Raw genomic sequence first — 554,485 nt, 5'->3', positions numbered from 1 at the left:
CATTTTTATATCGTATTCGGTTTGGTTTGGTTTGGTTTATTAGATTACGTCAAAGCACTCGAGGGCTATCTGGCCTTAAGGGAGGGATGCCTTCGTGGAGGACTTTCTAAGGGAAACTGGCTCGTATACACGTTACACATGGAGAAAACCACGAAAACACCCATGCAGCCAGCCGTTTGCGGGATTCGAACCTCGGACCGAACTACCAGTGTTCTGTGACGTTACCGCTCGCCCGCTATATCGTATTCGTACTGTAGGACTATTTGGACTGTAGGCTCCTGCAATCCTGAGAATTTTTCTGATAGGTTTGTAGGGTCATTATAATTTTATCTAACCAGTTATTTATAATTTCAGCCTGTGCTTCACTTCTCACTTTTTCCCCCCCTCACAAGAATTCAAAAGAGTATTTAAGATGAGATTCTGGTATTGTAAGACAGAACGTGTTCCTATCTCTCGAGGCCACGTTACTAGGTTTCAATAGCTCTGATATAAATGTAATTCTTCGGCTTTGCATTATAGCTGGAGACATTTAAATTATTACGCTGGTGAACAGTTTTGAGCCAACTTCGCATTAAATCAGTTTGAGTGGTCTTTAGCTATTTACTTTAAATTCTAAAATTTACTGCTAATTCAAGTTACCTCTCCACAAGTGGTGATTGAACTTGTCATGCACGAGTCGTGTGTTTATAGTATTAAGTTCTGATTTAATAAAATGTTGTTTTAAACTTTTTCAAAACTCCGTAGTTCTTTTCAGACGAAGCGATAATTCGCAATATGCCTGTTAAGTATTTGATGCTAGTTTATGCTACAAAAGAAAACCAAACTCTATACGTTTTCTGTGTTTTCATACGGTTATCCTCTACAAACTTTAATATCTACGTCTAATTTGCTAAAGCGAACAATACCTGTTGCACCAAGTTTGGTGCTGTGTGTTTTTCAATCGGTATAAATCTAGAAATCGTTCTTTTACATCACTGAGTGTCAATACGTACATTATAATTAATGTGAGTTGATCATTGTTGCAAAATATCAGGTGCTGAGTCGACTAAAAGGCTGTAATAAATTGTTGATTTAAGTTATTCTGTTATAAATGTTATTAAATCTTTGTTAATTATGATGAAGAAATCTTCACAAATTTCATATGACAAATAATTTACATTTTCTTGTCCTCGATTACATTTACTCATTCGAACTGCGTAGTTTAAATCAAAGGTGCATCGTTTATTTATTTATTTTTTTCAAATAGTTTTCTCTATACTATATTTTTAGTTACGATTTTGGGTAATTTTTAAATTTTTAGACTTTTATTTTAATTGTCAGTGTTGCATTGTCTCTTCAGATAATTATTTTAAAATTTTCTATTTATTCATTCGAACTGAGCATTTTAAATATATTCATTAATATAAATTTTTCAGAATTTGATTTTATTTATTTGAATTGCGTTTCTTTCGGAAGAATACTTTGTAACCCAGACTACGATGCATTTGAAAACTGCATGTATTAAAAGAGAAAATACAGCAAAGCACACTTAACACGCCTTTCAATGTTCCGTTCAGGAAAGATATATAAATAAGAAACATCTATAATCGACATTTTAACTTAGAAAGACTTGCATACACTGCTTTAAACAGTTTTTCTTCAGGCATTCAGCAAGTATATTAAAAAAGATCTTGGTATTTCTGACAATCATTTTAAATAAAGTTATCGCCTTCCATTTCATAAAGGCCCACAAGCGGCCGAACGGTAAAGTCGCTGAACACTGGTAGTTCACTCCGTTGTTCGAATCCCGGTAAACGGACTGGTTGCATGGGCGTTTTCGTGGATTTTCTCATACGTAACGTGTATGCCGGCTCGTTTCCCTTAGAAAAATCTTCACGGAGGCATCCTTCCTTTTAGGCAGATAGCCCTGCTTTGCTGTAACTTAATAATTCAATTCAATCCATTTCATCAGTATTTAAATCAGAGCCTTTATGAATCTTTAGAGGTTAGCATTTTGAAGGTATGAGAGGAAAGCAAAGGCTGGTTTCATCAAGAGGTTTTGGTTTATTTAACTATGGCAAAGCACACTAGGGCTATCTGCCTAAGGGAAGGGATGCCTTCGTAGAGGACTTTCTAAGGGAAACTGGTTTGTATACACGTTAAACATGGGGAAAACCACCAAAACGCCCATGCAGCCAGTCCGTTCGTGGGATTCGAACCTCAGACCGAACTACCAGTCTAAAACTGAACCATATAGTCTAAAACCAGTCGCTCTTCACTTTAATCTGCAATGATATCGTTTTTGTCTTTTCTGTTAACACATTGATGGTATTTTCTGGTGTACACGTCCAAGTATTTTCTCTTTGAACACCTAAATTCTTTAAGGTATCCTGAAAGTATATTCAAAAGTATCCAACTTTTTGAAACAACTTGGTATGTCCGACAGCCAAATTTTCCTTCAAATTTTTGCTTACTTTTCTCCCTAATTTTCTTCGTTCCTTCTACAGTTATTTTCAGTGCTCACACAAGAAATTCTATTGCTAGACTTCCAATTTCTAATTCTAAATTTTGCATTCTTTTGAATTTTTTTAAAATATCAATTGAATCAACTGCGTTTCAGTTGAAGACAGCTCTACATTTTCTTGACATTTCAACTATAACCAAAGTATAGAGCAAAGTCCAAAGGATAAATATTTTAATTAAAAGATTTTTTTCTAAATGACAAAGAAATAAAACAGTCCAGCACTGTTTATTCTGTACCACCGAGTGACCCGAATCTTATATCGGCTGAAATAATCTAAATCATATTAAAGATCATGTTTTTTTTATACAGTCTATAACGCGAGAGAAAAATTAGCTTCTTAAAACATTCTTTCTAAGAGAATTAATATAAAAATTTATATTTATATGTATATATTTTTAAAACTGGGACTTTAACCAAACTATCAAACTTTTAAAGTTTAATTTACATGGTGGTTATAATTAAAGTTCCACTTTGAAATGGTCATAAAAGGAAAACTACCTGACCAAATATTATTAAACTTGGGAATCGTGTAAAAGGGGTTGTGAGAATTTATTTTCAGCGACAAATTAAAATGTGTTTAATCGTTTCCGAAACGTGTTACAAAGCATGTTCAATGTAGCGTCCAGCATTTCCCGAAAGCAAGTTAAAGCCTGTTATTGCATTCTCAGCAGCAACTCTTAGCATATCAGGACGAATGTTACGGACATGTCGGTGTACCGCATTTTTCATTTCTGCCAAATTGTTTAGATTATCTCCATAAACAGTGCTTTTGAGATAACCCCATAGCCAAAAGTCACAGAGGTTGAGGTATAGTGGGAAGTGTAGGCCTATAAGGCGTTCATTCATGAAAGGGTGCCTAAGTAACAGTGCGACACGTGTGAGGTGGGGCCCAGCTCTGTATAAAAATTTTAGTATCTAAAATGCCACGTTACTGCAGTTCATGTATCACGAAAATTTTAACATTGACTCTAAGCGAGCTGCAGTCACAGTGGTCCAGCTGTCGACTGCTCTTCAGAGAAAAATGGTTCAGTTATGAAACTAGCTGTTATTCCACACTGCAATCAAATGCAGTAGGAGAATGCAATGGAACTAGGTAGATAACATGAGGGATTTCTTTGGCCCAGATCGATTAAAATTGTTTTGAATCAGTATTTTCATGTTTTAGGGCTGAATTCAGGCTTCAAAAATTACGAATTAGCGATCTGTAAGAAAACGATTTCCAGATTGTACGCACTTGTGCTAGTGATTTGCGATCTCACATTTTCTAATTGCTAATTCGTGGTTTTCACGGACGAATTTCTTCCTTACACGAATGGCGCACTCAACTTTTATCGAATTTAACGCATTTAAATGGTAATATGCTTACTTCAAAGTTTCTTAAGGGTATACAACATATTAAACCCATGTAACAAAAGGTTAAGTTAGATTCCTACCCAGGTTTCGTTTAACAATATTGCATACAGTGCCATTTCCTCCTGGTAGTGAGGTTTCGAACTTTCTTTTTTTGCGGAAAATAAGTTCACATGACCTCCTTTACACGGTTACTAAGTTTGATAACATTTGATCCAGTAGTTTTCCTGTCCGTTTCAAAGTGGAACTTTAATTATAACCACCCTGTATTTAATTAAATTTTAATTTGAAGCTGTGCCTTACATGTACACCATGCATAAGATTTTCGCTTTTATGGAAAAAATAAAGAATCAAAGCAAATATACTTAGGATAATGGACCAAAACTGAAAAAAATTCCCCTCCCTCTGAAAATAAAATATTGAAACTTCGACCTTGAATATATTTGATTATCAAAATATTCAATTTGACTTATCTTCTAAGTCGTAGTTCCGTCAAAAATTCTGAATTACTGAAGCTGAATTAAAATGTTTAGTATATATTCACTGTATGTTAATAAAGCAATCAGAATGTAATAAAAATAGATTATAGAATTTACGCTGATGCAACTTTTTGTCTGAATGCACAACATGTAATGTAATGGAAGAGAAGGCTTGTAGAGATCTGTTTTCGACATGCCTCTAAAAGTAGATGTCATACTCCTTTTGTCTCTTCAATGTTAAAAAAACTTTCCTTTGAGAGGCAACTTTAGTTTTTGGGAAAGAAAAAGAATCACAAGAAGACAAATTTGAAGAACACGCAGGACGATTGAGTACACATACTTATTTTCGGAACACAAGGGGTTCTCCGATTGGTTATTGAATAATGAAAAGATGCATTGTCATGCAATACAAAACATTTGGAATACGTTTTCTGACTGAATAACGTAAGATTAAAAGTCATCTGCTTAATTCACAGCCATTTACAAGTCAACTACTCGGGCAATTGCAGAATCGTTTTGATACCTGAGCTTGTAAGACAAACCTAACATCACTTTTATTTAACACTTTAAAACTTCTTTTATTTAAACACTTCTTTAATCTTCCGAGAACATTCCTTCTTTAGCTCATATTCCAAGAATATTAAGTGAATACAATTATTGCAAAAGAAATTGAATATTCATTTGCACTTAGTATACTAACTTACTTGGTAGTTTACTAACGCGTTAACAAAACTTAAATTCTGCTTTTTGTGTCTAAGAATACCACAATATTTTAAATACTTACAAATAAAATATTAAATTGGAGATTTAATTGGAGCCTCACCAATTAAATCTCTAATTTAGCCTAGCATTTGAAGATTGTTAAATACTAATTGTTTGTTGCGAAGACTAACCCAGGCTGCATAGTTGGTTTTCATAGTTTTCTAGGTCGTCTTTACAAAGGTCCTCTATGAAAGCATCTTAACCAAATAGCTCCCATGTTCTTTCTATGTTCAAATAACCAACTAACCTAGTTTAAGCGCGATTCACAAGTGACCTTACTAGCAAAACCCGAATACTCATTAAAAATCATGTAGCTTGACAATCGGGAGTAACATGAAAGATACGGCGTCAAGAATTGAATTGCTGTTGCGGTACACTGTTTCTAAACTTAGATGGTCATTTCTTAATTAAATATAATTGATTTGTAACTTCTACTAGAGCTGACGGTAAGAACTGAAGTGCGAATAGAGTACGTGGAGTTCGGAGAACGACCAAGCAGAGTCGGAAGATGTACTCTGGTGCGTTGCAGGAAAGCTGTCTCCATCGTTATAGCCTGATAACCTGAAGGCTGTGTCGCTGATTGTTCCCGCGAGTGAATAGTAGATCTTCGACGACTGTAAAACGTGACTTTGGAGCTGTTCTGATTAATATTGGTTAAATAAAGTGTGTTTCGATACTTCATCAAGTGTCCTCGTTATTCACTCCAAATCCACACAAACCCCGTACGAACGTGAAGGAAGAAAATAACGTAACAACTGGTGTCAGAAAAAAAAAACGCAACAGTATTTATGGTGTTAAAATATAATTTATCAATATGGAAATTAGTATCATAAATATTTATGTGTAGTAATACTACACATAAATAATAATAACATTAGTATCATTAAACATTTAATTATAAGTAGTGATTATGTAAAAATTTATTTTGTGATATTCTATGATAACAAGAAAATTTATTTAAAAAAATTGATATTCAGAAATTATACTTTACAGGATCAAAATTTTATGATTTATGGGTTTTTTCATTTCCTAGTGCTTTAACGCGTTTTCTTTAAAAAGACTTCTCTGTCACTACTCTTTTTCGTCTTGAAGGAGGAGGAAATATGTAAGAAAAGTAAAGAAGATTAAATTAGCAACGTAAATTTCCCTTCTCTATTATAAAAATAGTAACCCCTCTCTACACTGCGTCATTTTGAGAAAAATCTATGCCATATGACTCTTACGCAATTCTGGTGATGTAAACGGAACTAAAACTCTTAACAGCCAATAATAATTTTACAGTAATATTAACCATCCAATCAGAATGCTTTGAGTAAACTAACTCAGTCTGACTTGTGATTTCATCCTGAACTTTACGCACTTTCTTTCCACGCTTTGGCCTAACTGCTGTCTGTCTGCTCTGCTTTCTGTCCAAAAATTATCAAAAATGTAAGAATTTTGGAACAGGCACGTTTAATGTGCCGACTTGTGTGTAGCCGCAACACGTTGCCGAAAATAATAATGAAGATTTAAATCCCGCCTTCGCCCCCAATTTCCTATTCATTATGGATCAACACGTCTACGCCATTCAGTTACTGTTTTTATGGCGTAGACGTGTAGATTACTATTACATTCAACATATATATACATGTTGAATGTAATAGTAATAGTTTATGTTACCGATGAGGCTTATGGGCAATAGACTATTAATTATCAAATGTTTGCGCAGTCTGAAACTGTACGGGATTTGGAGCTACTTAAGAGGAAGGCGTACTTTTCCTAAATCCCGCGTACTTTTAAGTGTGACTTGCGTTTATGTAACCATCTCCTGAGTAACAGAAAGAGATCGCTGCGAAATATTTCAGTAGCACAACTACTCTTAAGTTGATGAATAGTTGAAGTTAAGTGATGAATAGATGAACTCTTAAGTTGATGAATAGAATGACTCTTAATTTTATGAATTATCTTTTCGTTTGTTTACCTTTTAGTCAATATCTGGGATGCCATATGAAGAGAATAGGTGTTCGTTTGCAAACCAAACACTTGTTTTGTTGTGGAATTTGAACTTTTTATAATAGTTATTTTATGGTAATAAATGATAAAATAGGCTAGTACCTATATCCATTTGGATGTTCTCAAAGCATATCTAACTATTCTGAGCTTCTCTGACATGTGTAGACCACGCAAATGATCTGTCTTTCATTCCCTCCAAGTTTCTCTAAATCTTTAAGGTCCATATCACACACGCATTTATATCACACGAACAACTGTTTCGAACAATTTTTTCTTCCTAGTTTAGTATTGAAAGAAAGACGCATGACTTTTTCCTTCCTTTTGAAAAAAATTGCAAGTTGTTCGTTTTCAACCAATCAGCTATGATCTTCGAATGCTAATATCAACTTGTTTGTAATGGAGAATCAGTTTTCTCTGTGTTAACCCAAAAACGATCTGTGGTGATTGGCTGTTGTGACAAAGCAGAAAAATTGTTCCGAACAGTTGCTCTTCCGAAACAAACAGATGTGTGATAGCAGCCTAAAATAAGCATTGAAAACATTCCGTGTATTCGATTTCAGAGGCCAATTGCATTTCGAAGAAATGTTTCATTTCCCTGTCTTAATGAGTACCAATAACTACTTCCAAGATACTTCCCAAATAACTTTTCTGAAAGGATAGTAATCATTAGTTGAGCAAAATACGCATAACAATATTCAAAAAGTGGAAAAGTCAGATTCTAATTACGTCATATAATGGCAAGTCAATGGATTCAATTAATGAAACTTCTTCCTACTTTTACTATTATGGTATAAATGCCAGTTGGTTTTGACATTATCCTAGTCACTTAGAATTCTAAATGAAGAATATCAGGAGCCGAAGATTCATTTTACTGAAAATTTCTGTTCATTTATACAACAAAATAATGTTTCGGTAATAATTTAAAAAAATAATTGTATTTCGAGAGTTACTTTGTGAAACTTAATCGCCCAGTTAGTAAGATATATGATTGTTAACCTTAAATCTTAATATTTTTCACAGTGACAACCCTACTGCAGTTATGTTTTTATTTAATTTTCAACTGCATTCAAAAATCTAAAATGAATGTGGTATTTAAGGATTTGTAATACAGCTAAAGACAGAGAAAGACTGTAAAATAACATTATTTTCTTCGTGATTATTCTGTAAGAGTCTTGAAAATTTCTGAAGTTTCACTAATTTTATCGATCACGTTCAACATCTCCCAAATTCTGTCTTCTATCACAGGGTGCGTTGGTTGAACGAGGTGCCTCTTTTTCCTGCGACCTGATGCTGCGGCAAGCTGAGCGGCTGTCGTAGTAGCTCCATTATTCTGCATTATTAGAAAAAGTGTAGACAGTAGATTAGCGTTTAAAGGAATTATAATGGCAAATAGCAGTAGTGGTAGCAACAGCAGTAACAGCAGTGGAATTAAGTTATCATCTTTTTCATGGTGCGAAGGCACATGTATAGGAAAGATGAAACCTTCATGTTCATGAATGTATTTGCGATCACTCATGAAATCATGGAGTTTGGAGTCAAGCCCTAAATAGTCATCGATACTATCCGAGTATTTTCGATACTTCCGATTTTTATTATTGTTATTATATATTTCTTTTTTGGATGACCATACAGGCCATGAAACTCCTTGATCAAGCTTGCGCACATTTTCATTACGTTTTGTGTAATTTACAGAAGGTTTTATAATCCAGTAGCCTTCTGATTTCGCTGAAGATTTAGAAGGTATAAAATCATGAAAAGTATCGTGATCAAACCTTCTTATGACAGACTTTTGTGCACGTCGATCTACGGAGTCATTTGTTTCATTCAAAATCTTTTCTGATACATGAAATGGTAACTGTCGAACATCATAGGTAGAAATTCTAGGCGTAAAATCTTCTCTTCGCATGACCTTTCTTTCAGACTTAGATTTTACTGTTCCATTTACGGGAAAAGAATTTCCTTCGCTGTGGCACACAGCTAATCTGCAAATAATCAATACTAAATAGAAAATCGATGCCAGCTCACAATTTTCCATGCCGCCCCTGGAAAAAAAATAATAAGAGAATATTAAACAAATTAGCAGCAAATAAATGTAATATTGTACAGAAAAGAGTTTCAAAATGAGATAAATTTTAGAAGTAGAATAAAAACTCTCACTGTGTTTTCACTATTGTAAGCGAAACACGACTGTGTTTTGACTGTTGTGTTTCACTTACAACAGTGTTTGCACAAAATATCGAGTTTGTTTTAACTCATAATGCGCATTTACATATTGGATATATAAGAAATAATAGAAGATCATACAGAAACTGAACGCTTAGTGCTTCCTTCTTCATATAAATACACAATCTTGTGTATTTCCAGCAGATGATAATCTTTATTGTGTACAGCAGATGATAATCTTTATTGTGTACAGCAGATGATAATCTTTATTCAAGCATAATTCACATAATGAAGTAATATAAACGTTGAGAAGGGTTTTCGATAATTTCAGATTAACGTTTCGCATTTTTGCAGTATTCAACAAATGGAGCGAAGAGCAGGGCGTAGGGTAGCAGTCACGTTTCTTAGGATACTGTGATAATATCGTCCGGAATGACTGTATAAGAGTTTGAAGTGAACGCCACAGCGGATTACACAACTAGGAACTGGTAAATAATTGACTTTTTTTTCACAGTTGAAAGTTCATCATGCACATTTAAGTTTCACTTTTCTGATAATATAAGTGGAAAGCGGCGCTAGGGTCCATCGTAAATGTTATTCGTCATGATGAGTATTGTCATCTTTCTTATTTTGTTGACCCTGTATAAGTATTAAATCAAGATAATAAAATATGCAAAAATATACTCGCTATCTCTTGAATATGTGCAATTGTTTTACAATAACAGCTTTGTTAATTACGTTCTAAGGGTGTTTTAATGGATATTTTGTTTTATTTCTAATTTCATTGTCTTCGGGTTAGACAATTATACATTGCCCTCCGAAAGCTAAGAAACATCATGTTTTTCAAAGCTACCATTACAAAAATGTCAGTAACGTTTAAATTCACAGTTCATATGCATGACAGTAACGAAATTTAAGAAAATATATGCAAAAATAATAGCTACTACTTTTATTTTATAGAACTGAATACTTATATAGGAGTTGGGGGGAATGCAAAAATTGTAATTTTTTTCACGAGTGCTGATCTTCAGCTGTTATTACAGCTTCGTGGACAATATCCAGGGGAGTCTATCAATGTTCAGGAGAAGTCGCTTTGCCCGATTCGTTGAGGTGGTGGGTGATCGGATGGATGGAAATGGAGATGTCACAAGCTCATGCTGCTAGACGTCTCAATGTCTCTCGTAGTGTGGTCCACCGACTGTGGAATCATTTTGAATTCGAGTATTCTGCGTCTAGAAGACATATTCCAGGCAGACCTGGAGTTACAACACCTGCGAAAGACCGTTATTTAGCCCTTTTGGCCCGAAGGAGGAGTGACATTACTCTGCCTCAACTCATGGCAGATCCTTTAGTGGAAACAAGAACAAAAATCTCAGCTACTACAGTGTGCAGGCGCCTGCGCAATATAAATCTGTGTGCAAGACGACCAGTTGGTAATGTCTCCTTGACCCGAGAACAAAGAGGTTCATGTTTATGTTGGGCAAGAGAACACGTCTCCTCGACCAGCTGACAACGGGCGTCTTTTCTCTTCACAGACGAGTCTAGGTTGGAGAGTGGTTCAGGTCGTCAGCTTATCTGGGAGGAACAACGCACCAGATACAACCAATCCTAACTTGTGCAAAGACACAGTTACAGAGGTGGTGGAATAATAGTTTGGGCTGGGATCTTTTTCGGTGGTCACACTGACCTGCATGTGTTCCATGGAGGAAGTTTGACCGGTGTGAGATATTGAGATGAGATCCTCGATCAATATGTCCGCCCATATGCAACTGCTATTGGTCGTGGGTTTCTTCTGATGGACGACAATGCGCGACCACACCGAGATCGGGTTACTGAAGAATATCTTGAGGGTCACGGTATGGAGCGGATGGAATAGCCAGATCAATCCTCAGACCTGAATCCGACAGAGCATCTTTGGGACTACCTTGGGAGACACGTTGCTGCTTTAGGTCCTCCTCCAAGGTCATTAGATGAGCCTGAACAAGGATTACTCCATGGCTGATCGTTGCTTCCCATTGCACTGACCGACAGCTTAATTGAGAGCATGGAACGTCGCTGCCACCAATATATTGCAGCTAGGGGTGTATACATTCCTTATTAGAACCCATTTTTGTAATGTTACCATCACATTTTAAATCTAAAAACTGGGATGTAGACTAGATTTCTCTGCTAATTGTGAAATTTTTTTGCTGTAATTCATGTTTGTGTTGAACTTTAGAAATATTCTAGGTCACATTCATTAAAGAACTGTTTAGTGAGAATGTCCTGTAAATTTCCTGTTTTTATGTTGCTTCACTCTTAAATTAGACACAAAAAAACTTGCTGTTCCTTAACTTTTGGAGGGCAGTGTATATCAACATTTTGAATTATTCAGTATTTATCATTGCTTAACTGTTAACTCTATTTTACTGCTGAGATAAAACTCCTGAACAGGATGCTTGCAAATGGAATGTATTGCATTGTTTTCTGGAAGCTAGTTAGTGTTTTGCAGAACGTCGTGTACTTTGTGAGTCACTTATGTCTTTATAAAAATTTTAAATAAAAAGAAGTCCGGTTGTTTAAATTGTTATGTTTTCTTATTTACTACCAACCACCAGCTACGTGTTCCCACGTGATTCTCCAAGTATCCACAAAGTGATCACGTGGCTTTGGCCCAGATGTGGCAGAGTAGTTTTGCTGAACTCTGGTCTTTTGTTCCAGGTTCGAAGCTCGGCGTACGGGATGATTGCAGAGGTGTTTTCGTGGTTTTCCCATGTGAATGAGAACACGAATCAGTTTCTCTTAGAATGTACTCCACGAAGGCATCCCTGTCCTTAGGCAGATAGTCATCATGCGCTTTGCCGCATTCAAATAACCAAACTAGCCAGCCTTAAGTGGGATGTTTTTTCTGAACCGTTGGTCATTAACGTGTACGTCCAGCTACAAAAGAGTTTTAAGTGACCCTAATATTTATGTTTCAAAATTTTTAAGTGAAAAAAATTACAAAGAAAAAAAAAAATTTCGTAAGTATTACAATATAAATCTTTTATACGTTTCCTCGGCTCCTATACTTATATTTAAGAAACTTTTATACTCATAAAAAATAAAATGCAGAAAGGGGGACTCCTGTATGACAAAAATTAACTTAGATTTAATTTTGTACACAAAATGAAGGGAGAAATGTTTGCATTTGAGCGCCATTAAAAATAACATTTCAGTTTAGAAAAAGATAGCTGTTGTTAATGCATTCAGTGACGAACATTTCTCTGAGAATTAACGTGATAAGTATTCACTAACATACCTTTCCCCCTTCCCCCACAAAGGAGCTCTCATTCACAGAATCTTTCAGAATCCGTGTTATAGAAAATATTGACAGGCTATGCCTATAGTATTGGTACATAGACAGCTCGTAGCATTACTTACAGAAATTTAAAATTTAAAATATTTCTAGTTTAATGAATTTTTTGGTATGATTATTAGGTTAAAATTCTAAAAAAGAAATAAAATTAAATTGTAAGTAACGTAATTTTGACTTTTGAAAACTGATAAATTACTTACGTAAAATTTTTTTCTGTTTACCAATCGTAACAAAACTGCAAATTAAAGGCTAATACACACTAGTAGATCACAAAAGAATATCTTTGAAGGACATTTAAGGTAAAAAAAAATCACCCCGGAATTTTTCTGGTTTGGTTTATTTGATTTGTGATGTGTTTGTTTGTGGCTTATCCCACCCGATCGACAGTAACATCGGATTCAAGTATGTGACATCAGAGCAAACCCACGAAGTTCATCGCGTCAAGGGGTGAAGACAGTGCCTGTCGTTGCCAAGAACTTTAAGCACCATATATGTGACAGTAAGATTTGCTCAGTTCCGGCCTCAGTTTTGATAGAGAGCATCCCGTGGGGACGGGTCGGAAGGTCTCCCACTCCTCTCTACCTACCATAACCTCTCGAGAGAACTTCCGGCTGCCCACATATTGAGAGTGCCCCCATGCCGCACACAGACACTATACATTTACATGCTCCATGTGCGGCCGAGCGGTAAAGTCGATGAACACTTGTAGTTCGGTCCGAGGTTCAAATCCTGCGAACGGGCTGGCTGCAAGGGCGTTTTCGTGGTTTTCCCCATGTGTAACATGTATACAGGCCAGTTTCCCTTAGAAAGTCCTCCACGAAGGCATCCCTCCCCTTAAGTAGATAGCCCTCGAAGCTTTGCCATAATCTCACACACATGACATGTTCCATGCCTTCTCCGGGATTTCAACCCGAGTCCTTCGGTACGGGAGTCAGCGTAGCTAACCACTATCCCGCTTGTTCGGTCTTTATTTGATTTGATTATGGCAAAGCACGCTAAGGTTGCCTGCCTAAGAGAAGGAATGTTTTCGTGGAGGGCTCCAGTGGAACTGGCTCTTAGTCAAAGCAACGAAACAATGAAAACGTCCATGCAGGTAGCCGTTCGCCTGGAATTGAACCCAGGTCGAAGTACCAGTGTTCAACGACTTTACCATTCAGTCCCTGAATGGTATGCTGTAAGCATAGATGTTGCTAGCTTCTAAAATCAGTATTGCAAGAAAGAAGTTTAAGAAATGGAGAGATACTTAAATCTATTTCATTAGGAGATCTATTGTAATAGTATAAATAACAAAATATGAACTTCATATGAAACAGCTGATATCAAATGCTTATGATCAAAACATCTATTAATAAATAATTGATTTGACTTCCCAATACCTTATTTTATTTGTTTATTTTTTAAGCTCAATTATTTTATGAGCACCATTATAATGTTAGGTAACTTTTTAACTGATTTCAATAACAGATAATTAACTGCATTAATTAACTTTTTTATTAAAAACTACCCTGCACGGTGTATAAAATTCTTAAAATTTCACTTTTCATTTCATTAGTTTTGACGTTTTAAGATCAAAATCGGAAAAGCATTTTTCCCCCAAATCGTAGTATAAAATATATGCAATTTTATGATTCAACAATTTTGAAATTACAGTCAAATTTATTCTGAAGTGCCATTTAACATAAATTATAAAGTAATCGCTCTCAACGTCATTCTCGCACCTTCTCCCTTAAAAATGTTCGCGAATAATATCTCATTCTGTAACATCATTTTAAGTTGTGCTTTTCTCAAATGAATTTTATGAACCTAAAGGTTGGAATAACTGCTTTACCTTAACTCCAGCGTAGAATGTAAAATCTGCAACGGTAATGTACTACTGCTTATAACAGTCTTTACGCATGCATATTTAATGAAATTAAAAATAAATAAAGGTAACATAATTAATATTAAAATATAGTTAATTGTGCGTTAAATTATTATATTCAATAAAATTTCTCTTGTGCTTCATTCCTTTCTTTTTTTCAATACCGAAAACAATAACATTTTCAGACCTTTTGCTGTACATTTAAAATTTGCTTCAGCATAATCAGATAAAAGATAATTAAGAAATAAAATCTGAATTTTTCGTATCAATTTGATAAATGTGAAGATCGAGAATAGCTCTTCACTGTGAATGCAAATACACTATCCGAGTAAAATGAACCTGTTTACTATATATAGATACTGGAAATAATCTGAGAGGGAGAACAAAAATATTTTTCCTAGTTTAAAAATGACAATTACAATTGGCAGCGTCTTGAATAAGGTTATCTGAATATGTGAAAGCACAGAAGAGCAACCTATAAGAGCAAGTATTCTGCCTTCGTTGAGGACTTCCTAAGTGAAACTGGCTCGTATTCAAATCACACTTGGAGTAAACCACCCAAGCAGACAGTCTTTTTACTTGGGTTCAAATCCGAGTCAGTTTACCAGCAGATTTAACCTCTTGGTTACTGGTGGTCATGAGTTGGATAATCCTTTAAAACAAAAACAAAAAACAAAAAAGAAGAAAAGAAATAAAAGAGGGAAGGAACCGTACATTTTTTTTTTTCTATTTATATACATTATATATCTATACATTTAGCTGCTTTCTTGTATTAAATCTTCAAAAAGTATGTGAAAAATTTTAACACATTTGTTCTACGTTTAGTTTGTTGCAGAAATGATTTAACAGTGTATTTTTTTCTCTGGCTAGGAAAGGCGCCATGTTTAGAGTACAAGTGCTTGTGTGCTAACATCTTGGCACATTTTAACATTTTGCAGTGGATATGTGTTTAGTTCATGACAGTAAATGATAAAATAGACAAGTATATGTCTATTTTATTATTATATGTCTATTTTATCATAATTTTTATGCTACTTTATGTATCAACAACATACTTAGTTTTTTTCCCCCAGTTTCACGATATTCGTAGTATAAACAGTAGCATTTTTTATATTGCTGCAAGTGTAAAATATTTTCAATCGGTTTATTTAGAAAAAGTACCTGCATATAAGTGGAGCCTCACAATTCACAATACGCTTTTTCCAAGGGTCAACTATGCAGTGCCATATGATAATTAACAGTAAGTCCATAGGCTCCGACAAAGAGTCACCGTATTGAATAATATGGGATTTTAAATAGCTTAAATTATCACAAAATAAATACACGAACTTTTGGTGAGATTGTCAACTGCATATGATTTTGTCTTATAGTGACTGAACTACCATCCTATCTGTGAAAAGGTGTATAATTGAGTAGTATTTTTAGCCTTATTTATTTACACTGATAGATTTTATCTCTGGTATTTAACACAGATTTCCACTCCATTATCAGCTTCAAAATTCATTAATCAAGTTAAATATTGATGTTCATTATTCATCGGCATGCAACACTTTCGCAAAATTATATCTGAGAAAATAACTGCCAATATTTTCACAGTTGCTGAAAGCTTTAGTATTATTTTTTACACTGTATTCCTTTAGGTAAATAAACAATTTCTCTTAAATAGAATATATTTCTCTCGGGGCAAACGGTGAAGTGATTAAGTCACATACAGTTCCCGGTATTACTAAATCAACACCTACTAAGACGATCTAATCTTCCGTTGTTTGTTCCTGAAATTAAGACTTAAGAACATTTCATTATCCACAAGTCCACAGAGAAATTCTGCGAAAATCTTCCTTCATTAATACCGTCATATTTTATATCCATTTTTAATATTCACCGTTGATAATCTTTAAAACTGCACAATTATTTAACCTGTAGATCATCAAAATACATAATTCGCTGATACTTAATGAGATGAATCCCGACAGTAACAGGTGCAAGATTGCCGTGCATAAAGATACCACAATTTTAGTGTCTATTCAATTAGTAAAACGTGTCCTAAACTTCTATCTTTTTCTACAGCTAAGCGAAATAAAGACTAAGGGAGTAGTTTCCCTTTAGAAATCACTGCTGTATCTTAAAAAGCTGGACAGATGACCATTTCTGATACTATCAGAGGGCCCTGAATAGAGTAAGCGACGCATCTTTTATGAAATCCGTGCAGGAAATCAGAAAATAAATCTTCATCGTTAACGCGCAAATTGCCTCTTAAAGCTCCTTTTCGGAAAAAAAAAAAAAAAAAAGTGTATCAGAATAATGTATTTTATTGAAAGCAATTATATTTTATAATATTTTATTTATAGTTACTAAGGGATATATTTACAATATTTTAATTACTTCCAATAAAGTAGTTGACTGTGAAAGAATATTCAATAAAATACTGCTACGAAATTTTTGAGGACATATTATTTAAATTACTGCCACAGTGACTTCTAATTGTTCCCTTATTTTTCCTGGTGACTGCTGTCACAGCTAGCTGAGTGGTCAGCACACTTAATTGCAATAGAAAGGGACGCAAGCTCGGATTTCGCTAGTAACCTCTTTATTTAAACGTTTTTTTTTTTTTTTTTTTTCACCACCTCTGCGAATTTCAGTTCATCACTTGAAACGTGTTTCCTGTATTTGATCATGAATCATTTTATTCTTATTTTGTGTATTATTACTATTGTTTTCAATTCTAGTTTAAAAACATGCAGTGCACATAGAAATCAGTAATGCAATGTGTAATGATTTATCTGCGCCTCTTATATAAACTATCTTTTTATTTTTACCTCGTTGCGTATTTTCTTCTGTATACAGTTTTACATAAACTGCACAAAGTTTGAACCTCATCCTAAATACAAAAATAAAAAATATACACCAATAATAAATTTACTTATATATTAATTTGTCCGCATCAAAGCCCTCATCTGTTAACTGCTAATAAACATTCTGTTTTAAGCCTGCGAAGATATTTAGTGTCAATAAGTAACAATAAATTTGGTATGATAAATAATGAATTTAAGAAGAATAAAGAACATTATTGTTTAAGATTACCTAAATTTTCGGGTAACCCACTGAATATCTTGTATATTTAAAGAAAAGAAAATATCTAAAAAATATTGCCACCTTTCCTTTTTTAAGCTTACTGTAATCGCTGGGAGTATGCTAAGAAAGTATGTTAATAGAATGAATGCTTTATTTTTTAAACACAGAATTTGGTGGCATTTCAGCTTATAGAGATGAATGATAACTTAGAAGCACTGTAAGGATCTTAAGTTTTACTAACGTTTATTTTATTTTAAATCTTTACTATCACTTCTTATTTTCTACTTCCGGCCAGAATTATAAGCGTGAAGGTTGATAAATTTAAACGTATTGTAGTGTTCACAGTTCTCTGTACTACATACGCTTCCTGTTAATATAAGGCCGATCTTCCACGTTTATTAGTTTAAAGTTAAATTAGAGTTTAGTTTTATTTTTATACTTTTACGTTAGACCCCAAGTAGCGGGTCAGTGTATTCCGAAGTACGGAAGTTATTGTATATAGAGAAAAATAAAGGGTTTTGTATACCCTTCGTGTGTATCATGTCTACTTACCACAATTAGTGAACATAGCTTTAGTAAGCTCTCTGTTCCGAGTCAGGTCCTTGTATGTTCCCGAAGAAAGTAAGAAGGAACATTGAACCTGATAGCACTATAAATCAAAATGTAATATTTTAACATATTTTACACTTTTTGCATAAAAAGACGTATATTTACCATTTTTTATTTCTGTCTTTTGTTGTGAATGTAGCTTTCTCTAGAGTCTATTAAATTAAAATTTGCAATAAACACATTTTATTGAAGAAGCTTTTTTTCTTCTAATTTATATGTGAATTAGAAAATAATTAAATTATAAGACACTTATTGCACAGATTCCTTTACACATACTCCCACACCACACATAAACAAGCAAGCCAAGAGGAGGGGGGGACAAAAAAAAGAGCTATTACAAAAATATGAAGTTGATTTTATTATATGGTGGATGGCGTTTCAAATCATTCGGTTCTCTTACTATACATTTGAAAATAATTTTATAAATCTTACTTAGCATTAAAACTTATTTATGCGTATAATAACTGTTTAATCCTATTATGCTGCCTGGTTAAATTGAAACAAAATTTCATAATAAGACGAACCAAGGGTGACATTCTTTTTAGCAGACTATCAAATAGCACTTTGCACTTGCAGACTTCTACAAGGTGTGGCTATTAATTTCCAGGACTGCTCTAATAACACCAGTCAGATGATGTCAAAAATGTAACCTTTTAATATGTTTCGAAGTAATCCCCATCTGCCATAGTACACTTCTATGCTCGGCTGTATAAATTGTGGAAACAACTTTTAAAGTTCTCTTTCGGAAGGCTCTTCAATGTCAACGTCACGATCTTCTTGATGTCTTCAACATCCACAAAGCGTGTTCCTTTGATCGCAGTTTTGAGTTTAGGAATGTTCGGTCATACTCTCTTGACTTGGTCCCCGCAGACTTCTTTTGTTTCCCAAACTCAAAACTGTGATCAAAAGAACACGCTTTGTGGATGTTGAAGACATCAAGAAGAACATGACGTCGACATTGAAGAGCCTTCCGAAAGAGGACTTTATAAGTTGTTTCCGCAACTTATACAGCCGAGCACAAAATTGTGTTACGACCGATGGGGATTACTTCCAAACATATTAAAAGGTTAAGTTTTTCTCATCATCTGTTCTGGTGTTACTAGAGCAGTCCTGAAAATTAATAGCCACACCTTGTATGAGTGTTACACGATTTTTTCTCTTCATTAATTCTATTGGTTAAAATTTACTTCGCTCGCGTCTTCGTTTGGACGACTTTCTCTCGACGACGCGCGGTTCGTTTTCCGATTTACTTGGCCAGCATAGTGTCCACGCACTTTTGAGTTGTGGCCCGTCAGCGGCTGAACGGTAAAATATCTGAACAGTAACTATTTTACCTTGGTTTCATTGCAGGCGAATATGCTGGCTGCATCGGCGTTTTTCGTGGTTTTGCCCTGTGTGTAACGTGGATAGGAGCCAGTTCCCCTTAAAACGTTTTCTACGAAGGCATCCCTTTCCCTCAGGCAGGTAGCCCTGGTATTCTTTACCATAATCAAATAACCCAAACCAAACCAACCTGATAAAAAGAGTACCTTATTCACCAAAATGGGAAAATAAGTTCCCGGAATCGGGAAATTTAATCAGCCGATGTTTAACATGCAACGAGTTTAATTTTTAGCTTGTTTTGTTTATGAAATTTCCCATGTCAAACGATTCAATACCTTTCTTTCTCTAAAATATTTAGCATTTTCAAATCGGAATTAACTGGAAAAGAAAAATTAGTATTTGAGTTAATTATACATTTGATTTTCAAGCCGAGTTCAGACCCCGTGATATCGTTCCTTCGTTACATTTTTTTCTCATAAAACATTGGACATTTTTAACTTTCCTTCAAGATGAAAAAACGTTGTAGTTTCTTTTCGACACATTTCACTCTCCTATGCTCTTTATTAGGTTTTCCTCTAAAATGTTAGCCATATTTAACTTACCATTAACAAAAAATAAAGCAATAAGTTTCCTTCTTTTTTCTCTCCCCCTCCCAACTCAATAACGAATTTTGCATACTGAGAAAAAAATGTAAAAATAGACACCAAATAAATCATATTACTTATCGGTCAGCAAGGTATTTGGAGATGCAATATAAAATGCTGCAGGGTATAAAAAGGTCTTCATGCCGATAATTGGCTTCATTTATTGTAGGATTTTCTTTCCTCGCTTTGCATTTCATATACTGTTAGGCTGAAGAACTAATTTTTATCATATGGTACAATAGATAATTAACTACAGTCAGGGCCAGTGCTAGGGTTTATGGTGCCCGGCTGGGAGTTCAGAAGTGGAGTCTTTCACAAATTTTTAACTTTCTTTGCATATTATAAAATATTTTAGGATGGTAAAGCAATAAAAATTTTATTTTCAAAGCAATCTATTTCTTAAATTATGGAGGGATTTCTTTTAAATGACTAATTCAACATATATAAAATTGTCAATTCTTAGTCTTGCTTTTCACTACAGACTTTTGGTACAGACTTTTCTTATTGTCATCTATATGACTTAATTTTTAACATTAAAGTTAATTTTTTGATTAGCAGCACCCGCCATCGGCAGAGTAGATAAAACAGCTAAATACTGGTAGCTTTTTGTCCTGAGCTCTGATCACAGCGAAAAGGTCATCTCCATCGGATTCTCGAGGCTTTCGTATGTGAAATGTAAATAAGGATCGGTTTCCCATAGAAAACTTTTTTTTTAAATCGAACGGCGGGCACTTACCTTTTTTCAGCACTGGCCCCTCCTAAGGCCAGAAGTGGTGGCCATTTTATTGTGAAGGCACTTAATAGGCGGCCACCGTTACCTCCTATGACAGGACAGACAAATTACATTGATGCCTTCTCCGGGATTCGAATCCGGGCCCTTCGGTACAGCAGTCGGCTCCCTTAGCCATTATACCGCCTAGGCGACTTTCATAGAAAACTCTACACTAAGGCTCGTTTCTTCTTCAGACACGTAAGACCCACCGAGCGGTGAAGTCGCTGGACACTGGTAGTTCGGTCCGGGGGTCGAATCCCGGCGAACGGGCTGGCTGCATGGGCGTTTTCGTGGTTTTCCCCATGTGTAACGTGTATACGAACCACTTTCCCTTAGAAATCCCTCCCCTTAAGCTCATAGCCCTTGAGGCTTTGCCACAATCATATAACACCAAACCTTCAGGCAGGTAGTACTCACGTGCTTTTCTTAAATCAGTGCTCCAATTTAGTTCATAACGGATTTTTCCTTTTCTTTCCGGTTTTAAGCTTAAATTTTTGAAAAACATTTTTGTTTCATTTATTAATTTTACATTATTATTTAACACTTGTGCAATAAAACAATAAATCTGTGTTTTTAAGAAATTAGATATATAAAAATACGAATTCAAGTGTAATACAGATCGCGAGTTTTTAAAAGCGATAACCCCTTCTAGGATAACCACCGACGATTAAAAGTGATTTTGATCGTTGTTTCGGAGACGTGATGCCCGTAGCGGTGTTTATTTATGTATTCAGAAATACTGGTTACTTCCAAAGATGGTCAGCTTAGAGAGTTAATCGCTTGTCTATTTTTTGTACAATTTTGATATTAAAAAAAAAAGCTGATTTCGATCTAACAAGGTAAAAAAATACTAAAAGCTATTTTATAAATCTGAAACAAGTAAACAAAATGAACGAATGTTTATACATAGCGCTATTACAACGTATTATTCAGAATATTTATACAATATCTTCCCCAAGACATCAATTTTTTATTAGCTGTCACGGACATTTTGAGCTCATCTACATATTCTGATTAATATTTCTTCAAAATTTTCATATAGATGAGCAGAACAGAAATATACACCTATATACTGTACAAATTCAGCTGCGTAGATCAAAAACATGATTAGTAGTGCATTACGTTATATGGATTATCTTGAATGCTTTATACGACGCATTATGCTGCTCACTGTGCTCAGAAAGTAAAAACTCTAGCAATTTCACAAAATTCAGTAAGCAGCAGCGCACGCATGAAACTTAGAAAGAAGGTTGCACGTGAAGTAGCTTATTTAAAAACACACATTGATAAACAACAGATGTTAAAACACTATAGAAAGGCTGTTAATTATGTTTTTAAATGATATTTGATGAAGCAGAGCTATTTTACGATTTTCCGGAATTATAATGTCTCTTTCAAAGACTGCAGATACTCGAGCCTTAGAGCAAAATGTTTAAATAATAAACGAATGTTAATTTGCATTATCCACCCATTCTTGAATTTCAGTATGCACTTACTATATATATTACTTTTGATTACGAACATATTTGTATTCAGTCACATGCACAATAATGTACGGAAGAGGATATATGTACTTTTTATCAGTACGAACTAAGTAACACAGAAAAATTCCAAAACATTCCATTGATTTGAAAATAAATTACATTAAAATAAGTTTCTAAATACATATGTGTTAGGCATTTAAACTATATCTATAAACAACTACATTTGGCGAAAGAGTGTTCTTCTGACAAACAATGCCGTCTTAAACAACATTATTCTGAAATCATTTAATAGTTCAACAAAGCGGGTAGTAACTTAAACCTGATTAGTATTGTTTTTCAGCTCAATGAATTCGTCAAATAACATTGTATAATCATATCCAGCGCAGCTAGTTTTGTAATAACTCTTACTTCTACATGTCAGAGATTTTCTACAAAAAATTGTTATTCTTAATTCTTGATGATTCAATGTAAAAAAATGCTCTGAAATTCTTAGATAAGTCAATTAAATAATTTTAAATTATTGCATAGTTTTCTAGAGAAATTTTAATACTATATAGTTTAGCTTTTGTTGTGGCTGGAAATAATTTTGCTTTCACTAAGTAAACTACGCCTGAGATCGTTCCGATGCTAAACTGAGATCTGAATACGAAGCGCAGTTGTAAACCCTATCTCCTAAATTACAGACCAATATTTTATATTTATTTTTAATTAGTTGAGGAAGCACATAAGTGGGCTACTTTTCCGTTAAGAAGCAAACAGCACCTTAATGCCAATATACTAGTTTTGACAGTACCGTTACACAAAAACTACAAATAAGCATAAAGGTGCTGTCACTGCTGAGCCAATGCAGGTACTGTAGAATTGTGTTTCCACATTGTGCGAGACATGTGAATTTCCATAAAGGAGCCGTGATTTTATTTCATCTCTTGTTTAAGAAAGTGATTAGAAATGCAAATTAAAATCCTACTTGATAACAATGCCCCGACATAAAAGTTCCACACATCATAGTACATATAATCCCTTAAGTTCAAGGGAAATCCAGTTGAAGGGATTCCCAATTAAACATGATAATAATGAGAAAAATGTGAACGACGTCTACGATTAATATAAAATCATGGTTAATCTCAGTTGAGCTAAACACACACAGGAAGGAGGAATAACGTATATTATAATTAACAGAAAGATATATTATGCGTTCCCCCGTGTTATGGAAATTGTAACCCAAGCCTTATATTCTAAATTCTGTTTAACCCTTTGCGGCACAGTGTGTCCGGTCTGGACACACCTAAAATTTCCTTCTGTACGCACAGAAAAATTGAATGAAAAAGGATTAATAGGTTACTACAGGTTACTCTGAACCTTCTTTATTTATAGTAGATGGCAGCTCAACACAAACCAGTCCATATATTTTAGCCATGTTTAGTTTTTTAAGACCCTCATTTTTCAAAGAAATCTTCCAGATTTTTTTAGGGTATAAAAGGAATTGTTTGAAAATAAATTTCTATGTTATTTTTTTGGCTGTATACTAATCTCCTTATTCTATATCAGTTTTAAATTTTTACCTTGAAATCTTGCCTACAATCAAACGGCGAACCCTAGGTGCCGATAATCTAGGACAACTGAGAGTTTGTATTCTTTGTTTCTCCGCATCTCATCGTTCAGTTTATTGACAATGCTCGTTTCAGCACACTTTTCGAAGCTCTATTCAATCAGTGTGCCACTTTTGGCACACCCACAGAATTAAAACGATAGGTGCTATCTTCACAAAATTTTGCTTGTGTAGTCCTTTAGGCCTAATTAGACTGCCTACTTTTTTTTTTTTATTTTTAATCAAAACTCCAACTTTAAAAGGTAGCGTGGTGGAAAGGGTTAAAGAAAAAGGTTAGTTAACCTTCTCAACGCTCAATCTTTGTTCTTAGATAAATCGATAATTCGCTTCACGTCCATTAGGGTTATTAGACTAAAATAACATAACTAAATCAAGTTAAAAAAACAAATTTATAAATTTAATATATATTTCAGACTGATAGAACACCGATAGATTTCACTCCCCCAAAATGTTAACAACTAGTTTGTGTAAAAAGTGTACTTTTGTTAAATGTATTAAATAATATTAATATATTACTTATATTAATGTATGAATAATTAATTTAAATAAAAAAACTGATGTCTTATTGAATAAATAAATCGCAATAAGTGGAACAACAAATCAACTAAAATTCTGCTTTCAAACCAGACACAAATGCTTTCGTCTCCTGCTCATTTCATGATGTTCGTCATTTATTGCAATAAGTACTGAAAATGAAGTGAACACTCCAAATGAAATTAAGCTTCGCTTATAAGGAAGGTTTGCCAACCCTAAATTCGGATCGTTTAAAAAAATTGTATGTAAATAACCTCAGCTATAAATGCTTAGCGATAAAAATTAGCTGCTAAAATCCTGCTGTAATTATATAAAACATAGGTAAAATGTAATAATATTTGGCAATGCAGAGTTATTCGGTGATTTTGCACTATTTTAAAATGCTATTTTGAGTCCCCAGATGATCGATTCTTGGAAAGAAAATATAAAATAATGAATGAACGAATAATACGCATCACCTTAATTTGTATGTATTTACTCATATATATGAGTTTCATTTGTTTATATTTTATTTATTTGCCATGGTTAGCAGCGTTATTTGTTAAGTCAATGTTTCCTCTATCTTTTACGATAGTTCAGCAAGAAGATATAGTATACGTGCTTTTTATGAACGCTAACCATCTAGATCAAATATACGAATGGAATTTACGATTCCAAAAATACAGCCAGAATTCAGCGAAAACTTTTTATAGAAAGAATCTTTACTGTAAACTCGTACTATGTAAAGGATATGCGTTTCATGTAATTAATTAGTACGGTTACTGGTTAAATGTATGGTATACATGAGATACAATAAAGAAATGATCAAAATGATAAGGTTAACTTATTCGATTAAAGAAATGTGAAATTAAAACCTAAAAGTTATAAATACCTAAAAAAATATACAAATACAGAAAAATAAATAAAGAAGAGAAATTCAATTAAATTTAATAAATAATGTTTTCATGTATTTCCAATTTTGGGGTTGTTTCATTTTTAATACTGTATATATCAGTTGCTATAATTGTTTTTAATTTAGGATCATAAATACTGTTATATCATATTAGGTACTTATTTCAAATATTGTGACCGAGTAACTAAAGCTGCGAAAAAGTGACATTTCGTCTCGAGCCTCGTTTTCTGAGGCCGAAAATGCTTGTAGACTTGTGTTTACCTGCATTTCCTAGCATGTAACTGGACAATGAGACGATGTATTTTAGAAAGTCTCCCACGCAAGCATCCCATTTCTTAGATATATAAAGCCCTTGCATGCTTTTCCGTAACAGATTAATCAACTAGTCATCTAATAAAGATTAAAAAAATTAAATGACCATATTAATCTTTATTTTCGTTACTTTGTTAGTAGTACCTAATTCACCAACAGCTTGCCTATGGCTGAATAAACCATGAATGACTTGCAGTTTCATATAGAGCAGTTTTTCTTGGTCAATTCCACATGCAATGCACACCATGTTGCCATTAATGACTAGACATCCGTTAATATTGTCTGTGTATCATCCATGTATATTATGATCCAATAAAAGACCTCCTTACATGTATATCAGCTATTGATATGGAAATAAACACATAACGCCAGCTGAGTGAGGTTAAATGTGTAGCACAGTTATCGCTTTCCACTGATTCCGTAATTATATCCGTGAGATTTCTGTAAAGTTTCAGATATCATGTGAAAAATGTTTGTTACCCATCGATTACTGTGGTCTAAAGCACCGTCGCTAGTTTACACTAGATTCAATGATAAAACATCTTGGAAAATAACGCGTCAGGTCAACCCGTTTCACCAAGAAAATCTTTTTTCTTATCGACCTCCTGTATCTTTAAACCCTTAACGGTTCTCGTTCCATGCTTTAGCCATGCTCAGCTCTTAATTATTCAGCCTTTCTTAATGAAATTGTGTGGATGTAATTGCTGTCTTCAGCAAAGGTACTCCAAAGGCCTATGCCTTGGCCTTGGTCCTTCTACGAAGGCAGCGTCCTAAGGCTGTTCATTATGTTTTAACTTAAACAATTATTTAGAATTAGGGGTAATAATATACGCTTATAAAATATGATTTAGGTATATTATTCTTAGCAAGTCATTTGTTGCATATGCTGACGTCATGGCATAATCGACAAATGATTTCCTGAGGATAATTTAGCCGAAAAGAGCAATTAATTTTGCATTAAAGAACAAATTTTTCGTACTCTGAATTCTGATACTACATACAACAACTACCACTTTTTGCTTTAAAGAATTAGACTACCGATTTCAAGAATCGAACTGAAGGTTAATCTAAGCAGTTAGAAAATGTTAACTGACAAGTAATAGACTTCTAAAACTCTTTCTCGCTATGATTTTCGACAAAGAACTTTTGATGCAATAAAGAGGCGGAGGAAAATCATCAGTATAATCAAGCAAAAATAAGTAAGAAATATAAGGAAGTATCAGGAAAATTTTTAAAAAATTGTTTTTTAATGTCATATGATTGCAAATACTTGGAATGGAATTTCATATGCCAGTATTTTTAATTGTTTATGAAAAAGCAGGAATTTTAAGAAGATTCTGCTGATGACTGATTAAATAATTAATGAATTGAAAGAGAAGAAAAGGCCTTCTCTCCTAATTTTTTCCCCCTCCAATGGCAGATTGTGAACAATTACAAATGTAACCTAGTCCATTAATCTATACAAGTCCGGATGAGGTGGTCTCTTTATTATGGAGGTACCTAGGGACGGACAGTTACAACCATGCCTTCTCTGGGATTCGAACCCAGGCCCTTCGGCATCACAGTCAGCTTCCCTGACCACCATACCGACTGGGCGGCTTCCCTCTTAAGTTTGATTCCTCCAAACTTCCAAAAGAGAAGCATAACTTGAAACTGTATAAGAAATAAAACATGTTGCCAAAGAAAGCGAAAATGAAATAGGTGATGCATCACTGGAGTTCCATGAGTGACCGAGGGAATATGATATTAAACACTGATCGTTCTCTGGAGGCTTGAATGCCGGCGAACGTGTTGATTGCACGAGTGTTTTCATGTTTTTTTTTTTTTTTTTTTTTTTTTAGTTTTTTGTTTTCCCTCATGGGGAAAAGTTAGGAAGACGAAGGCATCTCTTCCATCAGCAGAAATCCTGCGACTGATTTGCAATAAGTTTTATAAGGTTATTATTATTTTGTATTAACCAGTTATTTATAATTTCAGCGTTTACTATAACTTCTTTCCGTTTCCTCACCAGAAATGTAACAGTTAAAGAGTATTTAAGCTGACGTTTTGGGATTGTAAAGCAGTGTGTGTTTCAGGCTCTCGAGGCCACTTTACTTAGCTGTGATAAGTTTCTAATTATTCAATTTTGCGTTATTTGCCGCCGTCATTTAAATTGATACACCGGTTGGGGTTTTCTGAGCCAGCTTAAATATAATTGTGTAGTCCTCGACTACTAGTCCGCATTTTAAATTTGAATTGACTGTTACTTTATTTTCATCACCACAAGTGATGGTGAATGTTTTTAAGCGCAAGACGTGCTCTTTTGTTGAAATTCTGTTTAATGAAAAAGTTGTCTTAAATCTTAAATCTTCTTCACAGTTGTTACTTTAGACAAAGCGATAGTTTCGCTCTACATCTGTTAAGAGTTTGGATCTAATTTATGCTCCCAAAGCAAGTCACACTCTACAAGTTAACCAAAAGGCATGAAAAAGGCAAGAAATCACTGTTAGCGAAAGAATCGAGAGAGGCATTAAGCATTCTGAGAAGATTTCTTGGAAACCTGGAAGAGCGACTGAAAAGTGTAGCGCTTTTTAAGGACGGAGATGTTAAATAGTCTTCTGAAAGCTATACTGCATCAGATGAACTGAGAAAAGATTTTTCTCGTTCTCTGCAACTAACTGATATTTCCAGTATGTAAAACCTAACATGTAAATTATTTGAGTAACTCATTTCTTTTAATTAGTTTAATTTGATTCTGACATGTCTATGAACTTCCTTATTAAAATAAATGGAAATTATTAGATAAGTCCAATCCAATACAGTTTCACAGTTTTCCACCCGTAGTTTATCGAAGATACACTACTTCTACGAGTTATTCTAAAATACGCTACTAATACAAGTGTTTAAAACCACTTGTATTAGTAGTGCATTTTAGAATATTTGCAGTAGAGTATTATAAACACGCAATATAGAACAGTAACATTAATAATTGCATAAAACCAACAGTAATATAAGTTGCAAATTAGTATAAAAATACTATAACAGTAATAAATTACCTCGATTATAAGAATCAAAATGACAGTTACAAATGGGATTCTTACAAGAGGTATCTATTGTACTTTTAATTTTCGGATCAGTTACAGCATCTGTATCTATGTTATGGAAACTAACTAATTTATATTTTCCTTTTATTCTAACTGTGTTAGAATGGCAGGGATGTTTACAATATAAGAAGGCAAACAAGGTAATGTAGTAACCAAATAGATTAAAACAGATATATTCTGCAGAATTGCTGAATATATGATGCTGAATACACATAACTTGTATTTAGCATCTTTTAAATCAGAAACAAGACCCTGAATGAAGTTGATAAAATTTGTACTATAATTAACTACCTCAGAATAATAGAAGTAGAATAAATTCGATCTGACAAACCGAATATTGGAAAAAATTCAGTGAACGTGGAAAAAGGCTGATATATATCAAAATATTTAAATATAACCAAACAAAACAAAAAAGATAGGTTATTCCGAAATGAAATTGATAGCTTATAAAATATGGGATGATTAAGAAAATTTCTTCCACTTCTAATAGCTAAATCTAAGGCATGAACCTTTCAAAGCTGATATTTCCACTCTAACATACAAACTTATCTCACGTGAATAAAGACGAGTTCTCTTACATAAAACTGTCCAAAGAGAAAAAAAAAATAATAATAAAAGGTAATCAGGAGAATGGGGGTGGTGAGATGGAACTTCAGCATCCTTTTCTGTAAATTCATGCTTGCAGCATGTGATCTGACATTCTTATCAATTTCAATAAAGCTTTTTCTGTTGAAGAATGTTTAGTTTTCAGTTTTAAACGGTCACCTTCTAAATCATTAGCATTTGACTCTAAAATGCTATTGCACTAAGTCTTAGAAAGCGAATAAAGAATTAATTTGGTCGAGTGCTACCAAACTCTAAGAATAACTTGGTTCTTATGAGAAGTAGGTTTTTTAGAGGAAAAAACTGAGCAGTTTCAGTCCCGTCTAATCACTATGCTGAACTTTTTTCATTTCTATAAAAGATTAATTTTTGATCACATGCCATTATCCATTCAAAAAAATCTGAGGTGGACACCATGTGACCTCCTTATATGGCCTATTAAATTACACATTTTTTTCTGCATTTCACTTAAAAGTATTTCCCCGAATTTCATTACAGATAAACTTCTCATTCAATTAATTCAGTTCTCACTTCGAGAGAAATCAAAAATACATAAAACTTCAAAACTTCTTCATTAAAAAAATTGAAAAAAAATCAGAAAAACATAAAATACCAATTACAGTTAAAAAAACAATTTTTACAATTAAAATTAGAGTTTCTATGCAAAAACAAGCAATTCGGCCGGCGGTCAAGAAGGCAGATTTTTTGGTGCACAAAACTGAAAGTTTACTTTTGGTCCCACTCGGCAGAAAGACATTGAAGGTGCGGAAACTAACTTAGATCACTATTCTACTGAGTTTCAAATGCAAACAAATAGCGGTGCATTAAGCTTAACTCGCCACTTAAAGTTTTAAATTGTTAATAATTCTACAACAATTGCATGAAGATTAACAAAAGGTATAAAACCTTAACAGGAACATAAAAACTACAAAATTCAAACACTTCTGAAGCAAAAAAAAAAAAAAAAAAAAAAAAATGCACAATTTACCAACATATAGGAATAAAAAAACTAAGCTCACCGAGCCAGGTAACAGAGTGGGAATATATATATATATATATATATATATATATATATATAAGCGAATCATTTATAATGAGAAAACTTTTCATATACCATCTCCAAGGAACAGAAATTCAATTAAAACCACGAAAAATTTTTAAAAAATTTTAGTCAGAGTTTTAAGTAGATTTTTAAATTAGTATTTTCTAAACCTCTATTGCTTTAAAAACATAAAACTCTGTAAAGAAAAATCCTTAATTGTAAAAAAAAAAAAAAAAAAAAAAAAGCGCAAAATCAAAAGTAATATATATATATATATATATATTTACGATTGGTGCATTCGATTGCAACGGAAACGGGAGGTGCACAACTACGTGTTACAGCAGCCCCATACACAAAATTCCTACTCGTTCTACGGCTACTCGTTCTTCAGTTATGCGACATACATACATACGTACGTACGTATAGATGTAAAAAAATAAAAATCTCTACTAAATGCATTTTAAATCTTTTGCAATCCCTTTTGGCAAAAACAATCCATTACTCTGTCCGTACTTATAGATGTCAACAAAAACATCGTTCAAATGGCTTCGAAAGCGATTGAAACTGATAATTTCGTTGAAATAAGATACCCGAAATCTTTCACAATTACAATACTTCCTTTACTTAGTACAAGGAAGTAAAAAAATGGTCTTTTCTTAGTTGTTGTTTTTGTTGTTCCTCCGCAGAAGCAGCGGAGACCCCCCCACTTCAAATTTGCAGGCATAAAGCATTTTTTCCCATTCTTTTCGTTCCTTAATGCAAAGAAATACACCCTTCAGTCAACGGCCATACCATGCTGAAAGTACTGGTTCTCGTCCGATCTATACCCTTCATCCTCATTTCTGACGGCCGGGAGTTGCTCTTAAGCGTTCAGCGGGAGATTGCTTGAATCAGTGCATTAGTTTATTGTCCCAACTCCGAGATGCTGCCTAGGATACAGCACAGTGATACTACACGCCCAGCGAACGTTAAAAATAGTCAAGGTTTATGCGGGAATTAAACTCTCCTTCCCTGTATTAAAACTGATAGTCTCTATAGGCTTTATATCTTCCAGGTGACGTTTTTCCATACACCGGTTAAAGAAATTTCACGTCATTTGACTCCTCGAAGTACTCCTCGAATTAGCATCTACCAGTTTGTTCAGGTGATCATACCAATATTCGAAGGCTATGTAGTGCATCTTCGAAATTCCGATCTGCGAACCTAAACTTCACAAAAATGTTTGCACTTTTCTTTCTTTAGTTGCATCCTTATCAAATACTGTGCTGTATTTGAAGTTTGCTTTCTAATAGCCAAAAATGGTACAACCAGAAACTGCAAAGTTTTTCATGATTTTCTTCAAGTGTAACTAAGTACAAGTCAGTTTCCTTTCAAAAATATTTCTGTTTAGGCAAATAGCTAGCTTTGGTGGGCTTGACCTTAATTAAGTAACCATCCAATCTATATATCGATCTACATATGCAGCTCAATACCTCCTTGTAAATTTATAGAACATAAGAAGAATATTTATAGAACTTAATATCTATATAACTTAATTTATAGAACTTCAGAAATCAAACCGCATTTCTTCATTGTGAATAATTTGCCGTTGCGAAGCTAAGAAATCAATCCTTTAGTGAAAAGTTAGCATATCTCGAAATAGACGACAATATATCCAAAATGAAGTTGCATAGTTATACAAAATTATAACAGGCATATTGAATAAACGCAAGAATGCTGAAAATTGTTTTGATACCCCAATATGTGATCATAAGAACCGTAGGATAATTTAAGGAAGGAGAAAATGAATGATTTCCTTTAACGTAAAAAATAAGATGACTGAAATTTTTAAACTACTTTGGCTCTTTGGATATAGTTTGCATATCAGATCGGTTAAAAAGAAATTTTCAAATTAGTTAAATATAATGAACACTTTCAGGAAATACTGACTCATTGCAAATTCATTTCAAGTTAAATTTATGAAACTCGAGGTGTATTATTATTTCACATACTGTACTTTCCAAATTTGCTCAAGTTACAGAACAGAAAGAAATTATAGATTTAAAGTTTGCAGTGCAGCAAAGAATAACTAATCTTTATTACCTTAAAATAGAAAACTGTAATTACTATGCAACTCTTACAAAAATTTTAATAGAAAGTTATCTGACAAAACTTATCACTCATTGTAAAAATTTAAAAATCCCAGCAAACGTAAAACAGCTTCTGTGGATTACTTATTAGTTTCTAATTCCACACCGACGATTAAAGAGGTAAGAATGTTGCTAGTTCGAAACCGCTTATTTGAATTTTTCCAGTTTTCAACAGCCATAACATCCGTATGATGAGTATGAATTTTTCCAGTTTTCAGCAGGCATAATATCCACGTGATGAATACGAATTTTTCCAGTTTTCAACAGGCATAATATCCGCATGAAGAATATGAGTTTTTCCAGTTTATAACAGGCATAATATACTCATGATGACTATCTGCACGACATATTGTATAGATTACTCGATTTCACATTCAGTGCAGCTAAATTTAATAAAATGAACCTATAAGATCTAACCTTCTTTACTATCATACAAAGCGTCTAAATCTCAAGTCTAGCCAGGCGACTTTTCACACAGGCGTGAAAAGTAACACAACACATGAAGGGTGGAAAAAGCCATTTTTTATTTATCATAACTCTTTAACAGACATCGTGCTCACAAAAATGCTGACTACTTGCGGTGAAAACTTAAGGCAAGTTTAACAATAAATTCGAGTACTAGACTTCATAATTTAATTTAACCGCTGGCTGACTAAGGCTGACTCAGCTATCTACACTGGCAATAGACTAACTAAACGGCCAGAATACATAGCGCCGCTGCCAAGTTAACAGCTGGAAATTTGGTTTATTTTATGTGAGTACGGGAAAACCTCGAGAGCTATTTGCCTAATGGGATGGAGGCCTTCGTGGACTTTTTAAAGTAACAGGCTCATATACACATGAAGAAAACCACGAAAACGCTCAGTTCGTTCGCGGGATTCGAACCTCGAATCGAAAAACCAGGGTCCAGCGATTTTACCGCTCGGCCGCCGGTGCGCCTGATAGCGGGAGGGCAAAATAACAACGTGCGCTATTAGCGAAATCACGCTGTGTCTAAACCATTCATGTCAACCGTTTAAATACTCTCCTTCACCCGTTTAATTTGCATTCTGGCGAGGAAGTGCAAAGGAAAATAGAAAATTCGGGAAACGTACCAAAATTAAAATAACTGGTTAGTAAACTAAGGGAAACCCTAAAAGCCATAAAGAATGATAATTACAGATTAATTCAGTAACTAAATCAACAATAAAATAATGCATGAAATTAATTATAAAGCGATGCAATGTTTCAACAATTTTACGGATAGCAGAACCTATGTTACACACAGCCAAAAAATTAATAGCGAAAGCTTTAAAGGAGTAATTTCAAAATTTTAAACCGTAAGAGAGCCAAGTTAAAGGAAACAAATCTACTGCAACGGAAAACTACTGTTTTGTTTTGCTTTTTGTTTTTTAAACAAAGCAAAATGAAATCGATAGATCAGTCAATGATTTATCGCCTTCTAAAGTATTTTCTATAGTAGGCTTCTTATCGCATTCTAAAGTATTTTCTAAGGGGCAAAAATACTAGCTCTTTTTTTAAATTAACAGATTTATAATATAACTAGAAATCAGTACATTAACATTAGGATAGACTACATGTAGCAAGTTACTGGATTTCAATGCTGAACAAAATTTCTAGTCATTACATGCTTGCCAGAACACTGAATACTGAGGTGACTTAAAAATATTATTCCATCTTATCAAAACAGAACAGATAAAACATACCTTAGTTATCAATCAGATTTAGTAATTAATAATCCTTCTTTCTTCAGAATGGGTAGAGCATTCAGTGTAACTGTATTCAAATATTGAATCATACATGAGATTGGCGAATTGATGAAACGTATGTTTTGAATGAACATTAAATAAATGGACTTTCATAGTTTAAACATCCTTAAATGCTGGAAGCGCATCTGCGTATGCAGTTTTGTCAAATTTCTACTAAGTTCTATCTTTTTGTATCAGGCTGACGCAAATAATGATTTTCTTTACTAACAGATGCGGTTGGTCGCAAAACCAACCCCACCCTATAATAATAAGTATGTTTTAAGAATTCAGGTGAAATGCGTAGAATGGAGAAGAAAATATTTTTTTTTTCCCTGAAGCTTTTTATGTCAACCTTCTATACCATCTCGAGGTCTAAGTACTTGATGAACAATTAACTAAGAACAATTAAGGTTTGTGGAAGCTACAGCTTCAAAAACTCGTCCACTGTATCCGATAAGGATGCGTGCGTCTTATCAATGAGCTTGTTGAAGCGACACTCAGTGTAATGAATGAGTAACAGGAAGTATCTTATCCTCACGTTTCCTGATTTAAAAAAGCACTAAGAAAAGAACTAACACATCATGAAAACCCGCTACAAATATTTCAACTCCAATTCACATTTGCGAGCAACGAGTAACTTACCATTACTTCAAACATGCGGGATAATACGACAGGCTAAATACTACCCTCAGAAAAAAACTGACACATTTTTTTAATTAATATTCCTGGATATTATCCCCTCTTTGTTTTTCTGCAGAAACTAGAAAATAATTTATTCCGAATAAACTTGCGGGTGCACGTATTATCATAGTATAACAATAATCACCAGTTTTTAATGGGTTCAACAAACAGTACATAACTACCCAAACTAGTTTCGAAATAGTACAAGCAGTGTAAATCTTTTAGTGTACCTTAATCAGAGCCAGAAATGGATCGAAAATTAAGCATTGTTATGAGAAACGATCCAGTGTTTCTTACTAATTTACCCCAGAATTTAATAAGCATCAGTACACTAATTTGAAGAGCGGTAAATATTTTTAGTATATATTTGTTTAGGCTGGACTTAGTTCTAAATTTAAATTGCCCTTGAATTTTAAAGGTGTATTATAAACAGGGAAGCAAAATTTAGTCGAATCAACCGAAGTTTAAGATATACCCAGAATTGTAAAGAACAGACTTATAACTACAAATTAGAAACAATGAAAAGTAAAGTTTTCACATATCATAGGTAACATAAATTTCTTTCGAATCTGATATCAAATAAAATTTGATAATTAATTTTTTTAAATAATTAATAATTAATAACAATAAATTCAGCAATAAGTAATTTTTTTAAATTAACAAAAATTGAAATAAAATTTCAACCGAATAAAGTTCTGTAACGATTTATTAGTAGGAAAGATCTATCCTCCTTTCGTCATTTAAAAAGAATTATATAAACTAAACTAACTAAAATAGTTGGAATTAAATGCTATAAAACTTTGCAAAATCGAAGACTAAATTAGATCATTTTTACGTATAATTAATTAAAAACATTAAAAAAATCATATAAATCAGCTATTTTGGAACTTAATTATAATCTTGAAAAAAATTTGCTAATTAATTACATAAAAAATTCGAGGGGTGTATCTCTAGGAAGTGTTGCTTCATGGGCGATTTCTAAGGGAAATTTTCTTATTTTATGCTGAAATTGACCTGTTTTATTAAAACACATAAGTAAATTATAAAACAATCCATGCAGCTAGCCGGTAGTCCGGAATTATGATCCTACTAGAGCTCATCTAGGAAAGTAATAAAGTATGGTGAAGCATTTCATTCCAAATTTAGCACTTTTTTTTTTTTTTTTTTTTTTTTTTAATCCTATTCAAATGTTTAGGTACAAATGTTTAGTTCATGAAATTCATACAGATGTACAGCAATATTCCAATTATTCAGACCTCATGACATTCAGAACTCTAACGATCGGTATCGCTTATCTTCCCAATGCAAGTAAATTAATTTGTTGTTAGTTTATTTAGGAGTTTTAATTTATTTTTAAATTACATAAAATGGTAAGACGTATTTTAAAAACTTCATTTTTAATGAGCCATTAAATTAATTTAGATGAATGTATACCACACTTAAAAGTGTCGTATTTGTAATTTTGTATTTTCCATGTTCACCCTTTTTTTTTTTTTTTTCCATAAATAAAAGATGATTCCTTTTTTCAATTTTAATCCAGTAAAAACATGAACAAGATAATATACTCAGTTTTGGAGAATAGTTAATTTTATCTAGTTAAATTTAAATCTAGTTAATTTTATTTTAGTTGCAGTAGGAATGCTTTGTGTGTTTAAAAAAGTAAAAATTATAATAGTATTAGTAATTAAATTGTTTAATTTCGTCGAAAACGTGTATTTTGAGGAAAAAAAAAAAAAAACATAGTTTGCTTTACTGAAATCAAAATTTTGTAATTTTTTCTTATATTCTTTTTTCTTATATTTTTTCTTTGACAATATAGTCATTATTATATTGAATTTTTTCTCATTATATAATCTTCATTATAGTGAAATAAAATATGATAAATCGAAAACATTTTCATTCTCTCACTTTCATTATAGTAAATACGCACTTAGTGTATAGAGAAGGAGATGGAAGATAATTGTTGAAATTTTCCTTGTATCCAAATATTATGAAGTATAACATAAACTACATTAAGTTCATCTTAATTACTTCATCACACACCAAAGTTCCATTTAATGCTTAATTTGATTTATTTAAATTGTGATAAAGCACACGAGGACTATCTGCCTAAGGGAAGGGGTATTTTCCCAAGGGACTTTCTAAGAGAAAGTGGTTCAGATTCACGTTACTTATGAGGAAAACCATGAAAACGCCCATGCAACCAGCGCTTTCCCCGGTATTCGAATCCAGGTCAAACTAACAGTGTTTAGCGCCTTTACCATCGGCCGATAGAAGGCTTCATTTTATATATCTCGCGTGTTAAGTTTTCACAGCATCCGAAAGATGAAAGTATAGATTTTTTAGTTTCAACCAGCTGTCCCACATACAAGAAAACTCTTTCAAGCTTGATCTCTCAGTTCTTCTGAAATATAAATGTAAGATATAAAATCTGGAAAAAAAAAACAAAAAAACTAATAACTTCAATTTTTCAATAGTCCCTTCTATTTCTAATTTGGCTACGTCCCCTTCCTGTCCCAAAGCTACTAACTGTTTATAATACCTCAAAATTAATCCGCATCATACCGTCTTAAAAAAGCGTAGCAATAAGCATATTTTTTCCCCTCCAGTCAGATTAAAGAAACTTTTAACTATATATCTCGTTGCTGCTAAACGCTCACTTACTTTCCCGCTTTCCTCTTACTCTGCCAGCACATGTCACTCATTTCTGTGGCGTCCACTGTCCAAAGATGTGATAAGCTGGTGAGGTTTATCTATTTATTTTTAACTACCCACATAGCACAAAAACATCCTTGGGATATCCCAAGGATGTTGCTCGCGGGATATGTGCACATCCTCAGGACATCCCGGAATATCCCGCGAACCTCCTAAACACCTCCCCCCGAGTGCTTAATGTCACATCCCGGGATATCCTCAGGACATCCTAACCAAGTCCCATCGACAGCGTGCGGGATGTTATTAGGATATGAACTCCTACTTACTACATCCTCAGGACATCCCACGAACCTCCTAAGCACATCCCATTATATCCTAAAAACATCCTATCTATGTCCCATCGACAGCATATGGGATGTTATTAGGATTTAAAGTCCTACTTACTACATCCTCAGTACATCCCGTAATATCCCAATTTCCTCCTAAACTCATCCTCCTGAGCGCTTAATGTCACATCCCAGTATATTCTTAGGACATCCTATCTACGTCCCACCGACAGCGTATGGGATGTTATCAGGATTTGAAACACTAGTTACAATATCCCTTTAACCTCTTAAATACATACTCTCAACTGCTTAGTGTCACATCCCAGTATATATACAGAGGAAAATTCCAGTGAATAAAACTGAAAATTTTGCTTTTATTTTTAAGATATTAAAAATCTTTTGATCATTTTTAAACATCTAATAGCCCCCAAATTGAATTATTCATAATTAAATTATTTTACAAAATCAGTCTCTAATTTCAGTTAATTTGTATTAAAAATTGAATAATAAAATTACCCATTTAATAATCTTTACATAAATGAATCATCTTTCTTTAAAACATGTAAGGAATTTATAGTGTTTTGATGACACTGTTGGGAAATTGTTAAAAGGAATAAATTGTATTTTTAAAACTAAATAAATTCCTAGCCTCAGAATAAATAAATATGTTTTCGTAACATGAGAATGCTGCAGGCTTTGTTATATATTTAATATTTAGTTGTAAAAATTTGACATTATGTTAACAATTCTTTATATCATTCAAAAGGTAACTCAAGAAGCTCTTCTAAAATTCTATCTTTCTGCTCACACAATTAAAAAAAAAAAAAAAAAAAAATCTGAAAGGCCTCAGATTTTAGCAGTCACTCAAAGAGGCTAAAAGTTTATGAATGCATAGATTATCAATACAGATGGGGCAGTGGAAATAGCAAAACATTTTATAAGATACTGACACCAGAAAGTTATGTCTTCTATATATTTGAAAAATGAAGAAATATATCATGTAATTATGTAGAAACATTAAAATGTTTTCAATTAGATATATCATGAATTAAATGCATTTTAAATCAATCAGATTAAAAATTAAAAAAAAGCATTGTTAAGAACTGTGTGTAATGTTTTTAAATAGCTTGGCTTGTTAGTCAATAATATATTAGATTTTAAAGGTAAATATGTTAAATTTTGCCAAATGACAAGACTTGAATGAAAAGCGAAACAAGTTTACGACTGATGATATGAAGTCACATTTCAAAACTAATAGCCCTTTTAGATTAAATAAAAAAAAAGTTCTGAAAATAATTTGCAATGGTTCATTGGTATTATTTTATGCAAAATTCAGTAAAATGAAATTTACCTGTTGAAATCAGCACCAAATTAAACTTTGTAAATTCTAGCGCATGTTAAAGGTTGTCTCATCCAGAATTTTATTACTAACCATTCATTTCAGAGCAAAATAAAACAGTAATTGCCATTTATATGACAATCAATATCAAAAATTTAAATCTGCATTTTACGCAACATAGAAAAACTTCAAAAGATCTACTGTTTACCATGCAATTAAGGCATTTTATTCTGCTATCAACTCTACCAATTATTAATTCCATTAAGTATATTCAGTTTACTCCTTCTGCTCAATATATGCAATGTAAAATTTTCCATAAATTTATTAATTCATTTTATTTTGAGGTGAGCTTTTATTCAACTCTCAATGTCAACGAGAATTTTTTATTCGGTCTCAAAAGAGAAATCAAAATACGTGGATTTATGTATGTGTATTTATGAATCAAAATACATGAGAAATCACAGTGAGAAAAGCACTGCTACCTTAAACTGTGATTATATATAACAAATGCAGTGAATTAATTATAGTTAAAAAATAGTGAAAATATTTATATTTCTGAACTATTTCATATATAACATTTTCAGTTTCGCATATGTGGCAATTTAAGAACTTTTTTACGTATACCAATTTTTTTGAAATATCTGCAAATTTTTGTATCTTCAAGGAAAGCTTATTCTTTCACCTTTAGTATATAAGTAATGGTAATATACCAGATAAAATTACTTAATGGGGAATACAGCAAAATATCTAACCACTTACCTTTGTGACTTCATCTGCAAAGAGACTAAAAAAGTAGTTCAGCTAAATCTGCTATAATAAATATTTATAATAATGTTAAATTATGCAATATCTATTAATATGACAAATTTTTGTAAAGCTATTTATTTGGATGAAAAATAAACACATTCATAAATTTATGGCACTATATTATGATTAACAGAGGAAAAACACTTTTCAAAATTCAAAATAGTTTTTATTAATCCAATTTATCACATTTTATTTGAATTCATGAAAAACAATGTTATATCCATGTATTCTTATGTATATAAGAACTCTTGATAAATTGGATCTCTGTCATTGCCTTTCACAGCACCTAAAATAAAAAAAACACTCACAATTACTACATGTGAATATAATTCATAATTAAATTTAAACAAATGACTATTAGAATGCAAATTAAAGGAAGCATTTAAAATATTTTAACATTTAGTACCTATAAACAGAGCAGCAATTATTTGATTTTTCGATTATAGGCCTTTAAAATTAATTTAAACATGGGGGATGCCTTTTAAAATTTTTTATGTCAGAAAATAAACTCAAACCACCAGCTGAACATATGAGCAGTTTTATCAATCAGCCACTGGTAGGTAACCTGGATACTGAATCAACATATAAAGTTGCCAAGATAAAGAGAGAAACAAAGTTATGATAATCACATCTTACCTATTCATAAAACTATTTTAAATTTAATGTGTAGGCAAGTCCAAAAAGAGTGAGAATGAATTTATTTTGCAACACAAAGTAAAGTCTTGCAGGAGCAAAAAAAAACTTGTCTCATGAGATTGGCAAGTAAAAAATAATTAACTGCATCTGGTAACATTTATTTGACAACACATAAGTAATTGTTAGCTACGTGCAGAAAATAAAATCTGATCAGGGGCGTAGCTAGAGGGGGGCAAGGGGGGGGCATCTGTCCTCGGGTGCAGAATCCAAGGGGCGCCAAACTGATGTTAGAACATTTTAGAATTAAATGTTTTCCATCCTTGGCAAGCAGTAGGGGGCACAAAATCTTCAGTTGTCCCTGAGCACTGAAAACCCTAGCTATGACTCTGAATCTGATCATGTTAATGCAATTTTAAACTTTTGAATTTAACCGCAGAAATTTACCAAAGAAGTACTTGTAACAGTAGTAAATGAAGATGTGGCTAATCTTTACTGTATGGTACACCTTGGTTTCTGTCTGAAAAAAAATCGCAAAGTGGTATTGGTTGTTTGTGAAATGTGGAAGCCCATTGCGTCAAATAAGTTTTTCGGTAACCCTAATGTTGATAATGTTGGCGAAAGTAGCCTTTGGGAAAAAAAAAAACTTTTTTTTTTTGTCAATAAAAAGGAGTTATTTCTGCAAATATTGCCAATGTGCTGTGATAAATTTAGTTTTGGGCTACTTTTTTTAATAGCAAACCTTTTGTACAGTCCCAGGTTTTTGGTTCTTACCATTCTCTTCAATTGCTGTGTTTGGTTGCACGGAAGTGGTATGGTCTTGTATTTTGAACATGCTATTTATTATTTTGGTGTGGGTACCATCGTTTGAGTATGTCTGAGATGACTAAGAGACGAAAAATTTAATTGAATTGCTTACCTGGAGGATGGTGGTGGGAAGCCTAAACATATGCATGTGAAAAAAAAGGTATGTTAAAAAAATGACGTTTCATTTATTTTTTTGTCTCTGTGTGTTAATTTTTGTTAGAAGATTTGTTGTTTAATGTTTTTATGTTAGGAAATATGTATTTTTGGTAACTTATTCTTCTCTGTTTGTGTATTTTTGGTTGTCTGTGTGTTAAGACAGTGGCGAATTTTTTCTGGTAACTATGATATTTTTAACTTTCTGATTTTCTTAAAGTGAAAATAGATCAGTGTGTACATGGACAAAGTTAAGGCAGTGCACAATGCCCAGTTTGTGCAGTTCTCTGTTTTAATAGGTCGATGTGTACATGGACACAGAGTTTGTGTATGTCTTTGACTTCTTATTTTGGTTTTGTGTAGCGGCCACGTTGAAATTGGTGCCGATCCTCTCAGGTGACAATCTTGATATAAAAAAAGGAAACGATTCACCAAGGGTTACAGTAGAGTAAATTTTTACCAAAGATGTTCTACCATAATCACCATTTCAGTGGGTTTAAACACTAGTGGAGCAGTATGCAGAGATGAAGATTTGAGTTTTGTTTACACAGTATGATGGTTTAGGCACTCCATCCATTACAGTGAACAAAATTATAATAAACATAGCCACAATAATTGTCTATAAATATTGATGTATAACACTGCATTAACTAATATATTTCTTATGCTAGTATATACAGAATCCTTAATCGAAGGGAAAATCAGAAGACTGTGCATGCATTTTCCTTTAACTGAAACATGGATTTGACCATACAAATCTCAGTCTTACGGGACATGCCACACTATGCAGATAGACAGTAAAAAGTGCTTGTGTTGTTTTTATTTGTTAGAGGTATGAAATAAATATACTTCTAGATTTTAATTTTTTCTTTTCTTGTTTTACATTTGGATTATTTATCAAAAAGTGAGGAATTTTGATATTATTACAATATCAGAGTTAAAATTACAATTATTGGACATGTTAAAGTAATGAAAATTTTAAATTAGGTTAAAAATTAACACTTAATGTGGCATATTTTTGAATTAAACTCTATCGACATTTAAAACAACAAAACGTCCCTCTTTATTAAGGACTTTAATTAACTAATTTTAAATGCAGAGCTATGAATGGATTTTTTCCCTTGCATGTTATAATAACTGAAACAAAATTACTCTGATACAGTCAAAATTCCTAAATGCAAGTACATAAAATTTACTTTAGCAATTTAAAGAGATGAGACACACTGAACACATGAATAAATTTCTATCAAAGAATAATTTATTAAATTTGGCCCGTTCCATAGTAAACTTTAACCATTAGATTACATTATTACACCATGTTATCAGTTTGAAAAGCAAGTCATATGCCAGATCTTGGATGTAAAAGAAATGCACAAAATAATATACAGATTATTGAAAAATGATGTATACCAATGTTTATAGATATGATTAAATGTAACAGAACATTTACTGTCACAACCACATTTTTAAGTGAAATGTATTATTTTAACATTATATACAATATTTAAGGTATGGCATTAAATGCAACATTATGTGCCTGAATATAAGTTAGTAAATTAAAAATAATAATAATAATCAAAGAACAAATGTCATGAAATATTTCAAAAACAAGCAGAATTTAATTTAGAAGACCTTTAGACACTTATGATAAATAAATTTGAGAATTCTTCACCCAAAATTAAATTATAATTAACTAAAACCAGTTTGACTGACCTTCTACAAAATCCTTCAGCTGCAATTTTTTTTCTAGCTTGAAAACCAAATTCTTCTCCACATGGTAATAACATCTTAACCAGTTGAAATTCCTGCAGAAAGTTTGATAACACAGTAATAGAATTAATAGAATAGAAAAATTAACACAAAAGTATAGAACATCATTTAAACTTAACATTATTACAAATTTTGGTGCTTTCTGACTATCTGCAAAGCTGTGAAAATTGGCAAAATGGTTAGTTTATGGTTCATATCTACTGCTCTGTTCACAAGCAGTAATTCAAATAAGCACTTTATAAGAAACAAGAAATTTTAGGATGCACACACACAAAAATATACACATTGGGTCAATATTCACATATTTTTCATCCAATGGAATACTATTCAGAAATAAAGATTAAATATAAAGCATGTAAATACATGTGTGTGGTATGCATATTCATAGTTTGCTATTATCGTGTGCATACTCTTGCTGTTTTAGCATAAGTTGAAGCTGTGAGGGCAGATGATAAGAAAGTATCAGAATTTTTCATGTATAAGAAAAGATTGCCCTGACAATAGTATCTCAATTGTTTAGTACTGACATTTACATAGCGCATTAGAAATATATAGTAATATATGTATAATAAAAAGATAATTGCATATTATTAATTCATTTTTTTAAATGCCAAACTTTAACAATTCTTTCACATATAATTACACAGAAATTCTTTCACATGAACATCTAAAATCCATTCTTAACTAAAGAATAAATAATAAAACCATGTAAATTTCTTATCAAGCCCATCATTTCCGAAATGTCTACTTCTGAAAGTTCCCAGCATTTCTCAATATATTATTAAATTACTAAACTAAGCATCAAAGATCGTCATGTTCGCTAATGTGGCAATATCTTTCACACTTCTTTGTTACCACAAGTAACAAGTAGGCTTCAATAAATCTTTAACTGTTACATGCTACTTTTGTCTAAAATTTGTACAAATAATAAAATTAAATGAGCTCTTTATAATATGCTCAAAGAAATAATTTTGTATGAAAATTTGTATGTTATATATTGGCCTGATTAATGATTCAGGAAATAATTCGGGTTTTCAAAGTGCTTCCAATAATTCAAATTTCAGCTTGTGTCAAAATAAAATCTATAACACAAAGATAAGCAAATTTCCTTATGAACAATGCATTTTAACATTATTCAATCACTGGCAATCACACAGTACTGATTGCTTCAATAAACATTACTGTAACACCCAGATAAGAAATATAAAAATATCAGTAAAAATAAATTATATTATTGAATGACACTTTACATTAATTACACTTATGCATATATTATTTTATTATAAATTATTTCAAAATCAAAGAAGAGAAGGGGGAGAAACTTTAATATTGACATTTCTAAAATGATATAAACATTAATCATTTAGTACAGTTTGTTATTTCCTGCAAAAAGAATTCACTTTTCTGGATAGCATTTATATTTCCATCTCACTTTCAATGAAACATTAAGAGAAATGCATATAATTTAAACACCAGTTTATTTTATTTATCAGAGATTATGTCAACTTGAAAAAACCTATCAGTAAAATTCGGTAGTAATAATTCTGAATGTTAGGTAACTTGCAAGATTCAACAAAAATTATAAATACTTTTATTATAATGACAATACCATAGTAACATGAACATAAAATTAAACTGCATATAACTATAAAATAAGCCAGCATATAATAATGGTGCATTGGTTTCTAAAACAATGGGCTCTATGAAAAAATACATGTATTATGGTAGCTATTCATATTCTTCAGCTTTCCTAATATTCTCACGTTCACTTTACATAACTAAAGTATCTAAAATACAATAAAAATGCAAACAATATTTATGAGAAAATGTTAAAAGCCATTATTACATAAGCATTTGATTGAATGACCATATTTTGTCTTCCTGCAAGTCGAATCTTAAAATGATATGCAGTTTGAAAAATGCTTAATCCTTTAATAAAATATTCAAAAAAGATTAAAAAAAAGGCACTGTTCTGTTATCATGACCGGGTTCAGAATTGTATTTATGTATGCTTGTATATTTGTATGTTTGTGTGTCTACATATACACATCTATGCACATACTTACGAACACAGGTTCATACATTTCCGATTCTGGTCCCAATAACAGAACAGTACCCCCCAAAAAACTTGAATTACAAACTAGATTAAGATAATGTTTCAACCATACATATTTTGGACAAACAATGCAAACTCTTATTTTTATACAATTGTTCAAACTATTTAACATAAATTTATTGTTGCAATAAAATAATAAACAATCTGATTACACATATTATTTTGAAACTGAATGCATAAACTAGATTAAAAAAATTCAGTCATAAACATTTGGATAGCAGGTCAAACTACATATTTGAAAAGACAGCCAGCCATTGAGATACACGTAATTCACGACAGAATGGTAACAATTCATAAAGCTGTGAAACATTTAACTGTCAAAATGACATAAATTCGAAATGCAAAAAAAGTAAACATACAAGTATTGCAACTGAACTTACCTTTCACGCAACAAAAAATATCCATACAAGTTAACCTCATGGCGCAGCCATTTTGGATTTCGTTTCAAATAAGACAGATGTTTACGGATTTGCGGAAGAATACGAGAAACTTGTAGTTTGCCGGATACAATGTGCAATGACGCGAAAGAATATAGTTCTGTAGAACTTCCTACATTATTCCGTAATAAACAGTACTATTTCCTAATTTTTGTCTTTATCTAATTAATTAATTAATAGGGAAATAGTTAAATAATGCCGAATTCATTTTTAATGAAATGTAAAATTTTGCATGTATGGGACGAACACCTTCCGTCCAATATTTCTGAGAATATAAACAAATTTTGGAATCTGAGAGTATCAGTAAATAAATATATAGAATATCGCCTCTCAAACGACCACTTCTGAAAGTGACCAATAGTTCTGAGATTATAAATAAATATTGATATTAAGCATAATTTCTATAAGACGACCATCTCTATATAAGACCAAAGTTTCTAGAATCTTGGATAGTCATCAGAGATGTATCTTTACTGCGAAATTATCGCACGACTGTAATTCAATATCAATAACGGATCGCGCGATTGAAAAACATTTTCTGTCCTGTAATTAGACGAAAAAAATTTTCCTTATGAGGTATTTCTCCCGCTTTCATAGCGTGCCTTCGTGGTGTAATAGTTCTGCACGCTGGGCCGGTATTTCAGAGGTCCGTGGTTCGATCCACGGCGAAGGCGGTTGCTAATTTTTCATCTCTACGGCTTCCCAAAAAAATCCTAATGTCTCTACAGTGGCGCCCGAATTAAAAAGGTGTTGGATGAGGTATATCCACACCCAGGATTTAGTGATTGGATCCCCTTAAAAAAAAGTCGGCCTTTAAAAAGAGAAGTAATATAAGGTATTTCTCCCGCTTTCCTAGCGTGTCTTCGGCCCACCAGCGGCCGAGCGGTAAAGTCGCTGAACCCTGGTAGTGCGATCCGAGGTTCGAATCCCGCGAACGGTCTGGCTGCATGGGTGTTTTCGTGGTTTTCCCCACGTGTAACGTGTATACGAGCCAGTTTCCCTTAGAAAGTCCTCCACGAAGACATCCCTCCCCTTAGGCAGATAGCCCTAGTGTGCTTTGCCATAATTAAATACACCACCACCACACCTAGCGTGTCTTCGTGGTGTAGTGGTTCTGCACACTGGGCCGGTATTCCAGAGGTCCGTCCTTCGATTCCCGGCGAAGGCAGTTGCTAATTTTTCATGTTTCCTGCTTCCAAAAAAATACCTAATGTCTCTATACCCAAATTTAAAAAAAAATTCGTTTCCGTAATTAAATATTTTTTATAAAAAAAATATATGTTATTTAGAATTTTGCAAATATTCTAGAAAATGCTAATCCATTGAAAAAAATCTTTTCCATGACTAAATAAATTTTTAAAAACGTCAGAAAAAATAGCAGTTAAAATTAATAACAAAATAACAAGAATAAATCATCAATCATATCAATATTTTTAATGTACAGCATTTAGAAACAACTTAGTGAAATACATATGAAACATAAAATAATGTGCAAGTTTCAGATGTGCAATGTCCAAAAACTAAAACTGGTAAATTTAAGAACAAATATCCTCAAAATGTTTGACAACGAAAGTCCTCCGGACAATGCAGAATGAATGTCCTCAGGATGTGAAATTGGTGAACTCCTCAGGACATCTGAGAATCAACATCTTCAGGACATCCTGTCATATCCCGGGACATAGCGACTTAAATAAGACATCCTCAGGATGTTAAATTACGATCTCCTCAGGACATCTGAGAATCAACATCCTTAGGACATCCTAAGTATGTCCCGGGATTTTGCGACTTAAATAGGACATCCTGAGGATGTTTTGTGCTATGGGGGTAATAGTGAATTTTTAGTAATTTCCTATCACTCTTTTTTCACCCACGCTTTTCATGCCAGAACATAAATAAGATAGCGAGCGTTTATTCAGATTATAGTAGAAAAGGAGTCTATTTAAGCAAGAGTTTCGGAAGTTAGTGTTAGAGCGTGTCTTCCTATTCCAGACCATTTTGTGCCGTGATTATTAGCGATTTGATGCTGTGGCTTTGAGTGCTTCTAGCCATTTAGCTTGTCTCGTCGGTTTTTCTACAAACCAGAGGCTTTCCTGCGCGTTATATTAATCTGTGAGCATATAAGCATTCTGTACCGTACCACGCACATAGGGAAAATCCGTACTTGTGATTGAACATATTTTCCGATGACATCATTTTCTCTGGGTGTAATGACGTTTAGGCGGAATTCTTATAGTTTTAGTTTCGTTGAATGACGCGCATGAGTGATACAGAATCATGAATGTTATCATTTGTACTCTTTGAATAATAATGCCAGACGTAAAAATTGGCATGCGGATGACATCTTGTTTATGGAATAAAATTATAAATTCCTTTAAAGATGCTGTTAAATATTAGAAGCAATCTCAAATGCTTAGATTATATAAATAATTGAGTTCATAAATTTAGTGCAAAGCACATTAGATTACACGAAGATCTCGACTCAGATATAAAGGCATATATGCTAGTAAGTATATTAGGATTGAAATTTTGTCGCATTCTGTTCCTTTCACATTGCAGAAAATATTTCCTTTGCAACTGTATATTGTTATTTCCATGTTAATGTCCACGTCTTTTACACTCCTAATATTTCGTTGCCTTAAATGAAAGAAAAAAACGCATTCAGTATATTCACTGAATACGTTCGTGAATTAAATATCATCAAGTAAAAAAAACTTTCTTCTCTGATAAACACTATTTTATGCAAAGCTACAAATATATCATACATTAAAAAATGGGCAATATTCATAAAGCACAGATTTATGGGAAATATTCAATTTATGCATAGTTATCTCTATTTCTGTGTTCCAAATCTATAGTAGTCTAACTTCAAAAATAAATTTTATTTTTTCAGACTGACTATAAATATCGTGAATTTACTGTGTATTATGTAAGCTCCCAATGTTTTTGCTGTTTGTGAAAACTGACTTGTCTCTTGTTTTTGGAGATTGTATCTGCAAACAACATGAACATATTGAATGAACATGAATCAATAAATTAATAATCACAAAACCCTTTAATATGAATGCTTTTAAATTGAGAATACATTTATTAAAAACCTCTGCACATAATATTAATATACATTGATGGAGTTAGCGATACTGATTTTCTTCTCTGTGCAAAAGAAAAAACACTGTATTTTTTATATTAAATTCATCATACCACAGTGCCGTAGTAAGAGTAATCCGCAATAAAAATTCAAGGCATGTCATTAACGATAATAATCTTTTTTGGTACTGCTATCAAAATATAAATAAACGGTATGGAGGTGTATTTTTGAGCCCAAGCAAAGTCAAGGCGTTTCTAAGCGTAGAGAAAAAGATGTCATCGGAAGCCGTATCCAATCACGGGGATGGGTTTTTCTCTATGCGCGTTTACCTTTAGTGAAGTGTGTTACGCGAGAAATTTATTTACTTCGAATTTTCAACGTTTTCGTCAAGTTTAAAGCATTACGTTCGTGAATTAAATATCATCAAGTAAATAAAATCAGGTTTGTTTCCGGCGTCAAGAATAAAAGCTGTCCTGTGAGCTCATTACATTTGTTTGGCCTTCAAAATCACTTCTGAAAGTGACTGAAAAAAAGTGTGATAAGTGTAATACCTCAGTATTTGTTTTAAATAATTTTGAATTAATAAGTTTTATTCGTAATACTTTTAATGTTGCTTTTTATATACTTATATTAAGAAATTTGTTGATTCTTTAACAAAATAATAAATGAATACAGGGTCAAACGCCTTAAAAATATCTGAAGAAAAATCCGAAATTGTTTCCTTAGATAAGGGTACATTTTCCTGTCTTATATTTGATCCAGCGAAAGATCTTCCTGTATACAAATGTCTTATGTTTAAAAAAAATGTATTTCTGATAAAGACATGTATGTATTCAAAAGGTATTTCTGACAAAGATAAAGTAACTACATTCGCAGATTTTTTAAAAGGTGAGGCCTTGTCATTTTATATCCGCGAATATGTCGAAATTGAGAATTGAAATTTATCACAGGAAAACTTTCTGAACGATGTAGGGTAATTAATTCTACTGTTTATTAATATCATTGAATTTAGTTTAGTTCTTGTTATTTATTATTTTGTTACTCGAGCGAGGCGTAGTTTGTTAGCGTCAAGTCGACGCATTGTGAGTTTTAATAAAGGGTTCTTTCAACCCTTCTCCTGTGTGGTTCCTACACGCACTTCAGCTGTCATATCAGAAGATAAACAAGTAGATATTACAACCCTTTATTTCTTTGTTTAAATTGCAAATGAATTGTACTAATTATGAGGTAGATCAATTTAAAAGAATTATAAGCAAAGGGATGAAACTAAGTAATACCTTTAAGAATAATTTCTTATATTTTCTTATATTGACAACAGGAAGTGACGTAGATGGGTTGGATGACGTAGACGGAATGACGTTATCAAAGTTTCGTTTTTATTCTGTGGCAACGATTTTATGTTTTCAATTTTTTTTTATTTGTTGCAGCAACGATCTATTTTTTATGTTTGTGGCAACGGTATCTTGAACTACGTGTTTGGAACGACATCATCCATTTCTTGTTTGGGTATGTTGTCTTAAAAATGGCGTCTGCCGTATCACACGTTTGAATGCCTCCGCTTAGGTGTATAGATACATTTCTGTGGACTTCTATGAGTCAGATTCTTTGAAACATGACCTCACCGTCTCTTAACCATTCACCGTTCAGATGAAATAAAGAGTTTCTACCCAATATAAGGCTAGCCAGAGAAACGTTCCGACTACGGAATGTAACAATAGATTTGCTGCCCTCTCCGTGGATACTGATCCCTCCACGGAAAATGCTGAGGAAAACCCCATTAAATCAAATAAAGAAGGAACCGCAGCTAAAGCCTCAAAAAGAAGAAATTCACTACAATTCCTGAGGATATATTCTCGCTTGGGCTTAGAAATCTAAGGCCCCATCTAAAGTAGCGGCCAGTTGCCACGCTAATGTGGCGCCATCTAGTAAGATCCCCGGCTGCAAGTACGTCTCAGATGGAAAGCATGGTGCGGCCTATCGATACTGCAGATGAGGTCACGTGCCCGGCTGGACTAATAGGTGAAGCTCATGATTATGAAGATGGCACCAATGAGAATAGTTCACTAACACTAGGCCACGCCTCGGCACAAAGCATACCCAATGTAGACATAGACTCAGAACCAGTTGAGGAGGACTTTGGTAAATTTACATTTCCTAAGAAAGTAAGTACTAAAGCTCAGCCTATCATTATTCAAGATGGCAAGTATTCATGGTCCAAATACAGGGAAATGATAAGGGAAGCAGGTATTACGCTCAAATCTGGTAATATGAAAGCGCAGCATCACTACGAATTAAAAGTAGATGACATACAAACGCAAAAAAAAAAAAAAAAAAAAAAAAAAATGACGGCGTTACTAAACTCCAAGGGATTAAAATATCATTCATTTATTCTGCCTGAGAATAAGAAAGTTAAGGTTGTAGTACGCAGCCTACCAATCGATACTCCACTCACGGGGATCGCGGAAGAGTTAGTTGACAGAGGCTTTCCGGTAGAAAAAGTTACACAACTTGTCAGACGCAGAAATGGTGAAAAATACAATCTGCCTTTATTCTAAGTTATCCTCAGCAGAAATGAAAAGGCAAGAGAAATTCACAACATAGCGAAGTTATGTGGTCTGAATGTTAAGGTTGAAGCCTACAAAGATAAGAAAGGGCCAGTGCAGTGCTTTCGGTGTCAGGCATTTCATCATGCTCAGGCAGGATGTATGTATGCATGACCCGAAATGCATGAAATGTGCTGGCGATCATTTATCGAGAGATTGCTCCAAACAACATGAGGATAAACCCGAGTGCATTAATTGCCAATTAGAGCATACGAGCAACTACAGGGGTTGCCCGAACTTTCCTAAAACAGATTCGAAAAAACCCACCCACTAAAACGTTTAACGACAGGGTTATCACAAACAAAACTTATGCGGCTGCTGCTAGCGGTCAGATTTTCAACAGTGACACACTGAATGAAGCAAGGACCATTTTTGAAGGGCTTAAAAATCTTGTCGAAGCCATTAAAGCATCGAGAATACTACAATTAAATTTAACTTCTAGTACTGCCACTAGCTGTTCCAATGCACAAACTAAGTCCCTACGAAATCATGGATAGTAACATCAACAGTAGCAGGACAATTAAAATGCCAGTTTTGAATGCTAACAATCTCAAGGATAAGAAGGATGAACTCGAGGAATTCATTTACGATAATGACATAAAGATATGCCTTATTTCTGAGACACATGCCAAACGGGCAGATAGGCTCAATATTCGTAATTTCAGGTCATACCGATGTGACAGATTGCATCACAGAGGTGGAGGCGTGGCCATATATGTGCATTGTAAATATTCTTCATGTCTCATCTCCACGGATAGAAGCAAAGTTTACGAAATTGTGGTCACTTCCATACAACTACCCAAATTTGGGGATACTTTGTTCGCCGCCATTTACAACCCACCGACTAACAAGCTTTCAGAAAAGCTTTTCAAGTGCATTATCCCAGACTCCACGAACATTATAGTAGGAGGAGACTTAAATAGCAAACACATGGACTGGGAATGCCGCGGCACCAACCATAAGGGCACAGTTCTTAGGGAGTTCATAAGTAATCATCTTGGGGAAATTTATGCACCCAATGCGCCTACGTTCAGGCCACATATTACATGGCACATTCCAGATATCTTAGACATTATACTGTCGAACACTAATATTAATATGATCCTGGAAGTACATGATGATCTTAGCTCAGACCACTACCCGGGAGTAGCGACAATGGAGGCTGCAAGTATAAGCTACCCCACTACTCAGACCTACACAGATTGGACGATGTTTCATAACATTGTTAAGAAGCAGCTCCCTAAGCCAGGAGTACTTAAAACCCCAAATGACATCCACAGGGAAATTGTCTCTCTCACTGCATGTTTAAACAACTCTTACTAAGAGGCTACCAAAATCAGTCAGAAGACAGATAAGCTTACAATGTTCCCTAACTTTATTAAGGCACTCAATACTGAAAGAAACCAGTTACGTAGAAGCTACAACACTACCTGGGACCCGAACACGAAAGCCGAGCTCAATAGAATAAGTAAAAGGCTCAGGAAGGAAATACAGGATTTCAAGCAGGAAAACTGGAATGACAAAATCGCTGAGCTTGAGATGGATTGTGATGCTTTATGGCGCCTCACTAAAATGATTAAGCGCACGCACCAATGTGACAGACCTGTATAGCAAATGCTATCACAGCCTACTTTGATAATGATAAATGTAAGATTTTCGCAAATCACTTAAAGGAGCAATTTAGTCACAACATAACACCATTCAATAATTCATTTGCACAGCAAGTTCAAAATGAATGGCTGAAGATGCCTACTGCACTTAATGCTAGCGGGCTCACTACTCCTAAGGAGGTTACGAAGATAGTCTTTAAACTTAATCTAAAGAAGAGCCCAGGCATTGACGGGATAACGAATCTCATGATCAGGAACTTGCCTAAAAGTGGCATTACAAGACTCACAGGCATCTTTAACGCTTGTATCACGAGTTGCTACTTTTCAGAAAGCTGGAAATGTGCGAAAATATTTTTGCTTCCCAAACCCGATAAAGACATCACTAAAGCAGAAAATCACAGGCCGATTAGTCTTTTATCCAATCTTGCCAAGATATTTGAAAGGATTATCTTACAAAAATTTCAGCCCTACTTCAATTCCCGCCTGATGAACAGTACAGCTTTAGGAGCGACCTGTCTACTGCGAAACAACTAATTAGACTTGTTGAGTTCATACGATCCACACTCCATCATAAAAGCTGCACAGCCCTGCTCATGCTAGACGTGGCCAAAGTATTTGACCGCATCTGGCATGAGGGCTTAATCTACAAATTAATCAAGTTTAATCTTTCCAGAGAGCTTATCCTACTGACACATTCTTATATTACAAGTAGATTCTTCACTGTGAGCTGCAGACAGAGTCATTCTGGCTACAAGATGATCTCAGCAGGGGTCCAACAGAGGTCCTGTTTGGGGCCAATTCTTTACTTATTCTTTGCGGCGGATTTTCCAAGGAACAAATTAAATAGGAAAACGCTACTCGCCTGCTATGCGGATGATACGGCGGTAGCAGTTAAATCAATAAATACTACCACAGCCATTAGCGTACTGCAAGATATTGTACTTGATATTGAAGAATGGTGCTCCAACTGGAGGATTTCTATTAATGCTGATAAGTCTCAACTGCTTATCGTACGCAGAAAGAAATCAAAAGTTGTTATCCAGCTACTGTACCTATTCGGCCAGCGGGTACCCACAGCTGACAAGGCCAAATATCTAGGCGTTTATCTCAATCAAAGGCTCATGTGGAACACCCATATCAACTATGTAGCTAACAAAACTAAAGGTGCTGCGCAGCAACTGATTCTTCTGCTTGGTAGGTGTTCTAGTGTGGACCTACGCAGGAAGCGACAAATTTACCTTTCCATTTTGCGACCTATCATGTGTTACGTTAGTTTGGGCTACGGCGAAGAGCAATGACCTGCATAAATTGCAAGTTGTACAAAATAAAATTTGCGCACCATTACAGACGCACATTTCTATATTAGGAACAAACTACTGCATGATGACTTGAAGGTAGAATACATTGATGAGTACCTCCATAGATTAAACAGTAAATTTTATGATAAGGGTTTAAAATGCACGGCGGGCAATTTCAATGGTTTTTAAACTACATATGCGTCTCAGAAGATGTCACACTAAGGCCATTTACTGCTCACAGAATGCAGAACCACAATTTCGTCACTTAAGCGCACACTTTGCTGCATTTCTCATTGTAAATATCATTAATTTACACTTTATTTGTTCATTTTTCTGCAACTTGATATCGCTACATTTTCACATGTATGTTTTGATTACGAATATTTCTCCTCACCTCTTTGATAAGTGGTAGTTATGTAACGATTATCTTACCTTGACTTTGCACTTCGCGGCCAACGAGCCCTCTTTCCTACCCTGATCCGTTTCCCGGCTGGGATTTAGTTGATAGTTTACATTGTGATGTTCCCTAGGGATTAAAAGAACAGAGTTTATAAAAGCCGCAAGGCTATATAAGCATAAGCAATTCGCATTTAAGCGTTCCGCATTTCTTTCCTTGCTGTCACCCTGAGTGTACGTACCTGCTTTTGCTTCGACCACCGTCTGTCATTAAGATTTTCTATTCTTCACTGTTTCGAATGGATCAGTCACGAAACCGCAGCACTGCAGCGGTAAGTAAAGTTTTGAAAAATACTGTTTTTTAGAATTTTAATGTTTTAAAAATAGTTGGAATTTTCAATGCGTCCTTAATTTGCCACTTTTTTCTCGAAATGGGTTGTTTCTTCTGCTTTTCTTTTGGCACAAGAGCTAGTTGATTTTCTTGGAACATCTTCTGTGCGAACAAGGTCTTCATGGCTCAACACTTTATTGTTCAAAGGCATAGGTTCTTTCTCAAATAGGATTTCCATATGAAAAAAGTGAAGGCAGATTAAGCACACATTGCAAATTCCAACTATTTACAAAACATTAAAATTCTAAAAAACAGTATTTTTCAAAACGCTACTTACCGCTGCAGCATCTGGCATATTCAAAGCCAGACATTAAAACAGAGAAAATTTTGCTAAACTGTACACATGTCTATGATATTTTTGCATGCGTGGAGAAAAATTTTATATGAATCTAAAACAAGTATGGCAATATTATTTTCTGATATCCTACCGCAACCAGTTGGTTGTTGGAAATAATAATAACCAGATAACTGATCTAAATTCATTAAAAATTAAATTTTATTTCTCGCTGAGAATTGACAAGTGATATATGAAACTAAAGTCAATGTAGCAATAAACATGCATAAGAATTATAGAAAAGACAAATGAATAAGATAAAATTTGATGTATCTACTGCTGTAAATTTTAAATTATCTATAACTATTATAAATAATTTTCTGTTATTTTCTTTCAATCATAATCATAGTTTACAACAGAAGCTCCTTCTTATTTAAATAATAAATAATATTAAAGTAAATACAGATTCAGTATTACAAAGTCCGAGATCCGGACTCGTCGGGGCTTCGCCGATTCCGGATGTGGGATTTTTTTCGGATATTAGATCATCATTTTAAATCTAGTAAGATGGCATTCAGAAATTATAAAATTAAAAATATGAAATCGTGATTAATGAAATAATGAAGTATTTATGATCTAAAGGGTATCACAATTTACAAAAAAAGTTTCATATTTATTTGTTTATCTTATTAAACATTTCTTTCAATATAAGTTGCTTAAATTTTTGTGCTAATACTTTCTCTTTAATTCTATAAACTGACATAATTTCTTGCTCAGTTGCAAAGTTCCACTGTTCAAGTCCTGTAATTGCTGTGTCATGAATTCCAACTAACTTGTCAATCCAAATATTTTCGTTTTCAATAACCTCTCAGTCACTTTCTTCACTATCGGTAGCGGTATTTTCTGGATCTAGAACCAGGCTACAGATTTCGGGGTCCGTTAATTCATTGATGATTGGTGCATTGTCATCGCAACAAAAACTTCTGTTATATCATCTTCATTTATTACCACTTCTCCACATTTCTTTAAAAATCCATTAATTGGAAAATTTCACCTTTAGCTTGCGATATCCGAAAATATTCAGATTCGTGGCCTTTTTCTTCATCATCCTCACTATGAAATACGGTAGCTGGTCATAAACTATGCGAAACAGCTTTCAAAGTATCTGGAGACATATCTTCCCATGACCGTGCGATGCTCCACACAGCAGATTTTATGCTAAAATATTTCAAAAATTCTTGAATAGTCTTGCCATTATTCAAGAAATTTAACATGGATTTTTAAAATGCTACTTTAAATTTTCATTTCAGCGGGCGCACTATTCCGATATCCATAGGCTGAATGATGGACGTACAAATTGGAGGAAGGAATAATATGGATACATTATATTTTGCTAAAACTCTAAGTGAAGCATCAGCTCAACAGTTGTCTACAATCAGGGCAATTTTTGCGTTATCAGTTAAACCAACCGAATTCAAATGTTGCCGAGCCTGGGGTATAAAATGATTTTCAAACTGATCATTCATTAACGCTTGTGTCATCCATGCTCTTTTATTTGCACGATATGTGATGGGGAAAATCGTTACTACTTTAAATGCTAGAGATCGTGTATTTCTAGAAATGGCAACAAATCTAGAATTCTTTCACATAGTCTTGCAACAGACAGATAACAACTGCTAACATATCTCAAAATTTTAATATAGTCATTATCAAATTCTCTACAATCTTCATCAGATATTGATGCAAATAGAAATTTAGCAAAACCAACAACAGATATTTCCTAAAATATCAATTGTTCTAACTTCACGTTAATTCCAAGCACTATCTGAAATCAATAAATAACTTTTCCTTACGTTAGAGATAATATATGAATTGCAAGTGCCATTATTAAACAATTAAAATTTCCTAATCACTTTCACTTCTGATGTTTAGCAACTAAACTTTTCCATCGTCTTTTTTTAATTCTTTCTAATGAAGTGTGTAAGAATTAAGTGTGAAAGAAAACAAATGGCTTCATTCTTCAAATTACTACTTTATTTTTCACTTAAAGGAAAAAGCATTGCACATTATAGAAAAAAAATAATTTTGTTTTGATTTTGATTATTCCTAATAAAATCAGTTGGAAACTATACATACAGAAAAAATAAGAAAAAGAGATGCTTCATAAAAATGTTCAGTACACTAAACAAAAAAATTTTAATTTGCATAAAAAAAGCGCAATATATCTGACTGTAACAAAAGTTTCCACCAAAAAATGTTCTTAATAAAATTAGGAAAAAAACATGAAAGTAGTACCTTTAGTTCGGGTAGCAATAACCACCCAAATCTATGATTTTCTGCCAATGTTTTGTTAGTTTTTCAAAGCCTCCGGCACAGAAACTTGGTGTCCGCAAGTCCAAAAATAGATCAACCTCATTTCGAACGTCCTGTGCAGAAAAGCGATGTCGGGGCTAAAAGAACTCATTTGAGTCCGTACAGAGTCCAGCCGGTGAGTGCAGACACATGTGGTCTTATCACACATGTGGTAGATACATGTGGCATTATCTTGATGGAACACTATCCTTTTGCGGCGGAACTCAATTCAACAGTACACCTTACTTTCGAGGGCTTTAACTTTTTCAGACACTTTGTGGATAATACCACGGCAATCTCACCAGATACAAAGCACAATCTTTTTTTGTTAGTCAAATTGCGCTTTGCGACGTTGCCGACAGGCTCACCGGGCGCAGAACAACCCGCTTTTCGGCCTGTGTTGCTGAAGTAAATCGACTTTTCATTATAAGTGATGATCCTAATTGTTAGATATAGTATATTTTTTAAATGACTTATATGAATTATATTGGGTTTATTCCATGCTTTTATTATCAACTCACACACTATTTCTAAATTGGCATGATGTATTTGGCTTCTGTTTGGAAATGTTTTTTCACCTTCTAACATACACGTGTTTCACTGTCATTTTAAAATTTCTTTGAATGGTTTACTGATGCACACATCTAAAGGCTGAGCTAATGGTGTTAATCCATTTAGAATAACTGCCAATTTAGAACCCTCTTTCAACCCAATTACCCTCTTTCAACAATTCCTTCGTTTTATCAGTTAGATGATATCTGAACATGCCCCAAACTAAATGACTTTCGGTATTCTTTAAAGAAACAGCACACTTATGCAGAAATTTCTTGTCTACAACTTCAACACGTTTCCGTCCATGTATCCTTTCTTGCAAACATGAATGAAAACAGCATTTGGGAAATTACATTTCGGCATCGTCTTTCTCTTAAAAATAACCATGGGTTTTGATTTTGCACCATTGGCTAAGCAGGGAAAGCATTATGGCGAGGTGAGATTTTTCATGACATATTATTTATACGTGAATCTTTATTGTTCCTTTCCCATCAATTGTTCTATTTCCTATCACATCAAACATTACTGAAGTTTCATCCACATTTCCACCATGTGATAGTAAATAATTTTTTTGCCTTTGTATGTCAATAACACACCTCTGGAAATTTATCAATTTGTAATTCAAATCTTTTGGAAAGCCTTTGCAAAACTGTGCCATGTATTGATTACCGCAGTGGCTAATCGCACCGACGGTGCAAATAGCTAACAGGCTATTCACACCACCTACATTCGCGCATGCGCACAATCAGCCGAGGTACCAGCATTTGACGCCGATTTCCGTAAGGCAGGCGGTAGTGAGAGCGAAGCTTGTTAACCCTAACTCAGCAATTGAAAGGGCTGTTTATAGTTCACCAGCAAGAGAATAATTTGCAAGTAATAACTATCAGTTACAAAGACGAGGTCAATCTATATACATGATAATGTTCAGGAAATGATTAAATAAAATAGGGATTTAATGAGGGTTCTAATTGCAAGCGAGGACGAGTAATTAGTTAAAAAATCTTTAGCGTATTGACAAAAAGGCTACAGAAATTACTTAAATTCTTTTATTTAACAGAGGAAATTTTATGAAAACTTAGATCCTATTCTTATAGCATAGGACTGTCAGAATTTATTGTCCAATAAGAGAACTTACTGAAAATGATAATATTCTTATATATTCAGTATTCACACAGGTTTATAGGTTCAAATGCCATATTTCAAAATCAAAGTTATTTATGAAATAAAACCTTACAAAGCTGATAAATCATTTGTGTGTGCAAATTTTTAAATCTAAATCTCTTACATTAACTTATTTCTGTCTTTTAAATTACATCCCATTATTTATTTCAATTTAATTGATTAATGTGTTTGTACTAATATTTCAAAGTTCTTTGAAGCACTTTTTGTGTCCTGAAAATGCCAAGTATTTCCATAAAAAGAATAAGCAGGCATACAGAATAATTCATTTAATAGTTGATATAATCGCTTTTAACTTATTTCATGTTTAAATTTTCTACACAGAAGTCCTCTGTCTAATTTTTAGTATTTTTATCAGACGAAATTTTTCAAAGAGGAATGAATTAAAGTATTGATTGCGCAAAACCCATCTTTAAAGCTAAATGTATTCTAAGAAGTACAAAAAAATGTAAACAAGATTTTGTCCCTCTCCCTAAATCAGTCATTTAAACTATTCAAACCGTTCAGGAAAACGATAAACATTGCGAACATAAAAATCTGCCCTTTTTTATATATACTTTAATAAAAGAAAATGTGTTCCTTCTTTTTATAAGAAACCCATTTTCCTTTCTAAACTTTTGAAAGTCGCCACCGCTTAAAAAATAATAAACTACTACTTAAAAAAAAATGATTCACTACAACAGTTCGCGTACGTAGAATTTGTTCCTTTCGATTGGGTTCAATTGACGGATCTGAAAACTCAATGCGCATGCATGGTTGGTGCGAATAGCTTAGGGGCTAATCGCACAGCATCGGCCATTAATTACACCAATTCAAAGTTGCTTTAAAGTTTTCACTCTCATTTACATTCATTTTTGCTCACTTTTTAAGCCAAATAAACGCTGTTCCTTGTTGCAGTTAATCCATTCTGGCAATTTTCTAGGATTCAATTCACAACAGTTTCTTCTAGGATAGAACATTTCATTACTCTTTTATGCAAAGCACATTTATTCTTTGGCATATTAATTATTGTGATTTCATTTTTCTTCCACTCACTTATGGAGCTTTCACAAACACCAAACATACTTGTTACAAAAAGATTTTCATTTTCTTTCGCAGATTGAATGACTTTGCATCTGAAACCAGCACTGTGCTTGTTTCATTCGGCAAGAGTCGCATTTACTACGTAAACGGAACACTAGATCTACTCGATTTCAACTCAAGCAAATGCGATTTACTAAAACATTTTATGCTCACTTCAAAATCACAGCTTCGAGACAACCATAATCTCTCAAAGTGCTTTGTTTTGAAGAACTTCGATGTGTAGTAGGTGAGTTTTGCAAGCATGGCCTCAGACAAGACTAGCATAGAGTAATGCTGGTCGAAGTATAGATTTATATAAGACTATTTTACTTGAAGCGGGCATATGACTTCTTCGTCGCCCAGACGGTATAGTGGTTAGGGGAGGTAAACCGCTGAGTTGGCTTCTGACCCAGGTATAGATATATCCATGCAGAATTGGTTACCAACTCAGCAGGAGTCGACCACTAGCTACCAAGCTGCAGCCCCGCCTGAACAGACGACATTTATAAAATGGAAAAAAGGGATATACATGTGCACACAAGGCACTTGAAGGTACAAAGAAGTGGTTAGGGAAGCCTACTACGGTACCGAAGGGCCCGGGCTCGAGGAGAACACATGGATGTTTATAAATGTATAGCGTCGGTGCGGCGCTCTAAATATGCGCCTGTCGTGGGGATTGGTGGGAGTGGGAGACCTCCGGAGTGTTCTCCCTCAAAATTGGGGGTGGAAAATAGAAGTCCAACCTCACTTCGGAGTAGGCTCTGGCAACCACTGTTCCATTTAATATGGACATGACAACAACATATGACTTCTTCTGCTAAGAAGTGGGCGCATAGTTGCAAGCGTGATATTAATTTTTTTTAGTTTCTTTGAGATTTTTCTGTTAAGTCAATTTTTATCTAGAATGACTCCTAGATATTTATTTAACTTCATCAACCCAGTCAATTTCTTCATCAAACAGAAGAGGTCTAGTTGGTGTGAAATTTGTTTGTCCTTTACGAATAATTATTGCTTTTGATTTTTCAGTATTAACTGCAATCTTCCAAAGAGTGAGCCAATTTTCTAGATGATTGAGGTAATGTTGAAGAAGCGGCTGGACAACTGTAACTGTATAAGCATGAGTCATAATTGCAGTATCATCAGCGAAAAGAGCAACGGTAACTTGTAGGTCTTTAGGAATAGCGTAGTGTAAATGTTACATGAATATGGTGAAAGTACTGATCCTTGAGGCACTTCAGCGAAAATATTTCTCGTGGTAGAAACAGAACTGCCAATTTTCACTGCAAAGATTCTGTCTTGGAGATAGGAAGCAATGATCAGGGAAGTTCAGTTTGTATATAAGTCCCCAGTGCAATACCCTATCAAAAGCTTTCGCAACATAAAGGAAAATGGCTCCTGTAGGGAACTTACAGTTGAAACCGTCAGTAATATAGCTGATGACACGAAGCAGTTGGTGATTAGTACTGTGAAGATGACGGATGCCAAACTGTTCTTCTGGAATGTAGGAGCTCTGTGGAATAATTTGATTAAGATGATATAGAATAATTTTTTTCAGCTATTTGAGAAAGTTGACTGAGAAGGCTGATTAGGCGGTAGTTATGTGAAAACGTTGAATTTTGATGCGGTTTTGGGAAAACAACGATGATGGCATGTTTCCATATATTAAGAAAGTAAGAGAATTTGATGATAGAGTTCATTATCTTAGTAAGACAAATGATAGCATTGATAGAAAGATGTTTCGGGGCTTTGGTAGAAATACCATCAACATCTAGAACATTTTTTGGGTTTTAAGGAGCTAATATAATCGGCAACCAGCCTATGCGGGGCGAGGAATGTAAAGTTCAAAGGACCTGGGATTTTTAAGAAGGTAATAACAGTGTCATTAAGTTCGGAGATATGATTGTTGTCAAAAGGTGTAGTATTGGGAGTAAACGTTTCTTCTAGTATAACTGCGAAGGTGTTGGCTATGTGTACCATGTTATGTGAGAGCAACTGCATGGAAGTGAACAATTTTTGCAATGACAAACATTTTTTAAAACCTAAATTTTAAAAGGAGTGCAAAATAGTGAATTGTATGACAGTCGAGAGCCACCTGTACACAAAAACAGTCTTCTCTGTTTTTAAGAGTGTTCTGGCTGATGTTGATTTAATTTACATAACCAAATGATTCTATTCTCCAAATTTAATTGCTTTAAAATGCAGGCCAATTGCTAACAAAACTTTTATGTTAATTATAATGCAGGTTATTTATCTTTCCCAAGGTTTTTCCAACTGCCATCCTATGGACACCAAACCCATTATCCGCGATTCCAGCGCTCTGATACGCCATCTAGTGGCTAAAAGGTGGAAACATTAAAGCTCGGTATTTACGTTTGACAATGCTACCTAGTTTGTGAAGCGTGTTGTGATCGAAAAGTAATTAAACGTTTTATTTTTTATTGTTGTGGGCATATGTATAACTTAAAAAGAAGTACAGACCGCATGTTTTGTTGCGTACATCAGTGTAAATCACGAGCTTGCAAGGAACCTGAGTTATGCTTCAATCGCATTCTTGGTTCGAAAAATATCGAACGAGATAGCAAAACGAAGAGGGTGGATTCGCGTATTTCGAATTGGAAAGAAAGTGGGACATTATATGAACGTGCGTTCTAAGCATTTAAAAAAAAAAAAAAAAAAAAAAACTGATTACATTTTTTCTTGTAAGAAAAGTTTTCTTTATATATGCAAAATTTCTTTCTCGTGTATCATACATATAAACGTGTATGTGTATTCTTCGAAAGTAAACATGCATATTAGTGTATTGAAGTATAAATCATTATAGCTCATTAATCTCTTAAATATTATTAATATACATATACAATTATGCTTTCATGCATATTTTACCTGCAGAAATTTAAATTGTGTTTCAGTTTATGTTAGCAATGATTTAAATGAAAATTTATAGAATGACACATATAAAAGTAAAAGTTAATTATTTTAACGTTAATGATGAACTTTGAATTTCATATTCTAGTAATGTTGAAATTTCTGTGTGTGAGTCATTTCCTGTTAAACTATTTAGAACTGTTTACAGTGGTTCAGGATAGTTAGCATAAAAAATTTCCAGTTCAGAAAATAGGTATGATGATCTAGTATGAGTAATAGTATAAAAAGTATTACAGATATCAAATCTTTTCCACTATAGAATAGCATGCACCAAACAATTTCTTATAAAATGATATACATACCATTGTTACTCGCTGAGCACAGTTAAATGTTTTTTCTTATCTTTTATAGCAGTGTTCGTTTTGAAGTAAGTATTAGTAATAAAAAGTTTTTAAAGTAGCTTAAAAAAATTTATCCATGGTGAAAATTAGCTAATGATGAAAGTATTTTTTCTCACTTGAAGTATCAAACGGCCACATGTATCTTTTTCGAGAAAAATCTGTTGTTCTGTAATGTAAAACACCGAAGTATTTGTTCAGTGATAAATATTGATAGGGGGAGAGTAATTTCATTTCTCAGCCATTATTCAAAATATGATTGCATATAACTAAATAACTTTGGAGTAAATTAAACAGCGTACACAGACATGTGTATACAGATATACAGGTTAGCAAATAAAAGCAAGGACAGTGGATTTGGATCAGTTCAGTAATTTATTAGATTGTTTTATTTATAACAAGCTTTTATTTAGTAGAATAAGAATGTGTAGAACATTTAGTAGAATAAGAATAATACATGAATACACAGCCTTTTAGTTGCAAGAAATAAGATTTTGCATAGTTATTTAAAGATGCAACCATATTTATTATCTCAAACATATTCTATCTTAATTGTATTTCTGGGGCAAATATGCATTAATTCTCTTACCTCTGGTCATTATAAAAATTTGATTTCATCGTGTTGCTTATATGTTCGTAACTAGAATTGGTGTCGATTCTATGCAGTGTTGATATCTGTAACTATAAGCCTCATCGAAAATATATGCATATTGGATGCCTCATCAATGCTAAGAAGATTTAGTGATTTTTTTTTTTTTTTTTTTTTTTTTAATGGCACAATCTCAAAATTTTCATTGCCAGTATGTAATTGTTTGCATACAGCACTTTTACTAAGAAAATTATAGTATATATAAAAAATGCTAAAGATAATAAAACCTTTGGTGACACCAGATATACATATTGATTTGATATTATCTGATAAACATTGTAAATGAATGAATAAATTTGTCATTAAAATATTTCGGAGGAGTAAAAATACATTAAATAAAGAGGCTAGATGAAATATTCAAATTGTCCAGCTTCTACATTTAGTGCGACAGTAAAAAGTCTGAAAATAATATTAATTCTTTGGTAAAAATATCTTTATTTATACAAAATGTTGCAAATCAATCTTAAGTTATTTTTTAGAATGATATATAATCGTGAATCGTGTATGCAGTGTCTTCTGGATGCATATTCGTGCAAAACTGATGAACACTGGTAGTTCGGTCCAACTTTCGATCCCGGCGAACAGGCTGACTCCATGGGTGTTTTCTTGATTTTACACATGGGTATCGTTTAAGCACTATCTTCTGTATGCATACGTGAATAAAGCGCTAACTCTGGTAGTTCGGTCCATTTTCGAATCCCAGCAAGCGGGCTGACTGCATAGGTGTTTTCATGATTTTCCGCATGTGTAACATGTTGGCAGTATCTTGTGAATGCATAATGTCAATAAAGCGGGTGCAGCCCGGGTAAAATCGCTGAATACTGGTAGTTCGGTCCAACTTTCGAATCCCGGTGTACTGTCCAGAAATTGTGGATGCATATGTGAATACAGCGGGCGCAGCCCAGGAAAAAAATCGCTGAACACTGGTAGTTTGCTTCAAATTTTAAATCCCGTCGAATGAAAGCGGGCTTCACTGGTAGTTCGGTCCAACTTTCGAATAAAGGCCAATAAAAGCAGGCTTCAGGCCGCTCAAATGGTGGGCTTACCCGCTAGCAATCATGCGAACTAGCGTATATCTTGTGATTGCATACGTAAATCAAGTGACCTAACGTGAATAAAGCGGGCGCTCCACGAAAGCATCCCTTCCCTCATGTAGCGGGCTTGCCCGCTAGTGATATATAAAACTGTCCCTCTCTAGCTACATCCCTGAAAGTAAGCATTTATTCAAATATTTAACAAATAGATTTGATCATATTTTATGCATCATGCAGACTATATTTCCAGCTTTTTCATTTAAGTGCAATTTATTTCCAATGTATGAACATGAATACTGTACAAGCTTAGTCACTTATTTGTAATTTAATTCAGTTTTTATATAAAAGTTAAAATTTACCAGGCACTTGCTTAAAAAAAAATAGTTTAATAGATGTTGCTGTAATTTAACACTTTTGATTTTAATGTTTTCAGAAATTTGCTAAATCAAGTTTATCTTTGTGTGACCTTGCATCAAAGGCACCGATAATAAATTTGTTTTGGCATTTAGTGCTAAAATTTTTAAAGAAAAACTTATTATTGATGTAAAAGAAGGAACAAATTATAATTTGTTATCATTAATTAATTATATTATCTTGGTAATATGTCTTATGATATGCTTATTTACGGTGTCATGATATTGCAGTAACTTAACAGGCATTTCATATAACTCGTTTCTTAAGTTGTATAACCTGTTTTCATAACATTTTGTTATCAAATATATATAAAAGGTAAATTTCTAATGAAATATTCTTCATTTCACAGCAGTGTTATTTACCGTGATATAACGTGTGTTCACATTTATTATACGGTTATGATCATTATTCATTATAGAGCTTTATATGTTTGTTATATACATTTAATTTATATCATTATGTTTTACATGATTTTGCTTTTAGAATATATCACAATATATATTTCGAGTTGCTAATAGAACTACAGTGCTTCCCAAAGTGTTCGTACACTTACGATTTTCATTGAAATAGGGCTCTATCCATTAATTAAAAGTAAACTTTCTGAATGAGACTTTAATAAAAAGATCTATAATCTATTTGTAACAAAATTATATAAAATATTTTTTAAATGTAGTGAAACTTTATTTTTAAGAAATTAATAATAAAAAAATGACAAACATTTTATCTCAAAAAAATGAAGATCTTCATTCTAAGAACTTAATTGGAGACTATATGCCTTAAGGGAGGGATGCCTTTGTGGAGGACTTTATAAGGGAAACTGGCTCGTATACAAGTTACACATGGGGAAAACCACGAAAACACCCATGCAGCCAGCCTGTTTGCAGGATTCGAACCTCGGACCAAACTACCAGTGTTCAGCGGCGTTACCGCTCGGCCGCTGGTGGTCTTCGCTGGCGGTAAGTGAATTAGGATGCTATCATACCGCTCACCCGATGGCAAAAATATAGAAAAGGCAAAGTCAAAGGTTAAATTCATTAATTCTAATCAGTATGCACTAGCAAAGTAAAGCACTGTGGTTTTACATACTTTCTGATTAAGCTATTGAAATCGTACAAACTGAAATAATTCTTGCATTTAAACTTGTATTCCAAATTAAGATTTAACTTGAAATTAATGTAGATAATTACTGAGAGAATTGAATTTTTGTAGCGTACTTTACGTGAAATGAGATCACTTTGGGTCACGTGATGTGAACCAGCGAATCAGGATGTTTTACCATGAAAGCATAGTAAATTCTTAATGTCTTTTTGAAAATTTATTGGCTTTTTTACAAAATTTTAAATGACATTTAAATGTTTATACCTTTAAAATAAAAAATTCCTAGAACTAATATTTGTCTATATTTTTATGTGTATACTGTGTGTTGTCACTAATAAAGTCTGCTTGGCGAGATTTGCGCTGGTGAAACGGAAAAGTACCAAAATTTGCATTCTATGAAATTGTACTTTTTAAATGATAAAATTTTAAAATTTACAATCTGAATATTAGAATATGGTTGAAAAATTACCATAAAATTTCTTGTTTCTACCAAAACGCTTTTAATATTCTGCGATGGAATGGGATAGTTCTTATGAAAATTATATTATGGTACTGGAAATGGCTTCTTGTTTGCTTAAGAATTATAACCAGATAGTGAAGCTCTTACAAAAAATTTTATCTGATTAATATAATTTATGCCTTTTTTATAATGAAATGGCTGTTGTATATAATGATTGTAGTTGTTTAATAGGTATGTTATATTTTCCCATGAAACCATTATGGCATACTAAAATTCATTTGATAAGTTTAATTTATTTTTGGCTGTTGGGTATTATATTTCTATGCAAATACATTATGGTATATTGATGATTATCGTCAAACTCCTAATATTTTTACTCTACTTTCGGCCATTTTTGGCTAACAAAAACTGATAGCTATGTACATTAGCCCCAATAATGGATAAGCATGATATCAAAACGTACTCATAAATTCTCGGTGGTTTCATATAACACTGAGAAATCCTTAATAAACCACTTTTATCTGTTGATTATCTAACCAAATAAATAGCATCTGTTCCTCCCAAATTTCCACAAATAATTTTTCAAGGTTTTTTTATATGCTATATCTCTATAGTTTCTGTTGATCATGTAACTAAAATATCTGTTACAATAATTTTTGAAAGGACTATATTTCCATCAATCTTCTTGACTGACAAGAAAATATGTAGATAATGTGTGGAGTTATTATAGCATAGGGAAAAACATGACACCAATTTTACAACAAATGTGGGCTAATCTTTGGAATATGGTAACAGGTAGTTTTGCGACATTTTGGTAAGGCGATAAAGGTTACTAGCTAGGACTTTAGCAGTGTACATGGATAGTCAAGAGTGTGCACAATGCCATTTTTGTGCAATTCTAGGATGTTTTTTAAGTGAAAATAGGTCGACGTGTACATGGATGATACCGTGTATGTGCAATTCGTAAAAACACGGCAAGCAGTGGGCGATTCTGCCCTTTGTCCCAATTTCGCACCTAATCTTCGTCATGATTAAGCACTTTTATTCCATAAAAGTTCTAGCATAAGCATAATTCGGCTACAAGATTGTTGGAAATGTTGAGTAAAAAAAAAAACATGCCTTTACTTCTTAAAAACAAAATGGCGTCCGAACAAAAACTAGCAGGTTGCTGTAGCAGGGTTGGTCGCCAAATTTTAGCCAAAAAATCACCAAGTTACCATAATCAAAAGATTAACCCAAATCTGAAATTTTGTTTTGTGAGTCTTTGGTTAAACTAAATGTTATAATTTATTTAGGATGAAATAATTCTTTGGCATAATGTAATTCATATCATCTATGTTGCTACAATTCTGTTTCAATACAAGACCATCATATCAGTGTAAGATTTCCCATGTGGAGACTTGGTTTCTAATCTTTGTGTAATATAATACAGAGAAGCTCATACTGTGAATTCGTAAGTATAATTTATTCTTCTATTAGATTGGAATGGACTCGGCGTTTTCATATAGAATGCTTGACATTCAAAGTGTTAGTTCGGTGTTTCATATTCAAAGATGTTGAAGTTCATACAATGTAATTAATTAATAGACTTATTCTTGAATTTTTGGCTCAGATATAAAGTTATTAATTAAAAACAGCATTAGAAAAGCAAAATTGATTAAAAGAACACTTCCATTATTTTTAAAATTGATATATTTAAATGCTTTTGTTCATATAAAAACAACAATAAACACATTTCTAAATAATATGATTATTAAGAAAATTTGGAACATTTATAAAGGTTTGCAAGGATAACATGATCGATTTTGTTATAAATCACATGGTTTTGACATGTTAGATTTTGAGTATGCTCCTGCCAGATTGGTAGAAGCCTGGTGATCCTGTTATGAACAAATCTTAACAGATAAAGATATAACATGTGAATATAGAATCTAAAGAAAAGGTAAGATTAGATTAGGCTATTTGAATATGGCTAAGCACATTGGTTATCAGCCTGAAGAAGAATGCTTTTATGAAGAACTTTATAGGGAAAACTGGTTCGTATTCACAAAACACATGCAAAAAAATAAAAACTGCACAGCCAGCTTGTTCACCAGGATTTGAGCTGAGATTAAACTACCAGTATTGAGTTGTTTAAACCACTTGTAGGACAAAACTAAAGAAAATGCTTGTAATATCATGTAATCAAAAGTTAACTGCATGTTATATGCCACAATTGCTTTCTCAAGTACTGAGGTAGGTAATACTTAATCTGCTTTTTTTTTTCTTTTGAAATGTTTGGTCATGGTATTATTCATTGCATGTATTTTCTATAATACATACAGAATATTAATAGTTCTATAACAAGTGTCTTTTTTTCATTTTTAAGTGCTTTGCTTGTTGATATTCTCAAAATTGCATTTGATGATTAGTGCTATCATGTGTATAATAAATACAATAGATGCATATAATAGACCAATATATTTTTAGTATACATATAATGATTCAATATCATTTTTATGGGGAAAAAAGACGGTTGATCTTTACAATATGGTAACTGGTAGTTTGGCGACATTTTGGAGGCGATAAAGGTTACTACCTGGCACTTTGATAATAATGTGAGCAGTAATCAGTTCCGATTACGCATTATTTTGTGTGAGGGAAATGAGAGATCATGGGATATGTCATGTGATATTAATGGACGAATTACGGTTCTTTAATCGGAAAAGGGGAGAAATCGGGAAAAAATCTGGAAATTTTGTATTTGGCTCTATTCTGTGTTGTGTGAAACAGTGTTCGTGAATTTTGGAGCGATAAATGAAAAATTATGATAACCTTGGTAACCCTAAATACTGAGCTTCAAACATGTCGCCATTTCTGTCCACGTAACTTTAACGAATTTGATAGGTATCAGAGCTTTGATGGCAGGAGAGATAAATTGTGTGTTTTTCTTAAAGTTACTTTTGTGTTAGGAAAGCACAACATTTAAAATATTTTTTAAAAAGCCAACTTTTTGATAGTTAAAACTGGTGCTTTTAATATTACATCACATGAGTCTTGACATTTTCTCATATGTCAACTCTGCATATTATTATAAACTCCACCACATCCCAAGGAAAAAAAAACACATTTTCAGTAGCATGAGGTAAACTCTTGGTGTTTCCTTTGCTAAGGAGATCAAAATTACCATGGTCTAAAAATACTTATTTACCTCATATTAGGGATGTGTAATTGCATGAATTCAGGGATGTGTAATTGCATGAATTCATAGGTTCAAATCAAGACCAAAATCAGGTTTCATTATTGCTTTTATAACATTTTCATAATTTCTCTGACTATAAAAAATATAATGTTGCTTAGATTATGGAATATATTGCTTATAATTTAGAGTTCTCAAATTTTATATATCTTACAACCTAACAGCTGTATATGAATAACCTTCACTGAGTATTATTACTTTTATTAATAGTATGTTGACATAACAGTCGACTTTTTATTTTAAATTTTATGCAAATTTTCTACATTACTTAAACATTTTATCTAACAGAAATCTGAATTTTTTGTAATAAAAACTCTATAATAAAAGTAAGAGTACAATTTATATATAAAAATTTGACTACATGGCAAGCACTTAGATACTGATTTCAATATCTTTAAATTATCGTAAAGTTTAGATATATTCTTATTAAGTTAAGATATACTTTTATTCTATTATAAAGTTTAGATGTACAGAACAGAAGGCACACTTTGTGCTTACGACTCAGTCAACCACTTGTGGCAAGATAACTTATGATAACAATTAAGTTCAAATGTAAAATTTAAATTCAAATAAATTTGTAGCCCAAAGGCTGCACAAATCAATTTAATGCAAAGTTGGTTAAAAACTTAACTGGCATGGAATTCAACTATCAGCAATTATAATGCAAGGCTGAAGACTACAAATCTTTTCTTATCTAGCAACCTATTAATATGGCCTCAAAAGGCAAAACACGGTTTGTTTTACAAAATAAAAACTTCATTTGGATTCTGGTGAGAAAACGGATGGAGGAAATTGACAGTAAAGATCCCAAGCATAAAATAACTCTGGTTACAAAATAAAGGAACGTTACAATATACTTTGTTCCCTGATTAATTATTCAGTACATGAAATAGTGTAATGCATTTTTGTATTTAGTTTATTTAAATGCTTTCCAAAACTGACAAGATTTTGCAAACATATTGACCATATTTTTCAACCTATAGATGCAACACTTCTTCTCTTCAGAAGTAAGATTTAGAATTAAGAAATAAGAAAATAAGAGAGAATTATGAATAGAAAATAAATACATATGCTGGCTAGCAGAAGAAGGATGCCTTCATAAAGTACTTTTTAAGAGAAACTGGCTCAGATTCACATTACATCTACGGAAAACTACTAAAACTCCCATATAGCCAGCCTGAACTACCACTGTTTAGTGGCTATCACTCCACCACTAGTGGATTCCAATGACTGTTCGAATTTTTCACAGAAATCATCATTTACGATGATTGTTGTATTATTACCATTGGTACAAAATTTACTCATTATGATAATTTAATTTTAGCTTTTAAATTATAATCATAAATTACTTGTAATAAATTGAGGGATTAAAAAATGCACACTTCTTAATATTTTTACCATATACAATATTTAATCATGAAAAATATTTCTAACACTGGTACAAAACTTGCCCATTATAATTGAATTTGATTTCCTTCACTTTGAAATATTTTTTTATTTTCTTTTAATAACAGAATCTAAGAAACTAAAGTTTTAATTTAAGTTAAGAAACTAAAGTACTAGTTTGAAATGCATTTATTAACCTTTTGTAAATTTCATTATTCATAAACATAAAAATTAACCTTTTGTAAATTTAAAATATTAGCTAAGTACTAATATAATAAAATATAAATATGAACTAACTACTTAAAATATTAATGTTTAATACATTATATTTTGTAATTAAAAATATTAACATTTTGTAAATTTCATTACTCATAACATAATTGTCATAAATTCATTTACAGTAGTGTTTCAAGAATTTTTCATAGCAGTACTAGAAATACTGAAAATTAGAGAAAGACTGTTTATTCTGATTAAGAGCTTATTTTTTAGTCTATTATCAGTTATTTAGTCTAGATCGGGTTTTGTTGACAATTCGCCATTTTTTTCCGATCTTCAAAACCGGGTCTACCTTGGCGACCGAAGTTTGTTGTCAAATAATAAAAAAATCGCCAAAAGAAGAATACTAAAGCTGTTCCTGTAAATTTTTTCAAATGCTACTTTTAATTGAATTCAAGAGAATTTTGCATATTTCTGAACATTTAATTTAAGAACTAATGATATTTTAATAAAATGCTATCTATTTAAAAACAGTATTGGAAAAACATTACATGTAACTTATTTATTTAGCGACGAACGTTCGCGTCAGTTTGTTGTTAATAAGCCACTGCCGCCACTGCATGTCAAAGCACTTTTTTGGTAATCAAAGACAGCTTTCTAAACGAGGAATAGCGACCCTCTTAGACTCCTAGTGAGGGTTGTCATTTAGAGATCTCCAGGGTTCCATGAATAAGGGGGGGGGGTACTGAGACATCTGCACATCCGCTTTAGGGCGGTCATTGGCACTGACCGTCTTAAAATTATCAATAATGCTTTTTAACATATTCCCCTTGACTGCCTAGAAGCGTCCGTACAGCTTTTGATTTAAGCCATCTTGACTGCCTAAGATTAGTCATAATGCTCTCAGAGGGTTTATAGAAATGCCAAAATTTCATGGGCTCTGCCTAAGGATAGGGGTGCCTTCACCTAAAATAATATAAAGAAAACTGGCTCATATACATTACAGAAGTGGACAATTACAGAAAAAAATTCTACAGGCTCATATTCATCTTACACAAGAGGAATATAATAACAAACACATACAACCGATCTAACTATTTGAATTACCAGAGTTTAGCAATTTTTACACTAGGCCGTTAACAGGCTCAAAATCTGAAATTTTAGATGCCATTTAAAAAACATAAAACTAATCTCAACACATACATATAAATCCACTTCCCTATTAAATTTATTCCAACCCAAAAAACACTAAAATTTAAATAAATTAATCAATATGTCTGCTTTGTTAAATAAATGTAAAGAACGAGAATTTCAGCAACATGCAGTTTTAATTTAAAAACAGATTTATTGAATAAAAATGGGTGTCTACTTACCAGTGTAAAATAGCAGAAAAATACCCATCTCCAACTTTCATGCATGAGTGAATTTTGATATCCAATCAGATAAATATGCACATCCATTGTGAAAATTGCCGAGCTTTCAATTATGAAATGAAAATCTGATCATCTAAACAGCCATTTTCTCAAAATTAAAGCTGCAACAACTTTAAAGCACAGCATATTCAAACTGTTGAAAACAATAAGGAAATTTTAAAAGCTACAGGCAGCGGTTGTTATCATTCAGCCCAAGAGGCAAAACAAAATAGTGATAATATAACACAGTTAGTCCAGAGGAAGAAACCATTTCAGTTAACACTCCATCCGGCACATTTGATCTGCTAGGCACACCACCAGCACTTTCATTAGCTCGGACTCCTCCATCCAGTTAGCTTCCCATCTTCTAGTGTTGCTGGCAATTGTAAGGTCAATCAGTAAATATAATTCATTTTCAGTTAACACACGAAATGATGCAATAGGCTCACTGTGACTGATTACACTGCAATTTTACAAGTTTTCCGTGATTTTTTTAATACTGAGTCATATTTAGTTAACTGTTTCATATAATGAAATATCTTAAGATTACCTATAAAATTGAGCATGTCTTTGGGATCTGGCTTTTCAAGCAAACATTGCACCTGATCATGTCATGAATAGGCAAATTCTTTAATAATTTAAAATATTGCTAATTACAAAATTTGACAAAGATATTTTCATAACATGGTAAATATTTATTTGATTTAGGTCAAAATAAAATTCAGGCTTCAAAATGTCAAAATTAGAAAAAAAAATTGATTTGAGAAACTCTCAAGACCTTTTAAGAAATTTTTTATTTATTGGAGGGATCAGATGAGGAGGATGAGAAACTACTTAATGAAAGTCATTCTTCAAATCTTTTATCACTCATCTTTAACAAAAAATACAAAATAAAGATTTCGTTTAAAATCATATGAAATAATTAAATGCACTGCACATTTCATAAAAAGGAAAATACTTTTAGTTTGTGAATTTTATTCAAAAATATTCAACATTAAGTAAAATAAGAGATAAAATAAACAATTCTTTTACGATAACATGGAAGGGCTCAATAAGGAAAACAATTTTTAATTAGCTGCTACATATCAGAACAAAACTTTATATCAAATAAGCCCTTAATAAGCAGCAAATTTCCTAGTTTAACATTCACTTCAAAGGACAATTAAGCTAATTATCATTTCATAATTTTACCACTGACATTGGAAAAATTACATTGGTTATTAAATTCTTGCACTTTGAAATTTTCAAGATACATAATATTTGCATATTACAAAAAGATGAAATAATGAAAATGACACTCAGATTTAGATAATAAAAGAAGTCAGAAAATACTTGAGTTGTGCAAAATTCCGCACAAAAAAAATAATAATAATAATGGGAGTTTTTACACAGTCATTATAAAAAACCGCCTACTTTTTCCTATATTTTGATAACCTCGCATTTTTTTCAAGTTCAAAGCGACGTAAATCACTTCTTTGTAAAAATTTCTGCTTTTCCAAATACCCACCTCTGCCTCTATTAAATTGCTCTAAATCTTCTTCAAGACCTTCCTCTTGTTTAAAAGTTTTCCAGTCCAGCAAACTTTTTTCAAGTGTAGTCATTTTTCCTTTCTTATTAACAATGCTTCCAATAATCGATTGGATGCCTCCGCGTCTTTTGTTAACATTAACTGAAGCTTGATTATCAATACAATCTTTTTTCCCGGAATCAACACAGGTAGAACTTTCCTCTGATTTCACAACCCTTTTACCATTATCATTTACTTCTTTAGTTATAGTGACAGTTTCGCCAGCAAAATCATAAACTTCAGCAACTGTCGTCGTTTTACCAATCTTACTTCCCGAAGAATCAGATGATTTAACAACGGATACTGTCCCTTCAAATTCATTTGTTTTTTCATTTGGTTTATTTTCTTTCTTATTTTCACCAACTTCTTTAAGAAAGCTGTTCCAGACTTCCTCAGCTCGCTTTTTTTCTACAATAGGTGAATTGGGAGATTCATGGGCGCTATCAACTTTTGAATCATCAACTTCTGAATCATGAAACTTTGGATCCTCAATTTTTTTGCGAGGCTTACGTACTTTTTTCTTTCGTTTTATTGGTGACTCTTCTCCAGAAAATCGTCCTTCATCTTCAGACACATCACTCAAATCATCTACATTTTCAGGTACATAATCACAATCATCCTCACTATCCGAAGAATCAGCGTTGAGTTCAAATAACGACGCCATAGCGAACCGAAAGTAAAGACACTTTTGTAACAAACACCGTAACTCTGATAATCACTTCAATTTTTGAAAAATAATGAAACGTTTGCAATTAGAGTTTCGATATTTAATAGTCCAGGATATTTGGATGCATTTATTTTAACGTATAAATTACCTTAAAGCACTACAAAATTAACCACTTAAAGCACGATACAAATGCTTCCAACTGCTATAAGAAACGTTGCCACTAATATTTCAGTAATAAATACGCGCCAAAAATACATCCGTCTCCGTTTCAACTCAAATCTTTTAATTCTGCAACGCCAATGGTTGCATGTTTTAATTTTAGCAGGTTACCGTATTTGGCCTATTATCACTTAACAATTTAAAAAACTCAAAGCGAATAAATCATACATTGCCAAAAGCCATAGTAATTGAGTGGAAGATAATTTTAAAATAAACTGAAATAAATGTATCTTAAAGAGCATAATAGGTATAATGAATAAAGTGATTTAAAAAAAAGTAAGTTTTAAGCAATCAAAAGGGAAAAATTTGCATTCAAGAGACATTAATTTCCAAAAACTGTTGATGCGGAAAAGTAGCCAAAATTACCTAACCACATTGTAAGAACAGGCAAGACATACTTTAAAAGAAAATTAACTAATATTTCTGGCATCAGATACTATTCTTTATACGTGAACTGTTTAAACAATTGAGATAATGCCTGAGCTACAAGCATATTCACAAAGCCTACTGTAGGCCTACTACTGTACGATTACATAACGGCTGGGCGAAGTCGACAGAAGGAGCGCCGCATTTAGTTGGACTATTTTTTATTATTTTTATTTTTATTTATTTATTTTTTTTTTCTTTAACTGCGAATTAAGCTGCGAAATTCCATTTTCACTCAATTATATGTATGCACTTGTTAGAGTAATGTAACGTTTTCCGCTTGTGTGAGATATCCATATTAAAATCTTTATATTATTAATCTCTGCTGTGAGTATTTAATTTGTAACCTGCACGTTGTAGCCCTGAGAGTTGCAACATAGTAAATCTGGCTAAATTCGGATACACTGTGATTGGTAAAGTAAACAGCTTATCTAAAGAACCTACTTCAGCTACTATTCCAGCATTACTAGAAAATAATTTGTGCAATAATGTAGTTTCGTTGCATTGTGCTAAACTTAGCGTAACCGAACTCTGGAATTTGGATGCCATTGGCATAACAGATCCAACTGAAGATGTTAATCGTAAACTTGCTCAATCTGGCACCGTTAAGCAATTTAAAGAGAATTTAAATGTTCTTCCTGATGGCCGATATGAATTGTCTACCCTTTAAATCTGAAATTCTGTTACCTAACAATAAGTGTATGACTTTTAAAAGGCATCAAAGAATGTGTACACAAATTAATGAAGAAAATCAGTTAGATGACAATAAGGTAGTTTTTAAGCAATGGGAAGACCTAAAAGTAATATAAAAGGTTCCTGAAACTGAAATTGATAATTTGAGTTATTAATTTTCTCCATAGACCTGTTATAAAGCATACTAGCCAGACAATGAAGGTAAGGCCGGTGGCGTATTTCCAAACCCTACCCCACTTTTCGAATTTTTGACGTCATGGACAAATCGACTAGTTTCGCCTGGATGGTAATTCTTGAGCATGCGCTGAAGGGCGAGAAGTAACATAAACAGAACTTATGGCTTGCACTGACTCAAAACAGGGATGGCTGTGAACGGCTTCCTATGAGAAAATCTTTTGAACGAACTGCGCATGCGCCGTTTCTTTTTATCGCCAACAAATGATGGTAAACATATTGTAATTTCTCGCCAGCGTTTCGCGTTTCATTTGAATTAGCGTAGGTGTTATCAGTGAGATTAATAACAACGATAATATAAAAAGTCTTTTCAAATGTTTACCCAAGGGGAAGCACTTCCGCAGAGAACCCGGTTTTGGCGATAATATTTCAAACCTGGTAACCCATCGGATTTATTCTATTTGCTTGTTCGAAGTTTGCAACCATTCCTCTAGCGTTTATTTTGTTGAATTATCAATGTCGTCGTTTGCATTTGCAGACTTATATTATTCTTCTCTTATTTATTATTATTGTTTCTGAATTTTTTAACAACGAATAGATAGAAATATTTTCGTAGATAGATGCTGGTTCTCCTTTCGGGATGAAAGAAGGGGTGAATGCTAATTTGTAACATGGCTGTTCACGTTGTGTTCTTAATTATTAACAGCTCTAAGAACCACGAGGTTTCCAACGTCTAAAATAATTTGTTTTCGTAGACCGCAAAAATGCGCATGTACATTTTAAATAATTAAGTAATGCTTTTATTTTTATTATTGGTTATTGTCATCTAAAATTATGAGAATAAATCAATTTTTATGGCATAAAATTTTAACAAGATAATATATTGTTAATGCTTCTCTAACAATAACCTTTCAGATGATGGCAGGTGTGACATAAATAGATGATTAAATTGAAATAAAAAAATATTATTGATTATCTAAGATGACAGAATAGTTTGATGCATCACCATGGTCATCAAAATTAGCAAACAACTGCTGGTGTAAGGAATATATTGTTTTCTGTGTTAACTGGAATTTATGACAAATTTTTTTCGTATATCACCTTTAACCGGTTAATTTCAGTATATTAATACTAATTTATATTTTTCAAATGAATTTTTATTTCCGTTCTAAATGTTTATGTATTGTCTTAATAATATATTTTTTTCTGTGCTAACTTGAATTTAATAAAAATTAATTTTTGTAATCACGTTTAACCGGTTAGTTTTACATCTACATGCTTATTATGTGTGAATTTTTACTACTATATGCTTAATATATTGTTTTGTTTGCTAACTTCAATTTACATGCACTAAAAATCACGTTTACGGCTCGGCTCATCGTCGCTGAACCGCGAGCTTGGCGAATAAAAATGCAACGGCGCCAACGGGTTCTCTGCGGATGAAAACCCACCCAAGGAAATATTTTTTGCTCTTTTTCACACTATATATGCTATCATCGATAGAATTAAGAACTTTTAGTAATTAGGTCAAAATTAATTTTTACGTATAAATTTCAAACTCACAAATTTGAGTACAGATTTTCATCAGATGTCTGCAGGCAGTTTTACTATATTTCAGTACAGCAAATCCTGGAATATAAAAGAAAAAAAATTTAATTGAAGTCTATTCTTCAGCTTCATTCCAATTCCTATCGATACATCTCTCTAAAACAGTTTATTACAGAAGTTTCAGATGTAAAAGAAGTTCATAAAAGTATTAATCAATGAAATTATTTCCAATGGTCGGTGAAATTGGTTGCAGTTTCAGACACTGTTGCAGAAGTTTTCACATACAATTGCTGTTTATTGTGCAAGTAATATTGAAACTAACTAAAGTGCTTGCATAGATTTCTGCATCTTGGCGGAAAAAATGGAACATTAGTGGAAACAAATTATGTATATATTGATACTGTAAAATTTGGGAGGTTTCAAAGACCCAGCAGAAAATATGGTGTCATTGATATCAGTTGCATATTTACTTTTCCAGACTATTATATCTGAAAAGTAGGAAAAGCATTTCATCTACACCATCAGCTTCTTACAAAAATAACTGAGGCTCATCTCAGTTATTTTTGTAATATAGTATGTACGTGTTAATAAAAGATGCTGTGAATGTAATTTGCTGTACAAGATAATAAACATGAGTGTCGTTAGGATTTCTAAATATATGTTTGAACAATTATGTACAAAACATTCCTTCAAATTCACTTGAAAGAAATGAGGAAACGAAACTGAAAAAATTCAAGAATCAGTAAAAAGCAACTTTTTTTATATTTGGATGATATTTTCTTAATGCTATGTTTAAAATCACAATTTCTTAAACTGTTTGTTTTAAGTATACATTTATACTTCTTGCAGGGTTAAAGTGGCCCTAAATCAACATAATTTATTATATTATAAATAATGAAAATTATACATTACTTATATAAAGAGAAACATAAAGTGACATAGTATGTTAAGTTAGGTTTGCAAAGGTAATTTAAATATTTTCATTGTGCAAGACTTGTATGCTTAAGAATTTTTCAATCTTGGTGTTATTTATCGTATAAAACATCACGATTCAAATAAAAGTACTATTTTGTGGTATTATTCCATTATAGGGGCCGTAGCAAATTGCAGCAAAAATATATGCGCAAAATCTAACGAAAGCGTCGATTTCACACCACGTAAATTTAAATAGTTCTATATTTGTAAGTCATCGCCCACACGATATATTGATTAAGGAAGCTGACTGCGATACGACAAGGCCTAGGCTCGAATTCTGTTGAAGGCATGGTTATAACTGCTGGTTCCTTCATAGATTTTTCCGCACACCCCTATTGGTTTATTAGGTGCCTCCATAATAAAGTGACCACCACCTGGCCTTAGTTGTGGCCAAGCCGAAGGCCCGCCATTGGGGGGGGATATTTGTAAGTCGCCATTGGAATACTGGTTTATTTTTTTTTATTCTTTTTTGATAATGATATGGATCTAACAATTTGGGAATTGCCCAATGACAAAATGTCTGCAATATAATTTTTCCAAAGAAAAGACATCATTCATTATAGAATATTATGACCGAAAAACCACGAGATGAAATTATGCTTTAGCGGTAACTCAATAGCGAAATGGAGGTGCAGGAATGAACCTGTATTCTGAAGAAAGGATTAAGAAGTCAGATATTGGATCGAAGGAACGAAAATCCCCTTCCTTATAACTGATAGGCAGGCTCACCTATTTTTGGTATCAGGAGATGACATCTATTGAATTTTGTGAACTCCAACTGAAGATGAACCACAATACAACTGTAGACTGGAAGATATGCGTGAGGTGTGTGCCATAGCTTTAATTTCTCAGCCTAAGTTGAAATTCGGCAGATGTGGAAAAAATTATGAAGCAGACAAAAGCCTTTTCAGTAGAAGCAAGAATAACATTGGACGTCTTCTTCTGCCACAATGGGTTTTCGGTGGATTGTGCAGAGAATCAAAAGAATGTTTTAGTCGCTATTCCAGATCGATCGGTGAAAACCTTATGGAACATCATAAAGGTTTGGTTTGGTTTATGTGATTAGAGCAAAGCCTCAAGGGCTATCTCCCTAAGGGAAGAGAGGCCTACGTGGAGGACTTTCTAAGGGAAACTGGCTTGTATACACGTTACACATAGAGAAAACCATTAAATTGTCCATACAGCCAGCCCGTTTGCGGGATTCAAACCTCAGACCGAACTACCAGTGTTCAGCGACTTTATCGCTCGGCCACTGATGTTCGAACATCATAAAGGAAAATGTCACAGAAGGAAGCATTATGTGTACTGACTGCTAGAAATCATATAAGTTGGATGAACTGCGATATGTCGGCATTGAACATTTTACTGTCAACCACAACTAGAATTTTGTGGACCCCGAAACGGGGACCATACGCAAACAATACAGCGACTGTCGGGCAGTGCTAAATGGCATAATAAACAGCATCGGGGCACATTTCAATTCTTATTTGTCTGAGTTTATGTATAGTCATTTGCACAAAAAACAAAAAAAAAACTGCAATTTTTTCTGCGATGTTGCAGGAGCTTAAAAATTTTATGCCTCCCGTTTAATTTCACTTATTTTTAACGCTTTTTTTTAATAAATTAAATTAACCAAAAGTGTAATATATGAAGTTAACCTTCCATCAACTTAAATTAATAATCTTAGATAGTTACAATAATGCTTTCTTACAGTTACAATTAGCCGTTTGTTTATATTAAATTATAATAATAAAGTTATATGAAAGTAAACTTTCATCTAAATTAAAATAATAATCTTAGATAGTTATTTTTTATTATTATGCTTTTCTTGAGTTAAGGTTACCATAATTATTTTGGCATCAACAATAGTTTTGGTGATTTTTTGCGGTCCCTATAACGGAATTGTACCGTATTTTTAAATGAAAATCTAGTTATTTAAGTCCTTTGTATCTATAAAAATACATACTGCAATTATTTACTTAAGTCATAAGGCCCTTTTCAAAAGTTTATGTCTAATTTAAAATAATTAGTTAATGTCAACTTAATCATATATATAATTATTGTAAAATCGTGGTGTTTAAAATGCTTTTCGCTACTGAAAAAGAGTGTTTTTGTTATAACTTTATAGAATTAAAAATCCCTCAAAGTAGTATATTTATAGTTTAAAATGTTTGTTAATAAAAATTTATTTATTTACATGATGTTTCTTAGAGTGAAGTAAAAAAAAAAAAAAAAGATTGCTTGCTTATTTATATTCATGAAGGTATATTTCTAATACAAGTAATAATAACTTCTGAAAAATGTTTCATGATTCGAGTAAAATCTGGATATAAGGGCCTTTATAGCAGTCGAAACAATGTTGTTTCTTTTCAAATTGTATGTGCCATGTTCAAATGCATGATTTATGTGAATTCAATCACAAATTTGATTCTGCTTTGATCTGAGTGTTTCATGATTTTTTGCTGTATTGAAGAAATTTTTTTGGAAATTAGTTAATGGCATTAAGGTTCTTTAAATTAGTGTGTTCAAGATTCGGCGTATATGAGTCTATTCATGCACATTATGTTTCTGAGAATAAAATCAGAAAACTGTTATCCTCCTTATTTATAAATATGTTGGTAATTTCAAATGTAGGTAATAATGGAACTCTGATGTAAATAGAATTATTATAAAAAATGTTGTATGATTCTGACAAAATTTGAATGTAAAGGGTTTTTTATATCATTTGACACAAGGCTGCGGTTATTCACTTTTCAGATTGTATCTACCATGTCCAAATGCATAATTGATGTGAATTTAATCACAAGTTTGATTCTAATATATGGAGTTTTTCTAATTTTGAAAAAAGTGTTTTGGATATTGACTAATAGCATTAATACTCTTTCAAATAATGTAGCTATTATTTAATGTAGAGTTTATGTGAATCTATTCATGCATGTTGTTTCTGAAAATGACATCAGAACATTAAATACCTGTTTATTTATATTCATGAAAAAATATTTCAAACCTAGGTAATTATTTATTACTCTTGTATGTAGAGCTAATATAAAGTGTTTCGCATTTGTGTTAGAAGTTGGATGTTTGAAGTTTTTGCTTTGAAAATTATTTCAAACCTTAAAAACTATGTCTTTAGTATTACAAAGTTTGCTTTATCTAAGTGTAATCGTATAACAAGTTAGGATATATAATTTAGATCTTTTATGCTTGTTCTCAGCATTAAAAATCAAGTTATGGTTATATGCCAAAAAAAAAAAAAAAAAAAAAGAGAGAATCTTTTCAAATTATGTGTCTAACATTCAGATGTTTGATTTAAGTCAGTTTATTTGAAAATGAAACTGAAGAAATTTATTACTTGCTACTATTATTAGTATGCGGTGTAGCTGAAAATCAAGTAAAAACATTTTATGATAAAATTTTTGTATCTGAAACTGCAAGATAATTTTCTTTTTTCCCTTTTCGTAATTTATTATGTACTTTAAAACTTGTTATTGAGTTCTTACATTTCCTTATTTTTCAAGTGTTAAAATACTATATGAAATTTTTATAGATGATTACTATATGATATACTATATGATTTTTTAGTAAAATAAAAATTTATTTTTGATTTGTGCAATTTTCTTACTTTATGAAATCACAAAACTTGTTTAAGAACTACAAAACTCGTTTAAGAACATCTTATTACAAATAATGTTTAAACATTTAATATTTCTAAAATCTAAATTTATAGGTGATGAAAGCATAAATGAAGAAGTACGTCATACTCAATTAATCACACTACATAAGAGAAACATTTACGAAAGTCAGTAAACATGTATTGCCACTATTTCATTATTATTTTTTTTTTAATTTGCATTTTTAAAATTCTCTAAAATGGGGCATAAATAATATAACGATAGAAATAAAATGACTGCATAATAGGTATATAAAGCGGTTGAAATCTGATGTAAGAAAGTTAATTTTACTATATTATGCAACGAAGAATTTCAATCATGAAGTTGGAAGGTTTGTTTAGAAGGAGATTCTGATATAACCCTAGAGCTTCTGTGGAAGTTTCTATTGTTGGTCATGAGGCATTCCTCCTTAAGGCAGATATCTGTAAAATACTTTTACATAATCCAAATAATCCTAATCCGTTAGTTCTCAGTGAAGATATTCCTTCTGTTAGGTAGCTAGCACACATTTCATCATTCTCAATTAAACTAGCAAACCTCTTTAAATGTAATAGCTTTGATTCCCATAGAACATTTTAAAATTTAGGAAAATATTTTTTTGTAATCTACATGAGCATTAAAGTTATATATGAATGGAAAATACTCAAATAATTATTCCAAAACTAAATAAATATGATTATGGTTATTAGAGAAAAAAATTCTGAAATTTGTAGGTTTTTTTTTTTTTTTTTTTTTTTTTTTTTTTTTAAGTTTGTTAAAGATGTCTTCAAATCAATCCATAATAAAATTATTACTTTCAGGTTAGGTTAACTTCATATGGACTATCTGCCTAAGGGAAGGGATGCTTCCATGGAGGACCTTTCTTAGGGAAACTAGCACCCAAAATATTTATTTTTATGACAGGAATTTCTCTTATTTTGTTCTCAGAAGCACTATCATAATATTCGAAAAATGTCTCTTCTGCCTAGTGATGGCTCGGAAGCTGAACGTGAATGTTTTCACGGAAAGAATTTTAATATTTAACTGTTCAGTTTTCATTGTTCGCAAAGAACTCTGTCTAAATAGCAGATCTTTCATTTTCAGCATTTAAAACAGTTATCATATGTGTGAAAAATATTATTTATATATAAAGTGAAAAAGGAACCACTCTCACATTCGAATTTTCCGATAATTGATAGAAACAACGCCAAGTGGCACATAATAGCCAAATGTAGTAGCCCAATGATCATTTGAAAATAAATACATTTCACTATGTCCGTAAGCATGCGCATAACAGGCCTTCCGTAAGGAGCCGCTCACAGCCATCCCTGTTTTGAGCTGCTAATTTGCACTTGTGAAGTACATGAAGTATATTGTCTGAAAGTGCATTCGTTTATGTAATGGCATAATTTTACTGTTTCTGTAATAAGAAAACTTCATTCAGATAAAATTTATTTTAATATTATTATTATCTGGTTATAGGATTATACGATATGCTGAATACTCTAGGTACTATCGTAATCTTCGCATAATCTTTCACATTGGAGTTTGCCTTATCATTGTAAAATATATTGTATTATAAAGATTAAATCAATCCAAAATTACTGTTAAAGATGTGAATGTTCTAACTGAAGTTTCTTTTTACAACTCATTATTTATTTCCGCTTGAAAACACATTCATATTTGACAAGTAATTATCAACGCAGAAAATTTTTTGATTGTTAAAAAACTATATTTGTCAATAATGCAATAAAAACTCACTAATCTAGTGCTTCATAGATCAATATGACAACGAATTCAAAATGTTTTAAAAACAGTTCTTTAATCTTTAGTTTGTAGTAGATGCAACTAATGTCACAGAGAAAAAAAATATTTCAATAAAAAAGTTCTCCATGTTGATTCAGTAGAAAAATTATTTCTATTTCAGTGAGAAAACCATTTTTAATGCTTATATAACAGAAAGATGTAACATAAGCATTTTAGAAGTTTTGTGTAAAAAACGTAATAATTTACTTTCATTCCTTTTAAAACGGCATATTCGTTTCCAGTAGATAGCTAAAATTTTTGGCAAGTTAGAGACTTAACTTGAACACACAGTATTCTGTCACTTAAAATATCAATTAATTGTTCTTTTTCATTTAGAGATACGTTGGAATTGAAAATACCAAAGGCAAAATGGCTCACAGATCCAACCTAATTCCTTATTTGGAAATTTTTCAAAAAATTTTCTGTCGGTTTTATCATATGTTGTTTTAAACAAGAAATCTGTATTATTTTCTTTAGTAAATTCTGAAGAACATGTTTCTGTCGTTTTTGTTCAATTCTCCTTGCCAAAGTATTAGCTTAACCCTTGATTTTGCCTTTTCTATATTTTCGCCTTTAAGTGAGTGGTGTGATTGCATTCTAATTGACTTAATTACCATGAATGGTCTTAGGGCATAAAATTTAACTATCTTGTAAAAATTCTATGTAATTGTATGCCAGTATTGAAAGAAACAATCAATCTGATAAGAAATGGCTGCGACGTGTTTTGAAAATGAGGCGGAAAAGGTTGCCAGCGAAGATATTCCATTTGGCATCAGTTGTACCATTGTTGGCGACTTTATCGTTTGCGCTTGCAAAACGGAAAAGTACCATTTCTAAATGTGTTTCTAATTTTGCAGGTTTCATGCTTTCCATATGCCAAGTTTTTACTGCATTTAACACACAATGGCTATTCATTTTCCATTAATAATGCAACATGTAAAACAGTATAAAATAAACTCTTCTTGATATTTACTCAATTTTTTTTTAGAAGCAGAAAGAGAACCAGTGGATTCATTTTTGTTTGCATTTTCATTAATAGTTTTTCTCTAAGTTTATTTGATGTTGGTACATCCATCCCGTTTCTCTTGTGAACATTGGGTATCTATTTTGGGCCATTTAACCATCAGGAACAAAATTGTTTTTATTATCCTTAGACAAAACTGAATTTTCCAATACTTAGGAAATGTTAAGTGCTTACTTGACAACAAATTTGATTAGAAATAAGAAAGATAGTTTATAAATGATGTGTATTACAATTACAAATTGCATGCAAGACACTAAGATAGTCGAAAAAAAACTACATCTTAGCTGCGCGTATGCAATTGCTTTGAAATTTGATTCGAGTTGTTTGGAAATCATCAAGCATAACACACAAATCAAGTGGAAAGCAATAAAATCAAAATTAAAATATGGAAATGTTAAAAAACATCAAAAATTCTCTTCAAATTCTGTATATCTTTTATTGTCAAATAAATTTCTTTGAATTTGGTGACCCCCCACAAATTTGTTCATGACTCCCAGGTTTAAATTTTGTAAAAAAAAAAAAAAAATACAAGTTATCAATTGCATTTTGAAAAGAAAAAAAAAAAAAAAAAAAAAAACACTGGCTGTCCAATGTGAAAAGTGAATTATGGTTTAATATGTTATGTTCATAGCTAGTGTATTTTGATTATCTAATTAAATACAGAATGATCAGTTCCTTCAAACTTCTGCTGGAATAACTGCTAGAAAATCTATCCAATTTCAGATGAACAGAAAGCAAGTGTTGTATTCTTATTCAACCATTAAAGTACTCTCGCATAATACTTACAAGGAACAAGTTAGGTTATTTAACTAAAGTGCAATCAATTTTATTCCTTATTTGCATGAATGACATATCACACACTGCTGTGTAGGCTGGTGACCTAGCGATGATGACTCAAAATGCATCTCTGCGTTCAGGCATACACTCCTTACAAGAATATTACCATGCACTGGAGTCCTAGCTTCAGCAGGTACATTTTGTTGTGCTATGCAATCTCTGTGGGTCCTAAATTCTAAAAACTTTTTCACTTTTTTTTTAATTTAAAAAATTTTGCTGCTTGATATTTCTGTGAATTCCAAAATTTTGCATACCTGCCATAACCACACTGGCTGTGGCCTCAGTTATCCAATGTTCTAGCAAGATCAAATATTGTAACGTTATTTTAGACCAGACTTTCTTAAACTGTAGATCGCAACCCCCCATCTACAGCAGGGGGTCGCAAAAATTTTTAGTAGTTTTGTTATTTCTTAAACTCAATATAATAATTTTCAATTACCCAATATGTTTACACAATGTATCTGAAAATAGATAAAGATAAGACAATACAGACAAAGAGAAAGACAAAAATGTTTCAATGCATTCTTTTTATAATATAAATGTTCATTTTACTTGCTTTGCACATGACGCTGTCATTTCATCTGTTACTTAATTAAAATTTTAACATTGTCTTAAAATGAGAAATTAAAGATAATGACCTAAATCTGCAATACTATCTTACAGTACAAATGAAAAAAATTGACAGTTTCACTCGCGCGTTTCGGATTTTTACAATGCTTATGGGGTTCCACAAAATTTTCGTAAATATTTTGGGGTCATGAAAAAAATCTGTGATAAAAAAGGATCACGACTAAAAAAAAGTTTTAAGAAGCCTTGTTTTAGACCAGTTTCCTGACGGCAACCCATTTTTGGCCTGTTTTGTTTCTCAGCCGAATTATGTTTCTGTGGGAATTTTTCTATATTTTTACTGTTTCAGCTGAATCGAAAAACACGCTAAAATGTTTGAAATGACTATAAGGGGAAGAGGATCAAATACCTTACATTATTATCATCTCTATTTATCTCCTGTTTCGGTTAAGTTGAATTATGTTTTTTGATAGAATTTTTCCATATTACATATTTCAGTTAACAAAAAATCAACTTTTAAAATATTGAGGAAAAGCATGTACTAAAATGTTTCAAAATGAAAATGTGGGATAAATAAATATATGAATTAGTTTTTTTTAGGAGTTCTTAGATATATATATATGTATAAAGAAATTTAGAACCAACTTTTCACAAAGACTAAAAAACTGAAGTTCAAATGATCTTCATAAAATCCTATCTAAATGTAGAATAAGAATACTTTAAAATGTAAAAATTAATACGTTGACTGCCGCGCGCATTTTACGTGATTTGCCCATGATGCCAACTTGAAATTTTTATTATGCTATATATATTATGTTGAAATGTTAGCTACAGAACATAATGTTATATATAATCGTGCTCAATGCATTTTTCATGCTGGAGGTCACCGGCGACCCTCAAACATATGTAGACCATTTTTGTGATTTATAATTTAAATTTTTACGATTTATTATTCTTCAAACCATTATAGTAACAATGGTACTATTTAAAAATTTATCAGTATCCATATTTATTCTAAGTTTGTATTTTACTATTGGTCTCATTGCTGGTGGCACCTGGGGCGCTGTAGCCAAATCGAGTGCCGGTCACCGGTGATCCCCACAGCAATCAACATGTTAAAATAAACCATCAAACAAGAAAAACAAAAAAAAAGTATAAAAGAACAAGAAAGGTGAGGAATCCAACCAACTTTAACATAATATCGTCAAGAGGAGGTATGTCGAATTTAATTACATTTCCTCTTTTAAAACAAAATCCTTGCTTCTCTGTATCCAGAATCAGCTGATGAACCATTTCAATATATTTTTTATCTTAATAGTTCACCAAAAAGTTCTAGTCCTCCTCAAAGCGAAGGAAAATCATTGAAAATATCTTCCGATTTAAAAATATTTTTCTAATCTAAAAAAAAAAAAAGAAAGAAAGAAAGAAAACATGCCCTTAAAAATGTAGAAAAAATTAAAATCCTGCAGTGGAAAATCTTTGAAAGTTCAAAATAATCTTAACACAAAACTTTACTAGAACCTCTTATCAAACAGCAGTAGCAAAGGAAAATAAGGGGGGGAGAAAGTAAAATCATTAAAATATCTTTTAAAAAGATTTTACTAGTCTAAAAAGAATATTTGATATTCTACATTTACAGAATTTTATCAAGTTAATTTGAATTTCAATTTTTATTCTTTCTGAAAAATTGGTTCTAAATTTCTTTATTTGTATATTTACTGATCAATTTTTAGCAGCATAATGCAAGAAAATTTTTGGAGGGATTATAAATTTTCCTTTAAAAAAAATATTTGTATATACATAGTCCAAACACATCTGTATACAGTGGAATACGTTTAACGTGAAAACGCTTAAGGCGAAATATTGGTTAACACGAAATAATGCAACGGTCCCGACAAACTACTATGTATTTTCATGCATTTTGTTTCTCTTACAACAAAAATTGTTTAACATGAAAAGGTATCCTTTCTGGAAATGAACAAAATACAGAAAACACTGGCATCACAGGGGAGATTTAAGCGGGGTGTGAAATGAAAGAGAGGTGGTTTCACGTTTCCTTAGAAAAGAGGCTAATTTGGCTTTGAAATACCCTCGAAATAGCCTGTGATACAAGCCAGTTTTGTTTATCTATGCTACTTTTGCCTTCCACCTCTACAAACATCTCATCTCTCATCTTAGCTTTTGGAATTTGGTGACGATTACATGGTAGTGTGAGTAAAAATTAGTGAGTTTTGTGCATATGATGCATTGCATGGAATTCAGCGATTCTAAGGATGAATGAAAATTATTTTCATTACACACGATTCTCAAAAGTATCGTTCTTTGGCGCCAAAAGAAATGGAGAAGTAGGATATTGAAACTGAGCCGACACTTAATGAAATGTTTGAGAAAGTTTCTGTATTAATGAACTGTCCTACTGTCTATCGGAAGAATTTGTTGCAGTAGTTTACGATAATGTGTGTACAGCCCCAATTATGGCAGACAAAGTTATTTTAGAGTTTGTTCAAAGGTAAAAAAATATCATTGATGCAGATTCTGATGACGAAAATAAATGAATAATGCAGTTCCTGTTCCACATCATCTTAAATGAGGAACATCATAAAAAGTATGGACAATTATATAGACGCACATTCCAATGGTGAAATGAATAGCAAAATGTTCGACGTTGAACAATTTGATGCTAAAAAAGACAATGCAAAGAAAAATATCAGATTATTTTCCCAAAACTCAATAAATGTTTTGTTTTTCAAAAAACTTGAAAATTTTGTATTAAATTCCATTAAGTTCTTGTGGATGTTTTTGTTTCATTGATTTTTATTAAAAATATGCATATATACATATCTATGTAAATAATATGTACTCTAATAAGCTTAATTTTGTTGAATATATGTTTTTTTTTTTTTTTTTTTCAATATTCTTTAACACGAAAAAATATTTCAGTCCCTTCTGTTTTGTGTTAAATGATTTTTACTGTATATCTATTGCACATAAATCCCTTTCTTACATAAAATATAAATGTGCATTTAAAATAACTAAATAAATTGTAAAGGAAGTTTAACTAGAAATCTTATGATCTTAAATCAATGAAATCTTAAAATTGTAGTATGAAATTTATAATGGCAAACATTAAAATAGATGAAAGTAAATAAAATTTATATTATAGAATTTACTTTATAAAATTAATAACAAGTGGTTTAAAATATGTATTTTAATTGCTTAAAACATGGAAGTTATTTGGCAGAGATTGTTGGATATAAAATTACAACTTCAAATTTTCAGATTACTATTGTTCATATTTAAAGTCTCAATTTGCAGTCTTAACAACCATTGTAAAAATAACCCGTTATCATATTCCAAAGATCAGCAGCATACATTTTTTTCAAAATCGTGCATAATATTAAATATTGGCTTTTGATAGTCAAGTTGAAAGATGAACTGTTTTTATGATTTTAGACTAGTAGTTTATTCTTCCATTCACTTATTACAGTATTTCATTTTTTATATGCTCGACTATCGAAAATTTCAAGAGCTTTCCAGATATTTTTTAGTTGAATTTTTACTGTACACACATTTCAGTATTTATATCGTCAAAATTGCACAGACACACACTTGAACTTTCTTTTTCGTTCATGAAAATCCAAGTTCATTACACAAACATGCAATCACACTGCACAAGCATGTATGGAAATTCTTAACACATTTAGTAATCCTGATAATTGATTACACATTTAGTAAATAAAACAAAACATTTTAATGTATAACAAATGAATAAAGTTATAAAACAGAGCATAATACTACAGTTACGAAGATACTTAATGTTATAAAAGTTAGGTAATTTTAGTTTTTCACCAAAGTAATGAAATATTTTGATAATTATGAATTTCCTTGTATATCTTTATAAATGAACTTTATTGCTGTTTTAAGCAATTAAACAACTGTCCAAGTTATTTTAATACTTTTGAAATATATACACTAAAAGAAACATTAAAATTTATTAATCTATTTGTCAACCTTGATTTTGGTATAAAAGTCTGCAGAATGCTTCGTAGTTTTTAAGCACACAGAGGCACTGCAATTCTTTCTTATTCCTTGATCTAAAGTTTTCTGCAAGTTTTTTTTTTTTTTTTTTTTTAAATTTATTTATTTATTAAAATATCTGGGTTGGCACACATACAATTTTTGTATAGTGACTTCAGATGTGGATAAGTTTTGGGAACACTCGTTTGTTTTACTGGCTTCGCTGAATTTTGCGATTAATGGATCACATTTATTGCCGAGTCTTCCAAGTTTTTCATACTGTTAATGCATCAGCAGTGAATTATTCTCCTCTTTCCTCATATACACTACGGCGATAAACAACTATTCACTAAAGATTTTGCTTAAATTTCCACTCATAATAATTTAAATTGCGAAAATCTCACAATTAGCACCCAAACACACTAATCAAAACCACAATTCTTTCGAAAACGCACCGTAGTTTCGCCGTAGTAGTCAAAAGTGGAGTACGCGTCTTGCCAGGTGAAACTAGTCGATATTTCCGTGACGTCAAAAATTCGAAAAGTGGGGTAGGGTTTGGAAATACGCAGGCCGGTGTTCGACGCTTCAGCCCGAGAGCGAAATCAACCGTCCCTAAATAATTGTTTAAATAGAGGGCCGAATTTAATTGAACTCATACCTGATATAATTGACAGGTTTAGATTGTATTGCGTTGGTTTATCATCAGACATAGAGAAAGCGTTTCTTCAGCTGAGTATTATCCCAGAACACAGAGATTATTTGAGGTTTTTTTCTTCCAACTATTTAAGAACCTATAATTTACAGGCACTGCAGAGTGGTGTTCGGCGTTTGTTCGTCTCCGTCCCAACTCTCTGCATCGATAGAGCATCTCTTGGATAATTCCCCTGCCGAGTTTGATGTGACCCAAAAATTAAAGCATTCATTTTATGTTGGCAATTGTGTCACTGGGGTTCACGATATCAAACAGCAAGAAACTTTCATAGTTAAGGCAACAGAAGTAATGGCTCGGGGATGTTTTAACCTACGGGGTTGGGAAAGTAATGTTCCAGGTCATTGTATTTCCCGTAGTTTAGGTATAACGTCTCTTCTTGGAATCTTATGGGATTTGGATAACGATACATTAAAATGTAATCTTAATTATTCAATGGATAATGAGATAAGTAAACGTAATATTTTGGTTATAGAACATAAAAGTTTTGATCCGCAGGGTTTTTTTCAGTCTAACTACCTTGTTACCTAAGTTACTATTAAGGCCCGTTTACACTAGCGGAACTTTGGTCCCAAGAAGCGTAAGCTAACGTCCTAAGAAACGTAACCTAAGTCGAGCGGTTAATCTTCAAAGGGAATTGACGTAAACCCAAGAGATGGAAAATTTTAACTCCGAACCTATGAGATGAAAGCTTTGGCCAATCACAGACTTACAAACTATCACGAGGGTTTTGTTGATGCTTTAAGCGAAAAACATGGCGGAAGATTTGACTACGTCTGACTGCAAATTAATTGCAGAAGTACAACAACATCCGATTTTATGGGATAATAGAAAAAAAGAATATCGAATGAAAAGAGGACAAGACGTTGCTTGGCTACTGGTTGCCGAAAGACTGAACCGAGATGGTATGTATCCATTTATTTATTTTTTTGCTCCTTTCGGATTGCAATGTGCTCTCTTTTATTCTAGTTCTCTTTCGACTAACGCAATTGTTCAAGTACAACATAGGTTTAATAACGATTACACGATAAAAATTTGTTGACATATGTTAAATTATAGCATTTTAGAACATTTCTGAAAATCTGAGTTTCATAAAATTTAAATAAGCTCAGTAGATGGATTTTTTAAAATTAAAGTTTATTAACTGCTTTAAAATGTATCTAAATGTACACTGTTCTATGAAAATTATATGCAGCAACCTTCAATTATATATATTTAAAATTTTTCCCAAATTATAGCAATTCAGATGATTACATAATTTTAGCTATTGTCTTTACATTAGTTTGCTCTTCTTTTTTGCAACATGTTACTGAAGGCTTATGAGAAGAAGTACCAAGTAAAAGTAGTAAGTGTGAAGATCAACAGTAGTAAAAATTTGATTAAAGTTTTCCTCCTCAATTTTCAAAAATACATTTTCTTCATTTCTCATGCAAATGTTTATTCCGAAATACATAAAAAATCCCTAAATATATAAATATCCATATATATAAATATATAAGATCCATATTTCATTTTCGTATGGATACATTTTGAATCTCATATAATTAGTATAATTGTTTGCATAAAATATTAATAATTAAACAGTAATTAATTACAGTGGTTGAATTAAAATTTCAGCTATATTTTTTTTTAATTTCACAGTTGAAGAGGTTACTTACCGGTGGCAGAATCTGCGTAAGCAATATAGCCGAAGAAAAACAAAATGCAAAAGTGGAGCTAGTGCCGAGTCTGCAGAGCAGCAATGGCATCTGATGCCCCAAATATCATTTTTGGATCCATGTATCCGCCATCAAAGGTAAATATTCAGAACCAAATTATTTAGTTATGTTAAATATAAAATGATAAATTTTCATATTAACAAAATACAATCTTACTTGTTAGTAGTCTGTAATATTATAAAGCATAAATGGATTATTTGGAGTTATCCTAGGTTGACTAGCAATCAAAAATTGTAACTTTATTGATATAAATTTATTAAATATGTTAGATAGTCACATATGTGGATATAAACCAATTTACTTAAGAAATTCCTCCCCTTAGGCAGATATGCTTTGCCATAACTCAAATTCTATCCAAATATTTACGCTCTGGAAAACAAAAACTTCTCCTACACAATTTTTTTTTTAACATTTATTGCCTCATCACTCGTTATGAATGGTTCAACACCTTGTAAATGTGTTGTAATAAAACTGTATTACACATTATAGTTTTTTTCTAACGTGTTTGGGCCAACTGAAGTTCTTACCCTTAAAAAATGTTGTAGAAACTTTGCTGTTCTGTACTTTTTTAATCTTCCCAATTAAAAATAGGCCAATATTTTTGCAATGTAAACTTATTAACAAAGTACAGCATATGCATAATATAAACAAAGCACTTGCTCTTTCCTTTGAAAGCTGAGTTTCTAAATATTTTGATGAAGACTCGTCTGTATATGTTTTTTTTTTTTTTTCTTTTTGTGGCCAATTTCTTTTTATAGTTTATCCCTCTATAGTTGATGCCCTTATTTCTGTACTCACACAGTTCAAAACTGATGTGTTACTGACCATTTTGATGTTCAGAAGTTAGTGTTTGAGATTATGCATACCTGCTTTAATTTTATGAAGTTACTTTGCACTTAATACATAAAGCCTGGGATTAATTATCATAATATATACCATCAGATCAAGGAGTTGTGCTTAAATTATTACATTAATTCATAATGAAAATAAATACAAAAGTATATTTGAAACTGAATTAAAAAATGAAGTTGCAATACTTTATTACTGAATTAACTGTTAAAATCTTTCATGCCATGAAATTTTTCAAAACAGTCCCCAAAGTATAGTGATCTTTTTTTATTTATAGAATGTGAAATGTGTAAGCCAAGATTATATAAAATTGTCTTAAACTGTAAGATACAAAAAATTTGATAAAATTCTCTTGTGATTGTGTTTCTATAAAAAGAAATAAGAGTTATTAGTGGCTCAATATTTTCATTTATTACGTAAGGGCTTTGTATGCATATTCAAAATTTCTTCACTGAAGGCAAGAGATTCTTCTTTTTCATCTAAAATATTGATTTCTTTATAATTACTATATGAAGTCATTTAAAGTCATCTCTATTTAGGGCATACTACATTATTGTTACTGTCAAAAACACTACTGTCATCACAACTGTTAAATTGCAGCCTCCAATAGTAATATTTACAGCCATGTTATTTAACTCATAATCCCGCTCATCTTCACTACTATAAATTTGATTTTCTATGGCATTAATATAAATAAATGTTACATTATAAATAACATTTATTTGGATTAATGAGAAGGATGAAACTGTTTGTGCTGAGATGACAGATTGTCATAATTTTGTTCCCTGGTTGTTAATTTTAATCTGAGATGCGATTCCACGTCCAATAATCTGTTCCATTTTTTCATCTTAATGTCTACAAATACGGGCAAATACCGAAAATCCGCCAACTCCTGAAATCCGCGTTGCCTCTCAGAATATAAGCATTCAGTTTATATTCTGAGTTTCTTGGTTTCGGAAACCACAACATTGAGTACGAAATATCGAAGAAAAAATACTTACCGAATAATGACGTCATAATAACTGAATAATAATGAGTCATAATGGAAATACCAAATTATTGACATAAAAAGTTTAAGAAAAAAGATAAGTTTTTTTCCTTCTAATCTGCATCGAGGTAAAAAAGCAGACGATTCACTCTTTGTTCAAGTTCATGATTCACGTTGTTGTATTTTCTGAGCTTTGTTATTTTCACAAGATTGTTTAGTGCTGCCTTTTTTTTTTATCCTGATGTTTTGTGGATAAATTAAGAATATTTTAAATTTCAGTCCTTGTTAATACAATGACAGATAAGAAACACACTCATGATTTTACTGCTTGCAACTTTGAAAAACGTAAACACGTTGCATTGACAGTAACGCAAAAAGTGCAAATTCTGTAAAAGATGGAGGCAGGTGCTACTCCTCTATATAGCAGAATGGCATGGAATTGCAACATGATTGTGTATGATATACGGAAAAATAAAGAAAAGCTGTTGACATTTTACAGCAACAGTGATTCTAACGCTGCAATCCGAAATCTTTGCATGAGGCGAAATCGGCAAACCTCGATGCTGTGTACATATAATTCAATGAATAATATAATCATATATGTAATAATAATTTAATGCATATAATAAATTATTGCAGTAATGTATGTAATTTAATTAAATGTATCTAATACACCTTATTTATTTTGCACCATACGTCGAAAAATAAATTATTCATGTCATTTTGCCTTCTCCATATTTGTATGATAAAATTATTAGTGAGTAAATATGACAATTTGGTTGTATATTGCAGTACAAAAGATTCAAAGAGTGATGATGATTTTACCCCTCCCCATATTTGATAAAATATTATTTTAATTAAAAACAAAATGTGATCCAGTATTGCTCCAAGAACGTAATGACTAGGAATTACCCCATACAACTGGATGTAACAAACTGTATTTTTTTAGAAATTATTCTTGCAAATATTAATTAACACAAAATATTATGTAAGAAAAGAATCCAATGGGATGTTATAATTCAAATTAACAAAAAAAGGCTTTTTAGTTTCAGGTAATCACACTGAAGCAAGAAGACTCTTGGTTTACATTATTTTTCATGCTAAATTTTAAGATCTATTTAAATTGTCTGCAGTTCATAAGTAATAAAAATTAAAAAATAAGCTATTTAATGCAGTAACAAATAAGATTCTAAATTTGCTTATTTCACTACCTAATTACTTTGTATCACAAAATAATCATTAATGTATTAAAAATATTTTTCATATGCATTTGATTTTTTTCCTTGTTTTCTTTCTAAACAGGACACAGACAAACTTTCAAGGAAACAAAGAATTCGAGGAGCTTAATTTCACGGTAGAATCTGTTGTCTCCGAGTCTTCAGATAATATTGAATATTCGACAGAACCTGAATATGTGGAGCCATCTGTTATTCACATTATGCCCTCATGTGAATCACCTTTATCACCTGCATCAAGCTCCAGACAAATCTTAGATAACACTAATTCAAATAATAATGATGAAAATATTCCTAGAGGGAAGAAAAGAAAAAAGAAAGAAACAGTTGAAAGTTCATTGCTTTCTGTTATTGATGAAACAAATAAATATTTAAAAAATCACCATCGATGTGAAAATGATGATGACGATGATGATAAACTATTTTTATTGAGTCTCCATAGTGATTTGAAAAAAATGACCGATGAAAAAAAATTGGAAACGAAAATACAATTTTTACAAATTATGGCAAGAAATAAATGAAATTATTTGTACATAACACTAATCAGTTGTTTTATTGTTTTATTTACATATTTCATAAATATTTTCAAAAAATAAATTTACACAAGAAATGCTTTCCTTTCTTGCCATGGTACTGCTCCTTCTGCAGAAAAATATTCACAAAAATTATCTCGAACTGCAGATGCAGCACGGGATGAATTATTGGCCCCTAGACGGCCAAGAGGTTGCCATGTAAATTCTTTTGTTCTCCACATACCTTCTTTAATGGTGGCATTTGAAAGAAGAGAATCAGCAAAGTTCACTGGACAGTATTTCTTAGCTGCCTTTCCCAACTCATTTTTCATTAAGTAATTATGAAGGCAACAGCATGCCAAAACTACTTTATTAGCATGCTCTGGGTTCAGGGCAATTTCAGTACGAAGTACTCTCCACCTAGACGCCAATATGCCGAAAGCATTTTCAACGCACCTCCTTGCTCGAGAAAGTCTGTAATTAAAAATGTTTCTTTCATTCGACAGAAATTTGCCAGGATAAGGGCGTAAAATATTTTTCCTGAGTGGAAAAGCCTCATCTCCAACAAATACAAAAGGCAAAACTCGATCACTATTTAATAATGGTGTTAGATTTGGCAATGAAAACAAAGTTTCACTAACCAAAGCTTTACCTAGTGAACAGTTACTGAAAATTCCACCATCACTGATGCGTCCATAGTTGCCTGAATCAACATAAAGGAAAGTGTAACTAGCATCTGCCACTGCCATTAGGACTATGCTGTTATAGCCCTTATAATTATATTATGTTGATCCAGCTGACGGTGGAGCTTGTATTCTGATATGCTTACCTACAAGGAAAAAAAAAGCAATAATTATTAATTGCCTAAAGAAAAATAATATACACTTTAATGATAAAAATTAATATAAATACTTTTTCCAATAATAAATTCAGTTCTTAAAAAAGTTCTTAAATTAGAAACTTGCAAAAAAATTCCTTTTTATATTAAAATTTGTTTTTCATTTCACATTTTCATTTATTTATTATGAAACAATTCCAGTCTTTTGATATTTTAAGACAGCTCATATATCAAGTTAGATGATTCTGTAATATTTTATATTTATCTTTGAAAAGAATCTTCATTTGCCTAATTTTAATATAATGCAGTTTTTGTATTTCAAAAGTACTCACTGACAAATAAATATGGAATGCAAGACATAATACATACCATCGATTGCACCAACACAGTTGGAAAAATTCCATTCATATGCAAAACCTTCTGCTATTACAGCCCATTCATCTGGTGATGCTGGTATAGCCATAACCAGTGGCTGTAAGACTTGCCATATGACATCACAGGTCTCTCGAATAATATGTGAAACTGAAGATTTAGAAACACGGAAAGTGTATGCCAGGTCTGTATAATTAGTTCCAGATGCTAGAAATCTACAAAAACATTCTGAATCAATAATTAAATTTTTGCAGTTTTAAAAACATGTTTAAAAATGAACAAAGGGCAATCTGTAGCAGTATGCAAGTTTTAAAAAAGGTTCTTTTTTTGGGGGGGGGGGTCAGTTTCAAAGAGATTGCAATTTTCTTTCTTATTATTAAACCACAGAAAATAAATGCTTTATTTATGTAACTTATTTTGATAAAATTATGTTCTTATTCATAATTTTTTAAATGCATTACAAATTTAAAAAAAAATATGAATTTTAAAAAGTTCAGTTAGACAGAAGTATAAAATGTTCTGACAAGAACATTAATTTTCAATTATATATACTACACAAAACTGGAATTAGATGTAATAAAGACTTTCAAATAGAGCTGGTGCCAGAGCATAGGCAACCAGTGTGACCACACCAGATGACAAAATTATTAGAATTTAGGAAGGAATCAGGTGGCAGAATTTCAGATTTGTGGAGTTTGCACCAGGCGGTAAATTGTATAGCGTCGACACTGCTTTCAAAACAAATGTATATATTTATATTTACCTTAAACAGATGGCAAGTCTCTCAGACGCTGAAATTGATTTCCTAAAACGTGTTTCTTGCTTCTGTAGTTTATCTTGCAGTAAATGAAGAAGATGATCATATTGTTCTCCCTACATGTAAATTCAATAATATTATACTTATGAGTAAATTGAACATCAGAACTGTATTTAATTATCTAATTAATATAAAAACAAACGCAAAATAGTTTATATTGTGCTAAAATGATTAGCCAAAGTAAGAGAAAATAATTTTGTTGTCTTGAAAAATTGCTTGAAGTATAATCTTACTATTTCTAACAATTAACACTTTTAGCGATTACTCTCATGTTATTAACAAAAATAACAAACTCCATAATTAGAAATGATTTTAGCCTTCTGGGAAGGTGATAACTTTCAACATGATTATTTGATTATGCACCACACACTAGGGTTACCTGCTTAATGGTAACCCTAATGTCATCAGGAAGATTTTTTAAGGTAAATTAATTTACATTTATATCTTGGACAGATATGCACAAAATGCCTATGTTCTAAACCCTTTCATCAGGTATTGAACAATTAATGTTCAGTGTTTTTATTTATTTAGCCACCGACGGGATATTATAGCAACCTTCAGAGAATATAGTTATCTGTGATTGTCATTACCAATGTTTGTTTATATTCTCAGGAATACTTTTGATTATTGAAGGTGCTCAACATGAGGGGCATCACTATATACTTATATTGCCAAAATATATACTGTGTTGCTGCAATTATGATCAGTGAAAAATATTCAGTTATTTATCTTATAAATTTGAAAAAATAAAATATGATAATTCTGATTAAAAGGAAAATTACTCTCCATTTCAATTTCACTCTTATACTCTAACAATTGCTTAATTTTTCAGGTAGTAGAATTTCATTAAATAATCTATTTTGATACAATTATTCTTACATTCTTTTAGAGGTTAAGTGTTTTTCATCATATTACTACAATATTCTCCAAAAATGATTTTTTAAAATATTTACATGATTTAATTTTATTGCTCATTTGTCAAATATAAAACACAGGTGGAACAGGAATGCAGAAAATCTTTTAAAAGCAAGTCTTTTTATGGATCTCCCAAATTCTCTAGAATATATTATTTAAAAGCCTAATTATTTTATATTTCTGGTTCTACAAAAGTATTTTCATGACAAAGTGAAGCAATACTAATAAAATTCATGACAGTAATAATTAAAAAATCTACGGATACAGAATGCTGGGTATTTTCTAACAAAGGAACATATCCTAATACACGATAGTGCATTAAAATGTTGACTGTCCAACATCTGGCACATCTAGTAATTTTACATTATACTCAATCTGATATTACGTTTCATTAAGGTAATCGAATTATAAACAACCTTCATTAATAATGCGCTTAATAAACCAATTAAACTAATTAGTTATAACTAATGCTAGTCCATAATTATATAAAAAATCATTTTGTCGGTAATTAAATCGCAATGTAATCATTAATCCTATTTCCTTAGTATAAATTACTAAGGAAAAAAATTACTAATTTACTGATATATAAAAAGAAATATTTGACAGTCTTTCCTTCAATTTTTACTTTCAGGTTTTGCTAAAAAATAAAAATAACTTACCGTCATTCGAGTATAATTGAAAAATAATTCTGGGTACTTCTGCCTCAGTGACGGAAACAATACTGCATGAGCGGAATACGTATCTCGCTCTTGAAATATTGACCGAACCCATTCCCGCCTTGGAACGCAAACGCTTTTGTACAGCAAATACATACATATTAAATTACTTCTCAAATGCATAACGTGCTTTCTTTCTTCAGCTTTTTTAACTTTAGACATTCTACTGCAAACTTTCGACATTGTACCCCAAAATAGGAAATATTGCCCATGCGCAAATCAAAGCGACTTGATTGGTTGGGGGTAGTAATTCTTAGGCTTTGAGACTTACAAGTGTAAACGGGTGGGATCCTTGGGAGTAACAACTTAACGTTAGCGTACGTTTCTTGGGATCAAGTTCCGCTAGTGTAAACGGGCCTTTACGAGTGGCTTGGACTATGAAATGTGATGACCCCTTGCCAGATAACATTCAGGAAACTTTTCAGAAGTGGCAGGATGAAATTAAATATCGTGACAAAATTAGTATTCCATGATATGTAGAGATAAATGAGAATTCAGAGTTGCATCTATCCGTTGATGCATGTAAGAGCTCCTGTGGTGCATGTGTCTACATTAGAACTGTAACGCCCATGGGATTCAAAATGCGATTCATCAGAGCGAAATCCAGGATAGGGCAGTTAAAATCTCTGACAATACCCCGGTTAGAATTGATGGCCTGTTCCATTGGCGCGAGACTTGTTCACTCCGTATACGTCGCCTTAGATTTGCCTGATTTGAAAATTATTGCATGGAGTGAGTCTATGGTAGCACTCTGGCGGATTAAGAACCATGGAACTATGGTGATTGGTTAGTGTTTGTTGCGAACAGAGTAAAAGAAATAAACAGTCTGATTCCATCTCAGTGTTGGCGTCATGTACCCGGTGATTTAAACCCAGGTGATGCTTTCAAGAGGCTGGTGTGAGAGGTTAGTTCGTGTAGTAAAGGAATTGTTGAGAATAATACTCGGTAACGCGGTTCTTACAACCGCGAAGTTGTACACAGTATTGTGCGACTGCGAGTCAATAATTAACTCTAGCCCTTTAACTGCTTAAGACGTGTATAAACGTTTTCAGAGTTTCCTTTAAAAATGCTTTAGACGTGTTTACACAAGTTTCAAATCTCTCGAATAACGTTTAAGACTTGTATACACGAAACCCAAATTTCGCCAAAATTGCTTAAGACGTGTTTAGACGATGCCATCTGCTCTTCTTTCCCCTACCTTTCTGCAAGCGGCTGTCAGTTGACACAAAGCTCTTAATAGGGTGTGAAGTTTGTTTGAAAAGAACACTTTACGGAAGAGTTCTGAGAGTTAAGTATCACTGTCAGACAGCAGGTGTGTGTTATCTTTCTCATGACTGCAAGCTTGTAAATGAAGATAAATTATTTTACAACAGTTTGCCTTGTAGTTATCTACGCAAATGAAAGTCAAACAGAATCGCTCGTTGTTACAATACTTTACCAAAATTTAGAAGAAACAGGAAAAAATAATAATTGTAACGTAAGACGTACTTTTTAATAAATCATATATTATACAATTAAATATTTTATTTTAGCATCAAAAGTTGATTACAATTTCTGATTCGTTAAGAATAGGAAAAAATATATAATGCTGCAAACATCTATCTTGTTTGCCCTTGTATTTCAAGTGCCAGTGTTTTTAATGGTATATTCTTCCTTTTTACACTTTGAAATAGGAAAACTGTGCTTTCAGCATGCCTGATTTTTCTACTCGTATATGTGGCTGTGTGTTCCTTATAAAAGCGAACTGACATATAAAAATTTCTTGGATGTCGAAAAGAAGATATTCTACTCGAAAACTTCAATTAAATCGAATAAATTCATATGCCGCAGGAATTTCTAGAAATATTTGTTTCTAAAAATTTTCTTATTAAGATTTGAAATACAAATTAGTTTTAAAATCTAGGCAAAAAATATGCATTTCTTGGAACTTTTTTGGAAAGAAATCTACCGGAATAAAATCGCTTAAAATTAATGGAGTGTAAGTTACTACTAATTCCACTCGCACTGAAACCAAAACGAACAAATTGGCTGCATGGTTGGGTTTCATAGTTTTTCCCCTGGATATGAGTCATATGGCTATGAGTGAGTTTTACTTAGAAAGCCTACCACGGCGACTTGTCTATCCTTAGACAGACAGATCCCGTTTGCTTTTCCATATTCAAATAATCGGACAAAATTTGACAACAAAGGCTAATAAATGCATATACCCAAATAACATAAATTTAAACGCATATTACAAAAATAAAATAAATGCATATAACGTAAAAAGTGATATAACAACAAATTTTTAATTATTTTTAATGCACTAATTCCTAAATTGCATTATTTTCAAATTTTATTTCATTTTTATGTATGTATTAATGTATATTTTATATGTTCGAAAGTGCGATTGTTTAGTAAATTAGGCATTAAATAAATCTGATTTGAAAATACATGCACTTAGGTGAGATTTTCGTAACTTGAGAAACATTACTCGCAAAATAATTTCTAAGAAAATATAATAATATTTTATCTTTCTACTTGATTCTGTGAAAAACAATTTAAATTAGCTTATTACTTTTTTTTTCTATATTGAAAACAACTTGATTTTTTTTTTTTTTTTTTTAAATCTTGCTGTCAGACCGAAAGTATTTAGAAGTATAAAAGTGGTCTTTTTGAACACATGTTTCTGCGGTATTTCTTTACAGACATAGATCAACAGATACGAGGCATTGACAGATTTCACCACCAAAAGGCCTTTCCTCTAACATAGCGGATGCCAATTTTATCTTCTTTGTAATGTAGTATAACTAAACCCGTTGGCCCTATTTGTTCAAATAGCTTCTGAGAACCGTTCGCATTTGAATGCGTCGGAGCTTGAGTGACTGAAAGACTACTTGTTCCCAAAGCTATCAGTCAAACACCAATAAAAATCTGTTGTCCGTATTTCTACTCTCTCTCTGTGAGTTCTTGAAATCCAGGAAAGGGTAATGCGTGCATTTGGGTGAATGTGAGAAAAAAAAATTTCTATGCTTCATTTTGTATTACTTGTATAGTGAAACATTTCAAAAAATAGCTTTATATGCAAAGTTTTTCTCTGATGAATGAACTCAGCTGAGAACACGTTACTATCTTCCTTAAATCCCCCCCCCAAAAAGGATGCTCTTTTAAGTGAATTAAATTCTTATTGTGCTCTTATTACATTTTCTAAATTTTTCTGTTCCCCTTTTCTTATAACACATAAGCAATTTTTTAAATATGCATGACCCCTGAGCTCTAAGATTGGTAAGCTCGTTAAAGACTGGTAATTTGTATTAATATAAATTTTGTGCACTCTGAGTTATAATATGAACGAAATATAATACTATTAAGTGAACCTAGCGCCAGAGTGTCTTTATGGTAAACAAATAGAGTGAATTTTAGAGAATGCATTTATTCTACTGTGGTTTATGCGCTGTCGGCGAAGTAGATTTAATTCAATCCAATAAGTTTAAACGAAATGCAAGAAAAAATGCGTATAATTTAATATTCCGTACAAGGAAGTCATGTTGTGTACACATCAGATTTTTATAATAAGATAACATGCGCTAAACAGTTTTGAATAGAAAGAAACCGCTCGCGCGCTGTTGGGCTTTCTCAGCTTACGAAAAATGTATTTTAAGTTGGTTATTTACATAATAGAAAAACAAAATAAAACGACAGATTATAAATAGTGCATTTTACTGACAAAACTTTCTTTGTAAAAAAATATAAAAGTACTGCAAAGAATAAGAAGGATATAGTTAACTTAACGGCGGCCGATAAACAGTGCTGGAGCATATGTTTTTGCAGAGAAAATCATTTTGCTCGTGCTGTCGTATAACAAAAAATATCCATAGATTATTTTTTACAGCTGTTAAAATAGTCCTCGACTATCTGTTTTAAGAGAATACATTCTTGGAAAATTTTCAAAATGAAATTGGCTTGAACTCGCATAACGCATGGGGAAAATTATAAAGACACCAAGCCGCTAACTTGTTTGGTTGCTAGCGACAAATCCAGAACAAACATCAACATTCAGTACTCTTATTCACGCTAGTGAACGTAATTATTTGTTTGTATATTAGTAATAGTATTAAAATAAAAATATTTATTCTAATAAAAGCTGTTGTTCAAAAATACACCCTTGTAAGGCATTTTCTTTGGTTAAGGGACTTCATCTGAATGATAAATTCTGCGTTGAAGCAAGACAATTTCTTAGAACTTAATGCTTCAAACAATTGAATGCTGGGATTCCTAGGGAAGAAAATATCCTCAAAAAGTATATTCCACAAAAAATATTTAATTATATTCTTATAATGACTTATTAAATAACTAATAATTGTTATAATTATTAAATATAATGCTTACTTATTTTTTACAAAATGTACAATAATACCCTTTATTTACAAAAATACCATACTGAACAACTATATTATAAGCTAATAAAATAACAACATTGTATTGTTTCTTATTAACTATGTGTCATCTTTCTTTTTCAGCTTTCTGTAATACGATGATGTTTTTAATCCTATTTCAGACAAAGTGTACTGGTGTTTCAAGGACGCGAAGGCAAGAATTTTTAAATTTAGTCAATAAATTTATGATCAACTGAAAATTCATAAAGAAAAACTATTTGAGGTTAAAATTCAATTTCAGAATATCTTGAATGTATATAAAAAGTGAAATGCAAATTTGACACTGATATTATCACTGTTTCAGCCCTTAAATAACTCCTAAATGTTTTGTTTATTGCTCTTAAAAACATATCAGGTGTTTAAAAGTTAATACCATAATTTTTGTATTAAAAAAATCTCGAAATTATTATTATTTATTTATACCTAAGGCAAATTTAATTTGTTTGAGATCGAGAAGATATTTAGAGCAAATGTTTATACTATATCCTTAAATTGTAGAGACATTAGGTATTTTTTAGAAAGAGGCAAGATGAAAAATTAACAACGACTTCACCGGGAATCGAACCGCGGACGTCTGAAATACCGGCCCAGCGTGCTACCGTTACACCACGAAAGACGCTTAGAAAGTGGGAGAAATACCTTATATGCTCCCCTTTTTAAAGGGCGACTAGGGTTTTAGGGGACCTAGTCGCCAAATCCTGGGTGTGGAGAATCATCATCTACATCCCTTTTAGTTCGGGCGCCACTTGTAGAGACAGTAGGTTAATCGGAAGCAGACAAGATGAAAAATAAGCAATTGCCTTCGCCGTGAATTGAACCACGGACCTCTGGAATACCGGCGCAGCGTGCTACCGTTACACCACGAAGGCACGCTAGGGAGGTGGGAGAAATACCTTATAAAATCACCTAATTTTTTGTTTTCATAAATCAGTTGAAAAAGTCACATTTGAAACCCATCCCTTTTTCAAATCAGCTAGCTATCCAGGTATAATCATGAAAATCTTGTTCCGCTCTTGAAATTAAGATATTCAGTTACCAAATCTTAGCTCGCTGAATAATTAACTTTACTTAAAAGAACATATTTGGTATACATTAAGTATATATTGTTCATTCAAAAAACGAAATCTTTTCAGAAAGTAACATCAGTTTTAAAAACTTTCAAATATTATGCTAAATATCTTAAATTATAGGTAATATTTAAGTAAAAAGAAATTATTTAAAATAATTATTATCTGCATGTAAATGCATTACTAATTTATGACAAAAACATGGAAAATCAGAAATAATATCAAATGCAATCGAACTATAAACATCGCTTTTCAAATGCTTCATCAATCTCACAGAAGGAATGAATATTGCACCAGATATTTTTTTAATATGGATTTTATTAATAGCAGTTTAACCAATCTGCATTGAAATTCAGATGATAATCAATGACCCACAGATTTAGGTAACTTAGATTAAACATGAATAATAATAATAAAAGAAGAGCGGGTAAATTTTAAAATCAAGCTATTTCAAAATAAGAGTTTTTTAGGAAAGAAAACTTTTAAGATAGTATTCGCACCTGTACCCTGCGGCATTCGGACGGTCATCACGGAGAAGCTATTATAGCCATTTGCAACTCACATCTACAAGTACTAATATTTATAGTAGTAATCCATCTTACTTACAGTCGGAAATCTTGATCTAGTATTCAGGGAGGGGAAAGAAATAACAATAGCAGTAGCTGGCATTTTTCAGAGGTTTAGGGTTATTTTCCTGACATTTTAGGGGAAGCCCGGTCCAAAATTAGTGTGTGGTGATGGCGATAAGGAGCGCGCCTTGCGCCCTCCGATAAGTGTGGCAACCCTAGAGGAGAAGTTTCTTACGAGTAGCGAGCAGAGCGAAACAGGCAGGCTGTCGGGCAGTGTGCGCGAAGTTCCTAAATAAAGCTTAATTTTTATTGTGCACTATGTCTTGTTAATATTATATTAATGCAGTAAGAACATAATCTGTGATATGGAATTCGAGGATTGGTGGTAAAAACATAACCGGAAATCACCATAATGGTAACCCGGACTGTGTTAAATCGTATGAACAGTTCTCAAGCACTTTCGGTTTTGACTACAAGCCATCACTCAAGATCTCCAAACCAGAAGTAATGGATTACATCGGTTTTCATCCTCCGGATCACAGATGAGTAGTAATTATAGATCATTTTATAATTCTGTTTTCTACTTATCATTTAATTTAATTTTCTTTAGTTAAATTTTTGCTTTTATTTTGGCTTAAAAACCTTGCACAATGTCTGATGTTCATGCCGTCCAAATTCCGGTTTATAACCGATCAGACCCATCTTTATGGTTTATTATGTGTGAAAGTACTTTTGCTCTTGCCACCCCCAAACCTATCACAGAATCCATTACTAAATATAATTATGTAGTTTCTCATCTTCCTCCAGATATCGCATCACTAGTACGGGATTTACTTATGAAACCAGACCCTATTGATCCATATGCAAAGCTTAAAACTGAGTTAATAAATCGTTCAGGAGAATCTTCTCAGCAAGAAATTCGCCAATTATTATCTGGAGAAGAATTAGGTTCTCGAAAACCTTCCGATTTGCTTAGAAATATGAAACGTCGAGCAGAATCTTTAAATGTTCCTGATAACTTAATGTTAGAATTATTCCTTCAACGTTTGCCTTCGACTGTTCAGTCTATTTTGGCAGCGGTTTCCAATTTAACTGTAGATAAAGCTGCAGAAATTGCCGACAGAATTTTAGAAGTAAATCCAACCCCAGGGACTTGTGCCGTTTCTCGCACAGTCGATCAGTCTCTTGAGGATAAATTATTTAAACAAATAGAAAAATTAAACAAACGTATTGATCGCATTTCTCTTTCTCGTGGTCGCTCGCCAAATCGCGGAGATCGCAATAAGGAAAGAAGCAATTCCAAAAGGAGAGATTATTCTGTTTGCTGGTATCATAGACGTTTTGGGAAAAAGTGTAGAGATGACAAATGTACAAAACCTTGTTCATGGCAGGGAAACGAAACCAGCAAAGAATAGAGGCGACTTATTCTTTGCCTCAAGTTTCACGTCGCCTGTTCGTTCGTGACCGTAGAACAAACCTTTCATTCTTGGTCGATACCGGCTCTGACGTGTCCTTACTTCCAGCAAATAATTCTCAAAAACGGAATTCGTCCCAACAAACACTTTTCGCTGCTAATTCTTCTACTATTCATGTTTATGGTCAAAAAACACTTTCTTTGGATTTCAAATTAAGACGACAGTTTTCATGGACTTTTCTTATAGCAAATGTTAGTACACCCATTCTTGGAGCAGATTTTCTCCATTTCTTTGAATTGGTGCCTGATCTCAGAAACAAATGTCTCAAAGATTTAAAAACGCATTTTAAAACCGTCGGTTGCGTGAAAAATGCAAGCATTTATTCAGTAAAAACTGTATTTAGTGATACACCATATCACAAAATTTTAAAAGAATTTCCTTCAGTTACTAGATTACCAGATCCTAACCAACCTGTTAAACATAACACCGTTCATTATATCATAACTAAAGGTCCACCTGTGGTTGCAAAACCTCGTCGGTTAGCTCCAGATCGCTTAAAAATAGCAAAACAAGAATTTCAAACTATGATGAAATTGGGGCATTTGAGACCTTCGAGCAGCAATTATGCATCCCCACTTCACATGGTTCCAAAAAAGGGAAGTCTGGAATGGAGACCTGTAGGAGATTATCGAGCATTGAACGCTCAAACAATAAAAGACAAATACCCTATTCCATGTTTAGCCGATTTTACTGCTGCATTGCACGGTACTAAAATTTTTAGTCATGTCGACCTGATTAAGGCATACCATCAAATACCAATTAACCCAGCCGACATCCACAAAACCGCCATATGCACACCATTCGGTTTATTCGAAAGTATCCGTATGCAATTCGGCTTATGCAATGCATCTGCGACTTTTCAACGTTTTATAGATGAAGTCACGCGGGATTTAGAAGGCGTTTACGCTTTTGTCGATGACTTGCTCATAGCCTCTAAAGATTCTGAGGAACATTGCAGGCATTTGAAAGCTTTATTTTCCAAACTTCAGGAATATGGACTTTGCATAAATGTTTCAAAATGCACCTTTGGTCAAACATCTATTGATTTCTTAGGTTTTCACTTTAGTGAAAACGGAATTGAACCTCTTCCTGACAAAGTCAAATGTATTTTAGATTTTCCTCAACCTACCACTCTCACTCAGCTTCGCCGATTTTTAGGCATGTTTAACTTTTATAGATGTTTCATACCTAAAGCAGCACATATTCTTTCTCCTTTAATAAAATTGTTAAAAGGCTATATTAATAAAAAGAAATCTCGTTCTCTTGTTCAGGATTCATCCCCACAATTAAATTGGAACGAGAATGCTGAACAAGCCTTTATTGCTGCCAAAAATGCCATTGCTCAGGCTACCCTTTTGAGACACCCTATTCCCGGAGCCCAGCTAAGCATCTGGGTAGATGCCTCAGACGTCGCAATCGGCGGCACACTTATGCAGTTGTCTCAACAAACATGGGAACCTATAGCATTTTTCTCTATGAAACTCAGTAAAAGTCAACAGAAATGGTCCGCGTACGATAGGAAATTATTTTCTATTTATTCTGCAATTAAGAAATTCCGACACATGTTAGAGGGCAGAAATTTTATAATTTATACGGATCAAAAACCGTTAATATACGCTTTTAAACAGAACCCTCCTAAATGTTCACCTCGACAATTGCGTCATTTAGATTTTATTTCTCAGTACTCTACTGATATTAGGCATGTGCAAGGTTCAAAAAACGTCGTTGCTGACGCTCTTTCAAGAATCGAAATTGATTCCATAACAAAATCTCCATTTTTGGATTTTAAAAAATTTTCGGAAGCTCAACGGCATGATCCGGAGGTACAAGACCTTCTCAAAAACAACACATCATCTTTGAAACTGGAATTTAAACCGTGCCAATATTCTGATGGTAATATTCTGTGTGACATATCAACAGACATTCCTCGTCCATTTGTTCCAAATTCCTTTCGCAGACTCATCTTTAATCATCTGCATAATCTGTCACATCCAGGAATTGCAGCTACTACGAAGCTTATTTGTTCTCGATATGTATGGCCCGATATGAAACGTCATATCAAAAATTGGGTGAAATCCTGTGAATCTTGCCAAAAATCGAAAATTACTAGGCATACTAAAGCACCACTGGGCACATTCTCTGTTCCTGATGCACGTTTTTCAGAAATCCATATGGATATCGTTGGACCGTTACCCCCATCAGAAGGCAACGTGTACCTTTTGACTCTAATAGATAGATTCTCCAGATGGCCTGAAGCCATTCCCATCCCGGATATGAAAACGGAAACCATTTGCAGAGCCATCTTCAACTGTTGGATATCTCGTTTTGGCTGCCCATCGATCATAACAACAGACCAAGGTTCTCAAATGAGATCCGCACTTTTTGCAGAATTTACGCGCATTTTAGGTACGAACAGAATCACAACAACAGCCTATCATCCAATGTCCAACGGCATTGTTGAACGATTTCATCGACATTTAAAATCTTCTCTCAAGGCTCACGAGACCAATAACTGGACTGAAACACTACCAGTTGTTATGCTTGGTATTCGGACAGCCGTAAAGGAAGATCTACAGTCATCTTGTGCTGAACTGGTGTACGGCACAACTCTCAAGCTGCCTAGTGATATGATAACGTCATCTAAGATATCTCCGTATGACACACAATTTATCACGAATCTTAGGCATAGAATGCAACAGTTGAATCCAATAGCAACATCTGCACATTGCCAAGAAAAATGTTACGTAAGTGCTACCTTAAAGTCGTGTACGCATGTATACTTACGTGTCGATCGAGTAAAGCCACCTCTGTGCCAACCATACACAGGTCCGCATAAAGTCTTTTCTAGAACGGACAAAACTTTCACAATAGATGTTAACGGTCTGAAATCTACTGTGTCTATAGACCGTGTGAAACCAGCCTATTTGCTTTCGGACTCTAATTTGCCTGAACTGAAAACAAATAAAGACTTAAAGACAGTTCAGCAGAATAAATCTGCAAACGAACTCTCTAAGACACAAACTGTCACCAGATCGGGAAGACATGTTCACTTCCCTAAGAAACTTGCTTCTTACATAACAATTTAAAACATTTTTTTTAAATTCATATCTTAACATATTTCTTGTTATTTCATGTTTATTATATGTGTCAATACCTTGTTATATATTGAATTTCATTTTGATCTTTTCTAATTTTATATTCTAATTTTGTAATCATGTAAAAATACCCGACAGTACGGATACTCTGAGATAATTTCATAACCTATGTCGTTCCTTTGAATAGCCATTAAAGGAACTGGGGGGAAACTCTGTGGTGATGGCGATAAGGAGCGCGCCTTGCGCCCTCCGATAAGTGTGGCAACCCTAGAGGAGAAGTTTCTTACGAGTAGCGAGCAGAGCGAAACAGGCAGGCTGTCGGGCAGTGTGCGCGAAGTTCCTAAATAAAGCTTAATTTTTATTGTGCACTATGTCTTGTTAATATTATATTAATGCAGTAAGAACATAATCTGTGATATGGAATTCGAGGATTGGTGGTAAAAACATAACCGGAAATCACCATAAGTGACAGTTTTAAAGGTATTTGTAGAAAATCGCTCGGCAGGCTAAGGGCTAGACCTCTTATCTATCTTTCGAAGATCTGGATGATTTAATCCCACTTTCCCCAGCCATGTTTCTCATCGAGAATCTTAGAGTAGGTCTTCCCGATGTTGATTTCTTCGATTCGAAAGGTCTTCGGAAAAGGGCTAGACATCGCCAAAAACTACTTAATGATTTAAGGCATTGATTTATGAAAGAATATTTAGGCCTTCTGGTTTAAAATAAGAAGGGTACATCGTCAGAGCTACGGCTGGGTGAAATTGTCCTAATAGGAGATGACATCAAAAAATGGACGCATTGGCCTTTAGCTAAAATCATTCGACTAATTCCTGGGAAAGATGGCAAGGTGAGAACTGTAGAACTAAAGAATCAAGCTAGTACGCTGCTTCGTCCCATACAGCGAGTCTTTCCATTGGAAGTTAACGGACACCCCCACTGATCCCATACACGATAACGCTTTTACTAATCCTATTTCTTCTATTTCTAGTGATGAGCATTCAGATTCTGATGACTCTAGTAACATCCTGCAAGATGCTAAAGATTTGGACGTGTGATCAAGGTGCCTCAGAGATTAGATCTCTTCGACCAGGTACTGTATGTCTTTGAGCCAATCTGAAGTCGATTCAAAGAGTGGAAGAATGTAGGAGACGGCTGCTGCAGACAGACGATTACGTAACGGCTGGGCGAAGTCGACAGAAGGAGCCGGAATGTGAAAATTTTGTGACAATTTTATAGAAGGTTTCTCACTCTAGTCTACTCCAGACTCTTCGGATGAAGTTATCATTACATAATATATCATTTTTTTCTTCATATCGAAACTGATTGGGAACTGCGTTTTTTTTTTTTTTTCTTTTTTTCTTTTTTTTCTTTCATTTGGAATAATTGTTCCTAGTAGCAGAATAACTGCACACAAAGGACTCTGTTTATAATTGTTATTCTCCAAGCAGATTTAATAAATTAACATCATTCAGTTTATTGTACCATTGTTGTATAAGAATCAACAATCATTGGCTTTAAGACAGATGGGTGGTATCTGAGTATAAGTGTGCATTTAATAACTATAATTAAGATTCATTTATTGTTTTACAATGGTTTACAGTAATGTTATGTTTTCCTAATATCTAACATGTTAAACAACAATTCTATTTTGCTTGGTTTAAGGTTGGTTCCTAGGGACCAATGCTATATTTAATATGTTAAGAAATGACTGATGAAATGTTAAATTGATAAAAACAACTTATTTGTACATAGAAAACAAACACCTGAAATTTTCAATTTTAAGTTATATTTTGTGATTATGCATATGATCCATGTGCAAAAAATATTTTTAAATATAGTATTAAAAACAAAATTTACAGTTTAAGAATTTATAAATAAATATTCATATTATGCAACATAATCTGATGTTTTGGGCAATATTATATTAAATTGTAATTTATCAAAATAGATAAAATTTTGATTAAAATATCTAGTGGTGAGCTATTAAAATATTAACAAAAAGCACACACTTTATTTTATAAAATCAAAATATAAAATTATGTTTAATGTTTAAATGTTTTAATTTTTTTGTTTTAAATGTTTTAATTTTTACAAAAACGGAAAACAAATAACTGTGCATGAAAAAAAAATGAAATAACAAATATCACAGAAATTACATAATATAGCAAATAAATTTCATAAATGTGCACAATTTGTACCAGAAGTTGCCACTTACTGTTTTCTTCTCATCTCAGTTGATCATTTGGAAGGTTTTAAGAACCAGCAGAGATTTTTCAAAAAGTTTTTACATTCTGCTAAAGGTTTTCCCATTTAGCATTGTCTTTAAATCTAAAATTTTGTGTGAGTCAAAGAAGGTATTGTGGAAACACTTTCATCGAGCTTAAAGCCTGCTTAGCTTCACCTCTATTAATACTAATAGTCTTCATAATAACTATTCCTTCCTTTACACTATTAGGAATTCCATTATGCAGTTTTCATGTTAAAGTCATCTCAATGGAAATCCAAAAATAATTTATTTATATTTCATGTTTTAATGTAAAATTTAATTTTTGTTAAAGTATGGTTACCACATGCAAGATGTTTTTCCGTGGAATAAGTAATAAGCAAACAAAAAGAACATGGGGTTTGCAACTGCGCGACAAACTGAGCAAAGGATGCGTGCAAACTTCGTACATTTCATCACTGAAGATATCGTATTGGATTTTTTCTACCCCATTTAATGTTGCAAAACCCTAACATTACTGATACTAAGATTAGGCTAAATAGATTTCACTTGTATATATATATCAAAGCTATATTTGCAGACATCTTTAGAAATTTCAAGACACTTTCAACTCAAGAGTAATTGCCAAGCAGGCTCATTTCCATTGTAGAACTGATGGCAATAAAAAAGCTGATTTCCTCAAACAGAAAAGAACAAACTTACTGAGTGCATTAGATTTCACTTTCTAAAGCTTTTGCCGAATTTAATTTGTAGATTTTTTATGCAGAGTCATTGCGGGCATGTAATCGAAGAACTTGGAAATGCTGTTCGAACAAATCCACCTGTGATCCCAGGTTCTGAAAAATATATAGTTGTCACAAAATTCAAAATTTGGCAGATCATGAATTTAAAGATTAAAACAAATCAAAAAGGCTTAGACTGATGCAGAATTTGTATAATTCTCATTAATTTTGAGTGTTATCTAATATATGTTCATCAAAAAGCCAGGAATAAAAACCTTTCTTCATTTTTACTGAAGAAGAGGGACCTATGTCAGTTATTTCTTAAAACTGACACAAGATTTTCTGTTAAACTGCTATTTTTGCCTTACTTTAATTTTACATGTTTTTGTCAGTTAAGTATGACATACATTTATCTGCTCTTGAATGTCAGAAAAATTAATTTTTCTAAACCATGGGTTGTATTAAAATAAAGTACTTTGGAAGTAGATTTAAGCAAAATAAGTATGTTTCACAGAAGCCCCATAAGTACTACAGAAATATAAATTCTAATTATATTGTAAGCATATAACTTTAAAATACATAATTACAAGTGTTTGATATGTACATATTTGGTTATATGGTACCTGTCCCCATACTGCTTGATAGAGTACTCTAGCTGACGTGTTTGTGTAATATCTATATGACGCATAAAAATTTCACTGGCATGTCGGTTTCCCCAGCCACAGTGATCTTGTTTGCAGATCAGACATAATATTGGGTACAAATACTTTGTTTTTCATTTACGATTTTATAGAGATCATCCGACGAGATAAGCTACACAAAATGTGTCCAAAAATATAGTTAGGATATAAACCTAACTATCAATGTTCAGCAATCTTACCACTCTGGGCTCTTTTTTCAGATGATTATAAACTGCATTATACAGACAAAAGTCGTTAATTCGGACACCCATAATCCGGAATGATCTATAATCCGGACCTCAAAGCTACAAACTTTCTGCTCATGCGTCGCATTGACGCATGCGCACAGGCGTTTACACATGCGCGTAAGACCTTTATGGCTGCGCATATGCGTGTGCGCGTGCGCATAATACGTTTACGCATGCGCGTTTAATGTATAACGGACGGCATAAGCTAAAATTATCTAATTATCTATTTCAGTTAATGTTTCAGATTGCGTTGTTCCTTAATCTTCGAATTGGATTCGGCTTATTATTTTTTGCAGACTGTTAGAGCAATTTTATAAAAGTAAGCTTGAACTTTCGATTATGTCAAATAGAATTTCCGATGCTGGAGCTCCCAAAGGATCTACAAAGGGAAAGTATGTTTCGATGTCCATCAAACAAAAAGTGGAATTCCTGCAAAAAATTGATAAAGGCCTTTGTTTCTCTAACCATTCCGAAATCTGTTTGTAAATTTCACGCTGCTCTGCGGGGGGGGGACGTAGCGGCGCGCATTGAATTGGAAGTTGATCTGTCAGCACTATCCTTATCTTCAGGGCAGATGATTTTATTTTATTTGGCTTATAATTCCTTACTAAATGTAGTATTTCATCTCGATGTACTCCGTCTTTGATATGATTTAAATCAAATTCTTCGTCATTATAATTTGCTTCCGATAGTGAAGAAATTGACACAGAGGTCGATTGACAAATTAGTCGGTATTCTCGACACAGCAATTATAGGAATTGAACAGCGGAACTTTGTAACTGAACAAGAAATTATGTTTATAGAATTAAAGAAAAAGTATTATCACATAAAACGAAGCAACTTAAACAACTTACATTGAAAGTAATGTTTAATAAAGTAAACAAATAAATATTAAGCTATTTTTTTGTAAATTTTGATACCTTTTAGATCATAATTGTTCTTTATTTCATAAATTACGGTTTCATATTTTTAATTTTATAATTTCTGCATGCCATCTTACCAGATTTAAATTGATGATCTATAATCCGGAAAAATCGATAATGCGGAATCGCCGAAGTCCCGACGAGTACGGATTAACGACTTTTGACTATATTACATTATAAAGATCTTCACATTTGACATACCTCATGTTATGCTATTGACAATTTTTCTAAAAATCTATTTGTTACGTGCATTAATCCTTCACACATCCTTCTTTCCTAACATATTTATGTACATTTCTTATGTGTTGAAATTGGGAAAGAATTCCAGATTTTATTAGATAAACAAAACAATTTAATAGAATTTCATAGTAACCTTTTCAAAGATACAGTATATTTGAGATTTTTACTATCAATTTATTCAACGTGTTACATTTCTAAAAAAAGAATTATCACACAAAAATGCAATGCATTTTAGAAAAAGTTCAATCAAATTATAATTTGTTAGTATCAATCAATCAAATTATAATTTGTTAATATTTAAGAATCTTATATCAGCCCATTGGCCTATACAGATTAGATTGTTTCACCCACCTACGTCACACGACGAGAAGGAAGGTTGGTGGGACACAGAAGAGATTTGCACCCTTTTCAAATCTGTTACGCGATACAGAGGACGGCACCACCCAGGTCAGTTTTTTAGTTTCTTTTGTTTTATGTGTTTCTTATGATTTTTTGGTCCTAATAAGACCCATCGGCGTTAGTTTTCTTGCAAGTTTAATTGCATATTAATTTGATTACAGTACCATTATCTTTATAAAAGTTTTTTCTTCTTTAAGCTATGCAGAACCAGCCCGTACGTTATTGTAATTTTGACTAATAGCAGACCGCTATTTATTTTATTTTGATTTTAATTTTGCATTGCTCGGAGCTTTTTTAACACCTTAATGTGTTTTTCTGCGGACACGTCGGGAAAAAGGAAGAGAGTATTGAAGCTCCAAAAAAGATTTTTTCGGGACAATTCATGTTTTTATAAAAATTTTACTCATCAAACAAGAGCTTCAATTGTCTGTTTCGGCGAAACGCGTAATGGTATTTGGCCTAGTTCGACACTCAATCATTTTTCCCTTGAAAAGCCTGGTTGAGTGTTCGAGTGGGTTAATTTACCATTTTCCGCTTTGTAATTATTATAATTATTGTATTTTTGTAATTTTGCAATTTATGTTTTCATTATAATTTTTGCATTTTATGTTTTAATATTTTTTTCCGTCAATCTATTTTTATGTGTATTAACTTTTCACATATCACAACGGTCAGATTAGTTTTTTCGTGCATTCGCATGTCTTCCAACATTGATTTTTAACAGTTTTATTTTGCGTTTAAGCAGTTTTTTCCAATTTTTTCCAGATTAATATTTTTTTTTTAAATTTCTTCTTTGTTAATATTTTAGTATTACAGCGTTGAATTATTTCGTGGAGCTACAGCTCCTGGTAACTTTTTAGCAAGATCGCTGCAATGTTTCTACCTATTATATATATAAGCATGGGGCTTTGTTGGTTAAATTTGGGTACCTAATAAATACGTGTATACAAAAAAAGAAAAGAAAATGAAAGAAAAAAGCAGCATATCTTCTGCACAGGACAACTTGAGAAAGCCTTTCTAATGTGCATTTTTTACTTGGTGATCAAAAAATAAATTCTCTCTATCATTTTCAGTGCTACAAAATAAAGTGAAATGTCCAATTTAGCATATAATTTTTGCGATACAACACCGTACACTTTTTTTTTTTTTTTTTTCGGGGACAGGCTATAAATTTTATTACACATTTCATGTGAGAATCCACCAAATTTTCCGTATTCACTCAGTTGTCTTTTATAAAAATAAAAGTTAGAAAATTATTATAAATTGATGCGAAAAAGATGTCATCAAAAGATACGAAAAGACGAATATTTGCGGAAAATAAATCCAAAACAAAACCTTCAATTGTTAACATAAAAATTGGTCGCCAAAAACAGTCTCCGGCGGTGGCTTATTCTGATTGGTTGAATTTCTTCAGTTCCCGGCGGTCCCAGTTTAGCCGCCCGTCCTAAATTCCTTTTACTATAGCACATCTTAAGATCTTCACTTAGCCTCTTTTCTATGTATTAATTGTGTATTAATCAATTTCTTAGCTTGTCAGGTTTATTCACCAGCTCGACAGCCCTTCTCAGCTATTCCAGATAGCATTTTCACGACCTCTTGAGTTTTTTACATGATCAATTTATTCTTACCTTAAATTTAAAAAAAAAATAATTAATTTGCGTTGTAAATATGTATTTACTGTTTTGTATAATTAATCTTACTACTGATATCTTCAGTTATTTTACTTTTTATCCTTCGAAAACTACTTATGATATTCAATGAGGGATAGGGTCTCGACCCAGGTACCGTTGTGCTGCATCAAAAATTTCTCCCGTGCAAAGAATTAAGAAAATAGGCATTATTTTTTTTTCATACTGTTAAAAGAGTATGTATTACAGATGGCACATGCAACTTAAATTTTATTTCTAATGTTGAAAACGAGTTTCTCCAAACTTATTTCTTAGGATAATTAGAACATGAACTGACAAATTAATAGTACTAAGAACATATAGAAAACTTGAGTTTCAGAAAGCAGCGCCTCCTTTTACTCTGTATCACGTGAAGAACATCAGTAAAACCAAAAGACGAAAGTAAATGTCCTGAAGCAGCAGGTGATTAGTACTGTGTAGATGACGGAAGCCAAACTGTTCGTCTGGAATGTAGGAGCTCTGTGGAGTAATTTGATTAAGATGATAAAGAATAACTCTTTTACTATTTTAGAAAGTTGACTGAGAAGGCTGATTGGGCGGTAGTTCTGGAAAAACGTTGAATTTTGATGCGGTTTTGGGAAGATGACGATGATGGCATATTTCCATGTATTAGGAAAGTAAGAGAATTTGATGATAGAATTGATTATCTTAGTAAGACAAGTGATGGCATTTATAGGAAGATGTTTCAACGCTTTGGTAGAAATACCATCAAAACCAGGAACTTTTCTGGGTTTTAAGGAGCTAATATAATCGGCAACCAGCTTAGGCGTGGTAAGGAATGTAAAGTTCAAAGGACCTGGGATTTTTAGGAAGGTATTAACAGTATCATTAACTTTGGAGATATGATTGTTGTCGTAGGGGATAGTATTGGGAGTAAACGTTTCTTCTAGTATATCTGCAAAGGTGTTAACTTTATCTTCGTCAGAACAAATTAATAGTGGTCACGTACATTATTATTGCATTCAAAAGTTCACAGTTATTAACGGTCACCGACCGCGTAGGAAGGCCACGTGATCGTTGCTTAATGTGTAAGCCGACGTGACAACGAAGCTCCGCCCAGCATCAACAACAACTTCTTTCGATGTAAACATGGTTCGCAACTTTGATTCGGAAATCTGAAATAAGCCTTTGTGGATATCTGTGAATATGTATGTTTGAACGATTTCGAACATTATACAACTGAATGGCTTGGTTATGTTTCTCCGTATGAGAAAGCGAAAAAATAAATAGTGATAATTTTTTAGATTGGTCTTATATAGAAAATGTAGTGCACTTAAAAAAATCTTCAGTGAGATATTTTTAATATTTTTATGTGATACGATTGCTTTGTCAAATTCACTGTAAGCCAAATTTAGTCTATAAATTTCTCTTTCAAAGAATATTCAGAATGAAACTGGGATTATGGTAACCTCACAGTAAGATTAATAATTTAATTCACAATGGAACTGTGTTTGAATAAAAAAAAATATAAATAATCAGTTATCTAAAAAAAATATAAATAATCAGTTATCTGTTTTTTTTTTTTTTTTTTTTTTTTTTTTTTAATCAGACCTTAAAAATAGATTCTAAGTTTTTGAAAATGCCAATCAACTTCATTTTCATATATTTGCTATTTTTTCCTCATGTCACATCATTCATCATCATGGGCAAACTTGTGAATAAAATTTATATAGTTGCTACTAAAACATCTGTGTGTTTTATTGGATTTATGATGCTTGCGTAATAACAGATATTTGTCATACCACCATTCATACTTGTGGATAAATATCTGACTCTCATATAACAGTTTATAAGCATATCAATACAATTAGAAACTGAATTTCTTTGCTCCAGGCAAACTGGGATTTGTGTTTCCTCGCTTTCAAAATAAATTTAGTTTTATCCAAAATCTTGGCTCCTATTTTTTTTACCTAATTTTAAATAGTTTCCTTGCCAATTCAATAAAGTTAGAAAAAAAAAAAAATAGACAGTTTCTATTCTCTGACTTCGCAAATCCAACAGATACATAAATCAGAAATTACAGAAAAAATGACAGTTTTGCATTGCAAGCTGAAATTAGGTGCATTTGAGTAAAAATTTTATATGATGCAATTAAAATATAAAATGAGCAAAATTTCAGGCGCACATCTTGTAATCTCCATCATTATCATATTTTTCAAACAAGAAGCTCACATGTGTTAAAAAAAATCATGCACAATGCTCCTATTAAACATTTTATGCTCATTTTCCCTCTAATAAGTATGTTTTTTAAATGTTTGTGTATTTTTATCATGCATCTTAATAATATAAGCGAAATTGAAAAACAAAATTATAAATATCAGATTTTATATTTGGCGCTCAACAAACTTTTGTTCTGCAGTGTTGCCTCTGCTATAATTTTATGGAACACTGCATTTCTGAATATTAAAGAAAACGGATATCAATTTTATACGCTGCATCTTTATGAAAGACAAATTAAATGCAGATTCTGTTAAACTGGGAAATAATAGGTAGCAGTGCCAGAAATGCGTTTTTTTTTTCTACATATATCAACCATTCAACTTACTTTCTGTGTTTTCAGCATTCATCTTTACAATCTGTATCTCTGTCACTGAACTTGATTTAGTATTAAACTATTATTTTAATTCAATTCTCATATATGCATACATGGAATTAGTTTCATTAGTTAAAAAGATTATTAGTAAGTAAGATGCTTGCAATGGTATATTGCTAAAAATATATAAGCATGAAAGAAAAGAATTGTTAAAGGACATAAATTATATCTTATAGACAAATCAACATAATCAACAAACCAATTAATAATATAATGTGCTATTTCAGAATTTTCAGCAACAATACATTTTCTTTTCTTTCTTTTTAATCTTTCAAAGCTACAAACAGAAGATAAATCCATGACTGTTTCAAAATTTAAATACTCAAAGAAAGTGTAGAGAACAAAATATGATTTTAATAATGAATATTTATAAGGAATAATGTTTAACATTTATAAGAACTGTTCAAATAAATGATATCACTAACAGCAACACATGCATCGCAACCACAATGAGGTAACTGGCATATACTTTGAAAGATGGCCGGCATGTACTTCTACAGCAATGGTGCTAATTTGGTGCCAAAGTCGGACTAGGGTTTCAAAAATTTATAGTTAACTATCACAAATTCCGCAAAAACGTGCCTTGTGGTATATAAAAAATTTCTCCAAATTTTTAACATGCCAAACAAGTATTATGTTTCCTTTTATGATCTAGTTTTGGCTAGCCTATATCAAATAATATAACAAAACAGTTTGCATCATACAGGCAATCATTCTCTTCAAAATTTGTTGCACTATGCATGAACTATCTTCTCTGTAAATACTTCTCTTTGATAGTTCATAACGTAAACTTAGAAAGATTTGTTATGTACTGCTAAGCAGCTTTTGCTCTATTTAATATTACTATTACATTAGCGTTTATAGAGTATAAACTCTGAAGGGAAATATGATACCTCGGGTTTTAAATCAATTATTCTGTACTTTGCTATTAACGCAATTGATACAGTCCATAAACAAGCTATTCTTTTTTCTAAAATTACAATTTTAAGTTTTTAAATTACTGAATATAGTTAGTTCTGTTTGGACCATAATTATACTTACAAATTAACACTGCATTATTTAGATTATAACAAAGGACTGAACAGCTGTTTGCCTAAGAGGAAGAATGCCTTTGTGAAATACTTTTTATAAGAAAATTTCCTCGCTTCCATGTTACACATGGAAAAAAACCACAAAAACTCTCATACAGTCACTCCATTTGCTGGGATTTGAAACTGGGTTGAACTAACAACACTCCTCGGTTTTACCAATTGCCTATTGTGAGCCATTTCAGTCGCAAGAAAATATTGTTAATACACATTAAATATGGGTCCCACCAGTCGTTTGGAAGTTATGACCACTGAACACTGGTAGTTCAACCCAGGTTTGAACACACTCAAATGAGCTAGCTGCATGGTTGTTTTTCTCCATGTGTAACATGAATATGAGCTAGTTTTCCTAAGGAAGTTCTCCATAAAGGTATCCCTGTTCTTAGGCATGTAGCCCTTGTGTACTCGTGCCATCTTAAAATAATCTAACTTTACATTTTAATGCAGTGTTCACAGTTATGGTAAATCACACATTTTAAGGTATTTTTTAAAAATTTCTTGAACTATAGAGAAAATTACTCATTATCTGTAATATGTGTTATTGATCGTTTCACATTCCTAGACATCCATACCCTGTAAGGCCATTAGGCCTTTAACTGTAATAACTCATTTGCATCATTGGAAAGAAACATTATATCTATTGCAATGATTCATCCACTGCCACTTCTTTTTCTATATAACACACATATACGCCTAAGTTCTTGTGCTTTTGTTCTCACCATATACACAGTCATCTGTTTTCAGGTAAGGAAGCAATATTATAAACTTGATATTAAAATTCCAAAATCAGAAAGAAGAAAGAGGCGCATCATGTCTTTAAAGCAAGCCACATTACAGTCTATGCATGCAAAAGGCTAAATATAAGATTTTACAGAAAACAATCAAAACTGCAGTATGCTGTCCACCACTAGGCTAAAACATTAAAATTCCCACTGGAGGGATCATAATCTGCAGTCATGCTACTTGAAATACCATCTGGGAGAATGCTATACATATGCCTGGGTTTATAAAAAAAAAAAAAAAAAAAAAAAAAAAAATCAACGGGGAAAATATTAGGTACTGTTCTATTATCGGGGACCGGATTAACAAATGTATGCATGTACTCATATATGAGTATGTGTATACACATACATTCGTACTTACATATATAAACATATACACACATTGCATACATATCTACATTTCTAAATTAGGTCCTGATAAAAGAACAGTGCCAAATATTATACAGAAATAGATAAATTATGTGTTTAATAGACAATACAGTGGCTATTAAAATAACGCCCTTACCAACCAGTTAAAAATCCTTTATCTACTTCAACACAGCCTCTTTCTGCTCAGACATTTATAGATTTAGAAATTTCCTGTGAGGAGTCATCAGTAAATTTTCAAGTTCTTGCTACATAATGTAGAGTTTTATGAAATTAACTAAAACATACGTAATACAGAGTAATGACACATTTCTATATTTTAAAAAGAAATTAAAAGACATTCATAATTGGAGGACATCAAAATTGGCGGATCATATTCAGAGAATTCATCTCTCTCGTAAAAATGTTTCAGTGAATAGTTACATTTTTGTAGTGTTTCTTGCATTTTAAGCTGTTACAAACAGTATTCTGAAACGACTAAACCAGCTGTTAAAACATATACTTTTCTTTCATCCGCAAATTTTCAAGCTGCACCTCTAAATGCTTTCACTGATGTGAAATTTTATTTAATGTCCATTTTTGCATATTCGAATGTGATGTAAAATATATGCATTTCTTTAAATAAAGATATAGCAAGCATCTTCCTTACTTCTCAGTAAATTAGGAATTTTAAGATTAAAATATAAATAAAATTCATTAACATGTAGAATACTGAGAGCTCTTCTAAGAAATATGATCACGTGGTCTCCTCGAAGCTCTTCTCATTATAAGCAAACTGTAAATCATCATTGTTGAGGCTGCCAGATGTTTCAGAATAGTTTACATTGGCGATTTATCAAAAATCTTGATAAATCGCCATCAAGATCCATAATAATAAGGAAGAAACAATATCACATCCTTGCCAAAGCTTGGTTTAACTTATTTGATTATAGTTTGTAAGGGCTATCAACCTACAACGATGGATGGCTTTGTGAAGGACTTTCTGGAAGACATTGCCTCGTATCTACACTAGAAAAGCCTGAAATCCATCTTTGAAGTCATTTTTAAGCCTTAAATTGATATTAGCTTTCTATGAAAATACCTTGGCAGCTTCACAAGGGCTCATTCATATTAAAATTTGAGTGTATTTCACAGGATAAAAATTTATTATTTAAATTTAGTGTTTGTGGAATATATTTTTCAAAACTGTTCTGAACAAACTTATGTACTACACATTAAAAATTCTGAACATGCAAAAACTTTAAAAAAAAATCTTCCAGTAGATCTTTTGTTTAAATATATTACGTGATACTTCTTCCATCAGAAGATTATGTAAACAATTTATATTTAAACCAGATTCCTTTCAGATATACAATAAAATAATACAAGTTGTCACATTTATTACAAAATGTTCGTAATTTGAAATTCATTAATTATTTATTTGAATAATATATATAGAAACAAATGTTATTTTTTTTTTCCTAATACAATGATAAAATTAAAGCACAAAACACTAATTTGTGTTTTGCAAACATTAACAGAATTAATTTAAAACTGAAATCTCATATATTTTTCAGTGATTTAAAATAAACACAAGAGTATATTGGAAAGCTATACATGCTAAAATGTTAATATTTGGTATGTATTTAGTTAGCATCTGTAGTATTTTCAGAAAAAATTTTCTGAACTTTATCTACTGAAATTCATATTGCACAAACATGTTTCAATTTATGCGCAGAAATTTACTGAGCGTAAGGGGCGTATCTTTGATGTGACATCATCTTACACGTAGTTCGTATGTCACGTGACCTCCTGCGCGTTTGGGGATTTAGCCAAGGCCATCTTGAGGAGAAGGCTTAATCCAAAGGGGTTCTTCCCTGCTGTGACGTCACGAGCGAGGGCAATCGTAGTGAGGCCATCTCCAAAACGGTATGAGTGTAAGCAGAGCGTACGTACGATTAATCTAGAAGATATGTAGCATTAAATATTCCTTAACTGTAGTAAATTTAACTTTTAGCAAGATGTATCGAAAGTTAATTATATTTACTAGCTCACTTTAATATTTTCTTTTAATTAATTATGTTTGACCTGTACTTTTTAAAGTTAGGTAATGATTCAAAATAAACACTTTTTTGATAAATGAAAGCTAAAGAGATCCCCCCCCATTTTTATTCATGGTCTAATACATATTTATTACATACGCCCTAACACTCATGTTAAATATTATAACAATCTAGTACATTTCTCTTGTATCTTTCATTTTCAAACTATGCATCAAACACGAATCTCGTAATGCTTTATTGGAATGATTCCTTCTTCTAAATCAGACAAGAATAATAGTATTAAAAAAAAATTCTTGAAAGTTAAAAAATATTGAGTTCGAGTTTGTACATATATTTTGTACAGTCACTAAGCTTTAATATGAGTGTATTAATAATTATAGTCTACAGTATATTTATTATATAGCATTAAACAATTCACTGTAATCCCTTTCCTTTAGTTATTATTTAATTAAAGTGCATCATACAGTGTTAACTGAATTTTTACAGATGCCGCCAAAATGTAGCGTTCCGGGATGCAAGTCAAATTACTATGCAAACGAAGATTGTATTACAACTTTTAAGTTCCTCCAAAGATGATATGCTGTGTAAAACATGGATTAGTTAAATTAATAGGAAAGACTTTGTACCGGGATCATGTGCTTGTGTATGCATTTTGCATTTTGATGAATGTTTCATCATAAGAGACGATAGAGCAACACGACCTGATGGGACAGTATTAACAGTTCAAAGAAAAGTGCCAGTTTTATCGAAAGATGCATATCCTACTATTTTTTACGGTCAACCTAAATATTTATCTTGTCCTTTACCACAAAAGCGAAAGACACCAGAAGACAGACAAGAGAAATAAACGAACGGCGTGAAAATAATTTAAAAAATCTGGGTGCTGCTGACAACATTGCCTTCTTTTCAGAATTTTTGAAACTTTACAGCAATAAATTACCAAATATATGGGCAATAATGAAAGCATGTGATTATATACTTTTTTGCGTATTGAGATGGAAGATTGTCCATCAGTCACTGTGTCATTTAAAGTCGAGCATGATTTAACTGTTTCAGTTTTCCGTGAAGGTTTAAATATAAGAAGTATGTTTGAATGGCTTTTGGGAAAAGATCTATTATGTAATAAATGGTTAAAATTTGAAAAACCTTTCAAATCATCTGTACAGTTATGAGAAAACCTCAAAAACAGTCGAAGAAATGCTGGATTTGGTAACTGAAACTCTTCAGAAGTGTTCTGAAAATACATCAGAACAGATTATGATCTACCGATTAAATTTTTTTAGGGAACAGATATCATTACTGAAAGCTAAACGCCCAACCTACACAGCTGAAATGATGATATGGGCTTGCACATTATTTTATAGCAGCCCTACGTGTTATTCTCGAATACGAGAAAGCTCGTCCTTGATTTTACCACATCCTTCCTACTCAAAAAAGTTAGCATTAAATGTTGGGTCGACAACGGGGTTAAATGCAAAGTATTTATCTCATAAATCTTCACAACTACAAAATCATGAAAAGGTTGTGAATCTTTTACTTGATGAGATTTATATTAAACCTAATATTGCATATAAGAATGGTAAAATTGAAGGCTTGTCATGTACAGATATGTCTCAAGAAGCTTTTACAATTCAAACCCTTATGATTTCTTCAATCTTATCTTCAAATAAAGAAGTTGTTGCAATATTTCCTGTCTATAATCTCAAGCCAAACGATTTAAAAATTCAAACTTTACAGGTGTTAAAATTTGTTCATGATTGTGGCTTCGAGGTTGTTTCCATGATTTCCGACAACAATTATGCTAACCGAAAACTGTTTGAAATGCTATGCAATGGTCATATGGTGTCTGCTATTGAAAATGAATTTCGTTTGGGAAAAAAGATTTTTTTTTATTATTTGATTCAGTTCATTTAATGAAATGTATAAGGAATAATTGGTTAAACCAAGCTGAAACCAAGCAAACCTTTAATATTCCATCTTTTGATGATACAGATAATAAGTTGTACAGTGCAAGTCTATTGCATCTGAAAAAATTATATAACATAGAGCAACAGCATTCTATAAAAATAGCTCCAGCTCTTTCGAAAAAAGTTCTATATTCAACTTCTTTAGAACGGCAGAATGTTTCTACTGCCGTTAAACTTTTTGATGAAAAGACTGTTGCAGCATCACATGTCGAATTAAAAGAAAACAAAACAGGATATGGAGAAACTGTTAGAGGAACAAAATATTTCATAGAAATAATTTTGAAATGGTGGAGTATTGTCAATGTTAAACATCCACGCAATGGACTACATTTAGCAGATCCGAATCGTGAACCAGTATTTTCAATTAATGATGATAAAATTAAATTTCTCGAAAATTTTTGTACGTGGTTGATAAAATGGAATGGTGATGACAGGAAAAAGTCCGGAAAAACTGTTGGTCGACTCACCAGAGAAACATATGCACTGAAACATACAATCCCAACTTTTATCCAGCTTTCGGATTGTTTATTAAAGAATTTTAAATTCCAGTATGTGCTGTATGGAAAATTTCAAACAGACAATTTGGAGGCACGATTTGGACAATATCGCCAAATGAGTGGTGAAAATTACCATATTTCACTGACTCAGGCTTTAGAATCTGAAAAGAAACTCCAGTTAATTAGCTGGATGAAATTTAATTCTTCAAAAAACGGGGAGTTCACAATAAAGACATTACAAACGGATAATGATTATTTAAACAACAGTACTGAATGTAGCACTGAAATGTTTAATGAAATTATTTCGTTTTCACAAACATTTAAAATAACGGAAAAAGATATGAGAGTATTAATTTATATAGGTGGATATGTGGCTCGAAAAGTCTCTAATAAAACAAATTGTTCAAAATGCAAAAATATTCTACAATCTGATAAGGTTTTAAAATGTGAAAAAAATCTTTCAGATCATTTGGAGTGCATCGGTAGAGGGGGGTTATTGTGGCCTACTGAATTTGTTGTATATATTATTGCAGTTAAATTTCAGATATTTCAGGGACTATTTCAGAACATTATGAAACTGACTTTTTATGTGCCAACAACCAAAAACTTTTATTGATACATCTTTCTAAAGAAAAACTAGATCTCATAAATATTGGATCTATACAGTTAATATGTTCGTGTAAAATGGAAATTGGTAAATTACGACGGTTATGTTTATCCTCAATTTCAAACATTTTATTGAATAATATGAAACTAAAGTTCGTAATGATCGTTTTAAAAAGCAAACAAAACCCCAGAAAAGGAAAAACCAATCCTTATTAATACAGTAATTTAATATCAGTAATCTGGAGTCACTTGTTTAACATGCTTCGGTGAGTATACATTAATAAGGTTAATACTATAGTTAAAACGTTTTTTCATAACCTATTACAATAAAAATATTAATTATGTTAGGCAAATTATTATTCCTTTATATTAACTTCAGTTAAATGTAATATCTGAAATTTATGAAACAAATGTTTTGTTATGAAAATGAGTATTTCTTAATTGCTGCAAATTTTTACATTGAATATCTTTCTATATGTGTTTATAAATAACAAATGCAAAAAGAATCAATATATTTTTAATAGTTATTGAGCACGTGTAAATAAGCTTTAAATTTTTGTATTTAGTGAAAATTATTCAAGGATAAATAACTGGTGTGTGTTTTTATTTTGATATTCAGTATGAAGTAATAAGTATAATAGATTTTAATTTGTTTAATAATATACGTATATTTACTATTCTGGAAAACATTATATATATATATGTGTGTGTGTGCATATTTCTGATATTATGCATTTGTGAATGTCAAAATTTGAAGAAATGAGAATAATGTGTATTCTATATTATGAAGTTACATCTAAAAGAGTGGCCTCAGATTTTGTATTCATTTTATATGAATGAAAATCTATGTGTAAATTAAATAATGAAGAAACGGAATGCATTTATTTTGCTATGTTTCCAGATTAATTAAAAAGTAACATGTTTTCATCTTAAAATTATATGATATAAACAATTATATATAAATAATGAGAAAACTTATCTGAGAAGCATAACTTTCTGTTGAATGTCAATCCTTTGAGTAAATCTGAAACATAAATTTTTGAAGCTTTCGAATTTCTGGGTAATTTTTTTATATGAGAGAGCAAAAGCATAGCTTTTTGTATTGCTTGGTTAGGTTAGGTAATTTAATTACGGCAAAGCCTCGAGGGCTATCTGCCTAAGGGAAAGGATGCCTTCGTAGAGGACTTTCTAAGGGAAACTGGGTCGTACACACGTTACACATCGGGAAAACCACGAAAGCACCCATGCAGCCGGCCCGTTCGCGGGATTCGAACCTCGGACTGAACTAACAGTGTTCAGCGACTTTACCGCTCGGCCGCTGATGGGCCTCTTGTATTGCTTGGAAATAAGTGAAAATATTTAGTTATGATTTAATTTTGAATGCAATCCACACTGCGGTTAAAAATTTGGTATAATTTTCCATTTTAACCGGTGTAAAAGTATTTGATTTTGCAGTATTTAATGCTATTAAACTGCACATAATGTTATGTAACAAAAGTATAGTATTGTAAAAAATGTTACTATTAGCAAGCAAAAATTAATATTAGTTGAGAAACTACCCTTAGATGCATCCCTAATTTAATAATAACCCTATGTTTACGTTATTTCATTTGCTTTCTGTACTATCGTCTAAGTGTAAAAGAGTAGTACTTAGTTCTTCAGTACTTTTTTGTTACTAATGCTTGTAGAAAGAGAAAAATATATTTTTTCTTATATACTATCGGGAAAAAGAAAGCACGCTGATCGAAGATCATCTTGGCTGACCGCCCCTGGCTGTGACGTCATCAAACGTTAGCTCCGGCCTTCTATCAAGATGGCCTTGATTTAGCGCTGACCGTTATTAACAATATTGGATGGTCTTCACCAGATGCGCTAGAGGGGAGGCGAAACTCTTAATTCACTGAATGTTCTTAGTAGTAGTAACCAATCAGTTACCGACCAATCAGTTTGCTAAGCTCAATTAGCAAAATCGTGGAAGCAGTTATTCTACATAGACTAAACATCTTCCTGGATGAGCAGAAGATCCTCATACCCTATCAGTTTGGGTTCAGGCGTAAGCACTCGACAACGCATCAACTCTACAGAGTTGTTGAGTTAATAAGCGGTGGGATGCAACAACATCGTGTCACTGGTGGACTTTTCTTAGATGTCGCCAAAGCCTTCGATAGAGTATGGCTGGATGCCCTCATATACAAATTACACAACCTGGGACTCCCAGGCTACATCACAAACATAATTAAATCCTACCTAACCGGTAGACACTTTGTCGTTCATGTTTCTGGTTCATTATCCACAAACCGGCCTATACGGGCTGGTGTTCCACAGGGATCCCTTCTGGGCCTTACCCTATTCAATATTTACGTGAACGACATCCCCACTACACACAACACAACACTAGCCATGTATGCAGACGACACAGCGATCCTAACGCAAAGTGCATTTGTTAGTTCAGCAATACAACAGCTACAACACCACATCCATTCGCTAGAGACTTGGCTGACCAAATGGAAAGTCAAAGTGAATGTCGACAAGACACATGCCATACTGTTTACTACTAAGAAGAATTTCCCGACTCACCTGCAAATGTATGGTGTGGACATTCCCTGGGTCAAGCAGGTCCCTTATCTTGGGGTGATCCTCAGTAAATCTCTTACATGGAACCCACACGTTACACATATTCTCAGGAAGTTTCGAGCTAGTAAAGCTTCACTCTTCCCCTTAATTGCTCGAAACAGTGTTCTATCTATTGATAATAAGTTGCTCATTTACAAAACCATGTTGCGTCCAATTCTTAGTTATGCTTGCCCCGTCTGGCCATACTCGTGCAAAAGTTTGAGAAGGCAGTTACAAGCTGTCCAAAACGGGGTATTGCGTATGATATGTAATGCCCCCTGGTACATTCAGAATAGCCAAATTCGTAAAGAGTTAAGAATAGAGGATCTTTTTTATTTTTATTGCCGCCTATCTAGGGCATTTTATGATAAACAGGAACTTCTGGACAATCCTGTGGTTGTTAACTATTGTTATGATACTAGGGATCCCAATTTCAGTAAACGCCCAAGGGCGATCCTAAATGTTAGTAATGTGTAATTTTGTATATGTGTTATGCAAATTGTTGCTCAGATTCTTTATTGTATATTGTTCTTTTTTCTTGCTTTTTGTTTTTACTAGTGGCACTATGGCGTCGCACTTCGTATTTTGTTTCTCTTGTGTGTACATGTATTCTTCTGTGAAATAGTTGTTAAAAATAGTTAATTATGTATGGATTAGTAATTAGGTACTTAAGGAAAAAAATTTGTATTTAACTATTAGCAATTATGAATTTAAACTCTTGCTCATTTAATTATTTAGCACATTCAGTTATATTTCTCATAATTCGAAACTTTTATCATGTTATTCGATGAGGGGTAGGGCTATGGCGCCCAGGCACCCTGGTGGTTAAGCACCGCAGTTCAACATAGTAGTAGTAACAAATTATCAGTATATGAGCAAAAATAATTGATTACTTATCATTACTACGAGTTGCTTTGAAACCTCATTTCAAAGCAACTGTCGGAGGATATTGTTCTTGCCGAAGATAGCTCGAACTTATTTAATGATACTTAACTTCAGTAAGTGGACTGTAATATTAACAATAAAAATTTTATTTTAACAAAAACAACATTATTGAATACTAGCACACGCATGTGCTTATAGTTACCTATGTAACTTAGCTAAAGAGCGAGCAACCATATGCTCTTACATCAAGTCAGAAATCATTCATACTAATACAGCAAAAACGAAATAACTTTAGGGTTACACTAAAGCCAAACTCTGCTTGGCGTAAAACAATGCTGCCAAGCAATACTCTTTCAGACACCGAACATCCCGCCCGGCGTTGAAATATTAATTTCAATACAATAAGTAAAATTCAAAAAAGTAATAAATGTTCATACAATACAAAATGATACAATGTAAATTAATGCACAAATTATAATACAAGTAATTACAATGTGAAAAGAACAAATATGATGGATTACAATTCAAACCTTCAAATAAACATAAAAATTCGTACATTATTTCTCAATTGGCAGTACAGCAATTTTAGTAACTGCTCGTTTATAAATACCATTTTTGGTTTTGACAGAGACAACTCGCACAAGGTTGTCCTTCCCATAAAACACATCTACAATTCTCCCTAACAACCATTTGCAGGTAGGAAGATTTTCTTCCTTGATCACTACCATATCCCCTATTTTAATATTTTGTTTAGCAATCATCCATTTATTTCTTTGAATCAAAGTGCTCAAGTAATTATTAGTCCAGTTCTTCCATATATTTTGTACCATTTTTGTAGTTTTTTGCCATAAACTAAGTCTGTTATTATCTACTTCTGTTAAATTGGGTTCAATTATTGAATTGATCGGTCGACCTATAAGGAAATGACCAGGGGTCAAAACATTTAAATCATCAGTATTAGAAGTTAACGGTGTAAGAGGGCGAGAATTTAAGATTCCCTCTACTTGAACTGTTACTGTCAAAAATTCTTCGTAGGTTAATACTGAATTTCCTACTGTTCGTTTAAAATGAAATTTAAAGGATTTTACTCCTGCTTCAGATAGACCATTAAAATTTGGTGCTCTTGGGGGTATAAACTTCCATTGTATACCTTCCTCGGCTAGAAAATTAGCTAAAGTTCCATTCTGCTTTAGAAAAATACTCATTAATTTTTTTATTTCTGTATTTGCACTAACAAAGTTTTTTGCATTGTCACTAAATATTTGTTTTGGTTTACCTCGTCGGGCAAAGAACCTCTTCAGACAAGCAATGAATGCTTCTGTGGTTAAGTCATTGACAATCTCTAGATGAATTGCTTTTGTCACCATACAAACAAAAATACAAACATATATCTTATGATAGTTACCCTTGCGTTGCCCTTTGTACTTTATCAAAAATGGGCCGCAGTAATCAATAGCACAACAATTAAATGTAAAGTTAATATTAATTCTCTCTTTAGGTAATTCTCCCATTAGTTGTTGAGAAATTATTGGTTTTGCCTTAAAGCTAATTATGCAGCTTTGGACTATCTTTCTAGCTATATTCCTGCCATTAATGGGCCAATAAATTTGTCTAATAGAATTTAATAGTGATTGTGGACCATTATGAAAATCCTTTTCATGAAAATAAATAAATATAAGTTCAGTTAACTTATTCTTGGCAGGCAAAATAATGGGATGTCTTTGACTATAACTTAAATTAGAATTCTTTATCCTACCACCTACCCTTAACAGACCTTTTTCATCTAAGAAGGGATCAAAATATTTTAACTTACTCCTTGATGTTATCTGTAGACCTTTCTGCAACAAAGAAATTTCTTCTGCAAAATACCTACCTTGGATATATTTAAGGAGTGTATTCCTTGACAGCTCCATTTCATCTATACTAATACTACCTGTTCGTTTCTCACTTGTGTTCCTACAGTTGTAGATAAATCTGAAAAGTAAACTAAGAATTCGTATTAGTTTCAAGAAATCATTAGTTATTTTTAGGAAGTCATCAAAGAATGAATCAGTTTTTAAAGTCAACAAGGAAGTCGTAACTGGTTTCAGTTCTGAAGAATAAAGCTCATCACTAAGTCCATTTTTATCTTGAAAATTGTCCTTGTTTAAAAAATCAGGACCTTTCCACCACAGCTTGTTAGATCCAAGAGTTGTAGCATCTGATCCTCTGGAAATGATGTCGGCTGGGTTCATTTCTGAAGACACATGTCCCCACTGATAGTTAGAAGTAAGTTGTTGAATTTGTGAGACTCTATTACTCACAAAGGTTTTCAAAAGATGCGGTGATGTATTGATCCAGGCTAAAGCAATGCTTGAATCTGACCAGAGCTTAACGTCATCAATTTTGAGTTTCAAAGCTTCTAAAACCTTTTGCATAAGTTTGGACAGGAGTAGACATGCTGATAGTTCTAATCTAGGAATAGTCATAGTCTTGATTGGTGCTACACGAGATTTGCTACAAAGAAGTTTACTACAATATTCACCAGGGCTTGTAATGCTTTGAAGATATATCACTGCCCCAAATGCCTTCTCGGAGGCATCCGCAAATCCCTGTAAAATGAGCATTGAAAAGGTCTCTTTTAAAATGCAACGAGGTACTTGTATATTTTCTATACTCTGAAGAGTGTTAATAAGCACATTCCATTCATTGGCAAGATGTGGTGGTAACTGTTCCGCCCAGTCTAGCTTAAGCAACCAAAGTGCTTGCATGAATATCTTTGCCTTGCTAATAATAGGACCGAGTAGGCCTAAAGGATCATATAATCTCGCTATTTGAGATAAAACATCTCTCTTCGTAACATCAGGATTTTCATTAACAGTAACTTTATATTGCAATGTATCCTTCTTATTATTCCACAACATACCTAACGTCTTCACAGTTGTATTACTATTATGATAAAATGAAAAATTCTGTAAATCAGAGTTCTGAGAATCAAAACTAGTACACCACTTGTGTAGCTTCATTCCTCCTCTTTGGAGCAATTCTGTCAAATCTTTCTGGAGCTGAATGCATTCCTTCAAATTCGAAGATCCAGTAAGACAGTCGTCTACATAGAAATCTTCCAAGACCACTTTCGATGCTACAGGAAAATCCTTTTCTTCATCCTTCGCTAACTGTTGAAGAGTCCTTTGTGCCAAATATGGAGCGCATGCTGTGCCATACGTTACCGTTTTGAGTCTGTAAAGTTCTATAGGCTTATCTTCATCTTCCTTCCAAAGTATTTTCTGATATTTGGTCTGCGATGGCAATATTTCAATTTGTCGAAACATCTTCTCAATATCGGCAGTAAATGCATAAATATGCTTTCTAAACCGTATCATGATGGAAAAAAGTTCCTCATGAATCATTCCACCTTTACATAATATGTCGTTCAATGAACAACCGTTAGTAGTTTTGGCGCTCGCGTCGAACACAACGCGTAACTTTGTTGTTTTACTATCAGGTTTCAGCACGCCATGATGAGGAAGAAAATATCCTCCTTCAGTTTCAGAATAGTCTTCCATCCTCTCCATATGATTTAATGATTCATATTCCCTTAAAAATGAAACATAAAGTTCTTTCACTACAGAATCACTTGACAAACAATTCCACAATTCATTCAGTCTTTTTTCAGCGATTTCCTTTGAATCCCCTAATTGTATGTTTTCACCAATATCTGGCTTGAACGGCATTTTAACCACATATCTTCCATCCGCATGCCGGTAAAATGAGTTTTTAAAAAGTTCGTTGCAATAATTTAATTCAGAATTAACTGTAGATTTAGTTTCATTTACTTCTTCAACTTCCCAGAATGACTTTACTAAGTTATTTAACGAATTAATCTCTGTTGACAAAAAACAAAAATTTAAGTCATAATTTTTTACATGTGGAATTCTAACGCTTCCAGAAACTAAAAAGCCGAAGCAGCTGTTTTGAAGAAGTAACTCATTATCTTCTAAACGTATTTTATCTGTTTTTAAAAATTCAAAAAATAATTCCGCACCTAATAATAAATCTACCTTTTTGCCTTGAAAAATTCATCATCAGCTAACTTTATTCCTTTCGGAATATTTAATTTCGAAATATCAAAAGATTTCGATGGTGTCATGTCAGTTATTTTGGGAAAAATTAATAACTCTATTTCCCATTCATTTTCCTTTTCTAAGTTCGATAAACGCGTCTTTATTTGCGATTTAACATTCAAAGTAGTGTTGCCTATTCCACTAACTGGAATAAATGCTCGTTCTTTTTTTATTCCTAATGAGTTCATAACACCTACAGTACAGTCGGTCACAAAAGTATTCGAACACCGGTACCCATTCAGAAAATTTACTTTTCCGTTGAGAAACAAAATTGTCTCCAGAGTCCATCTTGGTTCGATAGAAAAAAAAACAAAAGGATGGCTCATGTCCAAAATTGGCTAGGTGCATGAAACAAAATACAACATGACTTATCTGGGGCAGATGGGAAACAAAATGGCTGCTCACGTGATCCATTATTGCGCTCAGAGAAAACGCAAAGTGTGGCTGCGGCTCGTCTCGGTTCGCGAGGAGTGAAAACCCAAAACGGTCTGTAGTGTCTATCTTTGTTGGATGAGAAAACAAAAGGATGGCTCATGTCCAATTTATTTAGGTGTGGGAAAAAATATAACGTGACCTATCTGGATGAGATGTCTCCAGCGATCCAGTATAGACTTTTTCCCCATCTGCAATAGGTGACATCTATAAACAATTTTATTGAAATCTCCTCGAAATATAAGAAACAGCTAGCTCGTGAAATTGTAAGGTATTCCCAAAAAATTCCACTTCTTGAAGAAGGAAAAACATCCTAGCTGCAGATGAGGTAGAGAGAGAAAAAGCATGTTGCACTATGGAGAGCCCGCACGCTTCTGAACAGAAAAAGTGGAATGCTTTTATAGAAAAGAGTTGAAAGTGAAAGTAAAAGCCGATTGCAAATTTTTCACTTGGTTGCCGACTGGGAAAAAATTTTCAGAGCTCAGAAAAAAAATTCTGAGAGGTAAAAAAAAAAAAAAAAAAAAGAAAAAAAAAAAAAAGAAAAGAAAAAAGAAAAAGAAAAGAGAAAAGGAAAGAGCCTTTTTTTCCCTGAGCTCTAAGAAAATGTTTCCCAGCAGACTCAATCGCTGAAATGGATTAAAAATAAATTCTTTCATACATTTTTAAAGCTTAAGCGTGTTAGCTGTCATGGAAAGAGCCTTTTTCCCCCTGAGCTCTAAGAAAATGTTTCCCAGCAGACTCAATCGCTGAAATGGATTTAAAATAAATTCTTTCATACATTTTTAAACCTCAAGAGTGTTAGTTCTCATGGAAAGAGCCTTTTTTTCCCCTGAGCTCTGAGAAAATGTTTCCCAGTCCACTCAATCGCTGAAATGGATTAAAAATAAATTCTTTCATACATTTTTAAACCTCAAGAGTGTTAGTTCTCATGGAAAGAGCCTTTTTTTCCCCTGAGCTCTAAGAAAATGTTTCCCAGTCCACTCAATCGCTGAAATGGATTAAAAACAAATTCTTTCATATATTTTTGAAGCTCAAGCGTGTTAGCTGTCATGGAAAAGGCCTTTTTTTTCCCCAGCCCACTCAATCGCTGAAATGGATTAAAAATAACTTCTTTCATACATTTTTAAAGCTCAAGCGCGTTAGCTGTCAGAGAGCTGCAGATGAGGTAGAGAGAGAAAAAGCATGTTGCACCATGGAGAGCCCGCACGGTTCTGAACAGAAAACGTGGAATGCTTTTATAGAAAAGAGTTGAAAGTGAAAGTAAAAGCCGATTGGAAATTTTTCACTTGGTTGCCGACTGGGAAAAAATTTCAGAGCTCAGAAAAAAAATTCTGAGATGTAAAAAAAAAAAAAAAAAAAAAAAAAAAAAAAAAAAAACTTTTTGTTAATTTTTATCATGTCTTCTAGACATGATAAAAATTAACCCTACCCCCCTTTTGTGTGGGAATGTTGTCTCACTGTTTCTAAAAATAGACCATGACTCATTCTACGAATTATATGTTTTAGAAAGGATGAGTCATGGTCTTTGGGTTTCTCCATTCCAAAGTAAACAAAGTGAAGACATCAAATTAATAGAAAAAAAGGAAGAGTTTTTTTTTTTTTTAAGCTCTGGAAATATTTTTCCCATTCAACAGCCAAGAAATATTTCCAGCCAATACAATTTCATTTTTACTTTCACTTTCAATTCATTTCTTATATCTATAAGAACATTTCATGTTTCTGTTCAGATCAGTGTGGGTTGTTCAAGATGCAGCAACTCTACTCCATCCCACAACTAGGAAAAAAAAGATGTTCTTTCATGAGGAATTCTTTTGGCTTTCGAAAACAATAATGACATGATGATTGTAATACATTTCTGTTCTCATGTCCCATGCTTGAACTCAGAATTATTTCCAGAACTCTGAAAATTTTTCCTAGTCAGCTCGATAACCCAACTTTCGTATATTTATTTTTTAAGCCACTCGAGTTTCAACTTCCCATCCGTGTGTCCTGTGCATTCAAAATGGAGACACATTCCCTGAGCTCTAAGAAAATATTTCCCAGCCCACTCAATCCCTGAAATGGATTAAAAATAAATTCTTTCATACATTTTTAAACCTCAAGCGTGTTAGGTGTCATGGAAAGAGCCTTTTTTCCCCTGAGCTCTAAGAAAATGTTTCCCAGCCCACTCAATCGCTGAAATGGATTAAAAATGAATTCGTTCCTATATTTTTAAAGCTCAAGAGTGTTAGCTCTCATGAAAAGGGCCTTTTTTCCCAGCCCACTCAATAGCTGAAATGAATTAAAAACAAATTCTTTCATACATTTTTAAACCTCAAGTGTGTTAGCTGTCATGGAAAGAGCCTTTTTTTCCCTGAGCTCTAAGAAAATGTTTCCCAGTCCACTCAATCGCTGAAATGGATTAAAAACAAATTCTTTTATACATTTTTAAAGCTCAAGCGTGTTAGCTGTCATGGAAAGGGCCTTTTTTTGCAGCCCACTCAATCGCTGAAATGGATTAAATATAACTTCTTTCATACATTTTTAAAGCTCAAGCGTGTTAGCTGTCATGGAAACAGAAATTTATGTCATGGTTTGTGTCTCACACGTCGTCAACGGTGTGGTTTGAGGTGAAAATTGAAAATCCGGTATGAAAAATCTCTTTAAGTTCACTTTACAAGAAACTGTGGGATAGAGAGATTTCGTCATGGAAAAATGTCTTTCAATGTCTTTCAATGTCCGTCATGGGAAAAGGTCTTTCAATGTCCGTCATGGAAAAATGTCTTTCAATATCATGACATCTCCTTTCAAATAGGATTGAAGGATTTTTCTTAAACTATGTTGAAATCTTGATCCATCCAAATTACAGATGGGAAATTCTGATCCATGGATGGATCATCCAATTTCGCTAGAACCTGATAAACGGTTGCTGATGAAATCCAAACGAGAGGCCCTAGCTTTTCAAACAGGAAACATTTCCCCCTAAACGTATTAATGATTTCTATTCTGTGAGACATTAAAAAGTGGAAAGAAACTTGTGTTCACAGAAGCTCTTTCTAGAAGAATGTTCCTGGGTCCAGATGACATAGAGAAAGAGAAAAAGCATGTTGCACCTTGGATAGCCCGCGCAGTTCTGAATAGAAAACGTGGAATACTTTTATAGAAAAGCGATGAAAGTGAAAGTAAAAGCCAAATCGTCTTGGCTGGAAAATTTTCACTTGGTTGCCGATTGGGAAAAAATTTTCAGAGCTCAGAAAAAAAATCTGAGATGTAAAAAAAAAAAAAAAAAAAAACTTTTTGTTAATTTTTATCATGTCTTCTAGACATGATAAAAATTAACCCTACCCCCCTTTTGTGTGGGAATGTTGTCTCCCTGTTTCTAAAAATAGACCATGACTCATTCTAGGAATTATATGTTTTAGAAAGGATGAGTCATAGTCTTTGGGTTTCTCCATTCCAAAGTAAACAAAGTGAAGGCTCAAATTAATAGAAAAAAAGGAAGAGTTTTTTTTTTTTTTCAGCTCCGGAAATATTTTTCCCATTCAACAGCCAAGAAATATTTCCAGCCAATACAATTTCATTTTTACTTTCACTTTCAGTTCATTTCTTATATCTATAAAAACATTTCATATTTCTCTTTAGATCAGTGTGGGTTGTTCAAGATGCAGCAACTCTACTCCATCCCACAACCAGGAAAAAAAGATGTTCTTTCATGAGGAATTCTTTTGGCTTTCGAAAACAACGTGGACATGATGATTGTAATATATTTCTGTTCTCATGTCCCATGCTTGAACTCAGAATTATTTCCAGAGCTCTGAGAATTTTTCCTAGTCACTCGATGACACAAATTTCGTATATTTATTTTTTAAGCCAGTCGAGTTTCGACTTCCCATCCGTGTGTGCTGTGCATTCAACCTAGACACACATTCCCTGAGCTCTAAGAAAATGTTTCCCAGCCAACTCAATCGCTGAAATGGATTAAAAATAAATTGTTTCATACATTTTTAAAGCTCAAGCGTGTTAGCTGTCATGGAAAGAGCCTTTTTTCCCCCTGAGCTCTAAGAAAATGTTTCCCAGCCCCCTCAATCGCTGAAGTGGATTAAAAATAAATTGTTTCATACATTTTTAAAGCTCAAGCGTGTTAGGTATCATGGAAAGAGCCTTTTTTTCCCCTGAGTTCTAAGAAAATGTTTCCCAGCCCCCTCAATTGCTGAAATGGATTAAAAATAAATTCTTTCATACATTTTTAAAGCTCAAGCGTGTTAGGTGTCATGGAAAAGGCCATTTTTTTCCCCTCAGCTCTAAGAAAATGTTTCCCAGCCCCCTCAATCGCTGAAATGGATTAAAAATAAATTCTTTCATACATTTTTAAAGCTCAAGAGTGTTAGGTATCACGGAAAGAGCTTTTTCTTTCCACAGTCCACTCAGTCGCTGAAATCGATTAAAAACAATTTCTTTCATACATTTAAAATCTAGAACCTGATAAATGGTTGCTGATGAAATCCAAACGAGGGGCCGTAGCTTTTCAAAAGGGAAACATTTTCCCCTAAACAGAAGAATGATTTCTATTCTGTGAGACATTAAAATGTGGAAAGAAACTTGTGTTCACAGAAGCTCTTTATAGAAGAGTGGTCCTGGGTCCAGATGAGATAGAGAAAGAGAAAAAGCATGTTGCACCTTGGACAGCCCGCACGGTTCTGAATAGAAAACGTGGAATACTTTTATAGAAAATCGTTGAAAGTGAAAGTAAAACACAAATCGTCTTGGCTAAAAAATTTTGACTTGGTTGCCGACTGGGAAAAAATTTTTAGAGCTCAGAAAAAAATTCTAAAATGTAAAAAAAAAAAAAAAAAAAAAAAAAAAAAAAAAAAAAAACCCTTTTTGTTAATTTTTATCATGTTTTCTAGACATGATAAAAATTAACCCTACCCCGCTTTTGTGTGGGAATGTTGTCTCACTGTTTCTAAAAATAGACCATGACTCGTTCTAGGAATTATATGTTTTAGAAAGGATGAGTCATGGTCTTTGGATTTCTCCATTCCAAAGTAAACAAAGTGAAGACATCAATTTAATAGAAAAAAAGGAAGAGGTTTTTTTTTTTTTTTTTAAGCTCTGCAAATATTTTCCCATTCAACAGCCAAGAAATATTTCCAGCCAATACAATTTCATTTTTACTTTCACTTTCAATTCATTTCTTATATCTATAAAAAATTTCATGTTTCTGTTCAGATCAGTGTGGGTTGTTCAAGATGCAACATCTCTACTCCATCCCACATCCACGAAGAAAAGATGTTCTTTCACGAGGAATTCTTTTGGCTTTCGAAAACAATGATGACATGATGATTGTAATACATTTCTGTTGTCATGTCCCATGCTTGAACTCAGAATTATTTCCAGAGCTCTGAGAATTTTTCCTAGTCCACTCGATGGCCCAAATTTCGTATATTTATTTAAGCCACTCGAGTTTCGACCTTCCATCCGTGTGTGCTGTGCATTCAACCTGGAGACACATTCCCTGAGCTCTAAGAAAATTTTCCGAGCCCACTCAATCGCTGAAATGGATTAAAAATAAATTGTTTCATACATTTTTAAAGCTCAAGAGTGTTAGGTGTCATGGAAAGAGCCTTGTTTTTCCCTGAGCTCTAAGAAAATGTTTCCCAGCCCCCTCAATCGCTGAAATGGATTAAAAATAAATTCTTTCATACATTTTTAAAGCTCAAGAGTGTTAGGTATCATGGAAAGAGCTTTTTCTTTTCACAGCCCACTCAATCGCTGAAATGGATTAAAAATAAATTCTTTCCTACATATTTAAAGCTCAAGCGTGTTAGCTGTCATGGAAAGAGCCTTTTTTTCCCAGCCCACTCAATCGCTGAAACGGATCAAAAATAAATTCTTTCATACATTTGTTTAAACCTCAAGACTGTTAGCTGTCATGGAAACTGAAATTTATGTCACGGTTTGTGTGTCACACGTCGTCAACGGTATGATTTGAGGTGAAAATTGAAAACCCGGTATGAAAAATCTCTTTAACTTCACTTTAGAAGAAGATGTGGGATAGAGAGATTTCGTCATGGGAAAATGTCTTTCAATGCCCGTCATGGGAAAATGTCTTTCAATATCATGTCATCTCTTTTCAAATAGGATTGAAGGATTTTTCTTAAACTATGTTGAAATCTTGATGCATAAAAACCACGGATGGGAAATTCTAATCCATGGATGGATCATCCAATTTCGCTAGACCCTGATAAACGGTTGCTGATGAAATCCAAACGAGGGGTCCTAGCTTTTCAAATGGGAAACATTTTCCCCTAAACGGAGGAATGATTTCTATTCTGTGAGACGTCAAAAATTGGAAAAAAGCTTGTGTTCACAGAAGCTCTTTCTAGAAGAGTGGTCCTGGGTCCAGATGAGGTAGAGAGAGAAAAAGCATGCTGCACCTTGGACAGCCCGCACAGTTCTGAACAGAAAACGTAGAATACTTTTATAGAAAAGTGTTGAAAGTGAAAGTAAAAGGCCAATCGTCTTGGCTGGAGAATTTTCACTTGGTTGCCGGCTGGGAAAAAATTTTCAGAGCTCAGAAAAAAATTTTGGGATGTAAAAAAAAAAAAAAAAAAAAAAATGTTTTTGTTAATTTTTATCATGTCTTCTAGACATGATAAAAATTAACTCTACCCCCTTTGTCTGGGAATGTTGTCTCACCCTTTCTAAAAATAGACCATGTATACCAATATACTACAAACGGACTTGAACGCCTGTTCTCAGTATGTAGCTATACAAATTTGAAGGTAAAATTAAAAAAAAAAGACATCTTTTTGGGGAGAAGGGAGTAAATTTGTATAGGAATATACTACAAACGGAATTTAAGGCCTGTTTTCAGTATATAGCTATACAAATTGGAAGGTAAAAAAAAATAAAAAAAAAGACATCTTCTTTTTTCGGGGGGAAGGCAGTGAATTTGTATAGGAATATACTACAAACGGACTTTAAAGCCTGTTTTCAGCATATAGCTATACAAATTGGAAGGTAAAAAAAAATAAAAAAAGACATCTTTTTTTTTCGGGGGGGGAAGGCAGTGAATTTGTATAGGAATATACTACAAACGGACTTTAAAGCCTGTTTTCAGCATATAGCTATACAAATTGGAAGGTAAAAAAAATAAAAAAAAAGATATCTTTTTTGGGGAAAAGGAGTGAATTTGTATAGGAATATACTACAAGAACATCAAGAAAAGAACATCATGGGTCCAAGAATTGAAACTGAAAGTCCAAAAACGAAATGTTAACGACTGGGAAGAAAATTTTCAAACCTGAAAAAAGATTTAAAAAAAAAATACTTCCTTTTTCTTTCTTAATTTGATGTCTTCATTCTTTTGACCTTGTAGAAATAAAAAAAGTGAAGACATCAAATTAAGAAAGAAAAAAGGAAAGTTTTTTTTTTTTTTTAATGTGTTAAAATTTTTCCAGAGCTCTGAGAATTTTTCCCAGTCGGTTTCTAGAAGCAACTCGTTAATGTATTTAAACCACTCGCGTTTCAGTTTCAGATCAGTCTGTGCTGTGCACTCAACGTGGATACACGCTTCTCACTCTCCTGGGAAGAGCTTCTGTGCAGGTATGTGAACATTTTTATCTTACTCTTTTGTATTTCATAGACTACAAATATTTATTGAGTCACCCATTTTATTGAAATGTATTCTTATTTCCTTTCAATACTTTGAGGTAGGGTAATATTTTTCCCCCTGCTACTGTTTTTGTTTTTCAAGGCTATAAATGTTTTACTCAATAGCTGTTTTTATAGAAAACATGCTATTATTTCATATACTGATATATTTTGTGAAACGTTAACAAATTCCTTTCAAGAACCCAAGATCTCGTGATCCACAGCTGGCTAGATACGTCAGTGTAATCGGATCACGATTGTTCCATCCTATACTGATATATTTTGTGAAACTTTAACAAATTCCTTTCAAGAAGCCAAGATCTCGTGATCCACAGCTGGCTAGATCCGTCAGTGTAATCGGATCACGATTGTTCCATCTTATACTGATATATTTTGTGAAACTTTAACAAATTCCTTTCAAGAAGCCAAGATCTCGTGATCCACAGCTGGCTAGACCCGTCAGTGTAATCGGATCACGATTGTTCCATCCTATACTGATATATTTTGTGAAACTTTAACAAATTCCTTTCAAGAAGCCAAGATCTCGTGATCCACAGCTGACTAGATACGTCAGTGTAATTGGATCACGATTGTTCCATCATATACTGATATATTTTGGGAAACTTTAACAAATTTCTTTCAAGAAGCCAAGATCTCAAGATCCACAGCTGACTCCATTAGTCAGGAAAAACGGATCACGATTTTATCAATCGTATACTGATATATTTTGTGAAACTTCTTTAACAAATCCTTTTCAATAAGGCAAGATCTCGTGATCCACAGCTGGCTAGAGCAGTCAGTATAATCGGATCACGACTGTTCTCTCGTATACTGATATATTTCGTGAAATTTTAAAAAATGACTTTCAAGAAGGCAAGGTCTCATGATCCAGAACTGACTCAATCAGTCAGGATTAACGGATCACGATTGTTCCATTGTATACTGATATATTTTGTGAAACTTTTTTAACAAATGACTTTCAAGAAGGCAAGATCTCGTGATCCACAGCTGACTAGACTTGTCAGAATTAACGGATCACGATAGTTCCATTGTGTACTGATATATTTTGTGGAACTTTAACAAATTGTTTTCAACAAGGCAAGATCCTGTGATCCACAGCTGACTCCATCAGTCAGGATAACGGATCATGATTTTTTTCAATCGTATACTGATATATATTTTGTATATTTTGTGAAACTTTAACAAATCCTTTTCAAAAAAGGCAAGGTCTTGTGATCCACAGCTGACTCCATCAGTCAGGATAACGGATCACGATGGTTCCATCTTATACTGATATATATTTTGTGAAACGTTAACAAATGACTTTCAAGAAGGCAAGATCATGTGATTCAATAGAATTGTTCAATCGTATACTGGCATATTCTGATAAAACAACAGAATGATCCAATTTTGAATACGATCCCAATATGTTTTTATAAAATCCATTTCATATTTTGTAAAACGTGAACGACTGACTTTCAAGCTGGCTGCATGGGTGTTTTTTTTCGTGGTTTTTCCCCATGTGTAACGTGAATACGAGCCAGTTTCCCTTCCAAAGTCCTCCACGAAGCCATTTCTTAAGGCAAATAGCCCTCAAATGCTTTACCGTCCTCCAAATCGACTTGACCTCTCTCCAACTTCCACGGTGTCATTTGAACGATCGAGTCGGCTGTTGGAAAAAAATGTCTGACAGCTGAAAACAATATCTCCACACACCTTCACAAAACCTCTTTCCAGGAGGAAGAAGCGTGTATTCAGCTCCAGTCCACAGCACAGACTGATTTAAAGCTGAAACGCGACTGGTTTAAATAGATGAGAACCCTCTATAGAAATAATTTGAATATATCTGGTTTTGTGAATCAAGCCGACTGGGAAAAAATTCTCAAAGCTCAGAAAAAAATTCTGAGATGTAAAAAAAAAAAAAAAAAAAAAATTCTTTTTGTTAATTTTTATCATGTCTTCTAGACATGATAAAAATTAACTCCCTTCTCTTTTTGTCTGGAAATGTTGTCTCACTCTTTCTAAAAATAGACTATGACTCATTCTTGTGGAATTCTGTTGGGATTTTACTTTCGATTGGCTTTTGACTTTGTTTCAATTCCCCAGTTATCTATAAAAGCATTCCGCGTTTCACTTCAGATCCGTGTGGGCTGTGGAAGAGGCAACACGTCTCTCTCTTTACCCAATCTCATGATATTCTTTAAGAATTTCTTAGCCATTTGTCAAAGAAGGGGACTATAATTGAAGAATTTATGAATTTGGGAACATGTCACCCATGGCAAATCTAAAATATTGGCACTGGATACTGGAAAGCCCCGCTCTGATTATAATTCTGAGTTCTAGCATGGGACATTTTTTAAATCAATAAGCTAAACTATTCCGCGTTTCACTTCAGATCCGTGTGGGCTGTGGAAGAGGCAACACGTCTCTCTCTTTACCCAATCTCATGATATTCTTTAAGAATTTCTTAGCCATTTGTCAAAGAAGGGGACTATAATTGAAGAATTTATGAATTTGGGAACATGTCACCCATGGCAAATCTAAAATCTTGGCACTGGATACTGGAAAGCCCCGCTCTGATTATAATTCTGAGTTCTAGCATGGGACATTTTTTAAATCAATAAGCTAAACTATTTTTCTAGTCTCATATTCTCTCGTCACTAGGGTTCCAGATTTGGGTAGAGAGAGACATGTTGCCTCATCAACAGCCCGTACTGTTCTGAACAGAAACGCGGAATGCTTTTATAGAAAAGTGAAGAGTTGAAAGTGAAAGTCGAAAAACGAAATGGGATCGGGTAGGAAAAATTTCTCAGAGCTCAGAAAAAAAAATTTTGAGATGTAAAAAAAAAAAAATCTTTTTGTTAATTTTTATCATGTCTTCTAGACATGATAAAAATTAACTCCCTTCTCCTTTTATCTGGGAATGTTGTCTCCCACTTTCTAAAAATAGACCATGACTCATCCTTTCTAAAGAATAGAATTCCAAGAAAAGATTGGGTTCTGGTCTATTTTTAGAAACGGTAAGACAACATTCCCAGATAAAAGGGGGATGAGTTAACTTTTATCATGTCTAGAAGATATGATAAAAATTAAAATTTTTTTTTTTTTTTTTTTTTTTTTTTTTTACATCTCAGAATTTTTTTCTGAGCTCTGAAAATATTTTCCCAGCCGATCTCATTTCGTTTTTCGACTTTCACTTTCAACTCTTCTCTTTTCTATAAAAGTATTTCGAGTTTCTGTTCAGAACACTGTGGGCTTTTGAAAAGGCAACACGTCTCCCTCTCTACATTAATTGGGAATCCAAGATGTTCTAAAGAAGAATTCTTTGAGAATCTCTTAACCTTTCTAAACTTTAGACGAGCTAGCTGGATATTTCTTCATTTCTTTTTCAAGTATGGGTTCAAAGGATTCTTTTAAATAGTTGCAAGTAAGACGTTGTATCATTTTCTGTTGATCATGAATCTATTAAAAAATTTCAATGCCTAGTTTTAGGGCTACCTATACCCGGCATGATTCATATGTTTTACTCTACGTTTTAGATGAGACCCTCTCTTAAAAACACGATTTTCCTATTCAAAGTTGAAATGAGTTTCTAAAAGCATGATTCTTTTAAAAAAAACATGTGTGATTGTGTAGGTGTGGTGGGACGGTTAGATTTCTTCTCTTACGAGATAGTCATCTCCACCCTCTCGTGGTCGCTGAAATCTCGTGATGGCTCAAGTGAAAAGGGTTCGTTTATTTTGACTCACAACCACGTTATATTTTTTTGGATATCTCCTCCAACGACTCGTGGAACTCTTTTCCCTGAAATCAGGTATGTTTAGCAAGCCCTCTGAAGTGAAGCTCGGAATACTTTGACAAATCCTGTCGAGTGGATTATGAAACCATTTTTAAAGGACCTCAGAGAAACACCCATGAAGACGATACCAACGTGTGTTTTTTCAGAAAGCATGAAGGTGGTTCATGGTGAGGGATGAGATGGTAAAATAGTTTTTTTCTTAGAAAGTTGAAAAAATGGAGAGTAGTAAGACACAGTCTCTTTTTTCGAAACTGAGTAAAAAATTTATTTTTCTGGCCGATGGGTTTGGGTATCGATTCGGAAAAGGAATCTCCAAAGGGGTGGGAAAAAAAACTTTCCCTTTTCCGAAGAAACATTTTAGGGAGGGAAACAGGCATGGTGTGCCTTTTCGTGACACCCATGTGGCTGAACAACCTATCGGTCACCGGGGATATCTCTGGAAGGACCGAAAAAATCTATCCACTGTCGTTGGAACTGTGTTCACTGGAGGGTATTTCTTTTTCGCGATCTCCCTTTCAATTTTCTCTGAGATCCTTTAGGAATGGGTGAGGATGGGTAGCGTGAAGCGCGGGAAATCTGAATCAGCAGAACGAAAATCCCTTTGAACCACTATTTAAAAAGGAAATGTAAAAGAGGACCTAACTTTCTTTGAAAGCATTTGTGTGTAGACGAAAGTAGGAAGAGATTTCGAAAAATATTCTATCCTAGAACGATGAAGTCAGTCCATTGAAATCTTCTTCTTTGATCCATCAATAGCTTCGAAATACGAAAAAGAAACATTCAGCTTCTCTAAGGTTCAGGAATCGTAAGAGATTCTTAAAGAATTCTTCTTAAGGTCATTATGGGTTCCAGATTTGGGTAAAGAGAGAGGGAGACATGTTACCTTTTCAACAGCCCACACTGTTCTGAACAAAAACGTGGAATACTTTTATAGAAAAGAGAAGAATTGAAAGTGAAAGTCAAAAAACGAAATGGGATCGGCTGGGAAAAAAATTTTTCACAGCTCAGGAAAAATTTTGAGATTGAAAAAAAAAAAAACTCTTCCTTTTTCTTTATTAATCTGATGTGTTCACTCTTTTGACCTTGTAGAATGTCAAAAAGTGAAGACATCAAATTAAAAAAGAAAAAAGGAAGGGTTATTATTATTATTATTATTATTATTATTATTATTTTTCCTGACTCAGAATTTTTTCTCGGTTCAGAAATTTTCCCATCCGATCTGATTTCGTTTTTTTACTTTCACTTTCAATTCTTCTCTTATCTATAAAAGCATTCTACGTTTCTGTTCAGAACAGTGTGGGCTGTTGGAAAGGCAACACGTCATAGAAATATTTTTCCCCTCGACTCGATGAGTCAAATGAGACCTATCTAAAGGGTTATTAGAACGAATTCATACTTGTGTATTGAAATCACTCCAGTTTCGACTTAACATCAGTCTGTGCTGTGTATTCTGCTTGGATACATACTTTTCCCTCCTAGAAAGAGCTTTTGTGAAGGTAGGCCATCCATTCTTCACAGCTCTTAGACATTTATTTCCAGCTGATTTGATCGACGAGACATCACCTTATTTTTAAGCATCCACTCTCTGGGATCTATGAAAGTTTTTATGGTTTTGTTTCTGTTGAGTCTGTGCTGTAGAGCCCCCAAATGTCTACAAGGGTTCTTATTCTAGAACGTGTGCACTGTTTTGACATTTCATTTCATAGCTGGGGTGATGGGTGGGTCACCTTCCTTTCAAACTGCACCGTGGAGGTAGAGATGTTAGAAAGTTTCGAGCCTACGTGTTTAATTCATGGGTGAACCACGCTTCGTGAACAAAAGAGGACCCTTTCGTGGATCGTCCCTAGGAAAAAAAGCATAGAACTGAAATGGCTACTCGTGTTTTGTCTATTCGACATTATTCAAAAGGATCTCTACTCTCTTTTTGGTTCGAAGGATGTCTCTACCTGTTGTCTTACGTGTCTAAAGAAATTAACTTTTCAGGAAAGGAGTTGTCTTAGGTTTCTAAAGAAATTAGCTTTTCAGGAAAGGAATGTTACTTGAAAAACAGGACGAGATAGGTTGAGAGAGGTTTCAGAGAAAAAAAGAGAGATGTCGTTCATTTTTATCATGTCTGAAGACATGATAAAAATGAACAAAAAGTATTTATAATATATATATTATATAATATATATATTTTTTATTTTTAAAATTTTTTTTCAAATCTCTCAGAAAATATTTTCCAGCTCATCTCAAAATGACCCTCCTACTCAGTTTCGAAAAAAGAGACTGTGTCTTACTACTCTCCATTTTTTCAACTTTCTAAGAAAAAAACTACTTTACCATCTCATCTCTCACCATGAACCACCTTCATGCTTTCTGAAAAACGACACGTTGGTATCGTCTTCATGGGTGTTTCTCTGAGGTCCTTTAAAAATGGTTTCATAATCCACTCGACAGGATTTGTCAAAGTATTCCGAGCTTCACTTCAGAGGGCTTGCTAAACATACCTGATTTCAGGGAAAAGAGTTCCACGAGTCGTTGGAGGAGATATCCAAAAAAATATAACGTGGTTGTGAGTCAAAATAAACGAACCCTTTTCACTTGAGCCATCACGAGATTTCAGCGACCACAAGAGGGTGGAGATGACTATCTCGTAAGAGAACAAATCTAACCGTCCCACCACACCTACACAATCACACATGTTTTTTTAAAAGAATCATGCTTTTAGAAACTCATTTCAACTTTGAATAGGAAAATCGTGTTTTTAAGAGAGGGTCTCATCTAAAACGTAGAGTAAAACATATGAATCATGCCGGGTATAGGTAGCCCTAAAACTAGGCATTGAAATTTTTTAATAGATTCATGATCAACAGAAAATGATACAACGTCTTACTTGCAACTATTTAAAAGAATCCTTTGAATCCATACTTGAAAAAGAAATGAAGAAATATCCAGCTAGCTCGTCTAAAGTTTAGAAAGGTTAAGAGATTCTCAAAGAATTCTTCTTTAGAACATCTTGGATTCCCAATTAATGTAGAGAGGGAGACGTGTTGCCTTTTCAAAAGCCCACAGTGTTCTGAACAGAAACTCGAAATACTTTTATAGAAAAGAGAAGAGTTGAAAGTGAAAGTCGAAAAACGAAATGAGATCGGCTGGGAAAATATTTTCAGAGCTCAGAAAAAAATTCTGAGATGTAAAAAAAAAAAAAAAAAAAAAAAAAAAAAAAAAAAAACTTTTTGTTAATTTTTATCATGTCTTCTAGACATGATAAAAATTAACTCATCCCCCTTTTATCTGGGAATGTTGTCTTACCGTTTCTAAAAATAGACCAGAACCCAATCTTTTCTTGGAATTCTATTCTTTAGAAAGGATGAGTCATGGTCTATTTTTGGAAAGTGGGAGACAACATTCCCAGATAAAAAGAGAAGGGAGTTAATTTTTATCATGTCTAGAAGACATGATAAAAATTAACAAAAAGATTTTTTTTTTTTTTACATCTCAAAATTTTTTTTTCTGAGCTCTGAGAAATTTTTCCTAGCCGATCCCATTTCGTTTTGCGACTTTCACTTTCAACTCTTCACTTTTCTATAAAAGCATTCCGCGTTTCTGTTCAGAACAGTGCGGGCTGTTGATGAGGCAACATGTCTCTCTCTACCCAAATCTGGAACCCTAGTCACGAGAGAATATGAGACTAGAAAAATAGTTTAGCTTATTGATTTAAAAAATGTCCCATGCTAGAACTCAGAATTATAATCAGAGCGAGGCTTTCCAGTATCCACTTCCAAGATTTTAGATCTGCCATGGGTGACATGTTCCCAAATTCATAAATTCTTCAATTATAGTCCCCTTCTTTGACAAATGGCTAAGAAATTCTTAAAGAATATCATGAGATTGGGTAAAGAGAGAGACGTGTTGCCTCTTCTACAGCCCACACGGATCTGAAGTGAAACGCGGAATGCTTTTATAGATAACTGGGGAATAGAAACAAAGTCAAAAGCCAATCGAAAGTAAAATCCCAACAGAATTCCACAAGAATGAGTCATAGTCTATTTTTAGAAAGAGTGAGACAACATTTCCAGACAAAAAGAGAAGGGAGTTAATTTTTAGCATATCTAGAAGACATGATAAAAATTAACAAAAAGAATTTTTTTTTTTTTTTTTTTTTTTTTTTTTTTTTTTTTTTTTTTACATCTCAGAATTTTTTTCTGAGCTCTGAGAATTTTTTCCCAGTCGGCTTCATTCACAAAACCAGATATATTCAAATTATTTCTATAGAGGGTTCTCATCTATTTAAACTACTCGCGTTTCAGCTTTAAATCAGTCTGTGCTGTGCACTGGAGCTGAATACACGCTTCTTCCTCCTGGAAAGAGGTTTTGTGAAGGTGTGTGGAGATATTGTTTTCAGCTGTCAGACATTTTTTTCCAACAGCCGACTCGATCGTTCAAATGACACCGTGGAAGTTGGAGAGAGGTCAAGTCGATTTGGAGGACGGTAAAGCATTTGAGGGCTATTTGCCTTAAGAAATGCCTTCGTGGAGGACTTTGGAAGGGAAACTGGCTCGTATTCACGTTACACATGGGGAAAAACCACGAAAAAAAACACCCATGCAGCCAGCTTGAAAGTCAGTCGTTCACGTTTTACAAAATATGAAATGGATTTTATAAAAACATATTGGGATCTTATTCAAAATTGGATCATTCTGTTGTTTTATCAGAATATGCCAGTATACGATTGAACAATTCTATTGAATCACATGATTTTGCCTTCTTGAAAGTCATTTGTTAACGTTTCACAAAATATATATCAGTATAAGATGGAACCATCGTGATCCGTTATCCTGACTGATGGAGTCAGCTGTGGATCACAAGACCTTGCCTTTTTTGAAAAGGATTTGTTAAAGTTTCACAAAATATACAAAATATATATCAGTATACGATTGAAAAAAATCATGATCCGTTATCCTGACTGATGGAGTCAGCTGTAGATCACAGGATCTTGCCTTGTTGAAAACAATTTGTTAAAGTTCCACAAAATATATCAGTATACAATGGAACTATCGTGATCCGTTAATTCTGACAAGTCTAGTCAGCTGTGGATCACGAGATCTTGCCTTCTTGAAAGTCATTTGTTAAAGAAGTTTCACAAAATATATCAGTATACAATGGAATAATCCTGATCCGTTAATCCTGACTGATTGAGTCAGCTCTGGATCACGAGATCTTGCCTTGTTGAAAACAATTTGTTAAAGTTCCACAAAATATATTAGTATACAATGGAACTATCGTGATCCGTTAATTCTGACGGGTCTAGTCAGCTGTGGATCACGAGATCTTGCCTTCTTGAAAGTCATTTGTTAAAGAAGTTTCACAAAATATATCAGTATACAATGGAACAATTGTGATCCGTTAATCCTGACTGATAGAGTCAGTTCTGGATCACGAGATCTTGCCTTCTTGAAAGTCATTTGTTAAAAATTTCACAAAATATATCAGTATACGAGGGAACAGTCGTGATCCGATTATACTGACTGCTCTAGCCAGCTGTGGATCACGAGATCTTGGCTTCTTGAAAGAAATTTGTTAAAGTTTCACAAAATATATCAGTATATGATGGAACAATCGTGATACGATTACACTGACGGGTCTAGCCAGCTGTGGATCACGAGATCTTGGCTTCTTGAAAGGAATTTGTTAAAGTTTCACAAAATATATCAGTATATGATGGAACAATCGTGATCCGATTACACTGACGGGTCTAGCCAGCTGTGGATCACGAGATCTTGCCTTCTTGAAAGGAATTTGTTAAAGTTTCACAAAATATATCAGTATATGATGGAACAATCGTGATCCGATTACACTGACGTATCTAGCCAGCTGTGGATCACGAGATCTTGGCTTCTTGAAAGGAATTTGTTAAAGTTTCACAAAATATATCAGTATATGATGGAACAATCGTGATCCGATTACACTGACGTATCTAGCCAGCTGTGGATCACGAGATCTTGGCTTCTTGAAAGGAATTTGTTAAAGTTTCACAAAATATATCAGTATATGAAATAATAGCATGTTTTCTATAAAAACAGCTATTGAGTAAAACATTTCTTGCCTTGAAAAACAAAAACAGTAGCAGGGGGAAAAATATTACCCTACCTCAAAGTATTGAAAGGAAATAAGAATACATTTCAAAAACATGGGTGACTCAATAAATATTTGTAGTCTATGAAATACAAAAGAGTAAGAAAAAAATGTTCACATACCTTCACAGAAGCTCTTCCCAGGAGAGTGAGAAGCGTGTATCCACGTTGAGTGCACAGCACAGACTGATCTGAAACTGAAACGCGAGTGGTTTAAATACATTAACGAGTTGCTTCTAGAAACCGACTGGGAAAAATTCTCAGAGCTCTGGAAAAATTTTAACACATTAAAAAAAAAAAAAAAAAAAAAACCCTTCCTTTTTTTTATTCTTAATTTGATGTCTTCCCTTTTTTTATTTCTACAAGGTCAAAAGAATGAAGACATCAAATTAAGAAAGAAAAAGGAAGTATTTTTTTTTTTTAATCTTTTTTCAGGTTTGAAAATTTTCTTCCCAGTCGTTGACATTTCGTTTTTTGACTTTCAGTTTCAATTCTTGGAGCCATGATGTTCTTTTCTTGATGTTCTTGTAGTATATTCCTATACAAATTCACTCCTTTTCCCCAAAAAAGATATCTTTTTTTTATTTTTTTTACCTTCCAATTTGTATAGCTATATACTGAAAACAGGCATTAAAGTCAGTTTTTAGTATATTCCTATACAAATTCACTTAATTTCCCAGCAAAAAGATGTCTTTTTTATTTTTTTACCTTCCAATTTGTATAGCTATATGCTGAAAACAGGCTTTAAAGTCCGTTTGTAGTGTATTCCTATACAAATTCACTGCCTTCCCCCCCGAAAAAAAAAGATGTCTTTTTTTTATTTTTTTTTACCATCCAATTTGTATAGCTATATACTGAAAACAGGCCTTAAATTCCGTTTGTAGTATATTCCTATACAAATTTACTCCCTTTTCCCCAAAAAGGTGTCTTTTTTTTAATGTTACCTTCAAATTTGTATAACTACATACTGAGAACAGGCGTTCAAGTCCGTTTGTAGTATATTGGTATACATGGTCAATTTTGAGAAACAGTGAGACAACATTCCCACACAAAAGGGGGGTAGGGTTAATTTTTATCATGTCTAGAAGACATGATAAAAATTAACAAAAAGTTTTTTTTTTTTTTTTTTTTTAACATCTCAAATTTTTTTTTCTGAGCTTTGAAAAATTTTTCCCAGTCGGCAACCAAATGAAAATTCTACAGCCAAGACGATTGGCCTTTTACTTTCACTTTCAACACTTTTCTATAAAAGTATTCTACGTTTTCTGTTCAGAACTGTGCGGGCTGTCCAAGGTGCAGCATGCTTTTTCTCTCTCTACCTCAACTGGACCCAGGACCACTCTTCTAGAAAGAGCTTGTGTGAACACAAGCTTTTTTCCAATTTTTGACTTCTCACAGAATAGAAATCATTCCTCCTTTTAGGGGAAAATGTTTCCCATTTGAAAAGCTAGGACCCCTCGTTTGGATTTCATCAGCAACCGTTTATCAGGGTCTAGCGAAATTGGATGATCCATCCATGGATCAGAATTTCCCATCCGTGGTTTTTATGCATCAAGATTTCAACATAGTTTAAGAAAAATCCTTCAATCCTATTTGAAAGGAGATGACATTTTCCCATGACGGACATTGAAAGACATTTTCCCATGACGAAATATCTCTATCCCACACCTTCTTCTAAAGTGAAGTTAAAGAGATTTTTCATACCGGGTTTTCAATTTTCACCTCAAATCACACCGTTGACGACGTGTGACACACAAACCGTGACATAAATTTCAGTTTTCATGACAGCTAACAGTCTTGAGGTTTAAACAAATGTATGAAAGAATTTATTTTTGATCCGTTTCAGCGATTGAGTGGGCTGGAAAAAAAAGGCTCTTTCCATGACAGCTAACACGCTTGAGCTTTAAACATGTATGAAAGAATTTATTTTTAATCCATTTCAGCGATTGAGTGGGCTGGGGAAAAAAAGGTTCTTTCCATGACAGCTAACACGCTTGAGCTTTAAAAATGTATGAAACAATTTATTTTAAATCCATTTCATCCATGACAGCTAACACGCTTGAGCTTTAAAAATGTATGAAACAATTTATTTTAAATCTATTTCAGCGATTGAGTGGGCTGTGGAAAGAAAAAGCTTTTTCCATGATAACTAACACTCTTGAGCTTTAAAAATGTATGAAAGAATTTATTTTTAATCCATTTCAGCGATTGAGGGGGCTGGGAAACATTTTCTTAGAGCTCAGGGAAAAACAAGGCTCTTTCCATGACACCTAACACTCTTGAGCTTTAAAAATGTATGAAACAATTTATTTTAAATCCATTTCAGCGATTGAGTGGGCTCGGAAAATTTTCTTAGAGCTCAGGGAATGTGTGTCCAGGTTGAATGCACAGCACACACGGATGGGTAGTCCAAACTCGAGTAGCTTAAATAAATATACGAAATTTGGGTCATCGAGTGGACTAGGAAAAATTCTCAGAGCTCTGGAAATAGTTCTGAGTTCAAGCATGGGACATGAGAACAGAAATGTATTACAATCATCATGTCATCATTGTTTTCGAAAGCGAAAAGAATTCCTCATGAAAGAACATCTTTTTTTCCTGGTTGTGGGATGGAGTAGAGTTGCTGCATCTTGAACAACCCACACTGATCTGAACAGAAATATGAAATGTTTTTATAGATATAAGAAATGAACTGAAAGTGAAAGTAAAAATGAAATTGTATTGGCTGGAAATATTTCTTGGCTGTTGAATGGAAAAATATTTCCAGAGCTAAAAAAAAAAAAAAAAAAAAAACTCTTCCTTTTTTTCTATTAATTTGATGTCTTCACTTTGTTTACTTTGGAATGGAGAAACCCAAAGACTATGACTCATCCTTTCTAAAACATATAATTCCTAGAATGAGTCATGGTCTATTTTTAGAAACAGGGAGACAACATTCCCACACAAAAGGGGGGTAGGGTTAATTTTTATCATGTCTAGAAGACATGATAAAAATTAACAAAAAGTTTTTTTTTTTTTTTTTTACATCTCAGATTTTTTTTCTGAGCTCTGAAAATTTTTTCCCAGTCGGCAACCAAGTGAAAATTTTCCAGCCAAGACGATTTGGCTTTTACTTTCACTTTCATCGCTTTTCTATAAAAGTATTCCACGTTTTCTATTCAGAACTGCGCGGGCTATCCAAGGTGCAACATGCTTTTTCTCTTTCTCTATCTCATCTGGACCCAGGAACATTCTTCTAGAAAGAGCTTCTGTGAACACAAGTTTCTTTCCACTTTTTAATGTCTCACAGAATAGAAATCATTAATACGTTTAGGGGAAAATGTTTCCTGTTTGAAAAGCTAGGGCCCCTCGTTTGGATTTCATCAGCAACCGTTTATCAGGTTCTAGCGAAATTGGATGATCCATCCATGGATCAGAATTTCCCATCTGTAATTTCGATGGATCAAGATTTCAACATAGTTTAAGAAAAATCCTTCAATCCTATTTGAAAGGAGATGTCATGATATTGAAAGACATTTTTCCATAACGGACATTGAAAGACATTGAAAGACATTTCTCCATGACGAAATCTCTCTATCGCACAGCTTCTTCTAAAGTGAACTTAAAGAGATTTTTCGGGTATTCAATTTTCACCTCAAACCATACCGTTGACGACGTGTGAGACACAAACCATGACATAAATTTCAGTTTCCATGACAGCTAACACTCTTGAGCTTTAAAAATGTATGAAAGAAGTTATTTTTAATCCATTTCAGCGATTGAGTGGGCTGGAAAAAAAGGCCCTTTCCATGACAGCTAACACGCTTGAGCTTTAAAAATGTATGAAAGAATTTGTTTTTAATCCATTTCAGCGATTGAGTGGACTGGGAACCATTTTCTTAGAGCTCAGGGGAAAAAAGGCTCTTTCCATGACAGCTAACACTCTTGAGGTTTAAAAATGTATCAAAGAATTTGTTTTTAATTCATTTCAGCTATTGAGTGGGCTGGGGAAAAAAAGGCCCTTTTCATGAGAGCTAACATGCTTGAGCTTTAAAAATATAGGAACGAATTTATTTTTAATCCATTTCAGCGAATGAGTGGGCTGGGAAACATTTTCTTAGAGCTCAGAGAAAAAAAACGTTCTTTCCATGACAGCTAACACGCTTGAGCTTTAAAAATGTATGAAAGATTTTTTTTTAATCCATTTCAGCGATTGAGTGGGCTGGGAAACATTTTCTTAGAGCTCAGGGAATGTGTCTCCATTTTGAATGCACAGCACACACGGATGGGAAGTCGAAACTCGAGTGGCTTAAAAAATAAATATACGAAATTTGGTTCATCGAGCTGACTAGGAAAAATTCTCAGACTTCTGGAAATAATTCTGAGTTCAATCATGGGACATGAGAACAGAAATGTATTACAATCATCATGACATCATTGTTTTCGAAAGCCAAAAGAATTCCTCATGAAAGAACATCTTTTTTTCCTGGTTGTGGGATGGAGTAGAGTTGCTGCATCTTGAACAACCCACACTGATCTGAACAGAAACATGAAATGTTCTTATAGATATAAGAAATGCATTGAAAGTGAAAGTACAAATGAAATTGTATTGGCTGGAAATATTTCTTGGCTGTTGAATGGAAAAAATATTTCCAGAGCTGAAAAGAAAAAAAAAAAAAACTCTTCCTTTTTTTTCTATTAATTTGATGTCTTCACTTTGTTTACTTTGGAATGGAGAAACCCAAAGACCATGACTCATCCTTTCTAAAACATATAATTCCTAGAATAAGTCATGGTCTATTTTTAGAAACTGTGAGACAACATTCCCACACAAAAGGAGGGTAGGGTTAATTTTTATCATGTCTAGAAGACATGATAAAAATTAACAAAAGTTTTTTTTTTTTTTTTTTTTTTTTTATATCTCAGAATTTTTTTTCTGAGCTCTGAAAATTTTTTCCCAGTCGGCAACCAAGTGAAAAATTTCCAATCGGCTTTTACTTTGACTTTCAACTCTTTTCTATAAAAGCATTCCACGTTTTCTGTTCAGAACCGTGCGGGCTCTCCATGGTGCAACATGCTTTTTCTCTCTCTACCTCATCTGCAGCTAGGATGTTTTTCCTTCTTCAAGAAGTGGAATTCTTTGGGAATACCTTACAATTTCACGAGCTAGCTGTTTCTTATATTTCGAGGAGATTTCAATGAAATTGTTTATAGATGTCACCTATTGCAGATGGGGGAAAAGTCTATACTGGATCGCTGGAGACATCTCATCCAGATAGGTCATGTTATATTTTTTCCCACACCTAAATAAATTGGACATGAGCCATCCTTTTGTTTTCTCATCCAACAAAGATAGACACTACAGACCTTTTTGGGTTTTCACTCTTCGCGAACCGAGACGAGCCGCAGCCACACTTTGCGTTTTCTCTGAGCGCAATAATGGATCACGTGAGCAGCCATTTTGTTTCCCATCTGCCCCAGATAAGTCATGTTGTATTTTGTTTCATGCACCTAGCCAATTTTGGACATGAGCCATCCTTTTGTTTTTTTCTATCGAACCAAGATGGACTCTGGAGACAGTTTTGTTTCTCAACGGAAAAGTAAATTTTCTGAATGGGTACCGGTGTTCGAATACTTTTGTGACCGACTGTCTGATTATACTGTTACAACCACGAAATCTCGAAATGGATGGGTTTTACAGTTGACTACGGTAAGACGCAGGGAGACCTGTCATCCCTAGCTCCTCCTAGGAATTCTGAAGATACTATTACAACCCCAAAATCTCAAAAATGATAGGATTTACAATTGACATCGAGTCCCGAAACAAATCGAGCTGACCCTAGAGAGATTGGAAAGGAAGATGGATTCGATGGGAGGGAGATTATTCTTCTTTCGGGATGGAAACAATATTCGTACTACTTTTCTTTCAAGAGGGAAAGGGTCATCCAATCCCACAACCTGTCGAGTGGACCCTAGCGAGGTTGAAAAGGCAGACAGATTCGACTGGGGTCGGTTTCGGGTTAAAAAGAAGAGCTGTTCCGCTTTTCTTCTAACATGGAAAAGGGTATCTAGTCTCACAACCTACAAACGCATCTTCTTTCAAAAAGTTTGAAAGGATTTTAAAATAGGTTGGAATCTATTTTCTTCTTCAAAATTCGGAAAAAACAACAACATACGCTTGGGTTCCAAAAAACAGTTAAAGAAGGCTAAATGAACAGCCCGTCTAAAGTGAAATTCCGAAGAGAATAAATGGGTAAGGTATCATCCATCGAGTCGGCTGGGCAATGGTTTTCTTAGAAATTGAAACGGTCCACAAATAAACAACGTGGTAAACAATATCAACAAAATGGTAAAGCAAATCTATTGAGCTGGTCTCTCAAATCTCACCCCGCAAAATATTTTTAAACGTAAACAAGTCAACAACATAGTAAATACCATCAATAGAATAGGATAATAACATCGGCTAGAAGGGGAAAAACCTGTCAGAGAAGCAAAAACACAAAAGAGTGGAAGAAAAAATGTTAACATACCTTCACAGAAGCTTTTTCCAGGAGAGAGAGAAGCGTGTATCCACGTTGAGTGCCCCGCACAGACTGATTGGAAGCTGAAACACGAGTGGTTTAAATAGCTAAGTGAGAGTTCTTTCTAGAAACAATTTGGAAGTCTTATTTTGATCATCGAGTCGACTGGGAAAAAATTCTCAGAGCTGAGAAAAAAAAATTCTGAGATGAAAAAAAAAAAAAAATTGTTAATTTTTATCATGTCTTCTAGACATGATAAAAATTAACTACCCCCCTTTTTTGTCTGGGAATGTTGTCTCCCACTTTCTAAAAATAGACCATGACTCATCCTTTCTTAAGAATACAATTCCAAGAAAAGAATGGGTTGGGATCTATTTTTAGAAACGGTGAGACAACATTCCCAGACAAAAAAGGGGGGTAGTTAATTTTTATCATGTCTAGAAGACATGATAAAAATTAACAAAAAGTTTTTTTTTTTTTTTTTACATCTCAGAATTTTTTTTTCAGCTCTGAGAATTTTTTCCCAGTCCACTCGATGATCAAAACAAGACTTCCAAATTGTTTCTAGAAAGAACTCTCACTTAGCTATTTAAACCACTCCAGTTTCAGCTTCAGATCAGTCTGTGCTGGGCAGTTCACCTGGATATAGGCTGTTTCCAGCCGACTCGTTTTCACTTTCCCATTCAACTCGTCTCTGATCTATAAAAACATTCCGAGTTTCAGTTCAGTTCGGAACGGGCTGTTGGACACGCAATACAACAAGATGCTTCTCCTCCAGACCTGGAAAATACTTCCCTATTAGGAAGATAGAGATACGTAAAAGATCTCAAAAGATTTTCTTTAAAGTGATATTGGAAAAAGGAGAACGTTATCATCAACAATTTTGCTGAAATGGATTAAAAATAAATTCTTTCATACATTTTTAAACCTCAAGAGTGTTAGCTGTCATGGAAAGAGCCTTTTTTTCCCCTGAGCTCTAAGAAAATGTTTCCCAGCAGACTCAATCGCTGAAATGGATTAAAAACAAATTCTTTCATACATTTTTAAAGCTCAAGCGTGTTAGCTGTCATGGAAAGGGCCTTTTTTTCCAGCCCACTCAATCGCTGAAATGGATTAAAAATAACTTCTTTCATACATTTTTAAAACTCAAGCGTGTTAGCTGTCATAGAGCTGCAGATGAGGTAGAGAGAGAAAGAGCATGTTGCACCATGGAGAGCCCGCACGGTTCTGAACAGAAAACGTGGAATGCTTTTATAGAAAAGAGTTGAAAGTCAAAGTAAAAGCCGAATGCAAATTTTTCACTTGGCTGCCGACTGGGAAAAAATTTTCAGAGCTCAGAAAAAAAATTCTGAGATATAAAAAAAAAAAAAAAAAAAAACTTTTTGTTAATTTTTATCATGTCTTCTAGACATGATAAAAATTAACCCTACCCCTTTTGTGTGGGAATGTTGTCTCACTGTTTCTAAAAATAGACCATGACTCATTCTAGGAATTATATGTTTTAGAAAGGATGAGTCATAGTCTTTGGGTTTCTCCATTCCAAAGTAAACAAAGTGAAGACATCAAATTAATAAAAAAAAAGGAAGAGGTTTTTTTTTTTTTTTTTTTTTTTTTTTCCCAGCTCTGGAAATATTTTTCCCATTCAACAGCCAAGAAATATTTCCAGCCAATACAATTTCATTTTTACTTTCACTTTCAATTCATTTCTTATATCTATAAGAACATTTCATGTTTCTGTTCAGATCAGTGTGGGTTGTTCAAGATGCAGCAACTCTACTCCATCCCACAACCAGGAAAAAAAGATGTTCTTTCATGAGGAATTCTTTTGGCTTTCGAAAACAATGATGTCATGATGATTGTAATACATTTCTGTTCTCATGTCCCATGATTGAACTCAGAATTATTTCCAGAAATCTGAGAATTTTTCCTAGTCAGTTCGATGAACCAAATTTCGTATATTTATTTTTTAAGCCACTCGAGTTTCGACTTCCCATCCGTGTGTGCTGTGCATTCAACCTAGACACACATTCCCTGAGCTCTAAGAAAATGTTTCCCAGCCCACTCAATCGCTGAAATGGATTAAAAAAAATTCTTTCATACGTTTTTAAAGCTCAAGCGTGTTAGCTGTTATGGAAAGAACGTTTTTTCCCCTGAGCTCTAGGAAAATGTTTCCCAGCCCACTCAATCGCTGAAATGGATTAAAAATAAATTCGTTCCTATATTTTTAAAGCTCAAGCATGTTAGCTCTCATGAAAAGGGCCTTTTTTTTCCCCCAGCCCACTCAATAGCTGAAATGAATTAAAAACAAATTCTTTCATACATTTTTAAAGCTCAAGAGTGTTAGCTGTCATGGAAACTGAAATTTATGTCATGGTTTGTGTCTCACACGTCGTCAACGGTATGGTTTGAGGTGAAAATTGAATACCCGAAAAATCTCTTTAAGTTCACTTTAGAAGAAGCTGTGGGATAGAGAGATTTCGTCATGGAGAAATGTCTTTCAATGTCTTTCAATGTCCGTTATGGAAAAATGTCTTTCAATATCATGACATCTCCTTTTAAATAGGATTGAAGGATTTTTCTTAAACTATGTTGAAATCTTGATCCATCCAAATTACAGATGGGAAATTCTGATCCATGGATGGATCATCCAATTTCGCTAGAACCTGATAAACGGTTGCTGATGAAATCCAAACGAGAGGCCCTAGCTTTTCAAACAGGAAACATTTCCCCCTAAACGTATTAATGATTTCTATTCTGTGAGACATTAAAAAGTGGAAAGAAACTTGTGTTCACAGAAGCTCTTTCTAGAAGAATGTTCCTGGGTCCAGATGACATAGAGAAAGAGAAAAAGCATGTTGCACCTTGGATAGCCCGCGCAGTTCTGAATAGAAAACGTGGAATACTTTTATAGAAAAGCGATGAAAGTGAAAGTAAAAGCCAAATCGTCTTGGCTGGAAAATTTTCACTTGGTTGCCGACTGGGAAAAAATTTTCAGAGCTCAGAAAAAAAATCTGAGATGTAAAAAAAAAAAAAAAAAAAAAAAAAAACTTTTTGTTAATTTTTATCATGTTTTCTAGACATGATAAAAATTAACCTTACCCCCCTTTTGTGTGGGAATGTTGTCTCCCTGTTTCTAAAAATACACCATGACTCATTCTAGGAATTATATGTTTTAGAAAGGATGAGTCATAATCTTTGGGTTTCTCCATTCCAAAGTAAACAAAGTGAAGACATCAAATTAATAGAAAAAAGGAAGAGTTTTTTTTCCAGAGCTCTGAGAATTTTTCCCAGTCCACTCGATGACCCAAATTTCGTATATTTATTTAAGCTACTCGACTTTCGACTACCCATCCGTGTTTGCTGTGCATTCAACCTGGACACACATTCCCTGAGCTCTAAGAAAATTTTCCGAGCCCACTCAATCGCTGAAATGGATTTAAAATAAATTGTTTCATAAATTTTTAAAGCTCAAGAGTGTTAGGTGTCATGGAAAGAGCCTTGTTTTTCTCTGAGCTCTAAGAAAATGTTTCCCAGCCCCCTCAATCGTTGAAATGGATTAAAAATAAATTCTTTCATTAATTTTTAAAGCTCAAGAGTGTTAGGTATCATGGAAAGAGCTTTTTCTTTCCACAGCCCACTCAATCGCTGAAATAGATTTAAAATAAATTGTTTCATACATTTTTAAAGCTCAAGCGTGTTAGCTGTCATGGATGAAATGGATTTAAAATAAATTGTTTCATACATTTTTAAAGCTCAAGCGTGTTAGCTGTCATGGAAAGGGCCTTTTTTTTCCCAGCCCACTCAATCGCTGAAATGGATTAAAAATAAATTCTTTCATACATGTTTAAAGCTCAAGCGTGTTAGCTGTCATGGAAATAGCCTTTTTTTCCCAGCCCACTCAATCGCTGAAACGGATCAAAAATAAATTCTTTCATACATTTGTTTAAACCTCAAGACTGTTAGCTGTCATGAAAACTGAAATTTATGTCACGGTTTGTGTGTCACACGTCGTCAACGGTATGATTTGAGGTGAAAATTGAAAACCCGGTATGAAAAATCTCTTTAACTTCACTTTAGAAGAAGGTGTGGGATAGAGAGATTTCGTCATGGGAAAATGTCTTTCAATGTCTTTCAATGTCCGTCATGGGAAAATGTCATCTCCTTTCAAATAGGATTGAAGGATTTTTCTTAAAATATGTTGAAATCTTGATGCATAAAAACCACGGATGGGAAATTGGATGATCCATGGAGGGATCATCCAATTTCGCTAGACCCTGATAAACGGTTGCTGATGAAATCCAAACGAGGGGTCCTAGCTTTTCAAATGGGAAACATTTTCCCCTAAAAGGAGGAATGATTTCTATTCTGTGAGAAGTCAAAAATTGGAAAAAAGCTTGTGTTCACAGAAGCTCTTTCTAGAAGAGTGGTCCTGGGTCCAGATGAGGTAGAGAGAGAAAAAGCATGCTGCACCTTGGACAGCCCGCACAGTTCTGAACAGAAAACGTAGAATACTTTTATAGAAAAGTGTTGAAAGTGAAAGTAATAGGCCAATCGTCTTGGCTGGAGAATTTTCACTTGGTTGCCGACTGGGAAAAATTTTTCAAAGCTCAGAAAAAAAAATTTGAGATGTTAAAAAAAAAAAAAAAAAAACTTTTTGTTAATTTTTATCATGTCTTCTAGACATGATACAAATTTGAAGGTAAAATTAAAAAAAAGACATCTTTTTGGAAAAAGGGAGTAAATTTGTATAGGAATATACTACAAACGGAATTTAAGGCCTGTTTTCAGTATATAGCTATACAAATTGGAAGGTAAAAAAAATAAAAAAAAGACATCTTTTTTTTTTCGGGGGGGAAGGCAGTGAATTTGTATAGGAATATACTACAAACGGACTTTAAAGCCTGTTTTGAGCATATAGCTATACAAATTGGAAGGTAAAAAAAAATAAAAAAAAAGACATCTTTTTTTTTCCGGGGGAAGGCAGTGAATTTGTATAGGAATATACTACAAACGGACTTTAAAGCCTGTTTTCAGCATATAGCTATACAAATTGGAAGGTAAAAAAAAATAAAAAAAAAAGACATCTTTTTTTTGCGGGGGGGAAGGCAGTGAATTTGTATAGGAATATACTACAAACGGACTTTAAAGCCTGTTTTCAGCATATAGCTATACAAATTGGAAGGTAAAAAAAAATAAAAAAAAAGACATCTTTTTTTTTCGGGGGGGGAAGGCAGTGAATTTGTATAGGAATATACTACAAACGGACTTTAAAGCCTGTTTTCAGCATATAGCTATACAAATTGGAAGGTAAAAAAAATAAAAAAAAAGATATCTTTTTTGGGGAAAAGGAGTGAATTTGTATAGGAATATACTACAAGAACATCAAGAAAAGAACATCATGGGTCCAAGAATTGAAACTGAAAGTCCAAAAACGAAATGTTAACGACTGGGAAGAAAATTTTCAAAGCTGAAAAAAGATTTAAAAAAAAAAAATACTTCCTTTTTCTTTCTTCATTTGATGTCTTCATTCTTTTGACCTTGTAGAAATAAAAAAAGTGAAGACATCAAATGAAGAAAAAAAAAAGGAAAGTTTTTTTTTTTTTTTTTAATGTGTTAAAATTTTTCCAGAGCTCTGAGAATTTTTCCCAGTCGGTTTCTAGAAGCAACTCGTTAATGTATTTAAACCACTCGCGTTTCAGTTTCAGATCAGTCTGTGCTGTGCACTCAACGTGGATACACGCTTCTCACTCTCCTGGGAAGAGCTTCTGTGAAGGTATGTGAACATTTTTTTCTTACTCTTTTGTATTTCATAGACTACAAATATTTATTGAGTCACCCATTTTTTTGAAATGTATTCTTATTTCCTTTCAATACTTTGAGGTAGGGTAATATTTTTCCCCCTGCTACTGTTTTTGTTTTTCAAGGCAAGAAATGTTTTACTCAATAGCTGTTTTTATAGAAAACATGCTATTATTTCATATACTGATATATTTTGTGAAACTTTAACAAATTCCTTTCAAGAAGCCAAGATCTCGTGATCCACAGCTGGCTAGACACGTCAGTGTAATCGGATCACGATTGTTCCATCATATACTGATATATTTTGTGAAACTTTAACAAATTCCTTTCAAGAAGCCAAGATCTCGTGATCCACAGCTGGCTAGACCCGTCAGTGTAATCGGATCACGATTGTTCCATCATATACTGATATATTTTGTGAAACTTTAACAAATTTCTTTCAAGAAGCCAAGATCTCGTGATCCACAGCTGGCTAGATACGTCAGTGTAATCGGATCACGATTGTTCCATCATATACTGATATATTTTGTGAAACTTTAACAAATTCCTTTCAAGAAGCCAAGATCTCGTGATCCACAGCTGGCTAGACCCGTCAGTGTAATCGGATCACGATTGTTCCATCATATACTGATATATTTTTTGAAACTTTAACAAATTTCTTTCAAGAAGCCAAGATCTCGTGATCCACAGCTGGCTAGATACGTCAGTGTAATCGGATCACGATTGTTCCATCATATACTGATATATTTTGTGAAACTTTAACAAATTCCTTTCAAGAAGCCAAGATCTCGTGATCCACAGCTGGCTAGACCCGTCAGTGTAATCGGATCACGATTGTTCCATCATATACTGATATATTTTGTGAAACTTTAACAAATTCCTTTCAAGAAGCCAAGATCTCGTGATCCACAGCTGGCTAGACCCGTCAGTGTAATCGGATCACGATTGTTCCATCATATACTGATATATTTTGTGAAACTTTAACAAATTTCTTTCAAGAAGCCAAGATCTCGTGATCCACAGCTGGCTAGATACGTCAGTGTAATCGGATCACGATTGTTCCATCATATACTGATATATTTTGTGAAACTTTAACAAATTCCTTTCAAGAAGCCAAGATCTCGTGATCCACAGCTGACTAGACCCGTCAGAATTAACGGATCACGATAGTTCAATTGTATACTAATATATTTTGTGGAACTTTAACAAATTGTTTTCAACAAGGCAAGATCTCGTGATCCAGAGCTGACTCACTCAGTCAGGATTAACGGATCACGATTATTCCATTGTATACTGATATATTTTGTGAAACTTCTTTAACAAATGACTTTCAAGAAGGCAAGATCTCGTGATCCACAGCTGACTAGACTTGTCAGAATTAACGGATCACGATAGTTCCATTGTATACTGATATATTTTGTGGAACTTTAACAAATTGTTTTCAACAAGGCAAGATCCTGTGATCCACAGCTGACTCCATCAGTCAGGATAATGGATCATGATTTTTTTCAATCGTATACTGATATATATTTTGTATATTTTGTGAAACTTTAACAAATCCTTTTCAAAAAAGGCAAGGTCTTGTGATCCACAGCTGACTCCATCAGTCAGGATAACGGATCACGATGGTTCCATCTTATACTGATATATATTTTGTGAAACGTTAACAAATGACTTTCAAGAAGGCAAAATCATGTGATTCAATAGAATTGTTCAATCGTATACTGGCATATTCTGATAAAACCACAGAATGATCCAATTTTGAATACGATCCCAATATGTTTTTATAAAATCCATTTCATATTTTGTAAAACGTGAACGACTGACTTTCAAGCTGGCTGCATGGGTGTTTTTTTTCGTGGTTTTTCCCCATGTGTAACGTGAATACGAGCCAGTTTCCCTTCCAAAGTCCTCCACGAAGGCATTTCTTAAGGCAAATAGCCCTCAAATGCTTTACCGTCCTCCAAATCGACTTGACCTCTCTCCAACTTCCACGGTATCATTTGAACGATCGAGTCGGCTGTTGGAAAAAAATGTCTGACAGCTGAAAACAATATCTCCACACACCTTCACAAAACCTCTTTCCAGGAGGAAGAAGCGTGTATTCAGCTCCAGTGCACAGCACAGACTGATTTAAAGCTGAAACGCGACTGGTTTAAATAGATGAGAACCCTCTATAGAAATAATTTGAATATATCTGGTTTTGTGAATCAAGCCGACTGGGAAAAAATTCTCAGAGCTCAGAAAAAAATTCTGAGATGTAAAAAAAAAAAAAAAAAAAAAAAAAAAAATTCTTTTTGTTAATTTTTATCATGTCTTCTAGATATGCTAAAAATTAACTCCCTTCTCTTTTTGTCTGGGAATGTTGTCTCACTCTTTCTAAAAATAGACTATGACTCATTCTTGTGGAATTCTGTTGGGATTTTACTTTCGATTGGGTTTTGACTTTGTTTCAATTCCCCAGTTATCTATAAAAGCATTCCGCGTTTCACTTCAGATCCGTGTGGGCTGTGGAAGAGGCAACACGTCTCTCTCTTTACCCAATCTCATGATATTCTTTAAGAATTTCTTAGCCATTTGTCAAAGAAAAGGACTATAATTGAAGAATTTATGAATTTGGGAACATGTCACCCATGGCAAATCTAAAATCTTGGAAGTGGATACTGGAAAGCCCCGCTCTGATTATAATTCTGAGTTCTAGCATGGGACATTTTTTAAATCAATAAGCTAAACTATTTTTCTAGTCTCATATTCTCTCGTGACTAGGGTTCCAGATTTGGGTAGAGAGAGACATGTTGCCTCATCAACAGCCCGCACTGTTCTGAACAGAAACGTGGAATGCTTTTATAGAAAAGTGAAGAGTTGAAAGTGAAAGTCGAAAAACGAAATGGGATCGGCTAGGAAAAATTTCTCAGAGCTCAGAAAAAAATTCTGAGATGTAAAAAAAAAAAAAAAAAATCTTTTTCTTAATTTTTATCATGTCTTCTAGACATGATAAAAATTAACTCCCTTCTCGTTTTGTCTGGGAATCTTGTCTCCCAGTTTCTAAAAATAGACAATGACTCATTCTTTCTAAAGAATAGAATTCCAAGAAAAGATTCGATGAGTCATGGTCTATTTTTAGAAAGTGGGAGACAACATTCCCATAGAAAAGGGGGGGGTGAGTTAATTTTTATCATGTCTAGAAGACATGATAAAAATTAACAAAAAGTTTTTTTTTTTTACATCCCAGAATTTTTTTCTGAGCTCTGAAAATATTTTCCCAGCCGATCTCATTTCGTTTTTCGACTTTCACTTTCAATTCTTCTCTTTTCTATAAAAGTATTTCGAGTTTCTGTTCAGAACACTGTGGGCTGTTGAAAAGGCAACACGTCTCCCTCTCTACATTAATTGGGAATCCAAGATGTTCTTAAGAAGAATTCTTTGAGAATCTCTTAACCTTTCTGAACTTTAGAAGAGCTAGCTGGATATTTCTTCATTTCTTTTTCAAGTATGGGTTCAAAGGATTCTTTTAAATAGTTGCAAGTAAGACGTTGTATTATTTTCTGTTGATCATGAATCTATTAAAAAATTTCAATGCCTAATTTTAGGGCTACCTATACCCGGCATGATTCATATGTTTTACTCTACGTTTTAGATAAGACCCTCTCTTAAAAACATGATTTTCCTATTCAAAGTTGAAATGATTTTCCAAAAGCATGATCCTTTTAAAAAAAACATGTGTGTTTGTGTAGGTGTGGTGGGACGGTTAGCTTTCTTTCTTACGAGATAGTCATCTCCACGAGATGTGTTTTGGATATCTTCTCCACCCTCTCGTGGTCGCTGAAATCTCGTGATGGCTCAAGTGAAAAGGGTTCGTTTATTTTGACTCACAGCCAAGTTATATTTTTTTGGATATCTCCTCCAACGACTGGTGGAACTCTTTTCCCTGAAATCAGGTATGCTTAGCAGCGCACGCCCTCTGAAGTGAAGCTCGGAATACTTTGACAAATCCTGTCGAGTGGATTCTGAAACCATTTTTAAAGGACCTCAGAGAAACACCCATGAAGATGATACCAACGTGTCATTTTTCAGAAAGCATGAAGGTGGCTCATGGTGAGAGATGAGATGGTAAAATAGTTTTTTTCTTAGAAAGTTGAAAAAATGGAGAGTAGTAAGACACAGTCTCTTTTTTCGAAACTGAGTAGGAGGGTCATTTTGAGATGAGCTGGAAAATATTTTCTGAGAGATTTGAAAAAAAATTTAAAAATAAAAAATATATATATTATATAATATATATATTATATAATATATATTATAAATACTTTTTGTTCATTTTTATCATGTCTTCAGACATGATAAAAAGAGCTTTTGTGAAGGTAGGCCATCCATTCTTCACAGCTCTTAGACATTTATCTCCAGCTGATTTGATCGACGAGACATCACCTTATTTTTAAGCATCCACTCTCTGGGATCTATGAAAGTTTTTATGGTTTTGTTTCTGTTGAGTCTGTGCTGTAGAGCCCCCAAATGTCTACAAGGGTTCTTATTTTAGAACGTGTGCACTGTTTTGACATTTCATTTCATAGCTGGGGTGATGGGTGGGTCACCTTCCTTTCAAACTGGAGGTGAAACCTCTCTCAACCTATCTCGTCCTGTTTTTCAAGTAACATTCCTTTCCTGAAAAGCTAATTTCTTTAGAAACCTAAGACAACTCCTTTCCTGAAAAGTTAATTTCTTTAGACACGTAAGACAACAGGTAGAGACATCCTTCGAACCAAAAAGAGAGTAGAGATCCTTTTGAATAATGTCGAATAGACAAAACACGAGTAGCCATTTCAGTTCTATGCTTTTTTTCCTAGGGACGATCCACGAAAGGGTCCTCTTTTGTTCACGAAGCGTGGTTCACCCATGAATTAAACACGTAGGCTCGAAACTTTCTAACATCTCTACCTCCACGGTGCAGTTTGAAAGGAAGGTGACCCACCCATCACCCCAGCTATGAAATGAAATGTCAAAACAGTGCACACGTTCTAGAATAAGAACCCTTGTAGACATTTGGGGGCTCTACAGCACAGACTCAACAGAAACAAAACCATAAAAACTTTCATAGATCCCAGAGAGTGGATGCTTAAAAATAAGGTGATGTCTCGTCGATCAAATCAGCTGGAAATAAATGTCTAAGAGCTGTGAAGAATGGATGGCCTACCTTCACAAAAGCTCTTTCTAGGAGGGAAAAGTATGTATCCAAGCAGAATACACAGCACAGACTGATGTTAAGTCGAAACTGGAGTGATTTCAATACACAAGTATGAATTCGTTCTAATAACCCTTTAGATAGGTCTCATTTGACTCATCGAGTCGAGGGGAAAAATATTTCTATGACGTGTTGCCTTTCCAACAGCCCACACTGTTCTGAACTGAAACGTAGAATGCTTTTATAGATAAGAGAAGAATTGAAAGTGAAAGTAAAAAAACGAAATCGGATCAGCTCGGAAAATTTCTGAGCCGGAAAAAAATTCTGAGATTGAAAAAAAAAAAAAAAAAAAAAAAAAAAAAAAAAAAAAAAAAAGAACCTTCCTTTTTTCTTTTTTAATTTGATGTCTTCACTTTTTGACTTTCTACAAGGTCAAAAGAGTGAAGACATCAAATTAATAAAGAAAAAGGAAGAGTTTTTTTTTTTTTTTTTTTTTTCCAATCTCATAATTTTTCCTGAGGTCTGAAAAATTTTTCCCAGCCGATCCCATTTTGCTTTTTGACTTTCACTATCAATTCTTCTCTTTTCTATAAAAGTATTCCACGTTTTTGTTCAGAACAGTGTGGGCTGTTGAAAAGTAACATGTCTCCCTCTCTCTTTACCCAAATCTGGAACCCATGATGACCTTAAGAAGAATTCTTTAAGAATCTCTTACGATTCCTGAACCTTAGAGAAGCTGAATGTTTCTTTTTCGTATTTCGAAGCTATTGATGGATCAAAGAAGAAGATTTCAATGGAATGACTTCATCGTTCTAGGATAGAATATTTTTCGAAATCTCTTCCTACTTTCGTCTACACAGAAATGCTTTCAACGAAAGTTAGGTCCTCTTTTACATTTCCTTTTTAAATAGTTGTTCAAAGGGATTTTCGTTCTGCTGATTCAGGTTTCCCGCGCTTCACGCTACCCATCCTCACCCATTCCTAAAGGATCTCAGAGAAAATTGAAAGGGAGATCGCGAAAAAGAAATACCCTCCAGTGAACAACAGTTCCAACGACAGTGGATAGATTTTTTCGGTCCTTCCAGAGATATCCCCGGTGACCGATAGGTTGTTCAGCCACATGGGTGTCACGAAAAGGCACACCATGCCTGTTTCCCTCCCTAAAATGTTTCTTCGGAAAAAGGAAAGTTTTTTTTCCCACCCCTTTGGAGATTCCTTTTCCGAATCGATACGCAAACACATCGGCCAGAAAAATAAATTTTTTAAGAACCTTTCTACTCTTGAAACCCAATATAAGATACGTATTCATTGTAATATTTTTAATAAATTATGCATACATGTATTTTAAGAGGTTATTTATTGTTTCTTACAATGCTTCGTGAATCTTACGTAAAGTAGCTTGGAAGAACCGTATTATTATTTCTTTCTTCTAACCTCTTACAACTATATTGTTTAAAGTTTCTAAGGAATTTCTAATACATTGTGTATTTAGCTAAAGCCTGTGACAAGATGAGTTTAACTCCCCAAAACAATTTATATATAGGCAGTTTGAGTTAGCTGGATCCGTGGAAATAATTAGATAATATTTATGTCACGTAAATATTTGCTAACACGTGTTTCGTTTCCTTCTTATCATGCTATTTCAACCATTTTGTTTAGCAATGATCCATCTCAAATAAAAAGGATTTGACGAGACACAAATAGTATTTAAAAGATTGATGAAATAACACTAAAGTCTCATGTTGTTGGAATCACTTAAGAAATTTAGAGTTTACAGACTAGTTCATCCAATTTGTTAACAATATTAGAATGAATACGTATATTTGTAATATATTTCAGAAACGGCAAGTTCTTAAAAAAATTTATTTTTCTGGCCGATGGGTTTGGGTATCGATTCGGAAAAGGAATCTCCAAAGGGGTGGGAAAAAAAACTTTCCCTTTTCCGAAGAAACATTTTAGGGAGGGAAACAGGCATGGTGTGCCTTTTCGTGACACCCATGTGGCTGAACAACCTATCGGTCACCGGGGATATCTCTGGAAGGACCGAAAAAATCTATCCAGTGTCGTTGGAACTGTTGTTCACTGGAGGGTAATTCTTTTTCGCGATCTCCCTTTCAATTTTCTCTGAGATCCTTTAGGAATGGGTGAGGATGGGTAGCGTGAAGCGCGGGAAACCTGAATCAGCAGAACGAAAATCCCTTTGAACAACTATTTAAAAAGGAAATGTAAAAGAGGACCTAACTTTCGTTGAAAGCATTTCTGTGTAGACGAAAGTAGGAAGAGATTTCGAAAAATATTCTATCCTAGAACGATGAAGTCATTCCATTGAAATCTTCTTCTTTGATCCATCAATAGCTTCGAAATACGAAAAAGAAACATTCAGCTTCTCTAAGGTTCAGGAACCGTAAGATTATTAATTTGATGTCTTCACTCTTTTGACCTTGTAGAAAGTCAAAAAGTGAAGACATCAAATTAAAAAAGAAAAAAGGAAGGTTCTTTTTTTTTTTTTTTTTTTTTTTTTTTTTTTTTCAATCTCAGAATTTTTTTCCGGCTCAGAAATTTTCCGAGCTGATCCGATTTCGTTTTTTTACTTTCACTTTCAATTCTTCTCTTATCTATAAAAGCATTCTACGTTTCAGTTCAGAACAGTGTGGGCTGTTGGAAAGGCAACACGTCATAGAAATATTTTTCCCCTCGACTCGATGAGTCAAATGAGACCTATCTAAAGGGTTATTAGAACGAATTCATACTTGTGTATTGAAATCACTCCAGTTTCGACTTAACATCAGTCTGTGCTGTGTATTCTGCTTGGATACATACTTTTCCCTCCTAGAAAGAGCTTTTGTGAAGGTAGGCCATCCATTCTTCACAGCTCCTAGACATTTATTTCCAGCTGATTTGATCGACGAGACATCACCTTACTTTTAAGCATCCACTCTCTGGGATCTATGAAAGTTTTTATGGTTTTGTTTCTGTTGAGTCTGTGCTGTAGAGCCCCCAAATGTCTACAAGGGTTCTTATTCTAGAACGTGTGCACTGTTTTGACATTTCATTTCATAGCTGGGGTGATGGGTGGGTCACCTTCCTTTCAAACTGCACCGTGGAGGTAGAGATGTTAGAAAGTTTCGAGCCTACGTGTTTAATTCATGGGTGAACCACGCTTCGTGAACAAAAGAGGACCCTTTCGTGGATCGTCCCTAGGAAAAAGCATAGAACTGAAATGGCTACTCGTGTTTTGTCTATTCGACATTATTCAAAAGGATCTCTACTCTCTTTTTGGTTCGAAGTATGTCTCTACCTGTTGTCTTAGGTGTCTAAAGAAATTAGCTTTTCAGGAAAGGAGTTGTCTTAGGTTTCTAAAGAAATTAGCTTTTCAGGAAAGGAATGTTACTTGAGAAACAGGACGAGATAGGTTGAGAGAGGTTTCAAAGAAAAAAGAGAGATGTCGTTCATTTTTATCATGTCTGAAGACATGATAAAATGAACAAAAAGTATTTATAATATATATTATATAATATATATATTATATAATATATATATTTTTTATTTTTAAAATTTTTTTTCAAATCTCTCAGAAAATATTTTCCAGCTCATCTCAAAATGACCCTCCTACTCAGTTTCGAAAAAAGAGACTGTGTCTTACTACTCTCCATTTTTTCAACTTTCTAAGAAAAAAACTATTTTACCATCTCATCTCTCACCATGAGCCACCTTCATGCTTTCTGAAAAATGACACGTTGGTATCGTCTTCATGGGTGTTTCTCTGAGGTCCTTTAAAAATGGTTTCAGAATCCACTCGACAGGATTTCTCAAAGTATTCCGAGCTTCACTTCAGAGGGCGTGCGCTGCTAAACATACCTGATTTCAGGGAAAAGAGTTCCACGAGTCGTTGGAGGAGATATCCAAAAAAATATAACGTGGCTGTGAGTCAAAATAAACGAACCCTTTTCACTTGAGCCATCACGAGATTTCAGCGACCACGAGAGGGTGGAGAAGATATCCAAAACACATCTCGTGGAGATGACTATCTCGTAAGAAAGAAAGCTAACCGTCCCACCACACCTACACAAACACACATGTTTTTTTAAAAGGATCATGCTTTTGGAAAATCATTTCAACTTTAAATAGGAAAATCATGTTTTTAAGAGAGGGTCTTATCTAAAACGTAGAGTAAAACATATGAATCATGCCGGGTATAGGTAGCCCTAAAATTAGGCATTGAAATTTTTTAATAGATTCATGATCAACAGAAAATAATACAACGTCTTACTTGCAACTATTTAAAAGAATCCTTTGAACCCATACTTGAAAAAGAAATGAAAAAATATCCAGCTAGCTCTTCTAAAGTTCAGAAAGGTTAAGAGATTCTCAAAGAATTCTTCTTAAGAACATCTTGGATTCCCAATTAATGTAGAGAGGGAGACGTGTTGCCTTTTCAACAGCCCACAGTGTTCTGAACAGAAACTCGAAATACTTTTATAGAAAAGAGAAGAGTTGAAAGTGAAAGTCGAAAAACGAAATGAGATCGGCTGGGAAAATATTTTGAGAGCTCAGAAAAAAATTCTGGGATGTAAAAAAAAAAATACTTTTTGTTAATTTTTATCATGTCTTCTAGACATGATAATAATTAACTCACCCCCCCCCCTTTTCTATGGGAATGTTGTCTCCCACTTTCTAAAAATAGACCATGACTCATCCAATCTTTTCTTGGAATTCTATTCTTTAGAAAGAATGAGTCATGGTCTATTTTTAGAAAGTGGGAGACAACATTACCAGACAAAAAGAGAAGGGAGTTAATTTTTATCATGTCTAGAAGACATGATAAAAATAAACAAAAAGATTTTTTTTTTTTTTTTTTTTACATCTCAGAATTTTTTTCTGAGCTCTGAGAATTTTTTCCCAGTCGGCTTGATTCACAAAACCAGATATATTCAAATTATTTCTATAGAGGGTTCTCATCTATTTAAACCAGTCGCGTTTCAGCTTTAAATCAGTCTGTGCTGTGCACTGGAGCTGAATACACGCTTCTTCCTCCTGGAAAGAGGTTTTGTGAAGGTGTGTGGACATATTGTTTTCAGCTGTCAGACATTTTTTTCCAACAGCCGACTCGATCGTTCAAATGACACCGTGGAAGTTGGAGAGAGGTCAAGTCGATTTGGAGGACGGTAAAGCATTTGAGGGCTATTTGCCTTAAGAAATGCCTTCGTGGAGGACTTTGGAAGGGAAACTGGCTCGTATTCACGTTACACATGGGTAAAAACTACGAAAAAAAACACCCATGCAGCCAGCTTGAAAGTCAGTCGTTCACGTTTTACAAAATATGAAATGGATTTTATAAAAACATATTGGGATCGTATTCAAAATTGGATCATTCTGTAGTTTTTATCAGAATATGCCAGTATACGATTGAACAATTCTATTGAATCACATGATTTTGCCTTCTTGAAAGTCATTGGTTAACGTTTCACAAAATATATATCAGTATAAAATGGAACCATCGTGATCCGTTATCCTGACTGATGGAGTCAGCTGTGGATCACAAGACCTTGCCTTTTTTGAAAAGGATTTGTTAAAGTTTCACAAAATATACAAAATATATATCAGTATACGATTGAAAAATATCATGATCCATTATCCTGACTGATGGAGTCAGCTGTGGATCACAGGATCTTGCCTTGTTGAAAACAATTTGTTAAAGTTCCACAAAATATATCAGTATACAATGGAACTATCGTGATCCGTTAATTCTGACAAGTCTAGTCAGCTGTGGATCACGAGATCTTGCCTTCTTGAAAGTCATTTGTTAAAGAAGTTTCACAAAATATATCAGTATACAATGGAATAATCGTGATCCGTTAATCCTGACTGATTGAGTCAGCTCTGGATCACGAGATCTTGCCTTGTTGAAAACAATTTGTTAAAGTTCCACAAAATATATTAGTATACAATGGAACTATCGTGATCCGTTAATTCTGACGGGTCTAGTCAGCTGTGGATCACGAGATCTTGCCTTCTTGAAAGTCATTTGTTAAAGAAGTTTCACAAAATATATCAGTATACAATGGAACAATCGTGATCCGTTAATCCTGACTGATTGAGTCAGTTCTGGATCACGAGATCTTGCCTTCTTGAAAGTCATTTGTTAAAAATTTCACAAAATATATCAGTATACGAGGGAACAGTCGTGATCCGATTATACTGACTGCTCTAGCCAGCTGTGGATCACGAGATCTTGCTTCTTGAAAGAAATTTGTTAAAGTTTCACAAAATATATCAGTATATGATGGAACAATCGTGATCCGATTACACGGACGGGTCTAGCCAGCTGTGGATCACGAGATCTTGGCTTCTTGAAAGGAATTTGTTAACGTTTCACAAAATATATCAGTATATGATGGAACAATCGTGATCCGATTACACTGACGTATCTAACCAGCTGTGGATCACGAGATCTTGGCTTCTTGAAAGGAATTTGTTAAAGTTTCACAAAATATATCAGTATATGATGGAACAATCGTGATCCGATTACACTGACGTATCTAACCAGCTGTGGATCACGAGATCTTGGCTTCTTGAAAGGAATTTGTTAAGTTTCACAAAATATATCAGTATATGAAATAATAGCATGTTTTCTATAAAAACAGCTATTGAGTAAAACATTTATAGCCTTGAAAAACAAAAACAGTAGCAGGGGAAAATATTACCCTACCTCAAAGTATTGAAAGGAAATAAGAATACATTTCAATAAAATGGGTGACTCAATAAATATTTGTAGTCTATGAAATACAAAAGAGTAAGAAAAAAATGTTCACATACCTTCACAGAAGCTCTTCCCAGGAGAGTGAGATGCGTGTATCCACGTTGAGTGCACAGCACAGACTGATCTGAAACTGAAACGCGAGTGGTTTAAATACATTAACGAGTTGCTTCTAGAAACCGACTGGGAAAAATTCTCAGAGCTCTGGAAAAATTTTAACACATTAAAAAAAAAAAAAAAAAAAAAAAAAAAAACCCCTTCCTTTTTTTTATTCTTAATTTGATGTCTTCACTTTTTTTTATTTCTACAAGGTCAAAAGAATGAAGACATCAAATTAAGAAAGAGAAAGGAAGTATTTTTTTTAAATCTTTTTTCAGCTTTGAAAATTTTCTTCCCAGTCGTTAACATTTCGTTTTTGGACTTTCAGTTTCAATTCTTGGACCCATGATGTTCTTTTCTTGATGTTCTTGTAGTATATTCCTATACAAATTCACTCCTTTTCCCCAAAAAAGATATCTTTTTTTTTTTTATTTTTTTTACCTTCCAATTTGTATAGCTATATACTGAGAACAGGCATTAAAGTCAGTTTGTAGTATATTCCTATACAAATTCACTTAATTTCCCAGCAAATAGATGTCTTTTTTATTTTTTTACCTTCCAATTTGTATAGCTATATGCTGAAAACAGGCTTTAAAGTCCGTTTGTAGTATATTCCTATACAAATTCACTGCTTTCCCCCCCGAAAAAAAAAGATGTCTTTTTTTTTATTTTTTTTTACCTTCCAATTTGTATAGCTATATGCTGAAAACAGGCTTTAAAGTCCGTTTGTAGTATATTCCTATACAAATTCACTGCCTTCCCCCCCCCGAAAAAAAAGATGTCTTTTTTTTATTTTTTTTTACCTTCCAATTTGTATAGCTATATACTGAAAACAGGCCTTAAATTCCGTTTGTAGTATATTCCTATACAAATTTACTCCCTTTTGCCCAAAAAGATGTCTTTTTTTTAATTTTACCTTCAAATTTGTATAGCTACATACTGAGAACAGGCGTTCAAGTCCGTTTGTAGTATATTGGTATACATGGTCTATTTTTAGAAACAGTGAGACAACATTCCCACACAAAAGGGGGGTAGGGTTAATTTTTATCATGTCTAGAAGACATGATAAAAATTAACAAAAAGTTTTTTTTTTTTTTTTTTTTAACATCTCAAATTTTTTTTTCTGAGCTTTGAAAAATTTTTCCCAGTCGGCAACCAAGTGAAAATTCTCCAGCCAAGACGATTGGTCTTTTACTTTCACTTTCAACACTTTTCTATAAAAGTATTCTACGTTTTCTGTTCAGAACTGGGCGGGCTGTCCAAGGTGCAGCATGCTTTTTCTCTCTCTACCTCATCTGGACCCAGGACCACTCTTCTAGAAAGAGCTTCTGTGAACACAAGCTTTTTTCCAATTTTTGACGTCTCACAGAATAGAAATCATTCCTCCGTTTAGGGGAAAATGTTTCCCATTTGAAAAGCTAGGACCCCTCGTTTGGATTTCATCAGCAACCGTTTATCAGGGTCTAGCGAAATTGGATGATCCATCCATGGATCAGAATTTCCCATCCGTGGTTTTTATGCATCAAGATTTCAACATAGTTTAAGAAAAATCCTTCAATCCTATTTGAAAAGAGATGACATGATATTGAAAGACATTTTCCCATGACGAAATCTCTCTATCCCACATCTTCTAAAGTGAAGTTAAAGAGATTTTTCATACCGGGTTTTCAATTTTCACCTCAAATCATACTGTTGACGACGTGTGACACACAAACCGTGACATAAATTTCAGTTTCCATGACAGCTAACAGTCTTGAGGTTTAAACAAATGTATGAAAGAATTTATTTTTGATCCGTTTCAGCGATTGAGTGGGCTGGGATAAAAAAGGCTCTTTCCATGACAGCTAACACGCTTGAGCTTTAAACATGTATGAAAGAATTTATTTTTAATCCATTTCAGCGATTAAGTGGGCTGTGAAAAGAAAAAGCTCTTTCCATGATACCTAACACTCTTGAGCTTTAAAAATGTATGAAAGAATTTATTTTTAATCCATTTCAGCGATTGAGGGGGCTGGGAAACATTTTCTTAGAGCTCAAGGGAAATAAAAGGCTCTTTCCATGATACCTAACACGCTTGAGCTTTAAAAATGTATGAAAAAATTTATTTTTAATCCATTTCAGCGATTGAGGGGGCTGGGAAACATTTTCTTAGAGCTCAGGGGAAAAAAGGCTCTTTCCATGACACCTAACACGCTTGAGCTTTAAAAATGTATGAAACAATTTATTTTTAATCCATTTCAGCGATTAAGGGGGCTCGGAAAATTTTCTTAGAGCTCAGGGAATGTGTCTCCAGGTTGAATGCATGAAAGCCAAAATAATTCCTCATGAAGGAACATCTTTTTTTTCCTGGTTGTGGGATGGAGTAGAGTTGCTGCTTGGAAAACTGAAATGAACGCTCTACACCTTCTCTCTCTCTCTCTCTCTCTTTCTCTCTTTCTCTGAAATGGGTAGCCATTTGAAAACTCCCTAACTTTGGAAAAAAACAGAAATGAACGCTCTACACCATCTCTCTTTGAAAATGGGGGGTGTCATTTTGAGACCTCCCTCCCCTAAACTTGAAAAAAAAAACTGAAATGAACGCTCTACACTTTCTCTCTTTGGACATGGGTAGCCCTTTGGGGACCCTCTCCTCTTGGTAGGAAAAAAAGAACTGAAGTGAAGGCTCTACACAATCTCTCTTGGAATGGGATCCATATTTCGGGAAACGTGGATCACCTCATGCTGGAAAACTGAAGTGAACCACCAAGATTGGACTCTATATAATATTTTTTTTTAATTGACATCATGACCCTCCTCCAATTTGTTATTAAAAAAATTGTTTTTTTTTTGTTTTGGTTTTTATCCCATTTCCGATGTGATTTCAGAAATGCAATTCCATAACAGTTCAATTTCATTCGAGGTTAAATGATCTAAACAGTCTTTGACCCACCCATCCGTATGATTATTTTCTTCTCCTTCCTGTTGCACCAAATTTTGTAAATCCATATAATCATTCCATACGGGAAGGGCTGGATCCTCACAAGGCTGTCTTGAAACACTTGGAGTCTCTTTGGGATGAGTGGAGGGATCTAGGATGTCTGGACCCGGCTGCGATTCTACCTCCATGATTTCTGGAACCGTTGGAACTTGTTTACCCGGCTGAAATTCTGCCTCTACGATTTCTGGACCCGTTGGAACTTGTGAACCCGGCTGTGATTCTGCCTCCATGATTTCTGGACCCGTTGGAACTTGTGGACCCGTCTGACATTCTACCTCTACGATGTCGGGACAGGTTGGAGGAGAAGAAGAAGAAGAAGAAGAGGATACTGGAAGAGGTTCTGTCTGTGAGGAGTCCAAAAGAGGCTGCCTGTTTGAACAAGTCGGGGAAGAAGAAGAAGAAGCTTCTGGGTTCTGAAGCGGATCTTGCACGCCAGGTAGGTTCCGGTAAGTCGACCGTTTTTTAAGAGGTATTTTTTTTTCTTCCTCCTCATCTTCAATCGTGATGACTTCAATTTCATTCCGTTGCCGGGTCGATTTTGTTTCGGGAAATAACGGTTTGGTCCAGCTCCTCTTATCATCTAAGGAAGGGATGGGTAAAGGTGGCGGAGGGTTCTCTTCTTTTTCTTGAAACATCATCGGCGATTGGAAAGAAATCTCCTCTTTCAATTGTTTCCAAAGCGAGTACGAGCACCGATCGACGAGAAAGAGACTCTTCTGGGTCGTGACGATGAGATATTGCGTTTTCGGGGGAACGACATAGTTTTGAAAAAGTCTTAGAATATATTTCTTATATTTCATCCTGTCGCTGACTTTAAAACTTCTTTCCTTCAGATTGGGGGACGATGATTCGTAATAGGCGAGAGGAGCGGCTGTGGTCTGAACAATATGAACTTCGTCCTCAGCCGTCGTTCTCACTCCAAACGTAAAACATCGTTTCGTGAGAAAAATATTCTTCCACCGAAAACTCGTGCGCGGATCCGTATATCGCCGGTCTGTTTGAATGGGCCGTCTCAAAGCTCGATCCATCCGATTCCAAGAGAAGGGAGATTCCTCTTTCGTTTGTTGCGATTCGAATAAATTTCTGTATATATTCTGAACGAGCAGGTTGGAGGATTCGACATCTTGGTTGAAAGAAACGATCGCTTGATGAGGTGGTAAATGCGGAATAAATGTCGCACAATGACACGCCAAAAAGGTTTTCAAGTTGGAGATTTGCTTTAGCGTCTTCAAATCCTCCCCGTTTGAAATCCGTTGAGTTGGAAAAACGTCTAACAGCGACATGGCTCCCAATGGAAAAGAAATGATCTCGCCCAGTACTCTCGTCTTTTTATATATATAGACACACACAGACACACATAGAGGCTCTATGACGGCCGTTTTATTTGTTTTTTTTTTTTGTTTCTCTTTCGCTCTCTCTCTCTTCTTTCCAAGAAATCTTATCTCCATGACCTCTTTTTCTTTTCTTAAAAGATGAATGTGTGTGGGAATGAGGAAGTGAAAGTAATAATTTAATAAACAAAAAATTATCCAACCATGACCTTCTTTTTTTTTTCAAAGTCAACCTTTCCAATCCAAGGACGTCCAGAGATAGAGGAAGCAGGGAGAGAGGAGGAGAGAAGGGAAGGTCACACTCTCTTTCTCTCTATAAATAAAAGGGGAGAGCCCCAAAGTCGTATTTTTGTCCAAGTGGATCATGAGGAGGCATCCCCAGCTCACTACGTGTATTCCTTTCAAATATAAATATGTTGATCTTTCCTTTTATATCATCCAAGGAGTCGTTTACCTGAAAGCCTCCGATTTTTCAAAATGTGCGGGTTATCATACCGTGGGGAGTTATCAAAAGATGCGGGACGAATTTTTATCCGACGAAAACGTGTTGATAGCTCGTGACATTCCACGTTTGGATGCACAAATTTTGTTAATGAAATGAGCCAAATATTTTTACACGTCCCACTTTCTAACCGTCTCGCAAATGAATAGGATTATGGATCGTCTTGAGAAGACAAAAGGGATTCTCGTTCATTTTAGTGAATGGTTGCACAAATGTTTGCACGAACCTCTCTCGATCGAGAAGACTGGGAAGAATACCTATTATATTCTTCTCGAGGACTCTCCTCCTTCGTCTCATCTTAAGGAGGCCACGACTTTTGAAAAAATCCTCGAGCAAGAAAAAATAGAATGGTGGAACAACTACCCCATCCCTCTCCCCGAGCATCAAGAGGAGCCTGTTCAGAAGAAAAAGAAAAAACCTTTCCAAAAGCCTATCCTCATCCTCCTCGATAATGATGGGGATGAGGAGAAGCCTGTTCAGATTCCTCTCCGTTTGTCAAAACCCGTCGAGGATGAAAAACCTCTCCCTTTCTCAAGACCCCTTGAGGAAGAGAAACCCCTCGAGAAGGAGAGATCTCTCCCATTGTCAAACCTCCTCGAAGATGAAAAACCTCTCCCTTTCTCAAGACCCCTCGAGAAGGAGGGACCTCTTCCTTTATCAAACCCCCTCGAAGATGAAAAACCTCTCCATTTATCAAGACCCCTCGAAAATGAGGGACCTCTCGATTTGTCAAAACCCCTCGAGGATAAGGGAACCAAAACTTCTCTCTCTTTCGAAGAGGAGGGACCTCTCAATTTGTCAAGACCCCTCGAGAATAAGGGAACCGAAAATCCTCTCCCTTTCTCAAGACTTCTCGAGGAGGAGGAGGAGGAGGAGAAACCGCTCCATGTCTCAAGACAGGACCCCCCTCTATCTCTTGAGGATCCGAGGGAAACGATTCCTATTGAAAAACCATCTATCGACGATCCCCAGAAAAGGTCTTCGGAGGAGATTAGACTTCCATGTAGAAAACGAATCTGCCACAATCATCATCATCATAATAATAATATACCCCCTTCTCAACAACAGAATCCTACATCATTTGCAGATAAATGCATTCAAACCAATCCCTTTTTAGTAACCCTTTTGATTGGAGAACCCGTGCATTAGCCTCGAAAAAAAAATGAGATTCTAGACTGTTTCTATGACCAGAATGTTAAGCCAATAGATAGGTCTAGCTCAGAATTTTTCTTTTTAAAAGAAAATAAATAAATTAATAACCCAAAGACTATTCGTAAATATAAATGGTAAAGTCTTGAGTCGGCTGGAAAAAAATTTTCAGAGCTGAGAAAAATTCTACAACTCAAAAAAAAAAAAAAAAAAAAAAAAAAACTTTTTGTTAATTTTTATCATGTCTTAGACATGATAAAAATTAACGACCCCCTTCCCTTTTCGTCTGGGAATGTTGTCTCACTCTTTTGAAAAACAAATCGTGATTCATTCATGGAATGATTGCCATTAGCGAAAGGATGAGTCATAGTCTATTTTTAGAAAGGGTGAGACATCCTTCCCAGACAAAAAGGGAGGGTCATTAATTTTTATCATGTCTAAGACATGATAAAAATTAAGCAAAAGTTTTTTTTTTTTTTTTTTTTTTTTCATTAGAGAATTTTATCTCAGCTCTGAGAAATTTTTTTTCTCCCAGCCGATTCGAGACTTTACCATTTATTTTTAAGAATGATTTCTCCCTGATCTATTATTTCAAAATTCCAAGTTTCGCTTCAGAACCATCTGTGCTGTTGAAGAAGTAACGTGATATATGTATTTTTTTTAATGAATTCTGTCAAGATTGAATTGTGCAGGTTCGACCTTGCGAATTTCTTCTCTGTGTCTTTAAATAATAATGATACCGAACCGCTTTTTGTAGAGCACAATGGAAAAAACCTTTTGTATGGTTAGGACAATTCATGTGTTCGATCCCATTGTATTTGAGAATCTCTTGCGTCGATCCCGAAATGCAATAAATGGATCTTTGCAACTATTTCTCTAAAAACCGCCGTTTCATTTCTCCTCGCACCCAAATCATGGAAAAAGGTTCCGTCAACATCGTTAACACCCATGGAAAATAACTGTACGGAATTTCTCCTTCGTACCACGACAAGCCGTGATAATAATCACTCGCCCACACAGCGGTTCGTTTTTCTTTCTCGGTGAGCATTTGCCATGGAAACGGGGGTTTAAAAACAAATACCCCTCGAGAAGTACCGTCCAATGTGACGTAAGCCAATTCTTTCACAATAAAGGCTCCTTGAGAATCGTAGAAACCTTCAAAGTCGAGCACGAGTTCCGTGTTTTTTATTTCTTTTTCTTTCCAAGGTGACCTTTATTATTATTATGATGGATGTGTATTGAGATACACACGATATTATTCAAAAAACAAATATATATACGAATGTGACCTTTCCCAGAATTCATACGACCTGTCACGTGCAACCTTCTCTCTTTTTTATTTCTTTTTCTTTCCAAGGTGACCTTTATTATTATTATGATGGATGTGTATTGAGATACACACGATATTATTCAAAAAACAAATATATATACGAATGTGACCTTTCCCAGAATTCATACGACCTGTCACGTGCAACCTTCTCTCTCTCTATAAAAGAGGAGACGGCGAGAGAACGCTATCCATTTTTTCCTTCAGGACACACAGCGAGAGAGAGAGAGAATTTTGTTTTCTTTTTTTCCTCAATTGAAGATGATGGACATTTTGAGTGCCAAACCTCTCAAAGATTCCTACATTGTTCTGGACATGGAATACTTTCATTGTTATGATCCAAAGACGGGAGATATATGTTTCATCTTGAAAGAACTGGGCTACATCACTTGCGATTTAACCTTATGCGGATCCATGATTTTTCTCCCTCCTGTCCATTACGATGACTTATCGTACCGCAATCAAGCTGTAATCAACCAGACTACAAATAACCGACACGGCCTGCAATGGACCGAGGGTCGTCTTTCCTACGAGCATCTTTCTACGATCCTGAAAATACTGACCGAAAATGTGGAGGCGATCTACGTCAATGGATACGATAAAGCCGAATTTTTCAGCAAGCTCTGCCAGCGATCCGTTTACGAGTTTTACATCCCAGGGAAAACCGAGTGGCGGAACAAGTCGAAATGCACGCGACACCAATATTTCCAAAAGATGATTCATTGTGCCGAGAACAAGGTGAGAAATTTTCGATACCATTTGATGGAGGGTAATTACGTTTTCCGGAAATTACATTGTTACCCCTCCGAGAGCAAAGCTGTCGAAGACGAAGAGGAGGCGGAAGAATCTCCCCAGGAGAACTCGTGCGACGATGAGGAGGAGGAGGAGGAGGAACTTTCTAATAATAATAATAAATGTCTACGTTGGGATGCTTTAGAGACCCAAGAATATTGGTCTCAACCCTTATCTCACCTAGACCTGAAAGAGGATCCTCAAGTGTACTCTTTGTGGTCCTCTTCTAAAATTTGGTCTTGGAGAGAACCCTTGAATGTTCATGAATGAAATGGTATGTAAATCCCTAGAGAAAAAAATAGAAAAAAAAGTTCCTTTTTTTTGTAATATGTTGATTTCTTTCCAATCCCATTTCTTTTCCATAAGTCCACCCCAATTGACGAGAAGAAGAAGAATTTTCCAAGTTACACAAGACGAATCTTCCAAGTTACACAAGACGTAGAAAGATTTCACAAGGATTTATAAATCACACTCTCCCACATGATATATGTATAGAGAGAAAAAGACCCTCTGTTCTCTAGCCAATACGTCAAGACTTCCCTAAACTAAGAGAGACCATGAGTACCGAGGAAACCTTAGCAGAGCAAGTGGAAAGACTTTCAAAGAGATTAGAAGAGTTAAGACGGGATAGATTTACAGTTCCGCCGACTAAAGAGGAAACTATCATCGATTTCAACAAACCGCTGTACTTTCATCCCCTACCCCAAAGAATGAGACGAGTGGACTCGCCGTTGAACAGTTCCAATGAGAAACAAAGTGTCACTTATTTGAATAGCCAATTTCAACACATGAATATTTCATAAGTATTTTTTTGTTTTTTTTCCCTTAAGCGTAGGGAGATCGGATCAGTAGTTTTTCCCTTTTCATCGTCGAAAAAGATTGGGAGGAAAAATCTTTCTCAGCTCTCTCAGAAAAATTTTTCAGCCTTAAAAAAAAAAAAAAAAAAAAAAAAAAAAAAAAAAAAAAAAAACTTTTTGTTAATTTTTATCAGGTCTTAGACATGATTTTTGTTAATTTTTGTTAATTTGTTAATTTTTATCATGTCTTAGACATGATAAAAATTAACTCTACCCCCCTTTTGTCTGGGAATGTTGTCTCACACTTTCTAAAAATAGACCATTACTCCTCCTTTCTTAAAGAATAGAATTCCAATAATGGGATCTGGTCTATTTTTAGAAACGGTGAGACCCTATTCCCAGACAAAAGGCGGGTAGAGTTAATTTTTATCATATCTAAAGTTCAGGGTCCATCCATCTTCTTATGTGAAACGGTGACCCTGACGAGATCGAGATAAACAAGTCCTGTGAGTTGTTTTGTAATCTTGACGCGATCCAAGAAAGACTTTTTATTTTTTTTGAAATAGGCGGGGGGGGGAGAGAGAGAGAAAATGTTCTCACGACCCTCAGATATCTTTTCATAAATATATTTTTTATCAAAGTGTTTCTTTCATCCCGATCCTTTTAAAAGGTTGGAATGATCCTGACATTTAGATGGGGTCGCGATCCCGACAGATGTCGCGCGAGTATAAAAGTGCGTGTCCTCCGCGAGATTTCTTTAGAGAACAGAAGAAGACGTGAACTGAGCTGGTAAGTCCCTTTGGTCCTATGAATATGGTTATCTATAAAATCGATTTGATTCTTTGTTTCTTTTTTTAATAATCATAATAATCATAACTTCATTTAAAAAGAACTCTCTTCTTAACCCTTTGAAAAGAAAAATGTCTCTTTCAAGACGACGACTCTAAAACGTTTTATTGTTTTTTTTTCCTTTCTAGATCTTCCCTGTTATACATATATACCTTTTCGATTCTTTTTTTGCTCCTGTTTGTGGGAGACATCACCGTATTCATCGCCATGGCGTGTTCAGAAAACTTTATCGTGCTCGATCTAGAGGGTTTCCAGTCCTACAACCACAAGAAGGGTGAATTTACCTACGTTTTAAAAGAATTGGGCTATGCGACAAAAGATTTTTTGACCGTGGGATCGTTGACGTTTGCTCCTCCTCACCCCTTCCACCAACTGAGTGAAAAAAAACCAAAAGACGAATGCCTGGCTGACGAGAAACCGGCACGGACTTCGTTGGAACGAGGGTCATATTCCCTACAACCATTTAGGACGCATTCTCCAATCGCTCACTCACAGCTTCTCCACGATTTATGTGGTGGGATGCCAGAAAGCTAAATTCTTTGCTAAAGCCTTGGATTATCAAAAACCCGTGACGGAAATTTATGTGCCAGATGGAATCATTTGGAAGTATCGGGAAAAATATGCCCGACATCATCAAAGGAGGAAATATTTCCATTGTGCCGAAAACAAAGTGCGCAACTATCGATGGCATATTACGGAAGGAGATTTTCATATCAATCACGTCTATCCAGACGGAACGGAGAAAGAGGAGAGAATTCAGGAGGAAGCAGACAATCCTCTGCAAGCTTTTGATAAGGCCTACGATCAGTTAGAGAAGGATCCGTCCCCAAAAGCGTACGATAACCTCATCCAGAAATGGGATAATCTGTCCTGTTTCCAAGTGATGGAACATCCGGATGAGCATACGCCTTTCCACTTGATGGACTCTTCTACTTCTTCTTTGTCGTCAACTTCCTCCAATAACTCGAGGAAGACGGAGGGTTGGGGAGACATACCTGAAAATATTCCCCATTACGATCCAGCAGCCTGTTGGGACGAACTTTCCAAAGAATCTCATGAGACCCCCAAAATATCTTCAGAGGATCCAAAGACAAAATCCACTGAGTATTGGGACAATGAACGGACGACTCATGCTCCAAAATCCACTAAGACTATGTCCACTGAGTGTTGGGACAATGAACGGACGACTCATGCTCCAAAATCTACAGAGACTATGTCCACTGAGTGTTGGGACAATGAACGGACGACTCATGCTCCAAAATCTACAGAGACTATGTCCACTGAATGTTGGGACAATGAACTGACGACCCATGCTCCAAAATCTACTGAGACTATGTCCACTGAGTGTTGGGACGATGAAACCGAAAAGACGACAGAGAATTGGGATGACCGTTCTCAAAAGTATTTGAATTGATATATACATAAACTCAGGAGAAAAATAAAGAAAAGATTTTTAGAAATAAGTAGGGAAAGATTCTCCGCTTTCCCTATATTTATGGAAATGGACTGAGAAGAGAGAGAGAGAGAGAGACGAATCAGGAGACCAAAAAAATGGGTCTTGGAAGGAATGAGTGCAAATGCATTCGATTCCTTCCGAGACCCATTTTTTTGGGTCCCTCTCTCATCCAATCTTGGAAAAGAACTTTGTCCTATTTTTCTAGGTCCATTCAAAAAGAAATGAATCTATCCATAAATTTTCTTAAAAGAAAAAAAACAAAAAGATCCTTTACCTCTTGACGGTCCAAAGTCGAGAATCTTGGAAAAAGTTATCCACTCTCTCCATCCAGTCAAGCTTCTCTGTAGAAAATCTAGTAGGTGCATCTGCATTCTTCAACACCCGGCAGTTATTATTGGACGCGAAACGTCGAATGCTGAAATAGTTAACAGTGAGCCCATTCTTAAAGAAACGGGGATGTTTTATTCATCCAGTCGAGTGCGGAAAAATTTCTGAGAGCCGGAGAAAAATTTCTCTGACTGAAAAAAAAAAAAAAAATACCCCCCTTTTAGTCTGAAAATTGATGTCTTCAATTTTTCAAAAATTGAAGACATCAATTTTCAAATTTTCAGACTAAAAAGGGGGGTAATTTATTTTTCAGAAACTTTTCCCAACCGACTCGATGTGAATAAAACTTTACTGTTTGTTAAGAATGTTATTTAATGGATCGATTTCAACCTATCGAGTTTCGCTTGAGTTCCGGCCGTGCTGTGGGCCCACCTGGATACAAGTTTTCCTCTTTTGGAATAGAATAAAACTTTACTGTTTTTTAAGAATGTTATTTAATGGATCGATTTCAACCTATCGAGTTTCGCTTGAGTTTTAGATGTGAATAAAACTTTACTGTTTTTTAAGAATGTTATTTAATGGATCGATTTCAACCTATCGAGTTTTGCTTGAGTTCCGGCCGTGCTGTGGGCCCACCTGGATACAAGTTTTCCCCTTTTGGAATAGAATTTCCGTCAAGGTAGGCTACTTTTCCTCTTTTTTGCATTTTTCATGTCATTTCATTTGTATTACAATATACTGAAAACGGGCGTTCGAACTGATTTCTAGGCTATTTCTATACAAATGGAGCTCGATCCAAGAAAGAAATGATGTCTTTTTTTAATTTTGCGGACTGCCAATTTGTATTGGAATATACTGAAAACGGGTGTTTGAGTCGGTTTTCAGTATATTTCAATACAAATGGTGCTCGATCCAATAAAGAAATTATGTCTTTTTTTTTATTTTGTGGACTGCCAATTTGTATTGGAATATACTGAAAACGGGCGTTCACGTCGGTTTTCAGTATATTCCAGTGGAGCTCGATCCAATAAAGAAATGATGTCTCTTTTTATTTTGTGGACTGCCAATTTGTATTGGAATATACTGAAAACGGGCGTTCACGTCGGTTTTCAGTATATTCCAATACAAATGGAGCTCGATCCAAGAATGAAATGATGTCTTTTTTTTATTTTGTGGACAACCAATTTTGTATTGGAATATACTGAAAACGGGCATTCACGTCGGTTTTCAGTATATTCCAATACAAGTGGAGCTCGATCCAAGAAAAAAATGATGTCTTTTTTTATGTTGTGGACAGCCAATTTTGTATTGGAATATACTGAAAACGGGCGTTCATGTCGGTTTTCAGTATATTCCAATACAAGTGGAGCTCGATCCAAGAAAAAAATGATGTCTTTTTTTTATGTTGTGGACAGCCAATTTTGTATTGGAATATACTGAAAACGGGCGTTCATGTCGGTTTTCAGTATATTCTAATACAAATGGAACTCCATCCAAGAAAAAAATGATGTCTTTTTTTTTATTTTGTGGACAACCAATTTTGTATTGGAATATACTGAAAACGGGCGTTCACGTTGGTTTTCAGTATATTCTAATACAAATGGAACTCCATCCAAGAAAAAAATGATGTCTTTTTTTTTTATTTTGTGGACAACCAATTTTGTACTTTTTGTTAATTTTTATCATGTCTTCTAGACATGATAAAAATTAACTAATCCCTTTTGTCTAGGAATGTTGTCTCACCGTTTCTAAAAATAGACCATGACTCATTCTTTCTAAAGAATAGAATTCCAAGAAAAGAATGGGTTCTGGTCTATTTTTAGAAACGGTGAGACAACATTCCCAGACAAAAGGGGGTACTTTGAGTCTGTGCTGTAGACCCTGAACAACCTATCGGTCACCGGTAATATATCTGGAAGGACCCCAAAAAGCTATCCACTGTCGTTGGAATTGTGTTCACTGGAGGCTATTTCTTTTTTTGCAATCTCGCTTTTAGTTTTCTCTGAGATTCTTTAGAAATGGGTGAAGATGGGTAGTGTGAAGCGGGGGACACCTGGATCAAGATTCCCGATTAGGGTAGAGAGGGAGGCGTGTTGCCTTTTCAACAGCCCACAGTGTTCTGAACAGAAACGTGGAATGCTTTTATAGAAAAGAGAAGAGTTGAAAGTGAAAGTCGAAAAACGAAATGAGATCGGCTGGCAAAATATTTTCAGAGCTCAGAAAAAAATTCTGAGATGTAAAAAAAAAAAAAAAAAAAAAAAAAAAAAAAAAAAAAAACTTTTTGTTAATTTTTATCATGTCTTCTAGACATGATAAAAATTAACTCACCCCCCTTTTGTCTGGGTATGTTGTCTCACCGTTTCTAAAAATAGACCAGAACCCAGTCTTTTCTTGGATTCTATTCTTTAAAAGGATGAGTCATGGTCTATTTTTAGAAAGTGGGAGACAACATTCCCAGACAAAAGGGGGGTGAGTTAATTTTTATCATGTCTAAGACATGATAAAAATTAACAAAAAGTTTTTTTTTTTTGAGCTCTGAGAAATTTATTCCTAGCCGATCCCATTTCGTCTTTCGACTTTCACTTTCAACTCTTCACTTTTCTATAAAAGCATTCCACGTTTCTGTTCAGAACAGTGTCTCTCTCTACCCAAATCTGAAACCCTAGTCACGAGAGAATATGAGACTAGAAAAATAGTTTAGCTTATTGATCTAAAAAATGTCCTATGTTAGAACTCAGAATTATAATCAGAGCGGGGCTTTCCAGTATCCACTTCCAAGATTTTAGATTTGCCATGGGTGACATGTTCCCAAATTCATAAATTCTTCAATTATAGTCCCCTTCTTTGACAAATGGCTAAGAAATTCTTAAAGAATATCATGATAAAGATTTAGCTATCTATATATAACATTATGTTTTCTTTTCAAAAAAAATCCAGTCTTGACCGAAATGGACTTTATGTACAATTTGTGTCCCCCCTTTCCAAGATTGGTTTGAAGAAGTGATCAAAAAAATGGGTCTGGAAGGAAACGGGTGCATTTCGACAAAAAAAAGAGGACCCTCTTTTTCTCGCAATGCACCCGTTTCCTTCCAGACCCATTTCTTTTGCCTCCTCAGAACTCTCTTTCTTTTCTCCTCCCTCTCTCTCTTAAGAGGGATTGAAAGAAAGAGGCTAGATGGAAAAGTTTCTTTTTTTTTCTTTCGAGAAGATAAAAAAAAATTTGGAGGAGGAGGAAATTTTTTTTTTGGGTGGTGGTGGTTGTTTTTTTTAGAAGGTGATGACTTTAGTGACATTTAAAGAGACCACCAGAGGATCCGTTTGAATCTCGGCGACCTTTTCTTGACGGGGGTCTGTCTGGCAATAAGCGCTGGCATATTGTTTAGGGTAAGTAGAAGAGTCCGTCATGCCTGGATGAGGCGGTATGTAGCGCACTCCCAGATTAAAGAGGGTGATGAAGGGAAATCTCTCCCCCGGATAGAGCAGTCGGTAAACGGGTTGATTGGGTACAACTCGAACCAGCGGCTGAGTTAAAATGCTATACACCCAGGCCAGAAGCTGATTATTTTTAGGATTCTTTTCGGCCAGATGTAACATTTCTTCGCTGGAGAGGACATATCCCTCTTGAGAACTCCCGAGACTTTCGAGATCTTTTATTTTCCTGAAGACGTGGTGTTCGTCGAAAAACACGGAGAGAATGTCCCAGGTTCTTTTACTGGAAGTATGAATCAGAGGCAAAATGTCCGTAGCGTTCCAAAATAATCTTCCGTCATCCACATAACAGCGAATGCTCACAAACTCATTATATAAGACGCGGATCATCATCTTGAGTAGAAATACGGCTACGCACAGCAGTCTCTCTCTCTGGGAAATAGAGTCTGTCTTCCACTCGCCTCTCTATATATACGAGAAGACCACGTGATGGGCGACGTGACGGTTGACTTCTAGAAAAAAAATCAACTTTGTCTACCTCTCTCTCTCTATGACCTTCTATTTTTTTTCCTAAAGGACACCCCGTCACCTTTTCAAAAGTCATGGGATTGAGAAAAACGAAAGAAAAAAAACAACCATCCTTTGTATACTACCTATGACCTTCTCCTAGAGACCCCTGTCATTTTCTTCTCGAGAGCTACGTGATGAAAGCTTTTTTTTTATTCTAAAGTTTATCAACATTGTAGACACATGACCCCGTCACCTTCTCAAAGGTTATGTTGTATGGAATGGGACCCTTTTGGTTTTTTCTTTTGAGGAAATAAAAAATAAAACAACTTTATAATCATCTCTCTATGACCTTCACAAACACTCATGTTTTATCATTTTTTTTTTATTTTAGTATTCATCAACCTTGTTCCTCCCCCCCTCCCGCTCTCTCTGAGGAGTCTATATAAACGGATCGCCAGCGAGCTCTTGTTCATATCAGACGAGTATTTCGCCTTGAGAACGGAAAAAAAATACAAAAGTCATGCTGCTCAAACTGGAATATAACGATGACTATTACGTGCACGCGTATGTGGATCTAGGATTCCTGTACTGGAATGCCAAAGATATCTTGACTCTCTTGCCTACGAACGTCTCGCATACGACGAGTGTTCTCCAAGTCTTTTTTCCTAATCGACACCATTTTCTTCGACCAGGCGATTTGGACAACTACTCCAAAGAATGGGGTCATCCGAACCAGATTATCCTCACTTCGAATGAAGCGGCTTTCGTCGCTTCGAAATCCCTGCATAACAAGTCGCTCTTCCCTTGGATGTGTAAAATATTCATGAGACCTCTGACGAAAATTGAGGAGGACGGGGAAACGTATATCACCCTCCGAGAGACTGTGCAAGACGAACAAGAAAGGAAAAAGAGTCCTCTCTTTTTCATCACTCAATTCGGGATCCATCATCTCCCCAAAATCATCCAGAGACATCAAGCCTTAGTTGAAAAGTATCAGAAAGAGGATGATGGTGATGATGATGATGATGATGCGCTATGGTCTCCAGTCGCTCAAAGAAGGGGAAACGTTCTCCGCTTTCCCTATACCATAGACTGGAGAGTTGAATCAGGAGACCAAAAAAATGGGTCTTGGAAGGAATGAGTGCATTTCAAAATGCATTCGATTCCTTCCCAGACCCATTTTTTTGGGCCACTCTCTCCTCCAATCTTGGGAGAGGCAAATCTAAAATCTTGGAAGTGGATACTGGAAAGCCCCGCTCTGATTATAATTCTAAGTTCTAGCATGGGACATTTTTTAGATCAATAAGCTAAACTATTTTTCTAGTCTCATATTCTCTCGTGACTAGGGTTCCAGATTTGGGTAGAGAGAGACACTGTTCTGAACAGAAACGTGGAATGCTTTTATAGAAAAGTGAAGAGTTGAAAGTGAAAGTCGAAAAACGAAATGGGATCGGCTAGGAAAAATTTCTCAGAGCTCAGAAAAAAAATTCTGAGATGTAAAAAAAAAAAAAAAAACTTTTTGTTAATTTTTATCATGTCTTAGACATCATAAAAATTAACTCACCCCCCCTTTTGTCTGGGAATGTTGTCTCCCACTCTCTAAAAATAGACCATGACTCATCCTTTTAAAGAATAGAATCCAAGAAAAGACTGGGTTCTGGTCTATTTTTAGAAACGGTGAGACAACATACCCAGACAAAAGGGGGGTGAGTTAATTTTTATCATGTCTAGAAGACATGATAAAAATTAACAAAAAGTTTTTTTTTTTTTTTTTTTTTTTTTTTTACATCTCAGAATTTTTTTCTGAGCTCTGAAAATATTTTGCCAGCCGATCTCATTTCGTTTTTCGACTTTCACTTTCAACTCTTCTCTTTTCTATAAAAGCATTCCACGTTTCTGTTCAGAACACTGTGGCCTGTTGAAAAGGCAACACGCCTCCCTCTCTACCCTAATCGGGAATCTTGATTCAGGTGTCCCCCGCTTCACACTACCCATCTTCACCCATTTCTAAAGAATCTCAGAGAAAACTAAAAGCGAGATTGCAAAAAAAGAAATAGCCTCCAGTGAACACAATTCAAACGACAGTGGATAGTTTTTGGGGTCCTTCCAGGTATATTACCGGTGACCGATAGGTTGTTCAGGGTCTACAGCACAGACTCAATGTACCCCCTTTCGTCTGGGAATGTTGTCTCACCGTTTCTAAAAATAGACCAGAACCCATTCTTTTCTTGGAATTCTATTCTTTAGAAAGAATGAGTCATGGTCTATTTTTAGAAACGGTGAGACAACATTCCTAGACAAAAGGGATTAGTTAATTTTTATCATGTCTAGAAGACATGATAAAAATTAACAAAAAGTACAAAATTGGTTGTCCACAAAATAAATAAAAAGACATCATTTTTTTCTTGGATGGAGTTCCATTTGTATTAGAATATACTGAAAACCAACGTGAACGCCCGTTTTCAGTATATTCCAATACAAAATTGGTTGTCCACAAAATAAAAAAAAGACATCATTTTTTTCCTTGGATGGAGCTCCATTTGTATTGGAATATACTGAAAACCGACATGAACGCCCGTTTTCAGTATATTCCAATACAAAATTGGCTGTCCGCAACATAAAAAAAAGACATCATTTTTTTCTTGGATCGAGCTCCACTTGTATTGGAATATACTGAAAACCGACATGAACGCCCGTTTTCAGTATATTCCAATACAAAATTGGTTGTCCACAAAATAAAAAAAAGACATCATTTCATTCTTGGATCGAGCTCCATTTGTATTGAAATATACTGAAAACCGACGTGAATGCCCGTTTTCAGTATATTCCAATACAAAATTGGTTGTCCACAAAATAAAAAAAAGACATCATTTCATTCTTGGATCGAGCTCCATTTGTATTGAAATATACTGAAAACCGACATGAATACCCGTTTTGAGTATATTCCAATACAAAATTGGTTGTCCACAAAATAAAAAAAAGACATCATTTCATTCTTGGATCGAGCTCCATTTGTATTGAAATACACTGAAAACCGACGTGAATACCCGTTTTGAGTATATTCCAATACAAAATTGGTTGTCCACAAAATAAAAAAAAGACATCATTTCATTCTTGGATCGAGCTCCATTTGTATTGGAATATACTGAAAACCGACGTGAACGCCCGTTTTCAGTATATTCCAATACAAAATTGGCAGTCCACAAAATAAAAAAAAGACATCATTTCTTTATTGGATCGAGCTCCACTTGTATTGGAATATACTGAAAACCGACGTGGACGCCCGTTTTCAGTATATTCCAATACAAATTGGCAGTCCACAAAATAAAAAAAGACATCATTTCTTTATTGGATCGAGCTATACTTGTATTGGAATATACTGAAAACCGACGTGAACGCCCGTTTTCAGTATATTCCAATACAAATTGGCAGTCCACAAAATAAAAAAAAAGACATAATTTCTTTATTGGATCGAGCTCCATTTGTATTGAAATATACTGAAAACCGCCTCAAACAACCGTTTTCAGTATATTCCAATACAAATTGGCAGTCCACAAAATAAAAGAAAGACATCATTTCTTTCTTGGATCGAGCACCATTTGTATTAAAATATACTGAAAACCGACTCAAACACCCGTTTTCAGTATATTCCAATACAAATTGGCAGTCCACAAAATATAAAAAAGACATCATTTCTTTCTTGGATCGAGCTCCATTTGTATTGAAATATACTGAAAACCGACTCAAACACCCGTTTTCAGTATATTCCAATACAAATTGGCAGTCCGCAAAATTAAAAAAAGACATCATTTCTTTCTTGGATCGAGCTCCATTTGTATAGAAATAGCCTAGAAATCAGTTCGAACGCCCGTTTTCAGTATATTGTAATACAAATGAAATGACATGAAAAATGCAAAAAAGAGGAAAAGTAGCCTACCTTGACGGAAATTCTATTCCAAAAGGGAAAAACTTGTATCCAGGTGGGCCCACAGCACGGCCGGAACTCAAGCGAAACTCGATAGGTTGAAATCGATCCATTAAATAACATTCTTAAAAAACAGTAAAATTTTATTCGCATCTAAAACTCAAGCGAAACTCGATAGGTTGAAATCGATCCATTAAATAACATTCTTAAAAAACAGTAAAGTTTTATTCTATTCCAAAAGGGAAAACTTGTATCCAGGTGGGCCCACAGCACGGCCGGAACTCAAGCGAAACTCGATAGGTTGAAATCGATCCATTAAATAACATTCTTAACAAACAGTAAAGTTTTATTCACATCGAGTCGGTTGGGAAAAGTTTCTGAAAAATAAATTACCCCCCTTTTTAGTCTGAAAATTTGAAAATTGATGTCTTCAATTTTTGAAAAACTGAAGACATCAATTTTCAGACTAAAAGGGGGGTATTTTTTTTTTTTTTTTTTCAGTCAGAGAAATTTTTCTCCGGCTCTCAGAAATTTTTCCGCACTCGACTGGATGAATAAAACATCCCCGTTTCTTTAAGAATGGGCTCACTGTTAACTATTTCAGCATTCGACGTTTCGCGTCCAATAATAACTGCCGGGTGTTGAAGAATGCAGATGCACCTACTAGATTTTCTACAGAGAAGCTTGACTGGATGGAGAGAGTGGATAACGTTTTCCAAGATTCTCGACTTTGGACCGTCAAGAGGTAAAGGATCTTTTTGTTTTTTTTCTTTTAAGAAAATTTATGGATAGATTCATTTCTTTTTGAATGGACCTAGAAAAATAGGACAAAGTTCTTTTCCATGATTGGATGAGAGAGGGACCCAAAAAAATGGGTCTCGGAAGGAATCGAATGCATTTGCACTCATTCCTTCCAAGACCCATTTTTTTGGTCTCCTGATTCGTCTCTCTCTCTCTCTCTCTTCTCAGTCCATTTCCATAAATATAGGAAAAGCGGAGAATCTTTCCCTACTTATTTCTAAAAATCTTTTCTTTATTTTTTCTCCTGAGTTTATGTATATATCAATTCAAATACTTTTTAGAACGGTCATCCCAATTCTCTGTCGTCTTTTCGGTTTCATCATCCCCACACTCAGTGGACATAGTCTCAGTAGATTTTGGAGCATGGGTCGTCAGTTCATTGTCCCAACATTCAGTGGACATAGTCTCTGTAGATTTTGGAGCATGAGTCGTCCGTTCATTGTCCCAACACTCAGTGGACATAGTCTCTGTAGATTTTGGAGCATGAGTCGTCCGTTCATTGTCCCAACACTCAGTGGACATAGTCTTAGTGGATTTTGGAGCATGAGTCGTCCGTTCATTGTCCCAATACTCAGTGGATTTTGTCTTTGGATCCTCTGAAGATATTTTGGGGGTCTCATGAGATTCTTTGGAAAGTTCGTCCCAACAGGCTGCTGGATCGTAATGGGGAATATTTTCAGGTATGTCTCCCCAACCCTCCGTCTTCCTCGAGTTATTGGAGGAAGTTGACGACAAAGAAGAAGTAGAAGAGTCCATCAAGTGGAAAGGCGTATGCTCATCCGGATGTTCCATCACTTGGAAACAGGACAGATTATCCCATTTCTGGATGAGGTTATCGTACGCTTTTGGGGACGGATCCTTCTCTAACTGATCGTAGGCCTTATCAAAAGCTTGCAGAGGATTGTCTGCTTCCTCCTGAATCCTGTCCTCTTTCTCCGTTCCGTCTGGATAGACGTGATTGATATGAAAATCTCCTTCCGTAATATGCCATCGATAGTTGCGCACTTTGTTTTCGGCACAATAGAAATATTTACTCCTTTGATGATGTCGGGCACATTTTTCCCGATACTTCCAAATGATTCCATCTGGCACATAAATTTCCGTCACGGGTTTTTAATAATCCAAGGCTTTAGCAAAGAATTTAGCTTTCTGGCATCCCACCACATAAATCGTGGAGAAGCTGTGAGTGAGCGATTGGAGAATGCGTCCTAAATGGTTGTAGGGAATATGACCCTCGTTCCAACGAAGTCCGTGCCGGTTTCTCGTCAGCCAGGCATTCGTCTTTTGGTTTTTTTCACTCAGTTGGTGGAAGGGGTGAGGAGGAGCAAACGTCAACGATCCCACGGTCAAAAAATCTTTTGTCGCATAGCCCAATTCTTTTAAAACGTAGGTAAATTCACCCTTCTTTTGGTTGTAGGACTGGAAACCCTCTAGATCGAGCACGATAAAAGTTTCTGAACACGCCATGGCGATGAATACGGTGATGTCTCCCACAAACAGGAGCAAAAAAAGAATCGAAAAGGTATATATGTATAACAGGGAAGATCTAGAAAGGAAAAAAAAACAATAAAACGTTTTAGAGTCGTCGTCTTGAAAGAGACATTTTTCTTTTCAAAGGGTTAAGAAGAGAGTTCTTTTTAAATGAAGTTATGATTATTATGATTATTAAAAAAAGAAACAAAGAATCAAATCGATTTTATAGATAACCATATTCATAGGACCAAAGGGACTTACCAGCTCAGTTCACGTCTTCTTCTGTTCTCTAAAGAAATCTCGCGGAGGACACGCACTTTTATACTCGCGCGACATCTGTCGGGATCGCGACCCCATCTAAATGTCAGGATCATTCCAACCTTTTAAAAGGATCGGGATGAAAGAAACACTTTGATAAAAAATATATTTATGAAAAGATATCTGAGGGTCGTGAGAACATTTTCTCTCTCTCTTCCCCCCCCCCGCCTATTTCAAAAAAAATAAAAAGTCTTTCTTGGATCGCGTCAAGATTACAAAACAACTCACAGGACTTGTTTATCTCGATCTCGTCAGGGTCACCGTTTCACATAAGAAGATGGATGGACCCTGAACTTTAGATATGATAAAAATTAACTCTACCCGCCTTTTGTCTGGGAATAGGGTCTCACCGTTTCTAAAAATAGACCAGATCCCATTATTGGAATTCTATTCTTTAAGAAAGGAGGAGTAATGGTCTATTTTTAGAAAGTGTGAGACAACATTCCCAGACAAAAGGGGGGTAGAGTTAATTTTTATCATGTCTAAGACATGATAAAAATTAACAAATTAACAAAAATTAACAAAAATCATGTCTAAGACCTGATAAAAATTAACAAAAAGTTTTTTTTTTTTTTTTTTTTTTTTTTTTTTTTTTTTTAAGGCTGAAAAAATTTTCTGAGAGAGCTGAGAAAGATTTTTCCTCCCAATCTTTTTCGACGATGAAAAGGGAAAAACTACTGATCCGATCTCCCTACGCTTAAGGGAAAAAAAACAAAAAAATACTTATGAAATATTCATGTGTTGAAATTGGCTATTCAAATAAGTGACACTTTGTTTCTCATTGGAACTGTTCAACGGCGAGTCCACTCGTCTCATTCTTTGGGGTAGGGGATGAAAGTACAGCGGTTTGTTGAAATCGATGATAGTTTCCTCTTTAGTCGGCGGAACTGTAAATCTATCCCGTCTTAACTCTTCTAATCTCTTTGAAAGTCTTTCCACTTGCTCTGCTAAGGTTTCCTCGGTACTCATGGTCTCTCTTAGTTTAGGGAAGTCTTGACGTATTGGCTAGAGAACAGAGGGTCTTTTTCTCTCTATACATATATCATGTGGGAGAGTGTGATTTATAAATCCTTGTGAAATCTTTCTACGTCTTGTGTAACTTGGAAGATTCGTCTTGTGTAACTTGGAAAATTCTTCTTCTTCTCGTCAATTGGGGTGGACTTATGGAAAAGAAATGGGATTGGAAAGAAATCAACATATTACAAAAAAAAGGAACTTTTTTTTCTATTTTTTTCTCTAGGGATTTACATACCATTTCATTCATGAACATTCAAGGGTTCTCTCCAAGACCAAATTTTAGAAGAGGACCACAAAGAGTACACTTGAGGATCCTCTTTCAGGTCTAGGTGAGATAAGGGTTGAGACCAATATTCTTGGGTCTCTAAAGCATCCCAACGTAGACATTTATTATTATTATTAGAAAGTTCCTCCTCCTCCTCCTCCTCATCGTCGCACGAGTTCTCCTGGGGAGATTCTTCCGCCTCCTCTTCGTCTTCGACAGCTTTGCTCTCGGAGGGGTAACAATGTAATTTCCGGAAAACGTAATTACCCTCCATCAAATGGTATCGAAAATTTCTCACCTTGTTCTCGGCACAATGAATCATCTTTTGGAAATATTGGTGTCGCGTGCATTTCGACTTGTTCCGCCACTCGGTTTTCCCTGGGATGTAAAACTCGTAAACGGATCGCTTGCAGAGCTTGCTGAAAAATTCGGCTTTATCGTATCCATTGACGTAGATCGCCTCCACATTTTCGGTCAGTATTTTCAGGATCGTAGGAAGATGCTCGTAGGAAAGACGACCCTCGGTCCATTGCAGGCCGTGTCGGTTATTTGTAGTCTGGTTGATTACAGCTTGATTGCGGTACGATAAGTCATCGTAATGGACAGGAGGGAGAAAAATCATGGATCCGCATAAGGTTAAATCGCAAGTGATGTAGCCCAGTTCTTTCAAGATGAAACATATATCTCCCGTCTTTGGATCATAACAATGAAAGTATTCCATGTCCAGAACAATGTAGGAATCTTTGAGAGGTTTGGCACTCAAAATGTCCATCATCTTCAATTGAGGAAAAAAAGAAAACAAAATTCTCTCTCTCTCTCGCTGTGTGTCCTGAAGGAAAAAATGGATAGCGTTCTCTCGCCGTCTCCTTTTTTATAGAGAGAGAGAAGGTTGCACGTGACAGGTCGTATGAATTCTGGGAAAGGTCACATTCGTATATATATTTGTTTTTTGAATAATATCGTGTGTATCTCAATACACATCCATCATAATAATAATAAAGGTCACCTTGGAAAGAAAAAGAAATAAAAAAGAGAGAAGGTTGCACGTGACAGGTCGTATGAATTCTGGGAAAGGTCACATTCGTATATATATTTGTTTTTTGAATAATATCGTGTGTATCTCAATACACATCCATCATAATAATAATAAAGGTCACCTTGGAAAGAAAAAGAAATAAAAAACACGGAACTCGTGCTCGACTTTGAAGGTTTCTACGATTCTCAAGGAGCCTTTATTGTGAAAGAATTTTCTTACGTCACATTGGACGGTACTTCTCGAGGGGTATTTGTTTTTAAACCCCGTTTCCATGGCAAATGCTCACCGAGAAAGAAAAACGAACCGCTGTGTGGGCGAGTGATTATTATCACGGCTTGTCGTGGTACGAAGGAGAAATTCCGTACAGTTATTTTCCATGGGTGTTAACGATGTTGACGGAACCTTTTTCCATGATTTGGGTGCGAGGAGAAATGAAACGGCGGTTTTTAGAGAAATGGTTGCAAAGATCCATTTATTGCATTTCGGGATCGACGCAAGAGATTCTCAAATACAATGGGATCGAACACATGAATTGTCCTAACCATACAAAAGGTTTTTTCCATTGCGCTCTACAAAAAGCGGTTCGGTATCATTATTATTTAAAGACACAGAGAAGAAATTCGCAAGGTCGATCCTGCACAATTCAATCTTGACAGAATTCATTAAAAAAAAATACATATATCACGTTACTTCTTCAACAGCACAGATGGTTCTGAAGCGAAACTTGGAATTTTGAAATAATAGATCAGGGAGAAATCATTCTTAAAAACAAATGGTAAAGTCTCGAATCGGCTGGGAGAAAAAAAATTTCTCAGAGCTGAGATAAAATTCTCTAATGAAAAAAAAAAAAAAAAAAAAAAAAAACTTTTGGTTAATTTTTATCATGTCTTAGACATGATAAAAATTAATGACCCTCCCTTTTTGTCTGGGAAGGATGTCTCACCCTTTCTAAAAATAGACTATGACTCATCCTTTCGCTAATGGCAATCATTCCATGAATGTATCACGATTTGTATTTCAAAAGAGTGAGACAACATTCCCAGACGAAAAGGGAAGGGGGTCGTTAATTTTTATCATGTCTAAGACATGATAAAAATTAACAAAAAGTTTTTTTTTTTTTTTTTTTTTTTTTGAGTTGTAGAATTTTTCTCAGCTCTGAAAATTTTTTTCCAGCCGACTCAAGACTTTACCATTTATATTTACGAATAGTCTTTGGGTTATTTATTTATTTATTTTCTTTTAAAAAGAAAAATTCTGAGCTAGACCTATCTATTGGCTTAACATTCTGGTCATAGAAACAGTCTAGAATCTCATTTTTTTTTCGAGGCTAATGCACGGGTTCTCCAATCAAAAGGGTTACTATAAAGGGATTGGTTTGAATGCATTTATCTGCAAATGTTGTAGGATTCTGTTGTTGAGAAGGGGGTATATTATTATTATGATGATGATGATTGTGGCAGATTCGTTTTGTACATGGAACTCTAATCTCCTCCGAAGACCTTTTCTGGGGATCGTCGATAGATGGTTTTTCAATAGGAATCGTTTCCCTCGGATCCTCAAGAGATAGAGGGGGGTCCTGTCTTGAGACATGGAGCGGTCTCTCCTCCTCCTCCTCCTCCTCGAGAAGTCTTGAGAAAGGGAGAGGATTTTCGGTTCCCTTATTCTCGAGGGGTCTTGACAAATTGAGAGGTCCCTCCTCTTCGAAAGAGAGAGAAGTTTTGGTTCCCTTATCCTCGAGGGGTTTTGACAAATCGAGAGGTCCCTCATTTTCGAGGGGTCTTGATAAATGGAGAGGTTTTTCATCTTCGAGGGGGTTTGATAAAGGAAGAGGTCCCTCCTTCTCGAGGGGTCTTGAGAAAGGGAGAGGTTTTTCATCCTCGACGGGTTTTGACAAACGGAGAGGAATCTGAACAGGCTTCTCCTCATCCCCATCATTATCGAGGAGGATGAGGATAGGTTTTTGGAAAGGTTTTTTCTTTTTCTTCTGAACAGGCTCCTCTTGATGCTCGGGGAGAGGGATGGGGTAGTTGTTCCACCATTCTATTTTTTCTTGCTCGAGGATTTTTTCAAAAGTCGTGGCCTCCTTAAGATGAGACGAAGGAGGAGAGTCCTCGAGAAGAATATAATAGGTATTCTTCCCAGTCTTCTCGATCGAGAGAGGTTCGTGCAAACATTTGTGCAACCATTCACTAAAATGAACGAGAATCCCTTTTGTCTTCTCAAGACGATCCATAATCCTATTCATTTGCGAGACGGTTAGAAAGTGGGACGTGTAAAAATATTTGGCTCATTTCATTAACAAAATTTGTGCATCCAAACGTGGAATGTCACGAGCTATCAACACGTTTTCGTCGGATAAAAATTCGTCCCGCATCTTTTGATAACTCCCCACGGTATGATAACCCGCACATTTTGAAAAATCGGAGGCTTTCAGGTAAACGACTCCTTGGATGATATAAAAGGAAAGATCAACATATTTATATTTGAAAGGAATACACGTAGTGAGCTGGGGATGCCTCCTCATGATCCACTTGGACAAAAATACGACTTTGGGGCTCTCCCCTTTTATTTATAGAGAGAAAGAGAGTGTGACCTTCCCTTCTCTCCTCCTCTCTCCCTGCTTCCTCTATCTCTGGACGTCCTTGGATTGGAAAGGTTGACTTTGAAAAAAAAAAGAAGGTCATGGTTGGATAATTTTTTGTTTATTAAATTATTACTTTCACTTCCTCATTCCCACACACATTCATCTTTTAAGAAAAGAAAAAGAGGTCATGGAGATAAGATTTCTTGGAAAGAAGAGAGAGAGAGCGAAAGAGAAACAAAAAAAAACAAATAAAACGGCCGTCATAGAGCCTCTATGTGTGTCTGTGTGTGTCTATATATATAAAAAGACGAGAGTACTGGGCGAGATCATTTCTTTTCCATTGGGAGCCATGTCGCCGTTAGACGTTTTTCCAACTCAACGGATTTCGAACGGGGAGGATTTGAAGACGCTAAAGCAAATCTCCAACTTGAAAACCTTTTTGGCGTGTCATTGTGCGACATTTATTCCGCATTTACCACCTCATCAAGCGATCGTTTCTTTCAACCAAGATGTCGAATCCTCCAACCTGCTCGTTCAGAATATATACAGAAATTTATTCGAATCGCAACAAACGAAAGAGGAATCTCCCTTCTCTTGGAATCGGATGGATCGAGCTTTGAGACGGCCCATTCAAACAGACCGGCGATATACGGATCCGCGCACGAGTTTTCGGTGGAAGAATATTTTTCTCACGAAACGATGTTTTACGTTTGGAGTGAGAACGACGGCTGAGGACGAAGTTCATATTGTTCAGACCACAGCCGCTCCTCTCGCCTATTACGAATCATCGTCCCCCAATCTGAAGGAAAGAAGTTTTAAAGTCAGCGACAGGATGAAATATAAGAAATATATTCTAAGACCTTTTCAAAACTATGTCGTTCCCCCGAAAACGCAATATCTCATCGTCACGACCCAGAAGAGTCTCTTTCTCGTCGATCGGTGCTCGTACTCGCTTTGGAAACAATTGAAAGAGGAGATTTCTTTCCAATCGCCGATGATGTTTCAAGAAAAAGAAGAGAACCCTCCGCCACCTTTACCCATCCCTTCCTTAGATGATAAGAGGAGCTGGACCAAACCGTTATTTCCCGAAACAAAATCGACCCGGCAACGGAATGAAATTGAAGTCATCACGATTGAAGATGAGGAGGAAGAAAAAAAATACCTCTTAAAAAACGGTCGACTTACCGGAACCTACCTGGCGTGCAAGATCCGCTTCAGAACCCAGAAGCTTCTTCTTCTTCTTCCCCGACTTGTTCAAACAGGCAGCCTCTTTTGGACTCCTCACAGACAGAACCTCTTCCAGTATCCTCTTCTTCTTCTTCTTCTTCTCCTCCAACCTGTCCCGACATCGTAGAGGTAGAATGTCAGACGGGTCCACAAGTTCCAACGGGTCCAGAAATCATGGAGGCAGAATCACAGCCGGGTTCACAAGTTCCAACGGGTCCAGAAATCGTAGAGGCAGAATTTCAGCCGGGTAAACAAGTTCCAACGGGTCCAGAAATCATGGAGGTAGAATCGCAGCCGGGTCCAGACATCCTAGATCCCTCCACTCATCCCAAAGAGACTCCAAGTGTTTCAAGACAGCCTTGTGAGGATCCAGCCCTTCCCGTATGGAATGATTATATGGATTTACAAAATTTGGTGCAACAGGAAGGAGAAGAAAATAATCATACGGATGGGTGGGTCAAAGACTGTTTAGATCATTTAACCTCGAATGAAATTGAACTGTTATGGAATTGCATTTCTGAAATCACATCGGAAATGGGATAAAAACCAAAACAAAAAAAAACAATTTTTTTAATAACAAATTGGAGGAGGGTCATGATGTCAATTAAAAAAAAATATTATATAGAGTCCAATCTTGGTGGTTCACTTCAGTTTTCCAGCATGAGGTGATCCACGTTTCCCGAAATATGGATCCCATTCCAAGAGAGATTGTGTAGAGCCTTCACTTCAGTTCTTTTTTTTCCTACCAAGAGGAGAGGGTCCCCAAAGGGCTACCCATGTCCAAAGAGAGAAAGTGTAGAGCGTTCATTTCAGTTTTTTTTCAAGTTTAGGGGAGGGAGGTCTCAAAATGACACCCCCCATTTTCAAAGAGAGATGGTGTAGAGCGTTCATTTCTGTTTTTTCGAAAGTTAGGGAGTTTTCAAATGGCTACCCATTTCAGAGAAAGAGAGAGAGAGTGAGAGAAGGTGTAGAGCGTTCATTTCAGTTTTCCAATGTTAGGATGGTGGTGGAGAATCCTCCAAAATGGCTACTCATGTCAAAGAGAGAGAGAGAGAGAAAATGCGTAGAGCGTTCATTTCAGTTTTCCAACATTAGAAGGTCCCAAAATACCTTCTGAATTCAAAGAGAGATCGTATAGAGCGTTCATTTCCAGTTCTCCAAGATCAGAAGAAGAGGGTCCGCTTTTCCCAAAAGGGCTTTCCGCATTCAGAGACAGCGAAGTGCAGACTTCAGTTTTCTCCCTCCCCAAGAATAGAGGGTCCCAAAATGGCTTCCCATTTCAAAGAGAGAGGGACAGGCGTTCATTTCCATTCTCCAAGATAGGGTCGTCTGCTTTTTCCCAAAATGGCTTCCCAATTCAAAGAGAGAGAGAGAGAGTGAAAGGGTGTGTAGAGCGGTCATGTTCATTCTCCAAGATAGGCTCGTCAGCTTTTTCTCAAAATGGCATCTCCCCATTCAAAAAGAGATCGTGACCAATTTTTTCCAGTTTTTTCCAAGATGGGGGGAGAAGAAAACCTAGGATGGAATAACACGACACACAGAGAGAAAGAGAAAAAAAAACGCCATCTTGTCATTTTCTGATAGGGTACCGGTGTTCGAATACTTTTGTGACCGACTGTACAAAAATTACAAGTCGAAGCTGAATCAAGCACGGCTCTAAAAGGAATTCGTTCATCGTAAACATCGCGAAGATAAACAATTGCTGTATTTATTAACACACATTTAGATATATTTGCAGCTGCCGTCAAAGTTGTGTGGGGGGGAGAGGAGCAGTCCTCTTTCCTATTCACTGACGAAAGGTTCAAGGTCAATTCATTTTCTTTCGATGATTCATTTTGTTTTTCGTCAATTTTATGTAACAGCGAATGATATGTGTCTTTCTTACAGACATAACAATTGAGTTTAGCCTTACACTGCGATAATACGTGTGATGGAGAAAGGCATTTAATGCATAATTTATATTCTTTAACAAAATCATACCGCTCAGAAACAGAAATACTCTTAAATTTCGAACAATGATAAATTGGGTGTGGTTCTTTACACATAATACACTTTCGAAAAGGGTTTGTTTTAGTTACCAAGGATTTTGAATTTCTAGAGCGACTTAATTGATTTGATACTTTAGTAGCATAGCTCTGCTTAGGAAAACTAACTTTGTTTATTTCTTCAAGAATGCGAATTCTTTCTTCGAGAAATTCTAAAAATTCATCAAATTTGGGAATTTCATTTGATTTTACGTTTAGTTCAAATGCTTTTCTAGATTCTCTATCTAATTTATGCAATAAAATATTTAATATCAAAACATCAGATAAATTATTTCTATCAAATTCTAATACACTTAAAGATCTCAAACATCTTTTAACATTATCTACCAGTGATCTCAACTGAGAAGGTGAGTCATTTATTTTTTCAAATTTCAACAAATTATTGATAAAGGCATCAACTACTGCTCTTTTGTTTTCATATCTGCTTTCAAGTGCAGAAAATAGCGACTCAAATGTATCCTGACATGATTCTAACATTTTTGCTTCACCTTTAAGTGATGCTTTCAAATAAAACAGTTTCTCAGCATCATTTAAATTATTATTATTACCAATCATAGACATAAATTGCACTTTAAAATTTTTAAAATCTTCATATTTACCATAAAATTGAGGAACAGGTAAATCAGGCAGTTTAAAATTTGATTTAGAAACAGTTTTGGTTTCAAATTTATCTTTATTATTTGTTTCACAATTAGAAAGAAAAATTCTAAATCTTACTTCGAACTCTTCGATGCTTTCTTCCAATTCTTGTGTAATGCTTAGATTATCTTTCAAGTCAATTTCCTCTGGCAAATTGGTATATTCCACTATGAGTTGTTTAACCCGAGATTTTAATTCCAACAAAGAATCCAATTTAGTCTTCATAATAACATCATGGTTGAGTTTATTCTCCTCCATTTTATACTCATCAAGGAATTTTATCAAAGCTCCGAGTTTCGTTTTCACTACGCCGCGTTGGCGATTCAATGAAACAATATTAGTAGCCATTTTCTTCTCCGGCTAACGTGAGACCAAACTGTTCTTGCCGAAGATAGCTCGAACTTATTTAATGATACTTAACTTCAGTAAGTGGACTGTAATATTAACAATAACATTTTTATTTTAACAAAAACAACATTATTGAATACTAGCACACGCATGTGCTTATAGTTACCTATGTAACTTAGCTAAAGAGCGAGCAACCATATGCTCTTACATCAAGTCAGAAATCATTCATACTAATACAGCAAAAACGAAATAACTTTAGGGTTACACTAAAGCCAAACTCTGCTTGGCGTAAAACAATGCTGCCAAGCAATACTCTTTCAGACACCGAACAGATATAAACACCCAGAACTTTTATTCCGGTGTGTAGTAGGCTCCCCCCCCCCCGTAGAAATGAAGATCATCTACTACCATAATTATATCGGTAGTTATGATATTCATTTATCATTAAAGCTTATCGACAATAATTTATGATTTAATGATAAACAAGCATATTTATATCTTTATTAGAATAAATTAGAACTTTATTAGAATAGTGCAACATTGTCACTTTCACTGAAATGACAGTACGGCCGAAAAATATGACTCCTCTCTCCTAAAAAAGTACTGTTTCGTTCGACTGTACAAATGTTGACGTTATTTCATTTGCTATCTGTACTGCGAACAGCCCAGATTTCGTTTGGTATTTACCTGAGGTCGGGCTGGGTGGTCTACAAACAGCCCCTGTTTGACCCTGCTATTTTGATTTTTTTTTCCAAAAAGAAACTGAAAGAGAAAGTACTTTTACTAGTACTGACGTGTGTTTGGATTGCTAAGGTAGTTCCTAATTCGGCAATCTTGTGCCTTAATTTGATGACTGTTTGTAAGAAGTCACGATTGCGTGTGTTAATGAAGTCAGAACTCTCTGAGAGTAACGTTAGGTGTAATTAATTGTTCCATTTAACGTTCTTTAATCATGACTTGGAATCCTCAATATGATCCTATTGGAAAAACATTTGTACAACAATATTACACTTATTTCGATGATCCAGCTCAGCGTGCAAGTTTGGCTGCTTTCTATGATGTAAGGTTTATTTTTTAATCGATGAGATAATGTACGTTATATTATACATTCGCACAGTGGACCATGCATTTGTTATTGTGCACTAAGGTTTAAGTAAAGTCACTGTATCTTATTAAGATACTAGTGCATTATACATTAATGTTTGCTTTTTCTCGCAAGTAACGGCCATTTAATTGCATAGTTAAATGAAATGAGTATAGATATTTAGGATTTTTGATTGTGTATGTGCAGTGGAAGAATATCTGTCTTTAGAATAGCATTTTCATTCCAAGCAATCATGCAAATTTAGTAGTTATTTATTTCTTTCAGTTAGTTACACAACTGCCTTTATTTTATATAAGTTTAATATTTAGATCTTTTTTTCTTTCCTACTAATAGTACTCGTAATTTAGTCTAAACTTTTTGTTCCAGATAAAAATTTCTCTCATGGTTGTAGTATTCGTTTTCAACATATCTTAATATGCATTGGTTAAAGAGCAAGGTTTCATGTGAATTTCACATGAAACAGTTTAAAATTTATGTTTGGTAAATGAAACTCATAATAATCTGTTGTGCTCCATTTTGGTCGAAAATCAACGCTTTTGACTCTGTGTCCCAGAAAGTCCTAAAAAACACGTCAGCTGTTGAATTAGGTAGGTTTGGTTAGGATAATTGGTTAAGGCAAAGTTAATTCAGAAGTCAAACAACAAAAATCAGCGTAATATTTTCAAAATTTTTACAGGCAAAGTTATTTGAGTGTTATCTGCCTATGGGGAGGACTTTTTAAGGGCGACTGCCTTGTTTCTTTTTTACGTATGGGAAAAACCATGGAGATGTTCATGCAGCATGCCTGCTAGCTGAAATTTTTAACAGAGTTTGAATTAGAAGTGTTGAGTGATTTTGCTGCTTTCATAGTGGGCATATTGAATTAGATTTCTTAGAAATTTAGCATTCATGAAATTTTCTGTTTTAGTGAGTCAATGAAATTCCAGTTGCTATTTAGTTTAAAGAATTTGATTCATAGTTACTTCTCATTCACTTTTCTTGGATGGTCGTAACTTTCACGTTTTTTATAGGAACTTGTACATTTGGTGCTATTTTTGGGTGTTGAAGATTGTCGTTCTTTTACATAGGAACATAATTATGTAAGAATTTTTTTTTTTTTTAATTATTTTTTTTATTTTGTTTAGCAGGGTTGCTTGAATTCTCAGGAGAAGGTAAACAAACAGAAAATTGTTTAAGGTACTACTATTTGTCACAAGTCTTTATTCTAATGGGGGTTATCACATCTAACAACACATGAGGCTAGAACAGCGGTTCTCAACTTTTTGACTAACGTGTGCCATCTAAACAAAAATTGAAAACCTTTAGTATCACCAGTAAAATCCTGTTTGATTCTTAAAGATCCCATCTCTGATTTTAGTTAATGGGGAATTGACCATTTCATGTCAGTGGGATTTAATGTATATCAATCAGACCATCTCAAAGAATGTAAATGCTATGCTGAAAATTGAGAAGCAAACAAACCTTGGATAGCTAATTGTAATTGGTTACTTAGTTACAATTTTGACTTTTGTGAAAATTATCCACTCAGCTTCTGCATTTGTTGACTTAAGTTTCCTTAAAGCTTTTCACATTTATAAAAATGTATACCTTCTTTAGTTAATGACAGCAATTCTAATCCACTTCTTCCCAGTATTTTCAGAATTCTAGTAACTTCAGTTTTTCATGTTTCATTACTGTTTTCCTTGAACAGATTGCACTTCATTTGTTCTTTCTTTATTTCACTCTAGGTGATTTCTGTATAGATTTTATTGTTCTTCTCACCAGTGCAAACTTTTTGTGTTCCTGAAGAAAGGGTTCTGCAAAAGATCATCCTCAGACTCAGTAAAATTTTATTCAAAATCTCTATAATTTTAATTTATTTAATCACGATTTCATAATTTATAATTTTTTTTGTTATGTTTCTCTTTCAAATACATTTTTCAGTAACCTCATGGTTCACTACTTTTAAACACAAATTACCATTTAACATATCTTTTAAACAGGTGCAAAGAGTATGAAGTGAATTGCAAAGTGTCAAATATTTTTATTTATTTAATTAAAACCAACACTTTTAAATTGCTAGACAAAATAAATACAGGAATAAACTTTAAAAAAATGCTTGATAAAAATTAATATGACTGTAGTTTAATTACATGGAACTTAAAAAGTTCTTCACGAAGGCATCATTCCTTTTAGGCAGATAGCCCTGCTTTGCCGTAACTTAATAATCCAATTCAATCCATTTCATCAGTATTTGGTCAGAGCCTTTATCAGTCTTTAGAGGCTAAGCATTTTGAAGGTATGAGATGAAAGGAAAGCCTGGTTTCATCAAGAGGTTTTAGTTTATTTAATTATGACAAAGCACACTAGGGCTATCTGCCTAAGGGAAGGGATGGCTTCGTAGAGGACTTTCTAAGGGAAACTGGGTCGTACACACGTTACACATCGGGAAAACCACGAAAGCACCCATGCAGCCGGCCCGTTCGCGGGATTCGAACCTCGGACTGAACTAACAGTGTTCAGCGACTTTACCGCTCGGCCGCTGATGGGCCTCTTGTATTGCTTGGAAATAAGTGAAAATATTTAGTTATGATTTAATTTTGAATGCAATCCACACTGCGGTTAAAAATTTGATATAATTTTCCATTTTAACCGGTGTAAAAGTATTTGATTTTGCAGTATTTAATGCTATTAAACTGCACATAATGTTATGTAACAAAAGTATAGTATTGTAAAAAATGTTACTATTAGCAAGCAAAAATTAATATTAGTTGAGAAACTACCCTTAGATGCATCCCTAATTTAATAATAACCCTATGTTTACGTTATTTCATTTGCTATCTGTACTATCGTCTAAGTACTAAAGATTAGTACTTAGTTCTTCAGTACTTTTTTGTTACTAATGCTTGTAGAAAGAGAAAAATATATTTTTTCTTATATACTATCGGGAAAAAGAAAGCACGCTGATCGAAGATCATCTTGGCTGACCGCCCCTGGCTGTGACGTCATCAAACGTTAGCTCCGGCCTTCGCGGGATTCGAACCTCGGACTGAACTACCAGTGTTCAGCAACTTTACCGCTTGGCCGCTGTTTCATCAGGAGGGGAAAAAAATGTCTTTAGGTGACATCCACACTGGATAAACTCCTGAATCTTCAAATAATTCGACTGAGAAATCATGGGATTCTCCATTTATGATACGATATGATGTTCCATAATGTAATTTAAATTTATACAACCATATAGTCTAAAACCAGTCGCTCTTCACTTTAATCTGCAATGATATCGTTTTTGTCTTTTCTGTTAACACATTGATGGTATTTTCTGGTGTACACGTCCAAGTGTTTTCTCTTTGAACACCTAAATTCTTTAAAGTATCCTGAAAGTACATTAAAAAGCGTCCAACTTTTTTAAACATCTTGGTATGTCTGACAGCCAAATTTCCCTGCAAATTTTTGCTTACTTTTCTCCCTAATTTTCTTCTTTCCTTCTACTGTTATTTTCAGTGCTCACACAAGAAAATTAAGATTTTTCGGTTGCTAGACTTCCATAAATTTTGCATTCTTGTCAATTTTTTTAAAATATCAATTACATGAATTGCGTTTTAAAGTTTAAAGCCCTTAGAAAGTCCAAAGGATAAATATTTTAATTAAAAGATTTTTTGCTAAATGGCAGTCCAGCAGTGTTTATTCTGTACCACCGAGTGACCCGATTCTTATATTGGCTGAAACAATCTAAATCATATTAAAGATCATGTTTTTTTATACAATCTGTGACGCGAGAAAAAAATTAGCTTCTTAAAACATTCTTTCCAAGAGAATTAATATAAAAATTTATATTTTTATGTATATATTTTTAAATATGAGGTGGGGCCCAGCCCTGCATAAAAATCGTAGTATCTAAAATGCCACGTTACTGCAGTTCATGTATCACGAAACATTTTAACATTGACTCTAAGCGAGCTGCAATCACAGTGGTCCAGCTGTCGACTGCTCTTCAAAGAAAAACGGTTCAGTTATAAAACTAGCTGCCATTCCACACTGCAATCAAATGCAATGGAACTAGGTAGATAACATGAGGGATTTCTTTGGCCCAGATCGATTAAAAGTGTTTTGAATCAGTATTTTCATGTTTTAGGGCTGAATTCAGGCTTCAAAAATTACAAATTAGCGATCTGTAAGAAAACGATTTCCAGATTGTACGCACTTGTGCTAGTGATTTGCGATCTCACATTTTCTAATTGCTAATTCGTGGTTTTCACAGACGAATTTCTTCCTTACACGAATGGCGCACTTGACTTTTATCGAATTTAACGCATTTAAATGGTAATATGCTTACTTCAAAGTTTCTTAAGGGTATACAACATATTAAACCCATGTAACAAAAGGTTAAGTTAGATTCCTACCCAGGTTTCGTTTAACAATATTGCATACAGTGCCATTTCCTCCTGGTAGTGAGGTTTCGAACTTTCTTTTTTTTTGCGGAAAATAAGTTCACATGACCTCCTTTACACGGTTACTAAGTTTGATAACATTTGATCCAGTAGTTTTCCTGTCCGTTTCAAAGTGGAACTTTAATTATAACCACCCTGTATTTAATTAAATTTTAATTTGAAGCTGTGCCTTACATGTACACCATGCATAAGATTTTCGCTTTTATGGAAAAATAAAGAATCAAAGCAAATATACTTAGGATAATGGACCAAAACTGAAAAAAAATTCCCCTCCCTCTGAAAATAAAATATTGAAACTTTGACCTTGAATATATTTGATTATCAAAATATTCAATTTGACTTATCTTCTAAGTCGTAGTTCCGTCAAAAATTCTGAATTACTGAAGCTGAATTAAAATGTTTAGTATATATTCACTGTATGTTAATAAAGCAATCAGAATGTAATAAAAATAGATTATAGAATTTACGCTGATGCAACTTTTTGTCTGAATGCACAACATGTAATGGAAAAGAAGGCTTGTAGAGATCTGTTTTCGACATGCCTCTAAAAGTAGATGTCATACTCCTTTTGTTTCTTCAATGTCAAAAAAACTTTCCTTTGAGAGGCAACTTTAGTTTTTGGGAAAGAAAAAGAATCACAAGAAGACAAATTTGAAGAACATGCAGGGCGATTGAGTACACATACTTATTTTCAGAACACAAGGGGTTCTCCGATTGGTTGTTGAATAATGAAAAGATGCATTGTCATGCAATACAAAACATTTGGAATACGTTTTCTGACTGAATAACGTAAGATTAAAAGTCATCTGCTTAATTCACAGCCATTTACAAGTCAACTACTCGGGCAGTTGCAGAATCATTTTGATCCTGAGCTTGTAAGACAAACCTAATATCACTGGATTTAAACACTTCTTTAATCTTCCGAGAACATTTCTTCTTTAGCTCATATTCCAAGAATATTAAGTGAATACAATTATTGCAAAAAAAAAAAAAAAAAAAAAAAAAAATGAATATTCATTTGCACTATGGCCTTGTAGTTTACTAATGAGTTAACAAAACTTAAATTCTGCTTTTTGTGTCTAAGAATACAACAATATTTTAAATATTTACCAATAAAATATTAAATTGGAGATTTAATTGGAGCCTCACCAGTTACCTAGCATTTGAAGATTATTAAATACTAATTGTTGCGAAGTCTAACCCAGGCTGCATGGTTGTTTTTCGTAGTTTTCTAGGTTCTCTTTATGAAGGTTTTCTGTGAAAGCATCTTAACCAATTAACTCCCATGTTCAAATAACCAACTAACCTAGTTTAAGTGCGATTTCCAAGTGAAGTTACTAGCAAAACCCGAATACTCATTAAAAATCATGTAGCTTGCCAATAGAGAGTAACATGAAAGATACGGCACTAATAATTGAATTGCTGTAACGGTGCAATGTTTCTAAACTTAGATGGTCATTCCTTAATTAAATATAATTGATTTGTAACTTCTACTCGAGCTGACGGTAAGAATTGAAGTATGAATAAATAATATCTTGTGCAATCTTGATTAATATAAAATTAGAAGTATTTGCATTCAGACAGAAAGTTTTTTGAAATATTTGCAATTACTTTATAAGAAGGATTTATTAATAACCGTAATAATTAGATATTATATTACTGATGATTAGAATTCAGTTCTTGACAATTACATTCTAAATGAGAATTTTAAGGATATAATGAAAATACGCTACGCATAAAAGTACATTTTAGGATAAAAAATGAGTTGATTTTTCTATGTTTAAATGACATATCTTTCTGTGGTTCAAAATTTCGAAAGTAACGATAAAAACTTCCTCCAAAGTTAACTTACTACACAAAAACCACAATCCAAATCTTAAACTCCACTGACAGCCACATACTTTAGCAGCAACCATTTGGCTGCAAACCCAACAATTCTATCAGAAACACCATTACTTCGTCCGACTTCTCATATCAGCTCTGCATTTCGGACACGCCAAACTCCATTTTAAGAGTCCTGCCTCCCACAGAAATTCCAAAAATGCACTTCTAGCTGCATAAACACATCCGTGAACAAAAGACTTGTTAACAACTCCAACATTGTACCTTATACTACTAAATTTACTTTCCACACAATCTAAAATACATGACTGAAATCTTGCCACCATGTCTCTAAGTTTCAACGTTAAAAGGGTTGCCATACAAACAGCATCATCCACCAAACCATCCCACAGCACAGAATTGTACCAAAAACCAGCGCAGAACACATATCGTCACATTTGGTGATCTTAGGAGGCACATAAGAGTAGAGCCGTAATATAATTTCTGAAAGACATGATAAAAGTAAGAACATGACAAATGAAAAGTAGTCATGGATGAACTGCTAGTAGCTATCACATTATTTCTTTAAGAGAAATTACATTCTGAAGAGAATACTTAGTAATATTAATGTTACAATATGTAATAAGAAAGCTTCATTTCTACTCTTCTGCAACTTGAATCTTGGCATTCCTGTTGTTGTCCACTACTACTCCCTAGTGCTGCAATTGTTCAATGCTGTTGGAATTCTGCATTGCCTGCTATAACTTGCACGTTGTCATCATCTTCTTTACTGTTAAGTCTGTCTTCCCATCTGTAATGATCTTCAGAACCATTGAAAGTATATGTCGAAGCTCTTCACTATTATTCCTTTATCAATCGGAGCTTCATCCCTTGCTTTCTTTTCTATAATTTCACAAGACACAGCTATGTCATCATTTCTTTGCTGTGTATCTCATTCAGCAGTTCACTTTCAATTTCTGTAAATTTTCCAGTTTTTAGTCTTTGAAATGCTCTTTACTGTCATTTTGTCTCCCTCAATGCATCTTCTTATTTTCACTAGTATTGAATTAAAATAGATTAAACTGTCTATTGGCAGGTTTGATGCCATTAACTTCAACAAATTATAAAATTTTTATTTAAATTTTCCTATGTAGCTATGATGAATATCTGGTTGTAATGAATGTTTTCTGTCAATAAACATTCTTAATAAATTTAGGAAGGGAAAAAAAAAAAAAAGAAAAGAAAAGAAAAGAAAACATGAAAGCAGTACCTTTAATGCATGTAGTAATCGTCGCCCAAATCTATGATTTCCTGCCAATGTTTTGGTATTTTTTCAAAGCCTTCGGCCCAGAAACTTACCCATACAGCACACTTAGTTGCTATGATGCAGTGACCTCTCAATGTTGCATTTTCTTCACATTACATTTGTGACCACAGTACAGCGTCACGTTGTGATGTGGATGTGAATGTCGTACGGATGTCACATATACGTAGCAGCAAACGTTTAATGTGATGACAAGAAATTTGCAGTCTTCCCCACCCTGACCTTTCTTGACCTTGCTCACATAATTCTTCTTTAATGGATAGTATTCTTTTGCGCTGACCTCCCCCCCCCCCCCCCGATTCATTGATATGTGTTTTAGTAAACCATTCTAAATAAATGATTCTTTTGTGCTAATAGCTTGCAATTTTAATTATTTCTTTTTTTTCTTTTTTTAAATATATTAACAGTTTTTAGCGCATTTTTATTGATGTGGTACTTCGAAATCATTGAACTATATTCTGTGGTGAATGGATTCACATTCTACTGTATGTAGTGTGTCTAGAGATTGACGAAAGAGTTTGTTGTCTGCATAGCGTTTGTTTGTCTTAAGAATTTTCGCAACTATTTTTTTAGTTCTGTTCACCGAACACATCGTCTGTGCTACATTTTCAGGTAAGCACTGTTTATTGTACATTGAAATGAATGATATCAGTAATAATTAATATGTAATAATAAAAGCGTAATTTAAATGCTGTGAACAAAAAGAAATACTGGCAGTAGATTAACTTTATTACAAAGAGTGCAGAAGCAAGGGCCATTATCAAAAGTCATCTTATTTTTGTCTCGCTGCTTAGAAATTTTAATTTAGGGAGTCAGGTTTATTTGGTAGATATAATTCACTTTTTGTTGTTTTTAATGTTAAAAGATAATGTGAAAACAGAATTGATTTTATGCATTTTGCTGCAGTACTTTCATCGTGTTCAGCTATTTTTCGAAATTATTCATAAAATAAAATAATTACTTACTTCCATGTGTGGTACTTAGCACCACATTATAAATGATGCAATACTTCCATAACCACGTTTTATTTATATAGAACATGTTTTTTAATTATTATGACTTTTCAAATGGTGTATTATTTTAAAACACTGAACTTTTCTACATGTTTCCTATGTAAATTTCTGAGATTAGTTTTAAAATTTATTATAACAGACCTTTTCTTTGCAAATTAGGTCACACTTTTATGTGTAATATATTTGTATTGTTAAAGTAACCCAATTTCCTTATTAAGAGATTTGGTTAGAGAAAAATATTTCATAGTTTAGTTCAAATTATTTGAATACGGCAAAACATACGAGGACTGCCTACTTAAGAGAAGGGATGCTTATGTGGAGGACTTTCTAAAGAAACTAACTCGTATTTACTTTATATATTAAGAAAAACATGAAAACCTGTGAAAAAGTATTTGTTACTTGAGAGATTAAAAGAATACATTTATGGTATTAATTTTTTAAATAGATATATAAATTATTTAAATGATAATAATATAAAAATAAGGAAATTACATTTCATCGTTACTTATATATAAAGGAAGTTAAAATTTCACTTGTGACAAAAGAGTATAAATTAATAGTAATTTGTTTCTAAAAGTAAAAGTTACTTCATGTTATAAAAAAAAAAAAAAAGAATTTCAAATAGTATATTAAAAAAATTTAATCTATTGCAGACAGTTTTATAAATGTAATGAAAATTACTATAAATCAAAATGTATATTTAAGTTTCACCGATAAACTTTAATTCAAAATAATAATTTTATTTTAAATTAATATATTTCACTTCTGCAAAACAAGATATTTTATTTTGTTATTTTAAACTTAAAAATTACATCTAACCCTCTAATTACGTCTAATTTAATTATCTAAGCTTATCGCATCTAGTTTTGCTTTAATGTATCATTTGCAGAAATAGACATTGAAAAGATACTAATTTCTGCAATTGTATTTAAAAAAGCTTAGAAAAATTAAGAAAGGAATCTTTCACAAAGGAATTTAAAAATTTCATTGTGATAACTTTGAAATTTGCATATTATAAAAAACTGATGAATTAAAGCCTTTGCCAAACAGGGGAAGAAAAACTGATTTTAAGGTAAAATATAACTTCATGGAATTCTTTTTATTGGGACAGACTTCAGTTTTTTGCTGCATTTAAATAAGCAAATAAATTTGTTTGGAAATTTTATAACAGAAAGTCGTCAATTCCTGGAGAGTCAATCTAAGGTTCTGAAAACTCCATATAATTGTGCTGCATTATACTGTGGTACAAATAAATATTTCTTTTAATGTAAGAGTAGGAGTTTTATATTTTCGTTATTTTTTAATTTTAACAAAAGTTGTAAAGTTAGTCCTACAAAATTAAGTAGTGGAATTACTTTTATTTTCGTAAATACAACCAATTTCAATTTGAACTGGAGTAAATAACTGAAATTCAGTTTTAATTGCGTAGTTTCTAAAATGAAAGGAATAAATGTGTTTTCATATTTCATTTCACATTGTGTTTTCATTTTTTTATATTAAAAAAATCAAATAATCTATTTCTCTTCAGTTAAAAGTATACTAAGGAAACTGTTTCTTTAATTATTGTCTAGTAAAAAAACTATAACATCATTGCTAAAACATGTATTGATGCCATTTTGTTTAACAGTTTGAAATCATTTCTGATTTCAATAAAGAAATCAAATGAAAATTTTAAAGAAAGTCCAGTTTAAAGAAAAATTAAGTAATTTAATCAAAGTAAAGCATCAGGTCCTTATCATCAGATTTTAATATCTGAAATTAATCTCATAACTTCTTCTCCTAAACCTTTTTATTTCGTTCCAAATTCTTATACATACAGTTTATGTGCTCCATTATTTTCAAATGCCTGATTCATCCCAAAACGGTACGGCTCTATGTTGTACAGATTCATTTAGATTAAATAACTTTTTGAAAGTATGCATTATAAAACATGATAAGTTCATATTATTTAAATTAAATAAAAAAACTGAATTGTGTTTATATTAAAGGAGAAGGATAGCAAGAATGCCTGTATCTCATGTTACCTCATATTTACATCAAAACACATTTTCCGAATCCTCATCTTTGCTCTGAAAAATCGTATTAAAATAATTTCATTGTCTGTTTGTAGAAATTTGTGGATAGCAAAAAATCATTATTGATTTTTCTCACGCTTCTATAAAGTTCATGCATTTCTAGTATTTTTTTCGTCGATAATTGCTTCATTCTTAATAATAATTTTTAAATTTATTTTCAATTATCATGTATTACTGCTATCATTCAAGTCAGTAATACGTGTTTACTCCCCATATGTGTTGATTAAATAAAGGAGCTTGTGTACTTTAACGCATAAACAGCCGAGTTTTATTCAGTTTACCGTATGAGCTACGAATATTAAGCCGTATGAGCTACGAATATTAAGCCGTATGAGCTACGAATTTATTACCCTATGAGCTACGAATATATATATATATTATAATTATTATGTTTTAAGCATTGCTGTGAAGGTCATAATATAGTGCATATTCTCAGAATACATATTTTCCGTATGTCAGCTTTGGTAACGCTAATTGTTTTATGAACTGGAATAATTTGTTATGCTTTTGCATAATACTCTGTTTGTTAAGAGAACAGAAAAATGCGTTTTGGAAGTGCTGAAATATTTAAAACAAATGATTCACATTAATCATCAAATGAAACAAATTATATCATAATTTTACTGTAATACAATTATTTAAATATATTGAAGCTGTGCAGTGTAAGACAGTTATTTTAAATTTACATCTTAAAAATCTCATAAAATTGTAATTTGTCAATGCAGTAATAATGGTGAAAAAGAATGCTCGTTTTGTATGTCCTATAAAACGGTTTTTCTTTCATCCAGTTATCAAAATAATTTAGCTCGTTTTCTGAAAGGAAAGCAATTAAGGAAAAAAGAAATGGAGAACAGAAAACAGTATTAAAAGCTAAAGTGTTAAAAAAATATTCCAAGCCAAATAGAATTTTTTTTACAGTATTTCTGTTTAGAGTGAGGGGAAAAAAGGCATTAAGAAATATACAGTCAAAAGTCGTTAATTCGAACACCTATAATCCGGAATGATCTATAATCCGGACCTCAAAGCTACAAACTTTCTGCGCATGCGTCGCGTTCACGCATGCGCACAGGCGTTTACGAGAGCGCGTAAGATCCTTACGGCTGCGAATATGTTTGTGCGCATGCGCGTTTAATGTGTAACGGAGTTATACGCTAAGCTAAAGTTATCTAATAATTCAGTTAATGTTGCAGATTGCGTTGTTCCTTAATCTTCGAATTGGATCCGGCTTATTATTTTTTGCAGACTGTTAGAGCACTTTTATAAAAGTAAGCTTGAACTTTCGATTATGTCAAATAGAATTTCCGATATATATTTACTACAAAGCGAAAGTATGTTTTGAAATCCGAAATCTGTTTATCAATTTCACGCTGCTCTGCGGCAGAGGGGGGGGGGCGCAGAAACGTCATTATTAGATTATGATAGATTAGAAAGATTATGTCAAATAAAATTTCCGATATATATTTACTAATTTGTAATTTGTATCTACAAAGCGAAAGTAGGTTTTGAAATCTGAAATCTGTTTATCAATTTCACGCGGCGGATTGGAAGTTAATCTGTCAGCACTATCCTTATCTTCAGGGCAGATGTTTTTATTTTATTTGGTTTATAATTCCGTACCAAGTGTAGTATTTTATCTCGATGTACTCCGTCTTTGATATGATTTAAATCAAGTTCCTCGTCATTATAATTCGCTTCCGATAGCGAAGAAAGTGACCCAGAGGTTATTGAAAACGAAAACATTTCGATTGACAAATTAGTCGGTATTCTCAACACAGCAATTATAGGACTTGAACAGCGGAACTTTGTAACTAAACAAGAAATTATGTCTGTTTAATAGAATTAAAGAGAAAGTATTATCACATGAAACGAAGCAACTTACATTGAAGGAAATGTTTAATAAAGTAAACAAATAAATATTAAGCTTTTTCTTTTTGTAAATTTTGATACCCTTTAGATCATAATTGTTCTTTATTTCATAAATTACGGTTTCATATTTTTAATTTTGTAATTTCTGCATGCCATCTTACCAGATTTAAACTGATGATCTATAATCCGGAAAAATCGATAATCCGGAATCGCCGAAGTCCCGAGGAGTCCGGATTAACGACTTTTGACTGTAGTTATTATAAACATTGTAAGCCAAAGAATATTTTTTGAAATATTTCTGTTTTTAAAGAGGGGGGAAAGGTGTTAAATTAAGATTTAAAATTAAATTTTTAATAAGTTATAATAAGGACTCAGATTTTTAATACAATTTAGAAATTTTGGAAAAATATGAACTGTCTTTAAATATTAAATTCTGGAGAATGAAAACAAAATTATGTAGCTTCTGGACAGCTTATACTCGAAAGTATTAGCACTTTAATACGGTTAGAAAATGACCATAGATCACTTTTGCATCATATGTATTGTAATACGTTCTGCATTTTCTGTACACTCTAGTTTATACAGATATGTAATAAACATAAATGGATTACAGTTATATAACCTTAATAGGGTGAGATATAACCTCAGTAAGATGAGGAAATTCCAAATGATTATATTGGATATTTCGAATATTACAGAAGTATTTTAATACCTTGAAACGTATAATACCTTACTGGATCATTAAAACATTGTTGTAGTTACCTGTTCTCTAAAATAGGAGTTCATCACTCTAATCATTTAGAACATAATCCAGTGTTGTGTGACATCCATTTACATCTTTAGTGACATTATATTCATGGCACTTTATTATGCTGCATTCATGTCACTCTATGGCTTTATATTAAGTCGAAATGAGTTATTATATGAATGTCGCAGTGTGACTTCACAACAATATTACAGTGTAACTTCACAACAAAGTCACAGCATGACTTCACAGCAATGTCACAATGCGACTTCACATCAAAGTTCCAATCGGACTTCACATCAACGTCGCAATGTGGCGCCGCAAAAAGCGAACATTAACCTACAACCATTCCTACAACGTTACCATTCCTACAACGTTACTGCAACATTGATTGTTACTAGACAATGCGACGCTTTTGCAATGCTGTAGCGACGTGCCATGCTGTTGGGGTAGTGTCCACAATTCCAAAAACAGATCAACCTCATCTCAAACGTTCTGTGCAGAGTGTAAGATAGCATCTGCAAGATGTAGCTGCAGGTGTGAAAAAAGTAGAAGTCCGAAGGAGCAGTGTCAGGGCTATATGGTGGGTATGGCAAAAGATCCCATTCGAGTCCATACAGAGTCCAGCCGGTGAATGCAGACACATATGGTCTTGCATTATCTTAGTGGTACATTACCCTTTTGCAACGGGACTCAATTCAACGTTTTTCCTTGATAGCAGCGTTAGCATAGACTAACATTTGCTATAGGGTACCCTTACTGTCAAGGGTTTTACCTTTTTTCCAGATACTTTGTGGATAATACCACGACAATCCCGCCAGATACAACACGTGATCTTTTTGTTAGTCACACTGCACTTTGCTACGTGGGTGAAGGGCTCACCGTGCACAGATCAACCTCCTTTTCAGGCTGTGTTGTTGAAGTAAATCCTTTGTTCATCACGAATGATGATCCAGTCCAAAATTTCATCTTTACATTGATATTTTAGCAGATTAGTGCAGGCCTAAACACGTCTATCCGTATTTGCTTGACTCAGCTCATGTGGCACCCAGTGATTGAACTTGTATGTCAATTTTATGCAATGCATAGCACGACTAATGGACATGGCACTAATGTCTAACTTCTTACCAAGCTCTCGAGTGGTTACATAGTGATATTCTTCCACAAGTTCTTGCAGGTGGGCCTCGTCAATATCAGTAGGCCGCCCAGAGCTTTCTGCTTCTTGAATGTCATACTCCTTGTTTTTGAACTTTCGATACCAAACCTTCACAGTGTCATATGATTTAACATTAGTGCCTAAAGCTGTACACATGATTTGGTAACTTCATTAAAACCTGATATTTTCTTTCCCCATAGTTCTGAAAACATGTGGTACACTGTGTTTGCAGTACACACGTGTCAAAAGATATGTCTTCTAACTAAGAATTCTCAATCCTAATAAAGAATCAAATCAATAGTATTAAAGCCATGAATATTGGTGTCCAACTCAGTTACCTTGTAAAGCCCAGCCAGAGGGACGGACTTACATGAATGAGTCTTGACTGCAGTTTCCAAGAGGGTCATCAGAGGAAGGAAGGGGGTAAACAAAAGACCCAGATTTCGAAAGATAAACACATTAGCAGTAGGTAAAGCTATGTGAGCTGGAACATAAATAATAGAAGTAAGGTGAAATCGCATGTTTTGAAAGTTTCTTATGGTGAGAAAACCTGCCACATCCGAGTAGCTTAACAAGGAATCTGCTTAAAATACATTTCAAATAATAAATGCAAGAGAAAATAAAATGTGTGAAATGCTATTATATAAATATTCAAATACAAATTGAGTACACTGAATAAATATAAAAATAATCAAGGGAATACAATTTACCAATAAACTAGCCCTCAGAGAGAAAAACTATGTACAATAAAGGAAGGAAAAAATCTGAATATTTAAAAATTTTTGTGAGCCTAAAATGCACTAAAAAGCTGGGGGAGATTATGGTACAGTATCTTTAACTTTTCATTTTAAAAATTCATTTAAAATTTATGTATATAATCTGTGTTAAAATATGCATTTCATTCTAGTGGCTGATCATGCAAGTAGCTAGTTTAAAATCAAATTCTAGAAAGTCGTCTAATTAATACTTTTTTCATTTTTGTATTAGTTTTTAACCATTGCGGGATTAAGAAAGTGCAAATTTCCTAAGCCTGCCAAGAGAAACTGATCTTTTTGATTTTAATGTCAAAAAGCCACTGGTCTTTTATACTTGGATTTATGTATTTTTAATATTGCCATGATTTCTTGGATCACATATATGTATTTTCTTAAAGCTGTTCCCAGAACTAGTCTAGGCTGTATAAAGCCTTGCTGGTTAGAGTGTTATTTTATAATTTGTGAAAATTTCAAATTTTATAACAGATACATATTTGGAAGTCCTGTGAAAAGATGTAAATGGTATTCTTAATTATCTCAGCTAATATTTTTAGGAAGCAGGTCACAGATAATTGAAAAACATGGATAGCCGAGACTATCAGATTTCACGCATATTGTGTGTGTTTATTTCTTTAAAAAAAAAACAGTAATTTTACTTTATTTTTGAGAACATTTAAATGTTTATCGAACGTCTCTGCTTATTTTTCAAAGTGCTATTTTATTATTGTATTCAGGTCACCTTCGGTCGATGAAGTCCAGTCAACTAAAGTCACTGCTGTGTCAGGACTAATGTAATTATCAGTATCTTCTTCACTTGTATTTTCATTATCACTCTGTAAATCTTCTCCTTTTTGTGAAATTTAAAAGATATCCACATCACTCAAGCATTCAAAGCCTGACTCAGTCGTATTCCCATCGAACCATTTCTCAATGTTTTCCCAATCGACATTTTCGAAGAATTTTTATATTTCAAATTTTACATATTTGGCATACAAGTTCGGTTATTGCCTTGACTTTTTTACAGTTAGATAAATCTCTGATTTCTGTGAGGGTAATTTTGAAACTAACCTTCATTTCACTGTAAATAAAAAAAAACCTGCATAGACTCAACAAATTTTTTATTTATATCTGAAAGGAATCTTTACCCTAAACACATGATTTTTAAATCTTTTTCTGTGGGTCATCTGTGCTTGAATTCATGTTAGTGTATTCATATTTAAGCCGCCTCCTCCTTTTTCTTATATTTTTACTTCTAAAAATGGGATGTGCATCTAATACTGTAGCTAATTCTTTTATAGACACTAGTTCTTTTTCATATCCATGTGCAAGATGATCAATTAAGTGATCTGTGACACTATTCATTAGTAAAACTGTAGTAAATAGTTTCACAGAGGCATTCTGAATAGTTTTTCTGGCAATATTTACCCTGCCTAAGACATCAAACTAGAAATTTATCATCACTAGAAAATAGTAGTCTTCTATTTGTGTTACAAGAATCCTGCTTCATGTGGCACAGGACCAGACACAGCTGTCTCTGAAAGTTCTTAAAGATCTTACAGAATTCCCAGATTTCATTTTGAATAATTTTGATGTATTCTGTTCAGCACTGCCATCTGGTCTTGCATACAGGTTTTGCATTAACACAGTTAAATGTTTTCTCAGTGTATGTCATCACCCTGGAGAGGCAGAAAAGAAAATACAGATGTGCTATACAGTCCCAAAAAAAGAAGTGGATTCCAGATAACTAGTTTCATTGTGACCAATCGTGTAGGTTATGACATCCATATGGCATGTAAAATGTCCATGGATTTTCTTTTATTATCCATTCCTGAACCCCTTTATTTTTCCTTTTCATACCTGAACCATGATTGTAGCCCTAGCCTCTGCAATCCTCTTAAGTGAGCTCAGCATTAAATTTTGAAAATATAATGCTGATTTTTGTTGTTTGACTTCTGAATTAGTATTTATTCGGCGTGTTATTGTGTCTTAATGAGCTTGCCGTCTCTGAGAAAAGTCAAGTATGTTTTCAAATTATATTTGATCTGTAATTTCTGTAATAGGTTTACAGTTTACAAAATGTTTATACATGAAAATAAAAAATCGTAATGTAAATGAAAGCTACTGCACATACATGACATATCTGGCTTAGAGTCTAAAATAAGACTAATACATTTTGCTGATCTGGCTCAGTTATAAATATATTTTCCTGAACAGAATTTCCCAACAAACTGATTTTGTTATTTCGAACATTTTTACCACAATAGTAAATTTAAATTTCTCTAGACACAACTCGATGTAAAAGTCCTCTCATTCTTAAATCAAATTTCCCAAGTAACTCGAGAACTTAAAAAATTCACATCATGCGGTATAAATAATATATCTAAAATTCTTTTGAAAGGCAAATTGTGTTCAGCTTAGAGTGATCCTTGTTAAACATTCTAAAACTTTATACCAATGCTCTTGTTATTTTTCCACTTGTGATTGGAGTTTTTTATTAGTAATTTTATTAGTCTTCAGTCACAGTGATGTCTGAAAGCATTGCTTTTGACATCCCATATGATGTACTGAATTTTCATGTAAGTATTCATGAGAAGGCTTCCAGTCATTAATTCTAGATTTCTCTAACATTGACTTACTGGGGAATCCAAAAATTCTGCAACTTACCTATATAATCATTGTCCCAGAAAAACAACCTTTATTTGCATCATTTGAAAAAAAAAAAAAAAAAAAAAAAAAAAAAAAATGTGCTATTTAATAGGATGTGGCCCATTCGTAATGATGTGATTGCTTTTGTTTATTTATTTAATTTTTTTGTTTTTTCAACATTTGGCCAGTATGATGGGTCATTGTAGTTGACATTTATTTTGGTTAAATTTTTAAACTTACTTTCAGTATTCCTTATATTCCTGGCTGTAAGATGTTACCTGACCAGTGGTCGCTAAACGTATGAAGCTTCTGAGCTACTGTACTGTTTTCAAATCCTACTGTGAGCTACCAACCAAAAGAACTGCCAACTTTTTTTTAAAAAAATCTTGCATTTGTTTATTGCCTATAAACTTAACATTTCTAGTAAATATGAAATCGGTTTTAATTAAACTGTATACAACAAAAAGAAACTGAAATTGAATTGTACATAAAAAAGACACTGAACTGTAGTTAGTAATAGATAATAAATATAATAACAGATTTTTTTATCAGCCTTATTAACTTAAATGAGAAGAATGGAACTTTTTTTTTTTTTTTTTTTTCATCAAGTTTTTTAATGTTAGAAGAGTAGGTAGTGGCTGCCATATGAGTACATTTGCCCAAGTGTTCATCAGTGAGTCTGTTTCTGTACTTATTTTTAATAAATTTCATATTGGAAAAAATATCTCCCGCAGGTATGTAGGGCTGAACATTGCCTTCACTTTGAGACAAATCTGGACCAAAATTGGGTATTTTTCTTTAGGAACAAGAGGCCAAATATTTTTCCCTTTCTCCAGTCAAACAAAATTCCTTAACAGCATCCAAAAGCTTCCTAAAATTATCTGAAACTAGAATCTGTATACTGGCGATCTGTAATCTGCAATCTGTATACTTTCCTTCCTACAAACAGGACACTTATAATGGCTTCTAAATAAACCTTCATTTACACACCACTCAATGCTCTTTTCCCCTTTCATTCCAAATCATACAAAAACTTCAAATTTATCTTACCACATTCAGCCATTCTACGGTCTAAACCACAAAGCAAGCAATATACTTTCTAACCTACACAGACCAGAAGCCCTTACAAAGCTTTTCCCCATAATTCAGAATTTACCGCAATCATGCAACCGATTATGTCATAATGGGGTTTACATAACATTCAACTATTCAGGTTACCATCTACGAAACAACAACTTCGTGATAATAGAAGGGGCACCCTTCAATCTACTCTAACCGAAAACTCTACAGCATTAGTCTCTGTAAAAGGTGATTTGACAAACTGTGCAACAATTGAAATCCTTTTGAAATCTTGGAAGTGTTTGTTGAATTCACTTCTCAAATCTAAAATGATTTCAACATATTGTTTGCTGTTGTAAGGAAGCATTGAAGACTCTTGCATGTCAAGGGTTTGTTTCAAATGGGCAAAGTGTTTGTAGTCACCTTGGATGATATTTTCCCACCACGGTTCCAGCTTTTTTAAGAACGAAGCAACCTCTGAAATTTGTTTGCCAGTATCTTTATCCTTACCTTGAAGCTGCAAGTTACGGATATTTAACTTTTCGGCAATGTCTGTAAGAAAAGCAGAATCCTGTAGGCAACCTGGATCTTCAAGGTTTAGGAAGGATTTGCCTTGGTCTTTCAAAAATTCTACTAAGCAACTCTTAAAAATATAAAACTTTGCCTCTACTCAACCAATAAACTTCCATATGAAAGCACTAGATCACCATACGGGCAGTTTAGTTCATCCAAAGAATATGTGTTGTTAAGAAGGAAAACTTCGCCGCAGCAGGAGTGGCTCCCTTCGAACGAAAAGGGAAACAGCTGCGCATGTGTGAAATATCTGTCGCCAAAATGTGCCAAAGCTCAAAATTGATGTCTAAGTTCGAACAGGTTCGACGGTCACGTTTATTAAGAGTTTAAAGGTATGGGACTCCATTTCCCCCCTCCATATTGACTGATATAAAATCAGACATCAAACTGCGGTATGGATAATGCAAGTTCAACAGCCAGTGAAAATGAAACTTCACCTAATTTTCTTATTCATCTTAACCCGTGTTCCTTAGTTTCCTGTATGCGTCACGGAGGAAGAAAATCTCGGCTAGGTCCAGTACATCACAGAGGGGGAAATTCTCGCCACGAATTTTCCCTGCTCTTTCTAGTGGCGTAGAAGACAAACTGGTTTACATTACATCTATGGAGCCTTTCCTTCTTTACATAGACGTTCTTTGGTTCAGCAGTCAGTGCTATGAACAAATGTTTTTGAATTGTTTGTGCTCTTAATTTTGTTCACTATTTTTATGACTGTTTTCATTACATTGTTCATACTTAAAAACTTTCCACACAGTGACTCCACGTGTATTACGCAATGGTAAGACAGAAATTTCAGAATGCTGCTGTCTTTATGATACAAAGTTATAAATCCCTTCTCTCTGCCTTCTCAGCGCACTAAGTTATTTATAGGAATATGTTTATAGATTGTAAGATTCTATGCTGTGTACTTTTAAATTACAATTGAAGAATCTTAAGAACTGATCAGCGAATAATTGCTTGAGTTTGTAAGATAGAGAATAACACGTAAGAAGGGTGAAATTACCCTTTATTATTCCAGTAAAGTTTAACAGAACTCCGTCTTGCAGTTTTACAATAAAGCCGCCACTCGGGCTTGAACTTAGGAAATTAAGAACTAAAAACTTAACTAATCTTAACTAAAAAAGATATAGCCGAAGCTATCAGAATTCTAACAGAGTTGGGCCCTTAATAATGTGAAGCTATCAATGGCCTAAGTATGGCCTAGCGTAATACAGTACGAAGTCCGAAATCCGGACGTCCATTAACCGGAATGATCTAAAATCTGGACCTCAAAACCACCAACCGTTTTCTCGTGGGCTTTACGCATGCGCATTTGATTCCTCTCCTCAGTGCGTAATAAAACATCTGGAGAGTTCCAATTCTTAATTTCACTTCGACACTAAATAAAATACCTTGTTATTGAAGAACCAATCATTTTACATAAATTTGTACGATCAGTAATTTGTCTCTGTTGCTGCGTATCTGCTTGGCAGATATCAAACCGAAACATTCCACATAGAGACATCGGTGATCTGACGCCAACCTGGCGAATCATTACTTATTTTATTTTCCTTTCATCACCGCATGTTTATCAAAACATGACAAATTGAGTAATGACTCGTGTAGCGATGCCTGAATAATTTTTTTATGTTAGTAATTGAATAATAAAGGATTGTCGTAACCTTTTATGTTGATATTACGCTTGGAGATGATTACAGATTTAAGTTAAATGCACTAAAAATCTTGACGAGGAAAAATTTATCGAAAATTTCTTTCCATATGCTAAAACTAGATTTTGTTGATGATACTTATAGACCCAAAGATTACATTTAGGGCTATTTGAATTAAGAATAACTGATTTGTTATTCACATAAACCCAGAACCAGGACCAGGGCTCGTATGGCCGCATCGAATTGCAGAATTTAGGACCCAGACTGCATCAAGCGGTTAGATATCTAGCGCTGGTCCTCAATAAGGCTTAAGTATACAGTGGGAATGTATTTATTCAGAACTCTGATAAGCCTTAAGCATGTCCAAGAAATAAACATAAATTTAATAAATAACTAAACTAATACAATTCAGGCTTAATTGTCTCAGTGAGCGATAGAAGCAAGATAAAATTTAACGGAACAACTTGTTAGTCGCCAAGCTCATGATGCATAGCCAAATATGTATAGTGAAGGATAGCTAAATTTGATGATGATAGCCGCTAATTTTAATGGTTTTCAGATATCGCAAAACAAAGGTGAAGAGAAGCGGTAATAAAAATGATGATGATGTCAAAGAAATTTTTATATCGTGAATGGCGAAATCTGTGGTATGGTTCTAGATCCAGAAAATACCGCTACAGGTAGTGAAGAAAGTGACAGAGAAGTTGCTGAAAACAAGAAAATTTCGATTGACAAATTAGTCGGAATTTTTTAAGCAACAGTTACAGGACTTCAACAATGTAACTAAACAAGAGATTGTGTCTGTCTACGAAATTAAAGTATTAGCAAAAAAAAAAAAAAAAAAAAAAACGAAACAACATATATTGAAAGAAATGTTTAATAAGGTAAACAAATAAATATTAAGCTTTTTTTTTTATAAATTGTGATACCCTTTAGATCGTAAATACTTCATTATTTCATAAATCATGATTTCGTATTTTTAATTTTATGATTTCTACATGCCATCTTACTAGATTAAACTGATGATCTATTATCTGGAAAAATCCGGAATCCCAACAAGTCTGGATTTCGGACTTTGTACGGTAATAGCTTAAGAGAGAGTAGCCTAAAAAGGCGGGCGCGTGCTAGCCAGAATCACTGGTTCTCTCTCACAAAGTCAGTTAAATACTTCTCCTCATTTGCATTCAAACACGATTCTAAAACTATGTTCTTGCCGGAAGTTGTAAGTTGAAATTCAGGAAGACAGGAAAGGAACTTTAACTCAAAATTTAAGTGTTAGATAAATTAACATAATTCTTACAGTACGATAAGATGTTTAACTGCTAAAAATATGTCGTGTCCTGTAGTGCACCTTGTTAATGGTATAGTCTTTACCAGCTCCTCTAATATTTTGAAATTATAAAAAATCATTTCTTGAAAAAATGGCAAATTGAGCTGTATCAATTATATTAATCGATTCGTCAAGTTGTAGGTAGAAGCAGGTGCAGCAATCAAAGTCAGTTTTAAGTTGTGAGGTGATGTCTGAGCACATAACCTCAATCTTTCTCGTTACTGTATTTGCAGAAAGCTGTACAGATATAATAGCGGACATTATCTCAGTTTTATTTCTGAAACTATCAAACAATGCATCTGCAGCTTCTAAAAATGTAGAAAAATGTAGTTTTGATTATTTTACCATCTTTGTATTATTTCGTATTTTTTTTCTTATATTTGAAACTCTAAATGATGCCTCAGTTGCTGCTTTGTTCTTGTTTAGTGGTTTTAAAAAGTTCATTGTTGAGCATTAAATTTAGATTTTAGCTGCCTTACCTTTTCTCTCCTCAGAGTAGAATTCAATGGGAATCCTTTTCAATCTCTGCCAGGGGCATAGCTAGAGTTTCCAGCGCCCGAGGACAACTGAAGAATTTGCGCCCCTTTCTGTATGCCAAGAATGGAAAACATTTCATTAAAAAATTTCGTGGCATCAATTTGGCGCCCCTTGGATGCTGCGCCCGGGGAGCGTAATGGCAGACCGCATATTGAGTTGAACAGTGTTAAACGAATGTCGCATACTGCGCATGCCCAGAAACAAATTTGGCGTAATTATTATGTTGGCGCGATTTGAAAAGAGGATAAATATGGTATGTGGTAGATGTACCGCCATCTGATTGTAAACAAATCCGGCGTTTAAGTCTTCGTAGAGTATATGTGCAATGTAAAGTAATTACTGTGTAAAATTAGATTTTTTTCCTGTACTGCTCCAACAACTGGAAAGTTGAACGATATGATCAAGTTTAAATTCGATTGAAGAGTGCACAAAATGGGTAAAGGAAGTCAGTGTAAATGCAGATGCTCCAGTGGATAGCGCGAGCTTCAAACCAAATGCTATTGCGAGATTGCTTTCAGGTATGTATATATTTTCCCATTTCAGTAAATTTGATATGTTATATGTGCAATATGTGATATATTGTATTTTAACACATATACAGTTCATTAACATTTTTTAACATTTCCTAAATTTCTATATAATGTAGCATTAAGAAAGATGTTTTAAGAAATTTGTTTCCTTACTGTTTTAATTTTTTCGAAAAGAAACATCATTTTCGAGAAACTTCAAGAAGAAAGTTATTAGCGTAATTTTATTACAGCTAAAACTGATGCAAGGTACTTGAGTCTTTTATCTCAAAATGTGCTGAAATGTTTTGGTTGAAGTTAATATAAAATAATGTAATGAACTCGTAATGTAATGAATTGTGGTATAACTGTAAAGAATTGGTAAAAATAAAATATAATTAGCTCAAATTTACTTAACTCCTTATATTATCAAATATCTATTGAATAGAAAAACCTGTTGAAATATTAAATGTAACAAGTTCTATTTTTAAAAGGCAGATGATTGTACAGCATGTAGGAATTGATGATGATTTTTAATAATCCTAAAGTAATAGTAAAGTCAACAATAAAGTATATTTTGATGTATGTAATTTTCATCAATGATTACATAACATTGCACTTTAATATAAAGTATGCTTGGATTGTTTTCATGTATGCTATATATTATTGCAAATTAGTTCTTCATAAAATTGTATATTTCTGCTGTGTAAAAGTATGTATGCAATCATGCAAGTTGTAGGAAAACATGTACGTGTACTGCACATGTACCAGGAAGACAAGATAACAATTATGACTGTCAATCATCATTTGCTGACTGTATCTGTCAAGCTGACTACGCAGACTATAGTAGCCAAAGATAAGTTGTAGAAAGTGTGTTTCAGAGTTGAATATATGAATTAAAGTTAGTAGGATAATTATTCTTAACTAAATAATAAAATTTAAATAAAACCCCTTATTTCATTTTTTATAAATTCTCTTATTATTATGATGTGATTTCACAACCATTGACCCTCTCCTATTGTTAAATAATTCATTCAGCACTGAACAACATATTATTTTATTGGTATAAAAAATGATATATTTTGTGTGTATGACGAAGTTATGATCTAAGATTTTTCAATACTTGAATCATCCTTTTAAAGATTTTTATAAAATGATATTTTTAATTTCAGGCATTGGCACAGTGAATGGCAGCTGAAAAATTTTGACTCTTGTTTCTGGAAGTGAAATGTTAGATGTAAGTAATGATGTCTGAGACCCTTATCACACGGCATTTGTTTCACATGAACAACTTGTTTCGGACAATTTTTCTGCTTGGTTTACTATTGAAAGAAAGATATGCAACGTTTTCTTTCCTTTCTAAAAAAATTGCAAATTGTTCATTTTCAATCAATCAGCTATCAGCTTGTTTGTAATGGGGAACCAGTTTCCCATGTTAACCCCAAAGTGATCTATGATAATTGGCTGTTGTGACAAAGCAGAAAAATTGTGCCAAACAGTTATTCTTCCGAAACAAACTGACGTGTGATAGCATCCTTACTGTTAATAATACTGTGAAGCACTTAATTGTATGCTTTGCTAATGAATATGTACTAGGCAATTGTGGTTATTATGAAAGAGGTGAAATTTCAAATACAATTGTTTCAGTTACAATTATTACAGATATTATTTAATTTTGTAATAATGCTAATTAAAAATATGAATTAAGAAAATGCAAAAATTAGTGTATAAGCATACTAAATAGTTCAGAGTAAGACTTGTACTTAATTTATAGTACGCACTCATTCACACATATGATGACTCGTACACTGATATAAATTTGATATGCTTTTATACTGTTTACATGTCTTCTATATTCAGATTTGAATCATCATCTGCCAACAAATTCGGTTAATCAGGCATTGTTGACCTTATTAGTTTCTTGCAGATGTGTGAACTTTGGAAACATTTTTAGATTTAGTGTAGTTTTTGTTTGCTTTTCAGGTTTTCACATAATATCAACTAGAAACATTACCTCTTCATTTTAAAGGTCAAAGAGATAAAATAAAAAAAAAAATTTAATTAGTTAATATCAAACCTAAAATGTTCTTTTATTACACAACTATTATTTAAGCCATCCAAATGGGCACAATATTTTTATAATACTTTTATTTAATTTTCCAGTATATGTTATTGAAGCCATTCAAATCCCACTTGGGCATTTTCAAGCATATTAGTTGTTGAATATTATGTCTGACTGTAAACACACAGGCAAAGTATGTATAATTATTATGTAATTTAACCTATCTTTCCTTCAAATATTTCTTTAAAATTACACGAGACAGGCATACATTTGAGCTTTGACTTAGTGTAGTCGCCATGATGGATAAGAAAACAGATGAATAATAGACCACCCATAATCACCAACATATAATGCAAGGATTTGAGAATAAAGATTGCTTATTAGCATAATAGTGCACTGAATATTAGATATAAAAATTATAGAACTGAAAGATTTGTCACGTATCATCTTTGCTTATTATTATATATATTGAAAATAAACAGTTTGCTTCTGCAACAGAATAAATATCGAGTGTCTTGAAATGTTTTGTATACCTGGAGCTTTACAGTTCAGTACATTAAAATGCAAATGACGCAAAATGACAAAAATGAAAAATACTGCAAAATGACGACAAAGAAGGATTTAGCTTTTTAGATCCCACGTCTTTATTCAATTCTCTCAGCAGATCATTTTGCCTTTAAGATGAAATTCTCAAAATTATATATTCAATATTGATTTAAACTAAGTAAGGTTAAATTTAGACTTTATGTCATATCTGCTTTAACAAAGGAAAGAACAAGATGGGAGGAGCAGCTGCAAGGTCTTGTAGCAGCGGTAGAAGAAAGCAGTCTGACGAAAAATGGCACGTATTCAGTATGTGTACTAGCGGTTATATAACATGCCAGAATGTTCTCGAAAGTACTGGTCTAGGATAAGATCCTGAAACTGCAGTAAGTTAATTATAGGTTGCATGCTCGCGCAGAGCAAAGCCACTGTATTTTCTATATTTTACATGTATATAATACATATTCTTTGTGTCTTGGTGAATACATTCTACCTCACTGGCAGGTAACAGAAACTGACGATCAAAAGATTGATGAATATTTAATAATTTTGATGAGATTATCTAGGAAAGTAAAATAGTTTAAAACATATTAAATATGGTTTTCCAGAATGTTTCCTAGCATAGTTTTTAATTTCAGACTAAATGATACACATTATTTGGAAGTTCATATTCTTGTGTCATAAAGTATGCTTTATTGTAATTAGTCTTAGATTGTAAAGTTAAATTTATGAAAATATGATGAGTTAAAAATGTATTGCAGATATTAAACTAGATTTTTATATGCAATTTTGAAATTTTAGAGATCTTGCTTCATGTAATTATTTTTAATGTTTTTATTAAATTCTTAATTAATGCTATTATGCATGCATTAGAAAGTGAAATGAAATAATACTTAGGGATATCATTTGGCTGCATTCTGTTGTTTCTCAGTTAAACTATTCTGCATTCAAAAAATTACTCAAGGATTCTCACGAATACCAGCTCAAACAGTTCCAAAGTATTTCTGCAAAATATACGTAATTACTTAAGAATTGTATCTTTTTGATAATATTATTTAGCCTTTACAAGTTACTGCCAAAATTATTTTGTAAATCAGAAATCTTCGAGGGGATTAGTGTGTCTCGCATAGTTACCCTGGTGCCACACTATAACACTGAAACTGATAGATGTATAATTGAATGTTTAATCAAAAATGTCTAATTCCTCTTTTATGATATTTCAATAATTGATACTACTGAAACAAGAAATATTGGTACATTAACATTTTCTTAATATTCATTGTGTATTTGTTATGATGCATGTATTAATGTCATTACAAGTTAGCATTTGATAATGTTTGTTTCAACAATTTAGGGTTTGATGAAGTGCCACAGAGATTATCGCTTAAAGAATGCGTGCAGGCCAACCACCAACAAAAGATATTAAAAGAGCAATGAAAATGAAGATTTAACTATAAAGAAAAATCTGACTAATATTATTACTCATAATACTTAATTGTTTCATATTATTGTAAATGTATGCGAGTTTTCCTGTATCCTGTTTATTTTGCAACTTATGTTATTGTAAATTCATGTATGTTTTCATTCTTGCTCTGTCATGCATTTCATACTAATCGTTTGTTGTGCATATTAATTATATGTGTATATTACATCATTGAATTACTGTATTTGAATTTTAATAAACCTTTTTACCATTCAGTAGTACTTTTCCATAAAACCCTGAACATTCGAAACATCCCATATCACTAATCCTCAATTCTTAATTCATGTATTAATAACTTAGTACATAATGATCATGTATTAATAACTTGAGTTTACTTAATTCACGTATTAATAACGAATTTGAAAAATAATACAATAGTGACATATTTTGAGGTAAAATAAATACTGCTCAATTGGACATTTTAAAATGTTTTTCCTTTTAATAGAGGAACATTTTTTAAGGATTTAATTATTAGTATTTGAATATTGTATTAATATATGATTAATTAGTATATGAATATATTGTGTGTAATGAATAAGTAAGGCAGTGAATAAATTTTGAACAATAATTTCATATGAAGAAATATAATCTGCCTGGGTTAAAAAATTAATCTTTATATCCTATTTATGAGATTATATGGCTGAAATCTGTAGCCCAAAAGCAGTTAAAGCAACCCACCCCCAAAAAACAAGAAATTTTAAATAGTTTCTTCCAAAACTTGAAATATTTAAACATTACACGACCCTAAATTTCTAGTGAATTTAAAATACTCATTTCATTCAGTTCAGCTACTAGCCATTATATGAAATTTTCCTATATTATTAAAATGTTCCTCATGATTTTGCAATGTGAAGACCACAAATGTTCTGCCCTCATAACTAATGATGATATAATAAGCATGAAGTAGACTTCAGCATAAGGAATATGGAACTATATATTTTGCTCTTTGTTTATTAATTAGCTCACTTTTAAAAAATTCATATCATATAGTAAGTAGTGTTCATAATTTTTCTCATTTTCTTAATATTTCATTGAAGTATTTAAATGTTAATTTAATTAGCAATACCTAATAATGTCAAATGCATATATTATTATACAGAATGGGATTCTGACCATAACACTCGGGCAAAGTGATATACATGTTAATTTTTCAACAAGTTTATGTGTTATGCTTTTTACTTTCTACACAATGTTTAATTTTTAATTATTATTTTTTATTATTTGTAGGACCTAAGGTCCTACAAATAATAAAAAATAATAGTAATACCAGAAAGTGTGACTTTCTTATATTATCCAACAGGAGACCTATGTTCACATCTTATATTTTAAATTTACAGTTTTCTTTTGTAGATGACAGACACCATATATTCAAAAGAAATTAACATGCTGCTGGATATATGCATGTGTTTTTCATATTTACAGCTGTTGCATGTGATGTTATGTAATTGGGTAAAAAATGAAAGAATTAAGTTTATTGACACCAAAACAAATGCATACTTCGATATAAAGGCTGCATAAAAATGAAAATGGCTAAATTAAAATAGTGAATTGAGGTTGTAGAGTTCTCATTTATTTTCATTAACCAGCTATTTTATGATAATTAGCTTTTCTTTCTTCCTTTCCATTTTCCTGCCAGAATGCTAATTTTGAGTGTATTCAAATGAGGTGAATTCATTTCGTTACTTTTGATTTATGCCATAAATGCTGGCTGATTCTGTATGAACAAGCTGTGCACTCTGTTAATTTGTCCGAGTCTATAAAAGGGTTTCTTTACACCTATTCCAAACCTCTGTTGTAATTTCCAAAACATAACGAGAAGTCGCTTAAGTTTTCCAGAGTTCTCACACAGTATATATTACCAAAGTGGGTGAAACTCGTATAAGGTGTAAGAAAGACCAAAAGGAGATTTATTAAATCAAGAAAAGTAATCGGTGGAAAAGGCATTTAATCTTAATAATGAAAAATCGAATTTTACACCAAATATTCAGACTTTTGTAACTGTTTTATATTTAATTAGCGAGAGTTAAAAATAAAAATTACCTTTATATTCATAACATAGGTTACATTCTGTTAATTTCCCATAAATAAACATAAAGAATACATTGACAAATTTTCATTACATACTAAGCTATTTTGGTAAAATAAAATCTACTATTTTCATAGTACTTCAAATTTAGGTTGTTTTCATGAAATTCTTTTATTCATTACATACTAAGCTATTTTGGTAAAATAAAATCTACTATTTTCATTGTACTTCAAATTTAGGTTGTTTTCATGAAATTCTTTTATTAAACATTAACTTATACTTGATAATCAATCTTCAAGTTGGAAAATAAGTTAACTGTAATTGCATTTGTTTTATGATCAAATATTTTAATTTGGCATTTGAGCATTTCTTTTTCTGTTTGACATCTCTGCTCTGTTAAGGTTATAACCAGTTAAATTGTTACTGTGTCTCTGAAAAATCAACAGCATTCTTAAATACCATTTTAAAAATATTTCTGTGTGTAGTATTTTATCAGTAGAATTTTTCCTAAATAAATACAGAAGTTGTTATGAAAACATTTGAGAGTACATGTCTTGAAAGAGAAACAGTATTCGTAGTGTTTAGTCAATTATGATATATTAACAGCTATCATAACTTTGCATGTATGTTGTATGCATTATACATATATATATGCATAAAGACCCATTTTTGGCAATAAGTAGAGCTGTTACAAAATAATCATGAAGTCTAATGGAACGTACTTGTCACACATACTGGGGGGGGGGGAATCAAATTTATGTACGTATTTGCCACTCTTAAAGAATTTTTGGGGGGAATTACAAATGTACCAATTTCTTATTAATATATAATCATTTGTTAATATTAAAGAAAAATTTATTTCTTAACTTAACTAAGCCAGCTAAGTCATAGACCGAAATATGTGTTTCTGCAGATATTCAGAACTTCCGGAACTACAAATACATTCACAGTTACAAAATATGTAAAATATATTTCTTTTAAATGCTTGGAATATTCGGAAAAATATCTAAATTCAAAGAAATGGTAAAATACGTTTCATTTGCAGATTCTTTGTTATTTATTTGATTATATCACCATTAATAACAATGTTCACCCCCCCCCAGAATAAAAAATATATTGTTTATGTACTGAAGTCTTGGTTTGTTTCCCTTGACAAGTCAATTAATCTATCATCAATGACAATAGCTACCTTTTAAATACTTTTAATTTATGCACTTAAAATGTTTGCATTTCAAAATAATATATCTATGCAGCTTTTAAATAATCTTTAATGCAACAGAAATCTAAATAACTTCAAATGCTGGCTAAAATTCATCCCAATAATTCATTGCTTTAAATTTCTGTTCCTTGCAGATGATACAGGAAAATCTTTTTCTAATAATATATTTCTAATTCTACCAGGAATTATTGATAAATAACCCGATGAAAAAATTGATACAGGCATAGATGGAGGAGATGTAAATAATTATTACGAAATAATGTGAAGCAGTGTTTGCATTCAAAATGTAAGATGTTATACTTATGAAATTCTGCACTTCACTTTGGAACTGTACGAATTTTCGCTCAGAAAAAGACTGAAATTCAGGATATATTAGTTACACTTTTAAGGAATAAAAACAATTCAGAATTTGCCATACGTTACATTCGTACATACGCAAAGAAACACGGACATACGTGAAAAATATAGCAAGTGTTTGCAAATAACATTGAAGAAATTTTACAATTCCTTAATGCTGTTTATTTAATTCTTTTAAATAAGAAATAAAAGCACGAATATACATTTACAAACTAAGCGGGAAAATCCAGTTTACATTACTGAGAATTACAACATGTAAACAAATTACATCTAAATAACGAATTATTAAGCACAATATATGGTAACAGTTATTAAATGCACTGTTAGACAAATTAAAATGAAACATATATTAGAAAAATAAGCAAGTGCAATGGGTATGAACGTTAAGATAACTAATAAACAAAGTTCCACAACATTACAGTTGTACACATCACTCGACAGCCATGGAGATCACGAATGAGCTAGCGTAGGGTTGATTTTAGTCGCCAATATTTCTTCCCGTGCCAAAGGTACACCATCAAGCATGCGCAGTAAGCGAAATTCGCTTAAAGGCTCGTTTCCACTACTGCGTACGAACGCGTTGCGTCAATTGAAGACACGCCTACGGCATCCGTACAAGCGTTTCCACTGCTGCGTATGCGTAAAATATTTTCATTTTCCGCCGCTAGGTGTCACTGTAATATTTTGGCGCAAGCAATTCGCAAGTTACGACGCTGAACATCTGAATTTTTCCCGCTTAAGCGAGTATTGTTTGTTTTGGATTTGATATGGAATTTTAGATAAGTAAGGTTATAATGCATATTATGAACATCACGAATTCCATAGAAGCTGAACTAAATTTAAAAAAAAAAAAAATTTGTGTTTCTAGAAGCCTTAAATATTATGAAATAATATATATATTATTAAAACTAAAATGTACTGTTAGTGAAAAAGTAAACAAATAAATAACATAAAATAAAAAAGTTAAAGGGATTAAAAAATAGTTGGTACTTTAAAAGTACAGAGCAACTGTAAGGAAAGGTTCACAATATTTAAGCAAAATTTGCTATGCTTGTATACCGCTGACTTCAGGGTCATAGCTGGATAATTTATTAGAAATCTCGTTTGTTTTAAAATGCACTATGGGCAGTTATATTTTATACATAATCCATAAAATATTATTTTTAATTTAAACATTTTTAATTCATATCTCTTTTTATACAAGAAGTTATAAAAATAAGATTTTTCTCTTTATATATACACACATTAGGTAAAGAAAATGGAAATATTTAATTAATTAATTCCTGCGCTTCTGCAGGAGAGGACTGAATTTAAAAACAATTATTATAGTAATTTTTTGTTAAAAAAATGTTTAGGGCATTAATACTGTCTCATGTTAATTGGAATGAAAGTTTAGAGTCGTAAACATCCCAAAGTCTGAGCACATGTATATACATTCACATAAAAGTGAAACGAAAATATATATATATATATCTGCAGGGTTTCAAAATAAATTAAATTTAAATAATTCTCTTGCGCCATTGCTGCAAGGAATGAAATTTGAATTTAACGAACATTTTCTATTCGTAAAAATTAAAAGTTAATTAAATTTAAATAAAATTTAATGCAAACAAATAAAGGATTAATTATTGCTGCGAACTAATATACAATATCATTTAAATTCTGAGAGCATATGTAAATCAAGTGCAAGTATCAAAATCCATGAATAAATATATAATTCCAAAAATTTATTTATCCTATTATTCAGTTATGCATTTTTATAAGTTTTTTAGGATTAAATCTATCCTATTATTCATTTATGCATTTTTATAATTTTTTTAGGATTAATAATCTATCCTATTATTCACTTATGCATTTTTATAATTTTTTTAGGATTAATAATCTATCCCATTATTCACTTATGCATTTTTATAAATTTTTTAAGGATTAATAAATTTTTGGAATTATATATTTATTCATGGATTTTGATACTTGCACAGCAATAATTAATCATTTCTTTGTTTGCATTAAATTTCATTTAAATTTAATTAACCTTAAATTTGCTTTTTACGAATAGAGAATGTTTGTTAAATTCAAATATATATGTACAGGATATGCTTTAAATTAGTATTATATAATTTTCAAACTTTTTTGCGGGAAAAATTTAAATAAATAAGAGCATAAATAAAACAATATATTTAATGCATATAATAATAGAAATAAATTATAAAACACGAATATAGATCAAATTGGAATAAAAAGGTAAGAAAGTTGCAGACATGGTGCAAAAAGCGTATGGGATTCGAACTCACGACTCCAAAAAGTGGACATCGTTACCATCAGCTTTACCACTAAGCTAGGGTTACACGTAAGTCGCATGCATATTTTGGGTTATATACATCATCAAGTAAATCAATTCTTAAAACTTAAGTTTTTTGGTCCTATTTCACTTTGCTATTGTCTGAAAAATTCACCAGAGTTTGTTCTTCAGCTTCTAGTACATTTTTTGGAAAAATCATTATCTTTTAAAGTGGCGTTCCGATTGAAGTTAAACGGGCTGCTAAAAATATATTTCATGTGCTTACAAATATATGTTATCCAAAAAGATATATTTATAAAGGGAAATACAAATTTAACATACTCTTCAATGAACTGGAGTATTTAAAAGGCTATCAAATTTAATTTATAATTAACGTTTTTAGTTTTTACCTGTTTCAAAAGAAAAAAATAGCAAATCTTTTAATCATATCTAATTTGCTATAGCAGTTTGATATAGTCAGACATTCATTTTCATTAAAGCTAAATGAGTATGCAGAACTAAAAAATGATTATCAGAACAAATTTTGCTATTTCATGGACTTGGAATGATAATTTTTGCCGCTGATTTTCTTGAATGAACAAGTACTGTAGTTGCAGTTATCTTGTTTTTCTTATCATTTTAAACTAAATTCAGCTGATTGCTGTCATTTTCAGCACGCAGATTTCTCGCTATAATGTTAATTCAGAAATAAGTATTTTTTAGCAAAACATTCTTTCCCTATTAGCGAGCGTTCATCGCTACTTCTGCGCCATTAATTTTTAGTCACTGCACCTGATTGCTCCTTTTTCGCCACGTGACCCCAACGCAACCGCAGACATACGGATAGAAGTTGAACATTGTTGAACTCCATCCGTATGTCATCCGTCACCGCACACCGACCGGATTGCAGATGTCAATCAAAGTGAATTCGCTCGCTGATTGGAGAAACGCATACGCACCGCAACGCATACGCAGTAGTGGAAACGGGCCTTAACACTGTTCAACTCAATGTGCGGTCTGCCATTACGCGCCCGGGGACAAACGTCCCCCCTTGCCCCACCCTAGCTACGCCACTGCGTAAACTTTTTTGAAGTGACGTTCAACGTTCCCTTTCTTCCTAACTGATACACTTGCATAGCATAGTAATTACACACATTTAGCCTTTATCTGGGTAAAGAAGTAATCGGTGTCCTGTTGCTTCTGTCATAGATCTTGGACTGAGAATAGCCAATGTTGCTGCTAATATCTATAAATCTTGAAGTGTTTTTGAAAATGTGTGGCAAAGCATGCGACATCGGTGTCAGATATGCATCACTGTGAATGGTCAGAATTTTGAACACCGTACAATATTCTATATCTACCAGTTGTTGCACTGTTAACATTTTTGCCTAATAAAACACTTTACACTGCTTTTTGTGTTGTCTTCGTACTATTATATGTATCTTTAATTTTTTTTTAGTGGCATGCCTGGTCATGGCTTTCTTGTGTGAATGTGTTTTACATCTGAGTTATATTAAAATTCACATTATTGTTAATTCTCAGTTCTTCCCCTCCCCCGAGTAAAATGAGGTGATCATCTTCTTTAAAGTAACTGGAAGTAAAATATCGATCTCGTAATAAGTTTCATCTTTCAAGAGTTCAACTTCACTCCGAGATGAATATGTATATGTATACTTCTCTTGCTGTTTACTTCATACGTTTGGTGAATTTATGATACAGCTGCTGAATTCGAGACATTCCAAGCTTTTCAATAATGTTTATAGATTTAAGTTTGCCAATGTTGCTGAATTTTCTCTCATTTTCTGACAATGAATTTATTAAGAGACTACTTAAAATCAACTTTTCCATATTTTAAATTACTTTACTTCACTTACTTATTTTTACTTTAAATTACTTTTTCCATTAATGTTGAGTTGATACTTGATTTTCATCATTATTTTAAAATGCACCTGAATTGTTTAATTCAGTATATTAAGGTACTCTTGTGCTTTTTGTTTGAAATTCTTTGAGAAAGTAGCAACAAAGTGCATCATGCAATATGCTGTAGATCAGAATCAACATTAGCAACATGAGCATTTTAATGAGCTGTCATATTGGTCCCAGAAGAAAATGTTTTGTAAGGTTATTTGCATTTATAAACATACAATTTTAAGAACTTTCCCTGTTTTTCACTCCCAACTTTGTTCGAGTTTATTGGGTGTGTTTTGCATCTGAAATAGTATCTTAATCAATTATTTCGGGTAGTTTAAATAGTCTTAGTCTTTTCAGGTAGTTTAAATAGTCATTGGTTGTCTATTCAGAATAAAATACTCTATCACAAAAAAGTACTTCCACCCAGAAGAAAATGAACTAATATCACGAAACGTAACATGTATGTAATGTACGAGGAGATAAATGATTACAAATTCAGAACAAAAGATTGCTTTATTAAGAAGTTATGGCATGAAATAGTTTACAAAGCTGAAAGTGGTATAGCCAACTCTGGCAGCCATACTGTAAGGATCCTAAGTTTTACTAACGTTTATTTTATTTTAAATCTTTACTATCACTTCTTATTTTCTACTTCCGGCCAGAATTAAAAGCTTTAACTTATTTTTGCAAAATTTGTCTGGCGAACGCCAAGTACTTAAGTTGTGGCTTTTTGCCAAGCAAGAGAGAGGAAGGAGTTAGTAGAAGCAGGCCGCTTGCATTAGCAGTTTTACTCGGTTGCTGGTTGCCTTCCAGGCCAGAGGTTTAATCCTCTTCATAATTTTAAACGTATCGTAGTGTTAGCAGTTCTCGGTACTACATACGGCTTTTTGTTAATATACGGCCAATCTTGGAGTTAGGCACTTGTTTGATTAATCCAAAGTTAGTTTAGTTAGAGTTTAGTTAATATTTTTATATTCTTACGTTCAGACCACAAGTGGTTGGTCTCTGTATTCCGAAGTCCGGAAATCGTTGTAAAGAGAGAAAAAATAAAGGGTTTCGTATACCCTTCCTGTGTGTATTGTCTACTTCCCAAATTTATTGAACATGGCTTTAGTAAGCTCCCTGTTCCGAGTCAGGACAGTAATGTTCCCTAAGCAAGTAAGGAGGAACACAGAACCTGATAATACAAGCCAAAACATGGCATGGCATCGAATCAAGTAGTTAACCTATGACCTCCTGCAGAAGATCACGCCATAATCTTTGCAACTGGGCAGTTAATTCACCAATATTCCAAGGACGGCTGCAGTTGCCTTTCAAGCGGGTCCCAAATGTGTTCTATTGGTCTGGTGACCTGGCAGGCCTGTGTCATATCCTTGAAGACACTGTTGGGAGAGTCGGCCAGTATGTCGATGAGCATTATTTTGTTGATAAATGACACATGGGCGATTTGATAGCATAGTCAGTACAACTATTGTTAAAATATCCTCCACGTAACTGCAAGCCATCATAGCCTTGAAGGACAACTAGAGGTGATCATGTGTCCTACTAAATCCCTTTCCTCTCTGTCACACCTTGTGTAATCGCCATATGCTGCTCAACAACAAATGTCGGATTGGACCACTGACCTGGCCCCCTCCATGCACGTGTGCACTGGTCATCAGCACTGAGACAATCAGGATTCATTGTTGAAGATCACATGCCTCCAGTTGGTCATATTCCAGCTTGCCTGAGTTTGGCAAAAGTCTAGTCAACACTGCCTGTGATATGGAGTCAGTGATAGGCGTTTTAAAGGACATCAGCAGCGTATACCAGCTTCGGCCAATCATCTCCGAATAGTTTCCCTTGATACCACCAGATGCCTGGAAGGTGGTAAAGGGCGTCAAATCCATGCTAGCGATGTTGTTGGTGCAGACGTGGCCGCTCTTATGATTGTGCGATCCTCGTGCTCATTTGCATTTCTGAGACGCCCTGACCCTCCGCAACGGTAGATTATGTCTTCCATGATCCTTTGTCGCTAAAACTGAGCAACTATCATATTGCTCCAATCAAGGTGGCAGCCTATATACCTGTTCAATCAATCTGCTTCTCTGAGGCATACTATACTTTCCTTATCAAAGTCTGACAACTGTTTTTACTGCTGCTGGTTATGTCTCAAAGGCATCTCTAGTCACAGTACGTCCATCCAATTCGACAGATTCATTTAAATAGCACTATGGTGTGAGCAATCATGCTTTTAAACTCTCCCAGCTGTGCATCTCATATGCGCATAGCACGCTTACCCTTATCTCAATTGAAATCATTTTCATATCTCTTCCCAGACTACATCTCTGCTGAGTTTCATAATTGTGGCTTGATTTCTTCTGGGTGCATATATTTTTTTGTGACAGAGTATATATACGGTTTGATTATAACCATCATGTAAGGCTGCTATCACACATCGTTTTGTTTCGGAATAACAACTGTTTGGAACAAATTTTCTGCTTTGTCACAACAGCCAATCACTAAAGATCTCTCTGGGATTAACACAGGGAAAACTGGTTCTCCATTACAAACAAGCTGATAGCTGATTGGTTGAAAATGAAAACTTGCAATTTTTTTCCGAAAGGAAGGAAAAAATCGCGAGTCTTCCTTTCAATAGTAAACCAGACAGAAAAATTGTCCAAAACAGTTGTTTATGTGAAAAAATGCATGTGTGATATGGGCCTTAGAATCAAACCTCTTGACTTAGGATCAAAAGCCAAGAAGCAAAATATTCATTGTAAATAATAATGCAAGCAAATCATTAATCACTGTTAAAAACTATGCAGATTCCGAACGAAGACCCCTAACGAGTGAACTGCCCCACAAAATTGAAATTAGTTAGTTTTAAGGTATTGAATCTAAGAGTTCTAGGCCAAGTTCTAAAAATTGATTAAAAGTTTCAGGGACATAAGAAACTTCGGATCTCCTAAGTGTGATAATACATTAATATCTGAGCTATTCACATGCTGTAGACATCAATAATCATGAAATTTTAAAAACATGAAACTGTAACTTTAGTTTATGCTTTAAGTTATTTCCATAATTTCATAATGCTAATGAAACCTAAATATTGCTCACAATATATTTTCACGTGAGAAATATATTAAATTAAAAATCTAGAATTTAAGTACAACGTATAATGATATGATATGGGAAAATAGATTTTTCACCAGAAAGCTTATGGAATTTATTTGTGGGCAGAAAATTCTGTTGGACATTTAAGAATTCAAAATAATGTATATATTCAAAACAATGTATACTTATTCAAATTCTTAGTGTAAGCCAGTGGTCTCAAATTCAGACTGCATGCAGGCCTAATGCATTATCTGAAAGTAGCTGATGGACCAAATCCCCCTTCCCAAAGATGCATATGAAAGTTTTTTACAGTACAAAGTCCAAAATCCGGACGCATCGGAACTTCGGCGATTCCGGATATTAGATCATCAGCTTAAATCTAGTAAGATGGCATGTAAAAATTGTAACATTAAAAATATTTAACTGTGATCTACGAAATAATGAAGTATTTATGATCTAAAGGGTATCAAATTTTACAAAAAAAGGAAAAAAAAGAACAACTTAATATTTATTTGTTTACCTTATTAAACATTTCTTTCAATGTAAGTTGTTTAAGTTGCTTTGTTTTTTGTGCTAATACTTTCTCTTTAATTCTGTAGACAGACATAATCTATTGTTTAGTTACGTTGTTGAAGTCTTGTAACTGCTGTGTCGAGAATTCCGACAAGGCAATCGAAATTTTCCCGTTTTCAGTAACGTCTCTGTCACTTTCTTCACTTTCGGTAGCGGTATTTTCTGGATTTAGAACTATACTACAGATTTTACCATTCATTAATTGATTGATGATTGAGAAGCATTGTTATCACTATGAAACACTTCTTTTATATCACCTTCATTTATTACCGCTTCTCCACATTTCTTTACAAAATTTGTTAATTGGAAAATTTCACCTTTGTTTAGCGATATCTGAAAACCATTAAAATTAGCGGCTATCATCATCAGATTTAGCTATCCTTCACTATACATATTTGGCTGTGCATCATGAGCTTGGTGACTAACAACAAGTTGTTCCGTTAAATTTTATCTTGCTTCTATCGCTCACTGAGACAATTAAGCCTGAATTATATTAGTTTAGTTATTTATTAAATTTATGTTTATTTCTTGGACATGCTTAAGGCTTATCAGAGTTCTGAATAAATACATTCCCACTGTATACTTAAGCCTTAGTGAGGGCCAGCGCTAGATATCTAACCGCTTGATGCAGTCTGGGTCCTAAATTCTGCGATTCGATGCGACCATACGAGCCCTGGTCCTGGTTCTGGGTTTATGTGAATAACAAATCAGTTATTCTTAATTCAAATAGCCCTAAATGTAATCTTTGGGTCTATAAGTATCATCAACAAAATCTAGTTTTAGCATATGGAAAGAAATTTTTGGTAAATTTTTCCTCGTCAACATTTTTTAGTGCATTTAACTTAAATCTGTAATCATCACCAAGCCTAATATCAACATAAAAGGTATCGTACTCCTTTATTATTCAATTACTAACATAAAAAAATTGTTTAGGCATCGCTACATGAGTTATTACTCAAGTTGTCATGTTTTGATAAACATGCGGTGATGAAAGGAAAGTACAATAAATAATGATTTGCCAGGTTGGCGTCAGATTAACGATGTATCTGTGTGGAATGTTTCGGTTTGAGATGTGTGCCAAAGCTGATATGCAGCAACGGAGTCAATTTACTGATTGTACAAAATTGCACTAAAATGATTGTTTCTTGAATAACAAGGTATTTTATTTAGTGTCGGAAGTGAAATTAAGAATCGGGACTCTCCAGATGTTTTATTATGCGTTGAGGGGGGGGGGAATCAACTGGGCATGCTTGTAAAGGCCTACAACCAAAACGTTGTTGGGGTTTTGAGGCCCGGATAATGGACGTCCAGATTTCGGACTTTGTAATGTATTTATTTACGTTTATCAAAATACAGTTTTTTAGTTAAATAAGAGGTTGATGTCTGCATGAAATTGTTGATAGATACACTCTATAATTCAAATATATCACTAAATCTAAAATTTTCAGACTGATATTTATTTGAAATAATTCAAAAGTGTTGATTAATTCACTAAATAAGTAAATAACTTTTGTCTTAAGCTAAAAATAAACAAATTATGGAAGCTTTCCAACTGGGGCAAAACTTGAGGATAAATAACGACATGTTCCTTTCTTTATTAAATTTTTCTTTGACTCGGACAGAAAAAAAAAATGTGTAAATAATTATAAACTTCTTTATTTCTTACAACTGTCCGTTAGAACACTTCATGATATTTAAGTTTTGCTGAAGTTTGTAACCGTAGCAAAAAGAAATTATTAGAAACTATCTTCATCATGAGTTGTGGGCCCACCAGCGGCCGAGCTGTAAAGTCGTTGAACACTGGTAGTTCGGTTCGAGGTTTGAGTCCCGCGAACGGGCTGTCTGCATGGGCATTTTCGTGGTTTTCCCATTGTGTAACGCGTATACGATCCAGTTTCCCTAAGAAAGTCCTCCACGAAGGCATCCCTCCCCTTAGGCAGATAGCCCTCGAGGCTTTACCATAATCACACACACACACACTCATCATGATTTGTAGATGCCCATTGGTCAATCTTGTTCTTTTTTAGACTTATTAATATCCAACTGCAGAAAAACAAGACTGTTAACATATAAATATACTCTCAAACAAAGCAATTATTATTTCTGCAGAACTTTATAAATGAGAATTTATAACTGGGAATCTTTTCACGAATATGAAAAAAGTTAATTAGGTCTGTATCTTCAAGTATCTGAATAAGATCTATATCTCAGTGTAAATAAAATAGTTCCATTTTTAGATTTTCTGGTTGTTTACTCACATTCATTTTTAATCATATGGAAATTAGCCGCATGAAATTTCTTCAGAGGACGCCTGTGGACCACTGGCCACCAGTTTGAGATCATTGGTGTAAGCAACATAATTAGTGTTCTCGTGAGTAATTTCTAGTTTTTATGTCATGGCTTTATTGGTGGCTGAAACGTTTCCTGCGCTTTTCAAAATGATACGATGAAATCAATTTTATGGACTTTATACGCAATGAACAAATGATATAAAAGAATTCTGAAAGCAGTAAAGAAAAAGTAAAATTATGAACTTTTTCAAGTGATTAGTTAGTTATGTGAGTTAAATGTTTATTATATTATTAGAAAAGTTGTTGAAGCATCTCTAAAGCTTGGAAATGCCATCATCCAATCTGAATGAAATTAGAGCTACCATTTTGTCAGCATAGGTTAGTATTTCTCAGGAATGATATCAGTACCTTGTTGAATCTATGGCCAAAGAATGTTAACTGCAATCAAAGTGAAAAGTGAAGTAATATATTTTTAGGGAATGTCTTGAAAATTTTGACCACTCATTGTATAAATCTGTAATAAACATATTGTACTACCTTTTACTTTCTGTCCTTCATTGTTTCTGTACCTGTAGTATTGTCTCTGCAGCTCTGTAAAACAAAGGGGGGCTTATTTTTGTAGGTGTGATCTACCCTTAAAAATTATTTGGGAACTTTTTGACCGCTCTGTAAATACATGAGAAATATTTGTTCATACTTATATATATATATATATATATATATATATATATATATATATACAGTTTAAAAGTATTGTTAGATCTAACTCTTCAGCAATAAGACCCGTATTTTACCAGGTAAATTAACACAGGAGCTACATAAAAGCAAAAAATCTAAGATATTAAGACATTGATTGGAACTAAGAAAGTAAAGAAGGCAAGTAATTGTGCAAAAAATTAAACAATTACGCAAAAAAATTTTAATCTCCCATGTCTGGAGCTTCATAACAAAACTTGTCAAGGGAAAGGGTTTTGATGGTGTAGGTGTATTTAATTATGGCAAAGCACACGAGGGCTATCTGCCTAAGGGGAGGGATGCCTTCGTGGAGGACTTTCTAAGGGAAACTGGCTCGTATACACGTTACACATGGGGAAAACCACGAAAACACCCATGCAGCCTGCCCGTTCGCGGGATTCGAACCTCGGACCGAACTACCAGTGTTCAGCGACTTTACCGCTCGGCCGCTGGTGGGCCCGGAAAGGGTTTTGAAGCTCCATACTTGGTCGATTAATAAGAGAGCCAAAACAAATTTCGTTCTGACATTCACTGAGACTTGTAAACGAAATACTTAATTTATTTGTCAAATAATTAGAAAAATAAGAAGTCTCATTGAATTGTCTCTTTTCCCTATTTGTCTTAGCTTTTTAACACAAAAAAGAAAATAGAAATATTTTACGTGTATACAATGACACAGATTAAAAAAAAAAAAAAATTTCCTTCAAAATACACAAATAGAAAATGCCTCTGGATTCATGCAAAAATTTTTTACTATGCAAAAAACTAAAACGGAAAATTCAAAATAGGTGTACTCCAACTGCGCTAATGAAAAACTATAGCCCCCCCCGGGTTGTGCTATAGTCCATCTGCGGCAATCAAAATTTCTTCCCCCTGCTGCCTACAGGGTTAAAATTTAACTTTTCGAAGCCAATTGTAGCCAAGAGGAAAATAAAAATAAATAAATAGAATTACATATCACAAGAACAAGTAAAAAATATCTAACAAGCAGGCTAATTACTTGAATAACAGTAATAAATGCGAGAGCTAACAAAGAAAATAAAAGGTATTGGTAAACATACATATTAGCATTACAAACATCTTTCATTAATTACAATATTAGAGGTTGGTTTGGTTTATTAGATTACGGCGAAGCACGCGAGGGCTATCTGCCTTAAGGGAGGGATGCCTTCGTGGAGGACTTTTTAAGAGAACTGGCTCATATGCCCCTTACACATGGGGAAAACCACGAAAACACACATGCAGCCAGCCCGTTCACGGGATTCGGACCGAACTACCAGTGTTCTGCGACGTTACCGCTCGGCCGCTGGTGAGCTCCAATATTAGAGGAAAGAGTATTAGAATAATATCATAAATCAAATAATTGTAAAGCATATAAATTATACTTTTTATAAATTACATCAATAATAGTCAAGATGTCTGAACTAGACTGGAAAATTTAATATAAATCACTGGCGTGCAAAAGATTATTCTGTATCAAAGTGTGTTAAAGTATGCTAGAAATATTTTTGTTAATTAAAGTAGTCATGTAAATATTTGCAGAAATTAATAGTTAAATTAAAAAAAAAGCTTAGCATGAAATCTATTATAACAACTATTATAATTATAAATCTATTATAACAAATTATATTATTATTATAAATCTATTATAACAACATTACTATGCATTTGAACACTGACGTATAAATTGTAAATAAATTTAAATTATTATGCTAAGAAGTTTTTTCTAAAATTTATCTAGAAGAAAAGAATTAGATAAACAGTACTGCAAATTAATATAATCAATCAGGTCTCTCAATTGGCTTATTTTTTTAACCAAAAATTAAAAATTGGGATGCAAATGTTTGTGTAATATACTTGGAAATATCTGAACATATAATTAATTAGAAACGTATAATTAAATTAATAACAAGCTAATTAACAGCAAAATTAAGCTTAATTTCATTCAACAAGTTTTATTGCTATATTAAGTAGATTTGCGTATTAAATGAATATTTGCATTTGTGAAACAAGTGAATAATGTACTGATAGTTAACAGGAATTAGAATAACAGTGGTTAAAAATATGACTACTTGTCAGAAAGGTTCCCATAGCTAGAGAAATGAATGATTATAGAAAACTCATAAAGTTAAGCGCTACAGTGTGAAAAGAAAATTCTGGAATAAACATGTTAAGAAAATTAGATGGAGAAATAATATTTTAATTCATTGATATCCATATAAACTCTTTGCTTTTGGAAAAATGTTACATATAATTTGCACCGAGGTATCGATCACCGAAACCGAGTTAATTTCTTTCCTTATTTTTCTTATTAGAGGGATTTGTAAAAAGATACATTAAGGTAAAGGTGAAAATTTTTGCAATATTTTTAAAGAATAAATTAAAAAAGTATTTTTACTTCATGAACTGAAATTTTTACGCTACATTTTACGAACAGTAAATAAGTACAAAAAAAGAAAGAGCTAGGGGATCACTGGGAATAGAAACTCGGGTCGAACTACCAATGTTTAGTGACTTTTCCGCTTGATAAAAGACCTTTTCTAATTAGGGCTAAACAATATATTAAAGAAAATAGAAGATACAGCACATATAAGTACAAAAGTGGGCTGAATTACAGATTTACATGTTTGGTGAATGAGTTAAACTTACCTGTATGCCATTATGAAATATTAGGAATGTAACATAAAAGCATGAGTGAAGAAGGCAATGGCAATCTAAATGTATAACATTATCAGTATCTGTTATTAATTTCAATACTGCTGAAAAAATTATAAATGAATTATATTATAAATCACATGAACTCGTTGCATTATAAATTACAACAGTTAGAAATATTATTAGCATGATTTAGCGACCATCTTTGTTAACAAATAATTTCAAGTAATTAATTTTACAAATAATTCAGCTTGAAACTGGATTAGAAAATAAGCTACTTGCTCAAGATAAAGCTTTGCCGAGGTGTTAGAAATATCTTCTCTTAACTAGAGTTGTGATGCAAGAATTTGTAAAAATTATCATTTAAAATAAATTGGCATAAATGCAATACAAAGTATATAAATTCTACATACATGAAAACTTGAGTACAGTGCAAAAATATGTGAAAAAGGAATGGATTAAAAGGGAACTGAAAATCCCAGGATATGAATATAAGGGAGTTTGAATTTTTTTTTAATTATGAAAATTCTGCTGACGCTCATAATTATTAATCTATTAATTAAATGTGTATAAGAAATTAAATGTATGCCAAAGTACATCAGGTGGAAAACAGAATAAATATTTAAATGTTTCTAATATTAAAGTATGGAATTTGTAACAAAGTTAAATAATCTAAAAATAACTTCAATGACTGAAAATGGAAAGCTTATAAGGTATTTCTCCCACTTCCCTAGCGTCCCTTCGTGGTGTAACGGTAGCACGCTGGGCCGGTATTCCAGAGGTCCGTGGTTCGATTCCCGGCGAAGGCGGTTGCATATTTTTCATCTTTTCTGCTTCCAATTAACCTAATGGCTCTACAAGCTTAATACGGGAATATATTGCAATAAGATTTAGTGTGAATTTAGAACGACTTAAAAAGTCCAATTTTTAGATTTAATAAAGAGAATTTTTTTAATTAAATTAGAACTGTTTACCTAAAATGGTAAATTTGGAAGTTAAAACCATTCTGCTATCTAAGAAGATTTGTTAATATTTATCTAGACAAGAAATTTATTTAAGGTGAGCTACAAATCCGATATTTGATAGGTTGATTATGTATCAGTTTTGTGTATGTCTTTAATCTATCAATTTTACTATTCAAAACCGATATGTATATATATATATATATATATGTGTGTGTGATGTACCAGCTTTTGTCAGGAATAAATAGATTGTTGAAGAATCATAAATGTAGTCGTAGCTTAAATTATCAGACGATAAGTTTAAAAAACAGGATCCATTTATTATTGGTCAGGAGAAATAGCAGTTACAAAATCAGATATCCAGAGTAAATAAAAAAGAACTAACTAATAATATTTTGTATGAAGTTTACTGCATCGTGACATTTAAGAAAAAAGCCCCGTTATACTTTTGCGAGTCCTTTTATAGCCTCTGGAAAGGCGGAGCTTCCAAGAAATGACGTCAGCCTTGTCAGCCAATCCAGCACGCTTTAAATATTTCCAGAGCATTCTATAACTGTACGTGTAGAAAAGGCGGCAAAAACAACTTGACTACGGGGCTGTGGATTTAATTCCACGAACTTTCAAATAAGAGAACATCGCCATTAAAAATGAAAAGAACATACAGTTAGAATTTTAAGTGTATTCTTGACTATGGAATTTTATTACATATATATATATCAGCGACTAAAATCTACAACTTGGAAAGTTTTTAATTCTTACAGAGAATAAAAAAGATCTGGCTCATCATTCCTTTAAGCATCATAAAACTTTAAAATGAGTGTAAAAGAAATTTATTTTTACTTTAGCACACTTCAGACTTTAAATTAATATTTGTTTTGCATGCACAATATTTACAATATTGATAAACGAAAATAAAGGCTTGCAGTCTCAATAAAATATCCCATAAATGGCGATAAATGACTTTTTGTAGCACCCAATCTTCTTGGGAAAGAAATAGGGGACAGGAAACGTCGCGCAGTTCGTGGATTAGATAAGAGGGGGACGGGGATCTTCGATCAAATTTGGCGCAGTTCGTACCCTACCTTCAAAATTTGTCTCTGTTAAAAAATTAAAAGAGACAGTCCTGTAAATCAACTGAAAAAAAAAGAGTATCTCAAAAAAACTGTAAAGAAAAGTGTAAATTTAATAGTCAGACCCTATGTAAGAGAATGTTAATCTAGTATCTATTTTAATTTACGATCTGTAAGAAGAGAAAAAGTGGCAGCAGATTAAAGAAAAGTTGACCTGGAACGATGTAGCTGGCTAAAGTAAAAACATATTAGAGTAAATACCGATTAAGTAAACATTTTTTTATCATTTCAAATAAAGAGGTTTTTACCTAAAAGAAAATGCAAGCGTTGAATGAAAAAGAAGTACAAAAGAGAGAGCCTAAGCTGAAATTAAATAAAACAATCAGAAAACGGAAAGATAGTCAACTTACTTATTTTGAACACTACAAGGAATGAAACTTGAAAATTGAATCCTATGAAGGCTTGCATGAACCGTTGTGAAAAAAGGTTACCATAATTAAAACACAATAACACGCCGAATAAATACTAATTCACAAGTTAAACAACAAAAATCAGCGTTATATTTACAAAATTTTCACAGGACTAGTTTCGATGGTTTTTACCGAACCACCATCCTCAGCTGCAAAACCGCAACCCACCCGCTTACAAGGACACGTCAACTTATAGCTTGAACTGCTATTCGCTTAAAATCAACGTTTTTGCTTCGGTAAACTTTTTTCACAACGGTTCAATCAAACCTTCATAGCATTCAATTTTCAAGTTTCATTCCTTGCAGCGTTCAGAATAAGTAAGTTGACTTATTTTTCCCGTTTTCTGACTGTTTTTATTTATTTTAATGTAATTTTGTTTCAACTTAGGCTGTCTCTTTTGTACTTTACCTTTTTCATTCAACGCTTGCATTTTCTATTAGGTAAAAACCCCTTCATTTGAAATGGTAAAAAATTGTTTACTTAATCGGTATTTACTCTAATATGTTTTTACTACCTCGTTCCAGGTCAACTTTTCTTTAATCTGTCGCCACTTTTTCTCTTCTTACAGATCGTAAATTAAAATAGTTACTACAGTCAAAAAAAGTCTTTAATCTGGACGTCCATAATCCGGACCTAAAAGCTACAAACATTGTGCGCATGCGTCAACACATATGCGTTGACGTATGCGCATAATAGCTTTACGCATGCGCATTTAGTGTATAACGGACGTATAAGCTAAAATTATCTAATTATCTATTTCAGTTAATGTTGCAGATTGCATTGTTCCTTAATCTTCTAATTGGATCCGGCTTATTATTTTGTGCAGACTGTTAGAGCAATTTTATAAAAGTAAGCTTGAACTTTGGATTATGTTAAAAAGAATTTCCGATTCTGGAGCTGCCGGAGGATCTACAAAGCGAAAGCATGTTTCGATGTCCATCAAACAAAAAGTGGAATTGCTGCAAAAAATGGATAAAGGCATATCCTTTATTTCTCTAACCATTCCGAAATCTCTTTATCAATTTCACGCTGCTCCATGGAGGTAGGAAGTAAGATGGAGTCGCCCTAAACAAGTTTCTTCGTACCCTGCTCTGAAGCACCGGCGATCCCTACGTGGTGACCAAAACATTGGGTCATTTACCATTGAGTTCTATGGGATTTGACGCGTTCGGGTGTAAATATTTTGTAATTACGTCGTAAATACACATATAAATGTATATATTTTCTTTTTCTACAACACTTCAGAGTCCTAAGTATGTGAAAACAACATATTTTTAAACAACATTTCATTCTGAACGGAATTAAATGCTATACTTTTCACAGGACAGTTTTCTCAGAATGGTTTAATTTGAATGAAATATTTTCACAAGTTTCGTTAATTACATTAGAAAAAAAAAATTAAGGTAATTCAGTTTTATTCGGTTAATGTACAAAAATTAAGATCAAAGTTTATTGTATTATTAATATTAAAATTATGCATTATTTCTTTTCTATTTATAGAGCTTCTTCCTAAAATACTTTCTTAAATATGACATGATTTTTTGGCTTCTGAGGCATCTTTTAAATCGAAAAATATAAGTCAATTTATAATTAATGCTCTATTCGGTTCATTTTAAATTAGAGAATTATTAGGAATTAGCGAAATACTTTAAATAAGTATTTCGCTAATTCCTAATAATTAAATAGGTATTAAATAGTACTTGACTTTCTCTGAACATTTCTGAAAGGGAATAAGTTTTTTTTTTTTTTTTTTTTTTTTTTTTAAGTATTATTTAAAACTTGTAACTGAGTTATTATAAAATGTAAGGGGAATAATTCTTTTAATTATACTTATCAGATATTTTTTAACCCTTCATTTTAACAATACATATTCCAAAACTCTTTATTAAGTTCTTAAGTGCGCATCTCATAGCATTTGCTTTACGATACCTTTTAACAGATTGCTTTCCAATACGAACAATTCTTGCTTAAATAGTTTTATAACGTATTTGTCAACAGGATTTCAATTTATGTTTACAATTCAATATTAAGGTTATTATATATTTAGATAACACTTATAATCATTATAAATTAGATACATTTAATAATTAGATTTCTTCACAGTACTTTCACAGTTGTTTATAAGTGAATAAATTTTTCATTTCAAATACATTTATAAATAATTTAATGAATATTTAAGTATTTTGTCAAAGGCAGATACATGCTTTTTGCAAGCACATGCATAAATACCCATACATATTTCCTATTTTTCATTTCCGGCATGTGCAAATCTTTAATTTCTGTGCATTCACTATATTTTTCGTGTAAAGTAATTTACACTAATTTAGCATACACCCGAAAGTTTTACATAAAAAATATATATGAATATAATTTGAATGAAAATTATAAGTATTAATTTTAATACCCACTCAAAGGTCAGTTTTTCTTCAAAATTCCTCCACGATGGCATCTCTCTCTTTAGGCAGATAGCCCTTGCATGCGTTACTCTATTTAATAAAAACTTAATCTGACCTATGTGCCTAATTACAAATATTTTAACATACATAATTTTATATTTATAAAACGTGTAAGCCCAAAGTAATTATTTTTCAGATATATAAAATTAAAACGATGGGTTTAAAATGAGCAGCAGTAAAGCCTCTCCTCTAAAAAATTTTAAAAGGTACATGTTACAATAATATATGGATGTGAAAAAAATTTGTTTTATTTAAAACATTTTGACGTTTGGAAAATAAAATAAAAGTAGCGAATACTCTATCAAGGGTATCGAAAGACGTATACAATTTTAAATGTACCGTAAGGTATTTTTCATTCTTTAAGCATAACATTTTTCTTAAAATCTATATTTTTGTAGTGCAACAGCTTATAATTTTATAAAACAAATTCATAATCAAAATCGCTGTTGTTAGTTATCGAAAAATAACCAAGATGTGATTTTTGCGTAAATGTCACTAAACTATACAAATTGCTATTATCAATCACACTATGAATGTTTCTTTCATGCGAAAGTGTCCCTTTTTCGATTTCTATGGAACTGTCGTGTGTCGAAATACTATCAGAATCTTGTCAAGCGAGCTTCTGAATGTAAACAAAGAACACCCCATCTGATGACCCAAGCTTCAAAGCAGTGCTTCACTTTTAGCGCAGGTTGGCCCCTCCTCCCTTTCCTACCTCCATGCGCTGCTCTACGGCGAGGGGGGGGGAGCGTCGCGGCTCGCAGTGAATTGGAAGTTGATCTGCCAGCAGTATCGTTATCCTCAGGGCAGATGTTTTTATTTTATTCGGCTTATAATTCCTTACTAAATGTAGTATTTCATCTCGATGTACTGATAGGATTTAATACAAATTCCTCGTCATTATAAATATCACGAATACACATCAAATAGTTTTCTAGTTGCAATTTTCTAATTTCGACTATGCGTAATGTATGCTTTACGCATACGCGCGTTGAAAGAAATGTTTAATAAAATAAACAAATAAATATTAAGCTTTTTTTTTTTGTAAATTTTGATACCCTTTAGATCATAATTGCTCTTTATTTCATAAATTACATTTTCATATTTTTAATTTTATAATTTCTGCATGCCATCTTACCAGATTTAAACTGATGATCTATAATCCGGAAAAACCGATAATCCGGAATCACCGAAGTACCGACGAGTCCGGATTAAAGGCTCTTGACCGGTCAAAAGTCGTTAATCCGGACACCCATAATCCGGATCTCAAAGCTACAAACTTTCTGCGCATGCGTCAACGCATAATGCGTTCAAGCATGCGCATAATACGTTTACGCATGCGCATTTAATGTATAACGGACGGTATAAGCTAAGCTAAAATTATCTAATTATCTATTTCAGTTAATGTTGCAGATTGCGTTGTTCCTTAATCTTCGAATTGGATCCGGCTTATTATTTTTTGCAGACTGTTAGAGCAATTTTTTAAAAGTAATCGTTAACTTTCGATTATGCCAAATAGAATTTCCGATGCTGGAGCTGCCAAAGGATCTGCAAAGCGAAAGTATTTTTCGATGTCCATCAAACAAAAAGTGGAATTGCCGCAAAAAATCCATAAAGGCATATGCTTTGTTTCTCTAACCATTCCGAAATCTGTTTATCAATTTCACGCTGCTCTGCGGGGGGGGGGGGAAAGTCGCGGCGCGCATTGAATTGGAAGTTGATCTGTCAGCACTATCCTTATCTTTAGGGCAGATGTTTTTATTTTATTTGGCTTATAACTCCTTACTAAATGTAGTATTTCATCTCCATGTACTCCGTCTTTGATATGATTTAAATGAAATTCCTCGTCATTATAATTCGCTTCCGATAGTGAAGAAAGTGACACATAGGTTATTTATTGAAAACGAAAAAATTTCGATTGACAAATTCGTCGGTATTCTCGACAGAGCAATTATAGGACTTGAACAGCGGAACTTTGTAGCTGAACAAGAACTTATGTCTGTTTATAGAATTAAAGAGAAAGTGTTATCACATAAAACGAAGCAAGTTAAACAACTTACAATGAAAGAAATGTTTAATAAAGTAAACAAATAAATATTAAGCTTTTTTTTTTTTTTTTTTGTAAATTTTGATATCTTTTAGATCATAATTGTTCTTTATTTCATAAATTACGGTTTCATATTTTTAATTTTATAATTTCTGCATGCCATCTTACCAGATTTAAACTGATGATCTATAATCCGGAATCGGCGAAGTCCCGACGAGTCCGGGTTAAAGACTTTTGACTGTAATAATATGGTTTAGTTGATCTTAGTCAGGAATCATAGTTCATTCATAGTTTGAGTAGCTGCTGCTTTTTTATTGTGAATTAACTGTTAATTAATGGTTTTAAATTGCATTAAAATGTGCTTTCTTGATCATTTTAATGTATCTTAGGGTGATAAATTCATTTGAAATGGCCAGTGATTTATTGCTCTAAAACTCTGTAGGGTGTGTTTAAAAAGATGTTCTTGGGTATTACTTTGTTATTCTTACTGTTTGCTTAAAACTGTTGTAAAGTACCTGACTTTGGAATTCTAAGTTAATGTTGGAAGTGAGGCATCTAAGAACTGATAAGCGAATAATCGCTAGAGTTCGATGACAAGAAACAACAAGAGAGAAGGGTCCCAGTTATATGATTCAGATCCTGGGTCCCCCAACAAGAACTTTTCTATACTCTTCTGCCAGCTAAGGTCCTGACCTTTTAAGGCTGTAGTAGCGATGATCACTTTTTGTAGCTGATTCACAGGGTGTAAGGTGAAATGTAGGTCCAGTTGCTCCAAAAATGTCAGGACTGAGCCCTTGCCATCAAAAGTTGCTGTTGGTTTCATAGATGCATGCAACGGCTCCAAAATTTTGGAAAGCATGCGTATATTGTAACAAATTTTAATGTTTGCAAACACACCGTATTAACTGACGCAGCTTATTAAGAGGGTTTTTTTTTTAAATTTATTTATTTAATTACGGCAAAGCATTCGAGGCCTATATGCCTAAGGCAGCGGTTCTCAACCTTTTAGCTAACACGTACCATCTAATCAAAAACTGAACAAACCCTTCTACTGGATTCGTGGATGTTGTAGGGACCTGAAAGGTCGGAGGGGTCAACGTAAACTTCCCGGATTCTAACGACATGGTCCGTTTAGAATTCTTTTCGGGCGCCAAATGTAGAGTACCTGACTTTGGAATTCTAAGTTAATGTTGGAAGTGAGGCATCTAAGAACTGATAAGCGAATAATCGCTAGAGTTCGATGACAAGAAACAACAAGAGAGAAGGGTAACTAACCCTTTTCCGATAAGATTTAACAAAACTCCGCCTGGGAGTGTACAAGTAAAGCCCGCACTTTGGACTTGAACTTAAAAGACTAAGAATTAAACTAAAACTAAGACTAACTAAATAATTATAGCCAAAGCTATCAAGGTTCAATTAGAGTTGGCCCCTTAACTTATTTTACTACGAAGCTTAGCAAGGGCCTGAGTACGGCCCAGCGTAAAAACAGAGAGAGCGGCTAAAAAGGCAGACGCGCGTAATTCAGAAACTCTGATTCTCTCCCACACAGTAAGTAACTTCGTGGTTTAAATACCGCTTCTCCTCATTAAATATTCAGCAAATTCCAAAACTACATTCTGGCCGGAAGTAGTAAGTTGAAGTTAAGAATTTGACAGGAAAGGAACTTTAACTTAAAATTTAACTGTTAATAAAATTAACAAATCCTTACATATCTTCCGACCAGACTTTAAATACTCGAAAAATAAGGTTTCAAAACGACCTTGTCTAAGACTTTAAAGTCTGAAAAACTTACGTTAACTACACTCTTCCAACTTTTAAATTAACTAAATGACTTTAAAGTTTCGTTTTTAGGGCCAACTTTATAACAATTCTAAAAGCTAGACTAAAGCTAGGAAAAATAAAATTTACAATGTGTCCTTTCTGGACATTATATCTTGACATACATGGACTCTTTATTCTGCTAGAATTATGTCAGGCCTTGATCCTTCCATATCTGGAAGGAAATGTCATTAGTAATGCATTTTACAAAACTTCTCTTTAAATCCTAACTTTACGCTTTTATTTCATCATTTGGCTCTCATGCAATTTCATTCATACTATAGTTTTATTTAACTCATGCTCTCCAGCAAAATGTGCTGAAATGTACTTAGGGTCTTCTATGTTGTGTTACCGCAAACAAAACTACCGCTACACAACACCTAACTTTGTTAAATTTGACACACTAGACCTGCCAAGACTCCCTACACGAAAATTCTTTCCTAATGTAGTAAGCGAAAGCTTATATTTTATTGGGTTGTTCGGAAAGTAATTTCGTTTTTCCCCGTCAGAGGACTTAATTACATTTTTTCGAAACCAACTTCACACTTAAGCCGCATAACCATTATATGTCTTGAGAGCTGATATTACAAGTCTTGTGTGTGAAAAAGTTCTATTAATTCTACGCAGTAGTTTTTGGTTGGTGCCCTTTTAAATATGGAGAGCAATAAGCAGCATTTTCGTCATATTTTACTTTTTTACTTCAGAAAAGGTAAAAATGCTGTCCAAGCGAGAAAAAAATTGACGGATGTGTATGGAGAAGGCTTGTTAACAGTACGCCAGTGCCAGAACTGGTTTGCAAAGTTTCGATCCGGCAATTTTGATGTCGAAGATGCACCACGGTCTGGAAGGCCAGTCGAAACTGACAAAGATGCGATAAAGGCATTAGTTGATGCAAATCGGCGAATAACCACACGAGAGATCAGTGAGAGGTTAAATTTGTCGAATTCGACTGTTTATGGCCACTTGAAAGGTCTGGGCTTAACCTCGAAGCTCGATGTGTGGGTGCCCCATGTTCTTACGGAGCGAAATTTGTGTCGTCGCGTTGACGTGTGTGATTCGCTCCTCAAACGTCAGGAAAATGATCCATTTTTGAAGCGGATTATTACTGGGGACAGGGTTCGTACGGTCCTTAAAAGTCCTTAATTTTTTCAAAAATGATTTTTGGTCCTTAAAAGTCCTTAATTTTGGTCAAAATGAATAAACGGTCCTTAATTTTGCTCATTTGACATTTCTTATCATTTCTAATGATTGCCATTCTAAGTGTGAATTACGATTTCTCATGAACATGAAATTAAAATTACACGGCCCTTAACCAATCTGTTGGCGGATTTGCGTGATTGGCTATTCACCCATTCTTTCGAAACAGGTGTTATCTATAAATTTAGGCAGATTGTGACGGAAGCGTGACGTCTTAAAGTGAAATTACAAGCATGAAGTCGGTTGTATGGATAATTGCTTTATTCTATTCATTTTTTTGTTTGCTGATAGGTAATTTTTTCTTTGATGGTCCTTAAAAGTCCTTAATTTTCATGTAAGGAAATGTGTACGAACCCTGTGGGGACGAAAAATGGGTCGTATACAACAATGTGAAACGCAAGAGGTCATGGAGCAGAAAAGATGAACCGGCTCAAAGCGTTTCAAAAGCCAACATTCACCCAAAAAAAGGTGATGCTGTCCGTTTGGTGGGATTTCAAAGGAATCTTTTTTTTTTTTTTTTTTTTTTTTTTTTTTAGCTTTTACCGGACAATACAACTATTAATTCGGAAGTCTATTGGACAAATTGAATGATGCACTTAAACAGAAGAGGCCAGAATTAACCAACAGGAAGAGTGTAGTGTTCCACCAGGATAATGCGAGACCTCATACAAGTTTGGTCACTCGCCAAAAGCTTTTACAGCTTGAATGGGACATACTGCAACACCCACCATATTATCCAGATCTGGCGCCTTCCGATTATTATTTGTTCCGGTCCCTGCAAAATTTTTTGGTTGGTAAAACCTTTACCTCAAATGAAGATGTCAAAAACCACCTGAATCAATTTTTTGCCAGCAAGGACCAAAACTTTTATGAGCGGGGAATTATGTTACTGCCAGGAAGATGGCAAAAGGTGTTGGACCAGAATGTCCAATATATAATTTAATAAAATATTTATTCATTATACGAAAATTGTCTTTCATGTTCCCCCCAAAAAACGAAATTACTTTCCGAACAACCCAATACTTTTAAACGTGTTAACTGGAGAGCCTAACATTAAACACATATATATAAACATTCCATTCTTCCACAATTCCCATACACAGAGATAAAAATTTATTTTCTATGTCATTTTAACGTTACGATATTTCAACACAAAGATTAAACATTTCTACATGAACATGAACATTTAAATATTTACACATCACTTTTGAATTCATTTTACATCAACAGTCATAGTTGCTTAATTACACTTTACCAATATTTACACGAAATCTTAACTTTACGTTAACAGATTTTAGTATTCCAATAGTCTTCCGACTAAACTTATTCACAATTTACTTCTCTCAACTTGCGAGTTCTTAAAAAATATTTAACTCTAGTAGCTTCTCGCCAAATTACTAACATAAAAATCTATGCTTACGAACATTTACAATCAAACTTTCGCTATCTGCGATTTGACTTTTCTAAACATATTTAGCAACTTATAACAAGATAATATAATTTGAACTTCAAAGAAAAATAAGTAAAGAAATTTTCACTTATCTTTTTCTGTATTCCTGCATCCTGGCATTACAGAACTGTTCAAATGTAGAAAATCTGATGACCTCCAATCTTCTTCTCGATGTTTGATGTTCCGCTCCGTTTAGTTCCACTCTTTTCCTTTTTTTTTCCCTTGTCTAGGAATCTGGGACTCTTGCGGGCGGGTTGTGGATTCTGGAATGCCAATTTCCTTATTTTGCTCCGGTGGGGATATCCGTCTTTCAGGGTCTTTGAATCTTCTCTTGGCCCTTCTAACTTGTTGGTTCGGTACGGTTGTGTCTACAGGTCTTTTCTGGCTTTTCGGTCTCCATGCTGGTCCTCCTTGGGCCTCCCTTGTAGTTGTTGATGCTGGAAACTGTGCTTTACGTCTAGTTTTAATACGTCGTTGAATTTTCTCCTTTCCTGGAACCTTGTCACCAGGCCTCCCTCTTGTGGTCGATGGCACTTGAGTTTTTGCAGCATCGTCGGTTCTGACTCGTTGATCTGTCGGTGCTAACTTCCTCCTTTTTTGTGCGCTTGTAGCATTACTGGAATGGGTTTCCCTGGTCGAAGTTTGCTTGCTCTGCTTTCTTTTTTGTGTTGGGGAACTTCAGCTGTGCTCTTGAGCTGGCGGGCTTCTCTCCTTACTTCCAGGATCCTGTAATAAATCCTGCAATATTTTAAAGTCAGTGCGGCTGTAATAAGTTTTAACTGATCGATATTTGCTACCAGTTGTTGGCCATTTTCAGCCTTTAAATAAAACGTGGTTTCTCTTATTCTTTCCACCATGTACGGCCCTTCAAACCTGGGCTCAAACTTCGCAACTCTGTTTTCTGGTGCCGACGATAACGAATATTTCAACTTAAGAACTTTTTGTCCCACTTTATATTCCAATTCCCTTCTATTTCTATCGTAATAAACTTTTTGTTTTTGTCTTGCTATATCAGAGCTTTTAATTGCTTCGTCAATAATTTTTTGAACGTCTTTTAACTTGAATTCTTCTTGTCTCTGTTGTACAAAGAACAGCTTATCCAACGGCGTTATGATTTTACTTCCTAAAAATAACTCCGGGGGTTTTCTGCGTAGTATCGTGCTTTGCGGTTCTCAAGGCAAAACCTAACTTATTGACACAGCTGTCCCAGCGGTCATGAAAATTTTTCACATATCCCCTGATAATTTTTACAATATTTTTATTTACGCGTTTCGCTATATTCGACTGCGGTCTATATGGTACCATTTTTAGATGGTGTATGCCAATCCCTGTGCACAAATTTTTAAATATACTACTAACAAACTGTTTTTCGTTATCTTATATTACTTTTAGTGGGGCCCCGTATTTTAATATATATTTATTTAAGAACGAATCTGCGACTATTTTAGCTGAAGCTCGTTTAAGAGGGACTATTTCTGCCCATTTTGAAAAATGGTCAACGATTGTTAAAAGATATCTGTTTTTATTTATTTTTGTCCTAGGGTAGGATCCTAGCAAATCTATTCCAACTATTTCGTTTGGAAAAGTGGTCTTTATATTTTTTAAATACTCGGCCGGGCTGTAATTAACATCGTTTATTAATTGGCACATATGACACGACTTAACATACGCTGTAACAACTTTCTGTAACTGCGGAAAATAAACCGCTTCGCGTACCCTCTTTAGTGTTTTTCGTATTCCGAAATGTGCGGCAGAAGGTAGATCGTGCAACTCCTCTAAGATACTTAAACGTAGACTCGCTGGGATTACTGGTCGGTATTCCTGATTTTCATTCGTTACCTTTGTATAAAATAACAATTTGTCGATTATTTCGTAATGCTGTGCCCTATTGCGAATAGCCGTTAAATCTATATGTTCAAATTTTTCAGGGTCTTCCAGGTATGCGTAAATATCTTTAAACTCCGGGTCCTTTTTTAATTCTTCGATTATTGTTTCACGGGACTCAATAACTCTTGAGGTGAGCATAGCCGTCACCACCGGAAAAACAAGGCCTCGTCACTGCGATCGTGACGTCACTAGTAGCGGGTAAAGGAATAAACGGGCTCGCAGCTTCTAGGCAGCGCGAATTTTCTTCAAAAATTAGAAATTTCATTTGTTATTCCCCAAAATAAAAAATAATGTAAGTAAATAAAATTCTTCAAAAAATTTAAGTTCAGGTGAATTTTCGCTGTATGCATGAATATTTCAAAGGGCATTTAAAAGACTGACACATAATGGTTTCCATACATTTTCCCACCATGTTAGCCAACAAATTCATTTTGTTTTTACTGTAAGAACGACAATATGTACATTATTTTTCCCTTGAATGACAAGAACATCTGCTTTCAACTTTGTTTATATTAGCGCCGTAACGAAGTTTGCTTGCTGTATGTTTAAAATCTATGGTTAAATCTAAATCAAAATATGCATATAGATGAAACAAATTCATGTCCTTAGACATAATCATAACAAGAAAAATCTGCAAGCAATAGATCATCTAATGTAAGTTTTACATTATGGTGGTGATGATATGGAAAACTCAGATATTTAATTAGCTATATTTTTTCTGACTAAAATTTAATCATTTTCTTACATGAAATATTATACAGAATAGCAAAAATATATTTTATTGATTTAATTACAACATTTTTCTTAAATATTAAAACATATTCAAAATGATGTAGTAATGAAAATTAGAAGCTGTATATATTTTAATAAATATAAGTTTTGATGTATATTAATTAGACTTAATATTTTATTGACACTGCTATATAGAATAACTAAAGTAACAAGGTTTTAGGCAGTAACGTGAAAAATAATGTTTGTGTACGGCATTTATTACTTTTGAAACCAATTAAACAAAAAACTTAATTCAGCAAAAGCTAATAAATGAAGTAGTGGTATATTATAATGCATGAGGATGCTTAAATTATTCTCTACCATATAAGTTTAAGCTACATGAGATAAACAATATTTGAAATAATAATAGAAGGTGATGTATCTTGTGTTGTTTATTTACATAACATACCATATAAAATTAATTATATTGAATTCAGAAAGAACTAATAATTAGAATCTAATAGTGTCAAAGCATTTATAAGTTATTTTCTAGCATATGAAATGTAAGTTAAATTAGGTTAGCAGTATATGAAATGTAATGGCAAGTGACATTTATGCACTTTCATTTGTCTACAGAATTTGACACAGCATATAAAATTAATTCTGTTGAAACCAATTGAGCAAAAACAAGAGAACCTAGAAAAAGCTAGTGATTGTGTAATGATATACTACAATATAAAAGCATTTATAAGTCAGTTTTCAAGTTATGCAACTAGGAGAAATTATGTTCAATTTCCTTGCGTTTATGATCTTTGAAAATTTTGGGTATTTAAAATGTCCCTTGCATTTTAATTATTATCAAACTGTTTCCACATTAAATTTATAAGTTTTAACACTGGTCATAAAAGATTTGTTAACAAATCTATTAAGAATTTTGTTGTTTTTAGCATTGATAAACATTTACAGGAATTATTAGGCTTTTCATAAAATAATTTAAAAGGGCGAGTAAAATTTTGTGCATTATTCATGTGTACAGAACATAGCATATAAAACTGATTCTACTGAAAGCAGTAAAAAAAATTGATTATTTTGAAACCAGCTGAACAGAAATTGAATGGAGAAAAAGCTAATAAATGTATTAATTATTAAAATAAGTTAAAAAAAACAATACACAAAATTTTAATAATACTTTATTTAATGCACTGCAGCTTCTCAGAGCAATGAATAATAAATGCACTTTATGTACATGTAATATAGAATGAATTCATAACTGATATTTGCAATAATATATACTCATTTAAAAAAAGCCATTAACAAAGAAAATGGTTTTTTATGGAAAATTTAATTAGCATTAAGACTCACAGTTTGCAGTTTTTGCTTTTTTGTTACAGGCATGTGATCATTTTTTTTAGTACAATAATTTTTTAAAAAAACAATTTCTAGATGTTCTTAAAATTATATTTAATAAAGTGTCATTGGAATGGCCATTATCACAAGTTTCATCGACTAAGAAAAAATCACATTCATCAATAATAGTAGACGATAATTCAATAACAATATTTCTTTGATTATTTTGCTTCAAAAACTTTTTTCATTTTCTTCGCTTAATAATTTTTGTATTACGACATAATTATAAGTTACTGCAGTAACAACATCTGTTGAGGGGAAGAGTAATTCATTTCTGTCTAAATTTCGTATAAAATTATAATTTGCACTTAATTTTAGATTTTTGTCAAGGGCAATTAATTTAAAGCAGGAATTACATCTGAGTGTTTTTGCAACCATATATGAGCAATAACCGGATATATAAGTTAAGACTGGTAACACATTTTGAATATTTTGAAAATCATTTTCAGAAATATTAATATTGAACTCTGAGCATAAGTCTAAAACATTTGAGTTATCATCTGTAACACAGTCTTCTCCAATACAGTCGATTAAAATGTTCCCACGTGCTACTGATCTCAGAGATAAAGGTTGAAATTTTTGCATTCTTAATTTTGATTCACTTTCAAAAATTTGTCTTACTGATATTAGGTACTGAGATCCAGCAAGCATGCGATATTTACTAAATCGCTCTTCTAAGGCATCTGTCTGTATCTTTCCTGCAAGAAAATATTTAAATCCTAACTCATGAAAACAATACTTAGATAATTCTAATAACCCATGTGTGGTGTGAGAAACAGCTAAATGCGTTTCTTTTGTAAAGGTCCCAGTTGTGGGAGCATTAGCTTTCCAAACATCTAACCATAACAGAAATCTTTTTAAAAACTTTTCATTCAAAGAATTATTAGGCAATATTGGCATTTGCAATGGATCATTTAGCCTCTGACCTTTCAAAGGTGTTTTAACATTGACAATATTCCACCAGTTATAAATTAGTTTTATGAAACTTGCAGTACTAGCATAATTTAAAATATTCTCCTTGCCAATGGTAGAAAGAGCAACAATAACATAATTGTTAAAAATACTGTTAACAAGTTTGACATTTTGTCTCTCCAAGTTTGATGGGTTGAGGGATTTTAAGGATAATCCATATGCAATGGGCAGTATATGTACAACTTCCTTAAATGATGATAATAAACTTTGTATCATGAATACATATGCTGTATTTGCAACACTATTACTGTTATATGCCATACCAACAACATTTCCTCCCTTATAGTCTATGTATGGTTTTATGTGTATTTCATCCAACATTAATGTAATTATAAAGTCTTCTGAATTCAAGCCATCTGCTTTTTGTTTTATGAAAGATAAGAAGTTTTCATCAGACTGCTCTTTAATGGGATTAGTATTAAATCCAGAAAATATTCTGTAAATTGTTCTTGGATGTGGCATAATGATATTGCATGAACTTCTAAAAAATTTATATGCATGGGGAGAAATGGAATATAAAATAACGAAGAAAACATACATATGTGATGAATAACGTATGCGTTTCTTTTTACAAATAAGATTGGACAGTTGTTCTGTAATGAATTCAACAGTTTGTTGTTTATCACTATCATCAGTCTTAACAGTTTTCAATAGAGTAATAGCTGTTTTTATAACATTGGAAAATAAATTTTCATTTTGTGGTTTAGAAATATTCAATACAAAGTCTAAAACTTCAAACAAGCTATTTATATTATTTATTACTTTAGGAAACACTTCGTTATCTATTATTTTTAATTCTGATTTACCGATAAAAACATGACACATCAAATTTTCTGCCACTACTACTGAAGCTTCAATAATCGGTACAGACTCAGTATCAATAATAAGAAAAACAACTTTACCGTCTTTGAAAATAACTGTCCAAGCATCAGGAACATTCTCAGACTTTATGCACGATAAAAATTCAGAAAACGAGTAAAAACATTTTTTTCTGTCGTAAATTTCTTTACTGGTTATGCTTGCAGCAAGAGCACTCTGTATATTGTTTCTATCAATTCGAACTCTTCTATCATCGGCACTTTCTCTTGATGTTGAAGATTTACCTGATAAATATTTTGGACAGCCAGGCAGCTGTGAAGGTACAGCATCCTTTCGAAGCCTTGGACGAATTAAATTAATTTTTATTGAAGTTCCTTTTTTCTCATCAAAATGTTCGACTGTTCTTTCAATATCTGATTCGACAAAATGTTTCTCACAAACCTAAAAAGAATGAAAAATTCAGTATTGAGTATCATTGTAGATTCATAAGAAAAATCTTACAAATAATTTAAATGTAAAATGAAAATACAGATTTCCATTCAGAAATAAATTTTGGAACCTGAAAAATACTAGCTAAAATTCTTCTACCTAGTACTTCAAGACATACTCTACACATTATGTACTGGAATGATGTGTATGTATACTGAAATTCAGCTGATATTCTAGAAAGTTTTTGCTTACCTAATATTAACTTAAATATTGTACTTTAAATAATATCTCACTAAATTTCATTACAGATTTAAATGCTTTAGAATTAATGACGAACTGTATTATTTGTTGATTTATGTATCAGGATAATTAATTTCAGATTTTATAGAATTCAAATTAAGTTTATAATAACAATATCATATATAGAAGTTTAATTAGTATAAAAAAAAGCAACAATAAGGCCTAATTTTTGATCAAGAAATAAATCATAAGTTTAAAAAATTGATTGTACGTACCTTAGAATGATTTGATGGGATGAAATTCTGCCGGTGAATTGCACGGAGCCATTTGCTGCGCAACGAATCCGATTTGGATATAGAAAACATCTGTACTTTTTCAGTGTTTGGATAGTTTCCTCTGCAGTTAGGAACACAAGTATAAACCATCCTTCAACAGATTATTAACAAATGAAATATTATTAAATGTTTTATGAAATATAGAAATTTCCCGCTAAAACTAAAAGCATGCTTGCACGTTGACGTTACTACCGAAAGGAGCGGTGACGGTTTGTTATGCCTACTAGTCCCCGGCTGACTGACGTCACTCGCAGCAGAAGGGAGGCCTTGTTTTTCCGGTGGTGACGGCATAGCACACTTGAATGTGTTTCCCTCTTCATCAATTTTTATTCGCGAAAGGGCATCGGCGACCAAGTTTTCCTTTCCCGGAGTGTGTTTTATAATTAAGTTGAACTCTTGTAATTTTAAAGTCCAACGTATCAAGCGAGGCGATAAATTTTTTCCTGAATACAAGCGACCCACTGCCGCATGATCTGAGTAGACCGTTATTGGTGAACTTCCGAAGTAGACATGAAACTTCTGAACTGCTAATAACACAGCGAGCGTTTCTCGCTCAGTAGCGGAATAGTTCCTTTGAGCAGCATTCAAGGTTTTCGAAAAAAAAGCTATAGTTTGCCTATTTTGGGAGAGCACCGCTCCCACTGCATAATCGGATGCATCCGCTGAAATTTCTAGACCTTGCTCGCCTTCTGGGAATTTAAGGACTGGGGCATTGATTAGGGCATTCTTTAGTTGTTCAAACGCGGTGTTCGCCTCGGCTGTCCAAGAAAATCTACTTTTCTTTTTTTTTAGCACTAGAAGAGGCTCAACTATTTTCGCAAAGTCTTTTATGAACATTCTATAATAGGAACATAAGCCCAAAAATGAAGACAATTTCTTAGCCGTATTTGGGGAAGGATAATTTTTATAATTTTTAATTGACTTAATTTTTGAATCATCAGTCTCTATTCCCTTATTAGAGATTTTGTACCCGAGGTATCGTAATTCCTTCGCCGCGAACTTGCATTTTCTTGCATTTATTTTGAAACCGACCTCGTTAAGTAAGGCAAAAACTTCTTTCAAATGTTCCTCTAATGTTTCGCTGGTAACTATGATATCGTCAAGATAAATAATTGTACTTTTACCTAAAACTGGCTTCAAGACTATGTCCATAGCTTTTTGGAACGTAGCTGGCGCTCCGCTCAAACCAAAGGGCATTCTTAAAAAGGCATAGACGCCTGACTTTGTTATGAACGCGGTCTTCTGGACATCCTCCGACTTAACGGCGATTTGAAAGTAACCCGACGTGAGGTCTAGGGTTGTCATGAATTTAGTCGAGCGAATGTTTCTAATTATTTCGTCAATTATTGGTAGGGGATATGTGGGATATTTTGTTATACTGTTCAACTTACGATAATCAACTGCAAACCTATACGCGTCCGGGTGTTCAGGCGGTAGTCCGTTCTTTTTTCTACAAAGGACCACCGGACTTGCGTACGAACTCGTGCTAGGCACGATTATTTTGTTTTGTAGTATTTTTTCAATATGCTTCTCTATAATTTTCTCTTTAGTTTTATCATATCTGTATGTCTTCGACCGGACTGGAAGGGCATTCCTAGTGTCTATGGAATGATTAACTACCTGACAAAAACCAGGTTTGTCGTTAAACAAAGAATTAAATTTCCTTACCAATCCTTCAATCTTCTTTTTCTCTTCCAGGTTCAAATGTCGTAGATGCAATTCCGGCATGGAAACTTCATCTTCTTCTACCGGGTCCATGTGCACCTGAAACGTAGAATTCTGAAAATTAAGATTTGCGCTGGATGCGCGTAAAAAATCGACCCCCAATATCACTGACGTGAGTAAATTTTTCACGACTAAAAAATTAATTTTTAGGATCTCGTTTATAATCTGAACATGCAGGTGGTTTTTCCCAAAATATACGCACTGTTTGCCTTGGGCGGCAATTACTTTCTGTCCCGTGGCTTTAAACAGTCTGTAACGACGAAAATGTTTTTTGAAAAAATTCTCCGATAGGAATGAACATTGTGCCCGTGTGTCCAGGAGTGCAGTGGTTGGTACATTATTTACCCAAATCTGTACCTCCGGCATAGCAAGATTTTGTACTACTACTGTATTTAAACAAATTTCTGAGGGGTCTTCTTTCCCACTCGGTGACCGTTTCCCCTTCTCGATCACCGGTTTGCGTTTAAATTCTGGTTACTTGCCGCCTCTTTTCGCTGATTTTTATATCCACCGCCCTTAGAATTTTCTGTGCTCATATTCTTGAACTTTTCACCTTTTCCCGTCTGCCGATACGCCTTGTACTGAACTTGTGGTTTCTGTTGGGGAGTAAATCTTGAATACTGGCCAAACTGACTTGCAAGCGCTTTCTCCGAGTTTCTTTTACTTTGGAATTTTACTGCCAGCTGAAATAGAACTTCTAATGTTTGCGGATTACGCACTTCGAGGAAATCCTGCGCTGACGGTAGAAGACGCGGTAGAATTATTTCAATAATTTCTTTATCGGGCTTTTTCCTGTACAATAGATAAAAAATATGAACTTTTCTTAAAATGAACTCCGTCAAATCCTCGAAACCGCCGTGGTATTTACTATACAATTCTGATTCAAGCTTCGCACGATCTTTAACGACTGGAAATGCTTTTATTAATGCCGACTTGAAATTTTCCCAGTTATATGATTCAGATCCTGGGTCCCCCAACAAGAACTTTTCTATACTCTTCTGCCAGCTAAGGTCCTGACCTTTTAAGGCTGTAGTAGCGATGATCACTTTTTGTAGCTGATTCACAGGGTGTAAGGTGAAATGTAGGTCCAGTTGCTCCAAAAATGTCAGGACTGAGCCCTTGCCATCAAAAGTTGCTGTTGGTTTCATAGATGCATGCAACGGCTCCAAAATTTTGGAAAGCATGCGTATATTGTAACAAATTTTAATGTTTGCAAACACACCGTATTAACTGACGCAGCTTATTAAGAGGGTTTTTTTTTTTTTAATTTATTTATTTAATTACGGCAAAGCATTCGAGGCCTATATGCCTAAGGCAGCGGTTCTCAACCTTTTAGCTAACACGTACCATCTAATCAAAAACTGAACAAACCCTTCTACTGGATTCGTGGATGTTGTAGGGACCTGAAAGGTCGGAGGGGTCAACGTAAACTTCCCGGATTCTAACGACATGGTCCGTTTAGAATTCTTTTCGGGCGCCAAATGTAGAGTACCTGACTTTGGAATTCTAAGTTAATGTTGGAAGTGAGGCATCTAAGAACTGATAAGCGAATAATCGCTAGAGTTCGATGACAAGAAACAACAAGAGAGAAGGGTAACTAACCCTTTATTATTCCGATAAGATTTAACAAAACTCCGCCTGGGAGTGTACAAGTAAAGCCCGCACTTTGGACTTGAACTTAAAAGACTAAGAATTAAACTAAAACTAAGACTAACTAAATAATTATAGCCAAAGCTATCAAGGTTCAATTAGAGTTGGCCCCTTAACTTATTTTACTACGAAGCTAAGCAAGGGCCTGAGTACGGCCGAGCGTAAAAACAACTTTGAGAGAGAGAGCGGCCAAAAAGGCAGACGCGCATAATTCAGAAACTCTGATTCTCTCCCACACAGTAAGTAACTTCGTGGTTTAAATACCGCTTCTCCTCATTAAATATACAGCAAATTCCAAAACTACGTTCTGGCCGGAAGTAGTAAGTTGAAGTTAAGAATTTGACAGGAAAGGAACTTTAACTTAAAATTTAACTGTTAATAAAATTAACATAATCCTTACACTGTAAATCATAAAATTATTATTTTTCACATGTGAAGCTTTATTTTCAAGTTCAGATATGCAACTCACGTAATACAATTAAGCATATATGCAACTAACGGTTTGATAGATTTAAGTAATAACTTTAAATTGCACTGATGAATTATTTGCTAAACAAACCCTTAATATATTAGTTTATTTGAAACTTGCGAGATACATAGCATATTATAAATAAAATTTAGTACATTTTTATACTATTTACTTTTAGAGAATAATTACTGATTTGAAGAAAAATGAAATGATAGTAGTAGTTTGTATGCAAATAATCTGAAATATCCTTTTTTGCATGGATTTTAGAAAAATATAAGGCAACATTAAGAATGGCAACTTTAAATATTAAATTTTGAGAGAAAAAGTAAGAAATTCCTTTTTGAGTTAGTATTGCTGATTTTAATGTATTAACTGCTGCTGTTAAACCTTCCAGGGTGTGTAATTCATTAGTTAAGGTCTAGAAACTAAAAGACAGAAAATTATTGAATTTACATGAAATTTTATAATGTTAAACTTTTAAAATAAGATTTTTCTTCTGTCTATATAAAAACAATTATGTATTTTATAATGTAATATGTTACAAGAAGACATCTTTTTCTTACAAAAATGTATTTATTATAAAAATTATACTGAAACTATATAAAATTATGAAAAGAGGTAACCTTTTTTCCCATAAATTTTGGAAGTGTTACTTGATACCATATAAATCGTGAAATAAAACGAACAATCTTAAGTAAATACTTAACCTTTACAGAGCTCTTACAATATCCTTTTTTTTTTATTTAATTACTGTTTAATAAGCAGGAAAGTAGATATTTTGATAGAAATTCAGCTATATTCCAATAATAACTGTCTTCATGCACAATATGTTTGTTAGTAGATATATAGGAACAAGTTGTTTTGCAGTTCGCATTGCTTCCCTGTAAAGAAATATTTATAATTTAAAATAGTGTTTAGAGTAAACATTTCTAGTTAACAATGCCCATTAGTATTTATTTTATTTTTGAATATTACCTACAAAGTAGGAATGTTTAACCTTTATTTTTGGCCAATGAATTTAGAAAAATCTTATTTGCTTATTTTTTTAATATATTAAAATCTGAGAAATATTAATCCTACTCTTTATTAACAACAAAAATATTGATTCTTTCGATAAAATCCAACCCAAGTATCTATATCAAATAGTGAAAGCAGTATTACGTATGGCAGTAGCTTGAAGCGTATTTTGTTTCGTTGCCTTCTTGCAGTTTCAACTCAGACGACTACTCGTGACATCATAATCCAGTGTCCTTGCTTTCTTCTGTTAGGGGGTGTTGCCCAAATCCAGGCTGGAGGAATGCTGCTTGATTTTGAGTCAAAGTCAAATATCAGAGTTCACAAAGTTCTAGTAAATAATATTTACAGTTCATTGAAAAGTCTAAATAGGGAAATTCTGGTTGTTGCATAGAAAATAAGCAGTTACAGGGTACAGATGTCTGTCTTCGCCAAGAATTCCATGATGAAACAGATATCATAAAATGTAATACGATGTTTAGCTTAAGCAAGGCCAACTTAACTCATGGCTTGCCAGACTTAACAGAATTATGGTTCTCAGTTTTCAGTGGGTTTTGGGAAATCACTAGATGGCGCTAGCAATGCTATAGTTTGCAAGGAGGTTAGAATATATTCTAAGTATTCTCTCTGATAGTTTGCCTGTACAATTAAATGTTTGTAATGTCGCTCAATAATAACAAAAGTACCATTGTTTGCTACTAATAATACAAGATGGTATATTGTGGCATGCCATACTGCAAATTTTTCTTCTTTTTAACAAAATTTTTACGGTTTTTAAATAATTATTCACAACATATAATTGATGGAAATGCTATACATAATACAAAATTTCTTAATCGAAAAACAGCATCACGTAAAATTTTAAAGCAAAATTCTTCTGAAATGTTTTTCCCTCAACTTTTCTATATGAACAAGCTTAATAGTATGTGTAGGTATGTGTGTTCAGCTCAATACTTCTCATCTTACAGTTGTAATGTGCTATCAAAAATCTGTCAGCTCCAGATTTGTTCGATCCTTATACTAGCCAATTTATATTTAGACCTCTTTCTTTCTTTTTCTTTCTTTCTTTCTTTCTTTTTTTTTTTTTTAATTCATTGTGTTTCATGCAAATTACCATTCCCTATTTTTAGTGATTTGACCCTCACAGTCCTCATGGAGTAAATGAATCTGTCAGTAATACCTTCTAAATCACTGTATACTCAGCTCATGGGAATTGAAACTAAATATAGTCAAAGAACAAAAACATTTGTGTAAATTTTTATTCTGATTTGCACTGTGAACTTCTCTGATGTGTATTTAGTTTGTGTTCAGATGCTGCACGTTAAGTGTGCATTCAGTGCGTTGAAACCTCAGATAGTGTGTATGCCTGTAGTTTATAAGCATTGATTATATTACATATTTATTATATTTCTTAAATTAGGTACATTTTCCATCTTCATATCATTAAAGTGTGCATTTCTATCATATTGGAGATAAACTCTATTTTTGATATAAATGATATTTTAACCTACTGATGATTATAACCTACTACTTGATTTCTCTCCAATTGTTAACACTTTGAGAAGGAATTTAATGCAATTAAAGTTTAAGAATGCATCCATGCATATATTTTATAAGGAATGTTAATTGCATTACTTTTTTTAATGAAATTTATTACTTTTTAGCTCTTCTGTATGTTATTTTTGATCCAGGAACATTTGAATACTGTCTGTACCAGCTTCAAAGTTTCATAGCGTATAGCTCATTTTAATTAGTGTCATGTATTGGTATGTTGTATATGAATTTGTGTTTAGCTTTGTTGATATACCTGTAGTTTAGCTAGTTGAATGTTTTGTGGTTGTACTTAATGTAATACATATTCAGGAAATATCCATATCTGTATGTAATTAATAGAGGTAATACATCTTTGTTTTATGGAATATGGTTTTATGTTTTATTATATGCTGTAGATTATCTTCAAATATTTGATATTAAGCCTTAACAGTCTCAAAATTTCATGTATGATTGTAATTAATGTCATGTATGTGGAATGTACATATAAATTTGAACTCACTGCTCCATGTTTTGGAGGTTGCCTTTAACCTGTAAAAATTTTAAAACACATGTCTGTATACATAATGAACAATACTTAATTACTGTCACCAAATCGAATTAATTGCATAAGCTTTATTATATCCTGTCGGTAGTATTGAAATACTTGGTATTCAGCACTAACAGTCTCAAAATTTGATGCATGATTTATTGTGCTCTATGCCATGTACGTGTGATGTGCATAAAGGTTTGAACTAATTGCTCTGTGTTTTGGGGTTGTACTTAACCTGTCAAAGATTTAAAACACATGTCTGCACATAATGAGCAATACTTACATTACTTTCTTTAAATGAAATTAATTAATTGTATTAATGTACTTATTTAAATGAAAATCAGTGTATTAATGTACTTATTTTAGTTAAATGAAATTATTGTAGTAACATTGATGCTAAACTGCTTGTGTATCTAACACTGTTATTTTCAAAACTTTAAATAGATTAGAATGTCTGCAACTCATTCTAATTTATTTGAAATGTTAATGGTATATATGGCTTTATGTCAAGTAGCTGCATGTAATTAATGAATCAAGGTTTTTGATGGCACTCATGTGTATGTATCTTTAATACTGAGAATATTACTTGATGAAATTCTGTAATTCTTGATACTGAACTATGTCAGTATGTCACACTACCAGCTATAGAATTAACACATTCATTCTGATTAATCTTGTATGTGGGTAAAAATGTCTACCTGCTGTATATTTAAGGGGTACACTTAAATAAGCTTGCTTTTTTGTCTAACTGTATATGCATATCCATCTCAAATTGTGTATATACCTCATTCTACTTATATTGTGGGCATGTGTGATGGTTATATTATTTATATTTAGCCAAGATTTTAAATTTTACACTTAATATACAGAACTAAATTTCTTCTGAAGTGTATATTGTGAAATCTATTATGTTGCTTTGTTGTGTTTTTGAAATATATTTTATGATATCTGTTTCTGTTACTTTTCTCTGTAACAAACTGAGAAAAGCATAATGTTTGATTTAATGAATAGCTTTATCAACAGTTTCATTACTTTCATTGGAATAATTCAAGATTCTGTAACATTGAAAATGTAAATTGCTGCAATATAATTAATTTAGTTTCTAATTTTTCTAAATTTTAACACCAATCAAATGTAAAATACAATTGTGATTAAAAGAGAAACTCACATGTGTAGTATTAAAATTAGGCAAAAAAGCAACTTTAGTTTTGATTTTTATTCAAATTCTGTGAAAAAATAAAGTTGCTTTTTTGACTAAAAATTTAGCCTTATTTTGAATATCTGTAGTTTTGCATTTACTGCTCAGAGCTCTAACTCTGCATTATTTAAACTTTTATTGTTTAAGATTTCATAAAGCAGTTATTAGATAATAATTAAAAAAGGGGAAAAAGTCTTCGGTACCTAAAATTAAATCCCTTTTAGTAATAGTTTTTCTCTTGTGTATTAAAAGCAGATATACAAATTTTAGATCATAATTTATTAATATGTTTATTACAAATTTAATAGGAGCTAATTTTTTTTTTCACAGGGTAGCTGATTTTGCGCTGAAATAGTGCAGTACAAAGTCCGAGATACGGACATCTAATATGCGGAATGATCTAAAATCTGGACCTTCAAGCCAGCAACAAATTTTTTTAATGCTTCACGTATGCGCATTTGATTTCCCCCCCCCCCGTAAGAAAGCATGTGGAGCCCCGTTTCTTAATTTCACTTCGGTACTGAATAAAATACATCCTTATTGAAAAAACAATCATTTTAGCATAAATTTGTGTGATCAATAATTTGGCTCCGTAGCTGCGTATCTGCTTTTCCAATTAATGGATTTTGTAAAGAAATGGGGAGAAGCGGTAATAAGTGAAGATGATGTAATAGAAGTTTTTCATTGCGATGGCAATGTTCCAATCATCAATCAATTAACGGACGGCGAAATCCTTAGTATGCTTCTAGATCCAGAAAATACCGTTACCGATAGTGAAGAAAGTGACGAGAGGTTATTGAAAACGAAAAAATTTCGATTGGCAAATTAGTCGGAATTCTCCACGCAGCAACTACAAGACTTGAACAGTGGAAAATTGTAATTGAACAAGAAATTATGTCTATCTAGAGAATTGAAGAGAAAGTATAAGCACAAAAAATGAAGCAACTTAAACAATTTACATTCAAAGACATTTTTAATAAACAGATAAATATTAAGTTTTTTTTTTTTTTTTTTTTTTTTAAATTTTGATAGCCTTTAGATCATGATCCTTCATTATTTCATAAATCATTATTTCAATATTTTTAATTTTATAATTTCTGCATGCTATCTTACAAGATTTAAACTGATGATCTAATATACGGAAAAATTCGGAATCGCCGAAGTCCCGACCAGTCCGAATATCGGACTTTGTACTGTATATTCTGAATCTATCTGCTGGCTTCGGACTATAATTGAAAAATAAAACGTGCTGTCAGTTAACTTTAAATTAGAATAAATAGCTGTAATGAGTACAATTCAGTATATTGCATATCTAGATACAAGCAGGAATTAAAATCAGGATCAAGCTGCCGCTAATATATGAAAAACAAAGTGGGATAACTTGAAATTCTGTGCTTTCTTTCTAAATAAAAATACTTTTATTAAAACTACTTCTAAATAAAAATACTTTTATTAAACTGACTACTACAGATTAATTGTTTTTAAATTTTACACACAACAACACAGTATTTGTTTAATGTACATTTCTGCTCCTTGTAAATATGCAAAGTGTAGCAGAAGAGTAGTGCCCTCTTGCGGTCAGGAAGAATTTCACGGAGGCCACCGAAAACACAAAAGAATATTTTCACACTGGCAGGCCTTGAGTATAAAACCCTTATCACATCTAGGGATGCGCGTGAGTAGCATGATAATGGGCGTTCTGCGGCAGGTGGATCAGTGGATCAGGGGGCGTGGTCAATGACATCACAGAGAGCGGGGCCAAAGGCAACGTCATCACACTAGGAGGCGTGGTTTCGAGTAGAGTTGAGTTGTTCGTAGATTGCTGATTGAGTTGAAGACCTCCTGCTTTTCATTTAAAGTTAGTTTTTTTTAATTTGGCAACGGAGTCATCGCGTCCTCTAGGGATGAAAAATGAAAATAATCTATTTAGGAATTGCTCATGGCGTCCTCCATGGACGAAAAAAGAAAATAATTTATTTTAGAAATTTCTATTTAAAAAAAAAAAATACTCTATTATTCAAAATATAGAATTCAACTCTGAAACAAAATATCTCACCAGCTGAGTAGTTTGAAGATTTTAACCACTAAGCTGACGGGATACATTCAGATTTAGGTAAAAAAGCCTATATAAGAAAATGGAATTTGAATCGACTCATCAATTTATTCTGATACTTTTATCCTTTCTAGTTTTTCATGGAATTTTAACTTATTTTTCAGGTTTTCTGTTTCATAATAACATATTCATTTACTGTCATATTTTTTTAATACTTAACGTTTCTAATTTATTTGTAATATTTTATTTAATTTCCACATACTATTTTTTTCATACCTTTCATAAATTTCAGAATACCTGATTTTTAACTTATACGTTATATTTCACAAACGTTCCCGCACGTGCTGTTTATTTGTTACATTACTTAATTTTAGATGCAATTTCACACTTTTTTTAACGTTATAATGTTCAATATATTCTGAATTTTAACTTCATTTACTTTTTTTAAACCATTCTAGTATTCTATACACACTTTAACTTAGTGGTATGAAATTGTATTTAAAAAGAAACATTTATTTTTCATGATCTTAGTTCTTTTACTAAATTTTCTACATAATTTCTAATTTCTTTCACGTGTTTAACAATATCTTCCTTACATTACCAAATATTTTTTTAAAAAAAACTTAAGTCTGTAACTGTTAATTGCTTTTCTTACGTTCATGATTTCCCTTCTGTGTTTATATTTCTTAATTCTAGCTTAACTTATTTATTATAATGTTTTTATTTCTGTCTCATCACTCGTAATTCCAACATTTTATCCCTTTTTATTCATTTTAACGATATGGATTGTTTTCATTTACTCCATAATCAAATATTTCCTTACAATTTTTATAATACTTGTTTTATTCCTCGATCATAATAGATCATCTACAGGTTTTACTCAGAAATTTCCATTCACAACTTTACAGTTTAATACCATTTATATCTAAATGTATTTCTTTCTCATATAGTTTTATGGTCTTCAAAGTTTCTAACATCATATTTAGTTTTAAATCCCGATTACCTTTAAGTGTGTTGATAATTTTCATTTCTAATTTTACAACCACGTTCAGTGTTTCATCCACACATACCAAAATATTTCTTACATTTTCTGATATTTAGTCTATGTCATATTTCAGTACTTCAAATGAATTTACACTGCTCACACTATTATTTTTTCATGTTTTAGAGACACTAACTATACTAATTTTACTATTTTTCCTGCACTAATTGCATCTATGTCAGCACTCATGATAAACTAGCAATTGTTTTGCATCACATGCATAAAGAAATTCTTAAAACCAACTTTTTCAATATCGTACTCAAATTACTGTTTTCCAGATAGGAATTACCAGTATTCTTTGGTTTTACTCTGTTACATCTTTTTAAATTTTAACATCTTACTTTTAATTCTAACATACATCTTTTAAACAGTTTTTTCTTTTAATGATAGCCTTACCTTATTTGTTCAAATTAATTCTTTCATTCACCTTCTTTACTACCTTTCAGTACCTTCATAATTCACTATGCAAATGCAATGTCTTTCACTGACATTCTGTTTAATAATACCACAAGTTTCCTTAATTGACAAAAAGCGAATTATTTCTCATTTCAAAATAGAACTACTATATTTTTGAACAAACATTACCTTTATCCATTCAAGCCACCCCTTAACCTGTAACTGATGTAGCGATAGGAAAGGAGATTCTTATCATATGCTCTTTCCACATTTGAGGTTTCTAGAACTTCTTTGACGAGTATATCAATACCATCAGAAAATATACTTAACACTTTTACCCAGTTTAAAGGCAACATACTGTTATAAGAATGGTTTTAGTTAAATTTATAACACAAATAAACGCATTTTGTGCTAAATAGGCATAAACATTTAGATTCAGAGTATTTCTTTTTAATCCGATGTAAGACTTGAATTTCATTCATGATACGGATTGTCTCTTGATTTTCTTTTTGTTTACCTTACACCAATAGAAAATTTTTATTTTACAAGTTCAGCTTTTAATGAAATAGAAATAAAAACTACGATACACCTGCTGATTTTAAGAAAAGGAACTTTGATATATTTCTGGAAATGTAAATGCTTTTAGAGTTTTCTTTCAATAACGTTGATTTTCATTACTTTACTAACTTCAATAATTCTCTTATTAGCTAATATGAATGAAAGAAGATTGTCAAAAATGTGACACAGTATAATTCTTACGAACATATGTACCTTTACCAGCATACAGATATTACTGATTGAAATGAAGAAAGATACAGATATTTTACTCCAATCTACATTAAATTAAAAAAAAAAAAATATTGAAACTTTCATACATTCCAAAGAATAAACGAAAACTCAATAGATATTGTCATGTTTGTATATATGAGATAAAAGTTTTATGAATGGTATTTAAAGTAATGCTTAGAACTTCATAAAAGCGAACATTCACTATGTTAATACACATATCATCAGTTATTTACATTAATCAATGTAATATTAATCATTACATGTACTATATGCATATATATTTAAAGTTTAATTGTCTTACAATTGAATAATTAACTATTGAGAGAAAGAGGTTCATATCTTACACTATTTAATTCACATGGAACAAATTTTTCCATCAACCACATTGAACCAAGTTTATTAAATTCGCCAAAGCTCTTTTATTTCTGCATTTTCACACTCACGACACATTTTAAATGTAACTATTGATTACCATTTCAAACACCGATACCATAACTCAGTGTAAAACTACATCATAACTCATTTTTTCCCTACTAACTACAATTTTATATATTCAAGAAGTACATCTAAGACATGATCATTTTCTATGTTCTAGCAAATCGATTCAATTGCGAACATACTATTAAGACTTGCGATTTTAGAAGACTTGCATGTATTAACGATGTCAACGTTTCTTCGTTTTTGTAAGATTCGTATCAAACCATGTCGCATTCGAATGTGGTGTAAGAGATCACTTTTTCTTTTAAACACTTGTAAACGATGGATGCAATTTATAAGAAGAGAAGTATCATGCTGTTTCAAAACATCATCATCAGCATATTTCTGTTTCTTTTGACACCAGCAAAATTTAAAAAAAAAAAAAAAAAAAAGGTTCGTGAGATTTTCTTCAAATTCTGTTTTACTTGAAAAAAATGTCCGAACATTCAATACGATGTAAAGATTCATATTGTTTTAAATTCTTATGCTCACTAAATATTTTTTATCACGATTTACTCTTAAAAGTAACTTTATAAGTTTTCATATCCTTTTTACATGAAAAGAACTTGTGATTATTCACTACAAAATTCTAAGACGAGAAGCTTCGCGACTTTTCAAACTACAAATTTAAATTTCTTAGGACATACACTACATCTGATGTTTCTTTCATGAGATTTCAAATATCTCTTCAGATTACTCGTATTCAAGAAACCTTACAAATATATCACATAAGTTCAGCGAATAATCGCTTCATAAACTCTTAAATTTTCAACACGAGTGAATCACTTGAAGCATATACTGCACTGTAAACATACAATACTTAAAAAAATTGTTATAAAAAATAAAAATACATTCATTTCACCAAGAAGCTTTTCTATTTAAATACATTTATTTATTTCCAAAGAACAAGTTTCTGTATTATACATAAAATATACTTAGAATTTTCTTTCATTAGTTAATATCAAATTAACAACAATATCCATTTACTGATATTTGATATACATGTTTGCTTTAAAATTAAAACTAAAATTTCAATATATTTCTATTAAAAAAAAAAACATAATGAAAAAAAAAAAAAAATACTCATATCATCAACCAAAGACAGAAATTTAAATAGAATAGCTGTACTTATATTAGTGCATTTTTATAATCTTCATAACACTTCGATTCAAAAAACCTATTATATTTTGTTCCACACAATCACGTAGATGAATGTTCATTCTGTTTTCAAACTGATTTATGGACACAAAATATCCCCAACCAAGAGTCCACTGTGCAATCAACTTCGAACTTTCTTTTTTCTGTTCTCGATTATTCGGCATGAAGATATTTTCAGGAACAGACTTCATATAGTGGGCAAACCAGTCATCCTCTGGAAGTTCATCCTCATTATCTTCCAAGCGTCGTTTTTTTAATTTTCGAAATTTTTATGTTTCGGAATGTGATACTAACTCTAGGATCTTTAACGTCAGGTTGAGAGGGTATTCCGTGCATCCAAAATTGATTCGTTGGGGGTTTCATTACAAGGAGAGTTCCATGAGTTAAGTCCACGCTTCGAGATGTGAAATTTCGCCTGGTAAATACCATTTGACGTTTTGCACCTAAACTGATGATAGGTATATCACTTTCAGGTTCGAGACAAGTTTCATTGTCTTTATGCGTTGAAATTTTCGCCACTCCGTCAGGATAATAGTTCAATAAAGCAAAATTATATTTTTTGCCAGTTATCGTTTCAACATAATCTTTTACATTTAGAAGAGTTTGAGTCCATGGTTCTGCACAAATGCTTGTTCCAGAGAATTCGTAACTAAGTCCTTCATCACCAAAACCGAGTACTTTTCTTCGTGGAACATACTGAGTCCCATTAATTTCAAAACTAATATTTTTAAAATCATAATTTGATAGTTCATCTAGCAAAATATCAGCTTCATTTCGTGAATAAAATTCTTCGTATAATTCCACATTTAACTCTGTATCACATATATTCCTCATATTCGCTTCTGAATCTAACGACAATTCTGAATGATATAGAAATACGTAGCATTCTTAAATAGCAAAAATTATTTAAAACATACATTAACGAAATGATTTCATCAACACTTATCGTAATACATTCTTGTCATGTCTTGTTTGTGAAGCCAGTCTTTCCGGCGTCATATGTGTAAAAATAATCATGATAGGATAGTGGGAAAGAGTTATAGTGTCCTAATGTTGTTATTCTGAACCTCGATATTACATATATGCATAAGGAGAATCGTAAAAGCATCATCCACTTATCATGATAGAGTAATCGAAAATTTCTAAAACTATGATAATCATACGCGAAAGAATGTATTATCTTGTATTATCAACAAAACAATTGTTCGGATATGGTAAGTGATGATGATGAACTTTTTAAAGAACTCATAAACTCTATCAAAACTGAATTAAATTCAGTGATAAAAAAGCTATATAAATGCGAAGGTTGCATTGTAAATCATCCTTCACAAACAAGACATGATTGCATTATAATAAGTGTTGAGGACAGAATTAAATATATTGGTGAAGATATATTTTTATGTATTAATTTTAAAAATATAAGAGATTCTTTAAGGCAGAAAAAAATGTTTCATTTATTTTGTAATAGGTTTTTTGAATCGAAGTGTTATGAAGATTATAAAAATGCACTAATATAAGTACAGCTATTCTATTTAAATTTCTGTCTTTGGTTGATGATATGAGTATTTTTTTTTTTTTTTTTCATTATGTTTTTTTTTAATAGAAATATATTGAAATTTTAGTTTTAATTTTAAAGCAAACATGTATATCAAATATCAGTAAATGGATATTGTTGTTAATTTGATATTAACTAATGAAAGAAAATTCTAAGTATATTTTATGTATAATACAGAAACTTGTTCTTTGGAAATAAATAAATGTATTTAAATAGAAAAGCTTCTTGGTGAAATGAATGTATTTTTATTTTTTATAACAATTTTTTTAAGTATTGTATGTTTACAGTGCAGTATATGCTTCAAGTGATTCACTCGTGTTGAAAATTTAAGAGTTTATGAAGCGATTATTCGCTGAACTTATGTGATATATTTGTAAGGTTTCTTGAATACGAGTAATCTGAAGAGATATTTGAAATCTCATGAAAGAAACATCAGATGTAGTGTATGTCCTAAGAAATTTAAATTTGTAGTTTGAAAAGTCGCGAAGCTTCTCGTCTTAGAATTTTGTAGTGAATAATCACAAGTTCTTTTCATGTAAAAAGGATATGAAAACTTATAAAGTTACTTTTAAGAGTAAATCGTGATAAAAAATATTTAGTGAGCATAAGAATTTAAAACAATATGAATCTTTACATCGTATTGAATGTTCGGACATTTTTTTCAAGTAAAACAGAATTTGAAGAAAATCTCACGAACCTTTTTTTTTTTTTTTTTTAAATTTTGCTGGTGTCAAAAGAAACAGAAATATGCTGATGATGATGTTTTGAAACAGCATGATACTTCTCTTCTTATAAATTGCATCCATCGTTTACAAGTGTTTAAAAGAAAAAGTGATCTCTTACACCACATTCGAATGCGACATGGTTTGATACGAATCTTACAAAAACGAAGAAACGTTGACATCGTTAATACATGCAAGTCTTCTAAAATCGCAAGTCTTAATAGTATGTTCGCAATTGAATCGATTTGCTAGAACATAGAAAATGATCATGTCTTAGATGTACTTCTTGAATATATAAAATTGTAGTTAGTAGGGAAAAAATGAGTTATGATGTAGTTTTACACTGAGTTATGGTATCGGTGTTTGAAATGGTAATCAATAGTTACATTTAAAATGTGTCGTGAGTGTGAAAATGCAGAAATAAAAGAGCTTTGGCGAATTTAATAAACTTGGTTCAATGTGGTTGATGGAAAAATTTGTTCCATGTGAATTAAATAGTGTAAGATATGAACCTCTTTCTCTCAATAGTTAATTATTCAATTGTAAGACAATTAAACTTTAAATATATATGCATATAGTACATGTAATGATTAATATTACATTGATTAATGTAAATAACTGATGATATGTGTATTAACATAGTGAATGTTCGCTTTTATGAAGTTCTAAGCATTACTTTAAATACCATTCATAAAACTTTTATCTCATATATACAAACATGACAATATCTATTGAGTTTTCGTTTATTCTTTGGAATGTATGAAAGTTTCAATATTTTTTTTTTTTAATTTAATGTAGATTGGAGTAAAATATCTGTATCTTTCTTCATTTCAATCAGTAATATCTGTATGCTGGTAAAGGTACATATGTTCGTAAGAATTATACTGTGTCACATTTTTGACAATCTTCTTTCATTCATATTAGCTAATAAGAGAATTATTGAAGTTAGTAAAGTAATGAAAATCAACGTTATTGAAAGAAAACTCTAAAAGCATTTACATTTCCAGAAATATATCAAAGTTCCTTTTCTTAAAATCAGCAGGTGTATCGTAGTTTTTATTTCTATTTCATTAAAAGCTGAACTTGTAAAATAAAAATTTTCTATTAGTGTAAGGTAAACAAAAAGAAAATCAAGAGACAATCCGTATCATGAATGAAATTCAAGTCTTACATCGGATTAAAAAGAAATACTCTGAATCTAAATGTTTATGCCTATTTAGCACAAAATGCGTTTATTTGTGTTATAAATTTAACTAAAACCATTCTTATAACAGTATGTTGCCTTTAAACTGGGTAAAAGTGTTAAGTATATTTTCTGATGGTATTGATATACTCGTCAAAGAAGTTCTAGAAACCTCAAATGTGGAAAGAGCATATGATAAGAATCTCCTTTCCTATCGCTACATCAGTTACAGGTTAAGGGGTGGCTTGAATGGATAAAGGTAATGTTTGTTCAAAAATATAGTAGTTCTATTTTGAAATGAGAAATAATTCGCTTTTTGTCAATTAAGGAAACTTGTGGTATTATTAAACAGAATGTCAGTGAAAGACATTGCATTTGCATAGTGAATTATGAAGGTACTGAAAGGTAGTAAAGAAGGTGAATGAAAGAATTAATTTGAACAAATAAGGTAAGGCTATCATTAAAAGAAAAAACTATTTAAAAGATGTATGTTAGAATTAAAAGTAAGATGTTAAAATTTAAAAAGATGTAACAGAGTAAAACCAAAGAATACTGGTAATTCCTATCGGGAAAACAGTAATTTGAGTACGATATTGAAAAAGTTGGTTTTAAGAATTTCTTTATGCATGTGATGCAAAACAATTGCTAGTTTATCATGAGTGCTGACATAGATGCAATTAGTGCAGGAAAAATAGTAAAATTAGTATAGTTAGTGTCTCTAAAACATGAAAAAATAATAGTGTGAGCAGTGTAAATTCATTTGAAGTACTGAAATATGACATAGACTAAATATCAGAAAATGTAAGAAATATTTTGGTATGTGTGGATGAAACACTGAACGTGGTTGTAAAATTAGAAATGAAAATTATCAACACACTTAAAGGTAATCGGGATTTAAAACTAAATATGATGTTAGAAACTTTGAAGACCATAAAACTATATGAGAAAGAAATACATTTAGATATAAATGGTATTAAACTGTAAAGTTGTGAATGGAAATTTCTGAGTAAAACCTGTAGATGATCTATTATGATCGAGGAATAAAACAAGTATTATAAAAATTGTAAGGAAATATTTGATTATGGAGTAAATGAAAACAATCCATATCGTTAAAATGAATAAAAAGGGATAAAATGTTGGAATTACGAGTGATGAGACAGAAATAAAAACATTATAATAAATAAGTTAAGCTAGAATTAAGAAATATAAACACAGAAGGGAAATCATGAACGTAAGAAAAGCAATTAACAGTTACAGACTTAAGTTTTTTTTAAAAAAATATTCGGTAATGTAAGGAAGATATTGTTAAACACGTGAAAGAAATTAGAAATTATGTAGAAAATTTAGTAAAAGAACTAAGATCATGAAAAATAAACGTTTCTTTTTAAATACAATTTCATACCACTAAGTTAAAGTGTGTATAGAATACTAGAATGGTTTAAAAAAAGTAAATGAAGTTAAAATTCAGAATATATTGAACATTATAACGTTAAAAAAAGTGTGAAATTGCATCTAAAATTAAGTAATGTAACAAATAAACAGCACGTGCGGGAACGTTTGTGAAATATAACGTATAAGTTAAAAATCAGGTATTCTGAAATTTATGAAAGGTATGAAAAAAATAGTATGTGGAAATTAAATAAAATATTACAAATAAATTAGAAACGTTAAGTATTAAAAAAATATGACAGTAAATGAATATGTTATTATGAAACAGAAAACCTGAGAAATAAGTTAAAGTTTCATGAAAAACTAGAAAGGATAAAAGTATCAGAATAAATTGATGAGTCGATTCAAATTCCATTTTCTTATATAGGCTTTTTTACCTAAATCTGAATGTATCCCGTCAGCTTAGTGGTTAAAATCTTCAAACTACTCAGCTGGTGAGATATTTTGTTTCAGAGTTGAATTCTATATTTTGAATAATAGAGTATTTTTTTTTTAAAATAGAAATTTCTAAAATAAATTATTTTCTTTTTTCGTCCATGGAGGACGCCATGAGTAATTCCTAAATAGATTATTTTCATTTTTCATCCCTAGAGGACGCCATGACTCCGTTGCCAAATTAAAAAAACTAACTTTAAATGAAAAGCAGGCGGTCTACAACTCAATCAGCAATCTACGAACAACTCAACTCTACTCGAAACCACGCCTCCTAGTGTGATGACGTTGCCTTTGGCCCCGCCCTCTGTGATGTCATTGACCACGCCCCCTGATCCACTGATCCACCTGCCGCAGAACGCCCATTATCATGCTACTCACGCGCATCCCTAGATGTGATAAGGGTTTTATACTCAAGGCCTGCCAGTGTGAAAATATTCTTTTGTGTTTTCGGTGGCCTCCGTGAAATTCTTCCTGACCGCAAGAGGGCACTACTCTTCTGCTACACTTTGCATATTTACAAGGAGCAGAAATGTACATTAAACAAATACTGTGTTGTTGTGTGTAAAATTTAAAAACAATTAATCTGTAGTCTGTAATCACAATTTTAATAATTAATCTGTAATTAATAATAATTAATCTGTAATCACAATTAATCTGTACTCGCGTGTCCAAGCGGGACATTTCCGAGAAATGAAATTCTGGCAGCATTGGAATAAACCTGAGGCTTGATTTTCTACAAGCATGAGTGGAGGTGATGTCCCGGCAGTGCAGAACATTTTGAAACTTTGCCGAAAATGTTTCGTTTGTAGCTGTGTCCTGCGTAGTGATCAACCAATTAGACAAAAGTTAGACAACAACAATTAGACAACTGCTTCTGAAGGATAAATTTCCAATATGGCGGTGGCTGTAGTTTGACGTCATGAATGATAGAAATTGAAGCCAATTTTATCGAAGAAATACGAAAAAAAGCTACAGTTGTGTGCTGTGTTTTCAATATACACTGCTCGACATTGAAAATGCAACACCAAGAAGGAGTGGTCAGAAAGTGATGAAATTTGGAAAAAAGACACAGACAGCAAGCAGCAATAAGTGATCTTTATTTCAAAATGATTAGTCAGAATACAGAGCGAGAACGGCTTCGGCTCAGTAGGATGTAGGACCACCGCGGGCAGCGATGCACGAAGAAACACGTCTAGGCATAGAGTCAATAAGAGTGCGGATGGTGTCCTGAAGGATGGCTCTCCATTCCCTTTCAACCATTTGCCATAGTTCGTCTTCTGAACGAGGCAGGGGCAGAGTCTGCAAACGGCGTCCAATCACATCCCACACATGTTCGATTGATGACAAGTCAGGAGAGTACGGTGGCCAGGGAAGCATTTGTATACCTTGCAGAGCACGTTGGCAGATGCGAGCACTGTGTGGTCGGACGTTATCCTGCTGAAAATTGCATTAGGCAGCCCCTGAAAGTAGGGGATTGCCACCGGCCGCAGTACATTGTCCAAGTATCGTTGGGCCGTCATAGTGCCCTGAATACGAACTAGAGGTGACCTGGAATCGTAGGCAATGGCGCCTCAAACCATTGTGCCACGTTGTCGCGCGGCGCGGCGTTCCACAGTTACTGCCGGATTAGATCTGTCTTCACGTCGACGACGCCACACACGTATGCGGCGACTGTCACTGGATAAACAGAAGCGTGACTCATCTGAGAACACGACGTTTCGCCATTCTGTCATCCACATCGCTCCAGTCCGGCACCATTCTAAACGTTGGCGTGTATGTTGTGGGGTCAATGGCAGTCTTCTTAACGGACGCCGTGAGTGCAGGCCACGTTCAACCAACCAGAACCATTTTCCGTTACCGCCACAGCTTGTCGGCGGATGCGTCGATCCACGCGTGCTGACGTCACTCTGGCTGCACCTGCACCCCTCCTTTTTCCCACATTTCCTTGTTCCAACCATGTTCGCCATAGCCGATGCACCGTGCTCGCATCCATGTGGGTATCCGCTGCGATTTGACGTAAGGACCAATCCGCCCTTCTCAGTCCGATCACGATACCCCTCGTAAAATCGTCTATCTGCTGGAAGCGCCTTCGTTGACGGCGGCCTGGCATTCTCTCCTATTACAACCAACTTTCTTCGATAAATCGTCTGGCAGAAATAACGACGCAAATATTGCCCATTATGCACGTTCCTTCCCTTATATCTTACTTCACGTGCGTCGGAGAGCTGCGCATTTCACATCATTCGCATAACTCAGTGACGTGCGTCTACTCTAAAATTTGCATAAATTTCTGACCACTCCTTGGTGTTGCATTTCCAATGTCGAGCAGTGTATAACCGTCTAAGTCATTTTTAAAATGTTTATACACAGATTAAATTTATAATCGCGTAAATTTCAGATTAGACTACTGTTTTTTAAGACATCATTGTACTTTGACTTTATCATTACTTTGACGACTTGTTTACCAATTTTTCGTCGCCCAAAGTTTGCTAAATTTGTTATACAGTACAAAGTCCGAATTTCCTACTCGTCGTGATATCGACGATTCCGGATATTAGATCACCAGTTTAAATCAAGTAAGATGGCATGTAAAATTAAAAATATGAAATTGTGGTTTATGAAATAATGAAGTATTTATGATCTAAAGGGTATCAAAATTTACAAAAAAAAAACTTAATATTTATTTGTTCACCTTATTAAACATTTCTTTCAATGTAAGTTGTTTAAATTGCTTCTTTTTTTGTGCTAATACTTTCTCTTCAATTCTGTAGACAGACATAATCTCTTGTTTAATTACATTGTTAAAGTCCTGTAACTGCTGTGCCGAGAATTCCGACTAACTTGTCAATCGATTTTTTTTCATTTTCAGTAACTTCTCTGTCACTATCGGTAGCGGTACTTTCTGGATCTAGAACCATACTACAGATTACGCCATTCATTAATTGATTGATGACTGAGAAGTATTGTCATCACAATGAGAAACTTCTTTTATATCATATTCATTTATTACTGCTTCTTCACATTTCTTTACAAAATCCGTTAATTAGAAAATTTCACCTTTGTTTTGCAATATCCGGAAACATTAAAATTCGCGGCTATCATCATCAAATTTAGCTATCGTTCACTATACATATTTGGTTATGCATCATGAGCTTGGCACCTAACAACAAGTTTACCCGTTAAATTTTATCTTGCTTCTATCGCGCACTAACACAATTAAGCCTGAATTGTATTAGTTTAGTTATTTATTATACTTATGCCTAGTTCTTGCACATGATTAAGTTCTGAATAAATAAATTATCAGATTTAGAATAATATCAGAGTTCTGAATAAATATCAGAGTTCTGAATAAATAAATTCCCACATATACTTAAGCCTTATTGAGCGCCGGCGCTAGATATCTTACCGCCTGATACAGTCTCTGTGGGTCCTAAATTTTGCGACCCAATGCGGTCATACCAGCCCTGGCGCTGGTTCTGGGTTTATGGGAATAACAAATCAGTTATTCTTAAATCAAGTAGCCCTAAATGTAATCTTTGGGTCTATGAGTATCATCAACAAAATTTATTTTTAGCATATGGAAGGAAATTTTTCCTCATCAACATTTTTTTAGTGCATTTAACTTAAATCTGTAATCATCGCCAAGCGTAAGGTCAACATAAAAAGTTACCATACTCCTTTATTATTCAATTACTAACATAAAAAAGTTGTTTAGGCATCACTACATGAGTCATTACTCAAGTTGTCATGTGTTGATAAACATGCGGTTATGAAAGGGAAAAAATATAATAAATAATGATTCGCCAGGTTGACGTCAGATCAACGATGTATCTATGTGGAATGTTTTGGTTTGAGGTGTGTGCCAGGCACGCAGCAACTGAGCCAAGTTACTGATCGCACATATTTATGGTAAAATGATTGTTTCTTCAATAACAAGGTATTTTAGTTAGGATCTAAGTGAAATTGGGAATCGGGACTCTCCAGATGTTTTATTATGCGCGGAGGAGGGAATGAAATGCGCGTGCATAAAGCCTACGAGAAAAACGTTGTTGGTGGTTTTGAAGTCCGGATTTTAAATCATTCCGGATTTCGGACTTTGTACTGTATTTCATATTGACCCATAGCGTAGGAAAATTAACATTGTTATATATTAATAGAATTGGTTTTACTAAATTTGAGGTGGAAAATTTTTTAAAATTTGTATGCTATTGTTTTTATGTTACTAATGAAATATTTTCTATATTATAAATACATTAGAAACTGTACTTTTCTTGTAAATGCTACATATTGAAACATTTGAATAGATTTATTATTATGCATGATGAAAAGCATTTGTATATATATTCATTAATATAAATCTTATTCATTGCATTTATACTGATAAACATCCATCAACAAATTCTAAACCATCGTATCTCTCTCTCTCACACTCTATGTATATGTAAATATATTACTTATTAGATATGTATTTGTATGTGTATATGAATATAAAAATTAACATTGCCAAGAAGTTTATTTGAAGTCACTTCTAATTCGTATAATGATCACGGAATTAACAGCAACTGTACTCATCAGTTCTTTGCACATTTTCTTGGCTATGGAATACACATTTGAAAAATACTTGATGAGCATAGACATGAAAGAGACTTTTTATTTTTGGGATAATACGTAATCATATCCTATGTATGATTTACATAGTATAAGCATGACTTTTGAATAATAGCTATACATTCATAACACATTTGATCATCTAAAACATACAGTGCACAGCTGATTGTCACTTTGATGTTTCTTTAAGGTATTATATGGTACTTTCTCAATATGTAATCCTTCTGATTTTAAGTCGGTAAAATTAATGTGTTTTGGGTATATTATCGAGTGTTATACGGGATAGCCACTAACTCAAACATGTTTGAATGCTCATGTATGTATATGCTTTATTTATTGAAAATGCGAACAGAGTTGGAATTCGGCAATGACACTCAAATTTTGGACTTTATATGTTTCCCCTCCCTTATATTTGTGTTTTTTTCTGGCCAGTCCCATTTTTTTCATCATACGGCCGTCTAGGAGGATCGGGGCTGTGCCCTTATAATAATAATATAATATTGCTTTATTTAATCTTCATTTTGCTGAGTAAAGTGTCGGCTGGCTGTAAGAATAGAAATATCAGCCATAAAGATTCTTATTGTAAAAGTTTTTGTTTTTCTATGCTTTCCACGACCTTTTTGTTATCTTCCATAACTAACAAACAAGTTTAAAAAGAATATAATTTGAGCGATACAACACGCAGTTTGAAAACAAATGCCTTTTTCCCCTATCTGAACGATAATTGATTCCTGTTTGGCTTGAAGGTTTGTTTACTAAGTGAAGATGGTAATCTACGGAAATGAGGTTTCCGAGAAAAGCTTATTTCGAGGCATTGTCCCGGAAAAGGGTTTGACCTTGGGTTTAAAGGCTTTCTCCTAACGGATACGCAGTCCGCTCGGATGTGTATGAATATCTATATATCTTTCTTTGCTTCGCCTCAACGCTTCCGTTTTGCAAGCAAGGTTATTTCACGCGCCATTCGTTGCGCTTGGCGCGATAAATCAGCGATACTTAACTATTGGTACTGGTTTGTATGAAACAATGTTTAAGTTAATGCCTCTCATAAAAAATGTTGATTGATGTTATAATGATCATTTTCTTTCTCCAATTACTTTCTGTAAAATTTGGATTTTGTTATTCAAGATTGATTGCTCGTAAATGTAAAATATTTTATGTCATACCACCTGTGTAAGGTCAACTGATTCATTGAAAAATTTCAAATTTATTCTTTATGACCTAATTTTTACTGATTTAATTATAGAATAAAATGTACGCTGATTTAAAATATGAGTTGTTACTGACAAATGTAAATTTTGAAAAGTTGTATCGTAAGGTCAAAATTGCTGGTTGAGAAATTTTTTGAAACAGCTTTAGTATTAGTCCTTTTCAACGCGAATTTTTTTGGCGACTTTTGGACGCAATTAATGAAAAATTATGATAACCCAATTATTTATGATAATCCTAAAACTGGGGTCCGTGATTACTGTTCCTGAACATTGAGCTGAAACACATGTCGCCATTTTTGTCCACGTAACTTTAACGAATTTTGTAGACATCCGAGCTTTGATGGCGGTACGGATAAATTGCAAGTTTTTCTTAGTAACTTTTGTTTTAGGAAAGCTCAATATAAAAACAAAACTTTTAACATATAGTTTTGAAAAATGCCAAAAATTTGATTGCTAAGACTGATACTTTTAATATTACATTTTTTTAAATGGCAATCCTCCATATTATAAACTCCATTAGCTCCCCCCCCCAAAAGCACAGCTTTTTAGTAGCATGAGGTAAACTCTTTGTGTTTTCTTTCCTAAGGAACCACATACAAATTTACACATCTTACATGTTTCTTAAAATGTGCAATTATCAAAATTATCATGATCTGAAAATACTTTTTTGCTTCATTTCTTAAATTAGAACTATAGGGATGTGTAATTTTGTGAATTTATAGAGCAAAATCAGGTTTTCATTATTGCTTTTGTAAAATTTTTATAATTTTGACTATAAAATATATAATGTTACCTAGATTATGTAATATATTGCACATAATTTGCAGTTTTCAAATCTTGTAAATCTCTTAACCTTAATAGCTGTATACGAATAACCTTCACTGAGTATCATTACTTTGATTAATAGTATGTTGACATAACTGTCGACTTTTTATTTTAAATTTTCTACAATTACTTAGACATTTTATCTAACATAAATCTGAATTTGTTGTAATAAAGACTCTGTAATAAAAGTTAGAGTAAAATTTATGTATAAAAATTTGACTACATTACAAGTACTTAAATACCGATTTCAACATCATTAAATGTAATTATTATAAAGTTTAGATATATTCTTTGCAATCATACAGTGTAACTAAACTTCAAGGTAGACATTAAGCGAATTATCACTACATCTAAAATAACAACTGAATTATGAGAAGGGTGTAAAAGATCCTTTTTTAAAACTAAATAAGAACAGACGGTGTACTTTGTGCTTACAACTCAGCCAACCACTTGTGACAAGATAATTTATGATAACAGTTAAGTTCAGATGTAAAATTTAAATTCAAATAAATTGATAAACAAATCAATTTGATGCGAAGTTGGCTCAAAACTTAACCGGTATGGAATTCAACTATTGCCAATTATAATGCAAGACAGAAGATATCTTATTTAGCAACCTAGTAACATGGCCTCAAGCAAAACACTCTTTGTTTTACAAACTAAAATCCTCACCTTAAATACATGCGAACAAAAGTTTGCATTCTGGTGGGAAAACAGACGGGTGAAGTGACATTAAACATCCCAAACATGAAATAACTCTGGTTACTTAAAATAAAGAACCTTGCATTGTACCCTGATTGATTATTCACTGCATGAAATAGTGTAATACATTTTTGTTTACATCATATACCAATTATTTATTTTACTTAAATGTTGTTAAAAACTGAACAGGAGTTTGTAAACATATTGACCGTAGTTTTCAGCCTATAGATATGACACTTCTTTACTTCAGAAATAAGATTTATTTTCTAAGAAATCAATTAATTTTATGTTTTAAGAAACATCACTCAATTGCTGTTGGAAAAAATATTTCAAAATGAGGTAACTACAAATATTATTATCACAACTTTAAACCATTGCTGTATAAAGCTTTTCATATAAAAACGATGTGAATAGCTACAGCAATGTGAAGCATAGAAGAGTCAAAAGTAACATTACTTTTCAAACTATTTCATTTAACTCATAATTAAAAACATTCTTTTTTTCTTTATTAAAACAAGCTAATTTTTGTTGTCTGATAGTTGTTGTAAAAGGGCAAACAAAATATAGGAATCTGTTTAAAATGAAAGAACAGTATTTATGAATAGAAAATAAATATATTTGCAGGCTGCCAGAGGAAGGATGCTTTCGTAAAAGACCTTTTAAGAGAAACTGGCTCAGATTCACGCCACATGTAAGGAAAAACTCCCATACGAGCCCGCGTGAATTACCAGTGTTCAGTGGCTGATCACTCCACCACTAGTGAACTCCAATGACTGTTCGAGTCTTTTACAGAAATCATTAGTTTGGGCAGTTGTTGCTGTGTATTATTACCATTGGTACAAAATTTACTTGTTATGATAATTTAATTTTAGGTTTTAAATTATAATCACAAATTACTTGTAATAAACTGAGTGATTAAAAAAACATGCTTCTTAATAATTTTTACATTTACATAGTTTACATTACATAGTTATAATTACATTTACATAGTTTAATTTATAAAAAGCATTATAAGGTATTTCTCCCACTTTCCTAGCGACCTTCGTGGTGTAGTGGTTCTGCACACTGAGCCGGTATTTCAGAGGTCCGTGGTTCGATTCCCAGCGAAGGCGTTTGCTAATTTTTCATCTTGCTGGCCTCTAAAAAAATCCTAATGACTCTACAGTATTTCTAACACTGTGTATTATTACCACGGGTACAAAATTTACTCGTTATGATAATTTAATTTGATTTACTTCAACTTGAAACATTTTTTTTTTTTTTTACCTTTAATAAAAAATGTAAGGAACTAAAATAGCATGATTAAAATGCATTTATTAACCAATTTTGTAAATTTCATGACTCATAACATACGATTCATTTGTGGCAGTGTTTCAAAAATTTATCAAGTGCTGAAAATTAGCGAAAGACAGTTTTTGGAGTATGCTAATCAAGAGCTTATTCTTTAGGATTGTAATTTAGTGTAGCTATATTTATCTTTGACGGGTTTTGTTGACGATCCGCCATTTTTTTCCGATCCTCAAAGCCGGGTCTGCCTTGGCGAAAAAATTTTATCGCCAAATAAAAAAATCGCCAAAAGGACTAATACTTAAGCTGTTCCATTTTTTAAAATAATCACTAGAAACTTCTGACTCAACAGATTAGACAAGATCAGGGGTTCTCAGCAGGGAATAATGCGGTCAGCCTTTTATTTATCTGTTAAGCATTTAGTGTGTGTATGAATATAAAAAAGTGCTTTTATTCAAGTTTTGATATCTTTCAACATTTTCTATACTTTTTGTTGTTTAATTTATATATTAGATAAATAGGTTAAAAAGTCTAAATTAAGTGATATAAGAGTTAATGCCTTTCTTTTTTTGTAATCCCCAAACATGTTAAAATTATTTGTTTTTATTGTAGGAAGAGAAATCATTAATGACATTTGAAGACCAGCAGCTGTTTGGAAGAACAAAAATAATGGAAAAGTTACAAGTAAGTACAAATTCATTTTGAAATGCATGCGCGGAATTAATATAATCTGTAATTGGATACATTTTAGAGAATTTTAGTTATGTGAATGAGAATGTGTATTTTGTAAAGTTTAAAATCGCTCTCATTTTACTTGTTCAGATTTTTTTTTTATGAGGGAAGATCAAGATTATACTATAATAATTTTTGTGTGAAATTTTTAAGCTAAGTATCTCTTTAAAGGGATTAAAATAAACCTACCTGTATGCCACACATTTTTTAATGCTTCTATTAATTTTCAGTTTCTACTTATTATCTACGCTGATTGACAAGTTTTTACTGAACCAAATTCAGTAAAAAGTTGTATTCAATTCAGTAAATTCAGCAAATGCTATACAAACCGAATTCAAAAGTTAAAAAAAAAAAAAAAAAAAAAAAAAAAAAAAAAAAATTCAACCAAATTCAGTAAATGTTATACAAAGTCTGAGATCACGAATCATTGGGATTTGGCAATTTCTTAAGTTCCTAGATTTTAAATCACAGTTTGAATCTAGTGATATTACATCTAGAAGTTAAACAAAAAATACAGGGTGGTTATAAAAACTTCCCTGATATAGGAATCCCTAGCAGCCTATCCGCTGAACCGATTGAAATGAAATTTCAGATATTGGTATTTGAAGATATGTGCTTGAGATTTTGATGATTTAAAACAACACAGCTCTCATGGTTACAGTTACAATGAAAATATTTCAAAATTTTCAAACGGCAACACTATCTTTTTTCCTGCGTAGATTGATTAGCACATAGAAAAGCTATAAATGGCATTGGAACAATGAACATATATGAAAATAGCCAACTTAAAACATTTACAAAAAATACTATTGTAAAGGACCAATGAAAACACTATAGACGAAAGGAAGAAAAACTATTGGAATTACAAGTTTACAACGTGCCCATTTTCATAGATGATAGCGCATTGCATATATAAGACTGTTGACAGCAATGATGAACGTAACAGCAGGGAAAAGTCTGTATTACTTCACGTTTTATGGCATCTTTCAATTCTTACAGATCTCATGGATTTGATGTGTACACCTTAGATTTCAGATGACCGCAGAAATAGAAATCCATTGGAATGAGGTCGGAGGATCATGGTGGCCACGAAATTGCGTACTTATAGGAAATAACTGTCTCCAAAGTGCTGTTGCAGCAATTGTCATACACATGTGGTGATGTGTGGAGGAGTACCATCTTGCATCCATAGTGTCATTAATGACATTTCACTGCTGTAATTCTGAAATTAATGTAATTCTGCAACATTGTTGTTGCAAGCATTTACAATAGACCATGCTTTCGTACCTATAGAAGTGGTCTCTTCAAAGAAATATGGGCCTAAAAGGAATGCTTGTGATGCCACACTATACAGTTACTTTAGCTTTGTGTAAAGGTGCTGGTGTTACATCGCGAGGATTTTCATCAGCCCGGTGAATTCAGTTTTTGGGGTCCATGTTCCCAGTTACTCAGTTAAGGAGAAATGCACCTCCTCTGCCCATGATATCTGCAATGGCTACGTATAATCTTCATTATATCTAATGAGAAAAAAATTCACAGAGACGACACATTGTTACTTACCTCCAGGTTGCAGCGTCTATATGAACAAAAATCGATAAGGAAGCATCAACAGAACAGAGTGCAGAAGCTTTGACAACTGTGGTTTTCAGTACATCCAAACTGCAGGCAACACTTCTTGCAGCATGCAATGGATCTCTCAGGTTTTGTCAGTGAAGAACAGAACATTTTCTGTAAAGAAACATTGGAATTAAATTTGATATAAATGTTGGCACATTACAGTAGTAATTCCACATCTGCTAGTAATTCGTTCCAGAGCATTCCACAGCTATTTGAAAACATGCAGTATATTGGAATAGATAAACAGCAGATGTGATGTAGAACAGAATATTCACATAACATATAAATTCGGTGAAGTTTGGCGAGGTAAGGCATTGTTAATAAATAATAATAAAAGATACTCTGCACTCTGTCACTTAATGTACTATTTTCAAAATTTACTCTCTAGAGTTTTTGCTTTCTCAATAGCTAAGTCATTGTAGCTTCTCTTAAGTTTAGAAACAATGCAGTATTAATAAAAAAGAAATTTTGAATATCAATAGCTACAATAAAATGTTGCCAATGAGAAAAGGGAAATTATTGCAAGCAGATCTAAGAGAAATTTAGGAGGAAAATCTGTGTGTATGGGGAAGGAAAAGAAGTCAGATGTTTTGACTATTGATTGCTGTGGTCAACCTGCTGACATTTGTATAGCCATTATGAGAGAAAAAGCAATTGAGAAAAGTGCAATCCTAAGGAGCAACCTGTAATCTAAGAATATACATGAGTTTCTGAAGGTGACTAGTTTCATGCTTCTTCCATTTAGTTACATCTATTAGGAAAGTGTATGGTTATGCGTATAGTCATGTTTACTGTGGGAATATAGTGCTTAGTTTGTTTCAGTGGCTGTGTTTGGCATTTGACCGTAGATTTTTATCACTTGGTTTCAAATTTCAGAGGATATTTTTGCTCCTTCATGAATCATGGATAACTGAAACCATAGATACCCAAGGGGGTATGAGTGTATATTGTAATTTCTAATATATGAGAATTGTGCTAAATATATACTTTTCTTCTAATAATAAAACCATAAATATATGTGCTGCTTGAAGCAAATATGCTTCCACTTATCTGCCAACTCTCTGTTTCACCAGTTGTTTCCTAATTTTTCTTCACATCTCCCCGGTTTTTAATTTTTATCCATTGTCAAGTAAAATGTTTCCCAGCAGTAAATGAAATTTAATTAATTAATTAACCTTAATTTCCATTTCCTCACTTCTAATAATTTTATTTATTACATTTTATTTCATCTGAATTCTGTTTTTTATTACATTTCACTGACATTATTAAATTTTTCTTACTAAGTTTCATTTGACCTGAGTTGTGGTCTGAGTCTGAATTTACTGTAAAACATTTGTAGATTTATAGGTGAAGATTCAAGCATTGTTTAATTATATTTAATGTAATGTTTGTGTTCAATTTTACTTCAATGTGTGGTACATTAGTAGGTTTATGCACACAAATACTACATACATCAGCTTTTAATTTTATTTTCATCATATATAAAAGTGCTTTGATAAACAAAACGCTTTCCTTCACTACTCAAGATTTTCTCAATATAAAAATATAAGAATATTTTTAAATGAAATTGGCCAAAGAACATAAAATTTAGATTACCTAGTTAAATACTAATATATTTTACATCAGAATTGTGTTACAAGTAATTAAATAACATGAGTCATGCATTGTAACTGAATTAAAGTCAGTTTGGAGTTCCTTTGAAATGGCATTGCTGCACAATGTGAAACAATTCAAGTTTCTTCAGGATTTCTCACAAAAATCTCCTGATTTTTAAGATTTCAAAGTTATGGGAAAAATCAAAAATATCTATTTGTAAAAAATCTGGTGACTAAAATAATAATTAATAATGCAACTACTATTACAGCAAGAAAAGTGGAACTGTGCTAATATTAATTCCACCAAGAATATATTATTTAATTCTTTGCTTATTGCTTGCATTAAGTTGGACAAAGAATAGGTTTTTTTTTTTCATTTAAATAGTCAGTCATTTGGAATTTTTTTGTTGAAGTAGATATATCTGAATTTCTGCAAAATGGAAGCAAAGGAATATTGCTGCTTTGAATTTTTGAATCTGTTTTGTTGTTAATAAACATTTCTATTTCTAGTAGTTTTAGATAGTGCTCATTACCTTTCTTCTTATGGGTTAGATTTGTCTATTTAGAGAAATGTCATTTATTTGAAAGGTGCAATTTTCATTTCAAATACAAGTAAAATGGGGGCAAACTGAGTCCATCGAGGATATGTCAGGTGGGTTTATAATTTTTTTAGTCAGAAACAATGATTGAAATGGTACAAAAAGATAATTTATTGGTAAAAACTTTTCAAGTAATGTATTGAAAAGATGGTGCTTCATGTAATTTAATTGCCATGCTTTTATAGGAAGTTTAGAAGCCAATAAGTTTTTTATACAGATTGGGTACTTTTGTGCAGGTCTTATCAAAGTATTTATCATGAAGCTATGAAAAATTGAGCTTCATTTGCTTTAGCTTTTTTTAATTGTCGAACACGAATATGCTACAATTTAATAATTTTGTGAGTTTCAACTCTTTGCAATTGATATCCCGCCTCATTTAGTAACTGCATTCCTTTTTTTCTACTGAAAAGAAAATTTGTTACAGTAAACTAAATGGTTGTTTTACTCATGTTTTATAAATTAATTAGTAAAACATTGTGTAGGAGCAATTCTTAAAAGTATTTCCCAGAGTTTGAATAGTGACTGCAATTTGAAAGACAAAGAAACGGATTAGAAATATGAGTTTTGTACACTCATTAAACATACTAATTTTGTAGAATATTATCAATTAATATCAGTTTTGTAGATTGATTATGAATCATTTATAGGCTTTAACATTTCAAAAGATCGCCCACATCATAACAGCAATAGATACACAGCCTATGTTTGATGGTGGCATTCTAATTTGTGTGCTTGGTCAACTTAAGGTAAGCGAATTTCTTGATTGTGAATTCCAACAAGATTAAAATAAAATATTTTTTTCAAAATTTTCAAAATGCTTAAATGTGTTAAAAATTATTCACCTAGGGGTCAAAAGCGGAATAACAGTATAAGCTTATAACTTTATCAGAATGAAACTATAGGATGACAGAAGTGGCTGTTAGTATTAAAAAATGAAGCTGTTTGGTCGCTGTTCATTGCTTCATCTTGAGGACACATAGAAAAACTGATTTTAGTAATGCTTTCTCCATTAAGAAAATATTTGGTTTTTATATGCTTTATGCTTAAGTTGTGAAAATATTGAGTATGAATCTTGAGTGCTTTGAATGGGTAGTACAAATTACAAATATTGGCATCTGTTCCTTCCAAGTTTTCTGTCTACTTTGTAATAAAAGAAAATATTGTGCAATTTTTTAAGATCCTGATTTTTAAAGTTTATCAAAATATTTAAACAAAAGTTTAAAACTTGAATTTGCTGCTCGACACCAGCCAGATTGTCCTCCGCAAAAATTTATCTGAACCACATAACTGAAGGCAGTTGTAACTATGACTATTAAAGGATCACTGACCCCATTCCAAAAAAAGGAGATTCTTGTTCAGGTAAATTTATTTATGTTACAGCAGCCTATATTTTCACAATTGTTGATTGTTGACTTAAACTTCCAGTGCAAAAATGTCTTAAATAATGCAGATTTTCATGTTTTGGCATTTTTAAATTAAAAATAATTAATTTTATAAAAATTACAAAATCTAACTTTTTATACATTTTTCCAGTCCCTATAGTTATATTTAGAAAATTTTATTCTCACTATAAAAAACAAAATACAAAAGGGTTTGACTCCCATATAAAAAATTTTGACTGAGATACTTCCTTTCAAAATCTGAAATTTTTTGTTGTTTTTTATGTCTTGTCATTTTTTAAATTTAAGTTCAAAAATTTTTATATCAGTATTTTTAATGTCACGAATGACATAAAATATGAGTGATATATTTTATGTCATTCTTAAGGAACTGGTTAATACCTAAATTAGAATAATTTGTGGTTGATTTTTTCCCCTTAATTGTCATTCAATAATATTTTTTTGTGATTTACTGGTATGCGGCTGAACATTTTCATGCAATTACCATGTATTTCCAAATATAAGCAGATCTGTGCATAAGCTGAGAGTGAATTTTTTTGAACCAGCATTATAAGCAATTTTGAAAATAAGACATTTCATAAATAAGCCAACCCTTGTAAAATAGCTTTTAAAAACTTTTCCAAAATTCTCAACTTGTACATGGAAATATAAGGTAATTTATAAATTTTCAGAAGCTAGAAATACTTAAGTTAATATTCTCATGAAGTTTTATTGCTTTAGAATCATAGTCTAGTAATTATGCAGAAAGTTCACCGAACTAAAAATATTCTTACTTGTTAATTTGCTATTAATGTTACAGTTTGGTTATATGGCAATACAGAAGCCTGTGGGTGTCATCTGGAGCAGAAATTCTTGAAATTTGTGAATCTCCTTTTTGAAGAAATTTATATTCAGTACTTTTATGATAGTTGGCATAAAAATACTCATTACTTAATTTAGCATCAAAGAACATTTTCACCGCTGATATTTCTTTTAGTTACATATAAATCCAAGCTTTCTGCTCTTCAGTTTGTGTGTAGATCCTGAATATGATCTTTGATTTTAATACAAAATATATTTGATAAATTTTTATGATATGGATGTCACATTTTATCTTTTATAATGAACACGAAATTTTCCTTCCTATAAGTGTAGGAACTGAAGGAATATACAAAAGTTAGATATCATAATTTTAGAAAAATTGATTTTTTTTAACTTTAAAAATGTCAAAACAAGTATCTTTTAAACATGCACAAATAAAGGCCACCTAAGGACTTTTGTAGATACAGTGTATAATTTTATTCATTGTTTCTGAAATCGGTGGTTATTTTATCAATGATTCATTTTCCATGGTGTGATCTGCTGCCCTGGTTCTGCAGATTTGTCTGCCTTTGATTATAATGATCTTAATCCTAAATTTAACTCCAGACCAATAAATTGCATACATATAGTTAAAACACATTATTCTTATTGACTTCAAACAAAATGGAATTAATAGACTGTAAGAAAGTACTATTAAGGTTTTCCTTACAGTTAAAAGTTGGAAAGTTAGAAATTCAGCTTATTAGCACAAAAGATGGATTCCAATGACATAACTAGAATTAAATGCCTAATTATTTTTTTCCGTTTGTTTTTGAAGCATGCTTTATCAGAACTGTACATGAAGTGTAGAAACCAATGTTAAGTGTTAGTATTATGTGTGCAATTAAGGATAGCTACTCAACAGTACCATGAAATTACATTTTTGTCAAAGAAGTTGAAAAACAAACGAAGAAACAAATAAATTCATGTCACTTAAAACTGCAGAAAATTTGCTGTCATTCATCTGCTAAAATAGTGTTTCTATGGTATTGAGCGGTGCAACTGTGGGTAGTGTGTATTTCTAATCTTGCACCCTTTTATTCAGAAAAGCGATGTGCAATATGAGAAATTAGATGGACAGCTTTAATACTTGAATAAATAAATATAATGTAAAAATTAGCACAACTAATGAATACTTAAAATAAAAACATTCTGTTGTAACCTAGGGCAGCATTGCTTAGCTTAACTCAACTTTTAATAAAGTTCCAGCAAGCTACAAAAATTGCATAAATATATATATTTGTCTGCATTTTAATAATGCTGGCCTTTCTGTTGTTTTTTTGCCCAAGTATTACTAAACCGCTCATAGTTAAATTTTTCAAACATGCACTAAGATTTTCTTTCTCCCTTCAGAGAAAGATGAGATGTTGGAGTTGTTTGAGGTCGAAGGGAAAAAATTCAGAGATGAGACCCAGAGTTTGTCTGAGCTCACTGAAACTCTGTCATGACTCAAAGAAAAAAAAAAAAAAAAAAAAAGAACCATAACGATAAGCTGCTTGGTTTTATATATAGAAAATTAACACATGGATGGGAAGGGTTCTAAATACAGTAATATTATGCTGTTGTAGTTTAGGAATATACAGTAGTTTTGAGAATATGAATTATGCAGAACAGTTGAGAATAGATTTTTTTTTTCAACTTTTTGCTGAACTGACGTGGAAAGATATGTTTTAACATTAAAATCAGCATATCAGAACAAGACTAACTGCTCTTACAATTATCAATAATGATAACAGTGATAAATAAATTCCATGTGTGATTCAATATAAAATACTATTACACTAATTTCTAAATTGCTAAAAATGTACTCTTTGAAATTGCCAAAGTAAGTATGAATTGGTACATTTAATTTTTTATAGTTTATGTATATTTGATACCTTACAAATGTATAGCAGCTAGTCAATCTATGCCAGTGTAATTATTATACAAGGTTCTTAGGAAAGTCTGTATGCTTTTGTAATTTTTGAATGGTGTTCCAGAAGTACAGTGCATCATGGTTATGCACATTACTTCACCTCTTTCGTAATTGTTTCCTCAGCCGTGTCAGTAGGAAAGTGACCATGGAACTGATCATGCTTGTAGTGTTACTAGTTGATAAATAATGAACTCAGGAACTGACAGACATGATGAAAAATTTCAACATTAAAATGAAAATGAGGGAGAGTTTTTTTTTTAATTTTATTTCTTTTGAAAATATAAATAAATATTAGCTTTAGGAATATTGAAGGTCATCTTAAGAAATTAGAATTAGTTCTCATCTTGAAGATATTTGTATGCCATTTTTTCTGTGTGATGATATTAATGACATTTTTAGTTGCATTCAGGATGCAAGAAAATGACACCAAAGAGCAGGATATAAGTATCAAGGTGGGTGATATCAGAATGCAAAAGCAGAAGCATTGTAAACTATTATGTTTAATCATTTATAATATTGGTTAATGTTACTTGTAATAAGCCTATGAACAGGTGCATATAATCATTCTACCTTGTGTATTAATTGTGATACCTCTTATTATTCATGGGATATATTGTGCAGGTGAAGCATAACATGCATATTACCACTTATAATTAGAACAGCCTACCAGCACTATTTTGGATGCCAGATTAGCAATCAGGATTAATTATAAGCACTGCACTTCTGTTAAGATTGTTTTTATTTGCTTTTAATAACAGATAAGAGAAGGATATTGATGTCTTACTCCATGCAGATGATGTGGAAGGCCTAAACATGATCATATAACATATTGTTACTGTTATAAAATTTCAATAATCAAAGGAATATATTTTGAGAAGCAAATGCAAGTGTAGTATCTGAGCACTGATTCTGTAGTTAGGCCAGTACCTCACTGCAATATAGCTTCTGTATCTAGAGAAATGACTATAATTTATTGATTTATTTTAGTTTTAAAATAGTATTGCTATATATTGAAAACAAATTTAACTCTTTTCTTGTTGAGTATGCTTTAAAAGAAAAGAGTGCTGTTATCGCAAACCATGTAGTACATATGTTTAAAGTAGAATAGTTTAATTGGGAAATATATAGTGGCTTGGAGTTCATTTCTCTTTATTGTGGCCTATCAGTGGCGGAATAGTAAGACCAAACACACTGGTAGTTCAAGTTGGTTTCAAATCTTGGTGAGCAGCCTAGTTTCATGGGTGTTTTTATAATTTTCCCCAACTTATATACAAGGTGGTTTTCAATAGAAAATCCCTCAGAAATTTTCCCTCCTTTCAAGCAAATAGCTGTTGTGGGCTTTGCCATTAAAAAAAAAATCTAGCCGAAGCAATTAAAGAAAGGGCATATTGATCTCCTATACAGAATATCCTCCTGCAGATTATGCATACTATGATCAGATCCAGAACTCCATGTACACCTAATGCTAGTGAAGAATATTTTACTTGTCTATGCATTGTTCAAAATGAAAAAAGTGATATGTAGCAGTCTTTCTTGTAATTCTGCAGTTGTCATTTTTCAGGGACGATATGTAAGTTTATAAAATGAAGATATGTAAATGAAAAAAAAATGCTCTATTTTTCAAAGCTTGCATGTTTTGCTGCTTTAAAAACTTGAGCTTTTACGTGTGCTTAAACTGGGTTTCTGAAATACTGCCATACAAAAGTGTTCTAAGTAACTACATATATAATTTTTTCCCTTGTGCTTATATGTTTATCTCATTCTTCCAAGTTTATAATTTTAAACATTTAAAACTTTTCCCGAAATGGTTTTTGGCTTTGTAATATATTTATAGTTTATACATTTTTTATTAAATGAATTTATTTTTTATTTATTTATTTCAGACTGATGATGATCATCCACATACTTTTCATCAAACATTTGTCTTAAAAAGTTTAGGAGATAGTTTTTATGTAGAACATGATATATTTAGGTTAGCACTGCATCATGTTGGTTAAAGATACAATATTTTCATCATGGGATCTGTTTGAAGCATTGGTGTAAAGGTCTGGAATGAGAATGTGATCTTGCTGCACTTCCATATGCTTCCTCATTCAGTAGAATGGACAGTATTTATCAGCATGAATAGTAAGAGTTATGATGCAGATAACATAATCCTCATTGGAAGGTACCAAGTCACTGTTTTGCCTTCATCAGTTTTCATTACCATGACTATTCAGAATTTATGGTACTTTTAACAATGAACTGCATTAAACAATTTCTAAAAAAAAAAAAAAAAAAAAAAAAAAAAAAAGCTTGCTCTATATATTTTTGTATTTCAATTTAAAAAAAAAAGTATGAGAAGTATAAAGCTAATGAAGAATTGCATGTATTTGATGTTAAAAAATTAGTTTTGTCTTGAAGGAATGTAGTTTTTCTCTTACTGTTTGTATTTAGAGACATATTGTTTGCAGTTTTTTTCCTAAACATCAGTATTGACTTTAAAAATTTAAAGGGTGAAATGTGTCAAACAATCTTGTGAGTTCAGATGTCATAAATGAAGAAGTATTTTAAATGTATTTATATAGTTCATATTTTATATTTTATGATTTTTTATGAAATTTAGAGATGCATGCTAACATTAATTGCAAATATTTATTTAGGTTTATATGTTACATATTATCTTTTTAGAGAAACAAAATAAGTGTTTGGTAATCTTTTATACTGTTTACTGCTTAATTATGTCTATGTAGGATATATATTATTCTGCAAATTATAGGAATTCAATTATTGCAACATTTTCCCCTTTTAAAGGTAAACCAAAAGTAAGTTTCCACCAAAAGTAGTATTTAAAATGTTTGAATCTGCTGTCTTTTTTTCCCCTTGTTTATTTATTTTATCAGTATATATATGAAAAAAAGAGATGGATGAAAATTGTATGGTTTTTACGGCCTGTATTATTCTTATTAGCATCCTGCAGAGATATCTAAGGCTTTGTATAATTGATGTCTAACAAGCTGTATCAGTTATGTTGTTCAGATGAGCTTTGATTTTGTCCAAAATTTTGTTTTTCTTCTTTTTATAATTTAATTTAATGATAAGATGTTGGAGAATAAATAGTTGTGATACCAATCCCCTCCAATTAATTAGAAAAGCTTATGTTTTAACTAATATCAATTCATTCATAGTTATGTATAGGATTAACTGTCTAACTGTATTGATGTTAATTTTATGTTGGGAAAGTGCAATTGTTAAAAACTGATATGGTATGTATTTCAAATAATTATTATATTTTTTTATATGAAGGGGAGAATCTCTCTTTTTTTTTAAACTATTAAAAAAATTTTAGCGTGTTAATCAATATATGTCTGATATTAATGTACTTAAAGCATGACTCTTGTGTAATGAAATCCAGTTTAATATGTGCATCTATATTATAATACAGGAGAGGTTGCAAGATGTTGATTTTTCACAGTATTTATAACCATTTTATTTAACTCCATATCAGCTGTAAAATTAGTTTTAGCTCGTGCAGATCCATCAAATAGATACAGATGCCTTTGGAGCTTAAAATTGCTGGAACTTAAAACTAGAGACTGTTTCATTATTACCAGTAGCTTCTGGTTAGCAGTTTTACGAAGTTTTGGTTAATCTGTAGATTATTTGACCACTTTAATTTAATTTATTTTTCTAATTGTTCCTTTACTGTAACCTCATGGTTGTTCTAACCAGTTCTTTAATGGGTTGAGTGTTATATTGTCTGATAAATTGATGCACTGTACTTTACATGCTTTACGATTATTTAAATTTAAATAATATGAACTGCTTTTAATTTTATATTTCATTTACAAATTAAATTTATTTCAAGTTTTACAATGTAAGTATGAATCCTCTAAGTCATTTATTATCAGAATTGTAAGTATATTTTATACTAAAGTCATGCTTAAATTTAGTGAATAATCTTATGGCTCTGAAATGCTAACTGTATTAAATAATATAATTGCAGAAGTATGTTCATAGAATTGTTCCTGAAAAGCTATGATGGTTTTATTTATTTACCAGACTGTGAATTTTTTAAAGGCAAAACTTTAAAATGCTATTAATGATAGATTTTGCAGGCACATTTTTGGCAATCTTTAATTTTGTTTTGAAAATAGTTGGAATGAAAAAAGAAAATTTCTGGGAAATGTAATGAGGAAAACTACAATTATTTTAAAAATTTAGATTCTATGTGCAGTTAGTCTTTATAGATTTGAAGTGTTTCATTTAGTTTTAGTTATCTTTTCTTGGTGCAACTGGCAGCAAGCAGCACTTAGTAATCTATCCATTCTCAGTATTGTGCTTATGTATGAACGTGCTGCTTAAAGATAAAGGTCTAAAGATAAATTTCAGCGTCTCAGTACTTGCCAAGTCTGTTGTGATTGAAACCGCTTGACACAGTTCTGCTCGATATGCCCGAGTTTAAATGGGGTGATCTGTTGCTTGGCAAAATGCAAGGACATCGACCTTGGCCGGCTCGAATTCGGCCAAAAATTCACTTGAATAAATACAATGCATTCTTTTTTGGATCACATCAAACTGGCATTCTGAAAGTTAAAGATATTTATCCTTACTTAGAGTATAAAGAAAAAATACTGTAAAGCTCAGAAATCGCACGTGTTTAATGAAAGTTTATGGGAGAACAATCCTACAGCTGCAGAATTTATTCCAATAAACTGGAATAAATTCTGAATCTGTAGGATTGTTCTGCCATAAACTTTCATTAAACACGCGCGATTTCTGAGCTTTACAGTATTTTTTCTTTATACTCTTCGTAAGGATAAATATCTTTAACGTTCAGAATTCCAGTTTGATGTGTTCCAAAAAAGAATGCACTGTATTTATTCAAGTGAATTTTTGGCCGAATTCGAACCGACCAAGGTCGATGTCCTCGCATTTTGCCAAGCACCAGATCGCCCTGTTTAAACTCGGGCATATCGAGCAGAACTGTCTCATGCGGTTTCAATCACAAAACACTTAGCATGCGTTGGATGAGATACTGAAATTTATCTTCATAACCAATTGACTCATTATTATGAATTCTGCTGAACTGACTCCAAAATGTGAGCCAGTCTTTCACCTCCGCACTATATTTTAACCAATTCAATTTTCCCATGTGTTTTCGTCGCCAGCGGTTCATAAAAATTTGTCAGGACATGCTTTTCTAGGAATACGAGTTACATCTAATTGTTCTCGATATTCTTCAGTTTTCTTGTATTCAACGTAAAAATCTTCAGATTTGGCATCTATTAAAACAGTACAAATTTTATTATCCAATTCAGTGAGATCTGTAGCAATTTACTCTAAAGAAGAAAATTTAATTTCACTTTCCTCACATTTTAAATCTGTTTCATTTACAGAAGCTATTAATGAATTGTAACGCTTCGTGAACATTGATCTAACAGGTATTCTTCTTTTAGTAATATTTTCCATGTCAATAGAACCTTAAATCAGTGAAGTTATTTTAACAAATTCACTGACCTTTTTCTTTAAGCATCGCATCCGTCTATCACATAATATTGAGAATGGATAAGTTACTAATCTTTCTCCTTAGAATTTAACTATGAACTTATTTTTAAAAACAAAATTAATTCTAAACATGAACAGTGATGCCAGTTGCATAGAGAAAATATTTCGTTACACTTGTTGCCAGATTTTCTTAGTGGCTACCTAAATAAAGGTGGAGTAATTACGTGACGATCCGTATAATGGTTCAGTTTCAGATTTGTCACTTTTGTTCATAGAGTTTTGGTTTTATTTTTCATGTATTCTTCTTGCTCACAATCATTAACCTTCTTCCATTCCGCATTTAGTGGAATAAATCCTGCAACTGTAGGATTATTCTATTATCAGAATTATTCTTTAAACTTTTCGTAAGGATAAATATCCTTAACTTTAAGAACTCCAGTTTGATGAGTTCCAAAAAAAAGAATACATTGTATTTATTCAACTGAATTTTTCCTTGAATTCGAGCGTGCCAAGGTGGATATCCTCGCGTTTTGCCAAACATCAAATTGCCCGGTTTAAACTCGGGCATATCAAGCAGAACTGTCTCAAAATCACAAGACACTGAACCTAAATCTCTATCTCAAGAGCTCTCGTAAATTCTGTAGATATCTCGGGCCTTTGCTGAAATCAAATTTATCAAGCAGAACCAAGGTAATCAAAGTCTAGAACTCCACAGAATTTGAACAAGTGGCTCCCGAAAACCACCCCACCATGGTGCTGTGGGTAGACTGAACTGCCATTCGATCTTGTTTGTGGTGGTTTCTATCTCGATGGTATTCCAATCAGTTGACTTCGAGAGATCTGATGAAATTGCCTCCCTTGTTGCTATAAATTATCAATGACATACCTGTAAGGGCAATAAATCTTCTAAGGCCAAGTAAAAATCCTTTAGTTGAAAGGGATAAAATCAGTTCCAAATAAACCATTCTGAAAACAGCACAGCTGAAAAGTATAAACCAAGCTTTCAAAATTAATAAGCCAGCTAAATTAACTCATGACAACCTTGAAAACAGCAGCGTCTTTAACTGTGTTTTCTGGTAAAGAAACAACAACAATTGTATCATTTTTTTCAGAGTGAGAATTTTCTGCTGTAATTATTGATGCATGATTTCCAAGCCAAACTCATAAAATTTCCTTGGGAATACAGGATTCAGCAAGCGTAAACAGCGTATTTGTCACTTGTCCTTCCTATTGACTCCAGCGAAAGTAAATACAACTCTAAATTGTCAAGCATTTCTGATATGTTGTATTTTCCCTTTCGATCAGTAACATTTTTAATAATTAGACCTAATAATTCTTGAATATAGAATTCCACCAACAATTCTTCCTTGCCAAACGTATTTCTTAAGCTTTCTATAACCTTTTCATAATTTTTGGCAGTTATAAGGAAGCTGCTTACAGTATAATGTTGACTTGTACCGGGTACGGTCACTTGAACAAGATAATGCATCTTGTCCTTATATTGAATTTCCTTATCCTTAAGTATTCGCCGAAATTTTCCCCAAAATGGTAGCCAATCTTTAATGTTGCCACCGAATTGTTTTAATTCTATTTTAGATAATTTCAGTTTCCATTTATTCAGGTTTGGTCGCACACTGCCAGTGGATTGTGTCATTTAGCGATTAAAAAATAATTCCGTTTCCACTCATATTAAATGACCATTCACTTTCAAACTGATCATTTGAAGAAAATTCTGAATTTGATATTTTAGTATCAATTATACTTAGTTCAACAGATAAACATTCTAAAGTAACAAGTTTCATTTTCAGAGATTTTTCATCAGCAATTTCTTTTTGTAATTCCTGCAAAATTGCATTGATTGTTTTCATAAAAGATGTCTTAACAGATTTTTGTTTCTCAACTAACGATTCCACTTCAATAAAATCTAATAAAAATAAATTCAGTAAAACCAATAAAATTCTGACTTTGACTTTTATCGATCATGTCGGGGTCAGCAATTGTTTGAGATTTGCAAGAACTACCATTCTTCTTTCTCCTAATAAACTTGAAATAATTTTACATCTTACGTTCAAAAGCATCATGTTTATTTTCAAAATCTGTGGAATAATAGTAAACTAGAACAAAGATCAGAAGGTTGCCACTCTTACAGTGTCAAACTATGAATGAAAGATAACTGAGGCTTGTTTCTAGCACTCCCTCTATTTTATTTTTAAATAAAAAGTAACTATTTAAAAAAGAAATTGGATCAGCTTATTATGTAATTGGTACTGTTGTGAAGTTTGAAAACTTAAATAAAGTTTGTTTTTAGCAAATTGTTAGTGTTCCCCTGCAACGTAAAAGCTTAGAATAAATCACAATAACATCAGTCTCTAAAATGATATCTTGGTTTAATTTTTCTGTGTAGTGATTATGAGCTGTTATTTAATTTTTTTATAGAACAACTTATTTAATTTGTGCAATTTATAAAAAATTATAGAATGTTGTATTCTTTTTTTTTTTTTTTTCTTGTTGTCTTTTCAAATTTAGAAGATATCCTATTTTATGCTTAATTAATGTAGTCAGAAAGAAGACAGGTGCAATAATGTTGAAAGTAACTTTATTCTTAAAATAAAAGAAGGGATTTAAAAAATGGACTGTTGTAAATTGATCTGTTAAATATTTTTTATTGAATATTTAATAAAACACTAAATATTCTTGCCATTGTGTTATGTTAATCTTGTTTGAATACTCGAATGTATCAGTTTCATACCTTAAACAGTACATGCACTTAAACAGAAACTCTTTAGGTGATGGCAAACAATAATCTGTGCTGAGAATGCACAATGGGCTGTTAAGAACATCTTTTATTAATTACAATAATAGTGTAAATATTTAAAGAAATGGTCAGTTAAGTGTATTATAATTCAGACAGACAAAGTAGACAGATGTCTTGTTTTGCACCCGCTAAGTCTTTCTGCACCGATGGGCGAAAAATCAAGCATAGGTGCGAAGGAAAGGTATATAGAAAGAGGGGCAATTTCGTATCTGAGGAGAGTAAAAAGGAACTTCGTACATTTTGTACGAGTTCAAAAGGCCAGAAAGAAAAGATGGGACAAAATAAAATTTAAAATAAATGTCCCAAAAATAATAGAGAGGAAAAAAAAGGGGGCCTATAGAAAGAAAAGGAAAAGAAGTAGAAAATACCCTAAAATACGATTGTGTCCATGAGTGTAGTTAAGGAGTTCATCTGAAAAATTCGTGTCTTTAAGAAGCAAACTTTAGCTAAGTTTAAAATAAATAAATAAATGAATTCCTACATGGTAATGTGTATGCCCTTATCTTGAGACCTAACTAGAAAAGACATATATCATCACAGAGATGTACATAATATTTAACTAAAGTAACATTAAATATTACCGTTCCCAAAAAATTCATGTATATTTCATAAAAACAGTAATTGACAAAATCATAAATCCATACACAGTGTGAGAGCATTTCAGCAAAAATAAATTATACAGTTTATTTTTCTTAAATATAAGTTAAATATAAAATTAATTTATTAATTTAACCGTTGTAATTTATTATAGTACAAGTTTAACAAATTCCGTCACACTGTATTTTTATTTGCTCATAATTCTAAGTTTGAGACCTGAAAAAAAAAAAGTCGGGGATCTTAGTTACAAAAATCACAATCTATACTCATCGATGGTCAAGAGATACCCATTTTTAGCTCTCAAGAAATTCCTAAGCACGAAAAGGGGGGGGGGCTCCGAAGGGTGTGAATTGCTGATAAGAACGGACTACTGATAAGGAATGCGGCGTCTCTACGGAATAGTTACGAAGAAAAGAACCACATGATCTGCTACTATTAACAACTATTGTAGAATGCTAGAATCTTATGAAAATAATAAATAAAGAAATCTAATGGCACTCTAGTGATAGAGAAACAGATATTGTATAGAGAACACAATGTTACTTATCTGAATATTCCGTGTCAGGGCCTCTTTTGGATTTCTCGTGTTGATAGTGAACAGCTAACAAAACACCTGAAGTTTCGAAGAAACGAAGTTTCCTTTTTCAATTTGATGAATGAGACATTGCATAGGAAAGGTGCATTAAACTTTTTTAGAGAGTTGAAAACATTTAATGAAACTTTTATTTAAAAAATTTCGGAGCTATGTTTAGACACTACATCCAGCTTTCATGATCGCAGCGCCAGTCCGTATTATAATTCGTATTATAATTCAGACAGACAAAGTAGACAGATGTCTTGTTTTGCACCCGCTAAGTCTTTCTGCACCGATGGGCGAAAAATCAAGCATAGGTGCGAAGGAAAGGTATATAGAAAGGGGGCAATTTCGAGATTTAGAGGATAGTAAAAAGGAACTTCGTATTGTTTTATACGAGTTCAAAAGGCCCGAAAGAAAAGTTGGGACAAAATAAATTAAAAAATAAATGGCCCATAACGAAATCGAGAGGAAAGAAATTTATAAATATATATATATATATATATATATAAAGAAGGGCCAATAGAGGAAAAGGAAGAGAAGAAAAATCTAATTTGCTAATACGTATGAGTATGATGAAGGTGGAACTATGTGATGAGTGTAGGTAAGGAAATTAGGTAAATAATATTATTTTAAGATAGTTGTGTCCACAGTCAGTGAATATTTGCATCGGGGAGGAACTAAATATTTAACATATTTAAAAATTTACACGATATAGAGGGAGAGGGAAGGGAAAAAAAAAGGAAAAACACAGGTGAAAACATAAGTACATTATGAAGTACTAGAGCATGTCGACTTGTGAAGTTTTATAAGTAGTTTAATTGGCACATTTTATTCTTTCATACATACTGTACAATAGAATATACGGTAGATTTCTTCAGGTTGTACGTAGTGGAAGAAAAACAATTTATAAATAAATAAATAAATAGATAAATAAATAAATATATCTTTTTAAGTATATAAACAAGTAAATATAGCATATAATCATGGTAAGGAGAACTTAACAACATAGAATAGTTATATCTAGTTGCGCATAGAAATTATATTATCATATAATAACTTCAGTAGGATTGAGGAATTACACGTTTGATAGAAATGCAAAAAGGAGGGAAAATTAATAAAAAGAAGAAAAATTTAGACTAATTTTATTCATAAATATAAGATGAAAGGGTAATTATTGAAGAAAAAATTGGGGGGGGGTGAGGTAAAAAGGAAAGTTCTTACAGTTTTGCAGGAGTGTCTCAAACCAATTTCCTTGTTTTGGTTCTTCTTGTGTCGCTTGGCGTCCCGATTTCGATGTCCTGATCGGCTCCCGAGAACTTGACGATGCCAAAGAACTATGACTTTCAGTACACTGGAATCTAGATATCAGTCTAGAATGGTTAGTGCATGGATTTTCAGAAATCTTTGGGACAGAGTATAAATCCAAATGGATAAAAGGAATGGACGGAGGATTTTATTTAGTAGGGAAAGGGGGGAGATAGAGTGGCCCCTTTCGAGTTATTAGAGAGAAGAGAAATATATAAGGTAAATTATTATAATAGAGGGGAGAGAGACCGGGAAAGCTTGAGATATCCATAGAGTAAAGGGAAAGCGAAGGATGGTAAGGTCAGGAAAATTCAGATAATGTAGCATTAATTATATTAACAGATATATGTGAAAAAATGTATAGATAAGTGCGTCTTGAGGAGGAATATTTTGAGAGCAGGATTTGGAGATGGTGGTAATATGGAAGTAGAATGAAGGAGCAGAAGAGCCCGAGATGAATATGTGCATGACCTATTTCAGAATAGGAAGGTAGAGCAGGTGATGAGCTGGCGTGGTGAAGTGAAAATATAAATTAGAATAGGAAGAGAGACATAAATTTGGATACTTACTTATTTCTGAGGTTTGTCGGCGCTGGTTGTAGGGTGTTGGAGGTGGCTAGGAGAAGAGTTTCTCGATTGAGGAACCTTTGTCGGATGGTATTTTTGTCTTTTACAGAAGGAAGTGCTTTGGACTCTCGGTCTTGTAGTAATGCATAGTAGGGAGAGAAGGGAAAGATGAAAGTTGAGTATAGTGGACAGATGTTAATGAAGGAGGAAAGCCAGCAGGCATGTAGAGCTCTAGAAGAGGTTGGTGAAGAAGTAGTGGTTGAGGGAGACAGGGCTGGAGGTAGAAGGGACAAAGAGGTGATTTAAAGCATATTTATGAAATTGTAGTCTTTGACGAAGTCTCCTAGGAGTTTGAGAATGGTAGAGGAAGTGGAGTAGAGTGCAGCAAGGAAAGAAAAGGATTCAGAAAGTGCAAGAAGATGAGTCTGTAGGGTGTTCCTGGGCACGGAGTAGAGAGAGCAATAAAGTAGGAGGTGTTCGAGGGTGTTAGGGACCTTACAGAATAGGCAAAGGGGGGAGTCAATTTTATTAAATTTAAATAGTAATTCGCGGGTGAGGATAGCGCCTGTTCTCAGACGGCGCAGGCAAATGTCAACTTTTTTTGGGGGATGAGAAAGGAGCTTATTGGAGAGAGTGATTGAAGAGAGGGGGCGCCAAGGGTTGGCAGAATGATATTGTAGATAGGAGGTGAAGTCAGTATTGAGAGAGAGAGTATAAGAGATTTTTTGGTTTGGAGGGCGGAAGGTGGAAGAGAAATTGGAGTACCTGTGGGAAGTTTAGCGAGTCGATCCGCCTCTTCATTGCCAGCAAGGCCAATGTGGGAGGGGATCCATTGAAATTTAACTGATTTATTGAGGGAGATGCAAGTCTTATAAAGGGAGTAAATTTCTGATAGAAGCGTGTGAAGGGAAGTAGAAGAAGGGAGCTTTTGAAGGGCCAGTAGGCCAGATTTGCTATCGGTGAGAATAAAGCTATGGGTATGATTAGAAGAAGAGAACCATGAGAGTGCCTCACGTATGGCAAGGAGTTCCAGCTCCATAATGGTACATTTGTCTTGAAGGGTGAAGTTTTGTTGAATGCCCAATTTTGGGATAACATATGCTGCACCATTGTGGGTTGGTGTAAGGGAGCCATCAGTAAAAATGAAAATGGAATTAGGAGGAAGATTAGTAAGAGTGTCCAGGCAAAGAGACTAAATAGCTGATGAAGGAAGGGAGGATTTTGAGGGAAGGGAAGGTATATAGCATCGAGTGGGTGCTGGAGAGAAGTCCCAGGGGGCTGGGGAGTTGGTAGGAGAGGCAGGGGGGTTGTAAGAAAGGAGAGATTTGGAGTTTTAATTTTGAGGAATTCCATTATATTGCCTGAACGCATAGGTGAAAGTAGCAGAGGAGCTAAGGGATGATTATTGGCTGAGATGCACACTCTGTGAAGAAGATGGAAGAGTTGGTGTTGGGCTTCGAGGAATATGGGTTTTAGTTGGGATTCGATGTACACCTCAGAGGAGGGGGTAAATCGGAGAAGTCCGAGAGCTCTCTTAATAGCCATTTTGTGGGCAATCTCCAGGGGTTTGAGCTTATTTGTGGATAGATTACATAGCACGGGGAGGCTGTAAATGGAGATCGAGCGGACAGTAGAGATATAAAGGAGGATCTGCGAGTGTGGGTTAGGGCCGATAGAAGTGCCAGTTCAGGATTTGAGAATGTTAGATGTAGACTTTGTTTTAGAGGTTAGTTGTTTGATATGTGGAATAAAGGATAGTGAGTTGTCAAGAGTGACTCCTAAGAATTTGTGAGAAGAGATGAGAGGAATAGGGAGGTCATAGATTAAAAGGGTGGGGGGACGTCGTTTTTTGGAAAAGAATAGATGGCGGCATTTCTCTGGGGCTAGGGAGAAACCCCATTCTGTGCAATAGTCACAGACTTGGTCTATTGCGTATTGTAAGTTAATATCCTTGTCCAAGATGGACCAAATCGCAATATCATCGGCAAAAATGGCGATGCGGATTTTGCTGTTGATGAGGGAGGGGAGGTCATTGAGCATAAGATTGAAGAGAAGGGGAGAGAGTACGCGTCCTTGTGGGGTGCCGTGATCCATGGAGAAAGGGCTGGAAAGATGGGAGCCGAGTTTAATACTGGAATCACGGGGAGAAAGAAAGAATTGGATATATTCGTTAATAATTTTACCAAATCCTAGTTTAAGAAATCTGCAGAGGAGTGCTTTTGGATTTACAGAGTCGAATGCACTTTGAGGTCGAAGAAGACAACAGAAGTCTCTTTTTTGTGATGAAAAGCATCTTGGATGTCGAGGGTAAGTAGTAGAACGATGTCGATAGCAGATCTATTTGATCTGAAGCCATACAGATGAGGATTATAAATATTGAAGTTTTCGAAGGCCCAAGAGAGTCTATTCTTAACAAGTTTTTCAAAGAGTTTTCCGAGACAGGAGTTGAGACAGATGGGACGATAGGAAGATGGGGATGAGAGGTCTTTCCCTGGTTTAGGGATTGGGATGATGAGAGATTGTTTCCAGAAGGAGGGGAATTTCGAGTTTGTCCACAAGAAATTGAAGGTTGAGAGAAGTAGGCTGAGTTTTTTGTGAGAAAAGAGTTTCAGTGTTTTATTGGAAATGCCGTCTGGCCCTTCTGAGGAGTTTGTGCGGAGGGTACGAATTGCGGTACGCAGTTCGCAGGGGAGAAAGGGAGAGTCAAGGGCATGATTGAGAGGAGGTTTATGAAAGAAAATATAGGCCTCAATGAGTTGGAAAGGAAAGGATGGGATAGGATTTATAGGGGGGTTAAATTCTGAAGAGAAGAGGGTGCAGACAGAATTTAGGTCTCGGTTATCAAGAGCGAGGATGGTATGCCTAGCAGGATTTGGGATGGGCGAGGAGGAGAGAGATTTAATAATTTTCCAAATTTTAGATTTTGGAATTTTGGGATCGAAGGAGAGACTTGCATGTTCCTTTTTTTTTTTTTTTTTTTTTTTGCGAGATATTTGATTTGTCGGTTGATTTTTGCATTTATCCTACGATAAGATATAAGATCTTTAGGGTCTTTAGTACTATACGCAATCCTTTTGCATCGAGTTCTGATTGCGCATAATTTATTAAAAGAGGTAAGATTTTTCTTCCAAACAGGTACTGTAATTTTATGGGAGCTCTCGCGGGTGACGTTCTGAATGTGAGAGAAAAAAGACTCACAGTCAGATAGGGAATAGAAGGAGGTGTGGTGAGATAGTTTAGCAAATTTAGAGACAACCTCAGAGTGGTAAAGAATCTTTCTCTTGACCGTCTGAGGAGGAGAGGAAGAGGGAAAGTGAAGATAGATAGGAACATGGTCGCTGCCGTAGGAGTGGGGGTGTGCATGCCATGCAAGACGGTGTGCGAAGTGTGATGAGATTAAAGAAAGGTCTAGAGTGCTGGTAGTGCCTGAGTGGTGAAAGTAAGTAGGAGCAGGATAGTTCATCAGAGTGAATTGGGACTGGAGAAGAAATTTTTCGAGTGAGGCCCCACTAGCGTTTGTGCTAGAGGAACCCCATAAGCGTGAGTGAGCGTTGAAATCACCTTGAATAATAGTGGAGATAGAGGAAAAGGTGCTGAGAGACCAAAGGAAGTTTTCAAAGAGCACATGCTGAGGGGGATTGTAAACTTCAATCAGGAGAAGGGGGTTTTTTTAAGGTGATTTTAACAGCGATCGCTTCCGTGCGGGAGTCATGCAGAAGGTGGTCTAGGAAGACTTCGCATTGAGGGATATCTCGGTGAACAAGGATGGCGACTCCGCCTGCGCAAGTATCTCTGTCTCTGCGATAGAAGATGAATTTATTTAGATTTGGAGATTTTTTCTTTCCCAGTCTTGTTTCGCTTAGAAAGATAGCATGCGCATTTGTGAAAAGGTTGCTATTTCGCATGGCAGTAAGGCGACCGTTGAGTCCATTGCAGTTAAAGTGAACGAACATTGTGGCAGGGAAGCTTGCTGGGACAGAGATTTAAGAGATGCTCATCAGGTATTGTAGAATGGAGGTGGCTGAAAGACAGAATTTACGTGAGAATAGTCTCAAAGTTGGGTGAGAGGAAGGACCTGGAGAGAGGGAAGTATTGATGATGAGAAAGTGAAGGAAGTATGTGGTCTGTCTGGCATTATCTTGTTGAAAAATAAGGCTAGGGTACTGCAGAAAGAACGGTAGAAAAACAGGTCTCAGAATGTCATCGACGTACCACTGTGCTGTAAGTGTGCCTCTGATGACGACCAAAGGGGTCCAGCTATGAAGCGAAATGGCAGCCCAGACCATAATTCCTAGTTGGGGGCCTGTGTGGCGTGCAATAGTGAAAGCAGGATCCGCACGCTGCTCTGGGGGACTCCAGACACGTCTTCGATGATCGTCACGACACAGCTTCAAGCGGGATTCGTCGCTAAAGATTATACGTCCCCTGTCAGCATCATTCCAACCTGATCGAGTTAAGCACCACTGTAATCTGACGTTCAGGCGTGAGTGGCAGGTGGCGTAACAGTCGGTACGAGGGTAGATTTCGCTCTATCAGCCATCTGTGAATGGTCATGGAGGACACTCGGGTGCGGGGCGCACGTCTGATGGTTGATAGCGATGAATCTTGGCCCTAGGTCGACCGCTGTCATCATGACGCTGAAATCTGTCATTGTCCAACCATTCTTGCCATCATCGCTTCGGCTCATATGACGAGCGATTCTCCGATTTTCCCAGCCTGCCCATTTCAATCCGATGATACGATTTCTTTCGAACTCTGAAAGTTGCTTGTAATGAGCTCGAATACTGGGGCGAGGCATTTTTCAGTCGTTGAAAGGTATCCTAAATCGCAAGGCAACAGAAATTTTTAACATTTCAAGAACAGCTTTTTATATACGTCTGCTGGATGTGCAGTTACGATGCGCTGGAGATTGCACTATTCATTCACTGGACACTAAATTTTAATCATTTGCATATCAAAACATTTATGCATACGAAATTTCAAAAGCAATCAGATTGTAGAGACAGGTATTTTTTGGAAGCAGGAGTCATGAAAAATGAGCAACGTCCTCGCCGGCAATCGAACAACGGATCTCGGGAATACGCGCCCAGTGTGCTGACCACTACACCACGGAGGCACGCTAAGAAGGCGCGAGAAAAACCTAATAAGATGATTCCTTCTTGGTGCGTCATTTGTTATAGAATGTATTTCAATTAGGTATGAGCCTTGAAATCGTGGAAACAATTTAGCTGCGCTGTTCCCCCCACACACATAATAGTGAGTTCTTTATCTTGAGCACTTGGTCTTTCACCTTGTAATTCATTTCCAGCCTTTTTCTGGCGTAGTACAGGTTTTGTTTTTTTCTTGCCATATTTGAATTTTTCACTCCTTCCTTTATTATCGTCCGTATATCTTCCATTCTGCACTCTGGCGCTCTCTTCTCCGCAAAGAATAATTTATCTAGCCGCGTATTTTGCTTTGGGCCAAAGAATAGTTCTACGAGAGTTTTTCCTGATGTGTCATGCTTAGCTGTCCTTAAAGCAAATGCTAACTCATTGACACTACTATCCTAGTGCTTATAATAGATTTTCACATATCAACATTTAATTTTAACTATGTTGTAAGAATTATGTTAATTTTATTAAAAGTTAAATTTTGATTTAAACTTCCTTTCCTATCGCTTCTTAATTTCAACTTACCATTTCCGGCCAGAACGTAGTTTAGAATCACGTTTGAATACAAATTGACGAAAAGCAGTATTTAACCGCGAAGTTCTACTGTCTTAGTCAGAGAGAACCAAACATTTTGACTAGCACGCGTCCGCCTTTTTAGGCTACTCTCTCTTAAGCTATTATTACGCTCGGCCGTACTTTAGGCCCTTCATAGCCTCGCAGTCCATTAGCGTTAAGGGGATAACTCCGTTAGAATCTTAATAGCTTAGGCTATATCCTTTTAGTTAAGTTTTAATTCGTAGTTTCCTAAGTTCAAGCCCGAGTATCGGCATTATTGTAAAACTCCAAGACGGACTTCTGTTAAATCTTATTTGAATAATAAAGGGTTTTTTAACCCTTTCCAAGTTTATTGTCTCACGAACTCAAGCGATTATTCGCTTACTGATTCTTAAGATTCTTCACATTCAACTGTAACTTAAGACACACATTACAAAACCTTTACAATGTTCATATTGACCGTTCCTGTCTGACTGTGGCCGATTAGCACCATTTTTAGATGTCATATGCCAAGTCATAAGTCCTTCACATAGTTCCTCAAATACACTCATGTCCATAAATTAAGGATAATGGAAAATCAGGCAAAGGAAGAGTTAGAAGCAAAACAAATTTGACTTATTTGTAAAGCTTATTTATTAAACAAAAGGTAAAGAGCAAAAAAAGATACTATATGTTTGATATTATTAAAAAAATTAGCGATTTTTTCTCCCTGGAGCAAACTACAAAAACACCTATTTACAAAAAACCAATATTACATGGTTGGTATGATTGTTAATACATTGTATGTCTCCCAGACGATGCAATACAGTCCGTACAACGCCTAGGCATGCTGAGTATCAAATTATTGATCTGATCTTGGGGGATATTACACCACTCAAAAAGCAATGCACTCCGAAGTTCCGGTAGACATGTAGGAGGAGGTTGACGGACTGCAACTCGTCAGCCAAGCATGTCCCACACGTGCTCTACTGGATTCAAGTCCGGTGAGAATGCTGGCCAGTCCATACGGGTGATATCCTCCGATTGAAGGCATTCGCTTACGATGTTTGCACGGTGAGGACGGGCGTTTTCATTCATAAACACAAATTGCGCGCCCATGGCACCCCGAAACAAACGTGCATGTTGTTCCAGAATGACGTCCCAATAGATTTGGCTTGTAATGTTTTCAATTTGAACATACATGTCAGTTCTGGAACCCAGAATAATTCCACCCCAAACGAGCACTCCTGCACCACCGTAACGGTGTCGTTCAATGATGTTTTCTTGGTGGTAACGGGTACCTGGAGCTCTCCATATGAAAGTTCGGCGAGAATCAGACTGCAAGCTAAACCTGGACTCGTCGGAAAACGTCACACAAGCCCACTATTGCGGTGTCCACAATGCATGCTCTCTACTCTAGGCTAACCGCAGGCGACAGTGAATTGCAGTAACTGGAACGCATCTGACAGGTCTACGAGCATATAGACCAATCTGCCCTAAGCGTCTGTACACAGTCTGCCTTGAAATTGTCGTACCAGTGGCTGAAGAGAGCTGACGAGAAAGGTCTGAGGCTGTGCTCCAGCTGTTTCTTTTGGCAGAAACTGCCAAATACCGGTCCTCATTCGGCGTTGTAACTCTGGGGCGACCTGTGCTGAAACGTCTACTCACATTACCATCATCTTGGAATCGTTGCCAAAGCCTGGAGATGACACTCTGGGCAATTCCAAGTTCGTCTGATACTTCCAGTTGGGTACGCAAACATTCCAGACGGCCGATAATTCTACCACGTAAAAAATCATCCAAATGCGTCCTTTGTGTCATAACTATTCGATTATTGCACTGAAATGCTTATAAAGCGCCTGCGAACAATTTTACTTCTTTGCCTGTATTCCTTATATATCACTGTCTTACACTCTCGTCATTGTGACGTACCATCGGTGTCATCTGGTTATTTCCTGAAATTAGCATATGATTCTTGAAGATGTGTGTAGTGATTTTACAGGTGATATATTTATTTTAGAGTTCGATTTCCGCGTGACTCCGAATTATCCTTAATTTATGGACATGAGTGTATTTAGCTAGTAAACTGTTGTCCGTTACCATAAATTACTTTTGTCGGAGCGCCGTATTTAAAATTATTTTTATTTAAGAAAGAATCTGAAATTATTTTAGCCTAGGCTCTTCTTAGGGGAATTTTTTCTACCCACTTAGAAAAATGGTCTACAATAACATGTAAATATTTACTTTTATTGACTTCGATGCGAGGTTTTGGGCCTAATAAATCTATTTAGGCTAATTCATTTGGAAACGCTGCCTTTAAAATATTTAAGTACCCGGCCGAAATATAAATAACATCTTGATAGTTGTGGCATCTTGTCAAGTTGGGACAAGTATGTCACAACTTGACATATGCACTTACAAACTTTTGTAACTATGGAAAATATACCACCTTACGAACTCGTTGTACTGTTTTCGTTATTCCCAGATTGCCAGAAATGGGCAGAACTCAAACTCTAAATAATTCAAAACCAACTTCTAAAAATAACATGGAATTTAAGTTGAAGTAATAACAAGTAACTAGTAACAAGCACTAGAAAATCACTTCCATGCATTATAGACCTGGTTTCTGTGCTGGAAAATTTAAATGTGAACAATAGACAGCAATTATCTTCACCCAAAAGAACATAATCACTGGCAATATTCGCATGTATGGGAAACTACTTTGGCCTAGGCTAAGGGCGTCGTTTATCTCGCGGTGATCCTCGACAGCAATCTTTCCTAATCACCCCACATAAACTAAATTATCCAGAAGTTCCGAGCACGTTAAGCGAAACTATATCTCTTAATTGCCTGGAACAGCATTTTGTCTATTGACAATAAATTGCTCACATACAAAACCCTCTTGTCTCCCATGCTTTGTAACGCCTGCCCAGTTTGGTACTTCTACGGTACCAATCGCAAATAGTTACAAACAGCTCAAAACTGCATTATGAGACATATTTCTGCCCATGGTAGGTTAGAAACAATAAAATTCATGAGGAACTGGGTATCACCTAGCTACGTGCCTGCTATATTTTCAAGGCAATCAACAATTGTGCTACATCTAGATAAAAGGCACGGCATCTAAGTGGAAGCAATCTGTTTCAGAGTATTAGAAATTCAAGAAACTAAGAGATTCCAGCGCATGGAGACACAGTGTAGGGAAAGATAACCCGGCGGATCTGTTAACAAGAGGATTAACTGGTAAAAATTTGCTAACTACCAAAAAAAAAAAAAATGGTGGCATGACCCAGAATGCTTATTGTACTCGAAGAATACTTGGCCCCAGCTGAAGAGATTGGAATATGACTCACTATACCGGGAAATTGAAGCCGAATATAAAGCTCTTGCTATAATTAGCTGCGCAATTTGTACCAAACAGGTAGGTTTAGTTGCTTATTCAAACTACTGTAGGTGACTTCTTGGGTGTTACGGTTTGTTGAGGAGGAAAAGGAAGGAACTCTCTTAGGTATAAAACTAATATAATAGGTCCTATTACTACTGAAGAATATAATCGTGCTGAGCAGTTTCTGGTAAAAGCTGTTCAAAGGGACGTTTTCTCTTGGGAAATGATTTGTTTGAGGAATGACTCTAAGTTGTTATGCTTAAAACCATTTTTAGATTATGGAGATGTATTGGGAGTGACAGGAAGGCTTGAGAAAACTCCTTTATCTACGGATGAAAAACGTTCTATTATACTACCGTCAAAATACCTCACTGAAATACTGATTTGGGAATCCAATGATAAAATATTTCATTCTGGCATATCTCACACGCTGGTGAGGATGAGAGAGAAATACTGGATATTAAAGACCAGACAAGTTATAAAATCCCTTCTAAGCAAATGTGTTATTTGCAAAAGATTTAACATTTCTCCATGAGACCAGATGGTTGCTCCATTACCAGCTCTCCGAGAGGAACAATCAGCCCCATTTATAGTTATTAGGTACGACTATGCTGGTCTGTTATTTGTGAACGATAGTAAATATGAACAATGTATTCTCTTGATAACCTATGCTGTTACCAGAAGTGTTTATCTGGAACTCGTTAGTAATGATGTTGGGTATGTTGGGTTTATTCTTATTTCGCATAACAAATTATTTTAAGTTTGATACCGTTCTTGAACTCCTCAGTTTAACCTCGCATTTCCTCGCCAGGATGCAAATTTAAAGTTAAGTGAAGTGAATATTTAATCGGTGAATGTCTGAGTTTATTCAGAGCGTGATTTTGCTATCCAAAGCACGTTTCATTGTATCTCACTGTTACGCTAGTACGCCCCTTGGCCATTTCGGATAATCGTCACTCCTGTTAGGTTTTGTTGAGTCAACCTAAGTTAGACGTAATTTAACGTGCTAATACAGCGCTATTCTATTTTAGATTTGAATTGATTTATATTCTACGTTTAAGTTCCACCGCAAGTGGTCGGTGTTATTGTAAAGCACGAAGTCTGTGCCTTCTGTTCTGAGTTGAATTAAGAAAGGGTTACTTTTCATCCTTCTTCTATGCTGCTACTTCATTCACGCTTGTGCGAGAATTCGACAGGTTCATTGTCGGATCTAGTTTAGTTTATGTGGAATAAAAGAGAAAAATCTTACAATATGATGGCAGATGCATTTTTGCTTGCCTTCCGACGTTTTGTATCTCGAAAAGACTTGTGCTCTGTGATCTATTCTGATAATGTACGTACTTTAAACGTGCCGAACTTGAGCTGAAACAAATATGGTCATTCATGAATTATCCAGAAGTAAAAAACTTTTATGCTGCTAATGGTATTAAGTAGAAGTATAGCGTGGAAACAGTAGCCTGGTGGAAAGACTTTTATGAATATATGGTGCGCTCCGTGAGTGTCGCTCCACGGGAGACACTTGGAAAGTCATCACTGATCACTGAGCAGTTACGAACTGTTCTTATTGAAATTGAAGGGATGGTTAAAATATCGGCCAATTTTCTATGTTGGAAGTGACTTAGATGAACCACATGCCTTAACTCCAGCACATTCCCTTTTAGGAAAAAGAATATCATCGTTGCCTTATGTGAGACTTCACCTTGGTTCAGATTTTTCTTCCAGGAAGGCTTTCATAAAGCCCTATAAACTATCGGGTAAAATTAATGAATTCCTTTCGATCCAGATGGAAGGAAGAGTATTTGTTGAATCTAATATCCACCCGTTCGAGCTTGGTTCAGAATAATATTCCCAAATTTAAAGTTAAGGATATAGTTGTAATTAAAGAGGATCATTTACCCTGAAATTTTTGGAGACTGGGGAGAATCCTTGAGTTATTTCCTGGAAGAGACAGCAAGGTGACGGCTTGCAAGGTAAAAACCGAGTTATCGGTTATTAGACGTCCTGTACAACTTTTGTACAATTTAGAACTTTCTATCTTTAGTGCTAATTTTAAAATATGTATTGTGACTATATCTTTTTATGGTTGTTTATTATTTTTTGAATCATTCGGTTAAAAATGTGTAATTCTAGCAGCTTTCACGCACATATGTAATAATTTAAAGTGTACTTAAGTTCACAGAGTCATTGTATGCTGTTAGAGATCATTGAATAAGCTCCTAAAAAGTTAATATTTTTTTAAGATTTAGATAATGTTATACTTAAATTGCTTGATGTTGCATTTAAATTCGCAGTTATTTAAGAAATGAGATATATATTTTTTCTTTTGTGTGGAACTCGAGCGTTTTTGTAGTATGAATCTATACTGCTTTTATCAAAGTTTGATGAACCCCCTGTGGTTCATGGGAGGGGGGCAAGTTGTTTAAAATAAAATTATGATGTGATATTTGGCGACCGTGCGTCTTCAATCGTCTGATATTCTTTTTCCTCGCCAGGCCTTGCGAAAAGGTTTATGTTAAAATTTTTATAATGCTGAATGTAACGTATGTTTTTTGGCTTACAGGGCTTAATTTAGTTTTTTTTTTCTCGGTTTACCTGATTAATTATACTTTAGTTTATAATTCAGTTTATAATTATTTAGTTTATAATAAGTTTTTCCCTGAGTACAATCTAGTTACCGCCGCATGATCAGAGTACACTGTTATTGGCGCCTTTCCAAAATAGACTCAAAACTTTTGCACTGCTAACAGAACTGCAAGTGCCTCTCTCTCGGTCGCGGAATAGTTTATTTGTGTTTGATTTAAAGTTCGGCTAAAAAATGCCACGGGCTGCTGATTTTGCGAAAGTACCGCTCCTACCGCATAATCCGAAGCATCCGCTGAAATTTCTAAATTCTCATCCTTTTCAGGAAATTTCAACACAGGGCTTACGTTAATGCTTGCTTTAATTTTTCGAACGCACCATTGGCTTCGGCCGTCCACGAGAATCTTGCCTTTTCCTTTTTAATTTTAACAATGGTTCAGCAATAGCTGCAAAATCTTTTATAAAGGACCTATAATATGAACAAAGTCCTAGAAAAGAAGAGAGCTTCTTCGCGGTATTTGGAGTCGGATACTTTTGTACAGCGATTATTTTTGATTCGTCTGTTTCGATTCCTTTCTGAGATATTTTGTAACCTAAATATTTTAATTCAGGGGCTGCAAATTTGCACTTTTCGACATTAACTTTTAGACCGGCCTCATTTAATAAAGAAAACACCTGTCTTAAATCCTGTACATGTTGGTCGAGATTATCACTAGTAATAATGGTATCGTCTAAATAGATAAATGTGGACTTTCCAAGAACAGGCCTTAACACAATGTCCATACATCGCTGAAATGTTGCCGGTGCTTCTGAAAGGCCAAACGGTATACGCAGGAATGCATAAATGCCAGACTTGGTTATAAAAGCAGTCTTAGGCACGTCCTCAGGCCTAACCCCTATTTGAAAATAACCAGTCGTTAAGTCTAAAGTCGTCATATATTTGGTCGACGTTATGTTCCTTAGAATTTCTTCAATAATAGGTAACGGATATACCGGATATTTAGTTATGGAGTTTAATTTACGGTAGTCAATCGCGAATCGCCACCTTTTTGGATGTGTCAATAGATAGTCATTATTTTTCTTACATAAAACCACCGGGCTAGCATAACTACTTGAGATGGGCGTTATGATCTTTTTACGTAGCATATCGGTGATATGCCATTCTATAATTTTTTCCTTATTCTTATCATACTGGTATGCTTTTTGGCGAACTGGCATTGAATCTCCGGTGTCAATACTATGGTTAGTAACCTGAGTAAATCCTGGAATATCACTAAATAACGAAGCAAATTCACTTACCACTTGTCGGATTCTTCCTTGCTCGTCATTAGGCAGGTGCTCAAGATTTAACATCGGCGGTTCAGCCTTTTCTGCACGAACTGGTTTCATTGTCAGCTTAAGGGACGCTTTATTAAAATCCAGCGTTGCTTGTGCCTCTGAAAGAAAATCTATTCCTAAGATTATATGTGCTTGCAGATTCTTTACTATAAAAAACATCACCTTTACTTGTTCGTCCTTGATACGGACATACAGCGGTAATTTACCTATACACTTACATTTTTCTCCTTGCGCCGCTAACACTGTCGTATTATCCGAATTATATATGCGGTATTTCCGAAAATACTTCCTAAAAAAATCTTCTGCCACACAGGAACACTGCGCGCCTGTATCCAGGAGTGCGGTGGCTGGGATATTATTCACCAACACTTCAATCTTCGGAAGAGTCAAATTTTTCACCATTACTGTATTTAACTTGAAGGAAGAGGGGTTTTCTTGGTCTTCGGATTTCCGCACCCTCCCGTCAACAGAAATCCGTTTTAGTTTAAATCCTTTTTGGTTTCCATGCTTTCCTTCTTTTTCCACTGGCCTTGAGATTTTTTTCCTGGATTGCTATTGAACTGTCGACGTTCGCCGGCTGTTTTTGGATGCTCGGGTTTCCTTGCCCACTGATTCACTTTGCTTCCGTAGCCGTGTGCTTGACTTTGCTGTGGTCTTGGCGCACCAAATTGGTTTCGTTGTTGATATTGGCGTCTTCTTTTAATGTCCGCCGTTCGTCTACTTTCAAACTGGATTACTAGCTCAAATGACTTTTCCAGTGTAGTCGGATTCCTTAATTCAATAAAGTCTTGTACTTGGGGAAGTAACCTCGGCAAAATCACTTGAATTATCTCAGGATCCGGACGGTTTCCATACAAGAGTTTGAAGACGTGAATTTTTCTTAAAATAAAGCTTGAGAGATTTTCGATTCTTTGCTGATATATGCTGAAAAGTTCCCTTTCTAATTTCGCACGATCCCTTACGACAGGGAAGGCTTTTACTAGGGCAGTCTTGAAATTTTCGTAAGTATAGGTGGGACTTCCTGCTTGACCCAAGAGACTTCTGCCTATACATTTGAACCAGTTAAGCGCTTGGCCCCTCAAAGCGCTGGTAGCTAAGGTAACTTTTTGAAACTCGTGCACGGGGTAGAGCATGAAGTGGTCATCCAATTTTTCCAAAAAAACTGGTTACCGGTGAGTTTCCATTAAATGTTGCTTCTGGTTTCATCGAAGCGCGCATGATCTGGACGATGTAACCAAATCCTTCCAGGGAGGCAGCTGGCATTTCTGGATTCTGAGCCGCTTCTGCAGGCAGCACAGGTTCTTCTTGAAACTCGGCCATAGTTATTCTTCTTCGTTGGGCGCCACTATCCGGTTCAATGTTCCGTCTTACTTTCTTTGGGAACATGCACCGACCTGACTCGGAACAGGGAGCTTACTAAAGCTATGTTCAATAAATGTGGGAAGTAGACAAGATACACAGGAAGGGTATACGAAACCCTTTATTTTTCACTCTTTACAATAATTTCCGTACTTCGGAATACAGAGACCAACTACTTGTGGTCTGAACGTAAGAATATAAAAATATTTAACTAAACTCTAACTTAACTTTGGAATAATAAACAAGGGCCTACGTGGAAGATTGGCCTTATATTAACAGGAAGCCGTATGTAGTACAGAGAACTGTTAACACTACAATACGTTTAAAAATTTTACGAGGATTAAACCTCTGGCCTGGAAGGCTACCAGCAACTGAGTAAAACTGCTAAGGTAAGCGGCCTCTTCGACTAACTCCTTCCTCTCTCTCGCTTGGCAAAATGCCACAACTTAAGTACTTGGCGTTCGCCAGACAAATTTTGCAAAAATAAGTTAACGCTTTTAATTCTGGCCGGAAGTAGAAAATAAGAAGTGATAGTAAAGATTTAAAATAAAAATAAACGTTAGTAAAACTTAAGATCCTTACAAGCTATGCAGTAGAATGTAAACTTTAATTAAGAATATGAATTACACTTTGGGGGAAAACTGCAAAATGGAAGTTTCGTGTTGTCTTATTATGCCTATATTTTTCAACCAACTTCTAGATTTGAAGCAAACATTTCAATTCATTTTCAGAGGAAGGATCAATCTGAATAAATGTTTTCAGAGTTTTTATAGAATCAATTACGGCTTGATCATTAGAAAGCTTAACACTCTCTGCATTCTCTTCTGAATCCAACATGGACTCTTCTTTTTCATCGTCTCGGACAGTTTTTATTATGTCATCGTCGCTCCGTTTTCCACAAGCTTCCATGTCTTCAACTCTTACATAATCAGGAAAAGTAACGTTATCATATTTAAATCTTTTGAATTCAGCAAAAGCTGCATCACATCCTTCGATACGATTGTTTTCTTCAGCGTGCATGAATTTAGCATGACGAAAGCAATTACTAATTGTGCTTTTTTTAACAGCATCCTATGCGGCGTATAGATTATTTATAGCTGTCAGCAGAGTAATGTCACAATTTTCACCACAGTCTAAAGGAAAAATGTTCTATTGTAAGAGTCTCTTACGATAGTTGTGTTTGGAGGCAAATATCCAGCCTGTGTGGAACTCAGTTCTGGAAGGTTATTGTGCCAGGTTGCGATTCCTTTTAACCAGTTACTGAAGATGTCTCGTGTCATCCATGCTTTTGCATTAGATACATAACCAATTGGCAGTGTTCGAGTTCCTTTAAAACACAGTGGTTTATTATACTTTCCATTCATTAATTATACTTTCCATTAAGCTTTTCGCTCCCCTCTATATTAGTACAAACTAAAGCTGTAATCCTCTGTTCTTTTGCTTTTACTTCATTCGCAAGCATCCCCTTTAAAACGTAATGTCTTGTTTGACGACAATTTATAAAAAAATGCAGTTTCATCCGCATTAAAAATATATTTAGGTAGGTAAGTAGAGAAAAGCCCTGGCACCTTCCCACCGAAATTAGTGCATAAGTCTTCGTTTGCATCAGAGCTTTGGCGACATACAGTTTGATAAGAAATATTGTGTCTTGACTTAAATTGAGAAAGCCATCCATCACTGTATATAAAATCTTCAAGTATTCATTCGAATTGCCTATTCATCAGCCTTAATTTGCAATAAGGGTACACTTATCGAAAAATTTCGAGATCTTGCCTCCTGAAACCATAGCAGTAGAGCTTTTTCCAGACCTTATGCGTTTCTTCTCCTAGCCAATTTAGATTTTTCCCATGAATCTAAAATTGATTCCTTTTTTTCAGTTAAGTTGACAAAGTATTATTTTTAATTCCAAAGTCAGCTGCTAACTTTGTTTTACATTCGCCGTTCTCTACTTCCTTTAAAATTTCTACCTTGTCTCCAAAGGTTTTGTACTTTCCACGTGTAGATATCCTGAATTTTTACACGTTCACACCACACACTGAGGAAGAAAAACTAGAGCACATTAACTTTTCTGCACTCCAGGTATAACCCACGCAGCTGTCTAGAATTTGTAGTAAAGACTGGTTTTTCTGAAATTCTAAGAAAATTGATAACAAATAAACAAATGATTCTCCCCCTATCCCGACACATTCATAAAGTATTCTGGATGAATCCAATGTCAGGGAATCTGAATGAATCTAATGTTAGGCCCAGGAACTTTGTCCATTCAGAACTAATGAGGTGAACAGTAGGACAATAGCCACTAACGTTTAGGGGAAATGTAATAGTCTAGGGATGTACGCATGTGCCTCTTTATACACAAAATAAATATAGATGATGTTGACACACAAAATAATAAATACAGCATGTATTTTCTTGTTAAATGTTAGAAATTAAAGTTTTTTTAGTTCGAATTAACCGAAGTGATAAAAATTTAGTTCGAATCAATGAGCTATTTTTAATGTTAATTCCAATACAAGTTTTTGGGGCCTTTGGATAACTTCGAATTAACCGAAACAAGCGTCCACTGTATAACTACTACTCTCCAGATAATATCAAGGAACCTTTGGTCATTTTTAATAACCTAATGTAGAATCCATATCACTTATATAACTGTTTGACGTTAAAAAGAATGATGTAACTTACAATTACACCTAAAATCGCTTTCGCCCAGAATTCTATTCAGCATTCAAAACAAATAAAATAATTAAAACTTCTTACCTGTCAGATGAGATCAATTCATTCCGAGATATTTTATGCAATTTTATTTACGATGTAGAGATATTACGGACCTCTCGAATACGCGTCGAGCGTGTTGATCACTACACTACGAAAGCATTCTAAGAAGGCGGGAGAAATACCTTATACAATCCCCCCTTTTTAAAGGGCGCCTGGGAATTAGGGACCCAATCGCCAAATCCTGGTGGTGAAGAATCATCATTCACCACCTTTTTTTTAGTTCGGGCGCCGCTGTAAAGACATTAGGATTTTTGACGCTAAGACGTGAATGATGAGCAATGCCCTCGCCGGGACTCGAACCACGAACCTCTCGAATACTCGCCGGGCCTGCTGACCACTACACCATGAAGGCATGCTATGAAGGCGGAAGGCACAAACAATACATGACAACAAGAAAAGAATATATAACAGCACAAACAATACATGACGACACGAAAAGAATATATAACGGCACAAACAATACTTGACAACAAGAAAACACTTATAAATCCAATTAAATATGTAGTTTATATATAGTTAAATATATAATACTTACAAAAAATTATCATTAAACGTTCTTTTCAGTTTCCATGGCAATAAATTTTACTCAAAAGGAAGTCAGACGCACAGAGCCATCTGGCTCCTGTAATTATAGTTTCTATAAACGTTTGTTGACTATTCTGATCCCATTAATCTTACCTACCGATTCTTCCTGCATCATGTTATTCCTTCTTCGAGAGTTCCCGATATATGTGTGTTTTTATAATGTAGCTGCGCAGATCTCTCGAACATTTGAACTCTTACCACAGAACTCTGAACTACTGAACTGTACCTGCGTTTCTTTACCAGCTCGTCAACTCTTTTATTTCTTCGTATTTTGTCAAGCTAGTAAACTATGACACTAGTAAACTAATTTTTAAATTTAGGGCTTTATACCTAAATTCAGTGGCGTAGCTAGGGTAGGGCAAGGGGAGACATCTGTCCACGGGCGCAGCATCCAGGTAGCGCCAAATTGATGTTACGAAATTTTAGAATGAAATGTTTTCTATTCTTAGCACACAGAAAGGAGCGCAAAATGTTCAGTTGCCCCCGGGCGCTGAAAACCCTAGCCTTTGCCTAAATTATTCAGACTTTTGAATCATTAGGAATTCTAAAATCTATTTCGAAACAGGCTGAGCACCGTACTTGAGTTCTTTGGTGATTACACCTTTCAGCGCTCGTGTTAAGTTTAATGGATACTTCGAATAGACTGTCCGCTATATTACTCAGACATGAATCCAATCAAACATGTTTGAGACATTTTATGCAGAAAGGTTGCCTTTTGCTTATCTTCCCCAGAAACAGTTCACTAGCTGAACACTTCTACAGAAATGGAAGAGAATATAATAAATAATACCTTGCCTTGATAATTTCATTAACTCCATTCGGCACAGGTGCTCCATGTGAGTAGTAACCACACGGTTTGGGTAGTGACGGACGTGACGTTACAAAAAAGGGGCACGGCCTCCGCCATCCTAGGGTTTACCCAGAAGTGTCGCAGCTGGAATAACGTCATGCGTATATTCTTTTTTATTTTGTAGCAACCAGAATATTTTTTTAAAGTTTTTAACTTTTTTGTTTAGCAACAACAATATTTTTTGTTTTTGTGACAACGACGTCTTGAACCACATGTTTCGAATGACATTAGTTTTTAATTAAGTTATTATTTTAATTATTAGCTTTAATTAATTTTTATTGAATTTAGTGCGATTTTTCCTGAATTTTAAAAAAGCTGAAATCGAACCCTTCATCTCTTGCATGGGAGACCTGAGCATTATAACAAAGCCATATTTCTGTCCTTTACGATCCTGTATTCTGACATTGTCCACTCTCTTTGTTCACTGACCTTGTGCAGCGGAAACTATCATGATATTACTATACTGGAGGCTTGCACATACGCAAGTCTGGACAAAGAAATCGCTTCACACCTTTGTGCTTCCGCGGCGGCGAACGAATACAATCTTAACAACCAATCAGATTCTGGCTAATCATATTCCTCTGATTTCAACCATTCAGGGTGTTTTTTGTTTCTTGGAGCGGACATAGATTTATTTTGGCTTTCTAAATCATTACTTTAAATTTAACCTTTGCTGTTTTAAATGTAAGATTTTTACACATTTTAAATTTCTCACTTTAATTTCCCAAGCATATTTTTTATTGTTTTCTTTTTTTTCTTTCTTTTCTTACATAATTTAATTTATCAATATTTCCTCCACATTTATACATTTTTGCAAATGTAAATTTTGCTTTTAATTTTAGCAAATAATTTTTTCACAATTTTATTTCTACAAATATAATATTTATTTCCACAAGTTTAGTTTTTCCTTTTCACTTTTTTACTTTATAATTAACTTTTACGATTAACTTTTTTTTTATTTTACAAGAGTGATATTTATTTTTTCTCTTTCCATTAAAAATGTGATTTTACATTTTTCACTTCCTTTATTTTGCAAAAGCAATATTTATTTTCATATGTTTATTTTTCTTTCATTTTTCTGTTTTCACAAAACGCAGATTTTGTTTTTATTTATTTATTTTTTTTTTTATGTATTTTACTCCGAAAAGTAAATTTGTAATTTTTCTTTTCACTTTTTCATTTTTTCGTTTTTATAAATGTGAATTTTTTCTATTTTTTAAAATTTTTTCTTGTTACATTCTTATTTTATCCCTAACTTTTTATCTTGTTTTAGATACTTACTGATGTTACATCTCCTTTTCTCCAAGAGTAAACATATATTTGTCTGTCTACGAAATTTAAGCTGGAATTTGCATTTATATAATTTCCCTCTGGTGGATTTATGTATAATATTTTCTGTAACATTAAACAAATAAGTACAATATTCATTCTATATAATTTAATTGGAATATTACATTTCTTACTTTTTATGCTACTTAATGGGAGATACTTAGTGCTATTTCTTCTGATGTACTGTAATGACTGCATTAACTTTTTGGAACACTATACAAAACATCTCAGATTTTCTTTTACAAATCTTACTTTTATTCAAAGGGTTCACCAAACTATGCCTGACAAATTTAAATTTTACACTTAAAATTTACACAATTTTCCTCATATTAAACTCTTATCCTGCTTTTAAAACCTATTCTTATTGCAGTTCTGACTCCTTTTCCCCAAAAGTAAATACAGATTTTTTCAAACTCAGTAGGTCTTATTACAAGTTTTTTTGTAATAAGACCTACTGAGTTTGAAAAAATCTTATAAGGAGTAATAAATTTCCTTGGCAAAGTCCACTCCAATCAATATATGTTGTATTTCTACCCAGTTTAGTTCAGAGATACGCACCAAAAGTATTTCATTCCTTATTATTTTACTCTACAGACATTTAAACGAAAATATTCAGAACACTTCTTTTTATTCAGCAGAAGGATTCATTTATATTAATAACACAGATTGATTTTTTGAAATACTTTACAAAAATATCTTTAATTGTCTTGTACACATCCTTAAACCACTAAACATACTCTAAACCTTTATTTTGTTCATGTGAAACCATCACTCGGATTCTTGAAAGGATGCCACCCATTTACCGAAGAACCTCATAAACACCCCTATATTCGAACTTATCACAACTTTGACTTCCTGAACAAGGTACATGAGATGGAATTATTTTTAACTACAGAAAAGAATATATATACTGTACTGTATTTTTTTAAATTCGAATTATAGTTACATTTGTGAAGGGGAACTCAAAAAACATGTGTATAATACATATAGAGTTAATATTCAGCCATGGAAATGAAATTTTGTCGCTTTTTTCCCAATGCGGAATATAAAAATTTCTCAACTTGGAATATTTTTTTTTCAACCAGCACAACCATTTCTTTTTATGAGTTTCAAAGCTTTTTAACATATTCATTGTTAACGCATTTCAAATTGACAAACACTTAACTCTTATAGCATTTAGAAAGTATTATTTAATTTATTATACATAGCAATAAAATTTTGCATAACAGTAAATAATGACATAAATTCCAAATAATGATCCAACTTAAATTAAAAGTTTCAACTCATTCGTTCTAACATAAAATACACATTTCAAATTGACATTACCTAACATTGAACACTTACATCATTTTTGAGTACATCTGCCATTTAATTTTTAATAGGCAGCAAATTAATGTTTTCATAAATACGATACATAACACAAAATATTGATATGAATTCCAAATAATGACCCAACTTAAAAGTTTTAACACATTCTAAATTGAGACACGCATTTCAAATTAACATTACTTAACAATGACCTCTTACAGCGTTTTTAAATTTAATTTCTCATAAATATTAAAAGCAGTTATGCATAAATATCATACATAACAGGTAATACTGACAGAAACTCCCATTTATGATTTAACATAGCAACTTATTAAACAATTAACACATTTTAGTATGATTTAATCTAAGAAAGCCCATACTCTCAAAAAAGCATTATTTTAATTAAATACTGGAGCCATACAATCCTTCGCGCATATATAACATCCAATTTCTCACAAAGAGCATACATAAATAAATGAGACACATTCCATAGAGTACTAAGCACATTTTATCTTTTAACCGGCTGTATTCTTAAGAAGGGATCCAGCATGAATGCTTAGAACCATTCGGTACCATTACTTCTCCTTTCCCTCATACATTGGTTGCATGCGGCTCGAATCCCGGAAAAGGTATGTATGTTTGTAAATGTATAGTGTCTGCGCGACATGGGGGCACTCTAAATATGCGGTGAGCGGAAAGACCTCTCAAGAGGTTGGTGGTCGGGGAAGAGTGGTAGGAGACCTGCGAATCCGTCGCCCCCCCGGGGTGCTCTCCATCAAATTGGGGGCGGGGGGCGCGGAACTGAACAAAGTCGTACTGTCACTTGTATAGTGAGTGCTCTAGGCTTTTGCCAACGACAGGCGCAATCTTGTACTCCTTGTGACGATGAATTTCATGGGCTTGTGCTGATGTTACTGTCAGACAAGGGAGATACGTCTCAACAGCAACAACACACTCTAAAAACCTAGCCTCCAACTGCATACAGTGCCAGAGGTGTGTGGAATGTAGAGTATTTCCGAAATAGCAGCCCTTAACATTTGTCCATCTGATATCCCGCTTGAGAGGTCAATAGTAGAAACTGAAAGATAAAAGAACATGGATTTCATCCCTTGAGATGTTCTTGGTTAAAATTGGAATGAAGCTTAAGTAGATAGCTTTTATGTGCTTTACCTACATTAAAGGAACCGATCTAATAGACGGTTAGAGTCATATTTAAGGAATATTGCACCTGTCTCTATATTAAACGCACTGGCCTTGGTATTCATGCATTATACAATGCGTGTAAATGATGGAATAATGTAATGACGTTTAATGAGAACTACGTAAATGTTTCTGTTTTATATTTCATTTAAATAAATAAGTTTGTTATTAAATAAATAATTACTTTGAAAAATAAGCAGTATTTTTCAAAGATTTGGTTTTAGACTGATAGTTTAGCTCATTATTAGTACTTTTTCAACCTGTTTCTATAATTTAGATATAAAATTACTTCAAAGCTTATTAATGAGTTTAAAAATTAAATTTATTTGAATGACTTTTTAACTGTTTACGCAAGAAAATTATTATGCAGATTGCTCGTAAAAATTCCGAGCATTTTATTTTTTTATTTATGGTATTTAAATATATACTGCAAACATATATTTTACATAGTTTTACCTGAAATTTGGCATTACTATCTGTTGTATCGATTCGGGCACAAAGAAAAGAAAATTCTATGTTGTCCTGATTAGGTTTTATATAGAGAGCAGTTTTCTTTGCTTACTTCGTGTGTCACTGTTTAGCCATAACCAACATTCCTTTACTAATGGTGCATGTTTCGTTGTTTCTTTGTGCATGAATTTTTTTTTATCTTGACGATAGAGCATTATTTTTTAATTAAATGTAAATTTACTTGTACTTAGTTGACACGCCTCCGAAAATCTATAACGTGTTGTTTTGACAATGAAAAGCAAAGTTAGTATCGTTAGCAGTATCGTTTTCATTTTGATTTAAAAAAATGAAAGTGTTTTTTTTTATAACTGTATAATTTTTATTGCAACAAAATACTATAAATGAAAACTTGTATTCTAGCAAATACTTTTTTCCCTTCGGTAGAAACAAGAGCCAGTTATCCTGATGGTTTTGATATCTGGATCCTGTTAATTCTGATAGAGTTATGTGGATATTTAGGTTTCGTTAAAATCGTTCATATTTATTTTTACATTTTTTTCTTGATTGTATTTTAGAAATATCTCAATAATTCACTAAATTCAATAAAATATATTGTCCAGTATTCTGTAAAACCTAAATTTATCTAAGGCGAATAAGCAAATTTAATTAACAGAAAGCAGGTACCACAAATATATAAATAAAATAAATATTTTATTATTACTTTCGAATTCGCACAGAAATTGAGTATCATACTTGATTTATATTCATTTCCTGATATTGTCTGAAAGAGTAACTAGAGGATTTCTTAGTTTGGCTTATTAGAAATGGGGAGGGGAGGAAGAATCATCGTCGAGGATCTATTTTTGATGCAACTGCGGGAGACTGCCAAGAAAAGAAACTGAGTCTGAACAAGCTGCAGTTAAAAAATCGAGAACTATTATTGCTATAGAACATGATAAAGGACAGCAGAATGATATGTGTGCTGCTTTTTAAGAATATCGAAGTGTAAATTATTTCGTCAGTTAGTATAACACAGGTGAGAACAGTTTATTCTTCTAAGTTTAGTTAACCAACTAAAATCTACTTGACTACTTCATGCGCAGCATTCTTGTTCAATGTTATATCACATAAGACTTCTGTCATATTTCAATGATATTCCAACACTGTAATACCTGATTTTAAAATGTTTCAAATTAGAGAGAAATACTTTAAAATAGATCATAAAGAAACGCGTTTATAAATATTAGGTTAAAACATAAATGAGAGGCAAAATTTTATGTATTCTTCCAATTTTCTCAGTTTTCTCTTGATATTTAAATTTTGGGGAAGATGACATTCTTAAGCAGCAGAATGCATAGCATATTCACACTGTTAGTTGTTACAGGAGGTAATAAAGGTATCCTAACACTGAAACAAAAACTGTTTCATTTTCATACTGTATATGAATATATGCATAAAAAGAATAAAACATAATATGTGAATTACACACTCAAGTATAAGGCAGTTAGAGCTTAATTGTGTTACATCTATTAATCGCAAAGGAAATATTTATTGTTTTAAAAAATATTTCGGAAATTTTATCTCAGTTTTCTGTCACTGAAACCTTAATTAATTTTTCATTAAATAATCTACAATTGTTGTAGTTAATTAATTTTACACAATTCACGCATCATAAACCTTAAAAAAAGTTGCAATTATTCCTTAAAAGTACACTGTTAAATGGATTTCCAGTTAAATTTAAAATTCCGAACTTGTGTTCTTCTCACAATTTCTCTGAATCTGCCCTCGAAACACATTTAATCACAAAATACATAGTTTATGTATAATGTTCAATCGCACTTTTCTGTTTGAAAATAGATGCATGTGTCAGAATTATGTTCATATTATCTAAATGTTAACAATATAAATAACCCTGAAAGGAAAACCAATTACAAAATGTGTTAGTATACAAAATGCATCATTTGTAACAATGCGGTTTTAATTTGAAATGGCATTTAAGTGTACAAGTTTTAATTGTACTATGCTTGAAAGTGTTATTAGCAAATGTAATATTTTGTTACATAGAATTTAATGTACTCAAATAAGGTGAGGATCTATTCAACTAAAGTGATTGATGAAGAAATAAAACATAATAAAACTCAAAACTAACGCATATATATGTGTGTATCTTTGCATCTATGTGTATAACGGTGCTCATGGTGTTTTAAGCAAGTAACTCTCATGTCCAAAATTATCTCTACCTTCATGAAATCACGGATTCCACAGAAACTGTGAATTATAATTTTATTAACCTGTGTGGAATGATACATACCACCATAACTCATAAATACAGAGAAAAAATTAAGAGCAATCCATATATGATATAAAAGGTAGTCTACTAAGTGTGCGAAATTTAATTTAGGAGGCCTTATCTATATTACAACCCTCCAACACCAACGAACAATAGCCAACTTTTCCATATCTCATCTTACGATAAGAAAGATGAATATAACTAAGACAAAACACGAACTGCACGATTTTGCTTTTCCTTTCCACTCTTTTTAAGCACTTGAATTGCTAGAAAAAGTCATTTGTCTTTATAAATGAGATATTTCATTGAGATTACAAGCCTTTATTTTCGCTTTTCACATATTGTGAAAATTGTGAATACAAAACAATTATTAAATGAAAGTCTATATAACTATAAATTATAAAATGAGTTTCTTTTACAGTTTTATCATGCTTAAGAGAGTAATATGCCAGAACTTGTTTATGCTCCCCAGGAATTCAAAAATTTCCAAGTGGTAGTTTTTAGCTTTTGATATATATATCAATTTTGACATACATACAACTGACGGCTTAATGACATACATACAACTGACGGATTAATGACATACATAAAACTGATATATATATATAAATAAACAACCTATCAAATATCGGATTAGAGAGAAGGTACTAATGTTAGTTTGTAGCACAGCTTAAATTAGTTTTCGTTTCTAGATAAATATTAACAATTCTTAGTTAGTGGAATGGTTTTACCTTTCAAATTTAACATTTCAGGTAAATACCTCTAATTTAATTTTTAAATTCTCTTTATTATATCTAAAAATTCAGTTTGTTAAACGGTTCTAAATTCACACCAGTATTATTGCAATGTATAGCTTATTAAGCTTTCCATTTTAAATCACTGAAATTGTTTTAAAATTATTTAACTTTCTTACAAATTCAATATTTTAATATTAGAAACGTCTAAATATTTATTTTCTTTTCCAATTACTCTAACCGACATACTTCGACGCACATTTAATTTGTGATACACATTCAATTAATAATAACTGATAATCATGAACACCTGCGGCATTTTCATGATTAATAGCGTCATTTTCATGATTAATAGCATCATTTTCATGATTAATAGCAGCATTTTCATGATTAATAAAAAAAATTCCGAATTCCCTAATATTTATATTATATCGTATTTATATCGTCGGGGTTATAATATTATTTATATTATATCGTATTTATATCGTCGGGTTTTTAAGCAATTAAAAAGGGAAGAAAGAACCAAAAATTCAAACCCAACCGTTTAAAACCAATAATTCAAAAATAGAAATTAATGAATTTTTGAAAAGTAAACTTTTTAATTCATTTTTTTTTATTTGGTAAAAAAGTGATTTACACTAAGAAGATGATAATATATTAATTATTAAATCTTAATTATTGAGGGAAGGTATATTAATTTGTAGGGCAGTTTATATTACCTTGTTTTTCAGATAAGCTATATAGTCTTCTTAATATCATAATTTAAATTTATTTAAAATTGATTATACGTAAATAATTCCAAACGTATAGTAATATTATTGTTATAGATTTCCTTTTAAGTCTTTATTTACTCTTTATTATTTTCCCCTTTATGCTGTTTAGTTTGATTAGAAACTTTACATCTTTAACACTCATTTCATACATATATGTATATATATATATTTGCCGCTGGCATTAAAGTGCCTACACTCTTCGATTTTTTGTACTATCGTTCCGCTGCATTCCTTACGTTTCTGTTTCAGTGGCATTTATTATTTATGAGACTTGACAAAACATTATCATTTCAAAGTGTATAGATCTGACTTATCATTCAACCTGCTTGGAAAATTGGCATACTTCAAAGGTTTATCATTAGATGCAGTATATTTTTTTTAATTTACGTTTCAAATTAAAACGTTATTTTGCTTAACTAGTTCAGCAATTTAAAAGCAATGAAATTGCATTTAAATTTATTTTTAATGCTATCACTAATTTAGTTAATAGCACATCTAGCTCACAGGAAACATATATATATATATATATATATATCTACCTAATAATTTCTATAAACATCTACATGATTACTTTAATCAACAAAATATATTTCTAACACATTTTTAACATAATATGGTACCGAATAACCGTATACACGCCACTTAATTACATTAAATTTTCCGGTCTAGTTCAAGCCCATTACTATTATAATCAAACAAAGATGATGAATTAACAATACGGTTAACAGATATGGAAAATATAATTCATATGCTCTATAATTAACCAATTTATAATGCTATTATAATACTATTTGCTCTTATACTTTAATGAAAGATGTTTCTAATGCCAATATTTGTATTTAGTAGTACCTTTTATTTTCTTTGCATTTCTTACTGTTCTTCACGTAACTATATGACTTCAAAAGGTAAAACTAAGTAGTAACCGTTCAATTTTTCTCGGCAAGTTTGAAGACCCCCTGTACTTTTTAAGGCGAGAGGAAAAGTTCTTTCGCATTTATGAGTTCTTTGATTTCGATGATTTCCAATTTCAGTCGGTGGAAGTTGATCGGAAAATGAAAACAGTGGACTTAGAGCCGAAAACTCCCTCCCCCCATTTAAGGCAAGAGATGCAAATAACCGAACACCTAACAACTTTAGGCAGTTTTTCCCCTTCTGCAAGTTGTATATATGCACAACTATCCCATAATGTCGGATTTCCTTATTTTGGTTGCACATCTGGCGATAATTTGTTTAACTTGGCGTATTAATGGAAAGCATTTCTTTCTTCAGTACAGCAATAAAACAAAGATGAAATACAATTCATATGAATTATATTATGTTTGAAATAAATTATAATTTTAAATTAAAAGGAAAGAAAAAAGTCTTTTGTTTTGCTATACTATTTCAAGCACGAAAATACCCAGTAATGGTGAAGGGATTTGAGCTTGATTAAAAATAAACTGTAATTTAAACTTAAATTGAAAAATAAAATATTTCACACAGATTAACTTAAAACTAAGATATAGCAACACCTTTCATAGTCTGGCTGATTGGTTCTGCCATTATCCCATACTGTTTGAGATCGAACTAATTGAAAAACTAAATGCATACAAAAAAGTGCTTATAAGTTCAAAAAAAAATTTTCTTCGTCTTGTTTTTCAACAAATAAAACGCAGTTTATAAATTCAAATGTTTTTATTATGAATAATTTTTAAAAATGGATATTTATCATAATTCACTTTTATTTTCTAAAAATATCAGTATCGACGTCTGCAGACATTTCCTTGGTCTTTTCATTTCAGGTATTTTTTTCTGCAGCAATTAGTTGTATCGTTTATCGTTTGGCGAAATGTAAAGCTACGTAGAGCTTTGGAATTTATTCTCATTACATGCTATGAAAACGTTTCACTCATTCCAATGATTATTTATAGAAATTCAACTGCTAATAATGATAGTTATTCAACTGTTGTCTAGCGACAGCTGTCAGAGTTCAAAAACGAAAGGCCTGAGCATAGGCACATATACAAACATCGAGGAACCCCAGAAAAAACTAAAATATACACCGTATCGCAATAACTTACAGATATGCTTATCAGGTTCAATTTTCCGTCTTACCTTCTTCGGGAACATGCAAGGACCTGACTCGGAACAGAGAGCTTACTAAAGCTATGTTCAAAACTGTGGGAAGTAGACAGGATACACAAGAAGGGTATACAAAACCCTTTATTTTTTCTCTATTTACAATAATTTCCGTACTTCGGAATACACAGACCCGCTACTTGTGGTCTAATGTAAAAATATAAAAATAAAACTAAACTCTAATTTAACTTTAAAATAATAAACGTGGAAGATTGGCTTTATATTAACAGGAAGCCGTATGTAGTACAGAGAACTGTGAACACTACAATACGTTTAAAAATTATCAAGAGGATTAAAACCTCTAGCCTGGAAGGCAACCAGCAACTGAGTAAAACTTCTAAGGTAAGCGGCCTGCTTCGACTAACTGCTTCCTCTCTCTCGCTTGGCAAAAAGCCACAACTTAAATACTTGGCGTTCGCCAGACAAACTTTGCATAAATACATTAACGCTTATAATTCTGGCCGGAAGTAGAAAATAAGAAGTGATAGTAAAGATTTAAAATAAAATAAACGTTAGTAAAACTTAAGATCCTTACATACTTCCCGCCAGAGTTAATTAGTTTGAAACTGAGGTCTAAAACGACCTTGTTGAAAACTTTTAGCTCTAGAATCTAACGCGAGGCCAATCTTTTACAAACATTTTTCGCTAGAAACTAGAAATTTAAAAGAAAGAAATTTGTTTTTCCAATAGCAGCTCCCAGGACACACAATTTTTTTCATCTGTACAGCATCTAAACAGGAGCTTTTATTCAAATCTGGTTTCTTCCAGAGATCTGGAAGGAAAACTAGTTTAATGAAATGTTACACAATGAAATGGCAAGTAACATGTATAATTATATTTCTCTTAACATTCTTATTTCATTCATAACTATTTTAGTTATCTCTCCCCGTGCTCTCTGACATGTGTTGTAAAAGAACACCAAACACGAATGTGTTTATGTCTATGTGTTCAACACTTCCTTTTACAATCAAATCACTAACGTGTTAAAATTCAACATACCAAGACCTCGTAACACACCCTAATTTCAACTCTAAACCCTGAGGTACTATTCTGAAAGTGGCTAACTCTGAAGTGTAGCGTGAGAGAGCCTAACTACATCATTCAACCTTTAACACATATTCACCAAGATTTAGTCTTTTTACAGTCACACGAATAAAAAAAAAAAAAATTAACATTACTTTCACTTTTACCATATCACGGTATTTCTTAACATTTAAAATAACAGTTCACATTGTATATAAGAACATATTAACATGCCGTTAATTTTACACATTTGAAAACATACATTAGTAGTACATTGTTAACTTCTATTCTTTTGAAAGCAAGTGCCAATTCTTTCTACATTGAAATAATACATTTCAAAAAGTGTTTCAGACTAAAACTTCTTTCTTGCCAGAATGTTTTAAATAATATTTATACAATAACTTTTTACAATATTTAAGTCTTTACACAATGCTATTATACATCAACTTTAGTTTTACGCGCGAGTAATTGAAAAACATAATACCAAAATCGGTAACAACTCATTTCTCGCCCTTTTGGCGATAAAGGTAGACCTCGCATGAGATAAACTTCTTGAAATCTGCCACTTGCAGTAAGAATGAAAGATTAACTTAAGTTTGCAAAGTAACATAAAATTTTACTTATCTTTGTGATATTCGGACATTCTTTTCTGGGCCCAGTCCTGAAAGGTAGTGCAGATTGTTGTTTGATTTATCCTCCTTCTTGTACGGGCTCGCCCTTCAGTGCCTTCCTCTAGATGCTTTCTTTTTTCTCCAGTTCGGTCACCCTTGAATACCTTCTTTTTCGCCTCTGCCTGTGGTCTTGGCCGTTTGATGGCAGCTGGTCTTGGCGGAACCGGGAAACTTCTTTCGTGTTCCTGCTTGGACCTCGTTGCTGGCCGTTCAAATTTTCCTTGTAACTTTTCCTCCGCCGCTGATGGCCCTTCCGCAGTTCGGCGACATTTGCTGCGGAGAGTCCTGTCGGATGAGTAGATCTTCCGTTTTAGAACCGGGTTATAGTTGCCGTCATTTCTCCTGCTTCTCTTTGCATACGTCGTCCTTCTCCCTTCTTCATTCTGGGGGTGTTCGTGAGCTCTCTTTTCTGGACGGTGGAACAGCTTCTTTTTTTTGCTACCTTCAATTTTTCCGCGGGGAAACTTTCTTTTCACTTGCTCCTGCCTCTTAATGGCTTGCCCTTGTACTTGTCGTTTTCCCACCTCTGGAGCTTGTGCCTGCGGTGTGTGCCGTGCCGGATCCTGCAAAAGATCTTTGAAAATTTTCATTTTATTACGATCATAGTAGGGTTTGATTTGATCAATGTTTGCGGAGCAGGTTTCACCATTTCTAGCTTTTAACACTACTACAGCGTGAGTTATTTTTTCTATGACATATGGTCCTTCAAATCGTGGAAAAAATTTGGCAGTTTTATCTTCTGGTGCTGAAGAAAGTGAATGCTTAATTTTTAAAACTTCATCCCCTACTTTATAAGTTACTCCCCGTCGTTTCAAGTCATAATATAGTTTTTGTTTTCTCTGTGGTACTTACGTATTCTTTTTTGCTTCTTTAATTAGTTTTTCTATATCACCCATTTTAAATTCTGGGGCTCTTTGTTGCACATAAAATAATTTATCTAACGGTGTTATAATCTTTCTGCCTAAAAATAACTTAGCAGGAGTTTTGCCCGTTGTATCATGTTTTGCGGTCCTAAGGGCGAAAGCAAATTCATTGACATAGTTATCCCAGCTTTTATGAAAATTTTTAACATAACTACGGATAATTTTCACTATATTTCCTATTGACCCGTTCCGCTATATTTGATTGCGGCCGATACGGGACCATTTTTAAATGACGTATGCCCAGTTTTTGGCACATGTCTTCAAATACATTACTTACAAATTGAGGACCATTATCCGATATAACTTTTAGGGGCGCCCCGTATTTTAAAATATATTTATTTAAAATAGAATCAGTAACTAATTTCGCGGTGGCTCGTTTTAAGGGAACAATTTCGGTCCATTTACTAAAATGATCAACCATAACAAGGAGATAGCGACTTTTATTTAACTGACTTTTTGGGAAAGGGCCCAATAAATCGATGCCAATTATTTCATTTGGAAATTCGGATTTAATACTATTTAGAAACCCGACCGGGCGGAAATTAATATAATTGACTGCTTGACATGTTGGGCAGGACTGGACATACGCCCTTGTTAACTTTTGCAGTTCAGGAAAATAGACTGCCTCGCGTACGCGTTGGATAGTTTTTCGAATACCAGCATGAGAAGCTAAAGGGCCGTCATGGAGCTCCTGCAGGATATTTAATCTAAGACTAGCTGGGATAACAGGTCGAAATTCGTTGTTGGAATTTGTAGTTTTTGTATAGAATAATAGACCATCTATTAGTTCGTAATGGGCCGCCCTATTTCTTATCGCCACAATATCTTGGTGGCTAAAATTTTCAGGATCCTTTAAATACTCATAAATGCTTCAAAACTCAGGATCCTTACCCAGTTCGGTTATTACAGTTTCTCGGGAATTTATTGTACATGCTGTGAGCATTGCCACCTTTACGGTATTACCTTCTTCATCTATTTTAATTCTGGATAGGGCATCTGCTACGATATTTTCCTTTCCGGGGGTATGCTTGATTACCAGATTATATTCTTGTAACTTGAGTGCCCATCTTATTAACCTTGGGGATAAATTTTTCCCTGAGTACAATCTAGTTACCGCCGCATGATCAGAGTACACTGTTATTGGCGCCTTTCTAAAATAGACTCGGAACTTTTACACTGCTAACAGAACTGCAAGTGCCTCTCTCTCGGTCGCGGAATAGTTTCTTTGTGTTTGATTTAAAGTTCGGCTAAAAAATGCCACGGCCTGCTGATTTTGCGAAAGTACCGCTCCTACCGCATAATCCGAAGCATCCGCTGAAATTTCTAAATTCTCATCCTTTTCAGGAAATTTCAACACAGGGGCTTGCGTTAATGCTTGTTTTAATTTTTCGAAAGCACTATTGGCTTCGGCCGTCCACGAGAATCTTGCCTTTTTCCTTTTTAATTTTAATTATGGCTTAGCGATAGCTGCAAAATCTTTTATAAAGGACCTATAATATGAACAAAGTCCTAGAAAAGAAGAGAGCTTCTTTGCCGTGTTTGGAGTCGGATACTTTTGTACAGCGATTATTTTTGATTCGTCTGTCTCTATTCCTTTCTGAGATATTTTGTAACCTAAATATTTTAATTCAGGTTCTGCAAATTTGCACTTTTCGACATTAACTTTTAGACCGGCCTCATTTAATAAAGAAAACACCTGTCTTAAATCCTGTACATGTTGGTCGAGATTATCACTAGTAATAATGATATCGTCTAAATAGATAAATGTGGACTTTCCAAGAACAGGTCTTAACACAATGTCCATACATCGCTGAAATGTTGCCGGCGTTCCTGAAAGGCCAAACGGCATACGCAAAAATGCATAAGTGCCAGACTTGGTTATAAAAGCAGTCTTAGGCACGTCCTCAGGCCTAACCCCTATTTGAAAGTAACCAGTCGTTAAATCTAAAGTCGTCATATATTTGGTGGATGTTATGTTCCTTAGAATTTCTTCAATAATAGGTAACGGATACACCGGATATTTAGTTATGGAGTTTAATTTACGGTAGTCAATTGCGAATCTCCACCTTTTTGGATGTGTCAAAGGATAGTCATTATTTTTCTTACATAAAACCACCGGGCTAGCATAACTACTTGAGATGGGCGTTATGATCTTTTTACGTAGCATATCGGTGATATGCCATTCTATAATTTTTTCCTTATTCTTATCATACTGGTATGCTTTTTGGCGAACTGGCATTGAATCTCCGGTGTCAATACTATGGTTAGTAACCTGAGTAAATCCTGGAATATCACTAAATAACGAAGCAAATTCACTTACCACTTGTCGGATTCTTCCTTGCTCGTCATTAGGCAGGTGCTCAAGATTTAACATCGGCGGTTCAGCCTTTTCTGCACGAACTGGTTTCATTGTCAGCTTAAGGGACGCTTTATTAAAATCCAGCGTTGCTTGTGCCTCTGAAAGAAAATCTATTCCTAAGATTATATGTGCTTGCAGATTCTTTACTATAAAAAACATCACCTTTACTTGTTCGTCCTTGATACGGACATACAGCGGTAATTTACCTATACACTTACATTTTTCTCCTTGCGCCGCTAACACTGTCGTATTATCCGAATTATATATGCGGTATTTCCGAAAATACTTCCTAAAAAAATCTTCTGCCACACAGGAACACTGCGCGCCTGTATCCAGGAGTGCGGTGGCTGGGATATTATTCACCAACACTTCAATCTTCGGAAGAGTCAAATTTTTCACCATTACTGTATTTAACTTGAAGGAAGAGGGGTTTTCTTGGCCTTCGGATTTCCGCACCCTCTCGTCAGCAGAAATCCGTTTTAGTTTAACTTATTTTTCATTTCCGTGCTTTCCTTCTTTTTCCACTGGCCTTGAGACTTTTTTCCTGGATTGCTACTGAACTGTCGACGTTCGCCGGCTGTTTTTGAATGCTCGGGTTTCCTTGCCCACTAATTCGCTTTGCTTCCGTAGCCGTGTGCTTGAGTTTGCTGTAGTCTTGGCGCACCAAATTGGTTTCGCTGTTGATATTGGCGTCTTCTTTCAATGTCCGCGGTTCTTCTACTTTCAAACTGGATTGCTAGCTCAAATAACTTTTCCAGTGTAGTCGGATTTCTTAATTCAATAAAGTCTTGCATTTGGGGCAGTAACCTCGGCAAAATCACTTGAATTATCTCAGGATCCGGACGGTTTCCATACAAGAGTTTGAAGACGTGAATTTTTCTTAAAATAAAGCTTGAGAGGTTTTCGATTCTTTGTTGATATATACTAAAAAGTTCCGTTTCTAATTTCGCACGATCCCTTACGACAGGGAAGGCTTTTAGTAGGGCAGTCTTGAAATTCTCGTAAGTATAGGTGGGACTTCCTGCTTGACCCAAGAGACTTCTGACTATACATTTGAACCAATTAAGCGCTTGGCCCCTCAAAGCGCTGGTAGCTAAGGTAACTTTTTGAAATTCGTGCACGGGGTAGAGCATGAAGTGGTCATCCAATTTTTCCAAAAAAACTGGTTACCGGTGAGTTTCCATTAAATGTTGCTTCTGGTTTCATCGAAGCGCGCATGGTCTGGACGATGTAACCAAATCCTTCTAGGGCGGCAGCTGGCATTTCTGGATTCTGAGCCGCTTCTGCAGGCAGCACAGGTTCTTCTTGAAACTCGGCCATGTTTATTCTTCTTCGTTGGGCGCCACTATCAGGTTCAGTTTTCCGTCTTACCTTCTTCGGGAACATGCAAGGACCTGACTCGGAACAGAGAGCTTACTAAAGCTATGTTCAAAAATTTCCTTATTTTGGTTGCACATCTGGCGATAATTTGTTTAACTTGGCGTATTAATGGAAAGCATTTCTTTCTTCAGTACAGCAATAAAACAAAGATGAAATACAATTCATATGAATTATATTATGTTTGAAATAAATTATAATTTTAAATTAAAAGGAAAGAAAAAAGTCTTTTGTTTTGCTATACTATTTCAAGCACGAAAATACCCAGTAATGGTGAAGGGATTTGAGCTTGATTAAAAATAAACTGTAATTTAAACTTAAATTGAAAAATAAAATATTTCACACAGATTAACTTAAAACTAAGATATAGCAACACCTTTCATAGTCTGGCTGATTGGTTCTGCCATTATCCCATACTGTTTGAGATCGAACTAATTGAAAAACTAAATGCATACAAAAAAGTGCTTATAAGTTCAAAAAAAAAATTTCTTCGTCTTGTTTTTCAACAAATAAAACGCAGTTTATAAATTCAAATGTTTTTATTATGAATAATTTTTAAAAATGGATATTTATCATAATTCACTTTTATTTTCTAAAAATATCAGTATCGACGTCTGCAGACATTTCCTTGGTCTTTTCATTTCAGGTATTTTTTTCTGCAGCAATTAGTTGTATCGTTTATCGTTTGGCGAAATGTAAAGCTACGTAGAGCTTTGGAATTTATTCTCATTACATGCTATGAAAACGTTTCACTCATTCCAATGATTATTTATAGAAATTCAACTGCTAATAATGATAGTTATTCAACTGTTGTCTAGCGACAGCTGTCAGAGTTCAAAAACGAAAGGCCTGAGCATAGGCACATATACAAACATCGAGGAACCCCAGAAAAAACTAAAATATACACCGTATCGCAATAACTTACAGATATGCTTATCAGGTTCAATTTTCCGTCTTACCTTCTTCGGGAACATGCAAGGACCTGACTCGGAACAGAGAGCTTACTAAAGCTATGTTCAAAACTGTGGGAAGTAGACAGGATACACAAGAAGGGTATACAAAACCCTTTATTTTTTCTCTATTTACAATAATTTCCGTACTTCGGAATACACAGACCCGCTACTTGTGGTCTAACGTAAAAATATAAAAATAAAACTAAACTCTAATTTAACTTTAAAATAATAAACGTGGAAGATTGGCCTTATATTAACAGGAAGCCGTATGTAGTACAGAGAACTGTGAACACTACAATACGTTTAAAAATTATCAAGAGGATTAAAACCTCTAGCCTGGAAGGCAACCAGCAACTGAGTAAAACTTCTAAGGTAAGCGGCCTGCTTCGACTAACTGCTTCCTCTCTCTCGCTTGGCAAAAAGCCACAACTTAAATACTTGGCGTTCGCCAGACAAACTTTGCATAAATACATTAACGCTTATAATTCTGGCCGGAAGTAGAAAATAAGAAGTGATAGTAAAGATTTAAAATAAAATAAACGTTAGTAAAACTTAAGATCCTTACATGCTTCGTCAACTTTCTTCGATTCCCTTCTATATGCGGAAAAGAAATTTAGGCTCAAAGTATACTGTTTTCCCTTTCGGTTAATCTTCCACCAATTGAAAAAGTACACAACTTTTAAATTCACCAGGCGAATGGAACATTTCGCCACCTTAACTAGTGCAGTTGGGTACACCGATATGAAACAATAGCATGAAGCAATATAAATGGCAGTGACCATGTTAGAAGGAGAGCTCAAAAAAAAGAAAAGAATAACTCATGAAAAATTAAGGCTTATGAATTTAATATGAAATGCAGTCTTCCTTGACTTGTACACGCATTTCACAACGTATTTTCATGCTTGCAAAAACACTGTCAACCACAGTTTGGGTTCCCATAGCACAGAGACTGTCTGTCTTCAAATATTCTCATATCTCATTGCTTCCATCATTATTTGTCCTGTTTCTGAATGGCCGATGGTCTTTCCACATTCTTCCAAATGGTACTCTCAATGATCACCTTGATCTGGGTATCTTGTGATCATTTTTCACAGGATAATGTTAATTAGGTTTGTCTTGCACAAATTCCCTGCAGAAAGAGTTATATCGATTGAATATTTCATGGAATAGCATTATTTTTGGGTTTCAATAGTTTTGGGCATGTAAAAGTAAATTTGGTCGAAAGTGTATTATTACAGCAAAAGGAGAATAGTATAGTTCCTAATAACTAATAACGTAAGTAATCAAAAAAAAAAAAAAAAAAAAAAAAAAAAAGGTCCAACATTGAGAATCAGCGTAAATTTTAATTTTTTTTTTTTTTTTTTTTTTTTTTTTGCAGTACTTGTTTCGATAGTTTTGGAACTACCTTTTTCAGCCGCCTTTGAATAGTTAAAAAACTATCGAAACTTTTACTGCAAAAAACTTTAAAAAATTTACGCTGATTCTTAATGTTGGACTTTGTGTTTCATTGTTATTCCGTGTGGTATTTAAACTAAATGTAAATAATCTTGTAGCATAATTTTTTTGCATTGCAAGCTTTGTACAACCATTTTTTTGCGGTGGGGCGGGGTAATCTTTGGTTTTTGCAAATTACTACTTTTCGCCGCTGATACAGGCTTCTGACCTAAGGTAACTGCGAGAATTGCCAAACGGAATTAGTGCCTGGTCAGTGGAAGTATTCAACCTCTCCATCAGCGTGCTCCACATGCCAGCGGCAATTAAATTCAAAATTCAAGAGTTACAGAATCACAGCAATTTGAGGTATGCATAATCATCTGTGCCAATGGCTACGAATACATTCATTAATTTTATACATTAGATATAATAGCATAATAATAGACGTGGTGTATCCACACAAGATTCACATCAACTTCAACCATCTTTGCAAAGAGTATGATGGGAATGCATAATAGGAATGAAAGGCAGGTGGGATCTCTTTAGAATAATAACAAGATGATATAAAAGTTTAAGTACAGGAAAAGTAGTTTGCTCTATTTCTATATGACGACAGGTACTGTGCTATTTACAGTTTATAGATCATTCATACCTAGTGCGTAAGATATGTACATTAACAAAAATAAGTATAACCAATACGTTTTGAACAGTACTGAAATGAAATTGCAATAGAGATACAACAAGTACAAAACAGTAAGGACATAGCAGAACGTACCTAGGCAAAGATAGATAACAAAAATGACAGTGATTTACAAATTGCCGTCACAGTATACATTGAATTTGCATACTGGGGTAGTAAATAAGAACTATATATTGTATTGTCAGAATCATCAAGGGATACAAAGCTATATATTATACTGTCAAGATCATCAGAGAATACTAAAAAATCTTTAATTGAATTTGATTTAACTGATCATACTTATAAACATACTTACCTAGTTACTACAAAGATTTATCGTGCAGTAAAACATGGTAACATTAAGTGTGCGAGAGTGGTTAATACATAACACTCCCATACCTCAAGATATCATATGTTACAAAGCATAAGTAAGACAGCATAAGAAGTTTAGTGCAATACAAATATACACATTTGAAGTATTATAAGAATTTAATACAAAATTAATAAAAAATATAATGTAATATAGTAAATAAAAACAAAAAAACAATTGAGCTGCAGTGTTATCCTAGATTATTTACAATTAGGTTACATAAATAGTTATGCAATTCAAAGAATTGAGAGATGATTACAAATATTGCAGTGCATTGTAAGCCATAATGAAACAGTATTTAAATAAGTTGGCCCCTAATGTAGTTCTATGACGCCACAGAGCTTAAATGAAGCGTCTGCTCTAAGCACCACTGTAAAATGTTATTAAACTTATTTAAGTTTTCAGAGTGTCCCATTAGGTATTTGAGCCAGGCAGTTCTGTGAGCATCTGCAGGTCTTGCAAGGTGGAACTGAGCTGTCATGGGACAAGAGTTGTACATAATGATCAGGTAAACCAACTGAGCTGTCATGGGACAAGAGTTGTACTTAATGATCAGGTAAACCAAGTTCAACGCATTCACATGTATCGTTTTCAATTCTAGCGAATCTCTTGAGATAAGTACGAAAAGGCCCGTGGCCAGTCAAGAAGGTAGTCAGTGCAGAAGAGAAAGAGAGAAATTTTGTTGACACCTTTTTAAGATAATTAAATGTCCTTTTACCGGTAGGCGAAGCATCCCATTTACTTTGCCTCTGTATAAGAAGCTGTCTAAAAGTCTGCTGTTTTAGAAATGAGCTTGGAATAGGAACAGAGTGTTCCACCAATGTAACACCCAAGGCTGCTTCCTTCGCCAGTGCATCAACACATTCGTTGCCAAGGATGCCTTGATGTGCTGGTACCCAGTGCAGGGTGGGTCTTAATTCCAGTGTCATTTGTAGTAGGAGCTGCTGTATTTCAAAAACTTCCGGATTTCTACAATTAGTACCGGCTATTGCCTTCAAGCTGGACAAGGAGTCTGTGTATATATGTACTAGTAGTGGTAGGCTACGTGAAAGATTTATTGCTTTCCGGATTTCTATAAGTTCTGCCTGGAAAACTGAGTTGTGCAAATTACTACTGCTGTTTAATACACCGGCCATGTTTTTAAAGTACCGTTTCGAAATTCAGGCGGAATAAACGGAGTTCCGCAGTCGGCGTTCTGCGCGTGTGCGTTGTTTACCTACGTCTGTTAGCAAGCCCCACAGGCACCATTACGGAACCTTTCGACGGTGTTATCGTTTGGTTTTTGAGTATCTAAAATGGCTCCGTTGATTGAGAATCCTACCGACTGTAAAATACGCTCGGTGATTCTTTTTCTTAGTGCTAAAGACATGTAAGCGACTGTAATTCATCGTCAGATTTTGATGATTAAGTGTATGAAGAAAACATTAAGAGCTATTGAGTGGTACGGGAATGGGTTACAGCTTTCAAAGATGGCCCTAGGAATGTTTATGATGGAGTTGGCGATCTTCTGTCATTACTGAAGATTTGGTGCACAAAGTTGACGAACGAGTGAAATAGAACAGAGGCTTTACGATTTAGTCATTATCTGATGATTTTGCACGGATTTCATGCACTATTCTGTATGAAATTGTGAGCGCATGCTTAAATTATCAAAAATTATGCGGATGCTGGATACCGAAAATGTTGACAGGGGTGCACAAAACCAAATATTTAGGTAGCACTTTAATTTTGCTTCAGCGATAAAGTGAGGAAAGTGATAAATTTTCATGCCATATTGTCACAGGCGACCAAAACCTGGGTGGCATACGCTACACCAGAATCAAAGCAGCAATCCATGGAATGGCGGCATTCATCATCACCCAAGAGAATGAAGTTCCAACAAACAGTTTCAGCCCAGAAGATCATAATGTGCTGTGTTTTGGGGCAGGAAGGGGGTGTTGCTTGTAGATGTTTTGCTTCGTGGAGACACCATAAATTCTACGACGTATTGTGAGACTTTAAACAAACTTCACCGTGCATAATCCAAAACAAAAGGCGTGGCAAGCTCAGCAAGGAGGTCATTTTGCTTTAATGACAATGCCCGTCCACATGCGACTAAACGAGGTCAAGATCTTATCATGTCATTTTGCTGAGAACAACTTGTTCACCCTCCGTACATTCCCGATCTAACGCCCGCTGACTATCACCTATTCCTGCATTTGAAGAAGCATCTGGGCGGTCTTCGTCACAACGATGATGATCAGGTCAAAACGACCGTGTTGCAGTGCGTGTCAAATCACGCGGGAGACTTCTATGAAGAGAGAATTCGAAAACCGATTGTACGATACGATAGGTGTCCTAATTTTAGCGGAAATTACCGAGAAAAATAGACTGAAGTTCAGGGTTTTATATAAAAATAAATTAGTAAGAATATTCTACTTGTTTCTGTTTCTCAAATGGTGCTTCCTTTAAAAACATACTATAAAAAAAACCTCGCTTTTTTTATATTTTATCTGCTTTTGATCTCTTTGGGAGAGTGGTCGAAATTGTTACTTTGTTAGTTATTTATATGTATGTAGGTATAAAGAAATTTCTTATTTAAAAAGAATGATTCTAGCAACTTGCTAGAGTGCCCTGAAAGCTGCTGCAAAAAAAGTTTGAATAACATAAATAAATCGGAAGTATAAAAAATAATTAATTACTTTGTGACATATAACCAGGGGCAGCAAAAAAAATTTTAAAAAAATTCCCAAAAAATACATAGAATAATGCAAAAAAACATGACACAAAATTAGAGATTAAAAAGGGCTGCAAACAATAAGGTAAAAGAGTCAATATGTTGAAACGGCTATAAATGTTTGGCATCAAGAACTCTTTCTTAAGATGATAATAATTCATTAACTATTCTTAAGGGTAAAGGGCAAAAATAAATGTAAAAATAGTATTAAACCTGTAAAATGCCAAGCGGTTGCAAAAATGTTTATTGCCAGCATTCCAAAGAGTCTGCTGCTGGCGGCCTAGCGGATAAGATCCAGGCTCAAATTCCAGCAAACGGGCTGTATGTATGATCCTTTTCGTGGTTTTTCCTCGTATAACCTGAATATCAGCCAGTTTTTCTTAGAATATCCTTCCCGAAAACGATCCTCCCATAGCCCTAATGTAGTATTTTGCCATAATCTAATAAATCCAGTACAGTGTCTCATGACGAAAAACGTCTCAAATGGTAATAGTATACATGGTTTTCTCTGATTTTGCAGGCTTTGAATACAATTTTTCTTCTCGTGTGTGCATAATTTTTGGGAAATTATTATTATTTTGAGTTGCCCCTGATTGACTATTATATTCTAATAATTTATTTGTAGTATTCAAGGTTTACTTTTTTCATCTGTACGTACACACGCACACCATTATATAGGATCCCTAGTGGCCGAGCGACTAAAGACGTGTATTTGTTCCTCTCGTTTCCAGAGAATTAAAACAGCTGCTTCTTGGGCATGGGACTTCTGTGGTTCTCCCGAATGTAACACAAAAGTGAGTCAGGTTCTCTTAGAATGTTTCTCCGTGAAAGACTTTCTGTCGTTATGTAGATAACTTTGGAGTGAATTCCGACAAATAAGTAATTCAATTTATACTATTTGTACACTAGCTGATCCGAAAGTTAGTAAGTAAGAAAAAACTCGCATTACTATGGATTTGCATTGTAGCGTAATACAGTTAGGATAGAAACAGCAAAACAGTGCTGAAGTCATCAGATTGTTTCTGCTTTAGTTAGGATAGTTATTAATTATTAACTACTTTTATATGTTTATAAAAGGAAATTTTGTATGCAATCAATTTGTATGCATTATTTGTATGCATTATTCAACATATTATTAAATTTTGTATGCATTATTCAACAGACTTAATGTGATTCATCAAAAGCTTAACGATCAATCAGATATTGCAAGAACGACTCGAGAGAGGCTTAATAATGGGAAATTCCTATTCATACTCTTAAATATTTAGATATTGTTTACTTCATGTTTTATCAGCTTTAGTCACTGTCATTTTTTATTGGTAAGGACTTCCACAGTAAACGGGTAAACGAAAATGTTTGGCACTGAAACTTTTGTTGCAGTATCAAACGAATTATTCAAAAAGAGTGTTGAATAGTTGCTCTGTAGAGTCATTAGGATTTTTGTGAACTAAGTCGGCATCCTTTGATCTATTTCCGTATTTAGGCAGAAAGGAAGGATGCTATCAACAGAATCCCCCCAAAAGGGGGGGGATAGATGCTTACATAAAAGCAAACTGATGCTACAGTTGATTTGCGTTTGAGGCACAAATGTAGTGTTTTACAGTTTTTCCACTGATACTTTTACTAGTTCGGCATATGTAGCTTTATGAAGCTGTAGGTACACCTTGCACGAAAAAAAAGGGGGGCAGGGACAGTTCTATCGAAATTTAACTTCAGTTTTTCTATGTCTCGAAACAGCGACTTAGGATATATATTATATTTATATATAACATTGTTTTAACATAGACATTTTGACACAAAATAAGACTTTTTCTTAAGTAACATACCAATTTTTTTCCCATATTTCGATTCTACGACTCAAATTATGCGTAAGTGTCCAGTTTTATAAAACTCGCACGAGTAGTTTTTTAAAAAAGTATTTAAAAATTTTTGCTCATCCATGTTAATTGAATTTGGTATATATTTATTAATACCTCTTTTTTTATTAAACTTATTTGATTCTTCCTTTCTCGAAATTTAGGTTCATTTTAAATAAAATTCGCCCGTTTTTATATATTTTTAAAATTTGTATTTTTAATTAATTTTTATAAATTTTTAGAAAAAAATTTGAATTATAAACAATAAAATGTTTACCATTATCGTAAAGTAGATGCATTTCTAAGCATACCTGCAAAAAATTAGAGTTTTTTATTCAAAATTTTTAAGGTATACCTGACTTTACATATTGGTGTGTTTTGAAATTTGGAATATTTGTTAGAAGCAATAATAACGCCAAATATGGTTTACGCACTTTGTTAAAATTATTTAAAAGTATGAACTATGACCCTTTTCCACTCGTGTACAATAAAGAAAAGGAAAGACAAATAGGTTGCTATAAATTAAGAAGTTCCCAAGTGAATTATTCTTGACGCAAACTGAAGAAATGCACCAAGGTAAATTTTTAAGTTTCTCCATAAATATCTCACCAAAAATTACAAAAAAATTAGGCATTATTTGAGGCGCAGAATCGAAATGTGGAAAGGAATTGGTATGTTATTTCAGAAAAGTCCGATTTTGTGTCAAAATACCTATGTTAGAATAATGCTATATATAAATCTAATACATATCCTAAGTCTCGCTTTCGAGACATGGAAAACGCAAGTTAAATTTTGACAGTTGGTCCAGTAGAACGGGAAATATCGAAATGTCTTTTTTTTTTTTTTTTTCCCCAAGGTGTACATTATTGGTTTAATCATTTTTTCACCATACATTACCTGTATGGTATATTTAATTTGCAGTTAATGTGCTGGTTTTTATGTGAAACACATTATTTGCAGAACTCGAAGCTGCAGTCTGAAGCGTATTCTTATATTAGATTGATCAGAAAATAATGCGGAATGCTAAAGCGCTTCTGCAATGAATATTTTTACAGACTATTATAATCTTGATAGTCTTCCCTTTCTTTACCAACTCGAATTGATATTTCATTAATTTTATTCATTAGCAAATCACATTATGGTGACCTGCATATCTGCCTTTACAAGTTTTGTATGCTTTACGAGTTACGCCTGAATGGAAATGCTGCAGAAGACAATCACAAGATATTTTCAGTGTATATAGGTGCTACCAGTGAATGGCAGTACCAAGTGGGTTTGAAGAAATTCTGAAGAGGAAATTTAATCTTTAGATACAGGTTAAAATATGGAGACCAACGGACGTAAAAAAAGGATGAACCGAAGAGACCGAAAAAATTTAATTAAATTTAATTCATGTACCATCATTAAAGAAACGGAGAAACTTTATTGTGCCCAGTGAATTGCAATAGATTACTTGAAATAAATAGGAAATTTTTATTCTCGTGCTGCTGTTTTTTCATATGAATTCACAGCTAAAAACAGCTCAGCAAGTAGTATCGATTTCCATCTCTCTATTTACAAAAACAAATACAGCCTGCCTTTAGGCATTTGGGACTAGAATTGTAAAACGGATTATTTATGCTAATGCTACCGGAAAACCACTGCATTGACCACAAAAGAGAAGCCAGGTTTTACCAAAAAACAGGGGTTACATTCAAAGAAGGTTTTGCTCTGCATGCACTGAGATATAAAAGGCGTGATTTGTTTTAAATTGTTAGGAAATAACCAAGCTATTAATGCAGATATATTGGCCGCGTAGTTAGTTTCAAATAGTCTTAAACAGCTAAGCATTATTCAACAGACTTAATGTGATTCATCAAAAGCTTAACGATCAATCAGATATTGCAAGAACGACTCGAGAGAGGCTTAATAATGGGAAATTCCTATTCATACTCTTAAATATTTAGATATTGTTTACTTCATGTTTTATCAGCTTTAGTCACTGTCATTTTTTATTGGTAAGGACTTCCACAGTAAACGGGTAAACGAAAAGGTAATAAATGAAACTTTTGTTGCAGTATCAAACGAATTATTCAAAAAGAGTGTTGAGTAGTTGCTCTGTAGAGTCATTAGGATTTTTGTGAAGCAGGAGACATGAAAAATGAGCAATGCCTTTGCCGGGATTCGAACCTGGACCTCTCGAATACACGCCAAGTGTGCTACCTTTACTTTACGAAGGTATGCAGAAAGGAGGAAGAAAATAACTTATATAGTACCCTTTTAAAGGGCGACTGGGGCGTAGGAAACACAATCGCCAAATCCTGGTGGTGAAGAATCATCATCCACCACCTTTTAATTCGGGTGCTACTGTAGAGTCATTAGGAAATTTTGAAGCAGGAGACATAAAAAATGAGCAATGTCCTCCCCGGAACTGGAATCTGGACCTCTCGAATATGCGCCGAGTGTGCTACCGTTACATCACGAAGGCATGCACAAAGGAGGGGGAGGCAACTTATAGCCCGAAAGATGAACAGAAGGTGGATATTATATACACAGAATGATGGATACACATGATCACAGAATGATGGATACACATGATCACAGAATGATGGATATTATATAAAAAATTAAATTTAGGAAGCAGTAATTTTTTTTTTTTTTTTTTCATTTGAAGTCGTCTAACTTGATCTTGTATTACTTTTCGATGGAACTTTGTTGCATCGAAAAGTAATACAAGATCAAGCTAAGATAACAATATTTTCACAGCTCTTAATTCCGGGTGTATATTTCAAATCTTATACAGTGTGCGGTGTGTGTATGTGGGTAAGATATAAAATATGAAAAGAAAATTTTGAGAAAGTAAATAAAAAATTAAATTAAAACATTCACTTTGCTAAAGAAAAAAGTTAATTTTCTATGATATGAAGTTCAAGAGGAAAGTATCAGCAAAAAAGTAAAAATTTCATTAAAAGTTCCGTGAAAAATTTCTGACATTGAACATAGTACATAAACCTTAAAGTCCACCTTAAAAAAGAATATCCACCAAGTGGAGTTGTAAATGGAGTAAGCTGACACCTTGAATCTGACAGTTTAAACTTTGTAGGGATTGCTTCTGTAACTAGTAGTAACTTCTGGCAGATCCTTGAATAGACATGCAAGTGAGTTATCGCTATGTCTAAAATGAAGCAGACCTTGAGAAAGGTGTAAACGACCCTTTTATTATGAACTCAATAGCTTAATTGCAGGCATTTCTTGTGCTTAACAGCCAGCATTTATGGCTAACTCAAAATTAGTGAATTCAAATTCAAACTAAGTTAAGTCGTAAGTTAGTCAATGGCTACGCAGAATTGATTAACGCGCAAGTTGGTTCAAATCTATACCTGTGTGACAAGCCCTGTTGACACGAATAACGCAACGCCGAACACGGCTCTCTGTCAAAGAATTACAACAAGTAACGTAGCCTTCAGCAGGCGACACGATGTGATTAAACAATCTAAAAACTTCCTTTAAATACTATATTTTTTTTTACCTCACTTGAATACGCGTGAACTAAAATTAGCATTCTGGAAGGAAAACGGGAAAAGAGATTAACAGTAAAGATATTTAACATAAAGTAATTGGTTAGATAAAAACAAATGAATCCTTACATTTTTCCGTACCAGAATTTAAGTACTCACAACGGAGATCTTGTGAAGGTCTTATATTTTAATGAACCATGATCCAATTTCTTACAAGCAAAAGAACTTATAACTATCTTAATTCTAAGCTCACATATCCATATGACAAAGAGCTGGATATCCATGAATAAGTTTTCTTCGATTTACATTTACAATAAATCAGCTGCTGATCTCCCCCAGTCATCTGGAAGGAAAACGATTTTAGCAGAAAAACTTAACATGCGTTACATTACTTCAATTTAGTTCAGCATTTCTGAACCTTTCCTTATTTAAACATTTCATCAAAATATTTTTCATAATATTTCATCCGAAATTTTTGTTTAAATTTATAGGGTTTCGTATGTTTGGGTAGCATAAACTCACGAGCTCTAGAAAGACTGTAGAGGAATTATCCTCGTGTCTTTACCTGGAGGCAAAGTCAGAAGAAGGCTGTAAATAGCCCTTTTATTTGATCACAAAGAATTAACAGTTGGCCCTACTTGGGTTTACATAAGCCAACAGTTCTGACTTAACATAAACAAGTGATGTTGAACTTAAAAACATAGCCTAGCAGCTCACAAGATAAAGTAAACGAACAGGAGGACTCTGGTTTGTAGAAGCCGGTGGGACAAGCTAATGGCTAGAAGCACTCAGCGCCACAGAATCAAATCGCTGTTAAGTCACGGTAACAACGTGGCCTCAAACAGGCAGAACACGCTCGAAAATCAACTTGCGAAACCTTAGCTTAAATAACACTTCTTTTTCCCTTAATCTGAATTAACGAGTGCTATCTAATTTACATTCTGGCATGAAAAGCACGGTTGAAAAGGAGAGCGATAGGAAAGTTTCTTTAACTCAAAATTAACTATTAGTTAAAATAAATAAATAAATCCTCACACATTTTATCAAAACTTTCATTCATTTCATTTATTCTATCAATAAATATCTTCCCCACTGCTCTTCAGTAAAATATACTGCTATAAATGAGCAAGTGTATTTTGTGTAAGTGTTACAACACTACTCAAAAACACATTAATTTCAGTACTGCACGTAATGTTGCTAACAAAATAGGTGATTAAATTTTTATGTTGGCTGCAGAACTTAACCCTAAATTTCATGCACTCAGCTAGCTTTTGCTTTTAACTTGATTTTCTCTTATTTTGCTAACTTACGTTTAAAAATTTCGTTCACATTACAAGACTTTAATTCTTACAACTGCGCAAATATTTAATTTATTTTAGCACTTTATTAACAGTACTTTTAACGTTTGCAACACTAAGTAATTAGACATACTACATTAAACATTCACAATGCATTAAAAAATTCAGCTTAAATTTTATATCAGAAGCCGGAGCCATAGCTACGGTTTTCAGCGTCCGGGGACAACTGAAGATTTCGCATCGCTCTCCTGTTTGCCAAGAAAGGAAAATATGTCCTTCTAAAATTTCTTGGCTTCAAATTGGCACCCATGGATGCTGCGCCCCCCCCACACCTCCGCTTCTGTCATAAGCACATAAGTTGTTTAAAATTACTTTACCGTTTCGCCAAATTCTCCTCACATCAGTCTCTTAGACTAAAACAGAATTCCTATCCCTAGACTAACTTAAAAATCAGTGCGAATAAATGCACTGAGCTTCTTACTACTTAAGAATAACTGAAAATGACATCACTTAAGACAAAATTTAAAATAAATTGCAACCGGTGAATTTTTCGACATAAAATAGAAACTTAATCTACGAAGAAAAAATAATCTTTTACTTATCTTGAAATGATTTATCACTTTTGTTTTTCGGAAGTCATCCATACGCTTGCCAAGAAAATCCTCTCACGAGAGGTTACAGGTTCGCTTACCATACTTTATTTTGTCTCCGGGGCTGAGTTTTCCGGCGTTTTCTCTTTTGGGCTGCTTCTTGGAATTTTTCAACTTTACGACGTCCCTTGAAGACTGTCCGGCTCAGACGCTCTCTTTGTAGCTTGAGGATATGGTGTCAATCTTGCAGTTTCCACTGGAACTTAGGTGAACCTGATGCCTGAAACTTTCTCGGCCTCCTCTGTGGTGCTGCAATTGCCTCCGCTGGTCGCTTTTTCCGTAGAACCTTCAGTGCGGGCTCTTCAATGTAGTTAGGAACCCAGGAGCTCTGATTTTCCCCTATACTCTGAGCGTGCGTTGGTTGTACTTAAGACTTTCACAGGAACTCCTGGATTGTTTCCCTTTGACTGCTGCCTTGACATCTTGTTTCTTCTAGAATCTAGGAGGAATGCTAGGAGGAAAGAGAAAATACCTGATTACTTCCCCTTTTAAAGAGCGACTGAGAATTAGGAGACCCAATCTCCAAATCCTGGTGGCGACAAATTATCGTTCACCACCTTTTAGTTAGGGTCCACTGAAGAATAATCAGGTTGTTGTGTTAGACACGTGAAAACTTAGCAACGCCCTCGCTAGAGCTCGAACTTGGACCTCTCGAACACGTGCCGAGTGGGCCACAGTTACATAACGAAAGCATGCTGAAAGGAAGAAGGAAATGCATTATATCCCTTTTTTTTTTTTTTTTAATCGTTGTTTGTGTTTGTTCTTTGCATTTTATGTTATTGGTGTATACTTTTGTCTAAATGCTTGAATTTGTCCTTTATCTTCACTTTTATGTTTTTGATTATAACACATGATTATTTTCATTTAGTTATTTTATATTCTACTTACTTTCCTTTGTCGGATTAGGCGTAGCCTGTTATTAAAAAATAAGACCAACTTGTTTGGTTAGGCTTCAGGTACTTTATAACCTTGAGGCAAATACTAACTCATTGACACAGCTATCCCAACGCTTAGTGATGATAGTTTTTCACATAGCAATGTATAATTTTAACTATACTCTATAACGTTGCGCGCCTACAACTTGCACGCAACCAAGGGTGACTGTGAAAGCTTGTAAAAACCACAGAGTCTTGTAAAGGGTTTAAGTCTCTTTTTATTCAACGTAATAAATTACAATTGCGTCCTCTTGACGCTTACAAACTGTGCCCACTTGGCAGTCAAAATAAAAATAATAACCTGAAAAGAAAATAAAGACAAGATTCTAACTACGAGGCTCTCTAAAATAACTAACTCACCGTGTTTTACAATACCGCTGCTAATTCAGCAGACTTGAAGCTCACTGGAACAATTTCCACAACTTCCCGCCAAGCACATAGGCCGCAACGCGGGGTTCTTCAATTCTCGCTAACTACCTCCGCGCTCGCTAAGTAAGAATCTCACTCTCACCGAACTCGTTTCCTTCTATTTAAATCAGAATACTTCCGCTGATAATTTGAATCCTTGCGCGTTCTACTAAAATTTACATATTCTGACATTGGCAGTTCCAGGGGGAAGTAAGGCTTGACAGGAAAGATAGTTTAAACTTAAAATAAATGTTAGTTAAAATAAATATAAACCCTACATTTGCCGCTGCCAGAATTTGGAAAACTTAAAAGCAGGTCCTACAAACGACCTGTTGTAAGTTTATCTAATTCTGAACTAACTGGCGAAAGCCTCGTTTACACAAAAAAAATCTTATGTAGCAATTATATACTAAAATTCTTTTGCTCGTTACAAAGCTTTCTTCTTACAGCAACTTTTCCTGGACTTCATCAATCAATCTTGGTCTTTCCTTCCAGCATCTGGAAGGAATAAGTATCAGTATCTTTCTACATACATTATAATTTACACTTTCTTGACACAATAAATTTTTGTTTTTAAACGATTCGTTTTTCTTAGTTATTGCTCACTTCACATTCATTCAATTTTTCAAGCATTAATTTAACTTTACCCTGGCTCTCCACCGTGTGTGGTGTCAAACGGGAATGTTCGTGTTTTAGTCTTACAACACTTCCCCTAACCACCATGATTTGTTAGAATTCAACAACCAAATAGACACACCTTACTCGACATTCTACAACTCAATGAGCTACTTTAATAGTCTTAAAAATTCAAATGTAGGTGGAGAACCCTACAAAACACATTCATTCTAACTTCCCCCTCATTCATCTTTAAACATGGAGGCTTTCGCTCTAAAGCATGACTTTATCTACAATTTACTACTTAAATTTTGACTTCATTGCTTTTAAGCATTCACTTTTAGCATCTACAATTTTATGCTTCTAGACTAAATTCTACTTTTACATAACCTTCAAGTATTTACATACATGTACAAATTTTTAATACATATGCTTTTTACAATTTACCATAAAATGAATAAGAGAAAATAAATTTTTACTTTACTCATTCTTCGCCAAGCTGGCGGCACTGAAACTAAAATTCTTATTAATACAAGAATACGAAGTTATTTTTATCTTCGGCCAAATTTTGGCTTTAACATAACAGAAATAGTCTTTCGACCAACAGAAAATGCTTGTTTTTAGCTTTTACACTTAAAGAAAATAATACTTTTGCCTTAGCTAAATAAAGTAAAACAAAACTAAGTCTCAACCGAGACATATTGACTTTCGTCAAAACATAGAACTTCGTACTTATGCATAACATTTCGGAACAAAACAGAAAGAAAAATTTATAGAAGGTTTTAACTTATCTTTGAGTTTTCGATGCTTGAAATTCCGTCATCCGTTTTTGGCAAAATTGATCCCAAGTTAGAGGTTTCATGGATGTCAATCTTCTCCTTATTGATCTCCGAGTGTCGTCCCCGTTGCTTTTTCTTTTGCGTCCTCTACATGCTGGCCTCTTGACGGAGTAATCGTCTGGTTGTTGGCCTTTGCGTTTCTGCCTGGGACGGCTGGTGTTGACGTCCTCCGGTCTGGAGTCCTTCTTGAATTTCTTCTGTTCGTCGTATTTTTGTGCCTCCTGTTGTCGTTTCAGTTTCCGGAACGGCGGCCTTGCTGGCACCTGACTCTGTGGCCGTGTGCGCGTTCTCCTTGATGTGTAATTTCTCCTGCTATCCTTTGTAGGTGGTGTTTTTCTCTTTACCACGGTTTCTTTACCCGGTGCATCTGTATTTTTGTTTTTCTTAAACGCTGGAGTTTGAAAATTATTTTTTCTTTTTGATACCGACGTCCGGGTTGTAGAAGTGCTAGGTCTCTCTTCAGTTCTCTGTTTCTTGGGTGGTGGAATAGTTGTTGCAGTCTCTGGCCCTTCTATTTCGTTTAGACTTGAGTCCTGCAAGAAACTTTTAAGGATTTCAAAATCATTTGGATTATAGTATTTTTTCACCTGGTCGGGACTTGCTTTACAGATTTCCCCTCTGTCGTTCTTAAGATATAATACTACCCCTTTGATTTCCTGAATTACATAGGGGCCTTCAAACTTTGGAGCTAGCTTTGCCATAAAATTGTCTGGGGCACTTGATAAAGAAAATTTCCGTTTCAATACTTTATCCCCAACTTTAAAATCTGCTTCACGGCGTTTTCTATCGTAATATAACTTTTGTCTATTTCTTGCCGTATCCGAAGTTTTAAGCGCCTGATCAATTAGTTTTTGCACGTCCTTTTGTCTAAATTCCTGCTCTCTTTGTTGCACAAAGAATAATTTATCTAAAGGCGTAATTAACTTTCTGCCTAAAAATAATTCTGCTGGAGTTTTTCCCGTAGTATCATGATGTGCCGTTCTTAAAGCATAAGCTAATTCATTTATGTAGCCATCCCAGCGCTTGTGATGTGTGCTAACGTAACTGCGAATTATTTTTACAATGTTTTTATTAACTCTTTCTGCTATGTTAGCCTGTGGTCTATACGGAACCATTTTGATATGGCGTATGCCAAGTCCATTGCATATGTTTTCAAATATTTGACTAATGAACTGTTTTCCGTTATCGCTAATGACTTTTATCGGTGCACCGTATTTTAAAATGTATCTGTGTAAGAATGCATCTGCGACTGTTTTGGCTGACGCGGGTTTAAGAGGAACAATTTCTATCCATTTTGAAAAATGATCTACTATTACTAAAAGAAAACGATTTTTATTTAACTCGCTCTGGGGGAAGGGACCAAGGAGATCTATGCCTAAAATTTCATTCGGAAATGTAGCGCGAATGCTATTTAAGTACCCGGCCGGGCTGTAATCAGTATCATTTATTAACTGACATTGATTGCAGGACCTGACATACGCCGTTACTATTTTGTATAATTGCGGGAAATATACCGCCTCGCGTACCCTTTTTATAGTCTTTCTGACCCCGAGGGGCCCGCTGTTTTTTTTTCGTGCAACTCCCTCAAAATGCTTAATCGAAGCGAGGCTGGGATGACTGGCTCATACTCAAGATTTTCGTTTGTTGTTTTCGTATAGAATAATAAATTATCTATTATTTCATAGTTTTTTGCTCTATTTCTTATCGCATCGATATCTGTGTGCTCAAAGCTTTCGGGGTCTTTCAAATAAGCATAGATATTTCCAAATTCAGGATCAGCTTTCAGTTCAGTAATAACCGTATCTCTAGAATCTAAAATTTTTGAAGTCAACACAGCGCATTTCAGTTCATTTCCTTCGTCGTCCAGTTTTATACGAGAAAGTGCGTCAGCTACATTGTTTTCCTTATCCGGTTTATATTTTATTGTGATATTATATTCTTGGAGTTTTAAAGCCCATCTTATTAACCTGGGCGTTAGGTTTTTTCCCGAGTAAAGTCTACCAACAGCCGCATGATCCGAAAAGACTGTTACTGGCGATTTGCCGAAATAAACTCGAAATTTGTGTACAGCCATTAATACGGCTAATGTTTCTCTTTCTGTAGCTGTATAATTCCTTTGTGTCTGATTCAATGTTTTACTAAAAAATGTCAGCGGATGGTTATTTTGCATAAGAACCGAACCCACCGCATAGTCTGACGCATCTGCCGCAATTTCCAGGTTTTTGTCCCCCTCAGGGAATTTTAAAACAGGGGCATTAATAAGCGCTTCTTTTAATCTTTCAAAAGCTGTGTTAGCTTCCGCTGTCCACGTAAATTTACTCTTTTTTCTTTTGATTACTAAGAGTGGTTCAACAATATTAGCGAAATCTTTTATGAAAGATCGATAATAAGAACATAATCCAAGGAAAGACGAAAGTTTCTTGGCGGTGTTGGGCGGTGGGAAATTCTTAATAGCTTTTATTTTTGAATCTTGCGTTTCTATACCCTTTTGCGAAATTTTATAACCGAGATATTTAAGTTCTTTAGTTGCGAACTTGTATTTTGAGGCGTTAATTGTAAGACCGGCCTCTTTTAATAATTTAAAAACTTGTTCGAGGTCATTAATGTGTTGTTCCAACGTACTACTCGTTATAATTATATCATCTAGATAAATTAAAGTTGATTTTCCTAGGACAGGCTTTAGAACAATGTCCATAGCTCTCTGGAATGTTGATGGGGCCCCACACAACCCAAAGGGCATGCGTAAAAATGCATAAGTGCCCGATTTTGTTATAAACGCGGTTTTGTGTATATCTTCGGGTCTCATAGCTATTTGATAGTAGCCAGACGTTAAGTCCAAACTAGACATATATCTTGTCGATTTGATCTGTCTAATGATCTCGTCTATAACCGGCAAAGGGTAAACTGGAAAGTTAGTGATACTATTTAGTTTTCTATAATTGATAGCAAACCTCCAAGCCCTTTTATCTGAAGGAGGAAACTCGTTCTTTTTCCTACATAGTACGACTGGACTCGCGTACTCACTATTTATGGGCGTTATTATTTTATTCTTTAACATCTCCTGAATATGTTCTTCGATGATTAAGTCTTTTTGTTTATCATAGCGATACGGTTTAGTCCTACAAGGTTTTTCGGCATTTAATTGAATCTTGTGAGTCACGATCTGACAGTTTCCTGGTTTTTCTGAAAACAAATGAGAAAAATTACTCACCACTTGCTGTATTGCTTTACTTTCCTGGTCATTCAAATGGCTAAGGTCCAATTCAGGTGTCTCCACCGGTTCCACCACCCTCTGGTCCATCTCCAGCACCACGGAACTATCTTGAAAATTCAATTTGGCCCTCGCGGCCCTTAAAAAGTCCATACCTAAAATAAGAGAGTGTTGCAGGTGTTTCACCACAAAAATTAATACTTTGAGATTTTCCTTTTTTACCTGTACGTTTAATGATACTTTCCCGATGCAGTGACATGTTTTTCCTTGCGCCGCTATAATTTCCGTATTTCTGGTTTTAAAGAGTCGTATCCTATAAAAATTCTTTTTGAAGAACTTTTCACTCATGAAATTTCCTTCTGCTCCTGTATCGATGAGGGCTTCTACTGGTACATCGCCAACCAGGACTTGTATAATTGGTAGCTGTGAGTTTTTTACGATGACTGTATTTAAATGTCTATTTGAGGGTTTTTTTAAAACTTCCGGGGTCTGGACCCTCCCTTTCACAGACCCCTCTAGTCGTTTAAAGCTTTCCTTTCAATCTGTGTCTTCTGGGTACGCGGATGCTTATTTTCAAATTTTCTTTTTGGGCCTTGACCTTCGAGTTTCGATGCGTTATCTTGATAGTTCTTTCCCCCATATGAGCGATTTCCATTTCTGGTTTCCTCCTTCCTTCGGGTACTTTGAGAATATGTTTCCCCTCTCGCTCTTTCCGCGATTCTGCGATTTTGAAACTTCACCGCCAATTCGAAGAGTTCGTGCAATGTTCTTGGGTTTCTAATTTCAAAGTAGTCTTGGACAGCGGGTAACAATCTTGGTAATATTATTTCAATTATCTCCGCATCGGGTTTTTTCCCATACAGCATATCCGTTAGCTTTATTTTTCGTAAAATAAAGTCCGTCAATTCTGCTGTATCCCGTTGATAGAAACTATATAGCTCGGCTTCCAGCCGTGGCGATCTTTCACTATGGGGAAGGCCTTTACTAACGATTTTTTGAAATTTTCAAATGTATATGTCGGGCTTCCAAATCCCCTAATAGAAATTTGCCTATGTTCTTCCACCATAGCGCGGCCTGTCCTCTTAGTGCTGATGTGGCGATGGCAACTTTTGTCTTTCAGGCACAGGGTAGAGCTGAAAGTGGTTTTCTATACCTTCTAAAAATACGGACACCGAATTTTTTCCGTCGAAATAGACGTTTGGCTTGATTGATGCTCTCAAAGTCTGGACCAGGTATCCAAATCCTTCTAACTGCGTTGTCATTTCTTGGTGTTGTCCAGCGGCTTCCATCCAGTTTTCGGCCATTTCACTTCGATAAGTGTTCGGGCGCCAATATAACGTTGCGCGCCTACAACTTGCACGCAACCAAGGGTGACTGCTAAAGCTTGTATAAACCACAGAGTCTTGTAAAGGGTTTAAGTCCCTTTTTATTCAACGTAATAAATTACAATTGCGTCCTCTTGACGCTTACAAACTGTGCCCACTTGGCAGTCAAAATAAAAATAATAACCTGAAAAGAAAATAAAGACAAGATTCTAACTACGAGGCTCTCTAAAATAACTAACTCACCGTGTTTTACAATACCGCTGCTAATTCAGCAGACTTGAAGCTCACTGGAACAATTTCCACAACTTCCCGCCAAGCACATAGGCCGCAACGCGGGGTTCTTCAATTCTCGCTAACTACCTCCGCGCTCGCTAAGTAAGAATCTCACTCTCACCGAACTCGTTTCCTTCTATTTAAATCAGAATACTTCCGCTGATAATTTGAATCCTTGCGCGTTCTACTAAAATTTACATATTCTGGCATTGGCAGTTCCAGGGGAAAGTAAGGCTTGACAGGAAAGATAGTTTAAACTTAAAATAAATGTTAGTTAAAATAAATATAAACCCTACAACTCTTATTTACCCGCTCTGCTATGCTTGACTGCGGCAAATGAGGCATCATTTTTTAAATGTTGTATGCCAATCTCTACGCATAGTCCCTCAAATATTTGACTAATAAACTGTTTCAGATTGTCCCAGATTACTTATAACGGAGCTTCGTATTTTAAAATATATTTATTTGGGAATGAATCTGAAACGATTTTAGCAGAGGCTCTTAGGAAGACTATTTCTAAACAGAAAAATGATTCACATTAACAAGTAAATATCTGTTTTTATTGACTTCATTACGTGGATATGAACCTAATAAGTCTATTCTGAATAATTCATCTCGAGAAGTAGTTTTAATACTATTTAGAATCGGCTAATTATAGCCGGCCGGCCGATAATTAGCATCGTTGACTAGCTGGAAAATATGTACGACTTTACATACGCACTTACACACTTTTGCAACTGCAGAAAATATATTATCTCGCGAACTCTTTGTACTGTTTTCCTTCCTCAAATTGGCGAATCATGCGACTTGTGTAACTGGTACTGGTGGCTTTCTTCTTCTTTCTTCCAGATTCGTCATATCCATTTGTTGCGGGCTCTTTCAGATTTTCCACGACAAGGAATACGACTTTTCCCTGTTAATTTAAACTTGAACGTGTAATACTTTACATATGCATGTGCATTTCCTTGAGCGTAAATAACATTTGTTCTTGCTACATAGAATATTCTATATGTTCTAAAGTATTTGCGGAAAAAGTTTCTGATAGAAAACTACACTGAGCCCCAGTGTCTAGACAGCTTCAATGCATCTGCAGGAACATTATTTAGCAGTACCTGCACTACTGCCAGGGCCAAAGTTTCAAGAATTACCGTGTTTAATTGAATTTTAGAGGGATTTTCTAGCCTCCAGGGTAACTGTACCCTCTTCAGTATCCCTGCCTAGTTTAAATTTTTCCTATTATTTTCCCTCTGTTTTCTCTTTTGCATTTCATTTTGGCGACCGCCACTCACGATTGAATCTTTCTATTATCAAAATGCTGTTCAGGCCAAATTATGGCCTTCGCTGAGGGGCAGGCCTGAAATTTTGCCTATTTGGTTTCTCGCCATACCCTGCCATATGTGCATTTCCTGACATGAGCCTGTTTTCTAATTTTATGGACTGTCATATAGACTGTCAAGTGTCGTTAAGTTTCTTATATAAAATGATATAGTAAGCCCGTCCCACGCTATCATCTTCAGCTTGATGTAAAAGGGTTTCCATGACCATGCATAGCTTCTTTCTCGTTCAGATGCTGAAGCTGTGAGTTAATACATTTGCATAAAGCGATATGTGCGCCTTGTGTCCCCAGGATGTTTGATAGCCAGTCGCGTTTTTGTCCATTTGTTGAAAAAAAAAAAACTACTCTCTAACATCTCGAAGATGATAGTGAGGGATAGTCACACAGCACTATACGAAATGCCAGTTCACCAGAACCGCTACAGCACCGGCTCGCTGTGAAAATATAGCTTTTCTGGCAATAAAACGCTTGTTTACAGTTTTATTTTACTTTCTTTCTTCACTCGTTTGTTTGGATCAAAATCTTAAAACTAATTTTTGACCCTTAGTTTACAGATCGTATTTTCTTAAAAAAAATTATGTAAGTTCCTGTGATGATACTCAACAGGAACGTTTCAACATTCAGATCAACTTTTTCTTCTTCAGTGTTGAATATTTCTCATACATCTTTGTTTAAAGGTCACACAAATTATCGTGTCTTTCCATCATTAGATAAGTGGGAAAATTACGCTTCAAATGAAGGTTCCTTGTAATTGCAATTTTTCAAAAATCATTTGATTTTTTAGCTGTCGTGTAGTTTTTAATAGTGACGGTTGCTTTAAATCAACAAGTTTATTCTTTTGTTGTTAGCAATCCCATGATTTTAGATGCTGGATATCTAAATCGCAAATTTAAGCAAGCCTTTAAACTGGCTATTGTATACGTTAACCTGAATAAAAGTGGAACAGTTTCCTCGTTTTAAAATATCCTGGTGTTAAAAATTAATAAAATTTTGACATATGTTCAGTTACATAACTCAAGAAAATATAAAAAAATTCAATGATATTTTTATGGACGAAGTTCACATGATACAAACGATATACCACACGCAAGTAGCGGATATACAAATACTGAGGCCCGAGACGGAATTCTCCCGGAGGCTTCCCTTATCGGAATGTTCACCAAACAAAATGTGAACACAAATGTATATATTAGTTAACTAGTTAACATTTACCTTATTCAAATCAAATTATTGAAATGATTTAGAAAACAAAAAGAAATCTTAAGACTAAAGGATAAATAACATATACAGTGGATGGACAAAAATATGGAAACACCTTGTGAAATGCATGTTTGAATAGAAAGATTGATTTTAATGAAATATGTAGGTGGCGCTGGCGTTTTTGACTACTGACGTCACCTATACAACTTCGTAAATGTGCTAAACAGTTCAGTTGTTGTCGGAGTACTGTTATGTGAGGTTGTCATTGCATTATGTCAGAGTTAACAGACTTCGAAAGTGGGCAGATTGTTGGAGCACGTATGGTAGGTGCTTCCGTAATCAAGGTAACCGAGGTGTTTAGTGTTTCAAGAGGTACTGTATCGAAGATTTATTCCGCATATTTGAAAAGCGGAAAAACATCATCTGCTAAATCACAGCGCGGATGAAAGTGTGTCCTGAGTGATCGTGACAGACGATCATTAAGGGCAATTGTGAAGAAAAATAAGAAGACCACAGCTGCAAAAGTTACTGCTGAAATGAATGTTGTGTTATCGAACCCTGTGAGTACCAAAACAATTAGAAAAGAGCTTCATAAAGAGGAAATTGCTGGCCGTGCTGTAATTGAGAAGTCACTCATCAGTGATGCTAATGCCCGTAACAGGAAAAGGTGGTGTTTACGTCATAAAGCCTGGACTATAGAGCAGTGGAAGCGAGTAATATGGTCTGACGAGTCTTCTTTCACATTGTTTCCCACTTCTGGGCGAGTTTACGTCTGAAGAACGCCATCTCAAGCCTATAATACAGACTGCTTGTTGCCAAGGGGGTTCTGTTATGGTTTGGGCAGCCATATCGTGGTTCTCTGCTAGCCCCATGATAACTGAGTCAGGGCACATGACTGCCAAGACTTATGTGAACATTTTGGCCGATCAAGTTCATCCCATGGTACAAACTTTGTTCCCCGATGGTGATGGTGTCTTCCAAGACGACAAAGCCCCTGTTCACACAGCTCACATTGTCCATGACTGGTTTTCTGAGCACGAGGATGAGTTGTCCCATCTCCACTGGCCACCACAGTCACCAGACCTGAATATTATCGAACCTTTGTGGTCTACATTGGAACGGAAAGTGCGTTCTCGTTATCCACCGCCAACATCGTTATCTGAACTTGCCACCGTTTTGCAGGAAGAATGGTATAATATTCCCTTGGCAAACATACAGGAACTGTATTTATCCATTCCGAGAAGACTGCAAGCTGTTTTGGATGCCAACGGGTTTCCTACACCATATTAAGCAAAGAAACATGTTTTTTAAAGGTGTTTCCATATTTTTGTCCAACCCCTGTATCTAGCTGATAAACATATATTTAAAAAAGGCTTATTAATCTGCAACTTCTGATATCTTAAAAAATTTTTAACCTTTCTGCCAATAAAAAAGATAAAACTGTTTTTTGCGAACTTTGAGCTCTGAAAAATGTTTTATAACTTCATAAAAATTAATGTTTTTAACCTATTGTATTTTGATATGAAATGATAGCCAGACAGTAAGTCTTACTTGGCTCGTTGTTGATTGAACATTGGTATTAATTAACGTCAATGTTATAAAGCCTTTCACACAAGAAGCAATTGAAACACTCATTGTGAAAAAGTTACAGACTGGGAAGCCGCATGAAGGCGGGAGGAAAACTATTCATACTTTTTAAAATTATAGCATTAGAGCTTCTAATACAAACTTTTAAACATAAACACGGCATATTTATAGGTAGTCACAGAATACAACACCTTTTTGTATTCCTTAAACTTAAGCTTCTTTGAGCCCGCCCCCATTACAAATTCTCAACGGTCCGCTCCCCGTCCCTCCCTTCGCACTCTACTGCGCATAAGAATCATGGCTAACACGCATGATCTTGAGTAAGGTTCATTGATAAGGGAGGTCAAAAATAGACGCTGCAACATGGAAAATTAAGGAAGCTAATATAGGGTATGGTAGTGCCTCTCCTAAGAAGTCTCCTTACAAAGGCAACGGTGTGGTCCCCTCTATAAGTTATTCAGCTGTTACTAGTTGTTGTGAAATGAACTGAAGTAATAACTGGCGCGAGGCGCTGCTGTTCGTGACGTCAGCCTGAGTGCTGAGTGTTTCGAGCATATTCACAAAGCCTACAGACCATTTCTCTACAATGTGCTCTCATTGGATGAAACATATGCTTGTCGATCATATTTGGAATGGCGAGTTATCGTCTTGTAGGCGTGGTAATTAATGTCAAACAAACCTTGTAGGCTTTCAGTACAGCGAGGAGAAGCAGCTGTTATTTCATTCAATAATTTTTTATTTTATGAATGAAAGCTAAGGAGAATTGTGTAGAATATATTTTAAATAACCTACTGATCTTATTAATAGTTTATTTGTATTTAAACTTAAACTGTTGAAAGTACGATAATTGTTTTGCAAGAAAAAGTGTTTACAATCAATTCAATAAACATTTAAGTGCGTCGGATACTTATTCTTTTAACCTAAATTATGAATAAGTAAAATTAAAATTATATTTTATTCTATTATGCGCTGTTGCTATTGAAAAGCTTTTCGGGATCTTGGATCATAATCTTGCTACTGGTACCTACTACAAAGAGTACAAACCAGTAGATAAAAATAAGAAAAATTAGCGTTAACAAAAATAGAGAAAATGAAGGTGCTGAATTTTTAACACCGCACCCGAAGGCAAAAAGACCAATAATGACAAAGTCATTCAATAAAGTGAGGATACAAACAAATCCGTCCAGAGCAGAGTTCGTAAAAGTTCACGAGCGGGGATAGAACCGCGATATAGATGTCAGAGAAATTTTTCCATCCTCGTTGCCATTGAGCTGCGGTTTCGCCGTTGGATTTCGTACACTTTTCGGTACAGGAGGCTCATATACAAATAGCATAGGCGATGAAGCAAAAGTCGCCAAGTACAAGATTCTGTAACCCTACGTTTCCTGTTTTAACCAATCGGAGCAAACAGTAGCAGAAACTGTCTGTAGGCTTTGTGAATATGCGTGTTTCGAATGTTTTTGCTTGTAGACAGAACGAAAGCTGATCCCGGAAGCGACTGTTTTGATGAAACTAAAGAATGGTCTTTTAAGATTTTTTGTCTTTATTCATAACGCACCCAGCCTCGGGTAGAGGCAGCCCGCAATTGAATGAACTGTTTTGAATATATTTGATTTATATATTTTCTGTGTTCTTCGCAACACTAGTTATTCAACGTAATTTGGCACTGGAAATGAGGCAGTTTGTGAATCTTTGTGACAGTCGATTCTATCCTACAGCAACACTGTTTTGAGGTTACGGAGAGATCTGGTAGGGAAAGGGCGAGCTGCAGCTGGTATCCAAAGAGCACTCCAAACATATTCTGTAACTTTTATGTCTGGAGGTCCAATTCGTCCCGTTAATAACCTCACTTTCCAGAGAATCATCTACCAGCTTAGTCATAGGTAGGCGATCATGAGCTGAAGATCATCTGTAGCCCTGGAAAAGCGGGTTCGAGCAAAGATTAAAAATGGGAAGTCAGGAAAAGATTAAAATTGTCAATCCAAGAGTTTTTGAGTTTCTGCATGAGAAAAGAAACAGCTCAGCAAAATAATAAGAAATGCAGCTTAATGTTTTAGCAGCTTCTGTTAATTAATATTGTAGGACGGGAGAATGGTATTGGTTTAAGAGCGTGCCAAATGCACTTCCCTGCAGTTGACTGGGTCCACCCATGACATTAGGTTGTGCGGATGCGAAAGACAATGTCATGAAATGGATTTTTAATAAATATACATTGGATATCGTGCCCGGAATTATAAATGTCTGACCTTGATGTGGATATTTAATATATGTCATTATTTGGTCTAAGTAGGCCAATAATAATAACTTGGGAGTGTCAGAGGTGTATTCGACGAGCTTTGTACTGGACTAAATGAGGTTCTGAGTAGCCCTTTTTTTGACAGCCATCTTTTGTCATAACAGAAGTTTAAGAGTGAGTCTCACTCAGTGAAATGTAAACTTAGGTGTTGTATGAACACACTGTGGGGTATTCAAAGATTCTATGATACATTTTTAGAGTAATAAAATGAAAATATGCGAACAGGCTGCTATTTGAAAAGCTTTCATTCCAATTATTTAATTAATCAGTTGTAATCAGTAAATAATTTTAATAAATGAAATTACGTACTCTATTTTATCAGGAACTCCTAAGGCTGGCGGCGAGGTTAATGGGCTTCTACGATATTTTATCCCTGTTTGCTGTTACTAGCGAGCTGTACTTGGCACATGTAAAAAGATTAAGTGTGGTATCGTCCTCTGGCAACGACGACTGGAGCCTAACTTCTAACGCCGATAATTGGAAGGAATGCTACAGGTGACGTACTTTTTTTTAACTACACATTTGTAAAACTTAAATAAACAAGAGTTGGAAAGAAGGAAGTTGGACCATTTAATTACCTTTGAATGAAAAGGTAAAACTAAGCGTTAATCACTTCCAGTGTGATTAGTAAGCGCTTGGAAAGTTTGTTATCATTTGTAACATACTTACAAATTTTAATGATTAGTAGTTTTGATCACCTTTTAGTGTAGTGGAAGTTCATAATTTTTTGTTACGTGAATTATGCTGCAATATGGGTTTAAAGCATAGTTTTTGCGTGTTTTAAGATGCATTTATGCTTAGAATATTTTTGACGAGTACTGGCTATTTACTAGTAAATAAATAAATAAATAAGTATATATATATATTTCGTTCACTTTTCCCGGCGTAATTTTATGTTAGTTTTGAATGCATCTTTTTTAATATTTAAAAATTACGAAGTGCATTTCCATGTAAACGTAAGAAAAAAAAAAAGGTGTTCGTGTTTAAAAATTTTTTTTTTCTTTTATTTAATATTATTTACACGAGTTCCTGAAAGTTTACTTCACGTTTACTTTTCAGATTCATTATAAGAAAATATAATTTTTGTAATTTGAGTACTTAGCATGATCGCCTTTAATAGTAAATTAATATAAGTGCCAATTTTTGTACTTCTCTTAATAAGTTAAGCAATGGTACTTCCGTATAGATTCTTAGAGTTAGGTGAATTAACAGACTGACTAAATGAAAACTAACTCTCCAAACAGTTTTTTTTTTTTCCTTCATCACTTCGTATTGCTATAGGCTCATTTGAAGCATAATATTGTTAATTTTAAGAAGAGATTTATCCTGTTTAATGATAATTCATTTATATATAAAATGCTATCTAAAAGTGTATTTTTATAAATTTTACCAACGATTTGTTTGTTTGAAAAAAACTACAAGCATATGGAAATCGGTGTGTATGTTTGTGTTTTGCGTTTATGAAAGAACTGCTTTTGACTGTTATATGTATGGAAATTTTGGACTGGACTTTTCCCCCTTTTTATACATTTGTAACATTTGTAATTGTTCCTGCTGAATAACTTTTAAGTCGTAAGTACCTCCCTGTTTCTTTTAATTTACTCTCTACTGCAGATACACCGTTAAACTTTTATGTTTTCTTTTAAGTGCGGGATGGATCATACAGTTTTTTTTAATACTAAAAATAGAAGTATTTTTTGGTTATGAGCTATGTAATGTCCAATGAAATTAGAAAATGGATTGATATATTTTATGACATATGTATATAGGGTTTCTATAGTAATTAAGGCAGTTATCTTATTATTTGTCATGTACTGCTCATTCAGTGTTTGTCAGCTCCCAGCAGGATGCTTATTAGTTAATGTATATATGTGTAGAGTTCTAGAGTTGACGAGAGAGCCTTTGGTGGTTGTTGCTGACTGGTTACTCTGTTATGCCTCTCTGCTACTGAATTGATTAATTGGCTGTAGTTTTGTGAATCACATTTGCATGTTTAAGGCTAAGCTAGAGCTTATTTTGACACAAATTTCTTTGTATTTAATATTTTAACCCTTCAAGCTGTAGAGACTATAGGATATTTTTTGAAAGCAGGCAAGATGAAAAATGTGTAACACCTTCGCCGGGAATAGAACCATGGACCTCTGGAATACGCGCCCAGGGTGCAGAACACCACACCAAGAAGGCGGGAGAAATACGTTATATACTCCCACCCCTTTTAAAGAGCGACTGGGGTTTTAGGGGACAAAATCGCGAAATCCTATGTGAGGAGAATCGTCATCCAACACCCTTTTAGTTCGGCCACCACTGTAGAGACATTAGGTATTTTGGAAGCAGGAAAGATGAAGAAATAGCAACCTTAATATACTTTCCCCTTTTAAAGGTTGACTGGGGCTTTTAGGGGACCCAATCGTGAAATCCTGGGTAGGGAAAATCATCATCCACCAATCTTTTAGTTTGGGTGCCACTGTAGAGACAGACATTAGGTATTTTTTTTAAAACCAGGCAAGATGAAAAATATGCAACGCCTTTGCCAGGAATCGAACCGCGGACGTCTGGAATACACGCTCAGCGTGCATTCCACCACACCATGAAGGCAGGATAAGAAGGTGGGAGAAATACCTTATATATAACCTTATATATAAAATAAAAATATATAAATATATATATAAGGTATATATAAATACCTTATATACCTTATAAAGTGACATGGCCTAAGGTCTGGTCATGAAGATCTATATTTAAGCAGCTTTTATTAGCTAAATTTTTATAAATACTTTAGTCTGTGTTTCACAAACTTTCATTCATTAAGATGAGGTTGACATTATTAAAGAAAGTAAGAAAGCAAAATATTTTAAATCATAATTTAATATATACTAAGTGACAAAAAATTTCATGGCCAGATAAATACGGTCATGCCGCTTAAGGGGTTAATTTTATTGGAACACATGTTCTGTTACAAGTAGTGCTAATCAAGTTTCTGTTATTGTAAAGTCCATGTGACTCTTGAGTTAACATGTTAATGAGTTAATTTTAAACCTTGTAAGGTTGCAATTCATCTGGAAGTTGAATTTAAGTCCTACTAACCTACCAGATAAGTTAGCAAATTATGGCTATGTCAGAAATAGTGTGAATAGAAGTTAATCTCCAGCTTATGTGCACTAAAAGCTACTTTGCATTCTGCTGAGGAATATGGAAGAAAGAGGTCATGGTGAAGATCAAAATCATAACTGGTTAATTAATGTTAAGTGCATTATAGCCTTTATCAGAGTTTTATACACTGAAGTGACAAAAGTCATGGGATAGCTCCTAATATTTTGTCGGTCCTCCTTTTGCCTGGCGAAGTGCAGCAACTTGACATGGCATGGACTCAACAAGTCGTTGGAAGTCCCCTGCAGAAATATTGAGCCATGCTGCCTCTATAGATGTCCATAATTGTGAAAGTGTGTTGATGGTGCAGGGTTTTGGGCACGAACTAACCTCTCGATGATGTCCCATAAATGTTCGATGGGATTCATGTCAGGCAATCTAGGTGGCCAGATCATTCGCTGGAATTGTCCAGAATGTTCTTCTAACCAATCGCGAACAATTGTGGCCCGGTGACATGGCGCATTGTCATCCATAAAAATCCCATCGTTGTTTGAGTACGTGAAGTCCATGAATGGCTGTAAGTGATCTCCAAGTAGCTGAAGGTATCCATTTCCAGTCAATGATCGGTTCAGTTGCACCAGAGGACCGAGTCCATGCCATGTAAAAACGGCCCAGACCATTATGGAACCACCACCAGCTTGAACAGTGCCTTGTTGACAACTTGGGTCCATGGCTTCGTGGGGTCTGCGCCACACTTGAACTCTACCATCAGCTCTTACCAACTGAAATCGTGACTCATCTGACCAAGCCATGGTTTTCCATTCGCTTAGGGACCAACTGATATGCTCACGAGCCCACGAGAGTCGCTGCAGGCGATGTCGTGCTGTCAGTAAAGGCACTCGAGTCTGTCTTCTGCTGGCATAGCAAATTTCGCCACATTGTCCTATCGGACACGTCCCTCGTACGTCCCACATTGATTACTGTGGTTATTTGACGCAGTGTTGTTTGTCTGTGAACATTGACAACTCTACGCAGATGTCGCAGGTCTCGGTCGTTAAGTGCAGGTGGTCGGCCACTGTGCTGTCCATGGTGGGATGTTATGCCTGAAATTAGGTACTCTCGGTTCACTCTTGACACTGTGGATCTCGGAATGTTGAATTACCTAACGATATCTGAAATGGAATGACCCATGCGTCTAGCTCCAACTACCATTCCGTGTTCAAAGTCTGTTAATTCTCGCCGTGCGGCCATAATCACGTCAAAGCCTCTTCACATGAATAACTTGAACGCAAATGAAAGCCCTGCCAAAGCACTTTGCATTTATGCATTTTCTACGCGATACTACTGCCATCTGTATATTTGCATATTGCTATCCCATGACTTTTGTCACTTCAGTGTAATGGGAGGATGAATTGTCTGTCAATGATTCTAGGAGTTGACAATTAAAATTGTTTTAAATTTTATTGCCTGGGGTATGCTACAACAGTGAATCTAAAGCAACTTTTTAACTAGCAATTCCATCATTGCTTGTCTATATCAGACCAGTATATTTAAAAATTTTTTTTTTTTACATATTATATTACATTCTCTTTATTTTTTTAAAAGCATAAAAGTGAACAAATGTCATTTTGATGTCTTATTTTTATCTTTAAGGCACTATTTTTTTTTTTTTTCCTGTAGCTTTAATACCTCTTATGAGACATTGTGCAAAATGTTTTTGTTTAATGTGGTTTTTTGATTTCTAAAATGTCTTTATAGCTTCCTTTTTTATTCAAAAAATTTTTTTCATTGCATCTGATAGCATTAACATGTCTTACTTAATAATGTTTAAATTCCACTATTTCTGTACTTCGTGTTTTTTAAAAAAGCTTTTGAGAATTTTGAGCTCATTTTATAGGACTATTTCAAGATTTCTGTCTTGTAGTATTTGTTGTAATCTTTTCTGTATTACAGTCATGATATAAACACTAAAGCAGGTAAAGGGGCCTCAAATCAGGTGTTTTTTTACAGCAGATTTCTTTGATGAACTGCTGTTTTTCATCATTCAAATAATTAATCTGAGCAAACTGTATGTAACAATATGGAGTATGTGTGTGTATATGCATATCTATCTATCTATATATATATATTAAACGTACAACTTTAAAACTTTATGGCATAATTTTGTAAAAAACATATTAAAAATGATACAGTTTAATACTGTTTTGAGAAAAATAGAAAGAAAAACATTTTAAAGCCTTATTATTATCATACGCACATACATATATAGGGTGACCAAAACAAAACTGACCCAGAAGAGGAATTTCAGAATTTTATGAAAGTGTACTCTAAACATCAAAGAGGGCATTAGAAATTGGGACAGACACAACTGGTAGTGAGAGAAATATGCACAGACATGTGACAGCAGTTAGAGTGAAAGGTGTATATGTGATTAGTGAGATGTGCAGATGTGTTTAATGAGCAGTTGAAATTAGAGTTGCAGGCATGTTTAGTTGAATGCAGTACAAAATGATGTTAACATTAAAACAACATGCTCATTGTAGAGTGTTATACAAAGCACTGTTTGTGGAAAATGAGCTGAACTGTTTGCACAACTGTTAATAGAAGTAAGCGCATTGGCAAAACCTCCAGCAAAATATGAAGTGCAAAATTTAGTAGCAAAATGGCACAGGCTCCGTAGCAGTTATAAACTGTAAAAGTATATGTTGTACTGTTTTGTATAAAAAGAATTAAAAGACCAAAAAACAGTGCACAAGTGAATGATAGCCTACAGAAAAGACTGACAAAATTTCAGTGGTGTTAATCTGGGCAAGTGGGAAATAAAAGATCATCCTTCTGAACATTATCCGTATCAGTTTTCTATTCTGCATAATTTAAGGCTACCAGACAAATCTGGACATATTCAGTTCTGGCAGGAGTTTCAGCATTAAGTAGAATCAGGACTTCAGTCACAATGTATTCTGTTTTTCATTTCTTCGGATGAGGTCTGGTTCAGCCTGTCTGGATGTGAACCCGCCGAGCGTACACCATTATGCATCAGCAAATCCTCAACATTATGTTCAGTGGCCACTGCATAGTTTTAAGACTGGTGTTTGGTGTGCAGCATCCGATTTCTGCGTTACAGTACGACTGCCACCAAACTCTTCTTTCACCAGTATGTCCAGAATCGGTGTAATCCATTTGTGGATCAACTTGAAGAAGATGAGTGACCTTTATGGATATTTTCACAAATGGAGCAATAACATTTCCAGCCTTGGAATGAATTCATGAGATGTTCAGGGATAGCAGAGGCAGTAAAATCTCTTGTCGACCATGATCACCTGATCTCTCTCCTTATAATTTTTACCTATGGAATAAGTTAAAGGGTCAGATGTATTCAGATAATCTTGAGTGAATACACTGAATATGCTGTTACTGTCATTCCTCTTGTGGATCTGTTATGCATGTCTCACAGTTTGATAAAATGAGAAATGAGTATAGCACTGCATCAAAAGCAGTAGTGGCTAGCAGCTTACTCAGCATTTTCTGTAAAAGACAGTTCTGTTCATTAACAAGGTCAAATTTAGTATCAGAATGATGCTTATTTTCTCAGCCAATTTTATTTTTTTCATTTTCTCTCTCTATACATATAGTATATATATATAGAAAGAAAGTTTAACCTTAAGCTCTTATTAAACTCTTATTATTATCTGTTAAACTCTTATTTATTAATTAGATAGACTTCATTTCATGGTAATTTTATTTTTAGTTATGTTAAGTATTTATTGTGTTAAACATAATAATTAAGAATATTATAAATTTAAAATTGACCTCTAAGTACTTTGTTACTAAAATTTAAAGGTTTCAAAATATGTTGCAGATGTTTTGCTATGTATATGAACTATTAACTGGCCAAATATACAAAGCAAAATATTTGCATTTGTATTCTGAATCATGTTATCAGCATATTATATTAAAAAGATTCTTTTGTGTAGTGAGGTGAACCAATGGCTGAGTGAACTGAAGAAATGAAACACTAGAACTTAGGTTTTATTTTTGACAGTTGAATGGGCAGCTTGCATGAGATTTTTCTAGTTACTTCACGTGTAACATAAATACTCACTAATTTTCTTTAGAAAGTCTCATACAAAGACATTGTTTCTCTTACATTACTTTAGTGTGGTTGGGTGTTATCAAATAATGCATAATTCAGTGCAGTGGAGAATATGTTGTCTTTAGTTTGAAGTAATTGAGTTTGGTTGTATTGTTAATTCAATAATGAGTTGCTGTAAATGTATTTAGATTTTTAGACTGTTAGAATAATTTTATTTCAATTTGGATCAATGTCGATATTATAGTTGCTATAACCGGTAGTTTCTTTCCACATTTTATTTTCTATAAATGGCAGTGTTTTTCTACAAATGTTAAATGTCTGATTCCAGTGCAATAAAACTCATCTGATTGCAATGCAGAACTCTGCAAGCTTTGTATAATAGTCTTGATAAGTCTTCTCTGCAAGAAAGTTCTGAAGTGCTTGTAATTGATAGTAATCGGGCACTAAGTGTAGTAACATGTGAGATGCTGTAGAGTTTTTTGTTCAAGTAACGTGTGCCGGATCATTCTTGTAATCTAATTAATGAAATTGTCAAGATATTAGTTTTTGTTATTTTGTGAAGAATGTTTATGCTGAAGGTGTGGAAGGAAAATGCTTTAGCATTTAAGTATGCTCTGAGATTGGAAACCAAACTACTGCAATGCCCTGCTGAACAGATGACTTGGTTAATTACTGTAAAACACAGTATTGAAGACATCTCTCCTAGTTTTGAAATGTTGCAGCTGTAAACATGTCATTTAAACTGGTTTTGGGAGAACATGTTTCTAGGAAAGGTCATCAGTTTTAATAAGTAATTTCTATTGTGGAAATGACCTAATAAACCGGTATGTCACTAGCTATTTGAAAGATGCAATTTTAATTAGAGTGAGATCATTAGTGTCCAACCAGGTAGTTAGTATAACTTGTTCCTAGTATAAATTAGGTTCTTGGCGTAGGCTTGATTTACATATACAGATCTTAAGTGTTAAATTTACTTAGCTGTCCAATTTTTTATATTGATTATGGAATGCATCATATAGTGGTGTACTAGGATTAATAAAGACTAAATTATCTGGTCCTCAAAGAAGAGGTAGCATAGAGATATTTGCATGTTGATCAGTCTTGGTGTCATAGTTCGCTTGGTAATGGAGAAATATATTTTAAATACTGCTTGTGTTGTGCTGATGTCTAACTTTAGTTAAATGATCACATTGAAAGTTTGCTACTATTTCATGCATTGTGCTTATTTAGTTACTCCAGCTGCTGCATCACTTCATTTTCCATTTGCATTTGTGCAGTATGAATCTCATCGTCAATGCTTGATTTCCCAACTTAAAAGCAATTTATTTATATACACTTAAGTTAATTAATAGGCATAACTTTTTTTTTCATAAAATGCCTGAACCAAAAAATGTGGAATGATCAAGATGCTTAATCCAGAAATGTCATCATAGCTTAAATAGTTTACATATCAAATTAACAAGTGACCATCAACAATAAAATAAATATACTTCATAATTAAAATGAACAAATCAATTTTTATAGTAAATTATGTTGGCTATCAGAAATTTTCCCTTCATATGTTTGGTTAACCTTTTAAATAATGTGACTACTGTTTTGCTATCAGAAACAAAATGTGTTAAAAATGACATATTTCCGCAATATTTCTTTTGTGATTAAGAGGTTTTATAAATGATTTTTTTTATTACTATTTGTTATTTTATATCACAGCATCTGGCAACTTTGTTTTATTGTGGACTATGGACTTTTAGTATTTCATTGTGCATTGATATATGCTTATTACTCAGAGGCAATATTAAAGTGTTACATTAATGAATGACCATTAAATATTAAGGTACTTTTCCGTTTTGCCGGCGCAAACGATAAAGTCCCCAATAATGGTTTAACTGATGCCAGACGGAATATCTTCGCTGGTAACCTTTTACGCCTCAGTTTCAAAACAAGTTGAAGCCATTTCTTATCAGATCGTTTCTTTCAATACTGGCATACAATAATATAGAATTTTTACACGATATTTAAATTTTATCCCCTAAGACAATTCACGGTAATTAAGTCAATTAGAACGCAATTACACCGCTCATCCGAAGGCGAAATCAAGTGTTAAATTCATCAATTCTAATGAGAATGCACTAGCGAAGTAAAGCACTGCGGTTTTACATAATTTCTGAGTAAGCTATTCGTACGAATTGAAATAATTCTTGCATTTAAACTTGTATTCCAAATTAAGATTTAACTTAAAATTAATGTAGATTATTACTGAGCGAATTAAATTTTAGTAGCGTAGTTTACGTGAGATGAGATCACTTGGGGTCATGTGATACGAACCGGCGAATCAGGATTTTGAACCATGAAATCATAGTAAATTCTTAAATTAATGTCTTTTTACAAATTTATTGTCTTTATTTATTGGCTTTTTACAAAATTTTAAACCATATTAAAATGTTTATGCCTTCACAATAAAAAAAAAAAAAAAATTCTTAGAATTAACATTTTTTATGTGTATACTGTATGTTGTCGCCAACAAAGTCTGCTTGGCGAGATTTGCGCCGGCGAAACGGAAAAGTACCAATATTAATATCTTTAGTTTGTTGAAAATGATCTGTATTCTCTTCAATTTTACTAAAACACTTATTAGCAGATTTAAAATTAAGCAGTCTTAGTGTGGCATAGATTTTAAATAGAACTCTATTGGTATTTTGCTTCTGAAGAGGTGGACCTGTGTCTGATTGGCCTGGAAATCAGCTAGAGCTTTATTCAGAATCTGTACCAAACTAAGTTTGCCTTTCGCCCCCCTAATTTTAAATTTTACATCGGTATATTTCTCTTTCAGTTTGACTTTCAGTCCAAATGTTATTAGTTTTACTAAAGCACTTTAGTAGATGTTATATGTGTTAATTGGTATATAAATAAAATTAGTGTTTTATGTATATTCAACATATTTTATAAGCCAGGACATTCCTCTCACCTATTTATGAGTTTTGTGAAGGAAATTTATGAAACTGACAGTTTAGAACATTAAAAAAAAAAAAAAAAAAAAAAAAAAAAAGAGCAAAAGGAGATGTATTTGAGTTTAAAACTGCTTTATAATTAAAATCATCTATAACAAGCAAAATTTAATCATAATCACATACTTCCAGTTTTTTTGCTCTTTTATAAATGAATATTTTTACATAAATAAATGAAACAAAATCATTGAAGAATGTAAACGATATTTTTAAATACAAGATGTTTCTAAATTTTATACGTACAGTATTGCTGATTTGGAGTCGTTTTTGTAATAGAGTTGGAAGAAGCAACAAAGTGCTACAATAAACTGCTCATTAATCACAAATCAGTCGAAGTGTTTTCATGCAAAGTAGAATAAGTTGAAATTATGTGTGAGATTGGATATTTTTGATGGTGTATAAATTCATTGCATATTTGATGAAAGTGCATTCTTTTCTACTTTTATCCATCCTTCAAAAGATATATGGCATATAATGTAAATAATTTAAACATAACTGGAAATATTATTGACTTACGTTTTATTATTTGCTAGGTAATTATTGCACGTAACCCAAACATTTCCAGTGCATGAAATGAATTAATGAAATGAATCCAGTGTTATTTAAGATCTGCCAATATTAGCGCAAAATTTTGATAGTTTAAATTGCTGTTTTAAGATACGTTTACCCCCTCAAATACGTTTAAAGTTCAAGTAAATGAAGATCGCAGTTTTACTGAAAAACCGAAAAGGCACTTCATCAAATCATCGAAATCATAAGAAAGAAAGCAATGCCCAGGAAACTGCAATTGAAGAAGTACATAATGTTTAAGAAAATTACATTGATTTAGCAGTTAATAGAAGGTTTAAAATATGCAGATTAAACTGTATTTGGCGATGCATCATTCTTTTAGAGATTTCACAAACTTAAAATTTCATCGGAAAGTTCGTTTTGTGGATCAAATTCGCAGGAATTTTTTTTCGCAGGTTTGTTCGCCATTGGCGATCAAAACTCCATATTTAACACTCTTTGTGTATATTATCTATAAAATATTAACAACCTTTTTAAACTATTGTATATTTCTAGAAGAGTAGAGAGATACATATTTTTTTGAAGAAAAATTGTGAGTTCAAAGTTGGAAGATATTTCTTATAAGAGGTCTGAATTCTTTTATTAACGTCTTTGAGAGGAAAAACACTGAATTACTGCCTTGAAATGAGCTCACTTGTGACCGGTGACTGAATGGTGAAGACCGCTGAATTCTAGTATTCCGATATGAATTCAGGCCCCCAGCGAACTGGCTGACTGCATAGGATTTCGCGGTTTTTGCCTTATGCGTACGAGCGAGTTTCCTTCAGAAAGTCCTCCATGAAGAAATCCATCCTTTATACATATATTCATCTTGTCCTTTTCTTTAATCAGTTACCTTACCAACTGCTTCGATGTATTACATTTATTTACAACAGGGATGCGCAGTTTTTTCATTTGCGGTTTTCAAAGAATAAATCCCTAAACTAAGATTTTGATGTAAGGACGATACCCCCACATTCTTACCAAAATCAAAGTTTAGCTTTAAGGTCATAGTGAGACCAGATAATGCAACAGTAAACTAAGCATAGCTATGCCCCTTATACATAGTATTACAAAAATTTAAAGGGTTATAAACTATCGGAAATTGAATTGGTGTAATAATTTAAAAAACTCGGGAATATTAGGGTGTCGGAAGCGATTAACAAAAAACGTTAAAAATAAAATTATTAAAAACAATACAAAAAATAGATCTAAAGAGATAACGCCTTTACCCATTAGATCTGAACATAACACACACAAATCAATAAACAGTGTGAACTGAAAATAATTAGCGTTAGACTAAACAAATAATTGATAAAACAAAATTTTCCAGTCCTACGTCAATACTATATCTGTAATATTATGAATTATTTTCATTTCTTCTGAAAACACAACAGCTTTCTTTGTCCTAAATTAAGATAGTTGATTTTCCCATTCGTTATTGATCGCAACTAATATAATTAAGTCAATATTTTCGTATTTTGTGTACCTCTTTTTCGTTTTAGGCTAATCCTTTTATTCAGAATTTCCCAGTGTCAAATATTCTCACATAACAATATGCCAACTTTCTCATAATTAGATACTTTTCCACAATTGCTATATTGTTTTGTTATTTACGTTTGTTTTTAATATATAAATATGCGTGATTGTTTCCTGTGAATTTCATTTTGCAATTGGAGAAAGGTTTACTTCGTCTGAAGATTTGTCTTCTATGCCATTTTTTCTTCATGTAATTGCATTTAATGTGTTTTTGTTTTTTAAGCGAATAATTTCCAGTATTCATAATGGTGCAGAATTTGTGTCTAGCAGTATAATATTTCCAAGCAATCAAAACTTTATATGGAAATAATGAGTTTTTTAATAGAAGTTGGGAAGAAACATTTTTTTTAAAGAAAAAGTTATATCCACTTCAATTAAAAACTGTCTTTTTACAAAGCAAAAAGAAATCATACGTCCCTGACACAGAATGCTATGAAATGAAATATAATCTAGTCCGTGAAACAGAATATTGTTTTTTAATTACTCTGATTTGTTGGTATAGATCACTAATATATTTTTATTGAGCTATTGAGGCTAATTGAGGCATTTTCGCAAATTGCGTAATTTTTGAAAACCAGAAGGCGAACTTTTTATATTTTAGAATATATGCAAAGATCATACTCAAAACTAGCATCCAAAGTTTATTTTCTTTTGCGTTACGTGTTCTAAACGTCGTTGGGTATAACTTAAGATAGCATCATAATCTGAAAATTATTCGAACGTTTTTGTGTGAAATGTGATGGAAATGAGGTATCACTATCAACACTGTCAGCTGTTATTCATAGATTGTTTCCGTCCATTCACGCACCCCTGCAAAAATCGAAATCAAGATTTTTAATAAATTATTATGTATGAGATGTGTTAGTAAGATTTGGTTCATTCAGAGGATTAGAAGGAGAGGAAATATGATGATACTTTTCTCAATAAATGTTGTATCTGTGGTCATTTTCATTTAACTGCAATTTCTATTATGAAGCCCCTTAAATCCAGAATATTATTTTTCAACTGATCCATTAACTATATTAAACGCTCTAGAAAATTAAAATTATCCCACATAGTGTTAGCCGAGAATTGCTTTCCTTCATCTCCTGTCGGTATATTTAGAGATTTTTTTTTTTTTAAACCAGTATCAAGTTTATTTGTGTTGATGCTCCAATAGATAATCTTTTCCGCACTTGTTTTACTTTTCTCATTTCTGTGTTTGCATTAAGTGTGGGTATGTTTATATGATTGAGAAAAGGATATTGTATTTTGAAGGCAAATTAAATTCCGCATGTCATTATTTTTGTATATGTCTGGTCTGTCCAACGGGGACTCGTTAGAAGTATAAGTAAGCAAAGACTGGATTGAGCTTCCCTTTCTGTCGATAAACTTCAAAGGAAAAGAACGAAAGAGGAGATATAAATGAACTTCCATTTCCTCAGACTGAAAGATAAATCATAGAAATTGTTTTTCTATCCAACCATAGTTAATTTTAGTTTGACTTAAAAGTAAATATGAAGATGTATTTAAATCAGCCGGGTTGCGATATATACGGCCAGTTGATCTGAGATTCCTTATATAGTGTGCATGAAAAAGTTACTGAAATATTATAGTTGTAGATTAATTCAGGTAAGCAATTTTGAAATACTTTTTATCACATCATCTGTGATATATATGTACAGATATGTGTAAAACCTGCTGTTAACTTAAATGTGGTGGGTGCGTGGTCGGATTGGTTTTAGCTCTGTGGTACTAAATTAATTAAGGCACTTCAGATTCACAGGACTTCAGAAGTATTTTAAATGTTACGATCTAATTAACTGTGATGCTTTAAAAAAGGAAGAATAACGCATGAAACACGAAATCAAAATTAATTGCTTTAATCTGAATTTAAACTGCTATCTCGTATTTTTCTGAGTGGTAAGCTCAAGTAAGGAATAATTAACCGTCTGAATGCGACGAAGCGCTGTCGCTCTTGTCTTGTGTTGTACCAAAAATGCAGCGAAGCGCTATCGCCTTTTTCTTGTATTAAGCTAAAAAAGAAGTGCGATCGCGCTGCTGTTAAAATTTCGCATAAACTGAGAGCAGTTGTATTTATATGAATTGCGAGATAATATGATTGCGGTTTTTATTAATATCATTCAACTGTAGATTTTATTAAGATAAGAATCTCTTAGGCATGATAAGCTACTATAATAACTCACTGTAGTGGGTCATCGTTTGAATTGAATGATCGTTTTCATATGTAGTATTTCACACTTCTTTTGTATTTACTACATGTTGTAAAGACAAAATTTAAAAGTAATAAGTAAAAAATTCACTAAGTAAAAAGTTTTCTTTAAAAAAATTGTATGGGCGAAACTTCCGACAGTGTGAGGTATGCAGTCAGTTAAAAAAAAAAAAAAAAAAAAAAAAAGTAATGGAATTAAACGATCCAACTTAATTTGTGCTTAATGTAAAAAAAAAAAAAAAAAAAAAAAAAAAAAAAAAAAAAAAAAAGCATGGAATTTGTGCAGCAAAGCACTCTTCTAATAAGTGAGAATAAACAATATTTTTGTAGGTAAAAATTACTTTTATATAATAATTAGAGTTAATTATAACTTTCTATTATCCCCCTCAAAATAACCATTCATTTTATTCAGCAATTTTATCATATATAGACGAAAATTCTTCAGCACTCAAACGGGTAAACACAACAAGAAGCGTGGATATCGCCTTCTGTTGTATCGCTAAATGAACGAACTTCGTGTAAATATGTGTGATGCAATTGTAACTATGTTCCTGATTGGCTAATCACGAGCTAACGTATTCATCTTACTCTGTATTTGCTGCCATGAATCACTTGTGATGATTCACTGATATGCTGTCGATGTGGTATATAATTTGTTTTTGATTATCTTTGAGTTTCTTGTAATTGTACATTTGTTACATGTGAAATTTCGTTAAAATAATGGATCATTATTTTGTGAAGTTTGTTTTTTACTGCCGGTTTCTCCTTCAGCACTGTCACGATACTGTTTTACATTTCCGGTGCATGCTGTAATAAGTGATTGCCTAATTGCATACATAGCCTTTGTATTATCTTCATCTCACAGAAATCAGTTCAGCAGCAAACAGTAATGTACATGCGCAATTGTACAATCCCAGAATACGTTTTCCGTTAGTTTATTAGGTATTTTCTTCCTCTTTCCAGCATGCAATCGTGGTATAACGTATAATCGTGGTAGCACACTCGACGCGTATTCGAGAGGTCCAGGTTTGAGTACCGACGAGGGCATAGCTCATTTTTCATGTCTCCTGCTTTTAAAACATCCTGAGTTTACAAGTTGTTTGTTAAGTGTTAGATTGAGAAATCTGCTGATTTATCAGAGTTTGATAGAAAAAAAAAAAATTGTGATGGGATAGCACTTAGAATCAGTGAACGGTTTTACTTATGGACTGTGGACTGTTCACCTGGAACAGTCTAGTTATGCATAGTCGTAGTTATGTTGCAAGAGTGGACCGACGATGAATCACTATCCAGCCTTGGGTCTGTTACATTTTACCGATACCTGATGCCAGTGGATATCGCTTTCCATTGTTCATAGTGACCTCAGAAATGCATTGCGACAAATAATTCGCAGCTGCAGCATTGGTGAACAGGGTAACATTTCATAGAACATATTAGTTCATCGAACTGCGCTGTGTATTGAGCTCTGTAGTTTTTGATGCAGTCGGTTATTGATGCTAAAGCACTCCTTTGACGATTGTGCGTTAAATGGGCACAAGGATATTGGATTGTGAATGATTAGAAGAAAGTTTGCTGGCCAGATTTCTAATACATCACGTAGGCGACCGAGCGCCCACGTTCCGATTGCCATCAGATGTATGGGACTTGGCTTCTTAGTTGGTGTGATGTTTTGAGCGATGTCTTCGAGGGAAAGTTTTGGGTCCATTAATTCCAGTAGAACAATAAGGTATCTGATCATCAGTGTGGATTAAATTCACTTTTTAATATCAGCTAAGTTCCTTGCAGATTATAATAATAAAATTATCATCACCAGTATTTACTGATGATGACTTTTTCCCCAAACAGCCAAACAGTTGCTTCTGAAGCATTTCTCGAGAATGGTCAGACCCGTCGGTCCTTCCCGTTTTATCACGGAGAGAGTTGCGCAGGGTGCACCTTAAGGAATAGATCGATATCACATCCTCAAGAAGGGGGAACTAATGCACAAATAATTAAGCCTTATGCGGAATTCGAACCCTCATACTGGAGTTCGGACTAGCCTGTACTAACCTTTATACTGTCCTTGGTGAGCTGGTGGTGATAATAGCGTATTCATTATTCCGACAAATCCAGATTCCCGACGCATCACGTTCCAGCGATTCCCCCCTTCTTTTTCGTTGTATCCTTTGGGCTGGGCAGGAAAGTGTAGCATACCCTTAAGATAAAACTTCGTAACAAGACGAATTGAAAAAGAAATAGTTATTAACCTCTTTATTGACTACTGTTCTACTAGTAAAAATATATTTTGGGGTACATTAACAATTATTTTTTTGAAGTGTGCAGTGCTATTTTTTGGAACACCCCTTTATGTACTGTTTTAACATTACCTATCATTGAGAATCTCTGTGATCGGTTAAAAAAGTGCTGTCCTGTCCCTTAGAGACAAACTTTGTTGCCAACGGAACAAATAACCAAATATTGCCGGCAGGCGAAAGAAAAAGTTGCCAAAAGTAATTTTGAAGATTTCGATACAGCTGCTAGTTGTACGATTTTGCTTTTCGATCTTTGTGGGTAATACGAAAATATAGAGAAATGCTTGAATACACATATCTGTAAATTAGAAATGCATTATTGGATATAATTAATAAATTTCGAGTGGTAAAAATATTGAATAATGTAATGTGTTTAGAGATTTAAACAAATGCTTAAGAACATTATTAATACACATAAATATATTAAAACGATTTAATTAATAAATTCCAAATACTAAATTATTTGAAATATATTACTGAAATGACACGTATAAACGTCTGAATATGAAGGTTGCATTTAATAAATATTGTACACTTGAGATAATCAAGTTATGCAGTTAAATATAGAGAGACTACGATTAAAATGTTTTTTTTTTTTTTTTTTTTTTTTTTTTTTTTAATAGTTTAATATATATTTACATTCATATAACCACCGAAGAAATTTTAACGCTCTCTGGCAGAAAAAAAAGTGGGGAGGAGGAAGTAGCTACGAAGCAAATCGTCTGGCGGCCTATTTTTTTCTCCTTTTCTGAGAGTGCCGATAATAATTTTAATATAGTATAGTCTTACATAGGAAAAGTTTCTGTATTTTTCCTTAAGGAATTAACTTAAAAATAAGTAGATGTGTCAAAATACAAGTCTGTAATACTAATTTTGGAGGTGAGAAGCTATAAAAGAAGAAATTTCCAGTGAGATGAATGTATTTCTTGACCCAGCTTTCTATTTCAATTCATTCAGCCATCTGAAGATAACGGTGAAGAAAACTAGTTTGCGCAGCTACTGATCATCTGTAATTAAACTGACACTTTTTGTCAAAAAAGAAAACCTAAACATTTTATCAGTTCATGAACATAAACAAAGCGTTTTCTTTTGAAAAGCCCTTTTACTCAGTATGGAAGAGATAATTTTAGTTCATTATACATTTCTTCATACAAGATTGCAAATGATCTGGAATTCCGTTCATTCAATGAAATTAATGGTCTTCATAGCTTCTGTCAGTACTGTCTTAATATTATTTGAGAATTTCATGCGACTAGAGACCTGTGAAAATTGCAGTGGATGAATTTTGCCGGGGGAGCAACTTTTTCACCTGAAAAGTCCAATTATTATATTTGTAACGCCATTACTGTCATTGTAAAATCTAATATGCTTATTTCTGTCTCTATCGTCTTGAGTTTCAGATCTACCGAGACAAGCAAATATCTCGAGAGTAGGTATCTGCCCTGAGATCTTTTTTGAGACTGAGTGAATAAAGAAAGTTTCAGTTAAACGATAGGGGTTTGATTGCTGTTCCATTGTCGATGGTGAAACTCAAACTTAGCTTCCTACTCAAGGGGTTTGATTGCTGTTCCATTGTCGATGGTGAAATTCAAACTTAGCTTCCTACTCAGCACCAAAAGCCGTAGGCATTAGCTTTCAGTATATGATCTCGTGCTTTTGCATGGTATTTCGGTTACTGTAGATTCCATGTGAACAGTTCTGGTTATAATTTCTCGTTGGAATGATATGCAAGCTACTACTAGAGCATTTTATTCAAAAGAAAGAATGTATTATTCTATTCTGTAAATAATTTCAAGAATGCTTGAACTAAATACGTGGATTCAAAAGACATACTTTCCCATATCCATTAACGGATGCTGCAAAAGATGTGTTCTGTGGTTGTCGTAAAATAATCAATCTTAAGGCACCAGAATTTAAACTCTCGCGATGGACGGGGACCACCGGCGGCCGAGCAGTAAAGTTGCTGATACTGGTAGTTTGACCTGGGTTAGACACTGGTAGTATAAACGGGCTGGCTGCATGGGCGTTTCGCAGTTTTTTCTATGTAACTTGCATACGAGGCAGTTTCCCTTAGAAACCCCTCCACGAAAGCATCCCTTCCTTTAGACAATAATCCTAGCTTGCTTTGCTCTAATCAAATAAATCAAACTATATCATCTAACGATGGAAGAAATTTGCTTTTCCTCCGTAAATATAGTTTTTGTTTGGGATATGTAATCTGAGTCCTCTCAGATAGTAACGCAGGTACTTTCAATCCTTCCTCCTGGAGAGATGTCTGGAATCAGTTAGAGGTTGTAATATGAATCATATAACTGAAGAAAACAGAAAATAACGGAAGGTAACAGTGTGGTGAAGAAATTTGCCTCCTTTTACTTTGTGCTTTTAACAGTTTGAAATAATAATCCTTTCAGAATTACTAGTGTACCGCCTAAAAACTTCTGCGTACCAGTTTCGGAACCACTGCCACAGACAATTTGATTTCTATGCTACTTACTATTGAGGATATGGCACCTGTACGCTCTATTGATCAGATGCAAGCCAATGGAGGAAATTGATGCTGTGGGGCAGTATTTTCATGGGGAACTAGTAATAAAAACTTTCATGTAGGTCCCATTAACCAACTAGAATAATCTCGGACAGCTGTGATCTGAACATCTCTTACGAACATTACTGCGAATTTATTCATTTATATCAAATCTGTTTTTTGCTGATAATCAATCCCCGCAGAACGGTGTGCATGCCACACTGCCAAGATTGTCAAGAATGTGTTTTAAGGATGATGGCGGTGAGTTTCATTTAATGCCGTGGTCTACAGTTTCATCATGCATGAGTCCAGTGTAATATTTGTGGTACGAATAAAAGATTTGGGTCTACACCAGCACCTCCTTACAATTTTCTAAATTTTCGAGAAATGGAGGATCAGTTGTTGGTACCATCCCCAGGATGCATGGTGGATTTCAGGACTTCGCGGATTGGCTGCTGTTTTTCATGGCTGAAGGAGGTCTTTTATAGTATTAATTTGGGATCATAATGTATTCGGAATTGGTAATCTTCATATTTTATACTGAGAGTAAATTCACATTTTATACATTATAAAAAGATATGTAATCCTGTTTTATGTACATTTTCTCCATTTTTTAAAAATACACGGTCTGTTACAAATAAGAAACTTGTTGAGTACAAATTTGAAGGTCAAGAATTAAATGATTTAGTTAATTCCTGGATGAACATTGCACTTGCTTAAATAGTGCCCTTCTGTGTATATTAGAGACATATTTTGTTAGCGAGCGGAACAAGCTTTGAAATTTTCAAATACTAATGTTCCTAATATTTTTAAAACACAACGAGGGACATACAAGTATAAAAGTTTTATTATAAGTTTTGTAATTACAACCGATGAATGTTATGTACATGTAACATTTATCCTATAACTTTTCCATGGCGTCTGGTAGCTAAATGAGAACTATAACTATTGGCGTGCCCCTTTCCGAAAAAAGCGTTTATAGCATTACGATGTTGCATATAACATAATTTGAGAAGTTGGCTGTAGATGTAAAACGGTTGGAAACCGCTTGTTCTGACAGCTTACTATTTAAGGAAGTGCGGTGTTCATCCAGGAACTGTAACTAAATAATTTAATTATTGACTTTGACGTTTGTATTCAGCAAATTTCTTATTTGTAATAGACCGTGTGTTTTTTAAAAATGTAGCAAATGTGGATACAACAGTATTAATTATTTATATAAATATCACTCTCGGTATAAAATGTGAAAATTACCATATCTCGAATGCTATCAGATGTAATCCTTTTATGTCGTATACCTGAGGCTGTAAAATACTTTTTGTGTTGAAAGTATTATATGATATTTCGAGGCGCCACATCATTTCAAAGCTATTCAGGAGGAAACTGGAAGTGTGACTACCGAAATATGCGCTTGATTAAGTAGTAGTAGTTGTAATGAAATAATTCAAATAGTTATCTATTTTAAAATAATTGTTGCATTCGTTTGTCTTTTCCCAGATACTGGTGAAACCATTTGGGAAAATTTTTCTTCTCATCTAGTGTCTTTTAGTAATATTTACAGTTAGTTATTTGAACCTGGTAAAGCATACGAAAGCTATCTGCCTAAGGTAAATGATTCCTTGGTGGAGGACTTTCTAAGGAAAACTGGCTCGTTTTTGTTAGACATCGGTAAAACCACAAAAACCAGCGATGCAGCTGACCCATGCGAATGCGGTCACAAGCTCTTGGCCACTGATGGGCAGTAATATTTTGGACTTTTCTTGGTGAGTTTCTCATGGTAGGATGTAATTTTGGATGAGTTGGTTTAATTAATCTCCATGTAGTTTATTAATACCTAAGAATAATAATTTTGTAATTTTCTAAATTTGTATCAGATATTAGGGAAAAAAATGTATGAGTTATCAGATATTAGGGAAAAAAATGTAAAATGGTCATCCTCTTGGCTCTGAAAATTTATTACAGTAAATTTATTACATTAATTGTTTAATTATATTCATTGTACTCGCTTCTCTGTTTCAAAAACCTGAAGTCTCTGTTCGTTAATTTGCTTTGAATGACTTCAGTTTTGTCACTGGTATCATTCTTTTTTTCCTTTGTCAATTACATTGAATTACTCTGTCGCTGAAAGGTTTAACATCTGAATCGTCATTGGTTGTTGAAGATTAAAACGAACGATTAAAGTCGTTGTGTGCTTCCTTTAGCTACTTTTCGACTTGTCTTCAGATGAGTATCTTATAATTTCAGGGTCCCATGCACGTTTTCAGATAGAAACTATCAAACAGTCTTTTAATTATATCAGGTCGTTTTAACACCCAGTACTTGAGATATTCTTTAAAATTTTTTTAACTACTAACAAAGGACGTTATTAAATATGTTTTTAATTGTTTGACTTTTTTTTTTTTTTTTTTTGATGATGAGCATTTTTTACGCATACGCACTTCGAGCAAATTTTAATGATGGTGAGCTCGGTCACATGTCAAATAACTACTCTCAAGATTGGCGCCCCTATCCACGTAAGGAGTTTATTCCTTGGAGCTTTTCCTTTGAAATCTTCACTATCTATATCTTCATTTTATTTTTTCGTGAATTAGCTGTAAATTTTGAAGTTCTAGTTCTGTTATCAATCTTCCAATGCTTATATTTTAAATTATTATTATCTAAATTACTCTTACTGGCAAGATTTTTTTAGGCGTCTTCATAAGCAATAGTTTTCCATTTCTTCTAAATTTAGATCTATATTTGCCACTCGCGAAAGATTATATATATTAGAGCGTTATTTTGTTTAAAAAGTGAGAAATAATTTAACATTTTAAAGGAAACGTAGGTATGAAACAGATAATATTTTAAAAATAAATTTAATGCTTGTCAGAATCTGCAGCTTTATGTTTTTATTATGCTAGTGCCTTGTTTTAAAAAATTAGATGCAAATCTTCAAAATCCATATAAAACGGGAAACAACGCATCTCTTTCCAGATACAGAATGCCCAAGCAATGACCGCTGATTGCTGGCAGTTAGTCCTGCGTTCAGACCCAGGCGAATGGGTTGGCTACCTCGTTTGTTATTGGGTTTTTTCTCGTCTGTAACGTAAACAGGAGATATTTTCTGTTAGGAAGTCCTCTATGAATGCATTCCTATCTTTAGGCACATAGCTCTTCTGTGCTTTGCCAAATTCCTATAACCAGACCAACGGTATGCGGAATGATCCAAATGTCGACCCTCTCAACTTTTTAAGGGGAACTGGCTTTTATCTACGTTACACATGGGTAAAATCACGAAAACGCCCATGCAGACAGCCCGTTCTCCGGAACTCGCACCCGGACCGAACTATTAATGTTCAGCGGCTCTTACCACTTGGCCACTGGTGGCCCAAATAATCTCTTTTATTGATGAATGTAAGTACGGACACATTTTTCAGTTTTCGAAGTCATTTAGTGCTGTGTTGAATAATGCTGCACTTTAGTATGTTCTTCATTTGAAGTTTATGCGTGTTGAAGCATAAAGAAATTTCTGATGTCTTTAGATGCTCCAAAGAAAGAAATCTGGTATCATTTAAATCGCAGACCGTAAACTCGTGGGAATCAGCCGTCTAAAGAAAATTTATCTCAAGTATGCCATTGTAAACTCAGAAGTCTGGCCTACAATTCCATCATGCCGGGACCAAAAATACCGTCCCTTTTTTCGCAGCCTCATGATACAAAATTGCTGACTGTGTTTTTGTGTACAGTTGCATTAACTGTACAGCCTGTTTAAGGCCCATATCACACGGCGTTTGTTTCACACGAACAACTGTTTCGGACAATTTTTCTGCCTGGTTTACTATTGAAAGAAAGACGTGCGACTTTTTTCTTCCTTTCCAAAAAAATTGCAAGTTGTTCGTTTTCAACCAATCAGTTCGAACGCTATCAGCTTGTTTGTAATGATGAACCAGTTTTTCCCTGTGTTAACCTCAAAGCGATCTATGGTGATTGGCTCTTGTGACAAAGCAGAAAAATTGTTCCAAACAGTTGTTCTTCCGAAACAAAACGACGTGTGATAGCAGCCTAACAGTACAGCCAGACACAGTTGTGACAAAACACGTGTAGGTTATCTAAAATGAAGGATGCGGTCATACAAGACTTTCAGTTGGAAACCACCTGGTAATCACGTTACGCTATGGAAAAGCCATTAAACATCTATGGAGTTAGTCTATTCGCCGTGATTTCAACCCAGGTCGAACTACTTGTGTTTAGTGGCTTAGCTTGTCGGCTACTGATGCTTCCTGTTTTGCTTACGTGAATAGATGCCCAAATTTATGCATGCACTTTTTAGAAGAATTTGTAGGAGGTCCAAAAATAAATAAATATGTTCACTATAAAATGTTATGTAGAATACAGTAAAAGGAATGTGTTAAAGAAATTAAACTAATTACTTTTACTAGCATTAAGAATGAAATAAGAGGAAGCGAGTGGCGCAAGCAAAGAAAACATCTGATTTGCAGAAACATTTTCGTATAAACTGATTACAGCATACTATGTGTAGATGATGTGTTGTAATCACATGACGCTGGATGCTATAATCTCCTTTATGTGTCGTCTCTTTTGAATCCGATAAACAGTGTATTCAGTAGGTGATCACAAAAGATCTTGCGTGAGGCTTCTTTCTCTGCAATAACATGCGATCCTTCAGTTGTGCCAAAGTTGCAGTACTGCCACGATAAAAAGTATTTTTCATATGGCCTCAGTGTTAGAAATCAGAGAGATGGTCAGGAGAACGTAGTGGCAAACGAACCACTAATATACGCTTATATGGGAAATGTATAAGCATTTTTTTTTCCCCGCCATTTTTAGGCTTTAGTTATAAGGTATTTCTCCCACTTCCCTAGCGTGCCTTCGTGGTGTAACGGTAGCACGCTGAGCCGGTATTCCAGAAGTCCGTGGTTCGATTCTCGGCGAATGCGGTTGCTAATTTTTCAATTCTCCTGCTTCCAAAAAATATCCTAATGTCTCTACAGTGGCGTCCGAACAAAAAGGGTTGTGGATGATGATTCTCCGCGCCCATGATTTGGCGACTAGGTCTCTAAAACCTTAGTCGCCCTTTAAGAAAAAAGGGGAGTATATAAGGTATTTCTTCCACTTCCCTAGCGTGCCTTCGTGGTGTAACGGTAGCACGCTGGGCCGGTATTCCAGAGGTCCGCGGTTCGATTCCCCGCGAAGGCGGTTGCTAATTTTTCAATTCTCCTGCTTCCAAAAAATATCCTAATATCTGTACATCGCCACTAGAAAGGTCGGAAACGCTGGTCACTTTATTATGGAGGCACCTAATAGGCGGCCACCGTTACCTTCTGTTAAGGGACAGACAGTTTAAATCCATGCCTTCTTCGGGATTCGAAACCGAGCCCTTTGGTATCGCAGTAGACTCCCTGAGCCACTATACCGGACGGTAGTCTGGACGGCTAAAGCTGTTGAAAGCTCTTTAAAGTAATACTTATTTCCCTGATTTTGTTCGTAGTGCTTGTAAATGGTGCCATCAATGTTTAAAATGTTTTTCATGCTTTGTTTCATTTATTTAATGAGCTGCTTTTACTGTGTTTCGTCATAAAGCTACCTCGTAACGTTGTTCAGAGAATAGATTCGGAAACGCGTATGCAGCGATCCCATCTGCTGGGATTCGAGCCCAGGTTTAGCTATCAGTGTTCCGCGGTCTTAGCCGCTTAGCACAAGTGGATCTGTGTTTAAACATCCGTTTATTTTTTAATATTCTAGAAAGAAAAAAAAATCGAGTCCGTTTGTTTTTAAATTGAACGATAGCAGTTTTGTGATATCTCTTGTATGCGATCCATTAACTTTCTCTTCCGCCCCCAAAACTTCATAATGCTGAGTCACACATTTACTGAATTCCTTGTTAAAATATTGAAGAAAATGTTGCTGTAAAAGTTTCTTTATTATCAGACCCTTCTTCCAGCAAGCTTCCTGTGATTTTAGTTTTCTTTATGTATCCAGCGACAAAATTAGTCTGCATTTTTTTAGGTGATTTTTTTTTTAATACGTAAACTAATGTAATGCGTAGCTTTGTTATTTTCAGTATTACCAAAAATTTGTTTAAATGTTGAGAATTCAGGAAAATTTGAGTGTTTCATGAGCTTTTAAAGACTAACGTGCGCCTCCAAGTAAATTTGCAGCTAGTCTAAACGTAGTTAACGGTTCATTTAGGCAGTTGTTTTTTTTTCGAATCCCGTTTCCTTTTCAAATCTTAATCATCCTGCTGCACCGCAAGTGCACCCGACACTGCTCCATTTCTGTCAATCAGCTGATTGCTATGGCTACTTAACTGCCTGCATTGTTTTTGCTAACCGTGGGTTTAACTAAATTATTATTATTTCTGAATGCGAAAACCAAACATTTTCGTCCTTTTTGATCAATTTATTTACCCACAGTAAATTCAGCAGTTTCATTTGTTCTTCAGATATATTTTTCTCATATTACTGATACAGATAGTAAACTCTCCTTTGATGTGAGACTGTGACGGCATTGCTCAAAACAATGGCTTTCTGATTGTTTACCTGCTATTTTTTACTCTTTTACAATGCTTACGTTCTTTTTCGACGAACTTATGAGGTGTTTCAATGCATAATTTGATGTTTTTTTTTTTAAATAAATACAAAATATTTCGGGGGTAAACCGTTCAAAATTATTATGTGTAGTAGGTGCATTGGACAGTTATTAAGGAAGTACTTAATTTCAACAACAGTGTCTGAGAAAAGTGATGGGATACCTTTATTGTATGCAAATAATCAAAAGGTTTATCTACCTAAGTTATAAAATGTAATTTTCTTTGAATATATTTTTTATTCTTTGGTATAAATATTTTTTCTAAAAATAAAATACTCAGTTTAAAAATTAACATCTTAAGAGAAAGTCGCGTGACAGAAGCGTTCGGATACTACTAGTAGTTTAAACAGTAACTGAAGTAACCACAATACGTGGATTTGTGACATTATTTTCCATCAAAACTCAATAGATAATATCTACAAAATCATCCTTTTGATTTCTTCAACGAAGTTTTCGTAGAATTTATTTGAACGGTTTATTATCACGGATAGGTTTGTCGCAATAATATGTTATTCAAAGTACAAAAGACTTCATAATGAAAGACTTGGAGAACTTTCCAAGGCGTTCTCTGGAATGCAACGCAATGCTGTCTGAAACTGTTAAATTGATTAAAGAGCAAGTGTTCCTAAATATGAAGCAAAACGTTATTAATCATGTATTTGTTAATCCACCGATTGTTATAATATCAGTCTGCTAGGTATAGTGGCTGGGGTGGCAAGTTATAAATTCTGTGCCAGTAAGAGAATATAGAATACGTGTTTCTTTTCCAAAATTTATTTGAGAAAAGCTAATTTAATGCCTTTCATTAAGTTTTAGCGTACAAAAGAGCTAAAGATATACCTCGAAAATTAATATACCTCGAAAGTTAGTGCAGCAATAAAAAAATAACGTAGAAGGTGTGCGATACAAGGATGTACGTTGAATTTTGAAACATTTATGTGACTTCAAATAATAATTTTATTGATCCTATAATATATCATTGCACACATATTGGTATTTTAAAATGAAATTTGGAGTTGTCTGCAAAATAATTCAAATTCTTCGAAGACAGTGACCCTGAGGTTGACTGCTTTGAATATGCTGATGTGGCTGCTTATTAATATTCTTGAAACCCTCAAAATATCTCTTCATTATCTGGATTTAAAAACTGTATTCCAGTGGTTTTCAATCTGTTTCGCGTCATGCATCCCTTTCACCACTGAGGGGAGGTCATCACCCCTGTTTTCCAGAATTCGAAATTTAGATTTAGTTTATTTGTAACGTGTAATTAAATTAACGCGTGATAAATTAAACAACAGGAAGTACAGAAAATCTTGATAAATACCAAAATTTGAATATAAATAATTTTTATGTTCATAAACTAAAGACTCACCGCATTAACCCTTGCTGTATTCAACATGTGCAGCAAGAAATGAAATTCGATAATAATAACTGAAATTAATAATGCAAGACGAATGAAGAGAGGTAAGCTAAAAATAATAGAAACTATAATTTAAACTATGATCTTTGCATTTAAAAGCTGATAGTAATTCAACAAAGTATTAGAAAATTTTAAATTATTTATCCCTTTTTTTCTTTTCTCCCCCCCCCCCCTCCTTATGACACGATTTTCTTGCCGAAGCTAGAAAATATTAGATTTTTTAAGATCAGTGCTTTATTTTTGACAAAATTATTTAATGTAAAAGCAACGGAGTAAAATTATACGCCAAGGAAAAGCACTTTTTATAGTTCAGTTTAATGCATTAGAATTTTCTACGTGATTTTCGTAAGTGTCCGGTCGCTTTCTAAGAGACATTGCATACAGTAGAGAGTAGAAACTGGATGTATCATTTCGCAGCGATCGTTTTCCCACACGTGTCGTTTTCCATTTTTGATCCCGAATGAAATTCTTTATAAATAATCTTATTTAATCTCGCTTTCATCCTTTCCCAAACTAATGTTTTACCGTAGTAACCTTTCGAAATAATGTTCCTGGCACAGCATTTCTCTCATGGAGGGGTTGGGAAATTTTTTAAAATCTTTTTAGAAGTACTTATTGCGCCAGTTAATTATTTGCTTTGTAGAATAAAAATCTCGCTGCGTAGCATTGCAATGCGCTTTGCATGTGGGTATCAGTGTTACATCTAAATGTCGTTTCATTGCAGACTGCGATAATTAGAGATTTCATGATTAGTTTTCGGTTTGAGTTTAGAAGGAATAAGGAGGGAAAAGGTAAAGGTGAAGAAGAGAAGGTACGGAGTTTTAGCAAGATTGAAAAAGGTAAAAAGTATTTTTCTACCCGCAGAGCTGACTCGATGCCCACCTTGAAAACATCTTCAAAGCTTCAAAAGTCGTATTTTCGATTGAGGTAGAATTCTACCAAGAAACATAGAGCAGTGCATTTTTTAAAAGTAAATTTATAAAATAAATGCAATGCATTAATGTTAGAAATCGCAAATATTGTTTATTATAATAGTTTTTTTTTTCTTCTTTTTTTTTTTTCCTTTACGTGCGGAAACTTTTTTTCTGGTTTAATCGTTTCTCTACATCCATTTTTTTTCCCCTTCACCCCTTCGAAAAGCAGAGACCGAGGTTCCACTGTATCAGAAACTTCCTACAAGATAATTGTGCATTATTGGCTGTCTTTTATTTCACCGGAGGATTTTTTTTAAAATCTTTTTTAAACAGTTCTGTAGTTTCTTTCTAAATGTACTTGTATGAAATCAAAAATTCTTCATTCGAATTCATCATAAGGAAATAAATTTTCAGCGGAAAATAAAATTTTGAAAGTTAATCAGCTTTCACTTATTGGTAATTGATATTTTTTTTTCCTTTTTCCGGTCAAAATATTTTAAGATAACTCTTAACTTCTTACTCGAATATATCACCGACTCTCACATAAATCCTCAGCATAGTTTTATCTGGAATCAAAATTAAATTCACGAATAAATTAAATTTTCGAAACAAAGTAATAAACAGAAAAGTATTGGGTGTTTCAGAAATCGAAAACAAATCTTGTCTCCAGATGCTGGCTAGATGCGTATTAATAAATAGGAGCTGTAAGCGAAATGTTCTTGTATTTCGGTGAATATGAAAATTTCTTGTCTTGCTCGACCAGCCTTGACTAATCCTGCTATAACGCTTCGACTTGTGTAGCTGAAGTGTTAGTTATAAAACTGTGCCATTGAAGTATAATGTCGGAAACTCTTCAAAGAAAGTTATCGGATTTCTTGACGACAGTCGTTACTAAATTTACAGATGATCAAGCACGTAAACTGAACAACATATCAAAATGAGCCATTGTGTGGAGTCCGCAGAACTGGGCGTGTGAAATAGCTCGCGTGCCCCCAATATTTGTAGCTATTGATTGGCAAACTTTATAAATATGACAGGGTTCGTACGGTCCGTTATAAGTCCTTAGGTTTTTTTTGGAATCGATTTTTGGTCCTTAAAAGTTCTTAATTTCGGCTAAAATCGGCAGAAAGTTCTTAAATTTAAACATCTGAATTTCTGTCTTGTTTTTACGGTTGCTGTTTTGAGTGTGAATTATCATTATGGAGGAATATTTTTGACAATTCACTGACAAATATGATTATCTTTTGAATGGGTTCATGGGTTATAATTTGTTCCTATTTCTGATGTAAAGGGTGGGATACTGGAGTTTCTGAGCAAGGAGTCAAACATAAGCATTTCAAAATTATTTCATTTTTTCCTAAAGAAGAGCATTTAAACAACTTTCTCCTTTTGGGGGATGTGAATTCTTTTATTAAATGGCTCTAAATTTGGCGACTTATCAACATTTTGGCGATTTTAAGATTAATTTCTATCGAAAATTTTTAATTCAGAGATCTGGGAATTTTTCGGCAAATTTTTTTTGGAAACATTATATAACATTGATAAATTTAACTAAAACACTGGTAATATATTTAAATTATATGTAAGGAATAACATTACAATAAAACATTTTTATTTTCTTCTGCTGTCGTATTATAAAGTGGCTTTACTTTATATTTTGGCGACTTACTATATAGTATTTTGAATCTGGAAAATAAACAAGGTAATAAATGCTATAAAGCGCAGTTTACAAAACAATTCATAGCAAAAGCAAAATAGCTATATAATTAATTAAAAATTTCTTCCTTTTAATTTTTTTCATGCTAAGAATTTTCCCCTTGTAATTGTCTCAGAATATTCAGAATTGTCAGAATATGCATCAGTTTTCTCTATAAAATTAATTTTCCACTAATTTTTTTTTTTTTATCAAAATCTTTCTAGCGTTTTTTCTCTTGAAGAACTGGTAGGGCTAATTTTTCTTTAGGATTTTGCACATTGTAACTTGGAAAGTTTTAGAAGGATTTAAAGGCAAGATTTACAGACCCACAATTCTAGAAGGCTGCAGAAAAAATTGACAAAATGAAAATGTCTTCATTGTATTAACACATAATGAATGTATTGTACAGAAAGTTTGTGATGAATTTCTTATATTTTGAGGAATTTTTGGAAGGACAAAGAAAGCATAATGTTTGAATATTGTACTTCTGGTACTAGAAGTCTTTTTCGTAACATGTTTATCCTCCCTTTATTTTCTCAGCTTTTCATTAGACACAAGTATGGAAAATATCAAAAATGTTTCTAATCTTTTCGTATGAACAGGCTTTTATAAAAAAGAAATTTTCTATTAATAAAGAAATTGAAAACTGACAATTTAAAAGATTCACCTTCTATGTCTCAATGGATCATACACAGGGCTGACACAAGGCATTTTCCCACCTGATGCAATCTCCGTGGATCCTAAATTCTTCTCCCACTGCCTGTCCTAAATTCTAAAAGTTTTGCCATTTCTGGATTTTGTTGCTCGGTGTATCACTGAATTCTAAAAGTTCTGCCTCATCGGCCCTGAAACCTGCCTTTACTATACATCATTTCATATTTATCAGCTTTTTCTTTACATTCTAAATGCATTTGGTTTTTTAGAATAACAAAAGTCTTTAATTGATTCCAAAAATTCTAAAGTGAAGAGAAAATGAATTGAAGGGGAAAAAAAAAAAAAAAAAAAAAAAAAAAAACTGAATGCATAATGAGGAAGAAAATTATTCTTCGATGATATGTACAGTTATTATTATGCAAATTGACCAGTTGTTTATTTTAGCCTTTACTATAAGTTCCCCTTTCCGTTTCCTCACCATAATGCAAATCAGATAGTTTTTAAACTGAGTTTTGGGACTGAAAGACAAAGTGTTTTTGCCCTCTACTTGAATGTTGCATTAGTTTCTGCCAGCTCTGATAATTTGTAATTATTCATCTTTGCGTAATCGCTGCTAACATTTGAATTTGTTACAACGATAGTTACTGAGCCATCTTAGATTAAAATTAAATTGTGTAGTCTTTGACTACTTATCCACGTTTTTAGTTTGAATTTGACTGTTCCTGCTTAATTGCATCACCACAGGCTGCAGATGATTTTGTCAACATAGGAACGTGCCTGTATGTTCTAAGTTCTTTTTAAATAAAAGGTTTATTTAAACCTTTATGTGACTTTCAGACTTAGCGATAATTTGCTAAGAGGTTTTGGACTATTTAACTTTTACCAGATGAAGTAAAACCTTGTTACGTACACTGTTAAGAGACTGGCAAATTAGGAGATAAAGAGCACAAAAACTAGTGGGAACATTGGTTTGTTTATTGAAACAGATTTTTAATTGTTAGGAAAGATGTTTAAAGAGAAGAATATTGATATAAATTAAGCCAAAATGTCTGGGAAGGCTTCAACTTAAAAAAGACGCGTAAATATTTTGTTATGTGTTGTTGCTAGAAAACATAAATGTTTTGCAGCTTTTGATGTGGAATTACCCTAATACCGTTTAAGAATCAATGTTATGACATTGATTTAAAACACAATTTAAAATTACATGCATTTTAAACTGTGAAATGTTATTAGATTGCGATTTTAGTAGTGCTTTTCCAACAAATGTTTTTTAAAAATAAATAAAATTTAATAGTGGTCATGTAAATCTATAACGATACCTAATTTAATTATTTGTAACTAACCACTTACCTTTAAAAGTTATCTCTGCTTATTAAAGCAAGTTATTGTCTTTCATTAATCCTTATGGTGGTCACAAGATGCACCACAAAAATGTAAAAATTAATGTAAAACTTATCCTTTGCATCTGGTGAGACTTAAAATAATACAAAGCAACTTTTCACCTCTGGTGCATTAGTGGCTTATTGGAACCTTAAAATACACTCATGGACAAAAAAATTAGCGCACCAAGAAGGAGTCATCAAAATGAAACGAAATTTTACATACGTAATGACTACTTTAATATAAATAAATGATAAGAAAATCAAAGAAAAAGGATAATTTATTTCAGAGCAAAAGGCAAAAGAACGGAGGAGTTAATACTCCGTTGGACCCCCTCTAGCGTGAATGCACGATGCGATACGATCGGGCATTGAGTCATACAAGTTCTGTATGTTGTCTTGAGACATTTCGTTCCATATTTGCTGTAACCTTGCCTATAGTTCGTTCAAACTCGTGGGATGCCCAACTCTTCGTTCCAAATAATCGCAGATATGCTCGATTGGAGACAAATCTGGGGCTCGGGCAGGCCAAGGAAGAGTAGTAACAGTGCGGAGACGGTCTTGTGACACCCTTGCCGTATGAGGCCGAGCATTGTCTTGTTGAAAAATGGCTCCTGGGAGCCGTTGCATGAGTGGCAATACATGTGGTTGCAGGATTTCATGAACATACTGGTGGGCTGATATAGTGCCACGGAACAATACTAGGGGTAACCGTGTATTGTAGGCAATGGCACCCCATACCATCACACCAGCTGTGGGAGCGATGTGTCGCTGTACAGCAAAGGCAGGATTGAGGCGTTCACCACGGGCTCTCCACACACGAACACGCCCACCAGCGGCCGAGCGGTAAAGACGCAGAACACTGGTAGTTCGATCCGAGGTTCGAATCCCGCGAACGGGCTGGCTGCATGGGCGTTTTCGTGGTTTTCCCCATGTGTAACGTGTATATGAGCCAGTTTGCCTTAGAAAGTCCTCCACGAAGGCATCCCTCCCTTTAGGCAGATAGCCCTCGAGGCTTTGCGATAATCACACACACACCACACACACACGAAGACGATTGTCATCACTGCCGAGATTGAATCTGGATTCGTCGCTAAAGACGACCTGGTCCCATTCCGCTGCAGTCCAGTTTCCTCGTGCTCGACACCACTCCAAACAGGCGTCGATGGGTGGGCGTCAAGGGCAGCACACGTAATGGGCGCCGCGATACCAACTGTCCTTTTGCCAGGCGCCTTCGTATGGTTCGAGAAGACACAGGGGCTCCTAGTGAAGGTGCTACCTCTGCCTGGATGGCGGCCGAAGAAGCAGTTGGCTGTACGCGTGCATTTCTTACGATGTGGCGATCTTCTCGACGACTGGTCTGTCGAGGGCGTCCTGAGCCTGGTCTTCGTGTACATGACATCTCTCGGGTCCACTGTTCCCAACACCTCCTCACAACACAGAGTGGCCTAACTGACGAGCTACTCGCCTAGCTGACCACCCAGCTTCCATCATCCCGACGATTCTCCCCCTCTCAAACTGCGACAACTGCTTATATTGTCTTCGAACACGGCATAATGGCATGTCTACCTCAGCTCTTCCTTTGTAAATGATTCAGCACACTCAAACAAGCTTTGATTACCTGTTTTATACTCCACAGAGTACGACGTTCAACGCCCTCTACCGGCTATACGTAATGCACAATCATGCTACTTTTCTAATCATTTGCATATCTCCCCGACAAGCACCTTCATTGCAAGTTTCGTTACGATCCCGCAATTATTTCTTGGTGCGCTAATTTTTTTGTCCATGAGTGTATATTAACTAGGTTACAATGTCAGGAACTCTACATGAAGCTATAACACTAACTGCGTCAGACAGATGGAACACAACTAACTTTCAAAACTTGCCAACCTCAAAACTACATCAGGCTTTCAGGTTTGTTCTGATCAACAGATCTCTCTCTAGGCAAGCAACAGCATTGGCAACAGCCAATCTTCTGTTACGAATCATGCTGATTATGATTTTATTTCTCATTTTAACCTATGCCATTTGACATAAAATATACCTCTAGACTAAGTACGTTGCAAAATGAGACATAAAAGAAAGAAGCAACATAAAGCTAACTGTTAGTAAAGTGTATATAAAATGTCCGTAATCTTCTTTCAAACTATTTCCGACTATTATATGTGTAAAATACGTAATGCTACCTAATAAATTTTATAAACTGGATTTTATTCTCAAATTTGTTTTATAGTTATTTTTTATTAAATTTTGTTTAATAAGAATACATCTTACTTACGGATTTATTTTGTTCTTAAAGGGTTATTACATAAACGGAGTTGAGACATAAGTTGATTGAATTTTAATTGAATTTATTCAGCTACGATTTGGTGATAGGACCTTAACTTTTTTCATTAATGGACCTTAAAAGTACTTAATATCCATGTGCAGAAATGTGTACGAACCCTGTATGAAGCATTCTGTCGTCAGCAGAGGTCATGTACCCCATCATGAGTATCATATAACATGCACATACGTCACTGTCCGGTGTGGTAATGTGGTGGGTAAACGTAGTGCTGGGAGCAAATTTTATGTGTGCATTGTTAAGTAGATAATCACGGCGCTGTACTCGCAGGTATGTTAATATGTATAAAGTTTATGTTCGGAACTAAAGAAGCGTCTGAGGTGAAGAACATGGGCGGAAAATTGAAAAATTGGCATTACCTGTAGCTTTTCTCCACTTTCATTGACTACCTCCAATAAATTGTGAGTCTCATGCTATGCGGCTTCCGGAATTTGATGCACATAAAAAAATGGTGACGAATTTCGTGCCAGTTTTGTTTCACTCTACCACCTGTCTCATGAGCTTTTACGGTTTGCTACTGTTTGTTCGGTGTATTTTGGATAACTGCCGTTTAAGACTTTTATTGCTCCAACAGGGTATATAGCTTTCGTCCAAAACGTTTCTGTGAGTGTACATTGGTCATATCCGCTCAGTAGTGGATGGATATTCAGTCATTCACTTTGATAAACAGTTTGTGCTCAATTTTGGCTTTTAAAAGCTTATACTGATTTTACGATCAATTTGTAAAAAGTTATTTTTCATTTTTAAAATTAAGATATAAGTAGTGGGTAAATAAATGATCATGAGTAAAGGCTAATCTGAAGAAGTTATTTAGAAGATATATTTTAAAGAAATTTAAGGAAATGATCTATAAACTTTGACAAATACTATGCAGACGTTTTGCTGAGATTTTGAAAATTTGAAAGCATTTTGTAAGTTATTAGATCGGAGTAGTACCATAAAGCACCTTATGTAAGGTATATAAGGCATGACATTCTGTGACATGACATACTTTTTTATATTATAGTAGACTAAAATACAGTACTTTCACAATTTTTTTAGCACGATTAAATAGCATTCAAACAGAATATTTTCTTATGAGACGATATATTTAATAAAGATTTAGATTCCAGAATGTTTTAATATTGATCTTTCGACTTTTCTTGGAATTTTAGTAAAGAATATTCTTACTTCCGCCCAACCTCTTTCGCCTCAATACAGTCATGACCTTTTTCCACCCGCTTTTTCCAATTGTTTGAAGGAAGCCTGTGCAGGATTGTGAAGGCCGTCGAGTTGTTCCAAACACGCAATCTTATGAATGAAAATGCCTTGCGCAACCGGTTCAACCACTACTATTTAACAGATATTTTCTAATGTGCGATCGCCAAATTGTTCAAAATGCAGCGGAGGAAAGAGCGTTTTGTTTTATACTCAGTATGTCTGAAGAGACGATAATGAAGATACGAAACAAGTTAGCATCTTTCCGTGAAAGTAATTCTAAGCTTTGTTATAGCATCCGGGCAGTCCATCTCCAGGATAAAGTAACTTAAATATTTTCGAAGTCTTATTGCAAACATGTTTTCATTTAGGGAATTAGTTCCTGAACTATCAGATGTGTGGTGTGATAGATATAGGAATTTTTAGGCTGTAAAGTACGTCAGTGGTTAAGTGTTCGTGAATTTTTATTGCGTAGATTAAAAATTAGCATATTTTTTCTTTTGTGTCTAAAAAAGATGTGTTCCATATATTTAAAATTGCAGAAATTTTTAAAATGTAAACTAATTCATATATGTGCGTACAGTTTTCCTAAAACTGAAGGATTATTTTGGTAGGAAATAATCTGTTCATATTTTTATTGACAACTGTAGAGTTTAACATTAGGCAAAATTGAATCCTAGGTTGATGCTGGTTTTATAGTTAAATTCTTTTGATTTCGACAGAGTCTTCTTCAAAGAGCCAAAATGTTTTGCCATAGGGTTATGGCATTCTCAATGAAAATTACTTTCACTAAACTTATTGAATGCTATAACAGTTGTTTAAAGAGCTTTTTGTCACCAGTTGCTTAGTAGTGGACGAATGGCTATCGCCATCTAAAATTAATAAATTATTTTCCGCGTTGGATTCCGAGTGATTTCATTAGAGGCTGAGGAACACGAACGCTGGTAGTTCAATTCGCCTATAGAGACTATTTGGGCTGTATAGGGGTTCCCCATGTGTAATGTAAATATGAGTAATATTTTTGTTGGGAAGGTGTCCCATCCGAGGCAGATAGGCTTCTAGGCACTCTCTACAAAAATGGATATTCTTTCAGCTCTTTGTCATAATAATCTAATTAATTTGTTGCGGCAGGTGTCCTTTGAGCTCTTTGTCATAATAATCTAATTTTGATTTCGGGTGGTTTCCTGCTTGCATGCTATTATTTTCGCCATGTGTAAGTAATAGGCAGTCCCCTTGACATGAAAAGCACACTATCTTGGACTTATGGGTTTCGCCAAAAATTCTGCGTAATTCTGGAAGACTTTAAAATGAATAAATTTCCATACTCCTACGCTTTTCTTGGAAAAAAGGAAAGGAAAAATTCAACAACATCCAGGCTGAAGTTTTAAATAATATTAAACAATTCCCTTCATTTTCTGCAATCCCCGATAGTCTGATTGAAAACACACCGCATTACAGAAGAAAGGCCAGTGTTCGAATCAAGCTACCGGCAGCGGTGTTTTTTAAATCAGACTTGTAAATTCTTTAGCATTTTGTTGTGGGGGAGAAAAAAAAAAAAAAAAAAAAAAAATGAACTCGTGAAAAATATTGAGGATGAACGCAAAAAAAAATCAAAGAATGGATGAGGCAGTAGTACCTTAGCTGGCGGTCATCTGTTGAACGTAACAAAATGCGCATCTCCCGAGGGAAAAAGATGAGACATTCACAAAAGCAAGGTTGGGAAGTCGTGTTACATAGAAGATCGCAGTGCTATAGAAGCATTACGAAAGTTTGAAATTTCATAATATAAAGGGGCAGATTAACACAGCTGTCTTTAATTGTTGCATTTCCAACACCCAAGACTCCTTACAAATACCGTTGCTTGATGCTAAATAGTGAATGTTTGAATTAGAATTGTAACGGATTTCTTCCTACATCCACAGTTTACTGTCAGGTCTGGAGATCAAAGGGACAAACACCTGGACTAAATTCACCACTTACCTCTCTGTACTTCACTCTCACAGTCACGAACATTTCTTATCAACAACACTTAGCTTGATAACTGGGTGCGTGTGTATAAAAAGAGAAGTTTGCCTATTCTCGTAACCTTTAACTATTATGATCGAGCTATATGAACACATAAATAAAACCGTATAAATAAAACAAGCTTTTCACAAATCATTTTGTTCAGTAAGATATTAAAAGGTAGAATGGAGTTGTCCACTATATGTCACTGACCATATCAAACAGTTCTTTATGTCTACTTTTATATCCAATAGAGTTTTTTAGTTCAATAAATTATCATCTAACACTCTCAATTCAATAAATCTAGCTGGAAATTTTCACATTCTTGGAGTGTTGGCATAGTTGAAACGTAGAACACATTCATAAAGATAGAGCTACATGGTTAACTATAAGTTCACAGTTGGAGAGCATTATTTAGAAATTCGATTCCGGCTAATATCTTATCCATCTAAGACTTTGGTGTAGCGAAAGATCTGCCTGTGGAAATTGTAAAAGAATCTAGAATGTGGAACATCGGGAAATTTTTTTGTTGTTTTGTTTTTGTTTAATCCAATATGGTAAAGCTCACGAGGGGTGTTTTCTTAAGGGAATGAATGCTTTCATAGAGGACCTTGTCTGAGGAAAACTGGTTCGCATTCTCCTTAAATATGAGAGAAAACTACTCCCAGCCGAGAACCTGGCTAGAACTAATACAGTCAACAATATTATAAACTGAAAGTGTGTGAAATCATTTTGTTGGTGAAATCATCAGTTGTTGGTTCACGCGAGCGAATTGCAAAGGGTTAATCATTTATACAACATCACACACAGCTAAATGCGGTAATTCCTTACTTAACCTTACTTTGAATAATTATCAGTTTCTACAATATATAGTGGGTAAAAAAAGTATTGGCAATTTCTTATAATTGATCATATGCTTGACAATTTTAGCTGGATATAAAAAACATAGGAAGTAATAAGTACAGAAATGTAATGAAACTTTCATTTTAATGTGTCTTTTATACAAAATATACAACAAAAACGTAAATTTACATGTCAAAAAAGTTTTGGCAAAGTTCTAACTGCTATGCAAATTTTAATTATGTTGAGATCACGTATTTAGACTGATAAGAAACCCTGTTAATATAAAGTCTGCAGTGCATTTTTAAAAAGTTATTTTGCTGTGATAAAATGGCTTCAAAGTCAAAAGAGTTGGAAGTTAATGTTAAAAACATAATTATTTAGCTCAGAAATGAGGATCTAACGTATTGTGGCTATAGGAATACAACAGAACATAAGTTTATTTACTGTTAGAAGTGTTGTAAAAAAGTTCAACGAGACAAGATCGACAGAAAACAAGATTAGAAGTGGATGACCTCTAATATTTTCTGCAAGGGAAAAGCGTGGCATTTTCAAAGACGTTAAGAGAAACTCTGAAATAAGTGCACCCCCGGTTAGCCAAAGATGTTGCTAATATTTCGCATAAAAATTATAGTGTGCAGACTATATGGAATGTTTTACACGAAGGAAGTTTGTATGGAAGGCCAGCTAGAAAGAAATCATTCATTTGCGAAATAAACAGGAGAAAGAGATTATATTTTGCAAAATTTCATATTAATTTAGCAGACGAGTGTTAAAACAGAGTTATTTTCCCCGATGAATCGAAGTTTAACATTTTCGGAAGAGATGGACGACAGTATGTGTGGAGAAAGCAAAGCTCCGAAATGGAGAAACATCATTTAACACCGACTGTGAAATATGGCGGAGAGAGCGCCGTAGTTTGGGGCTGTATTGCAGCCCCCCCCCAAAAAAAACGGAGCTGGTAATCTGTGCTTCATTGATGGTATTATGACAGCACGTACGTACATTGACGTATTGCGCCATGACTTGTAATTCAGTGCCCCAAAACTTGGCTTAGGAACATCATTTGTGTTTCAACAAGGCAATGACCCTAAGCATACAGCGAACCTCACCTGGGGGTAGTTACTCTATAACGCTACTTGCCAGTTAAAGACACCGCCTCAATCACCTGATACTAATCCAATTAAAAATTTATGAAAATTTATTGAACCTAGAAGTCGGGAACATAAAATTTCGTGTAAAGATGAACTTAAGCTTATACTCCTGTTAGGCTCATATCACAAGACGTTTGTTTCACTCGAACAACTGTTTCGGACAATTTTCTTTCAGTAGTTTACTATTGAAAGAAAGACGTGCGACTTTTTCCTTCCTTTCCAAAAAAATTGCAAGTTGTTCGTTTTCAACCAATCAGCTATCAGCTTCGAATGCTATCAGCTTGTTTCTAATGGGGAACCAGTTTCCCCTGTGTTAACCCCAAAGCGATCTATGGTGATTGGCTGTTGTGACAAAGCAGAAAAATTGTTCCAAACAGTTGTTCTTCCGAAACAAATCGCCGTGTGATAGCAGCCTAAGAATGGCACAAAATTCCCAATAGCACTGTAGAAACATTAGGTATTTTTGGAAGCAGGCAAGATGAAAAATTAGCAACGCCTTCGCCGGGAATCGAACCGCAGACCTCTCAATTACGCGCTGAGCGTGCAGACACCACTACACCACGAAGGCTTGCTAAAAAGGCGGGAGAAATACCTTATATACTCCCCCTTTTAAAGGGCGACTGGGGTTTTTAGGGGACCCAATCGCCAAATCCAACACCCTTTTTTTAGTTCGGGCGCCACTGTAGAGATATTAGGTATTTTTTGGAAGCAGGCAAGATGTGTGTGTGTGATTATGGCAAAGCCTCGAGGGCTATCTGCCTAATGGGAGGAATGCCTTCGTGGAAGACTTTCTAAGGAAAAACGGTTCGTATACGCGTTACACATGGGGAAAACCACGAAAACGCCCATGCAGCCAGCCCGTTCACGGGATTCGAACCTCGGATCGAACTACCAGTGTTCAGCGACTTTACCGCTTGGCCGCTGGTGGGCGCAGGCAAGATGAAAAATTAGCAACGCCTTCGGCGGGAATCGTACCGGGGACCTCTTACGCGCTGAGCGTGTAGACCGCTACACCACGAAGGCTTGCTAAGAAGGCGGGAGACCTTATAGTACATCCAACACTTTTCCCAACAGTACAGTGGTTTTCTCTATGAGAAATACATTAAAAAAAAAGCTGTTATAAATACAAATGGTATGCATACAAAGTATTAAATTTTGTTCCCACATATTTGCTGTATGATCTTGCCAATAATTTTTTGACATGCAAATTTACGTTTTTGTTGTATATTTTGTGTAATAGTATATTAAAATGAAAATAGTATATTAAAATGAAATTACCTCTTGCGTTCTTTATGTTCATCTAAAATTGTCAAGTATTTCCTTTATTAGCTAATACATTATAGGCAATTGCCAATACTTTTTTTTTACCCACCGTATTTTCAGTATATTCAATATTCAGTTTCTTCAATATTTTTTCAGTCGAATATCAATTTCTTCTCGACAACCGCTGTGTTACTCTTTCCAGAAAAGTGGGTAAAGAAAAATAACTGGATCTATTCTTAAAATTACTGTTTTATTTTTCATTCAAATGAAAAATATCATTCCAGTTTGTTTCAATTTCTATTCATTTCTGATAAAACCAGTTAACACGTATAAAAACGGACATAAAAAAAAAAAAAAAAAGTTTCTGTTTGAAAAAAGAGGCGTTCTGTTTCACTTAACGATAGTTCCAAATTTGTATATCCTAGGAACATGCATTTCCGTATATGAAGCAAAAGAAATAAAAATTATTTATTTATATGTAACTATATTGATTATAAAAAATGCGAAATTTTCATTTATTGACTTCAAACGTGTCTTTCCAGTCAAAACCTACTTAATTATTTTTTAAATGATTCCAGTTCGGCTCTTGAACTTTCTAGATTTTTAATATGCGGCTCCTGCTGTCAAAGTCTGACCATTCCTGTCCTGTATCCTCCATTGAAGCCTTTCCTCTAATTAATATGTCTAAGGAAATTAGCAATTTATAAATCAAGTAACTTGTCTGAATTTACTAAGGGTGTAATACTTTCGATGTAATTCCCTCCTTTTAGAAACTAGATGATTTATATGAAAATTAATACCAGAAAGAAGTAGAGAACAATGAAAACAGTGTACGATATGAGAAATTTCTGATCAATTTTGGGGAATTACGAGAATTTTAGAACAATATGATTAATCTCAATATATAACTTATAAATACAATATAATTTCGATTACTGGAACTTCGATAAGTCGAACTGAATATCGAAATGTAACAAAGTAAAGAGGTCTGTAGTTCGAATTTTCGTTTACTGAAAATTTTTTTATCTGCTGCCTTTAGCATCGGCTTATGTAAATTCGATTATATTTTCAAAATTCAATTATCAATCCAACTTATGTTTGAAGGATTTTTTAGCATATTTTTGTATTGTTACTCTCGATTTCCCTGATGCGAAGTACTAATCATCGCTTGTTCCGTTTAATAAAAATACTCTGGGGGTGGAGGGTGTCACGCATAAAATTATGTTTGGAGAAATCTTTCTGAAAATAACTGCAGTAACACTTTATACAAAACGCTTGTTTCTTTAAGAAGAAAAAGGACAAGAATTCCTATTTTAATCGAAAGTAAATTCCTTATTAATTATATTAAGTTCAGAAAACAGTTTTTGATTAAATATAAGGAGCACATTTAAATGTAGGAAAAATTCGCTCTAATTATTATTGATAATTGTAAAATTCAATCAAGTGTGCGAACTAGAGCTACTCAAAAATGTCAGACTGCAATTCACGAATCACTTGTTTTTTATGGCAATCTAAATCTGAGTTCATAGGAAATCTCCCCAAGATTTATTGTTCACGATTACTTCGCATTAATCTAACTTACAACTTTCAGTTATTTCAACGCCTTAAGCCATATGATCACCATTTAAGAGTTGAATTTGCCGCTGAGATGATAAAAACCGTATTGATAATCCAATTATCTTGAATATCTGTTTTTAAGTGAGGAACCACTTTCTATAGAAGACAAAAGTTTTAATTTCGGCCATCTGAAAAGCTATCGTGGAAGCAGTTTGTCGAGTAATAAACTCAAAAACTGAAAACACTTAGCAACAGTTTAAAGTATCGTTCTGTCTTCTGTCGAGGGCCTCCACCAGCGGCCAAACCGCTGAATGCTGTTAGTTCGACCTGGGTTTAAACCCAAGTGAACGGCCAGGGTGATGGTTGGTTTTCTTTTTATGTAATGTAATACGAGACAGTTTACTTAAGAAAGTTCTGCACAAAGGCACCCCTCTTCTGGCAGACAGCTCGCGTGTGCCTCAACATATTCCAATAATTTAACATTTGTCGAACTTAGAAAGAAAGTAAAAAAGCCCACCACCACATTGAGCTTAATAAAAACTTTCGAGTTACTTGCAAATATTGCGATAAAAACATTTTAATTAACCTGATAAGTACTCAGTTGTGTGTATGCAGTTTTGGATACCTACAGCTTGGACATAAGATAACGTATATATATATATATATATTCTTTTCTCAAAAGAAAAACAATTTTTCTAAATTGGAGATATTTATAGCATTATTTCCTTCATTTTGTACAAACATGTGGGCGACTGGGGGTTACCATTGTGTTGAGTGGCGGCAGGTAGCGCATCTTGACTCCGTATAAGGATTGGTACATTTGTGAGATTGCGTAATACTTACCGCATTTTAAACTCAAAACACATTTATTACAATTACGAGAAGCGCTTTACAAATATATTAAATTCATGGATAGCATAAAACAGTTATAGAAGTGAATTATATCCCTCGTGACGTGAGGAGCCTGCCAGCGAGGGTCTTTCTAGCCGATAGTTCAGGAGCCTTCTGAGGTCGTGTTCCGATGAAAAAAAAAAAAAAAAAAAAAAAAATCTTCAGACTGATTTAGCCACGCTTCCTTAATTTTTCGGTAGTGTTTAACATCCTCTGATTAGTCATACCTTGAACAATATCAGAGGAAAGACAAGATCATAGGTTCGTCAGCCGTCCGGAAATCGAGAAGCTCTGACGACAGACACGGTGCTGAACGCTAAAATCTCTTGACACTAGTCGTGAAGTTATGTCATTTGCACTGTCAACCGGAACGAATTATTGGGTCTACGATGTCAGACTATGTCGTCTGGCACATCATAAAAACTTGGAAACAGTGACTTGCCGAGACTGCACACACGAACACACGATTTTCTCATCTCTGTGTCGTCCGCCGCAAACATATATGCGTACGCAGATAAACACCGCGTATGCTCAATATTGTCAAATATGAGCAGTCAGAATTGGAAGAATACGATAAATTCTGAACAAAGAGTTCATATAAATATAGATTAGCATCGAATAAACAGAAAATTATTAAAATCGATACATAATTCGGAAATTTCAATGTGACAAGCAATTTAAGGCAACTGACATTATACACTGATGAGCTAAAATTTTACGACCACGTACTCAATAACGTGTTGCTCGACCTTTGGCCTGCAGAATAGCTGGAACTCGCCTTGGCATGGATGCCACAACTTCTTTGTAGATGACATGACTGGAGACAGCTTATACCAAATGACTAAGCTGCGGTCACGATAAAGCAAGATATTCCGACATGGCGGTGTTTGAGCTCTGAACTGCTGCTCCATGACATCCCAAATGTGCTGTATCAGGTTAAGCTCCGGTGACTTAGGTGACCAGGACATTTATTGGAAATCATCCTTATGCTCCTTGAACCATTCCAATACAGTTCGAACATTGTGAAATAGGGCGTTGTCTTGCTGGAAAGATTCCATTTCCAGGTGGCAACACAGACCCCATGTAAGGTTGCAACTAATCCGCAGTTATATTCAGATAGCCTGCAGCTTTCATGGTCTGTTCTACTACAATTAAGGGTCTCACAGCCGCCCATGAGAACGTCTCCCCAAAGCTTAATACCGCCATCACCAGCCTGTGTATGACCTACTGTACAGAGAGGAGCAACTGTTCGCATGGAAGACGGCGTACCGTAACACGTCCATTGACGTGATGAATCAGGAATCGTGATTCATCGACCAGGCAACTGTCTTCCACATATCCATTGTTCAATCTCGATGTTCCTGGGCCCAAGAGGTAATAACTATGTACTCCATCCTGTATGGTTGGCCCACATTGGATGGATCCTAGCCTACATAGTACTGGCGGGAGCATTTTGACGACCAGTCAGATCTCGAGGTTACCATCGTTTCCACCACTGTGGTCTCTGAGTACGAGGAGTGGTGACCCTGGTTGCCCAGTGTACCAGTGGTTCAGAGAATTACTCTTTCAATGTCTACCATCTTGGGATTGGAAACCGGGGATGGTAGCATCATTGGCATACGTCTTATTTCTTTTTAGGGACCTTGACTGGAGGCCCACCTTCTAATACGGAGATTTCTCATCTAGGCTCTATCCATGTTGTGCTTAGCATTAGGATAGCAGAGCACATACAGAAAATACATTACATGACCCCCGCTCTAGACAGTCCGATGCTGTGGCGTCTTTTAGGAAATTTAGAGGGCTTCGTATTGAGCGCAAAAGTTTAGTGTATGTTATAGCATTGAGAGGTATGATTAAGAAATTCGAGAAAGTGGTATAGGAAGAGGCAGTAACAGAAGTTGTCATTGTAGTCTTCAAACGGCAGAGGGATTAGCAGTTATTAAAGCGCTTGTGCAATAGCTCGCCATAGCGATATACCTTACGCTACTGTCGGGAAATTCCTGCAGAAAATCCTTCCTCTTTTATCTGTGTAAGATCAGTCGTATGCAAGAACTAAGAATGACATATTATGCTAAGTCCCTGACTTTTGCTCTAACTTTTCTTACCCGAATGGAAATCGACAGTTATTGGTTTTAGAAAATATTGTAGGGAGGCTCATTTTTATCTGAAGGATTCCATCAATACTCACAGCTGTCGAATTTGGGCATTGGCCCACAGTGGTCCATCAAGTGCCACTGCATTCTACAAAAGTAACCGTGTAGTGTGGATTCACTGCCGATTTCATATGACCGTGTCTTTTTTAGAATACTCCTATAGATCATGTTACCTGCACCGTTATTGGTGAGAAATATCGGCAAATGCAGTTAAGATGCTACAGTTTTTATGCAAAATAAGAGTCGCACGTTCATCGTTTAGCACAGAACCTTTCCTCCAGTATTTCGGTAATGATAGAATTATCAGCTATTATTTTCTGAGGGAATGGCCGCCTCGTTCCTCGGATATCATTCCATGTAACTTTCGGCCCGTGAACAGGTAATATGACGTTGATTTTTTAATCATTTTATTATCTGTGTATGAGCTTCAATTTCATCAAAAACAATCACTTCTTTCATTGTGCTTCGATTTTTTTTTGCAAAATAATGTAATTCGTATTCACAGTACGAAGCATCCCCCAGCCATTTCAACTTGCGGAGTAGGATTACGGACGATCCAATGATGTTCAGTAGTCTTAAACTGAGCACAGGTGAGCGTTATACGAGTCAGTTCCTCGTAGAAGATGGGCCTGTCGATGGCCTAGTCGGAGATATTACTAAACATCGGTAGGTTCAGGTTGATACCCAGTGTTTGCCATCGGTGATTTGGATATTATCCATCTGAACTAACTGATGGGAAAACGTTATTATAGTAGGCAATAGTACAATAATGTCATCACAGTCGGTGCCTTATGCACTTTCATACTTTGGAGGACATCTCCAGGTGAGGTTATGTTTTCACGTTGATGTCGTGGTTGCAAATGTTTATTTACAGACGGCTCACCAGGCGCTTACAGATACGGAAGACATCTCCGTATTTTACAAGGATATTTACGCGGAGATTTTACGAGAGGTAATTAAAGTCACAAAATGCTGCACTTAATTTTGCAGTGTGCTGTATATTTGGCAATGTGATACTCTGGGTACACTACACTTTACATCTGTTTGCGCTTATTCCGCAAGATATTGATTGCAACGATATGTTTTACCAGAATAATACTCTTAATTTGCTTATATTCACTGTATTTAGCATTAGGATACTCCATGTTTACTACATTTTTGCATCTATTTGTATTTTTTCTGCAGGATTCGCACCAATACTGTACGTACACTACAATTTTCAGTTTTTGCGGGATGATGAAATCGCTGATTTCACAGCTCCGAAATCCTGCACTTAATTTGCAATATTCACTATAATTGGTGGTGCGATAATTTATGTACAATAAATTTGGCAGGCTAATGAACGTACTGATGTTCTACATACACTACATTTTCCATTAGTTTCCAGAATAAAGAATGCCCTAATGTTCCGCAGCTACACTTAATTGAAGAGTTCTGTGCAACTGGCACTACGATTCTCTGTAAATTACGTATCGTATTTATCAGTATTTGTTCTGCCGAGAAATGAACGTAATGATACTAATCAGCTACATAATACTACACTTAATTTATCATGTACACTATATTAGGAATAAAATATTCTACACAACATTTTTCACTTATTTACTGTATATTTTTGTGCAGGATAATGAACGCACAGATATCCACAATTATATATCTAGGTGCATGTAATTTTTGTTTGGTCCTTAATTTAGAAATCTGGTTTTAGTTAGCCTCTTGAAGTACCATGTCAATCTTGTTAATAGAACCAGCAATGATTTTTAATATTGGTACATGGGTATTCGGCCTTGTGTTCATTTCCCGATAGACAGGCTGGCAGTATGGAGTTTTCTTTGTTTTTCCCATGTGTATCGTAATATCAGCTGGCATACCATTGTTCGTGCGATCGCTCATTATCCTGTTGAAACTTCGCCGCTGGCCAGACTTGAAAGTAATGAGGACGGCGGATTCCAAAACGTCAGAGATGTAGCAGTGGCTGCTGAAATATGCCGACAGTGCATATTAGGCAGGTGAGGGAATAAAATCCAGTAGTGCCCCAAACGGAACATTGTGAATAATGCAAGGGTCATACCAGTCTCGGATACAACTATCATGGTGGTGTAGCAGAATCGAGATTTGCTTGAAAAAGAATACGCCATTCGCTCGACTCCGTCTGACGCTCAGAGAACCACTGTAGCTGCGTGCGCTTGTAATGTAGAATCAAAAATATTCGCAGTACTGGACGCCTTGCAAGGATTATCCTTCTCTTCATTGTTGAATGGTACAGTATAGAATGAAGCAAGGCCGGTACTTGGGCATTCAATTAGTCATACTAGGTAAATCATCTTCTACCCGTCTTCCCCTTCGTCTTATCGCAGTGCTGCAGAGACGCTAGACGCTTACAAATATCCAGGCCTTCTTCGAGATTCGAACCCGGGCCCTCTAGTACAGCAGTCAGTCCTTAAACCTTGAATGGTACGTATTGACACAGATTGTTATGCAATAGACATTACTTGCGCTGGGGTTATTGATGTTGCGCAATCCGTTATTGCCATGCGCATAACATGCTTGTCTTCTTGTTTCGCCTTATGACGATGATGTTATAATCGTTTCTGTCAGTCGATATTTTCCTTCTGCACCCACCATCAACTGTGGATTAATTTCATTCATCAAAAGCACAATTTCTCGGAAAGATAATCTGCGATCATTATAAGCCAAAACTCTTCCTGTGTCGGATTCAGAAACTTACTCGAATGATTGCTGTTTTATCCGTTGAGGTAGACTAAAAATTCCCGCGTATAGGAACACGGGGGAAAATGCGCAGCAGTGCTAACCATTTGCATGTCCTATACACAGTTCAGTTTCTAGATCGCTTTAATGTTTTGTGCAAAAACAAGTCAAGTCTCCAGAAGGTCTCACGAATTTTTGCATTTTAAGTACTTAAGAAGTTCGTTATTATGTTTTAAAGTGCATCTCTGAATCCGATTTGTTGTGTATCAGACTGAGAGTAGTCATTAGTTCCGTAATATGTGACATACAAAACATATCCTCCGCAATTTTGGCTTCACTGGTTTGGAAGATTTTTTTTTTTTTTTTTTTTTTTAATAGTTAAAATCTTGACATCTATCCATCGTCTTTGCAAAGTTTTCCATTAATCTGGTTTGATGGGAAGATACGACACACTTATTTTCTGATCCCGTAAGGACTACATTTTAAATCCGAAACTGCGTAATATTTTCATGAAGCTACATATTTTATTATGAAACTATAGTTTCTTTCCCTGGCAAAGTTTTCTTTCAGGTGAGAATTTTGTATTTTTTCTGCAGTGCCGTATAAGAAAACACAAAACCAAAAATTTTTTGTATCTAAATATTCGTCCAACGAATAAGGCTATTAATTGCAGATCTCGACAGATATGCCAGAATTCCATAATTTTATACTACCAAGCAAGCTACCTGTTTTCGTGCATGCAATATCAACAAGTGTATTGACAGATCCTGATTTTTGTATCACACTTCAATATTAAATATTTGGTGCCCCAGAACTTCAAATAATAAATTATTATGGATTATGGAAAATAGTTTTCAAAACAAAATTCAATGAAAAATATTGCTGCCTCTGATGAAAGCCAAGATTTTTATGCCTTTTTAGCGATACAGGTTTTTAATTTTTTTTGAAACTGAAGAAACGTCTGTTTGGAAAGAAAAAATAAATAAATGTGAATGATACCATTAAGTATAACAACGGAAGAATGAAGTTACAACTGTTATTAACCATAACAAAATGCAAGAAATGCCGCAATGATTAATGATGTTAGGCTTAGAGTGTTGACTTAAATGCAGGAATTTAGTGACCTTTGAAATTAAATGCAGTCCAAGCCGTTAATCAAAATTAATCAGTATTTTTTTAAAATTTAGGCCTGTGATGCAAATAATTTATGCTAGTTATCCTGAACTCAAATTGTATGCAGGCCAAATCACGATCCGAAAGCAGCCGAAGGGCCGAATTTTCCTTTAACTAAATTTAAAACATGTTTGCTAAATATTTATCGAAACATACATAAACTGTAATAATAATGACGCAAAGAAAAAAAAAATATATTTATTTTCTGTCTGAAATCTAAAGTAGGTATCTGCAAGAAAATTCTGTTGGTTACACTTTATAATTCAAACTTTCAATTTTTGGTCTGACATTTACTTTCAATAATTATAATAAGCTGATTTAACGTCTAAATAATTTATTTTAAAATTTAATTAAGCAAATTATGGAATATTTCGTAGCAGGACAAACTTTAGATTAAACAGGGGTGATTGTGATCCGGATATAGCCTTATAAGATATTTCTCCCGCCTTTTTAACGAGCCTTCGTGGTATAGTGGTCTGTACGCTCAGCGCGTAATTGAGAGGTCCATGATTCGATTCCCGGCGAAGGCGTTGCATACTTGTCATCTTGCCTGCTTCCCCCCCCCCCCAAAAAAACCTACTGTCTCTACAGCCTGAACTCGCTTTTTAAGCTAAGCTTGGGAAATCCAAAATTTCCGGACTTTTGTAATGCATATTTATTGTCTTTCTCACATTTTCTTTTAGAAAAAATATCGTTTAGGCGTCACATTAATTTGAAACTTTAAGGTTATTGAGAGAAGTCGGGTAGGAGCTGAAGAAAGATGAAAAGATAATAAGCAAAAATACCCAGTATTTATAAACTGATTAAAACTGTTTTAACTTGTTGCATATACCCAATGCTGAAAGTGCATTTAATTATTTAGAGTGATTAATAGCAGAAGATTTGCTGGAGAGCTTACCAAATTCAAGGAACCATTCTTTTCCTTCTAGCAGTCTCTCATCTTTAACATCTGTTAGTACTTCAAGTTCTCAGCTAATATCTAAAGGGTTTACTAAAAAGCCAAAAATGCCTTACTAAGCTTTCAGTTGTTAGCAAAGAAAATGTTAACGCAGAATCAAGAAATTAACCCTCCATCAGAAAGAAAGCAAGTTAAACACAGCAGTTATTTTTTTAAATATTGAGAAACCCAAAATTAGACAACTGTCCGAAATAATGTTGCTAAATACAAATCAATTTTATGTTGCATAACATTATTTTGCATCAGCATAATTATTTGAAATTATATCAGATATTTATTGTACGGTTAGTTTTCAGGATTTTTGAAATGGGATTGCAGTCACCCCTGAGTAAATGAGACCTTTTTTTTAATTTATTAAATTTTTCTTAGGAAAGGATGCATAGAAAAGATACATATATTTGCAAGTAAATAATTATAATGTTTTTTTATTACGTTTTGCAACTTAAAGCTACATCATCTGATGAGGTTTTGAATTTGATAAAAGTTTGTAACCTTGGAGAAAAATTACTAGAATCTTCGTCACGAATTGGGGATGCTCGTCGGTCAATCTGGATCTTTCTGAGACTTACTAATTTTCAACTGCTGGAAAAACTGTTTACATATAAATGTACTCTCAAACAAAGTGGTTTATTCTTATTGCAAAATTCATAATTGAGGCTATTTATCTTTTGACAGGTACGAGTAAAAGTTGATCAAATATGTATCTTCAAATCTTTGAATAAAATGTATATCAAAGTGTTAATTAGTTAGCCCCATCTGTAGATCTTCCGGAGCGTTACTCTTATTCATTTGTTATTGTAATAAAAAGGATGTAAAATTGAACTCTGCCATTAAAGCCTTGAAATGTTTTTTCAAATTTTTGTCATAATAATTAATATTATAATAGGGCTAATTAATTTAAGAAAATATATTCGCGGGGCGTGTAAATTTGCTTCAGGGGCCATCGGTTTGAAAAAACTGATCTGCGCCGTAGCTTTTGTACTTTTCAGTTATGTCCTGTTATTATCAATAATAATAATAATAATAATACAGTATTTTCCTCAGCTTTATAGTTAAGATTTCAATATTTCTATTTCTGTAATGTTTCAGATAATACAATATATATATATTAAATGTATATTTGTACATTTAGATTGTAATGTGTCTGCAAATGAAGAAAATACCTCGAATGAAGCCTGCTCCGTGAAAGAATTTTCGGTACTTACGTATTATCGCAACCAGGCCAAAATTCGCATAAATTGCGAAATTTGGCGACCCTACTTACGGCAACCCTACGTGTTATACGTAGTTTCGTAAAAAGAGCATGTGGAGATTCACAAAATTTTCCTGCATTTTCGTGCAAATTTTTGAGAAAATAGCAGTGCACATGGATAAAGTCAAGAGTGTGCGCAATGCCATTTTTGTGCAATTCTGGGATGTTTTTTTAAGTAAAAATAAGTCGAAGTGTACATGGTTATGGCGAATACGGTTTTAAATCAGTGCTAAAAGGAATAGCCAAAAGATTTCCGCCGAAAAAATAATTCTGCAACTTATTCAAATTCGAAACCGGAAGGGTTTAATTGCTATTTTATATTTTAAAACAAAATAATATAAGAAACTGTATTAAAAATTATCTGTAATGAATAAATGTACATTTTCTTTCTATTCATACTTTTTTACTAAAACTTACAAATAGCGCCAACCTGGTTGCGATAATACGTAAGTACCGGAATTTTCATAAATCAGTCTTATGCAAAATCATGCATTATTTAAATTTGTTTAATGAATGGATTTTCCATTCCAGACCCGTGCCAAGAACAAGGTGTGAGGCCTTTGGTAGAAAAATGAGAGGGTGCATAAATTTAAAATACAACAAACAAAAGTATTAATGTAAAGACGACAAAAAGTAAAGGGAGTAGTTTTGGGATTTATTTCCGGGTAGATCACCCACCAGCGGCCGAGCGGTAGAGTCGCTGAACACTGGTACTTCGGTCCAAGGTTCGAATCCCGCGAACGGGCTGGCCGCATAGGCGTTTTCGTGATTTTCTCCGTATGTAACGTGTGTATACGAGCCAGTTTCCCTTAGAAAGTCCTCCACGAAGAAATCTTTTCTTTTAGGCAGGTAGCCACTTACTGGGGGGTTGACTCAGGCTCTGTACTTAGGCAATCTCAACCACGGGGGCACAAAATCAATCTTCACAGGACTAGAACCACTGATTAATCGATGGTAGGTTCAGCCTCGGGAGAAACCGTACTGGTACTGTTTTGTTCGTTCCCGGGGATATATTTCACAAGTGCACATCTGTGTAGCCACCGAGGGAGTGGCTTCTAGGATGGACCAGTGGGCATTCAGTAATATTTCTGTCATGTCACATGACCATTTGCGTGCTTTAAGATTTAAGCAAGATGGTTGAAAATATTTTTCCACGCACTTCTAAGAACGCACTATGGTCCTGCACTACATGGTGGATGGTAACGGCGGTCGGAGTGGGAGCACTTTTGCCCGGTTCTCGATTGGGTAGCCATCACTTGGCCAACCACATTACAGATAAGTACATCGAATTTGACTTTCTTTAAGCGATCGGAGTGGTGCCCGGTTACCAAGGTGTCTTTTCGTGACTTTGCTAAGCCCCGCTCCGGAAAGGGGACCCGTGTGCTGGGGCAGTCTTCGATGTTTTGTCACGGTCATGGAGATCGCGGACCCCTTTTCGAATGAGTTACTCTTAGGCAGATAGCCCTCGAGGCTTTGCCGTATTTAATAAACCAAGTCCGGCTTAGATCTATCAGCACAATTCCGATCCGTTTTTGAAGGTAAATGCGCTCAATTAAAATCATATGCACGGGAATGGGTATCAGTATTTGTATGGAGTTACTATAACAAAAGATTTTCTAAAATGAAACAATTATATTCTTCACATTAGAAATCTTACGCTATTTAATAATAATGTTTTTAATATGTAAATATACATCTTCTAATCTTTTTTTTTTTTTTTGTTTGTTTAGGATGTGTATAAATATTATGTTTCTATATCACTTCATAATTAAAAACTAATAATAATGCCACTCCTCCCCTCCCCAAATAGAAGGGATATAAATCTGTTGATTCATGTAACATTTGAAATTAAACATGTAAATATATAATTTTTGATTAAATTACTGCAAGCTGAATGTTCTGCAATAGAAAATAGAGCAGAAAAACATAAATCAAGAATAAACTTGCTGAAAACGTTAGTATTTTTAATTTCTTTAAAACAAACTGAGGTGATACTTATTGTACGTAATGTTAATGGTTAATTTATTTGTATTTTCAACCGTAAAATATACTGAAAGCTTCTTCACATGTAAATTTTAATGTGTGTACCAATTTTCCGTTTTGTTCTTCCACGTGTTAAAACAGTGCGCAATGAACGTAGTTATAAAAATATTAACCTTTTCTGCTGGCAAAATAGCGCCAAATGTGGTAGCCGAATTACGTTCCTTGCAGAGAGCGCAGAAGGGTATTTCTAATCGCGCTATCCTCAAGGCTGGGAGGGAGTGAGTCTTCGCGGCTCAGCTTGCGATGATAGTCGCAGCTGAGCATGAGTTTTTGTCGTTCGTCTATTTGTTGTTCCCTCCAAATGTCACCGGCCGTTGTTGTACAAGATCCTTATGAAACAATTAGTAGTAGTTTTGTGTACAGATATAGCCCGCTTATGAAAAAACATTTAAGGTAATTCATCATTTACTTTTTCTTCTACAAAAAAATTCAATTATATATATTTAAAGAAGCACTTTGTATTTTAAATTTGGATCAGTATTTCGTTCTTTTATTATTTTTCTGCTTTAAATGGCAATATGCTTTCATCTAATAAAATGCATTATTTGAAGAATGTAAATGTTTTGTACGCGTTTTCGCAATAGATTTTTTTAATAACTTATTAGTCATTCATCAAAATGTTTTTATCTGGAATATCTATTTAGTAGATCGAATTTAACAAAGAAATCGAAAGTTATCCTTCTAATTTTATTTAAAAAAATATTCCGAGAAAATTGAAAATACTGTAATAAATTTTCATCTAGTATTAGTGTAATAAATCATAAAATTTGAATTTATATATACTGGTGAGTCTGTGCAGTGAGTTAAAGCTGTAACTACAGTTCTATAATATTTAGAAATACTCTGGATCTAACTTTTATTAGTAATATTTTATTGAAATAGTTTTAAGTATAATTAACTGAAAATTTTAAAACCAAGCATAAATTTTGCATAATGAACCAGTTTAACAGCTAATAGTGATTATTGTATTGAGGGTTAATTCCACTTTCCATAATCTTCTTAATATGGAAAGCGTATTTTATGTGTAGAGCAAAAAGAGTTACAAATAACTTATAGTATAAATTTGTTTAATAATTTCTGAAATACTGATTACTTAGTAAATCTGCTGACATGATTTTTTCCACTCTAAGAGCATCTTTAATAATGTTTAATTGCATCTGTAAATTTAATGCTCTTATAATTAACATCATAAAGAGTATGTGCAGTTATTTAGACGCACATTTCCAATTGTGAAATGAATAACAAAATGGACGACATTGAACAGTTTGTTAACAGTTTGATGCTAAAAAAGCCAATGCAAAGAAATTATTTTTCAAAAACTGAATAAATGTTTTGTTTTTCCAAAAATGTAAATATTTTATATTAAACTTCATTAAGTTCTCGTGGATGTTTTTGTTTGATTGATTTTTATTAATTATTGATTTTACAATAATTTATTATGATTAATATTTATTATTATTTTATGTTTACTAGTTAAACCTACACTTAATGCAGTAGATATACGCATTTGCCTGTGCCTGGTGATTCCGGATTATGCCTAAGTCCATTACTGCAATCCCAAGTTCACGCTTTAATAGAAAATAGTCCTGGATAACCTGGTTTCGAATTTCAATTTCCCAAAAGACAAAAATGGACGTAAATTTTTTTTTTACATGTACTTTTGTCGAATATTGCCAAACAACGAAAGAGTTAAAAGGGATTAGTTGCTAAATTCTGCTGAAAAAAAATATGTGTATTGTTTTTGTTACAAATTTTTTAACAGTTTCAGCAACGTAAAACTGAGTAGTTCTGAATTTAACGACTGGAGCCACTTAAACGAGGACTTAAAAATTCCTGAAACAAATTAAATGTATTTCTGGAATCTACATCTTTGTTCAATTTCTTAGAACAATTACGAAAGAATAAACCTGTTGATTCAGAATTTGAAAATTTATTAAAAAAAAAAGATATTAAGCATTGGCGCGATGTTATTGAAAGAATTACCGTATTTGACGGCATATAAGACACACTTTTTTTCCTTAATTTGGTCTCAAAAAGTTACCTGCGTCTTATACGTGAAGGACACAGGTTAACTTTCAATACTGAATGCTATATTTAGCTTGGATAAAGATCTAGACACACATAACTTTTTCTACATCTGCCATAATTATTTTGCGCATGCGTGAAATATCTGTCGCCAAAAAGTGCCAAAGCTCGAAGCTGATGTCGAAGTTCGAACAGGTTCAACGGTCACATTACATCTGTGGAGCATTTCCTTCTTTACATAGACTTTATTTGACTCAGCCGACACACGTGTCAGTATTGGTACTACTCTGTATAAATGTGTTGGTATCGGTGCTTAAAGCTATTTGTTTAAAAAAAAAATACCCTGGAAAATATGACTACAGGAAACAAGAGATTAAGTTATACAATTCAGTATAAACTAGGAGTGTTAAACTATGCCAAAGTGCATAGAAACAGAGCAGCAGCAAGGCATTTCGGTCCACCACCTATCGAAAAAATGATACGTACTTGGCGACTGCAGGAAGATAAACTGAAGACTGCTAAAAAACAAAAACATAACCTTCGATGCCCAGCTCCATCTTGTCCTGAACTTGAAAATGCCTTAAAAATGTGGTTGATAGATAAGAGGAAATCTGGGGTAAGTGTTTCAACCAAAATGATAATCAATAAGGCCAAAGGATTTTCAGAAAAACATGGGAATCAAAACTTTTCGGGGTCTGAGGGCTGGTGCTACACGTTCATGAAAAGGCAAGGCTTATCAATGTGCACAAAAACAACTATTGCACAAAAAATGCCAGCAGATTATGAAAAAAAAAAATACTAGCATTTCATAGGTTTGTTATAAATGCATGCAAGAAAACTTCTTTTGAGCTCGGTCAAATAGGAAATATAGATGAAATTCCACTCACATTTGATGTACCATCCAACAAGACTGTAAGTATTAGAGGGTCTAAATCAATAACCATAAAAACCACAGGTCATAAAAAAACCCGATATACGGTAGTTCTAACATGTTGTGCTGATGGCACAAAACTACCGCCGTTTTTCATATTCAAAAGAAAAACTCATCTGAAAGAAAAATTTCCAATGGGTGTGATTGTTCATGTTCATCCGAAAGGCTGGATGGACGAAGCTGGAATGAAACTGTGATTACAGAACGTATGGGCGAGGCGACCTGGTGGACTCTTAAGAAAACCCTCTTTTAGTTTTGGATCAGTTTATCGCCCATAGAACTGAAACCATAAAGAGTAAAGCGAGAAAATTAAAAACCTAGATAGCTGTCATTTCTGGTGGACTGACTAGCCAATTGCAGCCTTTAGATGTATCAGTGAATAAACCATTTAAGGAAAAAGTACGAGAACGATGGAACAAGTGGATAGGAGAGCCACATCACGCCCTCACACCCTCGGGTAGAATGAAGCGTCCTTCTATTTCACAAGTGTGCGAGTGGGTAAAAAGATCTTGGGAGGACATAAAGGCTGAAGTAAATGTTAAGTCCTTTAAGAAGTGCGGAATCAGTAATGCTCTTGACGGAACAGAAGACGACACATTATTCAAAGAAGGTGATACTAGCGATAACGGAAACAGTAGTGATGACGATATTCTCGTTTTCGATGATGATGATAGTGAAAAGGATTTTTATGGTTTTGAAAGTGATTAAAGTTTAATTTCATGATATTCAACATTTTCCTTGAATCTGTGTTTTTTGTTGTTTCTGCTTTATTTTGTATTATGTTTGATTGCTTGCCGTTCATTCATTTATTCATTATTGAAATTTACATATCATGTTCAAAATAGCTTGCCGTTTGTTAATTTTCCTTAATAAAAATATGATTAGTAATTGCATTGAATGATTGTTTATTTGTCTTTTACGAAACGTGAGAATTAAAAGAAAACACATTTTAAGTTATTGTGGTACCACGCTGTTGCACGGACTATTGAAACTTTTTTTCCTTGTGTGTGGCCTTCTAAATAAGGGTGCGTCTTATATGCTGTCAAATACGGTATCTATGCCATTCAGTTTTTAGCGAAACAAATCTTAGCCTTTCATGGTTCCAGTAACAAGTTATTCAAAAGAAATAATTTTTTAATTTGTATAGACATGATCACAAAATTTGACCCTATCATGTCTGTATATATTAATAAAATTTAAACTAAAAAAATATGCTTCATTACCTTGAAGATAAAATTCTAAATGAAACAATTAGCTTATTAGGGGATAATATAAAGCAAATTATTTTAAGTAAGATGAAACAGGCAAAGTATTTTTCGGTTTTACTTGATTGTTCCCCTGATGCCACTCATCAAGAGCAGATAACAATTTGTAGAAAATACAGACATGAGTATTGAAGAAAGGTTTTTTAGTATTTTGTGTTCAACAGATACGACAGGTGAATGTCAAGCAACATTCTTATTAAAGACTTTAGAGGAAAATGGTTTAGATATTAGTAATTTACGTGGCCAAGAATACGACAATGGTTCAAACACGAGAGGTAAACAGTTTTCGAGTAATTATGCTCAGATCGTTGCTTTTCCGAATTAAAAAGTTTACCTAAGTTTAACATAATATGTAACTGCACTTAACTTTTTTTTATGTAGAAAAACAATAACAACAAGAATGATAAATGTTGCATAAATTACTACTATTGCAACAGTAGACACAAAATAAAAATCAAGAAATTTGTCGAATGCATCTAATTTTACATATGCATCGGCATCGCACATTTTCATGTTCAAATAAGACAGAAGAGAGAGAGAGAACAGAGGATGTGGATACTATCCCTTTACCAAACGGTTGTCGCCAGGAGGTCTGAGTGTACCCCCAATGTATTACAATCAGTATAGCACTACGTCCACCACTATCTATAGCACCCCTTCAACATATATGGCAGCAGGGGAATTTATGCTATCTGACATAAGGCCATGCCCCGCACAGACATTTTGTCTATTAAATTGACAATTTTTGTAATCAGATATCTCTGCTTGCTTTATGATAAATTTGCAGAAAATCCTGTTGGTACTTGGCAGCTGAATATCAAGATCAGTTGTCAATGGACAAGTGGTCAGGTAATGCTCTGGGGACCCAGTATCTCCTCAGCAGCAGAACTCAGTATGGCTGTGTCCACGTTTTGCAAAATGGACCATGGCCAGTGATAAATCGGATGAGCTGAGGGTTGGAAACGATACGGTCAGTGTCCAGATACGCTATGTGATACTGCGTTCGTCAACCGGTTGAGCCCTGGTTCCATTCTCCTTGCCACCGCCCAATAGCCTTCAATCTCAGGCATTTCTTTAGATAAGAAATGGGCCATGGGATATTGACCTGACTGTCTGCATTGCCTGAAGCTGCCTCTTTGGCTAGACTGTCTACTGTTTCATCTCCATAATGCCCAGCATGGGCTTTGATCCACTAAAGTTTATGCTGATGGAGGAAGTGCTCTCTTAGATTATGCTGAATGTTTTGGATGATGGGAGATGGATGGTCAGGATTACCCAAAACATGCAATGATGATCGACTGTCTGTCTTTATAACTGCTTTTTTAATGCCGTAAGTAATTAGGTAGCATAAGGCTTGTGCAATAGCAATCACTTCACCTTGGAAGACTGAATTTTGAGATCACCGTTGACCTTTCCAATGATGTGTAACTATATGATCCCGCAAAACAGCAAAAGCACTGCCTGTGTTTTTGTTAATTTTTGAGCCGTCTAGTATATATTTCTATTCAACAAGGTAGAGCTGTAGTATCTGGCTGCACTTGGATACGAATACCAATGCCTTTAAATGATGGATGGGTGCGAAAATCAGGAGTCAGTATATAATACTCTTCTGGAATGAAATATTCATGAGAACACCAGAGACGAACTCCTGCACTGGTTATAACTTTCAGTCAACTAAGACAGTATGCTAGCAGGAAGGGGCTTACAGACTTGGCAAGTTCAAGGCTGCCATAAGACAGTTTAAATGCCCCAACCCTTAGCAGCGATCTAAGAAACTGCTAACCTATCGGTTGAACCGAAGAGCTAAGGCTAAGCTGAGGCAACAGGAACACTTAGCAACTCGCATTCCACGTCCCCGTTCTGAAGGGATGGTAAAAACATCTGCCATCAACAGGGACCCCCAACGCTGAACAGCAGAACGAAGCCACTTAAATACTGTCAGACAGACTGGGCTACCAGTCCAGCTTGCTAACACTTATGTCATGCTATGCAGATGTTGGCTTAAGCCTGTTATCGTTCTTATTTATGGACTATGCTAAAGCAGCAACTGTACTCTGAGCTGCTCTGGTGGTGAGGAGCAGACTATAGGTCACTTGGATAGGATTGCTGTGGTTTGTGTCACATGTTAGCATCATTTAAATAATGGGAGCTGTAATAATAAGAAAGTACTGATTCTTGTTAAAATCATGAACATTACTGATCAGTTGTCGTACAATTTAACCATTAGATTGATAGTAGTTGTGACTAAGCGTGTTTATAGTAGTTCATCGTCGACTGTAAAACGTGTTTTGCAGCTGTCCTGACAAATAAAGTCCTGGCGAATAAACTGTGTTTCGATATATCATCAAGTGTCGTAGTTATTCACTCCAAATCTAAGAACTCCGTACGTAACAATTGGTGTCAGAAGTGGGATTTGTGAGTGAATGCCAGTCACCCGCCTGCAGAGGAAAGCCATGGCAGAAGAAACGAAGACTTTGATGGACTTCTTAGTCGAGATTAGGGTTGAGATGCAAACCGGGCAGGAGGAGATAAAGGCTGAAATCAAAGCCGGACTGGAAGAGTTGAAAGCCAGACTGGAAGCGAAGAAAGCCCAATGAGAAGAAATAAATGTTGGCCATGAAAAGGTGCAAGATCAACTGCAGCAGGTGAAAGTGGAGCTTGAAAGAAACTGGAGCCATAAAAGATGATGTGGAAATGAGAGAAGTGGCTTCTGAAAAATCAAAGGGTGAAGAAATGAAGGAAGTAACTAACAAACTGCCTGAGAAAGATCTAGAAATGATGGATGAAGCATCTAACAGGATTAATGAAAAAGAATGAAAACATGAAGAAATAAAAGACGGGAAAGAAGCTTTTGATTCTCAAGTGCCTGAAGTGGAAGTAACAGGAAGTGAAAATGCTACTGTTAAGTTCTTCGAAACTGATAGTGAAGTTATGAAAACGCAGTCAGCAAGTGTTGAACCATCTGAAAGTTCATGTGATACTGAGATTGAAGAAGCTGATGTACAGCTGAAGCAGTGTGCTTCAGTATTGCAAGAAAATTCACCCACTTCACAAACTATGTGCGCGTCTAATAGGGCTGATTGTGCAGATAAGGACTTGATTCTAAACCTCGATACTTGTGTTTGTGAAGAATTGGGTTCTATTCATGACCCTGATGCAAACATCGGAACTGGTTTTCAGGAAATAGAGGTAAATAAGGATGTACCATCTGCTAAAGATACCAAGGTGAACTATACGCATGCTGTGTGTGATCTACAGAGTGGTGTACGAATTGTTTTAGATTTTCCTGTGGATGAAAAGTCTAAAAGAACTGAATCTCCAGACTGTGATATGCAAAACAGAAATACATCTGAGGACTGCAGTGGAAAAGTATTTAACCCTGGTATATTTTAATGAAAAGACAGAGACTGAAATTCATTCAAAACTTTAATTTGTATTATTTGGAATTGTGATGTGTTTAATTTGTGTATATAACTCGTACATAGTATATTTATACATAGTATAGTATCGTACATAGTATAAATATTTGCTTCTCATTTTTAGGGGTACCCATGATTCTTGCTCGTGAGTTTTCGTATCTAGTTTCTGTGTAAAGTTTGTATGTAATGTAAATGTTTGTTTCTTTAGTTATGTTACCTGTATGTTTTTAAAACATTTGGATTGTATCGAATTTGGCTGCTGACCAAGGGTTGTGCCCGGGACGTGCAGTCTTTGGGAGGGGTCAGTGTTACGAATTGTACAGGCGCGGTAAGATGACTTCTCTGCAAAGCAGTTTTAGGGTTGCCCTAAAATGGCAAGGGAAGGCAGGGTTGCCACATTTGGGGACAAAATTGGCGATATACCATGGACGCATGGAGGACCTTCTGGAACGAATTATTGCCGGTTTAGCGCAGAATGTTTTCAAATACAAGCCGAAAGCTATATAAACCCTGCTGGTCTGCAGTCAGTGTGTGCGTGCCTTGTCGAGAGGGCGAGTAGAGAGTGTCTCGTCTAGAGTGCGAGATAGTTAGTCTCGGGTTAGTAAGTCAGTGTGAAGTCGATCGAGTTAACAGCCGTGCAGTGTGTCTCGAAGTCTAGCGCTTAGTTGGTCGTCGAGTGCATCTAGTATATAAGTATACCTAGTATATAAGTCTTCTAGTATATCACGGTTAGTGCATTGTCGAGAGAGCGTGTTGAGCTCCGGGAACGACTGAACTGAAGAGTCGGGAGCTGTGCTCTGTGTGTCAGCGACTGCATCGAGTTTTAGCGTGGAGTCTCGAGAATATGTGGAATTCCGAGAACGACAGAACAGAGTCGGGAGCTGTACTCTGGTGCTTTGCAGTGAAGCTGTCTCCACCGTGATAGTCTGATAACCTGAAGGCTGTGTCGCTGATCGTGTCAGCGTGTTTATAGTAGTTCATCGACGATTGTAAAACTTGTTTTGGAGCTGTCCTGTCAAATAAAGTGTGTCTCGATACTTCATCAAGTGTCGTCGTTATTCACTCCAAATCCACACGAACCCCGTATGAACGTGAATGAAGAAAATAACGTAACAATTGGTGTCAGAAGTGGGATAGAACATAGCAACTGGTGTCAGAAAAAGGAAAATGCAACAGTATATTAAAATCAACTCAATGTAAATCAACTCAAGGCTGGAAAAATATTCTGGTTTTTAATCCAACAAGAATGTAGCATTCCAGTTGTTATTCTGATTCAGTATTTTTCTATTACATCCTAATTTCATTTTACCTTGTAAAATTGTAATCATAATGATATTAGAGATGCAACAGTTTGATAAATATAAGTGATGGCAGCAGTATAAACTTTCTTTGGCATTAATTTTAGACTTGGTAAATTGGAGATTTTTTAATGTCACTAATATATGTAACATAACTTAGCAGTCAAACTATGAGAATTGTGAATATGTTAAATAATTTAAAATTATATCATTAAAAGGAATATAAAGAAATATTATATTATTAATTATTGTTCATCTGCTAGCCATTCTTCTTTCTGAAGAACTTACCAGGAAACTTCAATAGCTGATGAGCTAGATTTCCTTGAAAACTTCCTTATTCATTATAATCTGTTCAATTTTGACAAATAATTTGAATTGCAAACTCTATTTTCCAAAACTGTTACAAATCTGGTTTTTTTAACTTTTTTCCTTTGCCTTTGATTTTGCGTCATGTATAAATTATGATAAATTTTTTACGAATTATGGAATATTTTCTCCTTGTCAGCTAAACATCATATTTGTATAATTCTGATAGCAGTGAGCGTATTTCTAGTTTTGAGTAATTTCGTAATACATGATAAAGAAAGGCAAAACTTCTGAAATGTTCAGGTGTTATTGTATTCACGTCTTTAACGTTATATCCTGATGCATTTTCATATTCTCTGATTTGTCGTTCTTACCACTTTGTTGCTGATAATTATTTATATGTAAAATTATTGTTAATAGATTTTTAATTAGATTATTTTGATTCTTAGGATGCTGGATGATGCTAGTGTACCAGAATGTATGCGTTCACAGGATACAAAAATGCCAAGTTCAGACTTGAACTGCAATGCTGATAAAGTGGAGAAAACAACGCTTAAAGTTTATTTGAGTAATGGAAATTTCAACATTGTTAAGTTTGGTGAAACAACTCTTGTGAAGGTAAATCAGTTGTTATATTTGAGTATAATTAAATTTTTATGACTGTGGCCTTTAGGACTTTTATAATTTTTCTGGAAGTGGATAATGATTTTGTGGAGAAATATTATAATAATTTTTTTCCCACATTTATGAGACATTATCTTAAAACAAATGGGTATCTTTCTGATCTTCAAAGAGATAACATGAGGAAAGCATTTGAATGTAAAAAATGTGTTCCTTTAAAAATCGCAAATAACGAGGCACTCACTTTTGATACACTTTTAACAAAATCTCCAATAAAAAAATTCAAATGAGGTAAAAATGGCTTTGATCAAAGATCAACTGTATCAGAATAAAGAGGGTGGATTTCTACCTTTTCTGATTCCAACAGGTATGTATGAAGAAGTTGGGAACAATATAAACCAGAAAATGGTTTTGAAGTATTTGAAGCTAAAACTCATTCAGGAATCTGATTTTTATTTTTACTTTTAATTAATTGATTTTTTTTTTTTTACTCTTATTTTATCATTCATCCATTTTTACATATTGTGTAATTTTATCTTTGTTTTTATGTATTCTTCTTTCATTAATTTTACCTTTTAAAAGTATGTAATCCTCAGCTACCATTAAAAAATCTCAAAATAAATTATAAATTTTGTAGATGGTACCTGTTTTTGAAGTGTTCCATCAGCCGTTTCCAAATAAAGTGGATATTTGGATTTGCAAGGGCTTTGAGACCTCTAAAATTGTTGCACCACCTCATGGAAACTTTGCTTTACATCTGTGAATGTTCTTTTGCAAGAAAAATTCTTTTTTTTTACCAAATGTTAGATAAGAGAGTTGAATGAATGCATTATGTCATTTCTCACAGTGCAAAAAAAACTTGGTTGCTTCACTTATTTATCTCTTATCTTTCTCCTTCCTGTTAAAAGTAAATAATCCAACCTGAAGTATTAAAATGAAATGAAGTTGTAAGTTTTTTAAAACGATTTTTGGCCCTTAAAGTCCTTAATTTATGCTTTTTTAAGACTGCCATGTTGAGTGTGAATAAATATTTTGGAGGAATATTTTTGGCTATGCCTTGACAAATATGTACACTGGTGTCCAAAAATTAAGGACGAAGTCGAAAAATTAGCATATCAGCTGAACGAAGAGGCAGAGAGAACAGAAAGACCAATCAGGAGATTAAGTAAGGTGATGTACTGTAGCACATGCGCAGATATGCAGGTAGACGTAATGGGGGAGTGTCTGAGTAGTATAAAGCATGTTGTCGGTGTAAGATCAGTATTTCTGGTAAAGAGATTGCACGCGGTATAGCAGTTAAAATCACACCGAGTTGCTGCCTCAGCGAGAAATGGCGAATAATCAATCCGTTAGACGACATCTGGATGCTTTTACCCGAGGTCGAATCATTGGGAAGTTGGAGGAAGGCCGCAGTGTGACAAGTGTGGCTGCAGAGTTCGGAATTGCTCACAGCATCGTTTCACAACGTTGGAGACAATTTCAAACTACAGGAACAGCTATCCGGGGGTTTAGTAGTGGTCGTCCACAAGGAACCACAACCGCAGATGACCAGTATATTGCCTTACAGACCATAAAAAACAGGTGGCAGACAGCAGGAGAAATCGCTAGACACACGACACAGGCGACTGGACGACCGATATCGCGTTTTACCATGGCCCGAAGACTACACGTTGGTGGTCTGTTTGCACGATGCCCTGTACGATGTGTACCTCTAACGCCTGCCCATTGGAGAAGGCGTTCTCTGTGGTGCCGGGAACACCGGAATTGGAGAGACAATGAATGGGGACGAGTAATCTTTACAGATGAGAGCAGATTGAGTCTGAGTAGCGATTCTCATCGCATATTCATCTGGAGAGAGCGGGGAAGCCGCAATCATCCCTCGAACATCATTGAAAGGGACAGGTATGGAGGTGGCGGTGTTCTCGTTTAGGGAGGCATCATGCTTGGTAGTCGTACAGACCTACACATCTTCGACGCAGGTTCAGTTAACGGGACCCATTATTGTAACGAGATTCTTCTTACATATGTGCGTCTTTTTAGAGGCGCTATGGGTCCGCAGTTCCTTTTCATGGACGACAATGCACCATGTCATCGCACAGTAGCTGCCGAACAGCTCTTAGAGAATGAAGATATTGAACGTATGGATTGGCCGGCACGATCTCCGGATCTGAATCCCATCGAGCATGTATGGGATTTTCTAGGCAGACGCTTAGCAGCTCGTACCTTACCACCAGTAACGATTCTGGAGCTTCGATTGGAGCTGCAAGACGAATGGGCAGCAGTGCCTCAACAACTCCTTGACATCCTCATTCTCAGCATGGGCAGACGCTGTGAAACCTGCCTAGCAGTCAGGGGAGATCATATCGCCTATTAAAGACCGGATGTTTCTTGCTGGACACCCATCACAGGGATGTTTCGGCCTTCAGTCGCATTGCATTCCATGCTACTTTTTCAATAAAGCTTCTTTTTATCCCTCTGATTTCTCTTTTAGTAAGTGTTGCTTACATTACTCATGTCCTTACATATTGGGGATCTTACGGTATTAAATGTGTTGATTTGGAAAGCTTTTGTACAAAGTTATATTGAAAAAACCATCTCGTCCTTAATTTTTGCACACTAGTGTATTTTAATAGTTTAACGTTTGAATTCTTTTGAAAGTACGCAGTGCGAAATTTGGTGACATTCTGGCGATTTCAATATCAGTTTGTATACATAATTTTTTTATTAGGAGATTTGCGAAATTTTGATGATTTTTCTTACAAACACAAGAACATTGATATTTATCATAAAAATCATAGTAATATATTAAAATTATATATAAGAAATAACATTTAAATAAACCACTTTTATTCTCTTCTACCATATTTAAAGTGATATTATTTTCCATTTTGGTAACTTAGGAATATTTTGATTCTGAAAAATGAACAGGGTAATAAATGCTATAGTACAGTTTCCGAAACACTTCTTAGAAAAGTAAAAATTCTACTGTAATTAAAAAATTAATTACTCTTCCCTCCTTCCTGCTTGAAGCATTCACATATTTCAAGCTTTCTCTTTTCATTCATAGTATTATTTGGAATTCGTGGTAGTTAACTAGTAGCATGCTTGAAATGGGAAAATACAGCAGCTATACAGTGGCTTTTAAACTGAAAGTCATAGAATTTGTGCAGGAAAATGGAAAAAGAGCAGCAGCAAGAATAAATAAGTTGGACGAAAGGTGTGTGAGCAGTTGGAGCAAACAACTGGCAATTTTCTGAACTTGGGAAAAAAGAAGTTGTGTATGTTCGTGATATGCATGCTCAAGAATATGCAGTAACACGGGAAATGTGCTAAATAAGAGTGCTTGCTGCAGCATGAGAAGACATTCCTACATCACAATTCAAGACAAGTGAAGGCTGGTTGTAGCGAATGATGTAACAAAATGGATTTTCATACGGTACATAAAATAATGTGTGGAAATATTAAAACAATGAACGTTTATTTAATTTATGTAGAAGTAAATATTAAAATTTAAAGCAATGGTTAATTTTTGCCTCTATACTGTGCTCCTGTGCGAACTAATACGCGGATGGGAGAAAGTGAATTTGTAAATTTTAGTTAGCTTATTAGACAACATTAAATTTGATACTTTTATTACTTATGCCATTTTCTTCCCCTTAGAAATTAACTTGGCTGTTTCAAATGAAATTAACACCCAAAATTACTCATGAGAAAAAGCACGACATTTGAATGACCCGTGTAATGTCTGCACCTGCATTTTAGTAAAAAATGTGTGGACATTACATGAGTGTATACGGTATTATTATTTTTTATTTTATATTAAATGTTTCAGTTTTTAATAAGTTTTAATATTCTGTCATTATTTCGCATTTAGATTTTTTTTAAATATGTTCTAATACAGATAAGGTTTTGAATAATGTATTACTAAAATTGATTGATGATGATTTCTTATTAGTTGTCTAAATAAATGGATTATTTATGTGAAATTAATAGTAATTATTTATATAAAATGAATAATTATATTTGTTTAATAATAATTTCGTATTTTCACTTTCATATTTTAGGATGTAATCAATGTTGTTACAAATCGTCTATCAGATTCACTACATTCCTTTGAATCAATTTATGGAATGAGACTGTTGCACAATATTTCTAATGAAGTACACTGGCTGCATTCAGACACAGCAATGTTTCACGTTCTTGAAAAGTATTCGTATTATCCTGCTGATGAATGGAGGTAATACATATGCTTTAATATTTGTTTATTGTATGGAGTTCATGTTGCATTTTAAATGGATAATGACGTTTAAATATTATTAAATTAAACCTATACATTATCAAGTCCAAAATTTGAATGTCCAATATCTGAACCTCCAGAGCACCGGGGGGGATTATAATTTTTTTATCTTTCAAAATCTAGGGATGGTGAATATAATATTGAATGAAAAAGCTGGTGTGCCATGAAAGCAGCTTTTCTCCCAATTGCAATTCTTACAAATCACTTTCCAAATACCTGTTGGCTAATGAATCACTCAGTTACCAATGAGAGCACTAATTGGTGTTAGCTGCAACCATCCTGTTGCTTGTGTGCAACTATGCATGGTTCATGTAGCTTTCACAATAACTCTTCAAGGCTCTAAGTGGTTGTGGGAGTTAGCACTTTTGATTTTGTTTCATTTGAATTTTTGATTATGTTGAAAAGTGTTTTAAAATCTGAATTACAGCAGGATCTGTGGAGAAAAAGCCTGTTTTGTTATCAATCAAACAAAAAGTGGAATTGATGTAAAATATGGATAAACACATATCCATGTCAAAATTATGCAAGAACGACATTAGAAAAGCAGCAGTATGTGACATAAAAAACAAACTTTTTGAAATTTTTGTGAATTCTGACATCTCATTCACAATTAATTACATAAACATCTTTGTTATGCTAAAAGTGACAATCATGGCCGAGTGATCATTTAATGAATGAGGCAACATTGCTGTGAGACCATTTGTTCACTGATCCAGTGCTGATGACTGAAGCCAAACTGTTTCATGAGGAAATTCACTGTGGTGTATCAAGAATTTAATCATAATTGAATTTAGAACTGATATGCATCAAGCATCGGGTAGCCCGCAAATGGAGTGTGGATGTAGAAGACCGTAAGTGCTGGTCATTGAAGTTGTAAGTGTTTATTTGTAAGCTTTTATGTACAGTGCAATATGTCTTGTTTATCATAAAGTGTCATGTGGATAAATACAGTGTTGTATGTAATATATATACACTAAAGACAGGGTAGCAGGTGGTGACAATATGTTCGCGATGTACGAGGACTGACCATGATAGAAATTCTTGTAAATTTAAGACAAGTACTTGCAGATTTTGTAAGAAAATTGGGCAGATTGAAAGAGCATGCTTTAGCACTAAAAATGCTGAAAGAAAGCCAAACAAAGGCAACTAGATGTGGGAAATGAAAATACACTTCCTATAAACAGCATAAATTTTAGTCAGGTGAAAAAAATGAAATTGCCCATACTGGCCCAAGTGAATATAGAAGGGAAACAGGTAGCTATGGAACTGGATACAGGAGGTGCAGTATCGGTAATGAAATTAAAAAATTTCTGGCAAATTTCGAAAAAAAAATTCAAAATACAAGTCTGGTATTTGAAACATATAACGGTGAAAAACTAATACCCTTATGATTTACTACAGGTAATTTAGAATATAAAGGTCAAAATAAAAAATTGAGTCTTTACATTGTTAAAAAATCCTTGATACATTGGTCGAGAATGACTTTTAGAGATACATTTAGATTGGACCTCAATAAAGTCAATATCTGTCTCTAAAAAATTTAGTGTGAATAAAATTATTGGAACAGTATAAGGAGATTTTTGACGAAAAATTACGGAAGATAAAAAATTATAAGGTTCAACTTGAATTAAAGCTGAATGTTTCACCAAAGTTTTATAGAGCTAAAGGGGTACCATTTGCATTAAAAGGCCAGATAGATGAGGAAATTGATCACTTGGAAAATGAGGGCATAATTGAAAAGGTTGAAACATCAGAATAGGCAACACTGGTAGTACCAGTAGTTAAGCCGGACGGCTCTATACAATTCTGTGCCGATTAGTCGGTGACAGTAAACCCAAACATTGTTACACATCAACACCCTTTGCCAACTATTGAGGATATATTTTCTTGTTTGAGTTGTGGAAAGCATTTTTCAAAAATTGTCTTTAAACATGCTTACTTACAAATGAAGATACACCCTGATAACTCAAAAATTGCTAACAATAAACACACATAAAGGATTATATAAGAGTAAGAGATTAATGTTTGGGCTAAATGCAGAGCTGGCTATCTAGCATTGACAGACTATTCCAAGGCATGGAAGGGTGTAATGTCTTCATGGATGATGTGCGAATAACAGGGTCTGATGAAGAGGCACATTTAAATACTTTAAAAATTTCTTCAAAATATGTAAAACTCATTGACTAAAACTAAATTTGGGAGAGAGCAAATTTTTTCAGGATGAGATAAAATTTTTAGGTCATAAAAATCGATGCCAATGGTTTACATAAATTAATGAAAAAATATCAGTGATTGCAAAAGTCGCAAGACCTATAAATGTCCAGAAAATTCAAAGTTTTTTGGGATTGGTTCATTTTTATGGAAAATTTAGCCCAAATTAAGTGACAGTCTCAAATCCCTTAACTAAGAAAATTTCAAAATGGATTTGGATGAGGGATTGTCAGGAGGCTTTTCTAAACATTGAAAAAAAATTGTGTGCACAGAAAGTTTTGATGCATTATGATCCAAAGTTACCCTTAACTTTGGCAACTGATGCATCACTAGTGGGGTTAGGTGTGGTACTTTCTCACAAGCATTCCTGATGGAATGGAAAGGCCAATTGCATATGCTTATAGAACACTGACTGAAAAGTAGAAAAAGTATTATCAAACAGATAAAGAAGCATTATCAATCATTTGGAAAACTAAAAAGATTTTTCTCTCCTTAAAACGCAGGAAATTTACTTTGATTATGGATTATAAACCTCTTGTTGCAATCTTTGGCTCAAAGAAAGACATGCCAGTTTTGGCAGCAACAAGACTCCTGCACTATGCCTTGGCCTTACAGTCATTCCAATTCAACGTTATTTACCATGAAACAAACTAGCGTGGTAATGCGAACTATTTATCACGCTTACCAACAAACTCAGAGCAACAGTTCAGGATGATGTAACAATTTTTCAGTTACAGCAGATTTAAACTCTTCCAATCTCTGCCTGAGATTTGGCTAAAGAAACCGAAATTGATACAGAACTCAGTCCTCTGCTGCAAATACTTCAGAGCTATGGTGAATTGAAAGGAAGGGAGATGGAGTACAGTCTCCAAGATGGCTGTATATTGTATGGGCAGCGTGTTTGTATTTCAAAACAATACTGTGGGAACGTTTTGAATGAGTTGCACCATGGAAGCTCAGGGACTGTAAAGATGAAAGCAATTGTGAGACCTTGCATGTTTTGGAATTGTATAGATAAGGATATCAAGAATACTTCCCAAAACTGTTCTAAATGTGCAAAACATAAAATTTAATTCTTTGCTCATTGACATTTCTAACTCAAGAGACATTATTTCTTAGATTAAGAGGTATTTTACTACTGTATTACCTTATAATAGAATTGATCCCATTATTCATAATTTAGTGTAAATAATTGCTGCAAACCCTTATAACTTTAAATATAATAACTTTAATTTATTAACTTCAATTTTAATTACATTCAATTATTAACTTTAATTTATCAACTTTAAATGGTTTGGTTAAGCACACTAGGGCTATCTGTCTAAGGGGATGGATGCCTTTGTGGAGGACTTTCTAAGGGGAACTGGCTCGTACACACGTTACACATGGGGAAAACCATAAAAACGCCCATGCAGCCAGCCCGTTCGCGGGATTCGAACCTCGGACCAAACTACCAGTGTTCAGCGACTTTACCGCTCGGCCGCTGGTGGGTACCCAACTTTAAATGTATTAACTTTAATATTTTTAAGTATAATTAACTTTTATTTCCTTTAGTTAAATATTTGTGAAAAAATGTTCTAAACTATTATAAATCAGTATATTTATTCCATGTATTGATTGTAGCATTCCATATGTTATGCATTAGAATATATTGTTGAAAATATGGAAAGGCATAATACAATAATAATTCATATCAAGATGTGAAACTTCTAAATGGATATATTTTAACATTTGTAAATTCTTTAATAAAATGCTGTATTTTATAGAGAGAAATGTAGTTTACTAATTTTTCAGTTTTATTAAGTGTATAATTAAAATTTCTTTGCAGTTTGTCATTTTTTGTATTATAATAAGACTGAGCAGATGATTGATTTAAATGAAATTTATTTTAATGGAAGTGTTTTCTAATACTAGTGAATTTCTTTTTAGATTAGAGTTACGTGTTAGATATGTTCCTAAAGATTTGAGGGATATGTTTGAACAAGATAAAGTGACTTTTCTGTACTTTTATGAACAAGTATGTAGCTTCTTTCTTGTGTATTTCATGTAGATTTAGAAAATAAAGTTTACTGAAAAGTAATTTTTTACAATTTTCAATTTTTTTAAATCTTGTAGATTGTTTTATTTGCTTATTTTTCCTTCAGGTAAAAAATGATTATCTTAGTCTTGATATAGAAATTGACCAAGACTTAGCTATACAGTTATGTTGTATTGAAATAAGGTAAGTGTTAATTAGTTTATAATTATTGATCTCACATTAGCATGTAAAATAGCTGCATTTAATCATACAGATACATACTGAACAAAGCATATATGTAATCATGACACATTTTTATGAAGTCTTAAAAATGATTTTTATGCTTATATGTGCTCTGAATGTAAAAAGTTAATTAAAATTGTATATAAATTTTTAAAAAATGTTTAACCAAAAAAAAAAAAAAGAAGAAGAAGAAGTACAAATTACATTTAATGAGCATGAATTTACTATGATAACTAGATATTTTAATAATGGGAAAGCTACTTTAATAACAGGAATGGCTAAATACTTTAACAATAGGAAATTAATATTCCTAATAAGAATACCTTTTTACTTTTAGAATATCTCTTATTGATCCTAGACATGGACTTTTAATTGAAAAGTTTTAGAAAATAAGGTGGGAATTTTATGAAAGTGGTTTTAGGACCTGTAGTAGTAAGATTTTGTAAACAAAAATGTGGTTCCTCGTGCAGTAGGAAACGTAATTAGCAAAGTATCCATTATGCTTCAAGATTAAAAACAAAATCGTGTGTCTTTACATTAAAAATTCACCTTGATATTTATAATTAATTGCTTCATTGGGTCCGTATGAAATTAATAACTAGTACTGAATATCTTCATGAAATATTGTCTATCATAAAAATCATCTCTTGATCATCAACCATGTTTTATTTTGTGCTTCCTAAATTTGTATAGAAATATTTCTGATTATTATTAATAATAAGCATTTAAAAGCGATGTGCCAATAAATAGGTTGTTGGGTATGTCAGTGAATTTTACCTAGAAAGGTATGGACAATTTTATGCTTAAGTTAGCATTGTGAGCATTTTGCTAATAGTACTTTGTTAAAGCGGACAGGGGAAAAAAAATTAAATTTTGTGTTTAGAAATTTCTAACCACCAGTTTTTAACGTTTTTGTAAAATTCTACACCTAATACTGAAAACTTTTATAATTAGAAGTATGTGCAGATTTAAGAGAACTTCTTTTTTGAGGCCCCTGTGTATATAATTTTTCATGTGTATAAAAGCAAATTTGTGTAAAGCTGTCTTTTTTTTTTTTTTTTTTTAAGCATTGGCTTTGGTTATTTTTTGTTCCTCATTGTTTATTTATTTATTCTTTTGTTTGTTTGTCATACTTTTTCAGGTCTGTATTACCTTTCAATTAATACACATGAAATTTTATTACCTTTAACTTTAGGAGGTTTTTCAAAGATATGACCCATGTTGCATTAGACAAGAAATCTAATTTTGAATTTCTTGAGAGAGATATTGGACTTCATAAATTCCTGCCATCACGTGTTATTACCAATAATAAAGTTAGTGTTTTTATATTTTTGTTCTAGCAGTATTTATTTTATTTAAGGGTTTATGTAAATTTTGTGAATCATTTTAAGCCAACTTATTTGAATCTTAAACAGATAATATCACTTTCTTTGAAGTTGATACACTTCTTTACTGTTTCATGTTTCAAAGAGAGTGGCTGGTTTCTATTGGTGGTTACCAGTTCTAGGTCTATCATGTCATTTTTTTATGTTGAGTGATTAGGAGAGGTTGAAATTATTATGTGTAATTTTATTTAATAAAATTTTTATCTTGTTTTTAAGTGTATAATTTGAAAAATTGCAGAAAATCACAGTGAGTTTCTCATCCCATATTGTGTCTGAATATAGGTTAAAACTTATTGCAATTAATTAAAGTCGAGTAAAATTGGTACTTACAAATATGTGTAACCACCTTAGCTTAATTTGGCAACTTTTTGCACTGGATGAAAGAGATTGCTTTTAATTGGAAAAGAGAAATATTAATATGCATATATCAATATACTATTTTATGTTTTAATTAGGTATGTATCTCGGAAATCAGTCGGTAAGCCTATTTCAGAGTGGGTTTTTTTTCTTTTGTACTGATGAAAATTTTGTGGCTGCTCTTTTAAGAATTGATACAAAGCAGTTGTTCTATTAAGGAACTTATGTTAAGGCCAAACACTGTATTCTTATAAGAATTTAACACAGTTTCTTTCATTGCAGGCAAATCCTGCAAGCGTATATTGTAAAAAGTAAAGATAAAAATATCACAATTTGTTTAGAAAATGGTTAGAACTCCAATACAATAGAAAGAACACATAAAGAAATGGTGACATTGGGTAAAAATAAGGAATTGCTATCTACGTGGGTGCTATATTCTGGAGATATTTTTACTTCTATGAAGGTAGATGGGCTGATACGCAAGTATCGTAAAATCTTGTTATATTAATAGGGTGAAAAATTGGTCATTGTAGATTTATCACTGTCAATTTAAAGGGAGAGATGAAGAAATTTAAAATATATATATATAAGGATAAAATCAAATTAGTTAATGAATATTAGTTGCATAAACTTCTATTTAATCTGGCAGTTTTTTTAATCAAAGTGTTTTTTATGAAGTAATTGAATTCAGATATTTAATTATTGGTGAATGTTGACATCTTGTCGTGCATTGGAACAATTAGCAACTGTTTTATCAAAATTTTGGTAGGTTTTCAAATTTTGTGCCATGCCAGAATTGGTAGCAAACAAAATTTCTTTTGTAAATGTAATATAATTGAAAACTAGCTCAGTTTACTTTACAGTTAGCTTCTCATTTGAAATATTTTCATCCTGTTCACTGTCTTTTCTTTCCTCTTTATTCATATGCACTGTATTAATTTAGTTGAAGATAATTATTACCTAATTTATTGCAATCAAGCTTCATGCTAATTAAATTCAAGTGTTTTCGAATTATTTTAGTTCCTTCGGTAATGCTATCAGCTGGGTTATTAAAATCAAAGAAATAATTTATGCATTAATATGACTTCCTGCAGACCAGCATGAAAAATTTAGTGGAAAATAGCATTTTACTCAATCATACTAGCTGATGACACACATCAAATTACACAAGGTTTTCATGCATACAAGAAAGTTATGAGAGCATTTAATTATATTTAAATACTATATACTTGGTTTTTAAAAATTAGGTGTATCAGGAATCTCCTAAACTTTAGGTTCTGAGTATAAAACATAAGAATTATAAATTTTGAAGTTCCCAATATGAATGAATGCTAATATTATGCTTCTGTCTGCTAGATTTTAGATTTTATACTTTTTGTCTTAACTTTCAGCAACTAAGGATATAAACTAACCTCTTCGAAAGTTTATAATCAGGTGTTGATGAGCATTAAAAGTACTTTGGATAGTGTAAAAATGCAATGCGATAAATTATTTCAAGTTACTCGAGTCTCTGCACGTATAATATATTATTATATTTTAAATACAGTTGTAAGTGCAGGATCCAGGTGGTCAAGTAAATGATTGAAACGATATTTGATATCCTAATTCTTCAGAAATGTGTTCCTGAGCATATAAACTCTTTCCATTTTTCAGCATACTAGTGTCAAATAACAAAGGCTTAATGTACTGTAAAATTATTTTACAAATTAATAATATTGTAAGAGCAATGGTATTTGGAAGCATAAATTTTTTTCCATAATAAAAATAACTTAAAAATTATACATATTTATTGTAATTTTATTCATGTAACCCAATGAGAATCTTTTAATTTTCATGAAACCAAAAAAGTACCTACTATTTTAAATGAGGACACTTCACTCTAAAGCTTTAAATGAAGCTTTGAATTTTTATAACTTTATTGATTTATAATCTGAGGTGATTTTAGGGGAGAATGTAAGCCAACATAAAGTTATGTCAAATTTTATGGAAAAACTGTTATTCTGCACCTAACTGATAGGTTTACTGTACATAGTGTAAAGGTCGCTCAATTCCAAGATTTTTAATGGTTTAGAAATTTCTGTTGATTATATATCTAAAATATTATCAGTAGGCAAAATATCATGTCAGATGTCAGTATTGCCAGCAGTAGGCAAAATATGTCAGATGACTCTATTGCCAGCAGATTCATAACCTATGGTATAAAAAACTTTTCTGTCCCTCCAGAGTCACACCAGTATTACAATTGTCATCTAAAAGGCTTGTACTGTATTATCTGATTCTGTAAGATGCTTAATCTAATAAAGCAACAAATTTTGTTAGGTAATCAAAAACTCAATGCTAGGTAAATCAGGTGAATGCGAGAGCCATGCAACAGATAACGCTGTGTTCCCCAAGTCCCCCCAAGGTCCAATCCAGATACTCATGTACACAAATGGGAGCTCCATCATGCTGGTACCACTGGCACAGTCATGGTGATCAATAAATTTGCCTGAACCTTCTCCAGAAATGTGTAATGCTTTTTAGCATCTAGTCAGATTTATAACAGGTTAGAGGCTGATTAAACGGTCGTTCTCGATACCCTTCTCACAAATTTAATTGCAAACTGGTGTTTTATAATACATGATTGTGTAATGTGTAGTTTCTCCTCGGCAGACATGCACGTTGTGAAGATTGAAGATCCCTTAATAAGGAAAGGGTTCTTCATCCGGGAACAGAACACCCCTTGGGAATTATTATGTACATTATGTTGCAGAAACCACTCAATTCCAGATAATATTTCATCTGCAGTAATTAGACATGTTTTAGATGATATGGATGTAAGGCTGCAGCATGCACAATGCACTGTATACTGGCTGGAGATGTTGCAGTAGCAAGGCATGAATGCTTGTGCCTGGGTTACCATCTACAACATACAACATGTCTTCCATGATAGGAGTTTAGATCAATTGTAGTCACCTGGCATTCTGCATCCAAACCCTGAATGATCCATGTTTGCATAGTTCTGAAACAAGTAAGCACTGGTGATTTGGTACACATCTTATGGAATGCTTTTCCTGATACATTCATATAGCAGCTTTTCCATTACCACAAGCAACTCATATATGAAGTGCATGTTCGCCCACTTCTTGTTTGTAAGGTGATACATCTTATCTATGCAGCATCACAAGATTTAACGAAGTCCCAGGTGCTGACATGGAGTGCTGGTTTGTAGCTCCATCTATCTATTTCTGGTTATGCTTTTCCATTCAGGTATATTTCATATTGATGCTGTGTACCATCTTGCAAAGCGAGTATGTAAAGATTTGATATGCTCTTTAAAATGGCATTGTTTTTGGCATTTTAATAAAAGGTATGAATTACTTTAATGCATAATCTGTTTTAAGATTTCAGTCCCACAAGAAATCATGTTTTTTATTCTCCCTTTTTCTAGCCAAAAGCACTTCGCAAAGTTATTCAGAGTCATTTTAAAAGATTTGCTTCTCTGTCTGAAGTTGATTGTATGTTTACGTTTTTGAGTAAAGTCCACCCAATAGTCAAATATGATCAAGAAAGTTTCAAATGTGCTTTAGGGGTAAGTCTGATTATGAATTTTTTAATTATATTCTTTTTGCTGTTATTGTGGTAACCTTAGCTATTGTGAAAGTCATTTCTTTATGTTTATTTCTGCACAATTCATAATAAAATTCCTTTATAGACTGGATGGAGTGTTCCAGTGGAATTAGTAATAGGAGCTGATGTTGGAATAAGTTTCCTCACAGATCCAAATGCAGTTGTAAGTATACCTTAAAAATAATTATTGAAATAATCGTGAGCTGAGGTCTTATTCAAGAAGAGGGGGAAGGAAACTTTCTGTATGGCAAATCTGTCCTATTTATGAAGGCTACCTTGTTTGTATGAGCTAACAGAAAGCGTGTAGTAGAGCACTGTTTGATAAGTTTAGTATTGCCAGTCTAATTATTGCACTAATATACTACAATGAGTGTCGAAGAAATGGAAATAGATTATATAACCATTTGCAGCCTCTAATTTCTATTCGTTTGTACTGTGCTTGTATGTTCATATGTGTATTTCTAAATCTTTGGAATACTCCTTTTCTAGTATGCAGAATATTAGTAGTATTTCTATTAATTTATACTGTTTATTGAAATATTACATTTTTAATATTTTCTTTATTGGAATAAACATTTTTTTGTATCATTCATATAAAAGCGACCATATTCTGGAAATTTTTTAGCAAGCAATGTAAATAGCTATTAAAAGTTGCTTTGAAATGAAAAAGCATGTCATTTTTTTTCCTGCTTTTTGAGGTGTGTTTCTGCCATCAGTGCATCTAATAATTGCTAGTCCTTTTGAATCTGGTGTACAATTAATTTCTAATTATGCAGATTTAAATAGAGCAGTTTTTTTATATACAGATTTTTTTTCCCATTACATACATACTAGGAACTTTTTTTTGTAGATTTAAGTTTATTTTAAAAAAAGTTAATGAACAAATTCTGTCAGCAAATAGTCAAAGAATTTAATCATACATTCATATAATATCTTTAGATATTAACCTATTTTATCATTTATTATCAGTAAAATTTATGCACATCTGATGTAAATAGCTGAAATTTCAGTGGTATGTTAGTTAATAAGCACGTACAGACTTCATTTGACACCACTGGCATGAGAGAAGTGTAAACAATTATGAATAAAAAATTTAACTATGGTACACATTCTGATTTTGACATAATCTAGCTGCCACCTTTAGCTGTTAGTATTGGAGTCAGTTTGGATGCCATGAATGTCTGCTTAAAATATGTTATATGGTATTGGCTACTTCTGCACCAATTCAGTAAAGTCAGCCATTGCAGTAAAGCAGAGTTATAATTCTCACAGAGTTATTATATCATAGCAGATCTTAAGTAATACGACAACTGCATGCAAAGTGCATCAAATTATGCTCATATTACTCTGAAGAGTCGGAGAAGAATCACAGTATTTGAAGAAGAGTTAAATTCCTTGATTATTACTATTAAGCATGTAGAGATACATGGTATATTTTTCTATCTATGAAACAATCATTTCAAAGCATTTTAAAGTTGGTTTGTATAAAGATCACCGACAAATATTATTTGTATTAAAAGTAAATGAATTTAGATAAACTTAAGTAACCCAAATTATGCAATCTACAAATGTAATATGTATTAATTGTTAAAATATAGATGCAATTAAACATTAGATATTATAAAATATACAAATGCTATAAATGAATGTCTGAATCATCATTATAGTTTAAAAGTAACCACTGTAAAATTTACTATGCTGAATTAGTTAATATTTGAATGCTTGGATGTAGTTTGGCTAATATAACTTTATTTATATTTAATGTTAAATAATATATATGCAGATCTGCATAGAAATGTTCAAGCAGTCTCTATAGAAATATTCTTTAAAATGCTTCCTATTCCTCCTATTTCAAGCAGCTGTTATGTGGAGAGAAAGATGTACCTTGAAACTTTTCAGGCATATTTATTGCAAGTGTTATATGCATAATCTAGGTGTCAACAGAAACGGTTCATTTGGTGAATATATGATCTAAACTGATGATATGGATGAATACAGGGCAGCACAATAGATGTATTTTCTTTCTTGTATATTCTCTTTCAAAAAAGTATTCTTCAGTATTTCACTACAAAAATTTTGTATATATGAAAGTAAGCAAATGTAATATGTGGTGGTCAACTATTTATACAATCGTTAAGGCTTGCAATCAGCAACAATAATTTACATATGATTATTGAACTTTGAGGAGCGAAAAGTTACATTCAGATTTGAAGTTACACTGGTTATCATAAATTAAGTAAAAATCGCAAAAGTCACGATTACTGAAAAAGTAATATGTAGAATTTAATGAAACTTACCCACAATATACAACACATAGTAAGGTATCAAATAACACACACACACAGACAAAATAAAAAAATACCAGACAAATATGGTAGTATAGAAATTAGCACATGTATAAAATGAACAAATCGAAGGTGTCAGTTTGCTATAGGAAAAGTACCTTCAATATGGAATATGATCGCCTCTAGAAACAATACAGCACATACAGCGATGTGTGATGCTTTCAATTATGCGGTCTATCAGTTCCATAGGAAGCGAAAGCCATTGCTCTTGCAAAGCAGTTGCAAGCGCGACAAGGGTCTGAGGGGGCGAATTGAGAGCAGCTAGACGTCTCCCTAAAGCCCAAACATGCTCAATAGGATTCAAGTCCGGGGATCGAGCTGGCCACTCCATGTGCATAATTGTTTCCGGTTGAAGATAATTATCTATGATGCGAGCCCTTTGTGGTCTTGGGTTGTCGTTCTGTAACAGGAAAGCATCACCTATTGCCGTGGCATATGGGCACACATAAACGCCAAGGATGTCATCTCTATAAATCTGAGCACTCACGGTTCCCCTTGAAAAGACATGGAGGTCTGTGTGTCCACCCAAAGAGATGCCATTCCAAACACAGACACTGCCCCTTCCGTATGCATCTCTTTCACGGATGTTTGACGGATGATAACGGGTTCTGAGTTCTCTCCATATCAGATAACGCCTACTATCACTTTCTAGACTAAACCTGGACTCATCCGTAAAGAGAACCGCCCTCCATTGATCAGATGCCCAGTGGACATATTGTTGTGCCCACTGAAAACGGTCCCTCCTATGGCGTGACGTGAGCGGCACATAAATGTCTGGTCGCCTCGCATACAGACCACCTTCGTGAAGTTGACGCGCAGTTGACGTTGACACGAACCGTCCGGTGGCTGCAGCAAGGGAGGATCTAAGAACGCTCATCGTAGCTGTTGGCAGTCGTTGGCTCAACCTCCTAGATGCCGAATTCGTGGTTTGAAATTGCCTCCAAAGTCTATGAACCTCAGAAGGACTCGCATTTAGGCATCTGGCCACTTGTGTTTGACTTTGTCCTGCCTCTAGTCTCCTAATGGCTCTCCATCGCAGTTCTGCAGGCAAATGATGCCTGGAGGTCATTGTTACGAATTGGCTATCTCAGATTTTTGATGTCACTGTCACAGTAAAATGTGTGGGCTTACTCTTAAACATGGACTTTTATGCTCCTCGCAGATGACGTATTCTGAAAGCAGCACCACTAATTTGCATATCGCAGTTTTACTCAGCTACTCTTACATGGCAACATATTCAAGTTTTACACGATTTGGCTTATTTTTGAGAGAGTTATCGCTATTTTTGTGATTTTTCCTTAATTTATGGTAACCAGCGTATATTGAATTTGGTGTTAGTAACTCCTCCTAATTTCAAGGGTCTACTCTGTTTGGAATAAATTTTACTGAGTAGACTAGAGTACATTCAGTTGCAGTTGGAAACCAGTCTGACTGAATGATCGAACTTGTAGGATTCATTCTCCATTTTAAGAGAATTAGCTCATTGACTCTGATATTAAAGCACTCCCATAGTATTAATTTATTATATATCTTGTCTTTTATGACATTTGTAATGTAACCTTATCAATATTGGTTACATTACAAATAAAGATAAACAAATAAATAAAGATATAATAAATATAATGATATGATAAACAAATAAAGATAGCCCGATGACTTAGTGTAAGTACTTGTGTTGTATTATTAAAGTTATCCAATTCATATTTAATAGTAACAGTATCAAGCTGTATTTATTCTTTAATTGAATTTGGCTGTTGATGTGTAAGTGCATGCTTTCTATTAAAAGATAATTTTCTAAAACACTGTCTTAAAATTCTAGCACATTTATATATAATACGAGGGCCATCCAGGAAGTAGATTACGTTTCCGTCTGTGTCCGCTAGGGGCGGGGCTAGCGCGGCCATCTTGGGGTCAGAGCGTTGCGCAGCTCAGTCTGCATCTAGCCGTGCTAGTGAGAGGTTCGTGCTGTGCTCCGTTCAGATACTGTGACGGTTTGAAATGTCTGCGTTAATTGAAAATCCCGCGAGGTGCGCTCAGTAATAAGGTTTCTGACTGCAAAAAACTGTAAACCGATAGAAATCTATCGGCAGCTTCGTGAAGTGTATGGGGACAACATTATCACTGAAGGTGGAGTGCGTCAGTGGGTCATAAGATTTCAAAATGGCCGAACCAATGTTCACGACGAAGATCGAAGTGGGAGACCCAGCATAGTGACCGCCGAACTTCTCGAAAAAGTCGATGCTAAAGTCCGTGAAAATCGAAATTTCACAATAACGGAACTTTCTTTGAGTTTTCCACAAATTTCGCGAAGTTTGTTGCACGAAATCATCAGCGAAAAGCTTGGTTACCACAAGTTTTGTGCAAGATGGATTCCAAAAATCTTGACAGAGGACCACAAAAATCAGCGAATGGCTGCAGCGTTGAACTTTTTGGACGCTTACCATAAGGATGGTGACTCTTTACTCGATCGCATCGTTACTGGTGACGAAACATGGGTGAAACATGTGAACTGTGAAACGAAATTGCAATCAATGCAGTGGGGGCACACAAGTTCTCCCCAAAAACCCAAGAAATGCATGCAAACAATGTCGGCAAGGAAGATGATGGCGACTGTTTTTTGGGACAGAAAAGGTGTAATTTTGGTGGACTTCCTGGAAAGAGGCACTACAATAAACTCTCAAAGGTATTGCCAAACTCTCCAAAAACTCAGAAGAGCAATTCAAAACAAGCGCAGAGGAATGTTGAGCTCTAAGATCTTGTTGATTCACAACGCCCGGCCCCACACGGCAAATGTCACTCGTAAAGTTCTTGAATCTTTTAAGTGGGAGTTGTTTCCTCATCCGCCGTACAGTCCCGACCTGGCACCGAGCGACTTCCACCTATTCCCAGCAATGAAGAAGTGGCTGGCTATGCAGCGTTTTGATGACGACGCACAGCTGCAAGAAGAGGTAACGAAGTGGTTGAAGGCGCAGGCGGCCGAATTTTTCGACGAAGGAATTTCCAAGCTCGTACATCGCTACGATAAATGCCTTAATTTGTATGGTGACTATGTAGAAAAGTAGTATTTGACTGTGGCTTTCATCTGTATATAATAAAATTTGTTTCCTATACTTTGTTTATTTTTTTATTCCAAAACGTAATCTACTTTCTGGATAGCCCTCGTATTTATTGTAAATTTAAGTAAATATTTTGAAATGTTTCTTTTCTCTCTCTTTATATAATTATTGTGTCATATTGTTCAGCAGAAACTTTTCACTTTATTTTATCATTTTGCTTGCTTAAATAGTTTCTAACCAGAGTACTTTTTCTTAATTATCTGCCTTAAGTGAAGTGCATTAGATGAACAAAATTAGCAAAAATTAGCAATCGGATTGGATAGAGATCTGTATTTTTGTAGGAATTTTCCTTCTCCTCCTGTATCCTATTACAAGGAAGTGCACAGTGCCATTTGGTTCTTTTTTCATGTTGAACATGTACCTGCTTGGATTTTTTTCAGCACTTGCTTTCAAGTACTTTTACCTGTGATGTTTTATTTTAGGCTACATGTTTAAATTAAAGGAAAAACTAGATCATGGTTTTCATAGAATATTTTAGCATTATAATAGAACATTCTTCCTTTACATGTAAGGGAGTATAGTGGGTAGTTTCAAAGTACTTTTAACATTGTTAAATGCAGACGTTCTATATTTTTCATGTCATCTCAAAATCCGCAGACATATTGTCATCTAAGATAGTTCCCTAAATCCACAAACATATTGTCATTTAGGGTTTCATGAGAAATGAAGCAACATATGCGTAGCCCATGTAAAAGCAGAACTGGCTCATAATCTGTGAAGAAAGAGAAGCTTGCAGTGAAGTTAAAATTATTTGTAAATTATTTGTGTAGTTGTCATATATAGAAAACATTCATTTCTGGAAAATGCAAAACTTTTACATATGTAACTTCATTTCTGTTGCATTTACAAAAAGTATTGCATATTTCAGTTAGGTATAGAAGTTCTTCATTTTGCATGAACAAAATATTATGATCAGTTTCATGAAAATGTTGATGTCACATATTAATGGTTTTCTTGACGGATTCTTCAAAATTGCTTAGTCTCCAGAAACTTTTTGTTAATTAAAAAGTTACATTATTTGTATATACTTATGAATAGATCTGTGCCTGTAAGCTTTTTCACCTGACGTGAAGATATGAATGAGCCCTCTTGTATACAATGTGGAAAGTGCCTGACCATGTATAATAATAAAAATTATTAAATAAATTGATAAAAATGAATAGTAATGAAAAGGAATAAACATATACCGATACATACACACAAAATAGAAGTTAACTCTACCTCTGCATTTTTGTATTCATTAACGTTAATAATCTAAGGGCCAAACCCCCGTCGACTAGGTTGGTGATCTCCAATCTAGCTCCACAACAGCCAAAGGAACAGACACGAGAGTACCAGTGCAGTTCCTGCCAAGCGTGAACCAGCCTTAGACTGAACTATGGCTCTAGTCCTGTGAAATCAAATTATGTACCCCCATGGTTGAGACTGTCTAAGTACAGATCCTAACGAGAGTCAACCCCCGGGGGAAGGGGACTTCTCAAGACAGTAAGAAATGTTTAGATGCTTATCATCAAAGTTTCACATTCAAATTTGGACTGTCATCAGTTAAAGAAAAAAGGCTATTATTCTGGTCTATTTTTCTTGAAATAAAAGATTAAATGAATCTTAAAGAGGTTAACATAATAGAATGCTACTGAAATTCATATGACTCTCAGAAAGAGAGATTCTTGACTATAAAAGCCTCATATTACTTGTAGCTGTTATACTTCCTTTTTACATTATGCTGAACAATTTTTGAAAAATATTCCAAATAAGATTACATTTTCTATTTACAGCCTACTCATATGGCAAGTTTTCAGCAAGTTCAAAATATACATACACTTATTACATCTGATGTGAGTTCAACTAGTAAACCAGTACTGCAACTAAAGATTGATGGAGCTTCTGAGGTTAGTTTTCATTCTATATTTCCATCTAAATTTGTAAATTTCTGTTAATATATGACTTTTTACCGTGGATACAATTTAAAGCAATTAAGTAAAGTGGTGAAGTAACTTATTACTTAGTTTGTAGCTTGATGTCGTTCTGGAAAAGAATGAATTTAAGAAATATTTGCATATGTTAAGTGTGTGCCAGTCAGTTCCTCAAAATATTCTGCCGCCCACCAGCGGCCGAGTGGTAAAGTCGCTGAACACTGGTAGTTCGGTCCGAGGTTCGAATCCCGGGCTGGCGAACGGGCTGGCTGCATGGGCGTTTTCGTGGTTTTCCCCATGTGTAACGTGTATACGAGCCAGTTTCCCTTAGAAAGTCCTCCACGAAGGCATCCCTCCCCTTAGGCAGATAGCCCTCGAGGCTTTGCCATAATCACACACACACACAAAATATTCTGCCTATGAAACTGAAAATTTAAACACAAGTAGCAGATTTTAACAAAGCTTTGCAATTGCAGTATCTGGTAACCATAATAATTAGTTGCAATATTATAAAGAATAATATCTGATAAATTATTAAAATTCTCAATATATTTTTATTTTTTGGTTTGAAGTTATGTAAGCAACAAATGTTTCTTTCTATTGTGAAATGAGTTTTTCGAGTTATTGTAAAGAATAACATTTTCTTGCTTGTCACCTCAGTGTATACCTAATCTGAAAGCTTGATTTTCCTTCCATGTGGCATAATAAGTAACTGCAAGGACATTTTTGTATTTCCAAATCTCCACTTTTGTATGCTTGTTGTGCGGACCATTAAATGATGAATATTGAATTTTTTTGCTTAATTTTCTTTTTATTTATATTATTACCAGTGTATTTGCTATTTTAATGATGGTATTCTTAAATATATCATTTGCAACATTTGGCAAAAAATGTTATATTTTCATTTGAAATCACATAAAATTGGCAGAAAATTTCTTATATATTTCGGCTGCTAAGGTTGCATTCTAAAATATGTTCTGTTTCAAAATGTGCTTATATGTTAAAAACTTCAAACTTTTAAAATGCAAATACAGCAGCTTATTTCTGAAATTGAAGAAGACAGCATCTTTAAACTGGGTTAGATAAATCTGCTCAGTGTGATGCTGTTATGAAATTTTTTCAACCAACTTATGAAAGTCAAGTGCACTCTAAAAGAACAGTCTACCGTATTTAGTTTTAGTCAGTGATTTACAAGTGTATTTAATAAAGTTCAAATTAGCGTTATTGTGTAATTATTTGCATTTTGATTGAAATGTTCCCAAATTGTTGATTTTAAAACACCACAAATTAAATTTTAAGTTAATGTTTATTAATTTTAAAATAGTGCATACAATCAAAAGTATGCATTTTTTACTAAATTTATTGCAGCCAAATGTTATGTCAAGTTCTGCGAATTCTAATGCTCTAAAATTTTTTTAATTACATTCCAGAATTAGAATCTTTCTTACATTTTTAAATCTTTGATAACTTTTCATAATTTTCTCCCATTTAACTTTTCCCCCCCTTTTTTTTTTATCCCTTATTTATCTTCAATAGCAATATTCTTTTTCCATTCTGCTGTATATCTTGAATACCAGATTCAGTATCATTCTGCTTTTTTAGCCTACTAAATTGCAAATATGTCCCCTTTTCCTCATCAAGCAACTAAATATTCATTTAATCCGTGAGAAATTATAAATTTCCTTAATTAAAACTGAAATTTTTACTTAATCTTGGTTCTACTAACATCATCACTTTAATTGCAGAATTTACTGAAAATTATTTAGTTTTAAACCAGTTCTGATCTTATCTTCTAAATGCATCAGAGTGTTGCACTTCTTGGGATCCTTATTCTGTTAAAGATTGTAATGTGAGGATAGTTCCATTTCCTGAGTGCTTTGTTTAAGGCTTTTTTTTTTTTTTTTTTTAAATATTTAACTACCTGAATTTATCTAGTTTACCATCAACAAAACAGATTTCCCAATCTGCAAGCACTAAATAAGCCACCAATCATTTGGTTATCACCACCATGTTTAATTTAAGGATGAAGATTCTTCATTTGAAGTTCCATACAGGTCTTTCTCCATTTGATTTGCTTTCCAACACTTGCAAAAATATTGAATTTACATTAATGGATCGTTTTCACTGTTTTGACTTCAGTGTAGTGTTCTTTATTTTCAGCATAACTGAGAATGTAGTTTTTTAATCTGTTAATTATTTTAACATACATCCGCATTTTTGATAAATGTGGTTTTCTTTATTTATTTATTTTTTTTAGATGCTAAGTGTATCATGTCCTTCTACGTCTGTTGCTGAAAGCATTGCAAGTTTAATTGATGGTTACTGCCAGTTGGTTCATGGAACAAAAAAGTCTTTTTGGACTCAGAAAGGTAAAATGTGTTTGAATAATATAGTGACTTTCTTATTATATTTCCCAGAATACTTTATTTTTATGTATGTGCATTAGAGTCCCATAAACTCGACTTTCGATTACTCAGCATTCAATATAACTCTACAGTCATTTTTTTTTTTTTTATTTGCTGAAATCTGTTGGTCAAGCAGAACATAATCCTTGAAATAATATGATGATTTATTAAAAGTTACTCTATAATAATTATTAACATCACCTGTATTGTGCAAGCAGTATAAGTAAATTTTAATTACTGTAGTATTGTAATTAAATTGCATATGTACGTCTCCATGCTTTTCTGTTCTGTTCAAAGGTTTATTATGGTATTTAATTTTGCAATTTCCTTGAACCTGTGTAATGAATTTGAAGATATTTGTTCTTTTCTTGGAATTTGAATTTATTTCATTCTTCCTGTCAGTAACAAAATAGCTAAAGAAAGTCGGATAATGGCTACTGATTATCACTCGCATTCTTCCTTTTTATTACTAGCTGTTAGTAAGTTTATGGCTGTATCCTGTTATAAGTTAAACTTTCGGTTCATTCTGTGTAAAATTCCTCAGCTTGTACAAAACTGTTGTGGAAATGCACAGTTATTATTATGGGATTAGATCTGTACAACTTGCAGTGAATTTCTGGTGTCCTGCATGCTTCTGCCTGTAGAAAGTAAATGTACAAGTGAAAATTTCAAGACAAATTAGCATGACCATGAAATGAAACTGGATGCCTTAAGAGACTAGAGAAATAGAAAACTACTTTTATGAATTTTGTACATATCGAAAATTATTTTAGTGAAATTTTATGTGAAATTGTAGTATTGTTTTGTATAATGTAACATGAAATGCTTGAAAGAGAAGAAGCTCTGCAGGAAAAAAAATAATACAGGGACAAGTCTATAACATTGAGTAAATAGCTCTCTCACTAAATTGGCGAAATATCGCCAAGGGCGACGGTTTGGGCGAATAATATTCATCGCCAAATTTGGCGAGAAATCGCCATTAGTAGCCAAACTTGGCAACATTTGAGTCTGGTCCATAGCTTAATTGGTATTGTAATTTAATTAATTAAAAAATATATATGTAATTGTATGTAACTGTAACCCACATATGCCTCCCAGTAATTTTGGGAAGTGGAATGTACTAATGATTTCTCAGCATCTGGGAAAAACTTTAAAACCTCAGTATGTTTTTTTATTTCAGTTTTATATTTAAAGTCAAAATATCTGATTATATATTAGTTTTATTTAATTTTATTTATTATAAAAGTTTTATTTTGACATTTGTACAGAGAAAAAAAAAAAAAAAATGTTTTGAGATAATACCCAAGATTTATCATTGAATATTTGAAAGCTTCATCTGCTCTAATACTTTTCTGAATCACTGAAATTTTTAAAATACGTTTGTAAACCTTGACATTGTAATATGTGCATTTTGTTTTCAAAGTTATTTTAGAGTTTCATTTCAATAATTTTAGTAGAAACTTATGTGGTTCAGGTATATTATCTTCAAAAAAATTTTTTTTTATCTTTACAGGTGGGAGAACATCTAAATCAAGGTCAGTTTGAGATTTAATACTTTATACAAATATTATTCTGTAGGAATTTTTCTTTAAAAAATTCTTAGTTTTTTTTTTAAATAATTTTTGGTCTTTAAAAGTTCTTAATTTTGGCCAAAATGGGCAAATGGCCCTTAACTTTGCTCAACTCATATTTTCATCCCTTTTCCATGAGATTTCTGAGATTGCTGATTTGAGTGTGAATTAACGTTTTGGAAGAATATAGTGTTCAAACCATACAAATTGTAATGTAGACATTGCAAACTGTGCTTGTAAATGAGGGACAGTCAGCCATGCCAGAATGAAAGTTTTTTTTTATTTCCAAATCCGTTGTTCTCCCAGCCTTTTGAAACAGATGTAATCAAGAAGAATGCTGTCTGTATTGGGAATAAACGAGTTTCTTTCACTTAAACCTTGGCTTTAGATTCACACTTTGGTCCACTTTTAATAAAAGTGCAACTTTCATGAAAATTGAAGATCAAACTTCGTGAACCACACTTCTACTTACTGTTATCAGTGAATCCAATAAATTTTTCATGATGTGGATAAAATATATGAAGAAGGGCACTAAAAAATATGCTGCTGTGAGGACAATCTAACAGTAGGAGGAGTACTTTTCTGTTAAAGCCATATAATTTTTCACTTTTTTGTTTTGCCGTATTTCTTCAACACCAAGTGGCACCAGTTTTACTTGGCTTCTTTCTTGATGATAATTGTCAGTTATATTTGTTTTCTTTAATCACAGGGCCATATATATATATATATATATATTATATAATTATAAGTTATATTTTTCTTCATAAAGATTGATTGTAATTGAATAACCATCTCATGAAATTAAAATGTAATACAAAGAGAAATGGCTATGCAGCCATCAATCATACTAAGTAGAAAAATGTATTGGAACACATTCTTTACTAAATGTCGCATTTCTTTTGTTGCTTTATTTAGTGAAATGTTTTTAACTACTACTATTTTTTTTTTTTTTAGTTTTACGTATTTTACTTTGTCATTTAAGTTAAAAATATTGTCTTTTTTTTATTTTTTTTTATTTCATGTCTTTTTATTTAGAAGGGGATTTCAAGCATGAAACTAGTAGAAATTACAGGAAAAACTATCCATGGGGATTTAGTGAAAATGGAAGAAAGGTTGAAAAGTCTAAACAAAAAGGTTTGAGGAGAAATCATTGAGAATTGAGCCGGAGTTGCGGGGAAAGAAAGAAACTAAAATGTGCCTATGTTGTGCCAAAAGTGCATGGTGCATTTTAAACATAAAAGTACCATTTTGCGATGGTACCATATAACTTTTGTGGAGGATTGAACTACCTGTGCTCTAGTAGGAAACCATCTAAAATAATGGTTCTGAACCTTTTTTGCCCCATGCTCTCCTTTCACCATTGTTAGAATACCAATGCCGTTTCCTTTCCAAAACTCAAAAAATACATGTATATTTATTTGGATTTGAATAATAATGCAGGAAACATGAAATCAGGCTGATTGCATTCCCCCGTGAAACTATGAAATTCCTTCTAAGGGGGAACTCTACCCCTTTATTGAAAATGCCTGATCTAGAACATTCCTTTTGGGGAATGACCAGTTAAATAAAATACACCAATTTTTTTAAAAATTCGATGATAGTGATTGACTGTTTAGGCAATTTTTATCTTGAGCTGTAGATTCAAGCAAGATTAATAGACCCTTGCTTAATGCATATCTGCTAATTTTCATAAATGTTGTTTGGCAGCTTATCAATATTTTAGCAGGTTTGCTGTAAAGTTATCTAAAAAAAATTGATTCCATGATTGGTGAAAATTTTTAATAAGTACAGTGTGACTGCAATATATTTTATCAATATATTTTTTTCAAAGTAGTCATGCCATTTTTACAAAACTTGGTACTTAAGCATAATTTGTGTTGTAGTATAAACATATGGGAAAAAAATTGGTATGTTATTTCAGAAAAGGGTCTCATTTTGTGTCAAAACACTATACATAAATCTAATATATATCATAAGTCATGCTTTTGAGAGATGGAAAACACAAGTTAAATTTTGACAATTTTTGCAGTAAAACTGAAGATACAGAACTGTCCCCTCTTTTTTGGGGGGGGTGAAAGGTATACATAAATCTATGTATTAAGTACCAGGGATATTTTGGCATTAAAATCAAGAAAAATGTCTTTCTCATGGCCGTTTAATGTGTAAAAATCAAGAAATTGCTCATGACAAAAGGAAAAAACAAACTGTGTTAATGGTACTACTAACTCAAAATAGACATATTTTGCAGTAAGATTGGGAGGAGTTCTTCATGTTGTTTGCAAAATTTTGGGAAAAAGCAGCAAAAGCAAAGTTATCTGAATTTGCTGTAGTACTTCTTTATTAAGTTACATGCCGACCAAGTATTAATTTAGAAGTCAAATGGATACGTACAGAAAATCCCTTTGACCATTTTGCCTATTAAAGAAAAGAATCCAAATGACGTGATTTTTCGCCAAAAATGGAAAAGTCTTCTTCAAACATGCTGGGTTTGGTATAACCTTAATTACATGTGTTAGTTATTATTTCTGAGTAAAGACTCCTTTTTTCCCCTCTATCACGCATTTTCGAAAAAACAAATGATTAAAATTGGGGACCTGCCTAGTACAGAAGAGTATGCTGTTGCATATTTCCAAAGTTATGGAATCTTACCGGAAAAATAAGAATAAAAAGGTTTTTCTTGTATTTAGTAAATAGTTTTTTTTTTTTTTTTTTTTTTTTTTTTTTTTGGTTTGGCACGATTGGCGCCATCTCTTGTGGTTGACGGGATTTTCTGTAAGTACCGTCAAATGTATAGTTCTTCTAATACCTTTTTTTAAAACCATCGTAATAAATTATATGTATAATTAATCTATTTCTTGCAAAATTTCATTAGTTTGCAATTTAATAGTTTTTTTAATATATATATTTAAAAATAAAAGAATTCTTTTAATAGTGAAAAATCTTTAAAATGTGTGACTATTAAAAGTGTGAAATGTGTTTCAAGAAATTATGTTCTCATAATTTAATACTGACTTGAAATTTTTAGGGACTTAGTTTTAATCTCAAGCTTGCTTTTATTAAACTTATTTTATGCTACATACAGGGTGATCAGTGAATAAGCCCTGATTTCAAAATTAAATATCTCTACAACAAAGATCGATAGAATTATGCGGTAAACTGTACGTTTATTAGCAAAATTAGAAAAATAGTGTACAAAAGTTTATAAAGTTTAGTTATGAAAATTGTTAACAGATGGCGCTCTAATCGCAGTGACCTATAAATAGCCTTTTAAATGTCTTTCGAAGTCAAAAGTGATCAGTACAACTGTTGGCTAGTGAAAAGATGCTAGCGTAGAAAGTGAAATAATGTATTCCATTGAACAACGTGTATTTTGGTTCTGGAACTTTACCGATAGAGCACAGTCCTATGGCAACATGTCGCAGTTTTCAAAACCGATTCAATGTTCCAGTTGGACCTGATGTGAAAACCATTCGCATGCTCTTCGCGAATTTCGAATGGACTGGCAGCGTGGCTGATGATCGAAAGGGGAATGTTGGGCCTAAGCAAACTATAGTCACCCCTGAAAATGCAGCCAAAGTTTCTGGATTTGTTCAGCGAAATCCTAGGAAAAGCATCCGACGGATTGCATCAGAGACAGGTTTGAAGTACACGAGCACACAAAAGATATTTAAAAATAGCCTACGGCTGTTTCCATACAAAATCCAAAGTCATCAGGCCATACCCATGAAAGCTGTGCAACAAAGGGTTGACTTTGCGAATCAGATTCTAACAGTGATTGACAATGACAGATTTGATTTGAGCTGCATCTGGTTCACAGATGAGGCACATTTTCTTTTAAATGGAATAGTTAATAAACAAAACTGGAGATTTTGGGGTACTAAAAATCCTCATTTGTGCGAAGGAAAATCTTTGCATTTGCCTAAAGTTAATGGCATGGGCTGCGGTATGCGCCAGAGGCATTATCGGACCCTTTTTCATACGAGAAACGATAACTACTGGAACAGTTTGTCAGCACTCAACTAGTGTTGGAAGATCGACCAGGTATCGACTGGTTCCTGCAAGATGGGGCTCGACCACATCGAAAAAATAAAGTTTTTCACTTTCTTCATGAATACTTTGGGAATAGAATAATTGCGTTAGATTATCCTCAATTTACTGACACAGGAATAGCTTGGCATCCATATTCTCCCGATCTGAGTCCTCGTGACTTCTTTCTGTGGGACGCATTGAAAGACGCTGTCTATCGAAACAATCCTGCTACTCTAGATGAGCTTGAATCGTTGATTGGTGTTGCATGTGATTCCATTTCCGTTGAGACATAGCAAGACGTGAAATCAAATTTCATTGTTCGTTTACGCCACCTCTGTGTTTCGAACGTTGAACATTTTGAAAAAATTGTATTTTGATTGCAAAGGCTGCTTCAGTTTATTTTTTTAACTAATTTTTTTTACTACTTTCAGAGAAAGAGTTTTCAGTGCAGAGCGCCATCTGTTAACGATTTTCGTAACTAAATTTTCTAAACTTTTGTACACCATTTTTATAGTTTTGCTAATAAATGTACAGTTTACGGCATAATTCTGTAGATTTTTGTTGTAGAGATATTTAATTTTGAAATCAGTGCTTATTTGCTGATCACCCTGTATTAAGACTGTTTGTTAATACTATGTTCTTTAGTCTTAAATGTTCGATTGTGTTTGATTATGCATACAACATACTGCGTCTTTATGCAGAGAATAGTTTTGCAAGATACATAGATAATTGCTTTAATTTATTCACTTCTGCTTGCTGATAGGTCCTACATTTTTTTTTATATGGTGGTCCTTAATTTTCATTTAAAGAAATGTGTACAGACCCTGTCTTTGAAAGTTACTTTTATTATTATTTTTTCATATTTTTATTACATTTTATCATAAAATATCTATCAGTGCAGCAAATATTTTGTTTAATCACATTTTTAAAAATTTATAGTATTTGTTGCATTCCAGGCATAGAAATTCTATGAATTTCTCCAGCTTGCCAAGTTCACCGGAGAAAAAACACGGGTTTAAATATGGAGGTAATTTCCTAAAGGTTATCTTATTTATTTAATTTTCCTTTTCTTTTTTCCAATAAATGGAATAAATGGTGAATGTCTGCGAATGGTTTATTAAATTTTTGTGGGACTGTATAGAAGCAGAGACACATGCAACATAGCCATAATTTTACTATAGGAAGAAATGAATAAAAATCATTCATTTAGCAATGGCGTTTTACTCTCTGAATTCAAACTGAAAGCACATGAAATTGCATGCATACTTTTAATTATAATGAAAAAAAAATGGATTAAATCTTTTGAAAGAATTTTTTAGTGAAAATAGTGAAGCTATAGCCATTCAAACATTTAATTAGAGGATATTTGTAATACTAGTTTCAAGTAAACAATGTGATTAAATAAAAATAAGCATAAAATAAATATAATATATAAGGCACTTTTCTCAAAGTTAAATGAGGCATAAGTCCAAGGTTTATTAATTAATATATCTGTCGGCTTATCCATATACATATATAGATTTAATTTTGAACAAAATGATACTTTGAATAAGTTAACTTACTCAAGCTTTTAGTGTTCCTGGATGTATGTTAATGCAGCAAGACAGTAAAAATTGTCATCGGAAATAAAGCAAATGTGAGAGAATGTTAAGTTGCTGTATGGAAAAATGAAACTGTAAGAAAGAGATGAAAAGCCTTCTGATAGTATTGTCTATCATGTGCATCGGTATTGTCACATCAAAAAGACACACATGTTGCACAGTCAGTCTTTAAAAGTCATGTTCTGAGTCTGACCATACTGAATGAGACAAAAAGAATAGCGTAATACAAATTCTGTAACTAATTTATTAAACTGAAACAAATTAATTCTGAAACTACAATTACAAAAGTTTTATCTGGCAACAGCAAAAAATTACGTACAAAATAGCCGCCAGAGGCACTGTTCATCAAAATGGCACCATCCATGCAGGAGAAAGCAGAATGTGTTTTGGAATATGCCAAAACATCATCGTTTATCATCATTCAAAGACATTTTCATGCAAAGTTTAGCAAAGAACCACTGCATCATTACATGCATCATTACAGCAAAGAACCACTGCATCATTACATGGTGGGTGAAGCAGTTTCAGGACAGACTGCTAGTGTAAGAAAATCAGCCCAGGACAAACAGCAGCCCAAACTGAAGAGGTTGAAAAAATTTGTAAAATGTTTTTATGAAGTTCCATAAGATCAGTGCTTTGTGTGAGTTCTGAACTCAATGTGCCTCATGTAAGTGTAAGGCATGTATTACAGACACATCTACAATTCTGGAGATACATCTTTCAGATTGTGTAGATGGTAAAACCTTCCAACAAACTTTTCCATAAAACTTTCTGTGAGAACTTGCTAGATAAGCTGAAGGTAGATAGTTTCACAAAGAGACTTGTGTTTACAAATGAAGCCTCTTTTCCCATTTCTGGCACAGTTAACTGCCATAATTTCTGATTTTGGAGCATAGAAAATCCACATGATATAATGGAGCATGAGTATTATTCTCCAAAAAGGAATATTTTCTGCATTATTTCCAACACTTGTGATTTTGGTTCTTTTTTCTTTGTGAAAAAAATCGATTAACGGGTGCTTTTACTGAGATATGCTATCAGGTTGTCGGTTTTCTGAGTTGGAGAAAGTGGTTCCCAGCTTCATTCTGCAGCAAGACGGGGCTTACCTCATGGGCATAAAACATATGCCAGTACCTAAATTATAGTTTATCCCATCGCTGAACTGGCCGTGCTGTGTGAAATGGTATGCTTTGTTAGCCTCCAAGATCTGTAGGTCTAAACCCTTGCAATTTTTCCTATGGGGTTTTGTTGAAGACAAAGTTTTAGTGTTTAATTTTCCTAGGACTTACAGCAACTAAAGCAGTGGATAAATAAAGTGCTTGAATCATTAACAAAGGATATTCTTTCATGAGTGTGGCAGGAACTGGAATGCCGCATAAATATTTGTCGTGTCACTGGAGGGACACATGTAAAACATCTATAGAAATCTGGATAAGGGTATTTCATTGTAAATGTGATTTATTAAAATAATGACAGCATTCACAGATAGATTTTCTTTTTGTCCCTTTCAATATGAAACACCCTGTGTATTTAACCTATATTAGAGGTTATATTTATACATAAGAGATTAAAATAACCAAAGTTAAGAAAAATGAGTTGTTTAAATTTTTGTTTAATGTTGCATTGACTTACTTTTTTACAAAATTGTGAAGGTGTGGGAATTTCACATGATTCTTCATCATGCTATTCAGTTTACCTTATTCGGTGAAATTTGTATTTTTTTTAAAGTGGTACTAAATTATTAATCACTTGCTTAAAATGGAAAATAATTTCATTTTACTGTTTTGCTAAGTAATTGTCATGTATATCATACTCATATTCAGAAAATAATGACAGCATTCACAGATAGATTTTCTTTTTGTCACTTTCAATATGAAACACCCTGTGTATTTAACCTATATTAGAGGTTATATTTATACATAAGAGATTAAACCAAAGTTAAGAAAAATGAGTTGTTTAAATTTTTGTTTAATGTTGCATTGACTTACTTTTTTACAAAATTGTGAAGGTGTGGGAATTTCACATGATTCTTCATCATGCTATTCAGTTTACCTTATTCGGTGAAATTTGTATTTTTTTTTTAAAGTGGTACTAAATTATTAATCACTTGCTTAAAATGGAAAATAATTGCATTTTACTGTTTTGCTAAGTAATTGCCATGTATATCATACTCATATTCAGATGAAGTTTACCTATGTATTGGGTGAAGAAATCTTTTTTCAAGAAAGTAATTTAGTAATTGTCACACTGTGCCAAGTGTTCATACTCATGTTTTCCTTTTTTATCCAATTTTAGTGTGATCACTACATTGTGACAGGAAACAAAGCATGAACAGGTAAAACAAACTGCAGTAGACTGTTTCCTGATGTTTTGTTTTGTTTCATTTTCTTACTGAATACTTAGTAGATAATGAGTACTTTTTAAGGCATAGCAATGAGAAAATTTTTAAAAGCTTACTTTAGCAAGATTTTCAATGAGATTAAGTTAATAGTTGATATATGCACACTGTTCTTCAGTAATTTATTCTATCATCATAATCGCAATTTATCCCATTAATGGAATTAACAACGGTTGTGTAAAAGTTGTCAGAGTTTTGCATTCATTTTTTTTATTGGTAGGGAATTTTAGGAGCATTTTAATATTAGAAAGGTGATCTTTTATGTTGGCCTAAATGGCATACAGTGTGTTAACATGTCTATTTCTATCTTACTAAAGTTAGGAATCCTTTTCCTGTTATTTAGTTTTATCTTTGTTCCAAAGCGCATGCTTATCTCAGTGTACTCCATTCACATGGGAAATTATTAAATACAATTGATTTGGGTGTTTTCAAACCTCTAGCATTAAAATTGCTTTTTATATAAACTGTTGCACTGGTCCCATAAATGAACTAATGTTATATACAGAGTTTTTCGAAAAGAATCACCAAATTTGAAACTTATAAAAAATATTGAATATAGAAACTTAAAATTTCTTGGCTAATCATAAAGTTTTTTTACAAACCAAATTAAAGGTGCTCAATATGTCTCCCTTTGGATGCACAGCGCATGTCTATATGGTAGTCAAATTTGTCTCAAACTTTTGTGTAGTCAAATTTGTCCCAAACGTTTGTGAGTACACGTGCACCACTGTTTCCACTACTATTGTTATGCATATCATCAGTTCTGCTAATGTAGCTGGAGACACATAAATAGAGCCTTATAAACCCACAAATAAAAGTTCATTGGGGAATGTGATTGTTCAAAAATTCTCAAATGTCCTATCTCCAGTGTGATCCTATCCAGCTGGAAAAAGAAGTCATCTGAATTAGTTTCTAATTGTGAGAAAAGCCAGTTTCATTGCATATTGAAATATGCAGTTTCCATAACTGTGGCTGCTAGGGAAAAGGGGGGCATACACCTTTTTCTGAGAAATAGCGCAAACAATATTAACTTTTGGTGAGTCTCCGTTGCTGTACAATTTGATGTTGCTGCTCCATACCCCATATTGCACTACCCTACGCTGAAAATAGGAGTGACCAGAAAGTGATGAAACTCAGCAAAGAGAGACAGCAGCAAACAATAAGTGATCTTTATTTCGAAATGATATGCATAATACAGAGTGAGAGCATCGGCTCAGTAGAGGCGAGTTTACATTTCTTCAAGTTACATGCAGTGAGCCCCTTGCCGCTGTGTCTTGAACCAAGGGAATGGACCTGTAATCTGATAGATTGTATACACCACTCAGAGCGGATTGACAGCTCACCTCCATTTGTTTACAAAATGGATACTGCAACATGGCAGTTGCAGTGCTTGAAGTTTACGAAGCAGTTTCCAATGAATTAATTTCTAATCTCGGAAACAATCGCAACAAAAAAATTACGTTCTTTTAAGATGCTCTGCCAGCAAAATTAAAACTGCGGATAATGCTTCGGTTTCTGGCAACAGGTAACCCCTACAATTCTTTGCAATATTTAGAGTGCCAAAATGCACAGTCAGCCTATTTATTCCAGAAGTGTGAGAGGCCATTTTCTGTGTATGAGTTTGAGAAAAAGTTATTAATCCTCTGAGCTCTCCATCTCCAGTACCCTTAAATTTTAACATGTTAATAATATCCTCATACGCTTTCTCCTGGCGACTTTTATCTTAATACTTCCAACTCATTGTTTGTAAGTAAAATCTAATTTGTTCTTCAAATATGCACTTGCATGTGAATAAATGTAAGTACAATTTTCATTTTTTTTAATACAGTCAAAAGTCGTTAATTCGGACACCCATAATTCGGAATGATCTATAATCCGGACATCAAAACTAAAAACTTTCTGCGCATGCGCCGCGTTGACACATGCACATAGGCGTTTACGCGTGCGCGTAAGACCTTTTACGACTGCGCATATCAGTGTGTGCAAGTGCAGAATAAGTTTTCGCATGCGCATTTTATGTATAATGGACGTATAAGCTAAAATTATCTAATTATCTATTTCAGTTAATGTTGATGATTGCGTTGTTCCTTAATTTTCGAATTGGATCCGGCTTATTATTTTTTGCAGACTGTAAGAGCAATTTTATAAAAGTAAGCTTAAACTTTCGATTATATCAAATAGAATTTCCGATATATATTTGTTAATATGTAAAGGATCTAAAGCGAAAGTATGTTTTGAAATCCGAAATCTGTTTATCAATTTCACGCTGCTCGGCAGGGGGAACGCCGTGCCGCGGCGGGCGCGTAATGAATTGGAAGTTGATTTGTCAGCACTATCCTTATCTTCAGCGCAGATGTTTTTATTTGGCTTATAATTCCTTACCAAATGTAGTATTTCATCTCGATATGCTCCATCTTTGATATGATTTAAAACAAGTTCCTGGTCATTATAATTCGCTTCCGATAGCGAAAAAAAGTAACAGAGGTTATTGAAAACGAAAAAATTTCAATTGACAAATTAGTCAGTGTTCTTGACACAGCAATTATAGGACTTGAACAGCGGAACTTTGTAACTGAACAAGAAATTATGTCTGTTTAATAGAATTAAAGAGAAAGTATTATCACATGAAACAAAGCAAAACTTAAACAACTTACATTAAAATAAATGTTTAATAAAGTAAACAAATAAATATTAAGCTTTTTCTTTTTGCAAATTTTGATACCCTTTAGATCATAATTGTTCTTTATTTCATAAATTACGGTTTCATATTTTTAATTTTAGAATTTCTGCATGCCATCTTACGAGATTTAAACTGATGATCTATAATCCGGAAAAATCGGTAATCCGGAATCGCCGAAGTCCTGACGAGTCCGGATTAACGACTTTTGACTGTATTGTTTTTATTGATGAACTCTTGGTTTTATGCACATATTTAGTAGTTTGCTTTTGTAAAATAAGAGTTCCGCCTTAGTTTAAGAAGCAATCTGATTTTCTGGCAGCAGTGGCCAATAAAAATCATCAGTTCATAATATTAAGGCCCTTTTTGGCATTTCTTTCTTTCTCATGATGAATTATCTAGGTATTTAAAATTGGAGTGTTTATTTGGCCCATATTTAAAGATGCACTCTGGTTTGTTAGCAATTATTAACTGCACTTTCTGTGGACTGGAAAAGCTTTAACACAAAAGCCTGTTCAATAAAAGTTAGGTGCACTTTGTTAATAGAAGGAGGAACAACTGAAAGGGAACATTAATGATTTCCCACTGCGATACATAATCTGATGTATTTAATGCCAGAGCTGGTGAATACCAGCAGTCCGTTGTTACTATGTCTCTCTGCAATTTTGGGACAGTGTTACAGTTTTGGAAGTTTTGCACTTGATCTTCATTTAATGTAAAGAATTATATTAGATTAGCTGCTGTACATAAAATGGCAAGTTTCAAGGTGTGTGTTTATTTTACTTTTGCATTGTTAAGAACTATGCTCAAAATATTAAGTAATTTTTTTTTATTTAATGTACTTAAATAATATCTTGATATGAATAGATAAATTCATATCAAGTAACTAATCTTTGTGTATTATATTTGAACCTGACCTACTGCATAATTTTCAGACCTGAAATGTTTGCATTTCTTATCTTTTGTCAGAGATATTGATTGCAATTTACTTCAATTGTTGTAATTTGGAATATTTTTATATTCCTAGAAGATTATGCAGAAATTGTAGAAGAAGAGGGTGATTATTCAACACCAATTGGTATGCATAATTTGGAACTATTTTTGAATTTGTTGTTATTTAATGTTTACATCACTATATTGTATGTGAAAAGAAATATTTTAAACATGGAGTGGGGAAGTTTTTTTCCTTCATTTATAGTAGTTGCACATGAATTTTATATGTAAAAAACATTTCTGTATTTATATTTTTTTTATTTTATGCGCTCAGAAATAAATAATGTAAAATAACAATTTTATAATTTTTAAATTAAAAAATTAATTTAAATGTTGTAAAATATCCTATAAATTGCAGAGAACCTAAGAAAATGAAATATGTACTTGATGTATTTTTAGTCATCAAGCTACTAACAGAGAAGCAGTTTTTTTACATATTATATATTGGTTTACTATAGTTTGTGTATTTTCTGCCTTATCTTTCAACACTAGCAGTGCTTTGTTTGGGAGGGGGATTGCTTTTTCTTAGAAACACTGTTGATTTTACTATTTCTCTTATTTCTTTCTCCTCACATCACAGTTTTTGGAGAATGTCAGACATTTCATCTTATGTAGTAGAATAACACTATTCGTTACATCTTGAATAATAATGTTAAATTAGCATTCAGATAGTTTTTCATTTGTGAAGCTGTACCTAAAATTTTACCTGAGTAATTTATTCGTATTGTGTTGGATGTTTTGGTATTTTGATCATTTGCTGTTTGCTTGGAAATCTCTAATTTGCCTAAATATTTATTTCTCCATGCAATTATATGGGTTCTATTCTTAAATTGACTGTAATTTCGATGTCTCCCTTTCTTTTTTTCTTTTTCTTTCTTTTTTTTTTTTTTTTTTTAAATTCTGAATAGAATAACTTCTTGTGTTTCCCAAATACATGTCAACAGGCTTAATAATCAAACTTGCTCCCATTGTTTCAAGGCAAATATATTCTTCTGTTTCCTCTTTTTTGGGGAGGGGAGGGGAAAGCCTAAGATGTTAATTCCCCTCAGTGATTTTTATGTCTCAGTGAATTGAGTTTATGGAAAATTCTGTATGTGCTGTGCACTTACAGAAGTGGTTTAAATTGCTGTCATTTTCATCTTCCAAACCTTTATTGCTACAGATTTTTTCTATTTCTTCTGCTCAAGAAGGTCATATTCATATGTGATTTTGGGTGCATCATCACAGTTAAGCTGCTAAAAATAACTAAAGCATCATCCTTCTCAGTCAGTCATTGGAGATGCTTGCTACAGATTTTAGTTTTTGCATGTAAATTCATTCATTTGATGGCCGTAAGCACTCAACATGCTAAATATATGTAACTTAAGCGTACTTTTTTACTCTTCAGTGAAAAAGCATATATATAGTGTTTGATGACATCTGTTAATGATGCTATGCACACTACAGGTGAACATAATCCCCACTAACATTCACTAACTAAATTGAGCATCTCCTCAATTCTTCACTGTGTTATTTGGTATTACCTTAGGTGCATTCACTACTTACGTGGAGCTAGCAGGAGGAAAGAAACATAGCACATATTATTAGCATATTGTATGTTATTCTCATGCATAGCCGTCAAAATAGGTTTGAATTTTTTTTACATATTAAAGCATAATGTTACTTAATGAATCGTGTTCACCGCAGTACATGACTGAGTTTTGTTATATGAAATGTTTTTGACTATTATATGTATTGCAGTTAAGGATTATGAACTGAAGAGAACAGATGTTATATTGGGTGAAATTATTGGAGAAGGGCAGTTTGGAGATGTGCATAAAGGTACATACATATCAAAGGTATGATATGATTGTTATATAATTGAATTAATGAAAATTTTTTTGTTTATATATTGGAGCTATTAAAACAATTAATAGCAGTAACATGAACTTTAAGATTCAAATACAGTGAATTTTCTCAGGACAATTTTAAGTCAACCACAAAAATGGCCATTAATTTTGATAACATAAACATAAGTATTGAATATCACCTCACTGGGCAACCATTTCCATAGCAGACCAAAATTATCTGAGACTGCAGATAGTCATTTAAGAGAGTGTACTATGTGGTGTGATTTAGAGTTTTTGTGCTTTTGATTTAAGTGCAGGTTTTCTAATGCTGAAGTTTATCGATTTATTTTTCCTGATATGTTTATAGATTATATTGTGTAAAAAATATGCTATATATGACACGAAACTGAAAATTTGATTCATTGGAGTTTCTTAATTCTGCCTTTCTTTCTCAAGTCAGTAGAATTTCTCACTGTAGTCTGCTATAAGATGTAGTGCAAAAACAACGTGATGATTAAAGAAACATTCATAACTGTTGCATTATTTCGCATTTAATGCTATCTCTAACTGTTAAAGTATTTAAGACTAAATAAAACGTAAAGGAAATAAAATTTCTGCAACAGATTTAGAAGATACATAAAAAAAATATTATAAAAACATTAAAGGTGTTAAAAACATCCTGATGCATGCCAGGAAACAGGATTTCTTCTTTTTGTTATAAATTGTTGTTAATTTATCTTATGTGTCTGACAGTTGCATGAAATCAAGTCTAAGAAGATTATCATGGTGAAGAGTGCAAGGGTTGCACTTGTCATTGGAGTAAGCCTTGGGCACCTTATATGTGACAGTATGGATTTGCTTTGCTTCATCCCACTTTTGAAAGTGAATCCCTTGAGATGTATCTAAGGGTCTCCCACTCTTGTTCCCTTTCCTGCAACCTCTCAAAAGAACTTCAGCTTGACAGCATTTTAAGTGCTTTCATGCTGCAAAGATACTGCACACTTAACAGAAATCCATGACTTCTCCAGCATTTTAACCTAGGCTTAAGACTAGGGCAGCTGGTTCCCATACCACCATGGCAGCAAACTAAACAAACAAAAGACAGATAACCAAAATTTGTCTCATACATTATAAATTTATCTTATATGAAGGAAATCTGCTTAAAAATTAATTATTGAGAACAGGTTATTGTTCTAAAGAGTAGGAAGCTGTTAACAGTATATTATGTAATAGCTGATATATATATGCAATGTTTCTTTTAAATGTTTCCTGATAAAAATGTATAAACAGAGTAAAAATTTATCTGATAAAAATGTAGTCAAACTCGTAAAAAATTTAAAATTACAACAAATGTTATCTTTATTTTGTATGAAATACTGGAATACATAATTCATGCGGACCTTGTTGAGTAAGCAGTGCAAAGTTTAAAAGAAAGCAATTTAAAAGAAACAATATTTATTTTACTTGAAGAACTTGAATTTATGATTGATTTTTCATGAAATAAAGAGCAGAAGATTTTGTGTTCCGCCAGTATCAAATGAAGTAAATTTTGGTGCCTTGTGCTTTATTACAGCTGAATCCTGGTTTATAGACCACAACCTTTTTCTAGTTCCGATTTTGTCTCATTTTTTTATTATGTGTTTTGTTTCTGCACTCATTCTTCAGATTATTTATTGTATTGTTTAAACTTAATATTTTCATTGATAGCAGAAGAGAATATTTGAGGAAGGTCAAATAACATTAAAACCAGTTTTGTTTTTAAGAGTGGCCTTGGGAAAAGTCAGACAAACAGGAAAATAAAAACTAAAGCAAAATTATGAGGCAGATTTCTTTTTTCATTCATTCACATTTTAGGGACGTCAGAATTATAAAATTTTTAATTCCCCATTCCTGCTAAGTTTGGTACAGGGTACAGTTTGGTTGCTTACAGGATTAGTCACATTATTATTTGCTATTTCTGATACCTTTGTGATATGCAGGCTGCATGCTGATGGCTGCCTCTTTAAATAATCACACACATCATTATAAATAGCTTAAGAACAGCATAGATATTAAGTAATTCTTCCTTAGCACATGAGGAATATCATAAAATCTCTTAATCATTCACAGAATAAACTAAAACACTATACAACTGACCTTCTTTGAACCACAAAGACTAGCTGATTAACTGGGTCTCAGAGCTGTATTTATGTCGTGTAGTATGGAATTCTGAAAGCTTCTAGAAAAATTGGTCATGGGACTTAACTTTCTGAAGCCAGCTGATACAGCAGTTGGACCAGGAAAATGACCTTCCTTAATGCCGGCTCTGGTACAACTGTCGTACCATCCATTCCCTCCCTATTTTAGAGAATCGCCTATCTGTAGATCTCAGGGTGGTCCATTGTCGTTGCTCAGAATAGCCGCTGGCTACGCATTATTTCCCTCTTCTTATCAGTTTGGTTACATTTTGGCAAAAACCGCAGGTTTCGTCTCACGCCAATATACTTGAAAATCAAATAAGAGGCCATCTCTAAATTTTTTATTACTGATTTTGCTATGATTAAAATGTCAGTGATTTTGCACGCTTTTTAAGCTTACCAGATTTAATGCTTTTTAATCATAGCAAATAAGAATAGATTAATTTTTTAGATTTAATGCCCTTCTAGAAAATAGCTAAAACTGCTTTTATCGTTTACTTCCTTTTTATACTTATGAATAATAAGATTTTATTTTGACATTTTTTTTTTTTTTGGAGTGCATAAAACCCTTAAGAATTGTTAACTCTTTCAAAGTGCTTCTATTATGTAGGCAATATTGTCTGATTTATCAGGAGATAAATAAGAGACAATTGAATGCATAATAGTTTTAGTGATTTTCATTCATTCAATGATTGCTTTCAATGATTTTCATTGATTGTAAATTAAATAAAATCAATTTATCTTTAAACCCTCTTTTAGGATGAGATCTGCCAAAAAGTGCTTAAATATCAGTAAAGCTCACGTTACTAGTTTTATTTGCTGAAATTCTTATACTCCTCAAGAGATAAAGGGAATTCAGACGAGTTAATAAAAAAAATCTTTAAAAAAGCTTGTTATTTTGTCTGTAATAAGGTGTATGTCAACTTGAGAATTAGGATTGGATTCCGGAAAAGCACATGAACGCTATCTGCTTAAGGGGATGGATGCTTTCGTGTAAACCTTTTTTAAGAGAAAATTCCTCGCATTTATGTTCCTGGTGGAAAACTCCACATGTAATCAACCCGTTCTTCGGGTTTGATTGGATTAATTTTGTTCGCTTACTGAATTACATCAAAGCACACAACAATTACCTGTATAAGGGGAGGGATGCCTTCACAGAGGACTTTCTAAGGGAAGCTGGCTGCATTTACGTTACACAAAAACCATCAATCCAACCCTTTAGCCTGGTGAGTGAGCTACAAGTGTTCAGCCACCTTTACCGCTCTACTGAAAAGAAAAAGTATTGAAATAACCGGTTTAATTTACTAACCTGCATTTCTCAATTGACAGTGCATAACTTATGCATATGAGGGGATTATTTGTGAATAAATAAACTGTATTGCACTTTTCTCCACTATTTCATATTACGATGGTTGCTCCATTCATGATTTTTTATATTTTCAAAGAGAAAATTTCATGCTTTAAATAAAAAAATACATGAGAAGATACTTTATGCAAAATTTGGCGTAAACGTTTTTCTTAATTTTGCTTTGAAAATATTCCAGGGTAATCATTTTCATTACTGGAAGAAATATGAAAAACAGATTTACTACATTGTAAGTGTCAACACCCAGTATTTCCATATTCTTTTGAAAACGTGAAAGATTACTCTTTCTAAAATAAATTACAAAATATATTATGTGCGAATAGAATATTCGTTGAAAATGAAATAGACTTCAACCTTTGGTTATAACGATGATTTTAGATGAAATGTCTACCTATAAAAAGAAATTGATGTATAATTAATTCTTCATGAACATTTAAAACTGTTCTAAAAAATACTTTTGATGATTGCATGTATAGGTCACAGATTTTTTTTTTTCTCTGCTAACATAAACAAAAGCCAATTTTACAAAGAAAAATTCTCGTTAAAGTTATACCTCCTTTGCCTGAGAGTCCAATGTAATATTTGTTAAAGTTAAGTGATGAAATGCAACCAATGTATCTCGGATTTTCTTTTTTATATTATAATAACAAAATTATCGAAAAAAGACAGATTTAAATCTCTGTTATTGTTATGTAAAGCTTTATTATTGCTGTAAGTTCATCTCAAAATCTAATTGTATTGAATCTCATTCTAATCGTCTAATGGTAATAAATATTATTATTATTATTGCATTAAATTAGTCATTACCATTATTTTGTTAATGAAAATATGTTATTAAAAATCGCATTCCAGCCTGCAGACTTACAAAGCTAGTTTGTATTTATTATATTTTGTAAAATTTTGTTCTCGTTTTCTAATTTCTAAAACGAAATATAAATTAAGAGTGAAAACAAAGTTAAAAAATTCACAAATTATTTATGAGATTGATCAGAAATAGTGAGTGAAATGTAAACATTGCATACATTTTGTTCTAATTAAATAGTGCACTGGATATGCATCCAGTACTGCATATTTATTTATGCATTTATTTAGAACTTCATTTAAATGAAAGAAAAATAATCATCGAAAAAAACCCAAATCTAGCAACCCATCTTCTATGGGACAGCGTCCGACAAACATGTAAATTTTACTGCATCTATGGAGGGGGACTAACGACTTTTCTCATAAGAAATTGTCAAAGAGGGGGCAAAACTGTTTTGGATCGCGCCGGTCTGAAGGCTATATTCTGAGAATTTCAGTCCGGTTTTAGAAGGTTAATGTGGATTTTCCCACATCTTCCAGAAAGTTGCTCAGCTGGCACGTAATTTGCTAATTATTGCTATCTTAGCAAGAAAAAGTTTCACCAAGGCTCGTCTAATGTGTTTTTGCCCATATCTCACATTCTACTTGAACGTTTTTACAATTTAAACTTTGTTGGAGTTAGGATCAAAATATTTACAGTTCTATGTGAGAAATAAAAAGTTGTGTTGAAATGTCCATATCTTCAGTTAAAGGCAAAATAAGCCCTAAAATTATCATAACTCTCAAAGCAACATGTAAATAAGTAAAACAATACTATAAAAATTAAATGTATGCAGAGATTTATGTCATATTTGTTTGAGTCATTTCCTTACCGTATTCCATATATGCATTTATTTCATAAATACCCTCTATATAGTCTCACCATGCATCATCTTTCCATTTCACACTCGTGTTTTGTTAAATAATTTTATTTCTTGTTTAAATTGTTTAGAAATCATTATATAGGTCTTTCTATAAAAAGTTAAAAAAGTATTATGAAAAATAAAGTTATGAATATTAATAATACTTCCTGAGTGTATAAAGTATTCCTACCTGAAAGTTTAATATGTTTACTTAACCTGAAGGATTAATTATCAGTTGCATTATATTAGTTTATATTAATACTTTTTTAATTAATAACCAAATTTAGCATTTAGTAGTTTAATTTCCGCCTGATGTATTTACATCATGATATAATAGATACAGCATACTGTAAATTCATTAGGGTGATCTGAAGGTTTTTGGGTAAAAGAAGCATATTGAAGGGTTGACATTGAGCAATTTTTTAATAAAAATCCATTCCCTCCAAAGTAATCCTGAGCCAGATTCTTCATCATGATTGAAATTCATTGGCACCAGAAATGGGTGTGTGGTAAATAATTTGATTGTAGACTATGTTTCAGAATTTTTATATCTTGGTTATTGTTATTCTCTCTCTCTCTCTACATATATATACGTTACTCTCAACTCATGCCATTATTTGTTTTACTTCCACATTGTAGTTTATGTTGTGATGCAGTTATTACATTTAGTTTATTCAAGGCTTTTGTTGTAAAGTGCTTTTTTGAAAAGTGTCTGTATTTTATTTTTGTGTAACTGTATAGTCATTTGATGGCAGATAAAGATTTATTTTTTGTAAAAAATACAAATGCAAAATTGAGCTTCAATCTCACATTTTAAGCATTGTTTCATTTTTATCCTTATGGAATGGAATGTATGATAGTTTTTTTTTTTTTTTTTTTTTAAACCATCAGGATGGCCATATGTTAGCAGTAGCTGTGAAAACATGTAAGGTGGAAAGTGAAGAATCAATGGGAGAAAAATTCCTGGAAGAAGCATGTAAATATATACATTCTTTATTTAATTCAGTTAGAGTCAGCTTGTAGAAAATGTATAAAAATGCATTAATTCTTTCAGATATAATGCAGCAGTTTGATCATCAACATATAATTAAGCTGATTGGTATCTGCTCTGATTCTCCAATATGGATAGTAATGGAATTAGCAAAACATGGAGAAGTATGAATAGCTATGTTAATTAATACTGAAAATGTAGAATACTTAAAGATGAATGAAGTACTAGTGTAGAAAACTTTAAAATGAATGAAATACTAATGTAGAAATTAAAAAATAATTTGCTTTATGGCCTGTATCACTTACTGGGTATGTACATACTGTATTACTTACTGGTTGCACCAAAGAAATGGGGATTAAATAACTGTTATTTTTTCCAAATCGAATTTCTGAATTTTTAAATCGTTTAAATGACCATTATGGAGCTCATTTGATTTATTGAGATGCAAAATTTGTTAAAATTTGAATCATTTTCAGAGTTACCAACTCTCCTGATTTAGGCGGGAGACTCCCGATTTTCGACCGTTCTCCCGCCAACCCGATTTACAATATATTTCTCCTGACTTTTTCTTATTCTTAAAATGTCTCACGATTTTTATGGAACTTGGCTTTACTTTGTTATATGAACAAAAACAACAACAACAAAACAAAAAAAAAAAAAAAAAAAAAAAAGGGAAGTAATTTTGGACATCTGAAAGCAAATGAATTTTCTCTTTATATGTAAAACAAAACCTTGTAAATCAGATGAGAATTTCTTTGTGACTGAGAGCATACGTATCCAGAAACGTCGTTCTCCAGTTCTCCAATGGGCATCGAGCTCCACTGCATGTCATCTGGCATATATTAGCCAATGAGCACAAAGCAAGCTCAAGGCTGTTATTTGGATGTTCTTTAGTAATTTCGTTCATCTTGTCCCGAGTTGTGTGAGTACACATGCCTTCGAGAAATAGTTTTAGAAATTATCATCTTTTGTTATGTCTGCGAGAAAGGTGAATTGTGAAAATTCTCCTGATTTCTTATAAAAATCTGATTTTTGAGTGTCATAGGTTGGCAAGTATGCATTTTTTATGTTATAACTATGTAAACATTTTCAAGTTTTTTTTATGAAAATTCAATGAAATAAGAGTAATGATATTTTGCTAAATTTTTCACTAGTATTTTAAGGTGCTTATGAAAGGTGATAGTGTCTTTTCAAGCATCAGCAACAATCTCTCTTTACAATTGGGTTGCTGTATCCATCATTCAGTTGCAGAAATATTCTGGAAAAATTCTCTATTGTGCTCAAAAGTTGCATCATTTAATTGAGGTTAAAAAAAGAATTGAAATTTGCTGTGGAGAGAAAAATGTTTCTAAAGACATGTAAAGACATTTCTTTGCATATTTCCAGTATGGCAGTGAGTTGAGCAAAATTCTCAGTTCTGTGATTGCTGAGTTTTTTTTTTTTTTGGGGGGGGGAGCATAATCGATGCAAATGATTTCAAGTTTCTAATTTTATGTAATAAAATTATGTATGAAATGACAGCCCATAAAGCAATTTTTGAATTTTGGATCCACTTTAAATTTAGGTTTAGCTTGATTAAATAATTAATGTTTCTTAATGCATAATTAATGTTAATGTTTTATGCCTGTTAATGTTTGAAACCATTAGTATCTATTCAGTTTAGCAGCAACAGTTTTCATCCAGCATTATTTATATCCAAAGACAATGTGAAGGAATGTTATGTATATGTTTCTGAATCAGATTACAGTCACTGGAGTGTTTTCTTTTTTGGCCAGTGTTGAGTTTTGTATAGATTCCTATCAACTTGTCTGCTTCTATGATTATAACTTTTCCTCCTCATTTATGTTATAAAACCTAAGTGAAGTGATACAATTTTTCCATTTGAAGACACAGAAATAGAGTACTCTGAGGACAATTAATATTATTTCATAAGTGGATTTCCCTTCAGCTGCATGTGATGAAAAACATTTTAACTGGGCAACAGCATTGTTTTCAGCTCTTGAGTCTGTAAAGCGTGTCGGCATAGATGAGGAATCATGCTCATTTCCAGCTATATATGCATAAAAACAAGGCTGCTAATTATACAGAGCAAGCTAAAAAGAGAGAGACAAATGTTCCTTTCTCTGGAAAATTCATCCTCCTTGAGATTCTAGATTTCTGTGTATGCTTTGATAGGTTGATTTCTTTGTTTTTAGTCAAAAGATGTGTATCTTATTCAAGGTCTGATTAAGTTGCATCAATAATGGTTAATAGCCAAATTTATTTTGGCTCAAATTTTGCAGCAGTTGCATATTTATCCTAGGATTGAGTAGTATAATTGACTTGCTTGTATTGAAACGCACATTATCATCTTGGTCTCAGACAGTAAAATGGGCTAACAGTCATTAGTGCCATGGTTCAGTCTCTGCCAATTAATTTGGTGTTCAAATGACTGAGAGTATTTATTTTGAGAAGGGACACTAGTAAGATTCACATCAACCTTTAATAGCTGATTGTTATATAAATAAATATGTGTGTCTTAAAAAAACTAATATTGTTCATGAGAAGTCCTTGAATAAAATAATAATATACTCTTAAATAAAATTTAACTGCCGCATATTTTTTTAAGCTGACAGATATCTGTTGTGATATTTGCTGTATATTTCTGAGATTTATTTTATTTATCAAATAAAAGGTATGTATTTCTTGAGTGAAAATATTTTATGTAATTTCAGGTATATAAATGCATGTAAAAATATTTGATTCTGTTTTCCTCCCTAGATGCGAGCTTATTTGCAGAATAACAAAAGCCAGTTAGATTTGGCGACATTAATTTTGTATGCATATCAACTGAGTACTGCTCTGTCATATTTGGAGAGTAGAAAATTTGTGCACAGGTTATTATTGTTCTATACTATTTGTTTAGAAGATTAATCTGCTGAATGTAAAACTATATGAAAAATTGAAACAGAAGAGAAGCACACCAAAGTAAACATAAAATTAGGAAATAAACAACTTTATGATGACCTTGGCAAAGCAACCAGTTCTAGACTAAATCTATGCCAAACATAAAGTTGCTCTTCTGATTTTATATAAAATATATTAACATATTTTTTAAAAGCCAAAATACTATTTCATTGTACTAGTATTTGAATGCAATAGTGTTTATCCCCTCTGAAATTTGAACAAAATAGCAAATTAATTTTTGTTGCATATTCCTTTCTCTTTTAGATCAATATTTTTGTAATGAAAATATAATTTATTAGGTAGAAGAAGATTGAAAATAAATCCTTTCCCGTAAGGAATGAAGTGACATTAACAGATGTTAGGCAGATTAATATTTAGCTGGGCTTCTGTAGCTCTGAAGAGAAAAAAGCTTGTCTCAGTTGCCATAAAAATCTTTTATATAGAAAAGTGACATATTGCCACCAAAAAATGACAGAAAAGCAAAACTTAATTTTAAATGTATCCAGGTACCTTTCCAGAAAAAATTATTTCATTTTTTTATGTAACATGAAATATTAGACGTGAATTCAGTAGGAAGTGCTGTATAATGGAAGGTTTATTTTTGGTGTCTTGTTATTAATTTTTTAAAGTACTGTTTTCATGCTGCTTCATTAAGTATATCATCAACCCATTATAATGTGTCTATGTAAAATGCGAGACAATATATAGCACAATTAAGCATTTGATCTCTTTTTGTGTCATACTGTTGTCAGTAGTATGAATAATTAATACGCATGTAAATGCACTTTTGATTTACTTTTTATAAGATCACATGTTTGACACAATGGCAATAAAATATGTGAACTAAAGTGCATAAGCTATGTATATACTGCTGCCTTTTCTTTTGGATTTCTAGAATGAAGTTTTGTCATTTATGGGAATTTTGACGTTGAAAACATTTGTAACTTAGTATGTACATTTTTTCCCCATTAAACTGTCGAGCATTTATCATTTACACAGCCTGGCAAGCAGGCCCGCGCCAAGCCTAATCGGCGGCGGCGTGCAAATGTCTAGCGAGCGCCTTTATGCAGTGACGATATTATTAAAAAGAAACTGCTTATGGTTAACACTTAAAGTGAAGTATTATTAACATAATAAAAAAAATTGCATTTTCTCTTTTAATTTTTCTAAATGTGAAAACATTTTGTGCTTTCTTAAAACCCGCACTCAAACATATTTATTAAAAAATTATACCAAAAAATAACAATGCAAGCAAAGTGAAATAATATACTAAACACATTGGATAACAAATATACCACTTAACACTATTTTCTTTAAATAAAAAAAAATTGCATATCTAATAAGTTTGCACCGAGTAAGTTGTTTGCGGTGCTGTTTATGACAAGATTTGAATTGTGATTACAGTAATGCATAAAAAATTCTCCGAGTTTGATGTCCAAAATTCTTTTCTGCCTACCTCTATGTTGTTGACAATGATATAGTTTCAACTGGTGATGTTACATATTTTCCAAAAGTTTGCCAAAACTGCAGTTCATGCACAAGATCTATACTATTTATATTGCTTTTAGTTTTATTAGTTACTGCTTTTTTGCAGGTTTTTGGCATACGCTGAGCTGATCTTGTACTATATATAAACGAAACTTAGCCTTTGATGGTTTCAGTAACAAATAATTCGAAAAAAAAAAATAGTTATTTTTTTTAAGTGTATAGAAATGATCATAAAATTTGCCTCTATCATGTCTATACATTAATGAAACTCAAAACAATATGCTTCTTTACCTTGGAGGTAAAATTTAAAATGAAACAATTAGCATATTGTGGGATAATATAAAACGAATTAAATAAGATCAATTACTTGATTGTACCCGTGATGCAGCCATCAAGAGCAGATATCAGTTTCTATGAGGTATCTTTATTTAGAAAATACAGACGTGATTATTTAAGAAACATTTTTAATATTTTGTCTTGCAAGAGATACAACAGGTGAAGGACTAACAACATTCTCATAAAAGACTTCAAGAGAAAAATGTTTTAGGCATTAGTAATTTATGCGGGCAAGGATATGACAATGGTTCAAAAATGATAGGTAAACATTTTTTGAGTAATTATGCTCAAATCGTTTTTCTGAATTAAAAATTTGATTTAAGTTTAACATAATATGTAACTGTGCTTACCTTTTGTTATGTAAAATAACAATAACAACAAGCAGTCGGCAAAAGAAAATCATATAAAAGATAAATGTTGCACAAATTACTGCAGTTGCAACAGTATAACAAAAAGGATTAAACAATTTATCGAACACGGTGCCGGCGGAGGTGTTCCCGGACAACCATGAATATCTGACTATATAGCTCCAAACAACAGAACAGACAAGACAAACCATATGGTCTCTGCCGAGCCTGAACCAGCCATTGCCAGCAATGACTCTAGTCCCGTGAAGACTGATTTTATACCCCTGTGGCCTAGACAGCCTAGATACAAATTATAACTAGTAGCATCCCAGGTTTTAGCTGAGTCAATTCCCGGGGGGGGCGTTCAAATAACACTGTGCACCAGAAGGAAGGGGCATCTAGACCTGGCATGCATAAGACAGCCTTTACATGGATAAATTGCCCCAGCCGCTTGAGGCCATCTGAGGAGGCACCACCCTCAGTCTACGCAGGGGGACTTAAATGTTTCACACAGAACATGGTCATAGTTAGACATCGACCGTACCCAAGTTTTGACCAACAGGAGCCCATTTCCCTAGGGTAACCTTTGATATCTGACCATGTAACGCCCCCACAATGAAGGGGCAGACAAGACAGTTACAGTCTGTTTCCTGCCAAGCCTGAATCACCAAATGAACGATGGTTTTAGTCACTAACAGTTTATTTTGCCAGAAGTTGAAGCTGTCTAGATATTGATCTAGCCAGTACTCTGGGATTGCCAGTCCTAGTCGACCCCAGGAGTGGTCATCTGAAAGTAGTTAGCCCAGGCGAATCTGGTTACCAGCATAGCCACGAGGACTCCTATATCAGATTAGGTCAGCGAGAGGCTAGAATTATCCTGTTCTGACAGGCAGCAAAATGTTCTGCTTGCTTTAATGACTGCCCGGCGGTTTTCTGACACGGAGCCGTCATGCTCGACACAACCCTGCACTTATTGTCTTCGCGGGCCTGCTGACAAGCTTTGTCATCCAGTGTGGCACAAAGTCTTTTATGCGAACACCTGCAAGGCGTGGGAAATTTCCTTTCTTGGAGGTTTTGTCATTCGATATTCTGTAAGCCCTTTAATTCAACTTTCAGGTTAAAACTGTGCATTTCTTAATTAGATGAGAATTTTAAAAACTATGTACACTGATTAAAAAATGGAGCCATTCTGTATCCTCCCATTCTGCTCAGCCAATTGACAAAATTCAACTTGCGGTTTTCATTCTCAAAAGCATGCCTTAGATTTATGTATAGCATTGTTTCAAAATGTGTATTTTGACACAAAATTGGAATTTCTTCTGAAATAACATGCCAATTTTTTTCCGTATTTCGATTCTCTGCCGCAAATTATGCCGAAATGCCAAGTTTTGTAAAATCCACAGCAGCAGTTTTTTTTTTTTTTTTTTTTTTTTTTTAAATTAGCAAACAAGATTTGGACTCCCACAATGTTAATTGAATTTCACATATATTTAAGAACACTGACTTTTAAATTAAACTTAATTAATTTCTTCTTGCATAATTCAGAATTTAGGTTTAATCCAAATAAAATTCATACTTTTTTGTGATTTATTTAAAAATTCCTGTTTTTGAATAACTTTTTGGAAAAAAATATGAATTAATTAAAAAAATTTTTGGAATTATGACCTATCAAAATTTTACCCCATCTAGTCGTCATCAAAATTCTACCAACAAGTAGATGCATTTCTAGGCATACCTCCAAAAATTAGAGATCTTTATTCAAAATTTCCGAAGATATACGTGAATGTATATATCAGTGCATTTTGAAATTTGCATGTTTATTAACACCTTAACTGCCGCTGGCATATATATATATATATATATATATACACACACACCTTGCTCAGCCGATGCGTTAACTGCCCCTGGCATATATATATGCCATTCCAAAATACTATCATTTGCTTTGCGCTTCTACCTGTAAAGTTATTCACAAAGCTTTGGAATGTAACACCACAATGACTTTGACAAAGTATGCGAAGGAGGATACTATTTCAGAGAAGTGTGGGGAGAAATTGGAGAGAAAGATGTGTCTAAAGTGGTGAAAGTAATGACGGTGCTGTATTGGCTGGTGTTGTTTGAGTAAAACGTATTTTTTTAATTCTGTGTCCTCCCTTTTTCGTTTACTTTTTGTAGTAGGTTCCAGGAATAAAGAAAGATATAATGGATGTATCAAACCCATTTATCTTTTTTGAATTATTTTTTGATGAACTGCTTGTGCTTCATATTGTTACTGAAACTAACCGTTTTGTAGACGAGTATATGAACCAACACCTTGCAAACATAAAATCCAGAACAAAATCATGGCATTCAACCAGTTTAGAAGAAATATATGTTTTTTTTGGCATTTCACAATGTATAACACTCAAACCTGATATTACACTGTACTGGTCTAAAAATGAATTGATCGAAACTCCATTTTAGGGATCTTTTTTATTATAAAAACATCATTTTTATTATACTTACATCTTTTTATTGTACTTTTACTCGAAACATTAAATTTTGTGTATTCATTTTTTTCCTTTATTCTTTATTTTGTGAAAGTAAACAGTTTTTAGAAAGTAAAACTTGCACTTTTTCCCCCCTAATAAATCGCCTAACTACGTGCACCTGATGTGTGAAAAACTATGGCACTGGGAAATGAATCTTGTACTTTTTCCATGGCAGTTAAGGGGTTAATGCAGTTTGTCTTAGTTACCCTTTTCAATGAATTGCAGCAGTTATTTTGAACCATAAACTTTTATTAGGGATTATTCATATGGAATCTTTCTTCTCATTTTTATTAATGATAGATAAGAAATTATGAATAGTATGAAAAATTATTTTTTTAATTTATAAAGAATATTAAAAGTTTAAAGATTTTTTTTCAATTTTATATGAGCAGATATTTACTGTTTTGTTGCCTGTTATTTTACTTAACTTCATTTTATATGCAATGAAATTTATTTATTTATTAGTTCCAAAATTGCACATTATATATATGTAATCATTACTTCTGAGTACATCAAACGATACGGCAAAAATATTATAAATAAAAAAATGCAGTCTTCTACAAAAAATGTTTTACAAATGATAGACTAGACTGTAAGATTATCTTATTTTCTGTGTGCAGCAAAGGCAACAAATAAAAATCTTTCTGAAAATGTTTTATGCCCAAAAAATATTTCATGGCATTAACTGTATACTAAATTTTTAAACAAATTGTTTTTATATCTGAAAGGGCCAGTAATATTATCATGAAAGACCATTTTTTTTAATATATGTGTGTCTTGTAGTAATCACATATTTGTAAAAGTCATAATAACGTATCAAGACCTTAATTGTGATCTTTAATATAATAAATAAAGAGCATTGCTACATTTATTTTCACATTGTTATTATTATTCCTGTTACGTTTACTGTAATAATAATATTTATTATAAATCTTTTTGTAAAATTATTCCAAAAATTAAAAAAATTGTGCTTGTCTTTGGACATAGTTGCTAATTTTATATTGGTTGAGTTTTAAAACCTGCATTTTTATGCTTTCCTTCAACTCCACCAAAAGTACAAACTGAGTTTAACCAAACTATGGCATTCAAAGTTCAGAAAGAGCAAAGTACTGGCAATTCAGCCATTGATGCTGTGTCTGTCATTTTCCTTCTGATTTATAGCTAAATTGGTTTTCTTAGTTTAGAAATGTGTGTTTAGAAATCTCACATAAATTAGTTTTGTTGGTTATTTAAATATGGCAAAGAACATGGAAGCCTCAGGAGAGGAATTCCTTCATGGATTTCATTTCAGTACATAATTTCAGTACATTTAAATTGTGCCCTCAGTGGCTGAACATTAAACTTGTAGAGAATTTTTATAATATATTTCAGAGAGAGTTGCTTGTAATCCCCAGCCATTACCTTCATTTGTTCTCCTGCCTGCAAAGCATTCATAGATTCTTTGGTGGTATACCTCTATTTGTGTTTGTTCATTTTACTGCATCTTTACTTGTTGGTTTAGTTGTTCTTGAGTGAGCCAAAGGGGGTACTGCGTGCTATGAGATTAATATGCATAATAATTTGTTATATTATCACGTATGCAAAAGAACCAGAAAACTCTAGTAACTGAAAGAGTATAAATGGATCATAAAATGTTATTTAATATTATTCTGAGTAAATGGAAATTATAAAAATTATTTCATATGTATGGGTTATGAAACATATTTTGTGTTCTTTGAATGATTTAAAATAAGCTTTGTTCTTTACTTTCTAGAGATATTGCTGCTAGAAATGTTTTAGTGTCATCCCACGATTGTGTGAAACTGGGAGATTTTGGCTTGTCTAGATGGGTTGAGGAACAGCATTATTATAAAGCTTCTAAGGGTAAATTACCAATAAAATGGATGGCTCCTGAATCTATAAATTTTCGAAAGTTTACTACTGCAAGTGATGTCTGGATGTTTGGTGTGTATATTTTATGTAATTTATGCTTATTAAAGTTCCTTTTGCATTTAGTTTTTGTTAAATAAAAATTAATATGTTTGAAAAATTTACTAAATTTGTAATTTTGATTTAGAGCATAAAATCAGTATTAACCTTTAATTGCATTTTATCTGTTTCAGCCTCTAGGTATGCATACTAACGTTTTCCAACCATATATGAGAGGAATTTAGATCATTATCATAATGTGATACTTTAACAGCTGTAGAAGTTACATATATATTTATATGCATATATAAAGTCTTCAGTTTGCTTAATAAGCAAAACCTCTGTTGTGTATATTTTTCATTGCAGTATAATATAGTTTAGAACAATGACATGGCTGTGGAAACATGTTATAATTAGTATTTCAGTAGTATGCTTTTGTTATTTTGTTAGTAATCGATTGCTGCCAACTGTCTTGATTTCTCATCACATTACTTATTCTCCCAGTAGATCGCTGAATCTTCTGCTTTTTAATTTCAGCCGAATATATTTCTCAGCAATAAATTAAATATATTGAACCTAATTTCTGAAAATTATGCTTTTCCCCACCTGTAATAATTTTTAGTCTACTCAGTAGACTAAGCAATTCATCACACCTTTTTATGAAAATTTCAGCAAATGTTTAATCAGTTAATATTTGCATTTAATTTTGCTTAATCAATATATAATACATTACAAAGTTTATCCACTTAACGGTATGTATATTAACAATTGGGTTGGCTAAGTTCTGGCACATTTTTTAAGTGAAAATTTTGCGAGAAAAATAAAATGTTTTGGTAATGTGTTTATGTAATTTGATAGAGAATTATGTGCTCTACAAAATAGTGTGTTTAGTTTTTTTATGCTGCTATACTTTGTGTTCTTTTCGTGTCATTGAAATGAAGTGTCAAGTGAACAAAAAAGTGCATTTTCAACACCTGCTTTTGGCATTTAATCAAGGTGCCAAAGCCATAGAAGTTGCTTGAGAGATTTGTGAAGTGTATAGTGAAGAAGTTATGCCTCTTAGGATGTTCAGAATTGGTTTAAGCTATTCAAAGACTGTGATTTCTGCCATTGAGGCATTGAACAACTTGTTGAATGTTGTAGAGAAGTTGTAAAGACCAACGAGAATACATTATTGATTAATTTGTTGTTCATTTCTTGTTTATTTTAAATGCCAGAGTGTATCGGCCAACCCAATATTTAATTAATAATTTTATTTTTACCATATTTCAAAGTACTTTAATAAATTCATGCTTTCCTTAATCAGTATTTTCACAGTATGAAAGGTTAAAAAAATTACAAACTGGATTTACCGTATTTGACGGCATATAAGATACACTGGCATATAAGAATCACCCTTATTTAACCCCTTCGCGCCGACTGTCACATATACGTGCCAGCAACGAACACACTTATCTACTGGCCGACATGCAGGCGTGCCAGAGCATTGTTGCATTCTCTACCGACTGTCACGTATTTGTGCCAGTACCTTGGAATGTTTTTCAAACTATAATATCTGCCACAAGATGGCACTGTATGTCCATATGGTTTCAGATACATGTGCATTAGACCTTCTACTTAAAATGAGAGAAGCATGACTCACATACACGTGTTTTTGATTATATAAACAAACGGGGAACTAAATGTTTCCGAATGGCGTGATTTACGACGTCTCTTTAAATCGCACTTTATTCGCACGTGGTAGTTGTTTATTGTATGTAGAAGTTTTATATGCGCTAAAGCGTTGAGTATTTCCGTTTACAGTTCAGTTTTTAGAAAATAATTAGATCTTGTTAGACGTGAATTCTTTCTGTTTTTACCGTTTCAATGTCGAAAATGTTTAACAGAGCATGAAATAGCAGAAATGATGCAAAATATTTCAGTTATTAATTCTGAAATTCTGATATTGATTCTGAAAGATTAACTGAAAGACATTTTCCAAAACTTTGTTCAGAAGAGACTGATAAGAAAATGAGACGACGATGCTTCGTTTGTTCACATTCCCGGAAAAATCCTCCAAAACGGCAAATGAGTTATTACGAGTTCAAGGAATGTAACGTAGGACTGTGTGTAGATCCCTGTTTTAAAATTTTTCACACGGAAAGAGAATTTTAAGTAATATATTTAGTTTTCAGATTATAATGTTAAAAGTCATAAAATGGTGAGTAATTTAAATAAAATGTGTAAAATATGCATTTAAACAAGAAATAAGGTAATTAAAGTATATATATATATATAAATATCTATAAAGCGTAAGCCGTTTAAATACTCTATAGAGCATTATTAAACAATGCGTTGATACATCGGAAATTTCATGGATTTAGGCTTAGTAGCAAAAAAGCCCCCAGCCCTGGAGAGACGCTCGCGGAAGACACTGCCGGCCTCCGCGATAAGTGCGCGTTTTCGCTACCCGGCTCAAAGGGGTTAAAAGGCCACACACATGTAGATGTAGAAAAAGTTATGTGTGTCTAGACCTTTATCCGGGCTAAAAATAGCATTCAGTATTGAAAGTTAACCTGTGTCCTTCACGTATAAGACGCAGATATACTTTTTGGAGACCAAATTTAGGAAAAAAAGTGCGTCTTATATGCCATCAAATACGGTAGCTAAACAAAGTAAAATTTAACATAATTAATATGTTTTATATCAGAGTGATATGATCAGTAATTGAATAACCTGTCATGCATTATAAAGTGAATTTTTCTATGGTGTGTCACATTGCCATGCACCATGGAAATTCCTTGTTTTTCATGTTTCCTGGTCAACAACCCCATAATTGTTACTGATTTATGGCTTCTATACAGTTTGCAGCTTCAATATTATGTAAATGTAGATGCAATGGTGGTGATTTTTATCTGGTCTTAAGAGTATTGACAGTTGGGTTCAATGAATATAAAAGTTCTCAAAATAATTTGTGAAAAAATTTGTAAAGAAATGTGTTTTGTGAATTGTTTGATTATGTATATCAAAGAATGCAGTGGCAGTGTGTTTAAAAAGAGGAAACCTTCAGCTAGGACTTTCTGAATGAAACTGGCTCATATTAGCATTATACACGGGGAAAGCCACAAAAACTGTAATGTAATTATAACATTTTCCAGTATTCAAAACAGAGTTGAATTACAATTAATCTTCTCGATTACCAAGAGCATGTAATTTCGTGAGAATTCCTGACAGTGTTGGTCGATGAATTATTGGAAATATGTTTAATTCATAGATCAGAGAGTTACTAATTTGATCAAATTTGGATGCATTACTTTACATTTTATAACTTTCGAAATTTTTACTTGTGCTTCAGAAAATAAATGTATGTGTTCTTTATTTATTTGTTTTCTTTTTGCTGGCAATGCAAAAGGAATTAATAATAAAGTGACCTTTGAGCAGTGTAAGTTTGGACTGTGTGGTTTTACTTACATGTGAATTTTTTTTATTTATTTTTTTTTTTATTTTTTTTGAGTAAATAGAAAAGTTTTTGGTAATTTTGATTATATTTAAAAACATGTGCATAAACTGCATATCCTACAAATAAAGAAAAAAACATTTTTTTTTAATAAATCATGAACATGTTATAAAGTTGAAAGAAACTGTTATAAGAATTTTTTTAAATTTATGTTTGGTGTTAGTAATATTTGGGACGCAAAACACCATAAGCAGTGTAAATACATGGTTCCACATAAACAAAGAATCATCTTATAAATGGAGCTATAAAATTATGGATAATTTTTTCTGGTATTTTAAATGTATCTTTTGTTCCTGATGAATTTCTTGAGAAAACACCTTTTTAGCTTATTTCAGGGTTGCCACGCTACTTGGAAAGCTGGAAAATCAAGGAATTCGAAAATTGACCAAAAAAGTCAGGAAATTTAAATATTTTGATCAAAATCTGGAAAAGTCATGGAATTTCATACGTTGATCCCACAGAAAAGTGATTTTGAAGCCAACTTTGGATGTGATCACTTGCCTGTGGAATTGTGTATCACCTGAGCATCATTCGGGCAGAGTCAATTTTCACAACTCCAAGCAGATTGTGTTTTAGGAAGGCAAAGCAAGTTTCCAGAAACTTTGGTTTCCAGTATCCTTGAGAATCGAAATGTTTAAAGAAAAATACTTTCCCATTCTCGTATAAAACAAAATTGGTGTGATCCTAGCATACAGTACCCAAGGGATTTGGCAACTTTATGATTAGCAATAAACGGTTCATTTTGGTGTTGGTGACAATTTTCAAAATTGTGCCAAGGCCATACTGTATACTAGTATTTTTCAAAATCTTTTAAAATAAAGAAAATAGTAATCACTCATCTAGGCTAACCATTTAATATAAATATAAGTTGATTATTGTAATTCAGTTTTTATTCTTTAAGTAAGTAACTTTAATGTTATTAGTATTATTTAATGTGACGTCTTCCTTCTAAATTTATTTACTGTTAGTTCATAATACTTTCAAATTTCAGGCATTTTTCTCTGGCATACTCCTAAAACTAATTCTGGCAGTACATCATGAGATTTAATGCATATATTGTTTGCTTATGTATTCTGCTAAATAAATATAAAATACCTGAATTTATTTAAAAATGTCATTAAACAGATTTCTAGCTTTCGATTAGCTGCAAAATGTCTGCTTAAAAAAGACATTTTTAAATCTAGATTGGTCAGATTCTGATCTCAATCTTCAGTGGAGAAAACAACTCCTATTATAGTTATAATAGTAATGCTTTGGAGATTTATAAAAGTCATATGTAATTGGCAAATTTTTGTGTTTTCACGTGGTACCATAATTAATATACCTCTTGGCACAGCCAACGTGCACTGTGCGGAGAGACTGGAATTTTCTTAAAACACACCTGGAAAAGTCAGGGAATTTCATTCTCCTGCTTGAGTGGCAACCCTGTTATTTTATTGTAAGAATGCATGATCTGATACAGATAACTTACAAAATAGTTGATAGTATTTTGAGATGAAGAGAGTAGTACACTTAAAATTAACAATGGGCTGTTAGTAGTTACATTTTCGGAGAAGCATCTACACTTACATATGGTTTTTTTGATTGCACAAACAAGGTTGCATTCTGTTCGAGTGAGGCATATTTTTTTCACTTGATAATTTTTAAATATTCTATAGAATAAAATATAATAGTTTCTAAATAAGTATAGAAAATATGATATCCTACTGAATTTTTTCATAGCCTGTACAGAGGGATATGTATTTCATTTGTTTTTTCATACTGATAGTTATGTTAAAGGAAGTTGGTATTTCATTCATATTGCTAATATTAAGTGTGTATACAAGAACAATACAATACAAAACATCTGGTATGTTTGGTATAACTTACTATGATAACAGATTTGTGTTTATTTTAGGCGTTACATTTGCTGAATATACATTTTTAAGATTATGTTTTGATATGCACACTGGTCTTTAATCCTTATAGTTATGTTACATCTTTTAAAAACACAGTCATAAAATTTGTGTAGTCTGAACATCATACATAACTTTGTAAATCCAGATAAGAACAAGATATAGAATAATTAATTTTAAGGCAGAATGTGAATATCTTTATCTATTCTGTTTCGGGGCACTTTTCAAGGACATCTGTAGGTGTGTTTAATTTTGTTAAAAGAAAACCTGCTTTGCTTATTCATTGTCTTATTTTTATGTAAAAGTTTAATAAAATTATAACTGAATTACAATCGTTTTCTCTCTTAAAGTCAACTTTTATTTGTAAAATTTCATCCTCAGTAGCTTTTGTGAGATGTTTCTCATTATCAACTTAAGTGATCCATCCTACATGTGCCATAGAAGAGTTCCTTAAGAAAAGCAACTGCAAGCAATTATAATTATTTTATCATAAAATGGAAGAATGGGATTTCATCACATGATATCATTGTAATAGTTGTAGGATTGTGGTCAGAATTATTTGAGAATAGTATCTATTGGCTACCTATCGTTCAAAGCACTGGGAATTTGCTAACATAAGCATGGCAAAGTAGTTCTTTTTTTCTGAAAAATTTGATGTACTTTTTGATAATCACTTTATGTTTGTCAAGGTACAGTTAATGTACACAGAGAAAGTATAATAGTAGATGATATAACAATGAACTCAGTCAGCATTATTCAAAATTGTTATTGTTTAATATCAGTTTCAGTGTAATATAAATTTAGTGCTCTTTAAGTATCACAATTCACCTGCGGTCTGAAATCAGAATATTCTCCTTTACTAGTAAACAGAAAATTGGCTTGTGCTGCAGTGTTCATTATACAGAAAAACCTCAATTTAAAAGAGTAATTAAAGTGAAAGGGGTACACAAAGTCTGAAGTGTATTAAATAGTGTTATGAACAATGTTAAAAATAGGCTATTACACTCGAAACTGTGTTGTATAACTTAAATGTAAAATATTTCATATACATACTATATTAATAACAAAAAGAAAATTTCTAACACCTGCTTATTAGACCGGGGGGGGGGGAGGACCTCAAGCATTTTCCCTCAACAGTTTCTTTTTCTTAACTATGTTTTCTGTATTTGTCAAAATTTACTCGGTACATCCGAAGCCCATTGATTCAAGGTATGTTAAATCAAGGGTTTATCATATCAAATCAAGGGTCTGTTCTTATAAAGGTATATATAGGTAATGAATTAAAAAAGTGTGTTTTTGTTTTTCAGAAAAGAAGTATTTTCATATGTGCATTGATGAAATCTGAAAAATTATTTACTACTTTAAGTTTGAAATTTTATTTCAGAAACTAAGTATAATGTACATTAATGTTGCATTATGCTGTCATTCAATTGAGTGGAATGTTATGTTTTAATGTTGATGCATTATGATTTATAGGTGTGTGCATATGGGAAATTCTTATGTTTGGTGTGAAACCCTTTCAAGGTGTAAAAAATAATGATGTCATAGGCCGAATAGAAAATGGAGAACGTTTGCCTCTACCTCCTAGATGCCCTCCTCATCTTTATAACTTAATGTCACTTTGTTGGTCATATGAACCATCAAAACGGCCAAGTTTTAAAGAAATTAGAAGAGTTTTAGGGTAGAGTATTATTTTATTGTTTGTTTTGTGTCTTTTTGCATGAATTGTATCTAAAGGTGACAGTTTTTTAATTTTTGTTTAGGGAAATTCTTGAAGAAGAAAGGCGACAGCAAGAAGAAGTGATGAAAAGGGAAAATCGCAGGATTCATGCTATGTCATGGGGTTTGTCATTGAAAAATTTAATTTTTCCCAATATTTTGCTTTTGTTAGATATTCGTTAAAATTCTTATGCATTTGCTTACTGTCATTGCACAGATTTGTATTTTGTTTACAATTGTCATGTATAGCTGTGCTCTCTGATGATAGAAATTTAGGGGTTTGCTTTAACTATATTAGCAGGTGTAATTTTTTTTTTTTTTTTTTTTTTTTGAAGCATTTAACTTGCTTTTATTTTTCAGAGTCATATTTGTGTAGTTTAAACTCGCGATAAAATAACTTTAGTTTTTTTTTTTTTTTTTTCCTTTAAGATTCATGGAAAATTTAAAGCAACAGAGTTGAAAATATTAATTGCTAGCTATAATTCCATGAAAATAAGAATAAGAAGCAGAACTTATCCCAGTCTGTTTTTTTGTAACTTGTTGAAAGTGCAGGTGTTCATCTGAGTAAAATTATTTTTCTTTTTTAAATTAAATAATTATTTTATTCTGATCAAATGATTTGTTACGTTTGATAAACCAGTACTAAAATATTTTTATTGGGTTAATTTTAAATTAACCAGTTTGGTTCAATAATATATGGATTGGATTTGTATTTAGTTGATTACAGCAAAGTGCTATGTGGGTATGTGTTTAATGGAAAAAGTCAGAATTGTTTGGAGGAATAGTTAAGAGAAACTAGCATGTATTTATGTTACAAAAGAGGAAAATTGTGAAAACACACAAATAGCTGGCCTATTTACTGGGATTTAAACCTGGATTAAACTATCAGTGCTCATAGTTTTATATGCATTTTCAGAGTACTTTCTGATGTGTACTTTTAAGTTGCACCTTCTACTTTTGTTATAATTATAGCTAGAAAGAGATGCATTATAAAAATATTAAGCTTGCTTTATAAAAGAAAAAATAAAATATATATAAAATTATAATTTTATAAAATTTTCTAAAAATTGAATAAATTTGCCCAGTGTATCAGTAATTTTAAAATATTGCATAAGGAAGTACTGTTATCAGTTTTTATGAAATCGTGATATACAGGGTAACCCAATAGCCCCTTAACATTTGAAAATTCAATAATTCCTGGAATAATATAGGTAGAGAGGTAAAAATTTGTTTTAGCATATTTCTCTTTTCCTTTTCTTGGGTGAATAAAGGCATAGGAAGGTGATGTGCTTGCTTAGGTGAATAAGCAAATGAGTGAAAGTTAGACTAACAGTTCCTTGTTTTTTAAATTGCATGAGGTGCCTGTCATTTATGTTTGTTTAAAAAAATATGTCAAAATTAAAGGCATTGCTTCCCTGTTACTGTTGTAATATATTGGTCAGCTTAATGGATCAGTTATTCATATATTTGCCTAGAGGCAAGGGTACAGAGTGTTTTTGAAGGATGTCTCACTTCAAAATTGCGGTTTCTATTAAACTGTAGTTCACTTGTTCTTGATTTATGTGATTTCACCTCTAATGGTCCTTTCTAGCTAATGAATGTGATAAATAGTGCACAAAATGCTGTGAAATTAACTAAGAAAGAGGTAAAATGTATGAAATTAATATCAAGCAAGAGTGATAGGCTAAGTATACATGTGTTTTCAAACAGATTAGTATGTTTTTGGTATCAAATTACATGTATTTGTTTTTATTTTTATTGTTGCCAGCTTCTGGACATTGCTGCTGTTATTTTATCCTCCCCCCGCAAATCTTGAATGCATACTTTTAAGTTGACACCAGTTTAAAGCAGATTTGTTTCTCGAAGGAATTTTAGATTTTAATTTTTAATTATTGGCTTTGGAAAAGTTCTAAAATGTTATTTTGAAAATCCTTCCAGAAGTAGATTCAGAAAAATTATTAATCATGTGAAATTGTGGTCCGCTCTTTTTCCATTTTTTGCAATTCACAGTTTCATTTTATTTATTTTTGCCTTCTAATTATGCATGAAGGAATGCAAATTTATCTAACTTTCAATTATTTTTGTGAGAGATCATTTTGAAATGGAAGACATTTATTTTAAGCTATTTCTGATTTTTACAATATATACATTATAGTGGTATCAAAGGTGTCAGATCCTATTATGATGTACAGTTGTATAGTTTATGAATTGGCTTTATTTCTTGGATATAATCTGGGAAGTTGAAAAGAAAAGTAGTAATTAAAGAATCTACCTCAGCTTTATTGTAAATTAACTATGATGGGGGATTTGTTTAGAGCACTTCATATTCACTTATTAAAATTAGGAGTGGCACTAATTTTATATTATGCATATATAGCTTGTACCTGTCCCCCCCCCGAAAAAAAAAACAAAGCTGTAATAATATGCTTTGTTATGTATAGTTTATTTCCATATAATTGCAGTTGTAATTTATAAATATAAGTGCAGTGATGTTCTTTGGTTCTGAGTCCAAACTGTTACCTAAACATATCTGTTTGGATAGCTGACACATATCACAGAACCGCGGCTGAAGTAATTAATAGTTCTGCATTTCATAGGCTATATAAGTTAATTCCTTTTTTTGATTTCTTTTAGTTTAACAGTTATTTTTCTAAAGGAATAACTTTACCATTAGTTTCTAAGAAAAATTTAATAAGAATGTATTGCTGCATGTTTACGGGTTCATAGGTTGATAAAATTTATTTTTGTCAAAAGAAAGATCTCAAAGTTCTAGAACTTTCCACAAAAATAATCGTACAACTCTTCACAATATCACATAGTACAATTGGTAGTTACACTTGAAACTATTAAAAACATTAAACACAATTCATTGCAAAACACATTTAAAAACTGAAGCTTTCCATGCTCATAAGTCACTCGGAACTAACAATTAACAAAAGAGAAAGCTAATCCGGAGATATCTCTGTGCTTCAAACTCGCACTGAGCTAACCACCGTTGAGGGCAGATGCTGTCTCTGGCCTTGTAGAGTTTTCATCAGCCCACTGAGATACTATTTCTAGTACTTTCTGCTTCTCGAAATTACTGGAAGGCATATAAGGGTCGAATTACGGTTACAGCTAATATAGTGATCAATTACATTTATTCAGTTACAGTACCTATTATGTGATAGACGTAAATGAAATGGAACAGACCTAAATGATGCCAAATGGTTGCCAAGTTTGATGACTTTTGGTAATTTGTCGTCAAATTTGGTCACAAAAATAAGTCATCAGAACCGTTGCCAGCTTGTAGCACGATAGCCATTTATCAATGTTTAATAGATTTGTTCCTGTATTCTTACTTTTCTGGCAAGCTTCACTTCTCAAATGTTACATTATGGAAAAAATACAACAATTTCACATCTTGCACTAAAAATCATCTGTGTACAAAATTCGTAATGGTATGCTCAGCCAACTTGTAAAGGGCTTTTAGCGTATGCAGGGTTCGTAGCAGTCCTTATAAGTGTTTATAAGTCCTTGTTTTTGAAAATAAAATATAAAACCCCTTATAGATGCTTACTTTTCCTCTAAAGCACTTATTTTTTTGTTTTTAGTGCTTATTTTTTGCTTTTAGTGCTTTTTTGTTTTTAACGATCACGCATTTTTTCCCTGTACCAAAACGAAAACTAAATAAACAACTTTTCTTCCTCATATGGAACGTCAGATGGTGAATCATGCTCCCAGAAATAGGTTTTCGCCCCTTTTTCTGCATTAACATAACCTTTGGTGCGCGCGAGTACAGACAGGCGCACATCGTTCTATTGGTCAAAGAATTGCGGAAGTAGTAGAAAATTCCGATGTATTCCGTATTCTTTTGCTCCCTCCCAATACTACACATGTTTGAATTTCTATCAAGATTTCAATAATTTACATTCTCGTTCCTCGTGGTCAGTTCATATCCGCGTTTGTTATGATCAGTATGCGTATATTATGAGTATATGTATGAATATTTATAATAACATATTTCCAGTAACTGCTGAAGTATAAACTTCAAAAATGGGTAAGTGTATTTTAACACAGATTAGTTTTCTAAGGAATAATATTCGGAACGGCATAAATAAAGTGAAAGTAATCGAATAGTCAAAATAATGATATCTTTTTTTCTTTCTTTCTTTCTTTTCTTTTCTATTTTTTGGCAATGCATAATACAGTACGGAGATTGGGGGTTCTCCCCTTTTTTCACAAAATCTTGAATATTGAAACCGTTACAGTTTGCAGCAAAGCAAGCAATGGACTTTTTTGGGGGGGGTCACTTTCCAATCTGGATTGAATAGGACTAAAAGTTCATGAGGTCTACCAACCGAAGTGTAGAATGATTCTCTATTCTGGAAATTTAATGCAGTCTGTTCAAAATTAGAATGAAAAACACTCCAGATTGGTAAATCTCTTTATTTATCAATATGGGTATCGTGCGGAGCTTGATGTGTCCTGCTCCAATGATAAATATGCCACATGGGTGCATGACAGTGAAAACCAAACGAGTCAAATGGGCGTTTTTCTTTATTTAGTTATTTATTCTCCGAATACTGGCAGGTGTTGATTGCGATTTCGTAATATCACTTGTGGAAGAATTAAGGCGCACATATTGCGCAATAACGCTTGCGATATCTCGCAAAGATAAAAGAGTTTTACTGTGCTTGCTAAGCAGATTATATTTCAGTTCCGTTGGGCTATTTTTTTTATATGATGCAAATATCAAAATGTCAAAAGCATTATTTAGCTGAAAAATCTAAAAAAACACCTACAATATACCCCTGCTTCCACTTTTACTAGTTACGCTCGACTATGCAGAATTTTCAGATATTCGGCAATTTCCAAGTATGTCTGTTAGTTAAACTTTTACTGCTAAAAGATGACTGCATGCAGCATTTTCCCATCTTCTGATTTCAGAAAAGTTCCTTTTTTACTTATATTTGTATTTGACGGCATATAAGATGCACCCTTATTTAGAAGGCCACACACATGTAGATGTAGAAAAAGTTATGTGTGTCTAGACCTTTATCCGGGCTAAAAATAGCATTCACTATTGAAAGTTAACCTTTGTCCTTCACGTATAAGACACAGGTAACTTTTTTTGAGACCAAATTTAGGAAAAAAAGTGCGTCTTATATGGCATCAAATACGGTATTTCTTTGCTTGCAATATCTATTAATGGAAAACTGTTATACAATGAAAATTTAGAAAATGTTCAGAATTTTGATTTAAGTTAAATTATTTAAATATTAATATGAGTGGAAAAAGAAATTGTATTTATTTTTAGGTGCCAAGCGAATATAATAAATATGGCTTATTATTATTTATTTTCTCTATTTGAAACTGAAATTTCATCATTAAATCTTGTAAAATAATTTATTTCTGCATAGTTTTTTCCCTGTCGTAAACTAGTTCTGTATATTGAACTGTTATTTAAAATTTGAAAAAAAAAAAAAAAAGGAATTGTTTTCCATGATTGAGTAATGTTCATTCCCTCTTAATAAATACTGAATTTCTCATATTTTAAGTTACAAGGCTTAATTTTTCTTTTAAGGTTATGCAGTTGTGTATAATGTAATTAGGCAGGTGCTTTTTTTTTCCCCTTAAAATGTGCTTGAAAAGTGCGTATAGATGCTTATTTTTTAAAACTAAAATGTGGCTATGAACCCTGTTATGGATCCTAGATGTAAAAATTCCTTTTCTTAATTAAGAAATTGTTTTTCTGAACTAAAAAAACTTTGTATTGCAATAAAAAAGTTTTATCATGCTTTGCTTTCAGCTTTTAGGCTAAATTATTTTTTGTATGAAATAACTTAATGAATAAAAAATAATTCACATTATTTAAAATGTTTTATATCTTTTGATTCTGAACTAGGTTCTTCTTGCTCTGATGAACCTCCACCAAAGGTAATTTGATTTGCAATTTTTTGGTTTATGTTTCTTTCCTCGTGTCCAATAACATTTCCTTTTCACAACTGAAAATTTCCAAATATAACGCTGATTTTTCTTGTTTGACTTCTAAATTAATATTTGTTCAGTGTGTTATTTTATCTTAACATTTCCTTTATTATGTTGCATTTATTTCAGCCTTCTCGCCTTCCTGTTGATCAAAGCAGTGTTTCAAGCCTTCCTTTAAGAGTCAACAGTAATCTAGTCCATTCTTCATTCTACTCAACAGGCACTACTGAAACAGTTTATATGGAATCAAATGATGATGCTTCAACTTTATGTTTATGGAATTCTGCCCCCAAACACTCAACTTCATCGAGTATGGTAAATAAAAATTTCAGTATTATACAGTTAGTAATTTTGCAGTAATTACTCCTATGGCTCAAATGATTCATTTCGTAGCTATTCAGTGTTAAGTAGAGCTGTGCTGATTGTGATATAATTACTCAAGGAGTGCATGTCTGTGAAATTAAAATTCCTGAGATAATTATGCAGACACCTCCTGTTTTTAAGACACAAGAACACGGCGAACAAATACTAATTCAGAAGTCAAACAACAAAAATCAGCGTTATATTTTCAAATTTTCACAGGACTAGTTTCGATGGTTTTACTGAACCACCATTATCAGCTGCAAAAGCGACGATGGTTTTACCGAATCACCATCGTCAGCTGCAGAAGCTTTTGAAGCTGATGATAGTGGTTCGGTAAAACCATCAGAAACTAGTCCTGTGAAAATTTGAAAATATAACGCTGATTTTTGTTGTTTGACTTCTGAATTAGCACCCCCTGTTTACTAACCTGTAAAAGGGAATAGCAGAAATGTTAAAAATGCTGTTATGATTGCATACATTATGAAATGACAAAAAGAACTGTTTTGGTAAGATAATACTATTGTTTGTTTTCATTCAGTATATAAGCCTTTGTATGTCAGATTTGGTTATGTAAAATAGTGCCAAAAATTGTCAAACTTGGTCCATGTTTATGCTATTATTTGACATTCATGTATCCATTTATAATTGACATTACGAGCCATGCGAAAAGCAGCAAAAGCTTTATCTAGTTTTTCGTTATAAAAATTTGCTCATTTCTGCATTGGCAATTTGCTGTTTTCATTTTCAAAAGATTTGTGTAACCAAATTGTTTCAGTGCAGTCATATAAATTTGCAATATCTAGAATCTAGTAGTCATGAGATTCATGCGAAACTGAATTTCAGAATAAAAAAAACTCGTACGTCATATATACACAATTGGCTTATATACAGAATATGCCATCAAACACTAATGTTGGTGGAAAAATCCTAACTGCAGTTGGACTTTCGGCTGCATTCCTAGCAAACTTTCTTAAACCTCTGGTCTACATGTGGCTAAACTGTAAAATCTCTTGAACAGTGTTAGTCTGGCCCCTATTCCAGTTCCAGCAAATTGGCTGGGTGCATAGGCAGTTTCATAGTTTTTTACCATGGGTTAACTGGGTGTCCGCTGATAACATCGCAGAAGAAACAACGTAAGGTGAAAACGACGTGCTAGAAAACATCGGGATACAAAATATCGTATCCAAAAATAAAGCGGTTCAAAAACTTCGCACTCTAAAAACATCGTTGTCCAATAACATTGTGCAGGAAACAACGTAAGGTGAAAACATCGTGGTACAAAATATCGTAGCCAAAAATAAAGCGATTCAAAAACTTCGCACTCTAAAAACATCGTTGTCGAAAATATCGTGGTAAAAAATAAAGCATCTACAAATCATCGCATGATGATAACATCACAGACATGCTTTTTTCAGGCTTTAATAATTGTAAATGGATATTCCCGTAATGATTTGTGAGCACAAGAGGGAAAAAACGATGATTTTTACTTTCATATTTTTTATTAACTAATAAAATTTTGATGATAAAGTAAGCAGGAAACTTAACCATAGAAAATTAATGCAACTTATAGCACTTAACAGAATTTTAAACTGACATATTTAACTAACAAAGGACATTAATAAATTATTTTTTATGAAGTTTTTACTGGTAATTTTTCATGAAAAGTATAATCTAAAAAAAGATTAGAAAAAGGAAGGTAAGTAACTGCATGACCCTATCTATAAAAAAATTGCTAACTAAATTGTAAGATTATTTAATTCACTTTTTTTAATCTAACACTCTTATAGTGAAAATTATTTCTTGTTTTGTTTCAGTTTATTCTTAAAGTGTTATTAAAATTAAATTTTCATGCACAGCGTGCAGACGAACTATCTTCTTAAGTGTTTTTGATATCAATAAACATAGGTTTTGATCATTACGCAAGTTCACCACATCAGCGCAAGATTAAAAATATATGGCATTTTGAGTGGTCGCTTTAAATTGGATTGCTTACATTTACTTTTAGATTTAAACATTTCCTATTAGCACTGTATACACTTTATTCGAAAATTTCATAGTTATTTATTTAACTTACAGTGACCAACTTCCTAAGACAATTAATGTTTTTCTTCGGTGTTTCTTAATTTTCAGAATATCTTAATTTATGCACTCCAAAAATCTGTACCGAAACTAATATTTCTGAGCGAGATTCTATTTTGCGGCGCTTCTTTGTCCTCGGAATTCTTTACCTAGCAACTTTGAAGCGATTAATTTTTCTTGTAAATTTTTAATTAAGGATAAAATTTAATGAAATAAAAACTTAATTAAATTTTCAAAGATAAAAACTGCATATATTTTACATTGACATTTATTTTCAGTGACTTAAACGTTTCAAGTTCAATTTTTTTTTTTTTTTTTTGTATTTAAATAACAAACTTATTCGAATAGGAAACTAATATTTTTATGTGTCATTTTAAATGCTTTAGAAACATGTGATTTTGAATATCAATCATAACTAAATTTTAAGAGCCGTGTTTGCTTCTTTCCATGATTATTTTTTAATTAAAGTAACCAAAAAGAATATTTTTTCAATAAAATGAAAGCATTAGTGTTCTATGCATTCAACTAAAAGCATCTAACATATTTTGGAAAAAGATATCTTTAAAGAAGGCATTTTTTCCATAGTTTAAGTTTTAAATCAAACAAAAATATCTTTTTCAACTTTATATTTCGTGGAGTTAGTTTCGTTAGCCTTTAGGCTTCTTTAAACATCTACTTGGATTTATATAACCCATTGGGATTGAAAGGGGGTAAGGGTAAGAATTAAATGCTGTATTTCACCGCACTTAAAATTTTCAGAATATTGATTTATGAAATTTTTACAAAAGTTCATTTTTTAATAAATGATTTAATTTCACATTTTATATTCAGTTATTTTATTCATAAAATGAAATTTTTCATTTCGTTAATAGTAGTATATATATTTGTTTCAAAAGAGAAGTGAGAATCAGGGTTTCGCTGGAAACTAGCAATCTGTATGCAAGATGAAAGCAATTAGGAACTTTTCGGGAAACTAATGCTTGAAGCTCTAGTTCTGAGTATTGCATTGAAAAACAAGCTAAGCAGCTGAACTCAGGGGGGAAGGATGAATTACGGTTACTGAAAAGCTCAGGGGTGAGGGACGAATTACAGCTAGGAGGGTCAACCGTTAGAACGGGTGTTTCAATCAAGCCTAACTCCTGGGGATCTGTCCCCTCTGGACGAAGGCTATTTGGTTAATAAAAGACAGGTGAAAATTTCAGTCATTACTGATGATGCTCCACGTGCAGACAGAAATAGCATTTCTTATCTTATTAGTATTTGTATGTTTTACAGTACCATGCAGTTTAAAAAGAGAACCCAGAAAAGTTTAGTTTAGAGTTTACCAAACATGTTCGGATCGCCCTTCCTTATTTGTTTTTGATAAAGCCCTTTGCCTCTTTTGCATATATATATTATTTAATTAATATATAATTCCATCAAATAATTATATTAAAAATATAGATTTAATTGACATTTTTTCTTTTTTCTTTCTTTTTTGGCCAAACTTCAGCAATACGAATAATGAATAATACAACGTTTTAGTCTTTTTCAAATAAAATGACATATCCATGTAGTTCGATTAAGGAGGCGAAACTTCCTGATTATACGTATGATAAAAACATCATAAATTCTAGAATCTAAGGAACAAGATTTTCTAAAATTAAATATATTTTTTTAATTATATAAATTTTAAGCAGTGTGTTTTCAGAACTGTGCAATATGCCTTTATTTCTTTTTTATTTTTTTGTTATTAAATTCTTCTTCAGACCAATAAAAGAAACATGTTCCTCAAACTCTGTCAAAATAACGTTAAAAATTTAGTGTCCGGTCTTTAGAAACAAAAATTATAAAATTTGCTTTTATGATTTAATGTATTTAAGGCATAAAACTTTATGTAAATATAGAGAATAATATAAATAGAAAGAAATTAAAAAAATAAGTGCTTTACAAGTATATGAAATTGGAATAATGCTTTAAAAGTACTGTGGTTTTTTTCCAGTTCAATCATCAGAAATCAGATAAGCAATTAGTATATGTGTTATTTACAGTGGTGTATATGGATAAAAGGAATTCTACATTTACCTAATAACGCACCTCTCATTGATTTATCTAATTTACAGTATAACTTTGTTTATTATTATGAACTCTGAAACTAAAAATGTAGTTAATTACAGATGAAAATAAAACTAAGATTTGTAAAATTATTAAAACGAAAAGATACTTTTGTTTGATTTAAAACATAAACTATGGAAATTAATATGCCTTCTTCCAAGATCTCTTTTTCTAATAGTTTAATGCGTAGAATCACTAAATACTTTCATTTTATTTAAAAAATATTCTTTTTGGTTACTTTAATTAAAAAATAATCATGGAAAGAAGTGAACACGGCTCTTAAAATTTAGTTATGATTGATATTCAAAATCATATGTTTCTAAAGCATTTAAAATGATATATAAAAATATTACAGTTTCTTATTCGAAACAGTTTGTTATTTAAATACAAAAAAAAAAAAAAAAAAAAATTGAACTTGAAACGTTTAAGTCACTGAAAATAAATGTCAATGTAAAATATATGCAGTTTTTATCTTTGAAGATTGAATTAAGTTTTTATTTCATTAAATTTTATCTTTAAAAATTTACAAGAAAAATTAGTCGCTTCAAAGTAGTTGCTAGGCAAAGAATTCCAAGAACAAAGAATCGCCGCAAAATAGAATCTCGCTCAGAAATATTAGTTTCGGTACAGATTTTTGGAGTGCATAAATTAAGATATTCTGAAAATTAAGAAACACCGAAGAAAAACATTAATTGTCTTAGGAAGTTGGTCACTGTAAGTTCAATAAATAACTATGAAATTTTCGAATAAAGTGTCTAAAGTGCTAATAGGAAATGTTTAAATCTAAAAGTAGATGTAAGCAATCCAATTTAAAGCAACCACTCAAAATGCCGTATTTTTTTTAATCTTGCGTTGATGTGGTGAACTTGCGTAATGATCAAAACTTATGTTTATTGATATCAAAAACACTTAGGGAGATAGTTCGTCTTAGGAAGACTCACCAAGAAGGATCACCGCAAGTATACATTATTTCTAAGAAACAAACAAACAAACAAATCTGCGTGAAGATTTTTGTGATTTTTCTAAAGTATAATGTGCATATGAACCAGTTGTTGAGAATGTACTCCACAAAGGAATCCCACCCCTTAAGCAGATAGCCGTAGTGGGCTTTGGCATAATCTAATAAATCCAAACCCTACTGAAATATTATATAGCTGACTTTCGTCATAAGTAACAAATCAACATTCAAATAACTGACTGCACGCTGTGCATGAAAATTTAATTTTATGCACAGCGAAAAAATACGAAGTTTCGAAATACGAAAGCACACTTTAAAAATAATCTGAAACAAAACAAGAAATAATTTTCACTATAAGAGTATTAGATTTAAAAAAGTGAAGAAAATAATCTCACAATTTAGTTAGCAATTTTTTTATAGATAGGGTTATGCAGTTAATTACCTTCCTTTTTCTAATCTTTTTTTAGATTATACTTTTCATGAAAAATTACCAGTAAAAACTTTATAAAAAATAATTTATTAATGTCCTTTGTTAGTTAACTATGTTGGTGTAAAATTCTGTTAAGTGCTATAAGTTGCATTAATTTTCTATGCTTAAGTTTCCTGCTTACTTTATCAGCAAAATTTTATTAGTTAATAAAAAATACGAAAGTAAAAATGTTTTAGAACTGCGAGGAAATGTTTTAGAACTCCCATGATGTTCTGTCACACGACCTCCGCTACATTTTCGTCTGCGATGTTTTCAGCTGTAACCGTTAACTGAACAGGCTTTTGTTTCCCTTAAGCTGCGTTCACACTGGTCCATTGGTGTGAAAAGTGGCAACGTGGGAAATAAAATGCTTTCGGCATGTGTCAAGTTCACACAAGCTCTACAACTTTCACTTTAAAAGTTGTCATATGCTCGTACTAGATGGCTCTTCATACAGGAAGCTATCAAATGTAGTATGAAGGTTTTTTTTTTTTTTTTTTTTTCTTTTTTGAATCTGTTGTGCAAAAATTTGAGTTAAATTTCTTTATCTCATAAATGCATTTTTTTAAAGATTTTTATCTTCTAAAGTGAAGGCTGAAGTCAACACACCATAACGGTGTTACATGTAAAACACGATATGAGATCGCTGTACAAAATCAGTGAGAAAGATCTTGAAGGCTATGCATATTCCTTGGTCTTCAACTTTTCATTTTAAAACTAACTTTTAAGTCAACTTACAAGACTTTGCCTGTTGTCATAACATGTTAAGTGATATGATTGTATTTTTTTTTTTTTTTGCATAAGTAAAACAAGTGTAACAAAATTAATTTTTGTGCTTATTAATGTATTTTGAAGTTTAGCTTCTGTGTATTTCTAAATAACAGATACGTTAAGTATGCTTTTAATAAAACATTTTTTAACTATCAGAATAATGTAACAAACTGGCTGCTATACTAAAATTCTAAAGACAAAAAATTGTAAAGCTTGTGGACTAGAAAATGTATGTTGATTTGTGCGTTCTTGCATGTGTGTGTGTTAGGGGGGTTCTATCTCATGAATATCTTACTTAAATGCACTTCAGATTTTGCAGAGGGAAAAAATTAATTTATGATTTATTTTTAATTCAGTGAAAAAATTTTACTTTTTTGAGTATCTGTTTATAATTTTGCAGACTGTTTATGCTTATTATAGAAAATATTTCATACCTCTCACCTAGGATCAAAAGGCAAATTCTGAAGATCTAGAACAGAAGTTTCTGGAGATGAAGCTTCAGAAGCAACTACGAGAATCAGAAGAAGATTCAAAGTGGCTTGCAGAAGAAAGTGGCCATTTTGCTCCTTTATCAGTATGAGTATTTTCAGTGATGCATTGAAATTAATTTCGTTTCCTTTTATGTTAATTATTTAAGTTATTTCTTAAAATAGTTCTTATTATTACCCTTTCCTAAAAAAAAATGCCATTAGCATGTACTTTTTATAATTTCGTCGACATAGTTTTTACGGATTTGGAGTAGGGTCATTAAATTATTGAGAAATATTGTGGAGGGTTAATCATTTCAATCAGTTATTTAAAAATTAAACATTGTGTTGTAATTTTTGCCATTAAAATTTGGTACCTGTATCTTTAGTAATATTTCTATGCTATACTCTTGATATTATTGACAATTTGAATGCATATGTTCATTGTAAATATTTTTTTTTGGGGGGGGAGGTCTTAGAGCATGTATACATTAGAAGAAATTCTTGTATGTGAATGTGTATTGCATACATTTGTCAAACTCTGTCATAGTTTTCTTCATGGAGAAATATGCTGTACAACTGAATGTTTTTCCAGTTGGAAAAATAAAAGTTGCAAAATTTACATTATTAGTGCCACCTTTGGTATGAAAAGGCTTGTGTCTCCTCAGAAACAGAAGTATATATAACTGGCATTCTACATTGCTTAGGTGTTGTAGAACAGGGTTCTGGGATGTATTTTTTAAATACATATACGGACATAAACATTTGCTGTGAAACAAAATTTAAATCATAAGTTGAGTATTTTCTGAATCCAGTTTTAAGAAAGTGCCTGTAGTCTTCATTTCATAATTTATTTTTATGTAGAGGATTTTGATAGAATTTTTTTAGACAGTAATTATTTTGGGGGGCTGCTTCTGGTTCATATGACTCATTTAATGAGGGAAAATTATCCTTATTGGATTTAACAGGATAATTTAAAAAAATTCTGTTATGAATAATTATGGAACATACATTAATTGATACATCACATTAAATTTTGATTATTCAATTTTCTTGTCACACATTATAGGTTAAAGACTCCATGTGAGATCTTTTTTAACACACATCTTCAGTCCAAAGGAGTGAATGATTACTTGGCCTGTAGCACTGTTTGCAAATTCCCTCCCTTCCCTATGTTACGCTTGTGCTAAAGGCATTGTATTTGTCCTACCATTGTAATCTGATGCCGAATTCAAAATTTGCTTTATCAATGCTGTTGTGTCAATCATGTTATAGCATTTCACTGTATGTGAATTGAGCTGAATTCTAGACTGATATATGCTACCCAATGAAAGGACTTGGCATGCAACATTTATGACATGTTACAAAAAATGGGTTACTTGAAATTTAATTTGATGTATCACAAGTAAATATGTGCCAATTATAATATTTGCTGTAACAAATTGTAACAGAATGATTCTTTTTTACTTTACCTGTATTTTGCCATTTTGAAAATCATCAATCTTTGATGTTGATTTACTTTTAATAATTGCATATTCCTGGCCTTTTTAAGTTATTTTGGAGGCTGTGTAAGCATTGTAAAGTTATGCACTTATTTGAAAAATCAGTATAAAATATCCTTAAACATGCATAGGCTGGCTGCATGGGCATTTTCATGATTTTCACAGTGTCTGACATTCCTTACATGAATGCATTCCAGTTCCCCTTAGAAGGTCCTTCACAAAGCATCACTTTCCTTAGACAGTATCCTTTATCACTTTCCCTTGCTTTGCCATAGTCAAATGGACCAAAGAAGCCTAAAAGGAGAGAACCACTGGTTTGCCTCATTTTATTGCAGTATTCTGCTTAGTACTGTCACAAAAAATACTTTTTCTAATCCCACCCACCTTCAGACAAAATTTGTATTGTTAAACTAAGCCATTTTCATATGCAATGAAACTCTAGTTAACAATTTTGTAACTGCATTACTTCACTGATGACTTGTAACCTCCTGTGTATGTATGGGGTTACTGTAATACGATTATGAATAGCCTCTGTAACAAAGCTGTTGCCTTTTTTTTTTTAAATTTAAAATAGTGAAGTTTTATAATTTGCTTAAAATTACCATGTAGATATAAATTTGTTCTTACTAATATATTGATGTATTTCTTCATTACTTTACTATGATTTGGATGTAATAATTTTAGAGGAATTTAAAGCTGAAATAACTGATTTGCTTTTTATGTTAACATAGTGTTGAGCTGTAGGAATATTGTATTTTCAGTCTATCACTTTTAAGCTCTTCATAAAAGCTAAGCTATTCTACTAAGGCTTTAAATTATGCTTTGGGGGCTGGAAGGGTTAAAATTTATTTAATTAACTCAAATTAATCATCTTTTATAGCTTAAGTACAGAAATTTGAGAAACATTCTTCTATTGAGGTAGAACTAAGATTTTTTTTAGGGGGGATGCAGCACCTTTACAATTAAGGAAGAGATTTGTGAGCATATCAGACACATATAGTTAATGCATTTGTAAACTTAAATTTATCTGTAGATTTTTTGGTAGGTATATTTTATAAAATGTGATATTGATGAAAGAAATTCATTAAGAACTTTACATTTTCCAATAAAATTTTGCATTCATTGATTGTTATTCTTAGTCCAAGAATCTTCGTTTGATATTTTAAATTTCCTAGTTGGTCAGTTTTTGTTTTTCTTTGTCTTAAGTTACACATTTGTTTTAATAATACTGATAATAATTTGTTTTACTAACCATGGTACTTTTTTTCAAAAAATTACTTTAGCATTCCGAAAAAAGATTATCCATTGGTGATCGATCACATTGCTCGGACAGTGATAGCATAGATGGCATATCTTCACTTAATGTCAGGAATGAATGTTCATTAGGTAACTATTGCAGCAATCACTGATTTTTTTTCTTTAGTGGATGTTTTTTTACTAATTTTATGTTTTCATATTCAGAAGTTAAGATTCTAAGTCTAAAATATGCAGTTATTACATTGCTAATATGGTGCAGTGGCTAAATTAGAAACTGTCATGTATATTGAGGAAGATTTCCTTTTTCTGTGATACTATTAAAAAAAATTAAGAGGGAAAAAAGTGGAAGTATTTTATGTTGTTTAGACTAATCTCACTTGTCTAATATCAGAGCAAGCCTACGAAATTCATCGTGGCAGAGAGGCAAGATTGTGCCCATCATTGGCAAGAGCCATGATCACCACTCAGGTGGAAATATGGCTTTGCTCAGTTCCGCCTCCCATTTTGAAGAACATCTCGGGTGACGGGTCCGAAGGTTTCACATTTTTCTTCTACTACTACCACCAATTACTCAAGAGAATGTTCAGCTCACCATACATTTAGAGTGCTCCCATGCCACATGGATACGTACAGTAACAAGCATCAATGCCTTCTCTGGGATTTGAACCTGGGGCCTTCGGGATGGCAGTCAGTCACTAATCACTATCCCAGTTGGCCAGCAAAAATGTCTTAACTTTGATAACCTGAATATCAAGGGGGAACAGAAGAAAAGTCCAATAACTGAAAATTTTGCTTATGAAAAAATTTAGCATTCATTTCAAATTCAATTTTGGTTGTACTCATCTGAGTCATTGAACTGTACTTTATATTGTTGATTTTTAACAAACGTTAGATTATAAATACCAGACTTGCATATTTTCATAACCACTTAAGGAATTAAAAGATAAGTCTTTTGTCTTTTATTTTCTGTGCTAAACTGGGTGGAACGCACAAAACCCATTAAGATATTCAAGTTGCTAAATACAGTATTTAAGAATTGTTTTTAATAGCAAAGCACATAAAGAAAATTCTGAAATAATTTTATAAATCATTCACTTCTTCCAGAAAATGATGAGGATATTGTTTTAAGAAATAGGTTTGTCATTAGTGCATATTAATGTTTTATATTCTGAGTATTGTTATGTAGTTTTAAAAGCAAACTGAATTATTTTGTTTATTGCATAGTTTTACTGTACTAACACAATTGAAAACGGAAAAAAAATTCAGTGGCGCAACAGCCCTAGTGGGCCACGATCTGCAAAATCTGCTTTCTTGACCTTGAGAGCATCAGCGTTATGCCCTGGACAAGTGGTTAGCTTGTCGCTGGACACCCTCCCTACGATGTTTATTCCTCAAGCAAACTTGGTACTCATTTTATCGACCCATTCAAGATATGAAAGGCTGAGTCAACCTTGCCCGGCCCGAGGATTGAACCCCAGACCTGTGGTGCAGCTGCACAATGTGCTAGCCACTTCGCCACTGGGCGGTCATTAGCAAAATTGTTTACTTTTAATTATGATTTGATATTTTTGTACTTTTTCTCATTTATTCTCTTAATTTATCCTATTAAAAGTAATTTATATTTTCTGTAAACAGTTTTAATAAAAACTGAAGAATGTATTATATGCCCTATATGTAATAAATAACTGCATTTTTTATACTATTAAATGGTCATATAGCACTAGCATTTCTCAAAAAACCTGGGACTGGAAATGGAACATAATGATTTGCTTTTAATGCATCTACTGCCAACATGCAAAAGAAGCGTAAATTATATGAGCATTACTACTGCATGACCTAAGTATATTTTTAATTCGTAAAGTTTGAAAAAATAACTGGAGCTTATTATGTATAGGACACAACATGGTATTTTATATCAGTTGATATACTTTTGAACAACTCTTTATACTTTCGAGAACAATGCAGCACATGTTGATATACTTTGAACACCATTTTGTAAGGAAACAAAATGAATATTTTTTCTGCAATTTTCGGACTTTGTAGATTTTTACGAGTAATACATTTGTAACTTGGAACCAATGGAGCAAAGTGATTTGGTGGCCAAAGAAATTTATATTCCCATGTAAAACTTAAAAAAAAAAAGTGATCCACCAGTTGTGTATGTGGCCACAAACATGAATGTTGCTGGGCCTACTGTAGGCATAATTGACAGTGATGCTTGCTCAGCAGACCCATATGAGTGGGACATCTGCTCTGCTACACAGTCTCATATCCAACAGTGTCCGCAGAACTGTGTGTTCCAAAACAATGAATGATTTTTTAAAAAACAATGTTAAATAATGAATATCAAAATATAAATTAATGTTACATGTGACATTATCATATCATTGGCTGAGTAGATATGACTACTGAACATTGGTAATTAAGATCCTAGCAAATGGCTGGTTGCGTGGTCATTTTTGTAGTTCTCCTAATATGTAATATTAGTATTGTTCTGTTTTTCTTAATTCATGAAAATGTCCCTCACATAAAGTGGACAATTCTCATGTGCATGGCCATAACCAGCTAATACAACAAATGGAACATTTAATATTGAACTTTATGCAAAATAAGAGTCCTTTGTTTGCTCTATATTTGTTATTTCATGTGTGCTCTTTTGTGTACTAGCAATGTTTTTGTTGCTGCTTGGATTGTTGCATGTGAGTCAGACTTTTGTTTGGTATTTCCTGTGTGAGCTTTTGTGCATCAGAAATGTTTTTGATACTTCTTAAGATGATTGCATGTTAGCCATTAATTATGGCTTGCCTTTAACTCTTCAGGACATACTGATGGATGTCCAAAATGTGGTTAACCTTTATGCTTTTTATCTCTACCTGAGTATTTCCAAAACCATCAGTGACAAATGCAGTTTCCAACTTCATCCTTCCCACGCATTTGACGAATGTTGCAGCAAGCTGCTATGACATAATGGTTGTATTATACTCGTATAGTAACTATTGTCTGATGTGCTCCTAATCACTTACCATTTTAAAGTGTAAATTTCTGACAAACTTGGTGGCATTATATCTTGTATCGCTTCACCTTTTACTGGTAAAAAATTCCAGTCATTGCAGCATTGCTTGAGCAGTAAATCAGCCAAATGAAGTTTGCATGTACTGAATAGATAAAAGTTTTATATATACCCAGCCTATACCTATGCTGTTTGCAGTAATTAATTTCTTTCAAGTTGTTGAGTGACCAGTAATTAATTGGTCATTAGTTTATCTCTAATTGAAGGCTATCAAACTGGGTAATTTCATCACCTAAATGTAGATGCAGATTATTTTTTCTGTCTAGAATTTAAAGGTATTGAATCTAATGGCATGTTTGTTTATTAATCTTGTGCATTTTCAGCAATCAGTGCGAGTTTTTATAGGTCCTTGTGTAAAACAAATTATGTTCTATTTTCTTCATGACACTGTGAAATATGAAATAAATTTCTATAAATTCTATAATTTTTCTCCGATTTGAAACTGCTTTTACCATACTTAAAATTTTCATTTGTGAGAAGTATTTAATTTCTATTGTAGTCATTTTTATTCTGCATTAAAGTCTAATTTCTGTTTATTTATTTATTTAAATCTTTCTATGTACTTTCAGAAACATCTGCCCATCCAGAGCCTAATGACATAACAGATGCATCTAAGCCGTCAAATGTAAGTGAAAAACATTTTTTCATCTAAATCCCCATTTTTCTTGTTACAGAGGCTGTTCACACATTTTTTAGACTTTTTTTTTTTTTTTTTTGCTATAAAAAATATCCTTCACTCGAAAGTTTGTTTTTTTAATTACAACTATGTTTTGGAAAGCATAAATTATTGTTTACTACTTGCCAGTTTTTTCATATGAAATGGACCTTTTAAAGAAGCAGTGGCTGGAAGCTTGTCTGTGTGCTCTTTCCAAAGACAATTGCTTGTCACTAGTTATTAAAAAAAGTTGTGAAAGCCATGGTTTTCTGATATTTAAAGCTACAATAGGTAATATTGTGAACAAGAAAGAAGTCAAATTTTGTCTTCAAGTGGAAAAATTGTTCCAAATACGCATCCTAGGAAAAGACAGAATGTTTCAAATGTTGCTAAGGTAAGATCTTTAATGTCAAAAAAAAATCCGCCAAGTCAAAGGACAGTTCCAAAATCATTAAAATTATAAATTTCACCTGTAAACAAAGTAATTAATGCTGATTTGAATCTTAAAAAGGGGGAAAACTGTAATGTGCTTCCTTTTTCTACACAATCTATCGCAAAACATGCTGCAGAATTCTTTATGAGAAACATTTATCTAAATAAAAATGAAAAAATATCACATTAGAAGAATCTTGGGTGTGTAGAGATCCATTTATGTATCATCAAAGAGGAGAAAAAAATTCTTAAACATGTTTCAAAGAATCTATTTTTTTTTTTTTTTTTCAAATGGATTTATGATTGTTGCTGGTTTTTCATATAACAACAAATTGAAAATGAAGGGAATGAAGAAAAATGTTCAGATCAACTCCACATATTGTCAGGAACATACTTTATACCCAATTTTCAAATATGAAGTACCTTCTTTTTCCCCACAGTGCCATCAGTGAGTAGAACTGCATCAAAACAAAGCAAGCAGGCACACATCAAAATCCACTGTTAGGTTCCTGAAAAAATTGGAACAACAAATGTTGTCAAGGCCACATATCCTACTATATATTATGTTTATGATACAATATGATTATATCCAGTGACATAAAGTATTACTCCCGCCGCTTCGTGGTGTAGTGGTCTGCATGCTCTGTGGGTATTCGAGAGGTCCGTGCTTTGATTCCCAGTAAAGGCATTGCTCATTTTTCATTCCGTCTACTTCCCAAAAAAAAACCTAATGTCTCTGCAGCTAGTTAAAGCAATATATGCAAGTTATCCTAAGTTAAAATGTCAGTTATACATCTTTCTCATTTATATATCTTTTGTAAATGGAACATTGAAAGGCGTGTTAACTGTGCTTAACTGTATTTTCTCTTTTAATATATTCGGTTTTCAGATGCATCGTAGTCTGGGACACAAAGTGTTGTTCTGAAAGAAACGCAATTCAATTATATAAAATAAAATCCTGGAAAATTTATATTAATAAATATATTTAAAATGCTCACTTCGAATGAATAAATAGAAAATTTTAAAACAATTATCTGAAGAGACAATGCAACACAAACAATTAAAATAAAAGTCTAAAAATTTAAAAATTACCTAAAATAATAACTATGACCAAAAAATATATAAAGAAAACTATTTGAAAAAAAAAAAAATAAAAAAAAAAAAAAAAATGATGCACCTTTATTTACCCAGTTTGAATAGGTAAATAGAAATTTTTAAAACAGTTATTCAAAAGAAGCCATGCAACTTAATCAACTATAATGAAATTCGAAAAAAAAAAACTTAAAATAATAATTATAATTTAAAGCAAAATATAAAGAATATTATTTGAAAAAAGGAATGATTGTGACTTTTGGCAACCTAGTTTCTTTTCCGCTCACGGGAAAAGAAACTAGGTTGCCACATATTAAGAAGTTCGCTAAGTGAACTATTCTTGGCGCAAACTGAAAAAAGTGCCACATAAATTTGTGAATTTCTCTGTAAATTTCGCCCCAAATTTTACAGAATTTCATATTTAGGCATAATTTGAGTCGTAGAATCGAAATATGTAAAAAAATTGGTATGTTATTACAGAAAAAGTCCGATTTTGTGGCAAAATACCTATGGTAGAATAGTGCTATATATAAATCTAATATATATCTTAAGTCGCGCTTTCGAGACATGAAGAACGCAATTTGAATTTTGTCAATCGGCCCAGTAGAACGGGATAAATAGAACTGTCCCCTTTTTTGGGGGGGGGATCTGTGTACACTGTATCTGCAAGTTTCATTCAAATAGCATAATCATATTCATTTCATGGATTTGCCTTTTCGAGAATATTAACAAATAGACTAGAATAGGCCTTTTTAAAGAAAGAGTTAATAATAATTTGGAATCTGTTGAAATGCAAACAAGGAAATTTGATATTTGTCATATTTATTATCTCACACATTTGCTAAAGAGTATTTTATCACTTCTAGTTTGGGTTCTGTGCATGGTGTATGTTATATTAGTAAAATTGTATGTTTGTGAAAATATCTCAGCTTCTTAATACAACTGAACTAGAAGTTTATTCAATTAAATGCCTTTTTTCTGAAGCAAGAAAAGTAATAAATCTATGATTTATTAGATCTCCAGTTATTGGAAACATGCAAAGTATTTCAATGCAATGAAAACGTGCAGAAAGTTTATTCAAGTAATGATCCTCACTTTTTTTGTTTTGTTAGCATTTTTTTATTACTTAAATTATTATACTTATGATTTTTTCTCTTTTAATGTAGCATGAACAAAGTCCTACAGTGGTATTAAATCGTTCTGGTGATCATGTTTATGAGCATACAACAGATGTGGTGCGAGCAGTGATGAATTTATCTCAAGGTGTCCAGCAAGGAAGATTAGCTGATTATTTAGATTTAGTAAAGGTCTGTTTACCATTATAGTAAACATGCTGTTGTTATTAATCTTTATCTCATCTGCCAGATAGATAAAAGTATTGACTTCTTAATTTTGGTATTTCACTGATCAGAAATAAAAGTTTTCATTAGTGTATTTATTTTTTTACTTTTGTTTGTTATGTAATTCCTTATATATCTGGATCCTCTTGTTGAATGAAAACTTTCATTTCCATGCATAAAATTTAATGTGACTTTGCCTTGTTTAAATAGTGTGATCACAATGCTCATTTTAATGCTTTTTGTAACATTTCACTATGGAGTCTATGAATTATTTAGAAAGATCAATTATTAAAAATTGTAATCATGTATATATGAATTTTTGCTTGCATAGAAAGCATTGGAAATATTGTGGCATGAGTAATTATAATAAATGAAACTTTTAGATCTATATATCAAATTGTATATTTTCATTTAAAACTTTTTTTTTTTTCATTTAAGATACCAACAAAAAATTGTTTTTCTTTTGTTAAAATTATTTCACACACTTTTTCTCACTTGATTATTATGATCTAGAGTAAAAGAAATAGCATTGTATAGAAGGCTATTGGATTATATGCATATTTGACTACCATGCAGTATTATTTTATGAAGCTTGCTTGAACCATTTTCAATAAAAAGTCTTACTGGGAATAAAATCATTTTAAATAGTCATCTCTTGAACTGAAACAAGCTGTTAGAATTTCTGCGTACAGTATCATTCAATGTCCAGGAAGGATTGCTTTCATATGGACAATTAGGAGAAAAAGCAAATCCCAAAACTGTTTGGGATTTGCTCTTTACAGATGAAATATTGCATGGCATTCTAAAATGTAAAATTTGAAAATATAAGAAAATTCGCCAAATAATAATAAGGAAAAAGTCTAAGAATAAATGAAGAATTGTGCATGATGGTAAAATTAATTTTAGCAAGTGATGCAGAGGTGTGGGAGATATTAAAAAGCCCAGAAGAAAACAAACTGGAAGTGAGGAAAACATGTTATGTATGTCCAAATAAAGAAACAAAAAGCAACATAAATATGCATTTATTGTAGGAAACTTGTGTCTTTAGAATGCATATGTAAATTGTGTTATGAATGTGCACAAGATTTAGAACTGAAATAGCACCATGCAAAAACAGTTCAAAATAACCCATTGTGTTTTATTATTATTATTTACGTAAGGATTTCTTTTTATCTTTGAATATTTTCATCATATATGACAAGAAGAAAAAGATTAGAAAAAATAACAGATTTTTATGGATTTTTCCCTTGGGATAATATTCAGTAAAGGCATAAGAAAGCTGTATAGAATATATAAGGGGAATTTCCTATTCATATTTTTATTAGAAAGTTTTATTTTAATTTAAATTGAATGGGGGTCTCATGGACTGCATCTCTCCATTTATGTGTAAATATATCAACCTTGCTAGAAGTTCAATTTCTGTGAGTCTGAAATGCTTCAAGGAAGTTTAATTTACCCACTGATGTTTCATGGGTAATTTTTACAAACTTGAATAAAATTATCTCATGCTTTAATGCATCCAGTAATCTCTTAAAAAAATACTATTTTCTTAATGTAAAGAGGACTTACTCCATCACATCATTTGGCTGATTTTGACAGGAAATAAAACCAATGCTTTTTCCAATATTTATTTTTTTTTTTCGTCATTGAGAGTCTGACTGAATTATATTAAAGAAACTCTGCCACATTCAATTGAATTTTTCTGCCGTTTAACTAACATGCTTTTAAAATGTGTTACAACATTTTCTTCTACTAAATAGTTCAATTTTTTACAGCAAGTTGGCCTGGATTTAAGAAATCTGTTGGCTGCTGTTGATGGAATCATAAAATCTTTTCCTATTTGGTCTCACAGAGAGGTATGTATTTTCTTTCATTGTCCTGCTTGTACAAAGACTTAACTCTTTATAAAATTTCCTTTTGTAAAGAATTTTTGGCCTATTATTTTCAAATTTCAACACAAGCCCACATTTAGTGTTTTTGTCAATTCTAGAAACTGAATCGAGAAATGGCAAAAAATATTGTGTGTGAATAAAAAAAATAGATGTGATCTGCAAGTTAAAAAGTAAGTTTAGGTGGGAGAAGCTTTGAAACAGGTTAATAATGTATCAATTTTAACATCATTAATAAGCATTTACTGATAGAAGTTTCTTACCAATAAATTTTACTTCTTTGATCCTGCCAAACATGCTGCAGAAGGACCTGTTCTTATTTTATAGCTGACAACTCTTGTCGTTTTACTGGGATGCTCTCGGTTTTTCATCATATCTCCTGATCACACGATTGTTATTAAATCTCCTGGTTTTTAATTTTTTAACTTGAAACTTAAATTGCATAAATTTCTTTTTTCCCAGTTTTAGTCATTTTCAACATAATTTTTTCAGTAAATTTTATTTTACCTGAATGGTCTTAATCTGCTGCAGATGTCTGTAAAACTTTTTATGTAGTCTCTGTTTAGTTATTTAGTTTTGTTAAATTTTTTAAGAATGTATTTAAAATGATAAAGCATGGAATGGATTTTAAAAATATTCACTGTTATTAAATCATTTTAAATGAAAAGATACTAGAAAACCCCAGAGTTCTGTGTCGAATATAAATGGACTGTAGAACAATTTATTTGAATTGCAGGTTACTAATAAAATATCCATTCTCTTTGCTTTCTCATACTTTAATAAAATCTTTGAAAGGGGTGTGAATTACATTGAATATAAAACATGCGAGAAGCCATGAAATTCCCCTGCATTTAGGCCTTACATGTTAAATTTAAATTGTATATGTGAACATTGCAACTGCATCTTACGTGTTACAAACAGTTACAGCTTATGTGTTACAAACAAACGGTCCATGAAATAGGAGACTGAGATTATGCAATATGCTATATAAATTCAGGCCTGATTATTATGATGTCAAAATATTCAAATATTTCATATTTCTGGATAGGGTAATGTGTAAATATAATAGAACAACTTTCTTTCTTTCATTTTGTTATAGTTGGTATTATTACTGTTAATGTGAATTGTCTGTTTCACTGCTTTTCAGCTCTATAACATTAGATTAAGCAAAGAAACAAAATAACAAATGCAACGAGCAGTAACACTTAGCGTCTGTGATTAGCTGTAAATTTATACTGCAATAAAGTATGTATAACTGCGCAGTGTTTATAAAGCAGCCACCTTCTGGGTTGAAAGATCTCTTTTATCCATAAATGTAAGAATATTAAGTATATTTTATATGTGTATGTAACAGAGTGCACATAAAAATTTTATATGTTTGGCAGTTCGTTGGATTAATTCTAAAATTAATTAGAAGTGTCAAAAATTACAGTACATTAACTAAATAGATTGCAAAATATAAAACATGCTATTGGCAAAGCACATTTATCATTGCAGTCACAAAATGGAAGGAAAGAAATGGTATATAATATTATAAATGCTGTGTTATTGCTTTATTAACTATGCCACCCTGTCATAGTAGTAGGTAGTGATTCTGACCACTATGCTGTAGTGCCTATGCAGCATGGGGGCACTCAAAATTATATGCTGAGCCAAAGCCCTCTTGAGTGATTTTGTGGAAGGGTAAGAGAGGTAGAAGTCTGTCTGACTCATCCCCTGAAGTACCGTCCTTCAAAATTGGGCAGAATTGAGCAATCATTCTGCCACCTGTATAGTGCTCAAGGCTCATGCCAATGATAGGCAGTCTTGCACTCCTTGCCATGATAAAATTTGTGGGCTTGTTTTGAGTAGCTTCAACAAGTTTTCCTGTTTATAATTACATGCTTGCACTCTAGAAGCTTTTACGTTTCTGTTTTTAAAGATTTTACCTCAAATGTGAAATTAAATGCATAGAAATTATTTTTTAATTTAATACATTAGTAAGATTCAAATGAATTTATTATCTGGTTATACATTTTACACATCATTATTTTAAGTCTATATCTTCTCTCTCCCTCAAGTGATTAATCAGATCAAAAAATGGGATTTATAGATGCAGAGTAGGACATTGAGTTAACCATAGATATTTGATATAAATGTTTTGGAAGCCATAAATTAGAACTTTTATGCTTAGAACATTTTAAAAATAGCATAGGATGCAACATTAAGAGATTGGCCACAGGAAATTCTAAAGGCTTTTGTTTTATGCAGAGTTTTTCCCGTATTATAGACAATTTTCACATTGAATTTGTATAGAAATATGGAGTGCAGACTGCATAGCTGATGCATGAAATTCTTATTCCTCTTAAAAAAATTATTGGTCTATCTGTTTTATCAATTGATTAAATATATCATATATTGATGCGTATTGTATAAATATAAATGTTATCCTTTTGTGTGGTAAATGTATTTATTTTTAATTTATAACTAGTTTTGCATACATTTTCTTTGTGTTTTTACATTGGATATTTTCTTTTCAGATACAAATGGCACAGGAAGTATTAAGCAAAGATATGGCCTCCTTAGTTACTGCAATGCAGCAGGCTCAGAAATACTCTAGGACTACACTTGATGGTGAATATCGCAAAGGAATGTTATCTGCTGCTCATATTCTTGCAATGGATGCAAAGAATTTACTTGACACTGTTGACTCTGTTAGAATACGTACAAAGAATTGTAATCCTGTTTGTGGGAGTATTATGCCTTTTCATCAAGTTTCTAAAACTCAACTATCTAGTAATAATACCAGACCTTTAAGTTGCATAGCACTTCCGAGTTCATCTGTATCATGTACATCTCAGTCTTCAGGGCAAGGTACCCAATCTAGACAACCAAGTAGTTTTTCATTTGAATCAGCAGATGATTCCAGGCTGTCTCTTGCTTCTAAAATGCTTGGTGATGATGCAAATGACAGTGGATATGATGTCACGTGAAGAATAGTTTGAAGCTATTAATGTTAACTGTATTTTCTTTTGAAAATATAAATATTAGTATTAACAATTGTACAGATAATTTTCGATAACAAGTTACTGCTATTTGTATATCAATATCTGTTTATTTATAAAAACACATAATTGCTCACAAAAAATGAGGTTTGTTTCTTTATAGAAACAAATTTATGAATCATGTTAAGTTTCAATTTTTATTAGCTTTGAGAGCTGTAAGTGTGTATCTACTTAGAGACATTAATTTCATGTGCTTTCTTAGTAATTTGTAAAGCCCTAAGTTTAATTTGCATATATTTATACAAGATAAATTAAAACGTAATGTTTTCTGTGTATTTTTTATATTTTTCAAGAAAATTTAGTGGGAAGATTTTTAATTTTTTTCTAAAATGTTTTTTTAATCCTCAGTTTCTATCTCTTATAAATTGTTTATCCGTAATTAAGTAAGCGTACCATTTATTTATTCTGTGATGCAAAGTGTTAAAATTTCTTCATTTATTTGTTTAGAAGAAAATTATTTTGAAAAATGTTATTGATATAAATGATACTAGTCTATTCTTTTGCTGTCAACATTCAAAACTTTTTTTACATTACTGGACTTCAAATCATGCAGAGCCATATAATTAATTGAAGGAAAATATAAAATAAAATCTAAGTAATATTCCAAGATGATTACTGTGCAAATGCAATTTAAAGAGATTTAGAAAATCATATCAATTTGTTTAGATCAACAAACTGATTATTCTGAATTTATTTTAAGTACAGTATTAAAGCTCAATTTAGTTGTTACTAAACCATCATACATTTCACAAATATGTACAATATTTATAATACATATGTGCATTGTATATGTGTACTTTTAGTCACTCTTTTGTTAAATATAAAAATGTTTGCTACATTTTATAATTTATTTGGATTATTTGGAGAAAATGTTCTGTTACTACATTTTATAATGTATTTGGAGGAAATGTTCAATTTGTCACTTTAATGTTATCTTGAACACTGGATTATCTTCATTAGATGTTATTAATGGTTCTGTAAATCTAACTTTTGCTGGAATTGTTAAGCCAATAATTTTGTCGTTGAAACCTTTCTTTATAAGCTAAATATGTAGCTGAGCTTTGAATAGGTTTATTTACATTGATTTGATTTTCGTTTCATTAACTCTTAGGACATTAATATATTAAACACTAAATGTTTTTATGTATACTTCTCTCCTGAAAGTACCATTTTTCACCATTAATTATGAGAGCGCAAAATTAATATTCTGAAATTGAGGGGTTCAGAGCACATATGATCTACTGTTTTTCCTCAAAGTGAAGTTAAGTGTGTTTATTGTTATGTTTGAGCAGAGAATCTGTCCTCTTCACCCCCCAGAGCAAATATTATAAAGTAGTACATTCATAACGAGAGTTAAGTATGAGTAAAATGCATCATTTGAACTTCCTATAAATACCTCTCAGATGCTGTATTTTATTTTATGGTGTAATAGAAGAGCCAGCAGTGAACTTTAATTGTAATGACTAAAAGTTGGATGTGATTTGAAAGCAGTGCATTTCTGGAAATTTTATAAGAAAATATGGTTCAGATGACATATTTCATAAGGTGGATTTTCATAAGCTTAAGCGAGGTAGACCTTCAAACTCTAGTGGTAATCTATTCTAAGACTCACAGCATCAGGCATCTCATAAAAAAACAAAAGAAATTTTGTTGGTACTTTATGTCAAGCTGAATAACTTGGTATAACTGTGGTTTTTGTCTACAAGCTCAGTGGGCAAACTAGAAGTTCTATTCTTTGTACTAATATTGTTTTTTTATGTTGTTTACGCAGAACAAATATTTTCTGTGTAATTTAATAGATCCAAGTGTGTAATAATTATAAAATCAATAAAAATATCTTGCTGTTCTCTATATTTTTAATGAATGAGCTTTTCTCAGAATGTCAGAGTTTGGATACCTGTGCTCTGAACCCCACATGTAATACATATTGTATGCTGTGTGGAGTCTTCTGAGGTGACATAAAAATTAGTTTTAATATGAAAAACTATGAGACGACTTAAGCAATTTACCAAGCAGTTTTCAAATTGTTGCTGTGTATCAGTTCTGTTGCCTTTTTCCTCGAATTTGTCTATAAATTTTGAAAATGCTTCTGGGTAATAAACTTTCTTTATAAAGTCCCACATAATATATCACTGAAAGTTATAGCCTTTGGCAATATCAAATAGATTTTTTTTAGCAACAGAGTGTTGCCGGACATTACCTTTTCATAGAACACTTTTTATTAATAAAAAAGAGCTTCATTAAAAAGACTGCTTGGTAGATGGCTGGCTGTGTATGCCTGTGTATTAATTAAAAATTGTTATTATAAATTTTGGTGTTCTACTGGCATCCACATTGATTGGTACAGATTTGGACATTCTTCTATTTATATAAATCTATTTTTATAAATCTGTCAGAGGCTACATATTTTGCATTCATAAGAAGTGGAGTTTGATACTTCTTATGTTACTTTCAGTCAAACTTTTTTCCTCAGTGATATATACATATATATATATATATATACATTTATATATGCATAATAAATGCCTATAAATGTATGTGTTTTAATATCTTTGACATCCTACATAACAAAAATGTGCACATGTGTCTGTTTTAAGTCAAATTTTATCTTAAAATGCTTGTTTGATTACAACTATACAAAGTGATTAAAAAATACAAATGAAATCAAATTAAGATTTTTCGGAATGGAATGGTATTCAGAAATGGCATATTGAGGTGATAAAGGGTGCTGTTTAGTTGTAAATAAAAACATTCTGCTGGGGTAAATCCTCATTCCCCATGCAAGTTTTGAGTGTTATGCATCATTACGTGAATGCGGAATTTGCCAGCATTTTGTCTAGGGGCTACTCAAAGAAGCTACAATGAATGATTTTTGAGTACTGCCTTTGAGCAGTTGTTTTGTGTCCATTCACTGCCCCCTTGGATAAAAATGTATATATGGGGGCTTCATATTCCTGTAGTGATGCATACCACTCAAAATTAGTACATCAAATGATGATTTACAGCAGCAGAATACTCTTATCTTCCATTCAACAGTGAATGCACCAATGTTTGTAGGAACAAACATATTCCATTACAAAATCTGTTTGTCACCTTCACTTACCTTTACATTTCTGCTAGATATATTTGAATCCTTCTGTATTTGTCGTGTATCTTGATGAGATATGATTACAGTTGATGTTAAGTCATTTCTCATGTGTAGATAATAAGAATGGAACCTTTCGGAACAGTTAATATATTTATCAACCAGAATAATGTATGAAATATTAGCAAGTGAAGAGTTTTCATAATATGATGGAGCTCAGAAAATTCAAGTGCTTTTGCACTTTAAAAGCAGGACTATCCAGGAATGATTCTTGCTACTCACATTTATGATCCATTTGATTTTTGATTTGTTTGCATCTATCAAACTGATAAAAAAAGCATAAGGTGTGTTGAACTTTGTGAAGTAGGTCTGAATTTGATGATGGACATAGTTTGCTGAACTTTATATATAGAAGGAAGATGCAATGTAATGACATAGTTGAATTATTGCAAAAGCTTATTTTAAAAGCATTTAGATACCAAGTTTAGAAAACATTTTAATAATATGAACTCTGATAAACTTGTTAAGTGCTAAAATCTTAGAAAGTATGTTATTATATGAACATTTTTAACTTATAATTGAAAGGATTTCATAAGAGATTTTAAAGTTTAAAAAAATACAGTCTGTAAAAGAGCTAACATTTATATTCCATTTTAAACTTCATTTATTTTATATTTAGTTTTACAATTATTATTTTTGATGAGTTATTTCATTTAACCCTTTGCACCTAAAAATTTCCTTCTGTACGCACAGAAAAATTGAATGAAAAAGGATTTATAGGTTACTCTGAACCTTCTTTATTTATAGTAGATGGCAGCTCAACACAAACCAGTCCATATATTTTAGCCATGTTTAGTTTTTTAAGACCTTCATTTTTCAAAGAAATCTTCCAGATTTTTTTAGGGTATAAAAGAAATTGTTTGAAAAGAAATTTCTATGTTATTTTTTTGGCTGTATGCTAATCTCCTTATTCTATATTGGTTTTAAATTTTTACCTTGAAATCTTGCCTAAAAGCAAACGGTGAACCCTAGGTGTGTCCAGACTGGGCTCACCAATTATCTAGGTCAACTGGGAGACTGTATTCTTTGTTTCTCCGTATTTCATGGGTCAGTTCATTGACCGCAATTCTCGTTTCAGCACTCTTTTCGAAGCTCTGTTCAATCAGTGTGCCCACTTTGGGCACACCCACAGAATTAAAGTGATAAGTGCCGTCTTCACAAAATTTTACTTGTGTATACTCCTCTAGGCCTAATTAGACTGCCTACCTTTTTTTTTTTTTTTAAATCAGAATTCCAACTGTAAAAGGTAGCATGCCGGAAAGGATTAAGGTTTAATTCTATTAATTTTTGCCAAAAAATTACGTCCATTTTCTGTTCAAGTCTTAAAGCTTATTTCTCTCTCCCTATTTCCATTAGAATTATTTCTTGTTTGTTTAATTGTTGCTAAACGTAATCCCATAAATTATCTATGGTGTTTAGATCTGGATATTGATTTGGCGTTTCAGTGGCCTGAGGGCAGTTATGTAATGAGGACTGTATTTTATAAGCGGCAATCTTTAGTCATTGTCATATTAAGCCATTGTTGCAAAGTAAATTCAAGCATTTTGCAGTTCACAAACTTACAAATACCTTCTGCATAAAACATTGCTAGCTGAAATTTCAATCAACCAGTCACAGTATTTTGAAGATCCTCATTCTTAGTGAAGTGCTGGCACTCAAGCCAACCATGACATTGACTGTTATTTTGTCTCAGTATTTACATACACTACCCCAGTCTCATCATCAGTTACTAAAAAAAAACTCCTCTTCTGGTGTGTTGTATTGGGGAGGGGGGAGTTTAATGCAGAACTCATTCTGTTGGTTTTGTGAATATGTATGAGAATTTTCAGACCTTACCAAACAAACAAGCAAAAAAAAAAAAAAAAAAAAAAAAAAAAAAAAAGCATCATTTTTGAGTGACTACTTTATACGAAACACTCCAAAAAGTGTTTGGAAATTTTTTAGAATGCTCTGAGATTGTGAATTGGTAGTTCTCACAAACTGTGTGGTCAGTATTCTTGATAATATAATCACTTGCTGCTGTACCACTCCTAGGTTCATCATAAATCATTGTTCTTTTTTTGAGAAATCTGATCCACTGACTCATATCTTCACTCATGTTTCAGCAATACATATCACAGCGTTCATGTCACTGATTGATTGTTTTGCCCAAAGAAATCTTGATAACTCCATGTATCTCATTTGCCAGGAATTTCGATGACAGTTCACATTTTTTTACATTAAAAACAGCTGATGCATGGAAGTATGATGCTCTTCCTAGCACATCTGGAAGCTTACTGAATCACAGATTACAGATATAACACAGGTGGCTCTCTGATTGCTGCTACTAATGCTACACTGGCAGTAACTTTCAAAATTACTCTCCTAAAATCCTATTTGCTTATCTATGTGACTCTAAATAAATTCAGTTTGGCGTGTGGTTTACCTGCTCTATGCAAGTCCCTTTTTCAGCAAATCAGCATAGAAACGTGTTTCCATGAAATATTTCTGACCGTTTATGGATTAGATGACTTCCTGAGCATTTTGAACCGTGAAAGTTAGTTTTTCAATGCTATCTTTTGGATATTAAGAGAATTTTGCCACCTTGAATTTTACCACACCTACAGTAAAACTTTAGACTAACTTGGTTTGTAAGTACTTTGCAAGATGAGAAAAATTTTAATATAAAAGCACAGTGCTTCAAAATGCAAATAGTATGCATGCACTTTGTCTGCCTAGTGTACCTTGATTACAATTAAGCTGATGGTTCTGTCTTGCTGCATGATCATCTTCCTTGCTCGGTCTTGCATTGACATGCTTCACTCACATAACCAACATCCATCCAAGCATATATTAATTTGTGACTGTGTGTCCCAAGCTTTATATATATTCCATTGTTTTGTAACTGTGGCAGCAATGGTCTCTGTGAGGTTAAAAAGGAAAAGGTTATAAGAAAATGATTAAAGAAAAGGCAAGGGTCTTGTATGTTAGTCTTGCAAGTAAACTATCAAGTACTTTGAAATTAAAGGAGAAAGTTTATGTTGAGCTGGTGTGTGTGCGATATTTTAAGAGAAGTTGCAAGAAGAATGTTGTGAAGAATGAAAAGAATCAGAGTTTTCACAGCTGAGTTGCATAAGCATATAATTTCCAAGTGTTACTGGCTGAAACAAATTTTTAATTGTGATGGTAATTTTGGGAAAGGATGCCAAATAGGACTTGCATTACAGCAGAACAGAATGCAGTGCTTCGTCGTAAGTTAATGAAAAATCATCTTAACATTTTATTGTGTACTAATTCACATGAAGATTAAAAAGGTAAATCCTTGCTCATGTCTCATTTTGAAAAATCATGAGCCGTCGAGAAGTGTAAGTTGCTCAGGTGTCAGTTAAACATTATATAGTCTTGCTGGTTAAAACTCATACTTCTGTTCATCTTCCAAGCCTTGAAGACAACTTTATTGGAGAAATTTGAATTCGTTAAGGTCAATTCCCCCCCTCCCCAGCATAACTATTGCTCCAGGCCATGTGTTAACAGGTCACTTTGAATTTTAAAAAGCTATATGCCAAAGCATTATTTTAGCAGTGCTTTAAAGGGAACAAACAAACAAATCTTACTATCTGAGAATTAAAAAAGAAATAAAATGTCGCATGTAGAGTGCATCGAAATGATATCACTAAGAGAACCCTCAACTCTGCTTGGAGAGAACTGTTCTGCTTGGTATTGGGCATAAATCTAATGAATTTGCTCACGGAGAGGTGTCCACGATTATTCTTATAGTTGTGTCCATGGAGGAACGAGTCCAGGAGCTAATCACCAACGAACTGATAGCTCTGCTTCCTGAGCAACAGCAAGGGAGAGGAGATCTCATCTGAGCAGGTAAAGTAAAATAAGAGTGAGAAAATGAAATTAAGGAAATGTGTATAATATGGAAAACAATGCTTTTGTATTATTTTCATATGCTTAATTTTTAGCTATGGAAAGAATCATCTGAATTATCCTTATTTCTTATGGAAAAATTTGCATTCATATACAACTGTTTAGGAGCACCTTCCTGTAATGAATTATTCGCAAACGAAAATAACGTATCTTCATTCACTGGAATAAAAAATGTTTAGGCATTTAGCTTGAGATTTATTTCTGTCAGAACCCTCTATAAGATACTTGTAATGTGGCTTAACATCGTGATACTGCTAATTTATAATACTAGCCGCCTAAAATAGTAATAATAATAATAAAAAAGTATATAGTATAATGATTATAATGAATTCAACTAGTGTAATTTAATGGGTCCTGTAAATAACTAATATAGAGATGGAAGTTACGTTTATTACTTGGTTTGTTAATAACAGAATAAATTTTAAAGAAGTCAAATATCTTACCATGTGCTGAATGGCAGAACGCTGGCGTTTGGAAAAAAATTTCAGACAGTGGCAAAACATTTCTTTTAAATCTGAGTTTTCTGAGTAAACTTGAAACAAATGTCTTACGCTTTGCTGAGCGACTGCGCATTTTCTTCAAATATCCTGAGTCATGATTAAATTTGAAGCATAAATGTTAACATTTTGCCGAGTGGCGACATAATGCTGTCAGTGAGTTTTCTGGTTAAATTGTAAACACAAATATCTTACATTTTGCTGAGTGCCGACACAGTGCATTAAAATTGTCGAGTTTGTTAATTTGTTGTCAATAAATTCGTCCCAAATATAAAACAAACATTCAAAATTCCGGTTTTGAGGTACTCCTGTTTGGGTGGAAGATTATTGTATGTTCAAAATTAGGTCTTATTGTAGGTTCAAAATTTTTAGATGCCCCTTTTACCGCATTACGAGGCACTACATGCAAAATTTTATTTCTTTTATTAAATTAATATTTTCGTTTTTATAGTGATTATTAATCAATTTTCTTACATTTCTTTAGCCTCTTGTCCTGTGATTTACTAACTGAAACAAAACACGTGAGTTTCTAGTTTGAAAATCTAAATAACAATCCTTTTGCAATAATTTTAAAAATATTCTTCAATCTAAAATAAACTTCCTGGCGTGTTTCTTTTTTTCCCTGAAGTGTCTATATACATTTTCAGGTTCGGGTTTGCATTGTTGAATGTTAGTGAGGTTGTAAATTACACATAATTTACAAGTTTTCTACCTTATTTACAATATTTTACATCTTAATTGCGATAGGAAAATTAGATTCATCTATGAACTTATTCTGTTTTATGATAAAATGCTATTACACAAATACTGTGCATTGATTGATTATAACTACTTTTTTTTATTTAATGTACCTATATTTAGAATCATGTTGCATTTTTTCATTTTTCAGACAAATTATATGTCAACTGCGGAGAAATCATCTTGTATATATTTGTAATGCTCAAGTATACAATAAATGAAACCTAAATTAGTGAACACATTTAGTACATTGGCATTCCAGATTTTGGTTTGTAAAAAGTTTTGGTGTAATATTTTTTAGATATGTATAAAACTGAAAATGAGACCAGACAGTTTGTGTCATTAATTTGAGTGATAATGTCTGTTTTGCTGCATTTATATACTTTTGAGCATTTACTTTACCTTTGTCATGTAATTCATATCAATGATTTATTTTATCATTTTTTTCCCTCTTGTTTGAATCAAACAGGAGTCCTTTTGCACAATTTCAAATTGTGTAAAGCACTTGTAAATTTCCGTTTCATTTTCATGTATTATTCAAATTCCAGGGGCTGAAACTTACCTACTTAATGATATGTAATTTTTAAGTATTCATTAACATATTTAAGTTGATATATATGATATTGAGGTTACTGTCACTTTGATTCATTATTCTCTGCAGAATAGAATACAGTGGTACCTTGAGATACAAGATTAATTCTCTTTGTGACCAAGCTCGTTAGATAAAATTCTCATATCTCAAATCAGTTTTCCCCATTGAAATTAACTGAAATGTGATTAATTCGTGCAAGTTCGGAAAAAATCATTCCAGTGTTTTTTTTTTTTTTTTTTGTTTTGTTTGTTTGTTTGTTCTTGTTGTTAAATGTTTTCAGTATAAGAAATGCATATTTAAAATGAAGGAAAATTGTATATAAACTAAATAAACCTAACAATTTAATTTATTTTAATAAAACCTAGTAAAAGATAATAAACAGATTCATGCGTATTAAATTCCCCCCCCTCATTTTTGCTTAAGTTTATTTTCTTCTTCAGAAGTTTTTTTTTCTTTCCCCCCCCCCTTTCATCCGAAGGGTTTTTCAATAGAAACCTGTTCAAAGAGTTTTGCTTCTTTCTTCCTTTTAGAATGTTTCTGAAATGAGTTAGGCAAGTGTCATTAAATAGCTTCGCTGCACGACCAATTGCAAATTTTTCAGGGTGTTTCTTTTCAACAAGCATCTCTGCACGACAAGTTGCAACGCTTTCAGGGTGTTTGTTTTCAACAAAAACCGAAACTTTTTCCCACAATGCCAACACACCTTTATCTCGCGTGAAAAGACAGCCTCCTTCACTCCATCAACTCCTCCTTCGTCATTGTGCGATCACAAGCTCTTTGATATATCTCTCTCATCCGCTTCCAGACCCATGGACTTTCCAAGATACGCAATCTCCTCCAGCACTTCGTGTCTATATCCTTCAAAGTCCCTCACAGTCACAACGTCAGATCAGAGCTTTTTCCATGCAAAGGTCAAGGTCTTTTTGTAACACACTGTCAGGCAATATCAATCATTTTGAGGCATATGGCAATGTTATGGTGGTTCTTCCAGAACTCTCGAAGGGTGAGGTTTGTGTTCTCGGTAACCTGAAAGCAGTGCTGGCATGCGTCTGGGAAAACGTTTCTTGACCCTGAAGATTACCTGTTCGTCTGTGGGCTGTAGGATAGGAGTGGTGTTGTGTGGAAGGTAGCGAATTTTTATAGAGCGTAACTTCTTGAGGATTTTGTCCTCAAGGTTTGGTGGGTGGCACGCAGCACTGTCAAGGACGAGATGGGTAAATCATTGACCTCGAGGTATTTCTTAAAGGCAGGACCAAAGACCAAGTTGATCCATTCCACAAAAAACTTCCTGGTGACCCATGCCTTTGGGTTTGCCCTCCACATAGCCTGTAGCTTCTCTGTTAAACCTTTATGCGTCCTGAAAGCTCTGGGGTTTTCTGAGTCTACTTTACGAGCAGCGTCTTTACCTTGCAATCTCCACTCGCATTTGCACACAGTGCAAGAATCAAACTATCTTTTATGGGCTTGTAACCTGGCATTTTCTTTTCCTTCTGTCGTTATGCAAGTTTTGCTTGGCATCCGCTTCCAGAAGAGCCGTGTCTCGTCACGGTTCAATATTTGTTGGATGCATTCTGTGGCTTCAACCAATTCAGCAGAGGTTTTTAAAAATTGCTCAGCAGAGCTCGCTGCCTCACTATGCCTGACAACGGCGTGAATATCAATCCTTTTTCCTAAATTCTCGAATCACCCCCCCCCCGAATGGCTTTGAACCGCTTCTGCGAAGCTTCCTGTGCTGAAGCAAATATGTGCAAATGACTCGTCGATTCTTCCAAATTATAGTCTCTGTCACAGTTTGTCCCATGAGAGGCTTTTCTGTCAAACACAAGAACAGCAGATTCTCCGTCTTTTCATGGACAGAGTTATGAAGCTTTGAATAATTTTAACGCCTGTAGCTGAAGTTATAGCTTTTATCGGAGGTCTTCTGTTTCAGTATAGTGCATAATGTAAAAGTTTTACGATCGTACTGCATTGCAAAGTCTTTTACGCCTCGCTCATTGTTTGTCTAATATCTCACGCTTTAATTCCATACATAACCCCTTTTTTCCTTAGCACTATTCTGTGCACCCATCTTCTTGGGTCGTATGGTTATATGACAAATAAATTAGCTAAGTAATTGTCTATGCCAATCAAAAACACATAATTAAAAGAACACCATAAAAATACTTATGCGGCGAGGTGAGCGGAAGCATAAAAATGCTTCCGCTCAGACTCGCGGTGGTGATGTGACAGCCAGTTTGCGTGCGCGTGCTGTTGTGACGTCACCGACGCTTCCGTCATTAGAATTATGTAAGAATCACGTGATAAGGATAAATTTTGAAATGGCCCAGTTTAGAGAGATTTATTATAAGCAACAGTAGGCAGACTTGGAATGTAGCGAAATTAAAGGGCAGAGTCAAATGACTATTGCAAATTAAAGTGAGCCTTTTTATTTATACACTTTTTATCTGGCATATATTTATCGTTCATGGGAACAACTCGAAAAATGATGCTTTAAGATTACGTGTTTAAAATTTTCCTTGCTTTTAAAATGTAGGAGTCATATGCTAAATTTTTTCAAATTGTGTTATAGTTGTCTTTATTTTATTTATTTGTTCAATGTTATTGTTGAACTATACTGGAAGTGCATGGCTCATAGTAATGAATTAATATTTTGAAGCACAAATCTTTAAAGTAACTGTAATATCATCATGGTGCCCCAAAATTGGTTTTCTTGAGAAGGAACTGAGCCCTAGGTGGATGAGCGACGTCTTTCATTAACGGGAATCCAGGACGAACTGTGCCCCTGAAAATTCAAATACTTTATGATCTACTCTATATATCTCGTAGCAGCCAGGGAGCACAGTTAGGGTTTTGCAGTCGTCCGACATAATGCCTGCCCAAACCATTACATCTCCTCCGTTCTAATTAGCCTTGTACCTGATGTAGGAAGGATGGTATCATGTTCCAGGCTCTCTTCAGAAACAGGTACGACGAGAATTAGTGAGTCTGAATCTTGACTCATGTGACTGACTTACTCTCTGCATTTGAACAGCTCTAGATATATGGCTTAAAACACACTCAAGAAAACTCAGGGGAACTGATTACGTGTTTAGTGGGGCAACTGATTAAAGAAATGCTAAATCTGCGACATGTAGAGCTTAGAAAAGTCAGAATTAGGCAAGTTTAGAAAAGGAGAATCATCCACGAATAAAAGTTTTCAGTGTTGTGATGCTTTTGCAAAGAAAGATGTGAATTCTCAGTTCATTAATGTGATGTGCTCAATGCTATTTGTGACATTCAGTTGTGACATTCGTCGAAGGAGTTATGAAGTCCACGGACGAAATAAGTGAGATCTCCATCATGGTGAAACTTCGATGAAGGCCATATTGATGCAGAAAGCTGGCCGTCATCCTAAAGCTATAAAAATATAGATCCAGAAATATCAAATAGTTGATACTAGTCAGATGAAAAGGCAGCAAGGTTCGTTGAAGTGATCTCTTACAATGCCGGCTGAAACAACAGCAAAACGGCTGTGTGCGTGAATTTTTGTCACGTGAGTAATATATGAACTGAAGAACCTTTTCCTTAAGAAACTAAGAAGCAGAGAAAAGGAGATCTCTGCACACTGTTGCAGAAGCAATCCGAGGTGCATATTTATCTAGTTAAAATGTCTGGATAGTCTGCACATGATACCGATGCATTTTGAGTTTTCTAAGAAACCTCTAGACGCTGCAGCGGGAAACTTCGCGCGCTACACCTCGAGTAATCCAAGTTGTAGTGTCCTTTATGTGACGTAACACAGTCTTCTCGATATCCAGAGTCCGTGCCGATCGTTTCCGACTCTTGACAGCCGTTTGGAAGGAATCTGTGTCAGCTAACCTCTGATGCAGGGGCGCAAAGAGTTTGTGGCTGGGATTGCGTCACATCGGATAACATTCTTCGTACAATCTCAGTGCGGTCCGAGCGTTACACCCCACAGTCCAACATACTAGATGCATAAGCTGTATATAATTCAAAGTTCATACAGTCACCAATCTACCACCTTTGCGACCATGGTCTCAAATGAAGCTTTTCTGCAAAGAGTCTGGGACCAACATCATCTACCCACGACAGTAAAGCATTTCCGGCCCTGCACTGCTGTACGATTCCGAGTCGTCTGGGTGCATCTTACCCCTTCTACATGTTTGTAACTCTTATATAGAGTCATCTTACAGGACTAATTATGTAAGTTACTGTTATACAGAGACATCCTATAGAACAGTGCTCCGCAACCTTTTCTCACCTGCGACGCACAAAAAATCTTTCTGGAATTTCGGGGCACACCAAAGAGTTCCGAGTTATCAAGGAAGTGCCGAAAAAATTCAAATGCTGACACACTTACAATCACACACACACAACAGTGAAATATATAAAAACATTTAAAATAGACATTATTAAGGAAAAAAATTGTCATTGTGTATTAAATACATGATAAAAAATTGCAAAATGTCAAATACATGTATTTGATTGCGGCACACCTATATCCTACTCATGGCACACCGGTTGCGGAGCACTGCTATAGAAGTATTACCTAGTTTTGTATCTTCCTATTAAACTACTTTATTGACCAGACTTTTAGATAAAAGATTTTGCCTTTTATAATTCAGAAACCTCTTTTCCCATACCCTAAATTACAGGCTTTTTACAAAGGGGAACGTTGAAAAAAATTTCGCTCTTTAGGGGGCGGCAGCTTTAAAAAGGTTGAGAATTGCTGCTGTATATGTTTATGTCACAAAATGTTTTCTACTTTATTTCGTTTTCATGATTATCCCTCGTTATTTCTGTGTCACGAAAATATGGTCAACGTAATCTAACACTTTAATATTTCATGGTATCACTAGTAACCATGTTTATGTTATGGACATAATAGGTTACGTAAAGATTTCTTGAAGTCTGTCAAAGAATTTATGAGTTTATCTGTCACTGTTTTTCCCCTTCATATTACTTCCATTATCACATAATTGGTCATAATAATCTCCAAGAATATCTCAAGGTCAGAAAGAAAAGTATAAATCAAAAATTCAGTGAGGCCTTTCCATAAAATATCGCAAATTTTATAAAATTCAGAAACAAATTCTTCGCCTAGAAATCCCACGAGGCGCTTTTCAAAACCACACTGAATTGGTCTTTGTGACTTATGATATACAAACTATAGTTATTGAATAAAGTTTATTTCTGATTACCCTCTTATGTAACACAGAAGTAATTTAATTAAAAATTATTGTATTTGTTTAATTCTGAAAGCCATTGGTAACAAGGTAACATTCTTTCAGATTTTGCTGCTCGTTCAATGAATTCGTTTCACACAACCTTGTACTGGGTCATTAGCTCAAACTATCCTAAAATTCTTTCATGGAATTCTCAACTGCACTTAATTTCCTCCTAAAGGAGGATTTCTTTCCATAAGAATTTCCAACCTCTATCCTTTTTTTTTTTTTTTTTTTACCGTGTCGGTTTGATTTTGGTTTACTTGTGTTTATTCATTGTTTAGCTGTGGGCCGCATACCGATTATGCTTTATCACCTCATCATTTAATAGACGCTAAAATGATGCTTCGCTCCCTTGAATATAAAGAATGTCAAGTTCTCGTGATAAATATATGTCGGCTCTTTCTGAATTAACAATTTCTGAAATAATTGCCAACAATAACTGACCATGTTTCAGTATTCCTCAAGTCAATTGTGGATTATAGAAACTTATGCTCTTCTGATTCCAACGATTTTCTTCCATTTCTTGAAGCTGGGAAATTGTTGCATTATTATTTTCGTTGCATCCTTTAAAAAACCTAAAGTTGCTTCTACAAACACTAATATTAACACTACCAGAAAATACCAACAACCCTAGAACTTGGTCAGTCTCACGGTATTTAAATGCTCAGCTTTAAATTATGTTAAAGCTGTTCCAGTTAATGCACGATTAACTGGAAAGGAAGATATTCACCCTGGGGATTGGCCAGCTAGATCTCCTGACCCTCTCTGATCTCACTTCAAAGCATGTCTTAGACGCCCTTGGGAGAGCAACTTCATCTCGTCATCTCCCTCCGAGAACCATGTCGGAGTTTAAAGTGCCTTGCCGTAGAAGTGGTATCGATTGCCATAGGGCTTCTCAACTCCATCTTCTCCAGTACGCCGTCACGCTGCGTGACATATCCAGCTATGAGAGACAATATCCCGTATTAGACTCAGTTTTAGTTCGATATCATAACGTTGATTTCGGCCATCCCTGTCCTATGAGCTTTACTGATAATTATGCACACATAAAATGACTTCTGAATGGTACATATTTTTCTCTGTTATAAATGTATATTAATACCAAATTTCATTAAAATATGTCCTTTGGTTTCTCAGAAATTCGACAAAATATGCCAATTTTCTTAATTCTGCGCTCGAGTTTAGTTAGGAAGCTCGAGCTGCTTCCAATCTAACTCTTGTTTTCAGTTTAACCACCCAAGCTCTGCCTTTCACCGGTGGAAGAGATTTAATCAGCGCCACCTAAAATTTATCAAACTTGTATGCCTCTAAAGCATCCGGAGCCAACAATCTGTCGATTTCTTCTAACATTCATTTGTGCCACTTAGTCTCGTCTAACATTCATTTGTACCACGTAATTTCGTCTAATTTTCATTTGTGCCACGCAGACCCTTACCCTCTCAAAGATGACACTCTCACGACTACTTCGACTTCTTCGATACTATCCATGATACTAGATAAAGTAAGAAATAACTTTCCAAAGTATCACCAAGTTAAATACTGGTTTGGTTTATTTGATTATGGAGAAGCATAGTATGGCTACCTGCCTGAGGAGAAGATGCCTTCGTAAAGGAGTTTTAAGTAAATTTAACACAAGGCTCCTCTATCAAGCTTGACAGTTGTTTTCATGGCCGCTTGTATACAATCCAGAAAATGCCAGATTCATCCAGCGGCTCGCAGTCATGGTTATTAGCCAACCATGGTTTTCAGCCTCGTAACCATAGTTATTTATCTGTCTGAAGTCAAATGAAAGTATCTAAAGGCGCTAATTTCCATATTCTTAAAATACTACAGCCGTAAATTTTTATACTGGTCATCACTGCAACGTTAAACCTAATTAGCTATTTGATTGCTCAAGATTAACTTTTCTTGCTATGACGGATATATTTTTACAACTAAACAGAAGTTTAACTAAACTCCAATAACACAGATAAGACGTAAAACTCAACTATGTTTATTAAAACATCTTAAAATACAACTAAAAATTAACAAATAATTAGCATTTGCTTCTTGCCGGACTTCAGTGACTCAAGTAGTTAAAACAATAAACACAAAATATAGAGTTCGCCTACACTAGTATGCAAAAATTACGGGCCGGACGCAGATTTTCATTCCTTTCAAAACATTTCATAATATCGCCCATGTGTTAGCTACAAGAAAGGTGAACACTATTGGGAAAGAAAGGAGTCCAAGGATTGATTCAAAAGTGGTTAGCATAGTAGGTCAGAAGACCAAAAATATCTATGTGACAGGAGGAGAGTGAGAAGAATACAGTTTTCAGTAGAGGATCTGGTTACCCTTCGTTGC

At 33.6% G+C, this 554,485-nt stretch overlaps 7 protein-coding genes and 1 long non-coding RNA gene across 13 annotated transcripts; 3 read left to right on the top strand and 5 right to left on the bottom strand.

The window, feature by feature from the left end:
- Positions 1–7,951: 7,951 nt before the first annotated feature.
- Positions 7,952–34,850, bottom strand: LOC118200358 (uncharacterized). The gene is made up of 2 exons (XM_035372320.2): positions 34,262–34,850; positions 7,952–9,128 (listed from the first exon to the last, which is right to left on the bottom strand). Exon 2 carries the CDS (start codon positions 9,119–9,121, stop codon positions 8,243–8,245), a length of 879 nt encoding a protein of 292 aa, XP_035228211.2. The 5' UTR covers positions 9,122–9,128; positions 34,262–34,850; the 3' UTR covers positions 7,952–8,242.
- Positions 34,851–40,261: 5,411 nt separating this feature from the next.
- On the bottom strand, positions 40,262–46,039 carry LOC146993447 (uncharacterized). The gene is made up of 3 exons (XR_015038690.1): positions 45,971–46,039; positions 43,418–43,509; positions 40,262–40,397 (listed from the first exon to the last, which is right to left on the bottom strand). It is a non-coding gene; the product is annotated as an uncharacterized LOC146993447 (long non-coding RNA).
- A 28,736-nt stretch (positions 46,040–74,775) lies between these two features.
- Positions 74,776–76,454, bottom strand: LOC146993446 (heterochromatin-stabilizing protein CFDP1-like). The gene has a single exon (XM_085807176.1). It carries the CDS (start codon positions 76,228–76,230, stop codon positions 75,409–75,411), a length of 822 nt encoding a protein of 273 aa, XP_085663302.1. The 5' UTR covers positions 76,231–76,454; the 3' UTR covers positions 74,776–75,408.
- A 16,973-nt stretch (positions 76,455–93,427) lies between these two features.
- Positions 93,428–98,189, top strand: LOC146993445 (uncharacterized). Its single transcript, XM_085807173.1, has 3 exons — positions 93,428–93,783; positions 94,520–94,673; positions 97,736–98,189. The coding sequence occupies exons 1-3, from the start codon at positions 93,633–93,635 to the stop codon at positions 98,187–98,189; spliced, it is 759 nt and encodes a 252-aa protein (XP_085663299.1). The 5' UTR covers positions 93,428–93,632.
- A 642-nt stretch (positions 98,190–98,831) lies between these two features.
- LOC146993444 (uncharacterized) lies at positions 98,832–101,949 on the bottom strand. Its single transcript, XM_085807175.1, has 4 exons — positions 101,782–101,949; positions 100,154–100,263; positions 99,388–99,605; positions 98,832–99,009 (listed from the first exon to the last, which is right to left on the bottom strand). Exons 1-4 carry the CDS (start codon positions 101,932–101,934, stop codon positions 98,963–98,965), a joined length of 528 nt encoding a protein of 175 aa, XP_085663301.1. The 5' UTR covers positions 101,935–101,949; the 3' UTR covers positions 98,832–98,962.
- Positions 101,950–211,279: 109,330 nt separating this feature from the next.
- On the top strand, positions 211,280–319,564 carry LOC118192491 (putative nuclear transport factor 2). Its single transcript, XM_085807163.1, has 4 exons — positions 211,280–211,622; positions 303,292–303,363; positions 307,870–307,968; positions 313,261–319,564. Exons 1-4 carry the CDS (start codon positions 211,515–211,517, stop codon positions 313,372–313,374), a joined length of 393 nt encoding a protein of 130 aa, XP_085663289.1. The 5' UTR covers positions 211,280–211,514; the 3' UTR covers positions 313,375–319,564.
- Positions 271,121–275,653, bottom strand: LOC118191902 (uncharacterized). The gene is made up of 2 exons (XM_035362757.2): positions 274,592–275,653; positions 271,121–274,088 (listed from the first exon to the last, which is right to left on the bottom strand). The coding sequence occupies exons 1-2, from the start codon at positions 274,739–274,741 to the stop codon at positions 272,028–272,030; spliced, it is 2,211 nt and encodes a 736-aa protein (XP_035218648.2). The 5' UTR covers positions 274,742–275,653; the 3' UTR covers positions 271,121–272,027.
- Positions 319,565–346,452: 26,888 nt separating the features above from the next.
- On the top strand, positions 346,453–540,561 carry LOC118192492 (focal adhesion kinase 1-like). Of its 6 annotated transcripts, none has more exons than XM_035363485.2 (30): positions 346,453–346,606; positions 385,639–385,811; positions 448,502–448,670; positions 452,738–452,910; positions 457,111–457,198; positions 457,326–457,402; positions 458,637–458,754; positions 462,614–462,754; positions 462,878–462,955; positions 470,029–470,142; positions 472,424–472,535; positions 474,085–474,106; positions 479,128–479,198; positions 485,878–485,925; positions 487,581–487,678; positions 493,807–493,891; positions 493,970–494,070; positions 496,667–496,782; positions 503,308–503,498; positions 510,330–510,534; positions 510,617–510,696; positions 516,460–516,491; positions 516,672–516,857; positions 523,722–523,850; positions 526,529–526,631; positions 530,142–530,197; positions 532,767–532,832; positions 532,918–533,058; positions 534,867–534,947; positions 537,500–540,561. In XM_035363485.2, the coding sequence occupies exons 2-30, from the start codon at positions 385,666–385,668 to the stop codon at positions 537,950–537,952; spliced, it is 3,480 nt and encodes a 1,159-aa protein (XP_035219376.1). In that variant the 5' UTR covers positions 346,453–346,606; positions 385,639–385,665; the 3' UTR covers positions 537,953–540,561. The 6 variants fall into 6 exon arrangements, with proteins under 6 accessions (XP_035219376.1, XP_035219375.1, XP_035219378.1 ...); XM_035363484.2 differs by having other exon boundaries at positions 485,875–485,925; XM_035363487.2 differs by lacking the exon at positions 532,767–532,832 and having other exon boundaries at positions 485,875–485,925.
- The last annotated feature ends 13,924 nt before the right edge of the window (positions 540,562–554,485 follow it).

Source organism: Stegodyphus dumicola, chromosome X1, assembly GCF_044657685.1.
Source record: "Stegodyphus dumicola isolate Sdum_Otavi_A_Nest chromosome X1, ASM4465768v1".
NCBI lineage: Eukaryota > Metazoa > Arthropoda > Arachnida > Araneae > Eresidae > Stegodyphus > Stegodyphus dumicola.
This window is presented reverse-complemented; position numbering and strand designations above follow the sequence as displayed.

What these genes read in the sequence shown, in the direction of transcription:
- LOC146993445 (XM_085807173.1), top strand. Translation starts at nt 93,633, where the DNA reads ATGGCGGAAGATTTGACTACGTCTGACTGCAAATTAATTGCAGAAGTA. An exon ending in CGAAAGACTGAACCGAGATG is followed by an intron (nt 93,784 to 94,519) that starts GTATGTATCCAT and finishes TTAATTTCACAG; the next exon opens with TTGAAGAGGTTACTTACCGG. An exon ending in CCATGTATCCGCCATCAAAG is followed by an intron (nt 94,674 to 97,735) that starts GTAAATATTCAG and finishes CTTTCTAAACAG; the next exon opens with GACACAGACAAACTTTCAAG.
- LOC146993444 (XM_085807175.1), bottom strand. Translation starts at nt 101,934, where the DNA reads ATGTATTTGCTGTACAAAAGCGTTTGCGTTCCAAGGCGGGAATGGGTT. An exon ending in TCAATTATACTCGAATGACG is followed by an intron (nt 100,264 to 101,781) that starts GTAAGTTATTTT and finishes ATTTACATGTAG; the next exon opens with GGAGAACAATATGATCATCT. An exon ending in AGACTTGCCATCTGTTTAAG is followed by an intron (nt 99,606 to 100,153) that starts GTAAATATAAAT and finishes ATGTTTTTGTAG; the next exon opens with ATTTCTAGCATCTGGAACTA.
- LOC118192491 (XM_085807163.1), top strand. Translation starts at nt 211,515, where the DNA reads ATGACTTGGAATCCTCAATATGATCCTATTGGAAAAACATTTGTACAA. An exon ending in GTTTGGCTGCTTTCTATGAT is followed by an intron (nt 211,623 to 303,291) that starts GTAAGGTTTATT and finishes TTTTTATTGTAG; the next exon opens with GAAGAGAAATCATTAATGAC. An exon ending in GTGTGCTTGGTCAACTTAAG is followed by an intron (nt 307,969 to 313,260) that starts GTAAGCGAATTT and finishes TATTTATTTCAG; the next exon opens with ACTGATGATGATCATCCACA.
- LOC118192492 (XM_035363484.2), top strand. Translation starts at nt 385,666, where the DNA reads ATGGGCTTCTACGATATTTTATCCCTGTTTGCTGTTACTAGCGAGCTG. An exon ending in AAGGTACATACATATCAAAG is followed by an intron (nt 487,679 to 493,806) that starts GTATGATATGAT and finishes TTAAACCATCAG; the next exon opens with GATGGCCATATGTTAGCAGT. An exon ending in AATTAGCAAAACATGGAGAA is followed by an intron (nt 494,071 to 496,666) that starts GTATGAATAGCT and finishes TTTCCTCCCTAG; the next exon opens with ATGCGAGCTTATTTGCAGAA.
- LOC118191902 (XM_035362757.2), bottom strand. Translation starts at nt 274,741, where the DNA reads ATGGTTTATACTTGTGTTCCTAACTGCAGAGGAAACTATCCAAACACT. An exon ending in TCCCATCAAATCATTCTAAG is followed by an intron (nt 274,089 to 274,591) that starts GTACGTACAATC and finishes CATTCTTTTTAG; the next exon opens with GTTTGTGAGAAACATTTTGT.
- LOC146993446 (XM_085807176.1), bottom strand. Translation starts at nt 76,230, where the DNA reads ATGGCGTCGTTATTTGAACTCAACGCTGATTCTTCGGATAGTGAGGAT.
- LOC118200358 (XM_035372320.2), bottom strand. Translation starts at nt 9,121, where the DNA reads ATGGAAAATTGTGAGCTGGCATCGATTTTCTATTTAGTATTGATTATT.